At 43.7% G+C, this 509946-nt stretch overlaps 1 protein-coding gene across 8 annotated transcripts; it reads right to left on the reverse strand.

The window, feature by feature from the left end:
* Positions 1–141781: 141781 nt before the first annotated feature.
* CPNE8 (copine 8) lies at positions 141782–432015 on the reverse strand. Of its 8 annotated transcripts, XM_048836289.2 has the most exons (21): positions 431513–432006; positions 410058–410098; positions 385966–386012; positions 378868–378971; positions 365676–365715; positions 350444–350520; positions 330913–330976; positions 310128–310231; positions 306080–306184; positions 299472–299513; positions 296013–296088; positions 282320–282373; positions 269257–269318; positions 253862–253908; positions 228695–228876; positions 216147–216274; positions 186369–186471; positions 174952–175011; positions 168125–168182; positions 163229–163302; positions 141782–143553 (listed from the first exon to the last, which is right to left on the reverse strand). In XM_048836289.2, the coding sequence occupies exons 1-21, from the start codon at positions 431650–431652 to the stop codon at positions 143365–143367; spliced, it is 1797 nt and encodes a 598-aa protein (XP_048692246.1). In that variant the 5' UTR covers positions 431653–432006; the 3' UTR covers positions 141782–143364. The 8 variants fall into 8 exon arrangements, 5 of the variants coding, with proteins under 5 accessions (XP_048692246.1, XP_048692247.1, XP_048692249.1 ...); XM_048836290.2 differs by lacking the exon at positions 174952–175011 and having other exon boundaries at positions 431513–432005; XM_048836292.2 differs by lacking the exon at positions 163229–163302 and having other exon boundaries at positions 143394–143553; positions 431513–432008.
* Between the last annotated feature and the right edge of the window lie 77931 nt (positions 432016–509946).

Raw genomic sequence — 509946 nt, forward strand, 5'->3', positions numbered from 1 at the left:
TGAGCCAATGCCTGCCACTCCTGACAAAGCTATCTATTGCTGAATATCAGAGAACTATGATAGCTTGACATCACACTCTAATTATGAATTCAAAGTGTGATTGTGATGTTATCTGATTAAAATGTAAACATGTAAACCATTGTTGCTACCACTGTTATATAACTGCAGTAAATCTTATACGAAGTATGACACATGGCCAGAAAGGGTTAAGCAGCTTGTAGGCTAAATAACCGAAAGTCAACCATTAGAGACATGTTAAAACAGTATGCGAATGCTAATTAGGGCCATTCCATGGTAGATAGGCTAGATTCGAAATTTGAAATGCAAACCTATATTGTTAGAAATTCAAGGTGATCACTAATTGTATATGTTTACTTATATGTTGTTTAATGATTAACCATGTAAACAGATGGTTCCTGTCTGTCACTAAAGCTATTAATTCAGAGATCAAAAGGGAATATTAACATTTAGATGAATCTTGGGTGCAATAATGTCATTGTCTATATGTCTCTTTGAAGTTTGTGATAGACTGCTTAATGGATAAATTGCCCTGTGTTAATTTGTGTAACTAATTACCGGTGGTTCTTTGGAAATAAATCTCCATAATTGCCTATTGTTTGCTGAAGGACTCCAACCCGTCAAAGAAGGCGAAACTGTATGAAACTGTATAAAAAAGGCTTGAGCCCCAATCCTTTTTATCTCTGTTCTGCATAATGCTTCATGCAGGAGAAGCTTAAGTCATAGGGCTGAGATCCCAGTCCTAAGCTGCAACTACAAAACTCACCATCTCTGCTATGAGTCTGAATCTCAAGAATTGTACTCATGTCTGTATGTACACTGATATTTTAACCACTACTCTCTCTCTCTTTTCTTTTTTAATAAATTTTAATTTAGTTAATAAGAATTGGCTATAAGCGAGTATTTGGGTAAGAGCTGGAATATTCATTAACCTGGGAGGTAATGTGTCTGATCCTTTGGGACTGGTAAAACTCTTTTATATGATGAATAAGATTTTCAGTAATCCTCATCATATTTGGCTTGGGTGTCTGGATGGAGGCCTAAGGCAGGGTTACTTCAAAGGAACTGTGTTGTTGACTTCTGGATAACCAGTGAGGTATTATATAGAAACTGTTTTGAGCTGGCTTGGTAAATCTAAGTATTGGAATATTCACCATCTTTGGGGATTGTCTGCCCCATTCTTTGTAGTTCACCCTAATTGAATGACCTCAGTTGGCTCCCCGGGGACTCCGGTCACAGTGATTGATCTAGGAAAGTGGTTTTCAACCTTTTTTCATTTGCAGAGCCCTAAAAATTTTGAATGGAGGTGGAAATCTGAGACAGAGTCTGTGGACCTCCAGGGGTCTGTAGACCACTGGTTGAAAACCATGGTTCTTTGGTAATGACAACCTTTTGCAGACTGCTGAGACATAGCCTGCTGACCCTCCGAGGTCCATGGTCCACAGGTTGAAAACCACTGATTTAGGAGTCATGGTTAAAGTCCTAGGAAATAAATAATCTTCTCCTGCAGAAGCATCTGCTAGTTAAAAATTTAGTTCTGAGCTGTAAAAATAAGTTTCCACCACTGTCAACTTTTTAACAGTATACAAAAACAGAAATGGCAGGAAGTCAAATATACTCTGATCTCACTTTGGTGTGACGCTGCACTGAAATGGATGACTCCAGAGCCTTGGCTTGTAACAGGACTTGGCAATACACCACACTGCAGTTTGCAGGATAATTACTTGTCCAAGTATGTGTGTGTTACCTCTGAAGGATGGGCTCGTCCACCACAATAGACTTGCACAGAGTGAATTTCCAGCACACAGTATCTTCCACATTAATTAGGCCAGGAAAACAGAAGCATTTTTTGATAATTATGTATTGATAAGGCTGTCCTCTGCTATTCCTCCAGGAGGCTCACTTTGCCCATATTGCTGGACTGATATTGCCACAGACAGACTGGACAATTGGATGAACTGGAAGAACTAGCCAAGCAGGCTGGATGCTTGTGTTGCTTGGGAAGAACGGACAATGTTTTAAAACTGGCCATTCCTTCCAGGTTAATTGGTAGCCCCTGACACAGCCAGTCAGGGATAGTGATCTCACTAGCCCCATTGGACCACAGCAGGTTTGGGCAAGGAGGAACTGTCTGTTTTGTCTTCTGTGCCCATGAAAGAGAAAGAGGTGGTTAGGGACTATTTAGATAAGCTGGACGTGCACAAGTCCATGGGGCCGGACGAGTTGCATCCGAGAGTGCTAAAGGAATTGGCGGCTGTGATTGCAGAGCCATTGGCCATTATCTTTGAAAACTCGTGGCGAACGGGGGAAGTCCCAGATGACAGCGGTGCATAGACAATCCAGGAAGTTTTTGGAAAGCGTAGGGGACAATTTCCTGGCGCAAGTGCTAGAGGAGCCAACTAGGGGGGGCGCTTTTCTTGACCTGCTGCTCACAAACCGGGTAGAATTAGTGGGGGAAGCAAAAGTGGATGGGAATCTGGGAGGCAGTGACCATGAGTTGGTTGAGTTCAGGATCCTGACACAGGGAAGAAAGGTAAGCAGCACGATACGGACCCTGGACTTCAGGAAAGCAGACTTCGACTCCCTCAGGGAACGGATGGCCAGGATCCCCTGGGGGACTAACTTGAAGGGGAAAGAAGTCCAGGAGAGCTGGCTGTATTTCAAGGAATCCCTGTTGAGGTTACAGGGACAAACCATCCCAATGAGTCGAAAGAATAGTAAATATGGCAGGCGACCAGCTTGGCTTAATGGTGAAATCTTAGCGGATCTTAAACATAAAAAAGAAGCTTACAAGAAGTGGAAGGTTGGACATATGACCAGGGAAGAGTATAAAAATATTGCTCGGGCATGTAGGAATGTTATCAGGAGGGCCAAATCGCACCTGGAGCTGCAGCTAGCCAGAGATGTCAAGAGTAACAAGAAGGGTTTCTTCAGGTATGTTGGCAACAAGAAGAAAGCCAAGGAATGTGTGGGCCCCTTACTGAATGAGGGAGGCAACCTAGTGACAGAGGATGTGGAAAAAGCTAATGTACTCAATGCTTTTTTTGCCTCTGTTTTCACTAACAAGGTCAGCTCCCAGACTGCTACGCTGGGCATCACAAAATGGGGAAGAGATGGACAGCCCTCTGTGGAGATAGAGGTGGTTAGGGACTATTTAGAAAAGCTGGACGTGCACAAGTCCATGGGGCCGGACGAGTTGCATCCGAGAGTGCTGAAGGAACTGGCGGCTGTGATTGCAGAGCCATTGGCCATTATCTTTGAAAACTCGTGGCGAACCGGGGAAGTCCCGGATGACTGGAAAAAGGCTAATGTAGTGCCAATCTTTAAAAAAGGGAAGAAGGAGGATCCTGGGAACTACAGGCCAGTCAGCCTCACTTCAGTCTCTGGAAAAATCATGGAGCAGGTCCTCAAAGAATCAATCCTGAAGCACTTACATGAGAGGAAAGTGATCAGGAACAGCCAGCATGGATTCACCAAGGGAAGGTCATGCCTGACTAATCTAATCGCCTTCTATGATGAGATTACTGGTTCTGTGGATGAAGGGAAAGCAGTGGATGTATTGTTTCTTGACTTTAGCAAAGCTTTTGACACGGTCTCCCACAGTATTCTTGTCAGCAAGTTAAGGAAGTATGGGCTGGATGAATGCACTACAAGGTGGGTAGAAAGCTGGCTAGATTGTCGGGCTCAACGGGTAGTTATCAATGGCTCCATGTCTAGTTGGCAGCCGGTATCAAGTGGAGTGCCCCAAGGGTCGGTCCTGGGGCCGGTTTTGTTCAATATCTTCATAAATGATCTGGAGGATGGTGTGGATTGCACTCTCAGCAAATTTGCAGATGATACTAAACTGGGAGGAGTGGTAGATACGCTGGAGGGGAGGGATAGGATACAGAAGGACCTAGACAAATTGGAGGATTGGGCCAAAAGAAATCTGATGAGGTTCAATAAGGATAAGTGCAGGGTCCTGCACTTAGGACGGAAGAACCCAATGCACAGCTACAGACTAGGGACCGAATGGCTAGGCAGCAGTTCTGCGGAAAAGGACCTAGGGGTGACAGTGGACGAGAAGCTGGATATGAGTCAGCAGTGTGCCCTTGTTGCCAAGAAGGCCAATGGCATTTTGGGATGTATAAGTAGGGGCATAGCGAGCAGATCGAGGGACGTGATCGTTCCCCTCTATTCGACATTGGTGAGGCCTCATCTGGAGTACTGTGTCCAGTTTTGGGCCCCACACTTCAAGAAGGATGTGGATAAATTGGAGAGAGTCCAGCGAAGGGCAACAAAAATGATTAGGGGTCTGGAACACATGAGTTATGAGGAGAGGCTGAGGGAGCTGGGATTGTTTAGCCTGCAGAAGAGAAGAATGAGGGGGGATTTGATAGCTGCTTTCAACTACCTGAAAGGGGGTTCCAAAGAGGATGGCTCTAGACTGTTCTCAATGGTATCAGATGACAGAACGAGGAGTAATGGTCTCAAGCTGCAGTGGGGGAGGTTTAGATTGGATATTAGGAAAAACTTTTTCACTAAGAGGGTGGTGAAACACTGGAATGCGTTACCTAGGGAGGTGGTAGAATCTCCTTCCTTAGAGGTTTTTAAGGTCAGGCTTGACAAAGCCCTGGCTGGGATGATTTAACTGGGAATTGGTCCTGCTTCGAGCAGGGGGTTGGACTAGATGACCTTCTGGGGTCCCTTCCAACCCTTATATTCTATGATTCTATGATTCTATGACTGGAAAAAGGCTTATGTGGTGTCAGTCTTTAAAAAAGGGAAGAAGGAGGATCCTGGGAACTACAGGCCAGTCAGCCTCACCTCAGTCCCCGGAAAAATCATGGAGCAGGTCCTCAAAGAATCAATCCTGAAGCACTTACATGAGAGGAAAGTGATCAGGAACAGTCAGCATGGATTCACCAAAGGAAGGTCATGCCTGACTAATCAAGAAGAAGAGGACAGGACAAGGAGTAATGGTCTCAAGTTGCAGTGGGGGAGGTTTAGGTTGGATATTAGGAAAAACTTTTTCACTAGGAGGGTGATGAAACACTGGAATGCGTTACTTAGGGAGGTGGTAGAATCTCCTTCCTTAGAAGTTTTTAAGGTCAGGCTTGACAAAGCCCTGGCTGGCATGATTTAATTGGGGATTGGTCCTGCTTTGAGCAGGGGGTTGGACTAGATGACCTCCTGAGGTCCCTTCCAACCCTGATATTCTATGATTCTATGATACCAATTCTCCCATCCAACTGCCAGCTGGCCCCTGGGTCACATCTTGGGGTCCAGATGATGTGCACTGAGTACAGGTCAGTACATGTATACAAAGGTACTCCCCTGACGTGCTGCAGCTCTGTGCTGGGCTGCTCCCCTTGTGCTGTGATAGCAGAGGTCTAGGGCTGGTTTAACTTACATCAGTACAGCAAAGGAGGAGCCTGAGGAGCCAAAACTGCAGATGGGAGTCTGTGTGTCACAGGGGCATCCCAGCCTTGATCCCTCCTCCCTCATTTCCTCTGGCCATGCTCCCGTTTCCCAGCTACACCAACTGCCAAAAGGGGGAGTGATGTCACTGGAGGATCACCCTTATGCTGGACTATTCCTACTGTGGCTGGCTGTAGGGCCAGTTAACACTGACAATGAGACACAAAGCAGCTGCAGTGTGTCAGAGAAACTGGCCCCATGCACTGGCACTAGGAGATAATAAATTGTGTCAAATATTGAGCCAGAGTTTTACAGATCAAATAAATGTGTGGTCTATTGCCTTTTCAGTTCAATAAGTTGCCATGATCTCCTTTTTGGCAGCACGAGCATAAATATTTTTCCATTGCACAGATGCTGAATTAGTCACAATACTTGGCTGCTCTTTGCCAACATTTTTAGACTTAAGAGCTCCAACACAATGACACTTCAAATTTACAGGAATGAGTTACTGTCATTAAATGCACATTTACATCCTGCAAAAAAGCTATCACTATGCTAAGTTTGTTTGAACCTGTGTAGCATCTTATTAACCTGTATGAATAAATATACAACCCAAGCAAAGCCCTCTTCACTGAAGAACTGTTTAACAGAATGAAGCTAAAAAGACAGAAGGCTGACAGTGACATATTACCGAGCCAGATGGCACAGTATCTTAAGACAAACTAACACATTTCTAAAAGAGCAACTTGAATCTCACACAGAAAGTATATTAATTTAACATGGAAATGCATTTGCATTAGAAGAGGCACCAAAGGTTTCATTCAGAAGCCCAGCATGACCCATTAACAGACTATCAACTAGAGTACATTGCTTTGGCTTAAGGAAATGAACAGTGGAAAGAAATGGGATGACTAAAATCATGAATGTCACTGGAATTTCAGATGTAAACTGCTGGAATAAGCAAAGAATCACGTCTTTGTGGGAGGCTTTCATCTGGGAGGAAATAGACAGGAGTTACTGGAATCAATAAATCATCTTCAAATTGAGATGTCACTTTGCTCAGGGGGTTGTATATCAAATTTTAGGATGGAATGAGACACATGGCTCATTTGAGTCACATCCATTCTGTCTAAGTTATAAGTTTCACTCCACTTTTTTCTCTCTGAATACTTTTCTCGTTTGCTACGGTAAATTAGAGTACGTCTACATTGCAGTCATGGGGTAGGATTGCAGCCCATGTAGACATACCCAAGCTAATTTTATCTAGCTAGCTCAGGAACCACTTGCAGTGAAGCCACAACAGCACAGGCTTCAGTCTGGGATGTACAACTCTGGGTAATTACTTTTGGGGCTAGCTCATACTAATGTCCATGCTGCCGTGGCTGCACTGCTCCAGTACCTGAACTAGCTAGATTAAAACTAGCTCATGTATGTCTACATAAGCTGCAATCAGATTTCATGATGGTAGCATAGACATACCCTTAGTCTCTATATTAACTGTTCTGCAAGTGAAGAATTAAAGGGCGGTCAGAGGGCGTGGAACGGGGGTTGAATGGCGGCAGGGGCCCCAGGGGGGCAGTCAGGATGGGGGGGCGGTCAGGGGACAGGGCGCGGGGGGTGTTGGATGGGGCAGAGGTCCTGGGTGGGCAGTCAGGAAGGAGAGGGGGGGTTGAATGGGGTGGTGGGGGCAGTTAGGGGCAGGGGGCAGTTAGGGGTGAGGGGTCTGGGGGTGGTCAGGGAGAAGGGGTGGTTGGATGGGGCAGGAGTCCTGGGGGGGGGCAGTCAGGAAGGAGGGGGTTTGGATGGGGCGGTGGGGAGCAGTTAGGGGCGGGGAGTCCGGGGGCAGTCAGGGGACCGAGAGCGGGCGGTGGTGGTTGGGGGGAGGTCCGGGGGGGCTGTCGGGGGGTGAGAAGCGGGGGGGTCGGATAGGGGGCGGGGGCACCAATGAACTATTTAACTACCAGCTTAGCAGGTGCAGAATGATGGGTGAATGTGCCTTTAGTCATTTGAAGGGTTGCTGGCATTGTCTGCTCACAAGATTGCACCTCAGTGAGAAAAATATCTCAATGGTTATAGCTGCCTGCTGTGTCCTGCATGATATCTGTGAAGCAAAGGGGGAAAAGTTTCCGCCAGGGTGGAAGGCAGAGGTGGAGCAGCTGTCTGCTGAATTTGAATAGCCAGATACCAGGGCTATTAGAAGAGCTCAGCGTGGACCTATATGGCTCAGGTAGGCTTTAAAAGACCATTTTCACAATGAGCCAGAATAATATATGTTGTTGTAGAGTCTGTCCCCCCTTCTCCTCCTCCTTTTCCATGTCCACCACCTCTTCCTCCCTGCTGTTCACAGCAGGGGTTTGTGACTCAGGCTTCTCGGAGGTATCCACTGTGCTGTGGCAGGATCGGGGAGAGGGGAGGAGGGGGGTTCAGCTGAGCGTGGCATTCAGCTCTTCGTAAAGCAGCAAGTCTGCAGCTTGGCACGGGATCGATTGTTGGCCTCCCTGGTTCTGGTATGCCTGCTGCAGCTCCTTGGCTTTCACATGGTGCTGCTGTTGGTCCCTGTCATAGCCCTTCTCCTGAATCCCCTGAGCAATCTGCTTGTAGATGTCAATGTTTCTATGACTGGTTCAGAGCTGTGCCTGTACAGCCTGTTCTCCCCACAGGCCCAGTCGATCTAATATCTCCTGACTACTCCAGGCAGCAGCACATCTGGAGTATGTAGCCAGCATGGTAGTCTGGGCAGTTGCAGTCAACAATGGAGAGCTGCTAGGTGTGATCGCCAAACCAGGCAATGAGGAAAAGGAATTTCAAAAATTTGCAGGACTTTAAAGGGGAGCGGGGACTTCTGGTATCTGTGACCCGTGGGTAGTGGAGTTCACAATGGTGACCAGAGCGGTCATTGTGGGGCAGCTGTTTGAGGACAGTTAGGATCTACACATGCACTGTGTTGACCTACGTACATTGACCATGGCTCTATGCCACTTGGGGAGCTGGTGTTACTATGTTGGCATAATGGGGCGCTTACAGCTGTGGGAGACCAATTTAAGTGTAGACACTTGCACAACTAGGTCGACCTAAGCTGCCTTGCATTAACTTTGTAGTGTAGACCAAGCCTAAGAAAGCACCGCTGGCTGGATGTCCCAGTGTGTTTATGTGTTTACTAGTCTGTCTATGTAGATTGTAAGTTCCTTGGGGCAGAGTCCAGATTTCTCTATATGTCTTGTCCATCTCCAAACCCAACATTGCCACTTACTAAATAATGTAATTATCATTTGTCTGACCCTTCTACTATAGGTGACTTTACCTTTCTTTATCTGTTCTGCCCACAGAAACTCAGCTTCCTGTGTTCTACAATATAAACTCCTGCTGTGTTTTGAATGTCTCCTTTATACAATATACAAAGAAAAAATATTGATTTTTTTCTTAAACTTTTCATAGCATGGCAGTATTATTCTCAAAATGATTAGCACGCTCATACACTAGGCACATGTTCCCTGAACATCATTTCTTGATCTGTTCACAAATGAGACCCCTCTCCCCTCCATTTTAGATATAATTCTTCAGCTAACTAGGTCTGTAAAAATTAAAGAAAGAGAGAGAGAGAGAGAGAGAGAGAGAGAGAGAGCTAGAGAAGCCTAGCCCAAAATAAGAATGAAATGCAATGTGCAAAGACATCTAATCAGTCAGCACCTCTTCCCCTCCCACAGTTTCTACACATACTTCGTACCAGCTGTACCTGCTTAATCTCAATAACTGGCAGGTGTTCGCAGTCAAATGTACCCACATAATTCACTTTTTCTAAAGCTCTTAGGAGTTTCACACAAAATTACCCTTCCCTTAAGTACTCCTTAAAATCAGCTAGAGCTTTTAAAATATGCACATACACAAAAGCTGAAGGAAAGAATAGCTTAGAAATGTAACAAAATGTAAGGTCAAGCAATGAGTGGGCTCAATTTCTCGGGCTTAGAACCAGCAGCTGTTCAGAAAGAACTGAAATTTCCACTGTGGGTCTGGAAGGGAGAACAATGTTATGTGCAACCCTCTATAGCACATATTCATATTATAGCACTATCATAGGCAACTGGCCATCGTCCTTTTAGCTAGATGTCAATAAATAGTTCCTTAGTTTAGTTAGCTTAATGGAGTAAATATCAAATATTTGTGAAGATGGAATATGGCATATAAATGCTAAGTATTAATACCATTATATGTGAAAACTGGAAATGGTTAAGAAGATATGAGTGAAGAAAAAGATAAAAATAGAAATATTTACCCCAAAAAGGAAGTGATAATAGAAGAAAAGAGTTAATTAGTTGATCTCACTGAAGCCAAAAGCTGTCATCTAACCAATGGAATGTTCCATTAATCCTTGTTCAGAGAAGTAGCATTTTGAATGGCCTCCGATTTTGAGCGATAGGAATTTAGTTAAGCTAAATAGGTCTTCGGTGACTGGCACAGATTAAATTTGACTGACACAAATTAAAATAAAGTCTGCTCTAGATCACCAGCTCACACTAGAGAACAGGATGACTGCCTCCTTATGCACCTATCTCTAATGTGTAGGGGGAAAAGCTGCAGGGTCATGGGGGCTTCAGTTTGAATGACACATGTTGTAGAGCTCATGCTACCAGCACTAAAACATCCTTGGAACGTCTAAACATTATAGATGACAATGTCGTAACTCAAAAAGTGTTGCAGCCAACATGGGGGAATTCTGTACTAGACCATATCCTAACAGATAAAGAGAAATAGATCACAGAACTAAAAATTAATGGGAGTTTAAGTACAAGTGATCATGACTTGATTACATTTATAATATACAAGCAGAATAAAGTTGAGAACAGTAATATATATACTTGGTGCTTTAACACGGCCAATTTCACAAAGCCACAATCCCACATCTGAGGAAGAAGTCCATGCTGGTTAAAAATATGAGCTAGTTTAGAGGGGAAGTGAAGGCAGATATATTATTAATTATATTGTATTATAAAACAAATGGAAGAAAGAGGATGTTGATAGTAATTAATGTAAATCAGAAGATAGGAATTGTAGAAAATAAAAAAGGGAAGCAAATGGACAGAATAAGAAATCTATGGCCAGTAAAGTTAAGGATAATAAGGAGATTTTTAAATATATTAGAAACAAAAAATCCTGACTATGGTATTGGTACATGATGAGATGGAAATGGTAGAATTATCAATAATAAATCAGAAAAAGCAGAAGTGGTCAATAAATATTTCTGTTCTGTGTTTGGGGAAAAAACAGATGATCTAGTCTTATCATATGGTGATGATAACACTTTCCATTCCACTAGTATCTCTGAAGGATGTTGAATACCAGCTACTAATGTGAAGCATTTTAAAATCAGCAAGTCCAGATAATTTGCTTCCAAGGGTTTTAAAAATGCTGGCCAGGGAGCTCACTGGACCATTAATGTTGATTTTCAATATGTCTTGGCGCACTGGGGAAGTTCCAGAGGACTGGAAGAAAGCTAATGTGCCAATATTTAAAAAGAGTAAACAGGATGACCTGGGTAATTATAGGCCTGTCAGCCTGACATCAGTCCCTTGCAAGATAATGGAGTGGCTTATATGGGACTCGATTAATAAAATATTAAAGAAGGGTAATGTATTAATGCAAATCGTCGTGGGTTTATTAAAAATAGAACTTGTCAAACTAACAATTTTTTGTGAGATTACTAATATGGTTGATAAAGGTAATAGTTCTGACAGAACATATTTAGACTTCTGTAAGGCATTTGATTTGGTACCATGCAAAATTTTGATAAAAGAACTAGACCAATATACAATTAACATGGCACACATTAAATGGATTTAAAACTGGCTAACTGATAGGTCTCAAAATGTAATTGTAAACAGGAAATCGTCATCAAATGGTTTTGTTTCCAGTGGGGTCAAGCAGGGATTGGTTCTTGGTCCTACACGATTTAACATTTTTATCAATGACCTGGAATAACACAAAATCATCACTGAGAAAGTTTGCAGATGACATAAAAATTGGGGGCATGGTAAATAATGAAGAGGACAGGTCACTGATTCAGAGCTATCTGGCTTGTTTGGTAAACTGGGCACAAGCAAACAGTATGAATTTTAATATGGCTAAATGTAAATGTACATATCTAGAAACAAAGAAAGTAGGCCACACTTACACAATGAGGGATGCTATCCTGGAAAGCGGTGACTCTGAAAAAGAATTTGGAGTTGTAGTGTACAAACAGCTGACCATGAGCTCCCCGTGTGACACTATGGCCAAAAGAGCTAATGAGATCCTGGGATGCTAAACAAGGGAATCCCACACTGGAGTAATGAGGTGCCCCAATAGCAACTATGGGTGAAACCAGACAATCACTACGCTCTCGAATGAACTCACACAGGAAAATGATGAAAGACAAAAACACCACATCACTTGTGGGTGAACACTTTTCACAAAGCGATCACTCTATATCTGATCTCTCAGTGCTCGTCATCAAAGGAACCCTCCACAACACTTTCAAAAGACAAGCGAGGGAGCTTAAATTCATAACTTTGCTAGACACTAATGTAACTTTAGCGCCCTCGTGACCAAGATGGAGTCTGCTCTGCAGGCAGCTCTGGCCAAGAGATGAAGCGTGCAGGAATGCAGCAGGAAAAATTCCTTCCACCCCAGGAGCACCTGTTCCAAACCCCCCAAAGTGAAACACACCCACCCACAGGAAAAGTACAATGGATATAACAAAGGGAGATATTTATTTGCAGATGGATGAAAGGAGAAAAACAACAAGGGGAAATGTAGGGGGAGCAGTAGAATAGGGCTGCATCCAAACCAAGGCCCCACAGGCCCAGTGGTAGCACAGTCTGAAAGGGCAGACACTGAGCAATGTGTCTGCACACAGAGTTCAGGAGTCCAGTGCTGAGTCTTGGGTGCTCCTGGTTGTCTTCGGCGCCAGTGAACTTTCCTTAACAAACCCCTCCGGTGCCCTCTTCTGCCGCTCTCTGCAAAGCCACACAGAGCGACAACCTCCCCACTTAACTAACTAGCAGCCTCCCTCCTGATCCCAATGCAGAGTCACAAGCCCCAGTACTCACAGCCCCATGCAGCTCTGGGCAGCAGTGATACTGGGTCCAGCTCCGGCCTGTCCTTCTTGGGCCATTCCTCCCTGGCACAGTGCTCCTCCTGGCTCCTGTCCTAGGGTGTCCCCGATCAGCCGCCCTGTCCTTCCCAGGCTTCAGGCAGGTTCTCTCTCCTTCACTTTGTCCAGGGCCTCCCTGCTGCAGCCCTTCTCTCCCCGGGCTCCAGAGCCACACCCTCAAGTTTCCCTCTTTTCTCTCACTGCTCCCCCTCCCCAACAGGAAAAAGATTTAAAGGGGCTATGCTCTCTAAACCCCAAGGGGTTACACTAAAAATCCTGGTTTTATGGCTTATTACAACAATCTGTAACCCACTAACCCCACTTTTTTTTCTATGACCACAGGCCACTTCACCTGGAATAGTCCCTCGAAATATGTGTTGACTACGTAACTGTTCCACCTCGTATTTAGCTGTGGCTAAATACAGAGTATCTTTCCCAGACTTGAAGAAGAGCTCTATGAAGCTTGAAAGCATGTCTCTTTCACCAGCAGAAGTTGGTCCAATGAAAGATATTACCTCCCCAACCTTTTCTTTCTGTAGTGATAATAGGACATTCAGTCAACATGCTGCCTGACCATAGTGCCTAATTGCTAGATTCTGGGATGCCATCCAAAACCAAGGCTGAAATCACCAAATGCACTTCAGTTAGGGTTGCAAACTGAATATAACCAAATTGAAAAATAACTGACTGGTACAGTTTGATGGATTCAGCAAAAAAAAAAAAAAAAAAAATCCAAAATAGCCATTTAAGTTCACTAAAGAAAGATTTTATTACTGATCTTGCACCTTGAATTTCAATGGTAAATGGAACCACTTGTAAACCACTACCCCATAGGCCCCACCCCATCCCCATGTCAAATGGTACATACACAGACTTCAAACTGATTTTGTCTAAATGATAAATGAAATCGGAATGTAATCTCCCTACAAGCTACAATTGGGATTGCCTGAGGTTGCTGGTTCCCTGGCTCAATGGAAGGTTCTGTAACAGGCTCACAACTCTGGAACTCACTTTCCCCCTTGCTATGATAGAGCCTGAGTGTCTTGACTTTCAAGGCCTCTTTGTTTCCCCATGTTTCCAAAAGGTAGCTCGCCTATGTAGGATACAAAGGATTTTAGAGGGGGCAGACCTTAGGCTCATTAGGAGGGAGGGAGTGTTGTATTAATGTCTGATGGAATAAATGGCCCCCAAAGTCAAAGGTGTTAATGTGAACCTGTCAAACATCCAACAGGAAACATGTTTTAAATGAGGTTCAGAGTTTGATATACAGCACCTAATCCTGCTTATTATCATGGAAAACACATCATTACAAATCTTTTAAACATTTTATTAAAGATTAAGAAAAGAAGGAAAGCCAGCTAAAGCATTTACAATGTAAAATATTATGTAAATCTTTCATTTTAACAACTTTCCTTGGTTCCTTTCCCTCTAACTGGAAGGCATTTTAAAAGGACCCCCCCAATTTGACAGTCTGTCAGATGGTATTAAGATGGTAATAATTGTTCTTTTTGCAGAAAAAAAGAAGACGGTCACTGAAATGGGCTGGAGCTGCTGCTGCTGAAATCTGATCCGATTTCCTAAAAGACAAGACAAACACACAAGAGCTGAGAAAAAAGAACATCAAAGAGAAAAAAAAAGCAGCTTCTGTTAACTTTCATTTGCAACCTCATACCCGGAGAAACACCAGAATCCTCGTCTTATCCACCTATCAGGAATGAGTGTCGGCAGGTGCTCCTGCCCAGTCGTCAGACAGTCAATGAACACAGCTGTACCCTAGCAGAACCACCTGATATTTCAAGGCAGTCATGTGGCTTGCTCTTCAACCCAGCAGCTACAGAGGCTCAGCAGTTGCTTAATGCACATGTTCATGGATTATCTGTGTGCTAACCCCTTCTCCAGCCTAGATTCTACCCTGCGCCCAGCCTTATTCCAATCATGTTGCAGCCTTGCTCCTGCCTTGGAACCAGCCTGATCCTGCTTTTCCTGACTTCCAGTAATCTGCTTCTGATCTCAGCCCCTGGTTCTGAGTCTGCCTTGACACTTGGCTCTGGCATTTGAACTCTGACTTTGGTTCTGACTTTCAGCTCCGACCCTATGCTTTGACTCTTCTTGACCTTGGGCTCTGGCATTCAGACTCTGACCACTGGGCCTGACTCCTGTTCTGACTGCTTATTCCTCGTCTCTCTGAAACCACCACTCTAAGACCTGGCAATTTGTACAAGCATTGGGCTGTTTAGGACATTGCTTTTCACTGCCTTTCTAGCCACAGGCTTTGAGCAGTGTTGCAAAATACAGTCTTGGCTAGGTAAGCCAGACTGTCATTGTCCCCACACCCTATGTGTTCTTTTCCTTCCCCACCCTATTTCTTCTCTTTTCTATCCCTTTTCTTTTTCCTTCTGTTTAATAACAAAGTCTCACATCCCATCTGGTGTTCGGGAGCTAGCCAGAGATAGTGGAGGTCATGATGTCATCTGGTTCCTCTCTCTGGCCCCGTCTAGTCAGCAAATCTCTTAGGAGCAGAATGACAAATGCTCATAGTGTTATGGTGGATCCCAAGGACCCAGAAGACCGTGGTGGTGGCAACCATGATGGTAAATCTCACTGCAGCAGTTGTTGGCAGCCATCATCTTCTTCTACTAATTTTGCTCCAAAAGTTGTCTTTTAAGAACTTGAAAAGGGGATGATAAGTGGAATAGTCATCCCCTCATTATTTTGTTCACTCATTAGGTCTAATTTCCAACACACCAATTTTAGTCGATTGATTTCTGGTCCCATGCTTTTCTTGTTTAGTAGGCATTATCTTAACACAGTCCTTGAATTATATCAGTAGGCCTTTTATTTGGACTAATTCAGTCTCTCTTCCTTTTCCCTTTTTTCCCATCAACATTTGTTGTTACATATTTTTGTGACTTTTATAAACCTTCACTCACTTTTTACAACTGAGCTCAATTAGGGTAAATGTGTAAGCCCAATTATCACAACAGGTGAGACGAATTAATATCTAATTGGTTTATTTTGAATTAATTGACCTGTTCTAGCGTAATTGGATAGATACATTTTATGGAAATCCAAAAAAGTGCATAAAATGTATGTATAAGGTGAAGCTCTTGCAGTTTATATTGTTACCAGCAACTCTAAAAAAAAATGTATCTAAATATACATGCATTTCTAAGGCTCCTGTCTCCATAATATCTAAGCACCATACAGCAATGAAACACAATTGAGTATGCATAAATGGCAAGGTTTTGACAGCCTCCTTTGTTCCTTGTATTTCTTTTCTTTTCTTCTCTTCCTTTCTGTCTCTTTCTTCCTCCCTTTCAGTCTCCACAGTTACTGGTTGATGTGAGGCTTTGGTGTTCAATGCAGACCAGTACAAGGTTGTGTTGCTGCCTTCAACTGTGTTCCTTAAATGCTATGCTACTGTGGCTCACAGCTCTGACACCAACAGCTAGCATATAAGCATGCAGATCACACACTGGCTTCCACTGCCCAGTTACTGTTTGCAGAGTGACACCTAATCCTCCCAGTTCCACATGTCCCCAAAATCATCTGTCACTATGACAATCTGTTGAGGTTCCCAGAATTGGGAGTTACTGTGGTAGCCCTCTCAGCCTCAAAAAGTGAGAGTTTTGCTACTGCTAAGATGTGTGACAATTCCCTGACACACCAGATTGTTTGTTTGCCTGGCCAGCAAACTCTTCAGCACTGTGCCAGGCCAAACCTTCCTTTGGAGGTAACAAACAGTGAACCCCAACTCCTGTGTTTCCCCAGAGCCATGTCCCTACACTGTCCAGCCCTCTCTTGGAACACTCACAGAAGTTAAGTCTGTTGCTCCTTTAAATACATTGCAGCTTATTAATTTAATTGCAGTTTGACAAACACTCTTATTTCAATCACAGCACTGATTTGATTTATAGTTAAAGTAAAACAAGTTTATTTAACAAAAGGACATAGGATTAAGTGATACCAAGTACATGGAATAAAGATAGAAGCATACTTTTTGCTTTTGTTTGCATTTCTAAGACTAAAATGTAACTTCAGTAAGTTACAATCTTTGCTTAAGCAGGTTTCTCACATATATTCAGTTCCCAGATACTTCAGCTCCCTTGTTTGAAGGATTCCTCTTTCTCAGACGTACCAGAGCTGTGGCCCTTTAGCCCCCAACTGCTGTGCTTAATAACTCAAATGTATAAGAGGGGAAAAAAGACCATACCAAAGTTCATTGTCTTGGTTTCAAAAGCCAGGCAGGCCCATGGACTTCCCATCCCCCTGCTGATTCATATGTAAGTGGGCTTGCCATTGTTTTGATTCCACTTTGCTTAACTTACATTAGAGACAGGTAAATAGCTCCCTTCCCTCCTGTCTGGGAGAAACTGTTTCTCCCTGTGTTTGGTCACAGACTTTAAAGCATAATGCCAGAAATATTCATAATGCCTCAGAATGTTAATACATATTTCACAATGATAGAAACACCGGTGTGTCAAAGGCTTTCATATAAGACCTTACTCAACACATTTTGATAATAGTTATATTATAGATGATCAGTTCATTCAATTGCTTATCCTTGACTCTCCCCCTCCCTGCCCCGTCTTTATAGCCCAGTAAACCTTTGAAATATTAATAGAAAAAGTAAGCCCAGACCAAGCTTCTCTCTCTTGCTGCCATAGTAGCCAGGGACATGCTGCCACAGCTTAGGTGGTTCTCCAGAGTTGTGTAAGTGGCACTCAGAGCCACATTGGTCCCAACAGCAGCTCAAAATTGGCCACCTGAATCCTCCCACACCTCCTCAGTAGTAGTGAGCTATGTGCTGAGTCTTCTGGAGGTACAGTTGAAAATCTCAGCCTCAGAGTTTTAAGTATGTGCAAAAATGCCATTTTCATATGTTAATTGTTGTTTTTCCCCGCAGCCAAAGGGCCAAGGTATTTTAACAAGCCCTGTACTGAGAATCTTCAATCATACCTCAGTACAAAAAATAAACAGTAATGATGTGATCAAATATTTGGGTGATACATAGCACCTGTAATCTGTATCTGTGAACTCTTTGTACTTCATCATTTCACAGATAGCAACTTCCTCTGGGAAAATTAGGTTGATGGGTTTGAAAAACAAGACATTTTCATTAGCCTCTTCTGGTACTCATATTCTAGATTCAGTAGTTCTCCATCATTTAATAGTCTGCTCTCTCATGCAGAGTTTACATTTGTGGTATCTCTAAAACTAAAAATTAGTCATTGAGACTAAAAGCACATGGTTCTGTTTGGAAAAAATGAGAGGGGGATAAGAAATGCGGTGAAGTTGGCATTGACGCATACATTCTAGAACTTTGTAGATAAACCATACGTATTGCTGAACTATCTTATCTAATCTAAATATTAAACTCTAAATATTAAATTAAATATGGCTGTGAGTGAGATGGAAAAGAATTGTGGTCCTTGAGTGGTGAGAAAATGAACTCGTACTCCATGTAACAGCTGTGTCAAACCGATGTCAAGGTCAATAGGCCTGGTAGAAGTGGCAGAAGAAATGAAAGGTAGTGATGTACCAACAGCTAGCTACTAAGCTATCTGCTATGCTGCTAAGCTAATGGAATCAAATGGCCTGGGAAAAAGGACAGAAGGAGCACAGCACGTGTCTCCTCTAGAACATTCTTCATCATCTCTGCTCACAAAATGGCAGAGAGAAAAAATGGAGAAAAAGTGATTACAGTGGAATGTGTGGCATATGGAATTACATAACTAACAGTTTAAGAATTTATTGCTATTCTATAGACTACATCCCGCATTACTGTCAAAATAATGTGGACACAAACTGGTATATTCTTTTGTGCTGACTGAAAAGCAAACCCTACTTTAATTCTTAATCTAAAGAGTTTGAATTAGGCTGGTCCCTCCCTATGAGTGCGTCTGAGTGCTGTTCAAAGCATATGACTGATCTCTTCAGCTCTTGCTCATATAGTTGCACATCTCAAAAATCAAAGCTTTTCTTTCAGTACTGTGTCAAAAGATCTTGATGTTTTAATAGCTCAACTGGACATTTACCAGCACTAAAGTACTACCTCAGCTCATGAGGCTACTGAATGGACCCAATAAACTTTTAAAAACAGGACTCATCTTAAAGTAACTTTAAATATATGTAACCCTTCCACCAGGTGGAGCCGGCAGCAACCAGGGCCAGGTTCAATATCTAGGAGCTCCTTTTCAACAATACAACACAGAACTGGCTCGAGCCCCCATCCAGTAACTTGGGAAAATTACACACCACCCCTGAGTACCTCTGAGAGGCAATACTTCCCCACTCGCAAGAACAGAGTCTGAGTGTAGACTTTGATGGAAGTCATTAATTAGGGAAAATGCCGCAAGCAGGATTCATAATCATAAAACTGTGTGGAGGACACCCACCCCAGAATGCAAGGGGCAGTGCCTTCTGCCTCATGTTCTTGAGTCTATGACCAAAAGTTCCTTTTCTGAGCCCCTCTCTGCTCCCTCACCAGATCCCACTCACAGTGGTTGTCCTTAGTCAGTTAGAACCCAGGGTTCAGAGGTGCATCTGTGTGAGTTCACCTCCCACACAGGAAAAAGGCACCTGGCTTGCTCCACCATCTGAGCACTTGCTCGAGCTCACCTCACAGCTGATGTTTCTTAATATTCCTATGCCTGGAAAGCCCATCCTCACTCTACCTTTGGGCCAATCTTCCATTGCTGACCCCTACACAGTGGTGCCCATTCCAGATATGGCCACAACCCGCAGTACTTTAAATTTATTTATAAAAGAAATATCAGGAGAGGAACTAGTAAGATGTGTATGTTAACAATAAGCTTGACTCATGATCTTTCATCCTGGTAACCCTCATTTTTCTTTGTCTCCTCCCTCTGTTTATCATTGTGTCTTACACTTATTACAGTAATATAGATATTTGGATAAAAGGCCCTACATCTATAAAGTGAAAGTTGAAGGATAAAGATCCTGTGGGAATCATTTATACGAAACAAGCTCCGATACTAAGTTTTTCACAAAGCAGACAAATGGGCCCTGCTGGTGTGAAGAGGCAAGACTCCCATCAGATTATAAGCTCTTTGGAGCAAGGACAGTATTTTTTGTTGTGTGTGTGCTCAGCACCTAGCAGAATGAGGTCCGAGTCTAGGACTGGGGCTCCTGTGTGCTATGATAATACAAACAATAACTCAGGTAAATTAAGCTGCATCCATTTATATCAGCAGAGAGCCTGGCTCAGGTGCGAAGCCAGTGAGCCTAGGAGTGGATTGCATGACCGATTGAAGTAAGCTATAATGGCAATTTTCTGGGTCCATGATGTGGATGTCTTTGGGGTAATCTGATGTATTCTTCTCATACTAGCTGTGTTGTGGTGATCTACACATTCAATTACCATATGTTTAGCTGAAAAATTCTTCAGAAAAAGGAAGAACTACAGAGAGGGATAGGTGGTTCCTGAACAAGGGTGTTTGAGTTTTATTCATCATGAATAAAAATGTTCATTTTAGGAGATATTCTAGGTAGATCCGAATGGTCTCCTAACTGTCCATGGACACTGTGCATTCATGCAGAAGGCAATTCAGTGAATTTTTTTTCCGTCTCTGAAGATACGTATGGAACCTCATTCCACATGAAGTTTAAAGGTGTGTGTGTGTTAATGTCCTTCTCAGTTCTATGTGGTCTACTAATGTGTGTACCATAGCAGCCCTTCTTCATTCAATGTGTAAAAGTGCACCTCTTCTGGCCTTCAAACAATCCCCCCAACCTCGCCAAGCTCATCATCAGAAGCACGCTCCCCACAGACCACACAAACCAGCTCAAAGCAGGACCAGACCCTGCCAGAACAACAGATGCAAAACCTGCAGATGTATCTCCACTGCTATAATAATCAATAGCCCCTACAACAAACCTTTCAAGATCCATGGGTCCTACACATGCTTATCACAATATGTGGTGTACCTCATCCAGTGCACTAAATGCCACAATAACTGACTATGTGAGTGACACAAGACAACCTCTACACTCTCTAATGAACTCACACAGAAAAACAATAAGACAAAACCACCATATCACCTGTGGGCAAACACTTTTCACAAAGTGACCACGCCATATCTGACCTCTCAGTCCTCATCCTCAAAGGGAACCTGCAGAACACCTTCAAGACAAGTCTTGAAACTTAAATTCATAACTTTGCTAAACACCCCAAATCCTGGTCTTAATAAAGATGCTGGATTTATGGCTGATTACAGCAATCTGTAACCCACTAACCCTCCTTGGTCTTATGACTGTAGAGGTGTTGGCTGCCCACTTCATCTTGAATGATCTCTTGCATGTGTTAAATGCAGTGTGGAACACATAAGGAGTTAGCAGTGACACCTTTCCCAGACCTGAAGAAGACCTCTGCCTAGCTCAAGCTTTTCTCTTTCAACAACAGAGGTTGGTCCAATAAAAGAGATTATCTCACCACCTCCACCTTTGTTTCTTGGAAATTAAAAGCAACCATCACAAGGATAAAATGACTGCAAACTGCCTGGGGTTTATTTAAAAACACCAAAATAGAGGCTTACCCTAAATCTATACCCCAAATAAAAAAATAAACAAATAAAACCAAAAGAAAACAACAATAAAAGTAAAAACGAAAAAATGACACCATGGCTAAACAGCAGAATAAAAGAGGCAGTTGGTGAGGGGAGAAGGATCCTTTACATATTGGAAGTCAAATCCTAGTGAAGAAAATAGAAAGAAACATAAATTCTGACAAGTGTAAAATTACAATAAAGCAGGCCAAGAACTTTTTTTTCTGCTTGATTTTTGTGTCCTTAACTAGTTGCTCTTCAAATTCTAAGTACTTCAGAAGCAGGAAGCTTGCCATATGTGTGCGGGTGACCGAAGAGCACTCAAGGAAGACAAGGCCATTGCAGAGAAGTTAAATGAATTATTTGCATCACTCTTCACTTCAGAGGGTATGGGGGAGATTCCCACACCCAAGCCATTCCTTTTAGATGATAAATCTGGGGAACTGTCACGAATTGAGTTGTCAGTAGAGGAGTTTTTGGAACAAATTGATAAATTAAACAGTAATAAATCACCAGGACCAGGTGGTATTATGATGATATTCATCTGAAGAAACTCAGGTATGAAATTGCAGAACTACTAACTATGGTGTAGAACCTCTTGCTTAAGTCAGCCTCTTTGCCAGATGACTGGAGGATAGCTAATGTAACACTGATTATTACAAAAGGATCCAAGAGGCAACCCTGGCAATTACAGGCTGGTAAGCCTAATTTCAGTCCCAGGTAAACTGGTTGAAATTATAATAAAGACAGAATTCTAAGACACACAGATAAGCACGATACGTTGGGGAAGAGTCAACACAGCTTTTGTAAAAGGTGAGACATGATTTCCCATCTATTAGATTTATTTGAGGGTGTCAGCAAACATGTGAACAAGGGTAATCCAGTTGATGTAGTGTACTTGGACTTTCAGAAAGCTTTTGTCAAAGTCACTCACCAAAGGCTCTTAAGTAAAATAAGCAGTCATGGGATAAAAGGGAGGGTTCTTTCATGGACCAGTAACTGGTTAAAAGACAGGAAACAAAGGGTAGGAATAAATGGCCAGTTTGCACAGTGGAGAGTTAAATATCAGGGTCCCCCAACACTGTATACTGGATACAGTGCTGTTCAATATAATCATAAATGATCTGCAAAAGGGGATGACCAGTGAGGTGGCAACATTTGCAGAAGATACAAAATTTGCAGGCGATACAACATTCTTCAAGATCTTTAAGTACAAAGCTGATTGTGAAGAGTTAATATGGGATCTCCCTAAAGTGGGAGACAGGGCAATAAAATGGCAGATGAAATTCATTGTTAAGTGCAAAGTAATGAAGACTGGAAAACATACTCCCAACTATACATACAAAATGATCAGGTCCACAGTGGCTGTTACCAGTTCTCTGAAAACATCCACTCAATGTGCAATGACAAGCAAAAAAGGGAACAGAATGTTAGGAACCATTAAGAAAGGGTAGATAATAAAACAGACAATATCATCATGCTGCTATGTAAATCCATAGTACACTGACACTTGGTATACTACGTGCAGTTCTGAGTACAGACGCTCCCTGACTTACGCAATCGTTCTGTTCTGGAACGCCTTGTGTAACTTGAATTTTGCGTAAATTGGAAACATATACCTGACCATTATGCCAAAAAAAAACACCCCAAAACCCCTCCTATTTCTAACTTACAGAACTTTTTCAATAAGTGCGGATTTGCGTAAGTCGGGTCTTATGTAACCCGGGGAGCGTCTGTACCCCATCTAAACAAAAAATACATTGGAATCGGAAAAGGTACAGAGACGGGCAACAAAAATGATTAGGGGTGTGGAACAGCTTCTATATGAGGAGATATTAAAAAAAACTTGGACTTTTTAGCTTAGGAAAGAGACAACTAAGGGGGAATATGATAGTGGTCTATAAAATCATGAATGGAGTGGAGAAAGGAAATAGGGAAGTGCTATTTACCCCTTTAAGTAACACAATAACTAAAGGTCACCTAATGAAATTAATAGGTAACAGGTTCAAAATAAACAAAAGGAAGTACTACTTCACACAGTGCACAGCCAACCTATGGAACTCATTGCCAGTGGATGCTGTGGAGGCCAAAAGTATAACTGGGTTCAAAAAGAATTAGTTAAGTTCATGGAGGATAGGTCCATCAATGGCTATTAACCAAGATAGTCAGGGATGCCATCCCATGCTCTGGGTGTCCCTAAACCTTTGAATGCCAGAAGCTGGGAGCGGACGACAGTTGATGTTTCACTCAGTTGCCCTGCTCTGTTTATTCCCTGTGAAGCATCTGACACTGGCCACTGTCACAAGACAGGATATTGAGCTAGATTGACCACTGGTCTTGTTACGAGAACTGGACTTGACAGAACTGCAGCCATTTTGTGTACTTACCCACCATAAACTGGAAGCAAATACCATGTAGTCAGGAATAATTTGTCCTTTGCTTAGGCAGACAAAACAGCTGTACAGCTTCAGTACAAAGATAGGTAACAAAGATAGATAAAGTGACAGATTCATGAGAATGAAAGGGAGTGTGGAAAAATGACCTTGTATCTGGCTGTCTGTAAGTTTCTTGCTGGGAATTGCTTTGCTGATAAGTAGAAACTATAAGTTCTTTGCTGTTGCTAGGGAAATTGTTACCCCATTGGGGTCACGATGAGTGATGTGCTTTGTTTTGAACAACATATAATAGATTAGTTCAGAGTGTGCAATTTGGAGACGTTTCAGAGAGGTTTTCAGCGAGCTAAGAGATGGACTTCCAACTCCCCAATGGCTAGGAAGAAGGCTGGCCACTGGAACCGGGCTGCTGACCAGTAGACAGCATCTCAGATTTTGAGTAACTATACCTGGGATACTCTACACTATTACTATTTTAGATGTGTGCTTTGGACTCAATGAAAGCAAGGATTTTTGAGTGAAAGCACTCTTGTGTGTACCAATCATTTATCAGATGGAGGAACTGTGCCCCCACTGATTTATGTCCTGACACTGTTAGCCTGGATTCCCCAGACTCAAAGCTCTTGGTAACTTTACTCTCTGCAAGGCAGTATAAAGAAATAAATCAATGGAGACGCAGCACATCCATCTGCTAGGTGGTTGGCATAAATCACACAAAGTCAAGTGCTTTCACTTAAAGCCTTTACTTAGTTTCCAGCACTCTCACAAGAATGCCTTTACTAAAAGTCTCTGCTTTATTTAATCTCGAGCACATACAAACACAATGGGTTACACAATACACAATAGTTACCTATGGTCTGGAGAGGTCTCAAATGATCTAAAAACAAGGTTCAACTGGCCAGCTATCTGCCAATTGCTGGGGATTCCGAGAAACGTCCAGAAGGTCAAATCCAAATTCTTAGCCTTGTCTACCCCTTTTATGTTAGTAACTGGTACAATTACATCAACAACACGTCAATCAAAGAAAAACCATTAAGCAAGCACTTTTTAAGCTGTTAGTTATACAGATGTGTTTTTGCAGTCTGGAGTCTCATAGGTATACACATACACACAAGTCATAAAGAGAGAGACTTCCTGTTTTTCACACATGCTTACCCCAGCATATCAGGGAGGACGTGGAGTCAGGCTCACTCCTTGTGATCACTGCCCCCCTCCCTCCCAGCTTTGCCTTAGTTATGCTAAGGCTGGTACAAAGGCCTACTAGCTTAGCTGCTTTTGACAATAAGTATAATAATTGCTATTCCAGTGCTGGCAGTGGCCTAAGCATTTTGCTGCACTGCCAATGTCTCCCCTAACAACAACACCTGGAAAACAAAAACTAGTTACCCTGGGTTATTTGAATCCAAAACTATGGTAACAGTCTGACCCAGTATGGCCATTCTTGTTGTCTTGTCTTATCCATATTTCAGGGGGTCACATACCATGGTGATGAGTGCAGTATAAGAACATAAATAGCATAGGATGGAACCTATTGAGATCTGTGATGGGGTGTACACCCCACACTAGCCCTAATAGAGTTAAAGAGGTCCTGAGAGACCAGTTAAGTTACCTGGCATCACCTGAGAGAGGGAGGGTCAGGGCTAACTGAGAGTGAAGCTCAGCTGGGAAAGGGCTGACCTAGCACTATATAGCCAAGAGGCTAAAAAAGCAGAAGGGGGCTGCAAGGGAAGGAGTCTACAGTCACTCCCCAGATGGAGGTCATCAGGAGCAAGAAGGAAGCCCACAGAGAGAGCACTGGGATCCTGCCCTGGAGTAAGGTTTCTCAACAGAGGCTAGGAGGGGAAGTAACCATGGAGAGAAGAGTAGGCTCCCACAGTAAATCCAGAAACAGGTAAGATAAGATGCAGGGGATGGGCAGCAAGGAGCCCAGGGAAACAGCAACAGGGACGAGGACGGAGAAGACCTGGATTGCTGGTTGTAGGGTCCATGGGTTGGAACCTGGGGTAGTGGGTGAGCCCAGGTTCCCCTGCCAGCCACTGGTATAATGGCACAGAGCCCCAAGCTGGGGCTGAACACTGTCTGGAGAAGCATTAGGACAGTGGTCCTGTTGTTGGACCTTGTAACCCTGGAAGGGGTGGACTAAATGGTGACCTGGCTTGAGAACCAAGTTGCCAGAAGGCTGTTGCAGAGGAAGCAACAAGTGAGACCTAATAGCAAGAGATACATTCTCTGATATAGACACAAGGAGGTGCACTAGCAGTGAGTGGCAACCCCATTACAAGGTCCTGTTGTTCTACAGCAGAGGTTCTCAAACTGTGGTCCGCAGACCACCAGTGGTCCGCAAGCTCCAGTCCGCCGATAGTTCTCTGTAAGGTGCGTGCCTGGGCAGCTGCACACGAGAGAATGAAGGGCTGCCCACCTAATTAGTGGAGCCACACAGGCATGGCTCCACTAATTAGGTGCCTGGACCCTGGAGAAGATACACATGTAAGCTGAAGTGATGGCCTTGGGGGGGAATAGGGAGTAGGTGGGAGGGGGCAGTGGGGTGAGAAGAGGGGGTGGGGGGAATTTGGGACATGCAAGGCTGCGGAGGCCAGAGAAACAGGCGACTTTCCCTAGCTCCAGGGCTGCGGCTGCTGGGGAGCCTCCTTCCCAGTCCCAGCTCGGGGGCTGCTGTGGTGGGGGAGAGACCCCGCTCCTTCCCAGTCCCAGCTCGGGGGCTGCTGTGGTGGGGGAGAGACCCCGCTCCTTCCCAGTCCCAGCTCGGGGGCTGCTGCGGTGGGGGAGAGAGAGCACATCCATCTCATTAGAAAGGTAAGACTAGTGATGTTAAAATGAGTAGTGTGCTTTTATTTGTAGAACAAAAAAACATTCATTATGAAGGGTTTTTTTATATAGTGCTTTTATCCTAAGCGCTTTACAATAGTTAGCTAACGGTACAAACAACATTTGGAAAGATCATTAAGTGGTCTGCTAAAACCCTCAGCAATTTTCGAGTGGTCCACAAAAAAATAGTTGGAGAACCACTGTTCTACAGAAACCGCACAAAGCTTAGCAAAACATACTACAAGGTTTTGTAGAATATCACATAAATGAGGATGTGGGGATTGACATCGATGATAAAAATTCCTGTTTTACTTGAGTGGGAAGCAGTATCAGACTCTAGCTTGACAAGTAAGGCTTATGAATTTTAACGATAAATATTCACTACTATAAATTGATCCCATTTAGCTCTCTCCTTCCCTCCAAAAATATAAAATGTTTTAATTATTTAGGTGACAAGCAATCAAATACCATACATCAGACATATCTATTCCAGGAAATAATTAGAGGCATAGAGAGGAGAAAACAAGATGCCAGAGAAAAGACCATCACAACGTGACTTGAAAGATGACTTTAGTAATGATAATATTTCATTAAATAGAAAGAAGCCAGGGCTGAAGTTGTGGAAAAGCAGACTGATCCATGGGAAAAATAAATTAATTAAAATGAGGTTGAGGATCAACAGTCTATCACAGGCTTCTTGTTTGATATTAATGCAGAGGAAATGGATAAAAGGACAGCAAATGCCAGCAACAATAATGAATCTGTAACTCTGCCTAGAAAGGTATGAGAAAGTGATACTCATGATTATGTGCTGTACATGAAAATGATGGGAATGTGAGATGAAAGATTTCAATTATTTTGTTAATAGTTTTTTGTGAGTTGCATGAGAGGGCGTGATTCACTGGAGAAATAATAATAATAATTTATTTGTATGTAGTGCATTTCATTATCTTAATGTCTAAATGGCATAGTAATTTGTTAAAGTTGAAAGCAGATAAATGCCTAATAGTTTTTATGATCCTTATATATTTTTAATATTTAAAAATAAAACCTTGGAATAATATCAACCAGATAAGCCTATCTGTATACGTTCTCTTCCCTGATCTTAGCAATAATTTATTTCCACAGGGTCTTCCTGCATTTACAATTTGCTTAATAGTTTTAGGTTTTTTATGTTAAGTATGCAAATAACTGCACATGCAGTTTTGCATCCCCAGTGAACTGTGGGGATAACTGGTAATACATCTCACTACCAGATTTATAGATGCAATTATTTATGCCACAAGAATCTGAGTGCAAAACGGCTCCTGCAAAATCTGAGGCCAGGCAAAAGCCTGGCTGAAAATCAGTCCCTAAAGGAAAAAAAGTATATTATATATTGCTTACACTGAAATTTATCTTTTCCGTGGTATCACTTATTTTTAAGTATGCTTTGCAATATACTAATTTATGAGTCAAACCCTTCAGCCTCAATACTTTTATGAGAAAATATTGTCCAAATGATACAAACTACTTGAATTGTCTACGGTAAGTTTTATAATATACTGGTATCATGTAGATGACAGCTGTATTTTAGAAGTGGTAGGTAGGGGATAAAAAGGGATGCAATGGTTAAATTTCCTGAATTTCAGAGCTTGTTGCATGTTCCCTGCAATGTGACATGGAAAATTTCCCCTGTTCTATTGTTGGTCTGCTTTTAAAATGTGCTTCTGAGTCAATGTCTGACCACAAAATTTTGATGGTGCAATCACTGTGAAACCCAGGAACTGGACAAGTATATCTTCCAGTTTAAAATATTGAAGCCAGAATGCTGATTCCTAAGGTTCGTTTTAGGATTTTTAGGAAGGTCTGTGAGATTATTCTAGATTCATAGATACTAAGGTCAGAAGAGACCATTATGACCATCTAATCTGACCTCCTGCACAACGCAGGCCACAGAATTTCACCCACCCCCTCCTGCGAAAAACCTCTCACCTATATCTGAGCTATTGAAGTCCTCAAATCATGGTTTAAAGACTTCAAGGAGCTGAGAATCCTCCAGCAAGTGACCCGTGCCCCATGCTACAGAGGAAGGCAAAAAACCTCCAGGGCCTCTTCTGTAGGGGCTGCTCCAAATTTATCCCTTCATCCCAACCAGAGTTGGAAAGAAGGATGTCTAACAGCAGCTAAAAGGTGAACTCCTCTATGCTGACTGCACCAGGTTGTGTGCAGAAGGGCAAGTATGTGTTTATAGGGAGGAGGATGTTGCAGTTGTTGAGGTGGTATGAATGAGAAGTTTGGCTGTGGGGCGGGAAAGAAAAGGGCAGATCTTGGAAATCTTAAGAAGCATCAGGAAACTTGTGGTTGAAGCTAGAGCCTAATTCTTAAAAAGACTTCAAATTGTGGTTAAAAGATTTCAAGTGATGAAGAATGTACCACATTCTTGGCAAGGTGTATTGACAGCTAACTTGGTCCACTGTTGAAAATTTGTGCCTTATTTCTGTCTTGAATTGTCTAGCTTCAATTTCAACCCATTGGCTGTTATCTTTGTCTGCTAAAGTAAAGAGCTCTCTGCTACCTGATATCTTCTCCCCATGTGGTATAGATCAGTCAAGTTATATCTCATGAGAGAGGCAGGTTGAAATGCAGGATTGGATGCCAGGACACAAGTTAGATAAATTAAAATCTCTACCAGCAAAGAAATGTCACTCTTAAAGGCCCCCTTATTGCTGTGCTACTTGTGCATTAATTGTTTCCCTTCTCCTAAAGTCTATCTATTTGCCTGTCTGTCATCTTGAATGTTTGACAAATACCTTTAAATAAGTGAATACAGGAAGATCAGATCTACTGCAGCATTCTTGGCTCCAGGGCAGACCATGTATTGCATATTGAAGGGACTGATAAAATTCTGCCTAACCTGAACTATTCAAATCTCACAGGGTGGGTAAGTATCTATTGAGGGGTAAAGCAAACGCAGCACATACTCTTGAGTTCTAGTCATCTTCTGACCAGGTCAAACAGCATTTGGATTTATTTTGGCTCCACTAGAGAGGCGAAACCTGTCCTCTTTAGTATTGTCTTCATTCAGTGTACACTTATCTTTAGGAGAGCTAGCTCTAACACCCTGACAAACCAGGATAGGATACATGCCAATTTAACAGCTAACTCTGATATTGTAGCAATTCAAAATTGTAATAAGAATTTGCAACCAAACAGATCTCTTTTGGCAGTGCTAATGCCAGGATTGAAGTCAGCTCCCAAAGATTAAAATAATGGGTCTGATTTCAGACCCAAAGCCTATTGAGTCAATGGAAACACTCCCACTGACTTGAATGGACTTTTGCTTGGAGCCCTTTTAAGTTTTATTCCACTGTTACTGATTGATGCCAGTTCAGTTATTCCTGAGTTACACCAATGTAAGTGGGATCACAGTTAAGCCCATTGACTCTTATGGAAAAATCCCAGATGATTTAATAGACAGTGACAGATTTTCTATAGGTTTGTTTTTAAGCATCCTGGAGAATTTCACAGGATCTCATTCTCTATTAAATTCTTCAGATTTTTGAAAAACCTCTATAGAACCCTACTAAATTTCTCCATAACCCTGAGGGTTTCATTGCTATTAAATTCTATAGGGCTTTCATATGGCAGACCACTGTTCTCTTGAAATAAACAAAATTATTCTTAATGCAAATAAATCTGATTTTTTTACCCCACTTCTCTATTTCTGCAGTTCTGAGGTGCTTTTCTAGTAAGCATAAGACATGAAGTGCATTTTAAAGATTCTTCTGAAAACAGAGCTCTCATCTGTGCCTGCCGCTATGGTATATGGGAAACATTTAGAGATAGAATAAACCATAATATGCAAAACCCACTGAGTCAGTTAATGTTGTTATCTAATTAGACGAACAAATTCATAGCAACATTGCACCATTTAAAAAAAAAAGTCGGAGAGCAAATCTTTCAATACTTTCATTCTGTGTTTTCTCCTGTTACTTTAAATCTTTAGTTAGAGAGTAATGGAGGTGAGCTGGATAATGAATATTTTTAATACAAACTCAAGGCACTTTTCAGATTTCTCTCCGCTGAGCTGAAGGTTAAGTCACTTCGACATAATAGAAAGTATCAACATGATTCTTTTTCGGATCCTCTTATTGTGTACAAATTGCCGATGGCAGGATATAATGAGGGGCAGGAAGATGTGGGGTATTTTAAAACTTTATTTAATTGATAGCAAAGTAACAGAATATGGCATTTAACTTATTTGGGTGGTAAAGTCAGCAAGAAAAGAATCTCTTTGTACTTTTTACAGTGTGACTCAGATCAGAGAGAGGATTCTAACAGACAAAAATGTCCCCAACAGATTTCAGGTTCTGGGATAGGTAACAATTTGTTGGCCCCATTGGGAAGTGGAGATGAATCCAGTTGATCTATTCCTTTACATAGGACTAAAAGTACATTTACACAGCAAATAAAAATGTGATTGCAATGCAGGTAGGCATACCTGTGCTAGCTTTAATCTAGCTAGCACAGGTAACACATACTAGTGAAGATGTAGCAGCATGGGCTTCAGTCTGGGCTAGCCGCTCCAGCACAAACATGTTGGAGACCCTGGGTATATACTTTGATTGCCAGTCCATGTGGCCATATCTTCAGTACTATTGTTAGCTAGTGTGGGTATATGTCCCTATGCTACAATCTGTATGCTCTGTATGTGTAACCTGTATGCTCAAAAGGTCTGTTACACCCCCTGCCCTGACCCCCATTGTGTCTCCTCTCCCTCTTTGATACCTGTGAAGTGGCTTTCCCCCTCCCTCGTGGAATGCTTGTGCTTGTGAATGGGCTGGTTGAACAGCTGGAAGATCAGAAGAGCTCCCAGATAGGCAAGGTGTCTGGGACTCTAATTAGGCTGCACTCACACACCCAGTGCATGGGCACTGCCTGAGGTGGAGTGTGACCAACCAGACACAGCCAAGTCATCTCGTTGCAGGCCATGAGGAGCAGGTCCTTAAAAGGGGAAGGGGCCATGTGCTCAGGAGTGCACTCACAAGCTTGTACCTCCCCGTGAAGGCCCTTCGCCCGGACCGCCTGGCCAGGGGTTCGCTGAGTTGCATTCCATCGTGCCTTGGGAAGACTTACCTTCATCGCACCGGCCATCGCTGCACTGTGGGACGCTTATCTTGAAGGATCCTGACATCTCCAGTGCCATGGCTATCCTGGGTGTGTGAGTATGCGAGCGAGTGTGGCCCCCACGCCCCTTCTTTTGAGCTTAACTATCAGTATAATAAACGTGCGGCTTTCTGCCAAACTTTGGTGGGTCATTAGTCCTCCCTAAGCTTACTAGCTGGCCCAATTTCGGGTAGCAACCTCCACGAGGGGATTAGCTCCAAGCGTTGGGAGCGCAGCTTGTCTTTTGAAAGTATTGTGTTTGAAAGGGTTTGGATTAAATCAAGCTGAGAGGCCCTCATGATGAGGGCATATCGCCCATTCTGAACCACAATTAACCATAGTCTTCCTGTTCACCATTTGCCATGAGTGTTCCACTCAAGGATATTGTGCAAGCAAGCCCGATGCCACACACAACAGAGAAGCCAGGCTGACTCTGCCAATGTGGACCAGGGCTCAGCAACATGTCCGTACATGGACACAAGTGTCTGGTAAAAAATTTGAGGTCCATGGTAATTTTTCAAGAAACATTGAATAACTGAATGACTATTAACCCCCCATTGTCCGTCACTAAGTACGGTAATTTTGTCAAGTGTCCGTCGCACAACATGGTGGTGCCGACCCTGGATGTGGAACGAGGAACAGTCTACCTAGCCCAGCCCAAACCTGTATGACTCTCTTTTGTGGAGGCCAGATTTTGTGCTGTACATCAGATTCGTCCCTTCCAGTTGCAGCAGGATGCCCTTCCCTTGCCCCCATGTTCAAGTCAAATAATGAAAGTAGGAGCTGTTCTATTTCAAGCTACAGTGACCCATCAAGTAAAGCTATAGGAAAAGTGGGATTGAAGCCCAGCTGAGGACCCAGATACCATTCTGATACAATGTTGTGTGTTGCATCTGCAGTCGCAAGCAGTGAATGAACCTGCAGTCATCAAGGGGAAAGAATTCTGTAACTAGGAAAGACATAATGGGCATATTACTGAGGAGTTCAGAGGCCGTGTTCTGACACAAACTGCATACCATCTTGCTATGGGGATGCTAATACCATGGCTCAAATTTGGAATGAATGAGTGTCAAGCTTTTCAGGGAGAAAGCCAGGAATATCGGGGGGGCCACTTATGTGAGTAACTTGCAAGTGTTTGCAGAGTCAAGTCCTTAAATGGCACAAAAATCTAGTTTCACTGTAATAATACAGTCTGTACTATTCATAGAAATAATTTTAAAATGCTTTTGTGTAAACTGATTTTTGTAGTCAGAATTTTTTATACATGTCTCTTTTCTGACCAACAGAAATCCACATTTCAGATAATATTATAGAGGACCTCTGTAAGGCAACTCAATTAAAAAACAAAACAAAACAACCCAGCACAGAATTGTGTGATGCCCAGCAGCAATTGCAAATATGGTCTCAGGAATTGGTTTGCAGAATTTTTTTAAGGCCATATGTCTACAGAAGCTATTCTGGGGCAAATTCTTTGCTGGTCTAACTCCAATGAAATAAATGGAGTTACACCAGCAGAGAATTTGGACTTCTGTGTGTGGCATGGAATACCTTAGTTGTTGTTGTTTTAAAGTTTAGTTTTAAAGTTGTTTTAAATGTGAGTTTTAGAAAGATCTTTTGTAATTAAAAAGGAAAAAGAGTAGGCATTATTTTTTACTGTTTTCTGAACATATGAGAGTTAGTCTACACACAAACTTTCACTAATTTAACTAAATCCCTTTTCTAAAACAGGTTTCATTACTTCCATGCAAATCAGGGTGTGGACACTCTCTCTTATTTTGTAGGAAAAGTGGCTGAAGTTGTTTAGCTAACTGACTTCAGCCATTTTTATTCTGAATTAAGAGTGTCTACATGCAGACTTCCACCAACAAACTGAAATTAGTTTTAATTCACATCTTTTGGGCGGGTTAGTTGGTGTAAGTTTGTGTGTGAACCAGTCTTAAGAGTTTGGATCTTTCCTTCATGCTGAACACATACAGAATAATCTTTTAATAATTTTAAAACATTTTCAAAGGACTACTATCAGGTCAAAACTTATTCACAGATTTTAAAAAATGTTAAAACAGCGTTCAGTTTGAAAATGCATTTGACTGGAATCCAGCTAACTTCCCAAAAGCAATATTACACTTCCTTACATGTGTTTCTCATGCCATAGAATCCTTCATCACTTAGTTTCAGCCCCTTTGACTTACCCTGCACATCTAGACAATTTTGTCTCCTAAAATTTTCAAAAATATATACAAATGGAAAAATAACCCTTTCCATCTCTGAGAAGTGACTGGGGAAACCAGTGGGACTAGTTGCATCAGTATTCTGTGCATGAGTGCTGCAGGATGAAGTCCTCAGCTTCCTAGGAGCAATTATTTTGTTCATGTTTCTTATTGGGACCCTGTTAGACCTCTCTCTGTCTAAAGACACCTACTATATTAATGATGTATTTGTGTGACTAGGCATATTGGCAACAAAAGTTATAGATATTTTCGAGTGGATGTGAGGGACAATGAATTGTTCAAATGCCTACTAGTGGCACTTCTGCTTAGTGGGAAATATAGTGGACCAAACTTTGCTCCCCATTGCAGTCAGGCAATCTTACTGCTATCAACAGGGTTGCATGCCTGAACTGAGTGAAGAATTTGGTCCTTTGTATTCTCTGTTCTAAACTCTGTGTGTCTGTGTCTGTGTTTAAATTTCCTTGACCTCTTATTCCCAAACCCAAGGTCAATGAAGGACTGTTGCCTATCTTCAAAGGAGTTTTAAATGGTAGTTTCCAAAAATACATATGAGAGTTAAATATATCCTCTAAATTGAAGGAAACGTATCAAGATGCATTCACAATGGATGTGTGATATTGAACAACAAAGGGAAGCAGCCCTGAGTATGTGACCTGTGACTATGTATTAAATATTTAATCAATGTATTAAAATAGGAATGCACAGCTTGTTGTCAGTTTCTAGTACACCTGAGAGGATTTTACTCTGGTGCTATTTGGAACTGGGAAATCTTGCTCTTTCAGAAACTTATCTCCCTACTGTCGTACCTGCAGAGTGGTTAAAAAATGCTTTTTTCCCCCCTTTCAGTCATTTTTAAAATGTTATTACAAAAATGAAAATACTAACAGATTTCAAACTGTTTCAGGACACTTTTGCCTACAAGGAACATGTTGACTTTTTAAACAAATGGCTTTCTTCCAGTGTGATTAATTTTAAGAGGTTCATTTCTGTACTGAATGATTAAAATAGCTACTGTGTAGCAGTTTTAGGAATCCTGGCTTTGACATTAAGAAAACTTTGTATTAATTATTTGAAGATTACAATATGCCTTTCATTTTCCATCCTGATATGGAACCATATGTTTCCCCATAGACATCATATGCCTCTATACAGGGCATGATTTCCTATACCTTGATCAGTAGGACATACTTTTAAAAAGGTGATACTCACAGCTTTTGGAGTTTCCACAGGGTGGTAACTGACCATTCACCCAACACCTTGTCTCAAATCTCATGGAAAATCTAAGACTATACCCTTCTCCCCCAGCTACCTAGAAGTCAAGTGACAAGGATATAAAGTATTCTCATTGACCACCATGTCATCTGTGCTGGTATTTGTTCTTCACGCTCCTTACATCTTCTGTTTCAGCAGGCAGGTCACACTAATTTGGCAGAGTTAATGTATGATCTTGTAACGTGTAACAAGGCAACTGAAAATGTACATACCAACCTGTCAATGGGATGTTAAATCCTATGTCATGGTAAGAGACCTTGTGAAATTATGAGAGATGCCATTGGCATTTGGGGGATACTCAGTGAAATAAATATTCAGGCCCCCTCCAAACCAAACTAACCCTGTTCCATCTGATCACAACACAAATGCACATGACCTGCCTTTGATTTTGGGGGTGGCTGGGGAGACATTTCTTGGGGAGATTCCCAAACATAACTAAGTCATTTAATGTAAGTGTGTGTGTCACTTGGTGTTGTGGTATAGGAAAATGGAATTGAATGGTCAGCAGCTGCTTTGCTTGAGAAATTGGTCTCAGCCCCTGCACTGGGTCCGTGTATATTTGTCAACATTTAAAACAAAATAATCAAGGGACAAGTCTCCCACTAAGCTAAGAGTTGGAATTGGTAGACCTCCAAGGCCAAAGAGTTTTGTATGCTTTCCAGTGAACTGCAGGATGCTTTCTCAGTCCTTTTCACCAGGTATTTAACTATAGAATCCAGAGTAACCAGTAGTATAGAAAATAGTCACCCCATCCTCTTCCCTTGAATTTGCAGAAATGCAGGACATCTGCTGAGGAAGCACAATAAAATAAAGGAGCATAAATAGATTAAACTGTACTTACTGTCTAATAAAGGCTATAAATCAAGGTTGGCTCCTCTGAGAGAAGGTGCCAGAAGCGCTCTCCATGCCACAATCCAAGTACTTGTTGTTAGTGTAGAAGCAATTGGCTCATAGACATGACAAAGGGTAAGAGTGGAAAGGGTGAGTCTATGGCTAGTGACTGCAGCTGGTCCCAGCAGGAGCCTGTTCTAAACATCTCTTAAAATGGTGGAGAGGCAAAAAAGAAGGAGCAGAATGTGTGTCAAATTCCCCTCTCCCCTGGCACATTCTGCTCTCCTTTGCTGTCAAAGTGTCCAGCCGCTGCTATGAGTGAGTTGCCTCATCCCTACTCCCTCCCGATACCTACTGAAACAGTGGCTTTAAAAGCCATAAGAACCCTTTCTTGTTTATTTCCTTCTCCCACTGCTGTAGCCTCTTTTTCTCTTCTTCCATGACTGAAACACTGTTTCACAAGGAGGGTGGTGAAGCACTGGAATGGGTCACCTAGGGAGGTGGTGGAATCTCCATCCTTAGAGCTTTTTAAGGCCCAGCTTGACAAAGCCTTGCCTGGGATGATTTAGTTGGTGTTGGTCCTGCTTTGAGCAGGGGATTGGACTAGATGACCTCCTGAGGTCTCTTCCAACCCTGATATTCTATGATCCATTCTATCCATCTCCACACCATCTTCTCTTGGCTCACTCTGTTTCACTCCCTCTGTACCTCTCTTTGAAAAACACTTTGGCTTGGATACAAAAAAGGAGTTAGGAGCATAAGTCTCTGTTTTAAGAACCTAAGTCCCAGTTTTGGGACCACTGTGATTCACAACTCCCACTGAAACCCTGTAAACTCCTAAACACTCTCAGCACCTAAGGTTTTGCGGTAAAAGTTCCCTTGGCACCTATGTCTCTACATTGGACATGTGCACTGTCCTGGGGCTTAGCACACCCCCCTTTCATCAGCATCTCCTATTGGTTAGCTTAGACAGCTCCCTGCCTAGCCTTCCAGCTTTTGTCAAATGCCTAAATCCTTTTGAACATTCAGCCCTTTCCCTTTTCCGCTCTTCTTGTTCCTATTCACCCCATCACACTCATTCTCTTAGACAGTCCAGGTGTGATGTCTCCAGATGCTCTGTGGCCACAGTTGAGAAACACAAAGGCTCCAAACAATGCAAGGAGCACACTAAGAAAAACATGCTTATAGTATTCTACCTTTAATGCTATTTGTCTTTGAAGCAAAATATAAAAACATCTCAATATCACAGAGCTGTGTCCCAATCCTCTCCTTACTTAGTAGGGAAAAAGTTTTGGAACTAAAGCAAAGTCATTACTGACTGTTTTCACAAAATGGATTTACTTTCAGTTCTGGTTTGTAGTCCTGTACAATGAAAACATTTGAATTTTAATGATACATTAAAGCAGTGGCTCAGAATACAGCGTGTCAAATGTGTCATTACTATTACAATATCTGCTTCATTTACAGAGGGAGGATAATGGTATGTTCATTCACGTTGGTTTTTGTTTTGCTCTTTCATGCCAAGAGCTAGATCCTACAGATCTTCAATTGCCATCAGTGGGAGTTTTGCCTGTGTAAGGACTGCAGGATGGAGCCCAGAACATTCAATTAAAAATGTATTTTAACCAAAATAATGATGATGAATCACTCGGTATGGATTATTTATCTGAATGAAGCATTAGGTGTATAGAACTTCATAGCAAGTAAAAATGCTGTAGGAGTAACACACTCACTCACAAAGAATGAGTAAAAAATGACCAGAGCTTTGATGTTTAACCCTTTAAAAAAGGGGCATTGATTTACTGTATCAAGAAACTATTTATATTCTTAGGGTAGGTCTACCCTGCAATGTGAGCCCAGGGTTCGTAGAACTCGAGTTAGCAGACACCAGCATTAACATAGGGCTTGAACATCTACACTCGATTGTAACCCCAGTTGGGAACTGCTGAGCCCTGGGTCTCAATCTGGGGCTTCAAAGTCTGTACTGCATTATGCAGGTCCCAGTCCAATCATCCATATCCCAGGCTTCCTAGTGCCATCCCACAACGTGGCTGCTCTAGCCCTTTCTTTGTGGTGCAGTGTGGGAAAACTTGACTGTCCAGAGGATAAAGAAAGTTGGCCTGTGGGATTATGGGATACTTTTGGCAGACTCCCAGAGCATCATTTCAGAAAGTCTGTGCTTGCATTGCAAAGCAATAGGGTTTGAACACTGGGTCCCATCTTGATTCAGGCTTGGGACCTCCACCCCTGTGAAGCCTTGGGACCATAGGTCTGAGCCCTTGGTTAGTGTGATTTGTGTGTAGATATAAGGGGGGAGGGTTAGGCTTGAGCCTGAGTGTGAACCCTGGGCTTTCACTATAGTGTAGACATACTTTTAAACAACATGGTTTAAAAATGAATTATTTTCCTAAAAGAATGACTATAGGTCTGTCAAAGGGGTTCAAGCATAACTCACCCAATAAGACCATTGTAGCCTAAGCTTCAATGAATGGGGAGAGATAGGTGCCTTACCTGCAACTCACAGAAAGCCAGTATGCAAGGTAGGGAGCCACCTAGGCTAGCCAATGGGAGAGGCTACCCTCTCTCAGAGATGAGTGTCTTCCTGTTGCCTGGACTTAGCAGAGATAAGCACCTAGCAATTTTCAGTTGTGACCCTCCTTTAGTGTTAGGGACTGTTTAGCAAGGAGGAGGTCCTCCCTCACAACTTTTAGCCTAGTGGTTAGGGTACTCACCTGAAATATGGGAGCTGGTTGATTCAAGTCCTCCACATGAGAGGGAAAGAGGATTTGAACAGGGATCTGCCACCTCTTAGGTAAGGCTCTAAACCCTGGGTTATGAGCTGTTTTGATGTAGGGGGCCCTCAGTCTGTCCTTTTGAAGCTGTTGAACTATGGATAAATAGTCATTGCAGCAGGTGGACTGAATTTGTGGGTCTCCCAAATCCTGGGTGAATGCTCTACCCACCAGGCTGTAGACTAATTCTCAGTCTGTGCTCTCTCAAAGACATTTGGGACAGAAAGAAAGAGAGCAAGTCTGCATGAGCTGTAGCCTGGTGGTTAGAGTATCCTCCCAGCATCCAAATCCCCTGCTCCAGTGAAATAACTTCTGTCTCAAGTGACTCTTTAAAAGACCACAAGCATGACTATACAGCCTGCTAGGTAGAGAACTCACCTAGGATGTGGGAGGCCCATGATCCAATCTGCCTGCTGCAGTAACTTTGTTTATCCACAATGCAACGGTGCCAACGCAAGGGACTGAGGGAACCCTCCATCAGAATATCTCATAGCCCAATGTTAGGACACTCACCTGAGGTGGTCAATCACTATTCAAATCCCTTTTCCCTCTTCGACAGAAGGGGATTTGAACCAGGGGTCTCCTGAATCCCAGTATCATAACCACTGGGCTAAGAGTCATCATGGAGGTCCCACTTCTTCCCTCCCCTCACCTCCCAGCTGTTATCTGTAAACTTGCCTTAGGGGCCTGAGCTGGTAGGCACCCCCTAACCATGCCTGCTAGATTGGGCCCTGCATGCAACTTAGGTGGGTGAACACCTGTCTTCCCCTGGTTTGTGGCTCACTCTGGGACTTAGGTGGGAGATAGGTGCCTGGGCCTCTAGCGGGAGGCAGCAGTGCACATACTCAGAAGCAGAAACATAGGCACCTAGGGAACTTTGACTACAAAAATGTAGTTGTTGAGTGAGTTTAGGTGCCAACAGGGTTCAATAGGATCTTGCAAATCAAAGGTCCCAAAACAGGGACTTAGGTTATGTGACAGGGTCGGACCAGATGGCTATAGGAGAGTAATAGAAGGCAGATATATTAGCCCCAGGCTAAGTAGGTCCCTTTTCCCTGGGTAAGGTAACAGGGAAGGTTTTTTTTTTTTTTTTTTTTTTAATTGAAACAGAAAAGAAATTTATTTGTAACAGTTACAGAGAGTACAAAAGGATAAAGAAAAACTTAGCAACAAAACAACGCAATCAGAAGGTATAACACAACAGCTTTCAGGAGGGAGAGGTGTTCAGGTTAGCCCAGGCCCAGAGCGGGGGGGCTTCCTCGACACTCGTGGTCTTCCACCCTCCTGAGTTACCTGGTGGCCTAGAGCGGGGGGGCTTCCTCGACACTCGTGGTCTTCCACCCTCTCGAGTTACCTAGTGCCACGCCCAGGGTCACCGACCCTTCCTCTCCTGAGAGTGCCCGACAAGATGGGCACGGCTGCGGGGTGGGTGGTTGGGAGGGAGGGGGGTACACCCATGTATTATAGGACCCCTCCTAGAAGACAGTAATGATGGTATTCACAGCAACTAACGGCTGTGGCTGGCGGCTCTCGCTCTTTCCCTCAATCAGAGGGTCAGACGGAGGGAACCGGACGGGGTCACCGAGCAGAGAACCCCGGACAGCGCCCACCGCTCCTCAAAGGTGTCAAGGGAGTCGGTGGACGCTGCCCAGAGGAACTCCGCCCGGATACGTGAATGTACTGAAAGTCGGAAAACGGCCTCACAATCGCAGGACGCCTCATGAGCCAACCTCCGCTCTCTGGTCTTATAAATGGCTGTTTTAGCCAAAGCTAGGAGGAGGTTAACCAGGAGATCCCGCGGCTTGGTGGGGCCACGGATGGGGAGTGTATAGATAAAGAGGTGGGGGGAGAAATGAAGCCAAAAGCGCAAAAGAATATTTGTGAGGAGCCGAAAAAGAGGCTGCAATCTGGCACACTCTAAATAGACGTGCGCCAGGGTTTCCCTCACGTTGCAAAAAGGGCAAGTCTCCGGAAGGGAGGTAAAACGTGTCAAAAACACGCCCGTGCTCACAGCCCCGTGAAGGAGCCGCCAACTGATGTCCCCGACGGGCCTCGGGACCAAGGTGGAGTACAGGCTGGCCCACCGAGGTTGCTCACCCTCCAAAGGTGGTAAGAGATCTCGCCACTTTGTATCGGGGCGGGACACCAGGGTACGGGCATGAAGGGTATGAAGCGTGAGTGTATATAAATATTGCCGTGATGCAACTTGAAAACCGACCGGTTGCAGTTCATGCAGCCGGCTCGCAGTGAAAGGATGAGGGGTGTGTTGGGATCGGCAGGGTAAGGGCCCGATGGAAAGGTCCGGCGGGCCTGGGGTAAGGGATGGGCGGGGCGCGCCCTCGCGCAAGGCTCGGCTAACATAAGCCCGAGCGGCGGGGGTCAGAGCGGCCTCCACCTCCTGAAGCACGCGCCGGGGGGTGCGAAGGCTGGAGAGCCCCATGCGTCGAGCGAGCGTTAGGGGATCCAGCCAGTCCCCCCGGTCGTAGTCCAGGAGGTCCCCGACCCTCGTAACTCCCGCCAGGACCAACCTCTGGCGCACCGTGCGGGACTCCGCCGCCTGCACACAAAGTTGGGGGTTGTGTAGCAGGGGCTCCGTGAGGAGATCTGCCCCCACGATGGCCGCCACGGACCTGGTCGTTGAAAACAGTTTCCAGGCCCGGAGGAGGTCCTGGTAGAAATCCGGCAGCCCGGAGAGGTCTCGCGGAAAACCTCTCGGACAAAGATAAAAGAGCTGTCGGTCATATCGGAGCCCATGGAAGCGGCGTAAAAAGGCATGCGCCAATATGCTCCACGTCGAACTACCTGCACTATAAAGGAGCCTCTGCAGGGCCTGGAGGCGGAAAACGCGGACCTGAGTGTACAGACACTTCAGGCCCTGCCCTCCTTCCTTCAGGGGCAAGTGGAGAACTCCAACAGGGGCCCAGTGCAATCCTGACCAAAAGAACTCCAGAATCAATCTCCGGAGGTGGGACAGGAAACCCGGGGCCGGGGCTAGGGTGTTGAGCCGGTACCAAAGCGTGGACAGGACTAGTTGGTTAAGCACCAGTGCTCTCCCCCGAAGGGAGAGACATCGGAGTAGCCTCGTCCATTTCCTGATCCGCTCAATCACGCCGCCTTCCAAATTTTGCCAGTTCTCCGGCGGAGAAGGGTGCGTGGCAGAAAGGTAAACGCCGAGATAGAGCAGAGGGCCGGCACTCCACCGGATGGTCTGAAGCGCGGGTGGGAGGGAGCTCACCTGCCGCCAGCCCCCCACCGCCAAGCCAGAGCTCTTGACCCAGTTGACTCGGGCGGAGGAGGCTGCCGAAAAGATGGTTTGGCATGCCTCCACTCGCGCCAAGTCGCCCGGGTCCTGGACCACGAGGAGGACGTCATCGGCGTACGCCGACAGGACCAGCCGCAGCTCCGGCTCCCGCAGCACCAACCCCGTCAACCTCCTGCGGAGGAGACAGAGGAAAGGCTCGATCGCCAGAGCGTACAGCTGGCCTGAGAGGGGGCACCCCTGCCGCACCCCTCGCCCGAAGCTGACCGGTTCGGTCAGGGTCCAGTTGAGCCTAACCAGACACTCCGCGGAGGCGTACAGCACCCAGAGAAAACTCACAAACTGAGGTCCGAATCCAAACGCTCGCAGGGTGCTCAGGAGGTACCCATGATCTACCCTATCGAACGCCTTCTCCTGATCGAGAGACAGGAGGGCGAACGACAGACCGTCTCTCCGCCCGAGTTCCAAAAGGTCTCGGACTAAAAAGAGATTGTCAAAAATGCTGCGACCCGGGACAGTATAGGTCTGGTCTGGGTGAATCACGTCCGCCATCACGGACCCCAGCCGCAGCGAGATTGCTTTCGCTACGATTTTGTAATCCGTGCTGAGGAGTGAGAGGGGACGCCAGTTTCGTAAGTCGCGGAGGTCCCCCTTCTTCGGCAGCAAGGCGAGCACCGCTCGTCTGCACGAGAGAGGGAGGACCCCGCCCTGCAAGGACTCAGCCCAGACAGTGACTAGGTCTGGGCCAAGGATGTCCCAGAACGCGCGGTAAAACTCCACGGTCAGCCCGTCCATGCCCGGAGATTTATTGGTGGGCATGCGACGGAGGGCTTCCGAGAACTCGGCCAGGGTGAGAGGCAGCTCTAGCCGGTCTCGGTCGCCCACGCTGACCGTGGGGAGTTCCTCCCAGAGCACCCCGCAAGCGCCAGGATCGGTCGGATCCGGGGAGAAAAGGTTTGCGTAGAAGTCACGGGCCCTCCCACACATCTCCTCCGGATCCGTGAGGGGGGTGCCGTCTTCTGCTAGAAGGCAGGTGACGTGTTTTTTGGCCCCCCTCGTTTTCTCCAGGGCGTAGAAGAAGCGGGAGCCGCGATCCATCTCCCGAAGGAGGCGGATGCGGGACCGGACAAAGGCACCTCGGGCCCGGTGGTCCTCGAGGGCTCGAAGTTCCTCCCGCTTCTCCCGGCACGCTCCGCAGAGGGACGGGTCCCCGGGGCTGGCGGCCAGGCGCCTCTCCAGCTCTAAGACCTCCCGTTCCAACTGCTCTATCGCCGCATTTCTCCGTCGGCTGGTGCCCCGAGTGTAGTTGCGGCAGAAGAGCTTGGCGCGTACCTTCCCTAAATCCCACCAGCGCCGCACCGAGGGAAAGGCACGCCACTGCTCCCGCCAGGCCAGCCAAAACTCCCGGAAGGACATCACAAAGCTCTCGTCCTCCAACAGGCTGTTGTTAAAATGCCAGTAAGCCGGCCCCGGTCCCTCTGCACGGAGGGAGACCGTGACGGCAACTAAATGATGGTCGGAAAAAGGGGCCGGCCGAATGGTGGAGGAGTGGGCCTGTGAGAGATGGAGACGGGATAGGTAAATACGGTCTAACCGAGAGCGGTGTGACCGACGGGCCTCCACCCGAACAAAGGTAAAGGTGGAAGTATCATCTGGGTGATGGTCACGCCAGACGTCCACTAGGGAGTGATAATCGACTATATCTCGGAGAATGGTCGCGGCGGCCGGGCTCGGCTCGGCCCCCGAGCGGTCCCGTTCCTCGAGGGTGGTGTTAAAGTCCCCTCCCAGGATCAGGCACTCGTGTGAATCTAGGGTGTCGAGAAATTCGGACACCTGCTGGTAGAATTGTGGCCGCTGTGAACTCACTTGCGGGGCATAGATATTAGCAAGATTGACCACGAGCCCCTCCAGACGAACTCGGAGGTGCAACAAGTGGCCCGGCACAGCCTCAGTGACTCCTAGCACCTCGGGCCGCAGGGTGGGGGAGAACAGGGTCGCCACTCCAGCTTGCCAAGCCGTGCAGTGGCTGAAGTATACCCCGTCCCCCCACTCCAGCCGCCACCTATCCTCGGCGGTTGGGTCCGTGTGGGTCTCCTGCAGGAAAACCACAGAGTACCCCCCCTCCCGGAGGTAGGAGAGCACCTGGGACCTGCGGAGAGCCATCCTACAGCCCCTGGTGTTCAGGGTTACAATAATGAGAGGTGTCATGCGGAGGGCTGGGGGGGTGGGGAGTTCTCATTGGTGGGGGTACTCAAGGCCCCCGGCGGGTCGCGTAGCAACCCGTGTCCCATCCCGTGAGTAAGTAAATCTTTCCGGAAGCTGCGGGCCCGCTCGTAGGCCGCGGCACCGCCCTTTCCTTGCCTTCTACCCTCCCTCATAAGGGCTCTCGCGGCCCGAAGGAGTCGATCAAAGTCCCCCCATTGCTGGAGAGCCAGCTGTGCCCTATCGCGGGCACCACGGCATTGTTTTAAGAACTCCCGTAGTGCATGCTGCAGCTCATGGGGGGGTAGGGTTACAATTCCCAGAGCAGTCCCTGGTGGGGCTTTTGATACAGCCTCGTGGTCCGCTAAGGCGGGTAGGCAAGGTGCGGACTGCCGGCGGGGTGTCTGACAGGCTGGGGTTATTAACTCCATCTCATGCCTTGGGGTGGACGGGGATGGCAGGGGGAAAGGTGCGACTCCTGGGGAGTCGCAACTAGAAAACGTAAAGACTGCTCCCTGGGGGGAATCTGCAGAAGGCGAAAAAGAAATAACCCCAGGGGCGGCGGTAGCCTTGCAGGAGGAGGGAAACTGAACCGGAATAGGGGTGGGGGCAGGGGCAGAGGTAAGGCCCTGGGCTTCAGGAGGCAAGCAACGAAAAGAAGGTGCCTCCCGAGCAGGGTCGGGGGTTAAGGGGCAAGGGAGGGGGCTCCGAGGAATGCTAGGTACTGGCTCCGGGGTGGTCGTGGCAGCCATGGCCTCAGGTGGTAAACCACTTTCCGTGGGGTGCTCACCCGGAAAGGCAGTCAGGGGGAAAGAACATGGGGAGAGGGGGCCTGGGGTGAGATTGCCCAAATCGAGGCCGGCCGGCAATAAATCATCCCCTCCCTGGGTGACCGGGGTCAAATCTAGGGCTTCAATCTCTGCGTACACAGAGGAGAGGCCAACTCCCACCACCCCAGGGGCCTCTCCGCTAGGGCCCGCCTCGACGGTCACGTCGGGGTTCGTTGGGAGTTCAGGTGGTATCCGGTTAGAAGGGGCTTCCCCCGGGGCTTCGGAGGGGAGGGTCCCCCGCGGAGGGGGGATTCCACCCTCCAATGCTGGTCTATCTTCACCTCCCGACACCAGCGAATGGATCTCACTCGTGGCCGAGGCGGGAGGCTCAAGGTCGGTACCTCCCTTCCTGGTCTTCCGGGGGGCTTCCGCGTCAGATGAATGCAGCGGAGCTCGGGCCCTCCGCTTGCCTCGCTTCCCCTGGACTACAGTCCAGCCCTCCATGGCGTCGTCCGGGGGTTGAGTAGCAGGGGACGGAGCGGGGCGCGGAGGCAGAGGTTCAGGGGTTTGGGGGGGTAGCGGTAAGGCAGCATTAGGGGCGGGGGGTTCTCCGTGGGGCGAGCCCTCTCCTGCACCTGGTAAAAGCTCTGCCACACCCCCCTCCATAGGCTCTGCCGAGGTGGTTACGGCAAGAGTGGGACTCCCGTGGTCGCCCGGGCGTTGTTGGAGGAGTGCCTCTTGGGCCCGGACGGGGGCAGCGGTGGATCGGGTGGGAGGGGGGGTGGTGTCGGGTGCCGGGTGGCCAGGGGTGTCGGCAACAACAGGGCCGATATCCCGCCGGGTCTCGGGGGTCTCAGGTGCCCCTCTCCCCCGGGCCAAAGGGCAGTCCCTGCGGACATGCCCTGCCGAGCGGCAGAGGTAGCACCGGGCCTCTCCGGTGGAATAAAAGACCCTATAGCGGGCTCCCTGGTAGGGAACTTGGAAGGACCCCTCGAGCGCCTCTCCGTCACGCACCCCCGCCGGCAGTAAAATCTGCACTTGCCGGCGGAACGAAAGGACGTGACGGAGGGCGGGGTCCTTGCAGCCTAACGGGAGAGGGCTAATAACAGAGACAAGCTTCCCCAGGGCAGAGAGAGCAGGTAACAGGGCAACATTAGGCAAAAAGGGAGGAACGGAGGTGAGGACGAAGCGAACGCCCAGATCTTCTAGCGGTTCTAGGGGGAGAAACACCCCCCCCACCACTAGGCCCTTCTCCACCGCCTCCTGGGCGGCAGTCTCCGAGGCCAGAAAAAGAACGACCTTCCCATACATCTTGGAGGCCGCCACAATGGCCATGGGTCCTACCACTTTCGCCAACGCCTGCACGTATGCCTCCACGTGGGGCGAGGCGGGCACCAGGAGGCAACGGACACCGTGCTTCCTGGTCAGGGCGGGAAGAGGGCCCCGATTGCTAGTGATGGCAGCGGAGGCAGTGGGTGGGCGAGATGAGGAGGCGGCAGGTGAGGGGGGGCCTGTCGCCACCCGGGCATACGTCCTGGGGGCCGGGGGAGGGATGGTCGCAGAGCTGGTGGAGGGAACAGCTGGGAGGGGTGCCGCGATCGATGACGAGGCCACTGTGGTGGGGGCGGCCTCTGCCATGGAGGGTCCAGCGGCATTAGCGGGGCCCTTCCCTTTTGGCCCGCTTCGATTTTTCCGTCTAACTGGGGGGGGGTTCCTAGAATCTAATGGGGCAAGAACCAGAGCAGCAGTAGTAATCGCCCCGGTGCCTCTCACTGCCGATGCCCCAGCGGGGGCGGTGGCAGGGGTTCTAACAATGGAGGCGGTGGGGAAATCTTGAGGGGTGGGCAGGAGGGTAGATGGGGAAGGGGCAACCAATTTCGGTGGAGGGGCCTTGCGTCCCTCCTTCTCTGCCATTGTAAGCAGGGAAAGACAGGGAGACACTGGGAGGGGGAGGGGGGGCAAAAATCGGGGTCCGGTAGTAGGGGTAGGCTATGGGGTAAACAATCCGGGGGGGGGGGGTGGAGGGAGGACAACCCACCACAAGTGTCCAAAAAGTCTCGCTTGGTTGGTTATTATGCCGGTCCAAAAGGCAAAGTCCAAAGCAAACAGCTGGATCCGAAGGCAGATGGCAGATTGCCAGCAGGGACGAAGCAGCGGGGGCCGTGATAGTCGTAGTAGTGGTGGGGGGGTTGGGGGCACCGATGGATCTGGGGGTAGCTCCCTGCTACACCCCTGTGCCGCCGCAAACGCAGCTGAAATGCAGTCAACTCCCCCCCCCGAGGGTAGAAATTCAAAAGAAATCCCTCAGTCTTACGGCCTCTCTCCACGATGATTCATAGCTGCCCGGGAGTTCTCCGGCCTCTGGCGTCTGCTACAGCTGTTGGCTCTGTCCCAAGGCTCTCGGAAAAAGTCCAGGCAAAAAACAAAACAGCTGGGTCTGGGGGGGTCCACTCTCCTCTCCGGACAGCAGGTCGGCAGTCCTCCCCCCCTCCTCCGGGGGTTTCAAATAAGCAAAGAGCAAAGTCCAAAAGCAGGCATCGGGGGGGGGGGGGGTGCTGGCAACCGGCCAGCACACTGACGCAGCTCAGGAAAACGGGAAAAAACAAAACCAAAAAAACAAAGCGTCCGGCCCAAACGCGGGGGGGGGAAACTAAGCAAAAGGAAAAGTGTGAAAAATCCGGGCCGGGGGGCTTTAGGAAAGAAAGGAAAGCAGATAGCTCAGGAGCGAGTGAAGAACGATTCCGTCTCCTTAACAGGGAAGGGTCCAGAACAATCAGGAACCTACTGGAGACAATTAAGACAGGCTGATTAGAACACCTGCAGCCAATCAAGAAGCTGCTAGAATCAATTAAGGCAGGCTAATCAGGGCACCTGGGTTTTAAAAAAGAGCTCATTTCAGTTTGTGGTGTGCGTGTGAGGAGCTGGGAGCAAGAGGCACTAGGAGCTGAGAGTGAGAACGCGGACTGTTGGAGGACTGAGGTGTACAAGCATTATCAGACACCAGGAGGAAGGTCCTATGGTGAGGATAAAGAAGGTGTTGGGAGGAGGCCATGGGGAAGTAGCCCAGGGAGTTGTAGCTGTCACACAGCTGTTCCAGGAGACACTCTAGACAGCTGCATTCCACAGGGCCCTGGGCTGGAACCTGGAGTAGAGGAAGGGCCTGGGTTCCCCCCAAATCCTCCTAAATCCTGGTCAGACTCAGGTGGAGTCGACCTGGACTATGAATTCAGAAAAACGGCCAAGCTGAGGCCTGCTGTGAAGCTCCAAGGCGAGCAAATCCACCAATAAGCACAAGACCCACCATGGTAGAGCAGGAACTTTGTCACAGTACCTAACTCCTTTTGTGCATTCAGGCAGTAGAGCTTTCGGCAGTTCTCAGGGATTGTCAGCATTTGGCTTGATCAGGCTCAGAGAGGATTTTCATCCTGATCTAAAACAAATATTTCTTTCTGATCGGATATATCTTTCAGAATGACTCCCCCACTCCAGTGTTTCCTTTTGTGTGATCTTGCAGTGAAGTCATAATCCTGTTTGTGACATCATAGACAATTGCCTTGGGAGTGACTGAGATCTCATTATGGGTGAGAGTGAGGTATGTTCAAATGTAAAAAGGACAAGGACATTTTTGAAAACCACAAAACAGAAAAGTGAATCTATTTTATTGGTCTATTAAAGTATTCCTCAATGAGAAATCCCTTCTTTATATGTCAGAGATATTGAAGGGCATAAATAACCCCTGATTGCATGAATAATGTAACAGTGACACAGTGAGCATGCAGCTAGCCTGCAGGCTTACATAAAAGGTAACACTGGGCTTCCAGCTGGCTTAGTTTAAAAAGTCAGGCAAACCATCCTCACTTCTGTTGCTATAATGCATCCCAGGGGCAGCCATAGACCAAATGGCACCCAGGCAAGGAGTGTCTTCGGTTCCCCCCTTCCATTTGTTAATACCTTATTTTTTATTGCATTTGTAGCCCATTTCTTGACTTTGATGCATGATTTGGATGCATGATTTATCTCTGTCATATAAGTTACATTTGCAAGCTAGGATTTGTAAATCTGTATGTATTCATGCCATATATAAGTAAATAGAAACTTTTTTAAATTTTAAGAATAACTGAAAAAATGTTCTAATGTCAAGAACTTGCACTGTGCACCAACATTGGGTGGACCAGTATTACACAGTGTCGTGGTAGCCTTTGAATAGTAACCCTAGTCCTCTAGTTCCACAGGCCATTTTTCTCGCCTTTGCCCTTGCAAACTCAAGCACAGTGTCAGAGAGAGAGAAAGACTAGCCAATGGCATTTTCAAGTGATAAAATAGCAAGTGATGCCAGTCGATTAAAGATATGTTTTAATGAGCCTGAGCTTTGAAAAGCTGTGCTCACCACTTGCGACTGTGACTGGCAGAGTTAGCAGAATCCTCAAAGCTATCCACACATTAGGAATCATAGACTTTAGACTCATAGAATCATAAACTTTAAGATCAGAAGGGACCATTATGATCACCTAGTCTGACCTCCTGCACAACGCAGGCCACAGAATCTCACCCACCCACTCCTGTAACAAACCTCTAACCTACGTCTGAGCTATTGAAGTCCTCAAATCATGGGTTTAAAGACTTCGAGGTGCAGAGAATCCTTCAGCAAGTGACCCATGCCCCACGCTGCAGAGGAAGGCGAAAACCCCCCAGGGCCTCTGCCAATCTGCCCTGGAGGAAAATTCCTTCCTGACCCCAAATATGAAGATCAGCTAAACCCTGAGCATGTGGGCAACACTCACCAGCCAGACACCCAGGAAAGAATTCTCTGTAGTAACTCAGATCCGACCCCATCTAACATCCCATCACAGGCCATTGGGCATATCCACCGCTAATAGTCGATCAATTAATTAATTGATCAATTAATTGCCAAAATTAGGCTATCCCATCGTATCATCCCTTCCATAAACTTATCAAACTTAGACTTGAAGCCAGATATGTCTTTTGCCCTCACTGCTTCCCTTAGAAGGCTGTTCCAGAACTCCACTCCTCTGATCGTTAGAAACCTTCATCTAATTTCAAGTCTAAACTTCCTGATGGCCAAGTTTATATCCATTTGTTCTTGTGTCCACATTGGTACTGAGCTTAAATAATTCTTCTCCCTCCATGATATTTATCCCTCTGATATATTTATAGAGAGCAATTATATCTCCCCTCAGCCTTCTTTTGGTTAGGCTAAACAAGCCAAGCTCTTTAAGTCACAAAAGTGTTCTTCAGCTCTACATCATGAACGAATTGGAGAACTTGGAGTGGAGAAAAGAAAAGGAGTACTAGTGGCACCTTACAGACTAACCAATTTATTTGAGCATAAGCTTTCGTGAGCTACTGCTTACTTCATCGGTTACATCCACCTGTCATTGGAGTGGAGAGTGCTTCCCATGTTGCAAAATGTGACAGATGTTGTCCAATTTGACATAGAGGTCTTTATCATTGATGTCTGAATATTCCCCATGTATCAGTGTCCAGTGAAGGTCTATACAATTGTTCAACAATGTTTTCCTGTTTGCCGGCAGCGTACAAAGGTCATACAAAATGGTGCTTCATTTATCAGAACCTTTCTTTGACGTACAGTCCTGTCAACAAGCAAGCAAAAAACCCTCCCTCTTGACTTTTTCTTCTGAGCTTCTAATCACTTCATCTCTGCCCTCATAAACAAACTGTTTCTTCTTCCAATGAATACAAGTTTCCTTGAAGATAGGCTCAATTCCTAAATTTTCCGCCATTTCTTTGGCAGCAATCATGGCATCTTCAAATTTGTTGTCTCTGTAGGCCACAACAAAATCAAGGCAGCTTCTCATCAAAGTAGTAGTGGTTGCGATGTCCACAGACTGAGTTTGTCATGCCTTGTTTACAATGTTTACTTCAAACAGGATATTGTGCCAAACCACAACTGACACCATAAATTTGAAGTCCGTGATCTGGTTTGCCAAGCTTTGCACCTTATGTTGGATTCCAGCCACAGCTTTACTCAACTGTGCCAGTCCCATCATAGCACTGTAAACCTCAGTCACTTGGTACTTCACTGGCCTTACACTGTCAACGTGGCTCTCCAAGTGAATGTCACTTAGCAGCTTCACGGTCAGATTTATAACATTGTCCATGAGCATCTTCCACCTGGTAGTTGATGTTGAAAACAGGATGTATCTCCTTTGCAGTACTCCAAAGAGAGATACTGACTCTAAAGAAGATGACACTGCATCTGACACAGGTTGAGGGAATGGCAGCCACCAGGCACAAAGAAAGCTCTTGGATTCAGTGCAAGGATCCTAGCCTGGATATGCTGCTTCCTCCCTGCATGTTCACGCTATTGGCATAGCCTTGGCCGCGGCAGTCCTGAAGCTTTATTTTAGTCTCAGAACTGTTTATGAACATTTTGAAGTAGGCCTAACATTCTGTCCTCAGACCAGAAATGGATAGATAGTGTTCGTTTACTTGGATACAGCTATCCGTGTCATCAACAAATCTTACTGTAAAATGACGCCTTTTCACTAATTAATGTAGAAAGTGGCATAGTACTTGGCTTGGCTGAGCCGCATCAATATATTATCAAGCATCTTCCTTGCCATCAGGTCAATCATTACTGCAGCAAAACAATTCAAAATTAATTGGTCTATAGCTTCTTTATGAACTACTTCATCATAGCTGGGATGATGTAGTTGGGGTTGGTCCTGCTTTGAGTAGGGTGTTAGACTAGGTGACCTCCTGAGGTCTCTTCCAACCCTAATCTTCTAAGATTCTACTTGACATAGGTGCTTAAGCATGACATCATCGTGTTTCCCAAGGAGTTCTACCAAATCAAGGAAATTATCATTATGTTCAGTGAACAACTTATCCAATGAGCTCTAGAAAGCCAAATTATTCTTTGCAAGGAAAAGGATAATTGAAATCAGCTGCCTGAACATGTTCCTCCAGTGCTGGGTTTCTACATGAATAATGTGCTGTTTTCTGTGTCTATGCATTTATTCAGCTTGAGGCTGGACTCAATTACAGTAGGCTGTAAAATGGCCGGGTGACTTTTCATGCTGCTTCAGAGCATCAGCTAAGTTTTTTATGCCAGTAATTGTACCTGGAAAGCACACACAATGACTTGGCATTCTTGTCAAATATTTTGCAACAAAAATAGAACACTTTATCAGTTGATTTTTGAGTAAACTAGCCAATGCCGATTTAGTTTCTTACCATTCTTGAGCACTCTTTCGCAGTGTGACTTTGAGAAGTGTCGATTCTGCTCATTTACTGGAAATGTCATATCCTTAATTTTGCCCAGCCTGTTCAAAATTGTACAATCAATATTGGTAGAGTTTAGGATCACCAGCCACGAAGCAGGGTCTGATGTATCGAGGGTTACAGTTTTTCTCACTGCTGTTTCTGCCATCATGCAATGCTGATTGTTCTTCATCATTTCTCTCCTTTGTGTGTAAACCAGATTTTTCTTTGTCATTACTCTCCTTTTCATGTGAGCCACATTCTTCTTTATCATCAATTTCCTTTAGGCCACTGGGAAAACTGGATGATTTTCCATCACTTTCCTCATATTTCCATTCCTTATCTTCAGGTAAATCTGTTAATTCCCTAGTAATAGGACTTTCATAATTTATGCTTTCCTCCTCAGTATCTTCTGCACTGGGACAATTGCTACAGCCGAAAGCCCGATCTGTGTTCTGTTCCAGATATTTTTTCCCATCAAATTTGCCCCTGGCTACAAACTAGATTGCAACTGAGCTTTTTGCTTCCTATACTGAGCTCCTGAAGGCTTCTTCAGGGGAATCTTTTATTTTCTACAGGGGAAAACAGACAGTATTAGGGAGAGCAAAAAATCTGTTCAGGTCAGACATTGTGTTAAGCATGGCAAAAGAAGTAAAAGTATCTTTTATATTGTTGCATAGATAGTGGTTTGATAGATATCGCTGGTGTCTCATTAAATATATCCTTTATTAGTTGCTACTTTTCAAGTCTTAAAACACAAGTACACTTTCACAATTACACAGTAAAACGAGGTTCACAACATTGCAGCTGGACTTTCACTTTGTTCTTATATCTCACTGACTGCTGATGCCCCACCACTTTATAGACTCATGAGGGCATGGCTAGCATCATTCTAGAAGGTTCATGAAAAATGGAGTTCTCAAAGTCTGGAAGGTTCCAGATAGAAATGTGATTGTGACAAGTGTTCTGACCACCCTGTTCTTCATGTAATTCCTGCAAGTACACTTTTATATTTGCTCAGTTAAACTATGTTGCCAATCAGCTAAGGTGTGGGGGAGTGCAGGGGCAGCTGGGGTGGGAAGTGGGTGAGGTGAGGGAAGTTTTTGTGGGGAGAACTTGTGCTAGAATAAGAGGATTAACAACTAGCAAACAGCTGTGAACTGGTGTGATGTTATGAGGGTGGCTCTTCATAAGGGAGTGACATTTTAAGAATGTGTTCCTTTGGTGCATGTTATATGGAAAGGAGACCTATTCAATGCAGTAATCACAGAAACGCAAATATCTAAATGTCACCAAACATAACTGCATCGTTGGGTATTTTTCTCAGCTAACACCATATATTCGTTTGGAGGAAGGATCAGCAAGCAGCACTTTGGATTAAATTTAAAGTGACAAGCTCTTTTTGCAACAATGTTTTTTTCCAATATATACATATCACAAACAGTGCTAGATCAGTTCCTTGGCTAGGGTACCCTATGCACAGAGAGCAAAAATTGATTGCAGTTAACTGAAAAGGAAACACAACAATCTCAATGGGAACCAGGTCCCAGGACATCTACAACTTTCTAGATAATCTTTATTCTTCTAATTTCACCTGGAAACGGACAGGAAGCCAGTGCAAAGCAGAGGATCTATAATCTAATTTCAGCCTCACTGCTTTAAAGTCAGGCAATCCAATTCTGCATTAACCAAAGCTTTTGACGGGGCTTCATAGATAGCCCTAAACAGACTGCATTGCAATCCGGAGGTGACACAACTCAATCTATTCTTCTGCCTGTACCATCAGCATCATGGCCAAACTAATCTGGAGGTTTGGGGTAACTCGGTGGATCCAGACAACTTCTACTCAGTGACAGAGCTAAGTTAAAATACTCACTCTGAATAGTTTTTCATGCATGCTGCAGGGAAGGTCTGTGGTGTTCAGTAATCATTCAGAGAGACAAGGAATCCGACAGAGGTCTGCTTCATTCAGTGTCTGAGTTCTGTCTAATCAGCACTGTGTAACATGAGCCTCTGCGTTATATAATTGGTTCTTCCCATAACCCCTTAAAAGTACCATTCCCCACAAGGCTGATCAGGGCTATGGCAGTGTCTCTGGCACTGAGGACAGTTGTGGAACAGGAAGGGGTAAAAGGGTGTCCTCTCTTCTCTACTTGAGCTTCATTCAGTCTCACTCATAGGTGCTCTGAATGTGTTAACTTTAGCAACCACCTACAAAATGGACTTATTCCCATTAGGGTTAGCAAGAGCCAGTGGAAAGAGTTTAGGTTTATTGCTGATGGGGAGCTATTCATACCTTCTTTTGTGAGAGCATGTTACAAAGGATTTTGTCTACGAACTCTCCACAGCAGCTGGGCGGATGCTTAGCAGTGTGAGAAGACAGACATGCTAGCTCTGTTTGAGCCAGCACACTAAATAGCAGTGTAGCCACTGTGGCATGGGGGATAGCTCAGGTTAGCTGCCCAGGTACAATCCCACCTGGCCCCCGGGTATGTACTAGCGTCAGCTGCCACATTGCTTTTTTTAAAGATGCTAGCTTGAGCAAAGTGGTGCATGTTTTATATGGTGGAGACAGAAGAATGCCCACCCTTTGTCTCACTTACTTAAAATATTGTAATCATATTAAACCTTTATTGATCTCCAATGCCCTGGTGACAATGGTGGCTTTAGCTGTATTTTATGTTTGGGCTAGAAAGTTTTTACTAGTGTCTAGGCAATGGAAAAAGGACTGAAGGGTGTGCATAAAAATTCTCTCTCCAGTGCAGCAGAACCCCAGAAGTCTTCTAACAGTTTGAAGTACAAACTACCTCCATCCCCAAGATAAAGGTAGCACAATACAACTTTTTTTTTCTAAAATCCATTTTTATCATCATGACAAGATGCAATTTCCCTCTCCACTCTGTAGAATAATACCTAACATATACGTCTTTCCTATCAAATAATGGCAAATCTCACCATTCAGTCTCTTGTGTCTTATTTACAGGGATGAAAATTCTTTTCATTCACTCTGCAGTACAATGGTCTCTTCATAGTGAAGAATGGTCCTGTTCCCCCTGTGATGGTGCCCCCCATAAGGCTTTATGGAAATATGCTTATGAATGTATATATGACATAACTAGAACATGTTACACGGCCTATGTAGCATAAAACATATCTCTATAAAAGTTATGATCTACTGAATCTATTAATCCTATTTGTATGCATGTATCATTTTTGTATTCAAGGTTATGAATATTGGGTGTGTACTGGCTTGATTTTTAAGTAGCCTTTGTAAAGCATTTGGTCAGCTTTTTGAGAAAGGAATGGGCAAATTAAGTGCCCAGTCAAGAAGCACTTAAGGGACAATTTTCAGAGTAGCAGCCGTGTTAGTCTGTATCTGCAAAAAGAAAAGGAGTTCTTGTGGCACCTTAGAGACTAACAAATTTATTTGAGCATAAGCTTTCGTGAGCTACTGCTCACTTCATCACTGCATCCGATGAAGTGAGCTGTAGCTCACGAAAGCTTATGCTCAAATAAATTTGTTAGTCTCTAAGGTGCCACAAGTACTCCTTTTCTTTTTAAGGGACAATGGATCTTGGAATGCTCCAATCCACATAAGAAGCCTACTTGAGGATGTTCAAGGTAGCATGTGACCCATGGCTGCTACCTGTAAGTTCTGAGTCATGCATGGACATGTGAATGGCCCATGTGACTCCAAAACTCCATTTTGTAGCTGGATTCTACACAGGGGGAGGAAGGGGTATCCACCTACAAGAAAGAGTCTATTTAAGTCCCTAGGAGACCCCCCCATTTTGTCTTCAGCTGGCTCAAGAGATAGCCTCTCCACCCCCAATGATATCTGAAAGAAACTGGAACAAAGGACAGTAACTACAGGTGGTGTGCGTGATTGCTGGACCCAGTCTAGAAGGAGACTAGTCTATAAAAGGTGAGGTTTTTATCTGTATTCAGTTTTCTTAGCCATAGACTTGCATGTTCTATTTTATTTTGCTTGGTAATTCACTTTTTCTGTCTGTTACTACTTGGAACCACTTAAATCCTACTTTCTGTATTTAATAAAATCACTTTTTACTTATTAATTAACCCAGTGTATGTATTAATACCTGGGGCGGGGGCAAACAGCTGTGCATATCTCTCTATCAGTGTTACAGAAAGCCAACAATTTATGAGTTTATAAAGCTTATACAGGGTAAAATAGATTTATCTGGGGTTTGGACCCCATGGAGAGTTGGGCATCTGAATGTCAAAGACAGGAACATTTCTTAAGCTGCTTTCAGTTAAGTCTGCAGCTTTGGGGCAAGTGGTTCAGACCCTGGGTCTGTGTTGGAGCAGACTGGGCGTGTCTGGCTCAACAAGATGGAGTGCTGGAATCCCAGGCTGGCAGGGAAAGCAGGGGTAGAAGTAGTCTTGGCACATCAGTTGGCAGCCCCAAGCGGGTTTCTGTGATCCAACCTGTCACCCTCCCCCACTACCCCCCTGGCTTTAGTATGCTGGTTTCTTTTTCCCAGCGAAGAGAAGCCCCAGTGATGCAGACCTAAACATGATGGTTTCTTATTCCTAACAAAGAACATTCCCACTCAGTGTCTAGTCTGTCTCACAACTGAGTCTCTTTCATGGTGAATTGTTGTTTGGGAGGTTGGCCCATTGGCAAGAGACAGCGGTGCATGTTTTTTGAGCATCTTTCAGGCCATCTTTAAGCAGGCAGGCGTGTGCCTTTTCAAACTGGTGTGTGAGCCTCTTTCCCTCATCTTAGCTGGGATGCCCTCCAGGGGAAGGGAAGGGATGATTCTCTAGGGCAGTGGTGGGCAACCTCCAGCCCACGGGCTGCATGCGGCCCATCAGGGTAATCTGTTGGTGGGCCACGAGACAGTGTTTACATTGACCACCCACAGACACAGCCACCTGCAGCTCCCAGTGGCCTCCAGCCTGTGTCACAAGGTAGGGCTTCTCCCCAACATGCTAAGGATTCCCCTGCCACCACCAGCTGCAGGATGTTTGCACCCGTGAGGAGATGATGGTAGCTGTGGGGACCTGGCCTCTGTGGATATCCACCTGCAGATGTCGCTCGTGAAGGATTTAATGACACAGGAACAAGGTAGGGCTTCTCCCCCACATGCTAAGGATTCACTGCTACACCCACAGTCTTTCATGCAACTTTACTGTCCAAACTTGGATCAAATCAACAAAATCACAGTTTCTCAACTCACACCGGGTGATAGCTCACAGGGCTCTTCCCCCTCCCCCTTCAGTTACCTTTTGCTTCCCCTCCCAGACGACTCTGGCAGTCCTCCTGCTCCTCTTGTCACTCCCTCCCCTCCCAGGAGACTTGGGCAGTCCTCTCTTTCTCCAGGGCTCTCTATTCCTAGGGAGCAGGCAGTGAGAGCTCATCTGGGATCAGCTGACCAGTCACAGGTGCACAGGCCCTGCTCCCTACTAAAGGGGCAGTGCCACCTGTGAACACCCCTTAGCCTTGGATTACGTGCACACCTTTTCGCATAGCAGCTGGTGCTGTATCTGGAAGAAAAGAAGCTGAGGCAGGGGAGGGTGGTGACTGGCTGGAAGGGACAGCAAGGGAAGGAAGTATCAGCCACCTGGAAGCTAGAGATGCAGGACAAGGAAGCAGGAGCCTCCACCCAAAACTCTCTCAATATGCTGTACAACAGTGAGCAGGGAGGAGATATTCAGGCCAGGACACCAGGACAGTGCTTACCCCTACAAAATGCACCACAGATCTTTAATGCCTACATAGAACTTTGAAAGTTTAGGCTTTTTTGGGGGGTTGGGGGTGGGGGAACTCACTCAGTTTACCTGTCTTGGAAAGAGGAAGGGCTGAGATGACCCTTCTGGAATCCAAACTTCTAGTTACAGGAAGTCCAGATATTTCACACCCAATGTGTAGGCCACTAAACCATCCACTATTAAAATAAATTTTCCAAGTTTCCAAATGTTAGGATATAGATATTCAGGCCTGTCTGTAAAGGCCTATACTCTAAGAATTTAGGTGTATTCTTATCACTTGGCTAGTTAGAGGTATAAAAGAAAGAATCAAAATCACTGTCTGCCAGTGTAAGGTTTTTCTCTTACTGTGACAGTCTGAGGCCCTGTTCTTAGGCTAAGGCCTTTGGCTAAGCAACAGAGGCAGCCATAAGCTGGGAAGCAACCGGTCACCACCTCAGATTCCAAACTAGTCACATTGAAAGAAGGTGCTATTGGGCTGTTAGGAATACAATCCTGTCCTGATAGTGCCTATCACCTGCAGAGAAAGGGAAGTGCCTAGAAAATGTAAAAGGAAACTTAGTTTGATAGCATCTTGTCTGGCAAGAACTTACTTATCAATAGCTGGGATGTGAAATCCTCACTTCTGTATTGTTTTGTCATTATAGTTTCCACTTTTCTATTGACAGGTTTCAGAGTAACAGCCATGTTAGTCTGTATTTGCAAAAAGAAAAGGAGTACTTGTGGCACCTTAGAGACTAACCAATTTATTTGAGCATAAGCTTTCGTGAGCTACAGCTCACTTCATCGGATGCAGCTGTAGCTCACGAAAGCTCATGCTCAAATAAATTGGTTAGTCTCTAAGGTGCCACAAGTACTCCTTTTCTTTTCACTTTTCTATTGTTTGTCTGTATAATCTCTGTCTGGTTCTGTGATTGTTCCTGTCTGCTGTATAATTAATTTTGCTGGGTGTAAACTAATTAAGGTGATGGGATATAATTGGTTACATAATCATGTTACAATATGTTAGGATTGGTTCATTAAATTTCAGGAAAATGCTTGGTTAAGGTATAGCTAAGCAGAACTCAAGTTTTACTATATAGTCCGCAGTCAATCAGGAAGTGTGTGTGTGTGTATGTGTGAAATGGGAACAGGGAATGGGGGTGGGGAAATTGGAATCATGTTTGGCTAAGGGCAGGAATGGGAACAGGGAATGGAGGCGGGGAAATTTGAATCATGTTTTGCTAAGGGGGGAATGGGAACAGGTGCACAGGTAAGGCTCTGTGGTGTCAGAGCTGGGAAGGGGGGACACTAAGGAAGGAAACTGGAATCATGCTTGCTGGAAGTTCACCCCAATAAACATCGAATTGTTTGCACCTTTGGACTTCGGGTATTGTTGCTCTCTGTTCATGCGAGAAGGACCAGGGAAGTAAGTGGGTGAAGGAATAAGCCCCCTAACACCAAAGCTTGAGTACTCCCAGGAAAAAGTGGTAGTAGCTAGAGTGCCTCAGCTGAATGCAGCATCAGAACAAGTGATGGAATATTTTAATGTATGGTATCAGGAAATAATTTCATGGAAGCTTTCCTTGTGCTCATCAGTCTGAGGAGCTTTTAAGAACTAAAGAGCCAACTTATCTGCAAAGTAGTTGGTTCCAAGAATTCTTGCAGTTCTACCCTTTTAACCACAATTTCTTAAACACGGAGACCAAGAAAAAACAGGAGCTCATATTAGGCTTCTATGTCTTTATGATCTCAATAAATAAATCTGATTTTCAAAAGTGCCAGGCATCTACCAGCTCCCCAGGATTTCAATTGGACTGCTGGGCATTCCGGTCATTTATTTACCAAGGATCATAAAGAGATTTAGGAGCCTAACCCAAGGGTCCAATCTTGCCTCACTTCCTTATATGAGCAGAATATGAAGCCTTTCATAAACGAAATAATTATTGGTAAAGGGACAGTAAAAATTTGCAAACACTGCTGGAAAGGAAGAAATATAAAACTTAATTGGCATTACCCTTTCCTTTCTTAAAGATAATCTGTCTCTCCTTCTGTTTTGCAATATTTGTAGTAGTTTTATGTTGAACTAATTACTTCCAGCCCTTGGGGGCCATCATGCAAATATAAGATGTCCTGATGGCTTGACTATTAATTATGGAAGAACAGTTGAGGTGGAGAGTAAGATGTCAGATTGCTGAGATAACTACGTATGAATAATGAAACTTTATTGCATAATGAGAATCAGAAGGCAGTAGTCTGAGTTCTCAGAGATAAAGGAGATGGGAACTCATTTGTGCTTCTGTTAAACACCCGGATTGTTAGCAAAGAGCTACTCACTAAACATATGCCTGCTCATGGAGCTGGGGGTGTGATTCCCAGCTGCAAGGAGACATAGCTGCACTAGCTGTCATTGAGGGGTACGGAGGGTTTCTGACTGGCAGGTATTCAGGGTTGCTAGCCCCTTTCACTGCTCATATTGCCACCCCTACACTCTATTTTTAACACGCTAGCTTAATCAGCCCTAGTGTATGTCTCCTCAAGCTGGGAATCCCAACCCCGAGCATGAAATATAGATACGCTGTAAAAGCCAGGTTGCGGCATTTAGCTGCAGTCCTGAACAGGAGGCAGTGTGGACACCTAAAGGGGGTCCTAAAGGAAGCCCTGGGCCCCGAGCATGCTGTGGGAGGGTACAAACTGTGTCATCCTTTGGGACAGGGAAGCCTGTGCTCCCTGGAGTTCTCAGCTGGCTCTGGTGTGCTGGGTGAGCGGGCTAAGATTGTGCCTCCTCCCCACCCCATTTAGAGTGATTTTTGTGTGTGTGTGGCCCCTGTCCACACATGGAGGAAGCAGCGCCAATGCTCTCCTGTTCACAGGGCTACCATTGTCCTGGGCCCTTCCATGGCATATGGAGAAGACTCATTGCACCCTCCCCTGCCCATCCCGCACATCCAGACTACTGCCAGGGACAAACTGACCCTATAAAGCAGGGGTGGGCAAACTTCTTGGCCCGAGGGCCACATCGGGGTTGCGAAACTGTATGGAGGGGCTGGGTAGGGAAGGCTGTGCCTCCCCAAACAGCCTGGCCTCCACCCCCTATCCATCCCCTCCCACTTCCTGTCCCCTGCTTGCCCCCCTCAGAACCCCTGACCCATCTAACCCCCCTGTGCTCCTTATCCCCTGACCGCCCCCTCCCAGGACCCCCTACCCCTAACCTCCCCAGGACTCCAGCCCCTAACCAACCCCCCTGTCTCCTGACTGCTCCCCGGAACCCCCTGCTCCTTATCCAACCCTCCCGCCCCACTCCCCTTGCCACTCAGAGCAGCAGCAGGAGCTTGCAGCCCTGCCGCCTGGCTGGAGCCAGCCATGCCACTGCGCTGCCCGGCAGAAGCGGCGGGCCAGAGCACTGGCAGTGTGGCGAGCTGAGGCAGTGGGGGAGGAGGGGCAGTGGGAGAGGGGCCGGGGGGCTAGCCTCCCGGGCCGAGAGCTTAAGGGCCAGGCAGGACAGTCCCGCGGGCCACATCTGGCCTGCGGGCCGTAGTTTGCCCACCTCTGCTATAAAGGGAAGAAAAATAGGAACATATTCCAGTCTGCCCATTGTGAAAGTAAAGAGTTAACAACTTCATGTTGCAGATGGCAGGATATTTGCTTCTAAACCTGAATTTCTGCATAGATTCGAAGACCAGATGGTCAGACCATTGTGATTATCTAGTCTGATCTTTTCTATAACACTGGCCATAGAACTTCCCTAAAATAATTCCTTTTGAACTAGAGCAGGGGTTCTCAAACTTTAGCAATCTGAGGACACCCATTTTGGTTTAAAAATTTTCAGAGACTCACAAGGCTGCCCCTGCTCAGCCCTTGCCCTTTCCCCAGGCCACGCCCCCACTCCATTCCCTCCCTCCATCGCTTGCTCTCTCTCCCACCCTCACTCACTTTCACCAGGCTGGGGCAGGAAATTTGGGTGCAGGAGGGGGTGAGGGGTGCAGGCTCTGGGAAGGAGTTTGGGTGTGGGAGGGGCGTGAGGGTTGTGGGCTCTGGGAGGGAGTTTGAGTGTGGGACGGGGTGGCTGCGCAGCTGAGAGGGAACTTAGGTACCAAGTCAAATGCCTTACATAAGTCCAAGTATGTTACATACATTTTATTAACCAAACTTTATTTGTGTACATATATTCCAGAACAGCCTTTGGCGTTGATCCTGCTGAAATGTATCTTGAAAGGACTTTCAGTTCATCACCTAAATCACTCGCATCAATATCACACATGTCACCACTGTCTCTAGTGCCCTGCATTGCTGGTGTAGGTCTTCTTCAGATATAGTGAGGAGTATAGTGAGGAGTTTTGGAATATCATACAACATCCCAAATATACTTCTGTGTTCCTTGACCTGCATGAAACATTCTTCAACTGATTGTATTGCACAATCCAGCACTTGGTTAAAGAATTCAACTTTGAATTGTTGTTTGGGGTCTCTTATGGGATTATCCCGTGACTTGTAATCAAAATGTCGTCTACTTCTGTGACTCCTGTATTCTTGAATGGGTGGGAAAATAGCTTCAGTGTGAAGTTCCTCTGCCAACTTCAGAACGTTTTGAAATCCCTCATCTGACCGGTAAGCCTGTAGGTATGACTTTGCTTTGTCCAGTTGTTCCATTGCTCCAGATATATCAAGGTCAACACCTTGGAGTCTCTTGCTTATAACATTTATTTCAAACAGTATGTCATGCCACAACACTAAGCCACACAGAAATTTGAAGTTATGTATGTTTCTGGTGATTCCATTTCCCTCTGCCACTGTTCTCCCATGAACAGTTCCTGTCATAGCATTATCCTCCATAATGGCAACTATGGCATCATCTATCTTCCCAATTTGGTGTTTGATAGGCTTTATCGCCTCCACTTGACTTCCCATTGTGTGGCACTCAGTGTTTTCAGTGTCAGAGAGGATGTTGCTTCAAAATTTGCCATCGATGAGTTGATGCAGAGAAAAATACATAGATGCTTTGAATTACATTAAAAAATTCAGCAGCCTCACTAGAAGCTGATGCTGCATCACTGACCACCAAGTTCAATGAATGAGAACTGCATGAGACAAAAAAAGCTCCAGGGTTTAACTCTCGAATCCATGTCTGCACTCCTCTGTTCTTTCCTCTCATGTTGGCACCATTATCGTAGCCCTGACCTCTCATGTCGGCTATTGCAATTCCCATATCTTCCAGCTTTTTAAGAAGCACATTTGTCATACCAGCTCCTCTGGTATCATCAATGTCCATAAATTCTAGAAAATGCTCTCTGACAGTCACCATTGCTGGGACATTTTCACTAGGTTCTGTTGTTACAAAATACACCATTAAAGTCATTTGTTCCAGGTGTATAGTCCAGAATAACAGAGTAATATCTTGCTGACTTCAGATCTGCCACAATCTTCTGTTTGAATTTTGTTGCCAGTAACTGTATGATCTCATTGTGAATTGTTTTTCCAAGGTAGTGGTGTGTGTACATTTCTTGGGTGGTGACTCTTCTGAGCCATCAGCTCCACAATTTTAAGGAAGTTTCCATTGTTTGGCACATACAGCTGATCTGAAGTGCCACACAGTGCTAGATTTTGGGTAGCAAGCATTCTCACAATGGCAATGAGCCTCTTCAGAATATTTTGCCAGTAAAGAGACTCTGATACAATCTTATCTTGATGCTGATCATCTAAGGTGGCCTTTAACCTTAGTCTCATCTCAAGCTCTTTTCACCTATGGAATGCTCTCTGGTGATTTCCTGCCTTCTCATGGCATGCCAGATTTCTAGCCAGATTTTTCCAGTCCTTTGTTCCTGTAGAACCCAATGTGGCTGGAACATTAGACTGAAAGAGTTTGCAACAAAACCAGTATGCAGCATTCTGGGTTTTTGAGTACATAAGCCATGGCTTCTCCACTTTGTCACCATTGGTGATTTCACGCCAGTAATGTGTTGGATGGAAACTTCTATTTTCATTGTCTTTGGGGAACATGAAGTTTTTCACTTGCTGTGGCCCATGCAGAACAAGGAAGTCCCTCAGGCTACTGCTCAAGGGGGTCCACAGTCCTGGATCATCTAGACTTAAGGAACTAAACTCAGCAGCAGTTGGTTCTTGCGCCTCCACCACACTCTTCTCTGATCTACACTTTTCTTCAGGGATGTGCATGGTTACATCCATTTGAGATGGAGATATGGATGCTGCAGTAGCTTCCAGTTAGTCACCGGCACTCTGACTGACTGGAAGATCAAGCATCTCCTCACCACTCACATCCTCACTGCGGTCGGAAGGCTCACCGTGAACATTTGTGTCTATGTCTCTCAGGAGAGCTCCTTCCTGCTTAGATAGAAAAGATTCCTTTGCTTCTTCTTTTTCTGAATGCTGCCCCAGAGGGGCGTTTTCTTCTTTCACTCATGACTGCTGTTCTGTGCCAGCTATAGTGGCTCTCAACACTCAGTTGAAGGGGACAATTGGTAGCAGGGCCTGAGTGAGGGAAGATACCAGCGTCTTAAGGGCCTAACTGGCTCCTACTAATTCAGTTGACTGCCTGTTCTCCTCAAGTGGGTTCTGGGAAGCAGCAGGAAACAGGAAGCTCCCTGAGAGGCTGGTGTTAATCAGTCCAGGCTCCTGAGGGTGCTAGAGAGGTACATAAGAGGCTCCTCCTCCTCTCTCTCCCTGCAGCTCCTGCTGCTTTGTTATTCCCTCTCACCTTTTCTCCTGCCTGCCTGTTATGTCTCTTGTGCCCTCCTTCCTCCAGCACAGCACTCCACCATCTCTGTGCATCTAGAGCAGAAAGAATACATATGTACCAGCAGCAGACACAATTTTCTACACTCTGGGTCCTAGTGGCACTCCCCACACACAGTCGGGCACCTGAAGCAGCTGCCTCAGTTCGCCTCATGGTAAGGCCATCCCTGTTGTCATCTGTTAAAAAATATATCCGGTTAGCTTGACCGGATCTATTTTCCATAGACCCATGTTGACTGGCATTATTTATATTATCCTCCTTTAATTCTTTGTTCCCAGGGAAGATAATGGATAGGTTGCCACAGGACTTGATTAACAATGTCAGACTGATGGACATATAGTCACCCAGGTCATCCCGTTTTTAAATATTAGTACAACATTAGCTGTCTTCCAGACTTCTGGAACTTCCCCAGTGCTCCAAGATGTATTGAAAATTCATTTTAACAGTTCACTGAGCTCCTCAGCCAGGTCTTGAAAACTCTTGAATGAAAGGTTTTTTGACCAGTATGGCCTTCATTGATTGTGGGATTATGGCTTTTTGGACATCTAGTAAAGTGTTCTTATGTTCTTTACCTGAATTGTTTAGTATAGTATATATGTTAATAATTCATGTAATTTGTTTAGTTATTACAATGCAAATAAATAACATATAGATTTGTTACAATGCAGGTAAAGAGCATTGATCTAAAACCATTTCTGGAATAACTGCTGCTTATGAAATAAAGTACATTGTTTTACTACAGGCAGTGATTATCAGTCTAATATAACGAATCAACCAATTGCAAACTGGGTATGTTCATCTCTTAACTGGCCATATTTATTCTTAGGGTGTGTGAAGTTATCTAATTAAAATATGAACGTATAGATAATTTTTGCAACCACTGTTATATATTTGCAACAAAACTTGTACAAAATGTGTCATGTAACATTTCTATGAAAAGGTTATGATTTGCTGGTTATGATTATGGTAGTTGTATTCATGTATCATTTTTGTATTTAAAGTTATAAATGTTGGCTGTATACCTGAATTTCAAATGTTTGCTCCTGGGTAACGCCCACAAGGTAGTTAGCCAGCACATCTTGAAGGGACTATTCAAATTGAGTGGCCCAACAAAAGGACTCTTAACTCACAATGAATCATTGGAGATACCCATCTTAAACTGAATGGACTTTTCTGTGAACGTTCCATCTAAAGCATTGGGAATGGCTTCCTGCAATGACTGAGCGAAATTGCTCACGGACATGTGACTTGCCCAGGTGATTCCAAACCCTATCTTTTATCTGTAAATTTTCCACAGTAAGAACAATGGGATTCCCTCCACAGGACAGAAGGTATAGAAGGTCCTGGAAACCCCTCCATTTGGCCTCTTTTTTGCTCCAGCTTCTGGACTATGAACTTACATTAATGGAAGCATTCTAACCAAGGAATTGAGGACCTTCCAATGATCTGGAAGCAACCAGAAATTTATCAAGCCAGCAGTTTATTCCATCACTGCTATAAGCCTGAACCAAGAATTTTGCAATTACTGTATGTATTTGATTCCTTTAACTAATTTTAACTCTCACCTTTCATTCACTTTATAAATAAACCTTTAGATTTTAGATACTAAAGGATTGGCATCAGTGTGATTTTGGGGAAAGCTCTAAGTTCTGTATTGATCTGGGTGTGTGGGTGGTTCTTTGGGATCAGAAGAACCTGTTATTTGAAGAGATTGGTTTTAAAGAACCACTCATCTCAAAATCCAGTGTTTTTGGTGGTGATATAAAAACTGGAATGCCTAAGGAAACTGCTTTTATGACTTCTTGTTAGCCAGTGTGGTGAAACAAAAGTTTACTTTTGTTGTTGGTTTGGTATATCTTATGGAAGGGTAACCACCGGTTTTGGGATGTTTGCCCTAAATTTGGCATTCTCAGTTGTGACCCACTGAGGCACAGCTACAGTCTGTCTCCAGGAAAGAATTTAATATGGGTATACCCCCTTTTAATATTCTCAGACAAAAACATTACATTAGAGTTAAGGTTGAGAGTACATATCAATAATTTAGAGGAAAATACATTACAAAGATGTTGCAGTTGTCCCTAAACCAAATGTTATAAACCCAGGAAACTCAGAGTGAGGATTAAATTTAAAACATGTTACATGTGGATGAAAATGCACAGTTATTTAGGGCACTCACACAACCTTAACTGGAAGAATAAGTGCTGTAATTTGGGGGACTATACTATCGTCTTTATACACAAATTTGTTGAACCCTACTTCAGGTGGAAAACATAACTCACCCGAACTATAGGGTCACCGACAAAAACTTGGCAGTTAAGATTGCCCAGTGGTAGGTCCTGTTCAGTAGAGTTTACTGAACAACAAATTTTGCCTTAGCAAAAAGACGGCATTTGACTTTGTGCTACAGTTGTAATGTACCCCGTTCCCTGAGTCTCTTGTGTGATTTGGAAAGGCAGAGTGTGTGTGCGCTAAGGGTGTGTTTGATCATCACTCGAAGAGGGCAGAGTTAAGGTTTGTGTGTACTGTAACTCCGTATTTCCTGATTTTTTTCAGAGGTTTGAGTTTTGCTGAGCTTGACATCTTTGAAAGGAATGAGATGTCTCCAGGAAACAGTAGCTCTGTGTTAACAAGTTGTCTTTTGTTTTGGTTTAGTTTTTTGTCTGTATGCGTGTGGGTTTTGTTGTTTTGTTTAAACAGCGCAATGTTTGTCTAAGAGTTAGTGTTCTTAGGCAGTTGTAGTTGTAGGTTTGCAGCTGAGGCACGGCTACGGGCTAACTAAAGGTGAAGGCTATGTGATTCCTAAGTGGTCCTTCCCACTTCTGTACAGACGAATGGCGATAATGGTCATTCTTTGAAATCTGTGGAGGGTGGAGTTGCTGACAGGGCAGGAAGAGAAATCAGACATGGTCTATGTCCCAAAAATCTTTTAAATCTTGATTACAGGAGCATGTAAGAGAAGACTGGTGTATCTCACTCCTTCTCCACTCACCTGCCGAAGCTTTCCCCACAGCATCTAGCACTTCGCTGCCAACATTTCCAGCTAAGCTCCCCCCCCCCCAAACCCATCACATTAGCACTTTAGAAGCCATTAGCACGTAAGAAGCTGAACCTTGCTGTCTGGCCCCCTCTGGGACTGTGTATACACTCACAAGCTGCAGCTTACTAGTGTGGGGTGAATATGCTTATGATGGGGGTACAGGTATAATTCAGGTTCATTGACCACAGTAAGTCCCCAGGAGCCACCAAATTACTTTGAAACCCTCTTATCTAATCCTGCTGCACATGCACATTTCATTGTTTTTGGTGCATAACTGTTTGGCACATATCATGCTAGAGAGCCAAATTCTTCTATTAATACCAGTTTCAACGTTGCTTCCCCAAAGGGGCAGTGCATGTCATTCACTAGCTGAGATCAGTTTGGGGAACAAATCAGAGCCATAGGTTGAGCCCCATATGTGTACAAAAAAATTTCTAAGAACCAGCTGATTTTGTACAATGTTGTTTCCCCCCTGCCCCCAGGGGGTTATATTTTGGGAATCCCTTGGTCAAATAACCCCAAATTTGGCTCACCAGTACAACCCCCTGAGGCACAGAAACCTTCAAGACAATTTAAGCATGAAAATTTTAGAGCAATTAGACAAGTCAGCCTTTAAACAGAAAGATATTTCTCAACCTAAACTCTAGCAAAGCTGGTGCTCTGCTGTAACAATTATGGAAATGTGAACGGTTGCTTCCATAATTAATGAGAATTCTCTGGCGATGATGATGTCTACTTGTCTCTCAGGATTCTAAGAATGGGTAGGAATCAGATGCAGTGAATTTCTTAAAATGGAAAGTTTTGGCTAAAAAAAACATGAAAAAATCTGGAACTTGTTTGGTCATTTTCATTTTCCCCTTTAATAATAGTTGTATTTCACAATTGTTTTGGAAACAAATGTTTTTATTTCTAGCACTGCTGGTTGTCAATGAGTTATGCAGTCCTCTGTATCTGTTTGTAGCCATTCCATAATAATAATAATAATAATAAAGGCAACAGCAGGTGTGAGTGCCTAACACTTTTGAGAATCAGGTGGATTCATTCCAGTTCCTAAACATGGATTTAGGGTGCCTGATTTTAGGCACCCAACTCTGAAAAATCTGGACTAAATTTAAGTAACAACTTTCAGCACAGAGGATCCAAAAGGACCTACTCCAAGACAGGCCCAACAAAGAAAGTAACAGAATGCCACCACTAGCCGTCACCTTCAGCCCCCAACTAAAACCTCTCCAGCGCATCATCAAGGGTCTACAACTTATCCTGAAGGACGATCCGTCACTCTCACAGATCTTGGAAGACAGGCCAGTCCTCGCTTACAGACAGCCCCCCAACCTGAAGCAAATACTCACCAGCAACCACACAACAAAAACACTAACCCAGGAACCTATGCTTGCAACAAAGCCCATTGCCAACTCTGTCCACATATCTATTTAAGGGACACCATCATAGGATCTAATCACATCAGCCACACCATAAGATGCTCGTTCACCTGCACACCTATCAATGTGATATATGCCATCATCTGCCAACAATGCCCCTCTGCCATGTACATTGTCCAGACTGGACAATCTCTACACAAAAGAATAAATGGACACAAGTCAGACATCAAGAATTATAACATTCAAAGACCAGTTGGAGAACACTTCAACCTTCCTAATCACTCAATTTCAGACCTAAAAGTTGCAATTCTCCAACAAAAAAACTTGAAAAACAGACTGCAACGAGAAACGGCAGAATTGGAATTAATGTGCAAACTGGACACCATTAAATTAGGCTTGAATAAAGACTGCGAGTGGATGGGTCATTACACAAAGTAAAAACTATTTCCTCATGCTAATTTCAAGCCCCCCCCCCCCCCCACTGTTACTGGCACCTTCTTGTCAACTGTTTGAAATGGGCCATCCTGATTATCACTACAAAAGTTTTTTTTCCTCCTGCTGATAATAGCTCACCTTAATTGATGGGTCTTGTTACAGTTGGTATGGCAACACCCATTGTTTCATGTTCTCTGTGTGTATATATATATATCTTCCTACTGTATTTTCCACTGCATGCATCCAATGAAGTGGGTTTAGCCCATGAAAGCTTATGCCCAAATAAATTTGTTAGTCTCTAAGGTGCCACAAGTACGCCTTGGTTTTTTTACAGATAGAGTGTGCATGATCTTTGCCAGTTGTCTTATAGAGATGATGAGCTAAGCAGAGTAGTGTGAGCTAGGAGGAGCCAGGGACATAGGGAACTGCTATGCTCCACAACGTAGGAAGAAGCATGGGGAGCTAGAGACCCTATGAAGTTCCTAAAATACACTGTCCCCTCCCTCACCTTTTTTTCTTAAAAAAAAAAGCCAAAAAAGTTAGTTACTTAAGTTTAGTTGAAGGTTGCTATGATATATTTATACCAAGGAATGTTAGAACTGAAATAACAAAAACCTAAACCATTTAAACCTGTGACTATGATGAGTCAGGGTTTCACTGAAATTGAATACTTCCATGGGGGAAAAAAAATCAACTTTGGTAGAATTTTCCATTGAGAAAATCAAAATGATTTCATTTTGGTTTGTTGACATGAAGTGGAAAGATTTTTTTCTCCTTGGGTAGATACCTAAGCTGCTACTCATGTACTTCAGTGGCTGAGGCCCAGGGAGACACTGTGGTGAATCTTGAGAGATGCAGTCCAGCTGGACTATAGAAGTCACTTGAATATAGATCTACTTAAAGAGAATTTGAAGATGCAGGATTTTGCACTTTCCATGTTGAGTTAGATATGACGCAGTCTTTGGCTTGCTTCCAAAATAACTTGAAGTCAAGACATGATCGCGTCAACTGTTTGTACGGTGTACCAGTCACCTTTGAAGCCCCAGATTCACGAAGGAACTTAGGTATTCTAATGTTCAGTGTTGCAATGCTGAACTTTTCGTGGCCTTGAAAATCACTGGGATCCACAAAGCTTTAGTTAGGTGCCTAGCCTCCTTATACATGGGGAGAGCGAGGTGCCTAAGAATGGATCCACAAAAGCCAGCACACTAGGTGGGCAGCTGGCTAAGCTAGCCAATAGGAGATGCCAACAATAGGGGTATGTCCTAAGTCCTGCCCCTCACAGGGAGTTTGACACCTAAGTTCAGGCTATAGAGAGGCTCCCATCTCTGCTTCTGATCTATAGCTGGGAACCCCGCTCCTGGAGTCAGGTGGCTTATGCACCTAAGCTGTTTCACACAAAAATACCTTAGGTACCTGCCTTATTCCACATAAAATGGCCAGAGGGCGTGGAAAGAGGAGGAAGCCTTGCTTATAATCTTTAGCTTAGTGGTTAGGGTGCACACCCAGGATGTGGGAGATCTCTGGTTCAATGGCTTCAACAAGAGAGACTGAGAGAATATTCCATAGTCCAGTGGTTAGTTCAAAAATTTAGGCAGTGAGTGAATTTAGTGTTAGGTGGCAGCTGAATGGGGGTTTTGCAGATTGCAGTAAGGCCTAAAACTGGTCCTAAGATGCCTAAATCCCTTTGTGGATCTGGGCCTGGGCACCTAACTCTGATTGATTGGGCCCTAGGCATGTGACTGACAGGCCAGAGGGAGGCACTTGTCTCCCCTGGATTCTCATCTATGAACCCTCTCCTGGAGTTAGGTGCCTAAACCAAGTCAGCCCTTGCAAAAACCAAAGAAAGCAACTCCACCCCCTCATAGCCAACAGCCTAGCTCTAACGGGTTAATTGATGAGTGCTGTATCCATGTCACACAAATGAGTCAGCCTTCTATGTCAGAATGTTTCTTAATTTAGAGACACCGTACTGCAGTTCCTTTCATCCAGTTTTCAGCTACTCTAAATATGAAATACATTTGTTTTCTTGCTGGTTCCCTGATGTCCTCCTGTGAGTCAGTGAGAGTGACTGACAGCATTATTGTGATACCTGCAGATAAGGAGGAGCTGTATCATAAAAAGAAACATTTCAACAGCATGAGCAGACAAGTAATATAAAGTGCCAGAAACATTATCGTCAAGGCTAGGTACCATAACCCAGGTCCACACACGATACTTACGTCTCTGAAGTGTTGTCCCCTGATTGGTTGGCTGCTTAATTAATATGCTCTTCTTTAAGACCCAAACCTATTCTCATATTGTAACTAGATTCTGTGCGGTCTATTAACAGGTCTTAATGTTGCAGGTCATCCTTACTAATCACTGTACCATAATCTAATGACTTCCTTTTCAGATCCAAATCATTATAATTTAACACAAAGGATATAATGAGACTCATAAAAAAACAACCCTTGATCACTGCTTGAAATGGAAACTTCAAAATGTTCAAATGTCTGCATAGTACAGCTTGTTCCATGGGTAGTACTTGTGTACTTGCTGCATTATCATAACCTACAAGAAAGGTTAATAGTGGAAATTACGGTCTCAGTAGAGCAAGCTGGAGAAGAAGCGTTATTTGAAACTAACTCAGAGCAAAAAGCAAAGGAGAAAAAAATACGTTATTGTCATAGAGGTAAACCTTCCCTTTTTGCAACAGTGAGAACAAGAAACCCAAAGGTTATTATGTGTCATGAAAGCATCCATAAAACAATTAACTGAGCAAGGAATATAGTAGTGTTGCACGAAAATAATTTCATTTCATAAGCTGTCTCCTTTGTCACTGAAATTATCCATCACTTTCACTGTCCTCCCAATTTGGCACCAGTTTCTTATGAAAGTGATATTCTAGGGGTGGAGTAATGAAACTTTTGGAATTTGTAGACAAATTCTACAGCATTGGGCGGCACACTCTAAGACCCATAACAGGAATGCAGGACTCTTCTGTTGAGTCACCTTGTGCACAAATGCTAAATTCAGATTCAGGGTAATTACTGCCAACATGCAGGTGCAGGTGGTGGGGCGGGGGCAGCTAGTTCCGACCAGGATATAAAAGGGGTGGGAGTTTCTTTGGCCAGAGGGAACTAGGGAATTAAGAAGTCCTGGTAAGAAGTCTTAGGACTGGCTGAGCCTGAGAAGGATACTTATGCTGTGAGTCATGCTGTGTCAGGGTTTGTGACTTAATGATGAGGATGTGATTTTGGATGCTGTCTATGGCTCAGTGTGTGGTATTGGGGATGAGGAGAAGACTCAGCCTGTTCCCATTCTGGCTATGTAGGTAGACATTCTAAAGATGGAAACACCTATTTGCCAGTACAGGCTGCACAGCTGAAAATGTCTTTTAGAATTCTAAACTCTCCTGAAAAACTGGGGGAAAAACAGCAATGTAGTAGAAAGGGAGCCTGAGAGATAAGTCCTTGTAGCAGAGGCCTGGTGTGAGGCCTGAGACCTGAACTAAAGTAGTCAAGCCCTGCTAATCTAAAGCAAAGTTAGCAAGAGACAGGCTGTGAGCAGAAGTCCAGCTCTGCTTGCATGCAAGCTCACAGAACCCGGCAAGAGCAGGGCTGGTATAGCAAAAACACACACAGTCCTAAGAAGTGCTAGGCACAGGACACTCAAACAAACACATTCCAAAAGGGTGGTACCAGAACACCCCGATACAAAGTATGGTACGAACACCCCACCCAAAGATAACAAGGACATGTTGACCCTGACCCCCCCCAAAGATAAGGTCAGGATGACAGTGTGATGGATAGACATGTTTTAATCAAACCAACATGTACAAGGTAGAGGGTGGTACTTAACCACATCAGAAGGTGGTAATTGACCATGTCAGAGGGGCAATACATAATTTGTTTGTATTGATGAATAAAACAGAGTCTCAGAGGGAGTGTCTTTGGCCAGATTGGAGGGGACTTGAAAGTCCTGCCATTCAATGAACTGCGTCCATTGTCATGGGCTTACATGTGCTAGTGTAACCGTAGACATTGATCTGGGGAGCTAGGACTGTGCTTCATTGGCAATAAACCGGACTGGATGCCTTCGCTACTAAACCAAGTCTCGTGGTCTCTGTGGGCAGTTCAATCAGAGCCTGCTGTATGGGCTATCTGGTCAGAGCCAGTGCAGCACGCAGGGAGAACACACACATACAGCCAACATCTGATGACAAACAATACCCCAGTACTGTCAATATTCTGCCCCCAAAACATCTTCTACAAGGAAAGTGCTGCCAAAGATTTGCTTAAAATACATGGGAAAAATAACTTTCTTGTTTCTGGAACCTCCTATGTCAGAGTAGCAAAGAATATTTTATTAATACGTCAAGGTCCACCTTTGGTGTAACCTTCTACTCTAAATCCTTTCAACACTGATGAGAAGCCTTACATAATGGTGATTCATGCTCTGACTGGCTAAAACACTCAGTTAATGTTTGCTCCTGTACAGTAGCAGATGCAAGCTATGATAACGATCTGGTTTTTGGATCTGAAACTGCTTATTTAATTCCCCAGAATCACTTTGGCCAGTAGGGAAAAGGCAGGAATGCAAATTTCAGTTTTGTGGCACAAAAGCAGAATGCTTCATTTACTGCTGTCCATGTATTGTTTAAACATTTATCATCTTGTTTTTCTTAGAACTAGTTCTCATCAATTTATGATGTGCTTCATGTTTTGCTACTTTTGCTAAATCTTTTAAAGGTGACCTGTGAAGGTAAAGGACCAAACACAAGCAACTTTGCAAATCTGGGTTGACTAGCTGAATAAATTCCTCTAAGGGTCACAGTAAATGGGAGGCCTTGACCAAGTAAATTTTTATCCAGAAGTTACTTTAATTCCTTCCTTTTGACTGTAGAATATCCATCTCCTCACAACTGCCTAACTCCCCCTCCACTATGATGCCTCAACATAGACCAAACCCTGGCATGGGAGCTGGCTGATTCAGCAGGGATAAACCTAAGGGGATCAGAGGAGAAAAATAAAAATAGCTTTTAATATTCAGTTGTCTGTTTAGACTGAAGGCTCATACTCTGCGTGTGTGTTCAGTGCTTATCACAATAGGGCCCTGAGCTCAGCTGGGCTTGCATCTGCAAAAGCCTACATGAATCTTAACCGTGAACGTTCCCCTCACCTCCACGGAACCTACTCCGCCCCCTGATGGTGCCTCCAGTCTGGGAAGGGGCATCCTTGCAGTTCCTGGGCAGCTGGTGCCCAGTGCTTCCCCCCACCCATGGCAGCTGGCACCCTGGACACCAGTGACATCCCCCCACTCCGGTGCCAGTGTCCTGTGTCCCATGCCACACTGGTGACTGGCATATGTGCTCCTGGGCTGGGTTTTTCTGCTGGGACCCATAGTGGCTGGAGGGTGGGGAGTGGAAAGCTGTTCCTGCCTGCTCCCTGGCAGCCGACCCAATGTCCTGCACCATGGTGGCCTCTCCCCTGGGTCCTGCTCTCGCCTCTGCTCCCCTGTACTTGGATGTGAGGGTGGAAACAGCTGGGTCCTGCTTTCACCTCCATGAGAGAGTGTGGGAGAGGGAAACAGTGGGGAGAGCAGAAACATACAGCAGGTCCCCCCACCAATATTTCCATTGGCAGGAGCACTAGCCCTCCTGGCTCCCCTAGGTCAGCTGCCCTTGCTCAAAATGCCCTCTTTGAAGATCTAAGAGCAGGTTATTTGATAACATCCAGCATGGAGCTGTTCATTTCTTTGTAGCATATGGTTCATTCATAAAGTGACATTAACATTTACAATAAGAATAATTTGGATTCTGAGTTATTGCTGCTTATTATCTGATGGTCTCTGGGGTTTGTGAGGAAGCCCAGTGTGCAGAAAGTATAATAAAAATGTTCCTCTTCTTGCCTAGAAACACGCAACATTGTCTGGTCCCTTTGGGGTGCTACCTAATAACGATGAAATGTCACTTATTCCACAGAACAAGCCAAGCATCTAGCTTTAAAAAAACAAACAGACCCCTAATGTTAAAACACTGTTCATTACTCTTCTATCTCAACTACACATAGTTCATAACAGATTCATTTTTATAATCAATTTAAAATGGCTTATGTAAACATACTGCTGAAGAACAGATTTTGTGGCCTTTACTCACATTGAGCACTTATACACCCAAGGTGAAAAGCTTTCTGCTCACAGAGACCATGCCTATGCAGGCTCACTGTAGATGAGGGATGGGGGGGAATGAAATTCTCCCCATCTCTCTAACCGAGGCTAGGGTGCAGGGCTGGAGTAGCAGTCGCAGCCCCTCCTGTGAGTTGTATGGGATATAGCAGCTGCATAAATGAAGATCTGTGGCCCCTCCCATGGCTTACTGCTGGATAACCCACCCCATCACATCTGTATCGTGCCCTTCCACACCAGGCACGCACAGACTGTGGAACTGGTCTCCATGCTGGTGTGCAGGTGGTGCATGGGCACTGTAGTGTGGCTGATCTGACAGCACATCCTTGGCACAGCCCCCATGAGAAGCATTTGTAGAGCAGAGGGCCTTGGGCTGGCCCTGCATTTGGAGAGCTAGGCAGTTTGAGTTAAAGGGAAAAAGTATTTTACATCTAACCCACACATCTCAAATGCAGTATTTTTAGTGCCTCATTTTCAAGCATTCTTCCTTTTCATTCAGACAAATCAGCAGTGACTGGCATTTATGAAGCGACTTTCAGACAAAAGGAACCCAGAACGCTTTTACAGCTCCAAAATATCTATTTACATCATCTGCATTATTTAATCCTCCTTATGCTTCAATTAGGGAGAAACCTGTATCAATCAGTTCCTTCTGTACTTATGCTTTCATAAGCTGTGACTGACAACTTTAATCATCTTCTTCAGATAGCATAGGCAGCATCTACAGCAGCACCTAAATGGTCCACAAGAGCTGTAATTAAAATTAAGCAGCCCATGGGTTGCTTTTGATCACAACAGGGCAGGCCAGCTTAACCTTCAATTTATGCCAACTTGAAAGATGACTCGTACAGAGAACCAGTATTACAGACATATTTTTGAATTAATTGTGCTTATTCTCTGGTATTATTTAACCATCTGATTAGCTTCACAAGCTACCCATGGCATGATCTGTGGGTGCAAATGCCAAATCCCAGTGAGAGCTCCTCCCCATTCAGAAACAAAGTTCCACATTTGCCCAGCTGGCTATGGGAAGGGGTCATTGGAGCTCTATGATTTTGCTATTGAGTCTGCTAACTCAAGTTCTACTAACCCAAGTTCTACATTGCAGTGTAGACCTACCCTTTGATTATAGCTGCACATTGAGCAGAAATCTTCACTGAGCTATTCACAATTATTCCCAGGCCCTTTTTCTTGGTAAGTTGATACTGTAGATGGATTGATACTGTTAATTTTGAACCCTGTGAGGTATATGAGCCGTTCAAATTTTCCCCTCCAATGTGCATTACTTTGCACTGATCAACACAGAATCAACATTGCATTGCACTGATCAACACTGAATTCCATCTGCCATTGGGCTCAACATCGAAGTAGGGAATTTTAAGGGGTGACTTGATTACAATCTGTAAGTACCTAGATGGGGAACAAATATTTAATAATGGTTTTTTCAATATAGCAGAGAAGGGTATAACATGATGCAATGGCTGGAAGTTGAAGCTAGACAAACTCAGAATGGGCATACTGCATAAAATTTTAACAGTGAGAGTAATTAACCATTGGAACAATTTACCAATTGGTTGTGGTGGATTCTCCATTACTGACAACTTTTAAATCAAGATTGGATGTTTTTCTTAAAGATCTGCTCTAATAATTATTTTGGGGAAGTTTTCTGGTTTGTGTTATACAGGAGGTCAAACTAGATGGTCCCGTCTGGCCTTGGAATCTGTGAATCTATGGAATCTATAAATGTTGTTATTTGTGCTGTCGATTAATTGCAGTTAACTCATGTGATGAACTAAAATAAATTAATTGTGATTAATCGCAGCTTTAATCACACTGTTAAACAATGGAATACCAATTGAAATTTATTAAATATTTTTGGATATTTTTCTTCATTTTAAAATATATCAATTTCAATTACAACACAGAATACAAAGTGTACAGTGCTCACTTTATATTATTATCTTTATTACAAATATTTGCACTGTAAAAATGATGAAAATAAATAGTATTTTTCAGTTCACCTCATACAATACCATAATGCAATTTCTTTATCATGAAAGTGCAACTTACAAATGTAAATTTTTTTTATGTAACTGCTCTCAAAAACAAAGCAATGTAAAACTTTAGAGCCTACAAGTCCACTCAGGCCTACTTCTTGTTCAGCCAATTACTTAGGCCATGTCTACACTACGAAAGTACTCCGATTTTACAGAAGTTGATTTTTGGGAACAGATTGTATAAAGTCGAGTGCATGCATCCACACTAAGCACATTAATTCGGCGGTGTGCGTCCACAGTACTGTGGCAAGTGTCAACATTCCGAGTGGTGTGCACTGTGGGTAGCTATCTCACAGTTCCCGCAGTCCCCGCTGCCGATTGGAATTCTGGGCTGAGCTCCCAATGCCTGATGGGGCCAAAAATTTGTCACGGGTGGTTATGGGTAAATGTCGTCAGTCAACCCTCCCTCCGCCAGAGCAATGGAAAACAATCGTTTTGCGCCCTTTTCCCTGGATTGCCTGAGCAGAAGTAGATGCCATAGCACAGCAAGCATGGAGCCCGTTCAGCTCACCACAGCAGTTATGACCATTGTAAACACCTCACGCATTATCGTGCAGTTTATGCAGAACCAACACCTGAAAAACCAGGTGAGGAGGCGACAGCAGCACGATGATGAGGACACGAACACACTTTTCTCTAAAACCATGTTTCCCCGCAATTTGGAGATCATGGTGTTAATGGGACAGGCTCATGCCATGGAACGCCGATTCTGGGCCTGGGAAACAAGCACAGAGTGGGGGGACCGCATAGTGTTGCAGGTCTGGGACTGTCTCTAACTGTGGTGGGGCTATAGATGGAATGCATATCCCTATCTTGGGACCGGACCACCAGGGCAGCCAGTACATAAACCGAAAGGGGTACTTTTCAATGGTGCTGCAAGCACTGGTGGATCACAAGGGATGTTTCATCAACATCAACGTGGGATGGCCAGGAAAGGTTCATGACACTCGCATCTTCACGAACTCTGGTCTGTTTAAACAGCTGCAGGAAGGGATTTACTTCCTAGACCAGAAAATAACTGTTGGGGATGTTGAAATGCCTCTAGTCATCCTTGGGGACCCAGCCTACCCCTTAATCCCCTGGCTCATGAAGCCATACACAGGCACCCTGGACAGTTGTAAGGAGCTGTTCAACTATAGGCTGAGCAAGTGCAGAATGGTGGTAGAGTGTGCATTTGGACGTTTAAAGGGTCGTTGGCGCAGTTTGCTGACTCGCTCAGACCTCAGCGAAACCAATATTCCCATTGTTATTGCTGCTTGCTGTGTGCTCTACAATCTCTGTGAGAGTAAGGGGGAGACATTTATGGTGGGGTGGGAGGTTGATGCAAATCGCCTGGCCACTGAATACGCACAGCCAGACACCAGGGTGGTTAGAAGAGCACAGCAAGAAGCTCTGCACATCAGAGAAGCTTTGAAAACCAGTTTCATGACTGGCCAGGGTACTGTGTGACACTTCTGTTTGTTTCTTCTTGATGAAAACCCGCCCCCTTGGTTGCCTCTAAATTCCCTGTAAGCCACCTGCCCTCCCCCCTTCGATCACAGCTTGCTTGCAAAGGAAATAAAGTCACTATCGTTTAAAAAACATGTATTCTTTATTAATTGGTTATAAAAATAGGGAGATAACTCACAAGGTAGCCCGGGTGGGGTGTGGTAGGAGGGTGGGAGGGAAGGAAAAGACCACTTTAAAATTTCTTGAATGACAGCCTTCTGTTGCTTGGGCTGTCCATTGGGGTGGAGCGGTTGGGTGCCCGGAGCCTCCCCCCCCCCACGTTCTTGGACATCTGGGTGAAGAGGCTATGGAACTTGGGGAGAAGGGAGGGCAGTTAAACAGGGGCTTCAGTGGCAGTCTGTGATCCTGCTGCCGTTCATGAACCTCCACCAGACACCGGAGCATGTCCGTTTGATCCAACAGTAGCCTCAGCATTGCCTCATGCCTCTTCTGATCTTCCTGCCGCCACCTCTCCTCATGTTCATTGGCCACTTTCCTGTACTCTGCTCTTGTGTCCCTCCACACATTCTGCTGAGCTCTGTCAATGCCAGACGACTGCATGAGCTCGGAGAACTTTTCATCGGCGTGCATTTTTTTCACCGCCTTATCTGAGATAGCCTTTGGGACGGAAGAGAGAGGCTTGAAACATTTGCAGCTGCTGGAGAAAAAAAAGAGAGTGAAGTATTTAAAAAGATACATTTTACAGAACAATGGCTATACTCTTTCACAGTGAACAACACTATTCACATTACATAGCACATGTGATTTTGGTACAAGGTCGCATTTTGCATCTTATATTGAGTGCCTGTGGCTTTGGTGTTAGAGATCACACACGCAGTGCCGGGCAACAGAATTTGGTTTGCAGGCGGTCACGGTAAGCCATAGTCTTTTGGCTTCTGCAACCTTCATAACAGCAGCACCCTCCTCTCCCATACCAAGCAAAGCACGTTGAGTTAGCTATTTAGTGCTGTGGTTTTCCTGTTAATGTGCAGCAGCAGAAACCAAACTAACTCCCCTCTCCCGTGCCATCCAATTCTCTGGGATGATCGCTTTACCCCTCACCCCACCGTGTGGCTGGTATCAGGGAAGATCCCTGCTAGCCAAACCCGAACAGCTCAGCACCAATGGCCCCCCCTCCCACCGTGTGGCTAACTGCGGGGAGGATTTCTTTTCAGCCACAGGCAAACAGTGCAGTAGGAAAGGCCACCTCTGAATGTCCCCTTAATTAAATTCCCCTATTTCAACCAGGTTATCATGAATGATATCACTCTCCTGAGGATAACACAGAGAGATAAAGAACAGATGTTGCTTGAATGCCCTCAAACACTGGGACCATACGCTGCCAGGCTTTGTCATGCAGTGATACCAGATTACTTGCTACTAGCGTGGTAAAGTGTCCTACCATGGAGGACAGAATAAGGCTGCTCTCCCCAGAAACCTTCTGCAAAGGCTTTTAGAGTACCTCCAGGAGAGCTTCATGGAGATGTCCCTGGAGGATTTCTGCTCCATCCCCAGACACATTAACAGACTTTTGCAGTAGCTGTACTGGCCACAAATGCATCCCGAGTCCTCAGGGCTACTTAATCATTAAAAAACACTTGCTTTTATAACATGTATTATATTTAAAAAGGTACTCTCACCAGAGGTCCCTTCTCCAGCTTCGTTGGGTTGGGAGGGTATTTCAGTCAGGGTGATAAAAAGATCCTGGCTGTCGGGGAGAACGGTGTGCTGTGTGCTCTCCCCAAGCTCCTCCTCATCTTCCCCGTCTGCAAAATCCTCAGGCATGGCGGAGAGTCCACGGACAGGGGTAGGGTAGTGGTGGCGGCTCCCCCTAGAATTGCATGCAGCTCAGCGTAGAAGCAGCATGTTTGGGGCTCTGTCCTGGAGCATCCATTTGATTCTTTGGTTTTTTGGTATGCTTGTCTGAGCTCCTTAAATTTCACGCGGCACTGTGTTGCATTCCTGCTGTAGCCTCTGTCCCTCATGGCCTCGGAGATTTTTTGAAATGTTTTGGCATTTCGTCTTTTGGAACATAGTTCTGATAGCACGGATTCCTCTCCCCATACAGCGATCAGATCCAGTACCTCCTGTTGGGTCCATGCTGGAGCTCTTTTTTGATTCTGGGACTGCCTGGTCACCTGTGCTGATGAGCTCTGCATGGTCACCTGTGCTGATGAGCTTGCCTGACCAAACAGGAAACAAGATTCAAAAGTTCCTGGGGCTTTTCCTGTACACGTGGCCAGTGCATCCGAGTTCAGAGTGCTTCCAGAGTGGTCACAATGGTGCACTGTGGGATAGCTCCTGGAGGCCAACACCTTCGAATTGCGTCCACACTAACCCTAATTTGAAACAGCAATGCCGATTTCAGCACTAATCCCCTTATTGGGGAGGAGTACAGAAATCGGTTTTAAGAGCCCTTTATGTCGAAAAAAATGGCTTCATTGTGTAGACGGTATAGGGTTAATTCGATTTAACGCTGCTAAATCTGACATAAACTCGTAGTGTAGACCAGGACTTAGACAAACAAGTTTGTTTTCATTTACAGGAGATAATGCTGCTGGCTTCTTATTTACAATGTCACCTGAAAGTGAGAACAGGTGTTTCCATGGCACTTTTGTAACAGGCATTACAAAGTATTTACATGCCAGATATGCTAAACATTCGTATGCCCCTTCATGCTTCGACCACCATTCCAGAGGACATGCTTCCATGTTGATGACGCTCATTAAAAAAATAATGTGTTAATTAAATTTGTGACTGAACTCCTTGGGGGAGAATAGTATGTCTCCTGCTCTGTTTTACCTGCATTCTGCCATATAGTTCAGGTTATAGCAGTGTCAGATGATGACCCAGCACATGATGTTTGTTTTAAGAACACTTTCACTGCAGATTTGTCAAAACACAAACAAGGTACTAATGTCAGATTTCTAAAGATAGCTACAGCCCTCGACCCAAGGTTTAAGGACCTGAAGTGCTTTCTAAAATCTGAGAGAGACGAGATGTGGAACATACTTTCAGAAGTCTTAAAAGAACAACTCTCTGATGTGGAAACTACAGAACCCGAATCATCAAAAAAGAAAATCAAACTACTGCTGGTGGCATCTGACTCAGATGATGAAAGTGAACATGCATCTGTCCGCTCTGCTTTGGATTGTTATTGAGCAGAACCCCTAATTAGCATGGACGCATGTCCTTTGGAATGGTGGTTGAAGCATAAAGGGACATATGAATCTTTAACGCATCTGGCACATAAATATCTTCCGATGCTGACTACAAGAGTGCCAAGTGAACACCCGTTCTCACTTTCAGGTGACATTATAAACAAGAAGCAGGCAGCATTATCTCCTGCAAATGTAAACAAACTTTTTGTCTGAGTGACTTACTGAACAAGAAGCAGGACTGAGTGGACTTGTAGGCTCAAAAGTTTTACATTGTTTTATTTTTGAATGCAGTTATTTTTTATACATAATTCTACATTTGTAAGTTCAACTTTCATGATAAAGAGATTGTATTACAGTACTTGTATGAGGTGAATTGAAAAATACTATTTCTTGTGTTTTTGCAGCACAAATATTTGTAATAAAAAGTAAATATAAAGTGAGCACTGTTCACTTTGAATTCTGTGTTGTAATTGAAATCACTATATTTGAAAATGTAGAAAACATCAAAAATATGTAAATGGTATTCTATTATTGTTTAACAGTGTGATTAATCATGCAATTAATCATGATTAATTTTTTAATCACTTGACAGCTCTAATTGTTACTACTCAACATGGCATTAGTAAGACTATTACAGGAATACAGTGTTGCATACATTTTTTAAAAGTTGACAAATTGGAAAAGGTTCTACAAGAAGGATTCGAGGTCTGGAAAACAGTGAGAGAGAGAAGAAGTTCAATCTATTTAGCTTGACAATGAGAAAGTTAGGAGGCAATTTGGTCACAATGTACAAGTACCTCTGTGGGGAGAATATTGCTGATAGCATGGAACTCTTTAATTTTGCAAAATGTAAAAGATCCTGTGGCTGGAAGCTGAAGCTAGACAAATTCATATTAGAAATAGTGCTCAGTGCTTTACAGTGAGGGCAATTTACCAATGGAACAGGTCACATATTGATGTGGTTCTCCATCACTTGAAGTTTTCAAATCAAGACTGAATGACTTTTTAAAAGAAGTTCTTATTCAACCAAAAGCTGTGGGTGTGATGCAGGAACAACTTGGTGAATTTGATGGCCTGTGTTATGCAGGATATCAGACTGGAAAAACATAATGGTCCCTTCTGACCTTAAAATCTATGAATTCTTAAATTTCTTCAGAACAGATGACTTTTTATTTATCAGTTAGTTCCAGAAACTCTTCTTCTGCCACATCAATTTCTAATAATAGCTACCTCACATTATTACTAGCAAAGATTAGGTCTGGAGTCGGTGTCTTTCCAACATCTTCTGTGGGTAAGAGTGGTGCAAAGAAATCAATTCACTTCTCAGCATATCTTTTAGAAAGACATTAGTAGGCAACACAAGCTCTTATATTTAGCAAAACAGTATAACCTTTCTCCCATCTTGAAGATCGGTAACCTCTGAGAAGGACCCTCTGTCAAGGTCAAATTCATTCCTGGTGTAATGTAACTCCACTGATTTCATTAGTGTTACAGCAGGGATGAATTTGGTCCAGTGTGTTTTTGAATGATGAGCTTCACTAATGCTTCATTATTAAAACCATACCACTCTTGTTCTGTGCGCCTCACTGAGATAGATGGTCAAGTCTATTTCTCTGTTACAAAAAAATGTGAGTAGAAGTTAAAGCTCCAGCTGTTACCATTAATTACTGAAAATATCTATCCTGCAGGTAGGTTAAGTTTTAATTTATCTCCTGCTATGCCACTAAAATGTCAAGAGGAGAATATGCATTGAGAGGCATCGCACAGTGTCTAGGAACAGCATAGGAGGTCAGTTAATAGTTTGTATCATTTTGAAATTGTTTAGCTTTTCTTTTTGATACTTAAATTAGCAATATCACTTCCACAGCTGATTTTACCAGTTTGCTACTTAGAATCATAGAATCATAGAATATCAGGGTTGGAAGGGACCCCTGAAGGTCATCTAGTCCAACCCCCTGCTCGAAGCAGGACCAATTCCCAGTTAAATCATCCCAGCCAGGGCTTTGTGAAGCCTGACCTTAAAAACCTCTAAGGAAGGAGATTCTACCACCTCCCTAGGTAACGCATTCCAGTGTTTCACCACCCTCTTAGTGAAAAAGTTTTTCCGAATATCCAGTCTAAACCTCCCCCACTGCAACTTGAGACCATTACTCCTCGTTCTGTCATCTGCTACCATTGAGAACAGTCTAGAGCCATCCTCTTTGGAACCCCCTTTCAGGTAGTTGAAAGCAGCTATCAAATCCCCCCTCATTCTTCTCTTCTGCAGGCTAAACAATCCCAGCTCCCTCAGCCTCTCCTCATAAGTCATGTGTTCTAGACCCCTAATCATTTTTGTTGCCCTTCGCTGGACTCTCTCCAATTTATCCACATCCTTCTTGTAGTGTGGGGCCCAAAACTGGACACAGTACTCCAGATGAGGCATCACCAATGTCGAATAGAGGGGAACGATCACGTCCCTCGATCTGCTCGCTATGCCCCTACTTATACATCCCAAAATGCCATTGGCCTTCTTGGCAACAAGGGCACACTGCTGACTCATATCCAGCTTCTCGACCACTGTCACCCCTAGGTCCTTTTTTGCAGAACTGCTGCCTAGCCATTCGGTCCCTAGTCTGTAGTGGTGCATTGGATTCTTCCATCCTAAGTGCAGGACCCTGCACTTATCCTTATTGAACCTCATCAGATTTCTTTTGGCCCAATCCTCCAATTTGTCTAGGTCCTTCTGTATCCTATCCCTGCCCTCCAGCATATCTACCACTCCTCCCAGTTTAGTATCATCCGCAAATTTGCTGAGAGTGCAATCCACACCATCCTCCAGATCATTTATGAAGATATTGAACAAAACCGGCCCCAGGACCGACCCTTGGGACACTCCACTTGATACCGGCTGCCAACTAGACATGGAGCCATTGATCATTACCCGTTGAGCCCGACAATCTAGCCAGCTTTCTACCCACCTTATAGTGCATTCATCCAGCCCATACTTCCTTAACTTGCTGACAAGAATACTGTGGGAGACCATGTCGAAAGCTTTGCTAAAGTCAAGAAACAATATATCCACTGCTTTCCCTTCATCCACAGAACCAGTAATCTCATCATAAAAGGCGATTAGATTAGTCAGGCATGACCTTCCCTTGGTGAATCCATGCTGGCTGTTACTGATCACCTTCCTCTCATGCAAGTGCTTCAGGATTGATTCTTTGAGGACCTGCTCCATGATTTTCCATGATACTTCATTGTTTCCCTTTTAGATCTCTTCAACCATTGTCAATTTGCACCTACGAGATTAATATTAACTACTAGGGAAAAATAAGATTGTTTTTGATCTGTTCTGTTCTACTCCCAGCACATAACGCAAGCCTCGTTTCATGAATCATAGAATCATAGAATATCAGGGTTGGAAGGGACCTCAGGAGGTCATCTAGTCCAACCCCCTGCTCAAAGCAGGACCAATCCCCAACTAAATCTTCCCAGCCAGGGCTTTGTCAAGCCTGACCTTAAAAACCTTAAAGGAAGGAGATTCTACCACCTCCCTAGGTAACGCATTCCAGTGCTTCACCACCCTCCTAGTGAAAAAGTTTTTCCTAATATCCAACCTAAACCTCCCCCACTGCAACTTGAGACCATTACACCTTGTTCTGTCATCTGCTACCACTGAGAACAGTCTAGATCCATCCTCTTTGGAACCCCCTTTCAGGTAGTTGAAAGCAGCTATCAAATCCCCCCTCATTCTTCTCTTCCGCAGACTAAACAATTCTAGTTCCCTCAGCCTCTACTCGTAAGTCATGTGTTCCAGTCCCCTAAACATTTTTGTTGGCCTCCCCTGAATGCTTTCCAATTTTTTCACATCCTTCTTGCAGTGTGGGGCCCCAAACTGGACAGAGTACTCCAGATGAGGCCTCACCAATGTCAAATAGAGTGGAATGATCACGTCCCTCTATCTGCTGGCAATGCCCCACTTTTACAGCCCCAAATGCTGTTAGCCTTCTTGGCAACAAGGACACACTGTTGACTCATATCCAGCTTCTCGTCCACTGTAACCCCTAGGTCCTTTTCTGCAGAACTGCTGCCTAGCCATTCGGTCCCTAGTCTGTAGCAGTGCATGGGATTCCTCCATCCTAAGTGCAGGACTCTGCACTTGCCCTTGTTGAACCTCATCAGATTTCTTTTGGCCCAATCCTCTCATTTGTCTAGATCCCTCTGTATCCAATCCCTACCCTCCAGCATATCTACCTCTCCTCCCAGTTTAGTGTCATCTGCAAACTTGCTGGGGGTACAGTCCACGCCATCCTCTAGATCATTAATGATGATGTTGAACAAAACCGGCCCCAGGACCGACCCTTGGGACACTCCGCTTGATACCAGCTACCAACTAGACATGGAGCCATTGATCACTACCCATTGAGCCCGACGAACTAGCCAGCTTTCTATCCACCTTATGAGTTGGTATGAGATGGCATTACCCACAATTCAGTCTTGGCTTCTATTGCCTCACGTCTCCGCAATGTGTAGGTGTCATCATACAAAGTTAGGACTCACCTATACCAGTGATGTAACCATTTGGGGGCTCATTATATAGCTAAATAGTTTCCCAACTATTTTATTACATGTTTTCATTCTGCCTGCCAATACATTTATGTAATAATCATCTTACCAAACCATGCGAGAGCTCTGCACACTACAGAGATAACACAGGCAAGAGCAATGTATGTTAACAAGCAACACTCCATTCAGTTCTGATTAGGTTCTTATATTGTGCCATTCACTATACCCTGTCCCCTAACCTACCCATGGCTAGAATGACAGTTTAGTCCAGTGATACTCAAACCTCAGTGGGTTCAGGAGCCAAATTAGCAACCAATAATACCCAAAAGAGCCACAGCAGTGTAAATTCATTGTTTTGTTTGCTACAGTACTATCTATTCATATTTAAACAGTCTGACAGGGGAAATATTTAGTGTGTGTATATATATATAATTCTCACAGCAAAATGACTGACCAAGTATTATTATTTTACCAACTACAATTGGTTAATAACATAGTAAAAGCATCCTGATTGGTTAATAACTTAGATTGGTTAATAATTAAATCACACTGAGTTTTAATATCACATGCTGCAAAGAGCCACAGGAGACACATGGAAGAGCTACTTGCGGCTCTTGTGCCTCAGTCTGAGTATCACTAGTTTAGTCCACACTACCACCTGTCCATCAAGCTGCCCTGTGCTCTAGCCATATCTGTATGGCTGTGGGTGGGCTGAGAGCTACACGATAAGCAGAATCCCTGTAGTTAGAATCCTAGAGGACTACTAGGGGGTCTTCATGTTTCGAGCCCATAGAAACACAGCCTTCAGGGCCTTCTCCACACAGCTCCCTTGCTCTCCCAATGAAAATGGGAGGGAATCATGTACTTGAGAGGATGGTGCCTCAAATCCAGCATATCCCAGGCAATCCATGAAGCCTAAGATCTCTGGAAATCCATTCCCCCGATTGAGCTGTGTAAGAGGAAGAGTGAATTATTCTAGTATTTGTAAAAAGAAAAGGAGTACTTGTGGCACCTTAGAGACTAACCAATTTATTTGAGCATGAGCTTTCGTGAGCTACAGCTCACTTCATCGGATGCATACCGTGGAAACTGCAGCAGACTTTATATATACACAGAGAATATGAAACAATACCTCCTCCCACCCCACTGTCCTGCTGGTAATAGCTTATCTAAAGTGATCATCAGGTTGGGCCATTTCCAGCACAAATCCAGGTTTTCTCACCCTCCACCCCCCCACACAAATTCACTCTCCTGCTGGTGATAGCCCATCCAAAGTGACAACTCTTTACACAATGTGCATGATAATCAAGTTGGGCCATTTCCTGCACAAATCCAGGTTTTCTCACATCCCCCCCACCCCCATACACACACAAACTCACTCTCCTGCTGGTCATAGCTCATCCAAACTGAGCTTTCTTTCTTTCTTTCTTTCTTTCTTTCTTTCTTTCTTTCTTTCTTTCTTTCTTTCTTTCAAGATTCTAAGGTCCACTGGAAAGCAGCCCTGTTTCTGTAAATCTAGGCAAACTAAACTTGCAAAATCTGAACAATTCAGGGCTAGATAATACTAAGGCAACAATTAGTGTATGCCACGTGAAAATTAATTCAGATCATTGTCGAAGAAATTTAATACAGGGAAGGATAAATAAAGAGTTTTATATAGACCCTTCTCTGTCTAGCAAGTCTTAAAACTTTGGTCCAGTCAATGTAACCTACTTTAAATTGAAACTCAGCCAGCTGTAACCTTAATTGTGGAATGACTGCTTCTGCTACATAATCTTTTAAATAATCACGAGAGCACTCTGTGTTTTCTAAGCCCCATTGTAAGCCTCTGAAACTGTTACAAATTAAACCAGCAAAAGCTGCACAGCTCAAGACAGCTCAGAATCAGAGTATGCAGTGTGAAAATTAATTCAGAATCACTGTCAAGGAGCTATAATACAATGAAGGAGATAGAAAGTGTTTTGCATAGACCCTTCTCTGTCTAACATGTCTTAAAACATTGTTCCTTTCTATCTCTCCAAGAGGAACATTTTAATGGGTTTCTGTAAGTGACAAATGCATAAAAAGCAATTATTTCTGTAATTACCACTGTGACTCTGTTGACCCCAGAAAGCACATTCGTGCACTCACTGCTAGGAAATTATTCCTGTGATGGATGTCTGTATAAATGGGATCAAATAGGCGAGACATTTTAAGATGGTTTGTGGATTGCAAAAAAACAAGTGTCCGGAAATATATATGTATATATACATATATATATATATGTATTTTCTGAACCCTTGTTTTTTTGTAATCCACAAACCATCTTAAAATGTCTCTCATATACACGCACATATATATGTGTGTGTATTTAATTTTTTCCGTTAGGAGGAGACTTGCACGGAGGTCAAGAATGTAGGAGCATTTCTCATTCCTGCTGGCACAAGTGGTTCTGCACAATCAGTATCTTTTTGGCACTGCACGGGCAATATTGATATTATCTGAGCTCAGCAGCAATCGTAGTTGCTTCCAAACACTACTTTATTTATGACCGCAAATGAATGTATGCAAGAAATGGAGATTCACATCCCTAATTACATGAGTGCCTGGCACTAAGGCCTGGGAATTTACTGCAGCAGTAAATGAATGAGTCTGAGGATAAACGCCATAGAAATCAATCTTGTAGAAAACAACAGATTTGCTGATATGAGAATACTGTGGGGACAGATGCAGCTCACCTTTTAGATATGACTAAACTTAATGGCTGTGATAACTGGCTCCTAAGTTAGTGAGATCAGTTCTTTCAAATGTCCTGTTTAAGCAGGGCTGGAAAGGGTACCTAGTTAAAAATTCTCCATTAAGTTGAAGGGAAGCTGGGATTATTTCTCTGGTCTGGGAAATGATTTTACCCCTCTCTGGATATTGTTGGATGGACATTTACACTTCTGAAGAGCCTAATTATGTTTTGCCTTTGGGATACACCAGACTGCACAAACTACCATGTTTATTTATTTTAAACCCCAGGGGAGCATCCCCCCATTCAGCTCTTCCAGGCCCCCAGTTTCAAGTTGCATAAGCTGAACTCTTATTAGTTGCACACTGAAATGGTGTTGAACATGGTTTGGTCCTGTCTGGATCTGCCGTTAAACTGTTTTCAACATGGGTTTGGCTGCACCTATTGCTGACCTCCTGTATCATGTTGACAAGGCTCAAGGGTGTTGAGAGATTCCTAATAAGGTGCATGAACCTGGTTAGTCTGTGTGTGCATACATTTATGGTCACTAGGCAAGCTGTGGCCTAGGAATCCAGAAAAGGAGGAACCTGCAATGCCTGTTTGTATTTGTCGCTTTTGGAGTATTATCAAGGGACTTTTCTGTTGTCAGAAGGAGACTTTCTGCTACCTTTTCTCAGTAGATTACCATGATCTCCCTCTATCTTTTCATTCATTTCCCTCCAGCTAATTCATAAAAAAACATCTAAAGTGGATATTATAGTAAGGGCTTCATGTTCCATGATTCTGCAGCTGTGGAATTTGCCCTGGGATCCACCTCTTGTCACAGAATTGTGCTCCAAAATCTAGGGAGAGATTTTAAAAGGCACAAATGGGAGCAAGGCCCAAACTATGCTACCAATCCTTATGGCTGAAAAGAAAATGTTGAACACACAAACCAATTTGAGTAACATATTGTCATCTCCCTGAATCTGCAGGAAATTGAAGACAATAGCTCTGACATATGAACTATTACATTAATCTCAATGGGAGGCTAAGTCTTCAACATTCAGATGACATGAATTGCTGAGCTAATGTGGTTCCGGGAGGGCGCTGGTATTTCTAAGAGATGCTTAGATCACTGAATCATCCCCTCCTTGTTTGGTGAGGCAAACAACAGAATAAACTAAAAATACTTTTTCTGAAGCATGGGACGGATTTGGCTGTCTGCCACAGTACATGTAAGTGCAGGACCCTGAGGTGGCATGGTAATATGGTACAAAACTTCAGCAACCTCTTTGCCACCAGGTGCCCTCACAGCTCCAAAAGTGGACAGAGCTGGCTGGGATGCGGACCAGATCCACTGAACCTACCTCAGTATTCACTGTCAGCAACATTATCTGGCAATATTGTAAGCTAGGGCCTGAGGAGAGAGCATAGTATTATAAGTTCCATTGGTTGTTTCCCACCGAAAGTTTTCAGTTTGATGATTTTTGCAGGCATGTTAATAAATTGGTTCTACTAGCAAAAACTTTTCCAACTGTTTTCTCTCAATTCATTATGGTTTTCTTTTGGGTAGGGATGGGGCATATTTATTGTATTTGTATTAGAAACTGTAGCAAAATATTTCAGCCTACACTATTTTTGCTTTATGCTGTGATGCTTTCCTCTGTGGGATTTTGTTGTATAGTGATGCAGCCAATTCTATTGGAAGTATGTCAAATTGCCTTACAGAGCTCTTGACTACATTAGCATTTTCATAGCCCCTTTTCTCACAACTGTGCTGGAGTAGAACTACACAATCTGTTTAGTTGGTTCCAGGACAAGGGTTTGTATCATGACATAAGCTCTGTTTTTACATGAGCAGACCTGGAGATTAGAACTCTTTCTTGGGGGATTATAGAAGGGAACTGCTGAGTAACATTCCTTCGCACCAGCAAATTGAGTGCCTTGAAGCAAGTCCAAACTCCTGGGGATACTCCATCTAGTATGGAAGGGATAACTACAAATACAGTATCTTCTAAAAGTATGTAGCAGTCAAAAACTGATTATTATTATAGGCTAAAAACATATCACTAAAATATGTAAAATGATAAATGAGTAAAATAATAGGTTCAATACAAGAGTCTAGTGAGTAAAACAAGTTCATTAAAGACCACCAAATTCACAAAAGGATAGGACATTTTTGGAAGCTCTAAGATACAGGCACTAACTAAAGAAAGCAAATATACTGAAGGATTGCCCTAGTTTTCTGCCTCCTACATTAAGCAATTCCCTCCAATTAAAATCTTGCACACAGAATATTCTCTTGCTTAAATTTGTGACCTAACTCAGTTTTAATCAGTTAAACAACAAAAACAAAAAATCTATTTAGTTCAGCTTTAAGCATCACCTGCAAAGGAAAGTAAAATGTTTCCACCTTAGTAAAAGAATAAAATACTCCCTCCTCTTTGTTTTTAACATCATATTTATAGGCTTGGAGGGATTCAATTTTTATCGGTAAATGTCGATTTCATCATACACACACAAACTGATTTAAAAGTATTTCCATCAATAATAATCCAAATTTACAGATATACAAAGTAAGAAAAATGCTGCTTGAGATTTAAGGATATTTGCTTTGTATATTTTGACATATGAAGTTGACAATTTGTGTTTTAACATTTATAAAGCTTTAACTTTTTCAATCTTCATGTCTGCTGTCATCAAATAATTACTGTATGACTCGCTCTTGTCTGATCCCCCCATAGTTTCCAACAAATATGAACATTTAAAATTGATACAAATAAAAATGCTTTAAAATAATCACTTAAAAAAGTAAAAATTAAATTCTGCCAAACCTACATCTATATATAGAAATGTAGGTGTATGGCTTTGTGATTTTGAGTTTTACATTGTCCTTTAGCAACCTTAAGTGTTTTTGACAAGGAATTTTTTATTTGTGTCCAGATGTGTGTAATATACAAGTCTCATCAGCCTTGTCAAGCCTTGTCAACCCTGTGTTTACTGGAAGATTGCATGGACAACTGGCAAACAAGTGGGATTATAACATCTCAGATGATTGACATTTGAACAGCTGGGAGAGAAGAGATTTTCAGTCAAACTGAATAAAAGTGTTCGGTTTTATTTTTAATGCCTTTATTTTTAATGTCAAACTCCTCACACTCGGGAGAACAGCTTCACGAATGTGTCCCTCTGGGTGCTCCACCACAGGACGTGGGCACACGCCTGTGCGCTCTCAACTGCAGTGTCCGCAGGCCTGCTCCTGTGCAGAGCAGCACCTCATGTTCCCATATGAAGACATATAGGGGGGCTGCTGCCACTCAGTTCCTTCTCAGACACCTGTGACTCAAGATGGAGCATTTGTTCTCTGCTGCTTTGTAGCTTCCCGCCTTTCTTATTTACCATGCTGTTTTATTTTTATTTTATTTTATTTCAGCACAGTTGTGCTTTCAAAGGTGTTTCTCTCCTCTTTTTTTTCAGGCCTTCGGTTAGTGCTTCAGCACACTGGGTCATGATGAAGACCCTGGGGTTTAAGCCCTTACAGACCTGCCACAAGTCTTTCCCCCACAATGACAGATACTCTAGCGGTCTTTGGTGTCTCCCATCAACGTGCAAGGTCTGCTCAAGGTTTAAAGGCAGTTCTAGAAAGGATAGAGAGGCTAGGCTGAAGCTCCTCTTAATGGAATGATTCCTAGCTCCTGTGGAGGCCACTATCCCAACTCCTGTACATTGGCCTCAACATCTCAGGACATTTTGATGAGTGCTGGAGCCTTGTTAGTAGCTCCAGAGACGAGGACTTCTAGAAAAAAGAAGCCTTTCTCCCTTCCAGGGAAACAAAGAAGAGGGGTAGGTCACCGCCTAAATCTCACTCCTGGGAGATCTCGTGCCCCTTAAGGGATATTGCTGAGACTCTGACCAAAACAGATTCTGAGGTATTAGTACCATATAAGAAGTCACATGTGGAGAAGTATTCTAAACTCATGGTAGCTTCTTGGTACCGCCTGGCACCTCTTGGAGCCACGATGTAAACAGGGCTACTCAGAGGGCTGTGGTACTATCACCTTACAGCTGCGAGGTCAGAGAAGCCCTTCTGTTGACCTCTCCAGTAGCACATTCACCTTGCCGATCAATATTCCCAGCTCTGGTACTGACTCAGGGTTCGACAAAGTGGAGTCACCCCTGCTAATGAGATCTAGGTCACAACCTGACTCTCAGCTGGGCTTCCAACTCTCGATATTGGCACCGATGCTCGAGGGCCCCCTCTTAGCTCAGGGGAGGATACTTCTGACCCTGAGGTCTTGGTTCAGGGTTCTACCTCAGTACCGTACTGTCACACCCCTGAGTCCGTTTACTGAAGAAGACCTTTCAGAGCTCACCAGGTATCCCAGACCTTGGCGATATGAATATCCTCATGGACCCTTCCTCTATCCCCCTCCTCAGTGGGCTTACTGGAATTCATGGGAGCACTCTGGTGAACAGTTTTTCAGGGTGCCAGCTGGAAAGAGACCCAACTACTCACAGGTGCTGTATCATGCACAGGCACCAACGGACCATCTCCCACTACCTTTTGCCCCCTCAGTCACCAGCACTGGAACCAGGGGGAGGGGGAACTGGGGGCCATGGCCCCTCACTTTTTAACAAAAGAAACATATGTGCTTTCTTCAGGATATTTAAGAACTAATTCCTCCACCATTTTGGCCTTGGCACCCCCATTTCTACACAGGTTCCAGTGCCCAAAGGGCCATTGTCCATCCCCCCTTTTAAAACCTGGATGGATGGGGCAAGGAGAGTGCTGTGACCTGATGTGGTTGGCCAGCACTTGGATTGAGTCACATGCTGGCATCTTGTCCCTCACCTGTTGGCTACCAAATTGCAGTGGAGGCTCCTCTTGGTGCTGGGGACCAACTGGATCTGGGAAGCAGAAAAGACTCCATCACCTGAGGGCTTTGGGCTAGTCATCAGGGAGACTAAGGTAAGGACGGGGGGAGGGATAGCTCAGTGGTTTGAGCATTGGCCTGCTAAACCCAGGGTTGTGAGTTCAATCCTTGGGGGGCCATTTAGGGAACTGGGGCAAAAATTGGGGATTGGTCCTGCTTTGAGCAGGGGGTTGGACTAGATGACCTCCTGAGGTCCCTTCCAACCCTGATATTCTATTCTATGACTTCTATGACAGTGTGTGGTGGGAACAGAGGCTCCAGGAGGGTGAGGCTGCTGTGAGGGGGAGGGGCTCTGGGAGCATGAGACTGGAGGGGGGTAGGGCGGGGCTCCAGAACGGAGTGCTGGGAGGGCAAAGGGTCTGGGCGGGGCAGGGGCTCTGGTAGGGTTGGACTGGTGAGGGGGGCTGGGGCTCTGGGAGGGTTGGGCCATGCGGGGAGGGGCTTGGTCTCCCCACTCTTGCAGTCCTTCCAGAGCCCATGCCCTCAGTATTAGGATGCACACAAAGAGAACAGAGCCACAGACTGAGGAATACTCACCTCCTTCAGCCAAGTCATTCTCCTCCCAGATGTGGTGGCAATGTCACCACTCGCTTATGCGGATGACATTCGGGCTTTCCAGGAGCGCATGAAATGCCTGGAGGACTGTTTCCATTCCACTAGAAGAGGCCCAGGAGTCTCAGCAGTCTCTGGTGTACATTTTAAACATTACCCCCTGGGAAAAATTGGCCTACCAATTAATGAGACAAACACTCTAAAAATTATTATAACCCAGCTAAGGGAGTGGAGCACTTCTCCCATCCTGCCCCCTAATTCCCTGGTGGTATATGAAGTCAATGAAAGAAACCATCAGGCTCATTCTAGACCCCCTGCTTTGGACAAAGTAATTAGACCTACTTGACTGGAAGAGCTACTCATACTTGGATGTCTCATACTTGGATGTCCAGCTCCTCAGAGGTTGGTCAGCTCTAGAGGTTCAGTTGGCAACCTTGAAGGAACTAGCCCTATTCCAGTCCCTGGGTCTCCGTGTCAACCTGAAGACATTTACACTGACTCTAGTCCAGAGGATAGAATTCATTGGAGCTACTCTAGACTCTCTAACTGTCCAAGGAGAGATTCTCCACTTTGTCCAGTCTAATCTTGACAGGACAACATAGCCCGCATATAACTGCAAGGACCTGCTTACAACTCATGGGCCACATGTTGGCCTCCATGTTTGTCACACCTGAGGCAAGACTACATCTCAGGTGCCTTCAGATGTGTCTAAGGATGATGTACACCCCAACCAGACACAGTCTCTCCAAACACATCACAGGACTTCCAAAGTTCTGGATTCTCTCAGGTGGTGGAGGGGCCTCACTGAAGATCTGCATTCTCACATTCCCCACCGTCAAAGATTTTCATAACAGATGCTTACGTTTTGGGGTAGGGGGACTCATCGCCAAGGGACCAAAGCCCACGGCAAGCATGAGAAGCCAGGCGCCACATCAATATCCTAGAACTAAGAGCAGTTTAATATATTTGTCAACATTTCCTTTACATACAGGGTCACTCCATCAAGTTAATGCTGGGCAGCAATGTTTTTAGAAACCAGCTGGGCAGAGCAAGATCCCAGTGCTTTTGCACAGAAGCACTAAAACTCTGGAACTGGTGCATTTTCTATCAGATATAAATCTCAGCAATCCATCTACCAGGCCTCCAGAATACAAATGCAGACTCCCTGAGCAGGAACTTCCATTTGGACTATGAACGGGAGGAAGCTCAGCAATTCTGTCTTCCACAGGACCTGCCAAACCTGGGATTTCCCAAAAGCAGACCTCTTTGCTACCCCAATCAGCACAACATGTCACATTTTCTGTTCCAAGGGATGATATGGTCTGAAATCATTGGCAGATAGCCTGATAACACCATGGCCCCATACCCTGCAATATGCTTACTCACCTCTATCTCTAATTTGCAAGATCATGTTCAAACTGTGACAGGAAAGAGTGAGGCGGATTATCCTCATAGCATTGTCCTGGCCAAGACAGTGTGGTACTCAAACTGTCTTCACCTCCCTGAGGTAACGCCTCTCCGCCTTCCCCTCAAGAGGGATCTCCTGTTACAGAACTCAGGGGCCCTGATCCATCCCAACCCCTTGTCCTTGAAGCTGAGAGTATGGTTGCTAGATGGTTCTCCAGTCAGTGCTCCTATCTAGCAGGAAACCTACTACTCGCAAAGCTTACCTTCAAAAGTGGAAACACTTCCATTCCTGGTGTTCTTGTCATTCTTCTCAAGCATCAGATGCTCCACTCTCCAAGATTCTAGACTGTCTGTTGGACTGAAATGTTTGCAGTGTTGCTGTAGTCATGTTGGTCCCAGGATGATAGTGAGACCAGGTGGGTGAGGTAATATCTTTTATTGGGCCAACTTCTGTTTGTGAAAGAAACAAGCTTTTGATTTAAATACCCAGGGTCTCTCAGTGAGCTCAGTCAGAGTACATTTGACCGTTTCCACAGTACACAGCTTTCCACTCATCCACTGAAGTCTTCTTAGTTTTTTCCTCACACTACTACGACCAGATTCCTTAGGGGCTTACACAAATTGTTTCCTTCTGTATGCCACCCAGCAGGATCTTAATTTGGTTCTCAATGCCTTGGGGAAATGAACCAATGACTACCTGCTCTCTCCTCCATCTCTCCTTCCAGACTTCATTCCTTATAGCCATCACTTCAGATAGGTGAATGAGATGAGACCATTCTGATCCTTCCTTAGTTGGAAATGGCTCCAGTACCTTCTGGTGCAATGACGTGGTTTTCTACCTGCATCCCGGTCTACCTTATGACACTATAACCCCAGTTTACTGTAACATAAACCATTTCTGAAATTACACTAAACAAAGTGTATCAAAATGGGGCTGTCCCATCCTGATAAAACAAATGGACTGATGTGAAAACATGTTAATATTTAATATATTTAATAGCCTCGTATTCTGGTAGATTTGATGCAAAGCATGCTAACACTGCACTCTGTCTCCTGCAAATGATTCGAAAAGCAGCAGCATTTGTATGTATTATTAACTTCCACAGTGCAAGAGACATGGAAACTGCTTTGCAAACAAAGGGACTGAGTGTTCTGAGAGTCCATTGACTTCACTGATGGTTTATCTACAAGGAGCAGTAATGAGCACTAAAAGGGGACCATTTCTAAAGTGCACCAATTTGTTGCATGTTAACTGGCCAGCATAGACACTGCTGGCATGAAGAAAAACTTGCTTAGTGAACATTCATGTAATAATGTTTGAAAGAATTGAGGGCACTCAAGTCCATGTAGGATCAGGATCATAGTTATAATGTTCTGTTTGATCCTGGTCACTCACTTTCTCTGGAGGACTGACCCTCAGAGCCATCCCTTGGGTACGGCGAATCGGGGTGACTGCTCCAGGCCCTGTGCTTTGGGGACCCCCTTGGGCCAGTGCGATTGGACAGCTCGGTTGGTCTCAGAAGTGACTGGTTGGTCCTGGAAGTGACGGATTTGCCACTTCCACCCTGGACCCCGCACTCCTCTAGGGACGGCTCTGCTGACCCTAATGAATGCTCAGGCAGGTCTTAACTATCTTTTAGAAAATATGCATGTGATAGTCTCTGAACAGTCTAGCTGAGAGTTTCCATTTAAGGGAACAGTGACCCAATTTACTGGATTTCCCAATTTATGGAAATTCATCACTGTGCTCTTGTTCAGTTTCATTATCAATTGGCTTTAGAATCTGCATAGAAGGCATTTTGTTTACATCTATGTCCTTAGTTATGGAACTTTATCATGCAATTTCTTACCATCAGGCCACACTGCTTCCTAATAACTGTTTGAAAGGATGAGACTATAAGTCCTGAAGGAACAAAATATATAGTATGTGATCTAAGCACCAATAGCCTTCAGAAAATAACCTGCCTGTTATCACTATCAAGCAGTGGTCTGTGCTCAGTGAACCATTACATTGTCTGAAGGAAACCGTTAAGAGGTTTTTGATTAGGAATTCAAAGAGGAATAGATTCAATCAGTAATTTAAGGACAGTCTGTAGGCTTAAAGAAAAGCTATGGTGTCACTGGTCAAATATGAACGTAAGAATTGTTATGTTCACAGTTGACCAATGACATGAAAATAGAATTGGATTGGACTATCTAGTCCAGTACCCTGTGGCTGACAGCGGTCAGTACCAGATACTTCAGAGTCAAGTATAAGAAACCCCATAAGGGACAATAATGAACTAACCTATCCATTGGGAAGTTCTCCGATCAATTACAGGATTGGTTTATGCACTGACATATGAAGGTTTATATTCTTCTTTAAACATCCTATCAAATATAACCATGGCGCTCTTGTTATCCATATAAATGTCTATTTCTTTTTTGAATTCTATTAAATCTTGGTTTGAATAATACTTTGTGGCAATGAGCTACACAGAGTTAGTCTGTGTCCTGTAAAAAAAAAAATCACCTTTTATCAGCTTTAAATTTGTTGCCTTTCCATTTCACTGAAAGGCCCTCTGTTCTTGTATTAGGAGAAAAGGTAAGTAGAGTCACCTGATTTACCTTCTCTGGACTGTTTATTATTGTGTCTCTCTAACACACACCCTTTATTTGTCTCATCTCTAAACTAAACAGTTCCAGCCTTTTCCGTGTCTCCTCATATGGGAGTCTATGCATGCTTGTAATCTCAACCAACTGTATTACCATTTAAAAATAATTTGAGATAAGGGGCCCTGAACTGAAAACAATATTTCAGGTGAGAGAATTCCATTGTTTTGATTAATGGCATTGCAATCAATCTCTGGTTGCTGGACTAATTCAGGTTAGAAACAAAACACAACTTTAACAGTGAGAGTGTGGAACAATTGACCAAAGGTTGTGGTGGATTCTAAATTGAAAACTAAATCAAAACTGGATACCTTCCTGAAGTGGTGAAATTCTTTGGCCGGTGTTATGTAGCAGGTCAGATGATCATAGTGGTCCCTTCTGGATTTAAAATCTATTAATCTATTAATCTTGTCAGTGTTATTTTTTATCCCATTCTTTATACCTCCCAACATTTTGTTTGCTTTTTTTGACTATCACTGTGGGTTCAGCCGATGTATTAATTGAGTGTCCCCAATGAAATGCAGATGTTTAGTAACTCAGGTAATTTAGAACCCAGCAATGTGTATAGATTTCTATAGCAACAAACTGTTAGGGCTTGGACCGCATGTTTAAATATATCTGCAAGGCTATGGATTCCTTTGAGAGAGTTAGACTTGTATTTTATATTACTGTATTAGAGAAGCAGAGAGGATACACAGGACAAAATGTTCTGGATGGGTCATTTGGAGGTTTATGTGGCTGCAATCGAATGCTTAATCTGATAAGGAATGGAACCAGAGCGGTGACCTAGCAAAGCCTGTCCCTGTGCTGTCCCAGAGGTAATTACTCCTGTCTAAGATGTAATTTGACTGGATATTTACCTTGTTCATGTGTATCACCATAGCATCAGACGCAAGGGGAGGATTGAACTGCTTCATTGTGCCAGCATGTCTCTTGTGACTCCTTGAGTTTCTGCACAATTTAAGATTTTGTTTAAAAATAAATTAAGATTTTAGCCCTTCTGATTGTAAAGATCTCATTCCAGTCATGAGCCTGCAGCCAGACTTATGCCCTACCAGTAGGCCAAAGGCTAATACTGTCTTTACCCTTTCTGTGGGCGCTGAAAGTTGTCAGCACAACAGAATCAGCTTGGTTTCTTTGTGGCGGGGAGGGCACGCAGCAGCACAGTGGTATTTTGCATACAGAAGGAGTTAGCTGCAAGGTAAGCATGGTGCAGGCCAGTGGCAGTGGATGAGACACTGCACACCAACAGGTCTGTAGCAGCGGCATGTCACGCTTACAGGCTGAGGGAAGGACTCCTTTTCCCTCAAGCGGTCTTCAAATTCTCTGCACAAAGCCCATTTGCTTGGGTTGTGTGTGGCAGTGCAGAAGGCAGCAGTAATGTAATATGAAGATGAAAACTGCTCCATTCATATTAATGGTATGTTGACTCTGAACCCTAATGGGTACCTTTAAATGTCAACAGTGTTAATTTTTTCTGTGCCAATCTCTTTCACAGAAATACCTAGTGTGTTGTGGGTGAAGTTAGGACTGTGGCTGGAGTCTGGGTAGGATAACAGCATGAAATCTTCCCCAAACCTGACCCCAACTTTATTGAATCTAAAAGAACTGCACAGGTACTCCGTTTCTTGTTTGCTATTGATCCAGTGCTGCACCACTGAAGTCTGTCACTTTCACCATTAACTTCAGTTGTGTAGGATAGGTCAGTGTATGTACCTTAGTCCCCTGACAATATAACAACCCCAGGGAGCTCTCAAGAGCCAACATTTCTCATGATAGGGTGTGTTAATCAGTTGGTAATGGAATTGTGTTGGGATCAGACACGCTTATTTTTGAGACTTAATCTAAAAATCCTAGGCCAAATTCTTTCTCTAGTGTTTAATTATACTAAAACTAATGGAGTTATGCCAGCAGAAAATTGGGGCCCAGTTGTTTTGAATTTGGCCTTTTCATTTGTATGGAATCATTTTCTGCACTAAAACAATGTGCATATACGGTGTCAGGTATACTTTGAATTCTGTTTTAATTGTAACCAAAAATATGTAAAATTAGTATACAGATACAGTACACAGATGCTCTAAATATTCTGATTTCTTTGGATATCCAGAGCTGTAGAGGTAATAAGCATAGAATCCCTCAGGTCTAGCTGTAGCTGCTAGCCAAGTGACAATGCCAGAGTGGTGGCAAACCTAATGGTTGCATCATTAGTTATTTGAAAAGTTGCTTTGTGTGTGTGTGTTTTAAATAAGTCACATTATAGAAATGGCCTTTTGTTGTTTTGCTTTGTGCTTCCTCTATGATTTCCATGTCAGGTTTACTCAGATTACTAGTCAAAATAAGCCTTTTCTTCCATTCACAGTGTAGATTTTCTGTTGCTGAAGAAAAGACCTATTCTTTTATTGTAAATATCATAATAGTCAATAGACAGATAATAAAAAACAGGTTTCATTTCCTTTGAAACACTAGCTCAGGGATTGGCAACCTTTGGCATGCAGCCCATCAGGGAAATCCGCTCGTGGGCCAGGACGGTTTGTTTACCTGCAGCATCCGCATGTTCAGCTGATAGCAGTTCCCACTGGCCACGGTTCGCCATGCCAGGCCAATGGGGGCTGCGGAAAGCGGTGGCCAGCACATCCCTCGGCTGTGGACCTTAGTTCAGTCAGTGCATAGCTGAGCTGATAGGGAATCTTGGATACTTGATCCCACACCCAGTGAAGTTAATAGGACGTTAGACGCTGACTGATGAGAACAGAGTCAGGCCCTTGTGCCCCCTTGCAGGTGGATATTACAACATGTGGTATAAACTTTCCTAGGTTTTAAGGCCAGAAGAGACTGTCATGGTGAAGTAGTCTGACCTTCTGCATTACACAGGCTGTAGGACCCCACCCAGGAATTGTTGCATCTAGCCCAGTAGCTTGTGGTTGAGCTATAGCATACCTTATTGAAAGAGACATCCAATCTTAATTTTCAGCCCCTGAGTGACGGAGAATTTACCACACCCTTTGTCAAGCTGAAAGCATAACTCTGGTCTGGTAAAACCAATTCACTCCCATTTCATATTTTGTGTTTTGCTTTGGAATACTGCTTTCCAAGGGGCTGATCCAACTCCCATTAACCTCAGTGGTTTGAATCATTAATTGTTGCTGCTCTGGGGGCCTATTCCTCAGCATCCTTGACTCACGTATATAGTCCTATTGACATCAGTGAGACAGCTGGTATGTGTATGTGCATGTAAGTGTTTACCGGATGGGGCCCCTGAACTGCAGTATACTCCCTCTCTTTACAGTAATTAGGGGTGGGGAGGCTTGAATATAACAGAGCACATGGTTGAAGGGAAGCCAGTCAGAAATCGCATGGCAGGGCTGACAGCTGTGCTGATATTACTGTAGGAGACTTAGGGGAGGCATGGATGGGGAGAAGCTTATAGGAACTAGTCCTGTTTTCCCCCCACAAGCAGATCTTTGCCTGCACAAGCAGTGGCTACTCCTGGAGTGAAGGGGCCCGCAAGAACATTGGACTGGTCATAATTGTTCTGTGCCTTCGTCAGAGGATCTGACTCATGGCAGGGAAGTGCTGCATGGCTGCTGTCTTCAACGAGGAGGTCATTGTTCTGAAATAAACACTCTCCTTCTGTCCTGCTCTGCTGTTCTCATTTATTACATACAAACACAGCAGCAATGTTCCAAGCACAATAAAGGTGCTGAAGGAATCTAATAGACTGCACAATTCTCTCTAAAGACAGTTACCTCGTACTTTAAACTCAAACATATTGTACAGCCCCAGTAGGCCTTCCATCATAATGGAGGAGCAGCCTGCATCTCCAGCCCACATACCATGTACTATGGCAACTGAGCTCGAGTGTGCTGGCTGGACTCAAACCTCAGCGACTTATGGCCGAACACTGGTGGGCTGAGTCCAGAGCCCTGTTAAGGCCACAGCCTGCAGCCATTCTGTCCCTCTCCTGCACTTAGCTCAAATGCATTGTTTGGTAGTGCCTGGGGCTGTCTGAACTACTGCCTTTCCTTTGGCATTATTTCTAACTAAACACTCCCCATCTGAACAACACGAGAATGAGTGATACAGCCCTGGAACAGCATTCATCTCTGTAAACTACAAGAGGTATTTTCCAACTTTGATCAGCAGGCAAGGGAGTGTGAGACAACAAGAGAAGATAGAGCTGAACCAGCATCAGATAAGAGGTCACAGGACCAAGAAGCAAAGGAGAGGGAAGTGAGAGGAGCAAAAGTGATGAAGGAAAAGGAAACTAGTAGAAAGTTTTTTCTGATTGTCATAACGATATCATTACATTATTTAGAATGTAGGCATGGGGGTGAATGACCTAGACAGACTTATTATTATCATAAACCTACTGGATATTAACTCTTACAATTGTTTATCCTGGTATATCCAATTTGCATTCCATGTGCTCTTTAATCCTATGAATAATGGTATTACTGAGGACAAACATTCATATTTCAGGGCTGGCCTTGGTTTTTCCAGTGCTAAGCTGAACATGAAACTAAAATGAACTAAAACAAAACAGCTGAAGGAACAAGCACAACAACTGATAGAGTAGTGGGAATTGGAGTGATCGATTAACAGGAAAAGCTCGATTTAAATCTTAGATATAGAAGACAATTGCAAGCTCAGAGGTAACCACTGATGTTCATCAGACACTGAGTAAGAAATCATATAAACTAAAAGGAATAAAAAGATGCTGCTCAAGATCAACATCAAGAGTAAACAAACAAACCAGTTCTTCTACAGAGGACATTTGCTGTGAAAAATAAAGTTGTTTGCAACTAAGCTGTCATAGTTAATAGCCTAGCAGAAACACTTTAGAATAAATTAGTCTATTGTTTGTTCACTTTTATGTCTGCTTTTTGGTATGGGATCTTTTCTCTTATTCTCTCTCAACTCAGTCATTAAAGGAATGAATAAAAATTATGCACAATAATTAAAAACAAAATCAACACTGCTTTCCCAGCACTTTGAAATGTCATAAACTGTATTAAATTCAATTAAACAAGTGATAAGCCCTTTTCTGTTTGATCACATAGCAGTAGGAGGCTTATATTTGATTTCCCTCTGGCCAAGTGATTGCAACTGCTTCTTTCCTGTAGGTAATATCTTTTATTGGACAAACTACTGCTGGTTAGAGAGATGAGCTTTCCAGCTTCAGGACCACACCCGGTTGGAAAGGGACCTTCCCCAGCTGGTGAAAATGAGCTAGTGAGCGGGGGAGAGCAAGTGATGGAGGGAGGGGGGATAGAGTGAGCAGGGTGGGGTGAGGGTGTTTGGTTTTGTGCGACTGGAAAGTTGGCAACCCTTGGAAGAGCTCTGTGTAAGCTCGAAAGCTTCTCTCTCTCACCAACAGAAGTTGGTCCAATAACAGATATTACCTCACCCACCTTGTCTCGCTAATATCCTGGGACTGACATGTCTACAACAATGCTGCATACATCTTTCTGGTAGGTAAATGTCCAAAGTGACAACTGAAGTCTGTGGCAGAGATAAGAATTTAAACCAGGATTTTGGAGTCCCAGTCAAGTTGTTTTATTAGCAGAATAGTTTTCTCTCTACTGACTAATGAGGGAAAACTGAGTCCTAATTTTGCATGATCCTGTCCTGAAGTCAGTATCGGAAGGTCTCCTGATAGCACCAGTGACACAATTCACCACTTGAGCTTCTGCAAAAGGGGAGAACAAGAGACAAAGGCAGAGATGGGACAGAATTTACATACAGGATAGAAAATAAAACAATACCAGTAACAGAACTAAACCTTAATGGTGTATTCAATTCTATTTAATACTGCTGAGTAAATGGAAATGGCATGTGCTGTCAATTGATTAATACAACAGAGATCTCTGGTTCTTAAACTTTATTGGTTCTCTCCACAGCCTATTATATTAGAATTCTTACAGTGCCAATTTCAAAGGCAGACTCTACCAAGAAACAAATTAGTAGTTGATGATGTTCCTTTCTAAATGAAATCAGAATGAGTTTATTCTTCCACCTGAATTCGTTGTGATATTTCAAAGCTAGTCAATCAGCTGGCTAATTGTTCCTCCAACTGGACAGTGTGATAAATTTTCTAAGCTCTTACCTGGTAAAGTATAGGGTCTAGGGTCCTTTTGATTGTGAGAACCTCAGGTTCTCAGCAGACTTCCTCCTTTTGGCTGGTTCTGAAATAGATTATGATGTGAATATCTGTGATTTCTTGGCGTCCCTTCCTCTACCTATGGTCAGTTTCTGACCAATCATTACTATTGTCTTGACCAGCTACTCTCGGACATATAGAGGTCTGCACTATCCATTTAGTAAGTCATTTGGTAAAACTTAAGTGCTCATGTTGTATGAAACTTTCCCATTTGGGGAAAGTTATTGAGCTTCAGGTGCATCACTACCCCACCGCCATTCTTGGTTGGATCTGGTTTGGTTTCAGACTTATGTTGTATGTTCAGACCAGACTGGTTAGGACCATTGACATCTTGGTCATGCTAGACCTCTCAGAGGATTTGGTATGATTGCCCATGGCTTATATAAGCACTCTGAGATCTACTGATGAAACATGTTATGTAACAGCGAGGTTTATAATATAATATAATTAATTTATAATTTAATTAATTATAATTAATATAATTAATATATACTGCAAGGTGGAAGAGTATGTCTGGGACTGCCTTCAATACCTCGATGACAAAAGTAAGATCAGTGATAGCATGCAATTATTTAATTGTCAAAGGATTCTAATTGTACGATCCCTCAAGGTGTCCCCACATTGCTAACTATGTGTATAAGGTCTTAAGCAAAATCATTTCTAATAATTAGAGTATCATTAGGAGCGCTGTGCTCTTATGACATTGCCAACTACAAGTGTTCAAAAATCATGAGTGCAAGGCTCCCCCCCCCCACAAAAAAATCACATACCTGGCTTTAAAATAATGAGTTTTTAAATAAATAATAAATGTGGGGTTCTTTTTCTTTGCTTTCTGGTTTCTGAGCCTTTAGGTTACACTAAGATCACATTTTAAAGCTTTTGCTAAGCAACCATGAGGGCTACAAACTTACTTTATTTTAATGAAAGTTGATAATCGCAACTAATCACTTGACTCCAGGTACTGGCACTTTAAGAAAAAAACAACAACTAGGAACACCGCTCCTCCCTTTATCCTAACCCTTGTTACTTACCTAGTGTATTATGATGAATCTGGTATTTTGGTATATTTGTTGTATTGAAAAAAAATAATAAACATTATAAATGTGTAAAAAAAGAAGAAAAAAACTATTGTGAGACTTGCAATAAAATCCTGAGTTGATAACAGTGACATTGGCAGCTCAGTGCCTCAGAGCTGCCTCCTTTTCATACAGAAGCTTTGCTGGTGGGTAGAGTTAGATGGTATAAAGAGATTCTCTCTTTCTTTGCATTCTCAAGAGGTCATGTCCAGAAGCAGTGAACAAGGTAAGAATCTGGTGTCATTTTTGACCAGACTCTTTCCAAGAAAAGTCCCGTGTGTCAGGTCTGGTATGGAAATATATTTTTTCCGCAGCAGTACTTACAGAGAGTGCACCTGTACTTCTCTCTTGAGGACATCACAATAGCAGTACATGCCCTTTTGCTGTGAAGGCTTGTCCGTGGTGGACTCAATCACAGTCTGAAATGGTATTGTCTGGTTTATGTTAGTAAGCGAAGATGTTTTCAGCAATGATTCCATTTTCTACTGTAGACTAGACTTTAGGAATATACTTTTGTCCAGACTCATTAAATAAGGGTGTCTAGGAGCACCGTGCATTTGTTTTGGGAGGGCTAACTGCACTAGTGTTAGATGGGGATTGGTCCTGCTTTGAGCAGGGGGTTGGACTAGATGACCTCCTGAGGTCTCTTCCAACCCTGATATTCTATGATTAGTGGAGCAGTAATGCTAATAGTTCCCATCCACACGAGCACTGAAATAGTTTAAATTAAGGAGGCATGGGTGGAGATGTTTTCAAGGCTTCCTCAGAGCCGATGCAGCGTCCCCATCCTGGCAACACTTGTGAAATATGAGGAGCACTTAATGCAGACACAAAGTGTTTTACAGGCAATTCAATTGCTTGAGCCAGCGTTGCAAATGCCAACCTGTTCCAGTGCAGATAAGGCTTTACAGGCCACCCCTTTTCATCTAAGGCTGCCATATGATCAAGACATGTGATATTTGACCCATCTCATTCCCATCTCTCTTCTTTAAAATACCTATACTTTTTTTTTTTCAGAGGAGGGTTTATTTCTTGTTCACCATCTGTTCCTACATAGGAGCTGCCTTTTCAATGATGCCTTTTTAATAATATTTGATTATTTTGCTGGTACAATCTTTTAAATTTACTTTGAACTGTTTATCCAGCATCCAAATATTTAATCAGCATTTAAGGGCACTCCATACACTTTTTTATTTTATTAATCAAGGAAGAATTTTTTAAATTAAGAAGATGAGTAAATATTATTGTGCATAACAGTTGTGCCTTTTATTCAAAAGCAAACAAATACCACCGTAAGAAATATCTGAGATACAGGATTCAGGTTGCACATAAATGTAATGGTCCTGCAAACATGGCTGATGAGGGAACCTACTTATCTCTGGCTACGGATACAACTCTAAAAAGAGCAGAAGCAAAAAGCAATTAAGAAGCTGGTCAGTAAGAACTGACAGCAGCATTTACAGTACTGCTGCTTCACATCCCTTTTTACTACGAAAGGGTCAACATACTGTAGTAATCCTAAAATGAGTAGCCGCTCTGGGATCCCCATATCATGGATCACATGAATACTGCTCCCTGTCGCCTCCTTCTGGACATTCTCTTTTGCTCCAAGAAAGCTAATATACAATAAACGCTGTGCATTGCTGTACTCTGTGCAGATGATGACGTACACAGATGGGCATTTTTGGTCTCACTCCTGCCTTCCTGGTCTGTTGCCTATTTCAGCTATTGTAGATGATCTAACATGACCACTCTTATGTTCATGGCATCCATACACAGAAGTTAGATTACAAACATAAAAGGCTATTTCTGGAAGTTTTTAATTTAACACTAATTTAATTTTAATTTTTCTTAGAATCCAGAACCCTAACATACAAGAACCAAAAACAGAGAGAGACAAGGCAGGCAGCTCCCTAAGCAGAAAGGTTCAACTCACCCCACCTTGTTCTGGGCTGGCCCTTTGCAGACTCACTGCTGAAGAGCCAGGTTGCACATTTCCTTACAGAGCCCCCTAGCCTGCAAGCAGGACCAGGAGAACCCTTACAATTTAAAGTGATAGCTTGTAATTTTAGCACAGTTTTCAATACACCACAACCACAATGGCAATGAAGATACACTGATATCATTTGCAAGGGTGGTGGCTTCTGTAGAGATATATAGGCTGTCAATGAGGTCTGTCAGCTAACTATCACAACTGTTACATTGAATGCGTGTGCTTCACCTCTCCACCTTTTACCCCCCAGAGTCTGCATGAGCCATTTCCTCCCCAGTGGATGACCTTGAACCATACTTTGTACCTCTCATTCAATCAGAGTTTTTACCCAATGCATGTATCATTAAAAGTATTGGACTCTCCCAGTGTTCTTTGCTGGGGAGGCTTGAGCAAGGGGGAATGGCCTCCATTCAGATTTCCAGTCTTGCCTATGGTTCTCCTTGATGAGTGATGTGGTATTACTTGTACTGTCCTGGTTCCTGCTAACTGCATACAGTACACTGTCTAAAAAGGTTGAACCATCCTTGAACATGCTATCCAGTGCCACCAAATGGCCGTGGGTATCACTGGATCACCACTCATGAGCTGTGCAGGGATGAATTTTCTCCCATACGGATTACTGTGAAATGGACAGCTGACTCCTGAGCCCAGCCTTAAGAGTGGGCATGCTGTTGGGCTTGTGGGATGTGGCTATCGCCATGCAGATGCATAGCATTCAGTTTCTGACGGCTTTGCCCTTGCTGGTTCTGTGGATCCACGGGCAGCTGAGCCAACTCACAGCCACACGCTGAACACCCTCATAAGCCTGGATCACCTACCCCTCCCCTACTCACCAGTTCAGACCAACTGGCTGGATCTTTTTCCTGGTACATGTGAGGCTTTCTCAGTTCAGGCAATTGTGCAACTCGGGCCCTGCTCATCACCGTGTCTGTGATCAGCAGGGCTACTTCATGAGGCCTTTTAGCTGCTTCCACCTCCTCTCCATAACCTATAACTGGAGGCTTCTCTGCTGTGCTGCATCTCCTATTTGCTTATTGCACGTGCTCCCTATTCTGCTAATGCTAATTCCATACTATAAAGTATCCCTGTGCCCACATGGACCCCATATGGAGCCTTTCCTATGTGTGTATTGCAAGGGCATGGGAGAAGATGAGGCCATGCTGGCCAGTTTCCTTTACATCCTCCCTTCTAACCCATTTGTGATGGGTTATGCCCTCTGTTCACAGATTTTGCACTCCTGAGCACAACCCAAATGCATGAGTTATGTTCAGGGATGGTGATGGGCAGGAACTGCCAGGTATTCACTTTACCCATTTTTTCTGTCCCATCACTATTGACCCGATGTAGCAGGCTTCACTTGGGACCAGCTGGCCTAGTGGGCAGGCTGTGGCTCAACTGTCTCTCAGAGTCTTGGAGTGGCCTTGCCAGGCAATCTGAAGGCCTAGCGGCTGAGTTACATACCACTATTCCCTGATGCTCCACAGGTGCCCACCCCTGGGTGGAAGGAGGGGGGAGAAGAGTAGGAGGGACCAGGCTCACCCTCTCCACCATGTCCTGGCCCAGGGCCCAAGGAGGAAAGGATGAGGAGAGGCTCAGTCCCCACAAGCTGGTACAACAGACCAGCCACCCCAGACCTCTTCATGCCCCAAACTGAAGAGAGGACAGGGGGAGGTAGGGTCATGGTGCTCGGCTTCCTTCTCAGCAGAGGATTGCTCCCACAGTCTCAATAGTTCAAACAGTCCCTTGGGTCTTCCCAGCTCACTTTCCAGTGTCCACTTGCTATCCCTTGTCAGGTGGGGGATGAGGGAGGAGGGGAAAAGGGGTTAGGGCCTTGGCCTCCTGATTGGGTCTTACCTGCAGTCCAGACTCTTGCCCTCTGTCAGCCAGTCTCTCCTTCACTTTCCCCCTGCTTACCTGTCAGTCTCCTTTTAAGCAGGCCCTGCAGTTGGAGCATGCACTGCAGCTGCTGAGGTGCAGGGCCTGCTTGGCCCAGTACTGCTCATTGCTCCATTAGTTTTAGTGAGGGGTCTGTAATCGCCATCACAGCCGGCCTCAGAGAGTCGATGCCACGGAGTTGTTTTTCTGTGCAGATATGCACTTAGGGTACTTCATGACATGCAGCCACAAGGATTATTGATGCACCGAGGTTTAACAGTTCAGATTTTGGGAAGAGTTGATTAAAGACTAGGGCACCTTCCTTAGCACTACCATGAGTTTTGCATTGATCACAGAATCATAGAATATCTGGGTTGGAAGGGACCTCAGGAGGTCATCTAGTCCAACCCCCTGCTCAAAGCAGGACCAATCCCCAACTAAATCATCCCAGCCAGGGCTTTGTCAAGCCTGACCTTAAAAACCTCTAAGGATGAAGATTCCACCATCTCCCTAAGTAACCCATTCCAGTGCTTCACCACCCTCCTAGTGAAATAGTGTTTCCTAATATCCAACCTAGACTTCCCCCACTGCAACTTGAGACAATTGATCCTTGTTCTGATCCCCTCTCACCTCAAAACCCAAAGACATGCTAAAATATTTTCTGCTCTCATGCTGCTTGCTCCTAATCTGTCCATAGCAACAGAAATTCTCCTGAAACAGAAATGGATTTTCTTGCATCCAGTGTCCACACTAAATTTAAAGGAGAGAACAGAGTTTCATCAGCGGCCAGGAGCAGCAAAGATCAAGATATTACAGCATGAAGTGTGAAGTGCTTCCTGTATAATTAATGTGGAGCTCCAGGCACTTCCTAGGAAGGCTTCTTACAACAGTGCCAGTCCTTGGAGGGCAGTGACAGCACATATGATTTCTTCTAAAGCTTATTTTTCAGCCTTTAGTACTAGTAGGCCCTAGAAATGTTACTTCCAAAATTCCTCTTTAGTTCATATCCTATAATACTATGCTTTGAGATTCTGCCACTTGGCATATATTTCATTCAACCTTTTCTTCCCTTATTTCATTCCAAGCCTCCAGAGCTTGTTGGCACCATCGTTCACTCTTGAAAAGGTCTTGCAGAAAGCAGTGAATGATTTCATCAAAAGCCCTTTGGTTACCCATTCTTGTATTGCAAGTGCAAATTGCAGAGGACAGATCTTGTCTCTGTGTGGAGTGCTTTGGAACCATTATTTTGCTTTCTATGGTTCAGATCATATTACTAAGAGGTACATTCTAATAATTTGCATTAAGTCGAGATCCATCAATAAGACAAAGTGTTTGCTTGCTCTGTAGGATCATGATGTATCAGTTAAGTCAAAGATGCAAAGGGAAAATAAAACAATGGTATACCAGATTGTTCTATAGTATCTGTATTATGCCCTTTATTGTGCCTCACTCTTGTTATATGATTATTTTAATGAATACAGGATAGTAATGATATTCTGTATTTCTCTAAAGCAAAGCTTTTTATATTAAGAAGGGATATTACTTGTTCTCATTGTGGACAGAACAATCAATTAACTTGCTTAATGCCTCTGCAATAAACACTGTATTTTATGTAACTGAGCACTCAGGAGATTAAACAAGCTAATATTTTCTTTTGGGTTTAACTGGAATTTCTTAACTCCATGGCAGTTCAGTCTTCACAGACCAGCACTTATTCAATAAATCATTCTCAGTAGCTGTGGAGTTCAAACCTTCAGATAATTAAACAGATATCATTTTAGAATCTGCCTGTAGTGGGGTAGCTGCCCCACTCCTATCCTAGATGGGGCTTCAGCAGGCCAGGGAGGCGGTGCAGGTGGGCGGCCAATCAGAGAAGGCCTGTTAGGGAGCCAATCAGAGGCTGACTTAGAGACAGCCAATCAGACCCTGACTCAGCCATATATAAAGGCTGCCCAGGAAGGGAGTGGGGAATCTCTTCCTGGTGGTCAAGGGAGGAGGACTGGTTTCTTGGCTGGAAGGTAGCACCTTGGACAGAACAGTGCTGGGGAAGGCCAGAAGGAGCTGGGGAGCTCTGGCCAAGGAAAACCCCAGGCTACCGGTCTAGGCCAGGCAGGTGCATAGGGCCGAAGGGGAAGTAGCCCAGGGACAATGTCAGGGCAAGTGGGGAGAAGGAGGGCAGAGAGGCTGCCCCTAGAGGGTTCCTGGGTTGGGACCCAGAGTACCGGGTGGGCCTGGGTTCCCCTCCTTCCCCTTGTGCTACACTGGGCTGAAGAGCGTGGCCCAATCTAGGCTGTGGCTGGGCTCTGCGATAAGGGGCTAGACTTAGAGGCTGCAGCCGGCCACTACAACAGGTGCAGATCGTGGACTGCTGATAACACCAAACCCCTGGAAGGGGGTGAGACCGGAGCAGTGGGCACTGCCAGAGGGCAGTGTCCTGAAGAGGACGCTGCCAAGGGGGGAGGAACGAGGGTCCCCAAAGCAGCAGAGCAGACAAGGGGCAAGGCACCACATGAGAAAGGTGCTCCATGACTGGACAGAGCTAATTCCCGGAGCACCCAGCAGGAGGTGCCAGCAGTGTTGAGTCCTAAGCCTGTCACACTGCCGATAAGATGCAAGAGTAGGATTCATAATGATGTTAGCTACTGTATCATTCCTTTTAGAACCTGTTCAAGAATTCATTGAAATCAGTGAAAAGACTTCAATGATCTCAGTGTATACAAAGATTACTACTCATCATCATTTATTTTATTATGGTAGCGTCTAAGAGCCTCAACCAAAACTGGGGCTACGGAGTGCCAGGCATGCTATGAACAGATAGCACCTGCCCCAAATTGCTTACAGTCGAACTAGACGTTGGATTAGGGAAAAGAATCCAACACACAAGCAGAACAAACAGAGTGAGTGGTTGCAAATGTCATGTTATATTCCATGGCCATTTTTGTGCGTGGTTGAGTTTTTTAATAAAAAAACTCTTCATGTGTTTATGCTTGTTAGACATGCATGGGTGTCAGTACATATAAAATACATTTTATGGCAGAGGTGGGTGTGGTGGAAAGGCCAGGAGGGATTAATTAAAAGGAAAAATGAAGGGGGCAGGAGCACTGAGGGGAGGGAGGAAAGGGTGGCAGGTGGAGGGAACTGAAGTGAAGTGTCTGTGAGTGAGGGTGTGGGAAAGCAGAATCTGTTATCAGGCCCTGGTGAAACACATCTATGCCTGCTGCTGCTGATTTAAGTCACTGCCCCAGCCGGCTCCATGGAGTTTTTCTCTCCCCCACATGTATAAGTAAAGATCCTCTGTAGTTCACCTGTAAAGTTAGAGGATCTGATGAGCATTCGGGCAGTTAGAAGGAAAATGCTGGTGTTGCCCGTGGAATAAAATTTCTCTGTCTGTGCCTGCCCAGCGTGCCAGGTACTGACCTGCTGCTGCTGCCAGTGTTTCCCCTCATCCCAGCTGACCCTGCTGTGATCAGAAAATAAAGACTGAGCACTTCTCATCCCGGGTTCTCAAAATGCTTTACAGATATTCATTAGGCCTCTCACCCCCGACCCTGTGAAGGTGGCAAGGAATGTACAGTACAGGGAGCACTTTACCCATCCCTGACATTCAGACGCTCCTGGGCAAAATAAGGAGGCAAACAGTGCACAGAGAATTCGGCAATGTCCTGGGCCCAGCTAGTGTGTTTGTGTCGCACTGCCCTCGCTGTCTGGAATCAGAACAGCTCATGTCCTTGCCAACCGAGCCCTAGTTCTGCTACTGCTAACGGGCCTGAAGAAGAGCTCTGTGTAGCTTGAAAGCGTCTCTCTCTCACCAGTAGAATTTGGCCCGATAAAAGATGTTACCTCACCCACCTCGTCCCCACTAAAGAAGGCAGCTGCCCCTGGAATCTTACAAATCTTTTTCTTAAAATCTTCCCACTGCCCGTCAGCTCATGCTGAATGTTCAGACCTGTCAGTTTTGGCCACTTTCCATCCAATTTGTGGATGACCATGTCTAAGAAGAAGGCAAAGCGATTCTTCAGCTGCCGGCCATCAGAGCCCTGGCACTCGGCGTATCTCATAGTTAGTTGTGGCTCATGGTGTGTCCAACTGCCATGCCGTTTTATTTTCCATTATGCTGACGTTATGGTGTCCAAAGTAAATAAACCCAGAAAGTTGATGCCTGGCAGTGGTTGGATGAGCCCAAGGACTTCTCACCTCTTGGCCTTTTCTTTGCCAAATAGCAGAAGAGGTGCCAACCCTAATCACCTGTGGCTACATTGTTAGAGGCACTTTGCTATTGAAACCAATTTGGAATAGCCAGTGGTGGGAGCCTCTCCCATAGTTAGAGCATCTAAGTAAATCTCTTCCATTTAGAGGCAGAATTTTCCCTTTGCATAGACCTGGATGTGATGGACTATCTACTTGCAGTATAATGCCATTCATCTCGAACACAGCATCAATATTTGCCATGATCTTTTGTAAGCCAGCAATAGTTGTGAAGAGCGCTAAAAAGGAAAAACAGGAGTTAAAAGTGGTTTTGGTTAAAAGCAAATTTCCTTAACATTGCAGAAGCTTTTTGTGCTCTAACATGGCAGTAACTTTTAAATTCTCAGTTATGTGACAAATTAAAAATTGGTGTGTTTAGAAAAGAATAATGGCACAGTATTAGCATTTTTAAAGGTGATTTGTGTTAAAATCAGAATATTATAATTTTTCTATACATTTTTAGGGCAATAAATGCACATAGCTATTACTTTAAATAATTTCTCAGCATAAATTTTCATCTAGCCAGCTCTGTTCTGGAGAGATTTCCACATTGACTAATATTATTTAATAGTTGTGGCCCATTGTGCTAGGCACATACAAACCTATATGAAGACACAGTCCTTGCCTTGGTGTTCTTAAAACTCTGTCGTTTTCACTCTCAGTGATTCCTTAGACCTCTCTAAGGAATGTCATGTGGAAATAATAATTACGATGCCTTTCTTGTTATCAGAGTTCAAATGTCATGGAAACAAGCAAGCAGGCACAAGACACATCAATGATACTGATGTTAATGTTGCTATTAAAGAAGCGCTGAACTGCCTGCATTTCACTGAGTTGGCACGCAGGGATACCATCTGCTCTGAGAACAGTCTGTTAGCTCTGAAGGGAAGTCAATCTGTTGCTCTAAATGTTTGATGGGGCACATCAGCAGTATTGGCACTCGGTATATCGAGTATGTCAATCACAGGAAAAAAGAATTTTTCTACTATTAAACAAACAATTCAAACCCCTGTAAATTTCAGGTCCTGTTAGCCAGGGAAAATCACCACAGTGGTTATACTTGATTGGGGATGAAAGAAGCACCCCCGAAGTCCCAGTTAGTATGAGATAGGCCATTACTGCAGAATTCTAGACTAGCTGGAAACGGAAGTGTCATGCTGGAAATCTCTTCTCGTGTCATTTTCAAGTCTAGTGCTGCGCTCCCAAGAGACTCAGAGAGTTTGGCTAAACTTCCAGGCCCTGATCCTCTGCTCCAGCAAAGAATCACACGGCACAGTCAGGAACCCTGGGATGGTCCCAGCTGTGCAAGACACAAAGGAAGACATGGGCCCAGCCACAAGGACTTTACAGTTCTGCTCATGAAACTGGCTCAGACTGGGCAGTCTCCTGTGCCTACCTGGAACCCATACACTCCACTGAGGCTTTGTTTGGGTGCAAGGGTCCACAGGAGCGGAGTCAGTTTCAAGATCGGAGCTTCTGAGTCCAGTGTTGCTCCATTAAGTGAATGGGAGTTTTGCCATTGACCGTATTGGAGAAGAATAAGCCTTAAATAAGGAGGATTGCAAATGAGATGTGATTCTGTTCCTGGCTGACAAGTACTTGATAGGTGTGTTTGCTGTATAAAAAAAGAAAAATGTTAAGTCAAATGCTTCTCCCAGTTACACTGGTGTAAATTCATTGCCACTCCAGTGAAGCCAATAGAGTTACTCCCCATTTGCCGCAATGTAACTGACAACAGGATTTCATGAGTGAACTATTTCATAATTGCCCCTGCTCACTCCATTCCCCTCCCCCCTCGCTCTCCCCCACCCTCATTCACTTTCACCAGGCTGAGGCAAGTGGTTGGGGTGCGGGCTGCACGCTCTGGGAGGGAGTTGGGATGCAAGGAGGTGGGGGGGCGCGCTCTGGGAGGGAGTTTGACTGTGGGGGGGTGAGGGGCGCAGGCTCTGGGAGGGAGTTTGGATGCGGGCTTTAGGCTGGGACAGGGGGTTAGGGTGCAGGAGAGGGTTAGGAGGTCAGCGCTTACCTCAGGCGGCTCCCGAAACCAACCGACACACCCCTCTGGCAGCAGCTTCTTGCCCTCCCACAGGCACCACCCCCTCAGCTCCCACTGGCCGCAGTTCCCAGCCAATGGGAGTTGCGGGGTCAGTGCTTGGGGCGGTGGGCAGCACGTGGAGCCCCCCCTCCCCAGGGGTGCAGGGGCGTGCCAGATGCTTCTGGGAAGCCTGCCTTAGCCCCACTGCGCTGCTGGCGGTGGCGGCAGCAGCTGCGGGCTCCCGATCCCTTTTAAATCGCCTGGGCCCGTGGGCAATTGCCCCCTTTTCCGCCGCCCCTAGCCCCCTATCGGTAGGCATGCAGCCTCCCCTGATTGGTCTCCTGGGCCCTAGTCCACTGCCACCCCCACCACTACTGCCCGCACAGTGCCCCAGCTCCAGACCCACAGTCAGCTGGACCTCTTCACACAGAAAACTTCAGCGCGCACTTCTTGTGCGCTTGCCTGTTAAATGCCTTTGTACTTGTGTAATTTTTGCACCATGGGAAGAGCCAGAGGTTAGGAGGTAAGTAAGGGTTTAGAAGGACTGAGAGTAGGTCCCTTCCTTCTCCTCCTTGCAGAGTTCCTGAGCTCCAGGGAATAAAGGATCCCACTCCGCTCCCCATCATATCCCCCTGCAGAGCTCCTGGGCCAGATTCACCATCCCTGTTCCTGTTCTCAGAGCAGGACTGGAGGGAGTGGATAGAGGTGACTTTAGTAATGAAAGCTGTGGGGTTACACCAGATTAAAACTAGCCTCAGGCTATGTATATACCACTGTACTGCTGCAGTGTAGACACGACAGCAACTGGAAGGGTTCTCGCATTGCTGTAGTTAATCTGTGGTAGCTAGGTCAACAGGAGAATTCTTCCAGCCACCTAGCACTGTCTATACCAGGGGTTTGATTGGCTTAACAATGTGGCTCATGATGTGGGACCGTAGGCAATGAAAGAATTGAAAGCACGGTGTCTGCACCCACTGTATACCCAGCAGCAGCAGCTACCCTTGTCAAAACCCCTCAGAAGCCTGGGACACTGAACAACCAGCACCTCCTGAAGTTACATCGCAATGGCAGCTAGTCAGCCAGCATGTTCAGCTTGCGGCATGAGCGTTAGAAATACTATTTAAGGAAGAGATCTTTTTAGGGCCTTATTTGCAAACACACCGATGGATCTATGGCAGGTTGGCAGCAAATAGAGATGGGACAGAAGCAGTCTTGCTAATGGGCGTCCCAGAACAGAGTCTGACTTGCTGAACTCGATGATTTAACTGGGAATTGGTCCTGCTTCGAGCAGGGGGTTGGACTAGATGACCTTCTGGGGTCCCTTCCAACCCTTATATTCTATGATTCTATGAACTTACCTTCTTGGCACAGAGCAAGTGAACCCTGCTGTATCAAAACTCATATAATTTAAGTTGGCAATCACTTTTACATTTGCAAAGACCATGTCGTTAGCTTTAAAAAGTCATAATGTAACCTACACACCTCCTGAGGTGGTGGTCTGTCCCATCTGGTGGCACCAAGATCACTTAGAGAGAGAGATTAATGAGTCTGCTCTACAGCCTTAGTTAAGGGCCATGTGGCTTTTAGCTCATGCATTTAGCTCCAGAGGTCCCATCCTGCCTGCCACTGACCGGGGTCTGTCGGTGTTACAATAGCACCTGGAGAAAATACAGTCATTATATGGGCTAATCTAGAATGATGTCTGGTTCTCCATTAGCTTTATACACTTGATTTGAGCTTAAAAGTATATGCATGATTCTGGGGAGGCGGGGGGTGTCTCAATGATGATACACTGAGTTTGTAAATAAATGCACTCAGGTTAGTTCACCCTGTTTATAGCCAGCCTTCATTGTATTGCTACTAGAAATCAACGGATGTATTGGACATTTCAAATTTCCCGTGCTACAGGAGTCTATGGAATTAAACCCAACTAAAACTGGTGATTTATTTCCTTAAATCAATCATTTCCCTAATGTTCTTTGAAAAGCCACCTTTTCTTAGCACGAGAAAATTATTACTCTTTTAGCGTTTGGTATGAGACAACTGGAGGAAACCTATTCCTAATAACCCAATATACAGACATGTCAAGATGTGGCAGGCAAATTGCAAAAGGTGCAGATGTATGGACTGGACAAAATGTCTCAAGTGCTTTTGAAATGACTTTAGCTCAGATTTTCTCCTCACATTGAACCTCAGACACAAAAAACAGTGACTAGCTAAATAGTTGGCTACCAATTAAGTGGTTTCCTTAGTAACAGGCATCACATAAAAGATCCCTCAAATTCCCTAAGCACCGGTCTCCAGAGAGAAGCTGAGGAATTGCTCTTCATTGTGACAAGCTGCATTTTAGGACAGTCATTTCTAGAGCAGGCTTTGAGCATTGTTTTTCTGTGTCCACCATTAAAAGCTAAGGGGGGGATTTTTACCAGCACGGAAGGGGTTCTGTGGGAGATGGGCACCTAACTCCCATATTTGCCTCTGAAAAACCTCACCCTAAAGAAATAGAGTTCACTTCAGATAGATATTTGACTGTGATACATCCATTCCCTGTTAGAGCTAACTGACAACACCAGAAATCTAGACGACTAGTCAGTTTTCCAAGACAAGTGTTAGAGGGGAAGGCCAGTCTAAATTAAATACTGATTACAATAACACTCTTTGCCCTGGACCTGGAGCTCTGTGGGCTACAGAATCACCACTTCCACATCCATCCTTTCCAACATGTCCTTGTTTAAGTGCCCCCAGGTGCCTCCTTTAACTCTGTGTGACAGGACTAGGGCTGTGCAAAATGCAGTGGGTTTGCTATATACACAGGGAACCTAGGGAAACATTTCCTTCCATGTTTTATCCTCATAGGTCCACCTCACTTCTGAGTTTCACTTGCCGTTTCCAGGTTCTAGTGACCCTACCACAGGCTCCAAGTTGTAGCCTGATCCTTTCGCCGTCCCATTTGGTACTCACCTCATGAGAGGTGTGTACTCTTGTTTAATATCTCATCGGGAAACCGATGGGCAATGGCACTAGGCAATGGCGCTCACCCGGAGAGCAAAGCACAACTGTAGCCATGTTTATTATACAATTAATAGGGACAGAGAAGCTCCAAACCACACAAGTAAATAGCAATAATACAGTATTAGGGACATCTCAAATGTCATCCCTGGCATAGCTCATAGACATATACTCACACCCCTTTCTTGGAGTTCTGGTGGTAAGAGACAAAAGCCCTAGCCCTAGCCCTAGCCCTTGCAAGCCAAATGGGTCAGATGGTCTAGATCCCCAGTGCTTGAAGATAAATGATAGATAATAGCACTAAAGCGCTGAAGGGTGGAGGGCTAACTATCTCCTTTGTGTGGGTTCTTGCTTATATAGGGCCTAGGTACCACCATGAATATTCATTCAGATACCCAGCCTGCCCTGTCCCTATCCAACTTCCTCACCTCATCATATTGGGGTGCCTTTAGCCAATAGGCTAGCATATTAATTCCTTTTCGCTAATTACCATACACGTCCAACTACTGCTAAAGCAAGTTCATGGTTAGACATCTGCCAATGATCCTATCCTAAAATAGCCAAGCTTAATATCAGTTCAGTATCTCTGCGTTTGCTTAGTCTCATTCTATGCCAGCTATTCTCTTAAGCAAGCTATTCCCAGTTCCCCAAAATTCAGGGTGACCATTGGGCCACTTTATCTATGCTAATGGTCATAGGCCTATGCTTCACTTATGCTACAATGTCTGACAGGATACAGGCCTGTAGGTTCCATCTAATTTGATTATCTGGTGTGATTAGATATCACAGATGTTAGATACGGAAAAGACCTATTTGGTCATCATGGGGGAACAGAGTTCAGGTGAGACTAAGTATGTGGAGGAAAGTAAAGACCTCCCGTGTGTGCTAGAGAGGTTTAGCAGTTCATCATCAGTGACAGGGTAACTCATGGAAGGTTCATTGTGCAGCTAACTTTGCAAGTTTCATGGATCAAGACGCAGCACCAGGTTTTATTTCAAGAACACAGCACAGCACCTAGCAGGTAAGGACCCAAGTAGCTGTTGCACTGAGCAGACAATGCCTGAGTTCTTATATAGCCAGCAAGGGCAGTCTCTGGTGGGCAGTGACCAATAGGGTATAAGCTATCCTAATTATAAGCCCTGCACAGGCTGCATGAATTCCTTACAGCAAGGCTCAGTGAAGACTCCAGTCTCTGTAATTTTGCAGAGTATTTGGCTCAGACAAAATGTTATTTCCAAATACGTAAAATACTAAAATACTTTGGAGGGAAGAGTGGACTTTAAATTATAGCTGCTTAGGGTATAGAGGTCTTTATCTGAAGCAGTCACGGGTAGCGAAGTGGGGGCTTTTGTTTGTATCATGCAGGGGAGCAGATGCAATCTTTTCTGTGGAGGCCTTCAGTGGACTGATCTTTCCCACTTACTGACTTGTCAACCTGTGCTGTGGAAATATGACTCTGATTGTCATTTCCGTGCTGAATGGAGCAGGAGGCTTCAAGATTTGTCTGATTAATGATTCAAGCGAAGAGACAAAAGAATCTGCCCTTGTTTACTGACCCTTGTGCAGTGTCAGGCCTGAGGTCAGCTGGAATTGATGATTTACAATGCTCCGTCAGGCTGGGTGAAAGGAAAGCATTGAATTACTGTCAATGCCAGTAGAAAAGGAGATATGCAGAGTTACAGAAGAGGCTGCCCTTTGTACCAGCCCCTTTGGAAGTATTCACAATTGTGAACAGAGCTTCTCTCTTATGAATCTGAACAGACCTCAGAACATCAGACTTAGAACTGCCACCTCAGATATGAAGCTTGGAGAGGGGTTTCAGAGCATCAGTGCCAATGTTCCCATTAATACTCCTTCCCCTGCAGAGTCTCTACGGGGCTAGTGATGTGCTTCATGCACTTACAGAGCTCTGCTGGTTCTGTTTCTTTGTTTTGATGCTTAGCATTTCAATATCTGCTGAAACAATTTACTTGACTTACGGTCCCTGAATATCTTGATTTATTCTGTAGACAAACTGTAAATAGTGTAGGTGCTTAGCTCTGAGCTATGCTAAGTTGTTTTCTTCCAGCTGAAACTTCTGCCACTTCCTTGCATGTTAATAAATAGACTATCTCCACATTTAAAACCCTTCACGTTATCAAAGGCATTGGGAACAGGCTCTCGCAACTTGTAACATTTTGGCCAAACAGTATTGATGGTGTCCCTTTAAACTGCTGGATTTTTCCTGCAGGCAGGCAGAGGAACAGTTCGTGCATGAGAATGTTTGCCAGCAAGAACCCAGTCACCTGAAAGTGTTAGAGACTTGTACAGTAACGCTTGCATTTCTGTGTAAATGGGCCTGTTTTTACTGAATTGTGCAGCTCCTGATCAATCTATGAAGTGTTTTCAAACATTTGAAGAGAAATTCAGGTATCAAGGAGAACAAATAATGGAAACTCTATCAACTTTCTGCAGAAAAAAACTCATCTGTCCATTCTGGCTGGCATCTGCTTAGCAAGTTTTATGACAGCAGCTTAGTGTCCATCAATGTGAAATACCCAAAGGAATTATGAAACCCTAAAAATAGGGACAAGTTCTTCCCCTAAAGTTCATAGCTCACAGAGAAGGGGCGGGACAGGGGCACAGTCTCAGGGAAGGGGTGAGGTAGCGGGCAGGTCAAGGGTCTTTGGGTTTGTGCGATTAGACATTTGGCAACCCTACCGGGCGGGCATTTAAAAGCCATGGCCATGCCAGCAGCTCGCTGGGCACTAGCCAGTGCAGGCGCAGCACTGCCCAAATGTCAGGCGGACCGTGTCCGCTCTGGCACGGCTTGTGTGTGCTTGGGGGTCCATTGACTGAGCTGCCCTGGGGCCCGGAATCGCTGTCAGCGGGCCTGGAGGCTTCCATTACATGCCTTTCAGGCTCACCAGAAAGAGCCTCAGTTCCACTGCCCCTCCCTGGTCCAGATCACTCCTAGCAGTACAGCCCCCGGGAACGCCCCCTGAAGTACCAACTCCCTGGAGACAACTTTGGCAGAGTCAGGAAGAGAACTCAGTTCTTCTGCCTCCCAGTTCTGTGGTTTGAACACTAAACCTTGCTCACTCTCAGAAAACAAATCACTAACATTCTGAACCTCAAAAAAAAATAAAAATTCAGTTTTCCGGTTGTGTGACGCGAATTAGAACTGGGTATAGCAGAACACAAAAGCAGGAATCTTTCATCCCAAGAGGTGGGTCTGCCATGGAATCAGAATCAATGGTCTCCCAGTGCTACTGTGACTCAGAAATCCACAGCAGTCAGTGGCCAAATTGAGCCCTAAAACTATTCCTCTTGGTAACTAAATGCTTTGCAGCATGCAGGCTTTCAGGAGTAAATCATTAGCTTTCTCTCTCTGTTAATTTAGAGGATATAAATCTTGTTCTATTGCAAGGAAATGCAATAAACATTCCTCTTTACCTAGCTCTTTTTTTTTTTTAAATTCCTGCACCCAAGACTTCTAGGCCTGCTATCTGTCTACTCTCTAAACAGCATTTCAGTCTTTTGCAGTATCCTCCACTGATATCTGAGAGAACAATGTGTTATATCACAGGGGCACAAAAATACAGCTATCTCTTGCTGACTGTGTTCTTCGAAGAGTGACTGGGCTAACAGGCTCACCCAGCAGGATTTCTTCCTACATAGGCCTTCCCTTTATGCCAGATGGAAATAACAGAAGAAACAAATGCCTTACCAAATATATGCTTTCCAGCATGGCCCTGAACAGCAGCATCACTTATTTTCCTGCTGAGTCTGACTTTAAGTCGTGTTGACTGCTCTGGGAAAGGTCGGTTATTACTTTTCCCCAGAACAGATTGTCCATAGAATGAATGGACTTTTTACATAACATTGCAATCTCTGTGCAAAATGAAAAAGCAGATGAAATCTACGGCCTGAAATGGGAACGTTATGTTTGGGATTTCCACCTGGCCCATCCCATACAATACACACAGTGCATGGACTCCTGAAAGAGCAATGACGAATGTGTCACAGGCCGTGCAGGTTTCAGAGCAGCACGGGGTGCTCTAGTCTTAGGGTGCACGTGAAGGAATGTCATTGTCATGAGGCCAGAACAGGCAGGGGTGCTGGTAAAAAAACGGATCTGAATTTCCTTGCCCTCAGTCACATGACATGGCTGAAGAGTTCAAAGGTTAATGCACCTGCTGAATGGCACATGCTAACAGCCACTGAATGCAGTGGCTCCTTGTAAAATGTTCCCTTAAAAAGAAATCAAATGCATATAAAACAAAATGAACTGACTAATGCAGCCAGTTAATAAAAAACCAAGTGGAGACATCTAGGAAGGTGATCAGGCTAAATTACATGCACCCCAGACAAATTGAAGGATTACTCTGTATCTTACTGGACCTCTGGAAATAGGTACTGCCATATCTCTGAATCTCCATGTCTTTTCAATTACATGCCTCTTCTTGCTCTCAGAACAGTTCCTGCTGGTGGCTTGTGCTTGGCCATGGTAGTAATACAGCCGCTGGGAGCCTCGCTTTACAGCTCCCGGTGCTTTTTAGTTAGCAGTGACTGGTGGGCAGCTGTTACTTCTGTCAGCCCAAGAGCACTGTCAGTAGTATCCTGGACGTCCTCAAGAAACAGAGGCCAGCATTCTCCTGTTTTTTTAAAAATATGCTTTTTATTCCTGCTGTATTCCTGACCCCACCCCCCAGTTCAGCTGGTGTAGCTGTATTCTGGCAACTTGCCAGCTCCCTGCTGTGTGAAATCTCACAGCCATACTTGCTGTAATGGTCAATGTTTGTCAATCTTGTAGTATTTCGTCTCTTCTAGTTTCTGTGTGCCTAGTTCTTTGCTAGCTACTTCCTGGTTAATTGTCTTAGGCTCCAGAAGCTTGGTAGCTGGAACCTCACTAAGGTATTTTGTTCTCCTGCTCATGAGTCTCCAACCTGGTAAGCCTCATGAAGCCTAGTGAATTGTTATAGCTGCTCAGTGCTGGAGGTACCTAAGGTACCAATAACATGCCAAATGTACCATGATTCGGAAGCAAGCACTGTAAGTACTTCAACAGCTAGGCCTTGTAGGTGCTAGCCCTGGTGGGTCCCAAGGACCACTCAGAAACTTGGCTAAGGGAAAGGATATTTTACTAGGGCTGGCAGGAAAGGGGAAGGTTGCAAATACCCTAGGTACAGGGGTTTCACCAGTTACAGTTCAAGGTGAGCCATAATGGGGTTCTTGTTTTGGGCCCCTTGGGGTAGTTCAGTCAGAGTCAGGGCTTTTCAGGCCTAGTGCCTGGGGTGCCCTCTCCAGTCCAGTCTCTATTCAAGCAAACAGAAGCTTGCAGGGACTCAGGCCAGGCTCACTCAGTGGTCTCTTAGCACTGGCTCACTGCCCAGCCGCTGCTGCTCCCCCATAAGTCCCACAGAGACCTGCACCGAGCTGTAACCTCCAGCAGTCACAGCTGGTCTACACAAGGCACCGTGTACAGCTCCTGGGGATTCTTCTCTGCATCCAGCTTCTCTGCAGTTCCTGGCTTACCCTGCAGCTGCTGCTTCCCAAAAGTGTCCACTCCAGTTCGGAGTCCTGCCTCCTACCTGGCCAGGGGAAAGGTTTTAAGGCCCGGCTTGACAAAGCCCTGGCTGGGATGATTTAGTTGGGGTTGGTCCTGCTTTGAGCAGGGGGTTGGACTAGATGACTTCCTGAGGTCTCTTCCAATGCTAATATTCTATGATTCTATAATTCTAACATTACTCAGTATGTATCCTTGTATCCACTGTAGTGCATAGAAATTGGGTAATATCTCTTTAAATAGTTTGGAGCCCTCTAGTAGGCACCCCTGTCTCCCATTGCAGAAGCCATCAGACCCCTGCTGAAGCAGCAGTGTGCATAGGTAGTTCGGCCTTGACTATTTGTACATAGTTAAAATGTTATTTGGAATCCATCTGTGCCAAGCATGGTTTCCTCAGAGTCTTAATGTTGTGTAGAGAGCAAGGACACAACAGCCACCAGGTTTAGTTGTAGCACGTTTTTCACTGTGTGCACTGACGTTTCTGTTAACCCATTGGACTGTGTATAGCTAGGCTTTGACATGGTATGCCTAACATTCTTGAGATATTTGTATGACTGTCTAGCACTAGGATAGGTCCATCAATGGCTATTAGCCGGGATGGTGTCCCTAGCCTCTGTTTGCCAGAAGCTGGGACTGGGCAACAGGGGGTGGATCACTTGACGATCACCTGTTCTGTTCATTCCCTCTGGGGCACCTGGCATTGGCCACTGTCGGTAGACAGGACACTGGGATAGATGGACCTTTGGTCTGACCCAGTCTGGCCGTTCTTATGTTCTTACTTTGCAGTCTCCCTGGTACTCCCCTGGGAATGTATTGTACCTCACCATCGCCTCTTGGCCTGACCCATAGAGCATGGGAATGACTTCACACGCTCTGATTTCTCTGCAGTGCCACTTGTGCCCAGGAACTTTTTTTAGAGCTGCAGTTGTAATTCTGTGCCAGGTTCCCCTGTAGACTGAGGTGATCAGCTGGCTTTGTTTGCTCCTTTTTGCCAAAGAATCTTTTACTCCTGACACCACGTAATAAAGGCGGGATACTGGTAAGAGAGTGGTCTTCAGTGCCTGGACCTAGTCACAAGTTATGGGTCAGGGTTAGACAATTAAGTATCCACTCTTAAGCTATTACCATCAGCAGGCAGCTTTTATGCAGTGGCGCTGGAGCAATTTCTATAATGGCGGGGATGCTGAAAGTCTCTGAACAGAACCGTAAGCCCTGTATGTGCCGGAAGCCATGCATTTGGGTGCTATTATTACTTCAAGCCGGGGGTGCTACCACAGGCCAGCATCTCTACTTCTTACACCCCTGTTCAGACGACTTTCTTCGTTCGATGTGAGGAAGGGAGGCACTGAAAAATGGGGAAACCTAGTAAGAGGGGATGTAGGGTGAGATGGAGACAGGAGGGAAGAGTAAAGGGGAAGAAGGAGGAAGAGAAAACAGGAAAGGAGTAGGAAGGAAAAGGTGACTGAGTGAGGTCAGGGAGATGTTCCCAAGTGAGCTTGACAGAGGGGAGAGAAATATAAACAGGGAGAAGAAAAGAAAAGGGGGAAGGAGAGAGAGAGAGAGAGAGGGTGAAAGGGGATTAAAGGAAGATAAATGTCAAGGGTGTCCTAGAGGGGACCAGGACTCTATGACTTTCCAAGGAGGGCTTGAGGTTTGAAATTAAATATGAACATGAGGCAATGGAAAAATACGCTGACTCAGCTGCATCATCTTCCTCCTTCCCCTCAGATGCACCCGCAGCCCCTCCCCAAACCCCACATAATGGCAAAGGGTTTGGGTAATGTATAGTAAGGAAGGATCGGTTATTCAGGTAACATGCAATGATCATGCCTTGTTAAGGACATGCTTGCACCTTCTGTGCATCATGCAGGTAGGAGCCTTGCACTTTTGACAGTTTGATCTTCAAGAAGAACCAGAACCTTTTATTTACTGTCCTGGGGAAGGCGGTCAGGCCTCCTCGCCCATCCTTCTCCCTTCTCAACTACATAGAACCTTCCCATTTTGTATCTTTGCTAGGGGGGAGCCATTGCCCATTCACTACAATCCCAGGTTTTAGTGAGACCTGCATATTCGGATGGAAAGCCTTGGAATTCCTAGTCTGCCCCTGGAGGTGGAGTGGCTGCTACTGCTGTGCGAAATGGCCTCGCAATCTATGAATCTGAATTAAAGAACCTGATGACACAGGAGGCTGTAGGGAAAGGCCACAAAACAGCACGTAAGAGAGAGCTGGTGCTTGCTATGGAGCTGGGGAGGGGAGAGGTACAGAGTGAGTTCCATAAAGCTCTAGAAGCTTTAAATCAAACAGGCTTGAACTGTCAAGCCAGTACAAAGGGATTGCTGAGCCTCCAACCCTTGGTGAAGCAAAGCCGGCATTGTTCGCACAGCTCTGCTTACAACAATATGGACTGTGTTCAGAGCTGGCTAAGAGGCACACAGTTCCCAAGGGAACTGAACAATCACTTTTCATGCAGCACCCTCATTCAGCCAACCTCTTTGCTGTTTATCATTTATGGCAGACCAGGAGAGGACTGCAGGATATGGAAAGAAAGTAAGTGATGAAGAAGAAGTGGCATGAGGGAGGGAGCACACACCAGTCAGGACTTGTGCTCATAATGAAATTAGCACTGTTATTAGAGTGGGATTAATGTGACTACAGTTGCTAGTGTACTCCTTCACCCGCTGCTGCATCATTTCTAATGGACGTGGCTAATGAGATGCCTGGTGGATACAATCATTTAGCTTTCTTTATAATAATCATAATTTAGGCTTCCCATAAAAAGTAATGAAGCAGACTGGGGAATAGCAACTGGAGTCCTTGTAAACTCATCATAATTGACGAGCCAGCAGTACAAATGCCCAGCCTCACCGAGGCTTAGCCAATGAACTATTTGTAACGTGAAAGAAACAAAGATATATGGCTATGATCTCAAGCAAGAACTACCCTGTGCCATGTTTACCGTGGCACATACTGGCCTGAGAATGACAATTCTGCACCAAATACCCATGTTCCTACTTGCGTATAGAAACTCTACACCAGCTCCTTTTCAGTGTATAATACTGCAGCAGATACCCACAGCCAACATTTTCAAAAGTGACTAGTAATTGGGCCCCTCCCGTCTAGGGGACCAACTTGAGATATCGTCGTGTGGCCTGATTACCAAAGGTGGGTGCTCAGCATCAGCGCTTTCTGAAAATCAGGCTCATTTAAAGTGTTGCAAATTGGGAACCCAAAATCACAAGTTGCTGTTGAAAAATCTTGACCTGTGCACGGTGCCTCTCTATTAAATCTCTGTGTTCTGACCTGTTCGCAATAAAACCTAGAGCAGTATATCTACTTGCATATTTCACATGTGTACTTAACTGCAAGTATTCCCATAAGACACAAATAAAAAATCCACAGTACTATGATGGCTGCTGGGTACTAATTTAGCTGTTTTCAAATAGGTCTAGTTGGCAAATGTGGGTAGAAGCTGCTTTTTATTGATGCTGTAATTTTGAAATATTTTAAATAGTTTAAGTCTGGGGAGATTTGCACCCTTAGCCCTGGTCTACACTGGTGGGGGAGGGATCAAGCTAAGTTACGCAACTTCAGCTACGTGAATAACGTAGCTGAAGTCGACGTACCTAGATCTACTCACTGCAGTGTCTTCACTACAGTGAGTTGACTGCTGCCGCTCCCCCGTCGACTCTGCCTGCGCCTCTCATGGTGGTGGAGTACAGGAGTCGACGGGAGTGTGCTCGGGGATCAATTTATCATGTCTAGACTAGACACGATAAATTGACCCCCGCTGGATTGATCGCTGCCCGCCGATCCAGCGGGTAGTGTAGACATACCCTTAGTTACTTTGACTTGGAAAAGAAATGACCCCCAAAGTACCCTTTGCTGAGCAAAAGACAGGGCCAGGGATGACACCTCTAGCATTAGCATTCAACTCCAGACTAGATTAGATTATCTGTTTTGCTAGCAAGGGCCGAGGAAGTCATGCCTCTTTGCCTTTTCTCTTTGTATCTATAAATCAAAAGAATATGACAAGCACCAAGGAATGATGAAAAGAAAGAAAGAAAAAAAACCTTGCTGAGCTGCTATATGCTGAATAGCTTTCTAGACATTTTAAAACTAGGAGAAAAACAAAACAAAAAAATCAGAGAGAATCATGTCATGTAGCGGGAGAAGACACAAGGAGACTACCCAGGAGCAGAACTACAGACAATGCTCTGTTCGATGCTCATTGCCTTGCTCTCTCTAGAAGGAATAAATATCATCATCCAGTTAAACAGTCCATGACCTCTCCTGGCAGTACTGTTAATAATATAACACTACTTTTATGTACATCAATATATCCTTTTCTGGTTTTGCTGGTCAGGCTGTGTCAATAGGTGTCCCTATGCAATTTTACTTCCATTTTTTGTTAGCTATCAGTAATGTTTATTCCTACAGCTGATGCAAAAGACCGGGGTATTAACCAACAGTTGATTACATGCATTTCATAGTACACTGAATACTCTCCCATTTTGACAGCCCAGCCTTCTCCAATGTTCCAGATATCATCGGGACACATGCAGGACTCCACATTCAATGTTTCAAACAAGTCCTTGCTAGCAGGAAATCACCTCAGAAGGCACAGCCAGTTTTAGCATGTGGCTATCCCTACAGCCCTGAATTTATTGCAGAAATCAACATTGCCAATATGATGGCCATGACTTTGTAAAGATGGCCTGTTATTTTATGGGTGCCATTTTACAATCACAGTTAATTGTGTAATATACTGGGAGTGAGATCTATTTTATTTATTTAAGAGAACGTTAAGAGGTGACTTGATCATGATCTATAAGAACCTACATAGGGAGACTATATCAGATACTAAAGGCCTCTAGCAAACAAAGGCCTAATAAGAGCCAATGGCTGGCAGCTGAAGTCAGCAAAGTTCAAACTGGAAAAAAGATGCAGATTTTTAACAGTGAGGGTAATTAACTGCGGGAGAGATTAACAAGGGATGTGATGGATTCTCCATCATCTGGAGTCTTTAATTTAAGACTTGATGTCTTTCCGAAAGATAGGCTCTAATTTAAGCGCAAATTATTGGACTCAGCACAAGAATTCATGATGGTCCTGTCTGGCTTTTAAAATCTATGCACTGCTCCCGTAGCATTTAGGGGTCTACTTGTTTTGCTTTTCAAATCCAGCCCCTCCCCAGTGATTTGCATTGGCTTCGCTGCAGTAAAGTAATCTGTGACTTTCAACAGGATTGACAGTCCTAGTCACTGAGGTGCTGTTCAAAAGTGTACCCAGAGATTACTTTGGGCCAGATTTCCAAAAGTATTTTGACACCCAAAGATGTACATAGGCACCAAGTGGGATTTTCAAAAGTACCTAGGCATCTATCTGCCCCCTCCCCCCCGAAACAATTAAAATCCTGTTAGGCACCTATCTGCATCTTTAAGAGCTGAAATACCTTTATAAACCTGTCCCTTTGTCTTTGGTTGTATTACAAACAAATTTATTAGCAATAGAGTCATAGATTCAAAGGCCAGGAGAGACTATTGTGATCATCTGGTCTGACCGCTTGTCTAACATAGGCCATAGAACTTCCTCCAAATAATTCCTTGAGCGTACCATTTAGTAAAGCGTCCAATCTTGATTTTAAAATTGTGAGTGATGGAGAATCCAGCACGACACTTGCTAAATTGTTCCAAGGGCTAATTACACTCACTGTTGAACATTTAGCTCTGATTTCCAGTCTGAATTTGTCTAGTCTCATCTTCCAGCTATTGGATCGTGTTATACTTTTCTCTGCTAGACTGAAGAGCTCATCATTAAATATTTGTTCCCCATTTAGGTACCTGTAGACTGTAATCAAGTCACCCCTTACCTCTCTGTTAAGCTAAATAGATGGAGTTCCTTGAGTCTATCAGTTTGAGCCCTGTTTTCTAATCCTTTAATCATTCGCGTGGCTCTTCTTGTGGGCACCAGAACGGGACACAGGATTCCAGCAGTAGTCACACCAGTGCCAAATACAGAGGTAAAATCACCTCTCTCTTCCTCCTTAAGATTCCCCATGACATGTCTCTGACTTTTACTAAAAGTAACCTTGACAAAATGGGGAGGAAGGTGTCCAGCACCCACCGCTGCTACGGCTCTGGGGTCTCTCCCACTGCCCGCGGTGCCTGAGAGTGCCCCCTCCACCGCTATGGCTCGAAGCTGCAGGGCAAATAATATACTTTGTCTAACTATTGTAGATGAAAGAAAAACCTCGGGAAAGAAGAAAAATGAAATCTCCATGAGCGTACAGCGTGTGTGTGTCTTGTCTTTACCTGCCTGCAGCACCTCTGAGCCACAGTGTCTGCGGAGCTATACACACGGGGTGAATGGTTCGACATTAAGGGCGCATTAAAAGCAGCACAGTGCCAGGCTATGGACATCATAGGACACAAAGGAGAACAGTGATATTGTTCATGTTTCGGTAAGAGCTGCTCCAGCTCCCTAGTGGCTGCAAAAGAGTGTCCGTGAGGGAAGGATGCATTGAGGCTTTAATAGACTCTGCAGATAACCATATTGTGATTTATTTTGATTATAAGAACATCCATCCAATGCTCTAGGGGTCCTTGGTGGAAGGGTGAGATGGCAAAGCAGGAAGAAAAATGGAGAGATAGATGCTGGCAGTCCATCTTCTCCCCAAAAATCGTCATGACGGAGAAAGAAAATGTGCAGGGGAAACAGGTTAGGGAAGTTACACTTTTAGTATGAGACAAGGATATCCATGTGAGGAACACCAGAAAACAACCAGGAAGGTATCGTGGAAAGCTCACTGATGGCTATTGTAGGTGTGGTTGGAAATTCTTGCACAACACCAGTGTTCCCATTCATCCTGCATTAAAACAAGAAACTTTGCTGGCGCACACATTGTGTGCGTCTTTGTGTGAAGAAAGAAACTGTGTGAGTGGAACAAAACTTACTTTGAAAAAGATTTGCCAGGGAAGACATCTACTGAAAGCGTGGGTACCTGAAGCAAAAGCACCTACTCCTCTCAGATGATGAGATTACCCAGCCAGCTAAATATCGCCCCCATAAATGTCTTCTAGCTGCTGGTTCAATCAACACTGGCTGGCAGTGGATGTTACAGTATCTTCACAGAGTTGCCCTTTTGATTTAAACTTCTGAATCTAAGCTCTGATAAAAATGGCAGTTTCAATAAATCCTTTTACCATATTTTCTTCAGAAGCTTTATCTGTTCACAGCCCCCCTCTTGCAGAGCAGATTGACCCTACTTCCCACTTTGTCAGCATCTCACATACTTCTCAGGTCCCAGACACATTTAATGCTTCTCACAGAATTCTGTCACCAGTTAGATTTAATTTCCACTGAGATATCCTTTCTAAGCCTCTCTTTTAAAAAATCTTGCCATTTCCGGCTACACATCATTATCTCCAGGCCCAGGCTGCTCACCATTTTTTGTCAGCTTACTGAAAAGCTGGACTTAGGGACTCATATTGAGTGTGCTCATCAAGGTTTTTGCTGTTGTAGAATGGCAAAACAGCACGTTGTCCCACTCCTTATGCAGTCACTCACACCAGTGCAGTTGACTACACAAAATGAAGGGTAACAATGAATCGGACCCCTGGTTTTACTGCTGGAACTCAAGAGCCAGATCTAAAGCCCTTTGAAGTAAATGGGACTCTCACCAGTGATTTCAGTGGGCTTTGGATCATTCCCCAACAGAATGCCTCCCTACTAACACGGAACCTCACGCTGCAGTCCTTTCAGAGGTAAAACTAGCCCTTTCAGTGAGAGCTGGGATGGAGGGTCACAGCAGTTGTTTTTTTCATGACAGGGTCAGCTATTAATTATTAAAATAATAAATGAATGATCCTTGGGATAAGGTTTGCTAGAACCATAGGGATTTTATTGCCCACTGAGTTAAGGCACCAAGGGAACCATTCTTCGTTATGATTTACAAACTCATTAATTCTTTTAAAAAAATCACCTCACCTCAATCTTATACTTATGACAATTACATTACAATTCTGAGGGCTACTTTTCATTGCAAATCTGTTCCAAGCAAACGTAGAGCTGCTGCATTAATTCTACTGTATTGTAGTTTGAGATTCATTTACTGAGCTCATACGCTACTTAGCCCCCTGGCATTGGCAGGCCCATCATTCCCGATGTGAAGTGCTAATGTGCTCTCCATTTGTCAAATCCCTGCTCCTAGAACCAAAGGGCCAGATGCACAGCAGAATGATCAATTTTCTTCAGATAGCAGATCACTTCATTTCAAGCCTCACCCCTTTGCTCACACGTAAGAAAGTCATCTCTTTCCCATTACGCTCGCTCTGCAAACCCAGCTAATACAAAGGTGCTTTCAGGAAGTCACAACTACTTGCGTGCATTTTAGCCATATATAATAAAAAATGTATCTATTGTATATTTTAATCATAATATATATTCATTGGTAATATTGTTGATATTTTCTCCTTGGCTTTCCAGGACTCTGCATATGCTTGGTCTCGTTGCTGCTTCTGGAAACCATTAAAAATTTACTTTTCCATCTATGGCAGGCAAAAAGGCTGCCCCATCCTGTTGAATTTTGGCCTAGCTACTGTGATCACACATGCATGGCCTTCAAGCTTAACCACTGTAATTTTCTGTACCTCAGGATGCAGCCATTAACTGTAAAATACTTGCAATCAGTTCAGAACACAGCGTCCCATCTGCTCAGTAATGCAGGTCCATGAGAGTTCATCACCCTATGTTCTACTCGCTTTCCTGGCTCCCAATGGAACAGGCCACGCTTACTGTTTCGGTTCTCATGTTCAAAATCGTACCCAAGACTGGCCTATGTTACCTGAAAGGGCACCTCTCCTTGGTGAGCATGACATCTCATGCCACTTACCTTTCTCTGGAACCACAGAACAGAGCCTGACCCATGTGCACAGGAGACAGCTGTCACACTCATCCGCTTCAGCGATAGTTTGTTTGCCTAAGGTTTAAACGTGTTCTGAGAGACATAAAATAGCTAAGACTGAGGTACTGCTGTCTGGGGCTACACTGGAGAGGTACAGTATTCGGGCTATAATACATACGATATTTAGAAAATGTGCTCCGTTTCCACAGTGACACGAGCGGTATAAATGCCTAGCTAGAGCCATTAGGTGGGCGATAGGAAGTGTATTCAACTGCATGAATTTGCCACTGCTTCTGTTTACATTTGAAACAAAGGGGAAAAGATGCTTAAAAATCTGACAGACACAGAAAGCAAGTCAAATGTTGTATAGTCCTCATGTTCTCATTCCGGTATGGTAGGTTTTACAGTAGTGACATGTTTTTAAAAAATGTGGTGTTGTCTTGGTGTGATATATATATATAACAGGCAGATATTGATAAAGTGCATAAATGTGTGTAAAATTTAATTTACTTAACAGGTTTTTAAACCTCTACTTAACTATTAAACTTCTATCAATATAACAGAAATCACTAATTAGTGTTTTAGGCATGTACTAAAATGTGTCTTTCTTTTTTCTTACTAATTCTGTCAGGACAGGTTGGTAATATTTGAATGAGGCTGTACAGAGAGAGCCTTCCAAATAATGGACCACTGTGATCCAAAGATTTTCCTCATTCACCTGCGTCATCAGCTCCCTGGTATTTGTATTCACCCATAGGGCTCAGTGAGACAAGAGAAATTATCTCTGCAGAGACTGGAGAGAGTGCAGCTGACTTGTGCTTGCCAATGTTAAAAAGGAAACAGATGTATCTGCTGAAATGGATATCATTTGGGGTGCAGGGTGAAATATATGTGAATTAATTTTATTAGCAGCTGTGATTCCATCATTATACTGAGCATATCACAAATACACATGATGACATGACCAAGTAAAATGCAAAAGAAGTGCTGTTCCCCTTAGATTTCTTGAAGGGGTTGGAAACTGCTGCATACAGGGGAAATTTATACAAAAACAAATTACAGAAAAGTGCCAAGTGATCAGGAATGTCTAGCCTAAGAAGTGCAGGAGAATTCAGTTTAAGACAAATGTCTTTTTGTATTCCCAGATAGAGGCACTAAAAAACAATACATCTCTGTGAAAATAGCAGCCTCAGAAGGAAACCATCAGCTCTGAGGATGGTTATTGGTAGATAGCAGTAGCACGGGCATAGCTAGCGCTGTAAACTGATTTTCTCTCCACCCGGAGGAAGATTTTATCTGAGAATTCATGCACAGTGACGGTGAAAGGTACACATGTGAGGGCATCTGATAAAGTTTATGCAATTACACTCCACCAACTCAAAAAACATTTCTGTTCTCCTTTTATCAAGAGACATATGATCCGTTAACAGTGAGTTCATTCGACACGAGGGAAATATCAGAGTTTGTTACAGTAGGAAAAGCTCGTTATGGTGCTATTTTAAACCCCTGTCATCTAGCAGCACACTCCACTTGAACATGTCTAAAGGAATTTTGTCAGGCTTGCTTGTTTGCCTACATTACTATCAATTTAGTTGTAGGTTCATCGCTACATTTGTGCTGAAGCACTTATACATAAACAATCAAAGCAACACATGTGTGATGTTACTTTAGTCCAGTGGTTCTCTATCATAGTGGGTCGCAGGTGGAGAATCACAGGGCCCCCCACCTAAACCCCAGTGCAAACCCGTATGCTCAGGGCCCTCTGCTCAGAGATCCCTCCATAGGGTGGGGCCAGGAGCAGAGCAGGAGGGACCATAACCCCGGACCCCACTGTGTGGAGCTGGGCAGCAGCCGGGACCCACAGCCCAATCCCTGCAGCCTGTTATGTGGGGCCGGGCGGCAGCCAGGACCCCGCAGTCCGACCGCGCAGCCTGACCCCGCTGGGTGGCAGCTGGGACCCTGGACCTTGACCCTGCCACACATTCATGAGGTCAGAGTATCCCTGTTGGGATGTTCTCCGTAGTGCTGCATGTAGGGATCTAAAAGTGATGTAGGTAACTTGATGGGTCATAACACACTGCTAGGGATACCCAGAGCTGTGAGTCTTGGTGTTACCTCTCTGCCTCAGCAAGCGTGAGCCTTGCTGGCAGATAGACTGTGTCAGCTCCTTGCCACACAGGGGTGCTGGAACAATTTGCATAGCAGGGGTGCTGACAGCTACTGAACCAAACTGTAAACACTGTCTATGATGGAAAGCACTTCAAGCCAGAGGATGCGGCAGCACCCCCAGAACCCCTAGGTCCAGCACCTATGCTGCCACACCAGTCTGTCTTCCTCACCAGCAAGCTCCTCAAGCCTCTCCTGGCCAAAACCTTGCCTTGCAGGTAACAATCAGTGAATTCCAGCCCCCAAGGTCCTCAGAGATGTTTCTCTGCAATGTACAGACCCTATCATTGTGCATTTAAAGAAAATACTAAGTTTGCTGTTCTGTTAGAGTTAGTACATCACAATTTATCAGTTTAACTGGGGTAAATATACCCTTCCCTTCAAACACAGCACTGAATTGGCTTATAGCAAGAGTAAATCAAGTTTATTAACAAAAGAGCAGGGATTAAGTGATACCAAGTAGAAGCACTAAAGGTAGAGACGATTACAAGCAAATAAAAGTGAAAACACACAACTAAAATTCTAAAACTTAATTTAATAAAATACGGTCTTTATTCAGGATGGCTTCTCTCATGCCCCCGTCTTCTTTTCAGCTTTCTACTGGCCAGCCTGGACAGGACCATTCACAGAGATCAAATTGCTTGGTCTTTTTGTCTCCCTAAGGTGAAGGATAAAGATGAAGTCTCTCTCTCTCTCGCTGTTCTTTATGTTCCCAGAGGGATATCTTTGTCTTGCAGCCAGGTCGATGTGCAACTTCTCACCTCCTCAGGCCTGGCTCGGGGAAGCTGCCCTTATGGCCATGTCTGTGCTTCTTATGCTCACAGTGGGGCTTCAGCAGATGTGGCGGTACTGAGGAGGAAGCAAGAGGGGCACTCACTGGTGGTGATGGGCACCATTCCAGTGGATCTGCCGGTCCCAGATCTGAGGGACACATTGGCTCATAGCCTCCTCCATCAGAAAAGTGTAGAGGTGAAGTTCTCTAACTTCCCAAGTCTGAGGCAGGACTGAGTGGCAGATGGTACAGCGGGTGATGATGTGGGGCTTCGCCGAGGCGGTAGAGACACTGTTGATGCTCATCATTCACTGAAAAGGAGCCTGGGCACAAAGCACAGCTTTTGAAGCTGGTTTGCCAAGGCATAATCCCTGGAAGGGGTGGGGTGGGTTGTCTCCTCACTGGAGGAAGAAGTCCAACAGGGAGCCTACCTAACTAAGAACGTTACAAGATTATAAGATACAACTATAAAACCTGAACAACTATTTACATGAAAGCGGAAACAGACAAGGGCTGTCTTAGCAGAGCTAAGAGCACTGAGGAAGAGGGGTTCTGACTCTGGCCATATGGCAGTAAGAGGGAACTGGAGCGCCATAAACCTGCAAGGCTTTTTATAGCCTCAGATGCAGACATGCGGATGACACATGATGCACATGCGGGTCAATGGACACTACTAGGAAAAACTTTTTCACTAGGAGGGTGGTGAAGCACTGGAATGCATTACCTAGGGAGGTGGTGGAATCTCCTTCCTTTCAGGTTTTTAAGGTCAGGCTTGACAAAGCCCTGGCGATGATGATTTAGTTGGGGATTGGTCCTGCTTTGAGCAGGGAGTTGGACTAGATGACCTCCTAAGGTCCCTTCCAACCCTAATATTCTATGATACTACAAAACAGTTCCAGTTCTGGCGCATGACACACATGGGCACCCACCTCTGGAATCCATAGAGACCATCACCCATTCCAGTGCTTCACCACCCTCCCAGTGAAAAAGTTTTTCCTAACATCTAACCTAAACCACCCCTGCTGCAACTTGAGACCATCACTCCTTCTTCTGTCATCTCCTACCACTGAGAACAGTCTAGATCCATCCTCTTTGGAACCCCCCTTCAGGTAGTTGAAAGCAGCTATCAAATCCCCCTTCATTCTTCTCTTCTGCAGACTAAACAATCCCAGTTCCCTCAGCCTCTACTCATAAGTCATGTGCTCCATCCCCCGAATCATTTTTGTTGCCCTCTGCTGGACTCTTTCCAATATTTCCACATCCTTCTTGTAGTGTGGGGCCCAAAACTGGACACAGTATTCTAGATGAGACCTCATCAATGTTGAATAGAGGGGAACGATCATGTCCCTCGATCTGCTGGCAATGCCCCTACTTATACAGCCCAAAATGCCGTTAGCCTTCTTGGCAACAAGGGCACACTGTTGACTCATATCCAGCTTCTTGTCCACTGTAACTCCTAGGTCCTTTTCTGCAGAACTGTTGCCTAGCCATTCGGTCCCTAGTCTGTAGCAGTGCATGGGATTCTTCCATTCTAAGTGCAGGACTCTGCACTTGTCCTTGTTGAACCTCATCAGATTTCTTTTGGCCCAATCCTCTAACTTGCCTAGGTCCCTCTGTATCCTATCCCCACCCTCCAGCGTATCTACCACTCCTCCCAGTTTAGTGTCATCTGCAAACTTGCGGAGGGTGCAGTCCACGCCATCCTCCAGATCATTAATGAAGAGATTGAACAAAACCAACCCCAGGACTGACCCTTGGGGCACTCCACTTGATACCAGCTGCCAACTAGACATGGAGCCATTGATCACTACCCATTGAGCCAGCTTTCTATGCACCTTATGATCCATTCATCCAGCCCATACTTCTTTAACTTGCTGGCAAGAATACTGAGGGAGACCGTATCAAAAGCTTTGCTAAAGTCAAGGAATAACACATCCACTGCTTTCCCCTCATCCACAGAGCCAGTTATCTCGTCGTAGAAGGCAATTAGGTTAGTCAGGCATGACTTGCCCTTGGTGAATCCATGCTGACTGTTCCTGATCATTTTCCTCTCCTCTAAGTGCTTCAGAATTGATTCCTTGAGGACCTGCTCCATGATTTTTCCAGGGACTGAGATGAGGCTGACTCGCCTGTAGTTCCCTGGATCCTTCTTCCCTTTTTTAAAGGTGGGCACTACATTAGCCTTTTTCCAGTCTTCCGGGACTTCCACCGATCGCCATGAGTTTTCAAAGATAATGACCAATGGCTCTGCAATCACATCCGCCAACTCCTTTAGCACCCTCGGATGCAGCGCATCCGGCCCCATGGACTTGTGCTTGTCCAGCTTTTCTAAATAGTCCTGAACCACTTCTTACTATTGGGTCTTTCCTTCAAAACCAAATAGTGAAAATATTGTTTTCACCTTGATTTTTTTCCCTGAGCCCCTTTCTATAATATTATACCTTCACCCCATCCTGATTCAACTGAGTATTAATTTGAGGCTATAACAGGTTTCAAGTTTTCCTCTCAAGGATGTATAAGGTCTTTTCCTTCCTCTTTGTAGTTATTTTTATGATGTGGAGGTTTTGCTATCACCATAAATGTTACAGATGATTTATCAGGAATATACTGCATGGTGGCTACATTTAAAAATGGTTTTGTTTTCCGCTTGTCAACTGTTCTTTGCATGATGAGTGGTATATGTCAAAAAGGCAACCTCCCCACCCACTCTCCTGTCTGTCATTCCCAAGATGGCAGTGCTATTTCCAATTCATGTCTTTGCTCCAGCAACTACTAGCCATGCATGAGCATTTAGCTTGTGTGAGGTACCAGAGTTAATATTATGGCATTAAAAGTATTATTGATATGCTTTATGTACAATATATACACATTGCTTGTGTCAGGCTAAGTTGGGTATAGGGTGGTTGGGTATGGGTCAGTCAAGTTGAAGGGCCACATTGCGTAAAAAGAAGAGGGAGAAAGATGCTCAATACAAAGTAATCAGTAGCAGACTGATCAGTGCAGAAAGCACAAAGGAGAGATCACAGTACTAATGGGCCAAAAACTTCATGCTCCTCTTTCATAAAATAGAAAAAACTCTGTATCCTATTTCAGTCAGAATTGGGATTTTCTGGTAATTTTTTCTCACTTGTTTTTCAGTCCCTCTCACTCTTTGTCTTTTTGACTTTTCTGCTGTTTGTGCTTATTTTCCTTTTGCATTTGCTGGATCAGTTCCCAGGGTTGACATAAACTTGGAGAGAACATGAAAATTTAGCGAGTGCTTGGAAAGCCTCCAATGCTTTTATAAATTCTATGAATTAAAATTGATCTGAACTATCAAATAGAGACATTGTTTTGTTTTTTTTCTAATTTTTATTTTAGCACATTGATCTACTCTATTTCACTGACTCCTAGAAATGTAGGGTAGGAAGGGGCCTTGAGAGGTCATCAGATCCAGCCTCCTGTGCTGAGGCTGGACCAAGTCTAGCTAGACCATCCCATACAGGTGTTTCTCTAACCTGCTTTGAGCCTGCTTACCAGTTTGAGTCCTGCAGGTGAGTTAGTAGGAGGAATGCCTATCTTCTCCTTGTTTGTGCATTGCTTTGGGGTTTAGGAATCTGGATGCCAATGGTGAGGCTGCTGTGTGCATATACAGAGGCAGAAACATAAGTACTTAAGGGACTTCTGCAAAAATTAGGACAGAATGAGTTTGGGCTCCTACAGGCTTTGGCAGCATCTGAGCAGAGGCTTTTTGAATCCCCGTGGGACTGATTCTGGGATTCATGTGCCTAAAGTGGCAGTCAGGCATCTAAGTCCTCTTGTGAATTTGGATCCTAATATCTCATCTCTTTTAATAAGGAGGCAGAGATTATGACTGCCTCCACTTTATCTAAAAAATGCACACCAATTCTGTAGTTAAGATGTCATGTCCCTGCAACCTACGACGCTTCCTGCAGCTCCCATTGACCGGGAACGGTGAACTGCGGCCACTGGGAGCTGCGGGTGGCCATGCAAATATAAACAAACTGTCTGGTGGCCCACCACCAGATTACCCTGTTGGGCCACAGGTTGCCCACCACTGATCTAGGGAATATCGCCAACCTGCATTTCTTTTTGTCACTAGGGAGATGGTACTGCATTTATTCATTACTTTTACTTTTCATATTTTTGTTTGATTTATAAATCAATAGTAGCTAGATAAGACCAATACAGTCATACATAAACCTCAAATAGTGCAGCTGTAATGGGTGTGTATGTTGTGGGGAAAATTATTTTAGTTATATACCTATCTCAAAACTGTCATACTGCTAACATGTAAAGAATCAAATTAGCTTTAACACTATGCTGTGCATTTATAAAATGTTATCTGAGTCAGGTCTAAGATATTTAATAGCCCTCATAAGCCTCTTTCTTTCTGGACACAGTCTGATATCTGCTGAATCAAAAATATAAAGAGAAGTAAACGATTATAGGAGCAGAGGATAGAAGAATGGCAACCTGTGGCTTGGGCTGGAGACTGAAAAAGCTGTTTAACCTGTTGATCATTACAACAGGTTTACAAGTGTAACAACAGACTTAGCTATCATATTGGAACAACAGAGGTGCACCATTGTATAATATTAATTTGCTTTAATTGCTTGTGAAGTACTTATTGATGCAATGTTTAAAAACATCTTATAAAGAAATTATGGCATGTTTAAAATTAATTCACAGCATAGAAGGGAAAATAACATAATATAGATTGATACATAGTCTATATGAAGTTCTCTCCTTAATAGCAGTAGTTGCCAGATATTAAATTTCATTCACGCAACATAAGCCCACTAAAAATCTCACATTTTTGTGAAAAAATTAACTTCATTCTCATGTAAAAACTGGTTTGAAATAAAGTTAAAATGATTTGTTCTTACAAAAAAGTCCTTGTCATGACAGAATAGCTATCTGAAAAAAGTAATATACAATGTGAGATATTAATTTTAATTTTAAGTTTTAATATATTTCAAAATGGAAGATTCTGCACTTACATAGTTATATATCATTGATACTGCAAATATGTTTTTCAGCAAAAAATCTTTGTTCATGCTTAAAAAATGTGCCTTACCTTGATACTGTATTGTACAACATATAGGAGTAAGAAACAAAGTAATAAACCAATTATATGTAAAGAAAACAAAGTCACATTACAAGGTAGTTACAATGATAAATAAAACATTTTTCAGTCTTAACAGAATTTGAAGGCAATTCACAATCATTTCCAGGAATTTTGTGAGATTTAAGGCCATTTATTCTAAATAAAATGTATCTTTGACACATATACTCACAATACTGTGAATTTCTTGTAAAAACTGTACATGCAAAACATTTTATAATTAGATATGAACAGGCATATAGTAAAATTTTGGGTACTTAAATACACAAAACTATTGTGCACAAAGCAATATGGCTGTGCAATTTTTAAACCAGTTAATTCATGAAATATTAGCATCTGTGCACTTCAAATAGCAATGTGATTAGGTGACAACAATGAATCCAAATATTAAGAGCCAGCATCCCTTTGAATGGGCAATCTAGACAATAGGTGACAACTTTACATTTTAAATGGGTGTTAAAACGGTTCATTATAAAATGTCCGTTATAATCACTTGAAAATAGCTTTAAGATGCAAAAGTGCTAATGCTATTAAGCAAAGTATGAGATGATTCTACTAAGTCAGCTATGGGACTTGAGGTAATTATTCTTTCATTACGTTAATATGCAATTGTTCTATTCAGCCAGCAAAACCTATTTTAAAAAATGTAAACTTACATAAATTTAGAAATTGGAGTATCTCTGAAAAATACATAACCCCCTTCCTGAGGCTTAGCTTTATTAGTAAGTCAAATACAGTTACAGTCTTCACATCTCCAGATCTTATTCTCAAATACTGTTTTAAATTTTGACAGATGAATTGACTACTAAGCACTTACATGAAGCAATTCAGTTATTGAGAAATATGAATGTATTTGTCCTCTTTTTCCTTAGTTTTGCGCTTGTATTTGTCTGGACAATCATTCAAAGAGATATTGCTTCTCCTGTGGCTATAGCTATTGCAAGTTAGAAGATACATGATTCAATATTCCAAACTCTTATTCTTAAGAATATTTATAAAAGTATTGAAATTTAAAAAGTAGTAACATGTAAACATTGATACAGAGGAATTGCATTCCTAAATATGTATATACACACAGTAGTCAGGGAGAACAATATCTTCCGAGTTGAAACTGTGACTCGTGCTTTCTCCCAACAAATAAATGAAAAAGTAGCTTTTTCATTCAGAAAAAAATGAGACTTGAAGAGAATAGCGTTTAAAAGCTTTTCAGTTGCTCATGCAACCATATTGAGAATTTTGGTATATGAAGAGAATTTGTTTCGATCCAAAAACCTATCGCAAGCTACTACTTCATCCAGACAGACAACAGTCTCAATTCACTGGTTCTTTAAAGTGCACCAGCACTGAAGCACTGAGTCAGTAGCTCTACATGGTTTGTGGTAAGTGTTAACCATTTCGGAGTAGTCATATCTGAGTCTGTAACACATGAAGAGGGGGTGTGTATGGAGGTGGTGCAGGTGATGGCTTGATTCCTCTGACCCTCATGTAAGAGAGAAACTGGTCTGGGATCTCAGCTAAGACATCTTTAGCAAGTCTGGCCATGCTCAATATATAGTTTCCACTTCTGTCAATGTAATCCCGGAATGGCACAAACTAAAATAAAAAAAAAAAAAGATACATTATACATCATATATTCCATTGTGTATATGCAAACATATCATACAATATAAAAATTAGGTCTGTCAATCGCAGTTAATGCAGGTGATTAATGCAAAACAAACTATTTTAATCACACTGTAAATAAAAATAGAATACCAACTTAAATTTATTACAGATATTTTTGGATGTTTTTCTACATTTTCAAATATTGATTTCAATTACAACACAGAATACAAAGTGTACAGTGTTCACTTTATTTTATTATTTTTAATTACAAATATTCTCACTGTAAAAACAAAAACAAAGAAATAGTATTTTTCACTTCACCTGAGAGAAGTATTGCAGTGCAATCCCTTTATTGTGAAAATGCAACTTACAAATGTTGATTTTTTCTTTTTTTTAACATAACTACATTCAAAAACAAAACAATGCAAAACTTTAGAGCAAAGGTTCCCAACCTATTTATCATTGTGGGCTGCCCTCCACCCAGAGACCCCTTCACAAAGTGGGGCCAGGAGTGGAGTCCTGGGTCTGGGAGGCTGTGCAGGGCTGGGCAGCTGGGGCCCTGGATCCTGCCAGGCTGGGCAGCCGGGACCCTGGGCCCTGCCCAGAACCTGCCGCGTGGGCCATGGGGCCTTTAGCACACAGTGCAAATATTTGTAACAAAAATAATATAAAATGAACACTGTACCCTTTATATTCTGTGTTGTCATTGCAATCAATACATTTAAAAATGTAGAAAAACATCCAAATATTTATAATAAATTTAAATTGGTATTCTATCACTGTTAATAATGCAATTAAAACTGTGATAAATCATGACTTCTTTAAAATCTCACAATTGATTGTGATTATTTTTATTATTTTTTTGACAGCCCTAATAGAAATAAGAGATTTGGAGATAGGAAAGTTTTGTTTTAGATAATTAATAAACTTAAAGCAGGTATCTGCAGGAATGTTAATTTTGCTTCAGACTGCATATGTTTTAAAAAGTAAACCATAATCAGATAATAGTAATTATTGCAAACCTTCCACAACACTTCAAATTTGTCAAGCCACTGTTGCCTCAAGCAGATGAATATATCCTCTTCCATAAAAAGGTGTATGGGAAAGAGCATTTTAGCTGATCCTAATCTCTACTGTAATGAGCCATTAATCCCTTCTACTATGTTTTTGGTATAAATATGAACTGTTCCCTTCCTTACTATTCTAGAAAACAATGATATAGTATTGACAACACATGTAGTCTCATCAGGTATTTACTATCTCTAATTTGTTTCTGCTGCTCCTAAGATCATCTGCTTGACTGGTCATTCTCACATCACCCCACTCTTTCTCCTGTGTGCTGCCCCTTATGCATAGGAAAAACTCCCTATCAAAATCAGTAAAGCTATCACCTTATCTTCCTACAAATGCCTCCTTAAAACTCATTTCTGCCAAGATACTGATAGAACAATTGAAACAGATAATGGCTGCTCAGGTGGTGAGTAATGCTGCATACAACTAATCTATACAAAACTTGCTCATGTTACTGCTACCGTTTTCATCCTTTTTCCATTCCCAAAATGTGTCACACTCACTTACTGCATCTTGTCTAAGATTCTTTTGGCCATGGATTATCTTTTAGTATATGTGCAAGTTGTGCCTGGTGCAATGGGGCCCTGAGCTGTCCATAATCAGTAGGTGCTACTGTTATAAAAATTAAGTATTAACAACTTATTTCTAGCTCTAGATTGATTAATGATAATACATATTTAATTATCATGCCAAAATTTAATAATAGTTTTTTACTGGATTATTTCCATTTATTACTTAATTTACAAAATGAGGATAGAGCCCTTTCTGTGACAGAAACATCCCCCCTCCCCCCTTCATCAGCAGCCCACTGCCCTAGTACTGGGATAACAGCAACTGCAATTGGTATTTACTCTCTGTTTTCATCTCTGTTGTAACCTACAAATGTCACATATTTATGGGTACTACTTGAGAGGCCTTTTTCAAGCCTTTCCATTTCTAAACACGTATTTTTAAGTGGTTACAGGGTAGCATACTTTGCCTGTTGCTTTGTCCTGTGGCATTTAATTTCAGAAAGGGGAACTATGCAAAAATGAGAAGGTTAGTTAAACAGGAATTAAAGGGCACAGTGACTAGCGTGAAATCCCTGCAAGCTGCATGGACACTTTTCAAAGACACCATAATAGAGGCCCAACTTAAATGTATACCCCAAATTAAAAAACACAGTAAAAGAACTAAAAAAGAGCCACCGTGGCTTAACAACCATGTAAAAGAAGCAGTGAGAGATAAAAAGACATCTTTTAAAAAGTGGAAGTCAAATCCTAGTGAGGTAAATAGAAAGGAGCATAAACACTGCCAAATTCAATGTAATAAGAAAAGCCAAAAAGGAGTTTGAAGAACAGCTAGCCAAAAACTCGAAAGGTAATACCAAAATGTTTTTTAAGTACATCAGAAGCAGGAAGCCTGTTAAACCAGCAGTGGAGCCCCTGGACGACTGAGATACAAAAGGAGCACTTAAAGACTATAAAGTCATCGCGGAGAAACTAAATGAATTCTTTGCTTCAGTCTTCATGGCTGAGGATGTTAGGAAGATTCCCAAACCTGAGCCGTGTTTTATAGGTGACAAATCTGAGGAATTGTCACAGATTGAAGTGTCATGAGAGGAGGTTTTGGAATTAATTGAGAAACTTATCAGTAACAAGTCACTGGGACCAGATGGCATTCACCCATGAGTTCTGAAAGGATTCAAATGTGACATTGCGGAACTATTAACTATGGTTTGTAACCTGTTCTTTAAATCAGCTTCTGTACCCAATGACTGAAAGATAGCTAATGTAATGCCAATATTTTAAAAGGGCTCCAGAGGTGATCCCGGCAATTACAGACCGGTAAATCTAACATCAGTACCGGGCAAATTAGTTGAAACAATAGTAAAAAATAAAATTGTCAGACACATAGAAGAACATAAATTGTTGTGCAAAAGTCAACATGGTTTCTGTAAAGGGAGATCATGTCTTACTAATCTATTAGAGTTCTTTGAGGGGGTCAACAAACACGTGGACAAGGGGGATCCAGTGGACATAGTGTACTTAGACTTCCAGAAAGCCTTTGACAAGGTCCCTCACCAAAGGCTCTTACATAAATTAAGTTGTCATGGGATAAGAGGGAAGATCCTTTCATGGACTGAGAACTGGTTAAAAGACAGGGAACAAAGGGTAGGAATAAATGGTAAATATTCAGAATGGAGAGGGGTAACTAGTGGTGTTCCCCGAGGGTCAGTCCTAGGACCAATCCTATGCAATTTATTCATAAAGGATCTGGAGAAAGGGGTAAACAGTGAGGTGGCAAAGTTTGCAGATGATACTAAATTGCTCAAGATAGTTAAGACCAAAGCAGACTGTGAAGAACTTCAAAAAATCTCACAAAACTAAGTGATTGGGCAACAAAATGGCAAATGAAATTTAATGTGGATAAATGTAAAGTAACGCACATTGGAAAAAATAACCCCAACTATACATACAGTATGATGGGGGCTAATTTAGCTACAACTAATCAGGAGAAAGATCTTGGTGTCATCGTGGATAGTTCTCTGAAGACGTCCAAACAGCGTGCAGCGGCAGTCAAAAAAGCAAACGGGATGTTAGGAATCATTAAAAAAGGGATAGAGAATAAGATGGAGAATATCTTATTGCCCTTATATAAATCCATGTACACCCACATCTTGAATACTGTGTACAGATGTAGTCCCCTCATCTAAAAAAAGATATACAGGCTTTAGAAAAGGTTCAGAGAATGGTAACTGAAATTATTAGGGGTTTGGAACAGGTCCCATATGAGGAGAGATTAAAGAGACGAGGACTTTTCTGCTTGGAAAAGAGGAGACTAAAGGGGGATATGATAGAGGTATATAAAATCATGAGTGGTGTGGAGAAAGTGAATAAGGAAAAGTTATTTACTTGTTCCCATAATATAAGAACTAGGGGCCACCAAATGAAATTAACGGGCAGCAGGTTTAAAACAAATAAAAGTTCTTCTTCACTCAGCGCACAGTCAACCTGTGGAATTCCTTGCCTGAAGGCTAGGACTATAACAGGGTTTAAAAGAGAACTGGATAAATTCATGGAGGTTAAGTCCATTAATGGCTATTAGCCAGGATGGGTAAGGAATGGTGTCCCTAGCCTCTGTTTGTCAGAGGGTGGAGATGGATGGCAAGAGAGAGACAGATCACTTGATCATTACCTGTTAGGTTTACTCCCTCTGGGGCACCTGGCATTGGCCACTGTCGGTAGACAGAATACTGGGCTGGATGGTCCTTTGGTCTGACCCAGTATGGCCATTCTTATGTCCTTTTCAAAGGGATCCATTCCCCTCACTAGAGTTCTGCAGGGAATGAGGCTGGGGAGACACTCAAGAGAGATACTTGCAGCTTCCTGGTCCTATACCTCCCAGCTCTAGGGTTCATTAGAGCAACTGAGGAGCTTTTCTGATTTATATTAGTGGAGAACTAGTGTAGTGTAGCATTGCTACATCCTACCCCAGTCATACCCCATCACTCTCTCAACAATACCTCTACATGAGGAGACACTTCTGTCAGAGTTATTGCCAGTAGAGAATTCTTTTACACAACAGGGATTCTCTACTGGCCCTTTGCAGCCAGAATCCACTCACTTTGCTGCCTGAGCAGCACTGAATGAATGGAATGGAATGGAATAGAATAGACAATTTGGGCTATTAGTTTCATCATACCATATAGGACTTATATTAGGGCATATTTAACTTCCAATTTCCTATATGGGGATGAGCAGAGGCAACAATTCTTTTTCATCCCAGAAAAGCTATTTCTTATAAATAATTTTGTGTATTTTTTCCCCTTATATATATCCTCTTGATGCAAGAGGATAAGACTTTCCAGGATGCTAGTAGATCCAAGGAGAATATATAAACAGAAAGTGCTTTAAAGGTGACTTTCAAAGGTAATTTCTTTTTTTTAAATAAAAGGGCTTGATTTTTTTTGCTACTTTATTATGTATAAAAGACTGAAGTTTTTATAAAATAAATAAATTTGATTCCATTCTACATCTATTTTACATTAGAAATGTAAGAACATAAGAATGGCCATGCTAGATCAGATCAATGGTCCATCTAGCACAAAATTCGGTCTTCCAACCATGGCCAGTGCCAGATGTTGCAGGGGGAATGAACACAACAGGGCAATTATCGAGTGATCCATCCCCTGTCATCCAGTTCCAGCTTCTGGCAGAGATTTAGGGACATCCAGAGCATGGGACTGCATCCCTGACCATCTTGGCTAATAGCCATTGATGTACCTATCCTTCTAATTCTTTTTTGAGCCCAACTATACTTTTGGCATTCACAGTGAGTTCTACAGGTTGACTGTGCATTGTGTGAAGTACTGCCTTTTAAACCTGCTGCCATTTAATTTCATTGGTGCCCAGTGCTTGTGTTATGTGAAAAAGTAAACAACAGTTCCTAGTTCACTTTCTTCTCCACACCATTCATGATTTTATAGACCTTTATCATGTACCCCCAAGTCATCTCTCTTCTATGATGAACAGTCCTGGTGTTTTTAATCTCTCCTCATATGGAAGATGTTCCAGGCCCCTAATCATTTTGTTGCCCTTATCTGTATTTTCTCCAATTCTAAGAGAGGGGGCAACCAGCACTGCACACAGTATTCAAGATGTGGGTGTACCATGGATTTATATAGTGGCATTATGATATTTTTGTTCATCCCTTTCCTAATGGTTCCTAACAGTCCATCAGCTCTTTTGACTCCTACTGCACACTGAGCAAATGTTGGCAAAGAACTATCCATGATGATTCCAAGATTTTTTTTTTGAGTGGTAACAGCTAATTTACACCCCATCATTTTGTATGTATATTTGGGATTATATTTTCTAATGTACATTACTTTGCATTTATCAACATTGAATTTCATCTGCCATTTTGGTTGCCCAGTCACTGAGTTTTGTGAGACTCCTTTGCAACGCTTCGCAGTCAGCTTTGGACTTAACTATTTTGAGTAATTTTGCATCATCTGCCTATGTTGTGACCTCACTGTTCAGTCCCTTTTCCACATCATTTATTAATATGTTGAGCAGCACAGGTCTCAGGACCGATCCATTGGGGGCCCTTTATTTACCTCTCTCCATTGTGAAAACTGACCATTTATTCCTACCCTTCATTTCTTATCTTTTATACAGTTATTGATCCATCAGAGGACCTTCCCTCTTATCCCATGACTGCTTACTTTCTGAAAGTCTAAGTACATTATATCAACTGGATCACATTTATACACATGCTTTCTGACACCCTCAAAGAATTCTAGTAGATAGGTGAGACATGATTTCCCTTTACAAAAGCGGTGTTGCCTGTTCTCCAACATATTGTGTTCATCTATGTATCTGATCATTCTGTTCCTTTAGTTTCAACCAGTTTGCCTGGTACTGAAGTTAGTCTTACTGGCCTGTAATTGCCAGGATCGCCTCTGGAGTCTTTTTTTTTTAAAATTGGCATTACATTAGCTATCCTGCAGTCATCTGGTGCAGAGGCTGATTTGAGCAATAGGTTACATACCACAGTCAGTAGTTCTGCAATTTCATATTTGAGTTCCTTCAGAATGCTTGGGTGAACATCATCTGGCCCTGGTGACTTATTAGTGTTTAATTTATTGATTTGTTCCAAAATGTCCTCTATCAACACCTCAATCTGGGACAGTTCCTCAGATTTGTCACCCAAAAAGAATGGCTCAGGTTTGAGATTCTCCCTCACATCCTCTGTAGTGAAGACTACTGCAAAGCATTCATTTAGCTTTTCCGCAAGAGTGTTTGTCTTCCTTGAGTGCTCCTTTAGAACCTCGATCGTCCAGTGGCTCCACTGATTGTTTGACAGACTTCCTGCTTCTGATGTACTTAAACTTTTTTGTCTCTTTTGCTAGTTGACCTTCAAATTCTTCTTTGGCCTGCCTATTTGTACCTTTAGACTTTATTTGCCAGAATTTATGCTCCTTTCTGTTTTCCTCAGTAGGATTTGATTTCCAATTTTCAAGGATACCTTTTAGCCTCTAATTACCTCTTCTACTCTAGTGTTTAGCCATGGTGGCATTTTTTGATCCTCTTGCTGTTTTTTTAATTTGGTGTATATATTTAATGAGTCTTTATTATGGCATTTTTTGAAATGCAGTTTGCAGGCATTTCACTCTTGTGACTGTTCTTTTTAATTTCCATTTAACTGTCTTCCTCACTTGTGTATAGTTCCTCTTTTAGAAGTTAAATGTTACTGTTTGTGGGTTTGTTATTTCCCCTCAACCAAGGATTTTAAATTTAATTACATTCTGGATGCTATTACTGAACAGTTCAACTATATTCACTTGTTGGATCAGATCCTGTGCTCTAGTTAGGACTAAATCAAGAATTGTCTCACTTGTGGGTTTCAGGATTAGCTGCTCCAAGAAGCAATCATTAATGGTGTCTAGAAATTTTCTCTGCATCTTGTTCTGAGGTGCCTTGTTCCCAGTCAATATGGGAATAGTTGAAATCCCCCATTATTGTGGGCTTTCTGTTTTTGTAGCCTCTCTAATCTCCCTGAACATTTCACAATCACCATCACCAATGAGTACATCTGACCCAACGGAATGGGGGAGAGGTGTAACGGCTGGAGAGCTGCAGCAAGGAAAGTGAAGGGATTACAGTTATGGTGAGGGGCCTGAAAACCATGTCAAGTGCATGTAGTGGAGTATTTGCTAGGGTTTCACTATAGCCCAGCTGTTGTAATTTCTGTAAATTAACTGGCATGGCAATGAATTTGGGACTTGTCTTACATTTACCAACACTACTACCTCTAAGTAAGTTCACCAGCAGGCTCCATGTTTTGTCTACACCAATATCAGTTTATTAAAATGTTTTCTTGCTTAGAAGGGCTAGCAGGTGAGAGACACAGCAGATATGGCCTTATATAGGAAGCACTGACTCTGAAAAAGATTTGGGGGTTGCGATGGATAATCAGCTGAACTTGAGATTCCAGTGTGACACTGTGGCCAAAAGGGTTAATGCAATCCTGGTATGCATAAACAGGAGAATCTCAAGTAGGAGTTATTTTATCTTTGTATTTGGTATAGTGCAACAATTACTGGAATACTGTGTTGAGTTCTGGTTGGGCAATGCCCCGCTGACTCTGCAGCCTGTAGAAATTTGAGTAAGTGCAAAAACCTTGCGGGGGGTTGCCCTCTTTCCACCAATCTCTCCCTCAACTAGCACCATTGAGTAATCCCAAGGGTTCTCCTCAATCTGGTACTCTGCATGGCAACACTAGGCACAGCTGCCTTGTTACTTCGCAGGCTTTTGTGTGCTATCCACCTTGAAAGATTCTTGTTTCTAAAGGGAACCCCAATATATTTAATAACCTTCTCTTGCAAGTTTTATCTGTTAAGGGAAGGAAAGACAGCAAGGATTTGAAAACTCAGTCTGTAGAGGATTAACATCACTTGTATTTAAGAAAATTATCTTGATCATATTGATATCACAGAGATTGTAGAAGCCACAGGGAGTCTTGACCATGTACATATCCATGTGTGCAAAGGAAATGGCTGAGTTCAAGGGTACTACTGCATCTACCAGTATCTAATAATTTTTGCAGCAAAGTCTATGATTCTGTGGGTGTCTTATGTGATAAATTGAAAATTCTGCAGCATATTTATTCAAATGTTTAAAGTAAGATTTAATTAACTAAATAGAAGTATGAATCATACAGCCAGTACTGGATGATTTTTGTTATTTATTTTGATATTAAACATTTAATTTATTTTATAGCGCCCATACATTTTTAGTCTTTGATGTGTTGCATATTTCTGAATTCACATAATTTTGCAACTCTCCTAGAGAAAGCTAGAAATTTTAAAAAATTAGGAAAGCAAGTGCGGCAGTTTGAGATTATGGGTTAAATACACCATCTGGATGCTTCTACTAAAATGATCAGCAATTAAATAGTTGCCATTGCCATCTTTAAGGTTTCTATTCCTATTCACTAGAGCTGGTTGGAAATATTCTGATGAATTTAGTTTAATCAGAAAATGCCACTTTGCTGAAGCAAATTGTTTGTCGAATCTGTAATAGATTTGGCTAAACAGAACATCAAAATAGATTTCCAATGAAAATGTGCCTGTGTTCCAGTGACCACAGCTCCATGGCAGGGAGCTTCCTAGCCCCAGGAGCCCTATGTGGCTCTAGAGCTCCTGGTGCAGCTATGTTCCCTGCTCCGCCAGGCTCCCTTTTGCAGAGCAGGGGGCCTGGCAATACTGGACTGACTTACAGGGTCCATGGATGTGGGGCAGACTTGCCATATGGAATGCCCTGGAGCCAGGGATCCCAGGGCTACAATCTCCCAGGTAAACTGGCTCACAAGGCTGACTGCTCAGGAGTCGGGCAGCCAGGGAGCTAGTCGGGAGTTTGGAAGTCCCAGGTTTCCTGGCTTCAGGACAGTCTGCATGGCAAGGCTACTCCAGAACAGCAGACTCTGGGAGCCCCAGCAGTAGCTCAGTGAAACTAAGATTCAGTGACCAGGTGGGTGAAGTAATATCTTTTACTGGACCAATTTCTGTTGGTGAAAGAGACTGACTTACAAGTTAGAGACAAGCTTTTGGGCCTGTGTAACTTGAAAGCTTGTCTCTTTCATCAACAGAAGTTAGTTTAATAAAAGATATTACCTCACTCACCTTGTGTCTCTAATATCCTGGGACTAATGTGGCTACAACACTGCAAACAACATTTAGTGACCAGTCAGTTGAACATATTTAATTTTGGAACCACCACTTTTTGGTGTTTCAAAAATGAATTTTGCAATTCACCAAGAAATTTTGGCAAATTTTGTTTTATTCTGATGCAGAAAGAACCCAAATTTCAAAAATGCAAACTATCTTAAGTGAAACATTGTGAGTTTCAACCAGCTCTACTATTCACGTAGCTTAGAACTATTTCATGCTGTCTGCAGACTAAGGAAGACAAGAATGCATTAATGCTGCTCAGAAAGAACTGACAAGAGAAAGATAAATAAATTGACTAGTCAGTAGTAGTAGAAGACAGCAAATGAGAGAGGTACAGGGAGAAAGAAAAAAGGCAGAAAAAGATTGTGTCTACACTTAAGAATGTCAGAAAAAAAATGTCCACTGGTTCTACTACCAGTTCAGCTAAACTAGCAGTAGCACTGGTGTGAAATGGTGTTTTTCTAAAATTTCTTAAGTGTAGACAAGGCCCCAAAGGAACAGGAAAGAGAGATGCATTCAAAAGGAGTGAGAGAGGTCACCAGAGAGATTGCAAAGAATGTGATACACACAAGGTAGGAGTGGGTAAGAGAGCAGAGAATTGGCTTTGAAGATCGTAATGGTCATCTAACATTACCTCCAGAAGTAAACAGGGAACCAGTGAAGAGCATACAGTGCTGATATAATGTACATATTGTGACCCACTATATTTAGGAGTCACATTGCTGCATTTATGTTTAATTAAGATACTTAACATCTGTTCCAACAGTTAAAATCTAGCATGCCACGCAGAAAAACATTCTTCTGACTTTACATTTAACTAAGTTGTTAATTTTATAAAAAGCAAATCAATGTTTTCTAGTCTGACAGTTATATACTATACTAACGGGATTTTAGATCAAATCCCTACCAGTGAGTTTAAAGGTCATGCTGGATTTAAAGGGTTTGATGACATCCCTTTTTATTTATTTAGATATTTGATTTATCTTTCTTACTATTACTTAGCCAAAACAACAAGAGCACAAAATAATATTGCCTTCAGCTAATTAAGTGTCTTACTGATTTGTATCAGGGCTCGGAATTAAACATATTAATAGTGAATATAAATGAATGAGGTTTTTTTTTAAATGTTTTGGATACTCCAAGAATGCTAAAGAAATTAAAAAAACAACAACATTAATTGTGCATTGCTGTTTGTGCCTTACCACTGAGCGTGGGATTAGTCTTTTAGGTAAACTGTGTTTTCACAAGTTATCATTTTGCTAGGAAATATTAAAATGTGTTACCAATGTTTAAAAAACTGTTTAGTTATGTTTATAGTTCGACTGCAAAATTGCTGTTTGCTGGTTGGAGACACTGCTGTAGTCATCACATGAATGAAGAATATATGGAGTTTATCCTTGATCACCAAGAATTGCTATGGTAGTGATGGTGAAGGAAGTATTTCTCTTCTCTGATTACTTTGGAGTTTTGTGTCTTCCCTCCACCTCCAATTTTACAGCCATCCTTCTGCCAAAACTGAATCTAAAATCCAGAAGAGACTCCAGCAAATCTTAATATCACATTTGCATTGTGGCTCAAGTTTGGCATGCCTGTCTTACCCAGCAGATATTTTCTCCAAATGTTGCAGAAAACAAAAAAGGATATTCCTTACATTTCTGAAATAATAGCTACTTCTAAAACAATTGAAAAAAAGTTACCTTCCTTTCTGTAACCATTGTTCTTTTGAGATATGTTGCACGTCTATTCCACTGACAGTTGTCAGAGATTTTTCCCCCAGCAATGCCCACTGAGGCAGCATGAACGCCCTCTCATGCCTTACACCGCTGCATGAAGGTATAAAGAGTTGCGCTGCCCCCGACACCCTCAGTTCCTTCTGACCCAAAAGACACTGATAGAGAGGGGAAGGAGGGTGGGTCATGGAATGGACATGTGCAACACATCTCGGAGAACAATAGTTACAGCAAGGCAGGTAACCATTTTTTTACCTTTGAGTGATTGCACATGTCCACTCCATTGTAGGTGACTCACAAGCAGTTTGAATTGGAGGGTGGCTTGGAGTCTACTTGAAAAGGGCTTTGTAGGACTACCTAACCAAATCTGGAACTGTGTCTCGATTGTTGAGAGATGGCATAATGAGAGGCAAATGGAGGGACCAACAACCAGGTTGCTGCCCTACAAATGTTTAGCATGAGAACATGAGCCAAAAATTCTGTGGAAGTTGCCTGAAACCTGGTTGAGTGAGCCATCACTTTACTTTGAGGTGCAATATCAGCCAATCAGTAGTATAAATTAATACAGCTGGAAATCCAGGAAGAGAACCTTTGGGCAGGTACTGCATGGCCATTTACTCTGAGTGAAATTGCAATGAAGAGCTGAGAGCCTGATCCAGGTAAATGAGGCTTACCCTTTACTCAAATGAGGCTTTGGAAAGAAAGTTGGTAAATAAATTGCTCTATTAATGTGAAATCGCAAACCACTTTAGACAAGAATTTTGGGTGAGGTCGAAGGAAACCTTGTCCCTAAAGAAAACTGTATTAGAGAGGCTTTGATACTAAAGCTTGCAATTCCCTTACTCTCCTGGCCGAGGTTATAGCAACCAAGAAAGCCACCTTTATAGACAACTGTAACAAAGAACAAGATGCTGGTGGCTTAGAGGAGGGCTCTGTTGATTTTGTCAGAACTCAATTTAAACTTCACTGTGGAACTGGGCTGTGAACCTGTGGGTATACTCCGCGCAAACCCTTTAGAAATCTGATGGACACAGGGTTTGAAAAAAAATATTGGTTATCCATGGGAGGGTGGAAAGCAGAGATAGCTGCCAAATGTACACTTATGGAACTAAAAAGTTAAACCTTGTTTCAGAAACAAAAGATAGTCCAAGATATGGCAAAATGGAGTTTGAGGTGGAGGGACACCTCTTTGTATCTTTTCCATTTAGCAAGGTAAGTAGACCTAGTTGAAGGCAACCTACTATTTAGCAGAACTTCCCACACCCCCTTAGTGCTAACTTGTTCTGAGGTTGTCAACCATGAAGTATCTATGGTGTCAGGTGGAGAGCCTGGAAGTTGAGATGAAGGAGGTGGCCATGGTCTTATGAAATCACATCTCTTGGGAATAGCAGTGGAAGTCTGACCAACAGGGATAGTAGAGTTGGAAAAACAATGTTGACAAGGCTATGTTGACAAGGCTATTAGAATGAGATGAGTGGAATCATGCTTGACTTTTGTCATAAATATAAAGGGAAGGGTAAACCCCTTTAAAATCCCTCCTGGCCAGAGAAAAAATCCTCTCATCTGTAAAGGGTTAAGAAGCTAAAGGTAACCTCGCTGGCACCTGACCAAAATGACCAATGAGGAGACAAGATACTTTCAAAAGCTGGGAGGAGGGAGAGGAACAAAGGGTCTGGGTCTGTCTGTATGCTGCTTTTGCTGGGGATAGAACAGGAATGGAGTCTTAGAACTTTTAGTAAGTAATCTAGCTAGGTATGTGTTAGATTATGATTTCTTTAAATGGCTGAGAAAAGAGTTGTGCTGAATAGAATGACTATTCCTGTCTGTGTGTCTTTTTTGTAACTTAAGGTTTTGCCTAGAGGGATTCTCTATGTTTTGAATCTAATTACCCTGTAAGGTATCTACCATCCTGATTTTACAGAGGTGATTCCTTTACTTTTATTAAAAGTCTTCTTGTAAGAAAACTGAATGCTTTTTCATTGTTCTAAGATCCAAGGGTTTGGGTCTGTGGTCACCTATGCAAATTGGGGAGGATTTTTACCAAACCTTCCCCAGAAAGTGGGGTGCAAGGGTTGGGAGGATTTTGTGGGGGAAGACGTGTCCAAACTATGTTTCCCAGTAAACCCAATTAAAGTTTGGTGGTGGCAGTGGTTATTCCAAGGACAAAGGATAAAATTAATTTGTACCCTGGGGAAGTTTTAACCTAAGCTGGTGAAAGTAAGCTTAGGAGGTTTTCATGCAGGTCCCCACATCTGTACCCTAGAGTTCAGAGTGGGGAAGGAACCTTGACAACTTTGGACAAGACTATGGGCAGGAGCAGAACTGGAGGGAAGGCAGACCAGGGTAACAGGAAAGCATTTGTCAGTGAACCTGGGCTATGACTCACTTAAGGAACAAAAAGATTACTTTTTTGTTAGCTCTAGTTGCAAACAGGTCCACTTGGGGAGTTCCCCACAGCTGGAAAATGGACCTGGACACACCTGGCTGAAGAGACCACCCCTGGTGACCTTGCTCAGGTGGTGTACTTTGAGCCCCCAGAAGGTAAACAGTTCTCAGGTTGATGGAACTGGCAATGCAGAAATTCCAAAGGAGGACTGCTTCCTGGCATAACTTTGTCAAATGATCTCTCCGTTGCCGATTTACATAGAATATGGCTGCTGTGTTGTCTGTGAGTGCCAGCAAGTTCAACCCCTTCATATGTAGAAGGAATGCCATATGAGGTAAATGGATGGCCCAAAGGTCCCTGATATTTATATAGTGCCATAGGCTCCGAGTCTGAAGGGGACCAAGTGAGCTCCCCAACCTAGAGCTGATGCATTTGTGATTAGAGGGAGTAATTGTTGTGGAGAGGCAAAGGGACTATCTTTGCAAACATTTGCAGGTTCTGCCGACTAGTTCAGGGAGGACAAGAACTGAGCAGGTACTAGAACTACCATGTCTGTTTGTTGACAGGCCAGCGAGGCTAGTCAACCCTGCAGTTCTCCGAGGTACAGCCTGACACATTGCACCATATACGTGCAAGCTGCCATGTGCCCTAGAAGTTTGAGGCAATTTCGAACGGTGGTAACAGGGTGCACTTTTCGATCTAAAGCAATGACCTGCAATATTTGGAATGTCTGCTCCTACAGGAAAGCCCTGGCCTTTGTAGAATCCAGGACTGCCACAAAATCCTTTGAATGGGCATCAGGATAGATTTCTTTATATTGATTAGCAGACCCAGTGCATTGAAAGTAGACTGAATAGTGTCTATGCTGGAGATAAAATTATCAACTGTCTTATCCAAAAAGAGCAAGGGACCTTCAAATGGGAGGTCTTGAATGGTTTGTTGCACCTCTAGGGGAAGACCTGATGACTGCAATCTATATAAATGCAGCATACTGATGGTAGGGAAACCAAAGATCAAGCCGCAGAGTCTGAAGCATCCAGACTTGCTTGCAAATGAACTTCACTTCACAGCAGTTAACTCCTGCTTTGTCTCATCAAGGAGCTTGTCTTTGAATTTCAAGATATTATCTCACAGGCTTAAATCTTATCAACTCAGCAGCGTCTGCTGGTTATGATCCCAAGCTGTAAACCTCCTGTGGAATAAAGTTGAAGGGAGGTGGTTACAGAAGTGCTCAAATCTCTGTGAATGGACATATCTTCTTTCCACCCTTTTAGCAGTGGGAAATAGGGAAGATGGTTTTGCCATAAAACCTTGACAGGTTCCAGGATAGGCTCATTAATAGGGAGAGTAACCCTAGAGTGTGTCCTGCAGAGGCTAAAACGTCCACAAGCCTGTGTGACCTTTCTTGCACCCTTTTGATTGGATAGCCAGAGCTGTAGCCACCTTCCTCAACAAGTCTTGATATGAGCCCTGACATCATCAGGAGGGGAAGAAGTAGACCCAGTCACTAACACCCCATCAGAAGACAAAGATGAAGAGGCTAAGGGTTGTTGAGAAGGTCCCCCCTCCAACTCATCCACAGGAAAGTCCTGAGTGCATGGTTCCCTCTGCATAGTACCAATCCCCGTACCAGGGGAGGGAAGACAGTGACCTTACTGCAGACGCTCCCAGTGCCTAGCTGACGTAGAAAAGCAGAAAGGAAGGGAATAGAGAACCTCTAGGATGTGGAGGGAAGCCCCAAGGGATCCAAAAGGGCCACTGATATGGAGGCAGACCCAGCTATGTGCAGGTCATTGGTAATTAGAGTTCTGAGGCTGTGGCTGGTACTATGGTGGGTATGTTCGTGTCGAGACACATATGATCCGATCTTAGAGTCTGTTGAGGAGTTTGCTTCCTGAGGCCACGGTGAGGTTGACACGGTCAGTACCAATCAGCTCCAAATTTGGAGATGTGGGTACTGGTGAGATCATTGCTGGCTTCTCTCTACATGGAATCTACAGAGAGGAGCTACAACTGTAGAAGTCATCGGTACTTAACGGTACACAGAGGCTGGAGCTGGGACTGTAGAAGTGTGCACTTCTTCCAATCCCGGCACTGAGTGAGATTCCTGAATAGCAGGAGAAACTGGTACTGAAGGTTACGCAATTCTCTGGCTGCCTCAAAAAATCTCAGGTGCAAAATGAACTGGAAAGGGCTCCTGAGTCTAAGGTACTGAAAGGTGCACTGATCCCTCAGGGATTGGTCTCAATGGACCCTTCTTGGGCTCTAGAGTCAGCACTCCATTCTGGCTTATTGACTGTCTGGGAGTTTCTCTTCTTTGAGTGCACCTCCAGGTCCTTACCTCGGCTTGGTGCCTTCACTGTAGACTTTGAAGGCCCAGTTACTCAGTGTTTGGGAGACTTACGTTTTCTCTTCTTAGGTACCTGTGACTAGGCTCTGCCTCTGAACTCAGAACAGAGTGAGAGCACTTCTAGCTGAACTGGACATGCTCAGTACCGGTTCTGAGCGGGAAAGTTCCGATGTTGGATGAAGTGCACACTGCATAAGTAGGTACTTGCGTCTTGCAGCCCTGTCCTTTTCTGATCAAGGTTTGAATCCCCTACAAATGTTACATTTGTCGCTCACATGTGCCTTTTCCAGATACTTAGGTACCTGAGATGCGGGTCACTCACAGGCATAGACTTGTTACACGAGCGACAGGCCTTGAAGCCAGGAGAATGAGGTGTTAGTCCACTAGAACCTGGTACCCAACTGGAAACTGTTAACCCTATTACAGAAAATTACTATCCTAAACTTATTCTTATATCTAAATCTATACAAATATACTACATGAGACTGAAAACTAACTCTGCAGATACTATAGAGGTAAGACTTGCAGATGCAAAGACTGGAGCTCCAACAATTATCACTGGTGGAAGAAAGGAACCGAGGGTTGTCAGGGGCACCAGAGGGGGCTCACACTGCCCCAACAGGTACTGTTGGGGGAAAAATCTCTGACAACTGTGCATGAGGCATGCACATACCTACAATGGAATGGATGTGTGCAATCACTCGAAGAAAGCTTAGTTACTTTCACGTGTATAGTTAGGGTACCTACCAATTTCACGGCCATGAAAAATGCGCCACAGACCGTGAAATCCGATGTCCCCTTGTTCCTAGGAGTGCCCCAGCAAAAGGGACTCATAGCTCTGGCTGGGCTGGGGAGGAACAGGACTTGTCCATCCCTGCACAGCTACTCTCAGGGGTAGGGGGAGACCAGACCTGCCTCCAGGTGCCTCCCCCTGCCAGTGGCGTAGCCAGGTGGAAAAAACAGGGGAAGTGGAGATAAAAGACTCGCTCCGGTCTTTGGCACTAAAGGACCGCCACACGCCCGCCACCACAATGCCGAAGACTGGAGCGAGTGAAGGACCAGATGCAGAAGTGCTGCTGAAAACCCGAAGCGCCGCCGGATGAGTACCAGGGGGTGGTGCCTTTTTTTTAATCTCCGCTCCCCCGACCCGCCACCGAAGACCCGGAGCGCCACCAGTCGAGTAAAAATTTTAAAAGGCGCCAAAGAATTAAAAAGGCACCACTGCTGCTCAGTGAGGGAGCGGCCGCTGCCCCGCTCCCCCACAGCTACGCAAGTGCCCCCTCCTGCAGGATGCTCTGGGACTGTACAGCAGCCTCAGAGGTTCCTGGAGCTAGAAGAGACTTGTGGACCTGGGTCCAATCTCCCCTTGTTCTAGGATTGCCCCAGCAAAGGGGGCTCCTAGCTCCAGCTGGGCTGGGAAGGGACAGGACTTGTCCATCCCCTGCACAGCTGCTTTGGGGGGAGGAGGAGTCCAGACCTATCTCTGGGTGCCTCCCCCTGCTGCAGGATGCTCTGGGACTGGGAAACAACCCCCAGCAGTTCCTGCAGCTGGAGGAGGCTTGTGGAGTTGGATCTGATCTTCCCTGTGCTGCTGGGAGTGCCCCAGCAAAGAGGGCTCCTAGCTCTGGCTGGACTGGGGGAGGGATAGGACTTGCTCTCTCCCTGCAGAGCTGCTCTTGGGCATCTCTCCCCGCTGCAGATAGCGCCGCATCCCCTCCTCTGTACTCGCTTCCTGTCCCCTCTCTTTGCAGCTGCCTGGGGAGGGGACATCGTACAGAGAACTGCCCCCCGTTCCTGTTGCAATTAACTTATTTCAAGAAAAATAAAAAGTGAGGTACTTTGCAGAATTTTTTGACTGACACTTGACAGCAGCAAATCACAGTCAGGACTCAACTCACTGATTGGTAGATATGGACATTGTGGAAGTTTTATAGTGTGTTGGTCTCGACTGTCTACAAGAAGACACATGCAATTACAATAAAATGAGTGTCCAAAGTAAATCAAAAACCTCAAAAATGATTACTGTAGTGCATCATGTGAAAGAATTAGGAAGCCAAATTCTACATGCCAATGGTGACAAACTATTTTGTACAAGCTGCAATGTTTCATTGGCTGACGCTGGTAAATAAAAAGTTAAAAAAACAAAAAACAAATTTCTTCTCTTTTTATTAAGACGATAGAGAACTCAGATCTGTCATTTAGCTAGAATGGAACTTGTGGATGCATTGGGAAGAGCTAATATACCACTGAAAAAACATGATCACCCAAAGCTGCATGAATTCATTCAACGGAATGTACAAAATGCCGGTTGTTTACCAAGTGCGAATATGCTATGACAGAACTACCTTCCAAAGGTTTTTGCTATACATTTTGAGGAGATGAAGTCTCCAATTAACTCATGTGAGTGTTTTGTAATTATTTCGGATGAGTCCACAGATGAGCAAGACAACTATGTACTGCATGTTCTGTTTCATTTTATTTCTGACAGGGCCGAAGATGTACACACAGGAAAGTGAACAACAGTGTTCGCCGACTGCATTTATTTGGATGCTGTTAACTACACTAGTTTCTCAAGCGGTTTCAAAATACAGTGTGAACTCTGACAACGTATCTGCTTTTGTACGTGACAATGCAACAATGTCCCTCCCAAGATGGCCAAGACTAGCAGCTAAGAGTCCCTGGCTGGGGCACTCCCAGCAGCAGGGGGAGATCAGATCATGTCCACCTGCGGGAATCTCCTGCGGCAGCTCTGAAATCCAGCTCTGAAGGCAGCACAGAAGTGAGGGTGAAAATTTTATGACCCCCCCCACCACAGGTTTGCAACACCACAAACACAATCCCCCTTTGGGTTGGGACCCCCACAGATACAACACTGTGAAATTTCAGTTTTAAACTCTGAAAATGTTACATTTACCAATTTTCAATTCTATGGCTGTGAAATTGACCATAGTGGACCATGAATTTGGTAGGGCCCTATGTCTAGTGTTACAGAGTGCAAGCGTAGTTTGACTTCTGTTTGTCTTTATTCATTGTTTACTCATTCCTAGGGAAGTGTTCCCTGTTAATCACGAAAAAAGTGCAAAGACAAACATTAGTACAATACTACATTGTGAGGCTAAAACAGATAAAAGGTCATTATTAATTTTAATGTATCATGTAGTTAGTCAGACTTGCTTGTCTTGATTTCATCTATATATAATAACTGAATTAGTAACATGAATTATGATACTAGTTTTGAACTAGGTGCATACTTGTTTTGAACACTTTCTTCAATGGGAAATGCATCATCAACTAATATCTAATGCATTCTTAAATTTTATATATCAATATCCCTAGTACATATAAAATACGTCAATTTGAACTATTTTTATTTTTATCAATGCACATTAGTAATAATTTTTCTCTCTCACCTGTACAATATCCCTTTCTGCATATTTTCCTCTTGAGGAGATTCTGACTACATCACCATCCAATTCTTCCATAGCTTAAAAAAAAAAGTAGTTTATCCACTTGCCATTTCAGCCACCCAACAAAACTATGTTATCAAAAAGAAATTTTAGATCCTTCTGAACCCAGAGCAACAAGTCATCTTTCTTTCTATTAATTTAAGGCACCTCTTAAGATCCTCCTTTATACAAAATGTATAAAGGTACAACAGTTAATTTGCACTCTCCTATCATTCACGGAATAATCTGTTTCTTATCTTTATAGTTTTATTTACTTCTTTAGCACAAAATAAACCCTGGTATGGAAAGCCAGTACAAAACTTTTTGGATCACTTAAATCCTACCCCAACATTTTCTGTAGTCGCAGTAACACAGTCGCACTGTAGCCCAATACCCAAATTTGAGTGTGGGACTCTCTTCTAACTCCCATTCCTTCAATTAACTGAACTTTATTGATAAAATAAATTTCACAAATTATTTCTATTTCTCTCTCAGATAAAGAAACCTTTTTCCTTAGCCTTTGACATCTTTCGGTATGGCATGAGGCAGGAGTGATTCAAACTTATATCTGGAAATGTAATGACTGCCATTGTCTAGTAGTAAAAAGCTCTTGAAGATTATGATAGTAAATTGATTGTGTAACACTTTATGTAAACACTGAATAAATTCCTTACCTAATTTTTTAATTTGACAGGTCATAACTGATTTGAATGTGAATATCTGCACCACACTAATAAACAATCAGACTCCACATGTATAGAATTAGAAAAATTAAAGTGATTTTCTATTCTAAAAAGTGACTAAAAATGGCACTACACTTTTATGGTCTCTCAATGATTTCGAGAGCAAAATGTACTTAGTTTACAAGTAATTTTTTTTTTCTCCCATGAACTCAACCTGGAATATAAATTGAAGTTTGATTTTTTTTCTTTCTTGTGCATCAGAACCAGTAATAAGAGTTCTGCAGGTCAAAATCTGCTCTAAGTGACACCTGTGCAAATCCACTGCCTCTGATTCTTCAGACATTCATTTTTTCCTTTTTGATTTTTTCCATCAGTTTCACTGCTGAGGCTATCACTGCAGTATATATCACCTGAAGCTTAGCTGATAACAAAACTGAAGTAAAATACCATAAGTGATTAGATACTTTTTGTAAACGATTTTCGTCTCTGCCGGGTCATAGTACTAAAGTCTAGGAAGATTAGAAGTTTTTTTCCTTCAACCATAAGTTACTTTTTTTTGTAAACTACTTCCAGAAGACATCAGAAGTGCTGTGATCTTTGTGCCATCCACTGAATTGAGCTCCAAGTTAGAGTTTTGTGGCATCACATCTATTCTACATAGATGCATTGAAAAAACAGTTTCAAAGCTAATTGTACAAGTGTTATATTTTTAATGAGATGCACCATATTCTGAAGTCTTTAAAATACTCAACGTTCTGGATATAATTTGGTTTGCAAGTTATTCTATCTAGAACTGGTTGAAAGGAAATGTACTATTTTTCAAACCTGAAATGTCTTACAGAAGCAAGTCCAGTTCAATGAACTTTTGATCATTCACAGACAGTGTTCTATTGGACCTTGTAAGGTTCCCTGCCAATTCACCTAGTGGGTTGCTGGGACTCCAAGGCTCCAGGACAACCCTGCCATGTAGACTGCCCTGGGACTGGGGATCCTGGTGTTCCAGGGACCATAACAACAAAGCAGCCCCACCATGCAGACTGCCCCAGGACCAGGGACCGTGGGCTTCCAGGGTTTGTGGCTCTGAGGCAGACCCACCCTGTGGACTGCCCCACAGCTTCCAGGGTCTGCAGCTCTGTCATATGGACTGCTCTGGGACCAAGGATTCCCAGCTATCAGGGTCTGTGGTAGCGTTACCATGTGGACTTCTGTGGAGCTGGAAGCCTGGAAACCCTAGAGGCTCTTGGCCTTCAGGCCCCTGGCTGCTGTGCTGGGAGCTTGGATGTCCTAGGGTGGGCTCCCAGGATCTGTGGCAGCCTTGCCATGTGGACTGCCCTGGACTCAGGGCTTCCAGATGCCTGGGCTAGCTGGCTCCCTGGGCTGCCCAAATCCCAAGTGGGCAGCCTAGGGAGCCTGCTGGCCCAGGCATCTGGAAGCCCTGAGTCCAAAGAAGTCTATATGGTGTGGCTCTGGGGCAGATATAGACTCTGGGAGCCGAGCAGCTACTGACTGAAATTGACATTCTTGTCAGCTCCACTGCTGATAATAATGGTGAAACTGATAGTGTCAATCTCAGTCAGAGCTGCTGGTCTCGGGGGACATTTTGTTTGGGAAACACCGTGTGCTGGTGTTTTCAGTGTTTTGGGGGATTTCTGGCTCATAAGAAATTTTGAAAAATTTGATTTTGGTCTGATTTGGAATGAATCCAATCTCTGAAATATCAATTGCGCACTATCCAGAAAACCCACGTTTTGGACAGCTCTAGTTCTATCCTTTGATCAGCCCACAGCATTGGCTTATCAATTTTTACTCATAGCTGTAAATTTTATTTACGTTTGTGGGTTCTATTTGAGAGAACTGCCCGTAGTTCTGTAACTGATGGTTCCCAAGTTCTTTTGCGGGGAGAAAATGCTCTGGAGATTCATCTGCTGGCTAATTAATAGCAGACTCTTGTTTTCAACTCGCCCCTCCCTCCCCCGCTGTTTAGGCACTAAAGAAAATGAAGAAAAATACTTAGTTTCCTCCAGTTCAGGACAGAAAGACACTCCCTCTCTTAGCAGAATAGCCTATCAGTGCCCTGCTACAATACATCCTCCTTTTTAAATTGGTCTAATCCTCATCCCCACCTAATATCAGGAAGCCCTTTTCAAGATTCATAGCAAATTTTTGAGTGATTAAAAGACAATATAAAAATGGTGTAATGTTTCCTGTTAGTCCACATGTAGACACCCAGGTATTCATCACTGCCCTATGGTTTAGTAAGGTGCATGGGGATTACAACTCCTGCAGGGCATGTATTTTGATCCTTGTGGTGCCCAATGGTACCACTGGATCAGTGTTTCCAGGACTGGCATGGAGGTAAAAATGGGGTTGTTATTTCTGGACACTCAGTTTGTGTGAAACTTGATAGTAGGTACCTTATTCTGCTGACCCCTACTTTTTCTAGTCTTGTTTTATTGGTTTCATTATTGGACTTGAGTCCTAGGTTTATTTTCTCTTTCTCGGGTATAAGCCAACCTCTGATGGAGGACAAAATTTCTCCTATGAGCAGGTTATTTCATTATTGGCCGCTTCAGGGTTTCTTGCACCTTTCACTAATGCATCTGGTACTGGTTAGAGTTTAAGATAGAATATGGCATTAATTGGACCATTGGACTGATCCAATAGGGCCATTACTTTGATCCTCTGACAGAGGATTATAAATACATTCTCTGTTAGCGATGGTCACTTTTTAACTTGCCACACTTTTTATGTATTGTAGATATTGCAAGTATGGCTTCTTTTTGCTTGAAGACAAATGAAAGCATATCCATTTTATACAAATATAGGCAGACATGGAAGGACTAGATGTTTTAATCAGTAAATGTCAATTTCACCACACACACATAAACCAAATAAAAATAATACTTCCATTGATAATCAAATTTTACAGACAGGCAAAGTAAGAAAAATGTTGCTTGAGAACATATTAATATTTGATTTAATGACATTTACTTTGTATATTTTGATATCTGATATTGAAAATTTGTTTTAATGGTTATCAAGCTTTAACTTTTTGAATCTCAACATCTACTGTCATTGAATAATTATGCCTGACCGCAACAGTTTGTCTGACCATCCTCTAATTTACTGCAAGTATGAAAATTCGAATAGATAAAAAAAGAAAAAAAATGCTTAAACCCCATAATTCTACGCAACAGTGAAAATACAATTGATAAACAGAGAAAAAAATGCTTAAAAACAAACTGATATTTTCTGTTAAAATTATACAAAAAAAGTAACCATCGAGTTCGGCCAAGCCTAAATATAGGTCAACATTTTCTGGAGCTACAACTGCAACCTCAGGGTAACTGTAGCCCCTGTTCTCTGGCTCTCTAAGGGGTCAAGGGATGATGTTCAATAGGCCTCATATTTGTAGACCAACTGGACACTTCTTGCTCTTCCCCTGCCAGCTCTGTGTTGAAGTGCTGATACCTGCCACAGAATATAACTTTGTAGAATGCTGGGGGAGTGCAGGCCCAATCAGGTGGCCTCTCTACAGCTTGGATGTTGTTTGGCTGCATTTAGGGTTTTTTGTACCTGTCTGGGGATCAAGAGTCAGGATTCTGCTCTAAAAGTTTGGAAGAATTTTAAAATAATTTTGGAACTTTTTTGTTCACACTATACTAGTCTCCCAACACTGTTGCTAAATTATGCTAGTCCAAAATCAAGCGGAGATAATATAATCACATTATATGAAAATTAAATATAATCTAGATAATATCTTAAATTTACTCAGAGTTCTTTTATTTCTTTGGTTATTGCTGTTAGAAAGGTCAGGCACACAGTCAATACTACCAGCCATCTGAAACTGCACAAATAACTATCTGTTCAGCAAAACTTCTTGAGCATACCCACTTTTCTCTTTTTACATAACAGCTTGTGGAGCATTATAAATGAAGAGTCCACATATGGTTCTGTGAACTGAACAGGTGTTCTTAGGGGCAATATAACTCCACATGCAGGGTTGTAAGCATGTTGAGCTATCAATCAAGTCAGCTGGAAACTTCAACATTGTTCATAGCTTGTTCCATATTATGCTGTTCTTTAAAAAGCACAGAATTTATTTGAAGAGCCATATATTATTGAAATATAAGGGATAAGCATTTTAGGAAAAACATACTGACACCAGAACACTTACCATCAAACTCTGCTGGTCCAACTCCTACTATAATTATTGACATTGGAAGCTTTGATGCCTTCAAAACAGAAAGAAAAACAGATTTAATACACAGTATAATCTGCAAATATTATGCTGGACTTGAAAGATAGTTGGACAAAAAGCATTTACAGCTCCTTATATTGTGAGGAGGAAAGGAAAAATTACCCAAGAAAAATACATGTAAGTTGTCTGCTTTAAGTTATATAAAATCTTGGATGAAGATAGTATGATAGTTGATCATTTTGTTCTTTAGAGTTTTGGTTTGTTATTCCCCATAATTTGTCTTTTTATGATTCAGATAAAATAAAAAAATATGAATAAATGCAACAAACACTATTAAGGCATATTAAGAGTGCACAACTAAAATTCCTATAGCAGTTTATTAATCAATGCAAATAAGAGTTGCAAATGTACATCCAAAGGCAGAACTTGACACTTAATTAATACACACAGTAAAGTACACAGAATTTCAAGATACTTGCACATGTACTATTTCTATTCTTGAGGCCTCTCAGAAATAAGACTTTATATCTCTCCCATAAAAGAAATGTTAATTAAATCAATTAGCCCAGAGAATGAGAAAAAAGAAAATAGGATGAGTAACAAAATAAAATTGTGAAAGGTAAAGCTTTTAAAATGAATAGATACTTCAAGTTTTTTATTCTATAAAAACAGATAGATGATATACAGCTTTATGTGAATAAAATATTTGTAAATTCACAGAGGCAATGTCATAAATATTTTAGGTTCCCTTTCCCCGATGGAAGCACAAAACATCTGCAAGTTGCACGAAGACAACCAAAATCCATCAAGCAAATGTCAGAACTAACAATTGTTCCTTACGGGGACATACTGCTAAACTTTGAAATCTTTAAAATCATTCTAAGCAGAACTTGTATATTGGCCCAAATCATACATGCACAATTTCCCATAATAGTAATTGTAGGGAGCAAGTTGGTTTTGAAACACACATAATTTTCTTTTCATATATTCCATTGCCATTTGTCACTCTTTATTTTACAATGCTTTCCATGAGCTAATTTACTTTAGCAAGAAAATATGACAAACAAATTTAATTTTAACACAGCAGACACAATTCTTGAAGACAACAAATTTTCCTTAAATTACTACATCTGAAATTGACTTTTTTGTATAATATAGATCATGTCAATGAAATTGTCAGTTACAAAAGAGAAGTCATATTACCAGCCAGAGTTATCAGCAAATTTTTGCTGCTACTTAATACTGTGCACCATTGTGAATTATACCTAATATGGTAGACAGCTAAGATACCAGGAAATGACTGCAGTTACAGTGTAATTATAAAGTATAATCTAGGTAGTTAACCTTCTGGTTATAGGATCATGTATTAGGAATATATATGTAAAAAGTATAACAAATGTGACAAAGTTCCTGCGCTACCTTGGTGGGTCTTGCGCTTATTGGTGGATTTCCTCGCCTTGGAGCTTCACAGCAGCCCTCAGCTTGGCCGTTTTTCTGAACCCACAGTCCAGGTCGACTCCTCCTGTGTCTGACCAGGAGTTAGGAGGATTTGGGGGGAACCCGGGCCCGCCCTCTACTCCGGGTTCCAGCCCAGGGCCCTGTGGAATGCTGCTGTCTAGAGTGCCTCCTGGAACAACTGTGCAACAGCTACAACTCCCTGGGCTACTTCCCCATGGCCTCCTCCCAACACCTTCTTTATCCTCACCATAGGACCTTCCTCCTGGTGTCTGATAATGCTTGTACACCTCAGTCCTCCAACAGTCCGCATTCCCACTCTCAGCTCCTAGTGCCTCTTGCTCCCAGCTCCTCACACGCACACCACAAACTGAAGTGAACTCCTTTTTAAAACCCAGGTGCCCTGATTAGCCTGCCTTAATTGATTCTAGCAGCTTCTTGATTGGCTGCAGGTGTTCTAATCAGCCTGTCTTAATGGTCTCCAGAAGGTTCCTGATTGTTCTGGAACCTTCCCTGTTACCTTACCCAGGGAAAAGGGACCTACTTAGCCTGGAGCTAATATATCTGCCTTCTATTACTCTCCTTTAGCCATCTGGTCCGACCCTGTCACACAAAGTAATTACAGGATAATGTATTAAATGTTAAATTAAAGGGTACTGAGTATATCAGCCCAGTAGTTAACTGTAGCTATCAAAATATGATTGCAGTGTAATTAAACTGTAACTGCATTATACATACATTCAGTATATACAGTACGTCTTTCACTGCTTAGTGCAACTATATAGTTACTGCATTATAAAATGTATTTAGATATATTTCATAAATAAAATATCCTATAATTTTTATTACAATCTTGTGAATTGCAACTTGAATATAAATTACTTTAATGGACTCTATCTCGTATACATAAGCAGTACACAGTACTACAAGATGCTACACGTATGAATCCTATAAGAGGGGGAAGTGAAGCTTGTGAATGCAACCTTACCATTTGGCATCTCCTGAATGAGTACTTAATGTTGCAACTTTTAACACTATATTAATATAGTTTTCCATCAAAGTACAGTGCATGTGACAAACCAGTAATGAGAAAGATTATGCTCAGTGCATGCAAACATCATGTATACCTAAACCACTGGAAATATACTCTGCTTGAACTTCATGAACTTCATTGTCTTATTACACCAAGAAATAGATATTTTTTTTAGTAATTAATGAAAAAAGCTTATCCAATAGCAATTCAATTTCAGAATATTTTGTCAAGTTGACAAATGGATTAAATAAATGTAATAAAATCTTATTCTCAAGAATCCAGGCAGAAAAATTAACATAGCTCCATAAAAATAAAAAGTATAGATATCTCCAACATTTCACTTACTCCAGGTTAAAGATATAGCCATTTAGCTATATTTCCACAATCGTGTAAAGCAGTTTTATTATTGTAGACTCTGTTGTAACATAAAACCATGTTTTGACTGGAACTATTAATTACTGAAACAAAATAACTGTTTTTAGTCATTTTACAGGGTAGTGACAGCTGAGCTGGGTTTGATGCTTTTTTGTTTAACCTGGATGGATGCCCAACTTGGTGTCAGGCTGGACCAAAGGTCATTCCTCTAGCTCTAAGAAGCTGGGAGGGAGGGAAGGAGCTGTGCTCCCAACCTTTAGGCTGAGCTGGAGAAGGAGCAAAGAACCATTTGAACTCTCCTCCTTCTGCAGCAACATTTTTTGCAGGCATTCTGTTTGCTCATTCACCCCCACACACGGCCCAATGCGAAGTGGAAAATGGAGCAGTCATGACAGTGTGGGCTTTGACTGCTGGCAGGAGTGCTCTATCCCCACCATCATCCCCCACCTTTACAGGTGTAAGCTGCCATTCATTCCCTGCAGTTTCACCTCAAAGGGGAAGAAACTGCTTTGGGCACAAACCAGTAAACCATCTTCTTCCTCTCCTTCCAATCCCTCTATTAATATGGTCAGTTTTCAACCACTTCTATCAGACAGCTGGATAAAGTATTTAGGGATATGCTCATGGAGTTGCCCAGAGAATAAATCAATGTGGTTGTGGGACTGTTTGGTACTTTCACCCCTTGCTTTCTGCCTTCCAAGTGGCCAAGCCTCCATTTCCAGAGGAGAGGGAGGAAAAGGGAGTTAGAGGCAGACCTCATAGGGGGAGGGCTAAGTTCCCTCTAAGCTGTGCAGCCGCGTGGCCACACAGCAGGCTATCAAGAGCAGCGCAGCAGGGAGAGGTGCCTCTTCCTCGTTCCCGGGGCTGCTGCAGCCGGTGAGAGGCGCTTCTCCCCTGGCCCTGGAGCTGCTGCAGCAAAAGAGGAGCTGGGGGAGTCCTCTTTCCTCACCACAGCCCCGGGACAGCCTGCACCCCCAAGCCCCTCCATCCCTGGCCCCACCTCAGAGCCCTCACACCCTGCACCCCAATCCTCTGCCCCAGCCCTGAGACCTCTCCCACACTCCAAACCCCTCGGCTGCACTCTCACTACACATTATCTCCTTATTGGTGCACATGGATGTAAAAAATTAGAGGGAACACTGGTGAAGGGTCAAAACAACTTCAGATGTTGATCCATTGGAGGACCCAGTGTCTAAGATGAATGAGGAGCTATAAATTAGTGGAGGATGGCCATCATGTGCCTGGATTGAGGAATGGAACAAGTATATCTGAGAATTAGCTTGAAAGAGTGAGAGTAAAACAATGCAGCTGCATCAGCCAGAGAAAGAGTTCAGGTATCTGAAAGGGCATTGATGAGAAAGTGAGCTCCAGGGCATCCAGGGGCAATTCCTGGACTTGGGGCCAAGGATCTGGTACAGGAGAAGACTCCATGAGAGCTAGTGTTCATATCTGGTGACCCCTGTAGCTACCAAGAAAGTGGTTTCAGTAGTTGTGGGGAGAGACTCCGTGCCTGCAGTGGGAAGGAAGCAAGGATTGTACCTTCCCAGAGACTATCTGGGAGAGAAGGGCAGTCCCAAGCTGTCAAGCCATCCATGTTTGCACTCATCAGTAGTCCACAACACAGCCAGCATGTACACAACAACAAATGTTTAAAGGCAAGGCACCAAGTCATCCAGCATTTCCCCACAAATGTTTCAACCCTTCTCCAACACTCAAGAATCAACTTATAAATAAGAATCAGTGGAAGTGTATTAATAAAGAAACAAGACTAAATATAAAATGTCTTTTTTTTAAAAAAAGGTTTTCAGTATTTTCTGCCATGATGCATCTTGCCACTATTCTGAATTTGAGTAGAGATTTATGAAATCACCATTTGTGGTCCCATAGTTAAGGTTGGGTTGAATTTTGAACTTCAACCAGGGATTCAAACACTTTGTTACATATGAAAAATACAGCATATCCTCAAAATTACAGCACTTATTTTTTGAATATAGAATGAATTTTTTTAGAAATTCCAAGTAAGAGCAATTAACTATTTTGAGTTAAAATTCCTTTTTAAATGGGTCCTCTAAGAAGCGTAACACCCTTTGTCAGTCTATTAACTGTGGTTCTATAGATCCACAGCTTCGTAGCAAATTTGATATACAGAACCACAGTTTTACCAGCTCTGTTGGTGCTGAGAAAGGCTGAAGAACACCAGACTGACATTTTCAGTTCCCATTGTTCCTATCAGCAACTCCGTATCAAGTGGCAGGACAAGATCAGAAACAAGGATATTTGAAGCCAAAACTAGCAACCTCCATCATCATCACTGTTTTGGTATGCTCATATTATAAGAATGGAAGACCAATAAATTCCAAAGCGTGTGTAGCAAGGAATGCTACTGCAAGGCTGGTGATCACGTAAGCACCAAAAGCTTCATTGGCGCAACAAGATTGTTAGTGATGGTCTTAAACTGAATATACAATCGGACCACCTTAAGCACCTTGCCAGAGATTGTTCTGGTTGGTGATTGATTGGCAAGGAAGTCACATCCCTTTGGCATTTGCCATGAGGACGATGATGATGTCAGGTTATTTTTTTTTGCCTCAAATGATCTTAATAATGGAATAAAACAGACTCCTCAAACTTCCCATGTAGTTAGGGTTTTTTTTTTTAAGGATTAATGTTCCTTTTGTGCTGTTATTCTCAATAACTGAAAGTTTTCTCTTCAGAAGGGGCTGACAAATAACATTCTTCAATAGAGAATTACATCAAAAACTGCCCTCTTTCAAAATGGCTGCCATCTCCTATTATTCTTAATGGAACTAAGGCCACTGGTGCCTTCAACTGAAATATCCTTTTTCAAAATGGCCACCACCTCCCACTGTTCCAATAAGAGTAAAGTCAAGCTGTCCTCAGGGAAGACGGTAGTCCTTGACAGAATAGAGTGTTGATTCATAATCCTGAAATCAAAATTAACTGTAGTTTCTGAAGAAATATCCCTTGTGTATTGGATTTTACATTCTTTGCGAGCTAGTACTAGCATTGATTCTCTCAAAGGCTATCACCTCTATGCATTGCACAGTGAGGTGTCGCCTTGGGTACAGGCACCAGAAAAAAATTCCAGGACCCCACGCATGTGAGGCTGGGGAGAAGCCACTCCTAATATTGGTGATAGCAACTACAGTAGAACCTCAGAGTTATGAACACCAGTGTTACGAACTGATCTGTCAAGCACACACCTCATCTGGAACTGGAAGTATGCAATCAGCCAGCAGCAGTGACAAAGAAAAAAAAGTAAATACAGTACTCTGTGTTAAATGTAAACTGCTAAAAAAAATAAAGGGAAAGTTTAAAAAAAATTGACAAGGTAAGGAAACTGTTTCTGTGCTTGTTTCATTGAAATTAAGATGGTTAAAAGCAGCATTTTTCTTCTGCTTAGTAAAGTTTCAAAGTTGCGTTAAGTCAATTGTAGAGAGGTTAGCCGGGGCGTGTCTCTCTCCGGGGCGACAGGGAACCACACCGTCTCACTAAATTGGGGAATAGGTCTTGCGGGGAATTAGTTCAGCCACAGGAGTTGTCCTCTGTGGCCTTTGTGAAGGTGGAAATACCACAGTAAGCCCAGGCCCTAGGTCAGGGCGGGGTAATGGTGAGTCAGGCCCTCAGGCCCTCAGGCAGGGGGCTGAGCAACAACAGTATAGAAACAGTAGGCCCAGGCCCTAGGTTCCAAAGGGCCTGGGAGAGGGGGAGACTGCCACCCGAGAGTTGGGTGGCAGGGGGGACGCAGGCCCTCCCACTCCACTGCGTCCCAGCCTGGGGCCCTAGCAGTAGCAGAAGACCCGCTGCTGAGTCAGTGGGGATCCTGGCCGCAACAAACTGACATGGGTTCTGGCAGTGCTGCAGCCAGACTAGGGTCGGCTGCCCCCAGGCTACTTCCAGACTCCTCCTCTTGAGGTACCTGGGTCAGGGTGGTGTCCTCAGGGGGGTCCAGCTCCAAGGGTTCCTCAGGATAGCTGGCCTTTAGGGATAATAAGAAGGTCATTACAATGACTGGGGCCTATTCCTTCATAATCTTATTAACCATCCTTACTTTAAGCCTGTCTGCCTTCAGCCACTGAAAGGAGGCCTTTTAGCCCACTTCCGAGATAGAGACTGAAGCCTCTGTTTCAGAAAAAAGAAAATGAGTATTTGTGGCACCTTAGAGACTAACCAATTTATTTGGGCATAAGCTTTCATGAGCTACAGCTCACTTCATCGGATGCATAAAGTGGAAAGTACAGTGCGGAGATTTTATATACACACAGACCATGAAAAAATACACATTGTAAGGAGAGTGATCACTTAAGATGAGCTATTACCAGCAGGAGAGTGAGGTGGGGGAAGAGAAAACCTTTTGAAGTGGTAATCAAGGTGGGCCATTTCCAGCACATTTCCAGGAGTTAACAAGAACATCTGAGGAATGGGGGGCGGAGGGGGGGGGGCGGGGAGGAGGAATAAACAAGGGGAAATAGTTTTACTTAGTATAATGACTCAACCACTCCCAGTCTCTATTCAAGCCTAAGTTAATTGTATCCAATTTGCAAATTAATTCCTATTCAGCAGTCTCTCGTTGGAGTCTGTTTTCGAAATTTTTTTTGTTGAAGGATAGTCATTTTGAGATCAGAAATCGAGTGACCAGAGAGATTGAAGTGTTCTCCGACTGGTTTATGAATGTTATAATTCTTGACATCTGATTTGTGTCCATTTATTCTTTTACGTAGAGACTGTCCAGTTTGACCAATGTACATGGCAGAGGGGCATTGCTGGCACATGATGGCATATATCACATTGGTAGATGTGCAGGTGAACAAGCCTCTGATAGTGTGGCTGATGTGATTAGGCCCTTTGAGGGTGTCCCCTGAATAGATATGTGGGCACAGTTGGCAACGGCTTTGTTGCAAGGATAGGTTCCTGGGTTAGTGGTTCTGTTGTGTGGTGTGTGGTTGCTGGTGAGTATTTGCTTCAGGTTGGGGGGGCTGTCTGTAGGCAAGGACCAGCCTGTCTCCCAAGATTTGTGAGAGTAATGGGTCGTCCTTCAGGATAGGTTGTAGATCCTTGATAATGCGTTGGAGAGGTTTTAGTTGGGGGCTGAAGGTGACGGAAAGTGGCATTCTGTTATTTTCTTTGTTGGGCCTGTCCTGTAGTAGGTGACTTCTGGGTACTCTTCTGGCTCTGTCAATCTGTTTCTTCACTTCAGCAGGTGGGTACTGTAGTTGTAAGAAAGCTTGATAGAGATCTTGTAGGTGTTTGTCTCTGTCTGAGGGGTTGGAGCAAATGCGGTTGTATCGTAGAGCTTGGCTGTAGACAATGGATCGCGTGGTGTGGTCTGGGTGAAAGCTGGAGGCATGTAAGTAGGAATAGCGGTTTCAGAGTCTCTCCTCCTCACATGGAAAACGAAGAGACATATTAATTGGACTTGAATGCGAATAATTTCATCAATAGGCTCCCAACCTGGCCTGTGATACACACGAAGCTGACCTTGGTGCTAAGTGTGCTTTGATAAGCCAGCCAATCTGGGCTTTCCTTCTTGGTGGAAAACCCTGAGGAACAGAGTGGGAACTTCGACCTAGGACATGAACAAGTCTACCTCTCTTAGCAATGCTGAATGTTTTCTGTCTTTTTAGCAGTTGTATACACACCACGTTTCTGAAGAATCATTTGCTGGAAATGGAGGAGTGACTGTAGATTCATAGATTTCAAGGCCAGAACTGTTGTAATCTAAACCTCCTGTATAACACAGGTCATAGAACTTCCCCAAAATAATTCACAGAGCATATATTTTAGAAAAACATCCGATCTTGATTTAAAAATAGTCATTGATGGAGAATTCACCACAACCCTTGGTTAATTTTTCGAACGGTTAATCACTCTCATCGTTAAAAAAGTCCATCTCATCCCGGACCAGGGGGATGAGGTAGATGAGGCTTTCTTCCGGCAGCTCACGGAAGCTACTGGATCGCATGCCCTGATTCTCATGGGTGACTTTAATTTTCCTGATATCTGCTGGGAGAGCAATACAGCGGTGCATAGACAATCCAGGAAGTTTTTGGAAAGCGTAGGGGACAATTTCCTGGCGCAAGTGCTCGAGGAGCCAACTAGGGGGGGCGCTTTTCTTGACCTGCTGCTCACAAACCGGGTAGAATTAGTGGGGGAAGCAAAAGTGGATGGGAATCTGGGGGGCAGTGACCATGAGTTGGTTGAGTTCAGGATCCTGACACAGGGAAGAAAGGTAAGCAGCACGATACGGACCCTGGACTTCAGGAAAGCAGACTTCGACTCCCTCAGGGAACGGATGGCCAGGATCCCCTGGGGGACTAACTTGAAGGGGAAAGGAGTCCAGGAGAGCTGGCTGTATTTCAAGGAATCCCTGTTGAGGTTACAGGGACAAACCATCCCGATGAGTCGAAAGAATAGTAAATATGGCAGGCGACCAGCTTGGCTTAATGGTGAAATCTTAGCGGATCTTAAACATAAAAAAGAAGCTTACAAGAAGTGGAAGGTTGGACATATGACCAGGGAAGAGTATAAAAATATTGCTAGGGCATGTAGGAATGTTATCAGGAGGGCCAAATCGCACCTGGAGCTGCAGCTAGCCAGAGATGTCAAGAGTAACAAGAAGGGTTTCTTCAGGTATGTTGGCAACAAGAAGAAAGCCAAGGAATGTGTGGGCCCCTTACTGAATGAGGGAGGCAAACTAGTGACAGAGGATGTGGAAAAAGCTAATGTACTCAATGCTTTTTTTGCCTCTGTTTTCACTAACAAGGTCAGCTCCCAGACTGCTACGCTGGGCATCACAAAATGGGGAAGAGATGGACAGCCCTCTGTGGAGATAGAGGTGGTTAGGGACTTTTTAGAAAAGCTGGACGTGCACAAGTCCATGGGGCCGGACGAGTTGCATCCGAGAGTGCTGAAGGAACTGGCGGCTGTGATTGCAGAGCCATTGGCCATTATCTTTGAAAACTCGTGGCGAACCGGGGAAGTCCCGGATGACTGGAAAAAGGCTAATGTAGTGCCAATCTTTAAAAAAGGGAAGAAGGAGGATCCTGGGAACTACAGGCCAGTCAGCCTCACTTCAGTCCCTGGAAAAATCATGGAGCAGGTCCTCAAAGAATCAATCCTGAAGCACTTGCATGAGAGGAAAGTGATCAGGAACAGCCAGCATGGATTCACCAAGGGAAGGTCATGCCTGACTAATCTAATCGCCTTCTATGATGAGATTACTGGTTCTGTGGATGAAGGGAAAGCAATGGATGTATTGTTTCTTGACTTTAGCAAAGCTTTTGACACAGTCTCCCACAGTATTCTTGTCAGCAAGTTGAGGAAGTATGGGCTGGATGAATGCACTACAAGGTGGGTAGAAAGCTGGCTAGATTGTCGGGCTCAACGGGTAGTGATCAATGGCTCCATGTCTAGTTGGCAGCCGGTATCAAGTGGAGTGCCCCAAGGGTCGGTCCTGGGGCCGGTTTTGTTCAATATCTTCATAAATGATCTGGAGGATGGTGTGGATTGCACTCTCAGCAAATTTGCGGATGATACTAAACTGGGAGGAGTGGTAGATACACTGGAGGGGAGGGATAGGATACAGAAGGACCTAGACAAATTGGAGGATTGGGCCAAAAGAAATCTGATGAGGTTCAATAAGGATAAGTGCAGGGTCCTGCACTTAGGACGGAAGAACCCAATGCACAGCTACAGACTAGGGACCGAATGGCTAGGCAGCAGTTCTGCGGAAAAGGACCTAGGGGTGACAGTGGACGAGAAGCTGGATATGAGTCAGCAGTGTGCCCTTGTTGCCAAGAAGGCCAATGGCATTTTGGGATGTATAAGTAGGGGCATAGCGAGCAGATCGAGGGACGTGATCGTTCCCCTCTATTCGACATTGGTGAGGCCTCATCTGGAGTACTGTGTCCAGTTTTGGGCCCCACACTTCAAGAAGGATGTGGATAATTTGGAGAGAGTCCAGCGAAGGGCAACAAAAATGATTAGGGGTCTGGAACATATGAGTTATGAGGAGAGGCTGAGGGAGCTGGGATTGTTTAGCCTGCAGAAGAGAAGAATGAGGGGGGATTTGATAGCTGTTTTCAACTACCTGAAAGGGGGTTCCAAAGAGGATGGCTCTAGACTGTTCTCAATGGTATCAGATGACAGAACGAGGAGTAATGGTCTCAAGTTACAGTGGGGGAGGTTTAGATTGGATATTAGGAAAAACTTTTTCACTATGAGGGTGGTGAAACACTGGAATGCGTTACCTAGGGAGGTGGTAGAATCTCCTTCCTTAGAGGTTTTTAAGGTCAGGCTTGACAAAGCCCTGGCTGGGATGATTTAACTGGGAATTGGTCCTGCTTTGAGCAGGGGGTTGGACTAGATGACCTTCTGGGGTCCCTTCCAACCCTTATATTCTATGATTCTATGATTCTATTTCCAGTCTGAGTTTGTCTAGCTTCAACTTCCATCCATTGCATCATGTTATATCTTCCTCTGCTAGACTGAAGATCCCATTATTAAATATTTATTCCCTGTGTAGATACTCAGACTGTGATCAAGTCACTCCTTAACCTTCTGTTTGTTAAACTAAGTAGATTGAGCTCCTTGAATCTCTCACTATAAGGCATGTTTTCTAATCCTTCAATTATTTTCATGGCTTTTCTCTGAACCCTCTCCAATTTGTCAACATCCTTCTTGAATTGTGGGTACCAGAACTGGACACAGTATTCCAGAAGTACTCAAATTCTCTGGGTTATGCATCACAGGTTCACATTAGCTCTTTTGGCCACAACATCACACGGGGAGCTCACAATCAACTGATTATCCACCATGACCCCCAAATCTTTTTCAGAGTCACTGCTTCCTAGAATAAGAGTCCCCCGTCATGTAAGTTTCACCGACCTTTTTTGTTCCCAGAATGTACATATTGACATTTAGCAATTATCAAACGCATATTGTTTGCTTGCATCTAGTATGTCAAGTGATCCAGACAGCTCTAAATCAGTGACCTTTCCTCTTCATTATTTACCAGTCCTCTAATTTCTGTGTCATCTGCAAACTATCAGTGATGATTTTATGTTTTCTGCCAGGTCACTGACAAAAATATTAGGTAGTGTAGAGCCAAGAACCAATCCCGCAGGACCCACTGGAAACACACCTGCTCAGTGACAACTCCTTGTTTACCATTATATTTCAAGACTTCTCAACTGGCCAGTTTTTAATCCATTTAATGTGTGCCATACTAATTTTATATCATTCTAGTTTTTAATCAAAATGTCATGTGATACCAAGTATATTATGTCAGCGCTATTACTTTTAATCAGTCAAACATGTAATCTCATAAAAAAGATATCAAACTAGTTTTACAGGTTCTATTTTCGATAAACCCATGTTGATTTGCACTAATTACATTACCCTCCTTTCAGAGTAGCAGCCATGTTAGTCTGTATCCGCAAAAAGAACAGGAATACTTGTGGCACCTTAGAGACTAACAAATTTATTAGAGCATAAGCTTTCGTGGGCTGCAGCCCACTTCATCGGATGCATAGAATGGAACATACAGTAATTATATATATTACACACACATACATACACACACACACACGTACACACACACATACAGATAAGTTAGAAGTTACCATACACACTGTGAGAGGCTAATTAGTTAAGAGGAGCTATTCTCAGCAGGAACAAACAAACACTTTTGTAGTGATAATCAAGATGGCCCATTTAGACAGTTGACAAGAAGGTGTGAGGATACTTAATTTAAGGAAATAGATTCAATATGTGTAATGACCCAGCCACTGCCAGTCTCTATTCAAACCCAAGTTAATGGTATCTAGTTTGCATATTAATTCAAGCTCAGCAGTTTCTCATTGGAGTCTGTTTTTGAAGCTTTTCTGTTGCAAAATTGCCACCCTTAGATCTTTTACTGAGTGGCCAGAGAGGTTGAAGTGTTCTCCTACTGGTTTTAGGATGTTATGATTCCTGATGTCAGATTTGTATCCATTTATTCTTTTGCGTAGAGACTGTTTGGTTTGGCCAATGTGCATGGCAGAGGGGCACTGCTGGCACATGATGGCATATATCACATTGGTAGATGTGCAAGTGAATGAGTCCCTGATGGCGTGGCTAATGTGATTAGGTCCTGTGATGGTGTCACTTGAATAAATATGTGGACAGAGTTGGCATCGGGCTTTGTTGCAAGGATAGGTTCCTGGGTTAGTGTTTTTGTTGTGTGGTTGCTGGTGAGTATTTGCTTCAGGTTGGGTCATTACACATATTGAATCTATTTCCTTAAGTTAAGTATCCTCACACCTTCTGGTCAACTGTCTAAATGGGTCATCTTGATTATCACTACAAAAGGGTTTTGTTTTTTTTCCCTCCTGCTGATAATAGCTCATCTTAACTAATTAGCCTCTCACAGTTTGTACGGTAACTTCTAACTTATCTGTATGTGTGTGTGTATATATATATATGTTCTATATGTGTGTGTGTGTGTGTGTATATATATATATATATATAAACTATATATATATATATAACTATATGTTCCATTCTATGCATCCGATGAACTGGGCTGTAGCCCACGAAAGCTTATGCTCTAATAAATTTGTTAGTCTCTTAGATGCCACAAGTACTCCTGTTCTTATTACCCTCCTTTAATTCTTTATTGAGTCCTGTATCAGTCTCTACATTATCCTGCCCAGGATCAATGTCAGGCTGACAGGTCTATAATTACCCAGGTCACCCTGCTGTGCCAATTTTTAAAAAGGGAAAACATTAGTTTTCTTTCAGTCCGGTCTGCTGGAATTTCTCCAGTACTCCAAGACTTATTGAAAATTTAAACTGATGGTCCAGTGAGCTCCTCAGGCAGCTCTTTTAAAACTCTTGAATATAAATTATCTGGACCAGCTGATTTAAAGACATTTAATTTTAGTAGCTGCTGTTTAATGTCTTCCAGATATTGGTGGAATGGAAAGAGTGCTGTCATCACCATATGATGAGACTATATCATCTGTTTTTTCCCCCAAATGCACAACAGAAATACTTAGTGAACACTTCTACCTTTTCTGTATTATTATTGATAATTCTGCCATTTTCATCTAATGGACTAATATCACTTTCAAAATATTTTTTATTCCTATTTAAACAACTCCTTATTGTTCTTAACTGTGCTGGCCATAGATCTCTTCTTCTGTTCCTCAGCTTTCTGTATCAGTTTTCTACAATTCCTAACTTCTGGTTTACATTCATCACTATGAACTTCCCCTTTCTTTCATATGTTATATTCTTCTTTCTATTTTTTTTATAGCTGCCTTCATTTCCCCTCTAAACCAGGGAATTTTTTTAACCAATAAGATCTTCTTACTCACTTGTGAAGAAGTTGTTTTTTTTGGCATCTAGTAAAGTGTTCTTAATTGATTACCAGTTATCATTCACATTTTTCTGATTACATTCTTCCTCACAGCTGATTTGGCTCATAATTGCTTTCAGCTTTGTGAACTTGGCCCTATTAAAGTACCAAGTATATATATAATTGGTCTGGACTTTATTCAACTTGTACATTATAACTGTGATCAAGTCATGATCGCTTGTACCTAAGCTACCATTAACATTTTTAGTTCTGTGATCAGTTACTGTTCATCTATTAGGACATGGTCTAATAAAGAATTCCCTGTGTTGGCTGTAACACTTTTTGAGTTAGGAAATTATCATCTATTATGTTCAGAGATTCCAAGGATGTTTTAGTACTAGCTGCATGAGACTTCCAAAATGAGCGACTCAAATTGAATTCCCCCACGATCACACAGGTTTTTCCTTACACACTATAGATAAATGCTTAAAGAGGTGGTCATCCTGTTTCCTAATGTGATTTAGCAGTCTGTAATAGACACCAATACCCTATCTTGTGCTTTATCTATTTTGACATTGATCCATATGCATTTAAGATTTTCTTCTGAGTTATCAGTGAGTGAGAAACAGCTAATGCCATTTTTGACAGAGTGCCATTTCGACTCCCCTTTAGCCCACTTGATCCTTCCTAAATAGGTTATAACCACTGATTTTAAAATTTGAATAGCAAGAATCATCCTACCAGATTACAGTAATATCAACTAGATTTAATTTATTCTCATAAATGTATGACTCCAGTTCCTCTTGTTACCCAGGCTCCTAGCACTGGTGAAGAGACAAAATTCTTGAACTGCCTATACATGTTCTTTTCTTGATTAATTTTGTTCTTAACATCTCGATTTTGTGCTGAGTGCTCATACCTACCCTCTTTTTACCCTCCCCTTTTGTGGTTAGTTTTGCGCCCTCTTGACTATTCTAGCCAGCCTGTCCTGATGAGATTGGTCCCCCTTCTAGTGAGGTGGAAGCCATCCAAACCCCTGTGCCTATAGAAGGTGGACCAATATTCCACAAAACCAAAAGCTTCTGCCTTACATCACTTATTTAACCAGTGGCTCTAGAATCTTCCACTTTCTGTCATGAGACAGGTCATATTCCATGTCACCTTCTTTGGGCAACATTCACACTCTCATCATATAAAGATCACATAGCAATCCAGATATGTTCTCCCTACCTGAGTTCTTGTATCTGTACTGATGTTACAAACATTTCAGAGTTGTGAACAACCTCCATTCCTGAGGTATTCGTAACTCTGAGATTCTACTGTATTTCCACCTGGAATATTGATCTCTGTATGGGCTTGTTGAATGGGTTGCATTCTACAATTCTCTTTGCAAGACAAAGAATCTTGTGGAATCTTGTAACCGCTCCAAAAGATTTGGCTCTCCACAGAATTGGTTCTATATTCCAGTATGTAGGAGATGGTCTATTGCACCCTTCATCTTCTGATGCTTCGAAGGTTCTCATAGTGTTGGTTTATTCATTTATTTTGAGTAAAGAATAAACTTGTCCCTAGGACAACAAGCAAGTTATATTGAATATCTTTCCTTGATTATCTCAAGTATTTGTTTTCTGATGTTGCTCATTCCCAGGTGAAGGCCCACCCTGAAGTCTCCTTAGGGGATGTTGGGCGGGGGGATCTTCCCAGTCTTGGACAACCCCAAGAGATGCTTTTGGGAGTGGATGGTTTTTCCAGAGAATCCCATCCTCTCCAACTCTCAGGAAAGGCAGCAATGTCCAACTTCTGTGTAATCTATGCTCGAACCTAGAGGAACAGGAGGATCAAATGGAACATCTGCTGAGGTATGGTACTTTGAAGATTCTCTCACTGGAAGGAAGGAGGGATTTATTCCTTCTCTAAAGCCTCAGCGACAACTTTGTCTCAGTACTCCCCAAAGAACTGATCAACAAAATATTTGGAAGGATAATCAGATGTTAGACAGCAATTCCAGTTTCTTCAAATGGAGCCGTAGTTGCCCCCAAGACACATCTTTGGAATTTTTGAATGTACAGCAAATCAGTCAAATGAAACATCACTTGAAAAAGCTGCTAGGGAAACCTAATTCAAAGCAGATTTCTTTTTTCATGCTCTCAATTGCCTCCCAGCAGAGCATAGATAGCCACAATAAAAAACTGCGGCCAATACTCTCAGGAGTGAAGCTGCTTTATACAACTTTGGTCTGAATGTTGCTCCTATTCTTTTGATAAGTTTGGCAAAAATACTTCCTTGGTTGCTGTGACTCTTTACTAAAGAGGTTGCAGCAGGCTTAACCTTTGACAGAGTAATGAAGACCCTTTAGTCCTTAGATACAAGTAGGTCTTGATAGGGAATTCCACTCCACTTTAATCATAAAATATCACCTCATTAAATAAGTGAGAAAGAATTTCAAAGGTCTTCTTCAGTTTTGTACAGTTTTGTTTTTGTTTTGTTTCCACTTTAAAAAAAGCCACAACCACTTCTGAAGTTAGATCCTCATTTGTGCATAATTCTGGGAAGCTTAGTTGAGACTCTGAGGGATCTTGCAAAAAGCCCCAGCTTCAGAGATTTCTCCTTCTCTTTACAGGATCAAGAGGGAGACTCTCTCATGAAAGGTTTTAAGACTTTGCGCTGGCCCTTTAGGATCTGATTGTGAGCAATACTGTTCACCATTCCTTGGGAAAAATCCTGAGAGAAAGAGGGAGGAACCCTGTGAAGAGGAGAGTGCACTACCATTAGACTGAAAGGTCAGTCTGCAGGAATGTATTCTGCATGTATCCCTTCAGAAAACAGTAGCCACTTTATGGCCTGCGTGGGACCCCTGGAGGCTAGAAGGACAGAGAAGGTAGGTGTATCTCACAGACAAGAGGATCTGAATCACTTCACCAGCTGCTGTTGGGTTTGGGCTGTGTGGGGACCATCCACACAGAATGAGGAGTGGGCTGCAGGCATTGAAGACAATGGACTTATTAGTTTCAGAAAGGTCACAGGAGCTGGCACGTTTCAAGGCACATGAGGACTTGCAGGTAAAACCGCTAGTGAGAAGGGGCTTGCTCTGTGGCTTTTTAAACTCTCTCAGCACAGATCTTGCTTATGTGCCGGCTAAAAGCAGGAATTTCATCCTCCTCGTTGCTATGGGGGAAACTTGTCTTGCCCGGAGATTTAGGAGATTCCAGGGAAACTTTCCTGCTTGTTCTGGAAGCTATAGCAATAGGTGTCCCATGTCTGGGGGAGAAGCAGAAGGGTTTTGAAAAACATACATCTGGTTCCAGGCCACTTATTCTGCCCTTATCTCAGCAAAGGCAATTTCATCTGTGTTGATGTAGATCTTGCTCACACATCAGGTGGGAGCTAAGTTTCTGCAGCCTGCTATTGTCTGCCATTTCTGAGAAGGGAGGGGAAGAGAGGTGCTGTCCTTCAAACCCTTCTCAGAAAGTCAAAATAATTTTTTAAGTTTAGCAGTTTTGAGCAGAAAAACTTCAAAACCAATGAAGAAACTGACTTCAGCTAAAAATCTTTAAAAAGATGCTACAAAAGGAAAGCTGGAGTCTGCAGTACATGCCACTCAGAGGCAAATAATCCTGGAAAGGCATTTTTCCTGAGGGTTCATCCTGAGCCCAGGCTTATAGTAAAGATCTGGTCTTCATTCACAGATTTTAAGACCAGAAGGGTCTGTACAGAGATGGAGAACATCCCATTCCAAAGACCATCTGACATAAAGAGGACTGAGAAGTCATTTATTTCTAGATTGTACAATCAATATATAGTATCAGCTAGAAGACCACAAGTTCCTCAAAGCACTGATTTGATAAAGCTAGTTAAGATTTCACAGTTAAGTTTCATTTGGCCTTTATCCCTGGCAATTTTTATTATTTGAAAAGAAGAGTTTACTGTCCAAAATATTAAGACCAGGAAATATACTGCTTATAAAATATAGAAACCCAAGTTTAAATAGAACTTACATTAACTATAGATTCCTTTGTTTGCGCCATGTCTGAAATAACCCCATCTGTAATAATGAGAAGAACAAAATACTGGGAGCCATCTTTTACTGAGGAAGCATATCTGAAAGAACAACAACAAAAAAGACCAAAATTATAACAGCAGAAAACCTGTACACAAACAGACTAAGATGACAAAGTATACTTTTACAATTCAATTGCTTAAAACAGTAATGCTGAATGTCTCTGCTAGGCACCCCAAAGAAAAAGCATTCATAGTTAAAACAGACAACTCTGCCTTTAGCCGAATATGTTCTAACAAAGTAACTGTGGTATGTAGGATAACTGTGTTAATAGATATCTGCAGAAGCAACTGAACAAAGTTCTCTGTGGCTGCAGAATCAATGAAGTGTGAGAAGTATATTGTTGATAGGTTACAGCAGCAGAGGTAGAATGGAAAATGTAGTATCTGGCAGTGCCTTAGAACTGTATTAGTTATTAGGGAGTTATTAGAACTATGGAGGTAGTTGCTGGGGTCTAATGGGGAAATATAATTATGGTGCATTTAAAATAATTAGGAATCAGCACACGATATGAAGATCTTGTTAAACACCTGGAATGTTTCTGGGTCATATGCAACAGTTTGCTATATTCTGCATCAGCAGTTCTAACCCCTGAAATTAGCCATCCCCACATGACCTGTGAAGATTGTGTTGGATCCACCTCTGAGGATTATGCACAAGTTTCACCAGCAGAAGATACCAAAATGATCACTTTTTCTTGGGTAGCAGAACTGGCAACAGTGAATCTGCATCAAGAATAAGAGTATGATGCAGTTTCAGTATGGAATGCCATAACTAGTAAATATCCCTTGCTCCAGCCTGCAGCTAGGGGTTATTTTACAAGTTAATATATAAGGCACTACATACAATAGTTTACACACAGACTCTCACTGTTTTATTCTACTTTATAGTCTTTCTTTATTTAAGAGATACAGGGAAACAATTAAATTATTTGCTCAGGAATCTGTTTAGCTAAAATTACCTGGTCCAAATCACGTGCCCTAGATCAACACACAGAGGGAACCTTCTGTGTGAAGCTCTCCCTAATATTATTTAGAAATCAGGCCTCAGTCACCTTCACGGAAGCATCTCTCCCCTCAGAAGTCTCGCCAGGTATAGGGGCTATACTGAGGGAGGATGCAGAAGAGATGCACATCATCCCTCCTATACCCCAATGGGGAATCTCCAAAGAACATAGTATACTCTCCAGGCTGTATTACCTCTTCTGATGAGTCCACTCCACCTGGGGGCACTGGGTCAGACGGAGGCACTGGTAGTGTGATGAGCCAGGCTACCAGGGATACATCAGTATTAAAGTCAATGTAAAGGTGTAGGAATGCAGAGATCCTCGGGGTTCTGCCAAGTTTAGGGTTCTGTCATTTTCATGAGAGGTAAACCCTGCTCTCTCCCCAAAAGGAGAACTCTGCAGAAGCATCCCCTTGGAGATTTTCTTCCATAGGGACTTCTCCTTTTGGTTTTAACATGGGAGGGTATGATCTGGGCATCTGTTATTTATCTGTCACACCATAATGCATAATTTCATAGTTGGTCCCATGTGGATTATGAGCCCATACAATAGCACAAAGTAGTCCTATAAAAATGAAGTAATATATATATGTGGAACAACATTTCACTCACTAGTATCCAGAGTGATTTTTTAAAATGTATTTTTTACATCTCCTACCCTGGTCTTCATTGTTTAAAATGTACATAAATGTAGTATATTAAATTAATTTATATTTAAAAAATCCTAACAAGAACTAGGGATGTGCATTCAAAATTAAACTAGTCTCATGAACTTTCATTGTTGTAACCTTCATCCTCCCACATCCCCTCCATACTGCTTTTGTTTTTGCTATGTTAAATCTAAGCACTTTGGATTAAGGACCTGACATTTTATTTGTTTGGAAAATACCATTCGTCAAAATTAGTTGATTACTACAAGTTGAAGACACTGAAAATTATATCTTTTTCCTTTAGTACTGCTTAATGTAACTGACAATAAGCATTTCTGTGTGTGAGACCTGGGTTGAAAGAGCTTTCTCAGGAATGGACTTGTTTCTCAGGAATGACAGTTTGTCAAAGGGTTTCTGCAATGGCATAAAAACAATTGAAAAAGCAGTTGCAGAGGTTTAAGTGGTAGCTGCATATTCCTTACTATAACCATTGGTCTTGTCATTGTAGATTTTTACAAACTGAAAAAACAATGTGTAGGATTCAAAATATAAAGCTGTTTTAGATCGTCAATTCAGTTTTACAAGTAGGCTGTTCAAATAGAATGGCTAGCAATCTGCCTTTTCTTTACTACCATGGAATAGTAGCTGTTTAAATGAACTATCCTGAAACTAAGTATTTTACTTACTCTGTACACTTAAGCTAACATAGTAATTCCTAAAATAAATTAGTACTGGAAATAAAACCATTTATGGGCCAACTCATTTAAAAAGAGGCACGTGTAGAAAGAAGCCTTAGATTCCTTACTCCACTGGCTCAGGGAGTAAAAGTCCAATGCAAACATTATATATAGGACATTATATACAATGTAAGATGTATCAGCAATCTACACTGAGTAATTTCAAGGAAAACTCCCAGTTACCAGCACAATTCAAAATAGTTCTTTGTAACTCTAGTTTTTCACTTGCATTTTACAAAAGTAAGGAAAAAGTTCTGAGCTATGCAATTATACATTTATTCTTGGGCCTCATGGTCACATGGTTAATGAAATTAAGTTTTCAGGAAGTTCATAGCATAACAAGGCACAACTCAATCAAAAGTAGTACATTGCAGGTGTTAACTAACTAAAATACTTGTTATGACAGCACGGGAGGAACTAAGAATATTATCTCAACAGTAGCACTGTCGCAGCAATCAGTCACATCTTCATCAACTAGGCCACAGGGGACTCCAATGGCTGGTGAAACAGTACATCAAAACCATGGAATCTGGATGTATCCCAAAAGCCTGGCGGGAGGCGATAGTCATTGCCATATGCAAGCTGAGCAAGTTGACTGATGATCTAGTAAGTTATAGGCTGATATCACTCCTGTGTACTATCTACAAACTTATTCTTCAGAGAATCAGTCTTCTTGCTGAGTCAATGAACCCCAAAGAACAAGTGGGATTCCGGCCTAAATGCACTTGTTGCGACCATGTTTAGGTGATTGTAACACATATTAAGGAAAGATTCCAGAAAAAAATTAAGATCAGCACAACCTTTGAAGATGTGCCATCAGCCCACAATACAGTCTGGATTAAAGGCCTGATGCTAAAGCTCACAAGGATCATCCCCTGCCACAAAACCCTACAGCTACTGTGGATGATGCTGAGCAATAGGTGGTTACATGTCCACCTGGGCAACGCACGTCAGTTCACTCTGGTTCCTCAACAATGGACTGCCACAGGCTCAGTACTCGCACTGATGCTTTTCAATGTTTACAAGAGTGACATGCCTCCAAGCAAATTTGCATATGTGGATGACCTTCCCCTGGCAACAGAAGCAGCCACCTTTTGCAACATCAAGTCTACCCTGAACAGGGACCTACACACCAAGAAGGAACATTTCCAGATGGAGGCTGTCATAAATATAAAGGGAAGGGTAAACCCCTTTGAAATCCCTCCTGGCCAGGGGAAAGCTCCTCTCACCTGTAAAGGGTTAAGAAGTTAAAGGTAACCTCGCTGGCACCTGACCAAAATGACCAATGAGGAGACAAGATACTTTCAAAAGCTGGGAGGAGGGAGAGGAACAAAGGGTCTCTCTGTGTGCTGCTCTTGCCAGAGACAGAACAGGAATGGAGTCTTAGAACTTTTAGTGTAAAGTTAGTTAAAAACAGAGAGGTTAGAATGACCAAATCCTCAGCTCAACTACAGCTGGAATTAGCCAAATTTCAGGCTGAGGAAAGACAAAGGGAACATGAAAGACAGATAGAACTCATGCGGCTGGAGAAGGAGGTACAGGAGGCTGCCCACAAGAGGGAAATGGAGGCAAGGAAGCATGTGGAGGAGGAGAAGGAAAAAGAGAGGAAGCATGTGGAGGAGGAGAAGGAAAAAGAGAGGAAGCATGTGGAGGAGGTGGAGAGGATAAAGGCCCAGCAGAATATACCAACAAACCCTAGCAATCCTTCTCCAGGTACCACTTCCCATCCCAGAAAGTTCCCCACCTACAAGGCAGGTGATGATACTGAGGCCTTCTTAGAAAACTTTGAAAGGGCCTGCCTTGGGTACAACATCTCTACTGACCAATACATGGTAGAGCTGAGGCCGCAGCTCAGTGGACCCTTAGCTGAGGTGGCAGCTGAAATGCCTAAAGAACACATGAACAAGTATGAACTGTTTAAATCCAAGGCGAGAGTCAGAATGGGGATAACACCCGAGCAGTCTCGTCGGAGGTTCAGAGCCCTAAGGTGGAAACCAGACATGTCATTTACCCGACATGCCTACCACATTGTGAAACATTGGGATGCCTGGATATCAGGAGCAAGTGTTGAATCTCCAGTAAATTTGCCCTTCCTAATGCAAATGGAACAATTCTTAGAGGGTGTTCCTGAGGAAATAGAAAGATACATCCTAGACGGGAAGCCCAAAACTGTAATCGAGGCAGGAGAGATTGGAGCCAGATGGGTGGAGGTGGCAGAGAAGAAGAAAACTGGTCGCAGTTGGAGTGGAGACCAGAAGGGACCACCCCAGACCACACCCTATTACCGGGGGCCGCCCAAAGCCCCACCTACCTCCCAAAGAACCCTCCAGACCCCTTATCGTCCCACCACCCCGTTCTCCAGCAACCCTCCTCGCCCCAGTGACCCGTCAGCTGGACGATGTTTTAAGTGTAACGAGCTGGGGCATGTAAAGGCCAACTGCCCCAAGAACCCCAACAGATTACAGTTCATTGCACCGGAATCACACCAGAGGTCCACAGGCCCAGATACCTCCCAGATACCCTTGGAGCGGAGGGAAACTGTGAGTGTGGGCGGGAAGAAGGTCACCGCGTGGAGGGACACCGGAGCACAAGTGTCAGCTATCCATGCTTCCTTAGTGGACCCCAATTTAATCAACCCAGAGATCCAAGTGACGATTCAACCCTTCAAGTCCAACTCTTTCAATTTGCCTACAGCCAAGTTGCCTGTCCAGTACAAGGGCTGGTCAGGAATGTGGACTTTTGCAGTCTATGATGATTATCCCATCCCCATGCTTTTGGGGGAAGACTTGGCCAATCATGTGAAGCAGGCCAAGAGGGTGGGAATGGTCACCCGCAGCCAGGCTAAACAAGCCGTGAGACCTAGCTCTGTTCCGGAAACTTCTATCAGGACCCAGTCAGAGGTGATGGACCTGGACCCCAGGCCAATGTCTGCAACAGCAGTAGTGGATCCAGTCCCAGAGACCCAGACGGAACCAGTCCCAGAACCGGAACCAGCCGAACAACCAACACCAGACCCCGTGTCAGCACTGGATCCAGTACTTGCAACCTCAACAACAGAGGGCCCCACCGAACCTGAACTGGCAGCAGCCGATAACCCGACCCAAGAGGCTCAGCCGGAGCCTGAATCCCAACATAGTGCACCAGCGGAGAGCGGTTCACAGTCAACAGAAACAGCTCCATCCCCTATATCGCTTCCAGAGGGACCAAGCCTAGGTCCACAATCCCATGAGGAACTGATGTCTCCAGCATCAAGGGAACAGTTCCAGACCGAACAGGAAGCAGATGAAAGCCTCCAGAGAGCTTGGACGGCGGCACGGAGCAACCCACCGCCTCTCAGCTCTTCTAATCGATCCAGGTTTGTTATAGAAAGAGGACTTTTATACAAGGAAACTCTTTCTGGTGGACACCAGGAAGACTGGCATCCTCAGAGACAGTTGGTAGTTCCAACTAAATACCGGGCCAAGCTCTTGAGCTTAGCCCATGATCACCCTAGTGGCCATGCTGGGGTGAACAGGACCAAAGACCGTTTGGGGGGGTCATTCCACTGGGAGGGAATGGGCAAGGATGTTTCTACCTATGTCCAGTCTTGGGGTTTTCCCACTCTTTGGCACACCTCACAAGACCAGGTCAAAGCCCCTCTACAACCACTCCCCATCATTGAAGTTCCATTTCAGCGAGTAGCTGTGGATATTCTGGGTCCTTTTCCAAAAAAGACACCCAGAGGAAAGCAGTACATACTGACTTTCATGGATTTTGCCACCCGATGGCTGGAAGCAGTAGCTCTGAGCAACACCAGGGCTATAAGTGTGTGCCAGGCACTAGCAGACATTTTTGCCAGGGTAGGTTGGCCCTCCGACATCCTCACAGATGCAGGGACTAATTTCCTGGCAGGAACTATGAAAAACCTTTGGGAAGCTCATGGGGTAAATCACTTGGTTGCCACTCCTTACCACCATCAAACAAATGGCATGGTGGAGAAGTTTAATGGAACTTTGGGGGCCATGATACGTAAATTTGTAAATGAGCACTCCAATGATTGGGACCTAGTGTTGCAGCAGTTGCTCTTTGCCTACAGAGCTGTACCACATCCCAGTTTAGGGTTTTCCCCATTTGAACTTGTATATGGCCGTGAGGTTAAGGGGCCATTGCAGTTGGTGAAGCAGCAATGGGAGGGATTTACACCTTCTCCAGGAACTAACATTCTGGACTTTGTAACCAACCTACAAAACAGCCTCCGAACCTCTTTAGCCCTTGCTAGAGAAAACTTACAGGATGCTCAAAAAGAGCAAAAAGCCTGGTATGATAAACATGCCAGAGAGCGTTCCTTCAAAGTAGGAGACCAGGTCATGGTCTTAAGGGCGCTCCAGGCCCATAAAATGGAAGCATCGTGGGAAGGGCCATTCACGGTCCAGGAGCGCCTGGGAGCTGTTAATTATCTCATAGCATTCCCCACCTCCAACCGGAAGCCTAAGGTGTACCATATTAATTCTCTAAAGCCCTTTTATTCCAGAGAATTAAAGGTTTGTCAGTTTACAGCCCAGGGAGGAGACGACGCTGAGTGGCCTGAAGGTGTTTACTACGAAGGGAAATGTGCTGGTGGTGTGGAAGAGGTGAACCTCTCCATGACCCTTGGGCGTATGCAGCGACAGCAGATCCAGGAGCTGTGCACTAGCTACGCGCCAACGTTCTCAGCCACCCCAGGACTGACTGAACGGGCATACCACTCCATTGACACAGGTAATGCTCACCCAATTAGGGTCCAACCTTACCGGGTGTCTCCTCAAGCTAAAACTGCTATAGAACGGGAGATCCAGGATATGTTACAGATGGGGGTAATCCGCCCCTCTGAAAGTGCATGGGCATCTCCAGTGGTTCTAGTTCCCAAACCAGATGGGGAAATACGTTTTTGCGTGGACTACCGTAAGCTAAATGCTGTAACTCGCCCAGACAACTATCCAATGCCACGCACAGATGAACTATTAGAGAAACTGGGACGGGCCCAGTTCATCTCTACCTTGGACTTAACCAAGGGGTACTGGCAGGTACCGCTAGATGAATCTGCCAAGGAAAGGTCAGCCTTCATCACACATCTCGGGCTGTATGAATTTAATGTACTCCCTTTCGGGCTGCGAAATGCACCCGCCACTTTCCAAAGACTTGTAGATGGTCTCCTAGCGGGATTAGGAGAATATGCAGTCGCCTACCTTGACGACGTGGCCATATTTTCGGATTCCTGGGCAGACCACCTGGAACATCTACAAAAAGTCCTTGAGCGCATAAGGGAGGCAGGACTAACTGTTAAGGCTAAGAAGTGTCAAATAGGCCTAAACAGAGTGACTTACCTTGGACACCAGGTGGGTCAAGGAACTATCAGCCCCCTACAGGCCAAAGTGGATGCTATCCAAAAGTGGCCTGTCCCAAAGTCAAAGAAACAGGTTCAATCCTTCTTAGGCTTGGCCGGTTATTACAGACGCTTTGTACCGCACTACAGCCAAATCGCTGCCCCACTGACAGACCTAACCAAAAAGAAACAGCCAAATGCTGTTCAGTGGACCGGAAAGTGTCAGAAGGCCTTTAACAAGCTTAAAGCGACACTCATGTCTGACCCTGTACTAAGGGCCCCAGACTTTGACAAACCGTTCCTAGTAACCACAGATGCGTCCGAGCATGGTGTGGGAGCAGTTTTAATGCAGAAAGGACCTGATCAAGAATTCCACCCTGTAGTGTTTCTCAGCAAAAAACTGTCGGAGAGGGAAAGCAACTGGTCAGTCACTGAAAAAGAATGTTACGCCATTGTCTACGCTCTGGAAAAGCTACGCCCATATGTTTGGGGACGGCCTTTCCACCTGCAAACCGACCATGCTGCACTAAAGTGGCTTCACACCGTCAAAGAAACTAACAAAAAACTTCTTCGGTGGAGTTTAGCTCTCCAAGATTTTGATTTCGACATCCAACACATCTCAGGAGCTTCTAACAAAGTGGCTGATGCACTCTCCCGTGAAAGTTTCCCAGAATCAACTGGTTAAAATCGTCCTTGAGATGTGGAAAATATTGTTAGTCTTTATGTACTTGGTAGTATATTTAGAGATGCATGTGTCTTATTAACTCTGTTTTCCTAGAGCTCCAGGAAGAAATCCCAGCCAGTGTTTCACCCTAGCTGAGATTTGGGGGGCGTGTCATAAATATAAAGGGAAGGGTAAACCCCTTTGAAATCCCTCCTGGCCAGGGGAAAGCTCCTCTCACCTGTAAAGGGTTAAGAAGTTAAAGGTAACCTCGCTGGCACCTGACCAAAATGACCAATGAGGAGACAAGATACTTTCAAAAGCTGGGAGGAGGGAGAGGAACAAAGGGTCTCTCTGTGTGCTGCTCTTGCCAGAGACAGAACAGGAATGGAGTCTTAGAACTTTTAGTAAGTAATCTAGCTAGGTATGTGTTAGATTATGATTCCTTTAAATGGCTGAGAAAAGCATTGTGCTGAATAGAATAACTATTTCTGTCTGTATATCTTTTTTGTAACTTAAGGTTTTGCCTAGAGGGGTTCTCTATGTTTTTGAATCTAATTACCCTGTAAGATATCTACCATCCTGATTTTACAGGGGGGATTTCTTTATTTCTATTTACTTCTATTTTTTTATTAAAAGTCTTCTTGTAAAAACTGAATGCTTTTTCATTGTTCTCAGATCCAAGGGTTTGGGTCTGTGGTCACCTATGCAAATTGGTGAGGCTTTTTATCCAACATTTCCCAGGAAAGGGGGGGTGCAAGTGTTGGGAGGATTGTTCATTGTTCTTCAGATCCAAGGGTCTGGGTCTGTAGTCACCTAGGCAAATTGGTGAGGCTTTTACCAAACCTTGTCCAGGAAGTGGGGTGCAAGGTTTTGGGTAGTATTTTGGGGGGAAAGACGCGTCCAAACAGCTCTTCCCCAGTAACCAGTATTAGTTTGGTGGTGGTAGCGGCCATTCCAAGGATAACGGGTGTAATATTTTGTACCTTGGGGAAGTTTTGACCTAAGCTGGTAAAGATAAGCTTAGGAGGTTTTTCATGCAGGTCCCCACATCTGTACCCTAGAGTTCAGAGTGGGGGAGGAACCTTGACAGAGGCTCAAGCCAAATCCTCACAAAACAGTCACTTCATTCCATCTTGATAACAAGAAGCTAAGCGCACCCTAAAAGTGACCTTTGGCGACACTGTGTGACATGACACCACCTCAACCTATCTCGGAGTAAAGTTGGATTGCCTGCTAACCTTCCACAACCATCTGAAGAAGGTAGCTGTCAAGATAAAGACAAGGGTCAACAAGGTCCAGAAACTGGCAAGCACAAGTTGAAGAGCATCAGCATCCCAGTGTTATGGACATCAGTGATGGCCCTTATGTACTCTGTAGCCGAGTACCGTGCACAGCTATGGACAAGTAGCCATACTTGACTTGTTGATGTCCAACTAAATAGTGCAATGTGGTGCATCACTGGAACCATCAATTCGACCCCAACACCTTGGCTGTCAGTGCTGTTGCACATTGCTCCCCCATCCATTCGACGTGATGCCGCAATCCTTTGGGAATTCCAGAGGATCATGGAAAATAAACATCTTCCCATTCACCAGGGCCTTAACAAAGTCCCCCACCTCCCCAACACCACCTGAAGTTGTGTAGGACCTTTTGGTCTCACACGTTTAACCTGCAACAATGCAACTTCAACCCTGATGAAGCCTGGAAAGCCGAATCGAGTTCACAAAAAGTTATAAATAACTCTTATGAAAGAGCTGATGCAGAAGATCTCTGGCTTTGATCTCCCATGAAGTTCATGGGCAACTCTAAACTGTATCTGCACAAACTATGACAGATACGGATACTTGCTGCACAAATGGAAAATTAAAGACTCTCTGGTGTACGACTGTGATCACCCAGAACAGACCATGGAACATATAAAAACTCAATGCTCAATTCACAAACATGAAGGAGACGTCACAGCAATAGACTCTGCTATTCCAGACACAATTATCTGGCTTAACCATCTAAATGTAAAATTATAGTTGTTGCTCTACATTTACATCAGCCATACAAAGAAGAATATACCTTTTATGTCTCCTAGTTTGTTTTAATGCTATACTTTAATATTATGTTGTAAAAGATGTACTGTTATTGCAATTTGTGCTTTGCATAAGGTATTTAACAGAAATTTTAGTTGCCAGTTGTAAATGCCATAAATGGCAGGTCATAAATCCAAGGGCAATTTTGGTCAAAAGGCAAAAGAGCATCTTCTCAAAGAACAGGACACTTCCCCTTGTACAAGACCCACTAGTCTGGTTTACATATGATCTTTGTCTCAAGAAAACAAACTTTTTAAAGAGTTTTATGTTTTAGAGAAAGACCTGGTAGCGCAAAAAAATGAGGATTTTTTTTCCAGGTTATTCCAAAGAGAAGTATAGGGATGTGTTATCAGAGCTATAAACTAAGACACAGAAGTGGGCTTTTTCTTTAGACCCGCCTCTGTTTTGCAAGAAAAAACATCAGTTAAAACACCTACAAAATTCATACTGAAATACATTTCTTTTACAAAAAGAAAAGGAGTACTTGTGGCACCTTAGAGACTGTAACGAAAGTGATCAGGTAAGGTGAGCTATTACCAGCAGGAGAGCGGGGGAGAGGGGGGAACCTTTTGTAGTGATAATCAAGGTGGGCCATTTCCATCAGTTGACAAGAACGTCTGAGGAACGATGTCTCGTTGGAGTCTTCAAAAAACAGACTCCAACGAGAGACTGCTGAATTGGAATTTAATTTGCAAACTGGATACAATTAACTCAGGCTTGAATAAAGACTGGAAGGGAATGGGTCATTACACAAAGTAAAACTATTTCCCCATGTTTATTTCCCGCCCCTCCACTGCTGTTCCTCTGCTGCTGGTAATAGCTCACCTTACCTGATCACTTTTGTTACAGTCTGTATGGTAACACCCATTGTTTCATGTTCTCTGTGTGTGTAAAGCTCCCCACTGTATTTTCCACTGAATGCATCCGATGAAGTGAGCTGTAGCTCACGAAAGCTTATGCTCAAATAAATTGGTTAGTCTCTAAGGTGCCACAAGTACTCCTTTTCTTTTTGGATACAGACTAACACGGCTGCTACTCTGAAACATTTCTTTTACAAACACTCTAAAGTTTTCATTCTTCAAACTAAGAAAACAATGATGGTTGAAAATGTTGGTTCCTCTTAGCTGAGGCTTGCTTACACAATGAGTGGTGCAATAGAGGGGTGTGAATTCTAGTACACACTAAAATTTCCTAGTGTGCTTTAATGTAGCACTGTTTGAAATGGGACTACATTAACGTGCACTAGGGACCATTTAGTACACGCCAGCAAATCCACACAGGCCAGTTAGTGTGCAACACACTAGTGCACACTTGAATTTATATCCCCCTAGTACAGGTCCACATACCATGAAGAGAAGCCCTAACTCATTTGGAACAACCCTCTTTTTTATTCCTTAAATACTTAAATTGCTAAGCTTATTTTGAAATGCATATTTGCAAATATTTTGTATCAAAGCTTCTAATGATATGTAAATAATAAAAGGCAGTATGTACCAACTTTGAATCTAATGACCATGCGGACTGGTTGCTAACTACAAGAAGCCATGTAAGTATAGAATACTTATATTAATTGGGAAAATAACTAGTTATTTGACAATGCTTAAGCAACTCCTTCACCCAACTCAGAAAGAAAATCACCTCTCCAAGACTGTTAAGAAAAGACAATGACTTATTTAATGACTATTCTAGTCTGAAGACAGAAATTCAATTTATATTAGATACTAAAAAAGCTGAAGAAATAGCTCAGAAAATGGACTAAATAAAGGAAAGCATTAAAACTCTTAACTTTAAAAATGTTCTGATAACTTCCTGCCACAGAGACAAAAGCAATATAACTATCAAATTAAGATAAATTTATAATCCTAATGCATATGCATTAATGGGCTACATAAGCTCCTAAGGATATTGCACAAAGATACTGAGCAAACATAAGAATGAAAACAACTAATTTAAATCCAGCCAAGCCCTAAAAATAGGTATGTCTTGCACCACCAGCAAAATTATGAAAGAAGAGTATAAAAATCTCTATAGTAAGCAAGCAGTATGCACTTTGCTCCCATCCTCAACTTTACAGCAGTCACAGCTCATCTGGCAAGCAAACAGCAACTGCCACTATTTTGGCAACTGCCAAATTAAGACAGCCAATAAAAGAACAGTCACTGAGCCGCATCAAGAAAAAGCGACCCTCCCCCCCAGTTCAGAAACATCCCCAGGTCTTCAACATGAATTGGTGAGATGGAAATTAACCATAGCATTGTCAAGGAATTAGATCTGAATTTTCTTGTAATAGAATCATAGAATCATAGAATATAAGGGTTGGAAGGGACCCCAGAAGGTCATCTAGTCCAACCCCCTGCTCGAAGCAGGACCAATTCCCAGTTAAATCATCCCAGCCAGGGCTTTGTGAAGCCTGACCTTAAAAACCTCTAAGGAAGGAGATTCTACCACCTCCCTAGGTAACGCATTCCAGTGTTTCACCACCCTCTTAGTGAAAAAGTTTTTCCTAATATCCAATCTAAACCTCCCCCACTGCAGCTTGAGACCATTACTCCTCGTTCTGTCATCTGATACCATTGAGAACAGTCTAGAGCCATCCTCTTTGGAACCCCCTTTCAGGTAGTTGAAAGCAGCTATCAAATCCCCCCTCATTCTTCTCTTCTGCAGGCTAAACAATCCCAGCTCCCTCAGCCTCTCCTCATAACTCATGTGTTCCAGACCCCTAATCATTTTTGTTGCCCTTCGCTGGACTCTCTCCAATTTATCCACATCCTTCTTGAAGTGTGGGGCCCAAAACTGGACACAGTACTCCAGATGAGGCCTCACCAATGTCGAATAGAGGGGAACGATCACGTCCCTCGATCTGCTCGCTATGCCCCTACTTATACATCCCAAAATGCCATTGGCCTTCTTGGCAACAAGGGCACACTGCTGACTCATATCCAGCTTCTCGTCCACTGTCACCCCTAGGTCCTTTTCCGCAGAACTGCTGCCTAGCCATTCGGTCCCTAGTCTGTAGCTGTGCATTGGGTTCTTCCGTCCTAAGTGCAGGACCCTGCACTTATCCTTATTGAACCTCATAAGATTTCTTTTGGCCCAATCCTCCAATTTGTCTAGGTCCTTCTGTATCCTATCCCTCCCCTCTAGCGTATCTACCACTCCTCCCAGTTTAGTATCATCCGCAAATTTGCTGAGAGTGCAATCCACACCATCCTCCAGATCATTTATGAAGATATTGAACAAAACCGGCCCCAGGACTGACCCTTGGGGCACTCCACTTGATACCGGCTGCCAACTAGACATGGAGCCATTGATAACTACCCGTTGAGCCCGACAATCTAGCCAGCTTTCTACCCACCTTGTAGTGCATTCATCCAGCCCATACTTCCTTAACTTGCTGACAAGAATACTGTGGGAGACCGTGTCAAAAGCTTTGCTAAAGTCAAGAAACAATACATCCACTGCTTTCCCTTTATCTACAGAACCAGTAATCTCATCATAGAAGGCGATTAGATTAGTCAGGCATGACCTTCCCTTGGTGAATCCATGCTGACTGTTCCTGATCACTTTCCTCTCATGCAAGTGCTTCAGGATTGATTCTTAATAATTTTAATGGGATATTGAAATACTATTTTAATTTAAGATATTAACAACTTCTCCTGTTAAAATACCAAATGGTTAGACCAGGTAATCCTAGTTAGGTCTAATATTGGTAAAGAGAGAGAACTAATGGGATTTAATTCGGATTACAGTTCTTAATGTTAATTAATTTTTACTCACCTTTGCCCATTTATAAACTGTTTAGGTTATATATGGTAAACCAAATAGGACTCACCTACCCTTAAACAAAATTATTTTTCTGATCTATAAACTGTTTTAGTTACTCAAGATACACTATGACTGGACTCTCTACTAATTTTGGAAATAATATACTTTGGTCTTAACTTCCAAAGAGAGAAGTGCCTCCACCAGAGGCAGGCCCAATCTTAAAGATGTAATCTCTGTCAAAAGCTTTCCACAGAGACACATACAGAAGAGACTGCAATTTAAGTAAGCATTATTTATCATTTATGTTCTGTTTGCTTTGGTTTCTGTGGTTCCTTTCTTTAAAGATAAAATACCCACAGTTAATTATTGTGATGATTTGCTTGTTTTTAACCATGGTGTCTCCTAAGAGCCCCATATGCCTGAAATAGCAGGAATCACATTCCTGAACTGGCATTCAGAGATTGAGTTTATTATGAGCTGACCCACCATTTCTTTTTTCTCTAGACATTTTAGTCCTTTTTTGGATAAAATTACTTGGTGTCTAGCAAGTTTAAAAAAAACACTTTCACTCTCACAGGTGGCAGGGAGAGAAGAGGGACACCAGCTAGTTCATATTCCTTGTTCTGTGGTTTTCTGTTGAAGTATGTTTGCAATCAGTTGATCTTTTTCAGATGCCAGGAATACTACATTACTGCACGGTGACTTCTTTGAAGTGCAGCGTGCCTGGCATCTCCTGGGACTAGCCATGGGAACTGGCAGGAAGCGGAGTGCATCTAGATAGGATCTATTCCATGCAATTGAATGAGGGGATGAAAAAAAACTGAGAACTTCTGCCACTTACCAAGCTATACATTCAGCTATTCAGGATTTCCTCCTGAATGATTTTTCTAGAACTGCCCTTTTTTTTTTTTTTAAAAAAATAATACAGTAGATAAATCTTTTGCAATAAAGTAAAAAGGACCAGCCAGCCTACAGTTCCTGTTCAGATTTTTATCTGGAAAAAACCCACTATAGTTAAGACGAATGAACAATTTGAACTTGATTCTTCACTTACATATACAGATGTGCATCACTGTGTAGCTTATAAAATAAACTACTATGTTTGTGCACACATGCAAAATAGCAGAGGTTATTGAATGCTCTTTAATGCGTACCTGGATATCTACTAGCAGGATTGAGAATGTGGCAATTCTTAACGTCTTTATAAAATCCTTTTTATACCATGCCACATCAATGATAGAGACAGATGTTGCTATTACTATCTTCTATGCAAAAACCTAATTAAAGTAGTTGAATTTATATCAAAATTGTGCAAAAAGTAGTCATTCAGACTCTTATGCTGACTTCACAAATGAGAATTCTTACATTTTAGTTTGTTCTTGGCTTCTTCAGTTCAACACAGAAGACTTCCTTATATTGTCTGACAGGTAGGATTTGCACTTGACTTTAAGCCTTGAATGCATAAACTGGAATCTTGAGTAGGAGCAGTGAGGTTATATTACCTCTGTATTTCACATGGTGTGACTGCTGCTGGAACACCATGTTGAATTCTGGTGTCCACAATTCTAGAAGGATGTTGATAAATTGGAGAGGATTCAGAGAAGAGCCACAAGAATGATTACAGCATCAGAAAACATGTTTTGCAATAATAGTGTCATGGAACACTGTTTAGCTTAACAGAGAGAAGGTCAAGGGGTGACTTGATTACAGTTTGAAGTACCTACACGAAGAACAAATATTTAATAATGGGCTCTTCAGTCAAGCAGAGAAAGGTATAACATGATCCAATGTCTGGAAGTTGAAGCTAGACAAATTCAGACTGGAAATAAGGTGTAAATTTTTAAAAGGGAGAGTAATTAACCACTGGCACATCACATTGGATTCTCAATCACTGACTGGATGTTTTGCTAAAAGATATGCTCTAGAAATTATTTCCGGGAATTTCCATGACCTATGTTATACAGGAGCACAATGGTTCCTTCTGGCCTGGTATATGAATTTAAGATCTCTTATTGTTTTCACAGATTTTTTTTTAACGCCAGAATGGACATTAGATCATCTAGTCTGACTTTCTGTGTAACAGGCCAGGTGCAACAACATTCTCTTCCCTGACTAAAATTTCTATAGCTAATATTATGATGTTAAGTAAAATCTTACTTTCCACTAAACTTCTATAGGATTGTCTACATGAATATTTAGTTTGCAACAAACTGGCATGCAAGTCTATTCCATCCAGCCGGATGTGCATTAAGGTGTCCATATGAACCTGGCTGCAATGCACTAAAAGTTCTGTAGTGCGCTTCGATCTACCCCACTTTGAAATGGCACTAGATCAAAGTGCACTAAGGAACTGTTAGTGTGGGTTAGGAAGGTCCACAGAAATAGTTAGTGTGCAACAGACTAGTGTGGGGTTGATTCACACTCCAGATTGCTACAAACTAAACTTAAAAGAAACTCAAAAAAGTTTACTTGTTGAAAAGTTTACCAGTATTCTTTTTACAGTATGGATAAATTCTTCCAAGTTCAAGAAATGAAGATTCAGAAAAATTAACAGGTAAAAATTCACATTTCTGCAGTCATAAGTTTATCAACTCAGAACGAATGGGATTTGTACAGGAGCCCTCTATTAGAAAAAAAAAATCGTAACTGGATATCAATGTCAGGAGGAGAAAGCATTATTTAGAAAAATGTCATGGAAAAAACTATGAACCCAATTCTCCACTCTGCTATACCAGTTTAATGCAGTGAAGTTACTCCACATTTACATCAGCGTAAATGAGTAGAGAATCATAAGGCTCTATGTTTGCTTGATACACCAAAGGACTCTGTATGCCCTGCGTCCACTGCAATAAAAGAGGGTGTTCTACAATTCTTTATGAAGATGTGGAGAAAATATTACTCTGCTGCTTGGTAAATCCTTTCCCTCCTCTCATTCAAGAAGGAATGCCTCTTGCAGAATGAGCCTATATATGGTCTGGACTCAGAATACCTTTGGGCTTTATATGTTATATATATATAAGGGTCATATGTTTCCCAATCCAGTATTCTCTCATAACTTGGGACCGAACAATAAAACGAAAAGGCAATCATATTTCCTAAACCAAACATAGAAACGCTCATAATACCGATTCCTTTCTGGGTTGTTCAGAGCCTTAGACCAGAAAGATGGAAGGGAGAATTCTTGATTGGCATGGGACTGTTTTAAAAGTGTTGAAGGAAGGTAAGGTAGAGAGAACAAGATAATATGTAGAAAAAGTTAGCACCAGAGAAGAGACAAGGAGACTTTGAATACTAAGTCACTCTCTGCGATGATCTGTGTAATCTGATTGCTAAGCATACCATGTTGCATGCCATCTAGATTTTCCCTGGGAGAGGGAAGACTTTCCCTGCTTTAGAACTAAATTAGGCTTGGATTCCCAGCAGCTAAATCAAGGTCTGAATTGACTGAACAGTGCTTTTCAGATGGTGTCGTGGGGTAGGTACATCCCGTCATTGGGTGTTGTTGGGTCATGTAGAGTTAAAAAGAAGGGCGGAGGTGATTCTGCAGTCGGTTACATCCTACGCTGATGAGCCTTACTGTAACATGGGGTAGTACTGCCTAGTGACTAGAGTCAATAAACAGCCCTTCCCGTCAGGGCAGCGTGGCCCAATGGCCAGAGTCAGTGAGCAGCCCTTCCTGCAAGGGCAGTGTAGACCAATGGCCAGAGTCAGTAAAGTAGCCCACTTCTGTGAGGCTGTGCGGCCTGTTGGTGGAGTGGGGCACCATTCAGGAGGGTGTGGCACCCTGGGCCCTCCCTGCTCCTCCGAGCCCCAGCCCAGGGCCCTGGCAGTAGTGGGGGAGCTGACCACCAAGTCAGCAGGGATTCTCCCGAAACATGCTGACTGGTCTCCCGGTTCACTCACTGGCAAAGCAGTTGGAGTCCCCTGGGCCGCTTCTTACCCTTTCCCCCACGTCGAAACTCCCGGTTTCCCCAGGTCTCTGTGGTCCTCAAATGGCCGAGCTCCCACCGGTCCCATCCCTTCTCTGGACTTGTCGGGCAGCCTGGAGTCTCCAGTCAGGAACTCTGTGAGCTGTAGTCCCAAGGTTGGGACTTGTAGCAACTCCCTGCAGGGAGCTTTCAGCCTGAGTCCTTCCCGGTCAGTAGTTTCTCCAGACTGAGCTGGGCTGCTACCTTTTATATGTTGCCTCCAGGCCGAGTATGACCAGCAGGGTTGGAGGGGCGGGGCTTCCTCAGCTTGCAAAGCAGAGTTAACCCTTTTGGTGCTGGTGTGGGATAGGTATGCCCTATCACAGATGGTTAAGTAATTGAACAGAAGGTGCCACTTTTCAACTGCATTTGACAGCTCTCCTGCCTGATTCAACTGATGGAACCAAAATCAGAAAATCTTACAAGTGGTAGAGAAATACAATTTTGTTCTTCCTTGGTTTTGCTGCAATGATGACCATGATATTTGAGAAAAAAACATGGCACTTTCCTAATCTGAAGGGCCTGCCACTGTACTATAAAATTCCCCAATGGAAAAAAGATGATTACTAACATTCTGTAACCGTTGCACTTTGAGATGTGTTGCTCATGTGAATTCCAGTGTAGCTGTGCGCGTGCTGCATGCACCGCCGGTGGAAAGTTTTTTCCTCAGTGGCATCCATTGGGTCAGCTCTGGTGCCTCCTGGAGTTGTGCCCTCATGGCGCTGTACATATGGATCTACCATCCTGCTGACTCTTCAGTTCCTTCTTGACAGCTAACTCTGACAGAGGAGTAGGAGGGCAGGTTTTGGAATGCACATGAGCAACAAATCTCAAAGAACAACAGTTAGAGAAGGTTAGTAACCGTCTTTTCTTCTTTGAGTGCTCGCTCATGTCCATTCCAATGTAGGTGACTCCCAAAGATGTAGGAGGTGGGTTCAGAGTTCAACAACAAGCAGACTCTAGCACTGCTCTGCCAAATCCAGCATCGTCTCTGGCCTGCTGCATGATGGCATAGTGAGTTGCAAAGATGTGGACATATTGCTGCTCTGCAGATATCATGGATGAGAACCTGTGCCACAAATGCGGCTAAAGACGCTTCTTCACTCTTGTGGAATGTGCCATCAGGGCTGGAGCAGGGACTTTTGCCAGGTCGTAGCATGCGTGGATACAAGAAGTGATCCACAATGAAATTCTCTGGACTGAGACTGGAAGGCCTTTCATCCTGTCAGCCACTGCCATTAGGAGATGAGTAGTCTTCCTAAACGATTTGGTTCTTTTTATGTAGAAAGCCAGTGCTCTCCTGACATCTAACAAGTGGAGACTCTGCTCCTGGCTACTGGTGTGCGGTCTTAGGTACAAGACTGGGAGAAAAATGTCCTGGTTATTGTGGAACTGTGCTGGCTGGGTGAGGGCACAGCTGGACCTTATCCTTGAAGAAAGCTGTGTATGGGGGCTCTGATGTGAGGGCCCTAATCACTGAAACCCTCCTGGCTGACGTGATGGCCATGAGGAAGGCCCTCCATGACAAGAGCATGTTGCCAAGGGCTTGAATGGGGGTCCCATGAATCTTGATAGTACCACGGTAAGGTCCCAGGGAGGGATCAGCTGCCACACTTGTGGGTACAGCCTGTCCAGTCCCTTAAGAAAGTGGCTACAGAGTGACTTAGAAAAAATAGACCTGCCGTTCACCGCTGGGTGAAAAGCTGAAATTGCTGCCAGGTGTACTCTAATTGAAGATACCAATAGCCCTTGCTGTTTCAGATGTAGCAAACAGCTCAGAATACACGGTGCTGATGTTTGGGAGGGAGAGACGTCTTTCTGCACTAAACAGATTGAGAACTTTTTCCATATGGCCAGGTACGTGGTCATGGTGAGTAGCTTTCTGCTCCGTAAATGAACTTATTGAACCGGACCTGAGCATGTTACCTCCAAGGGATTCAGCATGAAGCTTCCAGACTCTTAGATGGAGGGACTCGAGGTTTGGATGATGTAAGTGTCTGTGATCCTGAGAGATTAGATCCAGAAATGGAGGTAGGGTGATTGGTGTTTCCACCGAGAAGTCCAGAAGAGTGGTGAACCAGTGCTGATGTGGCCAGGCCGGCGCTATCAGGCTCAGGCTCGCTCTTTCCATTCTGGCCTTCAGCAGGACCTTGTGTATGAGCAGAATGGGAGGGAATGCATAGAAGAGATGTTCCTTCCAAGGGAGAAGAAACGTTTCTGTGATCGAGCCCAGTGATTCTGAAAGGAACAGAACTGCAGACACTTTCTGTTGCGCTTCTTTGCAAACAGGTCTATCCAGGGATTTCCCCACCTCTGGAACATGGCCCTCACAACATCCGGGCGAATGGACCACTTGTGATTAGAGAAGGATCTTCTGAGACAATCCATTAACTTGTTCTGGGCCATTGGAAGATAAGAAGCTTCAAGGTGGATCGAGTGGGTTATGCAGAATTCCCAGAGGTGGAGGCCTTCCTGGCATAGGTGAGAGGAGCACACTCCACCCTGTCTGATTATACAGAACATCGCTGTCATGTTGTCTGTAAGCACCGACATACACTTGCTTTCCAGGTGGGGCTGGAACGTTTGGCAGGCAAGGCACACTGCTCTGAGTTCTGTCACACTGATGTGTAGCAAGAGCTCCTCCTGGGACCAGAGGCCTTGTGTCCTGAGGATCCACAGGTAAGCTCTCCAACCCAGTGTGGAAACATTGGTGACTAGAGACATCGACAGCTGAGGTTTCGTGAATGGAACGCCTGTGCATACTACCCCCGGATCCAACCACCGTAAGAGGGAGGCAATCACCGAGGGGGGAATTGTGACCACCCTGTCTAAGCAGTCCTCACCTAGTTGGTACCCTGATACTAGCCAGGCCTGAAGAGGTTTGAGTTGCAACCTCGTGTGCTTCACCATGTACATGCATGACACCATATGCCCCAAGAGCTTCGGGCAGTTTCTCGCCATGGTGATGGATTGTTTTCTGAGGCTCTCTACGATTGAGCTTAGAGCCTGGCATCCAGTAGAAAGGCTCTGACTTGGACTGAGTCAAGGACTGCCCCTATGAATTCTATCCTCTGGATGTGAGAAAGAATCCATTTCTGCATGTTTAACAACAGCCCAAACTTCTGGAAGGTTGACAGTATCAGTCGTATGTCTGCCTTCACCTGAGCCCTGGTCCGATCTCTGATCAACCAGTCGTTGAGGTCCGGGTACACCTGCACTCTGTTTTCTTAGGAAGGCCACGACCACTGCCATGGACTTCCTGAAAACCCGAGTGGCTGCTGACAGGCCGAATGGAAGTACTGTGAATTGGTAGTGTACTTGACCCACAATGAAACGAAGGCATCTTCTATGGCCTTGGAAGACTGAAATATGAAATACTCAACCTTTAAGTTGAGTGTGGCATACCAGTCTCCTGGATCCAGAGAGGGGATAATGGAAGTCAAGGAGACCCTGTGGAACTTTAGCTTCTTCATGAATTTGTTGAGGTTTTGCAGGTCCAGTATGGGTCTGAGTCCGCCATTGGCTTTCATGATTAGAAAATATCGGGAGTAAAACCCCTGCCCTTTAGCTCTGGAGGAACCTCCTCTACCGCTCCCATTTGCAGGAGCTTTTGTGCACTTCTTGAATCAGAGAAGGCTCCCTGAACAGGGAGGTGAAGAGAGAGTGGGAAGGACGGGAAAAACTGAACTGCAGAGTGGATCCCAGTCGTATAATGTGTATCACCCTGCGATCTGAGGTGATATGGGCTCATTCCCAATGGAAATGGGATAGCTGGTCAACATAAATTGGGGAGGTTGGATCCAGACACTGTCCTGGTATGGCATCCTTGGGCACATCCTCAGAAGGCCTGTTTAGAATTGTCTGGCAGGCTCTGGTCTGTGAACCAACAAGGGTTTGGAAGGAGGCCTCTTCTTGTAGCTCCTGCCCTGCCTCCTATTATAATCCTGCCTCGACTGAGGCTGGTAGAAATGAGGCAGAGACTGAGGCATAAAATTCTTTCTCAATGGGTCCGGTGTGTGCAGTCCCAGAGACTTCCCAGAAACTGGCCCTGGAGTCTTTCAAGCTGTGGAGCTTGGAGTCTGTCTGCTCCGAAAAGAGTGCCGTGCCCTCAAATGGAAGGTCCTGGATAGTTTGCCGCACTTCATGTGGGAGACTTGAGGCCTGCAGCTACAAGCTTCTTCTCATAGCCACAGCCAAAGCCATGATCCGAGCAGCTGAGTTGGCCACATCCAGTGCTGCTTGCGCCACTGCTCTGCCTTCCTTGACTTGAACCAAGAACTGAGCCCTGAATTCCTGTGGCAGCAACTCATTAAATTTTGTTATTGTGCCCTAGGAGTTAAAGTCATAATAGCTAAGGAGCACCTGCTGGTTGGCAATATGAAGTTGGAGCCTCCTTCGAGTAGATTTTTCTGCCAAAGAGGTCCAGATTCTTGGCATCCTTACCCTTGGGGGGGTAGGTCTCTGGTGCCCCTGCTTCTCCCACTAACGATCTTGGAAGATCAGTATATAGTTAGTCAAAGCCCTTCCGTGGTACAAAATATTTCCTCTCCACCCTTTTTGACATGGGTTGAAAGGAGGCAGGAGTCTGCCACAGTGCCTTACCAGGCTCCAGAATGGCACTATCCAGAGGCAAAGCTACCCGTGAGGGGACTGAAGGAGTCAAGATGTCCACTAGGGCATGGGAGGTCTCTGCAATCTTCTCCACCTGGATCCCCAGGTTTTGGGCTAACCTCCTTAGTAGATCTTGGTGCACCCTGTGGTCATCCTGTGTGGGTGCAATGGAGGTTCCCACTACCACCTTGTCTGAGGAAGAGGATGCTAGGACTGGCACCAGGCCTTGCTTCTATCCATCAGCACCTAGCACATCCAATGGTGCTGGTCCCTGAGGTATGGTACTGGGCTCAGTACCTGGGCCCTGTTCCTGTACCGCAGGAGGAGGTGGTGAGGCTCTACCCCCCGATGCAACAGAGTATGACCTCCTTGACTGAGGTCCTTGGGTCTTACGAAAAGTGAAACGAGTCCAAAATAGCCATTACAGGCATCAGTGTGTGCCAGCCAGGCCACTGGTGGAACCCCCCTGGCCCAAATCGGCCATTGGGTACCGGTGGTCAGACCGGTGCCGGCTCCTGTGGGAGCTGTAGGATTTCGGCTTTGAATCTGAGGGTCAGGATTTACTCCCCAATGACTATGGGGGAGCGGTGCCAGATGGCATCAGCGAGTGGTGCCGAAAGGGGGTGACTGGTGCTGCGGCATCAATTGCTGCTTTACCCTTTGACGGCACCTGGGGTCTCAGTGCCTTAGCTGCTCGTGCCTCCAGCACTGATTCATGCCTGGTGTCAGATGGCAGTACCAGCAGGGACATAAGTCCTGTGCTGCCTGGAATGCCTCTGGTATAGATGGAAGTGCCAGTCCTGTGTGCCTATGGCTCTCCCTCCTTTAGTCTCTTTCTTTCTGGCTACAGGGTTTGAACCCTTTACAAATCCTGCAGCGGTCACACAGGTGAGATTCCCCAAAGCACCTGAGGCAAGCTGAGTGGGGGGTCACTAATGGACATAGGCTTGTGGCAAGCCTCACATGGCTTGAAGCCCTTAGACCGAGGCAAGCCCTGGTGCCAGGGATGGGGGAGAACCCCGTTCAGAGGGGTCCTACTTTATTACTACTAACTAATACTAACTATAACAATTAACTACTCATTTTTCAACTATTTACAGGAAAAACAAAGTCCACCGGGGAGAGTACTTGCAAGAGCAAGAATGAGCAGAAGTTCCAGCAACCATGACGGATGGAAAGAAGGAACTGAAAGGGTGGCAGGTCAGCAAATCCCTATATACTGCGCCATGAGGGCATGACTCCAGGGGGCACCAGAGCCAATCTGATGGATACCACTGAGGGAAAAACTTTCTGGCAGCGGTGCACACAGCACACGCACATCTGCACTGGAATGGACATGAGCAAGCACTCACAGAAGAACATAAATATTGGTGAAGGATGAAGTCTACTGTGATATGAAGATACTCATCCTGTAAGATTACTGGTGCTAAAGCTTTTGGATGAACTCCTAATATTACTGATTGGAGGCAAATTATCTACACCTTGTATATTACTGTCTATTTTATAGCTGACCATGATCCCCAAAACTGCATGATTTGTCCTCCACAAAGAGTCATTCTGAACTTGAGATTCTGGGTGCAGGCAAAAACACCTTCTCTTCTCTATTCTACCATGAACTTCAGGGTTAATCTGAGTGGTATCATGGTGAAAAAGAGAATGAACATTTACAGAAATAGTCCTACTGAGGATCTTGGGCAGGACCAGTAAGAGGAAGAAGGATCAGGAATATGTGGCTGCTGCTGAGCGTCTTCTGCTTATCTTCTCTGCCAGTTGATCTTCTAGGCTGTCTAGAGTTCCCATCTCAATCCCTTAACCTCTGAGGGAATAGTGAGGGGACGTTCCAGACACCTGTCGTATGATGTCCTTTCCAACAGAACAGGGCCATAACTAGGGAGGGGCGAGAAGGGCAGCTGCTCAGGACACAGTGCTGTCATGGGTGCAGAACTTGGGCAGCGCAGAATTGGGCCCAGCAGCATCAGCCCCCTCCCTGCTCAGGATTAGGCCCAGCAGTGTTGGCTGAAGTCCATGAGCGTAGTTTTTTTGGAGGGGGCTTACCCCTCCCCCCACCCCAAACAGGGGTCTGGTCCTGGTCCAGAGCTGTTTATTGCTGCCTCTGCAGCTGTACGCCACCTCCTGGGTCCTAGTGCCAGTTGTCTTCCCTTTCTACCTACGCTGGATGCCCTATATGGCCACAATCCTGTTTTCTGTACAAAGGTGAGTGCCCACAGGCAGGAGGAGAAGCAGGGCAAGGGTGGGGGTGGAAGTGAGGAAGGAAGGGGAATGGGATAGGGCAGAGGAAAGATAATGGGATAGGGAAATGGGGCAAGGAGAGGAGTATGTGGGAGTAGGGGGTGGGGGATGGGGCAGAGGACAGTAGGGAAAGGGGATCATAGAATCATAGAATATCAGGGTTGGAAGGGACCTCAGGAGGTCATCTAGTCCAACCCCCTGCTCAAAGCAGGACCAATACCCAATTAAATCATCCCAGCCAGGGCTTTGTCAAGCCTGACCTTAAAAACTTCTAAGGAAGGAGATTCTACCACCTCCCTAGGTAATGCATTCCAGTGTTTCACCACCCTCCTAGTGAAGAAGTTTTTCCTAATATCCAACCTAAACCTCCCCCACTGCAACTTGAGACCATTACTCCTTGTCCTGTCCTCTTCTACCACTGAGAATAGTCTAGAACCATCCTCTCTGGAACCACCTCTCAGGTAGTTGAAAGCAGCTATCAAATCTCCTCTCATTCTTCTCTTCTGCAGACTAAACAATCCCAGTTCCCTCAGCCTCTCCTCATAACTCATGTGTTCCAGACCCCTAATCATTTTTGTTGCCCTTCGCTGGACTCTCTCCAATTTATCCACATCCTTCTTGTAGTGTGGGGCCCAAAACTGGACACAGTACTCCAGATGAGGCCTCACCAATGTCGAATAGAGGGGAACGATCACGTCCCTTGATCTGCTCGCTATGCCCCTACTTATACATCCCAAAATGCCATTGGCCTTCTTGGCAACAAGGGCACACTGCTGACTCATATCCAGCTTCTCGTCCACTGTCACCCCAGGTCCTTTTCCGCAGAACTGCTGCCTAGCCATTCGGTCCCAAGTCTGTAGCTGTGCATTGGGTTCTTCCGTCCTAAGTGAAGGACCCTGCACTTATCCTTATTGAACCTCATCAGATTTCTTTTGGCCCAATTCTCCAATTTGTCTAGGTCCCTCTGTATCCTATCCCTGCCCTCCAGTGTATCAACCACTCCTCCCAGGTTAGCATCATCCGCAAATTTGCTGAGAGTGCAATCCACACCATCCTCCAGATCATTTATGAAGATAAATGGGATGGGATGGGGAAGAGAAGGGGCGGGAGAAGCAGGAGCCCTGCAGGCAGTATCCCCGTGGGAGCAGCAGCTAGGGCTCCTCCATTAAGCCAGTCCATCCCCAGCCCAGCATTGGCAACCCATCTCCAGTGGGTACCCCTGTCGCAGTTACCCCCTCCAGTGCCCTACAAATACCTTCTCCAAATATCCCTCCCAGCACACAGACACCCCTCCAGGACCCCATCCCCCTTCCCCAGTTAATGTGCTTTATTTGGGAATTTGAAATATGGTAACCCTAGGAGTTGCTCTGTTCTCATGGCCTTGGTTTCTGGAGCTGGCAGGAGCGAATCCACCCTGTCAGCAGCTGCCTGCCCCCAGCCCCTGGGCTGGGCACCAGTCTCACGTGGCTGAGCTCAGGCTGTGTCACTGCTCTCCTTGGCTGCTGGGCTCGCAATGGGTAGTTCTACTCTGTGTGTAGGGAGTGTGGTGAGAGTGACCAGGCTGCAATGGCAGGCCCCTGGGCAGCGAGTGGGCTGTGACCGGGCTGCTGTGAGGCAGGGGCCCCAGGGGAATGAGTGCTCCAGGGAAAATCTTATGGCAACCAGGCTTCATGCACAGTGGCTGGTTAAAGGGGGCATTGCCGGCTGGCACCAAGCTCCTTTGGGGCAGAGGCAAGAGGGTGTCAGGAGCTCGGAGCAGTGCCACCGCTCTGCCTGGGGAGTGCCTGGCTTCGCAGAGGTGGCCTGACTCGGGGAACAGGGCAGGGAAGGCTGCTTGGCAGCCAGCCAGCACTCCGGCTCCCACAGCACAGAGAGCCAGGGGCCTGAGCAGACCGAGCAGCTCCCACCAGCTTTCGATCTGCTGGCCTCTAGTAGAAGGTAACCGTTTTAAAACTGTGGGGTGCATCTCCCTCAGAAGGTGTGCCCCACAGTTTGAAAACCTCTGTGCCAAATGGGAGGCAGAATTCTGGGAGGGAGGGCATGTGGCCCTGCATGCCCCCCCCCCCACAGCACCTCTAGGGGGAGCAAATATGATTGTTCACCCCAGGTGATAAAATGCTTAGTTACAACTCTGCAACAGAGACCTTCCCCGGATACAGAAAGCACAAACCTGTCCTGCACTAATGACTGCACTTTTTGGCCATCATCCTTACTTTTCATTTTAGTTTTTTTCCACAGAAAATCTCTTCAGAAACGCAGGAGTACTTCTGATGACAATGTTACAACACTACAACATCCCTTCCCCAATCAGCAGAAAGAGACAAACAAATCTGATAGTCCATTTGAGTAAGGTGCTTATCAGCCACACTGGGGATTAAAGCATGTATTAATTCTCTGTAGAACTCTTAACTGGTATATTTCTCGTATCTATCTTATGTTTTGGAGGAAAGGGACTAAGTTTTCTCTACTACATAACTTAGTTTGGTGAAATGGGAAGTTGTAAAATATATCCCTTCATAATGGAAAAATTGTTCCTAACATACAGATAAGAGACAATAGTTCAGAAAGATTCCAAGCACCTTCTCATTTCTCTTTTGAATATTTATTCCATTTTTCTAACTTTTCTCTACGAGTTTTCTGGATTTTCACTGAACCAGGAATTTTCAAAATATCAAATTTTCAACATTTAGTTTTCCCCCCTCTTTCTGTGCCTTTTTTCCTTTCTGCCACCGAATGAGATAGTGTGCTTGTCTAGATTATTTTCCATTGTTCTTTTTTTCCATTTCTCTCTTTCTAATTTAATTTTTCCTTTTGCCCCCTCTAACTTCTCAAAATCTACTCAACTTTGGAAAAGTTAGAGAAGCAAAAGGAAAAGTAGGAAAGTTCAACTAATCAACCCACCCAACCCCTGAATGTTATTCATATTATTGTATTCTGTGGCAAAGAGGGAAGAAAAGAGGAAGGGGGAGGGGGAGAAACATTTTAAAATTCAAAATGTCAAAATAAAAAAATATTTGGTGAAAACTTAAATTCTTCCACTTAGGACCCTGTAAAACAAACAACTACAAAAATATGAAATTTTTTTTGTGAAATATTTTTCCATTTTCCAGACAACTGATTGTAACATACTTTGTTTTTCCTCAAAAGAGGTGAAGGTGCTAAAACAGCAAAACAAGACAAATGAAAAATACAAATTTAATAAAATTAAAATATTTCATCTCCTAAAATGTCATTTTATCAGGTCAGATGCCAGATCCTCAGTTGCACAAGATTATCTTGCTACCAAGGAGGAGAGGAGATGAACAAAAATGTGTTTAAGCCACCTTAGATTACAACGTGCCCTCAGTATAAACCTGGATCAGCCTGAGATCTGTTCTAAATTATGCTAGCTTGTAATGGCCACCAAAGAGCCCTTACACTGGCCAGGTATTACCAAAGCACAACACACTCCAGTGACACCCCTTCTCAACTGAACCCCACTAAACTGGCCTCTAGGGCACCCAGAGTCGCCTCAAGGGCCAAACTAAGGCAGCTTTCCAGGCCCTCTGTGCTGCTGGAGTAGAACAAATGGGCTGGGAGAGGGACCAAGATCTGTCTAGTACACAATAGTACAGTATGGCACATATGAGGCCAAATTCTCTCTTCAGTGAAACAAGTGCAACTGAAAGGAGACCGAGGATCCCTATGTTTACTGTACAGAATTTTGTAAAAGAAATTATTTTTTGAATAATTTAATTATTTGAGAAACAATATGTAATTATATATGGAAAGACCATGTTAAGAATTGCACATGAAGGCAGAAAATTAAGATTTAACTTTCAACCTTAATTCTATTTCTTGACAATTGAATGCTTGACTTCTCAACATTAATGTCCTATTTCTGTTTGTCTTTTCAACGGAATAATTATTTTGTGTGACAAAGTTCCTCCTCTACCTTGGTGGGTCTTGCGCTTATTGGCGGATTTGCTCGCCTCGGAGCTTCATGGCAGCCCTTAGTTTGGCCGTTTTCGTGAACCCACAGTCCAGGTCAACTCCTCCTGTGTCTGACCAGGAGTTGGGAGGTTTGGGGGAGGGGGAACCCGGGCCCGCCCTCTACTCCAGGTTCCAGCCCAGGGCCCTGTGGAATGCAGCTGTCTAGAGTGCCTCCTGGAACAGCTGTGCAACAGCTACAACTCCCTGGGCTACTTCCCCATGGCCTCCTCCAAACACCTTCTTTATCCTCACCATAGGACTTTCCTCCTGGTGTCTGATAATGCTTGTACACCTCAGTCCTCCAACAGTATGCGTCCTCACTCGCAGATCCTAGCGCCTCTCGCTCCCAGCTCCTTACACGCGCACCACAAACCGAAGTGAGCTCCTTTTCAAGCCCGGGTGCCCTGATTAGCCTGCCTTAATTGATTCTCGCAGCTTCTTGATTGGCTGCAGGTGTTCTAATCAGCCTGTCTTAATTGTCTCCAGAAGGTTCCTGATTGTTCTGGAACCTTCCCTGTTACCTTACCCAGGGAAAAGGGACCTACTTAGCCTGGGGCTAATATATCTGCCTTCTACTACTCTCCTGTAGCCATCTGGCCCGACCCTGTCACAATTTTGGTAAGAGGATGTCAATATATTCGGTTTCTCCAAAGCAACTGTTGGAATACTTACCTTGCTACATGATTAATTACTGGAGCAAAGTTTGTTGGTCCATAAAGCTGTACAGATTTTAAACTTCTATAGTATGCCTCCATTACACCATCAATTCCATTGCAATAGGGATTTTGAGGGTTTCCATTCTAAACAGTTAAATAACATTGGATAAGATTGATTAATAACTGAAATATTAACAAATCAAAATAAGCAGTATCACAATATACAGAGAAAGTTCTCATATGATAGTTAACTGAACATCTTGTGTTCATCTGAGGTATAAAACAAAAGACTAATACTGTATGGAGTGTTGTTGCAGTTGTGTTGGTCCCAGGATATTAGAGAGAGACAAGGTGTGTGAGCTAATATCTTTTATTGGATCATGTTTTGGAATATATTACTACTTAATTTCTTATTTAAAACATTTCAGGAAAAATAATATGATGGCCAGACCCCAATGTATACACAGTATATAAGCATAAGGGATGCTGTAGTCTTTTATTGGCTTCAATATTCTGCTCTCTACTGGGCAAGCTGATCCTGAGCATGATTGGACCTAGTACATAAGGGGGACAAATGGGACCTGTGATCTCACTATGCTGGGAGACACAGGACTGCTTGGAATTCCTGTACTTGAGACTAAGCTTTTTGGGGCAGGTTTTTTTTACTACATCTCTATAACACTTATCACACTGAATGCCTATGCACAATGGGCTGCCAATTTTGAGGAACCTATTTATTTGTTTCATAATATGTAAATATGTCAAATCCCAGTTTAAGATTCCATACTGAATCTCAAGGCTGGTAGTTACAAAAAACTCTTAACTTCTGAAATTATTTGATTTTATGAGCCAGTTGTCCAGCTATAGATAACACCCGCAGGCCTCAATCATGACGTTAAACTACTACCACCACCAAGCATTTGGTGAATACTCTTGCAATCATTGCATACTCAAAGGGCAGTGCACCTTATACTGCTAGTGACTGAAAGTACACAGAGATATATCCTGTGTCTTCTTTTAGTGAAATGTAGACATAAGCATCTTGAAGATCTAAGGCCCCAAACTAGGTCTGTTGGTTAAGAGTAGTGATAATACTTCCCAGCGCAATCATATGGAATGTTATCTTCCCAAAATATTTGTTTCATTTTCAGAGTGCACAGGATAGCATTCTATTTGGGAAAAAGGGAATACCAGAAACAACACCTTTTACTTCAGTAAAGTTCTGGCACCACTGTTTGTTTACTCAACAGTGCAAAGATCTCTTCTTGCACAGTTTTTCTCATAGAACTGGAAGGGACCTCAAGAGGTCATCTAGTCCAATCTCCAGCACTCAATGTAGGACTAAGTATTATCTAGACCATCCCTGACAGGTGTTTGTCCAACCTGCTCTTAAAAATCCCCAGTGATGGAGATTCCACAACCTCCCTAGGCAATTTATTCCAGTGCTTAACCACTCTACAGTTAGGAAGATTTTCATAATGTCCAACCTAAACCGTCCTTGCTGCAATTTAAGATCATTGCTTTTTGTTTTATCCTCAGAGGTTAAGAAGAACAATTTTTCTCCCTCCTCCTTGTAACATCCTTTTATGTACTTGAAAACTGTTATGTCCCCTCTCAGTCTTCTATTCTCCCGATTAACAAATCCAATTTTTTCAATCTTCCCTCATAGGTCATGTTTTCTAGACCTTGAATAATATTTCTTGCTCTTCTCTACACTTTCTTCACTTTATCCACATGTTTCCTGAAATGTGGCACCCAGAACTGGACACAATAGTCCAGCTGAGGCCTAATCAGCACAGAGTAGAGCGGAATAATTACTTCTCATGTCTTGCTTACAATACTCCTGCTAATACATCCAAGAATGATGTTTGGTTTTTTTGCAACAGTGTTACACTCTTGACTCATATTTAGCTTGTGGTTCACTATGACCCCCAGATCCCTTTCTGCAGTACTCATTTCTCATTTTGTATGTGAGAGACATGAGAGAGAACAGGAGGGGACTTTGGCATTAGATCAAACTAGGGGGAACACGGCCTCCTGTGAGATGTACAGATTTCAAATAGGCCCCTGAGTGTATTAAGAATAATAAGTAGAGTACCTTCTGGCCTTAAATCAGAAAATCTACCAATTTATTCCCCTACCAAGGACACAACCAAGGTTACAGTATGTACCTTTGTTTACCTCCAAGTAATGTCTATCTCAATCTAACCAAAAATAATAGGAAACCAGCAATCCACACTGCATCTTGCTTGTGGAACAGAGATAAGTGAAGTTTGAATCTGAAATTTTCAGGAAACTGATCTGGAATGTTTAAACAATATCATTTAACTACCTTTGTGCAATGGATTAATACAAAGACCATTTTATAAATTTATATATGGATGGAGCCTTCTTTGCATGGCTAAAAAAGTCCACCCAGAAGATTAAACAAGGATATGGAAAAAGAGGATGTTTTCCTATGCAGACAAACCCATAATGTTGAGAGTTAATCAAGTCACAGAGTGTGAACACTATAGCATTTATGCAAGCTAGAAATAACTTCCTGTCTGAACCAAAGAAACTGAAGGTTACATGGGCCAAACTTCTTTATACCCCACAAGTCCAAAGCACATGTTTTCATTCCAAATTAAAACCCGTACCGTATCTGCCTTATCAATCAGATGTACCATCTTTCTATATGTGGATAATTTGTCTGGGTCCTCGAATATTTCTTATTTTATTGTAAGCTTTGAAGAATGTGAAATAAAATATATTAGATATAATCGAAGAACGTATGACCATGTTCACCAAATTCTGTGGAACTATAAAGGACTGTTTTCTTTCTAAATTATTGCTGCATTGTAGAAATTTTATGAATTATATGGCATAAGGAAGCATAAACACCTAACTTGTGTATAGTCTTAAAGTATTAAAAGATTCTTAAAAGAGGGAATTCTAATTAATAGGGCGCTCAAAACAAAATACAATCTTTGAAATGAATAAAATGTAAAAAACCTCTGACAAAGAAAGAAATGTGTTATATACCAAAACTATCTACTGGATATCAATGGAAGTAGCAGGAAAACTGGGGACTAGAAATCAGAAAGCTGGTTGACAAGTGGCAGCTTTTTTAATTCTACTGGACAACCTCCAATAATCCCTGAAAAGAAGGGTACCTCAGATTTTGCTGAACCCATCAAAGAAACTGTCTAACTCCAGAAGTGCTACCAGACACTTGGACAGCTTCTCCCTTCCTCCATGGTTACCAGGACTTTGAAATCTTTCTATTTCTTCTGAGGTTGATTTCTCTGTCTTTAATATAAGTCTAGGTAGTGGGTGGGGAAGAGCCTATTCAAGGCAATGAGCCATTAGGAAAAACAATAGGGCTTAGGAGAAGCTTATCTCCCAGCTGGGGACCCTTCCTGAGAATGTTACAGACAGCCTCCAAGTAATGGCTACTATGACTCTACAAGAACATGTGATAAGACCACGTCTCTAGACTCCATTTTGGGATGTCACTATTTTTCCCACAGACTGGTCTGAGAACGAAGCTTTGGGAACAAAGGGTTCCCGCCATATGCAAAAACTACATAAGGCAGGGAGTGACATCATCTGGTGTTCTTCACTCCCAAGAAGACACAAGAAGACTCCTGGAAACACCTGAGGAACAAAGACTGGACTGGCAGAAGTGCTGGACCCAGGCTAAAGGGATTTTTAGCTTGTGAAAGAAACACCTGGGGATTCCAAGCTATCACTTATAATCACTTTATGTCTATCTTTTGTAGTTAATAAACTTGTTTTTGCTTTATCTAAACCAGTGAGTTGGAGTGAGGTGTATGGGAATCATAACCCATGGGCAAAGGCTGTTGCATATTCCTCTCCACATTGAGTGACGCGGTGAATTTTATGAGCTTACGTGGTACAGTTCCCTGTGCAGCACAAAAACAGTTACCTACCTTATATAAAGTATAAAAAACAGTTACCTTTATATAAAGTATAAAAAAGTATATAAAAGTACTTTATATAAAGTATAAAAACCAGTTACCTACCTTTTGTAACTGTTCTTCGAGATGTGTTGCTCATGTCCATTCCAAGGAGGTGTGTGCACACCGCATGCACAGTTGTCAGAAGGTTTTCCCTTCGCGGTACCCGTCGGGTCGTCTGTGGAGCCCCCTGGAGTGGCGCTCATGTCGGTGTATATAGGTCCCTGCCGACCCGCCACCTCTTCAGTTCCTTCTTGCTGGACACTCCGACAGCAAGGAGGTGGGTGGGTCTTGGAATGGACATGAGCAACACATCTCGAAGAACAACAGTTACGAAAGGTCAGTAACCATTTTTCTTCAAGTGATTGCTCATGTCAACTCCAAGTAGATGACTCCCAAGCAGTCCCCCGGAGGAGGGCTCGGAGTTCACAGAGTTGCAGACTGAAGCACTGCTCTACCAAATGTGGCATTGTCTCTAGCCTGCTGAGTGATGGTGTAGTGCAAAGTAAAAGTGTGAACTGATGACCACATCGCCGCCCTGCAGATATTCTGAATGGGGACCTGTGCCGGGAATGCTGCAAAGGAAGCTTTTGCTCTTGTGGAGTGCGCTGTCAACGATGGAGCCAGTATCTTTGCCATGTCACAGCACAGGCCGTGATCCAAGAGGAGATTCTTTGTGATGAGACAGGAAGACCTTTCATCCTCTTGGCAATGGCAACGAAGAGCTGCGTTGACCTTCTAAATGGCTTTGTCCACTCAATGTAAAAAGCTAGCACGTGTCTAACGTCCAGGAAATGGAGCATGTGTTCCATGTCATTAGCATGTGGCTTGGTTGTAACTGCACCTTGTCCTTATAAAACACTGTATAAGGGGACTTGGACGTCAGAGCCTTAAGCTCTGACACTCTTCTGGCTGCTGTTATAGCCACCAAGTAAAAGAGAAAGTTGCCAAGGGCTCGACGGGAGGGCCCATCAGCCTAGAGAGCACCAAATTGAGATCCCATAAGGGAATCGGCCATCTTACTTGAGGGTATAGTCTGTCTAGACCCTTGAGAAAACGGCCAACCATACGGTTAACAAACACAGAGGCAAACTGAGCCAGGGTGGAAAGCCAAAATCACAGCCAGGTGAACCTTTGATGGTACTGCTAACCCCTGCTGTTTTAACTAGAGTAAATAGTCCAGGATGAAGGGAATCGAGGCCTGCAATAAGGAGTGCCCTTCTGAAGTGACCAAATTGAATATCTCTTCCACTTAGCCAGGTAAGTGCTGTGAGTGGAAGGCTTTCTGCTGTCGAGGAGAATCTCCCTAACGGAGTCTGAGCAAGCAAGCTCCAACAGGTTTAGCTTGGAGTTTCCATGCTGTGAGGTGGAGAGACTCCAGGTTGGGGTGCTGGAGGCAGCCGTGGTACTGGGTGATCAAGTCCAAACCAGAGGCAGGGTTATAGGTGTATTCCCGGACTGGTCCAGTGGCGTGGTGAACCAGTGCTGACATGGCCATGCTGTTGCTATCAAGATTAATCATGCTTTGTCTTGTCAGACCTTGAGGAGGACTTTGTGGATGATTGGGAATGGTGGAAATACATACAACAAGTGCCCTTTCCAGGAAAGGAGGAAGGCATCCATGAGCAAGCCCTGGCTGCAATTCAGGAAGGAACAGAACTGCTGACACTTCCTGTTGTGTCATGTCACAAACAGGTCTATCTGGGGAGAGCCCCACCTATGGAAAATGCTGATAGTGCCATCCGGGCAAAGAGACCACTTGTGGCCAGGAAAGGACCTCCTGAGGTGGTTGGCCAGTTCGTTCTGCAAAATGGAAGGTACGAGGCCTCCAATTGTATTGAGTGGGCAATGCAAAATTCTCACAGCTTAAGGGCTTCCTGACACAAGGGAGAGGAGCGAGCACCACCCTGTCTGCTTATATAGAACATCGCTGTGATGCTGTCTCTCAATACTGATAAACATCTGCCCTGAAGATGGGTTTGAAAAGTCTGGCAAGCAAGGCGCACTGTGCGCAGCTCCTTTATATTGATATGCAGCAACAGTTCTGCCTGGGACCATAGAACCTGAATCCTGAGATCGCCTAAGTGTGCTCCCCATCCCATTGCCGACACATCTGTGACTAATGACAGAGTCAGCTGAGGTTTGGAGAAGGGTATTCCCGCACATCCTGTTTGTGAGTCGAGCCACTACCGGAGGGACTAAGAGTGACCCAAGGAGTAAGAGTGACCAGTCTGTCTAGGTGTTCTTGGTTCAGTCTGTAAACTCGGGCCAGCCAATCCTGAAGGGGACAAAGCCAGAGTCTGGCATGCTGTACCACATAAATGCAAGCAGCCATATGTCTGAGTAATTTTAGGCAATTCTGTGCCGTCATGGTGGGGAATCTGCTGACATCTTTTATGATAAAAAGAAAAGGAGTACTTGTGGCACCTTAGAGACTAACGAATTTATTTGAGCATGAGCTTTCGTGAGCTACAGCTCACTTCATCAGATGAATGAACATCTGATGAAGTGAGCTGTAGCTCACGAAAGCTCATGCTCAAATAAATTCGTTAGTCTCTAAGGTGCCACAAGTACTCCTTTTCTTTTTGCGAATACAGACTAACACGGCTGTTCCTCTGAAACCTATCTTTTATGATGGCGCTCATGGCAAGGAAATGAGCTTCCAGAAGAAAAGCCCTGGGCTGGGTGGAGTCTAGCAGGGCTCCGATAAACTCTATCTTCTGAATGGAGATTATAGTTGACTTTGCTATGTTCAGAATGAAGCCAATCCTGAGTAACTTCATGCGCACCAGGCTCACATGGTCCTCCACTTGGGCTCGAGATTGGCCGTTGATTAGCCAGTCGTCCTGGTAGGGAAATAATTGCACCTGCTGCATCCGTTGGTAGGCTGCCATGACCCCCATGCTCTTGGCGAACACCTGAGGGGCCACCAAGGTGCTGAAGGAGAGGACCGTGAACTGATAGTGGAGATGGTTTACCACAAATTGAAGAAATCTTCTGTGAGATGGAATTATGGAGACGTGAAAATACATGTCCAAGTCGAGGGCGGGGTACCAGTCCCCCTGATCCAGAGATGCAATGATGGAAGCTTCAACTTCTTCATGAATCTGTTGAGGTTTTGCAGGTCTAAAATAGTCCTTAGCCACCCTTAGCTTTAGGGATTAGGAAATAATGGTAGTGGACACCCTTGTCCCTGAACTCTAGAGGGAGCTCTTCTACTGCCCCGAAATGTAGGAGCATTTGCACTTCCTGCACTAAAAGTTGCTTGTGAGAAGGGTCCCTGAAGAGGGACGGGGAGAATCATAGAATATCCGGGTTGGAAGGGACCTTAGGAGGTCATCTAGTCCAACCCCCTGCTCAAAGCAGGACCGATCCCCAAGTAAATCATCCCAGCCAGGGCTTTGTCAAGCCTGACCTTAAAAACTTCTAAGGAAGGAGATTCCACCACCTCCCTAGGTAACGCATTCCAGTGTTTCACCACCCTTCTAGTGAAAAAGTTTTTCCTAATATCCAACCTAAATCTCCCCCACTGCAACTTGAAACCATTACTCCTTGTCCTGTCATCCGCTACCACTGAGAATAGTCTAGCTTCATCCTCTTTGGAACCCCCTTTCAGGTAGTTGAAAGCAGCTATCAAATCCTCCCTCATTCTTTTCTTCTGTAGACGAAACAATCCCAGTTCCCTCCTCCTCTCCTCATAAGTCATGTGTTCCAGTCCCCTAATCATTTTTGTTGCCCTCCGCTGGACTCTCCAATTTTTCCACATCCTTCTGGTAGTGTGGGGCCCCAAACTGGACACAGTACTCCAGATGAGGCCTCACCAATGTCAAATAGAGGGGAACGATCACGTCCCTCGATCTGCTGGCAATGCCCCTACTTATACATCCCAAAATGCCATTGGCCTTCTTGGCAACAGTTGGGGGGAAGGTGGGAGGGAACAGAACTGGAAAGAATATCCCAATTCTACTGTGCTCAGGATCCACCGGTCTCAGGTTATTTGGGCCCAAGCACGGTAGAAATGGGATAGATGGTTCACAAAAGGTGGGGAAGGATCCAGGATGTGGACTGGTGCATTGCCCCAGGGCGCACTTTCAAAAAGTTTTCTTGGAAAAGCCGGAGACTGCCTCGTCGAGCCCTGGCCCTGGTTCAAGGAGGACTGTGGGGGCCTTCACCTATTATTTCTACCCCATTTTCTGCTATAGGCCTGTCTCTGCGGAGAGGGGTAGAAGTGAAGCAGGAGCTGAGGCTTAAAATGCTTCTTCTGCAGGGCTGGCGTGTGGAGACCCAGTGACTTTACGGTTGCCCTAGAGTCTTTTAGGTTGTCAAAAGGCAAGTCCTGGATAGCCTGCTGTACCTCTGGTGAGAGGCCTGAGACCTGCAGCCATGAGCTTTGGCGCACAACAATGGCAGTGGACATTGTGCGGGTGGCCGAGTCCGCTGCATCCTATGCAGCCTGGAAGGAAGACCTTGCAATCGCCTTATCCTCCTCGAGAGCAGCTCCCAAGTTGGATCGAGAGTTTGTTGGTAGGAGCTCCTTAAACTTGGACAGAGTTCCAAGAATTAAAATTGTAGTGGCTGAGCACTGCTTACTGATTAGTAATTCGAAGCTGGAGCTCTCCGGTGGAATAGACCTTACAGCCTAAGAGGTCCAACTTCTTTGCCTCTTTGGATTTTGGTGTAGGACCTTGCTGCCCTTGCCTTTCCTTGGTGCTGGCCATGTCCACGACCAGCATACCTGGTTGAGGGTGGGTGAAAAAGGTATTCATACCCCTTGGAAGGTACAAAGTATTTCCTTTCCACCCACTTTGTCGTGGGAGGAATGGAGGCAGGAGTTTGCCACAGGGTCTTTGTGGTGTTATGAATGGTCTTGATCAAGGGCAAGGCCCTTCTGGCGTCAGAATATCCACCATAGGATCTATGTCTTCTGATGCCTCTTCTTCCTGAAGACCTAGGTTTTGAGCTACTCTTCTAAGCAGCTCTTGATGGGCCCTACTTGTCCATGGCTGGCAAAGAGGAAGATGAGCCCACTACTGCATTGTCTTGGGAGGAAGATGAAGAAGCCCCCGTGGGCACAGGTTCCTCCCTCAGTGATGCCGCCTGTGTAGTGGCAGGCATGGTGCGGCCTCGGTGCTGACTTCAGTGCTGGCCTCAGTGCCAGGTTGGGTGCTGGGCTCCGGATCAAGTATCAGAGGGGTAGCCATGTTAGTCTGGATCTGTAAAAGCGGCAAAGAGTCCTGTAACACCTTATAGACTAACAGACATATTGGAGCATAAGCTTTCGTGGGTGAATACCCACTTCGTCAGATACATCTGACGAAGTGGGTATTCACCCACGAAAGCTTATGCTCCAATGAGACTGTTAGTCTATAAGGTGCCACAGGACTCTTTGATCCTTTTGGAGGAGGTTCCCTCACCATCGAGGAAGATGGGGAGGCCCTGTCTGTCTGAGGCTACAGACAGATACCTGGAGCTTGGCCCCTGGGCTTGATGGAATGCCAAGGGGGTCCAGAAAGGCCATTGCGTAGAAGCTTTCCATTGAGGGGATCCCAGGGCATTTTAGGGATCTGGTGTGCCTCCTTCACTGGGAACAATGAGAATGGTGCCGGCTCTGCCTGGAGATATAGGACTCAGGCTCAGAGGTTGAGTCCAACCTTGAGGACCACAGGGGTGCCATGTGGGATGGTTTTAGAGAGCGGTGCCTAGGAGAGTGATGTCCAGGTGAGGGGGACAGTTGATGAAGCATGGCTGGTTTGCCCTTGGAGAAAACTGGCCCCTTGTGTGGTGCTGGAGACTGCTGGCCTGTCATCTCTATGAGGTCCCTTGCAGCCTAAAATGTGTCCGGGGTACATGGCAGGTCCAACTCCCATATTTGGCTCTTCCGTGCCAGTGAGTACAATGTGACTGGACTCGATGGTTCCACCTGTGCAGCCGGAGTCAACAGAGCCAGTTTTGCCTGAGCAGGAGTTGAGTGTCCCAGCATGGGATGTACTCCGTGGGCACCATGGCACTCCACTGCTCTGACTGTTGGCAAACGCCCCCTCTCAGCTCTTCTTTGCTTCTTATGCAGCACCAGTGAGTGTGACCAGTGCCAAGAGGCCGTCGAACTTGTCTTTGATGCCGGACAGTGGCAGTGTCGTGAGTCTCTGGGTGCCGGGTCCTTTACCAGCACGGCGGCCTTTCTTACCGAGGCCAGTCTGCTCCACACCAAAGTGCTGGATTTTGGTGCCAACACAGGCTGTGCCAGCTGGGGGGCGAAGAGCCGACTTCATAAGGAGAAGCTTAAGTCTGAAATCCCTCTCCTTTTTTGTTCTTGGGTGGAAGCTCCTGCAGATCTTACACTTATCAGTCTGATGGGCCCCGCCTAAGCACTTTAAGCAGGAATCGTGAGGCTCTTCCCTGGGCATAGGCTTCTGACAGGACCCACAGGGTTTGAAGCCTTGAGATCGAGGTATGCCCCAGTCCCCAAAGGGGAGAGCATGCGGGGAGCAGCCCCCAACAAAGCCCCTTAACTACTAACTAACCATTAAAACTAACAATACTATGCTAATAAAACTATTTACAAAACAAAGACAGGAAATGCTAGGGAATCGCTTGCCCGAGGCGAGAGAGAAACTCCAGTGGCCATCACTGGTGGTAAGAAGGAACTGAAGAAGCAGCAGGTCGGCAGGGACCTATATACACTGCCATGAAGCTGCCATTTTAGGGGGCTCCACAGCTGATCCAACGGGTACCACTCGGGGAAAACCTTCCGACTGTGCATGCGGTGCACACACCTACTCGGAACTGACATGAGCAATCACTTGAAGAATTTTGGGTTTATACTCCAGAGGGGGTGCGTGTCTGAGGAGTTGCCTTAGCTGTAGCCTTCCTATGCAGGGACTGGTCAGAAAGCTTGCATGCAACTGCTGCTGGGTGTGTCCCTACCTGTATGTATGCTGGTGAAAGTGCAGGCTGGAGGGCTCTGCAGCTTGTCTCAGGAGTATAGCATGAGAGGGAGCCCAGGCTGGTAGGTCAGGGGGCTCAGTGGTACCCCAGTTCCAGGTGGAACCCCAGGGGGAACCCATCACAATGCTGTATGCTTGATTCTCCTTGATAAGTCCAAGGAAAGTGACCTAAGAGGAACCTCCAAGAAAAACTTTTAAGTAATTGCTTTTGATGCTTTAAATTTGTCCCTTTCAAAACAAACTAGAAGTAGGAGGGACCACACTTATAAGAGTGACTTAAAAAAGTTTAACTTTACTCCTTGGAGAAATACTTTGAAGTACAATAAATGTATTAGAAATACTGAAGAAATTAATAACTGATGATTATAAGTAAATGTAATAAGACATTTTAACAATTTTATGTTGTATGGAATAACTGCTTGAATCCAACACTGGTCTACGTCAATAGCTTTCAAGACTGTATGTTGTGCTCAGTGAATGCCTGGAACATCTGGTACCCAAACTTAATCTATAAACCTCTTTAAACTGTTGATTATATACCTTGGTGGTTCTTGGCAAATTAATAAAACTTGTTGATTGGTTAAGAATAACTAAGGTTATGTCTACACTTAGAGCTGGGGTTGGGATTCTCAGCTTGCACAGACATACTCGCACTAGCTCTCCTTGAGCTAGCATGCTAAAAATAATAGTGTAGCTGAGGTAGCATAGGCAGTGGCAAGGGCTAGCCTTGCTGAGTGCATACCCACAGAGTTCAGGCTGGTTTGCACTCAGCACAGCTAGCCCATGTTACCAATCACCACTGTCCATGCTACACTAGTATTCTTAATATGTTGGCTCAATGAAAACTAGTGTGAGTATGTCTATGTGACATGGGAATCGTACTCCTTGCTATCCCTAAGTGTCCTGATTTGAAAAAGTACTGTCCAAAGTAAGAGATGAGAAGAACCTAGTGTTAAGATTAGTCAACTAATGCTCTCTGGACTCAATATTACATGTCACTCAAGTATCAGCTAAAATATCTACCAAATTGGCCAATCTTGTTTGTTAGATTTCAGCTTTAAAATGTAACTGGCACCCTGGCAAATTCATAAATTTGACCCCTTCACTTCACTTTTACACCCTATTCGATTATCTGTAGGATCCTTCAGTTTGAAGATTTTGCCTTTTATACATGTACAAATTGGGACACAATTAGTCCCCAAAAAGTGGGACAGATGAAGAAAGATGACCTTGGTGTGATCATATCCTCCAACTGGATGGCTAGAAGAAGCAGTAATTGTTTGTCAAGCTACTGCAGCTGAGGCCTAGGAAGATTACCTCTTCCTCCTCCTTTGGGGTTTAAAGGACTTCCTGACTATTCGGGCTTTCTGTCTATAACTTAGTCCTGATGAAGACTGCTGAAACTGCTACCTTGAATATGAAAGTAGTTTGCTTTTGAAAGCTGGATGACCCAACTGGTAGAACATTTTCTTCGGTTTTATTGCCAGTTGTGATCAAAATACAAAAAAATACTTCAGAAAAAGAGGCCAGAATTTACTACTGTACTCTCAAAGATTTTCTGTACTGCAAGGAATTCAAGCATACGTACAACCACAAAATAACTTTGCTAAACATGCAAGAAAAGTTATTAAAAATTGAATTCCTATGCATTTTCTTACCAAAGCAAATTCATGCGATACTCTTCCATCTGGGGGCAGTTTAGCCCCAAAACCTAGAGCAGGAAACATTTTGTCACTATCATAATCTTGAATGATTTCACCTACTGCCTTCAGTGCCATGCCATAAGCATTCAGTTGGTATGGGTTCATATAGTGGAGCGAGGTGGGCTGTGCAGGGTTACCTGTTAAAACATAAAGATCAGATGTATGTTATAATGGATTCACTTGGGAATGCAACTCAGCTTTGAAGCCAGGAAAGTGTCCTTTTTCCAGGGAAAATCCAAGATATGCAATCTGGTAGACTAAGCTATCAAATGACAGAGTCGTCACAGAATTGTCTCTTCTCTGGAAGAGGTTCATTGCAAATATTCTCACATAAGTCTGAAAAGCTCACTATTTCACAAACATGAAGGATGAGATTTGAATAAAATTGGAACACACAACTGAGTATTCAGATAGGAAAAGCAAAATAAGTATGTTTATTAAAAGGGCAGAAATTTTGTTTACGAGCAGATAAATGACTGGGCGTAGACATTACAGCACCTTAAGTGAATAAAGCCTAAGAACACTATAATCAATATGATAATACAGCAAACATCTTTACGTCAAAGAAACGAATATATGAAAAGGAATCTCACTGACAAAATAGAAAAGCTCAATACAAGGGTGGGATTCAAACTGACAGGTAGAACCTACATCTTGTCAGTGATGCTCAAGCTTTGACAGACCATGAGTGACTGACATACCAAGCTAAAGATGTAAGCATTTGATTGTCCGATTTCTCTTACTACCTCTAAGTATGTACCAGTGAAGATTAGTTTTACCTATACAAAGACATGCTTTCATACCATATATATTATTCTTGATGAGCATCTCTCTTACTTTTCCTAATAAACCGTGTTTATTTAAACTTCTTCTGATCTTAAGACTGTTTTGGGGTTATTTACAGAGCGCTAATCTGTGAGAGGTAAAATAACCTTTTATCTCTACAGAGAAGTAATGAAGGGGATCTGTTATCTAAGTCCATTCAAGACTTTTGTTCAGAAGCAAGGAATAGAGTCCACGGTTTTATAAAAGTGCAACTAATGCCAGGGTTGTGTTTGACCCAGTACATTACAAAATCTAATGACAATGACCAAGAGTCAAGTTACAGGGGTCTAAGGTAATACTATGTATTTATATGTTGTAGCTACTACATAAAAGGTTTTTTTTGCTCAGGAAAGAAAACTCCTGAAATTTCTTAAACTCATCTGCCATAGTCTTGCACTGCGTTTGTAATGTTAGGGTGGTTGTGATTCATGGTCATGTAAGCAGCGATATCCCCTCCTGCCCCTGATGCAAGTGGTGAAAATGGGAGTAGTCTTGCCTCTTTTCCCAAATGCTTTTGCTGGCATAGCTCTGTTAATGCACACGGAAGCACACCAACACAAACCCTCTTGCTTCTCATGACTGAACCTTTAATTTATGGAATAGCTTGATTTGAAAGCTCAAACCTTCCCCTCCAAAAATCCCAGATCAGACAAGCATTTTCAAATTTTTCTTTAAAAAAGGAGTTCAACACAAACTACGAATTGCTGAAGTCTGTGATGCTCATATTTTAGATGCCATTATTCAACAGTTACCAATAAGTGAGGTTTGTGGGGCTGCAGCCAAAGAAGGAAGCACTAAGATATGCTTTCCCTACTTGCATCCCTAGAAACTAGCCCGTGGCCTGTGCTTGGCACATCACAGCACTTCCTTCTTTGGCAGTGCAGCCAGGGAAGGAATTGCTGAGGTATATCAAGCCCTGGAGAGTACAGGGGGAGGTCCCATGCAGCCTTGTGGGTCCTTAGTACTCCTGCTCCCTGTGGAAAGCATTGGTGACTGGGCTGCAGCCCCCCTCGTTTTTCAGAGTCCTGGTACTGCAGGTTGGGAGGGAAGTCTGCAGGGAGAGTAGCAGTGGGGTGGGAGACTGCAGCCCAGAGCTGGAGCTTTACACAGGAAACAGGTGTTCTGGGTGCCTGCAGGGCTACATGGTACCTCTCCCTACACTTTCTGAGGTGCACTCTGCCCTGGCACCAGGGACCCAAGCTTCACGCGTCCCAACCCTTCCCTTCCTGATTGTAACGCAGCAGCAAGTTTGCAGTGCTGCAGCCAGGGAACAAAGTGATGGGACATGCTGAGCATTAGCTACAGGCTGCTTCCTTCCCTGGCTCCAGCCCCAGAAAATTCCCTGTTGCAGGAGCTTTTCACAACAAGTTGTGGTGCTAGGGCCCCATGGGGCTGCATCACAAAAAAAAAAAAAAAAAAAAAATTCAATAAGTGGCATATTAGTAACCAGAAGTTGTCAATACCATGATTGTTAATAACCGGCATACGCTGTATATGTTTCAATTCTTTTCAAATATCAAAATTATTTCCCATCTGTGCTAGTGGAGTACAAGGTATTAAAAATTTCAAAAGTAGCCTTTAATTTTGGATAGGGCTGTCAAGAGATTAAAAAAATTAATTGCGCTTAATCGCACTATTAAACAATAATAGAATACTCTTTATTTAAATATATTGGATATTTTCTACATTTTAAAATATATTAATTTCAATTACAAAACAGAATACAAAGTGTACAGTGCTCGCTTTATATCTATTTTTTATTACAAGAACCTGCACTGTGAAAAAACAAAAGAAATAGTATTTTTCAAATCACTTAATACAAGTACTGTAGTGCAATCTCTTTACCATGAAAGTTGAATTTACAAACATAGAATTATGGAAAAAAACTTGAATTCAAAAATAAAACAATGTAAAACTTTAGAGCCTACAAGTCCACTCAGTCCTACTTCTTGTTCAGCCAATCGCTCAGGCAAACAAGGTTGGTTACATTTGCAGGAGATAATGCTGCCCACTTCTTGTTTACAATGTCACCTGAAAGTGAGAACAGGTGTTTGCATGGCACTATTGTAGCTGGCATTGTAAGATATTTACGTGCTAGATGCGCTAAAGGTTCATGTGTCCCTTCATGCTTCAATCACCATTCCAGGGGACATGCGTCCATGCTGATGACAGGTTCTGCTCGATAACAATCCAAAACAGTGTGGACTGACACATGGTCATTTTCATTATCTGAGTATGATGTCACCAGCAAAAGATTGATTTTCTTTTTTGGTGGTTCGGGTTCTGTAGGTTATGCAGCGGAGTGTTGCTCTTTTAAAGACTTCTGAAAGCACGCTCCATACCCCATCCCTCTCAGATTTTGCAAGGCACTTCATATTCTTACACCTAAACTGAAAGCAATTTAATCTTTCTTTGATGATTCAGACGGCACTTCAGGATCTTGCAGTGCCATCATTATCAACATCAATTACCGTTGTAGATGTAGAAGGTGTAGAAGATTGGGCTGGATCTGCAATAACCTTAGGACGCATCCTGGAAGCTGCTTTTCTGAATAAATCCCTGATATCAGCTTGCTTACTTGTCTTCTGCCTCATTTTCATAAAAGGGGAGTGCAGAATGTGCAATTGCATAACCTCCTGGACAGTACACTAGTCCAGGTCACTAGATTGAAGATTTGTATTGGGAGATATCAGAAATGTCGATTAATAGAGCTTTCTGGTTGATTAAGTGCTGGATAACACAACCTTTACTGTAGTTGAGAAATTGAGGGTGGAAGGCAGCTTGGATGAAACTGATCATTAAATGACAGAGCTCATGATTTTAAGGAATGGTAAAATGGAAAAACAGAATAAAGACAATGGACTTCAAGAAGGCAGACTTTAGGAAACTCAGAGACCTGGTAGATAAGATTCCAGGGGAAGCTAGTCTAAGGGAAAAAAAGGGTTCAGGAAAGTTGGCAGTTTTTTAAAGAGACATTATTAAGGGGACAAGAGCAAACTATATCAATTCATAGGAAAGACAGAAAGTATGTAAAAGGCCACTCTGGCTTAACCAGCAGATCTTCAATGACCCGAAACTCAAACGAGATTACACTAGCTTGTGATATAAAGGGTAACAAGAAAGCATTACACAAATGCATGAGAAACAAGAGGAAGAACAAGGACAAGGTAGGCTGATTACTCAGTAAGGAGGAAAAGACAATAACAGAAAATGCAGCAATGGCTGAAGTGTTAAATGCCCTTTTTGTTTCAGTTTTTACCAAAAAAACCTAACAGTGATCAGACGACTAACAGTGAACATCAGTTTCAATGGGGTAGGATCAGAGTCTAAAATAGGAAAAGAACAAGTTAAGAATTACTTAGACAAGTTAGATGTCTTCAAGTCAGCAGGACCTGATGAAATACATCCTGGAATACTTAAGGAACTGGCTAACGAGATCTCCGAGAACTTGTGGAGGATGGGAGGTACCTGAGGACTGCAAAAGGAAAATATAGTACTATCTATAAAAAGGGGAATAAGGACAACCCAGGGTATGAGAGACTAGTCATCTTAACTTTGGTACCTGGAAAGATAAGGGAGTAAATAATTAAGCAATCAATTTGCAAACACCTAGAAGAGAATGAGGTGATAAGTAGCACTCAGCAAACAACCAAATATCCTTTTTTGACAGGGTAAGAAGCCTTGTGGATAGGGGGAATAAGTAGATGTGATATATCTCAATTTGGGGCCTGGTCTACACTGACAAGTTTGTGTGCAGTAAAGCAGCTTTGAGTGCTGTAACTCCCGAGGTGTACACACTGCTAAGCCATTTAGTGCACAGAGACTGCGCAGATGCAGCGCTCTAAAAAAACCCACCCCAACGAGAGGTGTACAGCTTTCTGCACCGTGGCTACAGCGCTGCGGTGCCAGTGTGGACACCGTGGCGATTACAGAGCTGCGACTGGCCTCTGGGAGGTATTCCACAATGCCTGTTCTCACCTCTCTGGCCATCCATTTGAACTCTACTGCCCTGCCCTCAGGTGACCAACTGTCAGCCCCACCTTGTACATTCCTTTGCAAATTTGAAAGTCCCCTTCCTGTTTGCTTGGTGATGCGTGGAGTGGTCTCAGTGCATCTTTCCAGGTGGCCATGCCTGCTCCATGCATCAGGCGATCCCCTGCTTGGAGCAATGCCAAGTGCTGGACCTCATCAGTATTTGGGGAGGAGGCGGCAATGCAGTCACAAGCTGTCGGAATTTTGATACCTATGGACAGATTTCTAGATGCATGATAAAAAAGGACCATGACCGGGACACATTGCAGTGCAGAGTCAAAGTGAAGGAGCTGCGGAACGCCTACCACAAGGCGCGGGAGGCAAACCGCCGCTCCGGTGCTGCGCCCACAAGCTGCTAGTTCTACAAAGAGCTGGACGCGATACTCGGTGGTGACCCCACCTCCACTGCAAAGTCCCCTTTGGATACTTGGTTAGCTTCATTGCCAGTCGAGAGTGGACCGAGCCAGGAGGAGGCAATCTTGGATGAAGAGGGGGATGGGGGAACCAGAGGCAGAGGATGACTCGGAGGCGAGAGATGCATGCAGTCAGGAACTCTTTTCTACCCCGGAGGAGCCCAGAACAGTTACAGCAGGCGGATACTGGCGAAGCGCAAACCGGAGAGGAGGCCCCTGGTAAATGGATCTGATTTTGGGAATGGCTGAAGCAAGTTGTTGGGGGCAGGAAAGTTGCAGAAAGCAGGGTTGTCTCCCACCTCATGCCTAGTTTGAGCAACAGAACAGGCTGTTGATCACTCCCTTATTCATGGGAATCTCCCTCAGAGATCTCCAGGAAACTCTCGTGGAGATACGAGGAAATCTGTTCCCACAGGTTCCTCGGCAGAGCTGCTTTGTTTCTTGCCCCATTAACGGTAACTTTTCCATGCCACTGTGCCATCACCAGGGCGGGGTGGGGAAGAGACCATAGCTGCACACAGGCTAGCCGCATAGGGCCCAGGGCAGAAGCCACAGGCTTGGAGAAGACCCTCCCTTGATTCCCTGCTCACCCTCAACAGCGAGATATGTTCGAAAATGATCACCTCCTGTGGAAAGTGTGGGGACAGGAATGATTATCAGCCCCCCCCCCCAGTGCTGGCTCTCTCCAAGTGCCCAAGAGACACATGCCCAGTGGACAGCAGAGTCCGGGAACAGTGATTTAGCCTGCCCCTGTGGCTATTCACCATTTGGGGGGGGTCTTGTGGCTTATGTGTGCTTGCCTGGGGTCAGCCAGTTTGTGCCAGGTATGAGAGTACTGGTTGTGTTTTAAAACACTGAAACAGTGTTGTCTGTGTTGCAAACAATACTGCTTCTGTAAAATGTTGCATTTAAACTTCACAGAGATGACCTTGGGAGGCCAGCCTCCCATATCAGTGGCAGAACGGTTGCGAAGAATTCGAAATCAGCCAAGAACTAAGGAGGACTTTATGCGTGAGGTTAACGCACTCCGCCGCCGAGAAAAAGGAATTGAAAGAGTGGTGGGACAGCGAGAAGAGGGAACGAAAGGAGTGAACATGGCACACCAGAAAGAAGCCACGGAGCGGCTCTTACAGTTATGGAGCGCCAAGCAGACATGCTCCAGGCGATATACTGGCTCTTCAAACCGAGAAGCTTCCGCGCCCGCCCTCCCCTGTAGCCGCTGTAGCAAAACTTTTTCCTATGTATCCCCCCACACCGCCAACACACTCTTATCAATCTCCTGACTTCACTCTCTACCTGCAGCATTCTACTCCTCCCTCCTCACAGTCCAGCAGTGTGGACTTCCAATACCCACTGCACTCAACACCTGTCCATCTGCAGTTTGGCCCTGCTGAAGTACAGCGCCTGCTGCATCATACTCCAAAGGAGAAGGTTGAGTATGATCCCTGGACGTACACAAATCTGTAGCTGGCCCGGGACCCCTCCTCCTCTTGAGACCTTCCATTTCTCCATTCCTTCCATTCCCCCATCCCCCTCCCTGCTGATTAATTTTTTCCTTTGACTCTCTCGTCTGGTTGTTGTCTTTCAATAAAAGAATTGTGGTTGTTTGAAAGCAATCATTCTATTAAGTGAAAGCAAAAAGAGTACTGCAAAGCAACATATATATAGCTATGCTAAGGCCCCTTCTTGCATAATGTGCACCAATCACCTCCTAACATTACAAGCACTGCAATCCGAGCATAGCAACAAATATTAGGGGCTTTCAGCTTCAAATTGATGCCTCAAAGCATCCCTAATCCTTATGGCCCCACGCTGTGCCCCTCTAATAGCCCTGGTCTCCAGTTGTTCAGCCTCAGCCTCCAGGCGCTGAGTCTCTGAGGTCCAGCCCTGAGTGAAGCTTTCACCCTTCCCTTCACAAATATCATGGAGTGCACAGCACGCGGCTATAAGCATAGGAATATTATCATTGGCCATGTCCACCTTCCCATACAGGCATCGCTGTAAATGGCTGAATGCACACTCCACTGTCATTCTGCACTTGTTCAGCCTGTTGTTTAACCGCTCCTTGCTGCTGTCAAGTTGCCCCGTGTATGGCTTCATGAGCCACAGCACTAAGGGGTATGCGGGGTCTCCCAGGATCACAATGGGCATTTCAACTTCCCCCACGGTGATCTTCTGGTCGGGAAGAAAGTCCCTGCTTGCAACTTCTTGAACAGGCCAGTATTCTAAAAGATGTGTGTGTCATGCACCTTTCCAGACCACCCTGCTTTAATGTCCATGAAACGCCCACTGTGATCCACAAGCACCTGGAGAACCACTGAGAAATTCCCCTTGCAATTAATGTACTTGGTGGCTAGGTGGTCTGGTGCCAGAACTGGAATATGCATACCATCTATCGCCCCTCCGCAGTTAGGGAAGCCCATTTGTGCAAAGCCAGGCACAATCTCATGCATGTTGCCTAGAGTCACGGTCTTTCAAAGCGCGATGCGATCGATGGCTCTGCACACTTGCATCAACACGAGTCCAACGGTCGACTTTCCCACTCTGAACTGGTTAGCGACTGATCGGTAGCAGTCTGGAGTAGCCAGCTTCCACACAGTGCAATCACCACATGCTTCTCCAACGGCAGGACAGCTCTCCTTTTCATGTCCTTGTGCCACAGGGCTGGTGCGAGCTCATCACACAGTCCCATGAATGTGGCTTTCCTCATGCGAAAGTTCTGCAGTCACTGCTCGTCATCCCAAACGGGCATCATGATGTGATCCCACCACTCAGTGCTTGTTTCCCGAGGCCCAAAGTAGTGTTCCACAGTGGTCAGCACCTCTGTGAATGCCACAAGAAATCTCAAGTCGTAGCTGGTAGGCGGGGCGAGACCAATGTCACACTCCTCTTGCCTTTGTAGTTTAAGGAATAACTCCACTGCCACTTGTGACGTGTTCGTCAATGTGAACAGCATTCTTCTCAACAGCTCGGGATTCATTCCTGCAGCCAGAAAGAGGCAGGACAGGGTGTGCAGTACATAAACCGTTGAAAGATGGCGTCAAATGCGAATGGAAGCACAGGGATTGCTGGGATGAGAAGCAATGCATCATGGGGCATTGGGACAGGACCCAGGATGCCCTGCGACCCCTTCTGCCTTCCCACAAGTCTTAGCGGCAAAAGAGAAAGAGGTGCTCTGTGGGATAGCTGCCCAGAGTACACCGCTCTGAATAGCGCCGCAAGCGCAAACATGCTATTACGCAGGCAGCTGTCAGTGTGAACACACAAAAGTGGTTTTCCTTCGGCGCTCTCTGAGCGGCGCTGTAAGAAGTTACTCACCTTGTGCAGTAACCATGGTTCTTCGAGATGTGTGTCCCTGTGGGTGCTCCACTCTAGGTGTCGGTGTGTCCCTGTGCCGAAGATTTCTCGCAGCAGTACTCGGTCGGGGGAAGGGTGCGCACAGGAGTTATCTCGTGCAGCTGTTGGCACCTCCTGCAGCACGCACTCCCCCGACCATCCCTTCTCTACCGCAGAGCTTAGCTGTGTGAACTCCGAAGTAGAGGGGAGGAGGGTGGGTAGTGGAGCACCCACAGGGACACACATCTCAAAGAACCATCATTACTGCACAAGGTGAGTAACAACTTCTTCTTCGAGTGGTGTCCCTGTGGGTGCTCCACTCTAGGTGCTTGTAGAGCAGTACCCCACCAGGGGTGGTAGGGGTTTGGAGTTATGTATAAGTGTGTGATGAGAGCACTGTAAGGCCAACGATAGAGTCTGAGACAAGGCCTTGGGTGATAGTGTAATGCTTTGCAAAAGTGTGCTCCGATGTCCAGGTTACAGCTCTACAAATATTTATTAAGGGGACATTGTTCAAGAATGCAATCTATGTCACCATGGCTCGCATTGAGTGGGATCTGATGCCAAGGGGGGTTCTTTGTGATGCAGGTGGTAGCAAGTTTGAATACAGGTAGAGACCCATTTGGAGGGTCCCTGAGTCGATACTGTAGAGCCCATGGAGCGCTCTGTTGTAGAGACAAATAGTCTTGGTGACTTGCAGAATGGTTTAGTTCTGTCCAAGTAGAAGGCTACAGCCCATCTGTCATCTAGCATGTGCAACTTTGCTTCTCGAGAGTCGTTATGTGGCTTGGGATAGAAGGCAGGTAAGTGTATGGTTTGGTTAATATGAAAATTTGTAGTCACTTTGGGCAAGAATTTTGGGTGAGGATGTAACATAATTTTGTCTTTGGTAAATACAGTGTACAGTGGTTCAGCCATCAATGCTCCAATTTCACTGAACCCTGTTTCCTTCAGTTCTAGTAGGTAGTCTAGGATCATAGGAGAGGCGCCTTGGTTGCATCCAGCTGTTTTTGCTGACACCAAAGGGAGAATCTTCTCCACTTGTGGTGGTAAGTATTTCTAGTGGTGAGGCGACGGCTATTTAGTAATACCTGTTTTAATTTCTCTGAACAGTTCAATTCCCCATGCTGGATCCAGAGAGGACCCACGCTTTGAGATGGAGTTTAGCTGGGTCTGGATGGAGCGTCAGGCCCTTGTTCTGGGAGAGGAGATCCGTCTGGAAAGGCAGCAGTTGTGGGGCACAGACTGCTAGACATGAGGGGTATGGAAACCAAGTCTGTCTGGGCCATGTGGGGACAATGAGAATGATGTATGCTTTGTTGAGTTGTATCTTGCGGATGACCCGTGGGATCAGTGGTATCAGCGGGAAGGCGTAAATGAGGGACATGTTCCACAGGATGAGGAAGGCATCCCCTAATAACCCCCGTGCCAGGCCTGCCCTGGAGCAAAATAGTGGACATTTGTGATTTGTTGCTGAGGCAAAAAGGTTGATTACTGGGTGACCCCATTTTTGGAATATTGTGTCGAGAACACTGTCATGGATTTCCCACTCATGTTCCTTTGAGAAGTGCCTGCTGAGGTTGTCGGCTGTTTTGGCACCCTGGTAGGTATGATGCTATGATGTTTATATTGTTGTGGATACAGAAGTTCCATAAATTCATGGCTTCTACGCATAGCAAGTGAGACTTGGCTCCTCCTTGGCGATTGACGTAAAACATGTACACCACATTGTCGGTGAGAATAGAGATTGAGGTTTCTTGTATGAGGGGGAGGAAGTGTCAGCATGCATTGTGTACCACGCGGAGTTCCAGGAGATTGATATGTAGTTGGGTTTCTGTCGCAGACCATTTGCCTTGTACATTGTAGTGACCCAAGTGAGCGCCCCAAGCTATCAGGGAGGTATCTGTCATAATAGTCACCGATAGGGGGTCTTGTTGAAAGGGAATCCCGGAGTATACATTCCCTGGCTTTGTCCACCATTGTAGGGAGAGGATAACCCTTGGTGGTAGTGTCACACATCTGTTGAGAGAGTGTTTGCTAGGTGCATAGACCATGCTCAACCTGTGCTGCAGACAGTGCATATGGAGTTTGGCATACTTTACTACGAAAGTCGTAGCTGCCATATGTCCCAGAATCTGAAGACATGTCATCACTCAAGTTTGTGGGCTGATGGTCACCGTGGAAATAACCAATGTAGTGAATCTGTGGTTTGGCAATATTGCCTTAGCTTCTATGGAGTCTACGTCGGCTCCAATAAACTCCATTTGCTGGGTTGGTTGCAGGGTAGATTTCTTTTTATGTAGACCTAGCTGGTGAAACAGGTCTATTGTGGTTGCATACGAGTTTTCAGAGATCTATGATTGGTCTCCATCCCCCTACTTTCTTCTCTGTCAGGAAATATTTGGAATAAAACCCCCTCCCTCGGTATTGATGTGGTACTGGTTCTACAGCATCCAGCAGTGGGAGGTGGTCCATTTCCTGTTGCAGAAGGTGCTCTTGAGAGGGGTCCCTGAAGAGGGATGGGGAAGGGGGGAGTGTATGGGGGGATAGATGTGAAAGGAATGGTGTAGCCAGATTGTATGATCTCCAAAACCCATTGATCTGTGGTTATCACAGCCCAGGCATGGTAAAATGGGTGTAGGCAATGACCTAAATTGTGGTATGGGGTATCTATTAGCGCTAGAGGTGTGGGGAGGTCGTGCATACCGTCGACCAAGTCTTCAAAGTTGTGGCTTAGATGTAGATGGATGAGGCCTGGTTCTGTGGAGCTCGTCGTCTCTGAGCCCGTTGTTTGGGTCTGTTCTGAGTGAAGTATGTTGGTTGTTGATGGTTAAACGAGGTGTCTTGTGACCTCTGGTATGGTGTAAAGCAAGGGTGTTTGTTAGGCGGTGGGTGTATGCCTAATGTATGCAGCATCGCTTGGGAGGCCTTCATGGTATGGAGGACGTCGTCTGTTTGAGACAAGAACAGTTTATCCCTATCGAAGGGGAGGTCCTCCACTTTTAGCTGTAGTTCTTTCGGATAATTCCCGAAGCCTGCAACCACGATGTTCTTCTCATAAACACAGCTATTGCGGTTGTTCGGGCAGCTGTGTCCGCTACATCCATTGAGGCTTGCAGCGCTGTGCAGGCTATTAACTGACCCTCATTGATAATGGTGTTGAGTTGAGGACGTTTATGCTCAGGGAGGTCCTCCACAAGCTCTTGTATTTTACTATAGTTAGAGTAGTCGTAATTTGCTAGTAGAGCAGAATAGTTGGCAAATCTAAGCAGAAGGGTGGCTAATGAGTAAACTTTTCGCCCAAAGAGGTCCAGTCTCTTGTGTTCTTTATCTTGCAGTGAGGAGCGGAAATGAGGCTGTTTACTGAGCTGACTAGCAGCCTCTACTACCAGAGAACAGGCTGGACGGTGTGAAAACAAAAATTCCATGACCTGAAAATTCCATGAAGTATTTTCTGTCAGCCCTTTTGTTGGTGGGTGGTGCCGATGCCGGTGTTTGACATATTACTCCGCAGGCTCCATTATAGCCTCATCCCTGGGGAGGGCAATCTTGGTCGATGATGCTGGTTGCAAGATTTTTAACAACTTATGTTGTTTCTCCTGCACCTTATGTAAGGCAATTTCTTGGCTGTTTGCTACTCTTTTGAAAAGTTCGTGGAACTGTTTCAGGTCATCTGGTGTCGTAGCAGTAGACGGGGTCACCGCTTTGTCTGGTGCAGAAGATGAGCGTGGGGCAGGTGGTGAATCACCCAGGTCTGCCTGAGATAGTATCTCTTCCTCTTCTATCTTTGTCTGGGGGGCGGGGGGGGGTCAGAGGTTTCTCTGTGTGGTAATGATGGGTGTACTCTGGAACCTCTTTTGGCTGGGGAAGGGGGGCCAGAATAGGGGTTCTGGAATGTGGGCCAAGGACCCCATTGTGGCCATTGCATGGGGTAAGGTGGTAATGGGTAAGACCAGTGCTGTGCATACCCGGGCTGTGAATGCTCGGAGGGGTGAGGCTCAGGCTTCACAACATTCCATGCAGGTCTCATCTGTGTTGGGGATGAACGTTGAGAGGAGAAGCCATTGTCCTGCATGTCTCCTTCCTCACCACTATGCATGGAGAGTGGTGCAGGAGATGAAGGATGGTACCGTGCTGTGTAGCTCGAGGAGTGTTCAGTGCTGAGCAGTGGTGACTGCGGTGCCGAAGAAACTGCTATGTCAGCAGGACGCAGGAGTTGTGCTGGTCCCGTCTTGGGGTTCCGGTCAACCGTTGGACCACTGCTGGTGCTGGATTTGGCTTATTAGGCGGCAGAAAGTCTTGGGTCGGTGCCAGTGGCGGCAGCATTGATCGCGGTGTTGCTGCCTGTGCCACGCTCTGCACTGGGGTACTCGGTGCCATGGAGGACATTGACATCTCAACTCCGGTGCTGTGTGCTGGGGCTCAGCAGGGGTCCGCTGCGGGATGCTGCCGGAGGAGCCCGGTGCCTCATAAGTGCTCACTCTGAATGAGTGGAGCACTGAGGGTAATGACCTCGCTGGGAAAACTTTATTTTTCTGAGAGACCCTTGCTGGAGAGGTCAAGGCTTGCTTCCTGACAGTTTTGGAAGTCGGAGCCTTATCAGAGCTCAGGGATCTCGGTTTATGAGACTCCCCGGGGGACGTCTCTTGCAGAGGTTGGAGGGATTTCTCCAGCAGAAGCATTTTCAAGCAGAGATCCCTGTCACATCTTGCTCTTGTTGTTAAGCTGGTGCAACGTATGCATTTCTGGGAGATATGAGTTTCTCCCAGACAGCGAATGCAGGATGTGTGGCCTTCAGAGACCGGCATCAGTTCATGGCAGAAGTCACATTTTTTAAATCCTGTTGAGCCTGGCACGACTGTTTCTTTAAGAGAAACTAACTAAACTATGTAACTATGTGTAGACAAAGACAAACTAAACAATGTAACTCAGTATAGACTAAAAAGAAGTTACTACGTAACTAACTTTTTTTTTTTTACATATATAGAAAGTATCAAAGAGAGCACTGCTGTGGAGCTCTGTCTGCAGCCGGGGCTGGTTGAGAAAGAACTGAGGGACGGCTGGGTGAGCGTGTGCTGCAGGAGGTGCCAACAGCTGCATGAGATGACTCCTGTGCACGCCCTTCCCCCGACCGAGTACTGCTGCGAGAAATCTCCGATCTCCGGAGATGCACTGACACAGGGATGCACCGACACCTAGAGTGGAGCACCCACAGGGACACCATTCGAAGAAGAACTGCCAGTGCTGTAACTTTGCCAGTGTAGATGTGCCCTTACAAAGGTTTTCTGATACTGTTTCACATGACCTTCTCATAAACAAACCAGATAAATATAGCCTAGATGAACTTACTATAAGGTGGGTGCACAACTGGCTGGAAAACCATAGTAAAACAGTAGTTATCAATGGTTCACAATCAAGCTAGAAGGGCATATCGAATGGGGTCCTGCAGGGATTTGTCTTGGGTCTGGTTCTATTCAATATCTTCATAAATGATTTGGATAATGGTATATGGAGCACACTCATAAAGTTTGTGGATGATAGCAGCTGAGAGGGGTTGCAAGAGCTTTGGAAGCTAGAATTAGACATCGGAATGATCTTGACAAATTGGAGAAACTATCTGAATTAAATAGGATGAAATTCAATAAGAACACATGCAAAGAGAGGGAGAGAAGGTGATCCCCCTGCTGAATGAACAACGTGTGTGTAGGAATATTGGGGTGAGTGAGTTTGTTTGGCTGTGTGTGTTTTTCTCTCTTTTCAGGTTATTTAAAGTTACAGGGTCAATTGGGATTGTGTGTTTGGGGACTGTTTGAGCCTTTGTTCCCTGGATTATCCTTGATCATCTTTGATCAGCCTCAATCAGCCTTGTGATCACCCTCCCCCTGAGTGATTAATGAGGGGGTAGGGCTGACCTAGGAGAGAAAGCCTTAAAAGCCAGAGGCTAAGGAACCAAGGGAAGCTAGCGAATAGGGGACTGCAAACAGGGATATTGAGAGGGAGTCATAATATAATCGCTATGGTTAGTAAGAGTCAGTGCCAACACTGTTCCTGTCTCCTCCATCTGTACCTGGATCCAGACAGAGAACCTGGCCATGGATGCCTCTACCTAGATCCTGGTATGGATCTGCAGAGATTGTGGCTGGCATTTCCCATTCTCAGAAAGACAGTCTGGGGGGGACTCTCAAGTGTGAAAGGTGTATGCTGGTGAAATCTCTCAGGAAGCAGGTGGGAGAGCTACAGGAGGAGGTGGCTAGGCTGAGGAGCATCTGTGTCCATGAGGAATTCATTGGGAGTATTCATATGGAGATGTTTAAGGCTAAGGAAGCTATCCAGCTAGAGAGGACTGCTGTCATACCACTGGGAGAGGAGGATATGGCTCAGTCACAGGGAGGACAGTGGCTGCTGGTTACTTCTGGCAGCAAGCAGTGCTCCACCCCTATTCCCAACCCACCCATCACAGTGATGAAGAACCGTTATGATGCCCAGCAACGAGCAATAAGGAATCACCCATAAAGGAGGAGAAGGAGAAACCATGTACCTCCAAGGCTGGGAAGATCACAGCCACCACTCCCACGAGGAAACATAGGTAGCGGTGGTTGGTTACTTTCTTCTGAGGGGTCAGAGACACCCATCTGTCAGCCTGACAAAGCATCTTGGGAGGTATGCTGCCTGCCAGGGGCCCATATAGGAGACTTTACAAAGGGATTGTCAAGGATCATCCAGCCCTCTGACTAATACCCCATTGTACTCATCCATGTGGGCACTAAATGATACTGCAAGGTATGACCCTGAGCCTATCAGAAGCGAATACAGGGCTTTGAGAATAAGGGTGAAGGAGCTGGGGGTGCAAGTATTGTTCTCTTCAATCCTTCTGGTCAAGGGTAGGGAGAGAGAGATGCACCCTGGTGATGAATGCCTGGCTGTGAGGATGGTTTTGATAGGAGGGCTTTGGCTTCCTTGACTACAGGATGCTGTTCCGGGAACTAGGACTGCTAAGCAGAGATGGTGTCCACCTATCGAGGAAGGAGAAGAGCATGTCTGGATACAGACTAGCTAATCTAGTTAGGAGAGCTTTAAACTGTTTGATGGAGGCTGGTGAAAAAAGACCATAGGAGACCTGGGAGAAGCATGGGCTGTTGTAGCAGGGATATGACAAGAGAAAAAATGGGGGGGGGAGGAAGAGGAAATCAAATCAGTATCTTAGATGTCTGTGTACTAGTGCTGTCATTTAATCGCAGTTAACTCACGATTAACTCAAAATTAATTGGAAAAAATTGTGTTTAATCATGGTTTTAAATCACATTATTAAACAATAATATAATACCAAGGGAAATTTATTATAAATATTTTTGGATGTTTTTCTACATTTTTAATAGGGCTGTCAAGCAATTAAAAAATTAATCGCAATTAATCACGCTGTTAAACAACAACAGAATACCATTTATTTTAAATATTTTTGGATGTTTACTACATTTTCAAATATATTAATTTCAATTACAACACAGAATACAAAAAGTGTACAGTGTTCACTTTACATTTATTTTTGATTAGAAATATTTGCACTGTAAAAAAAAATGTATTTTTCAATTCATCTCATACAAGTATTGTAGTGCAATCTCTTTATCATGAAAATTGAACTTACAAATGTACAAAAATACTGCATTCAAAAATAAAACAATGTAAAACTTCAGAACCTACAAGTCTACTCAGTCCTACTTCTTGTTCAGCCAATCGCTAAGACAAATAAGTTTGTTTATATTTACGAGAGATGCTGCTGCCAGATTCTTATTACAATGTCACCTGAAAGTGAGAACAGGCATTCGCCTGGCACTTTTGTAGCCAGTGTTGCTAAGTATTTACATGCCAGATATGCTAAACATTCGTATGCTCCTTCAAGCTTCGGCCACCATTCCAGAGAACATGCTCATTAAAAAAATAATGCATGAATTAAATTTGTGACTGAACTACTTGAGGGAGAATTTTATGTCTCCTGCTCTGTGTTTTATCCACATTCTGCCATATATTTCATATTATAGTAGTCTCGGATGATGACCCAGCAGATGTTGTTCGACTTAGAACACTTTCACTGTAAATTTGACAAAATATAAGGAAGGTACCAATGTGAGATTTCTAAAGATAGCTGCAGCACTCGACCAAAGGTTTAAGAATCTGGGTGTCTTCCAAAATCCGAGAGGGATGAGATGTGAAAGATGCTGTCAGAAGTCTTAAAACAGCAACACTCCAATGCAAACTACAGAACCCAAACCACTGACTCAGATGATGAAAATGAACATACGTCGTCTGCACTGCTTTGAATAGTTATCAAGCAGAACGAGTCACCAGTATGAACGTATGTCCTCTGGAATGGTGGTCAAAGCATGAAGTGACATATGAATGTTTAGCACATCTGGCATGTAAATATCTTGCGACACCAGCTACAACAGTGCCGTGTGAAGGCCTGTTCTCACTTTCAGGTGACATTGTAAACAAGAAGTGGGCAGCATTATCTCCCACAAATATAAATAAACTTTTTTGTTTGAAAGATTGGCTGAACAAGAAGTAGGTCTCAGTGGATTTGTAGGCTCTGAAGTTTTACATGGGTTTTTTTTAGTGCAGTTATGTAACAAAGAAGTCTACATTTTTAAGTTGCACTTTGACGATAAAGAGATTGCACAACAGAACTTGTATGAGGTGAAAAATACTACTATTTCTTTTGTTTATCTTTTTTAGAGTGCAAATTTTTATAATAAAAATTATAATATAAAGTGAGCACTGTACACTTTGTATTCCGTTTTGTAATTGAAATCAATATATTTAAAAAGGTAGAAAACATCCAAAATATTTAAATAAATGATATTCTATTATTTAACAGCACAATTAATTGCAATTAATTTTTTTAATCGCTTGACAGCCCTACTGTGTACTATGGGGAATAAAGCAGGAAGAACTTGAAATGCTGGTTAATAAACACAACTATGACATAGTTGGCATCACAGAGACTTGATGGGATAATATGCAGGACTGGAATATTGGTAGAGAAGGGTACAGCTTGCTCAGGAAGGACAGGCATGGAAAAATGGGAGGACATGTTGCCTTATATATTACAAATGAATATACTTGGACTGAGGTTAAGATGGAAATAGGAGACAGACTTGTTGAAAGACTGTCTGTAAGGACAAAGGGATAAAAAACAAGGGTGATGTCATGGTAGGGGTCTATTACAGACCACCTAACCAGGAAAAAGAGGTGGATGAGGCTTTTTTTAAACAACTAACAAAATCATCCAAATCACAGGACTTGGTGGTGATGGGGGACTTCAATTACCCACACATCTGTTGGGAAAATAATACAGACAGGCACAGATTATCCACCAAGTTCTCAGAATGTATTGAAGACAATTTTTTAGTTCAGAAGGCAGAGAAAACTACTAGGGGAGAGTCTGTTCAAGATTTGATTTTGACAAATAGGGAAGAACTGGTTGAAAATTTGAAAGTGGAAGGCAACTTAAGTGAAAGTAATCATGAAATGATACAGTTAATTATTCTAGGGAATGGTAGGGGGGAAAACAGCACAATATAGATAATGGATTTCAAGAAGGCAGACTTTAGCAAACTCAGGGAGTTGGTAGGTAAGATCCCATGGGAAATAAGTTTAAGGGGAAAAACAGTTCAAGAGAGCTAGCAGTTTTTCAGAGAGACATTATTAATGGCACAAGAACAAACTATCCCACTACAGAAGAAAGATAGGAAGTATGGCAAGCGACCAACCTAGCTAACCCAGAACATCTTCAATTATCTGAAACTCAAAAAAGAGTCCTACAAAAAGTGGAAACTAGGCTTAGAGCCTTTAGGTTAGAGCCTTTTGGATCAAGCCTGCACAGAGACATATTGCATTTGTTGTTGTTTGTTGTTTTTAAAAGCTGCATGCGGAAGGGATCTCTTGATACATGGCGTAAAAGGTTTTTAAATCATGTCATGAAAAAGTACAAAGATGCCTTACACGTATTTCTTACTATAAATTTTTCAGCAGCTGAGAGATGGTTCTTCAGAGGACTTGGAGGTTCTGGACACCGACAGCTCTGAAGGGCCGAGTGGATTGGGCCTAATCTGTTTTTGCCCAGACCCAAAACCAGATGTTCTTTTTAGTACAAGTCTTTGGTATCATTTTGTTTTAAAAGCAGGCCTTGGACTTTCTTATTTCGGAGCACATTGTTTTTACTGACCATGTTAATCTAAAACTTTTTTGTGTTTTTAATTCCTGAACTGTTTCTGCAGGCTTCCCTTTAATTAAAACACTTATGTCAATGGGACTAAATAAAGGAGTGTATCTTTTCAAGGGTTTATTCCTTTACAAGACTTTCATCTCTCTTCGTTAAAAAGTAAAAAAAAACAAAACAAGCTTCTTCTCTCTGATCCAGGGGTTAACAAAATAAGGAAAATATAAACTGTCTGTTACTAAAAACCTGGGGTTTTAAAGCTGGGGTAATTCTGCCTGCTCTATTTTATTGAAACATCCCTGTAAATAAAGGGATGTGTCTTTTCAAGTCAATATAAAGCAGAGCTTTATTCCATTACAAAACTTAATGTAACTAACTTGTGTTTGTTAAAAAGCAGGTAAAAAAGCAGCCGCCTTCTTTCTAATCACAGCTATCAGCTGCAAAAGCCTTTGTTTTTTATATTGGGCTTACTAAAAACAAAACAAACAAAAAAAAAACAATCAATGCTAGCCTAAAACCTAGAAAAAAAACTTTAAAAAATTGTTGGTTACTAAACGAGTATGGTTTTAACTTTTATGAAAACCCCCTTCTAAAAAACATACATGGTGGGAAAAATGCTGGGTGTCTGTTTCTTTAGATAAGAATAAGGCAGATAAAGGGGGGGGGGGAGGTCTTGGGCCTATAAAATTGGGTCAGAAAAATAAACTCTATACTGCCATTGTAAAACAATCTCTGATTAGCCCGATCCAAAGGCGGGGGTAACAAGTCTGAAAGTTTCTAAACTGTGCGACTGCCTCATTTTACAGAAAGACAGGCAAGGTAAAAAATCTCTCTCTCTTCGATTCAACCATGTGCTCTCTATCTTTCCTCTCTTCTTTCTTTTAATCTACCCTGATACTGAAGGCTCTTTTATTTACTTTTTATCATGTGCTTAGGAAATTTCCTTTTTATTGCTTTTAATGGTTTTTTAGCCAGCATTTGCCCGTGTGCTTACTAAACAATTTTTAATATTGTTTAATGCTTTTTTATTCACTTTTTTATCATGTGCTTAGTAAATTTCCTTTTTAATCCTGTTTTTATGACTTTTAATGTAAGGTAAAGATCCTCTCTCTCTGATTCAACCATGTGCTCTCTATCTTCCCCATGTTCTTTCTTTTAATCTCCCCTGATACTGAATGCTTTTTTATCATGTGCTTCCTAAATTTTCTTTTTAAAACTGTTTTTAAATGTTTTTTTAGCCAGTTTTTGGCCAGGTCTTTACTCAACAGGTTTTTAATATTGTTTAATGTTTTTTTATTCACTTTTTTATCATGTGCTTACTAAACAGGCTCTGCAACCATGTGCTCTTTATTTTTCCCCTTTTCTAGTCCCGTTTTTTTAGGAAAGGTAAAGAGCTCTTTCTCTCTCCAATTGAACCATGTGCTCTCTATTTTTTCCCGTTACTGAATGCTTTTTTATTCACTTTTTTATGTGCTTACTAAATTTCCTTTTCTTGCCCTGTTTTTTTAACCTTTCTTTTTTTTAACCTACCCTGATACTGAATAGTAAGCACATGATAAAAAAGTGAATAAAAAACCACACAGACTTTGCCTTAGTTTTTAATATTGTTTAATGCTTTCTTATTCATTTTTTTACCATGTGCTTAGTAAATTTTCTTTTTAAACCTACCTTTAATGTTTTTTTAGCCAGTTTTTGGCCATGTGCTTACTAAACAGGTTTTTAATATTATTTAATGCTTTTTATTCATTTTTCATCATGTGCTTACTAAATTTCCTTTTTAATCCTGTTTTTATAGCTTTTAATGTAAAGATAAAGATCCTCTCTAAATCTTGGGACTACAGGATTGGTTCCACAAGCACATTCTGTGACCTAGCTGTAAAACCATCTCTGATTGGTCCACCAAAAGGAGGGGCTAGCTCCCAGGAGTGCTGCCCAAACCAGCTATCATTTCACTACCAACAGTTGGTGAGGTAGGATGTTTCGCTCTCCATGTGTTCAGTAACACAGACACTCTATTCTTTACCAACAGCTCTCCTTATTCAATCCCCTTTTTTCAATAAACCTTACCCAAATGTATCTCACTCTAATCTTCCAATGTATCACATTTTCTATTCTTTTACAGCATACCATCATCTCTTTTCTTTAATAATCTGCCCTTTAACAGCTCTCCCTACTCAATCACCTTTTTTCAATAAACCTTACCCAAACTTTAAACTGCTCTCAGTGTATCCACGCACAACACTTCCCCCATTCAAAAGTGCACAATTTTTTTTCAAAATGGCCGACGGCGCCAAACTTCGGTGCCAACGGAAACCGGGTGGAAAGGTGGGACAAAAGCCCCAAATGGGGCATGGAAACCTGTCAAAAATGCATGGTGATGAGTACTATCGAGGCCTTTACTACTGAGGTAGGATAAGAGGCTACAATAGGGAAAGAACAAGTTAAAAATTACTTAGACAAGTTAGATGTCTTCAAGTCACTAGGACCTGATGAAATACTTCATAGAATACTCAAGGAGCTGACTGAGGCGGTATCTGAGCCATCAGTGTTAATCTTTGAAAAGTCATGGAAGATGGAAGAGATTCCAGAGGACTGGAAAAGGGCAAATATAGTGCCCATCTATAAAAAGGGAAACAAGGATAACCTGGGGAATTACATTCTAGTCAGATTAACTTCAGTACCTTGAAAGATAAGGGAGTAAATAATTAAGCAATTTGCAAACACCTAGAAGATAATAGGGTAACAAACAACACTCAACATGGATTTATCAAACCAACCTAATAGCTTTCTTTGACAGGATAACAAACTTTGTGAATGGGGGGGGAAGCAGTAGATGTGGTACATCTTGACTTTAGTAATGCTTTTGATACTGTCTCACATGACCTCAAACAAACCAGGAAAATACCACCTAGATGGAGCTACTATAAGGTGGGTGCATAACTGGTTGGAAAACCATTCCCAGAGAGTAGTTATCAGTGGTTCAGAGTCAAGCTGGAAGGGCACATTGAGTGGAGTCCTGAAGGGATTAGCTCTGGGTCCAGTTCTGTTCAATATCTTCATCAATGATTTAGATAATGGGGTGGAGAGTACACGTACAATGTTTGTTGGGGATACCCAGCTGGGAGGGGCTGCAAGTGCTTTGGAGGATAGGATTAAAATTCAAAATAATCTGGACGAACTGGAGAAATGATCTGAAGTAAATAGGATGAAATTCAATAAGGACAAATGCAAAATACTCCATTTAGAAAGGAGCAATCAGATGCACAGATACAAAATGGGAAATGACTGCCTTGGAAGGAGTACTACAGAAAGGAATCTGGGGATTATAGTGGATCACAAGCTAAATATGAGTCAACAGTGCAACACTGTAAAAAAAGCAAACATCATTCTGGGATGTATTAGCAGGAGTGTTTGTTGTAAGCAAGACATAAGAAGTAATTCTTCTGCTCTACTCCATGCAGATTAGGCCTCAACTGTAGTATTGTGCCCAGTTCTGGGAGCCACATTTCAGGAAAGATGTCTACAAATTGGAGAAAGCCCATAGAAGAGCAAAAAAAATAATTAAAGTTCTAGAAAACATGATCTATAAAGGGAAGATTGAAAAAATTGGGTTTTTTTAGTCTGGAGAAGAGAAGATTGAGAGGGGACATAAGTTTTCAAGTACATAAAAGGTTGTTACAAAGAGGAGTGAGAAAAATTATTCTTCATAACCTCTGAGGACAGGACAAGAAGCAATGGACTTAAATTGCAGTAAGTGCAGTTTAAGTTGGACATAGTGAAAAATTTCCTTGCTATCAGGGTGGTTAACCACTGGAATAAATTGACCAGGGAGGTTGTGGAATCTCCATCATTGGAGATTTTTAAGAGCAAGTGAGACAAACACCTCCCAGGGATGGTGTAGATAATACGTAGGGCTTGTCTACACTGGCAATTTACAACGCTGCAACTTTCTCATTCAGGAATGTGAAAAAATACCCCCGAGCGCAGCAATTTTCAGCGCTGTAAAGCGCCAGTGTAGACAGTGCACCAGTGCTGGGAGCCGCACTCCCCGCGCTGGGAGCCACACTCCTCGTGGAGGTGGGGTTTTTTGGAGTTCTGGGAGAGCTCTCTCCCAGTGCTCTGCCGCGACCACACAAGGCCCATTAAAGCGCTGCTTGGCAGTACTTTAGTGTTGCCAGTGTAGACAAGCTCTTAGTCCTGTCATGAGTCCTGTCAGTGGCATTGAGGTGATTGTCATTTTACTTTGAGACCTCGAATATGACGATGGCATTGCCATGTTGGCTCAATATGGTGAATCAGTACAGCTGATGGCTGATCTGGTCAGGCAAGAAGCAGCGCACATCGGTCTGATTATTAATTCAGATACAATTACCTTCAAGCAGGCTCCAAATCCAGATTACAATCAGCTTACTATTAACTTGTTTGGATGGGAGATGGAGCAGGTGACAACTGTCAACTACTTGGAAAGCATCATAGACAATGATTGAGGATGTTTGAAAAATATAGATGGTTGTTGTGACGAAGTGGGACTGTTCTTAATGTTTCCTCTGAATATTGTAGGGGTGCCTCAGTTTCCCCTATGCATTTCTTAAGTCTCTAGGTGGTGGGATAAGGGGGTGTAAATGTTGCAGAGCAAAGGGCCAGTGTACATAAATGGCCTACACTCTGTCTCCTGGCAACTGATGGCCTGGGCCCTTCCCCCCTTCAAGGTGATAGCTAAAGCGTTGGAGAACAAAGGAATCAGGGGACCTCCTGGCCTGGGAAAGGGACAAAGCCCAGAGGAGGAGGAGGGGGTGGAGAGTGAGTCAGTTTGGGGCTTGCTGGGGACAGGGAGTGAAGTGCAGACATGGTTGTCCAGCGCACTGCCCACAAAATGGACCCGGCTGAGGGGTCCTGTTCTCTGTACCTACAAGCTCTGTTTTAGACCATGTTCCTGTTGTCTAATAAACCTCGTTTTACTGGCTGGCTGAGAGTCAAGTCTGACTGTGAAGTTGGGGTGCAGGACCCTCTGGCTTCCCCAGGAGCCCTGCCTGGGCGGACTCGCTGTGGGACGCGCATGGAGAGGCAGAGGATGCTGAATGCTCCGAGGTCAGACCCAGGAAGGTGGAAGCTGTGTGAGCTTCTTGCCCTGAAGACAGTCTGCTCACAGAGAGGAGACTTCACCAGAGTCCTGACTGGCTTCATAGGGAGCAGTTCCAGAGCATCGCCCAGGGACTCCATGACCGTTGTATAGCAGTAACTGACACTATGTTTTGAGCTCTTCAGAGGCCTTTGTGGAAACTTTATGACAGCAAGCTTACCAGAAAGCTGAATATTTATACAAACAGTTATATAATCTTTACTTCATGGCAATAAAATGTGGGTGCTGAAGAAGGCTGAAGAGCAGGGAACTGATGTTTTTGAACATAAGAACGGCCATACTGGGTCAGACTAAAGATCCATTAACCCAGTATCCTGCTTCTGACAGTGGCCAATGCCAGGTGCCCCAGAGGTAATGAACAGAACAGGTAATCAAGTGATCCATTCCCTGTTGCCCACTCCCAGCATCTGGCAAACAGAAGCTAGGGACACCATTCCTGCCCATCCCAGGTAATAGACATCGATGGAGTTATCCTCCATGAACGTTATCTAGTTCATTTTTGAACCCTTTTATAGTCTTGGCCTTCATAACATCCTCTGGCAAGGAATTCCACAGGTTGACTATGCATCTTGATTCTGCTTGTCTTCATCAGCTATTTCATGTAAGTGGCAGGAGAAGATTAGCAATGAGGATATTCATGGCTGAACTCAGGAGCCACCTCTATCAGCACTGGTTTGGTTTTGAAAGCTTTCTTGGATGGAAGAATAACAAATTACAAAGCATGTTTACTAAAGAATACTGCTACATGGTCACTGATCATGTGGTCACCAAAAGCTTTGGTGGCATGATAAGATCGCCAGTGATGAACATATTGGCCTCCTTGCCTTGAAAATGATGAACATGATGTTTGCAGGTCATCATAATGTTCGCTTTGCTTGTTTATTATATCTCTTTCTCCCAACCCATTGTCTGTCTTGTCTATTTAAACTATAAGCTCTTTGAGGCAGGAACTGTCTCTTACTCTATGTTTGTACATTATAATAATGGGGCTGAGATACAGTTGGGGCCACTAAGCAGTATAGTGATACAAATAATACACAATAATTGCAAATCTAAGCTGTGTAGAATAAATATAGAAATACATATGTAGTACTAAAGAAAAAATGTTCTGAATCTGGACATAGCATTCAATTTTACAAGAAGCTACTTTTGCTACTCACCATTTGATGCTGTGAAATCAATAGCCACTGTGAAATTGATTTGGGTTCTGTCAAACAAGCAGATAGGAATCTTGTTAATAATACCATTGATAATTGGAAAAAATATGCAAGGGAGGTAACATACCTTTTAATGGACTAATATACATGTTACAATGTATTAATTTTCTGGTCAAAAGGTATCACTGCAAAATTCAGGTTAAAATCATTGTGCATTATTTTGTCTTTTATACAGTATCATCAATGAAACATCAATTCTTGAGGTTACTACTCTTTGAAACCTAATTTTCTCTTACCTGTAAACTACATTTGTGAAAGAGTCTCTCTTCTCCCTTTAAATATGTAGAAGCGTTATGTAACTGGATGGGTTTTCAGTGGTCCCATCTTGGAGAAACCTGTCCACTTCACCAAAGCTTCAGTTCAAATACTTTACCAATTAATTTTATAGCAATAACTTCATACACGATACACTATATAGGACATGCCTGGCTTTCATTTATTTTTGTCCCACCTCCCTCCCTTGGCTTTCCCCTCCCCCCTGCCTTCAAATACCAGACAAATTGGTTGAAACACAACATGTTGGGGAAGAATCAACACGGCTTTTGTAAAGGGTAATCACGCCTAACCAATTATTAAAATTCCTTGAGGATTTTAACAAGCATGTGAACAAAGGGTGTGATCTAGTGGATATGCTGTACTTGGACTTTCACAAAGCCTTTCACAAGGTCCCACACCAAAGTTTTCTACGCAATATAAGCTGTCATGGGATAAGTGGGAAGGTCCTATCATGGATTGGTAATGGTTAAAAAATAGGAAATGAAGAGTAGGAATAAATGGTCAGTTTTCAGAGAGCAGTGAGGTAGGTAGTGGGGTCCCCAATGATCTATACACGACCAGTGCTGTTCAAGAAATGATCTGGAAAAGGGGGTAAACAGTAACGTGACAAAGTTGGCAGATGATATAAAATTACTCAAGATACTTAAGCCCAAAGCTGACTGCAGAGAGTTACAAAGGGACCTCACAAAACAGGGTGACCGGACAACAAAATGGCAGATGAAATTCAGTGTTGATAAGTGCAAAGTAATGCACATTAGAAAACATAATCCCAACTATACATACAAAGTGATGGGGTCTAAGTTAACTGTAACCATTCAAGAAAGATCTTGGAGTCATCATGGATAGTTCTCTGAAAACATCTGTTCAATGTGCAGCAGCAGTCGGAAAAGCCAACAGAATGTTAGGAGCCATTAGGAAAGGGATAGCTAATAAGACAGAAAATATAATAATGTCCCCATATAAATCTATGGTATACCCACACCTGGAATACTGCATGTAGTTCTGGTTGCCCCATCTCCCAAAGATGTATCAGAATTTGAAAAAGTACAGAGAAGGGCAACAAAAATTGATTAGGGGCCTGGAACAGCTTAATATGAGGAGAATTAAAAAGATGAACTATTCAGCTTAGAAAAGAGGCGACTAAGGATGGATATGAGAGACGTCTATGAAATCGTGAATGGTATGAAGAACAAAGTGAATAGGGAACTGTTATTTACCCCTTCCCATAACATGAGAACTAGGGGTCACCAAATGAAATTAATAGAAAGCAGTTTTAAAACAAACATAAGAAAGTATGTCTTCACACAATGTAACGTCAATCTGTGGCACTCGTTGCCAGGGGATGTTGTGAAAGCCAGAAGCATAACTGGGTTCAAAAAAGAGTTAGATAAGTTCATGGAGGATAGTTCCATCAGCAGCTATTAGCCAAGATGGTGAGGGACACAACCTCATGCTCTAGGTGTCCCTAAATCTCTGCCAGAAGCTGGGACTGGACAACAGGGGATGGATCACTTGTTAATTGTCCTGTTTTGTTAAGTGCTTCAGAGGGAATTGATACAAGCCACTGTCAGAAGGCACTATGCTGGGCTAGATGGACCATTGATCTGACCCTGTATGGCCATTTTTACACTCTTAATGGGTAGGACAGAGGACACAATCTTGGGTCCAAGAGTCAGCTATCACTAAAGTCAGAATTTAAAGTGAGAATTTATTGCCAAGGAACAAATAAAATGGTATGCAAATCAATGTAATACCAGTTATGATCCATTTTGCTAAGACACTGCAGGGACTTCCTCCCCTTCTTAAGGACAAACCATACTTGGAACTTTCAACAAATATAAAAAGGAAATCTCAGGACCGGAACTGCTGTGTTCTAAGAAAATAGTATTCTTAAAGACAGTCAGGGAAGCATGGTTCTCTTTCATTTGAGGATTTTGGATTGGCAAAGAAGTAGGGAATGTGACTGTCCTGATCCCAATGGTGTTGAGAATCCACTTTAGGTTTAAAAAGACGGTAACATTTTAAGTGTGGCTTTCACCAGGACAAAGTATAACAGGAAACAAGCAAGACTGAGCAGCCAGCTTACCCACACTATGAGCTAAAGTTCTGACCATAAGGAACACCATTTCAATTTGGAGTTCTACGCTATCCTGAAAAGCATCTATTATTATTCAATAGATTTGTTCTGTGAATTTAGAGACATACTGATGTCAGTGACAGAGAAGTTTTTTTTTAAAATTTTAGCCCTTTTAACACTAGAACAGCAAAGATTGAGTGAGCAATAGTCTATTCCCCCTTGTGCACTGACATATTTTTTGTTAAGTTCCAACCATCTAGTATACTTACTACTTGAATGTCCTGCAGCAGCTAGAATACTGCCTTGATCTGCTGCCATTTCTCCCAGTCTAAAAAAATTGGGGATGGAATAAAAAGTGCTCCATGGCTAGGTGCTTGAATTCTATTGCATAAATGCCAACAATTTGTAGTTATCAGGCACATAATGGCAGATCCTACCTCTCAGAAAAGGCGAGACTTGCTCATACCTGTTGTGTCAGGAATAGTCTTTAGTTCCCTTGGAATACTCATAATTCGTCTGAAATCCATGGAAATCAGTTTATGAAAACCTTTAAAACTTAGACTGGAAGCTGGACTTCGCTGAGGAGAGATAAAAGCTGTTGTAGTCTTTCTGAAAGTATCAGAAGCTTTATAATCTTATGAAATGAGGCCTACTGTTTTGCTTTATCCAGAGTCTCCCCCTAAAGATGCTTGTCTTCTAAGGCGGTGCTACTCAAAGTGGTGGTCCGCAGACCGGCCATCGGCTGCGGGTCTGCGCACACATTGGGGAAAAAAAACTGCCGGTCCCTCACATCATATAGCTTGAGAAGCACTGTTCTAAGGGTATGGCCATCAAGCTTCACTTGGCCTACATCATCAGACTGTTAGGACCTCAGGCACATCACCATTTTGCATAGCTTATTGGCTATAAGGAACAAAGATGATGAGAAGCAGTGCAGGCCTGCCAGCTTTAGGGTAATGTACAAGGGAGTCTTCAGGCTATTTTCTTTTGTCATGAAAGGGATAGCCAAACCACATAAGGTCAAGGACACTTACTTCACCTAGAGAAAGAATGAGGAGTACTTGTATCACCTTAGAGACTAACATAAGCTTTTGTGGGCTACAGCCCACTTCATCAGATGCATGCAGTGGCAAATACAGTCGGAAGAGAGACAGACAGAGAAAACATGAAAAAATGGGGATTGCCATACCAACTCTTATGAAACTAATCGATTAAGGTGGGCTATTATCAGCAGAAGAGAAAAAAAAACCTTTGTAGTGATAATCAGGATGGCCCATTTCAAACAGTTGACAAGATGATGTGAGTAACCGTAGGGAGAAAAAGAAAAGGAGTACTTGTGGCACCTCAGAGACTAACAAATTTATTTGAGCATAAGCTTTTGTGAGCTACAGCTCACTTTATCGGATGCATACAGTGGAAAATACAGTAAGAAGATTTTATATATACAGAGAACATGAAACAATGGGTGTTACCATACATATTGTAACGAGAGTGATCAGGTAAGGTGAGCTATTACCAGCAGGAGAGCGGGGGCGGAGGGGGGACCTTTTGTAGTGATAACCAAGGTGGGCCATTTCCAGCAGTTGACAAGAACGTGTGAGGAACGGAGGGGGGGAGGAATAAACATGGGGAAATAGTTTTATTTTGTGTAATGACACATCCACTCCCGTCTTTATTCAAGCCTAATTTAATGGTGTCCAGTTTGCAAATTAATTCCAATTCAGCAGTCTCTCGTTGGAGTCTGGTTTTGAAGTTTTTTTGTTGTAATATTGCAATTTTTAGGTCTGTAATTGAGTGTACAGGGAGATTGAAGTGTTCTCCGATTGGTTTTTGAATGTTATAATTTTTGACATCTGATTTGTGTCCATTTATTCTTTTGCGTAGAGAGTGTCCGGTTTGGCCAATGTACATGGCAGAGGGGCATTGCTGGCACATGATGGCATATATCACATTGGCAGATGTGCAGGTGAACGAGCATCTGATAGTGTGGATGATGTGATTAGGCCCTATGATGGTGTCCCCTGAATAGATATGTGGGCACAGTTGGTAACGGGCTTTGTTGCAACGATAGGTTCCTGGGTTAGTGTTTGTGTTGTGTGGCTGCTGGTGAGTATTTGCTTCAGGTTGGGGGGCTGTCTGTAAGCAAGGACTGGCCTGTTGCCCAAGATCTGGGAGAGTGATGGGTTGTCCTTCAGGATAGGTTGTAGATCCTTGATGATGCACTGGAGAGGTTTTGGGGGCTGAAGGTGATGGCTAGTGGCGTTCTGTTTTCTTTGTTGGGCCTGTCCTGTAACACTAGCCCATGAAAGCTTATGCTCAAATTTGTTAGTCTCTAAGGTGCCACAAGCACTCCTCATTCTTTTTGCTGATACAGACTAACACTGCTACCACTCTGAAACCTTTCACCTGGAGAGTTATTCTTGGTGTCCTTGCTGTCTCTGCTGGTAACAGCAGCTGCTGGGCTGCTTTCTCCCTGCCTTTTTTAAAAAAAGGCCCTTTGATGTGACACACTATGTGAGGGGAAAGACCAGTCTTTTATAGGTGTTGTGGCTCAGGCACATAAATTCTCATTAGAAACTGACAGAGTCGAATAAAGGAGGAATTTGTCATCCAGCGAAGATTCAAGCAATTTTTTCTCAGAATAGAAAAAGCAACCTCTTCCTTGTGCACTCTTTTCTGAGTCTGCCATTCCAAGCTGCCTGGCAGCAGGAGACTGGGCCAGACAGATACTGAATACAGCAGAGAGGAACAGGAAGAAGTACAGGCGAAAAACAGATAGAAGAAAAAGAGTTGGCATAAGTAGAAAAAACTAAGGACTAAATCTCAACTGGAAAATTAACAAAATCTTTTCAGCCATCAGCCTTCTGCTAGTCTGTCTGATGGACACAGTTTCTGAAGTGTTCCTCACTGTGGCATCATCTGCTGCATAGCTTTTTAATTGTCCATATGCTGTCCCAAGTAAGAACCACCCAATTATGAGGATTTGTGGATAATTCCTTGAAAAGGAAATGCAGATTCCTGCCTCCATGGGGGACAATATTTTGCTTTGCCCCGTAGGACTTGAAGGAGTCTTTAACCACCTGATATAGCCATTAGCTACTGAAAAGCATGAGAAATATTGACTCTGTGCATGCCAATTGATGCCTACCTCCATTAGGATAAAAGGCTTCAAACTCAGCTAACCCTAGCTCTCAGCTTGGTAAGCTAGAAGCTTCTATCTATATTCTTTAGTTATCTGTTCAGTAGATGGGCTCGAGTTGTCATTGAACTCTGGTGATTCATTGGTTTGTCATGGCTTTTGTGTCCTAATTCTTCTACAAGCGACTCTTGCTGTGGTACTCAGAATTCTGTTGAACACCATATTTGGAAATGGGAAGGAATCTCCCCCCTCTCCAAGCAGCTTGGTCTAGCCGCTGTTTTGTGTGGAGCTTCACCTTTTCCTGCATGTCTCTAGAGGTGGCTCATACACATAAATCCCTATTAGAAACTGACAGGGTAGAAGAGAGGAGGAATTTGTCAACAGCCAAGATTCAAGCAATTCTTCCTCAGAGAAGAAAAAACATGTCTTCTTTGTGCACTCATTTTCATGAAGTAATTTTGACTGTGATCAAGCTGGAATAGCTTGAGTTTCTATGCATTGCTTTCCTTGTGTTGTTTCTTGGTTGAAATTTATAGTTGATAAGTGTTTTTATGTGGCACAAGTAGTTACTTGAAGGTTTAAACTTTTATCAAAGACAGGCAAAAGATGGGGAACAATGGGTCTAGGCTTTGCAGCTGAATGAGTCAAAAAGCAGAACCTTACCATTCAGAATAGATTCCATATGACACATGGACAGGGCCTCATAACCGTGGACAGAGTCTTTTTCCTCAACAAGGGAGGAATGATAGCCTGAAGATCCTCAGCTTGTAAAGGACACAGTCTCCAAGAAAGTGCTGGATATGGCAGGCTGCTGTTTCCAGTCAACTAAGTAGGTAACTAATGGGATGAGATTTTCTGGCTAAATTAACTTTTGGATTACTTTAGAGAGAGACATGGTGGGTGAGGTAATATCTTTTACTGGACTAACTTCTGTTAGAAAGAGACAAGCTTTTGAGTTACATACAGCTCTTCTTCGGATCTGGGAAAGGTAGTGAGAGTGTCACAGCTAAATACACGATCAAGCAGATAGTCTAGCACAGAGATTCTCAAACTTCATTGCACTGTGACTCCCCCTTCTGACAAAAATTACTACATGACCTGAGGAGGTGGGAACTGAAGCCTGAGCCCATCCCAGCTCTGCTGCCCCAGGTGGAGAGGGGGCAAAGCTGAAGCCCAAGGGCTTCTGCCCTGGGCAGGAGGCATGTAACCTTAGCCCTACCGCCTTCCCAGGGCTGAAGCCCAAGGGCGGTGGGGCTCGGGCTTTGGCCTCAGCAAGTTTAACACAAGCCTTGGCAACCCCATTAAATGGGGTCCTGACCCACTTTGGGGTCCCAACCCAGTTTGAGAACCCCTGGTTTAGCATTAGTAGTTAGCACATATTCTAAGGGACCATTCAAGGTGAAGTGGCCCATTAACACCTCTGTAGTCATAGAACAAAAAAGTTACTGTGTTACAGATTGTTGGCATAAGCCATAAATCCAGTGTCTTTATTAAGACTATGAATTTTAGTGTTTAGCTAAGTTATGAATTTAAGGTCCAAGGCTTGTATTTTGAAAGTGTTGTGCAGGTTTCCTTTGAGGATGAGGATTGAGAGATCAGATATAATGTGATCGCTTTGTGAAAAGTGTTCACCAACAGATCATATAGTATTTTTGTCTTTTATCATTTTCCTGTTTGAGTTCATTTGAGAGCACAGTGATTGCCTCGTTTCACCCACATAGTTGTTATTGGGGCATTTAGGCTTTCTACACTAGTACTTTTGTTGGTCACGGGTGTGAAAAAAAGAACAACATGCGCCTGACTGAGAAAAGCACTGGTGTGGACAGTGGCATGTGGGTGGGAGATGCTTTCCCGCCGACATAGCTACCGCCACCCAATGGGGGTAGTTTAATTATGCCAGTGGGAGAGAGCTCTTCCCCGGCATAGAATGGCTACGCGGGAGACCTTACAGCAGCACAGCTGCAGTGGTATAGCTGTGCTGCTGTAAGGTCAGTAGTGTAGACATAGTCATGGGTAGGACCCAGAGATCTTGAAAGGTGTGTTGTGGGAGTTGATCATTGGAGATATGTCTGCAGGTTTTGCATCTGTTGTTTTGTCAGGGTCTGGTGCCTCTTAGATTTGGTATATCCTGGTCTGTGCAGAGCTTGCTGCTGGTGATGAGCTTGGAGAGGTTGGGCAGTTGTTTGAATGTAATTTGTATTACATGATTTCATAAAATTGCAGCCCTCTGTTTTTAACCCAAGCAGAACAAGGAATGTAGGCCACACTTACAGGATGGGGAATTCTATCCAGCGAAGCAGTGACTCTGAAAAAGAATTAGGAGTCATGAGTGGATAATCAGCTGAACATGAGCTCCCAGTGTGATGCTATGACCAAAAGGGCTAATGTATATTGAGATACATAAACAGAGGAATCTTAAGTAGGAGTAGAGAAGCGATTTTATCTCTGTATTTGGCAGTGGTGTGACTGCTGCTGGAATACTGTGTTCACGTCTGGTGCCCAGAATTCAAGAAAGTTGTTGATAAATTAGAGAAGGTTCAGAGAAGAGCCACAAGAATGATTAAAGGATTAGAAAACATGTCTCAGAGAGATAGATTCAAAGAGCTCAATCTATTTAGTTTAACAAAGAGAAGATTATGGGGCAACTTGATTACAGTATTCAAGTATCTACATGGGGAACAAATATTTAAAATTGGCTCTTCAATCTAGCAGAGATAGGTATGGCTGGAAGTTGAAGCTAGACTTCAGACTGGAAATAAGGCATAAATTTCAAACGGTGAGAGTGATTAGCCACAGAAACAATTTACCAAGGGTCATGGTGGATACTCCATCTCTGACAAATTTTAAATCAAGATTGGATGTTCTTCTAAAAGGTATGCTTTAGGAATTATTTTGGGGATGTACTTTAGCCTGTATTATACAGAAGGTCAGACCAGATGAACACAATGACCCTTCTGGCCATGGAATCAATGAAGAGTGCTTGTGTGTGTCAAGGAGTAATGGTCTCAAGTTGCAGTGGGGGAGGTTTAGGTTGGATATTAGGAAAAACTTTTTCACTAAGAGGGTGGTGAAACACTGGAATGCGTTACCTAGGGAGGTGATAGAATCTCCTTCCTTAGAAGTTTTTAAGGTCAGGCTTGACAAAGCCCTGGCTGGGATGATTTAATTGGGGATTGCTCCTGCTTTGAGCAGGGGGTTGGACTAGATGACCTCCTGAGGTCCCTTCCAACCCTGATATTCTATGAATTTCATACCTATATTAACTGTGATATAAAATAAGACCAAAGCAAACACTTATTTTTATGAGTTATCCTTTCATTTTAATCTATGCTTGTTTCAGAGTTATTTCTATAGAGAAAGTAATAAGTAGTAAAACCAATAACTCTCTCCCCCTACTGCCGCAACCAAAACAAAACAAAAACTATGGACAATCCTAGTAGTTTAGCCATATTAAATTTGCTTAAGTATTCCTTGAACAGAAAATAGGTATGGAAGCTTCTACCCAACATTCACTTGCAAAGAACACTGGAGTCAGTGAAGGAAATTTTTTCCAAGATAAGAATTCAGTTGCAAACATGCATACCCCTGTGTGAAGGGTTATTACAGAGGAGCATGAGCTCCACCATAGTTAAGGTTCAGCAGAATTTTCCTTATAACAGGTAAATATGATAAAGCACGAATCACATGGCCATAATTGAAACAGTCTGGGAAAACTAACTTCAGAAACTATCTGTTGTGGAAATACCAGAGATGAACATTTTATAAACCAAGAAGGATGATTAGTTTATTCATTTGCAGAACATTCCTCAGAATACTTTTGTCTGCATTATGGAAACAAACTAAAAGTTATGGACATGCTTTACAGTGCACTGAACTTATTTTTCTACAATTCATTATGTTAATAGAATCTAATAATGTTTTATTTGAATCTTCCAATTTCAATCCAATTTCATTACTACTATCATTTTGTGTGTTCATTAACAAATAAAAATATGTTTTACATTACTACGTTCTGGTAACTCTCACACTGCACGGTTTGGTATGTTCAGAAACACCCAGTACACAGGCCACCTAAGAAGTTATGTCGCAGTTTCAGTCTTCAATACCTAATAGCATAAAGGTCAATTTTCTTAAAAAATGGTTGCCTAAAGTTGAGCTTCTACATTGATATTTAGGTGCATGATTAAATAAAATGAATTTCAAAAGTATCAAGACCTAGCAGCTTTCACTTTTAAATTTTGGCTTAAATGTTTAAATCCTGTAAGCACAATGTACTTTATTAATTAGTTTTAGTTGAACAAAGCCAAGTACAGCTTTATTTAATCTATGTAAGGCTGTTTTGCAAGCAATGATTTAGTAATATCTAACAACAATTATTTTTAAAAAGCGCTGAGATACTATAGTGATGGACCCAGGATAAGGTGGATGGACTGACAGACAGAAGTGATGTTTTGACTTCAATAGGATTTTAGGGAGAACTCTATTCTATATGATGTTTGGAGAATTGTCACACTAATATTCAAACTAACATCATGAGTATGATGTATTTATTTTTTAATATTGAACTAAAATCTACAAAATTTTTGTAATTAAAGTCCCTTATAATTTATTGTAAATAAATAGATTATTTAAGAACTCAGACCAGGAAAAAAGATAGTGATTTCCAAACTGAAATATATGCAAGCATAATCTGGGTGATTTTGTCCTGCATATTAGTGTAATTTTAGAGAAAGAATATTTGAGAAATTAAATCATAGACTCGCAGGACAGGAAGGGACCTCGAGAAGTCATCTAATCCAGTTCCCTGCATTTATAGCAGGACTAAGTATTATTTAGACCATCCCTAACAGGGGTTTGTCTAATCTGCTCTTAAAAATCTCCAGGTGTGTTTAGTTCAGTCAGAAAGTAGAAAGAATGCCTTACAATAGGTGTGATAGCTTTCCAAAGTAACAAATCTGAAAAGGGCAAAATTAAGCAATAAAGATTGCAACAAAAGTATTTTCAAACTATTTTTAAAAATTGCAGTTGAAACCCCTAAAAAAGTCATTAAAAGATTTTAAATTCTTCATAAAATAAGTTTTTTACTCCCCAACAAAACATATATGGACACAATATTTTTATTCCTCTTGTGCTTTCTCTGATTATGTTTAAAAGCACCTATAATAAATACACAGAGACACTACAGAGTTCTCATATCCTGCAATTCAAGGACATTTACTGACTGAATGTCGTCAAATTTACAGTTTTTAAGTTACCATGAAGCAGGAAATCTATGCAACTCAGTATGTACACAGAATACCACTCTGGAAGTCAAAACTATGACATTTGTTAAATGCAGAAGACAAGCATTCTAACAGTACAGTACTGGTATATTTGTTTGAATCCATGCCTTTCCTTAGGCACAGAGGTATTTATAGTTCAGGAATGAATCATTCTTATAACCCTACAACAATGTGGGTGAAACTCACCCATCTATTCAATTATGAAAAACAACATTTTGCAATAAGTGCAATTATGGGAACTAAGCAAATGCATAACTCTGGCATTACATAACTTTTGAGTGCTTCACTCTGCAACCTTAATAGTGTTCTTTACCAGTTTTATAGTATATAATTTCCTAAATTCTAAAAAAAGCAAATTGAAAAACAGAAATTCTAGCATGTGGCATCATACTGACACCCAGATGCAGGATTTGAACCTGTAGATCCATTGCACAGACCACTTGAGATAAGGGGGTATCTTATAGCAATAGCAGGTTGCTGTCCTCTAAGTGGATTAAAGGAGACAAGACACACACTTTGCTAGTGGGTGTCACAGATGTTTGCTGACAGCAGGTGAGACTCGGGAACCTTGGGTTCCACTCCAGTACTTTAGTAGCCATAGACTCTTCTGCCCATTCCCTCCCAAGCCTGATTCATTCTGCCATGACCCGTCCAACCTCTCCCCGTCCGAGTCCTCTCTCTTCTCCACCCCTGGCTCCTTGTCCCAGTTGCATTCTCCCTGCCTCTACTGTCCTAGTTTGCACTTCTCAGATTTCTTATCCCAGTCCCAGTCTCCTTGCCCAGTCAGTCCTAGATTCCCCTCTGGGTTTGCTGGCCAAGTCCCAAAGTATTCATCACACCCGGTCTAAGTGGTTGTCTATACAGGACATAGAGAGCAGCAAGGGGGTGTGTGTGTGTGTGAATCTACAATGCACCAGCCTGCCACACACAAAGTGGCCATATGGACACTGCTGCTGCACAGTAAAAGTTACACAGTACCCTTTGACTTACGGCTGTTTGAAACAGTTTTCTCCTCCCGGCTCGTCTGATCTCTTTCCCCCTAACACACATCACTGGCTCCAGGTTCTAGTTTTCTTACCCAGGCAACTCAGCCTCCCACACCAACCTCCTCTCTCAGCCTTTTGCCCAGTCTCTTTATCCAGACAGTCACATTTCTGCCCCTCAGCCTCTTGTCAGATCTATTTTTCCTTTCCAAAGCTCATTCCCCTCTACACTGGTTCCTATCTTCAGGCTCCTTGACCATCCAGTCCCAGTCTCCTACCCTCTCCTCATATATCATCATCATACGTCCTTCCCTTGTTAACTGGCTCCCAGTCCCCATCATCATTTTCCACACCATCTCCTAATCTTGTCTCTCTGGCTCCTAGTCCTGGTCTCCATGCCCAATCAGTTACTGCCTCCCCTATGCCTTCCATCTCTCAGTCCCAATCTCCTTGCCCAACAAAGCCCATTTTCATCTCCATCCCTCCAGTTCAGGCCTATGATCCCCCAGTTCCTAGTCTTCTTGCCCAACCAGTCCAGCCTCCCACGAAGAATACCACAATCTAGGTAACATACCGCAGCTGAAAAGCCAACCTATCATATGTCTTTAATTTCAGAGGTATGCTGTCGCACAAAATGTTGCAGCTCTGACTCCAATATTTTGCTCTATGAAATTGTCACGTGCAGTAGAGTGAGCTATGTAATTTGTGATGGCAAGAGTCAATTAAATGGTGGGAGATGGGGATAAATATATTCTATGTCATATATACATAGTAGAGCTGCCAATTAATTGCAGTTAACTCACATGATTAACTCAAAAAATTAATCGTGATTAATCACAGTTTTAATCGCACTGTTAAACAACAGAATACCAATTGAAATTTATTAAATATTTTTGGATGTTTTTCTACATTTTCAAAATATATTGATTTCAATTACAACACAAAATACAAAGTGTACAATGCTCACTTTATATTATTATTTTCATTACAAAAAGGATAAACAGAAGAAATAGTATTTTTCAATTCACCTCTTACAATACCATAAGGCAATCTCCTTATCATGAAAGTCCAATTTATAAATGTAGATTTTTTTTGTTATGTAACTGCACTCAAAAATAATGCAATGTAAAACTTTAGAGCCTACAAGTCTGCTCAGTCCTACTTGTTCAGCCAATCACTAAGACAAACAAGTTTGTTTACATTTACGGGAGATAATGCTGCTGGCTTCGTTTTAAGAACACTTTCACGGCCGATTTGAAAAAACTCAAAGAAGGTACCATGTGAGATTTCTAAAGATAGCTGCAGCACTCAACCCAAAGTTTAAGAATCTGAAGTGCCTTGCAAAATCTGAGAGGAATGAGGTGTGGAACATGCTTTCAGAAGTCTTAAAAGAGCAACATTCCGACGCAACTGTAGAATCCGAAGCGCCAAAAAAGAAAATCAACCTTCTGCTGGTGGCATCTGACTCAGATTTTGAAAGTGAACATGCATCGGTTTGCACTGCTTCGGATCGTTATCGAGCAGAACCCATCATCAGCAAGGATGCACGTCCTCTAGAATGGTGACTGAAGCATGAAGGAACACATGAATCTTTAACGCGTCTGGCACATAAATATCTGGTAGCGCCAGCTACAACAGTGCCATGTGAACACCTGTTCTCACTTTCAGGTGACACTGTAAACAAGAAGCAGGTAGCATTATCTCCTGCAAACATAAACAAACTTGTTTGTCTGAGTGACTGACTGAACAAGAAATAGGACCGAGTGGACTTGTCGGCCTTAAAGTTTTACATTGTTTTATTTTTGAATTCAGGGGGTTTTTTGGTACATAATTCTACACCTGTAAGTTCAACTTTCAGTTCAACATATAAATTGTATTACAGTACTTGTATGAGGTGACTTGAAAAATACTATTTCTTTTGTTTTTTATAGCATATATATTTGTAATCAAAAATAAAGTTAGCATCTAAATAAAGTGTGGGTGTCCATCTGTAGTATCGTAAAGGAAAGCATCTCTTTTTATCCTCTCCCACTAATCTGCTTCAAGGGCTATCTCACGAGTTTTCAAATGTTCTGTTTTATCACCCTTCTTGTTCATGGTATGAATAGGACCATTTGGGACTGGGTAGTGAAGAACTATGGGTTGTGATGAATTCAGGAAACTGACAGGGTGGGGCTGTATTTTCTAGTAATGACTGCCAAACTTGCTTTGCAGTCGAGAACCCTCCCTTTGGGGAGGCAGAAATTCATCAAGAAATCACTCCCAACACCATTATCAGTAACCAACACTCAGCTCTATTAGCAACAGACATGTTGATCAGTAACAGACAGCCCCAATGTTATCTCCCCCAGCATCAGCCACTGATTAGGGATCTCCCTCCTTTAGGCTCTGGCTGATCCTCATGTGCAGCATGTGAGGAGCTTTGGGGGCCTGTACTCTATCACAGGATTCGGACTCTCAGCCTGCCACGTCCCTTCAGCAGCAGCAGTTGCATGTTCGTTCTCTGCCACTGCTGCCATCCCTTCTTCTCAAGAGAGGCTGCAACAAGATGGAGTGGGATTTCCTACCATCTCTCTAACTAGCTAGAGCTCTGTGGAGATGGAGCCCCAGTTTCTCCTGTTTGTTCACGCCATGCCAATCAGGACTCAGAGAAGGGCCAGCTTTCATCAAACTGTTATTAATCTTGGGGAGTGGGTCTCCACAAAGACAGCACCCAATTTTATATTTCTGCCTCTTCTGACTTTGCCTGGGTATTGGTAACAGGTTACACAGTGTCTAGTAAGACAGGGCATGGATTAAAGAAAGGCAGTTGAAATTCCATCCAGACAAGACAAGTTATGCCTTAGGCCTAAAAGACTGAGGGACGCAATTAAATGAGACAGCGAGAATTGGTTCTAATGTTGGGAGCAAGGGGAAGGAGGAGAAGGAATGTTTTGTAGTATCTTAAATTGCTCTGACGCTCAATTGTTGTTCAGTGCAGCTCATTATTTACTTGGCCTTTTTAATGTTGACCTTGCCATGGTTATCCATGCCTTTGTTACCTTGACATTGGACTATTGCAATGGATTATACATAGGACTACACCTTCAATCCATTCTCAAATTAGTTAATAAGCAAGCTACTTCAATGGTCTAGTTCTGGGATACCTAAAAGATTGCCTAAAACTCCAGGGTGAGGACCATGATCAACAACTCTACTGTACAGGCACAATGGAACCTTTCTGAGGGCCAGCCCCAAGGCTGTGGAATGAACTTCCACAGAAATTATGAACCATCACAAACCTTACCACCTTCTGCTCCAAGTGCAAGGTACACTTATTCAGCACTGACTTCGCGAATACAAACACAGATATAAGCACAATTAACAAAATAAAACCTTACCAAAACAAAACAAAACTTTCTTATATAGTTAGGGTTGGGTTTTTTTTTTTTAAATCAATAAGGAAGTTTACTCCTTAAAATGAAAAAAGCAATGCAATTCTTATGGATATTTAGAACTATCACTTAGCAAGAATGTAAACCGGTTAATAGTGAATTATAATGAAAACAGGAAAACAAGAAAAGTTTGCAGGGATCACTTACCCGCCTTTAATATAGTCAAGGAATGAAACTTCTGTTTCAATTAGGAAGGAAAGCAATGTTACCTGAAATCAAGTAAAACAGAATCAGGCATGAATGGTCATTCCTCAAATCAAATACAAGCAGAAAATTAATGTAAAATATTTTCAAGGCTTATATTTGTGGTATCATTTCCTACAATGTTAGGGAAGAAAGAAGATAAGCAATTCATAAATCCCTTGTGGAAGGCATGGGGCAATCCTGGAAGTCTAAAAAGAGTTTTAAATGACTTTGTATTATTCTAGACTAAGTGAAGGATGCAGGGAGGGGAGAGAATATTTTAAGGAAACATATGGGGTAGAAAACAAATGTGGTGGGGGTCACTGCATGCTATAGAGTAATGTCAGATGTTACGACTAGTTGATCCATTATGCGAGTACTTCAACTTCATTTGAAAAGCTACATTACATTATCTACATATGTTGCATGTCACTTCATTTCAGTGGGGACCTCTGGGTAGTGATAAGAGTCAAGAATGAAAAACAGTAAACTAAAAATAAATAAAACAGGAGATGTTCTATTATTTGCCAATGTGAAACATTACAAGGTGTACATTTTCTTCTTCACTGGCTTTCATTATCCAGGAAGAATGAGAGTCCAAAGCACAGGCTGTGGTATGAAATAGTCTTAACACCTCTAGTACTTCAGTGAACGACAATGGCTTAAACTCAAACAAAACAGATCTAGCATTCAGCCCTGTTAGATATTGCATTACATCCACAGAAGCAGAACGTTCAGTTCAACTCTATCTATAAAGTAAGATGAAACTTCCTCACAACATCTGACCCTTGGTGATCTGTGAAGATGAAGGTGGGGAAATCATCACTACAAAGTCCTATCAGTCTTTTGAAAGAGTGATTTTTTTTTTGAAGGCAACATGCAAATTTCAATTTATACTTCCATTGAACATCATCATTTTTATGGCCCTCCTGTCAGTTATTAAATCATGTTGCTTCATTACCAGTCAATTTAAATAATATTGTGAGTGATAAATTGTTTGTACACAAAAGGTTTGTGACCAACAGACTACTTACTTCTTCCCTTATACAAAGTAATTACAACTTTCCCACTTCTTTCATGATACTATAAGCATCACTATTTTAGGTGTTGTTTAAGGCTGTTCATGTTCTCATAAGCACTTGTGTTTAAAATTTGATTTTACCTCCCATATTAAAAATAGCCACCTAGCGTTGGTGTACACTAGATAAGACGGGTACTGTTTTCCCATTGCCTTTACAAGCGGCTGTGAGGCAGCCTGTAGTGAATAAATCCACCTTTTCTTAGTGCTTCTGGTGGGTTTGGGAGACGGAAAACTTGGAGAGGCCGCAGATTGAGTGCAAAACGGAAAATGTGAGTTGGAAGAGGATTGTGATAGAAACAGAAGGAGAGAATATGGAGGGTAGGGGGCTGAAAGGGCATGGAGAGCAATACAGAGGCAGATGATTAGGATGAGACTGGTAGAGAGAATGGGGAGGGAGTTAGACAGGGAAGAAAATTACTACTGTTATTTTAATGACGACCAAAAGCGCGCTAGTTCCCTCCCTGTACAGAGAAAATATAAAACCCTGTCCCATAAAATTACATTTTAACTTCAGACAGAGGGTAACAAGACAGTCTGATTTGATACACAGTCATGTTTGCATGCACAAACACACATCGGTGCACTTTTCAGATGTGACTGCATGCATGCACGCACATGTCAGAATACTTAACATGCACAAAAGAAGACCATGTTCTGAAAGCCAGGATGATAACATACACATAAAATAACTATACTTTTTCTTTTAGAGACTGTTCCCTAACAAAACTTCATTATCAGATTCTGAATATTTCTGTTTTGAGCATAGATTTAAAGAAAAAGCGTTACTCACCTTGAGCAGTAACTAAGGTTCTTCAAGATGTGTGTCCCTGTGAGTGCTCCACTTTAGATGTTGAGTGCCCCGCACTTGTAATCAGAGATTTTTGGTAGCAGTGCCTGGTTGGGTCGCACATGCACAGTCCCAGTCTTGCGCTGCCTCAGGCGGTTAACCAGCACTGTGCGACCAACCCTCCCCTTCTGTTCCTTCTCTATTGCAGAGCATACAGTGAAACTCCGAAGTAGAGGGGAGAAGGGAGGGTGGTGCAGCACCCACAGGGGGTCACATCTCGAAGAACCTCAGTTACTGCACAAGGTGAATAACCCTCTTTTCTTCTTTGAGTGATGTCCCTGTGGGTGCTCCACTTTAGGTGACTTCAGAGCAGTGCCCTCCAAGCGAAGGGAGGGACTTTGGCATTGAAGTCAAGGCAGCGGACAATATGATGAGTCTGAATAATGCATCAGATGTTTCATACTGTGTAAATGTACGGGCAGAGGCCCAGATTGCAGTTCTACATACGTCTGTAATGGGAACACTGTTCAGAAAAACTATCGAAGTCGACACTGACCTGGTGGAATGTGCATGAATCCCCACTGGGGGTTGCAGGTTCTGTTGCTGGTAACAGTTTGATGCATTCTGAAATCCATTTGGAGAACTACTGTTTGGATATGGTGTCTCCTTTTGATCATTCCGTGATTGAAACAAATAATTTTGGGGACCTGCAGAATTACCTTGTTCTATCTATGTTAAAAGCTAGGGCCCTGCGAACATCAAGGGTGCGGATTCTTGTCTATTCTTATGTGGCTTAGGATAGAATGTTGGTAAGCAGATGGTTGCCTCCTCTTTCCATCTAAACCAGCCCTTTAGGTAAAATCTTGGGATGAGGTCTGAGAGTGATTTTATCTTCAGAAAATACTGTGTAGGGTGGGTCAATCATGAGGACTCCTAGTTCCCTCATTTGTCTTTCAGATGTAATGGCGATTAGAAAGGCCACCTTCATTGACAAGTGGAGAAGTGAGCCAGTGGCTAATGGTTTGAATGAGTGTCTGGTGATGCCCTAGAGAACTAAGTTGAGGTCCCAAGGTGAAGGGGGAGTGAGGATTTCGGGGTAAATGTTGTTAAGGCCTTTCAGAAAATGTTTGGTGGTAGGGTATGCAAAAATTGATGTGCCATCTATCTTATGGTGGAAAGTTACTATGGCTGAGAGATGTACCCTGACTGAGCTAATAGAGAGATCTGATCTCTTAAATTCAACCAGGTAATCCAGAATCAAAGGTAAGGGTGCAGATACTGATGTCTGCGTCGTGTGACACCAGGAATCAAAATGTCTCCATTTGTGTAAGTGTGTGTGGTGGCTAATTGGTCTGTGACTATTTAATAAAATGTTCTGTACTACTTTGGAGCATGTTATTTCTGGTCCCTGGAGCCATGAAGCAACCATGCTTTGAGGCAGAGTGTCTCCAAGTTCAGGAGCAGGATATGTCCTGATTCCTGGGACAGGAGATGAGGTAGGAGGGAAAGGGTGAGAAGTCTGCACGCTGACATTCTGAGAATGTAGGGGAACCATGTTTGATGAGGCAATTTGGGGGTTATCAGTATTACTGTGGCCTTGTCCTATTTGATCTTGTGAAGCATTCGTGTCATTAGGGGAATGGGGCGGGGGGGAAGGCATATAGGAGAGGACTGTTCCATTTGGTAAGAAAGGCGCCTCCCAAGGAGTGAAGGCCCATTCTGTCCCTGGTGCAAAATAGTGGGCATTTGGTGTTGTGCTCTATTGTGAAGAGGTCTACTATGAGGAATCTCCACTGTTTGAATATATGTTGTGAAGAAACCTGGTGTCAAGTTTCCACTTGTGGTCCTGAGAAAAAGTTCCTGCTAAGTGAATCTGCCATACTGTTTTGAAATCCAGACAGGTAGGCTGCTTCAATGTGGATGTTGTGCAGGATGCACCAATGCCAGTTACATGGCCTCTGCACACAGGGAGTGTGAGCGTGCAACCCTGTTAGGATAAAGATATTCAGGCCAGTCTGCAAAGGCCTGTACTTTAAGAATTTAGGTGTATTCTTATCACTTGACTAGTTCTAGAGGTATAAAAGAAAGAATCAAAATCACTGTCTGCTGGTGTAAGGGCCTTCTCTTACTGTGACAGTCTGAGGCCCTGTTCTTAGGCTAAGGCCTTTGGCTAAGCAGCAGAGGCAGCCATAAGCTAGGAAGTGAACAGTCACATCCTCACATTCCAAACTAGTCACATTGAAATAAGGTGCTATTGGGCTGTTAGGCACTATCAGGACAGAATTGTATTCCTATCACCTCCAGAGAAAGGGAAGTGCCTAGAAAATGTAAAAGGAAACTTAGTTTGATAGCATCCTGTCTGGCAAGAACTCACTTATCAATAGCTGGGATGTGAAATCCTCACTTCTGTATTGTTTTGTCATTATAGTTCCCACTTTGCTATTGTTTGTCTGTATAATCTCTCTGGTTCTGTGATTGTTCCTGTCTGCTGTATAATTAATTTTGCTGGGTGTAAACTCATTAAGGTGGTGGGATATAACTAGTTACATAATCATGTTACAATATGTTAGGATTGGTTAGTTAAATTTCAGGAAAATGATTGGTTAAGGTATACCTAAGCAGAACTCAAGTTTTACTATATAATCTGTAGTCAATGAGATAGTGAGTGGGTGTGGGTGGGAAGGGGTGGGTGGGGGATATGGGAACAGGGAATGGGGGTAAGGAAGTTGGAATCATGTTTGGCTAAGGGTAGGAATGGGAACAGGGACACAGGTGTAAGGCTCTGTGGTGTCAGAGCTGGGAAGGAGGATACTAAGGAAGGAAACTGGAATCATGCTTGCTGGAAGTTCACCCCAATAAACATTGAATTGTTTGCACCTTTGGACTTCGGGTATTGTTGCTCTCTGTTCATGCGAGAAGGACCAGGGAAGTAAGTGGGTGAAGGAATAAGCCCCCTAACAAGCCCCTTGTCTGTTTATGTAGAACATGCATGCTAAATTGTCTGTGAGAATGCGTATGGTCTTGTTTCTGATCATGGGTACGAAGTTCGTGCATGCACTGCGAATGGCTCTTAGTTCTAGTAGATATATGTGAAGTCAGGCTTCTGTGGGGAACCAATGGCCCTGAGCAGAGTGTGAGTTCAGATGTGCTCCCTATCCTATGAGGGACGCATCCATCAATAGTCAATGTAGGAGGGGTTTGGTTGAAAGGCACTCCTAGGCATATGTTATGTGGTTGTGTCCACCAGGATAGCGAGTCTTTTACTTTGTTTGGCATCGTGAGGCATTTATTTATACTGTGCCTTCATGGGGAATTAGTTGTGTGGAGCCACACTTGTAGGGTTCGCATATGTAACCCCGCGTGTTGGATGATTAAAGTCGATGCGGCCATGTGGCCCAGTAATTGCAGGCAAGTGCTGGCTGTTACTTGGGGACTGTTCAGGGATGTGGAAATCAGATTAGTTAGAATTAGAAAGTGTTGCCTTGGTAAAGATGCTGTTGCCTCGGGTGTACTGAGAGAAGCGCCAATGAATTCCAGTTCCTGTACTGGTGTGAGGGTTGACTTTTGTGTGTTTATTTGGAGACCTAATTGCGTAAAGAGATCTATTGTTTGTTGGAAAGCCTCTATTGCAGGGGTTCTCAAACTGGGGGTCGTGATCCCTCAGGGGGGTCACGAGGTTATTAAGTAGGGGTCGCAGTCAGCCTCCACCCCAAACCCTGCTTCACCACCAGCATTTGTAACAGTGTTAAATATAAAAAATGTGTATTAGTTTATGGGCAGGGGGGCACACTCAGAGGATTGCTGCGTGAAAGGGGTCACCAATGCAAAAGTTTGAGAACTACTGCTCTATTGCCGCTGGTTGATTCGCTGCTTTCAGTAGGCATCCAGATATGGAAATATCAGGATTCCTTTCTTGCGGAGGTGTGCAGCGACTACTGTGAGTACCTTTGAGAAGACTTGGGGAACAGTGGACAGACTGAAGGGCAGGACGTGATCTGGTCCGAGAGCAAAATCGGAGAAACCTCTGATGTGATGGGTGAATCGTTATGTGAAAGTATGCATCCTGGAGGTCAAGGGCTGAGAGGCAGTCCCCTCTTTCTAACACTGGGATAATGGTGGCCAGCGTTACCATCTTTAAATGCTGGTTTCTGACAAATTTGTTGAGCCATTGGAGATCGAGAATAGGCCTCCATCATCCTGGTTTTTTCTGTCTAAGGAAGTAGTTTGAGTAGAAACCCATCCCTCTGTATTTTGTTGGTACCAGTTCTACTGCTCCTAGATGGATGAGGTGGGTTACCTCCTGCTGCAGTAGATCTTCATGAGAGGGGTCCCTGAAGAGAGATGGGAAGGGAGGATGGGTAGTGGGATTGGAAGTAAAAGGGATGGAGTATCCAATTTCAATTATCTCGAGCACTCATCTGCCTGTAGTGATGGATTTTGCCAGACTGAGTAGTAGGCAGTTAAACGGTCTCTGAATGGCTAGGAGATGGTAGGAGTTCTCAGCGCTGAAAGATGAGGGGGTCTTGGGCCCTCAACCAGCGTCTCAAACTTGCTGCTTGGCGGATGGTTGATGAGACATGGTAGATTGATTTGACAGTTGTTGTCTCCTTTGGGACTGTTGTTTCCGGGCTTGTGGCTCATATTGCCTATGTGTCTGTACATATGGTGTGGACAGGAATACCTTCCTTGTTTTCTCTTTCCCCTAGGAGTATAGATAGCCAGGGACTTCAGAATCGCCCTCAAGCCCTTGAGGGTGTGCAGAGATTTGTCTGTATTGGTTACGAAGAGTTTGGGCCCTTCAAATGGCAGGTCATCCACTGTTGCTTGCACTTCTTTGGGGAAGCCAGAGAAATGTAGCCAGGATGCCCTTCTCATTACAATTGCGGTGGGTGTAGATCATGTTGCTGTATCTGCAGAATATTGGGCAAATTGCAATGCCATCCTGGAGATCAGTTGACCCTTGAAAATGAGTGCACCAAATTGTTTTTTTTTTCTCTTCAGGGAGAAATTCAATAAAATCTGATAGTTTGCCATAATTTGTGGGGTCCTATTTTGCTAATAATGCCTCGTAATTAAAAATTCTAAGGTGAAGCATAACTGAAGAATAAGCTTTTCAGAAAAAGAGGTCAAACCTCTTCCAGTCTTCGTCATATGGGGTGGGGATATTTTGGGGATATTATTGTCTGCCCCTTTCATAAACAGCATCCACTACCAAAGAGTTTGGTGTGGGATGTGAAAAAGAAACTCTGTTCCCTTTGCAGGAACATATTATTTCCTGTCAGACCTTTTCCAGGTTGGAGTGATTGTTGCAAGGGCCTGCCAGATGTGTTTGACAGGTTCCATGATTGCATCATTCTTGGGTAAAGCGATATTAGATGATGCTGATGTTTGCAGGATGTCAACAAGCTTATGTCATGTATCCTGCACTTCCCCCAGTGAGACGTCAAGGGAATCTGCAACTCTCCTATAGAGATCCTGGAAATGTCTAAAGTCATTCCCCATGTTGGGAGGAGTTGGCATGATGGTGTCATCTGGGAATGATGAAAAAACATGGGTTGTTGCTCCGACCTCCTGGTCAGAGATTTCTTCCTGTTCTCCTGTCATCTCTTCGGGGGCTCAGATGGTCCTGGTACTGACGGCACAGGTGACTGCTGTGTACCCTCCCTGTGTGGGTTAGGAGGTTTGAGGTGGTGAGGGGGATATGCCATCCATGGGGCCCATACCACTGCTGTTCTTTGGCCCCTGAATAGTACCCCTTGTGTGGCAGGGCCAGTTTGATAGTTTTGCGGGCGGGGGAAGAGCAATGCTACGGGTTCCTCATCCTCATCATTGCTCAAAAATGGGGGAGCAGAAGTCAGTGGAATCATAGAATATCAGGGTTGGAAGGGACCTCAGGAGGTGATCTAGTCCAACCGCCTGCTCAAAGCAGGACCAATCCCCAATTAAATCATCCCAGCCAGGGCTTTGTCAAGCCTGACCTTAAAAACTTCTAAGGAAGGAGATTCTACCACCTCCCTAGGTAACGCATTCCAGTGTTTCACCACCCTCCTAGAGAAAAAGTTTTTCCTAATATCCAACCTAAACCTCCCCCACTGCAACTTGAGACCATTACTCCTTGTCCTGTCCTCTTCTACCACTGAGAATAGTCTAGAACCATCCTCTTTGGAACCACCTCTCAGGTAGTTGAAAGCAGCTATCAAATCCCCCTTCATTCTTCTCTTCTGCAGACTAAACAATCCCAGTTCCCTCAGCCTCTCCTCATAAGTCATGTGTTCCAGTCCCCTAATCATTTTTGTTGCCCTTCACTGGACTCTCTCCAATTTATCCACATCCTTCTTGTAGTGTGGGGCCCAAAACTGGACACAGTACTCCAGAAGAGGCCTCACCAATGCTGAATAGAGGGGAATGATCACGTCCCTCGACCTGCTGGCTATGCCCCTACTTATACATCCCAAAATGCCATTGGCCTTCTTGGCAACAAGGGCACATTGTTGACTCATATCCAGCTTCTCGTCCACTGTCACCCCTAGGTCCTTTTCCGCAGAACTGCTGCCTAGCCATTCGGTCCCTAGTCTGGAGTGGTGCATTGCATTCTTCCATCCTAAGTGCAGGACCCTGCACTTATCCTTGTTGAACCTCATCAGATTTCTTTTGGCCCAATCCTCCAATTTGTCTAGGTCCCTCTGTATCCTATCCCTACCTGCCACCGTATCTACCACTCCTCCTAGTTTAGTATCATCCGCAAATTTGCTGAGAGTGCAATCCACACCATCCTCCAGATCATTTATGAAGATATTGAACAAAACTGGCCCCAGGACCGACCCTTGGGACACTCCACTTGACACCGGCTGCCAACTAGACATGGAGCCATTGATCACTACCCGTTGAGCCCGACAATCTAGCCAACTTTCTACCCACCTTATAGTGCATTCATCCAACCCATACTTCTTTAACTTGCTGACAAGAATACTGTGGGAGACCGTGTCGAAAGCTTTGCTAAAGTCAAGAAACAATACATCCAATGCTTTCCCTTCATCCACAGAACCAGTAATCTCATCACAGAAGGCGATTAGATTAGTCAGGCATGACCTTCCCTTGGTGAATCCATGCTGACTGTTCCTGATCACTTTCCTCTCATGTAAGTGCTTCAGGATAGATTCCTTGAGGACCTGCTCCATGATTTTTCCAGGGACTGAGGTGAGGCTGACTGGCCTGTAGTTCCCAGGATCCTCCTCCTTCCCTTTTTTAAAGATTGGCACTACATTAGCCTTTTCCCAGTCATCCGGGACTTCCCCCGTTCGCCACGAGTTTTCAAAGATAATGGCCAATGGCTCTGCAATCACAGCCGCCAATTCCTTTATTACTCTCGGATGCAACGCATCTGGCTCCATGGACTTGTGCACGTCCAGCTTTTCTAAATAGTCCCTAACCACCTCTTTCTCCACAGAGGGCTGGCCACCTACTCCCCATGCTGTGTTGCTCAGAGCAGCAGTCTGGGAGCTGACCTTGTTCCTGAAGACAGAGGCAAAGAAAGCATTGAGTACATTAGCTTTTTCCACATCCTCTGTCACTAGGTTGCTTCCCTCATTCAGTAAGGGGCCCACACTTTCCTTGGCTTTCTTCTTGTTGCCAACATACCTGAAGAAACCCTTCTTGTTACTCTTAACATCTCTTGCTAGCTGCAGCTCCAGGTGTGATTTGGCCCTCCTGATTTCATTCCTACATGCCCGAGCAATATTTTTATACTCTTCCCTGGGCATCTGTCCAATCTTCCACTTCTCGTAAGCTTCTTTTTTATGTTTAAGATCCGCAAGGATTTCACCGTTAAGCGAAGCTGGTCTCCTGCCATATTTACTATTCTTTCGACACATCGGGATGGTTTGTCCCTGTAACCTCAATAGGGATTCCTTGAAATACAGCCAGCTCTCCTGGACTCCTTTCCCCCTCATGTTATTCCTCCAGGGGATCCTGCCCATCAGTTCCCTGAGGGAGTCGAAGTCTGCTTTCCTGAAGTCCAGGGTCCGTATTCTGCTGCTTACCTTTCTTCTCTGTGTCAGGATCCTGAACTCGACCAACTCATGGTCACTGCCTCCCAGATTCCCATCCACTTTTGCTTCCCCTACTAATTCTTCCCAGTTTGTGAACAGCAGGTCAAGAAAAGCTCCCCCCCAGTTGGCTCCTCCAGCACTTGATCCAGGAAATTGTCCCCTACATTTTCCAAAAACGTCCTGGATTGTCTATGCACCACTGTAGTGCTCTCCCAGCAGATATCAGGATGATTAAAGTCGTCCATGAGAACCAGTACGTGCCATCTAGTAGCTTCTGCGAGTTGCCAGAAGAAAGCCTCATCCACCTCATCCCCCTGGTCTGGTGGTCTATAGCAGACTCCCACCACTACATCACTCTTGTTGCTTACACTTCTGAACTTAATCCAGAGACACTCAGGTTTTTCTGCAGTTTCATACCGGAGCTCTGAGCAGTCATACTGCTCCCTTACATACAGTGCTACTCCCCCACCTTTTCTGCCCTGCCTGTCCTTCCTGAACAGTTTATAACCATCCATGACAGTACTCCAGTCATGTGAGTTATCCCACCAAGTCTCTGTTATTCCAATCACGTCATAATTCCTTGACATCACCAGGACCTCCAGTTCACCCTGCTTGTTTCCAAGGCTTTGTGTATTTGTATATAGGCACTTGAGATAACCTGCTGATTGCCCCTCATTCTCAGTATGAGGTAGGAGCCCTCCCCTCACAGACATTCCTGCCTGTGCTTCCTCCCGGTATCCCGCTTGCTCACTTACCTCAGGGCTTTGGTCTCCTTCCCCCGGTGAACCTAGTTTGAAGCCCTCCTCACTAGGTTAGCCAGCCTGCTTGCAAAGATGCTCTTCCCTCTCTTCGTTAGGTGGAGCCCGTCTCTGGAGTGGTGGGACAGCTCGGTACCGAGAGTGCTGTTGTAATCTCGGTGCAGAGAATGGGAGAGTCTGGTGTTCACATCACCTTGAAGTCTCTGGGAAGGAAGAACTGTTGTGGTGTCGACAGCCTTGGTGCCGCTGATGTGGTAACAGGGGGTACTGGCTGCTGTGGAGCTGTTGTCTCTATGGGTGCAACTGTCAATTGCACAATGCTGACAGGAAGTGAAAGCATAGGCTGCAGTTGTTTTCATATGACCGGTGCCAAGTGTCGGGACGGCTCTGCAGGTGCCGAGATATGGGGTTTCTGTTTTCCCTGGGTGCCTGCATTGGAGCTAGCTCTCTTGGAATCTTTAGCTCTCGCAGTACCAACGGTACCAGAGGGTCCTGCTATCTTGGCTGTGGAGCCTCTCGGTACTGACAAGGTCTCTTCGTTTGGGGAACGCTGTTTCTTGATCAGTTCCTGAGCTGGTGGGGACAGCATATGCTTCTTAGCCACCTTTTTATTTGGGTGGTCTATCACATGAGTCACAGACAAAGTAGAGCCCATCAGAGGCTGCAGTCAGTGAACTGTGTCTCGGGGGTGTGTGTGTTTCTGGTTCAGATGCTGGCCGCAGAGACTTCTCCATTAACAGTAGTTTAAGCTTCAAGTCTCTGACTTTCCTGGTCTGGGCTGTCAGTTTATGCAAATGAGGGCACTTTTGAGTGTGCTTCGACTCAAGCAGTGAACACGAGCCTGCCTGTCCGACACTGGGATCGATAGCCTACAGGTGAGGCAGCGTTTAAAGCCTTGAGACCCGGTCATGCCCCTGAAGGGAGAGTTTTGTCCCCCTGAAGGGAGAACCAGAAGTAATGGTTCAATGAAAACCTATTTCTATTCAGGAAACAAATAAGGGTGGTGGTTTTTTTGTTTTGTTTTGTTTTTTTTAAATAAACGGGGATAAGGAAATGAAAGGAGTTAACTATCTATAACAAAACTAGAACTAATTGGGGTATACTATGCTAACTAAGCTCTGAGGAGCTGCTGAATGCGCCGACTTGTAGCCAAGGATGGTAAAGAAGGAACTGAGGGGGAGTTGGTCGCACAGCACCAGTTAACCACCTGAGGCAGCGGGAGATGGGGACTGTGCATATGCGACCCAACCAGGTACTGCTACCACAAATCTCCACTTACAAGCGCGGGGCGCTAAACACCTAAAATGGAGCACTCACAGGGACATCATGCCAACACACTGATGCAATGTACTAGTACTTTGTTCTAACATATTAAAGTCTACCACTGGCAATATATTAACATGAAAGAAAATCACTCACTCCTTCAATAAACTCTTACCATCAAATTACCATAGAAATAAAGTTTCTTCTATTCTGGATCTTTTTCCTTAGGTTTGTGGAAAAGACAATGGCACATGCCCCATTTATGAACGGAAAAATACACACAGGAACAATCATCATTTTCCACCTCAAGGCTGCAATCCTGCATATGGAAGTCCCACTGACTTCAGACTGCTCCCATGAGTAAAATTAAGCATATATGTGATTGTAGAACCAGTACTCATCTGTATTTAGTTTGACTTTCTGAAATATAAATTCTTGTAGATTTAGATTTATTCTGGTCTTATATTAAATTATGTTTTGATTCTCCTGGATGCCAGAATATTAAAATCAGCATTGCAGTTATTACAGTGGATCAAGCTAATATAACTGAGACTACAAAGGCTCTTGCATTTTTACTGAAAACTTCACAACATTATATGGAACTGGCTGTTAGTACCTCAATGATTAAAAAAACATGAGCACTCTTGCAAATTACAGTCACAGCATTTCTTAAATCTAATTCTGCCAAAAATTTAGAGACTAGAGAATAAATATTTTCTTAAACACAAAGGACACAATCTATCATCCCTTATTTGTTCATGTCTCTGTACACGATCTGAATAACTAAGAAAAGCATTTTAATGCATTCTAAAAATCAACATGTATTCCAGATAAAAGTCAACACTGCCTCCAGCAATTCTAAACTCACAGGGAACCCAAAATTATATTTTGGATAAAGCTTTCACGAGACACTCATTTAATCACAGAAAAGAGGGAAAAGTAGAAAAAATGAGTTATAGTAAATACTTTACTCTTGCATTCTTCAAAGAAAGTCTTACTCTAACACTGTCAAATTAGTTTGAATACACTTTATTTCACGAAGTCAGACAGAAAAGGAAAGCGTAAGTTAATATAAAAAGTATCTACTTACTGTTCCAGAATTAATATACTTCTTCTTTTTTCCTTTTTTCTTTGGATTTATTACCTAGAAGGGCAGATAAAACTATTATAGATGCATCATTCATTATGCAGTTGACATAGTGAAAATTCTTAAGATTCTCTTAAGGTACGAAGTAGTATTCTTTAGATATATGACACGTTAATAGGTACATGTATGAACTGATATTCAGGAACTCTTATCGGATACTTCATAATGACTCATAACAGGACACTGGCAATTGTTAAGAGAAGACTACATTGTTGCTGTTGAACAGAGCCAGAAGAGTTTGCATACACTGCATCAAGATTTTTGACAAAAATCAGAAAAAACCCTGCATTGTTTTGTGAATTTTTACTTCCATTTCTTGCCCAACTCTAGTGCCCAGCATATTACTACAGTTTCATGTTACCTTTACATAAAGGGGACCTGAAAAGTCCAAATTTCCCACTTGTAGAAGCAACTGTAATTCATAGAATCATAGAATATTACGATTGGAAGAGACCTCAGGAGGTCATCTAGTCCAATCCCCTGCTCAAAGCAGGACCAACACCAACTAAATCATCCCAGCCAAGGCTTTGTCAAGCCAGGCCTTAAAAACCTCTAAGGATGGAGATTCCACCACCTCCCTAGGTAACCCATTCCAGTGCTTCACCACCCTCCTAGTGAAATAGTGTTTCCTAATATCCAACCTAATTCTCCCCCACTGCAACTCGAGACCACTGCTTCTTGTTCTGTCATCTACCACCACTGAGAACAGCTGAGCTCCTTCCTCTTTGGAACCCCCCTTCAGGTAATTGAAGGCTGCTATCAAATCCCCCCTCACTCCTCTCTTCTGCAGACTAAATAACCTCAGTTCCCTCAGCCTCTCCTCGTAAGTCTTGTGCCCCAGCCTCCTAATCATTTTCGTTGCCCTCCGCTGGACTCTCTCCAATTTGTCCACATCCCTTCTGTAGTGAGGGGACCAAAACTGGACACAGTACTCCAGGTGTGGCCTCACCAGTGCCGAATAGAGAGGAATAATCACTTCCCTCGATCTGCTGGCAATGCTCCTACTAATACAGCCCAATACGCCATTGGCCTTGTTGGCAACAAGGGCACACTGCTGACTCATATCGAGCTTCTCGTCCACTGTAATCCCCAGGTCATTTTCTGCAGAACTGCTGCTTAGCCACTCGGTCCCAAGGCTGCAGCAGCGCATGGGATTCTTCCTTTCTAAGTGCAGAACTCTACACTTGTCCTTGTTGAACCTCATCAGATTTCTTTTGGCCAAATGCTCTAATTTGTTTAAGTCACTCTGGACCCTATCCCTACCCTCCGGCGTATCTATCTCACCCCCCAGCTTAGAGTCATCTGCGAACTTGCTGAGGGTGCAATTCATCCCATCATCCAGTTCATTAATAAAGATGTTGAACAAAACTGGCCCCAGGAATGACCCCTGGGGCACTCTGCTTGATACCGGCTGCCAACTAGACATCGAGCTGTTGATCACTATCCGTTGAGCCCGATAATCTAGCCAGCTTTCTATACACCTTATAGTGCATTCATCCAGCCCATACTTCTTTAACTTGCTGGCAAGAATACTGTGGGAGACCATATCAAAAGCTTTGCTAAAGTCAAGATATATCACATCCACTGCTTTCCCCATATCCACAGAGCCAGTTATCTCATCATAGAAGGCAATCAGGTTGGTCAGGCATGACTTGGCCTTGGTGAATCCATGTTGACTGTTCCTGATCACTTTCCTCTCCTCCAAGTGCTTCAAAATGGATTCCTTGAGGACCTGCTCCATGATTTTGCCGAGGACTGAAGTGAGGCTGATCAGTCTGTAGTTCCCCTGGTTCTCTTTTTTTCCTTTTTAAAATATAGGCACTATATTTGCCTTTTTCCAGTTCAGTGAATTGTACATGCAAATCTTAGTATTTTCAAGTTCACCTAATTATGAATGCAGAAGGACAGACATGTGACTACTAAAACTTGGTGCCCACAGTGATTTGTAATCACAGAAAATGTGGGCATGAACTGTTTGCACAAACAGACAAGTTAGCCTTCAGCCCAGTTGAAAATGTACAGGGTTACTCCCTCGTTGCTATGGTAAGAACATGAAGGCATCCTAGAAGTAATTTTAAGAATATATTTTTCAGGATTGAGCACCATGATTTACACTTTTGCAAAATCTTTTGAACTTTCACAATGTGATTTTTCATAAGAGAAAAAATATCTATTGATTGAAACTTGAGAACTTCAGATATATTAGAAAATGCTCTGTAACAAAGCAATACATGGAGTAATAGCCTTACTTCCAGAGTTCTTTTGATCTCACCCAGTCAGCTCACCCAGAAGCACTACTGCTCATTTTTAGGTGAATCTAGTGTTCAAGTAAGCGATAGCTTAATAGTACTGGTAGAACCAGCCACAGTAAAAAATGAGGATACTATTCTACACACTTCTAAAAATGACTGTCAATTGGAAGACTATTAATGAGTCAAACTGTTGTCTTTTATGGATGTGAGTAAATGCCCAACAGGGACTTGCAACCTTCAAAGAATGGGTAAACTAGTTTGGTTAAAATAAGAATTAATACAAAATTATCACTCATGCATTAAAATAAACAAAGCAAATTTGTTTGCTTGAATAAAAATTTCAAGATTTGGCACAGTCCTTCCCTTGGTTTTATATAACAGAACCATCAAACTAGATAACAATGCAGTCACAATATTTGTATAATGTGGCATAAAGCATAGGTATATGCTGCAGTTATAGTGTGACATGTAGGAAACCAGCAGCAAATACAATCTATAAACTACATATTTAAAAAGCTACATTTTAAAACCATGTTAAGGTTGAAAAATCAAGCACTCTAAGGTAGGAAATGCCAGAATTAAAGTTGCCTGTGTAAGCAATATGATGCAGTCTTTACATTAATTTAGATCACATACAGTAACTAGAGCCTATATTATAATGTTCATTTAGCACATAGGATGGATGGTACCTACAGAATGATCAGCTATTCAATAGTTCTTTTTATCCTCATAATTCAATGTATGAGCCATGCCTTATTTACAGCACTCCATTCAACCCTGCTCCAAAACCAGAGGTGTTAACTTCCTCAGTGGGCTTTTCCTTGGCACTCATCACAAATGTCTGAGTGCCTCCAAAATGTTAATGAATTTATATTCACAAGACCCTTGCTATGTAAGTTAGTATTATTATTCACATTTTACAGATGGGGAACTGATGCAGAGACACATTAATGTCAAAAGTGTACATTAATTTTGGGCACCCAATTTGAGATACCTCTGGTCTGATTTTTCATAGTATTTGTTCAGTGCACAAATCTGAGTGACTTCAGTTGCAGCTGAGAATTTCCACACTTCTGCAAATCAGGCCCCAGGTCTCACATTCCCCTACCCCACTATTCTCTTTGCCCCAGTCCTCTCCACTCCTGTCCCACTGTCCCAGTTTCCTGGCTCATCAACTCCAGACCCAGCTCCTAGGTCTGTCCTTAGGGGTGGGGCACATGGACGACTGCCCAGGGCACCGTGGTCAGGGGGCACTCTGCAGAGTGCTGAAAACTTGCAGAGGAAACGCAGGGGCTGAACAGCTGATCACGGCGGGCAGGAAGCACTGGGTGGAGCTGATCGACAGGGCCCACCAGCGTGCGGGAGGGCTGCGGGGCAGGAGCTGATCCGCAGGGCTGCCGGTGGGTGCTGAGCGACACCACATGAGGAGGGGAGTACAGGAATTAAGGGTTGCAGACCGTGGTTGAGAAGAAAGGGGCACAGTGCAAGGATTGGGGTGCAGGAAGGGAGTGCAGGTATTTTACAAATATTTTTGGACATACATCTCAGATTAGATGCCTGGAATCACACACTATTTTATCAGTGATTATTATCTTTCAGCCTCTCTGCACTGAGTCTATCACCCCCTCTGTCTGCCTGGGGTGTCTCCTTCCCAAATATTTGATCCTGAAACCTTTATGCTGCAAGGAGTCCTTACTCATACACTTAATCCCACTGAACTCATGAACTCATCTGTTCCCAGCTCCTGCTGTAGCTCAGCAGCTCAGAGTTTTGGAACAGCACTACATCTGTGTTGATTTGTCTGTAAACATTTTAATGTTTTGCTGCTGCCGCCAGGAAGAATAAAGAACGAGTCTATGTTCTACCATGCAGTCTTTGTATCCTGAAGGAAAATCACATATGCCAGACTCCTGTTGGCTATATATATATAGCACATTTTGTGAGAGATAAAGCACGTTTTCTTGCCGATCCTGAGACAGACACTGCAGATGTATAATGTTGTTAAAGCCCAAATGTATGGGTTTATACAGAAGGAATTTGCCTACAAATCAATTCCTAATAAAGATAATTTCTTCAGAATAAGCAGTGGAATCAACTTTTGAAATACTGACTAGCCTAATCAGATTATCATTTTTCTAAAGACTGTTTAATAGCAGACAATGCATGTCCAAGTGCAAAATGTATACCCCTTATGCCGTAGTTTTTGCACTTTATATATTTTTATTATTGCTTTTTATTTTTTAGCTAACACAGAAGTCGGTAAGTGGTTGTTAAATTATACACTTATATAGTATATATACATATGTATACACACACTATACTATACTGGAGAAGCAAACACTGAGTTCTGTATTCTTTTTGACTGGTTATTTTGAATATGTTTTTTAAGACTTAATCTCTTGCAACTCCAATCCCACAGCTATGGATAGTGGAAATTCCTGTAATAGATGATGCAGTATCCATCCTGCTTTACTGGAATGTGTGAAAGAGTGTATTTATGTTTTAGATTACTTATCTCCTACGTTTTTTTAAAATTACAAATACAAAAACGGGTCAAAAGTCTTTATCTCGTTTGGTTGTTTGAAAATATTAACTCTGCAATAACAGACCAGCAAGAAGGAAAGCCAATCTATAAATGATCCTTTCTCATGGCATTCTATTAAACTAGCCAGATAGAGCAGTTATAAGAGAGAAGCTCGAGGAAGCAGAATCTTTTACGATGTACAGAAAGATCTGTTGTTCTGTATAGCTTTCTGAAGTTGATTTTTTCCCTCCCTAATCATGTCATGTGATAGTATGACAAATTTCTTGTAATTTAGCAGTTCTCTGTTTTTTTTGTCTTCAGAACTTGATGCCTTGAGAGCAGTGGCTGCTGGCCGGGCACCGAGCTCTGAAGGAAGTGCTGCCACCAGCAGCAGAATAAAGTAAGGTGGCAATCCATCATATACCATTCCACCCTTGCGTCTCAGTTGCTGCTGGCAGTGGCAATGCCTTCAGAGCTCAGAGCCCAGCCAACAGCTGCCACTCTCTAGCCGCCCAGCCAGTGCTTAATTTTTGTTGGGGCTGAGCTCTGGCACCCCTTTCAATAAAAATTAAGCACTGGGGAGAGGCAGCAGGGTCCTGGGGTGGTGGAGAGCCAATGGAGGTCAGGGGTAATGGGGGGTGCGCCTCACCCACAAGGATGCCAAAATACAAGTTCGTCCAGAGTGCTACTTTCCCTAAGGCTGACCCTGCTAGCTCCTTATCCTTCTGCATCCCTGGCAAGCTATTTCCTCCTCCTTCTCCATATTACCTGGCCAGCAGTGGGAGCACTGAGAGCACAGGAGAAGAAGTTTCTTGCTCTCAGTTCCTGTGATTGGTACCAGAGCAGCTCCGAGGTGCTGGGAGGAGCAACTGCAAGGAAAGTCATGCTCAGTGACTATAGCCTTGGAATGGTGCATGCCCAGTCACTCTGTGAGGATAGCACTTATGCAGAATTTGGCCAGCACACCAGAGCAGCATGATGGTGAAGCACGCTCAGTACATGAGGAATATTTAGCAAACTGAGCCACAAAACTTTTACAAGTTTTACTGAGCATCTGTGAACTGAGATTTTCAGAGGCTCATAACTTGGCCAAAGTTGGATGGCTTCTCATGGGGACGGCAAGAGGCACATCCCCAGCATTAGGGTGATCCATCCCCCTGCCAAATTTCAAATCCCTTTTCCAAATCTAGAATGTCTCAATTAAATGGTTGCAAGAATTTTATTAATAGGAACAAAACAATGTAATTTTTCCTTCACTCATTCTGAGAAATGGCTAAATCATTTTTGCAGAGTATTTTCCAAATAAATTCAACATGAGGCAGACACCCAGTATGAATAATTTCAGCCCAAAGTTAAAGTTTGGCAAAATTGTAAACAACTGAAAAGAGAGCGTTGTAATGGAAAGTAGCCCCTATAATAAACACCTTGCCAGCCACATAAAAAACCTACCACCAACCAAAAAACACTTCCCTTTTAAATGTTTGCTCAAAGCCATCTGTATAGCTAAGTCAGTTTCACTATGAACACACTGAGCGAGATGGGAGCATGTTTTCAAACACTAGAAGTGGAAGCAAAGAGATTTTATCAATGATATTTATCAACTAATCTCCCAGACAACTATGAAAGAGGAATCCATATGGCTTACTGCCAAATTTTACTATACACTATACACAGATGTTCTGTGAACGATGAGGAATTAAAATATTCATATTTGAAATCTTGGTAGAGCTATTAAAATGTACATTGTTAGAAAAATAGAACATATTTTAGGCCATCAACTGAGGGGAAAAAATAAAACCAATGTCCTACTATAGTCTTTGTGCAATATAGGACCAATGTGATATAAAAGACAAGGGAATGCATGCTGGTTAAAATTTTATTCATACCCCCCCACCCTCAAATTTCAGATATGTTTGCAATTAAAATACAATTTTTTTTAATCACTGAGAGCCACCAACCCTGACTGTCCTAGAAAACTACATGAACTCTTGGCTGTGGTTTAAAATGAAGAAAAAAATCCACTGAGATAAGGATATAATACTACTACTACCACTACCAAATCCACAATCTGGGGGCCCATTCAAACTCTCAAAATTCTCTTTTCAGCTAGTAGGTTCAAAACAGTGACAGGAGAACCCATCTCCACAGTTTTTATCTTGCTGTGTTCATCATTGTGGTGCCCCAGTGCATCTATTTGGCAAAGTGTTGGTTATAACTGCTAAGTAGTTACCTTTAAAAGTAGACTATTTAAATAATCATGTAAAGATTATTCTACCCTTCATATAAAGTTCACGGACTATAAAGTTCCTTTAAATTGCCAAGAGAGAATTCTCCTGGCACAGGGAACAGGTAGGAGTTTTGCCAGACCCAGAAGAGGATATCTCCATATTGCTACAAAGATTCTGGCTTTTATCACAGTTCAATTGAGGCTGCTGTAAATTAGAGTTAATTAATTAGAGTTAAGGGGCTGCTCTGGCCTGAGTCTGGGCAACACAAAGATGGCTTAAAAGCTACCCAGACCTCATCCTGATGGACTTTATTTTAAGGGACATTTTAGGGAAACACCATTTCTTTACTCGATTCTTTAAACAGTCTACTCACTTAACAGTGAGCCTGGCTTAGTCAGGAAGGGTAGGTGAGAGTTACAAGAGACCAGGGGACTAGAGGAAGTCCCTGAAGAAAGACAGTAAGAGTCAGTCAGGAGACTGGAACAGGTCTCTGGGGAATGCTGCAGAGGCCCTCCCTGTGAAAAGGAAAGAATCGACTGTATATGTTTGGGACCTTGGAGAAGCTGAATGCGGGAAAGCAGCAAAAGGGGTTTGCTGGCTGGTGTCCCCAGCCAGAGAGCCAGGGCTGAAGGCAAGAGGAGCAGCAGAGGGAGTTGCCTGTTAGCTCTAAACCGGACAGTCAGAGCCAAGGGCCAGAGAGGACTAAAGGCAGGGGAGCAGTGGAGGAGCTTAAGAACATAAGAATGGCCATACTTGGTCAGACCAATGGTCATCTAGCTCAGTTTCCTGTCTTCCAACAGTGGCTGATGCTAGATGCTTCAGAGGGTATTAACAGAATGGGGAAATTTATTGAGTGATCCATCTCGTCATCCAATCTGAGCTTCCAGCAGTCACAGATTTAGGGACACCAAGAGCAGACAGTTTCACTCCTGACCATCTTGACTACTAGCTATTGATATTCTTTTTGAACCCAGTTACGCTTCTGGTCTTCACAACATGCCCTAGCAATAAGTTACACAGGTTGATTGTGCATGGTGTAAAGAAATACTTCCTTTTGTTTGTTTTAAACATACTGCCTATTAATTTCACTGAGTCCCCCCAGGTTCTTGTGTTATGTGAAAAGATAAATAACACTTCCCTATTCACTTTCTCCACACCATTCATGATTTTATAGACCTCTACCATACTCCCCCTTTAGTTGTCTCTTTTCTAAGCTGAACAGTCCCAGTCTTTTTAATCTCTCCTCCTATGGAAGCTGTTCTATGCCCCTCATAATTTTTGAGGTCCTTCTCTGTACTTTTTCCATTTCTAATATATATTTTATGAGATGGGGTGACCAGAACTGCATGAAGTATGCCAGGTATGGGTGTACCATGGATTTATGTAGTGACATTATATTTTCTGTCTTATTAGCTGTCCCTTTCCTAATGGTTCCTAACATACTGTTAGCTTTTTTATTGTACTGCTGTTTCACATGGAGCAGATGTTTTCAGAGAACTATTCGCAGTGATTCCAAGATCTCTTTCTTGAGTGGTAATAGCTAATTTAGACCCTATCACTTTGTATGTATAGTTGGGATTATGTTTTTGAATGTGTTGAAATCACCGATAGGTTGGTTTAGCTGGATGAGCCTTAGACCTAGTGTGGGGACAGTACTGCAGTCAAAGGTAATGCAGAGGAAGCAGCACTGGTTCTCCTCTACCCAATGAAATTACTAAAAGCTGAAATCGTTAAGTACTGGGGGCTAAGTGGAGGAACCTCAGAACATTGCACTGCAGCTAAAGGCAGCAGCCAGCAAAGGCAGCAGCAATGCTAGCAAGCAGAGGCAGCAGCAGTGATCAGTGCCAGCAGAGATCAGTTGCAGAGGTATCACTCAACCAATCCTCCTTCTCAGGAGCAGGAATTAAACCCACCTGACTGCATCCCTGGATTTTAAGATGTTGGTGACCACGGACAACCAAGAGTGGGTGCAGCAGAGAGAAAAGGGAAGCAGCATGTTAAAGGGACATTCATCTGTCAGTCTTTCACACTGCAAGATGGGAAACTGAGGTAAGGAATTGCTATCCAAGATAGTGCGAGGTGGGCATTTACTTATTGTTTGCAAACTTATGAACCACTGTTGTGGTGTTTTGGCAAATTAATTCTGCATTCCGTCTCCTTTTTAATAAAAGTTTTCTTTTGTTAGATACAAATTCAGTGCTTGCAAGTGGGGAAGTATTATGTAATACTCACTTACACAAACACAGATTTATTAGGATGCAGCATGTACCAACTTCTGCACACATAGGCCGGAATGAATTTCCTGCTAACCCCCTATGTCAGATCAACAACATAATATACAAGACAACTTCACGCTAAGATAAAGATAGTGCACCATCTATTGGTGGAGGTGCTGTCTACACTAATCACTCCAACTCCCCCCCCTCCACTTAAAGAAGAATTTAAATAGTAACTCCTAAGAATCCAGGTAGTTTGCCATTTATGCAGGTTTCTGTGTTCATCTGCCCCCTTGAGTCCTATATTCTGTCATGGACATATTGCTTATAGTTGGATCTAGATATCTGTGAGTGCAGAGTTCATGGCCTCTAGGTCAGACCTGTCTCTTGTAGACAGACTGTTGAAGATGGCAGTAAGTTGAGATCCTGAGAACACCCTGGCAATTTCTCCTGCACAACCGGTCTCCCATGACAAGCCACAGGAGCCAGCCGGAGTACGTCCAAATCCTCCTCTGCATCCCTTTGGAATGATTGTTGAGTATCCAGAGTGTTTGCCCTCCCCTTTCTTTCAATGAATCAGAACACCAGTTCTTGATGCACTACAAATGGGTGAGGCTCTTGCTTTTTGTATTAGCAAAGATAAGTTGTTTAGTTGCTCCATCACTGTGTAAGGTCCCCTCCATTAAGAGGTCAGTTTGGGATTTTTTCTGGACTGTTTTTTCCAGTTGCATAGCCACATCTTCTTTCCTGAATGGGCCCATATTTTCCCATTTTTCTGGCATCTGGTACATGGCATGCTCACTTCTGGCCTATCTGTTCCACCACCTTCTGGAATTCTGTCCTCAGGTCACTGATGTAGTACTCTGCCATATCACCTACCTGTGCGGGTGCAGGGCTTTGCCAGTTCTTGATGCCTGAACATCAAGTCACAGGAAATCATGGGTTTGCAGAGTCCAAAATCTCATAAGGAGAGTGTAGCGAGGCGATGACTCACCGGTGCAGCGCCTCCTGCTGGTCGTCTTGGGAATTAGCTCTTCCAGCCCAGAGTGTCCTATGCAGGCCGGTGTCTCGCCTGCCACTGGCCCAGCGTCCCTCCTGGACCCCGGTGCCCCTTTTCCTCAGGGTTCTGCCCCAGCAGTACCCCCACTCTGGGTCTCCCCTCCCAAGGGAACCCCCCAACCCTTTAAACCCACCTTGCCTCAGTGGCTACTGCCAGTCGTCATCCAGCCCCCTTTCCCTGGGGCAGACTGCAGTCTGTAATGGCCACCCAACACTGGCAAGGGGGTAGGACCTGCTGCCTTTGCCTATCCCTGGGCTGCCCCTCTGCAACACCAGTATCTTTCTGGGCCTTTACCAAGGCCTGCAGCCTGGGCGTTTACCAGACTGGAGCTCCCCAGCACCACTCCACTTAGGGTACCTCGCTCTCAGGCAGCTAGCCCATCCCACCCCAGGGCTAGTGTGAGACTCTTCCAGCTTCTGGCCCTCAGCCCTCTTATAGGGCCAGCTGTGGCCTAATTGGGGCATGGCCCCAGCTGTGGCTGCTTCCCCCAATCAGCCTAGCTTTTCCCCAGCTGCAGCCCTCTCCAGGGCTGCTTTAACCCCTTCAGGGCCAGAGTGGGGTGACCACCCTGCTAGAGAGAATTATTTCATTATTTGTCCCCCGGAATCATTTGGTTTCCAGGTCCTGTAGATCCTCTGTACCAATAGGTACAGCGAGTAATGGATAACTGAATCACAGCTGATGTTGGTATGCCAAGACAACAAAAGATGACTTTGCAACCCAATTTTGTTGGTCTTCAATGACTAAGACTTTAAGCAGAGAACCAATGATGTGGTTTACTCTCTCCACTTCCCCATTATTCGCAGAATGAGCAACAGTAGTCCTCACCTTGGTTATCTGGAGATGTCGACAAACCTCGCGTAATAACTGTGATTCAGATTCCTTCCCCAATCAGTGTAGAAGCAGCTTAGTTGACCAAACTGCAACACTACATGTTTCATCAATGCATTCATAACCCTCCGAGTCCCTTTATACTTCTGGAATTGCACCACCACATACTTTGAAAAGGTGTGAGACACCACCGGCAAATCCTGATTTCCAGCTGGTGTTTCTGGTAGTGGGCCTTTCAAGTCAATCTGTATGAACTCCCAGAGCTAACTGTGTTGGAGCATTTCCCCTAAAGGAGCTCTACCTCTTCTTGCTGGCGTTTTCCTTTCTTGACAAGTAAGTACCTAATCCTTAACATCTGCAGCTATGCCTCACCAAAAAAATCTGTCAGATGCCCAGCTTTTCATAACTCATGTGCCTGCTACTTAGTCATTAGGAAGACACTCCTGTATCCTTCTCTGTAAGCTTGCTGGACAAATCCAGGTACCTTCAGATACCAGGAAGTTGGTAACCAGATCAATGGATAATTGGTCCAGGACTGCACTGAACCTCCCTAGTCTGAGTCATCTTTGATAGTTCTGTTGGCACACTGACTATATCAGGATCCTTAGACTGTTCATGCCAGATGACTAAGTTGAGTCTATTCTCACTGCCCTCACCTAGCTGAGGGCATCTGTAACCACATTTTGCTTTCCAGGTTTATGGTGAACTGTGAATGTATGTTCAGTTTGTGAATCCATCTCCACACTAGTTCTGCTTCAGAAGGAACCGCTGCAGGGCACTTAGGCTGTGTACACTGAATTCCATACCTATTAAATTGGGACAACAGGTCTAAGTTTAAGTATTTTCGGGTTCCATTTATTAAATGGTTTACGTATTATTGTGGGCCAGGTTCGCATGTAACCTCTCTTTAGGGCGGGAGATTGGATGTGAATCCTGGGAAATGTTATGAACTTCAAAGGACTATACTAAACAATGTCCCAGACAAGAATGGACTTTTGGGACAAACAGCGTCAAATGGTTTACCTGGGTAATCTGTACGGGAAGGTGAATGCAAATTCTCCATCTCTGGTTATGTAAAAATCCAGCCTTTTGAAGCTACACCCTGATGAGAGGACCACTGTCTGCCATAATAGTTCCTGGAGCATGAAGATCAAAAGCCCAAGCTGTATAAAGGAAAGACTGAACAATTCATGGGTGTGCTAGTTCTGACCTAAGGCTGTTGTGAACTTGTAACCACAGAAAAAACCCTTTGAGAGGTTTGAAGGACTGACGCCTATCAGAGGCCTTGTTGGAGTTGGGACAGACGCTGGCCTGTTTAGGCAATCTGGGTTGCTGGGACTATCACAGTGCAGGCAGGGAACCATGCTGCCTGGAAAAACACTCTGGTCAGAAAGAAGAAAGAGGGAAAGGTCTCCATCTAAGAGAGGTGAGCCAGGAGCCAGGAGCCTAGAGTAGGTGCCCTTGATGGACCACAGAGGGAAATACAGGTGCAGTTGCCCTGAATTGTGACAAACACATCACCTGCTTTTGGGCTCCTGACTCTCCCCTTCTACACAGTTTTGCTTCCACTTCTCTGGGGGACTTAGCTTGTGCTTCTGTGTCCTGCCCTTACTTGCCCCCCACTCCTCAGAGAAGAAAGCAGGGAGGTAATGAGGGAAAGGCAGCTGCTGCTCACGTGTACAGTAGCACTGCGCAGCCACACATCAGAAAAAAACTAATTGCTTCCTTCACAGTCTAACAAACCAGGAGAATAGAGTCCTGGCACCATGAGATATACACTGAATGTGGTTCTGACTGGCTCCAGGAGGACAGACAGCACCCAAGTTCAAAGAAGAGAATGGCCCTATCTTGTACATAAGGGAAACCAGTCTTTACTATATGTTGGTAGAATATATTTACTGAATTTAATTTTCTTCCTGCGGTATAATGATGAACATTTTCCTTTTTAATAATTTGGAGCAGGTCATGTGGTTATGACTACTGATATTAGGAAACCAACACATGTCATCTGACAAATCTAGTCTGAGGCCTGATTAAAAACTTTTTAAAAGAAACCTTTTACAACTTAGCTTCATGGATGCTACAGACAAAATAAATCCAGTGATACATTATGATGTGAAACACTAAGCAAAGATTACAAGGTTACAAGCCTTTTTCTTTTAACTGTTTACTTTGGCAGTTTAGGCAAGCTCTGTTTGCCATATGCACACTTTTTATTTCTACACAAAGCTGTTTTAAACAAACAACTATACTGAGAAAGAAGAGCTATAGAACAAGAGAGATTATTTTTTGTTAACTTTTTCAAAACAGCACTGAAGATACTGCTCTTGTCCAAAGAACAAATGCTTTTAAACTTGTTTCTGAAACAAATCCTTTTTGACCCAGAATGTCTGTTTTCCCCTTTATAAAGGCTTGGATTCTGATAGTAACCCTGAACATTGACTAATCTGACAAGCAAACATTGAAAGTTCTCAACTTTATCCATTTTCGCAAGATAAATAAAAATAAAAGTTCAAAATACTTACCTCATATACATTGAATTGTGATTGCCCTCTAGACAATTCCCTATAACTTGTTGTGAATTCTCCAATGAAATCATGGCTAGAAAAAAAAAAGTTTTCAAATCAACACATACACAATATAAACTACTTTTCCATTAATTTACAAAAATACATCTAAAGTGAAGCACAGCTGACACATGAATAGACATGTGAGAAAAGCAATGCTAGCAAAAGACTTGTTATTCTGTTGACTTAAATATAATGTATGTTCATTACTCTTCCCCCCTAAATTATAATTATAAATAGATTTGATTGAATCCATCTGATAGCTTATGTTAACTGTACCCAACACAGAATGAAGAACTAGATTGCAAATTTACAACCAGCACCGAATAAAGACTGTGGACCGTGAACAGAACCCGAAAGGAACTGCCAACAGTCCTCCATTCCCTCTCTGGCTCCCCACTTGCACCATGACAGAGTGCGAGCGTGTGTTTGAGAGAGAAGAGTGGTGAGTCGGAAGGGGAAGGAAGTAATCTGTAATTGGGAAAGGTCAGTCCTAAACTATGCTGATTCGTGCACTAGAGGGGAAGAGCCAAGGCTCTACTCACTCCTTTTACCTGTCCACCTACCTGCTTGGGAGGGGAAATAGTGGCTCTGCAGCTACTGCTCACCCCCGTGTGCTAGAATCCATTGATCACATAAGTTCATACAGCAGATTAAGGGAATTCTTTGTGGGGGGACAGACCTCAATATTGATGCAAAAATTATATTAATAAAATTATTATAACCAACTTTTAAAAAGTTTTTACAAACTTGTTTTCACCTTTATTGAACATGACTACAAAAATGTTATAGCCAAAATGCTTGAAAATATGACAAATCACACGTTTAGCTAATTATGTTACAAAATGTTAAAGTTAATAAAAACATTCCAAAAGGTTTCTGCTTCTAGCTCTCAAGGACAAGCGAACAAATCATGTAGCACCTTTAGGAAGGAACCTGATAGTAAGAGTTGCGTTATCAAAGCAATAAATCTAGAGGTAAAGTTGGCCTATAATACCCATCCCCTTCTTTTCTTTTAAAAGAAACACTTGAGTTTAAATCCACACAAAAAGTTCCAAAATTATCCTTATTTCAATAAAATGTATTTGTAAAGCATATTGGAAAATATTTATGGTGGAAAATGTTTTACAAAATATATTGTTGACTTCCAACTCACATTTCCACTTAAATCTTTGGTGTTTGTTTCTCAAATGTTTAAGATGGCATAAGCTTATTTTAACATTTTATATTTGGAAATATTTTGTATCTAAATGCAAGCCTTCATATAAGAACTGCCTAATATCTTTGTTATATGAGTAGTAAAATATTTTATGTACAAATATAGCAAGACTATATAATGCTAGATTAAATTACTAAATATGTAACACCATTTAAGTACAAAATATTTCAATTAATGGAAAAAAAATAATTAATTACTGGCAACACACAAGTAAAACCTCACCCAATGCGAAAATACAAGAAAATCTTCATTTCAAAAATCATCATGTAAAGTTAATAACTTAGGCCAAAGACTTTCCAAAAGTTATTTAATTTTAATAACTACTTTAAGAACCAAAAACTTATATAAGGAATAGAAGTTTGAACTTTTTCAAAACAAAATTTCATTTTGTGTCAAAGTAAACAAATTTTTAAAAATCTCAGAAAATATAACAGTTAAAACTAACTTTATAAGTTATCTAAATCTTTTCTGTCACCAAAAAAAGCAATTAAAATGTTGCATATTCATTAACCAAACAGCATATTCAGAAGCTAAAAAAGTGTCAACTAGCCAATAAAAGCATAAAACCATTAAAAAAAAGTAACAGCAGCCAACTTGAATCTAAGCATTAGATCTCTTCATGTTCGGCATGGAGTCTAGTATTGGGAGTGGTTTCCTGCTGTACTTGGTGACGTGAATCTCTACATCTACTGGAGGAAGGAGAGCAGGAAAGGTGCACAACATATCTTTTCTTTTGAAACAAGTTCAAATGGAGAGTTCTGCCCACGCTCTACAGGTTGACCATGCCCAGCAGAATTACTATAGCCCCAGGGCTTACAATAATTCTTGGGTAAACAAACTTGCAGCTCCTGTTTGGAATTATTATTAGAGAGTAGCTTCCATATTGCAAAGTCCAAGCACCTATCATACCTTTAGTGAGCACTGGAAATTATGCAAAGATAGGGCCTTTTCTACAATAATCTAAAAAGAATATTAGTTGAAACAAGGAAGTAATTATGTGGAACTGTACTCCTTTCTTAATACACATATTTTAGGATATAGATATTCAGGCCTGTCTGTAAAGGCCTATACTCTAAGAATTTAGGTGTATTCTTATCACTTTGCTAATTATAGAGGTATAAAAGAAAGAATCAAAATCACTGTCTGCTGGTGTAAGGGCCTTCTCTTACTGTGACAATCTGAGGCCTTGTTCTTAGGCTAAGGCCTTTGGCTAAGCAGCAGAGGCAGCCATAAGCTGGGAAGCGAACAGTCACATCCTCACATTCCAAACTAGTCACACTGAAATAAGGTGCTATTCGGCTGTTAGGAATACAATCCTGTCCTGATAGTTCCTATCACCTCCAGAGACAGGGAAGTGCCTAGAAAATGTACAAGGAAACTTAGTTTGATAGCATCCTGTCTGGCAAGAACTCACTTATCAATAGCTGGGATGTGAAATCCTCACTTCTGTATTATCTTGTCATTATAGTTCCCACTTTGCTATTGTTTGTCTGTATAATCTCTGTCTGGTTCTGTGATTGTTCCTGTCTGCTGTATAATTAATTTTGCTGGGTGTAAACTAATTAAGGTGGTGGGATATAATTGGTTACATAATCATGTTACAATATGTTAGGATTGGTTAGTTAAATTTCAGGAAAATGATTGGTTAAGGTACAGCTAAGCGGAACTCAAGTTTTACTATATAATCTGTAGTCAATGAGGAAGTGAGGGGGTGTGGGCGTGGGCATGGGCATGTGGGTAAGGGAGATGGGAACAGGGAATGGGGGTAAGGAAGTTGGAATCATGTTTTGCTAAAGGGGGAAATGGGAACAGGGAATGGGAGTAAGGAAGTTGGAATCATGTTTGGCTAAGGGTAGGAATGGGAACAGGGACACAGGTGTAAGGCTCTGTGGTGTCAGAGTTGGGAAGGAGGATACTAAGGAAGGAAACTGGAATCATGCTTGCTGGAAGTTCACCCCAATAAACATCGAATTGTTTGCACCTTTGGACTTCGGGTATTGTTGCTCTCTGTTCATGCGAGAAGGACCAGGGAAGTAAGTGGGTGAAGGAATAAGCCCCCTAACAACATACATAATAGCTATTGACATTATATGCATATCTAATTCTCATTGAAGAACAATTAACCCCTAAAATTTATTTTAAAATGCACAAAATTTTCACAAACCAACTTTAGTGATTGTAATACAGAAGTATCTTACCTTCCATCTCTTTCCCAATCATACACCTCTATTTTAATCGTTCTGCAAAAGAAAAATATATATATATATTTTTAAAATGCAAGTTTTCACTAAACACCATGCTTAATTTTTGAAAAAATATGCTAATGAAAATGCACTCTGTTCTGAAAGATTAATTTTTCATTAAAAGCAGAAAGGTCAGACAGTTTGGCTGTTTGCTCAGTTTAAGCAGAAAATACTTGCTTGAGCTATTCAGTTATGATTTCCCATTATTTAACATTTTTAGCCATCCAGCACCCTACAAAAAACATTTCATACCAGCTAAGATTTAATACTAAATTTTAGTATTTTAGTCCAAGTAATTTTCTTCAAATAAAAAAAAAAGTTAATGAAAATAAATACAATTAAAATTTCATTAAAGACAAAATTGTTCTCTTTACATGGGATTTATGGGATCATTTCCACAGAATATGTCTGGGATTCAAGCACAAAACTGGTTAACAAATTACAAGATTTAGGAGTGTACATTCCTTTCTAATACCATCTCTCACACATTGATAATGCAGAAAGTTCAACAGTGGAGTGCTCCAGAGTTCCGGCTAGGATTGGTGTTATTTAATGTCTGTTAATGATTCGGAAAAGGGCATGGACAGTAGGCAGGCAAGATTTGCCAAAAAGAAAAAAAGTTATTTAGGTTAGTCAAAAACTAGAGAAGACCGAGGAACTTCAGAGGGACAATGCACATGGGAAGTAATCATACGAACTACCCTACACATATCTTGGTTCTTAATTAAAAGTAACTAACTACTCAGAAAAAAGACCTGTCGTTGGGGACAGCTCAATGAAAGCCTCAGCTAAACACACTGTAATGGTCAAAATGGCAAACTTGCCCCATATACCTGCCACCTCAGAGGTGGGGAGACTGACTGTGCCAGCAGAGGAAAGAAAACCCTTGCCCCTTTAAGGAGCACATCCCTCCCCCACCATGGCCTTGAGGATGGGGGGGGGCTCTTTGACTGATTAAGCAAGAAGAGGAGGAAGCGGCATAATCCTACTGGCACTTACACACTCAAGCGGCAGGTTTATAAACACTTTCCCTTGTCCAAACTGCTATTCTGCACCCAGGACCAACAAATCCCTTCTCTTTGGGACTAGAGTAGGACCAGGTTTGCCCTTTGGTAGCTGGGATAGAATTACCAAGTTGGCATAGGTGCTATGGGTATTTTCACCTTCTTTTCAGTGGCTCAGTGACCAGGTGGATAGATTAGATTGTAAAACTCATGTTGTCAAAACATAGCAGGTACCCAGTGCAGCTGCTTGTACAATAGGGGTCTGGTTCTCTGATAAACAGGAACGGAAGCAGATTAGAAGGCGGCATCTCCTAAAGAAGATGGGGAATGGAGTTTTGGCTTCTAAATCTGGTGCAGTGAGGAGACAAATCTTCTTTCTCATACCATCGTCTTTCATGTGAGGAGAGGGCACTGGGATCCCAGCTGGAGGGCTAAGCGCCCTGAAAATGGGGGCTGGAAGGACAGAAGGGGAGAAGAGTGAGAACTTAGCGAGTTGGGGGGCAGCCAGCTCCAGGCTGGGAAGGAGGGCCCCAGGGGTTCCTACCAGCTCTCAGGCCCATTCAAGCCCCTCCTGGTTCCACTCCCTGGCCTGATCCTGGGCCCTGTAGCAGCCACTTCAGCCCACCTGGGTGTTGCTCTCACCTCCAAGCTGATGCCCCCACAGAGTGTGAGAGTTTATTTCCATTGCAGGGATGCCCCCCTCTTCTGTTGACACTGGTCCCGGGAACAGTGTGGGGACCAAGTTAAAGGTGTGTGGGGAGGGTGAAGAAAGCCCCCATCCCTCAAGTCTGACAGTGGATGAGTTATAACCAGACGGTTTCCCAGATGTGTTACTTAATAAAGTTACAGCCTAGTTAAACCATGTTCTTGGTATCTTGCCTTTTTTTCCTGTGGTGTCTGGGACAACATTAGGATGCATATATGGAACATAAACATGATGCCATTATAACAAATGAACAGAATGCCCACACCAGGATTACCATGTTCAGAACTGGTCACTGCATCCCAAAAAAGTTATAACAGAAACAGACAGGACTTAGAGTCAGGTGACAAAAGTAACTGGAGACCTGGAAAGATTTTCATGAGAGAAACTGAAAAACTGAGAATATGACAGAAGCCCCCCAAAATGAATGGCATGCAGAAGGTAAACCGAATGTTCCATTTACCATTTCTTATAATTAAGGCTAAGAGTCTGTCACACATATTTCTAGTAAAAGTCACGGACAGTTTACGGGCAATAAAGAAAAATTCACGAAAGCCCGTGACCTATCCATGACTTTTACTAAAAATATGCATGACAAAATGGCGAGCTGCAGACTCCTCATGTCAACCAGTGGGGGCTGGCTTGGAGGTGCATGGTCCCCCATCACTCCGCTGCCTCGGAGCTCCGGGCACCCCTGACTCCGCCCCGGCTAGGAGCTGCCTGCGAGGGAACCCGTCTCCCTCTGCGGCTGGGAGCTCAGGCCCCCGCAGTTCCCAGCCACCAGGGGTGGCGGGGAACCCTACAGCTCCCAGGCGCTGGGGGCTCAAGTCACGGAGGTCTCTGGAAGTAAAGGATTCCGTGACTGCCATGACCTCCATGACAAAATCATAGCCCTACTTATAATACAAGGACCAGGGGACATTCAGTGTAATTGAAAAGGTTAGCAAATTTAAACCAAGAGGAAAAACTTCTTTATACAACACATAATTAAATTGTGGACTTATTGCCACCAGATATTATTACGGCTGAGACCTTTCTAAGACTAAAACTAGAATTGGACATTTACATGGATAATGGCTATATCCATGAATGTTAGAATAAAAAAAAAAATAAGGATCTACAACTATCCACTAATTGACAATATTAGGAAGAAACTCCTATTAGGGATGGGTTATTCCTTAATTGTATCCTAGAGAGTATTTTGTACCTCCTTCTGAAGAATTTAGTATTGGCTACTGTCTGACACAGGATATTGGATCAGTTTAGCAATCAGATCCAGTATAGCAATTCTTATATTGCTAGGTATTTCTTAATATTATTTATGCATTCATCCGACACGTACAATGTTGACAATGCGTTCTTTATATTTTAGGAAATTATACCCTAAACTGCTGAACTATTAGGCACTTATCCATCCATAAGACAGTCTTCAGCGTCAGAGAGAGCAGCAAATGTTGAATGATAACATACATGAAAAAAAGTTTCCCTACCTGTTTCCCTGCCTCCCACTCTTTATGGGTGATTGGGAGAAAATTCTCCTGCTTCAAGGGGTCACTGCTGCTACTGTATACAGTATTGAAGAAAATGACTTCCTCAGAACTAACACACTAACAGATCTTGTTAATATCAAACATCAAGACTGATACGTAACAAAAACCACCAGGAGATTGTATCTTCTCAGAAAAACCATTTACTGGACGAGGAACATTCTGTTTTCGGAAAAGCTCCAGTACTGAATGGACTCTATTCAATATCAATGAGGTGAACTAAGGACATAAAATAATATACCTACTGATTTTCCTCCTTCTTTTAAAACACATTAGATTAATTAATTTTAGTTCTCAGATCACTGGTTTGATGTTCTTTCCTGGAAAGGAACTCTTTCTTGCAGGTATGCTTTACAAATAGTTGAATGAATTAAAGAAAAAAAATCAATGCTGTGGGAACTGTTTTGCCTCTCTGTTCTCTTGTAAAAGAGGCAATGAGGGGATGAGGTGGTCTGGATGTTCTCTCTCTTCCAAGTAAAATTTAAGGACTTAGACTGCATCATTTAATATATAATATGTTTTTTTAAAAACATATTTCAGGTTCATGGAGAAGGAAGTGAAGGATGCCTCCTGATTAGTGTGAAAGTTACTCTTTAGAACAAAGATGAAAACATCTCCAAAGACTAGTTTGTCACACCAGTGAAATATTATGAAAATTAGAACTGGCACTGGAAAGGGAAATATCCTTGTTAGTTTATCATAAAAAGTAGCACATCACAAGAAGTCTGTTATTCTAGCTATTTGCTACTTGACTTCAAGATCTGAGAGGTGTGCTTGTTACTTAGCCAAACACACCTTGGCACTTCAGCCACAAACCATGCCACAGTGACTGATAGCTGAAAACTGTCATAATAAATCAGTTCCTGAGACAAAAGATTGTTTATGTGGTGGCCATGGCTTCTGCATGGTCCAAAGTGTCAGTTCAACAAACCAGACACTTGGGATACCAACTTGGTGCAATTTTCTTCGCAACTTGGGAATAAGGGTTAACAGAGAAGGTATGGTAATGTTGGAATTTTTACAGAAACAACAGATAACTTGTCTATGCCTTTTAATGTGGTTCCATTTATCCGCTTTAGAATAGTTACACTTTGCAATTGTGGCAAAAAGCCAAATCTCCCATGAGTTCTCTACCCCCACTACAAATTAGATAATATATGTGGAAAAAAGGCTTCTCTATTGCTTATGGTACATGATAGAAAAACTCAGCCAGTCTGTAGAGATATTTGTTTTCCCAGCTATGTGAATGAAGTGCCAAAAGTTTCTTTTCTGCCTATTTCAGGATGGGTAACTCTTCTCTGAGCAGGCTACATACTCTCCCCAAAGGGTTCCACGGTGAGAAGGCTAGCTATTGATCTTCAATTTTATACATTTCACATGAGATGTGCAAGAGATATTTAAACGTGTCTTCAAAACCTACAGATTCTGAAAGTTCACACTGGTGTACAACCGATATTATATACCAAAAGGATTTCATTTAAGTTTCTTGTATTCTAAAACATTTTTTCATTATAGATTTTTCACTCTGAGAAAACAGGTTGTTCTTTCCCTGACATGAATGAAAGGAGGAGATCTTCAGAAAGTTGGAATTTGGATGCATGATGATAGATCTGTAAGACTGATAAGATCTGAAAATACTTTTTTAAGCATTACTGGATTAATTAATTCATTACAGGAATGTGTATTGTCTTCAACATCATTAGCAAAATATCTTGAAAGAGTTCAAAGTAGCACTGGCTAGAAAATCAGTAGGTATAATGGCACTACCTGAATGTCAACATCTTTAGTGAGAAAAGATGCATTTAGATCTGCCTTCAAGCCCTTGTCACCTGTATCAAACATATACCTCCTTTAAAGTGTTCTTCTTCCTGTCTGACCAGTCAGATGAAGCTGTTCACTATAAGTGAATATACAATTTCTTAGAGCCCTCTGAAATATGGGAATTCATGAAGAGTTTCATAACAAAATTCAAAAATTCCACTTATCCTTGAGGAGTGTTTCATAATTTATTAAACACCTTTGTCAGCTAAGATTTATTGTCCAGGCCCTTTTAAAACACAATTGATCCTTTTCGTCCTCTGGTTTGAAACATATGTGGACAATTCTTTCATTTTTGTAATGATTGGGAAAAACTTTTTCCTTTACTATAGAAAGTAGTGCAATATACTGAGACAAGAGCCTTGAACTCTACTCTGCTTGTGTCCTCAATATTAAAAATACCCAGGAAGGTGTCCTCAGCCTACAGTTCCAATAAGAATGTTAAAGAAATTTCCCCTTCTCCTCAAAAACTTTGGGTCAGTTAGGCTTGGATTTCTTTGTATCCTTTAGGGAGAGAAAGGCTTGCTAGGCTTATTATCATGAAAGTGTGGTTCTCAACTCTTGGTGAATAAGAATGCTTCTTGCTCTTATGCTGCTTAGTACTGACTACTTGGAGGAGGTTGAGTGACAGATTGTGGTGTACGTTTTTGGTGTCCATTGAGGACTGGGTGAGATGTACCAACAACTCCAGATACAAGGCTGAGACAGGGAAGCAGGGACACGATAAATGGGCTGAGAAGGGCCAGTTGCAATTGCAGCAATGTCTCAGTGCACCTAGAAAACATTGGTGGTAACAACAAGAGGTAGTCAACATGTAGAGTTATACTTTTTTTCTCTTGTGCGTCCTGTCAGAATTTAATGCGGAGTATGTCTATTTGTAAGAATTTTGGAGATGCCAAACATTTCTAGACTCTGAGCATGGTTGGGTCTTGAGCTGTTCTGACTCCTATGTACTTCAGGCACACAGGGTCCAGCTGCCACATACATAAGGACACTGCAGACAAAAACCATTTGATAAAATACCTTATTTTTTGGGGACTTTTTCCCAGCATCCTCTGATGTACAAGTTCCACCCCTGAGGAAAGTAGTGCACCAGTATTTGCTTCTCACTGAAGCAGAGTAGAAACTAGTTTCCATGCACAGTAGTAGCAGGGACTCCTTTTGATGGAGAGAGGATTATTTACTAGTTTGAATTACTCATGATACTTGCTGCATGATTCATATTTTTGCCTTGCTCATTTATGTGAAATGTCTATTTCTTGTGACTTATCTCCTAGCTAAAAGGAACTTTGTTCACATCTAAGTAAAGGATTCAGATAAATATTTTTTAAAATGTAACCAATGTTTTGAACTAATTTTGTCTTCTAAAATGAAGATTAAATAACGCAACCAAAAATTCAGAAGCAGCAATGCTTACAGAAGTTATTCACATAAGAATTTGTAAGTGAAAAGAAAATTATCTCTGCATATAGAACTCAGTCTTTATCTTACCTGTCATAGTCTCCATTACACAGCGCTCTGACAGAGATTTTGAATGCCTGCCACACTGGATTTAATGTATTTTTTACAACTTCTGTCTTGTGACAGATCGTAAAACTGAAAAAAAATAAATAAATATTTTTTCACTTTTGAGTGATCACATGTGGAGTCATAAATATGCAGAAGTAGTCAATAATCTCTTTATTGCTCTACCTCAGTATTTAAATAATTTAATTCTAAAGCTAGTATGTCCAAATACAATCTAAAACAGAAGTACGATGAAGTCTAGGACTAGGAAGATTTTACCTAACCGGAAAAGGGCAGACTTTAGAATTTATAAACTTGCAGTTATGCCAATTCATGACTGCTGGGTTCATTTTAACTGCGGTATTTGGTTCTATAAACACTGGAACTCAGAGAAGGTGAGCTGGGTCCTTGTTACTCTTTGACTGCTTGCACAGTGAACAACTCTTGAGCTATTTTTCTGGACTTGGATAGACCTACTTCAGAGAGATCACCAGGACCCTTCTAATGCATGGCCTAGCTCCAGAAAATGTATATGCACCTGTTTTTTTTTTTAATGCAGATCATTTTTTCTGAATCATGTGATTCCACACATCCAGAAAAAGTTGCATGTATGTGGCCACTGACACCCACTGGACACTAGGCGGAGAGAATCCTTTTAAAAAGTTCAAACCTTGAAACCACATTCACTGAAGGATAGCAAGTTTTAGTAATCTGTCCATTATCTGAGAACAGCTGCAGGATACGTCAATTGCAACAATCAGAAGGAACTACACAGAAATAGGACACTTAAAATGTTGAACAGACCCAGAAGCTGGTTAAAAAGAACAGTGAGTGCAATTGACTTTAAAACTTGTTTCACAGCTTGCATCGCTTTGCTTTATCTTCCATATGGATAGGAAATGTCCGCACAGATTGACTCGGAAGGAAATCCCAGGTGGACTATTCTGGGTATTGGGATTATAGAATTTTTGGTGGAATGCACAACTACTGTAGCCCCAGGAACCAGAACAGAATTTAGATCTTGGTGTTCTGCAAGTGTTTTCTCAGGCCAGCTAATCATACCAGTAGAGAACCATAATCCTCAATCCTTCTCTTAGAAAAAGATTTCCAAACTACACATGGAAGAATATTTACTCCACTAAAAAAACAAATCAAAATCTGAACAAAAATTGTGGAACATTGTAAACCTCCTGTCCAATCAGCCTGCCCTTATCACTTCTCATTTCCCACTGCTTTGTTTGTATGCACAAGATTGTAAATTTACTGAGGCAGACCGTGTAGTCATTCTTGTCTGAGCAGTGTCCAGCCATTATTGCTGCTATGTAAATAATAATCATTTGTTTCTGGAGACAGGTTGTAGCAACAGATACCCATACATGCCAAGTTTTGTGCAGCTCCATGTGACATTGCTTGACAGTGAGAAATAGTCAGTGATATCCCATTCAGGGTCCGTTTGTGTATCAATTCCCATAATTTCTGTTTAGAGATACCATTAATTTATTTTAAAAATTATCTTTTGGCCCTCATTTTACATTCAAAATAGTGAAAACACTATTGGTCAGGAATGAGATTTTGTACCAGTGGCATCTCAGTGGCATTAATGATTTGTTTTTTGTTTCTTTTAAAATAAAGAGCAATATGATGGCACATCTCTTATATTCATGATTCAATTAACCTCAATGGTGTTGAATAAAAGTTATTTTAAATTTGAAATGTTTTTTCTTCAGAAAAGAGGTACTGCAATGAATTCTAACGTGGCATCTATTTATCAGTTATCTAAAATAAGTTAAAATGTATTCCCTGTAAATGATTCCATTAAATGGGAGATATACTTTGGAAATGGAAGTTAAGTTTTGATACCTGTAAGTACTTTGTAGCTGAACTGAAAAGAATCTATTCTACTTTAGGTTTGGAATTTAATACTAACCAATCACACTGTTAATTGTTTGGATGTATTGGTTACCAGTTTTATAACAAAATAACTACATCTCTCTTTTGGAAAATTAAAAGAAATTATTTATTTTAATCATATATAAGATCTAACCTGAGCATTATTAGCTGTTTTACACCTAATTGTTGAGTTAGGGGAATATGACCTATTCAGATAATGTACAACTAAGATGTGTGAAAGGTTTATGACACATAGCTGTTTATAATTAAACAGCATATAAAAAAGAGAGGTTATAATTTGAAAGGTTAGGACTCTTTAGGCCTAGTGCTTGGGGTGCCTCTCCAGTCCAGTCTTCTATTCAAATCAAATAGGATCTTGCAGATTTCCACCCCAGGCTCAATTAGAAGAGCGCCTCTGAACTGCGGATTCCTCAAAAGTCCCACACAGACCTGCTTGCAGCTATAATGTCCGATAGTCACACCCTGTTCCAATGACTGCGTCCTGGCTTCTGCTGCAGCCTGCTCTGTACACAGTTCCTTGGGGATTTCTCCTTGCATCTGGCTTCCCTGGTGCTCCTAGCTCCTAAGCTGCTGCTATTTTCCCAAGAACCAGATAATTTCCTGGGTAAGGGTCTTTCCTTCTATCTGATAAGGAGAAGGGGATGTGCAAGGGTGAGGGGGCTGATGAGAATGACAGTTTCTTGCTTACCAGGTTCATCAAAATCCTTTCCTAAGCTCCACAAACCCTATCTTTTATTCTTGTTCTTATTGTGAGGGAGCTCTGAGCCAAGCTGGGGAGTATCGATCCAGCCTCTCACAGGAGTTCTGAAGTGCTGCTCCTTGTATCCCATTATAATCAGATTTAACGGGCTACTTGTAGTGTTGCCACCTCTCAGGTACAAAAACCCTGGGCATCTGGGATGATCCTTAGCTCATAAAATTTGGCAGCTCAGTATGTGCACTGAGCACCCTTACAAATTACCTAGGACAGTTACCTCAAAAAAGGGATGATCTTCAGAAAACTGGGACAGGTTGCAACCCTAGGGGCAAGTAAGGAATTAAAGGCTCATTGTGGTCACTATCAGCAGCATACAGAGACAATTATGCCTACCACTGGTGGGGTGTGGTTCTTATGGACAGGGCTCAGCCACACTTACCAGCACTCAGGAGGTTCCCCATTGACTGTCTATTGACTGTCTGAATGCATCAATGGAAGGGAGAGGAGAGAGTGCCCTGCAATTTTTCAATAGAGGCCCAAGTACTTTCCTGCTGCACTTTATAATCTTTAGGAGCTGAGCTGTTCCAGCAAACTGCCTCAGAGAGGCACAGTTCTTGGCGACAGCTACTTACATAGAACAGCTTATGCTCCAGAATTTGTCAGTAAGGCTAGTTCCCCATGGACCCACCATCAGGCATGGCTAGCCTCTGGACTGCTACATTCTTGAATATGACAATGAGGAGTATCCCAGAAAGGAAGACTCCAGAAAACAGGTTAAGCCAATTGCTAATAGACCCACATAAGCAGTCCCTGGGCCAGGAATTAGTAGATCAGATATTTCTGAAGTGGAACACAACAGAGAAATCTATTTTAGTGACTTAAGCATGAACGTAGAAGACAGACACATCTGAAAATCATTTATGTATTGAGAGGTTTTGAAATTTTGTTCATAAGTCTTTTTCCCTCAGGACTCTAATGAAAAGGTTAAAATAGATCTCCAAACTTGCAGCAAAAGGACTCTTCTCTAAATCAATCTTTGTGCATTAATATATTCTTCACAGATGCATCTAGAATTCTATTAACATGTTAAGGTATACCACATGATCTATTTTCCACAGTAATAAATTCCATGCCATTTTTCATAGCACTCTAGGCTTACTCACAAACTCAGCTTTAAAATGCCTTAGTTACGTTATTTTAACTGTGTGCTAAAATAACAGTCTTATTTCTACACTGCCATAACATTATCTAGTTTAGGTAAATGAACTTGTTAAAATAGTAAACTATATTCCAAGCAATTGTTGTTATGAGGTTACAGAATAAATTAGAGCTTGCAGTCTGACAATCATCATCAAAATGCAATAACTGTGTATTATAACTACCAACATCAGATATCCCTATTGTCTTTATAATTTTGTTATCTACCTGCCGTCTTCATTGCTTCGATAAAATACTAGGAAAGGGTCAGATTTCCCAAAGAAGTCCTTCTTGTCTAACTTGTTTGCACAAAACTGCATAAGTACAGAATCCTAAAAAAGAAATAAAGACACAAATTATGCTCAGCTTGTCATCTGCAAAAATAAAGAACAAACAACAAAACAAAGTAGTTCATTTATATGTGAGCATTTAAGATTACTCACCTTCAAGATAATCTCTGCACATTCACATTCTTGGGATATGCCAACAGTGCAGCTTGACCCAGTGAAACCTTCTAGAAGCAGTGCTCACTGAAGTGCTCTCAGACCCCTTTTGTATCCAAGCATTTGGAAGGCAGTACTATAATAGGGAGACATGTCATGGTGCACCAAATGCCTCAGTTCCTTCCATTGCCTTCTTGGGTCCAAAGTTGAAATTATGACTGAGTAAGAGGGGAAGGTGGGTGGGGAGTGTGAATATGAAGAGTTCATCTCAAAGAATTTGGTTACAGACAAGTAACCTTCATTTCTTCTTTGAGTGGCCTCTGCACTTTCCTACTCTTAGGATAGTTGGATAAGCAGTACTCTTGTCTCTGGATAGTACAACATGGAGTCCTAGTTAAATAGAGACTGTAATACTACTTCACCAAACTGCATCTGATCTAGATGCCAGCTCTAAGGAATATTTCTAATGTTATGAAATAGAGCTCCACATGGCAACTCTACAGATTTCTAATATGAGAATATTGTAGCTAACAGCACAGACAGCAACTCCACCAACAGTATGTCAAAGACAGGCCACAGAAGCAGCCCTTGCTCTAGCCAAGTGCACTCTAAGCCCTTCTAGAAGAGGAACAGATGTAAGTTTATAAATCTTTCCATACTTATTCTAATTCACTTAGAAAGGCATTGGCATGTGATTGCCTGACTGCTACTCTTTTCTGAATGAGAGAAAAAAACCCCTAGGTGATTGCTTGTATTCCTTAGACTGAACCAAATGGAGCATTAGCCCTCTAAGTTGTGCTTCCCTGAGTGAAAGTAAAGCTTGGGAAAATATACTGTGAAGTTTATAGACTAGTTAAGATGGAGTTTTGTTACAACCTTGAAGGGAAATTTCAGGTGCAGACAAAGGACTATGATATTTTTGTGAAAGACTGTAAGGGAGACAGGGGAAATCAGCCATAAGAGCCTGCAACTTGTTCACTCATCTAGTGAATTTAATAGCTACCATAAAAGCTGTCTGAATTGTGATATGAAACAGGGAACAATCTCTCATAGTCTTGAAAGGAAGTTCCATGAGCTAAGTACTAGATTGAGGTTCCATGTAGATATGGACTCACTAATCAGAGGGCAGATGTTCATTAATCCCTTCAATAATCTTATTATAGCATGTCTAAATATAGTATTTTACTTGACTACATTTTGATGGTATCTTGAAGCCAAGATGCTTGTGAGATGTACTTTTACTGACAGTTAGGACAGCCCAAAGGATTTCAAATGAAGTAATTACTTCAGTATGGACTGAACAGGAGCTGAAGCTTGGTTCATGTTATTGTGGGTACACACAAAAAGAAACTTTTCCACTTATAACTGGTGAGTTGACTGCTTCCTGGAGTTGAATAGACTCTTCTTTACTTTTTCCAAACAGATAGCTCAAGTTCTATGACCATGCCTTCAAGTGGAGAGAGTCTGAATACGGATACAATACAATTTCTCTGTTAGGTCAAAAGAAAATGAGTACTTGTGGCACCTTAGAGACTAACAAATTTATTTGAGCATAAGCTTTCGTGAGCTACAGCTCACTTCATCGGATGCATTCAGTGGCTGAATGCCACTAATGTCTCTAAGGTGCCACAAGTACTCCTTTTCTTTTTGCAAATACAGACTAACACGGCTGCTACTCTGAAACCTGTTAGGTCAATAAGTCTGGAATTGCAGGAGACAGATAAAACCCTTGTGATGGTCACAGTACCTGAGAATGACTAATGTCTTGCTCAGGCCAGGGCAATCACAATAACCTTGGCTTTGTCTTATTTATTTTCCAGTGAACACTGAATTAGAAGAATTGGGGGAAAATGCAGAGAGGAGACCTACCTCACAGCCTAGAGGAAATAGAATATCAGGGTTGGAAGGGACCTCAGGAGGTCATCTAGTCCACTGCCCTGCTCAAAGCAGAACCAATCCCCAACTAAAATCATCCCAGCCAGGGCTTTGTCAAGCCCGACTTTAAAAACCTCTAAGGAAGGAGATTCCACCATCTCCCTAGGTAACGCATTCCAGTGCTTCACCACCCTCCTAGTGAAAATGTTTTTCCTAATATCCAGCCTAAACCTCCCCTACTGCAACTTGAGACCATCACTCCTTGTTCCATCATCTGCTACCACTGAGAACAGTCTAGAGCCATCCTCTTTGGAACCCCCTTTCAGGTAGTTGAAAGCAGCTATCAAATCCCCCCTCATTCTTCTCTTCTGCCAACTAAATAATCCTAATTTCCTCAGCCTCTCCTCATAAGTCATGTGCTCCAGCCCCCTAATCATTTTTGTTGCCTTCTGCTGGACTCTTTCCAATTTTTCCACATCCTTCTTGTAGTGTGGGGCCCAAAACTAGTCATAGTACTCCAGATGAGGCCTCACCAATGCTGAATAGAGGGGATTGATCACATCCCTCGATCTGCTGGCAATGCTCCTACTTATACAGCCCAAAATGCTGTTAGCCTTCTTGGCACCATGGGCACACTGTTGACTCATATCCAGCTTCTCATCCACTACTAACCCCTTTTCTGCAGAACTGCTTCCTAGCCACTCGGTCCCTAGTCTGTAGCAGTGCATGGGATTCTTCCGTCCTATCTTGTTTCAACAAGATACATCTCCAGATACCTCCACAGGGAGAAGATATAGTTTGTTACCAAGTTCTGGAGTAACTACTTGTGCTGATCCTGCAAGTTTCTGCTCAGCTGATAGGCCAGTATCTTATCCTTGTTTGCAAGGAGGATAAATTTGGTGTACTGCGCACCGCTCCCACAGAGTGGAAGTGTCTTTGCACAGCTTGCTTGTTCATCCAAAATATTGATGTAGTAGTCCTGGCAACTACTTGAGCCACTCTGTCATGTGGTTGAAGGAGAAAGGACTCGAGAGCCCAAAGTATTCCTTTTAATACTGATACGGAGTTTTTCCTCTCTGAACTTCCAGTGACTGAACTGTCAAATTCTTGCAACAGGCTCCCAGCCCAGATTGGAAGCGTCTGAGTCTACTGTGTCTGACAGAATTGCAGGGTTGAATGTGGGAATAGGAACACACCTCTGGGTAATGTCTGTTTTGGTATATAGTGTCCTTTTAGCCAGTGTTGTAGAGGCCTCATCTTTAAATGTGTACATAGTGTTATGTACATTACAGAAGCCATAATGCCACCAAGCTTGAGTAAGAACAGCACTGTTTGATATTCGTTCTCCTATAGTACTTTTATCGCTGTTTTGCTGTAAGGATTTTAAAGTGCCTTTCTTCTGGAAGAAAACCTCTGCCTTTTTGAGAATACAAAATTTAACCAACAAAAGGTATGATGTGGGCTGGAGCTCTGTGCAATTTCTTCCCATTTATCTTGAACCCCAGTGTTTGGAATAGGGTACATGATTGTGACATCCTGTGAGGATGCCCAGATGAGCCAATCATGCAAGTAAGGGACCCTAACTTCTCAAATGTGCTGATACTACTGACAAGCACTTGAGGTGCTGCAGATAAGCCAAATGGAATGACAACAAGCCATAAGTATTTTTGATGTGAATATCTGATTGAGATGTGACAATAAACATCCTGTACAGCAAGAGCCCCAAACCAGTCTTGAATTGATCAGGAGGAGATGATCATGACTTGGATAAGCAAGCAGAGGTTGAACTTTCTGTTGAAAGAGTTGAGATTTTGAAGGTCTAAAATGATTCACAAAAAGAAAAGGAGTACTTGTGGCACCTTAGAGACTAAAATTTGAGCATAAGCTTTCGTGAACTACAGCTCACTTCATCGGATGCATGTAGTGAAAAATATAGTAGGGAGATTTTATATACAAAGAGAACGTTAAACAATGGGTGTTACCATACATACTGTAACGAGAGTGATCAGGTAAGGTGAGCTATTACCAGCAGCAGAGAAAAAAACCTTTTGTAGTGATAATCAAGGTGGGCAGTTGACAAGAATGTGTGAGGAACGGGGGGTGGGGGGGAAATAAACATGGGGAAATAGTTTTATTTTGTGTAATGACACATCCACTCCCAGTCTTTATTCAAGCCTAATTTAATGGTGTCCAGTTTGCAAATTAATTCCAATTCAGCAGTCTCTCGTTGGAGTCTGGTTTTGAAGTTTTTTTGTTGTAATATTGATTACAGACCTAAAAGTCTCAAGTGACCAGAGAGATTAAAATGTTCTCCGACTGGTTTTTGAATGTTATAATTCTTGACGTCTGATTTGCGTCCATTTATTCTTTTATGTAGAGACTGTCCGGTTTGGCCAATGTACATGGAAAAGACGCCCTTGAGGAATTCCACCATGATTACAACAATTGATTTCATCCCATCATCAACCTCAGCCTGGACCAGTCCACACAAGAGATCCACTTCCTGGACACTACAGTGCTAATAAGTGATGGTCACAAACACCACCCTATACCGGAAACCTATTGACCGCTATACTTACCTACATGCCTCCAGCTTTCATCCAGACCACACCGCACGATCCATTGTCTACAGCCAAGCTCTACAATAAAACCGCATTTGCTCCAACCCCTCAGACAGAGACAAAAACCTGCAAGATCTCTATCAAACTTTCTTACAACTACAATACCCACCTGCTGAAGTGAAGAAACAGATTGACAGAGCCAGAAGAGTACCCAGAAGTTACCTACTACAGGACAGGCCCAACAAAGAAAGTAACAGAATGCCACTACGAGCTGTCACCTTCAGCCCCCAACAAAAACCTCTCCAGTGCATCATCAAGGACCTACAACCCATCCTGAAGGACGACCCATCACTCTCACAGATCTTGGGAGACAGGCCAGTCCTTGCTTACAGACAGCCTCCCAACCTGAAGCAAATACTCAGCAGCAACCACACACCACACAACAAAAATACTAACCCAGGAACCTATCCTTGCAACAAAGCCCGTTTCATAGATACTAAGGTCAGAAGGGACCATTATGATCATCTAGTCTGACCTCCTGCACAATGCAGACCACAGAATTTCACCCACCCACTCCTGCAAAAAACCTCTCACCTATGTCTGAGCTATTGAGGTCCTCAAATCGTGGTTTAAAGACTTCAAAGAGCAGAGAATCCTCCAGCAAGTGACCCGTGCCCCATGCTACAGAGGAAGGCAAAAAACCTCCAGGGCCTCTTCCAATCTGCCCTGGAGGAAAATTCCTTCCAGACCCCAAATATGGCGATCAGCTAAACCCTGAGCATATGGGCAAGATTCACCAGCCAGATACTACAGAAAATTCTTTCCTGGGTAACTCAGATCCCACCCCATCTAACATCCCATCATACCATCTCCTCCATAAACTTATCGAGTTTAATCTTAAAGCCATATAGATCTTTTGCCCCCACTGCTTCCCTTGGAAGGCTATTCCAAAACTTTACTCCTCTGATGGTTAGAAACCTTCATCTAATTTCAAGTCTAAACTTCCTGGTGGCCAGTTTATATCCATTTGTTCTTGTGTCCACATTGGTACTGAGCTTAAATAATTCTCTCCCTCTCCGGTATTTATCCCTCTGATATATTTATAGAGAGCAATCATATCTCCCCTCAACCTTCTTTTAGTTAGGCTAAACAAGTCAAGCTCCTTGAGTCTCCTTTCATAAGACAAGTTTTCCACTCCTCGGATCATCCTAGTAGCCCTTCTCTGTACCTGTTCCAGTTTGAATTCATCCTTCTTAAACATGGGAGACCAGAACTGCACACCGTATTCCAGGTGAGGCCTTGTAGAACGGTACTAAAACCTCCTTATCCCTACTGGAAATACCTCTCCTGATGCATCCCAAGACCGCATTAGCTTTTTTCACAGCCATAACACATTGGCAGCTCATAGTCATCCTATGATCAACCAATACTCCAAGGTCATTCTCCTCCTCCGTTACTTCTAATTGATGCGTCCCCATCTTATAACTAAAATTCTTGTTATTAATCCCTAAATGCATGACCTTACACTTCTCACTATTAAATTTCATCCTATCACTATTACTTCAGTTTACAAGGTCATCCAGATCCTCCTGTATGATATCCCTGTCCTTCTCTAAATTGGCAATACCTCCCTTTGTATCATCCGCAAACTTTATTAGCACACTCCCACTTTTTGTGCCAAGGTCAGTAATAAAAAGATTAAATAAGATTGGTCCCAAAACCGGTCCTTGAGGAACTCCACTGGTAACCTCCCTCCAGCCTGACAGTTGACCTTTCAGTAGGACCCGTTGTAGTCTCCCCTTTAACCAATTCCTTATCCACCTTTCAATTTTCATATTGATCCCCATCTTTTCCAATTTAACTAATAATTCCCCATGTGGCACAGTATCAAACGCCTTACTGAAATCTAGGTAAATTAGATCCACTGCGTTTCTTTTGTCTAAAAAAATATGTTACTTTCTCAAAGAAGGAGATCAGGTTGGTTTGGCACGATCTACCTTTTGTAAAACCATGTTGTATTTTGTCCCATTTACCATGGACTTCAATGTCCTTAACTACTTTCTCCTTCAAAATTTTTTCCAAGACCTTGCATACTACAGATGTCAAACTAACAGGCCTGTAGTTATCCGGATCACTTTTTTTTCCTTTCTTAAAAATAGGAACTATGTTAGCAATTCTCCAATCATACGGTACAACCCCTGAGTTTACAGATTCATTAAAAATTCTTGCTAATAGGCTTGCAATTTCGGTTGCCAATTCCTTTAATATTCTTGGATGAAGATTATCTGGGCCCCCCGATTTAGTCCCATTAAGCTGTTTGAGTTTCGCTTCTACTTCAGATATGGTAATATCTACCTCCATATCCTCATTCTCATTTGTCATGCTACCATTATCCCGAAGATCCTCTTTAGCCTTATTAAGCACTGAGGCAAAGTATTTGTTTAGATATTGGGCCATGCCTAGATTATCCTTGACCTCCACTCCATCCTCAGTGTTTAGCGGTCCCACTTCTTCTTTCTTTGTTTCCTTCTTATTTATATGGCTATAGAACCTTTTACTATTGGTTTTAATTCCCTTTGCAAGGTCCAACTCTACTTGACTTTTAGCCTGTCTCACTTTATCCCTACATGTTCTGACCTCAATAAGGTAGCTTTCCTTGCAGATCACCTCCCATCTTCCACTCCCTGTATGCTTTCTGTTTTTTCTTAATCACCTCTCTGAGATGCTTGCTCATCCAGCTTGGTCTACAACTCCTGCCTATGAATTTTTTCCCCTTTCTTGGGATGCAGGCTTTCAATAGCTTCTGCAGCTTTGATTTAAAATAATCCCAGGCCTCCTCTATCTTTAGATCCATAAATTCTTCAGTCCAATCCACTTCCCTAACTAATTTCCTTAATTTTTGAAAGTCAGCCCTTTCGAAATCAAAAACCCTGGCTGCAGATTTATTTTTGTTAATCCTTCCATTCAGTTTGAACTGAATTAGCTCATGATCACTTGAACCAAGATTATCCCCTACAACCATTTCTTCTATGAGGTCCTCACTACTCACCAAAACCAAATCTAAAATGGCATCCCCTCTAGTCGGTTCAGCAACTACTTGATGAAGGAATCCATCAGCTATCACATCTAGGAAAATCTGAGCCCTATTATTGTTACTAGCACTCGTCCTCCAGTCTATATTTGGGAAGTTAAAGTCTCCCATGATCACACAGTTTCCATTAGTATTTACTTTATTAAAAACATTAAAAAAGGGCCCTAACCATATCCAAATTAGATCCCGGCGGTCTATACCACACCCCAAGCACTATCCCAGGGGAGGCGCTAATAGTTTTCTTCCCCAATGTCATTTGTGCCCAGACGGACTCTGTCTTATCCATTCCATCGCTTCTTATTTCTTTACATTCTACCTCATCATTGATATACAGTGCTACTCCACCACCTTTACCTTTATTTGGGTATTTCCTAAACAGCACATACCCTTCAATACCTGTAGTCCAGTCATGACTACTATTCCACCTTGTTTCTGTTATCCCTATAATATCTGGTTTCACTTCCTGCACCAGTAGCTCTAGTTCCTCCATTTTGTTACCTAGGCTCCTCGCATTGGTGTACAAACATCTTAATTTTTACTGTTTGGCTTCACTCACATTCTGTACCCTATTAGGCACGGTCATTCTACAGCCAGTATAACCTATTAGACTGGTATCCACACTGCCCTTCCTCCTTATATCCATTCTCCTACCCATGGCTGTATCCTTTCTTACTTCGTTTTCTTCCCTCTCAATGCTAAAATCCGGCGTGGAAATTACCTGGACATCTCCCAACCATCTCCCAACTGTGTCCACATATCTATTCTGGGGACACCATCATAGGGCCTAATCACATCAGCCACACTATCAGAGGCTCGTTCACCTGCACATCTACCAATGTGATATATGCCATCATGTGCCAGTAGTGCCCTTCTGACATGTACACTGGCCAAACCGGACAGTCTCTACACAAGAATAAATGGACACAAATCAGATGTCAAGAATTAGAACATTCAAAAATCAGTCGGAGAACATTTCAATCTCCCTGGTCACTCGATTACAGACCTAAAAGTCGCAATATTACAACAAAAAAACCTTCAAAACCAGACTCCAACTCCAGTATTGAATGAAATTCTGATCTTAGCATGTCCTCCGGTGAAAGATGCATGAAAGGAGATGGGGAAGGAGAGTTGGGACAAGGGATAATGTTTACAAACTCCAAGATACATCGGTCTATGGCAGTAGTACTCCATGTATATAAGAAACATGAGAGATTGTTTTCAAATGAAGGTGAGCCCTCTTATAGGTTTAAAACTGACCTAATTTTTTTGGGCATCCCATCAAACCTGAGGCTGGTGCAGAGGAAGACGATACAGTGGAACTCCTGCTAGCTCATGGTAGTTAGGTATTGCGTTGCTGCCGATGCTGAACAAGAGGCTGCTGTTGGTATAGGAAGTAGAGGCTTGGTATGGTTTCTCTGGCAACAAAACTGAGTCAGAAAATCTTTTCTTAGGGGGCTGACAAATCCACAGAGACCTTGCAGCATACCTGGTATCTTTCAGTTTTTCTAGAACCTTGTCTGTTTGAAAGCTAAATAGCCTTTCACCATCAAATCACAGATCCTCGATGGAGGTTCTTGTTTCTGGAAGAATTCCAGAACAACAGATACACGTGGTGCCTCAAAGTAATCGTGGATGCTCCAGCTCTAAACATTACATCAGAAGCATCAAATGATGTTCTCAAGGAATGCATAGCAACTAAATGAACTTTGATAACCAGGGCTTTGGCCAGTTATCTCTGGTCTTCAAGCCATGACTGGGCAAACAGTGCTATTGTACATTACTGCCTGAAAACTCACCACTAATTCCCAGCTTGGCAGAGGAAAACATCTTTCTACCTTGTGCATCTAGCTGCTTAGTTGCTCTAACAGAAGGGGTAGAGTGGACTACACCTTTATCACAGTCACCAAGTGAGCTGCACTTCATACTCCTTCCAGTCTGTCTTGAGTGCACTTCACAGGTGACTGGCCTGGCTACCTTCACCCTCTCTCAATGGTGAAACCACATGGTCCTACTACTCAGATTGGATCTCTGAGCTGCAGCCCCCATTTACCAACCGTGTTAACCTGACAGACCCAACTGGCTCTGGCACTTTTCCTCCAGGAGCTTATGAAAGAGTGAGCTTGTGAAAGAATAAGTTTGCAGGGACAGAGAAACAGCTTCATCAAAAAAAAAGTATCATTTATTCACCCAAAAGTATACACCAAGCCAAGAAGATGGTATAAATAATTAAAGGCTTATACTCCCATTTCCCTTACCTGCACCTTAATATTTCCTTGCCAGCTTTGATAAGTTCCATAAAGCCCAGTTACCTCCCTCTCTAGTAGGCTGGGAGAAGCAGACTGCTTGCTGCAGCTTCTGTCTGTGTCTCATTCAGCCTGTGTGCCAGGCTCAGTTTGCTAATGGATCCTTTCTTCCCTCCCTCCATCTCTGCTAGGCTAGCATCTTTAAGATTTTATTATATGCTTTGATCCTAGGTTTGGCCCAGGAAAAGTAAACTTTGTCAACCTAGTGGGCACCAGGCCAGGAGTTATTTTCCACTTATTAGCTTTCTCATTGTTCCTGAAGGATGTTGGCATTGCTTATAATAGCACCTTATCTTTGCCATTGTTTTATTTCCTGTTCATTTCCCCTTGCAACTTCCTTTGACTTAAGTCTATACACAGTCAGAGAAGAGAATCTCACAGGTAAACTGAGGCACATATGATATTTATAAACAATACACAACTCCCTCATTCTGCACAACCATCCTTTAGCAATTTGGGCAGGAGCCACCACTACCAATGAATTAGTAGCTTGAAGGATCAGCAAGAAAAAGATGACATCAGAAGGCAGCTCCATATAGTTTGCTTTTTTAGAAACTGCCTGTCCTGATGCTCTGTTTAATCAGGTATTTTTTGCCAGCTGTAAGAAAACTTTCTAGAATTCACTAGATAATATTACTCCTAGAGGATGAACTCAGAATATTGAAAACTAAGTGTAGTTTCCTCTTGTTACCAAAGGGATGTTTAAGGTAATAGCCATTCTTTCTGCAACTTGGAACATATATTCTGCAAGGAGAGGAAGAAGATGATGCATCCACATTCTTATATGGAAGAGTTTGAACATTTGGATCTACAGGCAGAGGTTCAATAGGCTCTTCTATAGCTCTACTGCAGACAATGTGCTTGAGACAAATCTCTTGGTCCCTAGCAAGTGTAACAGTTCTGGTGCAGGTCATTTCCCTTGAACCCTTTTGGGAGAAGGTTTCCCCTGTGGCTGTCTTTCTTCAGCCCTTTTAAATTCAGGATAATATCTATAGGGAAGGTCAATATGGCCACATTGCCAGTTCTGCCAGTATCCGGTAGGGAATTCCCTATGATAACCCATAGTGAGTGAAAGTGATCTCATGGTCTGAAAGGCTGGAACCAAAGGAGGATTAGGGCAAGAAAAGGTATTAGTTCAGGGTGAAGACGATCTATATGGACCAATAAGAGGGCTAAAGACCTTCCACCAGGCTTCCATACATGTATATACCTGAAGAAGGAAAAGTGGCAGGGTAAGGAGGACACCTCTTGAACCATTGCTTATCTTTAATTCTCACGTATCAGAATCAAGGACCTGTGCAGGGTACTAAAATCCTTAATCAAAAAAGAATTCAAAACTAATTAAACAAAAGAAGGTGACGGCACAGGGAACGATCTATTCCAATGAATCTGGGTTCAAGAACCTAAAGGGGGTTCCTAGTTCACCTGCTATCACAGTTGGAAGGAACTGAGGCAATTAGCATGCCACACCTTCTTTTGTACCTCCCACCCTCCAAATCCCAGAGTCCTGAGGAGAGAGAGAGAGAGAGAGAATGCACAACAGCATTCCAGCAGACACTGCTACTAGAAGGTTCCCTCAGTCCAAGCCACAGTGCTCGCACATCTCGAGACTATGAATGTGCAAAGGCAGTTTGAAAAAGAAAAAAACGGTTACTCACCTTCTTGGAACTGTTGTTCTTTGAGATGTGTTGTTCATGCCCATTCCAATCGTGTGTGCGCGCGTGCACGTGCACAGTGGCCGGAAGATTTCTCCCATAGCAGCATCCATCGGGTTGGTCTAGGCGTCCCATGGAGTCGTGCCTTCATGGCGCTCAATATAGAGCCCTGCTGACCCACCACCCCTTCAGTTCCTTCCTGCCAGCTACTCCAACAGAGGGGAAGGAAGGTAGGTATTGGAATGGACATGAACAACACATCTCGAAGAATAACAGTTACGAGAAGATGAGTAACCATTTTTTCTTCGAGTGCTTGTTCATGTCCTTTCCAATCAGGTGACTCCCAAGCCCAAGTTCAGGAGGCAGGGTTGGAGCTGTCCACTGATTAGAGTACTGCTCGTCCAAAGGCAGCAGCATCTCTAGCCTGCTGGGTAATCGCATAGCGCATGGCAAAAATGTGTATGGAGGACCATGTCGCCGTTCTGCAGATTTCCTGAGTGGGAAGCTGAGCCAGGAATGCTGTAGATGAAGCCTGTGCCCTGGTGGAGCGTGCAGTGATCGGAGGTGAAGGAACACCTGCCAGGCTGTAGCACGCACGAGTACAGGATGGTATCCATGACAAGATGCGTTGGGATGACACAGGCTGACCTTACATCCTGTCCACCACTGTCACGAATAACTGGACTGATTTTCTAAACAGTTTCATTCTCTCACTGTAAAAGGCCAGTGCCCTGCGGACATCCAGAGAGTGGAGTCTCTGCTCCCTGCCACTGGAATGTGGCTTAAGGTAGAATACTGGGAGAAAGATATTCTGGTTGATGTGAAACTGCGACACAACCTTCGGGAGAAAAGCAGGATGAGGCCTGAGCTGAACCTTGGTCCATACAGAACTCTGTGTAGGGAGGGTCTGATGTTAGGGCCCAGAGCTCAGACACCCTCCTGGCCGAGGTTATCGCGACCAGAACTCCACCTTGTAAGAGAAGTAGCAACATGCTCCCTGCTCTAACAGTTCAAAGGGAGGGTCCATGAGCCTAGAAAGGACCAAGTTGAGGTCCCAGGCAGGGAAAGGCTGACGGATGTTAGGCTATAGCCTGTCGAGCCCTTTTAGGAATTGGCTGACCATGGTGTTAGCAAACACAGAGCAGCCCTGCGTGCCCAGGTGGAAGGCCGAGATGGTGCTAAGTGCACCCTTACCGAAGACAATGAGAGTCTCTCCAGCTTCAGATGGAGGAGGTAGTCCACAATGAGCGGCACTGAAGCTAGCATGAGGGCGAATGGTGCTGCGCTGACCAGACTGAAAAGCTCTTCCGCTTGGCAAGGTATGCGGCTCTCGTTGAGGGTTTCCTACTGCCAAGGAGGACCAGTCTAACCTGGTCTGAACAGGAAAGCTCCAATGGATTTAACCATGGAGCTTCCACGCTGTGAGATGAAGTGACTGGAGGTTAGGGTGTTGGAGACGTCTGTGATCTTGTGTGAGAAGGTCTGGGAAGAGCGCAAGGTAATCGGGGTTCCCGCGGACATGTCTAGGAGAGATGTATACCAGTGCTGACAGGGCCAGGCCAGTGCTATCAGTATGACGTGGGCTCGATCTCTGCGGATCTTGAGAAGCACCTTGTGAACGAGTGGTATGGGTGGAAAGGCGTATAGGAGAGAACCTCCCCAGTGGAGGAGGAACGCATCCATGCTGGCACCCAGGCTGTGATTCGGTAAGAAGCAGAACTGCTGGCACTTCCTGTTGCATCACGTGGCGAGAAGGTCTACCTGGGGAAAAACCCACCTCTGGAAGATTGGAATTGCGACATCCAGGCGAAGGGACCACTCGTGGCTGTGAAACGACATGCTGAGGTGGTCCTCTAGCTCGTTCTGTACCCCAGGGAGGTACGATGCCTGAAGGTGTATTGAATGTTCTACACAGAAGTATGAGGGCTTCCTGGCATATGGGAGAGGAGCATGAACCCTAGTTTGTTGATATAGAACATTGCTGTTGTATTGTCTGTCATGATTGATACACACATTGTCTGGTTAGGTATGGAAAGTCTGACATGCTAGGCACACTGCTCTCAGTTCTTTGACATTTATGTGGATATCCAGATCTGCTTGAGACCAGATGTCTTGAGTCCTGTGGTATCCCAAATGAGCTCCCCAGCCAAAGTCTGACGCGACTATCACCGGTGACAGATGGCTGTGGGGTGGTAAAGGGAACCCTTGAGCACACCTCCTGAGCATCAATCCACCACAGAGGGGAGTCAAGGACCACGCGAGGCAGGGTCACGATCCTGTCCAAGCTGTCCTGGACTAGGCGATACACTGACACAAGCCACGACTGAAGCGGTCAAAGCCTGAGTCTGGCATGCTGCACCACGTAGGTACAGACAGCCATGTGTCCGAGAAGTTTCAGGCAGTTCCTCGCTATATTGTTCAGGGCCTGAAACCTTGCCTCCGGAAGGTATGCCCTGGCTTGGGTCAAGTCCAGTACTGCCCCTATGAACTCTAGCCTCTGGATGGGAGACAGTCGATTTTGCTTAGTTTAGAAGTAGACCCAGGCTATCGAAGGTGGCTCTGATTAATCTGACCTGAGCTTCCGTTTGGGACCTGAAGTGGCCTTTGATCAGCCAGTCATCGAGATACAGAAATACCTGTACCTGGTGCCTTCGCAAGAACACGGCGACAACTGCCATGCACTTGGTGAAGACTCAAGGTGCTGCTGACTGGCTGAACGGGAGGATGGTAAATTGGTAGTGGGTACTGTTGACCACAATCTGAGGTACTTCCTGTGGGGTTGAGAAATTGCAATACGAAAATGTGCGTCCTTCAAGTCGAGGGCAGCATACCAGTCTGCTGGATCTAGTGAGGGGATGATGGAGGCCAAGGAGATCATGCGGAACCTGAGTTTCTTCACGAACTTGTTGAGTTCTCACAGGTCCAGGATAGACCTGAGGCCGCCTTTCACTTTAGGTATTAGGAATAAAAGCCCTTGCCCCTGTGTTCCGGAGGAACCTCCTCCACTGCCCCTACCAATAGGAGCGACTGCACCTCCTGGATAAGGAGCTGCTCAGGAGAAGGGTCTATGAAGAGGGACGGGGAAAGAGGGTGGAAGGGCAGGAATGCACAGAATTAGATGGAGTATCCCCTGTCTACCGTGCGGAGCACCCAGCGGTCCAAAGTGATACAGGACCATGCACAGTAGAAAGGGAACAGTGGGGAGGAAAAAGTTAAGGTGGGGTAGATCCAATCTCTGATCTGGTGTGCCATCCTCGACTGCCCCTTCAAAAGGCGGTTTGGGTTGGCCAGAGCCCTGGCCTGAAGATGGGTGTTGTCTCCTCCTGCCACTCCTGTTCCTCCTCTGAGAGCCATCCTGGTGGTTTTGCTGATGAAATCTTGGAGGAGATTGCAGTCTGAAATGTCTCCACTTGAGGGTGGCTCATGAGTCTTTCAGACTGTGTAGTTTCTTGTCTGTCATTTCAGAAAAAAGCATCACACCCTCAAATGGGAGGTCCTGAATAGTTTGCTGGACCTCATAATGGAGCCCCGAGACTTGGAGCCAGGAGCCCCTTCTCATGGCCACCCCAGTAGCCATGACCCTAGTGGCGGCATCTGCACCGTCCAACGCAGCCTGGAGGGAAGCCCGGGAGAGTAGCTTCCCCTCCTCCACAAAGGCCGAGAACTCAGCTCGGGAGTCTGAAGGGAGGAGCTCCGTAAATTTGGCCATTGCTGCAGAGGTGTTAAAAGAGTACCTGCTGACGATGGCCTGCTGGCTCAAAATATGGAGCTGCAAACCCCATGTAGAAAAGACCTCTCCCCCGACAAGGTCTAGTCGCATAGCCTCCCTGTTTTTTGGAGCGGGTCCTTGGAAACCCTGCCTCTCATGCTGGTTAGCAGCATCCACAACAAGAGAGTCAGGAGGTGGATGAGAATACAAATGTTTGTACCCTTTGGAGGACACGAAATAATGCCTCTCATTGCGCTTGGCAGTGGGCAGCAAGGAAGCTGGGATCTGCCACAGGTTCTTGGTGGTGTCCACAATAGTCTTAATAAGTGGTACGGCAATACAAGAAGGTTCTGAGGGGGCGAGGATGTCCACCATGGGATCAGCCTTGACCACATCCTCGGCCTTAATTCCCAGACCCTGAGCAGCCCTTCGCAGCAACTGCTGCGGCACCCTGTTGTCCTCAAGTGCCGGAACTATGGCTGTGCCCACCAATGCCTTGTCTGGCAACGATGAGGAGAAACACTTACAAGAAGCGGATGCTCCCTGCCATCCGCTCCCAGGGAGTCCAGCAACTCTCAGAGCAGCGTTGGTGCCAATGGAGTGCTCGCCGGCACTGGGGCTGTCGACACTGAACCTGGTGTTTACGCAGGCATCAGAAACACCGGTGCAACCGTTGATGAAACTGATGCCAAACCCCATGTCTGGGCCGATGAAGGTGGCAGGCCTGTCACCGGCATCGGCGCCAGGATCGTCAGTGCCTGTGCCATAGTCGGCGTTGAGATCAGTGCCAAAGTCGGACACGTCACCGGTGCCAAGGTCAGTGCCAGCAATGGCACCACAGCCAGAGGAGTTGGCATGTGGGCAGGCGCCGAGGTAAGCTGTGCAGTTGATGGCAGGATGAAGGTGGCTGAGGCCACAGAAGACGCAGCGGAGCAGTGCCCTTGATTCCTTCCCTGGCTTTGGTGAAAGTCCCCGGGGGTCCAGAATGGCCACTGCAATGGCCATGCTTGGGGCTCTCTCCTGTCTCTCCCTGACTTCAATCTTCGCCTCCTACTCCTCCTAGATTGGTAGGAGTCAGACTGACTCTGAGGTCTCAGACTGAAGACCACGGAGGAGTCAAGCCTCAGTGTCTTGAGCGTCGAGAGCTCGGGAAATGAGTAGGTTCTCTGTCTGAGTGGGCCAGTGCCGAAGGACATGGAGAGGGGGAGTGCCTGGACATCATTGCCGGCTTCCCTCTTGACTGCACCCGGAGGTGGGGTGGGACCGCCAGTGCTGAAGGTTCCTCCCTCCTTGGGTGTGAGAACGGCACTGTAAGATGCAGCAGGTCCTAAGCAGCTTCAAAAGCTTCCAACATCGAAGGGAGCTGTAGCTGCGGGCCCATAGGGACCAGTGACCATGTGGAGCCTAGACTCAACTGCCTCGCCTGGGCAGGAGTTGAGACTGCCCAGTAGGGGATCCGGAACTGTGGCCTGTCTGAGGTCTCACTTCTCTGGATTTAGCCGGAGACAATTGACTGTCTGGCTTCTTTTTCTTCTGAGGCACCGGCGAGTGGGATCGGTGCCTGCTCTCCGCTGGACCTCAGGAGGTGCCGTGCCAGTGCCAAGCGTCCCGGTAAAGTCTTTTCTCGGCACTAAGCTGGAGTACGGTGCTGGGGCGCTCCACATCAAGGAGCACATGTTAGGAGCCAGGTCCCCTGAGCCTGGGTCCGATTGGGGGCATACAGCTGCCTCCACAAGGATCACTTTAAGCCACTGTTCCCTTTCTTTAAGGGTTCTAGGGCGGAACTCATGGCAGATCTTAGAGTGATCCTTTTGGTGACCCTCCCTTAGACACTGTTTAGCATGACGAGTGTAGATCGCTCTTTGGCCTGCGCTTTGAGCAGGCCACAGAGTTTTTAAACCCTGGGGACTGCAGCATAACATAGCTCTGGGGAGTCAAAATGGGGGGGACCCCTCAACAACTCTAATTCCTAATAACTAAGGTAAACTATATACAAAGAACAGTAGAATGTGCTTGCTAAGCAAGGACTATGGGACGTTCCAGCCAACCGTCACTAGCGATAAGAAGGAACTGAAAGAGTGGAGGGTTGGCAGGGCTCTATATTGAGCGCCATGAAGGCGGGACTCCAGGGGGTGCCCACACCAACCCGACAGATGCTGCTATGGGAAAAATCTTCTGGTCACCATGCGTGCGCGCACACCTGATTGGAATGGACATGAAAAAGCACTCAAAGAAGAATTAGGCATTACACTGTACCCTGAAGGGCACGATATTTGGAATCTATTGGGCTGCCAAAGGCAATGAATAGTCTGTATAATTATTTACATTTTAGGACAATATGCAATTTAAAACAGTTTCTACTCTGCAATTGGACATACAAGCCTAAGTAAACTAGAAATAAGGCACAGGATTTAGGGTTCTTAATAAAATATTTTAAATAACAGAAAACAGAACATAAAAAAGCATTATGGTAAGTTCTCAGGGTATAGCATGTTGGATACATCAGTAAAGATACAAACAAGTTACTACTGTAAAAATTGAGAAAAAAAGTGAGAAACACTGTTACCCAGTAAAAAAAGTCAAAACAGTTAAATAAAACATTCAGCATGACACTAGCAATTACTAAAAATTAAAACCCTTAACAAATCCCTTCAAGCCTCTACATACTCCATCCTATGTCTTCATCTAGTTTCATTCTACTTCCTTATTTGCTCCTTATGCTTTTTACCAAATACCTTGCTTTATTGATCCCTACACTTAGTTTTTCCTTTCTTGACTTTGTATCTTCTCTTATGTTACCACTTACACTTGGAAAAATATCTCACTTTCTTTCCAGTAAACACCATCCTTCTATTTAGCAATCTCCTCAGAACTCCCTTCAGGAATCAATCATTCCTTGTTATCCATAACAATAATCTCTCCTCACTCTCTCCCCTTCCTTCCCTGGTCCCTACAGCTTTTCCACATTTAGACGCTCACGAGTATCACTGGGCTGGGACAATCTTTTTAAATTTAGCCTCTCTTTTGGAGCTATTCCTTTTCATACAAGATATTATTTATTCCAATAAACTTTTTTTAAACTGTTTTAGCCACACATTAAGTACAAAACAGACAAACTTTGAATTACAAAGCTAAAATTACAAAGATTTCTTTTGCTTGTTGCTGTTCTTGCTACTCACGTCTCTCTCTCTCTCTCAAAAAAAAAAATCTCATAATGGACATATAACCCCATAACTCACATAGTTTACTAGCATTTGGGGATTAAGAAACTAAGGCCTGGTCTACACGATGGGGTTAGATCAAATTTAGCCGTGTTAGGTCAATTAAAAAAATGATTGCTTCCACATAACCAACCCCATTCCGTCGACCTAAAGGGCTCTTAAAATTGACTTCTGTACTCCTCCCCGACGAGGGGAAAAGCGCTAAAATCAACCTTGCTGGGTCAAATTTGGGGTAGTGCAGATGCAAATTGACGGTATTGGCCTCCAGGAGCTATCCCAGAGTGCTCCATTGTGACCGCTCTGGACAGCACTTTGAACTCCTATGTACTAGTCAGGTACACAGGAAAAGCCCAGGGAACTTTTGAATTTCATTTCCTGTTTGGTCAGCGTGGCAAACTCAGCAGCACAGGTGACCACGCAGTTCCCCCAGAATCGTAGAGCGTAGACTGTTTCTACGCTCTCCCTATCATCTCCATCCCTGAGGTTATCATAGACTAGAAGGCGAAAAAACCGCACTCATGATTACATGTTTTCCGAGCTCATGCAGTCCTCCTGCACTGATAGGGCACAGCTTAATGCATGAAGGCATTCAGTGGCAGAGGCCAGGAAAGAATTAAGTGAGTGCGAAGAGCGGAGGCAGGACGTGATGCTGAGGCTAATGGGGGAGCAAACGGACATGAAGCAGCACCTGTTGGGGGAGCAAACGGATATGATGAAGCGTCTGTTGGAGCTGCAGGAAAGCCAACATTCTGCACTTACTCAGCCTATAGTTGAACTGCTCCTTACTACTGTCCAGGCTTCATGAGCCAAGGGAGCAAGGGGTAGGCTGCGGTAGGTGCAACCACGCGGTGATGCCGGCTGGGAGAGCAGCCTGAGGCAGAAGCCTCCAGCTCGCATGACATTCCAGGCAGGACTCAATCTCCATGAGATGAAAATCAAAGAAGAGAATGACCTGGAGTCTCTGTCTCCCATTCGGTGCTCTAAGAGGAGAATAGCCATGTCTGTCCAGGCGCCCGTCGACCTCACTGAGGTCTGCCAGGAGCACACAGGAGACATATGATGGTTATCAGTCCTACTGCACTATCTGCCGCAAAGGCAAGGAGCTGCTGCTGTGTAGCAATGCAGTACCTTGTCTGCCAGCAGCACCCAGGAGATGTACAGTGACAGTGAGGTGAGCAGGCTCCATGCTTGCTGTGGTATGGCATCTGCACGGGTAACCCAGGAAAAAAGGCACAAAACGATTGTCTGCTGTTATTTTCATGGAGGGAGGGAGAGAGGGAGGCCTGATGACATGTACCCAAAACCACTCGTGACAATGTTTTTGCCCCATCAGGCATTGGCAGTTTAACCCAGAATTCCAATAGGCAGCGGAGACTGCAGGAACACCGCTCTGTAAGTCAATGCTAGCCACGGTAGTGAGGATGCACTCCACCAATTTAATGCGCTAAGTGTGGACATACGCAATCGACTGGATGATTTAGTTGGGGATTGGTCCTGCTTTGAGCAGGGGGTTGGACTAGATGACTTCTTGAGGTCCCTTCCAACCCTGATATTCTATGACTGCATAAAATCGGTTTCTAAAAATTAAAAGGAGTACTTGTGGCACCTTAGAGACTAACCAATTTATTTGAGCATGAGCTTTCGTGAGCTATAGCTCACTTCATCGGATGCATACCACCGACTAAGTGAGCTGTAGCTCACGAAAGCTCATGCTCAAATAAATTGGTTAGTCTCTAAGGTGCCACAGGTACTCCTTTTCTTTTTGCGAATACAGACTAACACGGCTGTTACTCTGAAACCCTTTCTAAAAATTGACTTTTATAAAATCGACCTAATTTTGTAGTGTAGACATACCCCAAGAGGAGGGTCATATTGATTAATTTGGGGAACAATAAGAGTAGGTTTAATATGAACTTTGCTGTGCTCCAAATTGTTCTTCACCTCTCTCTCTACTATTCAGGTTAATAGTAACTGAAAAGAACAATTAAGTGAAGCAATAAATAATGAATTGCTCTAGGATTTCATAAAAAGGTAATTGTGTTCCTATTTCTTTTACCCCATTGTAAACTGTATCTTTAAAAAACTGGTCTAATATCAGGTTACATTAGTACCAAAAAACCAAATTGTTTAAGAAACAGTGCAAACATTCACTTACCCTGCAACAGTTCAGCTCCTCTGCTGTCAGTATGATTGTTCCACATTTCTTCCCTGGAATTCCTCTGAAAACAAACAGCAAATATATACCTCAGAATGATTTAATATTATTTAGCGAAAACTTCCCATGCCAGCAGCCAAAATTCCACAGACATGATTTTAAGTGTCTTATCATAAAGGAAAGCTTAAATAATTTGTATTTCATGGCTAGGAGGTATAAAGCCATTAATTAATATCTTCCATGAGACAGGCTACAGCTAACTCAAGCTGAACACTAGCATGTGCCGTTGCTGGTCAGACTATTCAAAGAGGACTTGGCCTTCTTGTATTTTAAATAGTATAATTGGTACCTTAAAACACAAGTGTTTGTCTCCCAACTGTGCTGTGCAAGGATTGGGGTTAAAGACAATGAACAGGCTCAAAGAAAGTGAGAGAGTATCTTGGCAATGTGGTAAGTGGAATTTTATTTATTTGATAAAATAATTAGTTTAGAGCTATAAATTAGAGAAGAGATAGCAAAAAATCTTCAGATGCAACAGGATGGCCATTTCAACTCTTCTACCACGTGTTCTAAACAAAAGAGCTCCTGAGAAGTTGGAAAAAACTGCAATTCAACAGTTTCTTAAAAGGTGTACTGTTTCATGAGAAATTTGTTTGGACGAAACTCCAAAAACAATTTGGAAGATAATGAAATGCCTTTATTTTGTGACGACTTACTACAAAGTGCTTAGTTATGTATAATTACTACCATTATGTTAACAGCAGTACCTATAAAATAACTTTTAATGCAACAAACTAAAAAAATTAGCAAGAAAGAAATAATTAGGGCTGTCAAGTGATTAAAAAAATTAATTGTGAATAAGCGCGCTGTTAAAAAATAATAGAATACCATTTATTTAAATATTTTTTGATGTTTTCTACATTTTCAAATATATTGATTTCAATTACAACACCGAATAGAAAATGTACAGTGCTCACTTTCTATTTATTTTTATTATAAATATTTGCACTGTAAAAAACAAAATAAATAGTATTTTTCAATTAACCTAATACAAGTATGTAGTGCAATCTCTTTATCATGAAAGTTGAACTTACAAATATACAATTATGCAAAAAAGGAACTGCATTCAAAAATAAAACAATGTAAAAACATTTGGTGCTTACAAGTCCACTCAGTCCTAATTCTTGTTCATCCAGTCGTGAAGACAAACAAGTTTGTTTACATTTACAGGAGATAATGGTGCCCTCTTCTTATTTACAATGTCACCTGAAAGTGAGACAGGCGTTCGCATGGCACTTTTGTAGCCAGCATTGCATGGTATTTACCTGCCAGATATGCTAAACATTTGTATGCCCCTTCATGCTTTGGCCACCATTCCAGAGGACATGCTTCCATGCTGACGATGCTCACGAAAAAAATTAAACGTGAGCTGTAGCTCACGAAAGCTTATGTTCAAATAAATTGGTTAGTCTCTAAGGTGCCACAAGTACTCCTTTTATTTTTGCGGATACAGACTAACATGGCTGCTACTCTGAAACCTTAATTAAATTTGTGACTCAACTCCCTGGGGGAGAATTCTATGTCTCCTGCTCTGTTTTACCCACATTCTACCATATATTTCATGTTTTAGCAGTCTTGGATGATGACCCAGAACATGTTGTTGTTCATTTTAAGAACATTATCACTGCAGATTTGACAAAATGAAAAGAAGGTACCAATGTTAGATTTCTAAAGATAGCTATTGCAATTGACCGTAGGTTTAAAAAGCCGAAGTCTGAGAGGGACGAGATGTGGAGCATATTTTGGAAGTTTTAAAAGAGCAACACTCCATTGTGGAAACTATAGAACCTGAACCACCAAAAAAGAAAATCAACCTTCTGTTGGTGGCATCTGACTCAGGTTATGAAAATGAACATGTGCTGGTCTGTGCTGCTTTGGATCATTATCGAGCAGAACTCGTCATCTGCATGGATGCATGTACTCTGGAATGGTGATTGAAGCATGAAGGGACATATGAATCTTCAGCATATCTGGCATGTAAATATCTTGTGACGCCGGCTACAACAATGTTATGCTAATGCCTGTTCTCACTTTCAGGTGACATTGTAAAACTAGAAGTGGGCACTATCTCCCGCACTATCTCCCGCAAATATAACCAAAACTTGTTTGTCCGAGTGATCGGCTGAACAAAAAGTAGGACTGAGTGGACTTGTAGGCTCTAAAGTTTTACATTGTTTTGTTATTGAGTGCAGTTATGTAACAAAAAAAAAATCTACATTTGTAAGTTGCACTTTCACAATAAAGAGATTGCACTGCAGTACTTGTATGAGGTGAATTGAAAAATGCTATTTTTGTTTATAATTTTTACAGTGCAAATATTTGTAATAAAAATAATATGAAGTGAGCCCTGTATTAATAATTTTCAATTGAAATTAAAACTGCGATTATTCGGGATTAATTTTTTGAGTTAATCACATGAGTTAACTGCGATTCATCGACAGCCCTAGAAATAATATATTGTTTTTATGGGGGGAAAGGTACAGAATAGATTCTTATACCAGAGAGCTATATTAATTAAGAATATAAAGGACAGACATCTTGTTTGACAGTAGCCAGTGCCAGATGGTTCAGAGGTAGGTGTAAATACTCAGCATTCACTTATTTGCACAATACTATACCATACATGGGTAATTTCTTTCTGACTCTTGCCTGTGATCAGTTTATACCATAAAACATGAGCCTTAATAGTCACTATTTTAATTTTATCCAAGCCAATAAATCTCAAGTGTCTCCTCCTTGTGGTACGGGGAGTGAAGATGTGGCAAAAAATGCACTGAGTTACTAAGTCTCATCCAGACACAGAAGGCAATGGATGTGGGTATCAGTCTCTGGTATGATCACCACACCTCTTGAAGGCCTTATGATGCCAAAAGGGACAAGTAAACTATCGTATACTACTCTATGCAAACTACTTAAGGAAAAACCTAGTCTTGAGGACACAAATATAAAGTCTGATTTGCTCTTTGCAGTGGTGGCAGAGGAAGTGAGGCAGCTGGGAGGTAAATTCTCTTACTGGAGTACAGCAATGACATCACCTTTGTATGAGAACTGTCATGCCTCTCCAATGGACAAAGCTTTTCAACATAGTTCTGTAGATTGACATCACAAGCACCATATTCAATTAGTGGGAATGCCCCTATAATTCGCCATTTTACGGAAAAGATCATTTAGAAATGTCTTACAATGTTAAACTTTCATTGAAACCAGTTTTCATAACCCTCTCCTGTAAAACCAAGATCTCCAAGCAGCCTGAGTTTAACTAAACAGGCTTTGAAGGAAAGGAAATTTTAAAAAAATAATCCTTGAAATACACACAGACCTTAAAATATCTTTTCATACCATGTGACAATATTTTAGGCTTGATACTTAAATATTTTTTGTAGGACAAGAAGTTCTGTATTCTAATGAAAAATTGGAAATCTGCCCTTTCTGCTGCATCACACAGTAACCAATTCTAGCCATCTTGGCTCAAGGAGGCATCTGATCTTAAATTTGTCATCAACCTGAGGCTGAAAATTGCCCATCCTGTATATCACTGTATTCTGAAGTGTGGATTCCACATTTGAGAGAAAAGGAATAAATTCTCTCTGGCACAGGCACACACACACACACACACTCACTCGCTCTCTCTTTTAGTTATATAATTGTACCAGTTTAAAAAACATTAATACAAAAATGTTTTAGTCAAAATTAATTAGCTCTCTGTAAAGTCAAAAAACTAATTATTCCCCCCCTCAGAATTTTCATTAATCCAGTTAATTCTCTCTAAAATGAATTTCATAAGTAGTAAAGGGTTCTGATTCTTGGAATATATCATCTTGCAAGATTCTCACTCCTGCGTTTCAGCATCTAAGTTTGATATAGGTGAAACTGCCTAAAAGTACTATTGTCTCTTAAGGGTGTGAGCCAACCTCTCCTCCACACACTTCTTACCTGCACCTACAACTACTGGCTTGAACATTACAATTAGTTTGTGACTGACCTCCCTCAAATTAAGCCAATCACCATCTATTTGAAAAATCAGGCCTCAAAAGCAGAAATAATAAACTCAGTACATGTACATACATAACATAATCAGTAACTAATGAACAAATATACCACACTCCAAACTCTGAGGGGAGATGGGAGAGTGAGAATCTTGCAAGATTATATCTCTAATGAAACACAATGGAATCTAAGTCATTTTCTGTCCTCTGAAGATATCTGTGCAAAATTCTTACTCCTTGAAAGCAATGAGCTCAAGGATGTCCAAAGGAAAACATTATATAGTAACTACTAAAATGGCTGAAAGAACAAAGACAAATGCCATCAAGGAAAAAGGTTTTTGTGGGTTTTTTTGTTTGCTTTTTTTAAATAAGAGGTAAAAATTACCTCCCAAACACATCAGCCTTCACCAATAAAAAGCTGCGAAGATGTAGAACATGACCCAACCACCAGAAAAACCATTCCAAAAATCGTATCAACTCAGTGGAGGGACATGCTGAAGAAACAGAAATTCCAGAAAGTGGGAGTGACAGGACTCCCTTGGAAACAGAACTATAGAACTGCAAGATCAAAGCAGAAACACTCTGTATGGTCTTCAAGCGTGGTTAGAGAACTAGTGCATTCTCCCTTTAAGACAGGCACGGGGAATGACTCTCTTGTATTGGCCACCTCTGAGAGACAGACAGCAAGAGCAAGACAGCAGGTATGCCAACGCAGTGAGCTGGGCTGCTTAGGCCAGAATATGAATTTGTATATAAATGCTCTTGTAAATAAACCCTGTTTAGTTTACCCTATCCTGTGTGGATCTCCATTCCTGTGAGCAGTCTGAGTGAAGACAATACAGAGTCTTTAGAGATAGAGTACAAGCAGTACTGTCTAGTAGAGCTGGACAGATAATTGGTTTTTCAGATTGGCCCACAAACTTTAAAAAAAAAATCAAAAAATATTTTCTGTTCTGAAAATGTTTGGAATTTGTCAGCAAACTGGAAATCTGTTTCAGGCCAACAAATGTGTGTGTGTAGTCCAGTGGTTAGGGCACTTCCTGGGATATGGGAGACTCAGGTTTGAATCCCCTCTCTTTAGCAGGGACTTCAAACTCAAGTCCATTAGGTCTTCCCCCTGCCAGATGGGCATCTTAACCATCAGGCTATAGTCTATTTTGCTCACAGTCCCTCCTAGTGAAACTGTTCACTGGGCCAGAGAGAACAATGCTATAACCAGAGATGCCATTTACAGAGGGCAGGGGGGCACCTGACACCCCCCCCTCCCCCAGTTTCATACCAGAGGTCTGCTCGTGGTGCACACTGCAGTACCATGCAGCCAGGTCCCCTTCTCCAGGAGCTGGGGCTCTTCTGGTCAACTTCCTCTGCCATGCTAGCTCACCCACCCTGCCCCGTTGTCTGCCTCCACCAATCACTAGCTGAGACTATACGGAGTGACAATCCTCCTAACCAATAGTAGCGAGGCAGTGAGCAGCGCCTCTGGGGGTGGAGCATGCAAAGAGGTCAGTCAGAGTGGGAGTGGGAGCATAGGGTACCCTGTGGTAGTGGTAAAAGCATAAGGTACCCTTTGGTTGGGGTGAGTAGGAGGGGAGGAACACAGGGGCCCTACTGGTGGTGGTGGGAGTATAGGGTACCCAATGGTGGGGGTGGGGGGGGAGAAGCAGATGGCCTCCAGTGCTGGAGGGAGCACAGGGTCCCCCTTGATAGCAATGGGAAGGAGAGAGAGAGAGCACGGCCGCCAGTGGCGGGGGTGTTGGAACCTGGGGGGGCCAATAGGTTTGGAAAGGGGAGAAAGTCTCCAGGGGAAAGGAGAGGTGAGCGAACAGGTCTTTCCCCTGAGGGAGGGGCCAGTGAGCGTAGGAGGAGCAGCTGAGGGGGAACAGTCCCTGGGGCAAGGATCCTGAAGGAGGGGGAGCTGAAAAAGGGTGGAGGGCTAGGAACAGCTAAGTGGGTCTTGGGGGTCTGTTTGCCCTCAGAGGAGCAGGAAGCACCCTCACCTATCCCTGGGAAGAGACCAGTGACAGACCCTTCTGGTCCAGAAAAAATGGTTACCTACCTCTCGTAATTCAAGATGTGTTGCTCATGTCCATTCCAAGTAGGTGCACAGTCGCCAGAAGAAAAGTAGTACTTGTGGCACCTTAGAGACTAACCAATTTATTTGAGCATAAGCTTTCGTGAGCTACAGCTCACTTCATCGGATGCCAGAAGGTTTTTCCCCTAACAGTATCTTTAGGGTTGGCTCAGGTGCCCTCTGGAGTCATGCCTTCATGAAGCTGCATATAGGGCCCTGCCCTGCCAACCTGCCACCTCTCCAGTTCCTTCTTGACAGATTACTCTGACAGAGGTGAAGGCGGGTGGGTCTTGAAATGGACATAAGCAACACATCTTGAAGAACAACGGTTACGAGTGGTAGGTAACTGTTTTTTCTTCTTTGAGTGCTTGCTCATGTCGATTCCAAGTAGGTGACTTCCAAGCTTTACTTAGGAGGCGGGGTTGGAGTTCATGGAATTGCTGATTGAAGCACCACTTTGCCGAATGCTGCATTGTTCCTGGCATGCTGGGTAATGGCATAATGAGAAGTAAAAGTGCGGACCGAGGGCCACACTGCCGTTCTACAGACATTCCTGGATTGGGACTTGGGCCAGGAAAGCCACCGAGGAAGACTGAGCCCGAGTGGAATGAGCAGTCAGCGTGGGGGCAGGTATGTTTGTTTGCCAGATCTTAGCATGCTTGGATGATCCACGATGATACCCTTTGGGAGGACACTGGGAGGCCCTTCATCCTGTCCACCACCAGCTCCACAAACAGCTGGTTCAATTTACGAAACAGCTTTGTTTGCTCAATATAAAAAGCCAATGCATGCCAAATGTCCAGGGAATGGAGCCTCTGCTCCTGATTATTAGCGTGAGGCTTCAGGAAAAAAAACTGGGAGAAAGATGTCTAGGTTGGCACGAAAATGCAAGACGACCTGAGGGAGAAAGGCCAGGTGCGGTCAAAGTTGCACCTTATCCTTGTAAAAGATGGTATACGGAGGGTCAGATGTGAGGGCCTTGAGCTCGGATACCCTTCTAGCTGAAGTTATTGCAACCAGGAAAGCTACCTTCCATGATCCATAGAGCAGTGAGCATGTCGCCAAGGGCTTGAATGGAGGCCCTATCTGCCTTGGGGGCACCAGATTAAGGTCCCAAGCCAGGGTTGGTTGCTGATCCTGTGGGTACAGCATATCCAGTCCTTTAAGAAAACGCGGCACCATTGGGTTAGCAAAGGCCAAGCAGCCTGCCTCTCCTGGGTGGAATGCCGAAATGGCAGCCAGGTGAACCTTTATTGATGAGAGTGACAAGCCTGCTGCTTCAAATTTAGCAGGTAGTCCAAGATAAAGGGTGTTGAAGATTGCGTCGGAGAGGTATGGCTCTGCAAACACCAAATCGAGAATCTCTTCCACTTGGCTAAGTACGTAGCCCTGGTGGATGATTTCCTACTGCCAAGGAGTACCTCCCTAATATGATCTGAGCGTATGAGCTCTATCGGGTTTAACCATGCAGCTTCTAAGCCGTGAGGTGGAGAGATTCGAGATTTGGGATGCGGGGGCCGGCCACGATGCTGGGTGATCAGATCTGGAACTAAAAGTAGGGCGATTGGGCTGTCCACTAATAACTCCAACAGGATGGTGTACCAATGCTGGCAGGACCAGGCTGGAACCATCAATATCACTGATTCTGCGGATCTTGAGGAGGACCTTGTGAACGAGCGGGATAGGTGGTCCAGATGAACTGCACATCAGCATCAGAGAGCTGACAGAAGCGACAGCTCTGCTGGAGACCAGAAGCCCTGAGTTCTGTGCTCTCTGAGGTGTGCTCCCCACCCTACTGCTGATGCATCAGTAACCAGACACAGCAAAGGGTGCTGTTTGGAGAAAGGGATGCCTGCGCACACCATTCACATGTCGACTCACCACTGAAGAGTCTTGAGAACCAGCAGTGAGAGTGTGACTACTCTGTCCAGTCTGCCCAGTCAATACACTGATGCTAGCCAGGCCTGGAGAGATCTGAGCCTCGCGCGTTGCACTACATACATGCAAAATGTCATGTGCCAGAGGAGTTTTAAGCAATTCCTTGTAGTCCAGCAGTAGTCATGGGGTATTGCCTGAGGTCTTGTATAATGTCGTCCATAGCTTGAAAACGGGACTGTGGTACGAAAGCCCCGGCTTGCCTTGAGTCTAACACTGCCCCTGTGAACTCTATTCTCCGAGTGGGGGTTAGTCAACTTTTGCACATTCAGCAAGAGACCCAATCTGTCAAATGTGGACCTTATCAAATTGACCTGTTGTTCCACTTGCATCCTGGAACAGCCCTTGACCAACCAGTCGTCCAGGTATGGGAATACCTGAACGTGCCTTTTCCTCAGGAAGGCGGCTACAACTGACGTGCATTTGGTGAATACCCAAGGGGCCGATGACAGGCCAAAAGGGAGGACTATGAAATTGTTAGTGAATGCTACAAAACTTAGGAACCTCCTGTAGGGCAGGATTATGGAAATGTGGAAGTATGTGTCCTTCAAATTGAGGGTGGCATACCAATCCCCTGGATCCAGGAATGGGATGATGGTGGCCAAAGAGACCATACAAAACTTTAGTTTCTTCATGAACCTGTTGAGGTTGCGCAGACCTAGGATGGGTCTAACCACAGGTAATTTGGGGCCACCCATCGTAGGAATGAGATAGACGGGCCAAAAAGAGTAGTAACAGATCCAGAATTTGCGTTGGTATATCGCCCCCGGACACATCTTCAAAAAGTCTGCCTAGGACCTGAGGGTTGTCTTGACGATCCCGACCCCTGGCTGTTAGGGGGTTGAGACTGGTGATGCCAATGGCTTCTGCCCCTTCTTCTATAGAAGTCCCGCCTAGAATGCCCCTGATATGGGCGCGGCATAGGCAGGGATTTAAAATGCTTGCGCTGTGTGGTAGGTGTGTGATGCCCCAGAGATTTGAGAGTGGCTTGAGAGTCTTAAGCTATTCAGCTTTGGGTCAGTTTTCTCTGAAAACAAGATGGAGCTCTCAAAAGGGAGATCCTGAATAGTCTGTTTAATCTCCTCCGGGAGGTCTGAAGCCAGGAGCAACAAAACATTGCAATCCCCGAAGACATGGTGCGGTTTACTGAGTCTGCTGAGTACATTGAGGCCTGCAATGAGGTCTTGCCACAGCCTTGCCCTCGTCAACCAAGGCCAAGAACTCAGACTTGGAGTCTGCTGGCACAAACTCCTTAAATTTCAAATTTTAAATTGCGTCCCAGGATTAAAAATTATAGAGACTTGAGGATTCCCTGCTGGTTCACAAAGTGAAGCTAGAGCCCTCCAGTGGAATGCACCTTCCTCCAAAAGAGATCCAGCTTCTTTGTGTCCTTTGCCCGGGAAATGGGTTCCTGTTACCCCGCCTCTCCCGCTCGTTGACCGCCACCACCACCACCAAGTCCAGTGGGGGGCACGTAAAGAGATATTCGTACACCCTTTTTAGGAGTTCCAGATGGGCTCAACTATCCGGTGGGCCAGGAACCGATGTTCCCGCTACTGCCTCATCGGGGAAGGATGAGGAGGAAACCCGGGCCAGTACAGGGCCTTCTTGCCCGTCCGGTTCCTTGAAGCATTCCCAGTTATCTGTAACTGCGCCCATCTCGGTGCAGACTGTGGTGCCGACTGCAGTGCCAACAACTATGTCATCCACGGTGCTGGCAGCATCCTGGATGGCGCTCATCCATCTGATGCCACCAAGAAGGATTGAAAAGGAACCCTGGGATTGATGGTATGTCCACGGGGTCCAAAAGGGCTACTGCGCTGGCATCTGCCACTGGCCATGGCACGGGTGGAAAGGACTATGCCATCTCCGGTCTCTGGGGATGTCTCTGCCCTCCGTGCCAGCTATTCCTGGAGACATAGGGCTCCACCTCCAAATCTGCAGAGGAGTCCAAGCGCAGAGACGACGGTGGAGCGGTGCTGGACAGTGCTGGGGAGAGGGTGAACAGAGACATGATTGCCAGCTTGCTCCTGGGATGGCACCAGCAGTCTTTGCAGTGCTGGAGGCTTCAGGACTGATGACCTCTCATGCAGGTTGGGAAAGTGCAGGCCCGCCAGGGCTATCAGATCCCTGGCTGCCTCAAAGGTCTCTGGTGTGGAGGGGAGATCTAAGTCCTCCACTTAATCCTCTTCCACAGGTGCCGGCTCAACGGACCAGCGTGGGCCTGGAGTCAATGGTGCTGGTGACCCCAGAGTCCTTTCTCAGTGCCACTTCCTGATTACCAGATAAGGCTGGGGCTGGGAAGCTAATGAGCTAATTATCCCATTAACAAGGAGACTGGATAAAAGAGCACAGGAAGAAAGTGAAAGAAGGGAAGAAACAGGAGACACAGAAAGAGAAAAAAGGCTAGAGGGCCTGACAAAAGGGAGTTCTCTGGAAGAAAACATTCCCCCTCCCCTTTTTGCAGAAGGGGGGAGTAAAGCTAGATAGCCTTGAAAATACTATGTGAAAGGTGGCAGAGTGAAACACAATAAACAAACTACACTGTGGAATCTACAAAAGGGAAGGTCTTTGAGCGGTCTCTGTGCAAAGCAAAGAGGACAGAGCCAGGAGACCCTGCACACACGGGAGCTTGTCCAGTATCCTGCCTTTATCCAAAGAAATGGAAAGCTTGATGGGCGAGCTGGTGTAAAGGTTTAGCAAGTCGGGAGATGGAGGAGATGGCTGGTTGAACAGCAGAAGGAAATTCAGAAGACCTTGAAGACGTTCCAGCAGCCCCACCACTTGGAAAGACAGTCCTTGTTTGTCTGGCAGGCTGAGCAACAAAAAAGCCTGCTGGAATTTATAAGACAATAATCCCAGGTGCATCAATAGCTACTACCAAGGGTACTGAGACCTGCAGCATGAATCAGCATTCAGCTGCCTGGGAGTAGGTGTGACCTTAAGAGCCCCTCAATGCCCACTGTCAGAGAGCCCACTATACGGTGAGTCATATCGGGCCTGACACACTGTTGTTATAATACGTACCCAAAAAAAGGTATCTTGTAAGGTATCATATGTAAGCCAGTGATATGCCGGTCAGGAATATCACTGCGTGATGTATGTCTGGGTTGTGTACAAACAGATATGCATGTGTGCTAGAATGAGGCAGCAGTTAATGAAAAGTACGTTTACATATAAGGTAAACAAAGCAATCAAGCTAAGAAAAAGCAGAGGACACAGTTTAATGAGCACACCAGGGGACAGTCTGCACCCCCAAAAATTATTCCTGGCTCTTGAGACAAAGACAGTGGACTTTGAGAAATATAAGAGGAACAAAAAGACATTGTAGTGATCCATCACTTCAGGAACAAAGGGGACAGTACCCGATGATTCTGTGGAAGCTGAATCCCTGGCCTGGAGACGCTGGTAACATGATATGAAAAAACTGCTTAGGCAAAGAATGTAATTTGCTAAGATTAAGTTTTAGTTGCCAGGAAGTGTCTTTTGTTTTGTTTGTAGCTATACCTGTCTCTTTTTCTGTTGCTTAGTATCACTTAAATCTCTGTTCTTTATTAACAATCTTATCTTAGTTTTACTATAAACCAATTCCGTGCTGTTATATGAAGGGTGAGTCTTCAGCTAAACTAAAAGCTAGTGTGTGCTCTGTCTCTAACTTCTGTGAGTGTCCAGTAAGAGGGACTGCACACTGCAGAGAGATGTCCCTGGGGAACTTGGGACTGGGGTTCACTGATTGTTATCTGCAAGGCAAGGTTTAGACTGGCGCAGCTTTGAGGAGTTTCCAAAGCAAGCAGATAGACAGTCTGGTGTGTCGGGGAGCTGACACTCAGCATAGCAGCAGCCAAACTCTCATTTGCTAAGGCAGAGGGGTAAAACAGTGGCTTGTGGTTCTGGTTTCCTAGAGAAAAGCATCACAGTAGGCCTTTGCAAGATGGGCCCTGTGGATGACCCTAACAGGTTTTTGATCACTTTTGAGTAGGTGTGGTGGCAGAATGAGACGGGGAATATGGGCCCTACAGGGGAAGCTCAGGCAGTCTACATGGCTCTCAGTGACCAGCAGGTAGAGGATTATGAAGTGGTTTAGGCAGCCATCCTCAACCAGGTGGGGCTTTCAACAGAAAGAAATACCGGCAAAAAGTTTGAGACAAGATAGCCTGGGAGATTATGGCCCAAGGCATTTGCTCAAAATTGCCAGACTGGGCCTCTCACTGGCTGAGGTCAGACACCCAAGGTATGAGCGATATCATGGATACTGTCATATTTGAACAGTTCCTTCAGAGTCCCTGGAGAATACTCAAATATGGGTCAGGCAGCATCAAACTGGTTACCCCATATACAGCAGTTAAACTAACAAAAGAGTTTGTAGAGGAGGACATTCCCAGAGGGAGCTGGTAGTTTAAGGGGACTGACACAGGGAGGAAGACCAGCCAGCATACATCTGGAAAGGACACCAAGAAGAAGAAGGAGCAGCCTAGAGGAGCACCCATGGGGTCTCAGGCTATTGTGTTTACCAGCATGGGCAGCAGGAACATATAAAAAGAGCCTGCCCATAAATGGAGTGTGGGTTTACAGAAATCTGCGGTTGGGCCAGAACCCTGGGCAGGGAGAAGGAAGGAAGTTAACAACTTTTTCTGTGATGTTGGGAAAGAGATATCAAAGGGTCTGGTGAACCCTTCCTCCATCTGTTCACTAATCAGGAGGGAGCTGGTGAAACCCCATTGGCTAATTTACAGAGCAAGAGAGAAGCTTAAATGTATACATGGGGGTAAGAAATTTTGCCCTATGGCACAGAAAGTTTGGAGGAAGTTTAAATGGAAGTGGGTTGCCAAACCCAGCTGAGTTAGGCACAGACCAGAACCCCTTCCCATTAGGGAGGCAAAGGGGTGTCGCAATCCCAGAGGGAAGGTGTGAAACCCACAGTGAAAGGGAAAAAAAGGAGTTGTTAAATGTAAAAGGGTTGGAAAATAATAAACAGGAGAACATGTCAAAGAGAAAATAAAGAGAGGGGTGTGCCCAAGAGAAAGAAGAAAATAAAAGAAGGAAATAATCTCAGGGGATAAAGATAACCTGAGCTCATTAACAGAGGTTGAGCAGTTATCAGAACTCTCACCTACAGAATTCCAAAAGGAGGGATCCCAAGAGGTTCAGCGGGTTAGGGGAACAAGCAACCATGGGTAATCAGGAGGAGGAGGGGCACCAGCAGGTCCTTCCACTAAACAAAGAGGACAAGAACAAGGAGAGTCCCCCCGGGGTTGCCCCTGGTGTGAAGACCTGTGGGCTGAAGTGGAATTATGGGGGTAACCTCCACCAGTCAAATTTGATTTTGGTGGGTAAAGAATAGATGGGCCCTACATGGGGATCCTGGATGACCACCTTGGGAGCAAAGAAAGGCTGAAGTTGAGTAGCACTTCTGGTAAAGTGGGGACAGCATGGGGAAAGGAATACACTTCTGTCTGGCAAAGGGGGCAAGCGTGTGACAGAGTTGAACCAATTAGGTCCTCAGAGAGTGCCTGACTAAGGAGAGTTCTGATTATCAGATAAGGTTGTGGCTGGGAAGTTCATGAGCTAATTAGCTCATTAACAAGAAGACTGGATAAAAGAGCACAGGAAGGAAGTGAATTGGGAGGAGAAAAGGGATAGTGGGTGTTGACAAAATGGAGTTCTCAGGAAAGAGACACCTCCCCCACCTTCTGCAAAAGGAGTAATAAAGTTGGATAGCATTATAAATACTAAGACTTCATTACGAAGTAAAAGGTGGTGGAGTGAAACAGTAAACAAACAACAAGGTGGTATCTACAAAAAAAGGTCTCTGAGCAGTCAGTGTGAAGCAAAGAGGATGGGAACAGGGTGACCCTATTACATGTGGTCTGAAAACAGTGAGATAGACTCCCAATCCACAAGGGTTTACCTATCAGAGCTCTGATTAACTCTGTAGACTAGATCAGCATCAGAATAATTTTGTATTGTAAGTGAAATCAATATATTTGAAAATGTGGAAAACATCCAAAAATATTTAAATAAATGGTATTCTATTATTGTTTAACAATGCGATTAATTGCAATTAGTTTTTTAAATCTCTTGACAGCCCTAATATTTAACAAATTATTTAACCAGATGGCTCACCACTAGCTTTATCACTGGTCCAGTTCCGGTCATTTTCTATCCTTAAGTAGGGTCTGGTTAATCAATTTTATTAAAATTCCAAAGTTGTACACCCCTGTTCACTGCTGCCAGAACAGACTGCTTTAAGGTTTCATGGATTCCAAAGCCAGAAGAAATCAATGTGATCATATTGTCTGACCTCCTATATAACACACACCACAGAACTTCCTCAAAATAATTCCTATTTGAACTAGGGCATATTTTATAGAAAAAACAAACATCCAATCTTGCTTTACAAATTGCCAGCGATAGAGACTACACCACAATCTCTGGTAAATTGTTCCAATTGTTAATTACCCTACAATTCTGCCTTTTCAACTCTACTATATCCATCTTGTAATGGGACCACTGTTAAGATTCTTTTTGTTTAAAAGCCCCTTTTTATTGTCCTTAAGCCTGCTGGCCATAAATTTCTCCTTCTGTCTCTTATATGTTTTTTCTTCATGTCCTTTGGTTTCTTGATTAATTTTGTTCCCAACATCTGAATCTTGTTCCCTCTTTTCACCTTCTCCTTTTGTCGTAAGTTAAATGCCCTTCTGACTACTTTAGCCAGCCTGTCCCCAAGAAAATTGGCTCCCCTTCTACTGAGATGGAGGCCATCCACACCATACTCCCCCTCTCCCATTAGAAGGTGGGCCAATGTTCCACAAAACCAAAACCACCTATCCTATTTTCTCTTTAATGGTTCTCCATGTGCGGGAGATTTCTCCCTCTACCTCCTTTTTCTGGAGGAAAGGGTACTCGCTCTGTCCAGGGAGGAGGCGCCTAGAGAGTCCCTAGGATGGATAAAAATCAATGATTTAAAAAATAAATAAATAAATAAAAATTGAATTTTTTTTAATTTAAATCGGATTTTTTTGATAAAATGCTTTTTGAGGAAAAAACCTACCTAAAAGATAGTTTTAATTAAGATACATTATAGCTCAAAGGTATCTCATCATGGAATAGGGATTATAAATTCTAATTCTATAGTATGACAATATATTCATGTAACATTTAAGAAAAGTTTTGTAAATGAGTTCCAATAGTTCATGGATTAGGGACCCAATCTTATGGGGTTCCAGGGGCTTCTGTATAGATTATTTAGGTTAATCTTTCTATCAAACCAATGGGACTCAGTGCTCAGTCTAGAAGATACCATCAGAGATGCTTAGTTTTGCAGTTCTCAAACTGTGGATTTGTGTCTCCAGAGATAACATCCTTGTTAACAGCAAAAATGTTTTTAAAATAAAAATAAATACATACATACATACATAATAGAGAGGCAAGAAATAACAGACCTCAACCCTATTGTCCCTCTGCAAATTTGTGTACACAGAGTCAATCCCTTACCTCTCTATAAAAGTGCAAAGTTTCAAAAAGTTCAATGAATAGAAGATTGTTGGGGGCAGAATAGATCTGTACAAAGGAGAAGAAGTCTGGAGATAAATGTGAGAAGAGAGGGAGAGGGACAGGCACTAGAAACAAAAGTGAAACTGTTTGAGCAGCATATTCCAGAAGTCTTGAGGTCTTTCTGAGTGTAGCCTTCATTGATTTGAGATCTACCATTCTCTCACTAGAAAGGAAACCCTATAATGGCAGCAGGCCGTAAAAGAGACCCAGTTTGGGAATATTTTAATGAAGTTCCTCTACCTGTGGGTAAGACAAGCATGCATGCAAAATGCAAACAGTGCAACAAAGAAATGCAAGGTCTGGTTTCCCGAATGAAACAACATCATGAAAACTGTTCCTTCTCAGGAGGAAGCGGTGTTGAAGATGATGAAACGAACATGTTTGAACATGCAGGATCTTTAGGTTGGTAAACTTTTTTATATCATTCTTCTTTAAGGACTGCCTGTCTTCCTTTTGGACTATTCTTGAATTCTCATGTTACTCTATATTTTTTGCTCAAACAACTATGGTACTATCATTTTAGATGCAGTTGTGATAAATAAATAGCTGAAATTGGCAGATCTTCCTTTTACAATTTCACCTTTGAAGTAGTACTGAGTGTCAGTGAAAGCAATAAGTAATACTAAATGAGCAGTATGGTAATAATAATTAAATAACTGCATTGACTTATTTTGTTTAGGAGAATCCATCCTCAACATACAGGATTCTGAAGACTATCCACCTTCAAGATCACCATCATTTTCTATAGTTTCAGAGTTATCTGCCAATCATAGTGTTTCAGTCACATCATCATGTATGTCACATAGCCACAGTATATCACCTGTAGCAAAAAGAAAAAAAAAATCTCCATCACCCAGAAACAACCATAGATAAGTTTGTGATCAGAACCAGAGGATTACAAAAAGAGGTTTACTCATTAAGACCAGGATACAGTCCACCCAACAGAGCAGATGTCGCAGGCAAATTGCTGGATAAGGTGTATGCAAGAGAAACTGAGCAGCATGCAAAAGGTCTAGAGCGTAAAATTGTTAACCTGAGTCTTGATGGGTGGAGCAATATCCACAATGATCCTGTTGTATGTGCTTGTGTGACAACAGAAGGAGGGAATGTCTTCCTTACAGAAAAAATTGATACATCAGGAAATGCACACACAGCAGAATACTTACAAGAAGCAGCAGTAAAAGCTATAACAAACTGAAAAAAATTTCAAATTTCTAGTACGCAGCTTGGTCACAGACAATGCTACAAATGTATCCAAGATGAGAAGAAATTGTTTAGAAGAGAGTCCCAAGCTAATAACATACGGTTGCAGTGCTCATTTGATGCAACTCCTAGCCAAAGACTTCAGTGTTCCAGAAATAAGGCTAATTTTGTTGAAATTGAAAAATACTTCCGTAACTACCACTTTGCAGCAGCTGCTCTGAAAAAAGTGGGAGGAACCAAGCTAACTCTCCCACAAGACATGCCATGGAACTCAGGAGTGGACTGTTTTGAGCACTATCTCAAAAACTGGCCTAATCGAATGACAGTTTGTGAACAAAATCATGAAAAAAATAGATGGCACCATCACAGCCAAAGTTCTCAACATTAGGCTTAAGAGAAATGTTGAACACATGCTGAATACCCTGAAGCCTATTTCTGTAGCCTTGAACAAAATGCAGGGAAATAGCTGCTTTATTGCTGATATGGTTGAAATTTGGAAGGAACTGAGTGAGATGTTAAAAAAAGAAATATGCAATGACAGAGTTAAATTACAAGCATTATAAAAACAAATGGAACAAGCACTATCTCCAGCTCATTTTCTTGCAAATAGTCTCAATACTCAGTACCAGGGTCAAACCTTAACTGCTGAAGAAGAGGAGTTGGCTGTGACATGGACATCCCACAATCATCCCTCCATAATGCCAACTATAATAAACTTCAGAGGTAAGGGTGAACCATTCAAGAAATAGATTTTGCTGATGAGGTTTTAAAGTCACTCCAATGAACTGGAGGAAGTCACTTAAGCATTTGGATTCAGAGACTGTTGAAGTGATAATCCCACTTTTAGCAGCAGCAGCTTCTTCTGCTGGTGTAGAAAGAATATTTTCTTCCTTTGGACTAATTAATTCCAAATTGAGAAATAGTTTGGGACCTGAAAAAGCAGGAAAGCTTGTTTTTCTTTTCCAGATTAAGAACAAACAGGAAAATGAAGGTGAAGAAAACTGACTTAGCTGCAGAAAGCCAATATTTTAAGTTTCTGATGTTGACCTGGCTGAAATAGTCAATTTAATTTTTGTTTTTTAAACATTTCATTTAAAATTGTTTTTAACTAAAATAGTTAACAAAACCAAAAAACTGATTTTAAAAAAACTTGAATGTTTAACTAAATTAAAAAATTCATATGCATGTTTTATTAAAATATTATATGTTCGCTGTTGAAGAAAAAAATCCAGAATACATAACATTTAAATGTCTGTCTGGTGACGTTCTCCTCCTAATACAGCATGGCAAGAAAGTCCTCCAAATATTAATGGATTAACCTGCTGACTTGGAAATATTTATGAAGTCATTAGGAGATGACTTATCTGCTTCAATTACCATTAGTAAATGAAATAACCAATAATTCACTTTCTGATATAGCTATAAAACTAATCTGAAAAGTTTTCAAAATAAATCACTTTAAAAATGTATAGTGTGTACCTTCTAAAAATGAAACCTACATCTATCTCTGAGTTGTGAAGAATATATATTTAAGGTTATAACAACCAACAAGAATGCACTTTTATGTAGAAATCCATGATTAAATCGAGTCTTCCTAACTAATGATTTAAATCAATTTGATTTAAATCAAATCCACCCTGAAAGTTCCCCCGAATGGGTTTTTTCCAGGATCAGAAGGTGGCAGTAGGGATTTCTCCATAAGAATCATATTGAGCCAGAGATATCTATCCCTCCTCACTCTGGCTTTGAGGTTGCTGCAGTGGGCACATTTCTGAGGAATGTGCACCTCCTGTAAGCAACGGACGCACTGCGAGTGCCCACCGGAGACAGTAATAGCATCCTTGCACGAACTGCTTCTTTTAAAGCCTGGAGAGCCTGGCATTTTTGTTTTCTCTCTCTCTTTTTTTTTTTTTGAAACATTTCAATGAAAGAGAAAAAACACAGGTTTTTCCCCGTGTTTTGTTTGGTTAGAGAAAAGTCTAATTAATTAAAAACAGAAACCTAAGCCTAACGATGAACTAAGTACTAATAACTAAAAGTTAACAAACAACTATTTCCAACTCTCTTCTAGGTTTTTTCAACCCTGCTTTTGGAGCTCAGTCTGCACCCAAGAACAGCTGAGAAGGAACTGAGGGGGTGAGGCCACGTGAGTGCTAGATGAAGCGCCAATGGCACAGTGAGGTAGCTACTATACATGCACGCCCCAACACCAGGCACTGCTACTGAAAATCTCTGATCGGTGGCACTGGGACACACCAACACCTGAAGTGGAGAACCCACAGGGACAGCATTCGAATAAGAAATTAAGGTTAAAATTAAAGCTAGCTATTTATCTTATTGACAAGATTAAAACCATAATCAAAGCTGTTTCTATAGTGAACCATTTCTAAACCTACACTTACAAATATAAAACAGATCATCATCCCAAAAAAGAACAAAATCTCACTTAAGGCACTACACTCAATGTAGTTAAAAGACAGTTGAGAACAAAGAAAGGAGACAAGATATTTAAATACATCTTCAATTCATTTGATAATTACCCAAAACAGAAAAGAAACATAATAAAAATCTATAATGGAAAATTATTTGAGTCACCTATCAATTTATTTTCTCCAAGATGCTGTGTCTGCCACAATGCATATGGCAAAGTACCTCTATAAATTAATAGAAATGACCACACCTTATGAGGCAGCGCTTATTTATCCAAGAATGATGCACTTACGCAATTGCCTTTTCCAGTCTGCTTCCCTGTGATCCAACTATCTCTCCTAGTGTACAAAACACTTGTCCCAAAAAATCCTGAAAAGCAAGAAAAAAGGTCATAAGACACCAATACATCCTGTTTTTTCATTGATCTGGTCTTTGAACTTTCCTAGAACACATTTATCCTGTTTTTCATTATTGAGCTTTACTATCTGTATACGCATTTATATTCTGCCAAATATTGTTGTGGAATTACACAATGATTCATAAGTCAGACTTTACTTACATTTGATATAAAATTAGGTACATTAAAAACCTGGGGTGTGTTACATTGTATACTATACATATTACCGTATTTCTAATTTTAAAGTAAAAGGAGTTTCTTTCAGTTACTCTTTTACATTAAAAATTAAACTTTTAATTCTTGTAATACTTTCTTAGAAACTTAAATAGAATTTTCTAGCAATAATTCCCCCTTGCCTAATTTTTTTGTCCTTTATTTTCAAATAAACCTGAAATTTAACTTTGCTTTCTGATGACTACTTTGTGCACCAGTAACATCAGTGATCTCCGGGTACCCTGAGAGTAATGATTAGGTTTAATTTATAAAAGCAGAGCATAAAATGTTGCTGTCATAAATATAAAGGGAAGGGTAAACCCCTTTAAAATCCCTCCTGGCCAGAGGAAAAATCCTCTCACCTGTAAAGGGTTAAGCAGCTAAAGGTAACCTCGCTGGCACCTGACCAAAATGACCCATGAGGAGACAAGATACTTTCAAAAGCTGGGTGGAGGGAGAGAAACAAAGGGTCTGTGTGTCTGTCTATATGCTGCTTTTGCTGGGGATAGACCAGGAATGGAGTCTTAGAACTTTAGTAAGTAATCTAGCTATGTATGTGTTAGATTATGATTTCTTTAAATGGCTGAGAAAAGAATTGTGCTGAATAGAATGACTATTTCTGTCTCTGTGTCTTTTTTGTAACTTAAGGTTTTGCCTAGAGGGATTCTCTATGTTTTGAATCTAATTACCCTGTAAGGTATCTACCATCCTGATTTTACAGGGGTGATTCCTTTACTTCTATTTCTATTAAAAGTCTTCTTGTAAGAAAACTGAATGCTTTTTCATTGTTCTCAGATCCAAGGGTTTGGGTCTGTGGTCACCTATGCAAATTGATGAGGATTTTTACCAAACCTTTCCCAGGAAGTGGAGTGCAAGGGTTGGGAGGATTTTGGGGGGAAAGACGTGTCCAAACGACGTTTCCCAGTAAATCCAGTTAGAGTTTGGCGGTGGCAGTGGATATTCCAAGGACAAAGGATAAAATTAATTTGTACCTTGGGGAAGTTTTAACCTAAGCTGGTAAAAGTAAGCTTAGGAGGTTTTCATGCAGGTCCACGCATCTGTACCCTAGAGTTCAGAGTGGGGGAGGAACCTTGACAGTTGCATCTACTGCTTTGTAAATTATTAATTTCATCAATAAAAGTAATTTAAATAAAAATAAGTATAAATGAGCATGTCTATAAGCCTCCCCCTAACCAAATTATAACACAATTGACTGAATTCTACAGTGACTTGTACCTTATGCAACCTCAGAGATGTCACTGTGGCTTTAAGTAGTTGAAAGTGTCCCTTTAATGATGGATACTTGATTTTTTATTCTGATAAGGCTACTATGCATACTGGAAACCAAATCACATTTAAAAACCCATCTCACTTCAAGACAAGAGGTTAACATTCCATGGCATCTATTCCCATAAATTCTATATATGAGAAAGACCTTATGCGGTTTTACAAGTTGACAAGCGAAGACATGTAGTGGTTTAATTCCTTTAGTGAATAAGTATTTTAGACAGAAAATAATAGAGTGATTGCAGTTCTCATCAATATAACTATTGGCACAAGAATCATTCATTAAGACACGCTGAACAAATAAATATAATAATCACAAATAAATATAATGCAAAGTTTCAAAAATGACCTTGTATCCTAAAACACTGCTATACAGGTTCGACAGTATTTTTATACATGTTTAAATAAGGTCAGTGGTGAGCTGGAGCCAGTTCACACCGGTTCACATGAACCGGTTGTTAAATTTTGAACCGGTTGTTAAAAATAGTTACGGCTCCCTGAGCTCCCAGCTGGGGAGGCTCCCCCGGCCCTTCCCCCACCTTTCCCCCTCTCACAGAGCCTCAGCGTACTGCACAGCCAGCACCAGCGCTCTGGACTGCTCCTGGGCAGCTCTGTAGCTCCTGCCGCTTTGAGCGGTGTAGTAAGGGGGTGGGTCTGCGAGCTCCAGTGGGCCACGCAGCATCCACATACGCTGTGCTGAGTGGCATGGTAAGGGGGCCAGGCCGGGAGAAGGGGTTATATAAGGGGCAGGGAGCGGTTGGAGGGGGCAGAGGTCCTGGGGGGGGGGCGGTCAGGGGACGGGGGGAGGGTTGGGTAGGTGTGGGAGTTCTGGGGGGTCTGTCGGGCAGGGCCGATGCAACCACTAGGTGGACTAGGTGGCCGCCTAGGGCGCCAAGCGGTTGGGGGCACCAAAAACTGGTGCCCCCCAAATTTTTTTTAAACAGCGGAACACAAGGCTGCCGCTGCTCCCCGCCTCCAGAGGGGCCGCCTGCGGCGCGGCCAATCCCTCCCCTCGAGGGAGCAGCCAGCGGCGGAGTGGGGAAGGGGAGGGTCTAGCACTAGCAGCTGCGCCTTCTTCCCCACGCCACAGGCCGAGCCGAGCTCCCCGCCGCCCCCAGGGCTCTCAGCAGCAGCTACTGCCACTGGGAGCCCCAGGGGTGGCGGGGAGCCCAGCTCGGCCTGCGGCACAAGGAAGAAGGCACAGCTGCGCTCTACTCCTCAGGCGGAGAAACTGGGTGTCTACTCCACCTACAAGATACCTAGCTGGGCCACGGAGAGCCGCACGGCCCCGCGGAGCACCAGGGCGTGTATTTGGGAACAACCCGGGCATCCCTCCCCCAGCCATTGCCACCCCCTCCAACACCCACCTTCTCCCCTGTGCATCCCCCACCCCAACAACCCACCCTGTCCTGCCACTTTTGCCTCGGGGCAACCTCCACCCAGCAACCCCCCACAGCCAGCCACAGTCACCTTCACCCCTGCATCAACCTCGGGACACCCCTGCCCCCCCACCGCCTGCCATCTCCCTCCTGCCCGCGCCTCCCTTGTGCAAACCCCTACCTGCCACCTTCACCCCACTGGAACAACCCCGGGCACATACACACCCCCGCCTGCCAGCCCCTTGCAACAACCCCCTCCTGCCCACTTCTCCCTTGTGCCACTCCCTCCCTGTCACAAACCCCTTTTGCCTCTGTGCAATCTCTTCCCTGCCATTACATCCCCGCCCCCTCCACCCCTTGGCACATCCCTTAAATCAGAACTTTTTATAGGGAACCGGTTGTTAAGGTTTTGGTACCTCATCACTGAATAAGGTATAACATACAGAAGGACCTGGTGTCTCAAAACATCCATGTGTGATGCGAATAACTAAATAGGAAAGAGCCTGAAACAACGACCCACAATTCCCTTTAAAAAAGCTTCAGTTGACTTCAGTGAAAACTGTAGATGCTTGACAATGCTCAGGAATCACTCCATAAATACAAAGTTACTGTCCTATGAAACACCTGAAATTCTCATGGAAACACTGACAATGTCACTGTTAATTTATCTTTCAGAAATGTCAAATGAGAGATATACAATAAATATATTCAGTAATAGCAGACTTAACATTTTAAAATATAGGACTTCTCTGCATTCAGATAAAAGGTAAACTTATTTCCACAGGCCTGGCTCTAAGTAAAGCGAGGTTCTATGGTTATTGACCTTGGAAACTAGGCTATGTAACTACAGTGTCTGGTTTCAATGTAGGTGCGATCAATATGCATATTGACCTCAGTGGTAGCTGTTGGGTGCTCAGCGCTTTAAAAAAAAAAAAAAAAAAAAATCAGGCAGGTGCCTAAATATGAACTCAGGAGCCTAACTTCAGGCACTTACGTTTAAAAGCACTATATACACACACACCTTGATGAAAAATACATTCATGCAACACTACAAGGTTCTATCACTGCAACTGATTTCTCCTGGAGAGAAGTAGTAATTAATGAGCTCTGCAAATAGTATTAATATTTAGGTCTACATTTCATATGTAACATAAGTAAGTTCTGGTTGCAGAAATCAAAACTTTCATTTTCTTCACTTCTGGGGTTTAAATTCTCAGTTACGATGTTACAATAAACTTTTTTTAAAAAATTTGAATTCCTGTGTTGTTAGTGTATCGTGATCCATGAAATTAGTCGGAGGGCCCGTGTTCACTGCGGGGACTATTATGGACAGGACGCCAGGTGCAATCAGTGGAGTTAGGCTGGAAGCAGCTCAGTCACATGGACAGCACAGTGCATAGGATTTTTAAAAGTGCATAAGATTTTTCCACTTGCTAAACTTAACCTGCAGTCAATTTCAGTCTTTGGTAATGAAACATGATGGCAATGTAGGGTTGCCAACTTTTTAACTGCAGAAAACCAAACACCTTCCCCGAGGCCCTGCCCCCAGCTCTCTACATCCCCCTCCCTCCGTTGCTCGCTCTCCCCCACCCTCACTCACTTGCTTATTTTCATCGGGCTAGGGCAGGGAGTTGGGGTGCAGAAAAGAGTGAGGGCTCTGTCTGGGGGTGTGGGCTCTGGAGTGGGTCCAGGAATCAAGGATTTGTGGTGCAGGAGGGGGCTCCGGGCTGGTGCCGAGGGATTCGGAGTGTGGGGGGGGGCTCCAGGCTGGGGCAAGGGATTAGAGCTCCAGCTGGGGATGGGGCTCTGGGGTGGTCCAGGGACGATAGGTTTGTGATGGAGGAGGGGGCTCCAGGCTGGGGTCGAAGGGTTCAGAGTGTGTGAGGGGGCTCCAGTTTGAAATATGGGATTGGAGTGTGGGAGGGATATGGGCTCTGTGCTGGAGCCAGAAATGAGGGGTTCAGGGTGCAGGAGGGGGCTCCTAGCTAAGGTAAGGGGTTGGGGTATGGGAGGGGGTGAGGGCTCCAGCTGGGGGCATGTGCTTTGGGGTGGGACCAGAGATGAAGAGTTTGGGGTGCAGGAAGGGGCTCTGGGCAGGGGCCAAGGGGTTCAGCATGCAGGAGGGGGCTTGGGCAGGGGATTCAGGTGTGGGCTCCGGGTAGCTCTGACCTCAGGCACCTCCCAGGAAGCATGACATGTCTCTCTGGCTCCTCGGTGGAGGGGCGGCCAGGGGGCTCCATGCACTGCCACCGCCCACATTCGCCACCACCTCACATCCCATGGGCTGCGGTTCCCATCCAATGGAATATGTGGAGCCGCCATTCGGGGCAGCTCCTGGAGGCTGAGACAGTGTGGGGAGCCTCCCTGGTCGCCCCTCTGCCTGGAAGTGGCTGCTCCCCAGGAGCTACCTGGCCATAGTGGCTGCTCCCCAGGAGCTACCCAGAATCGGGCAGGGAGCCTGCCAGTCCTGCTGTGCTGCCAACCAGACTTTTAATGGCCACAGACCGGAGCTGCCAGGGTCACTTTTCAACCTGGTGTTCTGGTCGAAAACCGGACACCTGGCAACCCTATGGCAGTGTCAGAGCTGTGAGTTCTCTGAAGTGAAGTAGCTGGCAGCATGAGCCATGGAACTCACTCTGAAACCTCCCTAGAGCCTTTGGACTTGGACACATAAACCTAGCTCAGCAATGGACGCAGTGGAACAAGGAGTTTGAACTGTACACATGGACATGCAGGAAGACAAAAACAGCAGCAAAGTAAAACTATTATTTAACCTTACTACAGAACAAGGCAGAGAAGTCTGCACCATTTTGAGCTCATGACTGCCTTAAGCCTTACAGCAGTCCTGGGAGCCCTGGGGAACTATTGCTCCCCAAAGCAGAACAAAACTGTGAAGCAACACAGATTTTTTAACAGAGACCAATCTGAAGGGAAGGGAATAGACCCTAACTGCTACACGCAATTTTCGGGATTTGACAGATTCCCAGATTTGGGCATAGTAGTCTGCAATGATGACATCATGACTCTCTTTTTGAGTCTGCGAGCATATCAGCTTCATGCTGTTGGGACAGGAAAACAACAAGGGAAGATACGTCCCTCCATCCATGCACTGTTAACAGGGAAATACCCTTTGCGATTTCAGCTGGATAGCAGGGCCTCCTGCAGTGTGATTCCTTGGTGTGAATTGGACTTGAAAACACCCATTACAAAGAGCAGGCACGCTCTAATAATGTACAATGAGGGCATAATGCAGCTCAGAGAAAAATGTGACCTCACAGTAACTAACCCAAAAATAAGACAGTACCAACGGAAGTCTGTGGTCATGAATGGTAAGCTCCACAGACCTAATTGGGGAATACATCCATACAAGTCATGGATCTGATCAGGGTGTAACATCAGAATTCTATAGCTGCAGTGCAAGAAGCAAAAAGGGGAGTCCCATGTACAATGGAGACCATTTTAAAAGCACATGAAGAGGCAATGGGTGCCTTGAAGGAAAGCTGCAACTGAAAGTAGACCACAAAATGGAAACTCCATGCTTCCCATGAAGGAAAATACCAGTATGTAGCGGGGTGGACACCTGCTCAGGCCCAGAGAGGTTTAAGATAGCCCTGGGAGAGGGCTGGGGCAGGGGAAGAGCTAGGCTGATTGGCAGAGCAGCCACAGCTGGGGGCCTGCCCCAAACAGACCAGCGGGCCTTATAAAAGCCAGGAGCAGAAGAGCACTCTCTCTCTAGCTCTGAGAGGGAGTGACCTGGCTGCAGAGACCTGAATAAAGGACCTAGTTTGGAGCAAAGCTGGGGAAAGGCCACGGGAGCCGGAGCTCTGGCCTAGGAAAGATGCAGGCTACAGGCCTCGGAAGGCCTATTAGGTACCAGGGGTGCAGGGGGAGCCCCGGGTAGGCAGAGACAGCAGGTCCAAACCCAACCTTGCTGGTGATGAGTGGCTCATACTGCAGTCTGCCCCAGGGCGCGGGGGCTAGCTGGTGACTGGCAGGAGCTACGACTGAGGCGAGGTAGGGTTAGTGGGTGGGGCGTGCCCCGGGAGGGGGAGACCCAGAACTGTGGGGGTACTGCCAGGAGGCAGCACCCAGTGAAAGGGGCACTGGGGTCCTAGGAGGAACACGGGAGCCAGCAGCAAGGCGAGACACCAGCCTGAAGAGGACGCTCCGGAGACTGGAACACTAATTCCCAAGCACAACCAGCAGGAGGCGCCACCGGTGAGACTGCGCCTGGTTACATAGTGACACTTCGTAATTCAATACTCAAGGAGCTTGAAAGTCTGCAGAGTAGGAGTATCTCAGCACTTGGAGAGGCCAGTACAGCCTGGATAAGCAGCATGGTGGTGTAAAGAAGTCATCAGACATATTATGCTTCTGCACAGACACTGAACCAGGCACTGAAGAGATGTTATCAATTGTGGTCAGAGGATAGCAGCATCTTGCCAGGACTTCCCAAAGCCAGACTCTTTACCATCTGATGTGAGGAATTGGTTTGGCACATAAACCTGGATAATGAGTCCAGCACGTTGACAACCTTTGCAACACCATTTGGTCACTACAAAGTGCTTTGTATGTTGATGGGCATAAGGGGAGCACCGGAGTTGTTCCAGAGAAGACTCAGTGCTTGGGTAATTATGGCAGATGACAGCTTCATTGTAGTGAAGGGAGTAATTATACAGAAGCTGAATCAGACCATAGCAGAAAACTACAGGCTTTTCTACAGGGATACAGGAAGAACATAACTGAACCCAGAAAAAATGGTACTCAGACAGCATGAGGTAACATACATTGGATATCTGCTCATAGCAAAGGGACAAAAGAAGATCCCAACAAGATCAACACAATCAGAGATATGTCAGCTCCAGTGGATGTGAAAGGATTATCGCACTTCATAGGAACAATACGTTTTCCGACCAAGTGCTGTCCACTCCTGGCTTCAGTAGTGAAACTAATAGGTCAGCTCACTAGGAGGATGTTGAGTGGGACTAGGTAACTTCCCAACAACAAGAAAAGGAGTACTTGTGGCACCTTAGAGACTAACCAATTTATTTGAGCATAAGCTTTCGTGAGCTACAGCTCACTTCATTGGATGCATACTGTGGAAACTGCAGAAGACATTATATACACAGAGACCATGAAAACAATACCTCCTCCCACCCCACTCTCCTGCTGGTAATAGCTTATCTAAAGTGACCAGTCTCCTTACAATGTGTATGATAATCAAGTTGGGCCATTTCCAGCACAAATCCAGGTTTTCTCACCCCCCCGCCCACACACACAAACTCACTCTCCTGCTGGTAATAGCTCATCCAAACTGACCACTCTCCTTACAATGTGTATGATAATCAAGGTGGGCCATTTCCAGCATAAATCCAAGTTTAACCAGAACGTCTGGGGTGGGGGGAGGAGGGGTTAGGAAAAAACAAGGGGAAATAGGCTACCTTGCATAATGACTTAGCCACTCCCAGTCTCTATTTAAGCCTAAATTAATAGTATCCAATTTGCAAATGAGTTCCAATTCAGCAGTTTCTCACTGGAGTCTGGATTTGAAGTTTTTTTGTTGTAAGATAGCGACCTTCATATCTGTAACTGCGTGACCAGAGAGATTGAAGTGTTCTCCAACTGGTTTATGAATGTTATAATGCTTGACATCTGATTTGTGTCCATTTATTCTTTTACGTAGAGACTGTCCAGTTTGACCAATGTACATGGCAGAGGGGCATTGCTGGCACATGATGGCATATATCACATTGGTGGATGTGCAGGTGAACGAGCCTCTGATAGTGTGGCTGACGTTATTAGGCCCTGTGATGGTGTCCCCTGAATAGATATGTGGGCACAGTTGGCAATGAGCTTTGTTGCAAGGATAGATTCCTGGGTTAGTGGTTCTGTTGTGTGGTATGTGGTTGCTGGTGAGTATTTGCTTCAGGTTGGGGGGCTGTCTGTAGGCAAGGACTGGCCTGTCTCCCAAGATTTGTGAGAGTGTTGGGTCATCCTTCAGGATAGGTTGTAGATCCTTAATAATGTGTTGGAGGGGTTTTAGTTGGGGGCTGAAGGTGACAGCTAGTGGCGTTCTGTTATTTTCTTTGTTAGGCCTGTCCTGTAGTAGGTGACTTCTGGGTACTCTTCTGGCTCTGTCAATCTGTTTTTTAGCTTCAGCAGGTGGGTATTGTAGTTGTAAGAATGCTTGATAGAGATCTTGTAGGTGTTTGTCTCTGTCTGAGGGATTGGAGCAAATGCAGTTGTATTGCAGAGCTTGGCTGTAGACGATGGATCGTGTGGTGTGGTCAGGGTGAAAGCTGGAGGCATGTAGGTAGGAATAGCAGTCAGTAAGTTTCCGGTATAGGGTGGTGTTTATGTGACCATTGTTTATTAGCACTGTAGTGTCCAGGAAGTGGATCTCTTGTGTGGACTGGACCGGGCTGAGGTTGATGGTGGGATGGAAATTGTTGAAATCATGGTGGAATTCCTCAAGGGCTTTGTCATAAATATAAAGGGAAGGGTAAACCCCTTTGAAATCCCTCCTGGCCAGGGGAAAGCTCCTCTCACCTGTAAAGGGTTAAGAAGCTAAAGGTAACCTCGCTGGCACCTGACCAAAATGACCAATGAGGAGACAAGATACTTTCAAAAGCTGGGAGGAGGGAGAGGAACAAAGGGTCTGGGTCTGTCTGTATGCTGCTCTTGCCAGAGACAGAACAGGAATGGAGTCTTAGAACTTTTAGTAAGTAATCTAGCTAGGTATGTGTTAGATTATGATTTCTTTGAATGGCTGAGAAAAGAATTGTGCTGAATAGAATAACTATTTCTGTCTGTGTATCTTTTTTGTAACTTAAGATTTTGCCTAGAGGGGTTCTCTATGTTTTTGAATCTAATTACCCTGTAAGATATCTACCATCCTGATTTTACAGGGGGGATTTCTTTATTTCTATTTACTTCTATTTTTTTTATTAAAAGTCTTCTTGTAAAAAAACTGAATGCTTTTTTCATTGTTCTCAGATCCAAGGGTTTGGGTCTGTGGTCACCTATGCAAATTGGTGAGGCTTTTTATCCAACATTTCCCAGGAAAGGGGGGGTGCAAGTGTTGGGAGGATTGTTCATTGTTCTTAAGATCCAAGGGTCTGGGTCTGTAGTCACCTAGGCAAATTGGTGAGGCTTTTTACCAAACCTTGTCCAGGAAGTGGGTGCAAGGTTTTGGGAAGTATTTTGGGGGGAAAGACGCGTCCAAACAGCTCTTCCCCAGTAACCAGTATTAGTTTGGTGGTGGTAGCGGCCATTCCAAGGATAACGGGTGTAATATTTTGTACCTTGGGGAAGTTTTGACCTAAGCTGGTAAAGATAAGCTTAGGAGGTTTTTCATGCAGGTCCCCACATCTGTACCCTAGAGTTCAGAGTGGGGGAGGAACCTTGACAGGCTTCTTTTCCATGGGTCCAGATGATGAAGATGTCATCAATATAGCGCAAGTAGAGTAGGGGCGTTAGGGGACGAGAGCTGAGGAAGCGTTGTTCTAAATCAGCCATAAAAGTGTTGGCATACTGTGGGGCCATGCGGGTACCCATAGCAGTGCCGCTGATCTGAAGGTATACATTGTCCCCAAATGTAAAATTGTTATGGGTAAGGACAAAGTCACAAAGTTCAGCCACCAGGTTAGCCGTGACATTATCGGGGATAGTGTTCTTTGTCCTTACCCATAACTATTTTACATTTATAAGTATTTTACATACTATTTTACAGCCTTGTTCCTGTCCTACTCCAGTCTACTGCTTCTCTGATAGCTCCTGACTCCAGCTCAGACGCCCCAGCTTGGCCCCTGAATCCACCATTTACTCTAGTTCAAACCAGCAATGACCCTGCCCCAAGCTGCAGAGGAAGGGCCTCCAACCCTCCAACTTCACCCCTGGCTCCCGCACCAACCATTAGGCATGACTTCTGTGCTAGCCACTGGGCCTGACCACCCACACCACAGTCGTAACATTGAGTGGCCCTTGATGTTTGGTAGGAAGTGATGGCAAGCATATCAGTAGGATGTAACAATGGAAACCCTTACAACTAGTGGAAGGATCCAAAAGGTCTTCGTGGGAGTTGAGGACCCATTGAGATATTGATACCCCCTTAGACAGATGATGCTTTATGGGCGGGTAGACAGACCTAAGCCAGGCTTGAAGACAACGGGAGCGTAGTCTTGCAAGGGATGTTACAAAAGGACGAGCTACCATGTGGTCCAGGGGTTGAAGGCAAAACCTTGCTATGGTTTGCAGGCTTTTGTTGTATCATGGAAGTGAGACTGTGCATTGTGGTGAACCTATTCATGGACACATATGTTCAGGAAGTAGTGGAGTTCAGACTGGCTCCAATGAAGTCTATTGACTGTATAGGTATAAGAATAGATTTTTCCACGTTGAGTCGGATGCCCAAGGAGTGGAAAAAAGATAGGGCCTCATTGGTTACCAACTGCACTCTGAGAAAGGAGCAATCCTTAAGGAGCTAGCTGTCCAGGTAATCTGGAAAGCATTCCTGGGTAGTCAGCACATCAGGAAGTACCAGCATCTCTACCATGGCCTCATGAGGAAGACTATTCTGAGGATGACAACTTCAAGATCTTAGTCCTGGAGGAATTTTTGTACTCCAATCCTCATACAGATCCCTGATGCCACTCACTCAAGATTGCTTCTTGGAAGGTTTCTCAGGACGCAACATAGTCTTCTTTGGCAGTGCTAGGATTGTGATACCAGAAGATGTAGACAACTCAGCAGTACCCATGCTATGACATGATGCCTCTTTTTTCTCAAGTCAAAATGGTGACTTTCCCCTTCTCTTGATCTCTCTTTCGACAGAATGGAGTATCTTCCTTTTAGACAGTCTGGAAGACTTTGAGGGTCCCCCAAGGCCTTTTCTTACCGAAGCCGGGATGGTCACCAGAGTTAAGAAAGACTGCAGACAGAGAAGGCCAAGTTGGAATGTAGGATCTGACCAGGCAAAGAAGAATGGGGTAGGGGAACTCCCCAAAAGAACAAAGTTGTCTTAAATAAATTATAAAGTGGAAAATAAAATAAAAATCACTATATAAATAAAATCTGAAATTTCACCATGTCGTAATTGTAGGGGTCCTGACCCAAAAAGGAGTTTGCTGGGGGAGTCGCAAGGTTATTGTAGGAGGGGGTTGAGGTATTGCTACCCTTACTTCTGTGCTGCCGCCCGCAGAAGTAAATCATAGAATCATAGAATATCAGGGTTGGAAGGGACCCCTGAAAGTCATCTAGTCCAACCCCCTGCTCGAAGCAGGACCAATTCCCAGTTAAATCATCCCAGCCAGGGCTTTGTCAAGCCTGACCTTAAAAACCTCTAAGGAAGGAGATTCTACCACCTCCCTAGGTAACGCATTCCAGTGTTTCACCACCCTCTTAGTGAAAAAGTTTTTCCTAATATCTAATCTAAACCTCCCCCACTGCAACTTGATGGCATGGTTTTGTATTACCACTCTTACTTCTGTGCTGCTGCCTGCAGAGCTGGTCCCTCAGTCAGCAGCTGTCACTTTCTGGCTACCCAGCTCTGCAGGCAGCAGCAAAGAAGTAAGGGTGACAATATCACAACCCCCCCTAAAATTACCTTGCACACCCCCTGCAACTCCGTTTTGGGTCAGCACCCCCAATTTGAGAAACACTGGTTTCCCCCATTAAAATCTGTATAATATAGGGTAAAAAGCAAACAAAAAAGACCAGATTTCACCAGGGGGCAGGCAGGGGGAGACCAGATTTCATGGTCCATGACACGTTTTTCATGGCCGTGAATTTGGTAGGGACTTAACTATATACTAAAGAAATAAAAACAAATAAGAAAAAAAACCCAGCAAGATAGGTAGCTAGGACGCAGACACAACACTCCATCTCAAGCACCTGCGGTTGAGAAGGAACTGGAGTGACAGCAGGACCACCCCTTCCTACATATTCATATGCAAGATCAGCAGCATGCGTAGGATGCAGGCACAGACCCATGGACACTGCTGACAAAATCTCTGACAAAGAGTGTATGGGTGCACATGTGGAGCACACATAGCAATAACAACTGGAAGAAGCAGTAATATTCACTCATACTGTCAACCTGTATGAGATTTTCAAAATCACTTATAATTTTGTTATTTCTAAGCATTATTTCTTCAAAGCACATCAAATCTCTCTCACTTAAGTACTAGGATTTGCTAAAATGCTCACTGAAATAAATGGGAAATTTTCCAATGACTTCAATGAATTTTCAATCAATCAGGCTGTAAGTTTGAAATTTTACAACTAAGCCATTTTTAATTACCCAAGCACAGTGAGGTATATTAATTTTCTCAAAACATGGACATTTGTTTTTCAAGCTTTAGACAACTTCAGCTGAATATTTCTCCTTCAAACACATCCACTTTGGGCTGACAAATGTCCGAACAAAAGACAATTTTATTATAATAATAGATATAAGCACCTGGAAACAGGATCCAACAACTAAAGTGCTTTTAAAGCATATGTTTTAGAACTGTGTACCTAACACATGATGAATAATTTAATTTTGCCTCCATTTCAGTTGACCAAATTCTAAAATGTACTAATTAATCACAATTATTTATGAATTTCTATTCTATTATGTCTTCTACATGAATAGCTTTTGAACCTTTTCTCTACCCTCCTCATTTCCCTTCCCCAGAGCATCCCCCACCTAGAACAGCCCCGCCCCAGGGGCTTCTGTGACCAGCCCATCCTCTTCTTTTTCCTCAGGCTACCCTTGGCCCTTCTAGGCCAGAGCCCCCCTTCAGTCCACTGGCAGGAGAGAGACTGGGGGGAGGGGAATCCTCTTTGTCCTGCACTGAGGCAGGAGCAGGCCCTGCTGCAGTAGGAGTAGGCCTAGGCCTTGGCTCCCTAGGCCAAGGGAGGGTTTTGTCTGACCAAGGCCCCTGCAGCTGGGAGGGCTGAGACAAAAGCCCTTTGCAAGGGGAAGGGGTCTCCCTCCTACCCACTCTGAGTGAAAGTGATATTTGAATCCATCCAGGACCTTGTGGAAGTTATGAAATTTGGCTCATTCCCTCTGCCCTGGGCAGCTCAGTGGCAGCTCAGTGAGTGGCCTGGGCTTAGGGAACCCCCGGCCTTTCCCAAGGAGAGATCCCCTACAGCCAATAAACAGACCTCACCCACCCTTTCTGTCACCCTACCATAGCCCCACTCCAATCCTCTGCCCCATAAATTACTCCCATTCCCATTCATTGTTCCCCAGAATAACCTCTTATCACAACAAATACACCACTCACCTTCCCAAAAATATGGAAACCTCCCCAGCCATTTTATAAGATCAATTGAAAAGAGCTTGTGATTGATTTTTTTTTAAAAAAGGATTTGACAAGTAGTTTAAAAGATTTACTGAATTCTACAAATATTTGCTTTGATATGTGTGGGTTACGTGGACATATATTTTTTTAAAAATGCAAAACAGAAATGCCTTTTTTTTTAAAAAAAAAAAATGATATTCTGCATTTAAATCATTGTCCTTTTTAGTTCATGGAGATTCTTGAGATGCAGCATCTTGATTTTTTAACTCTCTCTTGAATATAGATTATAATGAAACAGTCTCTGCAACCCAGGATTTCTGAATCACTTAAATGTCAGACCCATACCATTCTCCCCACCCTGCAGCCCCAGGCAAACCTACCCTTTTCTCCCCAAAATGAGCTGTAGGGTTCCCTGCAGTCCCCCACCCAATGCTCCCAATGAACCTCTTCTTCCAAACAGACTACAGATTCCCAGGGATTCTTCCTCCAAAGTCTCCCTTCAATTAATAAAATAGTTATACTCAACAGATATTACAGCCTCTCTATCGTGCTCTAGTGTATCTGAATTAAAATATTGCATAATCTGGAACTTTTCCTTTCCACGATGCTACAAGTGCTAAAGATTTCTAGTTAGAAAAAAATCTATGCACCAGCATGTAAATTACTCAACTCTTGGGCCACACAAAAAAGTGTCAGTAAGGAGATGATGTCCTTCATTTATCTAAACAGATATTAACTTTAAAAATATATATCCCTTCCTAATGTACATTCTGCGTGTTGGACATGTAAAAATCCCATTTTAGCAGAGTTACACACATCTAAATCACAACACAATCCCTGTATTTGTGTCTGCTGCCATAAAACATTCTAGAAGATGTAATTAAAAAGTTACTCTAAGATAAACCCTATAAGGAAAAACCCATAATAAGTAGAGTATTCTAACCATCCACTTACATGCTTTGATAGGTTGGGACTCTTTGAATCAACATCATACCTAAAAAAATTAAAGAAAAACAATTACTGCCAGGTGGCAGAGTTAAGGAAATGTAAAAACAGACATTTCAGTGTATTCACATATACAAAAGAAATATACAGAATTGGTAATAAAGACATTTGAAAAGACACTTCAGTAGTAAATGAGATTCCCTCATTCCAGAAAAAATGGTTACTCACCTGTTCCATAAAAAAAAAAAAAAAAAAAAAGGTTACCTACCTTTCAAAACTGTTGTTCTTCTAGAGGTGTTGCATATGGCCATTCCATTCTAGGTGCATGTGTGCCCACGTGCGCAGTAGTGGAGATTTTTGCCTTAGCAGTATCCGGAGGGTCTACAGTAGCGCCTCGTTGAGTGCCATACTCATGCACCGGTATATCAGGCGCCACTGACCCTACACCCTCTCCGTTCCTTTTTGCTGGCAACTGCCTGCTTAGTTGTTCCCATTGTTAGGGAATTGTTCCCATTCTTAGTGAATTCCCCCAGGAGCATAAAACAGGTGTAAAGTTTTAATGCTCCTTTACTCCACTCTGGCAATGACAGTATGACCTTATAAATGCTTACTGTGCTTTAATGATTAGAATGTGCTCCATGAACGGTTCACTACTGACCTTTCTGGAGATGGTCAGTGGCGAATATAAATTGTGAATTTGATTACCCAGCCCTCACTTGCTCTTCAGTTGCCTATGATGTAATATTGACCATATAGCTGCATGTATTTGTTTACAAATAACTATAAATAAAGGGTCAAAGCTAGTTGCATTACTACTAGACAAAGATCATTTGTGGGATTTCCTCCCCACTCCCATTCTCCATCCATTGTATTGTAGTTGCCTTGCTCTTTTACAGCTCAATATGAATCTTTCAGTGAGGGCTGTGTGTGCAGGAATATAACATTGCCAATGCACCTATTAATATTGTCTGAGAATTAGGTTATAGATCCTGTGATCAAATGAAGTAACAGGAAATTGCTGGGTGTTAGACCTGCGCAGCACCAGTTAGCATATATTGTGAATTACAAGATAAATTATGTTCCAAAAAATAAAATTGTATTCTTCTGTAACATGAACCAGGCAAATAAATATATTTAGAATGTTATAAAACTTAAAAAATGAAGGGAGAAACAACTTGCGAAGGCAAAAGAGCAGCCATTTCCATTTTAGGTACACATACGCCAACCATGTCTTTCATCGATCAGCGTATGTGCAGCTGTGATTGTCTTTAATGTCTCCCAGAATGAAGTGGTAGGAGTAGAGGAGCAGCCACTGATGCCACGCGGAATGTTGGGGGGGTGGGGGGAAAGAAGGCGTGGCGGATAGGGAGGTCCACACATTGAGTTGTGTCTGGGTTGCAGAAGAAGGCGAGCATGGGATTCTTCGACCTACAGGTCTACCAGAGTCTACAGCATCTCAGTTTGTTGCCTGAGAACCCACATTATGTCTTGGTGCATCTCACTCTCCTTTCCCTGCTTGGACTCCCAGGCCTTTCTCTTCTCCATGCTGTCTGCAAGGATCATCCTCCAGGCCCTGGTCTCATTCTCTGATGCAACTCAGACTTGCAGCATCTCCTGAAACATGTCATCCTGAGTCCTTTTCTTTCTCCTCATTTGACACAGATGTTCCACAAGAGACTCTCAAGGCCACAATACCATCAGCTGCAGATATAGCACACAGAGGTACCACTATCAGTCTATTCACACCAGAAATTGAAACTTAGGATACTGAACTCAGTCCCCTTGATCCCAGAAAGTTGTAAGCACTACATTCTCACTTCTCCTTGAGATTGATACAGCACGGCACCAGTCACAGCACCAGCCACGGCGAGTATGGCCCTCAGGAGTACGAACACAAGTGGGGAAAAACTCACAGGCATAAGTGTGTGTGTGTGTGTGTGTGTGTGTGTGTGTGTGTGTACAGGGCAATGGAATGGAATACTGGCATTGTTTTCCACAGGTGGTGGTGATTTTAGCTGATCTCACTCCTGAGGGTAACAGAGGCAGAAAGAGGACAATGTCCCAATACCACCCAGGCCCGTATGTTGCTGGCTTGTGTATTGCAATGGTGCCTGCTGAAGTAATCCCTGAGTGGCGTAGGAAAGTGTCCTACCATGGCAGAAGAAATAAGGCAGCCCTCCCCAAAATGCCTTTGGCAAAGGATTGCAGAATAACTTCATGAAAGTTTCATCTCTCTATGGAGGATTCACGAGACATCCTGGTGCACATAAACAAACTGCTCCGTGTGGTCCCCCTTGCCTAGAAATGAATAAAAAGCAGATAGCAACTCTACCTCTCTTGGTCAATTCACTAGCTCTTCTAGCACAAGCAAAAAAAAACAAAAAAAAACAAAAAAACAAAAACCAACAACTTTGTTCTTCTACTTTGGGGGTTCCATCCCTGTAATTTCAAAGCAAACTGCATACTTACCAGAAGATCCGTCTCCTGCATCAGGCTCACCCATGCTGGACCCTCGGGACTTGCTGGACTGCGGTGGAGTCAAAAATATGTGCTGGCTTGCTGCGCAGCTGGATCCCCTGATCACTTGCCCCCCTACTATTCCTCTTCCTCATCCGCCTCCTTGTCCTCTCTATTCACAGCAGGGGCCTGTGACTCCGGCTCCTCCAAAGCATCCACTGGACTCTTAGGGAGTAGTCTCTGCCGCTGCTCTTTGTAGAAGCAGCAGATCTGCAGCTCCGCATCAGATCAATTGTTGGCCTCCCTGGCCTTCTGGTACACCTGCTGCAGCTCCTTGGCTTTCATGCAGCACTGCTGCTGGTCCCTGTTGTAGCCCTCATACTCCAAGCAATCTGCTCATAGAGATCAATGTTTCTACAGCTGGATCAGAGCTGTGCCTTCAAAGCCTCTTCACCCACAAACCCAACACCTCCAGTGTACTCCAGACAGGAGCACATCTGCAGCGTGTACCCGGCATGGTCAGCTGGGCGGTTGCACATAGCAGTTGAGAGCTCCTAAGTTTGCTCACAAAGCTGAGAGCCCAGGAAAAGGAATTTCAAAAATTCATGGGGCTTTACAGGGAGGGGTCGCTCCCTGTCTACATGTTCCCTGAGCAGCGGAGTTCACAACAGTGACCAGAGCAATCATTGTAGGGCATTATGGGACAACTCCTGGAAGTCTGTAACAGTCAACATAAGTAACACAGTGTCTACACTGACACTGTGTCGACCTAACTAAATTGACCTTGATTCTATGCCGCTTTGGGATGTGGTATTAAGTCAGAGTAGCAGGGCAGTTATGCCAGAGGGACCAAAATGTAAAAGTGTAGAGCATCCACAGTCAAGAACATAAGAACTGCCATACTGGGTTGGACCAAAGGTCCATTTAGTCCAGTATCCTGTCTTCCGATAGCGGCCAATGCCATGTGCCCCAGAGGGAATGAACAGAACAGGTAATCATCAAGTAATCCATCCTGTCGCCCATTTCCAGCTTCTGGCAAACAGAGGCTAGGGATACCATCCCTGCCAATCCTGGCTAATAAGCATTGATGAATCTATCCTCAATGAATTTAACTAAGTCAACATAAGCTACTTTGTGTAGACCTAACGGTGTAACATAGACAAGGCCTAACTATTTGGCATTCAACAAGACCCGTACATCAATAAAATATGAGAAGTCATTACTATTGTTGGTTAGCAGGTGCCTTTGATATGATTTATGGCTGTAAGTGGTGTTCAGATTCTCATGTAATCATAGCTTTTCTATGTTCAAACTCCAGGTAACAGACTTAAATTATGTTGGTAATGTTCCAAGTGGCTTTAGCATGCTGACTACTCCTCTGATAAGGTGTTCCTTCTGTGCATGCCTGGACCCGTTAAGGTCACCCAGCAAACTGACAATCCTAGATGGTATTAACTTCACTGGCCACAACCTGTATCTGAACACTTGTCAGCACAGGCTACATAAAAGATAGATGAAGAGATTACCAAAGATGCATGCTAACTATTCAAAATGTTTTTTCTGGCAAGTATAAATGGCCAAAACTAGGAGTTTTTTGGTTTAATACCAAAGACATGACAAATGTATTATAAGAAAATAAGTAAACTTTCCAATACTTTAGAATTAAATGCCTTTCAGGAAAAGTTTATTAGGAATCATGACACATTCAGAATAATTTCTAGCAACCAATACTCTTTTACAAACTCTCTTTTCATTCCACATCATTTTCACTTTTGTCAGAAATTCTATTCTTCCATTTCTCAATCTTATAGAGGTTTATTATAATGAAACCTTTGTTCATTATCAAGGAATAACCAAGATGATGAAATGTCTTCCAAAACCAAGGCACTGCAAACATGATGCCTTAAAAATGGAATGATTAAATATGAATTTGATTTAGAGTCACAGTAAAAAAAGATCATTAGTTTTAGTGTCTAATCTACTTAGACTGAGGTTTTTTGGAGCAGAGACCATGTGTTTGTTCAGCATCTAGCACATTTGGGCTCCCAATTCCTGATTAGGGCCTCTAGGCAACAATACAAGACAGCTATTAATAATAAAAAAAAATTATTAAACTAGTATTGACAATGAACAATTATGCTACACTATAGGTTTATGGTATAGTCATTATAAAGTAGCATATGATCAATTATTTTATTAACCAGCTGTATGGTTAACTCAGATTTAAGCATCACTGAAATACTGATGACTCACTATCAGTACTTCTTAAGTAAATAAGTTTGCATCTGTTGATTTCTGACAACGGGGTCTGCTTCTATCCCATAATATTTTAACATAAGCATTCGTCTTCTCTTCCATTCCAGAGATACACAAGAGTCTTCACCAGTATCACCTCTCAAAGGCTTCAAACTTCTTATGGAGTAGCATTAATTTCCCACAAGTCACATCCATAAATTGCTATGGAAGAATTAAGTTTTTCACCAGCTGAACCTTCATACATTTCAAGATGCCACTGTTTTTCCAAACTTTTGTAAAGGAAACCATGACTCTACTCTACTTCTGATTTCTTTAGAACAGCATCCATGGTTGGATATGTATAATTCCAGACAACTGAATTCACCTGTTGCCTCTACAACTGGACTATTGATTGTAATGTCCACTTGCATCCTGTTTTTGTTAATCATGTCAACATGCATGCCCTTCACTTTTGCTTCATTCATTCAGGGATAGTCCACATTCCTCACGAACTGTTTTTACAGGCTACATTTGTTGCATTGCATTGGTTGTTGTAGAAAAGAGCACCATATCATCAGAGTATCTGGAGTTGATTAAAAAGGTGTCCACCAATGGAAATTCCAGCTCTTTCTAGTCGGACAAAACCTTTCAGGCCTTGTCTCATAGTGAATTTCTGCATGAACACTGAAAAGGCCTGGAGACAGATATACCTTTGTCTCAAACCCTGACCACTGGAAAAATAATTTAGGTCACCTGCTGCTATTCACTCTGTGGTCTGTTGTAGATGGTAGAGACTTGTGATGAGTTCAAGGAGGTGCTTTGGGATCCCCATGTTTGCCAGAATCCTACAAAGACTGTCATATTATGTCAGACTGTACTGACACTTCTGGATAGTCAGTGAATCACACGATCAATGGGTGATTATACTCCCTACATTTTTCAATGATGCGATGGATATTCGCAATTTGATCACATGTACCTTCTTCTCTGAAGCCAACTAGCTGTGGTGCTAGTTCTGCTAAAACATTCACTTCATGAGATTCTGAATTATGTAGAGCAGAATGTCACATGCACCATCAGGGAGAGAACACAATTGTTACTACACTCTACTATGTCTGCTTTGTTTGGTAGAGGCAAAAGGATTCCTTTTGTCTAGTAATCCACCAATTTCTCATCAGCCCTACATCGCTGTTTGATCAACAACTGTCATGGCAGAACAGCAGCAAATCTTATATATATGTTTAACCAAATAATCCAAACATAACATTATTTTTGGATGTAAAAATGCTAACATTGCAGAGTTAGCCATATAAGTTAGGAAATTCCAGAAGTAAGGTTGCTCACACAACCTTAATTTGTCCCCCTTGTGCATACACATTATGATACAGTCTTTAATTATATGATCACATACTTTTTTCTTACAAGACACTTACCAGCTCCTGCCCCCTTCCCGCTCAGCTCCTATCCTCCCTCCCCGCTCCAGCTCCTGCCTCCCCTTCCCTCCCCTCCTATCTATCCATCTTACCTAGTTGCCATCTCTGTCACAGTCTTCTCTTATCCAGCCCATCACCTGGTTCCTGTTCCCCTAATCCTGTGCATCCTTTCACCAGCTCCAGTCCCCTTCCCACTCTCTAGCTCCTACAACCCCTTTCTCTTGCATCCCTCTACTTTCAAATGGGATGCTTCTTCTGTCCACTTCATGTGGCCAGGGCACCAGCATGGGAGGCAAAGCCACAGGAGAGACCACCTCCCTACTCTCAGTTCCTGTGACCAGCACCACCGTGGCTCCACAAGCTACCAGGAGAAGCAATTTCAGGGAAAAACCTGCTCAGTCACAAGATGGAGAATGCTCAGTTGCAATCTGAGGATGGTGCATGCGCAATCTGGTGTGCGTGTAGGAGTTATGATATGATGCCCAAAGTAGATAGAATTTGGCTACTAAAATTCTCTGAAGATTCCAATCAGTCCTTAATGAGCATGTGTAAATTGCAGTTTTTATGACAAATTTGGGAGATTTTCATGGGGAAGGCAAAACACATAGTCCTGATATCAGGTCATCCCTCCTGACATATTTCAAATCCCTGGTCCAGATTATGGCGGCATTAGAGCTTCCCAGCAAAATGGTTGGAAGAATTTTTTTTAAAAAACATAGGCTAATTAAAATTTTCCCCTGATCTCTTCCTGAGAAACTGCTAAACTGTTTTAACTGAAACTTCCCACAAAAGGCAGACAGCCAGCATGGAAAATTCCAACCCAAACAGTTAAAAAGTTATAAGCAACTAAAACCAGGATCTTTAATGGAAAGTGCTCGTCAACCTTAACTCTATATCAGCTCTGTCTAGAATTGCTGAATTTTACGAATTAGCAAATAAACAGTTACACAGAAAAAAATACAGTAAAAAGAGCAAGATACATCAAGAAAACCCCCTCTCAAACCTCAAAGACCAGGTGCCCAGCCCATCTGGGACAGGGATAGTCTTTTTGTTCTGGGTTTGTATGACGACTAGCACAATGGGTTCCCGGTCCATGACTGGGGCGCCTAGGTGCTATGCTAATATAAATAAATAAAAACAAGTTGTTCCCCATTTAGGGACTTCCAATACCAATGGAATGTGAGCCCTTGCAGAAGCCCCAGTTTATTGTCAACTTTTCTTTTTTGTAGGGACAGCACATGGAGTTTTGAAATTAAGTGTAAAAATACTACTAAAATCAGAGCAGCTATTAAAGGAACAAAAACATTGACGAGCTTAAACTAACAGGATGTTAAAATAATTGAATTTGTTCATTCTACTATAAAGAAATAATGATTCAGTGGTGTCATATTAACTGGCTAGAAATGCCTGTGAGAAACTAACAAATAGGAAGGGAAGAATATCCCAGCAGGCAACGTGTGTAGAAGCCCTAGTCCAAAATTAAAAATGGAAAGTTTTAGTCTAATTAATAGGAACCACTGTAGGATAGTGAATAAAACTGGACAGCTGAATAATTGAATAACCTGCTAACAGAGGTTGTAAAATTACTTTAATTGAGGCTCTTCAGAGAAAAGGAGAGAATTTAATTAGGATTCTATGGGCTACATGGGAATGTACTGAGTGATACAAAGACAATCAAGAATTTATTTTCATATAGTCACCTGAATTCCCTTGTTACCTTTAAAGTTTTGTAAACCAGTTATTTTATTTAATCCTGTGCATCTTCCATTAATTTTGTTATGTATAAAGTTAATGATATTTATATTGAGAGAGTTATATTACTTTCTGTAAAATGAAAGCATAAATTTTATATATTAAATGTTTTACAGAGTAAACCAGATTGCCTACAGAAGATCGTTTTAACTCATAAAAATTGGAAGTAAGGCTCTCCATTTTGCTCCATTAGAGACTGTAAGCAAACACTGTTTGCAAGGGCAAACCCAACCTCATTTCCTGACCATAAAGGGCCCCTTAGCAGCAGTATTGGCAAGGGACAGGGAATCTACTGCTGCAAAGATTCTTTTGTCCCCCATTCAGCTGGAGACTGTATTAGGCCCAAAGTGGCCATTTCAGAAACTGTGGCGACTTAAACCTAGTGAAGCTCTACAGCTATTCCATCATTTAGGAGGAGGATTTCTATGCACACCCTGCTCCACTGCCAGGAGCCTGAACTCAGTTACTTGAAGCAGACAGTGAACTAAGGTTTTGGCCCTCAGTTATACCTGTGTAATTTTAAAAGGACTAACTGCAATGGAGTCAGTATATTTACTGATTTACACTGGTGTAACAACATAATTTGCCCAGCACATGCAATTATATAGAATTTCTTTTTAAAGAAAAACATATCAAATGTCAAAATATTGTGAAGTTTCTCACTTAAATATATTTAATTTTAGATGCATTGTATAAGGATCAAGTTTTGGCAATGGATTTATATCTGTGTACTTCAGAGAAAGGCAGAAAGGTAAGACCCTTAAACTTCCTTTCACACAAAAGTTAGCTACACAGAATTACTGATGTGTTACAAATCAGCAAAATAAAATCAGAGTTAAATCTAACACTTCATTCTTTTCCAGTGTACGGGAGTCTTAAAATTCCACCTGTCCTGCATGGTAGAAATGATTTATTTCTTTTACTGCTGTTCTTTTTAATGAAAGAATTCATCCTGCAGAGCAATTGAAAGTTTTCTTATTCAGGACTGTAGGCCCAATAAAATAGAATTGTTACATTTAGCTGAGACCATGATATTTAGGAACAAAATGATAAATATTAAGGACTGAGCAACTGCCTGAACTTTGAATTTCCTCTGAATGGCTATCAGATATAATGTTTAAAAAATGTAACCAGTTATATTTTAAAATCAACATTTTAAACTAAATGTAAGAAAAATAACTGAAAAGTTATTTCGAAAGTGTCTTTACATCAATATGGCAAATGACGTGCCTAGATTGTACTTATTTAGACACAAGTTTGTGGAAGAGAGGTGATGCAAAGCGATACAACCCCAAAGGGAGCCCTAGGAGGAATTGCACTTGCCAAGGACAAAGTGTCATGTAAATAGTAAATGCAGACACTAACTTATTGACTGAAGTTTTAAAAACTTATATTAGATGTGCTGTGTTTGTCTACTACAGCTAAAATAATAGGAACTGAAATGTCCATTACCTAATAGCCCCACCAGAAATGTCTGCCCCTCAGCATTCTTGCCAGAAAGATTTGTCCTGACTCTTTACAGGGACATGAGCTGGAGCTCCCATCTTTTTAAGTTTACCAACAATAAAAATAAATAGCAGAAATCTTAGTTGTGACTCCAATAGTTTTTCCACTTGCTAGTGGTCTTTGACAAACAAAATAGCTGGTTAAAACTGAACCCAAGCAAGACTGAAGTTATGCAATGAGCAGAGGAATGCACTTCGAAGAGTTTGCAGCCACAGTGAAGACTCCTTTGGTTGAAAGTACATTACTTCTGTATTAACCTATTCAGGGTATTCCTGAACTATGAACTGGATTCTTCATGGACACTAAGCTTTCACATAGTAGCATCAGAGAGGGACACTTTCCATTATTTCTGACTGGCTAGAAAACTCCATCCCATCCAGCGGGACCTCAGTTATACACATTTTCATCACCTCCCAGATGGACTATCGCAATGCAATGCAATATAGCTGGCCATGAAGCTAACAGCAACTAGTAAAGATCCTTGTAGCATACACCCTCAGCAACACAGGCTACCAGGAGCACCCCTCACCTCTCCTCAAATCTGTAGACCAGCTTCCAAAGGAATAGCAAGTCAAGCCTAGTGTCTCTATCTTTATCTTACAGAAGCTCAATGATTTCAGCCTACAATAACTGAAAGACTGCCTAAAGCTCTCAGATGAAAAATTCCACTCCTCAAGCACCATGGAACTTTCTACCATAAGGGTAAAGCTCAACTGGGCAGGCCATTGTTGGGTACCAGTTCAAGATTGTAGAATGAACTCTTACAGGGAGTAAGGATCATCACAAATCTCACTAACTTCTTTTCCAAGTGCAGGATGAGCTTCTTCAACCTTGCATTTGCTAATATAAGGCACATAGTCTGTGAATAAACAGAATTAAAATAAAAACAAATCCTACCAAACCAAAACCTTCCAAATCACGCACACGCACACTCCCCGCCCTCCCCAGGGAGAGGAGGAGAGAAAGAATCAACCACACGACATGTCAACCATGTCAACCACACGACATGTCACTTAACTCACAATTCATAGGTGCTCAGATAGTACAGTGATTAGGACAGGAAAACCTATAGAGAACAGAACAGAAAGTGTTTACAATGACAGTTTTAAATTTATTTACCTCAGCTTGTCGGAGAACAAGATGCTACACAAAATGTCTGCAAACATGCACTCAGGAAATTATTTGCTATGCCTAAAATCCAACAATTTTACTGACACTACAAATTTATGAACAATTCAATATATTCGGATATAGCCATAGATGACATTCTATAGATAAACTATCTACCTTGAGACATACAAAAAACAAACAAAAAAACCCATTAAGTTATCTAGTTTGCAAAGTCAAGCACTCGAAACTTAGGAAATGGCAGTTTTACTGTTGCCTGGCCCACCTTAATTCTACCTCCTTGTGCATTTAACTTACGAATTGAAAGAATCAGAGGTCCTGTGGAACAAAAAAAACCAGCATATTATTGTGTAAATTAAAATTAATTCTGCCACCTTGTATGTATGCATTTTGATAAAGTGGGACAGACAACTGTCATTTTGGCATTTCCTAACTCTCATGTGCTTGACTTTGCAAACTAAATCATTTTTAATTTAGTTTCTTAGTATGTAATTTCCTTTTTTTTTTTAATAAAAGGAAACAATGTAAAAACAAGTTATATTATTTAACACACACACTATGGTCTGAACACTCATTCTTCAGCACAAACTGCTACCACTTGAGCTACACAAGTAAGCACGTTAGCTGCCAGCAGCAGAACGCTATTATCTGTGCTATTATCCTTGGGGGGGGGGGGAGGGGGAGCAGAATGAGCTGCTTGTGCCACATGCTTGATTAAGAGGGTGGTCAAGGGGAACCCAACTTGGTGCTCATTATCTCTCTCCTTCTACCTCCATGAGATGCAAATGGGACACAGATCTCTCTTCCAGGTCTGGCGTGTGTGGGTGTGTGTCAGGGATGGGGGTGCTGAGGTCCAGCTCAGCTTGGCTCTCCACACCACACCTTTACAGCAGCTCAGCATTGCAGCATGTGCTCCTTCAGCTTCTGTTATGATGGTTATGGCATGGGCCAAAATCTTAATGTTTGTGTTCAATTATTATTTTGCATGCTGCCAAAAATAGGTGTACAGCATTTTTAACCATTTATAACATGACTAAATCTGAATGGAATTTCATAGGGCAAAGAAAAACATTTCTGTAGACTGAAGGTTTTCTCCTTGCTGAACTTCAAAAGGCTACTGAAAATAGTGCAGGTGTTTGTATGTCTCATAAAAAGGTCACAAGAAACTTTTAATAGAAAGCGTTAGGCAATCTATAGGGATCACAACCAGCTCCTTCTATATCATGTCTTCTATAGAAAACTCTTAACATTTCTTACAGTAATAAAAACTAAAATTCAATCAGCTTTATAGTCTTTGAAATTATGAGGCAATTTTACTAGTCTTCCACTTCATGAGATCCCTTCTTTTGTTCACATTTGTGCTCGGAGATAGAAGAGAAAGAGAGGCCATATTTAGACAAAATTTAGAATCATCTTCTGCATTTTATATATCAGTATCTGCAACAGTTTCTCCCAAGATATTTTGGGATTCACACAGAGTATTATTTATTATATTTTTTATTAATCTCATAGACAAATATATTCAGTAGCAAAGTACAGGAAAGGTAATAATTTAAAATACTCTGAGTTTTTGAAGGAATAAATTAATTTTTCTTGTCTAATACATAATTTCCACGTCCAGCCTTTGACTGATCTTCCATGACCTTTCTGCCACCTTCAGTGTAGGTCTAATTATCCTCAGGATCAGTCATGATTCTACGAAGTCCCCATATGTGACAGTATGGCACCAGTGTGAGCAAGGTAGAAGCAGCCTGGCCCAATAGATGGCATACTGAATTGGGAATCAAACCTAGGGAATTGAAATTTGGCTCTGCTACTAATTTACTGTGTCATCTTGGGCAAATTCATTCTCTCTATCTCCCCTATGTTTTGCCATTTATAAAATAGAGATAATAATGCTCACCTACTTTATGAAGAACTTTGAGGTATACAAAGGAAGTTATTATTATGGATTATTACTACTACTTCTATGTAGACAGCATCTGGCTTAGTTCATCAAGAATATCAGAAGGCCCTATTCTTTCCCATAGAATTTGTACCTATAGGTAGCACAAGAAGACATCTTCTTGGATGTGTTTATTCTGTAAATGGCTTAACCCTCAGATTATATGTAGGAGGATAAAAACTACAGAAAAAAAATAGGAAGGACAGAAGGTAGCTATTATTTGGAACAATCTCAAATTTCACTCACTTCTTAAATAATTATCTCCAACTTAAAATGCCGAGCCAGTATTATCAGATGTACACTTGTAACTGTAGGTGGAGTCATGTCTTATTTTGATTTAAAAAAAACCCTAGATCTGCAATTAATGTGTGATAATTTACACTTGGAGTGTTTGCTTCACACCTTGTTTGCGAATATGCCACAAGTACATTTGCCATTTCATAACAATTTAATGAACTTTTAAGTTTTTCAAAACTCTGATCTTATAAAAGATTTTATAAAAAACAAAGCAATACTTTTAACCACTAGACATCCACTCATACCTCACAGTCGCTCCTAATGGCTTACCATTTTACATAATTATTCCATTTTGATAAATATAAATCACCACATTCATCCAAATTAATCTACTTCACATTGAAGATGTCACTTCTTCCCAAGTAAACCACTGGTTGCCTTGACAAAACATCAGTGCATTTTCACAGTGCTAATGACACTAGAATCAAAGGTGTGTTGATTAACTTACAAATCAAACCGCAGGTTCTCTCTTTCTTCAAAGAAGTAGTCCATGATGAATTTTCTTACAAAATCTGGATTTAAAGTATTGTCAATTACTTCTGTTCTTCCAAACTGTAAAAGAAAAGTAATAGCTTATGGCAAGCATAAGATCCTATTGTAAGAAGTTACATATCTATATCACAGCATATAGATCCAGGAACAGAAACGTGCAAGGGACATGAAGTAGGATGCACCAAAGGTCTCTCCTGGAACAGCGATTTTGCAAGGAGAGGATCATGTCCACATGAAAACACGAAAAGACTACCAGAAGTCCACCCTTTCCAGCATGAACAGCAGCATGTGCCCATCCCCATTTTATAGACTGAAATTTCAAAAGACAGCACTTCCTTCATAGAATCATAGAATATCAGGGTTGGAAGGGACCTCAGGAGGTCATCTAGTCCAACCCCCTGCTCAAAGCAGGACCTACCCCCAATTAAATCATCCCAGCCAGGGCTTTGTCAAGCCTGATCTTAAAAACTTCTAAGGAAGGAGATTCTACCACCTCCCTAGGTAACGCATTCCAGTGTTTCACTACCCTCCTAGTAAAAAAGTTTTTCCTAATATCCAACCTAAACCTCCCCCACTGCAACTTGAGACCATTACTCCTTGTCCTGTCCTCTTCTACCACTGAGAATAGTCTAGAACCATCCTCTCTGGAACCACCTCTCAGGTAGTTGAAAGCAGCTATCAAATCCCCCCTCATTCTTCTCTTCTGCAGGCTAAACAATCCCAGTTCCCTCAGCCTCTCCTCATAAGTCATGTGTTCCAGACCCCTAATCATTTTTGTTGCCCTTCGCTGGACTCTCTCCAATTTATCCACATCCTTCTTGTAGTGTGGGGCCCAAAATAGGACACAGTACTCCAGATGAGGCCTCACCAATGTCGAATAGAGGGGGACAATCACGTCCCTCGATCTGCTCGCTATGCCCCTACTTATACATCCCAAAATGCCATTGGCCTTCTTGGCAACAAGGGCACACTGCTGACTCATATCCAGCTTCTCGTCCACTGTCACCCCTAGGTCCTTTTCCGCAGAACTGCTGCCTAGCCATTCAGTCCCTAGTCTGTAGCTGTGCATTGGGTTCTTCCGTCCTAAGTGCAGGACCCTGCACTTTTCCTTATTGAACCTCATCAGATTTCTTTTGGCCCAATCCTCCAATTTGTCTAGGTCCCTCTGTATCCTATCCCTCCCCTCCAGCGTATCTACCACTCCTCCCAGTTTAGTATCATCCGCAAATTTGCTGAGAGTGCAATCCACACCATCCTCCAGATCATTTATGAAGATATTGAACAAAACCGGCCCCATATCAGTCAAGACATTAAAGCTACAAACAAACAGTTTTCCCCTCAAACTTAGGAAAACTACTCCCCACCATAAACATTAGTTATATTTACTCTTCCCAATTTGAACGCTATAGTTCCTAGAAATCAAAGACTCATAGCAGGATAGGATTGGAAGGGACCTCAAGAGGTCATATAGTTCTCCGCTCCCCTCCCCTCCCCCGCCCCGCACTTCCCTCCACTCCACCCTCCTGGGGACTGACAGGTGTTTGTTTAACCTGTTCTTTAAAACGTCCAAGGACAGGGATTGCACAACCTCCCTAAGTAATCTCTTCCAGTGTTTTACTATCCTTATAGTAATAAAGTTTCTCCTGATATCAGACTTAAATCACCCTTGCTGCAACTAAACAGATGACTTCTTGTCCTACCCTCAATGGACATGAGAGAAAGTGTACACTCACCCTGTGCAGTAACTGAGTCTTCGAGATGTGTCGCTATGGATGCTCCACTACAAATGCACTTAGGCACTCTGCACCTTTGATCATAGATTTCTCAATGCAGCACCTATTCTGCCCACACATGCATATTACTCAGTCTCGTGGTCCGTACTGTTATATAAGCACTGAGTGCGTGAACTGCTTTCAGTTCCTTCTCTACCAGGAAGCTCCATAGCAGAGAACTCCAAAGCAGAAGGGAATGAGGGCGCGTGGCGGAGCACCCCCAGGGGGACACATTTCGAAGAACGATAGTTACTGCTTGGTGTAAGTAACCATTTCTTCTTCTTTGAGTTGTGTCCCTATGGTGCTCCACTCCAGATGGCTATCAAGTAAAAGTAAGGAGGAGGGAGCTTCGAAATCAAGTCCAGTACTGAAGAAAGTACAGCCGAATCATGAGTTATTGCATAATGCTCACCAAAAGGTATGTATAGAGGCCCAAGGAGGATTTTTGAAGTATTCAGTTGTAGGCCCAATTTGAGAAAGAGATCTATGGCTTCACAAGTTGCCTGTGAAGTAAGGTCCAGGAAGCAACCTTTCAGAAGCCAATCATTTAGCGGAGGTGTGCTGCTACTACTGATGACCTTTGAAAAGGTCTTTGGGGCAGATCATAAGCCAAAAGGGAGCACCCTGAACTGAAAATGGGCCTGAACGACAGTAAAACATAGGAATCTTTTGTGGGATGTGTGGATTGCTATATGGAAATATGCATCAGAAATTCGACTGTACAGTCAGCAAACAATTTAGTGTCATCAAAAGGAAAGTCTTCAACTGTATCTGGATATCTTTTGGAAATCCTGAGATCTGAATCCAGGAGGCCCTCTTCATAACTACCACCATAGAAATCAAAGGAGTGGCAGCAGCGGCAGCAGCCAGGGAGGTCTGAAGAGATGTTCTGGCAAGCAGCTGGCCTTTGCAATAATTGCCTGGAATTGCTCTCTGTGTTCCAATGGTAGATGTTCAATAAGGGAGTTCAACTTGGTATAATCTGTACAGTTGTACTTGGCCATTAATGCCTGGTAGTTGGTGATTCTAAATTATAAAGTTGCTGACAAATATGATTTTATACCCAATAGGTCAAGGTGTTTATGATCTTTACCATAGGGAACAGCATTAGCGTGGTACTGCCTTCCATGTTCGTTAACCACCTTGACCACCAAGGACTAAGGATAGGGATGAGAAAATAAAAATTCTGAGTCCTTAGAGGGGACATAGTATTTTTTTTGTCTGTTCTCTCGAACATGGGTAAAATTGAGGCCAGGTGTGCCAGATAATGAGGCCCTGAAAAAGCCAACAAGAAAGGCAATGTGAGCAGATCAAGCTGTATGAAGAATGTCAAGCAGCTTCTGATGTGATTCTTTAACCTATTGAAGAAGAATTTGCAAAGAATCCGTGACCATCTTGATAAAGGTCCTGGAACTGTTTAAAATAGTCAGCCAGGGATCGTGGAGTGGCATGACCACTTCATCGGGGCATAGAGAAAAGATGCTGGCTAGTGGAGAGATCTCTTCATCAGCCCCTAGTTTCCTGTTCCTCAAAAGGTTTCTTCCTGAGGTTCTGGTCTATTGGAGAGAGGGCGATGAAAGTTGTCTACCTCTGACAGATGGCGTTCGAGGCCCTAAAGAATTGCCGATGACAGGCCACCTAGGTGTCCTGACTTCCAGTATAGCTGAGGGGCTGGTGAATATTACATGGGTGGAGGAATCCATGAGTGTTTGTACCAGCAAGATGGTGGTTGTGGACATCTCTCATGACTGAGATCAATTTCCTCAGAGACCTATGGAAAAGAGCCTCTATAGGAATGGAGTGGAGAGCCTCAGGACAGATATTTGAGAGATGAAGATAAGATCTTTATCAGAATCCTCCTTTTCCAAGTCACTGTGAAGCAGTGGAGCAGCAGAAGAAATTTGAGGTACAACCATCAGTACCAGCCAGGTGTATGGAAATCTGGAGATCCTAGGTACAGAGAACAGATCAGAACTGAGCAATGACTGAGTCAGGTGTCTCGGAAACAGCCAGGTCTAGCGGAAAATGAAACTCCTGCAGTACCAAGAGCAGTGTCGGTACCATATCCATGGCCTGCACCAAAGTGATAATGGCAGAGGGAGTTGACGGTACTATAAATCTCAACCACTCCGAGGGGAGACCTCCAGAAGAAGCCCGATTGAGCATCTTCGGTACTGGGTGAGAAGAGGCAGTGCTCTTTTTGCTGCCTTGATCCATTGACAGTACCAGCTGACCTCTCAGAACCTGGGACTTCATAGTCTTTAGGCTTGATCATGCCCTCAGTACCTGAGGAACCAGCAGTCTCGCAAGTACCAGACTGGAGAGCAGTGGGTGCTGAAGGGGCTGGAGTCATCGAAGTCAGCGACTTCCTTTTGAGGTAGATTCCCTATCTGGATAACTTGAGGGACAGATTTTGGGAGTCTTATGAGAGGAATCTTGGGTATTCCTCTTAGATATCCTTGAGGAGTGCAGTTTGGAGACAGTGGAGGCAGCAGACTTATTCAAAGACCAGCCAACAGGGGTTGGTCCCCTGGCTAGGGTCAGAGGCCAGGCAGAGTGAGCTCTCCATCATGAGGAGTTGAAGTTTGAGCTTCCTGTTTTTTCTGGCTTTACATTTTAAATACCAGAGAGAAGTTGCATTTTTGGGAAATATGAGAGCCCTGAAGCAACAGATGTACCGGGATTGCCTTCTGGCATGACAGGCAAGGTCACCAGGATTGCCTTCTGGCATGACAGACAATGTTTGAAACCAGGAAAACCAGGCATGCCTTTCCAGTAAAGTAAAAACTCCCAGGGGGGAGTAAATGTCTAAAAAAAAATCCAATAACTTTTTAAACTACTACAGTTAAAACTACTACTAAGAACAACTATAATTAACTGCTTAAAGAGCTAAGGGGACACAGTTGAGGTAAAACTCAGTGCAGACAACTGCTAAGGTTCCATCTCGGGTGAGTGGTTGAGAAGGAACTGAGGATAGTTTGCTTGCACTGTGCGATATGTGGGCCAAATGGACACTGCTATGCAAAAATCAATGATCAAAGGAGCATGCGGTGCAAGTGCACCCAGAGTAGAGCACCTATAGGGACATTATTCAAAGAAGCAACTAATCACAGTCCTCTTTATACCAACCTTCTATATATTTGAAGATTTATCATGACCCCCCCAACCAGACATTCTCTTCTCTAGAATAAACACGCCCAGTTCTTTCAACTATTCCTCGAAGGCAGGGGTTCTCAAACTTCATTGCACCGCAACCCCCTTCTGACAACAAAAATTACCACATGACCCCAGAAGGGGGGACTGAAGCCTGAGCCCTACCGCTGCACCTCCCCACCCGGGGGCAGGGGTGTCAAAGCCAAAGCCCAAGGGGTTCAGCCCCAGGCAGGGGGCCTGTAACCGAGCCCTGCCGCCCAGGGCTGAAGCCTTTGGGCTATGGCCTGGGCGGTGGGGCTCGGGCTTCGTCTCCAGTCCCCAGCAACTCTAAGCCAGCCCTGGTGACCCCATTAAAATGGCGTCACAACTCACTTTGTGGTCCTGACCCACAGTTTGAGAACTGCTGCTCTAAGGTCATGTTTTCTAAGCCTCTTATTTTGTTGCTCCTCTCTGGACTCTCTCCAATTTGTCCACATCTTTTTTAAAGTGGTGCCGAAAACAGGACACAGTACTCCAGCTTAGGCCTCACCACTGCAGAGTAGAGCAAAACAACTACCTCCTTTGTCTTACGTACAACACTCCTGTAAGTACATCTCAGAATGACATATGGACTTTTTCGCAACAATATCATACTGTTGGTTTTACAACCCACTATAACCCTCAGATTATTTTTCTGCAGTACTACTGCCGAGCCAGTTATTCACCATTTTAATTTTTTCTTCCTTTGCTTCCTAAGTATAGTACTTTGCATTTATTTTTACTGAATTTCATCTTACTGATTTCAGACCAATTTTCTAAATTATCAAAGTAATTTTGAATTCTAATCCTGTCCTCTAAAGTGCTTTCAACCTCTCCCAGCTTGGAGCCATCCACAGATTTTATAAGCATACACTTATGGCATGATTTCTTCTTGACAAATCCACATTGGCTCTTACTTATCACCTTATCTTCTAGGTTGAATAAAATTATTCAATAGTTTATTCTAGTATCTTTCCAAGTATCGAAGTTAGACTGAACCGTCTGTAATTCCCTGGGTGCTCATTTTCCCCTATTTTGAACATAGGTAATATGTTTGCACTTCTCCAACTTTCTGGGACCTCATCGATCCTCCAAGAGTTCTCAAAAATAATAGCTAATGGTTCAGAGATCGGTTTGGCTAGTTCCTTAAGTATACTGCAGCAAAGTTCATCAGGTCCCACCGTCTTGAAGAGATCTGATTTATCCAAACATTCTTTAACCTATTATTTCACTATTCTGCCCAGAAATCCCCTCTCCCTTGTGGTTAATATTGTGTTAAACATCTGGTCACAATTAACCTTTTAAGTGAAGCCTGAAGCAAAAAAGGCATTAATGCACTTCAGCCTTTGCTGTGTCATTCATTATTTGCTTCCTTCCCTGATAAGTAATAGGCTTAACTTTACTTTGTCTTTCTTTTACTTCTATTGCTAAGAGTGCCAACAAGCGTACAGTACTACACGTAAGTGATGTTGACATCTGTCCCCTAGAAAATGAACTGAGACCACTAACTTATTTAGAGCAGGGCAATGAACAGTTGTAAGGTAGTAACGTATTTCAGTCATTACCACCTGAGATGATTCCAACTGCTGATACAACAATGAAATGTTCTTCTTCCCACTTAGAATCTGGAGGCACCATACTTAAGAACTCGAGTATATGACTACTGTAAAGTACCAGTAGGCCAAATCGGAGAAGTAAAACCATTAATAATTGAGACAAAAACTGTTAGTGATCTAGTCTCCTCCCCCCTTTCCCCTTCACAAATAGCCTTTGGAAACCTGGCTAGCCTGCTCCATATTTTTTAAAAATAAAGTTGGTTTTATTTACGGTGGAGGGAAGTATGGGACACTCATCTTTCTTCTTTAAATGGAATTAACCATTTTTAAATATAACACAGGATATATAAATACAAAGAGTTCAAAATAAAGTGACCCTGAGTCTTTCGGCTTTTTTTTCTGCACATTTCAGAGTTGGACTTCTTTTGCATAGCAATCAATCAACTAATCATAATTTTTCCCTTTTTTTTTTTGCCATGACAAACAAACCACCACACTTAATTAAAAAATTAAAAACAAAAACATACATTAAAAAAAAAAAACCCACCACCTTACCTCTCTCCATTCTTTGCTTCCAATACCTTGTGTATACAAAACACATACTGTGGAAAGAAGAAATGCTCTGTCATTTTCATAATTTCTTTTAACATTCTTACATTAAATGAATCTGTTTTAGGAAGTCTTACATTGCTGTTGCAATTACTAGCTAGGACAATCAAATATCAAATCCTTGCACTCAGTTCCTAATAGTCCTATGCTTGGAGCCCTCCTATGGAGACAATATGGACAATGAGCCTGGAAATAGAATGGCTCTAAAGTGGGCTGTGATACTTACTGCTTGACTTTTAGCAAGTCACTTGACAATCCTTAGATGTAACACTGCGTAAAAGCAAGATTTCACTAAAATCAGATTGAAATATTGGTCTAACTATAAGTACTCTAAAAAATACACTGTCTTCAGGAGATGAGAATTAAAAGAGAAACAAATAGGGACCCATATAGGAGAGAGAAAATAGGGTGGGAGAGATAAAACTTCCTGAGCCTTTTTTCCTTAGACCTGCTCCAAATATACAAAAGAAAGATATGTTGTATATCGATACAAAAATTTTGTTTAAAGCCAGTAATTGTTGCCAAAGTGACACATCCACCCAGTACAAGCCTTAAAAAAGGAAACGCCATAATAAAGTACATTTATGAGCTGTCACTAAATGCCCATACAGAATATTTTCACTTTTAGCAACAGACTTCATGCCACTGCCTCCTCCCCAAAAAAAGAACTCCCTTTGTTTCCAACAGATATAATTTTTTTATTAAATATTATTATCATCATCTGACTCTCCAGCTCCATCTCAGGAGCTGAGAGCAGGAAAACTCAATTCTGGAGGTACAAGAATCGGGAGTTCTCTGCACTTCTGTAATACAGTTAATAGCAGCAGTTATCCAATACATGTATAAAATTGATTAGGGCAATCAACTCATTCACATCCAACAGCCTTTACAGGTTAATGTTTGTTCACTACACATGAATCTTGAACCACGTGTAAGCCAGCAACCAAAAGGCAACCTAACACAGTACCACTCCGCCTTCTGAATAATGCTGATCTAGATCTGCCCTAAATGGTTTTCTGACAGATTATTCTCCTGCTTCAATACATTTTTAATCTCTAATTTAAAAAAAAAAAAAAAAACATGCTTTGGGTTGCAGTCTTTAGCAACAAAGGGTAAGGGCCCAATTCAATTCTGTAGCAGGGTGCTGGTGCAAAAGCGCCTAATTAGCCCCTGCCCAGTCAGCTCCAATCAGCGGAAACATATTGGGGCTCATGGAAAAGGCCTGATGGTGGCCTGAGGATTGGCAAGACCTGCTGGCCTGACAAGCCACGGGCTACAAAGGCTGGGAGGCAGCCAGTTAGGGAGGGGACTGGAGGCCTCCTAGCTGAAGGCTGGTTCTGCCTGTAAAGGAGGAGATTAATCCTGTAAAGTTGTATATAGACAGACACTGGTGGTGGGATAACCTTTAGTGAATAAAGACACGGTGTTGCACAACCCTGAAGCCTCTGAGTCTGAGTGGAGCAGCAAGCAGGCCCTAGGAAGAGGGGCGGATTGTGGACCCTGTTACATACTTCCATTGGAGTTAAAGAGAATCACCCTACTGACTTCAGTAGAAACAGGGTCAAGCCTGAAACTGGATTGTCTTTCTCCTCTAAAAGATACTTTGCTCCATACCTAATTTGCACTAGTCTGCAGTTAACAGAATGAAGGTAAGACACAGTCCCAGGAGCACAGAAGACAACCCACCCATATTGATCCTGCACTGGCAGGCTAAAATGGGAAGTTGGGACTAGTTTATACCAAATGGCAGAAAAACAATAAAACCAAAGCCAAATAATACCAAGCCAAGCTTATCATAGTCTATAGAGGATGAAGTCGATATTAAGGAAGTGGGGGGGGGCAATGATTTTTTTTTTAATTACATTGAAATCATCACATTGTGTACCATGATTTTTATTATACTAACCATCTTCCTCTATCCTCCTTCCATCTTATTCTTGTACTCAGACTGTAGGTCTTGTCTTAATTTAGACTGTAAAGTCTTCATGACAAGGAATGTGTCAATTTGTGTATGTTTATAATAGTGCCCAAAACAATGGTGCCCCTGAGCTAATAAATAAATAATAATAGATAATAAAGAGTTTACTTACCAATAACTATTGTTTATGTGTTGCCTCTGTGTATTCACAATTGCGAGATATGGCACCTTTAGAGTCAAGCAAAGGAAAGGCCTTGAAAAGCCACCTCCAGTACAGCTGCCTGAGAGATCTCATACAAAGGTGTCAACCCCTTACTCTATATCAGGAGAAGCGTGCATACACAGACAGCCCCAGTTCCTTCTCCCTAACTGCCAGTCTTAATGTTCTAAGAACTCGGAGGTAGAGAGTAAGGTTGGCAGGTACTGGGACTACACCCAAGCAACTTTTGAAGAACAGCAGCTATTGGTAAGTAACTTCTCTTTAAGGGCCTCTTTATATTTCCATTTATGGGAAATTAGCAAGCAGTGTTCTGCCAGGAGAACATGGGTGCGGAGTTCTTGGCTAAATATAGATATAGCAAAGTTGTGCTACATAATACACATACATTGGATATTAGGAAAAACTTTTTCACTAAGAGGGTGGTGAAACACTGGAATGCGTTACCTAGGGAGGTGGTAGAATCTCCTTCCTTAGAGGTTTTTAAGGTCAGGCTTGACAAAGCCCTGGCTGGGATGATTTAATTGGGAATTGGTCCTGCTTCGAGCAGGGGGTTGGACTAGATGACCTTCTGGGGTCCCTTCCAACCCTTATATTCTATGATTCTATGATAATATTGTTATACATCTAGCATAATGTTTGCTCTGACCAACCTGATCTTCCTAGAACTATGGGTATCAGAGAAATTTGAGGGAAGGCATATAGAAGAAGTTAGCTCTAGTCCAGCAGAAACACATCCAAGTGGGATCTTTGGTCTGTGTGTGCTCTTGTGCAGTATACATAGCACTTAGTGTTTTGCTCAGACACAAAGAGGTCTATTACTGGCCCCATCTATGAAATAATATGTTGGCCTCCACTGGTATCAAGGACCACTTGGCTTGATCCTGAGACCCCTTACTGAGAGACAATGTATAGACATAGTTCTCCCCAGCAAGGTGAAGAGCTACTAGGGAGATTTGGTTTGGGATACAAATTTTTTCTTTTTTTAAATAAAAAAAACAATGCACCACTTTTCTTGCTTCTGCTGTTAAGGCCTGCGAATACACTCCTCCCTGCTTGTTGATTTAATAAATGGCCATGGTATTGTCTGAAAGCACCTATACTACATGAAGATACAGAGACAGGGCCCTTTGAGTATGGCCCTTTGGCCCACCATACTGCGCTGAGCTCCAGTGCATGGATATGGAGTCTGGATTGGTAGGTGTTCCACAGTCCATGTATTTGGAAATCATGATCATGTGCACCCCTGCATGGACTGCAAGCTTCAGTTGTGACCACGATAGTGGGGAAAGGTGAAGCAAAAGATATCCCACTGGAGAATGTTATCCCTGTTCTTCCACCAGCAAAGCTGTTCAAGGACTTGAGGAGGGATGGTCAGTCTTCTTTGAACGTGGTGTACATTTAGTATGTATTCGCCTACCACCCAGAGCTTCAAGGATCTCATGTTCACACAATCATATGGTGAGGTGCAGGTTGTTATGGCAATCAGGCTTAGTAGTTTCAAGAATAATTGTGTGGTCTGCATCAGTTGTTCCCTGAGAATTGCCAGGGAGTCTTGACTTTTGGGAAAACTCTTTTGCAGGAAAGGAACTGGCACAAATAGAGTCCAGGATTACTCTGACGAAGATGATCCTTTTTGTGGGATGAAGTGATTATTTCCGACCTGAGATTAAACAATCCCAAAGACTGCAAGAGATTACCCATATATTGGATTGCTTTGTGAAATCCTGTTGGGAGCTGAACCTTAGAATCCAATTGTAAAGGTATGGTTAGATAAAAATCCTTCGTGTCTGAGATGTGCAGTAACCATCACAAGGCACTAGGTTAAGACTTGTAGAGCCATGAATTAACTGAAAAAAAAGCCGCTGAACTGATAGTATTTTATTCCGCCACCCCTCAGATACTTGAAGCAAGTGTGTTTGACTGGCACAAGGGCAAAAACCATGTAAACTGAGAGCTGCAAACCAATATCCCTGGGATAGGTAAGACAATATCCTGCAGAATAAGCATCCTGAATTTAAATGTTCTCCTAAACCTGTTGAAGTTTAGGAAGTCAAGAATGGATCTAAAAACTTTGGAATCAGGAAAGAGTGGAAATACAATCCTTTCCCTCACTGTTCCTGTAGAAACACCTGTATGGCTTCCCTTATTGAGAAGAGAATCCACTTCTTCCAATAGGACTCTGAGACAGGTCTGTGAAGGAGGAGGAAGAAGAAGGGACAATGGTGAGGTGGCCAGGTGCAGAACTGGATAGAGTACCCAATGCAGATAACATTCAGTACTCAAAGTAATAATGCACTAGGCATTGGAGGAGGAGGAGAGTGAGTCCAAAGGAAGGACATAAAGAAGGAAGGATTGGAGAGGTAATGTAAATTGATACATGACTCTGAACTGCACCTTCAAAATTGTTTTTTAGAAGCTGATACTGAAGGCTATGGGGATATGTGGCAAGGAATACTTGCTCTTCTGTTGCTCAAATCATTTGCCAATAACAGGATTAGGAGGCAGCTGATACTGCCTCTGGGAAGGAATCCCTTGGTGTTGTGAGGAAGCCTGTCTTTAGAAGTAGAATGCTGGGTAGAAAGTAAGTTGAAAAAGGACTATTATTTCCAAGGATGGTGCAGTGGCTTTAGTAGCCTTGGTCTTCTCCACCGCCTCACCACTTTGGTCATGAGAGGCTAGTGCCCTCAAAAGCGAGGTCTTCGGTTTTCTCTTGGGATTCAGCTGTGAGAGCCACCTGTAAGGATCTCAAGCAAGAATACCTCACAAGAGCCACTCCTGGGGCCACTGTTCTTGTACTCATGACAGAGGCATCATACAGCAATCCTAGTGCCAATCTGACCCTTGGTGAAGAGGGTCCTGGTACTTCCCTCTGGTCCTCAGGCAAAAAGTCCAGGATGGGGCTCTTGGCATCCCATGAGACAATCATAATGGGACATAATGATTTAAGAAGTGGCTTCTTGAAGACCTAGTGAGCTGAACAAGTAGACTTTCCTGCCAGAAGTGCTCAGCTTACATTGTTCTATGTCAGAAGGGGCAGAATGAGAAGCCTTGTTGCTCCTAACTCTTTCCTATGCTGCAGATACCCCTATAGAGTTTGACAGTAAGTACATGTGATTCATAAGTCCACTGGCACCAGGGCAAAGAATTCACTGTTCTTTACCAATAATTTTGTCTCAGACTTGACAAACTCACTTCACCTAATACATCACTTTCATTATATTTATCCATGAAGGGTACACCATGAGGAGGTGTCTCTACTGCAACCTTGTGACTTATCAATACGCAATCATGAGGTGTGTGTCCAAGGAATGATGTAACCATATTGAAAATTATCCCCTTATGGTCATGGTGTGAAAGTGAGTCACCAGGGAATCATGTATCTCAGTGAGGGCTCATTGAAGTGGGAGGAAGTAGTCCCCCTCCCTGGCTAACTGATTATGTAATGCATTGATGAATGTCCAACATTCCAACAACACAGAAAAGTGTCAATGGAAAACCATCAAAGAAACTATAACCACTGAAACCACTTGCAGTAAAAAGGAACATTATGACAGACGGGGATCACCCTTTCTACGAACAGAGACACAAAAGACTGGTTTAGTTAGTATATCACCAGGTGGAGAAAGACACTCTAGATTTATTAACTGAGGAGACCTCTTATTCAGCACGGGTGTTTTATGAAAGATTGGATCCTGTTTCCCGAGAAGCAAGCGAGCTCCGCAACAGATTAAACTGGGGGAGGGGAGAAATCCGATTTTATTAGATAGCTAAGGTAACAAATAATGAGTAATTTAACTAATAAGTGTAGGCCCTAGTTTGCATTTTATGTGGGCTTTTTAATTGTAACCATTTGTTTGCATCACTCTTGTTTCTAGTGGAACCTCTGTATTTTCTTAAAACACTGTTGTTTTATTATAAAAGCACATACATGCTGTGTGTTATACAGGAGCACCAATTTAAGATAAAACTGAGAAACTGGGATACACTGCTCCTTTGGGAAAAGAGGATTTGGGATTTCTGTGAGAAGCAGGTGTCAGGGGCTGGAAATCACAAGAGAACACTTCAGTGGGACTCAGGGACTGTCATGCCTCTCATTTATCTACGAGGCAAAGACAGGGCTGGCACAGCTCAGAGGAGAGTGCTTGAGTGGCTGAAAGGCTGGTGGTTTTAGGGAGCTAAGACCAAACCATCACAGACCAGACTCCCTCTCACTTGAGAGGAGGGGTAACAAGGTAACTCACAGTTCCAGGTACTCCAAGAACCATTACAGTACAGTAATATAAATGAATGTCCTTCCACTGGTATAGGATATATCCTGTATACTCTCAGATACAGGTGGAGATGAAAAGTGGGAGAGAGATAGAATCTTGGTTGGGTTGAAGAGAGCAGACCTAATAGGTATAACCAGCCTCTCCATGCAGGGCTTTGGAGCTGTGCTCTGGCTCCGCTCCAGCTCCAGGCAAAAACCTGCAGCTCCACTGCTCCGGAGCTGCTCCGCACTCCAGCTCCGGGCTCTGCTCCAAAGCCCTGTCTCCATGATCTGCATCTCTAAAATGTCAAAAAAGGGGATCCGAGGTCTACATTTGGAGACAGAGAATAATTGTCATTCTTCCCTGTGATTCCTGAAAACTATCTTTTTTTCACCATTTTGTTTCAGGATCCAGCTTAGACATAACAGGGTTATGAATGTCCATTATCTGCAATGTCTACAACTTCGAAGTGCATAGCTTTGTCACACACAATGCTACAAGTATAGCAAACAGGAGAAGAAATCTAGAAGAAGATAATGAAAGGTCCCTGAAACTTATAAAATATGGGTGCAGATGCATCTTTTAGCTGAAGGCTTAAGGTAACTCCAGGAAAGAAAATCTTACTGAAATTGCAAAGTGGTTGTTTTGAAAGTATTTGGCTTCAGCTTCACTGAAGAAAGTAAGATGATCCAAACTAATTCTCATCCAAGATGTACCATAGAATTTAGCGGGTGACAGTTCTGATCTATTTATTAACATCTGGCCCATTCGGAAGACATTTTGGGAAGAAAATTGTAACAAAACAGATGGAACTATCACAGGCGAAGTAGTCACCATTGGAATAAAGAAAAATGTAGAAGATATGCTGAATATACTGAAACCTATTTCCACAGCCTTGAACAAACTGCAGAAAGACTGCTGCTGCATTGCTGATGTTGTTGAAATATTGAAAGAACTTTAAGAGACATTGAAGAAATATCCTACAACAAAGTTAAATTGCTGGCAGGAAAGAAGTGCACGGAGCAAGCAGTGTTATGATATGAGTCATAATATATTTCAGGGCTGGAGGTGAACCATTCAAGCAGTACATATTTGCTGATGATGTTTTAAAGTCACACTACTGAACTGGTAGAAGTCACAAGCTAAGCACCTGGAACCAGAGAGTTTATCTAAGTGCTAAACCAACTTTTAACAGCAGTAGCCTCTTCTGCTGGCACATAGAGAGAATATTTTCTTCATTTAGACAAATTCATTCATAGTTGAGAAATCGATTGGGAGTTCTAAAAATAGGAAAAACTTGTCTCACTCTCTCTTCCAGTCTATGAATAAAAATGAGGATGGAGGGGATGAGATCTATTAGTTTTAAAAGTTTGAAGGATAGCCTAAGTAACCTAAGAGACTGTTGTCTCATTGTCAAGAAACTTAAGCAAGTAGGAACTTAAGCTCCAGTCACTTTCACTAGACATACTTGAAAATTTTCCCAGGCTGACCTGAAAATCTGTTTAATTCACTGACTGCAGCTATCCCTCTGTTCCTTTAATAAGTCATTTAGTTGTAAATGTGAAAAATGTTTTGATAAGAGACGTTTATGTATCCAAAACATTTTAGGTTGTTTTAATAACTATATATTGTATACCCTCTTTTGTTTATTCAATTAAATTCCAGTTACTATCCTAATGCAGCTAGACAACTCATTTTTTGCTCATGATTTATCTAATAAGCAATATTCACCATCTACTAACATACTAAAATGTACAATTCATAAGAATCTGAAAATACTTAGCTATATAATCGCTTAATTAAATGTATAGGGTTACAGCGTACCCTCCTAGATAGCAAAAAGATGTACCAAATCTAGTGTAAAGGCTCTATTTAGTTGTATTTCAACCAATGAGAATGCACCTTTCTTTAGAAAAGAAATTAAATACAAAAGGAAAAGTTGATTAAAATCATTAATTGAAATTAATCCACTATGCCTGAGGCAAGACAAGAACTATCAGAAATGATTAAAGATCATAATTCAGAGGAGTACTTTCCCAGGCATTAAAAAAAAAAAAAAACACATCACTAGCCAAATATATGAAGTCAACTTTCTACAAATTTTTACTTTAAAAAGTTGCAAGTCACAATTAATTATAACCTGGTTATCATACATAATTATAACATCAAAATTAATTGATGGGTTGGATTTGTGGACATGAGAAATCGTTAGAATACCAGGTAACTATATTCAGAATCATCTAGAAAAATCTACCATGATATTATTGAGATTGAGACATTCTCCTAACAAATGACTTCTCTGCTGGGGAACTGTACATTCAAATTCTGTTTAATTAGCATGAGCGGAGACAGCCATGTCACATAACATTTCTAATTTTCTTGGTATTATGCATATAACCTTTTTGCCCAAGCTGTGGCTGCCACTTGAGTAAAGCGCTCTCTGAATTTATGAGGTGGAAAAGAATCTATGGCTTTAAGTTTGAGGGATGTGTGAACTTATCCACCTCAATAGTGAGACTTCTGCTTTGACAATAAGAATATTATAAGAAACAGTTTGGCTTTCTGAATTGTTTAGTCATATATATTATAAAAATAAAAATACTTACTACTCTTTTGACATCAAATTTGTGATTTTTTTTCCCTTGTCAGAAGCTAAATTTAGTTATAATGAAGGAATGTTATCTATTCTGATAATTGTAGAAGATGGTATTTTGTGGAGTGGGAGGGGTCTCTCCTCAAGGATACTTTATCATTTGAACTGTACAATACTGAGATTATATTGCTACAACTTCAGAACTTGAGCTCTTTTTGAGGTTACCATCACTAAAAAGGAAACTTTGTAGAAGTGGTCAATGATGTCAACTCCAGAGATTCAAACAGAGGTTTAAAATTGTAATCCACCAAAACAAAAATTTCAGTGTTGAACATCCTGTACTTTGCAAAGGCCCAGTGAGAGTTGCTGCTTATGGAAGTCTTAAAATGTAAGAATGAGAATAAAACATGTTTTGCACTCTTGTAATCTGAAAGCAAATACATGGAAAGTCTGACCTGTAGGAAGTACAAAACATGAGTAATGCTGGCCTTCTTCACAGAGGTTCTCCCTTTCCAATGCATGAGTGCTTGAATTTGAGAAAAACTGATAGTATGACGTTCAATAACGTGTTTTCTTAAGGCCCAAATTTTAATCAGTTGCCCACTGTGTACATCTTTTGTCATCATTTGCTACCCTTTCAGTCTCCATCATGTCAGAGAAAGCTTTCCTGGTTCCAGATGTACAAAGGGCCCTTGAATCAGATATCTGAGGACGGGAAGTTATAGGAAGAGCAGAATGCACTTTTAAGTCTGAGAACAAAGGGAATCTTGTTCAGCTGGGAGTTGGGGGAGGGCTCCAAGAATGCCTACTGATCTATTCATATTGTTTTAGATTCTTTTAGCCAGAAGTAGATGTGGCATATGTAAAGGAGACTTTTCACTTGTTGTACAGTGCCATTAGACCAGTGATTTTCAACATGTGGTCCGCGGACCCTGAGGGTCCACATACTATGTCTAAAATTTCCAAAGGGGTCTGGCACCTCTATTTGAAATTTGTTAGGGGTCCGCAAATGAAAAGGTTGAAAACCACTGATCTAGAGCTATTGTCCCTTGTCCTTTACAACTGCAGAAGCCAGCTCTGACTTTAGCATTTCCTTTGGCCTCAAAATCTGGCCACTATTACTTGAAATACTAAACTGCGAAGGCTTCATCCCTCCCAGTCTACCTGGTACAGACTTAATAAACTCAGATATTCAAGATGTTCATTTGTCCTTTGACCAGGCTCAGAAAGATATATGTTCAATCCCTTTGTCATGAAAGGGATAGCCAAACCACATAAGGTCAAGGACACTTACTTCACCTAGAGAAAGAATGAGGAGTACTTGTATCACCTTAGAGACTAACATAAGCTTTTGCGGGCTACAGCCCACTTCATCAGATGCATGCAGTGGCAAATACAGTCGGAAGAGAGACAGACAGAGAAAACATGAAAAAATGGGGATTGCCATACCAACTCTTATGAAACTAATCGATTAAGGTGGGCTATTATCAGCAGAAGAGAAAAAAAAACCTTTGTAGTGATAATCAGGATGGCCCATTTCAAACAGTTGACAAGAAGATGTGAGTAACCGTAGGGAGAAAAAGAAAAGGAGTACTTGTGGCACCTCAGAGACTAACAAATTTATTTGAGCATAAGCTTTCGTGAGCTACAGCTCACTTCATCGGATGCATACAGTGGAAAATACAGTGGGGAGATTTATATACATAGAGAACATGAAACAACGGGTGCTACCATACAGACTGTAACAAGAGTGATCACTTAAGGTGAGTTATTACCAGCAGGAGAGCGGGGGGGGGGAAGGGGCGGGGACCTTTTGTAGTGATAATCAAGGTGGGCCATTTCCAGCAGTTGACAAGAACGTCTGAGGAACAGTGGGGGGGATAAACATGGGGAAATAGTTTTACTTTGTGTAATGATCCATCCACTCCCAGTCTCTATTCAAGCCTAAGTTAATTGTATCCAGTTTGCAAATTAATTCCAATTCAGCAGTCTCTCGGAGTCTGGTTTTGAAGTTTTTTTGTTGAAGAATTGCCACTTTTAGGTCTGTAATCGAGTGACCAGAGAGATTGAAGTGTTCTCCAACTGGTTTTTGAATGTTATAATTCTTGACGTCTGATTTGTGACCATTTATTCTTTTACGTAGAGACTGTCCAGTTTGACCAATGTACGTGGCAGAGGGGCACTGCTGGCACATGATGGCATATATCACATTGGTGGATGTGCAGGTGAACGAGCCTCTGATAGTGTGGATGATGTGATTAGGCCCTATGATGGTGTCCTCTGAATAGATATGTGGGCACAGTTGGCAACGGGCTTTGTTGCAAGGATAGGTTCCTGGGTTAGTGGTTCTGTTGTGTGGTTGCTGGTGAGTATTTGCTTCAGGTTGGGGGGCTGTCTGTAAGCAAGGACTGGCCTGTCTCCCAAGATCTGTGAGAGTGATTGGTTGTCCTTCAGGATAGGTTGTAGATCCTTGATGATGTGTTGGAGAGGTTTTAGTTGGGGGCTGAAGGTGATGGCTAGTGGCGTTCTGTTATTTTCTTTGGGTGAATGTGGGTTCCCCCTATGCTGCCATCTTGTGAAGTGATATAGCCACTCCTGCCAGCATCAAGGGACTGACTGGCGCCCAGAAAAAACGAGAAGCTGATCTCAGGAGAAGGGATACAGATTGTTGTGTGCAGAGGACAGACCCTGAGAGGAAGGGCTATGCCCAACAAAGAGTCTGGGATGGAATCTTTGGGTTCTGTTTCAGTTTGGACTTTAATAGACTCCAGAAGAAGTCATGACTTGGATGGAGGGCTAAGTTGCTTCAGCAACCTAGTCATGCTAGAAACTGGTGGGAAACTATCTGACAGGAAGGCAAACTAAGGCAGAAGCAGAGCTTGAAGCTAGACCAAGTGTGAAGATTCAGTACATGTTTGTAGGTATCTATATCAGCTACAAACTGCATTTTGTTTTGTTAGCATTCTTTTGACTGTAAGACCATGCTGTGCCTTCCTTGTTCTCTTTTTACCTCCATCTTGGATGATAATTCCAAGGGGTATAGATACAATACAAACAGTACTAATCAATAAAGTGTCATGACCATTGAATGACTTTGCTCTGGCAATAAAATGGGTATGCTAAAGAGTGTGGCCAAAGTTGCAAGAAACCAAAATTTTTCCAGTCAGGACTCAGGGTGGACTGTAATCAAGCAACAGATCACCTGATGGTGGACCTTAAATCACTTGATGGGGCCTTAAGAGATGGACAAGGAGGGTCAAATGAAAGGAGGATAGAAGTTTTTAAAAGGACAAGGTCTACCCTGAGCAGCAGCTTCCCCATCCAGAATAAGATGGCCAGACCAGCCAGGAGGAAGGAAGGGAGCAGAGTCCTGTGGAACTGAAAAGAGACTGCCCAAATCCCAAACAATGATCAAGAGTGTTGAAGAACCTTAGCCAGGGGTCTTACACAAATGTAGTCAATATAATAAAACTGCTTGCATCTCTTGTAATTTTTCCATGAATAAAGTATATTCAGTTTAGAAATCCCTTTGCAAAGTCTCTGTATTACTTGCTTCAACTCTCCCATGTTCCTGAAGGATTAAGCTATCAACTGGATTACCCATGGGATTGAAGGTCTAGGGAGGGTCTGTTTGATTGGGAAGACTTGGGAGGGTTCAACACCAGTCCTGGAGTCCAGGTCAGCTGGAACACAGGGTCCTATTTCCTAGAAGTAGTACCAAAAAAAAAGTCTATGTATGAGTCTGTGGCTGGAGTCTGCCCAGATCCAGAAGAGCTCAGAAGCACATGGATGCACCAGTTGAATCAGTCCAAATAGCTGCCCGGTGAGGAGGAGCTCAGCCAGGACTGTAACACCAGGTAATTCCTATTATACCCACAAATTACAACAAAGCCACAGGACTGAAGTTTATCATTGCCTCAGTATTGAGAGCTCTTTTCTCCCTCAAAGAGGCTTTTCAGGAAATGATAGAAATGCACTCCTTTTGGAATTAGGGATGCAATGAAAACTACTAAGATTTTCATAAATATTTGAGGTGTTGCCAGTCTAGATAGGAAAGCCTTCTATTGGAAACACTCCTTTTCATAAGTGATCTGGAGGAATCCCCTGCGGCAATGTCTGGAAGGAATTTGAAGAAACACTATCCTGAGATCTGTCAGAGTGTGTGCTAGTGATCACAGATCTCTCTGTCCCTTTCTCCTCCAAGACCAATACCTTCTACCCCATCCCTTCCAACCTGTCCTCATCCCAATCTTATCTCTTCTCCACCCTGACTCCTCATCCCAGTCTCCACTCATCTAATCCTCTCCCCTCCCCCAAGCTCCCCCCTCTCTCCAACCAGTCCCAGTTTCTCTCTCTCTCTCTCTTTCTCTCTCACACACACACACCCACCCAGCTCCAATATGCTCCTCTCTCCCAGATCCAGTTCTTGCCCCTCCTGCATTTGAGTCAGGCAATCATCTTCTCCACCCTGCCTGGGACCAGCAGGGGGAGCATTGAGAGCACAGGGAGAATCTCCCTGCTGTCAGTTCTCGTGCCTGTTGTCACTCCTGTAGCATCAACTGCAGAGAAAGTCCTTCTTATCTCTGTAGCTCTAAGAAGTCTCTGAGCAAGTGCAAACTATAAACCTCTGAGAAATCTCAACCTGGCCAAATTTGGGAGAATACTCAGGAGGACAGCAAAAGGCAGATTTGTCTTTTCTCAGGTGTGGGTTCAAAGTCCTTGGAGGCACCAAATTGCTGCAGAAGACATAGTTAGGGGCTTTTAAATAGACTAAGATTAACAATGAACATTAGAATAGACAAGATTAAGTAATAAGAAATTAGATACACAAGCAAGAGGAGCAGGCAGGAATAAAATATTTTCTAAAGTTACACACTATCATAAAAATATACAGAAAACTACTGGAACTAACAATACATGTCCCTATCATACATCTCAGAATGGAAAACAAAGAAGTCGCTTGTTATCTCAAACATATCTATTTTCTGAGTTCCCTATCCAATAAAGACCTGAAGCACTTGCCCCCAAACAAGGACCAACTGTTATGGCAATTAGGCCCAAAATCCACAACATCATCAGAACATCTGCTGGAGCCCGCAGATGATCTGCTTGATTCATAAAAGCTAATCCCAACCTAAAGTAGGAAGGCTTGGAATTGAACTTCAATAGCATATAGTGAGTTTATTCCCCCTAGTCTACTCGATTATATAGAACACTCCTAGGCACAACTCAGCTAAAAAACCTTACCTCCTACTGTGCATGTCTGTAGATATCCTAAGGAAGGAATCTATTGACTTTGTATATCCTACCTACTCTTTGCCTACCTGTAGAAACAGTATGTTTTGGTGAAGTGGAAATTAGAGATACTGCTGGTGTTTGAGATGCATCCCTATAGGCATGCAAGGGACTACAATGTGCCACGCACAGAGCCAGTCTCTCGCTGGGTCAAATTTGGGGTACTGTGGATGCAAGTCGACAGTATTGGCCTCTGGGAGCTATCCCAGAGTGCTCCATTGTGACCGCTCTGGACAGCGCTCTCAACTCAGATGCACTGGCCAGGTAGACAGGAAAAGCCCCAGGGACTTTTGAATTTCATTTCCTATTTGGCCAGCATGGCAAGCTGATCAGCACATGTGACCATGGAGTCCCAGAATTGCAAAAGAGCTCCAGCGTGGACTGGATGGGAGGTACTGAATCCATGCAGGCAGAATTCTGTTCCAAAAGACGAAATGCCAATTTATTTGCCAAAATCTCCAAGGGCATGATGGACAGAGGCTACAACAGGGACACTCAGCAGTGCCGTGTGAAAGTTAAGGAGCTGAGGCAAACCTACCAAAAAACAAAGGATGCAAATGGTTCCTCTGGGTCAGAGCCCCATACACGCTGCTTCTAAGAGCTGCATGCAATTCTAGGGGGGGGCCCTACCACTACCCCACCACTGTCCGTGGACACCTGCAAGGGGGGAGTCTCATGCAATAGGGATGAGGATTTTGTGGAGGAGGAGGAGGACAACGACGTGGTTGAGGATAGCGCGCAGCAGGCAAGTGGAGAATCCCTTCTCCCCGGGAGCCAGGAAGCGTTCATCACCCTGGAGCCAATATCCTCCCAACCCTCCCAGGGCGGACTCCTGGACCATGAAGCCGGAGAAAGGTACACTCACCAGAGGTGCTTTGTAAATATAATACAGGGTTTAAAAGCAAGCATGTTTAATTTGCCCTGAAGACTTGGGATGCATTTGCGGCCAGTATAGCTACTGGAAAAGTCTGTTAACGTGTCTGGGGATGGAGCGGAAATCCTCCAAGGACATCCCCATGAAGCTCTCCTGGAGGTACTCTAAAAGCCTTTGCCACATGGTGTGGAGAGGCCCACTCATGCTGAGCTGTTTGCGTTTGGCTGAGAGGGATCTTCCCTGAAACTAGCCACGGAGGGGGGTGGTGAAGCACATGTGCCATGTAATGTGAATCGCTTGATTCAGTGTGAAATAGCCTTCCCTTTGTTCTCTAAAATGTATCTTTTTAAATACTACTCTCCCTTTATTTTCCTCCCACAGCTGCAAATGTTTCTACGCTCCCCCATCATCTCCGTCCCAGAGGCTAGCGCAGATTAGAAGGCAAAAAAAAAAAAAAGCAGTCGCGATGACATGTTCTCAAAGCTCATGCAGGCCTCCCGCACTGAAAGAGCTCAGTAGAATGCATGGAGGCAAACAATGGCAGAATCCAGGAAAGCGTTAAATGAACGCGATGAGAGGAGGGAGGATGCAATGCTGAGCCTAATGTGGGAGCAAACTGACATGCTCAAGCGTCCGGTGAAGCTGCAGAAAAGGCAGCAGGAGCACAGACCGCCACTGCAGCCCCTCTGTAACCGCCTGCCCTCCCCGACAAGTTCCATATCCTCCTCACCCAGATGCCCAAGAACATGGGGGGGGCGTGGGGGAGGGAAGGCTACAGGCACCCAGCCACTCTACCCCAGAGGATTGCACAAGTTTTGAACTGTAGTGTGGCCTTGTCCTTCCCTCCTCCACCACCCCACCCGGGCTACCTTGTGAGTTTTCCCCCCCGTGTTTGATGAATTAATAAAGAATGCATGATTTTGAAACAATGACGACTATTGTCTCTGAAAGCAGTGATCGAAGGGGGGAGGTCGGTTGGCTTACAGGGAAGTAGAGTCAACCAAAGGGGGTGGGTTTTCATCAAGGAGAAACAAACAGAACTGTCACACCGTAGCCTGGCCAGTCATGAAACCCGTTTTCAAAGCTTCTCTGATGCGCAGAGCGCCCAGCTGTGCTCTTCTGATCGCCCTAGGGTCTGGCTGTGTATAATCAACCGCTAGGCAATTTGCCTCAACCTCCCACCCTGCCATAAACGTCTCCCCCTTACTCACACAGACATTGTGGAGCACACAGCAAGCAGCAATAACAGTGGGAATATTGGTTTTGCTGAGGTCTAACCTAATCAGTAAACTGCGCCAGAGAGCTTTTAAAAAGTCCAAAGGCACATTCTACACCATTCTGCACTTGCTCAGCCTGTAGTTGAACAACTCCTTATTACTGTCCAGGGTGCCTGTGTATGGCTTCATGAGCCATGGCATTAAGGGGTAGGCTGGGTCCCCAAGGATAACTATAGGCATTTCAACATCCCCATCGGTAATTTTCTGGTCTGGGAAGTAAGTTCCTTCCTGCAGCTGTTCAAACAGACCAGAGTTCCTGAAGATGCGAGCGTCATGCACCTTTCCCAGCCATCCCATGTTGATGAAACGTCCCTTGTGATCCACCAGTGCTTGCAGCACCATTGAAAAGTACCCTTTGAGGTTTACATACTGGCTGCCAAAGTGATCCGGTCCCAAGATAGATGGAACGCATATCCCTATCGACCCACCAGTTAGGGAACCCCACTGCAGAAAAGCCATCCACTATGACCTGCACATTTCCCAGAGTCACTACCTTTAATAGCAGCAGCTCAGTGACTGCGTTGGCTACTTGGATCACAGCAGCCCCCACAGTAGATTTACCCACTCCAAATTGATTCCTGACTGATCGGTAGCTGTCTGGCGTTACAAGCTTCCACAGGGCCACTTGCTTCTCAGCTGTGAGGGCCGCACTCATCTTGGTATTCTTTCGCTTCAGGGCAGGGAAAGCAAGTCACAAAGTTCCATGAAAGTGCCCTTATGCATGCGAAAGTTTCGCAGCCACTGGGAATCATCCCAGACCTGCAACACTATGCGGTCCCACCACTCTGTGCTTATTTCCCTGCTATCTGTCTCTGGTATGGGAGCCACGTTTGTTTGAGCCACGTGCGAGCAATAAGAATGACCCGGGTTTTGTCCTGCCTGATCTTGTGAATGATCTGGCTCAGTAGTGGGATCGGCGGAAATGCATACAATAATGGCACTTCCTATTTTACAAGAAGAGCATCGCCCAGGGAGTGGTGTCCCAACCCAGCTCAGGAGCAGTATTGTGGGCACTTAGCATTCTGAGCTGTTGAGAACAGATCTATAATAGTAAACCCCCATAGTCTGAATATGGCTGTGAGAGTTCCGGGATCCATCTCCCACTGGTGGGTTTGTGAGAAGTCCCTGCTTCATTGGTCTGCTGTTATGTTCTGACATCCCAGCAGATAGGATGCCAAAACGTCTATGTTAGTGATGCACCAATTCCAGAGGTGTATTGCCTCTGCACACAAGGGGCATGATCAAGCTCCCCCTTGGCGATTTATATAGAACATAAATGCTATATTTTCCATAAGGATCTTGATGGTCTTGTTCTGGATTAAAGGGAGAAAGTGCTCGTAAGCGTTTCAGACTGCCCTTAGCTCCAGTAAGCAGGTTAGAGTCTGCCGGGGACCAGTGGCCCTGGATCGTATTGTCATGTAAATGTGCCCCCCATCCCATGATGGAAGCATCCGTCATGATTGCTATAGTCGGAGCTTTTTGTTGAAAGGAGATCTGCGCAGAAGTTCTGTGGTTTACCCTGTGGGGCATCGTGAGACATCTGTTGAGAGAATGTCTGTGAGGTATATATACAGGCCTGGCTTCGAACTGTAAGCTTCTCGTGTGGAGCCTGGAATATTTTGCGACAAACGTTGTCACAGCCATGTGCCCCAAGAGTTGTAAACACGTTCTGGAGGACGTTTGTGGGCGGTCCATCACTGTTGCAATTAGATTGGCTAAGGTGAGGAAGCATTGTTGGGGTAAGCTCGCTGTTGCTGTGAGACAGGCAAGGTAGGCTCCTATGAATTCCAGCTGTTGGACAGGAACCATGGTGGACTTCTGCACATTTATCTGTAACCTACGGTCCACGAACAGGGTTATCGTGGTCTGTGTGGCATTTATCACTGCCTGCTGCCTTGGTGCCCTGAGCAGGCAGTCATCTAAGTATGGAAAAATTATCATCCTGGCTGCGGAAGTGAGCTGCAACAGCAGCAAGAAACTTGGGAAAAACCTTCGGGGCGGTTGATAGGCTGAAGGGTAGCACTCTGTATTGGAAATGCTGATTCCCTAGGTTGAATCTCAGGAACCTTCTGTACATCGGGTGAATGGTAACATGGAGGTCGAGGGCTGAGAGCCAATCTCTAATGCCAGAATTATTGTGGCTAGAATCACCATTTTGAAACATTGTGTTCTCACGAATTTGTTGAGTTTTTGTTAATCCAGGATGGGTCTCTACCCTCCAGTCTTTTTCAGAGTAAGAAAGTAATGGGAATAAAACCCTCTCCCCGTGTGTTGAGTTGGTACGGGTTCCACAGCACCTAATTGTACGAGGTGGTTTACTTCCTGTTGTAACAGGTGCTCGTGAGAGGGGTCCCTAAAGAGGGATGGGGAAGGGGGGTGGGTAGGTGGAATAGAAATAAAGAGGATGGAGTAACCCTGCTGGATAATTTCCACATCCCATTTGTCTGTAGTGATGTTGTTCCAGATTTTGTAATATAGTGACAGACTGTCTCCAAAATGGGCTGGAGACGGGATATGGTTCCGGAATCAAAGAGTGTGGAGGTCTCGTGCCCTTGACCACATCTTCAAAAAATGATTGTCTGGAGGTGGATGGTTGAGACATGGAAGGCTTCTCTCAGTTTTGCTGGCGTCTTGTCTCCGTTTACATTGTTGGTCATACCGTCTTTGGGGCTGGGAGTATGGGACAGCCCAGAATCTCTGGTTGTAAAACCTGCCTTGTTTCTTTTTGTTTGCAGGTACATAGATGTCCAGGGTTTTTAAGGTCACCCAGGAGTCATTTAAGGTGTGTAAGGACACATTGGTGTTTTCTGCAAACAATTTTTGCCCCTCAAAGAGTAAGTCTTCGACAGTGGCTTGAACCTTCTTCAGGAACCTGGAGAGATGGAGCCAGGATGCCCGGCACATTACCACTGATATAGCAGTGGTCTGTGCTGCTGTGTCTGCAGAGTCGAGAGAGGCCTGCAGGGCTGTTCTGGCAGTGAGAGCACCTTCAGAAATGTTTGCTTTCTGCAGTTCTTTTCTGTCATCTGGCAGACTTTCAATAAAAGCTGACGTCTTGGAGAACAGATTATGTGTATATTTTGCCAACAAGGCTGAAAAGTTAGCTATGCGGAACTTCAGCATAGCTGAGGACTAGGGGTCATTCTAGACTGGTGGTGTTTTCCCCCTTTGATTAACCACCTCTGCCACCAGCGAGGGAGGAGCTGTGGTGGGAGTCTGCCAAATTATTTTTGCAGGGTCCATTATGGAGTCATTAATAGGCAGTGTTATCTCTGCTGTTGGGGATGCCCGAAGTATATCTGTGAGCCTGTGTTAGGTTTCTGGTAGCTCTGGTTAAGGAAATGTCCAGAGATTCTGCTACCCTTTTGAATAGGGTCCTGGAAATCATCCCCCAAAGTGCAGGGTGGTGGCATTACCATTTCGTCCGGTGATAAAGACAAAAATGTGGGTGAGTGGCAGGGTATCACCTTCAGGTTTGTCCTCAGGCTTCTCGAGCTCTTCATCCTGCATCTGAGGGTGCTGGGACAGTTGGTGAAGGGGACCGTGTTGTTCTGGACCTTGTTGGGTTGGGGGGGGGGGGGGGGGGGCTGAGGTTCTGGGCCGTATATATGGCCCAAGGATCCCAGTACGGCCAATTGGGTGGGAAGGTCATAGGAGGCGTACCCATGGTTGAGCTTGCCAGCCTTGTATGCCTGCAGATATTTGGTGCTGAGAGTGTCCTGATTTAGGGAAGGAGTGGCGAGGGATATATAGCCCTGCGTCATCCTCTTCTTCCTCATCGCTGGAGAGGGGAGGGGCTGACCCACTGGGAGTGGACACCAGGCTTGGTCCTGGTCTAGCTGGGATACCATTGGTACCAAATAGGGGAGCCCTAGACATTGAAGCAACTATCGGGTCCGCCTGTCTCATGAGTTGCTGTGGAACCATAGGACTGGTGCCAGGGGAGGCAGCATGCACTGACTAGGAATCAGGGTCAGAGCTGTCTGTGCCGATGACTTGCTGTGTTGTTTAGGTACAACAGGTGCCACCACTGCCCTGCTCGGTGCTGAGGTTTTCTTCAGCTCCATCAGTGCTGAGCTGGGACGTTTGGCTTTAGTGTGCATACCTCCATGAGAGCTTGCCGGCATATGGTCTTTAGCTCCTTGGGAAGTCTTTGTGCCAGACGTTCCTGTTGCCTCATGGTCTGGCGCTCTCGGTGCAGTCAGTACCAGAGCAGATTTTTCACTCAGTGATCACTTTCTTTTAGGCGAATCTCATTGTAGGGATGAGTGAGACCACTTTTTGGTAGCCTTTTGGGGAGCAGGCTCCTTAGGAGCCGTTTTTGAAGTAGAGTCCGTCAGACGCTGCCGCTGGCGACCATTGGCCAGGAGGCATCCTGGACTCAGGGTAGGAGGTTGGTCTGAGGGATTTCTCCATCATTAGGAGTTTCAACTGTAGATCCCTGGCCTTCCTTGTCCTAGCAATCACTTTGCAGTGTGGCACTTTTGAGCAATGTGTGTCACACCGAGGCAGTGGACACACTGAGTGGCCATCTGAGACTGGTATCGGAAGTCTGCAAGTCAAGCAGTGTTTAGATCCAGGAGAGCTGGGCATGCCAGAAAGGGTACTTGCTTTGGAGAAAGAAGAGGAATAAGCCTGTTCTTGTTTCTCTCGTTGTCTTTCAAAGCCAGGGACCTGCTGAAGAGGTAGGGTGAAAGGGAAGGGGAAAGGTATAAATTTTTTTTAATAAAGAAAAACTACGTAAAATATAAAATATAGGCTATAAAGAACTAAACGATAGGCTAACAATACCAGGAAAAACAGAAAACTATTGAGCTATCTAAGGTAAGAAAGGCGCTGCTGTCACTCTGACTCAAGGCAAACGCGGAAGAGAAGAAACTGGGGGACTATTGGCTGTGCACAGTAGACAACCACTCTGAACAGTGCGAGATGGCTGATGCGCGGGCGTGGCCAACCAGGCACTGCTACTACAAATCTCCGATTACAAACGCAGCATGCCAAGACACCTAAAGTGGAGCACCCACAGGGACATGCCTCGAAGAAGCAGCATTAGTACCATTATACAAGGCACTGGTGAGACCTCATCTGGAATACTGCATGCAATTCTCATCTCCCACTTTTACGAAAGATGAATTCAAACTAGAGCAGATGCAGAGAAGGGCTACTCGGATGATCCGAGGAATGGAAAACCTACTTTATGAGAGGAGACAAACAGCTTGGCTTGTTTAGCCTAAGCTAAAGAAGGCTGAGGGGAAATAGGATGGCTCTTTATAAATATATCAGAGGGATAAATACCAGGGAGGAAGGGGAGTTATTTAAGTTAAGCATCAACGTGGACACAAAAACAAATGGACATAAACTGGCCATCAACAAATTTAGGCTCGAAATTAGGCAAAGGTTTCTAACCATCACAGGAGTGAATTTCTGGAACAGCCTTCCAACGAAGCAGTGGCGGCAAAAAACCTAACTGAGTTCAAGACTGCACTTGATAAGTTTATGGAGCGGATGGTATGATGGGACTGCCTACAATAGCAGGTGGCCCATCAACGACTGCTTTTAGCAAATATTCCCAAACGGCTAGAGATGGGATACCAGATGAAGAGGGCTCTGAGTTACTACAAAGAATTCTTTCCCAGGCGTCTGCCTGGTGAGTCTTGCCCACATGCTCAGGGTCTAAGTGATCACCATATTTAGGGACGAGAAGGAATTTTTCCCTGGGTCAGGTTGGCAGAGACCCTGCAGCATGGGGCATAGATCACTTTCAGAGTTAAACTAGTGTAAATGGTGAATTCTATGGAACTTGAAGTCTTTAAACCATGATTTGAGGACTTCAGTAACTCAGCCAGATGTTAGGGGTAAAGGAGTGGGTGGGTGAAGTTCTGTGGTCTGCAATGTGCATCAGCATTTCTCAAACGTGGCCGCATGCGGCCATCAGGGGCTTTTCTTGACGCCACAGCCTCCTGGGCAGTGACTGGGGGGAGGAGGGGTCAGCAAGGAGAGGTTGCGTCCTGCCCCCTTCTTGAGCCACAAACATTAGAGGAGCAGACAGCCGGTGTGAGTTTCCCACCTTCCCGAGGGCGGTGGAGCTCAGGCTTCCGGCTTCAGCCCTGGTGTGGCAGGCGGCAGGTTCTGGTCACGTGTCGGCAGGCTCTGGGCTCCGGGCTTTGGCTGCACAGCTGCAGTCTCCTCCCTCAGGCCACTGGGCTTCAGGCTCACACACACACACACATACCCCTTGTCGCCTCTGGTTCCTGCTGCCGCCTCAGTCCCTCACCCCATCATCCTTGGCCCCCACTGCCTCCCATCTCCCCATCCAAGGCTTAATTTGTCCCCCAGCTTTCCAGGGCTGAGTAAGTCTGCTGTGAAAAGAGATATTTGCATGTTTGTTAATATCGCTTTTCACTGCCTCTCAGCTAGCTAACAAGTCTCTGCTGTGAAAAGTGATATTAAATATTCAAATATCACTTATCACAGAAGTGGACTTACTAGCCAGCAAGTCTAAAAAAAACAAACAACAAACAACAAACAACAAACAACAAGAAGACAAGAACATGCAAAGCATCTTGTGTTTCTATTCTGTTTGGGTCCAGTAAATAGAGACAACTGTATGTTATTACTGAGTCTGCAAAAACACCCCTACATAAATAAATTACTATGACTGGACATGTATATGCACGACTGTATTTGTTTTTCCTGAAGTATTTTAGGAAAAATTGTCAAAGCAGCCACCAGCAAGAGTTGGTGGCCGCACACTGAGGCCACCAAAAAATTTGTTGTGAGAACCCCAGGACTAGATGATCATAATGGTCCCTTCAGACCTTACAGTCTATGTGTAGAAGGTATCCATGCTGGACCAAAGCCAGGAATTTCATGCCAAGGGCAATCCTGCCAAGATCATGTTCAGCAACATGGTTCTCTGCACAGCTGCATTCTTACATTAATCGAGGAGTAGTCTATGATCTTTCACATCTGCTCTTGGAGGGCTTACAATCAAGATGTGACATTGCCCAGTGACCCAAGGCATATTAATATATCAACACAAAAGTAAATGGCATTTATTTCTCATCTTTTGGCTCTAGATTTAAGATTAATTCTATTCATTAGGAGCATTAGCAGAAAGAGGAGATTTTAAAAAGGTTTCTACATAGTTTGCCTAGCAGCCTGGAAAAATGTGAAAAGTACAATAGACTGTTTTTTAAAAAAAAAAAAAACAGGAAGTTCTGCATTTATTAATTCCCAGAAAAAAAAAATTAACCTTAAATCTTCTTCAAATGGACTAGATAGCTCAAGAAACTGTAATGGGATACAGAACCTTTAAATTCTATGTCACTCATCGAAAATGTGGTTCACATCAGTAGTAACGAAAATTTATCAGCTAATGACTATTCAGTAGCCTATGTGAAATGAGTTCAGTAGTCTCAGTGCACTTCCTAGCATACAACTGTCTACATAACAAAAACCATTGTTACAATTACACTATGTTAAGTCTCTGCTGAGGGGACAAGAACTGAATTGATTTAGAGGCTGAATTCCCCTTGAGGTTTACCTGACATCTTTACACTGCAGTTTATCCAGTCCAACAAATAAATATAATAAAAGATTTTTACTTACTTGGATCAGATTTTGAAAATGTGTCTCTGTCCAAAAGGTTTCTGTTAAAGAAAGACAGATAAATGACACTGCTACTAAAACAGAGAAAGACGATCTCAAAGAAAACAACGATAATTTCTTTCTGATTGAAAGCCTCTACAATGCATACATTATTAAAAACAGTTTATTTAAGGAACATAAGGGGACACAGTTGGCTCTCCTCCATCTCTTATGCATATCAGAATTACTCAGAGCTAGTATTCTGCCAATCTCAAAACGTTACACTTTTCAGTTTGTCACACAATTCTGGTGCATATAAACTGTAGATTGTAGACTCAACTACCACAAAGGGTGAAGAAGCAAAACACTCTATCATTAAAAATATATTTTTAAATGTAATATCCCACAGGAACTGAAATAACTTTAAGCTGTCATGGTAATTTGCGAGTTTATTATTTCAGCTTTAAGCTAAAAGTAACACCCCCCCCCCCCCAAGATTTAGAACAAATCTTTCAAGTTGGGTAGATCTCTACCTAAACCAAGCTTCTAGGCTCAACCTAATCTTTCCAGGCTAAAACAGTCTTTTGGCCCTGGATCCCTCTAGTAAAGTGTTCTGTGTCCAAGCTCTCATTATTTGATTACACTTGGTATCTTACCTACAAATGTAGTAATTGCGTAACTATACAGTTCACTATTGTTAAACTATCATTAATGCAAACTAGGAAACTTAGTTTGTACCCACAGCATCCACTTGGGGAGTTAGAGAGCAGTACTTTGGTGCACACTGCTTTTCACATCCCGTAGTCCCAGCTGTGGGGTAGTGTAGAAATAGCATGGGTAAAGAGGAAGTGGTCAATCTTAATACTGCTCTACTGTTTCTTTCAGTTTAAATAATTACATAGTTCTTCCAGTGTTGTATTTTGCTGAAGTAACCAGTAAAAATTCAAATGGATTTTTTATTTTTGAGTAACAGTGGTCCTCTTTCCTTTCTCTTATCCTAAACTCTCTCCAGTATTAGGCTTTGTGATGACATTTGGTCATTCTTAATTTATTTCATTAGGATTAAAATGAACACTATCCACATATGTACACTCAGATAGTAATTTCAGACATAATTACCATACTGAATCAGATGAGTGGCCCATCGAAGTCTAATACCCTATATTTGACAATGTCCAATACCAGCTGCTTCGGAAAAAGTTACAAGAAACTCTGTAATAACAATTACGGGGCAATCTGCCCCCTAGGGAAAATTTCCTCCTAACTAACAGTTATACATGTCAAGACAAACTATATGAAAATGGCATTAAGGTTGGGAGTACATACCAATAAATAAAGTAAAATACATTACAGGTGTTTCAATTATCCCAAAAATCAAGTGTTATAAATCCCAAAAATTCACAATTAAATATAGAAGAAATCCAAACATGTTGGGGTATGGAAATCCTTAATCAGGATACCAAACCACCTTAGTGTACTAAGTGTACACCTTAGTGTACTTACTAACATTCGGGGGGGGGGGGGGGGGGGGTTTGGTTGGCTAGCTCCCAGTACTAAAAGGGGAAGGGTCTATGGGAAATCAGGACCCTGAGACTGATAGTCCCCAGGAACAATGGGGAGAGGCCAATGCTCCAAGTCAGCCTGAATGACAGGGCGAGCAGGCTAATCAGGGAGTCAGGAGGCCAGGGAGGTCCCATCTTCCGTGTGAGCTGGATTTGCCTGGGTCAGACAGATTGGGGCTGAGCTAAGGAGAAAGCAGGGGCCCAAGCTAAGCTGGGGAGCAGAGCTGTGCCAGATCCAGAGGGCCCAGAAAAGCAACCCAGAGAGAGCAGACCCTATCCTGGGAGCAGAGCTGCAGCCCCAAAGCCAGAGGCACAGCCCAGAGAGAGCAGACTTGCCCTGGGAGGAAAGCTGCAGCAACCAGAGCCAGAGGGGCCAGAAAAGCAGGCCAGGGAGCTGGAGGCAGAGCAGCAGCGCAGAGACAGAGTGGTGGAGCTGGGACTGAAGCAGTCTGGAGCTGGGTGCGGTGAGCAGCTGGAGAGAGAGAGGAGGACCCTGGGCAGCAGGCCCAGCACAGGGAGACGCCTCAGCCAAGAGGCTCTGCAGGCCAGGCTTAGATCGTAACGCCGACAGGGCGGGGGCAACACTGGGCAGAAGGTTCCTACCACTTAGGGCCTGAGAGCGTGTGGCCACCACCAGAGCAAGTGTCCAACCCACAGCATCCCTCCAGCAAAGCCAGGGCCTAAGAAGAAGGCCTGGGACTTACAAGGAACAGACTGTGAACCGCCCTGACATTCCAGAGACACTATTTGTGATGTTCCCTGCCACAGAGAGGGTTGATGTGTTTCCTTTAACCTTTCCCATTTTTCCTTATTCTTTTTAAATTAATTGATTAAATAACTTGCATTTGCTTTAACTTGTATGTAATGGTCAGAGAAGTGAGTCAGCAGTGTGCCCTTGTTGCCAAGAAGGCCAATGGCATTTTGGGATGTATAAGTAGGGGCATAGCGAGCAGATAAAGGGATGTGATCGTCCCCCTCTATTCGACATTGGTGAGGCCTCATCTGGAGTACTGTGTCCAGTTTTGGGCCCCACACTACAAGAAGGATGTGGATAAATTGGAGAGAGTCCAGCGAAGGGCAACAAAAATCATTAGGGGTCTAGAGCACATGACTTATGAGGAGAGGCTGAGGGAACTGGGATTGTTTAGTCTGCAGAAGAGAAGAATGAGGGGGGATTTGATAGCTGCTTTCAACTACCTGAGAGGTGGTTCCAGGGAGGATGGTTCTAGATTATTCTCAGTGGTAGAAGAGGACAGGGCAAGGAGTAATGGTCTCAAGTTGCAGTGGGGGAGGTTTAGGTTGGATAGTGAAAAAGTTTTTCCTACTAAGAGGGTGGTAAAACACTGGAATGGGTTACCTAGGGAGGTGGTAGAATCTCCTTCCTTAGAAGTTTTTAAGGTCAGGCTTGACAAAGCCCTGGCTGGGATGATTTAATTGGGGATTGGTCCTGCTTTGAGCAGGGGATTGGACTAGATGACCTCCTGAGGTCCCTTCCAACCCTGATATTCTATGATTCTAAGTGCCCAGTGCAGACAGAGTACCCTGGAGTGGGGACACCCTAGCCCCTGTCCTAGGTAACCACAGCAGGGTTGGGGGGGCGAGGGGGTCGAGCCCTCCAGGAATTCTGGGCCCAGCCTTGTTGGGGTTACGAGGACTCTGCCAAACAGGAGAGTGGAAGGGGAGTCCTCAAGGGCAGGGAGACCACTGGGTAAAGGAAGTAGGAGAGAGGACTCAGATCCTTTCTCTAGCCCACTTCACTGGGGTAGTGCAGAAGCCAGGAAAGTTCCCCACAATAGCAGAACTATTCCCCACTTACATTAGCTCTCCACTGTAGCAATTGTGTGCAATAGCTTTATGATTATGGAATTTTAGGTTTGTGGTCAACAATTAAACTAATTATTTAAGACATATTTGATCTTCTTTCATGTTGCTATAGGGCAGAGTTAAGGTCATCTGTTTCTATGCCATTCATTATTTTCTACATTTTTACAATGTCTCCTCTTTTCATCTCAATTTTCTCAACTCATCTCTATGCCGCTTCTATTTCTAGTGCGTATCTTTTATAGAAATTGAGTGACCAGAACTGAACACAGTATTCTAGGTGAGGTTACATAACTGATTTAATAAATTAAAAATCACATTTCCATAGTATTCCCTATTCCATTAAGTACATAGTCTAACATTTACTTGACTACTGTTGCACAGTGAGCAAAAGGTCTTTATCAAACTGTCCGTAAAAATGCAAGTCTTTTTTGTAACTTTGTTTAAAACCAGTAAGGTGTAAGTATTCATAAAGTCTAATGCCAGAAAGGACTGCTGTGATCATCTAGTCTGACCTTCTGCATAACACAGGCCACAGAACTTCCCAAAACCAATGCCTGTTTGAACTAGGCAGAGCATATCTTTTAGGCAAACATCCTATCTTGATTTAAAAATTCCTAGTGATGAAAAATACTGGCCTCCTCTTTACCTCCCACCCCAAATTTTGGGTCATCTGCAAAATTTATTTAGTTATGATTTTTTGTTTTCTTCCAAGTCATTGATAAAAATAGTTAAAGGTCATAGGGCCAAGAACTAATCGATGTGAGACCGCAGTAGACATACCCTCACTCAACAACAATTCCCCTTTTACAATTAAATTTTGAAACCTGTCAGTTATGCGGTTTTTAATCAGTTTAACGTATGCCATGTTAATGTTATATCGTTCTAATTTCTTAATCAAAATGTCATGCAGGATCAAGTCATATGGCCTACAGAAGTCTAAATCTATTAATCTTTATCAACCAAACTTGATATCTTTTTTTGATAAGATATCAAGTTAGACAGGATCTATTTTTACATAAGCTCATGTTGATTGGCATTAATTACATTACCCTCCTTTAATTCTTTATCAGGCATTCCATTATTTTGCCTAGGATCACTGTCATGGAAACAGACCCATAATTACCCAAGTCATCTCATTTACCCTTTTTAAATACTTGGCACAACATTAACTTTCTTTTACTCTTCTGGAACCTCCCTAGTGTTCCAAGAGTTATCAGGAAGGGCGGAGGGGGGGAAGAAACATTAACAGTGAAGCAAGCTTCTCAGCCAACTCCTGGATGCAAGGTACCTGGACCTGTTGATATTAAATGTCTAACTTTAGTACCTGCTATTCAACATCTTCCGGAACTGTTATTGGAATGGAAAGCATTTCTTCATCATCAATCATCATCTGATAGGACTACATCATCTGTTTCTCCTCTTCCCCCACCACAAAACAAAAATATTTATTGAACACTTCTGCCTTTTCATTATTGACTATTCCACAATTTCCATCTAGTAATGGACCAACAAAAAATTCTTCCCAATATAATTTACAAACCCCTTCTTATCGTCCTTTACTCTGTTGGCTATAGATTGATTAGGTTTACCCGACTGGCCCACACAGACAAAAACAGGTGGAGCATCACATCTTCAACTGGTATGGAGATCACCCCGGGGCTTAAGGATGAGACAGGTGCCCAGAGACCCGAGTCAGGCAGCAATGCACAAATCTAGAGGCAGAAGCTTAGGCACCTAGGGAACTTTTACAGCAGAAATCTAGCCGCAGAGTGAATTTAAGTGCCTAAAGAGTTATGCGGCAGCTTAGCAGGGGTTTTTATGGATCACAGCAGCACCTAACTCTTTGTTTTCCATCTCAGGATACTTGAACCAGGTTGCTTTTGGAAGTGGCATCAGTATGCAGAAACCAAAAAACACATTTCTTTAAGCCAGGGCATTATAGAGAAGAGATCTGATGATGTTGAAGAAATGATTGTAGAAGAAGCCAGCATCATATTGATAGAATCTAATTTCTTTTTGGTCTCCCTCTTTTGATCTCCACAGAGCCTCTTTTTTCTGAGAGCTCAGGAGGAAGTGGAGATACACAGGGCCATTTAAGCAGATAGTCTTTTTTGTGTCGCCATTGCATGTACTAACAGAAGAAAATTCCAGCACCTTTATAGGTACTTTTTGATCTTTGGGTCCTCTGGAGAGCCCGTCTCATCAAATGGGATCAAAATCTCTCATCTTTGACTGAGCCTGACTAAGGACAAGAAAGAGGAGTCAATCTTCAGGTCAGAAGAGAATCTGATGGCCTTAACCCAGCATAATCTCATATAGAGATACTTTAATGATTGACTTCTTTTCAGGCTTGGAGCATACAGAGAAATGTGCGGGGGTGAAATCTACAGATTTCTCAAAAGATCTGCCTTTCCTATGGCTCATCTTGAGGGGGATCCTGAACAGGAGGTTAAGTTGCTTGCTCAGGCAGCTCGAGAGAAATTAATTAATCCAATGAAGACCTCTATGCCTTTATTAGGGAATAACTGACCTGAATCTTCTTTCAGAGTATTTAAGAGGGAGGAAAGTTCTCCTTCATCAATTGAGGACTAGAACAAATACTTGTTTAATCTAGACAACCCTCAAAAGAAAAGGTCTCTTTGTTTTGCAAGTTGGGAAGTAGTATCATGTTTATGGCCCAGTGATGAAAGTCCTGAAAGGAAGAAGAAGAGAACCATCCACACTGGCTGGAGTAGGATACAGGGTCAGGAGGTCAGAGGAGGGAGGGAGAGCCCATCACCCAGAACGTCTACATGGTTTGGATGTATGAGGTGCCAGCTTAAGAAAGAGTGAGGCGGGTTAAAGACATCCGAATAAGTTTCTTGTTCTATTTAAAGAGTAGTAACAATAAAGCAGAAAGAACTAGCCTAATTATTCCATACATAAAATAGTTCTTAGTGAATGAAATTATTAGCTTTACTGTAGTGTAACCTCAGTCAAACCAATAAAAAACCTCTTACTTCCCTAAATTGTGCAGCTATTATAATCATACTACATTTAGCCTAAAACTTGAAGATACTGTACCACACTTGATTAAATCAGACCAGTATTCACTAATCCAGTCAGCTGCTGTAGCTAAGTATAAAATAAAAATCACTGATCCCTATGTTGTTTTATGTGGTTTAATTTATACAATTTATACATTAGGGTAATTTATACATTATGCATGGACTGATTAAAAAACTGACCTAGATTATAAAGGTAACATTTGTTTTAGGTTTCAGAGTAACAGCCATGTTAGTCTGTATTCGCAAAAAGAAAAGGAGTACTTGTGGCACCTTAGAGACTAACCAATTTATTTGAGCATATTTTATTTTAGCCTGCTCATATTTGAGGTTTTTTTCTTTCTAATTTCAAATTTTAGAGTAATGAGAAACAATACATACTAACTTCATCTCTGAAGAATACAAAATTTTCCTCCTGTAACCTCACACGCAACTTAAAATCCACTCACACATAGCAAGTGAGAGCCCTCATCTCCTGCAGAATCTCAGATTTCATTAAATATTACTTATCAGCTTAATATGGTGGTGCCATTTTCCCCATTGTCAATTTTCAGACTAGACACTTTAATACTCTCTTTCCTCACTAAACACGGGTCAACAGGGGAAGAATCCTTCCCTTGTGTTTTGACAGAGGACTTCCTGAGCATGACCCAGAAAATTATGTCTAAGGGCCTCCTTGTTATTTGGGTAGTATCAGACTCAGCCCTTGAGTTCTATGGCCTGTATTATACAGAAGGTCAGACTAGAACAGGGATTGGCAATCTTTGGCCCCTGGCAGGCCAGGAAGGTTTGTTTACCTGCAGCGTCCGCAGGTTTGGTCAATCGTAGCTTCCATTGGCTGTGGTTCGCCGTTCCAGGCCAATGGGGGCTGTGGGAAGGGCGGCCAGCACATGCCTCAGCCCACACTGCTTCCTGTAGCCCCTATTGGCCTGGGACGGCGAACCATGACCAGTGGGAACTGCAATCGGCCAAACCTGCGGATGCTGCAGGTACACAAACCATCCCAGCCCGCCAGCAGCTTTCCCTGGCGGACCGCATGCCAATGGTTGCAGATCCCTGGACTAGAAAATCACAATGGTCCTTTCTGATCTTGGGCTCTATGAAAGAGGGCAACTGTAGAATGATTCAGAATACTTTCCCATCAGAAAAGGTAGTTGTGACATCCCCCAGGGCAGGAGTTCTCAACCTTTGTTTTTTGGACCCCTCTTCCCCCACATGCTATAAAAACTCCATGGCCCCCTGTGCCACAATAACTGGTTTTCTACATATAAAAGCCAGGGCTGGCATTAGAGTGTAGCAAGCAGGGCAATTGCCGGGGGACATGCCAGAGGGCCCCCCCCCCACAAAGCTACATTGCTTAGGCTTTGGCTTCAGCCCCGGGTGGTAGGGCTCAGGACCCTGGACTTCAACCTCATGGGCTGGGACTTCAGCTTCGTGCCCTGAGCCCCAATGAGTCTAATGTTGGCCTTGCTTGGCGGCGCCCCTGAAACCTTCTCACAACCCCCCTCCCCAGGGGACCCCAGACCCCTGGTTGAGAACCACTGCCCAAGGGTACAGTGTGGACTTTTGAAAAGCTGTGCCCCTTAATTCTTAATTAAAGGCCAGGTGTAACGATGCTAGTTCTGGTGGGACCCAACTGAGACTGCCAATTCAGGATAAATTGCTTCAAGCAGGGCAGTTACAGCCCAAGGCTGGGGTTTCTATGCACACCAAGGCAAACAGAGAAGACTTTGGTTTTACCCCACTGGCTAACCACAAGTCACACAAGCAATTCCCTTAGACACTCCAGTTTCCCAGGATCACCAGTGGTGCCCCTCGTTATGGGGACAAATGGTTATGAAAACCAATACCCCAGTAAAAGAAAAAAAGGTTCTCTCGATCCCAAAGGACCAAGCCCCAGACCTAGGTCAATATACAAATCAGATCTTAAAAATCATGCTGTTGCCAATCCTTTAGAATCTAAAATCTAAAGGTTTGTTCATAAAAAGAGAGAAATATAGATGAGAGCTAGAATTGGTTAAATGGAATCAATGACACACAGTAATGGCAAAGTTCTTGGTTCAGGCTTGCAGCAGTTACAGAATAAACTGCAGGTTCAAATCAAGTCTCTGGAGTACATCCACAGCTGGGATGGGTCATCAGTCCTTTGTTCAAAGCTTCAGTGTAGCAAAGTTCCTCCAGAGGTAAGAAGCAGGACTGAAGACAAGATGAAGAAGCTGCAGCAGCTTTTTATATCCTCTTGCCATGTGGTCTCTTTCTTTCTTTGTCCCAAAGACAAGCTGTCCATCACATGGCCTGGAAAAACCTCAAAGTTCTGTCCATAGGCAGGTCCCTGCATACCTTGCTGAATCCCAAGGTGTGTCTGCCTTCTCTGAATGGGTCAGTTGTATAGCTGATGGTCCTTAATGGGCCATCCAGCAGGCTAGGCAAAGCTGACACCAACTTGTCTGGGGTGGAACCCAGAAGCATAGCATAAGTTTGAAATACTTATATCTTTAAATACAAAAATGATACATGCAAACAGATAGCATAATCATAAGCAGCAAACCATAACCTCATCTTAGACACCTCATTTGACCCCCTTTATACAAGATTTGGTGCCACTACAGGACTTTGGTTGCAAAATGTTCTATATGGTCCCAGTTCAAGTCAATAACGTCATACCAGGATTTCCTCTTACACGGCTCTGCTGATGGAAAAACAGCCTCTCCAGGCCATGCTCACACAGCCATTAGCATATAAAGGCACACCCAGCGAAATTACATGAATGCTCTCTCAGCCACTCATGAACTAATTCAGGGGAACACCTCCATATCCTTGTCATAGCACTGCACCCCCGAAGCATGTGCCTTGTATAGTCCAGTTCCCTCACCGTGTAGTGCAAGCTCATTAATTAGTTCATCATTCAATCAAAGAGTAAAGAATATGTAACAGCCTTTGTTAACCTGAATAGAGATTCCCCAAACACTTCAATCAAAACATACTAGTTTAGATAATCTAGTTCTGTTCTTTTATCTAAAGATAGCTTTTAAGTGATAAGTGATACAGGCATAAAAGGTCAGAATTGACTAAAAAAAGAAATAAAATGATAAAAATTCCAATCTAATTCTGAAGCTTCACCAAGCTAACTAAAATGTGAAGCAAGCAACTTTCTCACCCAACCAGATGCTGCAGACAGTTCACAATTCATCCTAACTAGAAAACCTTCCAGTTAGGACCATCCCTTCCCACAGTTCAATACTGCTACTCTTTGCCCTCCAAACAATCTTACTTCCAGGTGTTGAGATGAGGGAGGAGCGAGGTAATTTGTGTGTTGGGGTATAAAAAGGAAAAAAAACACAGCTCCTCATGCTGAAAAATCCTTGCTGTGTCAAGTGGTTAGACAGTTCCATTGCCTATGTGCCCTGCAATCAGTCCTTCATATGAACTGCAAATTCTTGCTTGCACCTTCTGTGTACATACAGTTGACAAGTCAAGGCCTTTATTACTTCTGAGGTGCTAGTCTGTGGGCTTTTCCCAGACTCACAATATGTTTCATTAACAAACCTATAGCAAAATCTCATAACTCCATATACAGTGTTGAGGCACAAGTTTTAACAGGACAACAATGTTAAGCAAATTATGACTTTTCAAATGATACCTCACAAGGCATCTCCTGTAAAAAGTCAGAAAGCAATCTAGTTAGATATGCATTCGATTCTGTTTTGTTTAAATGGCTGATAAAATAAGTTGTGCTGAATGGAATGGATATTCCTGTTTTTTGTGTCTTTTTGTAACTTAAGGTTTTGCCTAGAGGGATTCTCTATGTTTTGAATCTGATTACCCTGTAAGGTATTTACCATCCTGATTTCACAGGGGTGATTCTTTTCCTTTTTCTTTAATTAAAATTCTTCTTTTAAGAACCTGATAGATTTTTCATTGTTCTTAAGATCCAAGGTGTGTGTTCACCTATGCAAATTAGTAGATTTTTATCAAGCCTTCCCCAGGAAAGGGGGTGTAGGGCTTGGGGGAGAAAGACGTTTCCAAGTGGGCTCTTTCTCTGTTATATTTGTTAAACGCTTGGTGGTGGCAGCAATAAAGTCCAGGGACAAAAGGTAAAATAGTTTGTACCTTGGGGAAGTTTTAACCTAAGCTGGTAAAAATAAGCTTAGGGGGTTTTTCATGCAGGTCCCTACATCTGTACCCCAGAGTTCAGAGTGGGGAAGGAACCTTGACAGCTGGTGAGGGGGGTTGTTAGTGGGTTAGAGATAATTGTAATCATAAATCCAAAGTTTCTATTCAGTCCAGGATTTTTAAAATTATGAATTTAAGCTCCCAGGCTTGTCTTTTGAAAGTGATATGTGGGTTACCTTTTGAGGATGAGGACTAAAAGGTCAGACATAGTGATCACTTTGTAAAAAGTGTTCACGCAAGTGAGGAATAGGTGCTGGTGAGGGCACACACGCTGAAGGGAGCTCACGGTGCTAGAATGGATATTGGTGGCAGTAGCAAGGTGAGGGATTCAATCTCAGTATAAGACACAGGAGATTCCCATTTTGAGCCAGTGATAGAACACAGCACTGAGGCTCAACAGCAAAATCCCATCTTGGGTCCTATATCAAAGGATCACAGCACAGTGGTTGGTTTCAGAACCCTCAGTGGGCCCACTGGAGTATCAAGCTGTAGGCACTGAGAAGCTAGATGAGCATGGAACCTCAAATCTCTCTCCACACCTTCACTCCCTGTGGTGGAAGGGAAAGTCATATGCTGGGTTACTGTGTAAGTCCCGCCCGCACAAAAGGTCACTGCACATGGGCATTAGTGTCCAGTATGACTGCCAGGCAGAAGGCCCATGACAGAGAGGTGCCAGCTGGCAAAGAGTTTACTATTTTGGGTCAGCAACTCGTATCAGGTCTGACAATCTCACTACACCTAACATATTGCTTTCATGGTATTTTTACACAAATAGTGTACTACTTGTTGGGATCCAAACCTTTTGTTTGTTATAGCAAATGAACAATCAAAATGAACGATGAACTGCTGGAGTAAGTTAACTTTTGTCACCTTGGACAAAGGTGCTAGCTAAATTAATTAATAAAATAATATTACATGCCTCCAGTATTCTGTGTTAATTCATTGAAGAATACAAAATAACACAAATCTCAAACTGAAATGGAACAGTCAAATATAAAAATTTAGAAGTGTAAATTTTCAGTTTTGTTTCAATTAAAATAAAATTCCAAACATTGATTTAAATCTCAGTTCTAAACAAAAAAAAAAAAAAAAAAAAATTCAATTAATTTTGCCAGTTTCTATGGCAATACTATTACCATGCCACCTTACTTCTGCAGCTGCTGCTCTCTGGCCACCCAGCTCTAAAGGCAGCATCCCAGCAGCAGCAGTGCAGAAGTAAAGGTGGCATGGTATTGTCCTGCTGCAGGGCTCTATCCCCTACTATTTCCCCCCCCACATATTTCCGCCTCATTTTTCCATCCCCTCAGCTTTGCGCCTTGAGTGGCTGCCCACTCGCCCTGCCCTGGTTATGGCTTTGAGTACTGTACTGTAGTTGGGATGCAGGGACCAGGGTTGTTATAGCCGAAGTTTCATAATAATGAAAGACGTTACAGCAATGATGCACTGTATTGTAAGGTATCAAATGAAAGCCGGTGACACACTGGTCACCGTAATCACTGAGATGCATGTATGGATGGTGTGTGAGGAGTTGTGTATTCCTACTAAAAATATGCTTTAAAACTATGTAACCTGGCAGAGTTGACTGACAGGTTCTCTGCTAGACCGGATGATTTAAAGATTTTTTTTTTAAATGTCATTTAAATTTAAATTTTTTCTTTTTAAAAAACCTGTTTAAAATGAAATCTGACTGTAATATAAAATATGTTAATGTCTTAAAACATTTACATATAAATTTGTTGAATCCATGAGCCTCTACCAAAAACTGAGTTAAGGGCTGCTTTTCTTTCTAATCTGTTTAAGAAATAGGGGAGGGGGAGAACCTAACTTTTGAGGTCAAGCTTTATAAATATGGCACAATAGGTCATGTACTGTATTAAAGCTTTGATCCTGGGGAGACCCAAGGCCCGTTCTATTGGGTACAGGAGTTCTATTTAGCTGTAACTCAACATGTTTTAATGGCTATATCAACAGAGAAGAAAATCACCTTTCTTTAGAAAAAAACTGAAGTACAAATGGGAAAACTGACTAAAAATCAATGATTTAAATAGAGCAGAGGTCCCCCAAGTGTGGGGCAGGCCCCCTAGGAGGGTGTGGAGGAACGTCCGGGGGGGGGGGCATAGTGGGGCCTAGGCCAGCCTCACAGGAGCAGGGAGGGAGCACCAGCCAGCCCCTCCCTGCCCTCAGCTCCCAGCCCTGTCCCCAGCCTCTGCACAGCTCCAATCCCAGTCCCGTGCTAGCCTCCAGCCTCAGCGCCGTTCCCAGCCCAAGGCCGGGGCAGGGGACAAAGCCAGGAGCAGTGCCGGACCTGGCCATGGGCCTGGCTGCCAGTCCCCACAGCGGCTCGGCTGCAGCTCCACTCCCGCCCCCACCCCCAGTCTCGGCCCCTGGCCGCAGCCCCACTTCACCCCCAGCTGCTACCCCAGCCTCAACCCCCTTACACCGGTCCGCATCCTTCCCTCTCCCGCAAACCATGGCCCTGCTCCTTGCCCCAGCTTGGGGGGCGGGGGGGGGGGGGAAGAAACATGACAGGATAAGGTAGGGGCATAACCCTCAAAAGTTTGGGGACCGCTGAAATAGAGGCTTTCCACTTCGTGATCTGAATCATGGATTTAAAATCAATCCACCCTGTTTTCTGCCAGACAAAGCACCTATCTATTCACCTATCCCTGACTCTTATGTAAATTAAGTATAGTAAACAAAACACAATGGGAACTACATCTGCATTCTAAGTGTAACCCTTCTGCCCCTCGGAGTTGGCAGCAACAAGGGCCGGGTTCAATATCTAGGGGATCCATTCCAATAACACAATGCAAACCAGCTCGAGCCCCCACCCAGTGACCTGGGACAAATATATACCACCCCCGCTGGGTGCCTCCAAGAGGCAATACTTCCCCTCTCGCAAGCACATAGTCTGAGTGTAGCAAAAAGCCTTTTAATAACAGAGAGAAACAATGTGGTATTATGTTGGGGAAACACCACTAACAGGATTCATAACACAACCCATGAGCAAAAAACCCACCCCAAGCAAATTGGGGCATGCCCTTTCCCTTTGGTTCTTGAGTCCAGCAACCCCAAATCACCCAAAGTCCCAAAAGTCCAATGACCCAAAAGTCTCTGTCCCTGGTCAGGACAGCCCCAGAGTTCAAAAGTTTATCTACAGAGCTTTACCTCCCAACCTGGGCGGAGATGGGGGCGGAGGTAAGAGGCACCTTACATGATCTGAAGCAGACTGCCCCACAGCTCCAAAGGCCTTCGCTCCGCTCTGCCAGCCGCCCCACAAACTGCTTCGCTCAGCTCCGCTCTGCAGCCCACACGCAGCTCCCGCCATCCCACAAACTGCTCCACCAGCCGATCCACGAACTGCTCCGCATCCCACCAGCAGCTCCCGCCATCCTATAAACTGCTCTACCAGCCTGTCCACAAGGCACTCCAGCCATCCCGCAAACTGCTCCACAATATATCTTCAGGCTCCCCCACTACTTAACACAACGCTCAGTGATATCAGCTCTTAGTCAGTTCAGCTCTTTGGTGAATTCAGCTTGTAGTAGGGGAGCCTCAGTGCTGGTGCACTATTAGCCCAAAGTGAGCTCAGCAGCCTGTAACTAGACTTCTAATGAATTAGCTCTGATATTCCACAGTGGAGAGAAGAGGAAGTGCAATTAGCATGTAAGGCCCTCACCAAGGGGCCCATGCCACCAAGTATTAATACTTGTCCCCAGCCTCTCTCCATTCATAGAGTTTTGGAACCCATGACCCTTGCCTAGCGAGTGTTCCTTAGTTGATGGTGAGTCCCTCCATCATAACAAAAGGCCAAGTACAGTTCCAAGCACAGTTCCCATAATCAGGGTAATAATTTATTCTTCCTGCCCCAATAACAGAAACACTGGGGATCCCACAGCAGCCAAAGTGACCGTTTGGGCAGCTATGGCCTCATTCTAGGCGGGGTGGGTGTGCCTATGCAAATGAGATCCGCCCCTGAAGTTCTTTTCCACAACTTGCCACACCTCACCACCAGATGTCAGGGTGGAGCTCATCCTGACACTGCTTACCTCAGTCAACATAAGAATGTTAAATTAACATGGAAAGATGCTGGAAACTGAACCACAGGGCATTGTCCTGTCCCTGAGGTGCAAAGACAATCAACCCTGGGGTATAGTAGGAAGGCAAAAGGATCCCTGTTTTATCCTGCATCTGGGGACTACTGAACAGTGCAATTACAGTCATGAAAATGGGATCTCAACAAGGGTTTGGCTGAAAGCACCATAAAGGACATTTGGGCAAGACAGACTTTTTTAGACAAGGGCTTAGCCTGTTAATTTTAAGCTTAGAATGTAAGAAGCATGTTATACCTTTTGTTTTATTTGTAACGTGGTGTTCTGACTATCCTTGCTTGCGATCTCTTACATATTAAGATGTTAATAAAACTTTATATTTGTTTTACCCACAAAACCTTACGCCCAAATAAATCTGCTTAAGGTGCCACCAGACTCAACATTGTTTTTGTGGATATAGACTAACACAGCTACCCCTCTGATACTTTATATTTGTTTTCACTATAAATAGATTACAGTGCTGTATTGTTACATTGGAGATTATACTCAGCTGAATCGAACAAGCTTGCGTTCCTTTGGGGACAGCTTATCTGGTAATTTCTGTGAGTGTCCAGTGGATCAGGGCTAGATACTACAGAGGATAGGGTGACCAGATGTCCCAATTTTATAGAGACAGTCCCAATTTTGGGGGCTTTTTTCTATTACCCCCCACCCCCGTCCCGATTTGTCACACTTTCTACCTGGTCACCCTAACAGAGGGACACTTATGGGGAACTTCGGAACTGGGTGCACTTAGTGTTAATTTGTAAGGCAAACTGAGGGCTGGTGTAAGTTCAGAGGAGAGTGCTTATGTGACTGAAGCGCTGGCAGTATCAAGAAGTTGACATCCAGCCATAGGCACCAAGTTTCTAATCTTCTGGGGGGCGTTCCCCCTCAGCTCTGCCCAGGCCGCACCCCCACTTCACCCCTTCCCCCAAAGTCCCACCCCGCCCTGGTTCTTCCCACCCCCGCTCCGCCCCACCTCTTCCCTGCCCAGTTCCACCCCTTTCCCCTAGCATGTGCCCTCACACCTCCCCCCGGCACCTCCTGTTGCCGTGAAACGGCTGATCCATGGTAGGCACTGGAAGGGGTGGGGGGGAAAAACTCGCTGATCGGCAGGGCCCGCTGGTGGGCAGAAGGTGCTGTGGGGGAGGGGGAGGTTCTGGTAGGGGAGCTGTCCGTGGGTGCTCAGCACCCACCATTTTTTTCCTGTGGGTGCTCCATCCCCAGAACACCCATGGAGTCAGTGCCTATGCATCCAGCTACCATAAGACAGACTCCCTCTCGCTGAAAGCAGTGGGAATAACATGGAACCCCAAGGGAGGTGTACCTGTTGAAACCCTCATAAACCCCGTGAAGTCTTGGTGAGAGGTCATTGGCTCCCAGGAAAAAGGAAGGCTCTAGACTAAACTATCCTATATTACTCAACTTACGTTTACAAGAAAATATTAAAATCAGATTAAGGGAAGAGCTAGCCTGAGGTAACAAAGGCAAGTTCCATTTGCTCTCTGCGACAGTGGCAAAGGAACTGAGGCTGTCAAGGTGGTGCACTCCCTTACGTAGAGTAGGTCAATGATGTCACCCCCACCGCCTGCCCCCGGACTTTGCTAGACATTGCTTTTCAATGCAGTTCATCAGCTACATACCAGATGTACCATATCTCACAAATGGAAATGCACCACAAATATGTTCTTCTTAATATATGTAACATCACAACTAAACAAACATCTATAAGTTACTTATAGACCACAGAAAATCCCAACAAAAAAAAAAAAATCCCAAGTATTTAAAACTTTGGAAGTCAGTATCTAAACTTAAAAGCACAATTATTTTGGTGCTTCCTGGATAGATCCCCCTGCAGACTACTAGAATCTCCCTGGATTGGAAACCCACAGACATACTGTGCTCTATCAAGTTCACAGAAACTCTGGCCCTTTCCTTAATTATCTGACATTAAATAAATGTCATGGACCAAGACCCTGTTTTTCTAGGCACTTCACAAACACAGAGGGCTCCTAGGCTAGGCACTATGATAATGCAAATCAATAATAATAATGAAAAATATTCTGACTTCTTGCTTCTCCAACAATTGTAAGACTATGCCTATGCTCACATTTTATAGCCATACAAATCAGACAAAACATTGTAGACAAAAAAAGAAATAACTGTAAAATCAATACTAAATCAATGCCAAGAGATGAGCCATTTTATCCACAGGTGTCTGGATTTGGCCAGGGATGTAGCAAGTCTTATGATGAAGCAAGACACTCCAGCCATCTGACTTTTTTTGAGTGCTGCTTCGGGGGAAAGAAGTTCAGTTCATGGGGCAGAGCAACCCGTCGGAGCTGCTGCAGGAAGAGCTCTCACCCCCCACTCCCTCTTTCCACCAGTTGAAAATGGCTTCAGTGTGCAGGAGCGGGGGGGAAAGAGGGGGGCGGTGTTGGGTGTCGAAGGGAAGGAAAGAGCTCAGAAGCTCAGGTCGGCTCCCGTCCCTCATCCCCTCCTGGAACAATGGGGATGGCTCCTCTGGTCCTCTCTCCACTCACTGCAACATGCACCTTGGGAACAGGATAAAGGGGTGAAGAAGCACTAGAGCTAATCCTCCCCATTGCCCCAGCCTGGAATGGGGGAGAAGGGGACCCTGCTGTAGTCCCCACTCCTAGGCCTAGGAGAGAGAAGTGAAAAACCCCAGGAAGAGCAGAAATGAGGTAGAGGGCAGAACTGATGGGGTGGAACATTGAATTGATGGAGAGGCTAGAGGGCAGAACGTATGGGTCCTGGGGCTACAAATGAGCAGAACTGACACAGGAACTGGGGGAAGGAGGAGCAGGATTAATCGCTGGACAGGGGACAGACAGATGTAGGGGTTAGAGCTCCTCCAACTTTCTAATCATACAAAACAGAACACCCTTGCCCTGCCCCTTCCCCAAGGCTCTGCCCCCCGCTCTCTCCATCCCCCCACCCTCGCTCTCCCGCACTTTCACTCACTCATTTTCACCAGGCTGAGGCAGGTTAGGTGTCTAGCCTTCACGCTGCTCCCAGGAAGCTGCTGGCATGTTCCTCCAGCTCCTAGGTGGAGGTTCCCGGCCAATGGGAGCTGCGGAGCCGGCACTCAGGGTGGGGGCAGCGCGTGGAACCCTCGTGCTCACCCCTACATCTAGGGGGCAAAGGGACATGCCGGCAGCTTCCTTGGAGCTGTGCAAACCTGGTAGGGAGCCTGCCAGCCCCACACCAACTGGACTTTAACAGCCTAGTTAGCGGTGCTGACCGAAGCTGCCATGGTCCCTTTTCGACCTGGTGTTCCACTTGAAAACTGGACACCTGGCAAACTTATTCCTGCATCAAGGGCCAAAAGTCACCTTGCCAAATAAATTTGGGACAGTGGGCAATACCAATTGTCACACATGCATGTGATAGGCAGAGGGAATTCAAAAATCAAGACAAAATTGGGGTGTGGGGGGGGAAAAGAAGGGCACTATCTTTTTTTTATAATCTCTTTGGGGGGAAGTCACATGGTTTCTCGAGTGGTCTAACTCATTTTTTAAATCTCTTGAAGTCAGAGGTTTCATTTATGTGTGAACATAGTTTTTATTATTAACTCCAATTTACTGATGGGGAAACTGAAGCACCAAGTAGTAGTGAAGTGACTTGCACAGGTCACAGAGTGAATTATTGGTCAAGTCAGGAATAGAACCCATGTTGCTTCACTCCCTGTCTATTAATGTAACTAGTAGACCACATTGCCTCCACTGACAGCCCAGTTACACCAGTCAGCAAATGATAAATGGACTAGTGTTCTATGGTTCCTATAGACATCCAAAAAGGAAGTGGAAAATGTAGCTGGAATTTAAGAACAGACAAGCACAAACTAATGCTTTATTAGCTGATAATCAGTATCATCACCTAGTGCTAATACTGGTTCTATGGCTCATAATGAAATAATTACATCATTTAAGATATTGTACTACACTATAAATGAAGGCAGAAATTTTCTAAAAACAAATGTAATTGCTAATTATTGAACGATTGAAGCATTTATTGCTGTAACTGGCATAGTTTATTTTTCTGTCCATATTGCATATTTTTATTAGAATGCTATTTCTTTTGAGATTTTAGCCAATAAATGTGTACGCAGATGAGTCATAATCATGTGTTATTCATTAGTGTCTTTCCTAAAGTCATTCATTTTCCATTTTGATATTAATACATGTTTCTGCTGCCAATCAAAAAAAAAAGTGCAGTTCACCACTTGCATTATAAAGGAAATTCCCTTAGGGAATTCCCATATATTTAGACATTAACATTTGACAAGACAGACATAACACAGGAATGAAGAGGAGGAGCTAGGAGGAGTTAACAGTCAAATGAGAAGCCAGTTTTGTTTGAACAACCTTGTTTTTCTTTCTGTTGCATGAACCCATGGAATGCTTTGTTTTCCTCTGTCTAGATACAGCATGTACACAGACATGAACACCCAGTATTTTAGCCAATCGTATTAAGTGAGTTATAGTATTTAAATAACTTCTTGAACTGATTATTTAAAAAAAATAGTATCTCTCTCTAAGCTAGATTTGGATATACTATTTTACATCAGTACTATTTTCTTCAACACAAGTTTCATAACAGTACTGTTCTATTTATTGCCAAGTTTAGTACTGAAAATCTGAAATAAAATATAAAAAAGTAAACCAAGCAATCTGAATTGAAGAGGTGTTCTCTCATTACAAACAAAACTGAGTCAAAAAGTATAAAATACCACAAAATGTCAGATAATATCACAGCATTTACTTACAAAACCAAACCCTAAAACTAAAACTCCTGAATCCTAGCGCCTGTTTTTCTCTAAACAATAATATGCCTTGTGTGGTGTCCAGTTTCCCTTTGGGTGCTATTTAGAAACTCTGTGGAGACTTCTAGAAATTCAGTATTCTGAGGCGTCACAAACTTTGAAAATTTCAATATACAAAAAACTTCATCCCAAAAGGAAGAACTTTTACAGAGTCTTAAAACCAACCCCCATTAAATAAGTTCATCCCTCTTCTACACAGAGAGTGGAGGACGTCAGCCTTTTTTATTATTTGTATTACAGACAGTGGCTAGGGAACCTAATCAATTTATACAGTGCTGTACAAAAAATTAACAAGAAGGTCATTCCTGTCCAAGACACCTTGTAATTTTATATTAAGACAAGAGGCAACTTAAACAAAAGTATTGGTGGAGGAGGTGGACAACCTAACAATAAACAAGCACGTTTTGCTGGGGGGCGGGGAGTGCTTGGCTGGGCAGATGAAAAGCTATCAGGAAATCGAGGAATATAGTGACAGGTTTCAGAGCAACAGCCGTGTTAGTCTGTATTCGCAAAAAGAAAAGGAGGACTTGAAATTGGTTAGTCTCTAAGGTGCCACAAGTACTCCTTTTCTTTTTGAGGAATATAGTGCTTCTCATTCCATTTATCCTTATTCAAAATGTTCCCCTTAAACAGATACGAGGTTTACTTTGGGGAAGGGAGTTGCAGGAGCAGCTGTTCTGTTTTCAAAACTGCTGAAGGAGTGGCCGTGGTAACCCCAGCACCTCTGGAGCAACAGAGAGAGGATACAGCCTGTGACATTTTAGTACTACAGTATGTCACTGGCAACGGCTCAGCAAACTGTTTCATTTCCCAACAGGAAGCAACACTAACAATTAAAGCTGCCAAATACACCAGCTATGGCGGCTGCTTATCTACAGTCGATTGGGCAGTTTTAAGGAGATTTCTAAACACTAGGTAGAGGGTCTCATTGCACACAAAGCAAAAATTCTTCATCTTTTGTGGGGGTGGGAAATCTTTCCCAAACTTAGAACATTCTACTTGCCCACAAGCACCCAGGCCGAGTAAATTCTGATGAGCAAGTAAAATATCATTAGTTAGGTTTTTGTTAGTTACCGTTAACTTCATAGTCAAGGATGGACGGAGTGTATGGCTGGACTGTTAAGGTTTGGAAACAGTTTCAGAAGGCGCCTTTAAACAATGTTTTGACAGGGGTTGTCCCTCCTCTCCGCATCTCATGAGACTTGGGGAGAGGTCTGAGGATAAGTGCCAGCCTGACTGAGGAAATACTCCTTGACCGCAGAAACCCACCTCGAGTCTCTCTCTCTCTCCCCCCCTCCTCCGGTGAGAGGTTTGGAACAGATCTAAAAAAAGATGCCTGCCTCACACGCAGCCCTCCCATGAGGAAACAAGTTGAGGCAGTGGCCCAGGTTGCCATACCGTTTTGGTACGGGGAATCCCCCATCTACTATTTCTCTACGGATTTACCATCACTCCCTGCGCTGCCCAGAACACCAGAGCCAATCGGAGATTCCCAGGAAGGGAACGAGCCTGTTACCAGATTTTGGTGTCTGACCCACCCCTCTGCATGAGGATTTACGAACTTCTCCCAGCTGGAAGATTCCCAGAAGAAACGGATGAGACAAGTGTCTCCAGACTGAGCTTGCGAAAGGGAACCGAAACCAACTCTCCTTTGTGCGGTCCCCAGCGTTAGGGATTTCACTCCGCCTGCTCCCCAAGTCCCCGTCCTACCCACCCCACCCCGCAGAGGGCAGGGACCCTCCGCCCACACCGCTCATCACAGCGGGAGTGGAGCGCACAACCCCAGCCCGAGAAACCACAAGGGGGCTGGATCAGACACGTCGGACCCCCCCTCCCCAATCCTCCCAGGGCACCAGACGGGGCTTTCACACCCGACTCGCCACGCAAGGCGGCACCCGCGGGTGCCTCGCACCGTCTAACCCCGCTCGCTTACCTGCAGGACACAGACAGCTCCACCTTGGTGGCCGGGATGCTGGCGCTGAACGAGTTAAATTCCCCCACGGACGCCATATTCCCAAACCTGCCACCGCCGTCCAGCTTCGGCTGCCCGGACTGCTTATCAGGTCCGAACATGGGGCAGGGCGGGGCGTAAGAGGCGTCGCTAGCGGGAGCTCCCAGCAGCAGAGCTCACTACCGCCGCTCCTCTTGCTGGTCACTAACCGACTGGGTAGAGCCACTGGGCTGAGCTCAAACTGCTGCACGCGGGCGGGAAACGCCGACTAAGTGAGATTAGGGCGCGACCGGTGACGTCACCACGGGCCGAACCCGCGCGTGACAGTAACCCCAACCTGGGGGCCCACGAGTGACCAACGGACTCCAACGTTCCCTGCCCCGCGCAAGGGGGGTGAGAGCGTTCCCTGCCCCGCGTGGCGCCAGCGCGGGGTTGGAACATGAGCCGCCCCGGTGGCGGGAGCTGGAGGGAACCTGCGCCGGGGCGGGGGAGGAGAAATAGCACTTTACCCTCCCTAGCAGCGCTGGGACACGTGTACAGCGGCCCCTGGTGGGGGACTCCGTTAAGTGAAGCCTCCTGCGGCCGAACATCTGGCGGTTACCTCGAGCCCTGAGCCGCCGTGGGGCAGGCGCTACTCCCTGGCAGTCGCACGAAGGGCAGAGCGAGCCAGACCCCTGAAGGAAGAGAGTACAGGGCAGAGGGGGCCGGAGAGCTGGAGCCAGACCCATGAAGAGGGTAGGGTTACCACCTTTGAAATGTAGTGTGAGCCGCTGCTCAGGCGGGGGCAGCGCATGGAGACCTCCTGGTCTTTCCTGCACCTAGGAGCCGGACATGCCGGCTGCTTCTGGGAGCCGCGCAAAGCCAGGGCAGGCAGGAAGCCTGCCTGAGCCCTGCTGCGCCTGGGACCGGAGTTTCTAGGGCCTGGTCAACAGCGCTGACCAGAGCTGCCAGGGTCCCTTTTCAATTAGACACCTGGCAACCCTAACCCCCGCCCCACAAGGCAAGCCTGTCACAACCTCAACCACAAGGCTACACCGCAACGCCCCCTTCAACAGCCACCTATGGAGAGATAACACATATAGATAAGATTGATAACATTGCACATCTCCTCACGCTCGCGTGACTCAAATCCTCTCACATATGCGCGCGTGCATTTGCATGTTGGTGGGCAGACAGCTACTGAATTTCAATAGTTTTGATCTGTTGTCACTTAAAGTGTGGAAATGGGAACACTGCTGCATCTTTAGCTGGATACATAAACTTTTAACATTAGATATCCTGATGTATTGTGATGATAATGCAACTCTTTAGACCCACATAAAAAACCCAGCAGATTAAATTATTATTGTGGCAACTGGCAAATCCATAAAAAAAATGGCCAAGCTGGTCAAATGCCGAGCAGTTGGTAACCCTAAGCCAAGTGCTGAGGGACCTTCCACTGCATGAAATGCAGCCGAGCCCCTTTTGAGCCCTTCATCTATCATAGCCCAGCTGCTGATGAAACTACCCAATGGCTGGAGCCATGGAGAGGGGGGTCACTTAGCAATAGCACAACAGCAAATCGGATTTAGCTGAGGCAGGAGTCCAAGAGGGTTTGCCAGGGGCTGGCACACATCAAGCCTTGTCCCAGCCCCCACAAGGCTTCAGCCACTCCCCTTCTCCCTGTTCCCCCAGCAGCACCAACTCTGCTAGACCAGGATGGGCTAGTTTATGCTGGAAACAGTTATGGGGCAGGACAGGGCTTTTCATCTGCTGGGGGAGGGGAACTAAGGGGGCAGAGGGCTTTCCAGCTGCTGGGTGGAAGTCATGAGACATGGAGATGCTCCTGGAGCATACAGAGCAACACTCCTCTCTCCCCCACCCGCAGACATAACCTCCCCTGCCTGACTCAGAAACTGCCTGAGGAAGTCTCCCTCCTACCACCAGTGGGTGAGACGTGGGGAGGGTCTGACTGAAAGGGGTCTCCCCTCCAATGAGTGAGATTTGGGCAGCTCTTCCTGAAGGAGCCCTCCATCTCCCCTATGAGGGAGACTTGGGGTGGGCCTGACAGCCTGAGTCTATCCTCCCCTGCAAGAGTGAGATTTTGGACAGGCCTCAATGAATAAATCTTCCCCCCATCCCCCAAGTGAATGAGAGGCTTGGGAGTGGTCTAGCCAATTCTTCTTTCACTCTTTTTTAAAAAAGACATACACACACACTTCATGTTTATAATTAACATGCCATCTGGACCCTCATTCAACACCCTGTGTATTTTCAGGAAGGAGAGGGCCTAAACCAGTTTTTAGCATTATGTTGTTCATAAGGGGAAAAAAACCCTAGCAAAGGGGAACACTAACTTTCTTTCTTGTAATACAGAAAACGCTGTAATAATTAGATGGCTTTCAGTTAAGCGACAGTCCAGGCAGAGACATTAATGAGCAGCTAAACAGAGTGGCCTGTGTACCACCAGGCAGCACTACTGAGCAGAAGCAATGAAGGAGTCCCCATACCATCAAAAGAGAAAATACCTCTCACAGCATAACTTCATAACACTTGGGCCTTGGGGAGCATTGGACACTGGTTCTACAGTATTTCGACAAACAGTGCATTTATTCTAGACCATTTAATGTTTGTATAGCACCCTGAAAAATGTACACCACTTATCTGCTCCTGTTAAGCCTAATCATTTAAAAGCAAAAGCCATCAGAAAATGATACTCTACCATTAGATTAAATGACCTGTACTCTGATAAAGGATCACCAACTTGAAAAAAAATCACACTTCTTCCTGAATTTCTCACGTATTGTTGCAAGTAACTGCAAAGATTATAACTAATAGAGATTAGTTTAAAAAAAACTATTTTCAATTTGATTACTTGCCTCAAAGATCTTCAACTGTCCAAGGAAGACAGGCGCTTCTTGTTGGGGATTCCATATTAACAAGAATGGAAAGAATGTTCTGCAAAGAACAGATGGACAACAGAATGGTGTGCTGTCTTCCCTGAATCAAGCTATGAATCATCACTCTAAGGGCATGTCTACACTTACGATGAATTGACGCTGCAGCAATCAATCCACCGGGGGATTGAAGACCCGCTAAATCGACCACAGATCGCGCTCATCGATTCCGGTACTCCACCAGAAATCAGAGTTTCTCCTGTCAACCCAGCATGGTGTAGACACTGGAATAAGTCGACCTAAGCTACGTCAACTCCAGCTATATTATTAAGTTGCATAACTTAGGTCTCGTAGTGTAGACCTGCCCTAAGATTTGATAGGCTTCTGAAGTCAAAGGGGATGGATCCACCGGTGATGGTGCATATCAGCAGTAATGACACTGCATTGCAGGGTATCTCACAGATTCTAGATGACTTCAGGGAAGGAGGAGAATGTCCTGCAGATCTTCTCAAAGATCATTCCTTCTCTATGAGCAAAGAAAGTGTATCACGTAATAGGTAAGTGGCGTAAGGTAGAGAGACTTGGCTTTGTGGAGTATTAGTCCACCTTCCACAGGGAGAAGGGGCTGTACAGTTTGTATGGCCTGCATTTCAGTAGAACAGGAACCAGTCTTCTCAGGGACACAGACTGGCTACAGTAGTCTGGGAGGAAGTGTGTGAAAAGAGGGAAAAATAAGCACTCATTTAGCACCAAATCATGATGTTAAGAACAAAATGAATCAATACACCAAAGGCTATGAAACAGAGAAATTCTTTAATTGATTATGTGCCAATTCTAGAAACCTACGCTAATCATTGGAATTGCCCATTTATGAGCATAAATTTGATATAATTGGTAGTATTGTAAACTGGTGGGATGAGTCATGTTTAGAATGTTAAAATCAATTATTATAACATATTCAGGAAGGTTTGAGTGGGGATAAAGGAGAGAGGCAGGGGCACTTTGTCAAAAATAACTCTACCTGTTTCTAAGGGCATGTCTACACTACAGCCCTAAGTTGAGCTATGTTAGTTCGACTTACAGCCCGTGGCTGATGTCCACACTTCCCTCCTGTCAGTGGTGTGCATCCTCACCAGGAGCACTTCAACCGACTGAAGAGGGGCACAGTGGGGGGCTAAGAGCCGGGGCTCTCAGCTCTGCACAGCTCCCTGCAGGGAGACCAGCTGCTCCCTGGACACTCAGCTCTCCACTCCCAGCAGGGAATGGCAGGGGGACAGTCACCCAGGCTTCTTAACTCCCTGATCAGGGAGCCTCCAGGCATGAGCATAGGGAATGGGGAGCTGGGGGCAGCATGGAGCCATGAATTTGACAAGACAGCCAATGGCCGACGTAAGTAATGCAGTGTCCACACACTGTGTCACCCTAACTACACCAACGTGAGCTCTGTGCCTCTCGTGGAGGTGGATTTACTATGTCCGTGTAGAAGGGCATTTACATTGGCTGGACAAGGCTGTAGTGTGCACAGTGACATAATTAGGTCGACATAAGCTTATAGTGGTGGAGCTGTACTGATGCAGCTGCACTGCCATAAGATCTCTAGTGTAGCCACTCTATGTTGACGGGAGAGAGCTCTCCCATTGACATAATTAATCCACCCCCAACAAGTAGCGGTATCTATGTCGGTGGGAGAAGCTCTCCCATCAGCGTAGTGCTGTCCACACCAGCGCTTATGTCGGCGTAACTTATGTGAGTCGGGGAGGGAGGGGTTTGAATAAACCACCTCACTGAGCGATATAAGTTATACCAACATAAGTAGTAGTGTAGACATAGCCTAAGTGACATGCAGGAGGTCTCATGCTGCCAGTACTAAAACTTCCTTAGAATTTCTAAATATTATAGGTGATAGTTTCCTAACTCAACACAGGGCAATTCTGTATTAGACATCATCTTGACAAATAAAAAAAGAATTGATCACAGAACTAAATATCCGTGATAGCTTAGGTACAAGGGATCATAACTTAATCACATTTGTTTTGTGCAAACAGAATAAAGTCCAGCTACTAATATATATATATAGATTTGGAAGAATTCAATTTTTGTTGGTAAATGTCATTTTCATTGTACACACACAAACCAACAAAAGTATTTCCATCAATAGTCATCAAAATTTACAGACAGGGAAAATAAGAAAAATGCTGCTTCTTGAGAATTTAGAGTTTGATTTAAGGATTTTAACAAAACAAGCATATGGATTTTTGAATTTAGTTAAACATTCAAGTTTTTTAAAATCAGGTTTGTTTTTGTTAAAATTGTTTTTAATTACAACTGTTAAATTTTTTTTAAAAAAAATTAAATCGGTTATGTAGCCAGGTCAACATGAGAAACTTAAAATACTGGCTTCTGCAGCTAACTCAGTCGTCTTCACCTTCATTTTCCTGTTTGTTCAGAATCTGGAAAAGAAAAACAAGCTTTCCTGCTTTTTCAGGTCCCAAACGATTTCTCAATTTGGAATGAATTAGTCCAAAGGAAAAAAATATTCTTTCTACACCAGCAGAAGAAGCTACTGCTGTTAAAAGTGAGATTATCACTTCAACAGTCTCTGAATCCAAGTGCTTAAGTGACTTCCAGCAGTTCACTGGTGTGGCTTTCTTTAAAACATCATCAGCAAACATATATTTCTCGAATGGTTCTTATTCCCAAACTGTATTTTGCTACTTTCTTTTCTTCCTTTTGTCAGGATCCTGAACTCAACCATCTCATGGTCACTGCTGCTAAGGGTTGCCACCTATTTCTACTTCCCCTACCAATTCTTCCCTGTTTGTAAGCAGCAGGTCAAGAGGAGCATGGCCCCTAGTTGATTCCTCCAGCACTTGTACCAGGAAGTTGTCCTCAAAGCTTTTGTACTATCTCATACAACCCTCCCTGGGTTCATACTGTTCAAATGTGCCCAGTTTCCCCAGCAATCCAGATCAGTTTGTATAACTGACTTGTCTCTATAATTATTTACCACTCCCCCAATTTTGTGTCATCAAAAGAATATGCCTTTTTACTGAGCCTATAATCCCTGTCGAATAGGCGGGCTTCTGTCCAAAACATAGTTATTGTGACCAAGTTCTGGCACTCACAACTCACATTGAGGCTGGCTACCAAAAAACCCTAAAGACTGGTGCAGTATTTGTCGACCTATCGTCTGCATATGATACTGTATAGATTAAGGGCCTGATGCTGAAACTTGCTAAAATTATACCTTGCTACCAAACACTTCGCCTGCTGTGGACCATGCTGAGTAACAGACGCATATGGGTGTACCTGGGTAATAAGACCAGCTCACCCTGTATCATAAACAGTGGGGTACCACAAAGCTCTGTACTTGCACCAATGCTTTTAAACATTTACATAAACGACATACCTCAAACTAAATCACAAAAATGTGGATATGCAAATGATCTTGCCATGACAATCCAAGCATCAAAAAAACACACACTTTTCCTGTTTCTGTGAGAAAGACCACACAAAGAGGGAAATGGGAGGAAGTATGGTCCAGCAATTAGGATACTAGCCTGCAAGTCAAGAGAGCTAACTTAAATTACCTGCTCCTCCACAGACATCTTGTGTGACCTTGGGCAACTCACTTAATCTCTCTGTAGCTCAGTTCCCATCTTTAAAAATGGAAAAAGGAACCATGTCAAGGTTCCTCCCCCACTCTGAACTCTAGGGTACAGATGTGGGGACCTGCATGAAAAAAACCTCCTAAGCTTATCTTTACCAGCTTAGGTCAAAACTTCCCCAAGGTACAAAATATTACACCCGTTATCCTTGGACTGGCCGCTACCACCACCAAACTAATACTGGTTACCGGGGAAGAGCTGTTTGGACGCGTCCTTCCCCCCAAAATACTTCCCAAAACCTTGCACCCCACTTCCTGGACAAGGTTTGGTAAAAAGCCTCACCAATTTGCCTAGGTGACTACAGACCCAGACCCTTGGATCTTAAGAACAATGAACAATCCTCCCAACACTTGCACCCCCCCTTTCCTGGGAAATGTTGGATAAAAAGCCTCACCAATTTGCATAGGTGACCACAGACCCAAACCCTTGGATCTGAGAACAATGAAAAAGCAGTCAGTTTTTTACAAGAAGACTTTTAATAAAAAATAGAAGTAAATAGAAATAAAGAAATCCCCCCTGTAAAATCAGGATGGTAGATATCTTACAGGGTAATTAGATTCCAAAACATAGAGAACCCCTCTAGGCAAAACCTTAAGTTACAAAAAAGATACACAGACAGAAATAGTTATTCTATTCAGCACAATTCTTTTCTCAGCCATTTAAAGAAATCATAATCTAACACATACCTAGCTAGATTACTTACTAAAAGTTCTAAGACTCCATTCCTGGTCTATCCCTGGCAGAAACCAGCATACAGACAGACACAGACCCTTTGTTTCTCTCCCTCCTCCCAGCTTTTGAAAGTATCTTGTCTCCTCATTGGTCATTTTGGTCAGGTGCCAGCGAGGTTACCTTTAGCTTCTTAACCCTTTACAGGTGAGAGGAGCTTTCCCCTGGCCAGGAGGGATTTCAAAGGGTTTACCCTTCCCTTTATATTTATGACACGCCCCCCAAATCTCAGCTAGGGTGAAACACTGGCTGGGATTTCTTCCTGGAGCTCTAGGAAAAACAGAGTTAATAAGACACATGCATCTCTAAATATACTACCAAGGACATAAAGACTAACAATATTTTCCACATCTTAAGGACGATTTTAACCAGTTGATTCTGGGAAACTTTCACGGGAGAGTGCATCAGCCACTTTGTTAGAAGCTCCTGAGATGTGTTGGACGTCGAAATCAAAATCTTGGAGAGCTAAACTCCACCGAAGAAGTTTTTTGTTAGTTTCCTTGACGGTGTGAAGCCACTTCAGTGCAGCATGGTCGGTTTGCAGGTGGAAACGCCGTCCCCAAACATATGGGCGTAGCTTTTCCAGAGCATAGACAATGGCGTAACATTCTTTTTCAGTGACTGACCAGTTGCTTTCCCTCTCAGACAGTTTTTTGCTGAGAAACACTACAGGGTGGAATTCTTGATCAGGGCCTTTCTGCATTAAAACTGCTCCCACACCACGCTCGGACGCATCTGTGGTTACTAGGAACGGTTTGTCAAAGTCTGGGGCCCTTAGTACAGGGTCAGACATGAGTGTCGCTTTAAGCTTGTTAAATGCCTTCTGACACTTGTCGGTCCACTGGACAGCATTTGGCTGTTTCTTTTTGGTTATGTCTGTCAGTGGGGCAGCGATTTGGCTGTAGTGCGGTACAAATCGTCTGTAATAACCGGCCAAGCCTAAGAAGGATTGAACCTGTTTCTTTGACTTTGGGACAGGCCACTTTTGGATAGCATCCACTTTGGCCTGTAGGGGGCTGATAGTTCCTTGACCCACCTGGTGTCCAAGTTAAGTCACTCTGTTTAGGCCTATTTGACACTTCTTAGCCTTAACAGTTAGTCCTGCCTCCCTTATGCGCTCAAGGACTTTTTGTAGATGTTCCAGGTGGTCTGCCCAGGAATCCGAAAATATGGCCACATCGTCAAGGTAGGCGACTGCATATTCTCCTAATCCCGCTAGGAGACCATCTACAAGTCTTTGGAAAGTGGCGGGTGCATTTCGCAGCCCGAAACGGGGTACATTAAATTCATACAGCCCGAGATGTGTGATGAAGGCTGACCTTTCCTTGGCAGATTCATCTAGCGTTACCTGTCAGTACCCCTTGGTTAAGTCCAAGGTAGAGATGAACTGGGCCCGTCCCAGTTTCTCTAATAGTTCATCTGTGCGTGGCATTGGATAGTTGTCTGGGCGAGTTACAGCATTTAGCTTACGGTAGTCCACGCAAAAACGTATTTCCCCATCTGGTTTGGGAACTAGAACCACTGGAGATGCCCATGCACTTTCAGAGGGGCGGATTACCCCCATCTGTAACATATCCTGGATCTCCCGTTCTATAGCAGTTTTAGCTTGAGGAGACACCCGGTAAGGGTGGACCCTAATTGGGTGAGCATTACCTGTGTCAATGGAGTGGTATGCCCGTTCAGTCAGTCCTGGGGTGGCTGAGAACGTTGGCGCGTAGCTAGTGCACAGCTACTGGATCTGCTGTCGCTGCATACGCCCAAGGGTCATGGAGAGGTTCACCTCTTCCACACCACCAGCACATTTCCCTTCGTAGTAAACACCTTCAGGCCACTCAGCGTTGTCTCCTCTGTGGGCTGTAAACTGACAAACCTTTAATTCTCTGGAATAAAAGGGCTTTAGAGAATTAATATGGTACACCTTAGGCTTTCGGTTGGAGGTGGGGAATGCTATGAGATAATTAACAGCTCCCAGGCGCTCCTGGACCATGAATGGCCCTTCCCACGATGCTTCCATTTTATGGGCCTGGAGCGCCTTTAAGACCATGACCTGGTCTCCTACTTTGAAGGAACGCTCTCTGGCATGTTTATCATACCAGGCTTTTTGCTCTTTTTGAGCATCCTGTAAGTTTTCTCTAGCAAGGGCTAAAGAGGTTCGGAGGGTGTTTTGTAGGTTGGTTACAAAGTCCAGAATGTTAGTTCCTGGAGAAGGTGTAAATCCCTCCCATTGCTGCTTCACCAACTGCAATGGCCCCTTAACCTCACGGCCATATACAAGTTCAAATGGGGAAAACCCTAAACTGGGATGTGGTACAGCTCTGTAGGCAAAGAGCAACTGCTGCAACACTAGGTCCCAATCATTGGAGTGCTCATTTACAAATTTACGTATCATGGCCCCCAAAGTTCCATTAAACTTCTCCACCATGCCATTTGTTTGATGGTGGTAAGGAGTGGCAACCAAGTGATTTACCCCATGAGCTTCCCAAAGGTTTTTCATAGTTCCTGTCAGGAAATTAGTCCCTGCATCTGTGAGGATGTCGGAGGGCCAACCTACCCTGGCAAAAATGTCTGCTAGTGCCTGGCACACACTTTTAGCCCTGGTGTTGCTTAGAGCTACTGCTTCCGGCCATCGGGTGGCAAAATCCATGAAAGTCAGTATGTACTGCTTTCCTCTGGGTGTCTTTTTCGGAAAAGGACCCAGAATATCCACAGCTACTCGCTGAAATGGAACTTCAATGATGGGGAGTGGCTGGAGAGGGGCTTTGACCTGGTCTTGGGGTTTTCCCACTCTTTGGCACACCTCACAAGACTGGACATAGGTAGAAACATCCTTGCCCATTCCCTCCCAGTGGAATGACCCCCCCAAACGGTCTTTGGTCCTGTTCACCCCAGCATGGCCACTAGGGTGATCGTGGGCTAAGCTCAAGAGCTTGGCCCGGTATTTAGTTGGAACTACCAACTGTCTCTGAGGATGCCAGTCTTCCTGGTGTCCACCAGAAAGAGTTTCCTTGTATAAAAGTCCTCTTTCTATAACAAACCTGGATCGATTAGAAGAGCTGAGAGGCGGTGGGTTGCTCCGTGCCGCCGTCCAAGCTCTCTGGAGGCTTTCATCTGCTTCCTGTTCAGTCTGGAACTGTTCCCTTGATGCTGGAGACATCAGTTCCTCATGGGATTGTGGACCTAGGCTTGGTCCCTCTGGAAGCGATATAGGGGATGGAGCTGTTTCTGTTGACTGTGAACCGCTCTCCGCTGGTGCACTATGTTGGGATTCAGGCTCCGGCTGAGCCTCTTGTGTAGGGTTATCGGCTGCTGCCAGTTCAGGTTCGGTGGGGCCCTCTGGTGTTGAGGTTGCAAGTACTGGATTCAGTGCTGACACGGGGTCTGGTGTTGGTTGTTCGGCTGGTTCCGGTTCTAGGACTGGTTCCGTCTGGGTCTCTGGGACTGCATCCACTACTGCTGTTGCAGACATTGGCCTGGGGTCCGGGTCCATCACCTCTGACCGGGTCCTGATAGAAGCTTCCGGAACAGAGCTAGGCCTCACGGCTTGTTTAGCCTGGCTGCGGGTGACCGTTCCCACCCTCTTGGCCTGTTTCACATGATTGGCCAAGTCTTCCCCCAACAGCATGGGGATGGGATAATCATCATAGACTGCAAAAGTCCACATTCCTGACCAGCCCTTGTACTGGACAGGCAACTTGGCTGTAGGCAAATTGAAAGAGTTGGACTTGAAGGGTTGAATCGTCACTTGGATCTCTGGGTTGATTAAATTGGAGTCCACTAAGGAAGCATGGATAGCTGACACTTGTGCTCCGGTGTCCCTCCACGCGGTGACCTTCTTCTCGCCCACACTAACAGTTTCCCTCCGCTCCAAGGGTATCTGGGAGGTATCTGGGCCTGTGGACCTCTGGTGTGATTCCGGTGCAATGAACTGTAATCTGTTGGGGTTCTTGGGGCAGTTGGCCTTTACATGCCCCAGCTCGTTACATTTAAAACATCGTCCAGCTGACGGGTCACTGGAGCGAGGAGGGTTGCTGGAGAACGGGGTGGTGGGACGATAAGGGGTCTGGAGGGTTCTTTGGGAGGTAGGTGGGGCTTTGGGTGGCCCCCGGTAATAGGGTGTGGTCTGGGGTGGTCCCTTCTGGTCTCCGCTCCAACTGCGACCAGTTTTCTTCTTCTCTGCCACCTCCACCCATCTGGCTCCAATCTCTCCTGCCTCGATTACAGTTTTGGGCTTCCCGTCTAGGATGTATCTTTCTATTTCCTCAGGAACACCCTCTAAGAATTGTTCCATTTGCATTAGGAAGGGCAAATTTACTGGAGATTCAACACTTGCTCCTGATATCCAGGCATCCCAATGTTTCACAATGTGGTAGGCATGTCGGGTAAATGACATGTCTGGTTTCCACCTTAGGGCTCTGAACCTCCGATGAGACTGCTCGGGTGTTATCCCCATTCTGACTCTCGCCTTGGATTTAAACAGTTCATACTTGTTCATGTGTTCTTTAGGCATTTCAGCTGCCACCTCAGCTAAGGGTCCACTGAGCTGCGGCCTCAGCTCTACCATGTATTGGTCAGTAGAGATGTTGTACCCAAGGCAGGCCCTTTCAAAGTTTTCTAAGAAGGCCTCAGTATCATCACCTGCCTTGTAGGTGGGGAACTTTCTGGGATGGGAAGTGGTACCTGGAGAAGGATTGCTAGGGTTTGTTGGTATATTCTGCTGGGCCTTTATCCTCTCCACCTCCTCCACATGCTTCCTCTCTTTTTCCTTCTCCTCCTCCACATGCTTCCTCTCTTTTTCCTTCTCCTCCTCCACATGCTTCCTCTCTTTTTCCTTCTCCTCCTCCACATGCTTCCTTGCCTCCATTTCCCTCTTGTGGGCAGCCTCCTGTACCTCCTTCTCCAGCCGCATGAGTTCTATCTGTCTTTCATGTTCCCTTTGTTTTTCCTCAGCCTGAAATTTGGCTAATTCCAGCTGTAGTCGAGCTGAGGATTTGGTCATTCTAACCTCTCTGTTTTTAACTAACTTTACACACGAGGTTTAGAAATAAACAAACAAAACGTGGCTGTAAAATTTTGCTGTGCTGGAATAGAATACCTATTCTCTGATAGTGACTGTCAGCCTACAGAAAAAGACAATTCCCTTGTCTCTGCTCTGGGCCCAAATTAAAGCAAAAAACCTCCAACTACTTGGAAACCTGCTTACCCAGCCCAAAGAAAAAAAATTCCTTTTCAAACCTGTGCTCCTTGTAAAACAAAAAAATCAAAATCCTAAAAAAAACCCCTGCCACTTTTGTCTCCAGGCAAATGGGTAGAGCACACCCCCCCTATTTACTTTTAGGAAGAAAAGAAAAAAAAACTCTGGGTTGGAAGACTGTGAATTTCCCTGCAGGAGTTAAGTACCCTGCCTCCAGGCAAAGAAAACCTGCAATTCACAAAGATAATCCCCCTTTGTCTCTGCTTGGCCACAAAGCAGAGAAAAACCAAGCTGCTTTCAGTTTCAAAGCTTTCTGGACTTCCTTTCCAAAGGAAAAAAAAATTTGTGTATATATAAAGTCTGCTGCAGTTTCCACGGTATACATCTGATGAAGTGAGCTGTAGCTCACGAAAGCTCATGCTCAAATAAATTGGTTAGTCTCTAAGGTGCTACAAGTACTCCTTTTCTTTTTGCGAATACAGACTAACACGGCTGTTACTCTGAAACCTTTAAAAATGGAGTAACAGTACTTTCCTACCTCACAGAAGTGCTCAGATACCATGCTAATGGGGACCATATAAGTACCTGGGAAATGAGATGAAATTATGGCCCTGATCCTGCAAATTCTTATGAATGTGTTTAACTTTACTTATGGAAAATGTCCCACTGAGTTCAGTGGACTACTCTCATGCCTTTTCTTCATTATTCCTGATAATTCTACCATTTCCATCTAGTAATGGACCAATACCATTGTTAGGATTCTTTTTGTTCTGAATATGCTTTAAAAAATGCCTCTTTATTGTCCTTAACTGTGTGGCCTGATTTCACCTTGCATTTGCGCAGCTTTGTGAAACTGGCTTTTAAAACCACCAGGCATATATATTTATGTGTGGCAGAATTCAGTTTTTTTATTGTTTTATGATTTTGATGGCTAATATTATATTTAAGCTTTTCTAGATTAAATTTTCACAGTTGCATGAAATTGTGAGATGTAAGCATTTTTTCTACTTTTATCTATTTAAATTTTCAGAGTTGTGAGAACTTATGTGGAAATCAGCCAATAATAGTTTAATGACAGTAGACATTGAGGTTCAAAGAGTTAAAGCTCCATAACCATGAAAACACACATATCTTTTGCCATGTGATGTTGACAAAGTAATTACTTAAAAATCAAGGTGAAGGAAATGTAGCATTATAAGAGTTCATGTTTAATTTGGATTCTACTAAAGTTAAAAGATGCTTACCTTGTTTCAGATACATCTATCCTGCCAATTTTTATGGCTTAACAATTACATTTCCTTGACCTTGATTTTTAAGTAACTCCTTTCTTAATCCCCTGTTTCCCCACTGCAAAATGACATATGTCAGATTTAGGCCTCTGAGTCTGCAAGCTGATGTGGCAGGTCAACCCTTCTGCCAGCATGGATCCCCACTGAACTGAATGGAGTTCTGCACAGGTGCAGGGATCTGATTACAAGGACCTGATTGCAACATCAGGGGCTTAGATTGTAAACTCTTTTTTTCAAAGACACTAGACCTCAACCAGCAGTGCCACATGTCTCTGACAGCAAAAAGAGCCCCAAAGCAGTCATAACTGAATATAGGGGTATTGCTTCAATGAAGGAGAACCTAGCAAACATAGTCAAACAGAACTGATTCTATGCCACATCCTCAGGAACTCCCAGGGCTGGTATGTGAAGACAAGGAAAGGGGGGCATGACAGAGACCTGGTTAATATTTTTCATGAATGCCTTATAAGTTCCCCAGCTTCTTAAAGACCTGGGGGAAATCATCTTCTCAGACTAAGGTCACTGTGATATGACTTGTCAGGAATAATTTTCCACACCAATGCAGCTATGGCTGGCCATTGGGAAGGCCCCACCCATACAAGTCACTGTTTTAATCACCCCCATTCATGAATATATATTCGGTATAGACCTCCTCCGAGGGCAGACCATAGATACCCAATGGGGATACTTTTCCTTTGGGTGCCCGCTGTATGTCCAAGCGGTTGTAACCATGCTGCGGGGGCATCCGTGGTGGAACCCCGTGGTGCTTCCAACCCCCACCACAGTGGTCAACACCAAACAGTATCGGATACCTGGTGGGCATGAGGAAATAACCGCTACCGTTAAAGGACTGCTCCAGGCGGACATCATTCGCCCCACCATGAGCGCATTTAACAGCCTGTCAAGGTTCCTCCCCCACTCTGAACTCTAGGGTACAGATGTGGGGACCTGCATGAAAAAACCCCCTAAGCTTATCTTTACCAGCTTAGGTCAAAACTTCCCCAAGGTACAAAATATTCCCCCCCGTTGTCCTTGGACTGGCCGCTACCACCACCAAACTAATACTGGTTACTGGGGAAGAGCTGTTTGGACGCGTCTTTCCCCCCAAAATACTTCCCAAAACCATGCACCCCACTTCCTGGACAAGGTTTGGTAAAAAGCCTCACCAATTTGCCTAGGTGACTACAGACCCAGACCCTTGGATCTTAAGAACAATGAACAATCCTCCCAACACTTGCACCCTCCCTTTCCTGGGAAATGTTGGATAAAAAGCCTCACCAATTTGCATAGGTGACCACAGACCCAAACCCTTGGATCTGAGAACAATGAAAAAGCAGTCAGTTTTTTACAAGAAGACTTTTAATAAAAAATAGAAGTAAATAGAAACAAAGAAATCCCCCCTGTAAAATCAGGATGGTAGATATCTTACAGGGTAATTAGATTCAAAAACATAGAGAACCCCTCTAGGCAAAACCTTAAGTTACAAAAAAGATACACAGACAGAAATAGTTATTCTATTCAGCACAATTCTTTTCTCAGCCATTTAAAGAAATCATAATCTAACACATACCTAGCTAGATTACTTACTAAAAGTTCTAAGACTCCATTCCTGGTCTATCCCCGGCCAAGACGACTACAGACAGACCCAGACCCTTTGTTTCTCTCCCTCCTCCCAGCTTTTGAAAGTATCTTGTCTCCTCATTGGTCATTTTGGTCAGGTGCCAGCGAGGTTACCTTTAGCTTCTTAACCCTTTACAGGTGAGAGGAGCTTTCCCCTGGCCAGGAGGGATTTCAAAGGGGTTTACCCTTCCCTTTATAGTTATGACACAGCCCAATTTGGCCAGTCCATAAAAAGGATGGAACCTGGCACATAACAGTAGACTACCGCAACCTGAATAGGGTTCCCCTCAATCCTGACAGCGGCAGTTCCCAACATGGTCTCCATCATGAAGCGCCTCGCAACGCAGGTAGGGCAGTGGCATGTCATGGTGGACTTGGCAAATGCCTTCTTCTCCATTGCCATTGCCCCACAGAGCCAGGATCAATTTGCCTTTACATGGAAGGATTGGCAGTACACGTTCACTGTGCTGCCTCAGGGCTACAAGCATAGCCCTACCATCTGCCACCAGTTGGTTAGTCAAGACCTGGAGCAGGTGACTCGTCCGGAGGGAGTAGTACTAGAGCACTATATTGATGATGTCTTGCTGAGCGGGCCCCATGAGGTGGCACTCTCTGAGGCCAAGAACAATGTGTTGCAGGTTCTGGCAGCCAGGGGATGGGCTATCAACCCTAGTAAAATCCAGAGGCCCAGCCAGGAGGTGATCTTCTTGGGAATACTTTGGTCGGGGCCTCAACGTAAGATCCCACAAAAAGCCATCGAAACAATTATCCACTTCCCAGAGCCCACTAGCGTAAGCCACGCCCAAACTTTCCTGGACCTCCTTGGGTACTGGCGCACATTTATTCCCCATCTAGGGTACATCTTGCAGCCCATACAAGCAGTAGTCCAGAAGAAAGCCATGTTTATTTGTGGGGGCAAGCAGCATGCCGCATTCAAGCAGGCTAAAGAGGCACTCAGCCAACACGCAGTGCTGAGCCCAGGCAGACGAGGCACCCCTCCAAACTCAAGGTAACGGTGGTTAACCACGTGGCCTCGTGGGGGCTGTGGCAGCAAGCTTCATCTCAAAAGGAGCCCATAGGGTATTGGTAGCGATCCCTGCAAGGCTCAGCTGAGCATTATACACTCCTTGAACAGCAGCTGCTTGCAGTAGTATGGGCCCTGCAGCAAATTAAGCCCATAACGGGCGCGGAGCCTGTAAAGGTGTGTACCCCACTTCCGATTATGGGTTGTTTCCAGGATGAAAGCCCGCTCACACGAACTGGGATATCCCAGACTCAGACCCTATGGAAGTGTAAACACTACCTGCAGCTGTGTATGCAAATAACCCAGGCAAGCATTACTGATACACACGCATGGCTTTTGGGCACTGTCACCTTCAAGGAACTGCCTTCCAGTGGCCAGCACACTTATGCCCCCCCGGTCAAGGGGCTTCAACCCCCCGTACGGAGGCCCCTCCCTACGCCTCCTTAACCGAACAACAGTGAGAGGTCGCGTGGTTTACTGATGGATCGGCCTCATACAGGGGGGAAGAACGATGGTGGCGAGTGGCTGTTGGGCATATAAAACCCTACCCAATCAATGGTGTGGACGGTGCACATTGGAACGGCTCCTCCCCTATACGTATGGAATGCAAACCATGCATGCTCATGCAGTTCATAATTACATATTGGTGGCACGTCCACGACGGAGCCCAAATCCCATTGTGCAGAGACCCATGGGCTTCCATCAGTTTGTCCGCGCTTTCCTCCCCTGGTTAGGGGTGGCCGAACTGGAGCAGGCTATTGTAAATATTTCAGCCACGTTAAAGATTATAAAGAATAATACCATAGATGCAGTCCAAGCCCTGCAATTAGAAGTAGCTTCTTTGTTGCAAGTTGTATTACAGAATCGTATGGCGTTGGACTACCTATTAGCCACTGAAGGGGGCACTTGTGCCTTAATTAATGAAAGTTGTTGTTTTTATTCAAATCAGGATAAGTGCATCAAAACTGATGTTCATAATATGATGGACCACTTAAAGGTGTTACATGACATGGGCTTGGAGGCTTCTGTATGGGATGACCCTTGGCAGTGGCTAACCTCCTGGCTTCTGGATCTCGGTGCCTGGGGGAGACACATCGGGCTCCTGCTATTGATTGGACTACTGGGCTATGTATGTGTGTTTGTCATTCTTCAATGCTGCGTGAATTGCTCCTCTGCCCTCTGGCCCAACTGGCAACCCCCAAACCAGTGTGCACGCTCGAACTGTGCTGGTGACAGTAACTAATACACCTCAGTCTGCCAAGGGGTGGAATGTAGGGGCAAGGTTGCGGAAGATTGGTGAGGAGCTAAATGGTGGACTGAGTATGTGACTGGATGTAAGCGGAGGATGCAGGCAGTTTCAATTAATTTTGTCCGACAGACCCTGCCAAAAGATACTGTAGCATAGCTAAGCATATTTTTGCCTGTAAACGAGTCAGTTTATGTAATAAGCATAAATTAGATATATAAGAATGTAACCAGCTCTTGACCCCACGTAACCCTGAGATAAGCTCGGAGAATATAGTGTCGCAGAGGATTCCCCCCCGGTGGAGTCCTGCCTGGTCAGCTATCCCGAACAGCCAGAGTCCCCTGCAGCCCCTCCGTGTGTCCTAGGGGCTCCCCACGCAGATTGGAGCGTAAATTCTTCCTTCCTTCAATAAAGCATAGTTTACTATTCTTAGGCCTGAGTGTCCTCCTTTCGCTGGTATCTCCCCCCCCAGCCCTTGCGGGCACGGAGGTATAATGTTGTTCTCACTTATCTACTTTGCAGTAAAAACTACATCTCCACTAGGCCCTGGTCTACACTGGGCCGGGGTTGTGGGGAGGGAAATCAATCTAAGTTATGCAACTTCAGCTACGTGAATAACATAGCTGAAGTCGACGTACTTAGATCAACTTACCGTGGTGTCTTCCCCGCGGTGAGTTGACTGCTGCCGCTCCCCTGTCGACTCCGCCTGCACCTCTCATGAATTTGGAGTACAGGAGTTGACAGGAGAGCACTCAGGGGTCGATTTATCGCGTCTAGTCTAGATGTGATAAATCGATCCCCGCTGGATTGATCACTGCCCGCCGATCCGGCAGGTAGTGTAGACATACCCTAGGATTTAACATCAAGATAATTATCACACATTAGTTATCTTGATGCAAAAAAAAAAAAAAAAGACACCTGCTGGCAAAATTCATCCCTGATATAACTCCAGTGAACCAGAATATAGTTGTATATTCTTAAACAGCAATGATATATGATAACTAGAAAAATACATATGTATTAGGGCAGTATCTAGGTTTATGTACACTTAAGCATTACAGAATCATAAAATGTAGGGCTAGGAGGAACCTCAGGGGTCATCTAGTCCATCCCCCTGCAATGAGGGATGATTAAGTATACCTAGACCATTCCTGCCAGGTATTTGTCTAATCTGTTCTTAAAATCCTTCAGTGACAGGATTTTGTAACTTCTCTAGATAACCAGTACTTAACTATCCTTAGAGTTAGAAAGTTTTTGTTAATATATAACCTATATCTCCTTTTCTGCAAACTAAACAGATTACTTCTTTTCCTATCCCCAGTGGACCTGAAGAACAGTTGATCACCATTCTCTTTATAACAATCTTCTACATATTTGAAGAGTATTATCATGGCTCCTTTCCCCTCCCAACCCTTCTCTTCTCTAGATTAAACATACCCAATTCTTTCAACCTTTCCTCACAGGTCATGTTTTCTGAACTTCTTCTCCTTTTTGTTGCTCCCTTCTTGACCCTCTCCAGTTTGTCCATATCTTTCTTAAAGTGTGATGCTCAAAACTAAATACAGTACTCACAGCTGAGGACTCACCAGTGCTGAGTACAGCAGAACAATTACCTCCTGTGTCTTTGATTAACTTCTGTTAATACATCCGCTTTTTTGCAACAGCATCCTACTGTTCACTCATGTCCAATTTGTGATCTATTATAACCCTCAGATCCTTTTCAGAAGTACTATTGCCTAGCCAATCATTTCCCATTTTGTATTTGTGCATTTGACTTTATCCTTCTTAAGTGTAGTATTTTGCACTTGTCTTTACTGAATGTCATCATATTTATTTCAGACAGGTTCTCCAAATTGTCTAGGGTTTTTTTTAATTTTATTCCTGTCCTCCAAAGTGCAAGTAACCCCTCCCAGGTTGGTGTCGTCTGCAGATTTTATAGGCATACTCTCCACTCCATTATCCAAATCATTATTGAAAATATTGAAAAGTACTGGATCCAGGATAGACCCCTGTGTCACCCCATTAGATACATCCTCACAGTTTGACAGCAAACCATTGGTACATACTCTTGTAATATGTTTTTTCAACCAGTTATGCACCCACCTTATAGTAATTTCATATAGACCATACTCCCTATTTTGCTTAAGAGAATGTCACATGTCTATTACAGGAGTGGGTGAGTGAAGTTCTGTGGCCTTCAATGTGCAGGAGGTCAGACTAGATAATCATGATGGTGCCTTCTGACCTTAAAATCTATGAGGCTATTGGACTATTGAAAAGTCTTACTAAAGTCAAGCTATATCATATCTACTTCTTCTTCTTCCCTATCCACTAGTTACCCAGAAGGAAATTAGATTGATTTGGCATGATTTGTTCTTGAAAAATCTTGGCTATCACTAGGACCCTGAGAAAATAGCAGATTAAAAAATTTCACAACATTGTCATGGGTAAAGGTAGTGATTTTCACAAGATATGCACAGAATTCAGTTAATTAAAAGTCACTGCTGCATTCCTTTTGCATAAAACCTGCTCCCCCTCAAACTGCTGCAATTTTTCCAACAGCTAAAGACTGACATGTGCGGATGGCTACTTCCATCTCCCTGCTGTTTGAAAAATCACAGCAGATTGCAGAGGAGGTTGGGAGGGGACTTGGTGGACAGTTTTATGTGAGGCACAGGAGCCAGCGCCGTTGCCGCTTGGAGCACATGCTTCCACCTTCCCACTTGAGGCTACAGCTGCTCATGTTCCAAGCAGTAGTAGAAGTGCTGATTACTGTGCCTTGCATAAAACCGGCTGCCGAGTGACTCCTGAACTGCTGCAATTTGTCCAACAGCAGGGAGGTGGAAGCTGGCATCCATTTGCACTGGTTTCATGCTTGGTGTAGCTCATAGACCCTCCCTTAACTGCTGTCCTCCCAGCCCCTCACCCAGCTCCCCCTTCATCCTGTCCTATCTCCCCAGACTCCTCACCCAGCTCCCCCGGCACCTCACACGGCTACCGCCTTCATCTGTCTGATCCACCAAGTCTCTCACCAGTCTCCCATTCCCCCCAGCCCTTCAACCTTCCCCCACACCTGCCCCATCCACTTCCAGCCCCTCACCCAACTGCCCACCCACCTGTCTCATCTCCCTAACCCCCCCACACACACCCTCCTTTACCTGTCCCCATGTCTCCTCCTCTGCTGATACCTACTCCCTGTGACCACAGAGGGGGTGCTTGAGTGCAGCAGCAGCAGCCACTTTATACAGGGCTCCTCAGAAACCATTTCCTTGCAATGCTTCCACCCTGCTCCTCGGGGCTCATTAATACACAGTGAGGTATGGAACCTAGTTGGACAAGTGCATAGCCAATGGGGAGGGCTGCCCTGTGAGATACTGCACACCCATTGGCTGTCAGAATAGCATTTGGGGGAAGGAGGAATGGCCATCTGTGAGCCTCACCAAACATGAGACTGCATGTGAGAATTCTCACTTCTGCCTCCCTGCTGTTGGAAAAATCATGGTCTAAGGCTAATTTTGTGATTTCCAGAAAATCACAATTTTCTCAGGGCCCTACGTAGCACCTTGTAATCCTCTAGGAGCTTACAAATTGTTAGTTGAATTATTTGTTCTCCAGTATCTTTCTGGCTCTCAAAGTTAGGCTGTCTGGTCTATAATTTCCTAGGTCCTTTTCCTCCTCTTTGAATGTAGGTACTATGTTTGTCTTTCTCTAGCCATCTGAAACATCTTCCGTCCTCCATGAGTCCTCAAAGATAATGGCTAAAGATTCAGAGATTGCTTTAGCTAGTTCCTTAGTTACTCTAGTGTGAATTTCATCGGGCTCTGCTTATTGAATACATCTAACTTATCTAAATATTTTAACCTGTTCTTCCCCTATTCCTGCCTGTGTTTCTTCCCCCTTGTTAATATTATTTGTATTAAGCATCTGGTCACAATTAACCCTTTTAAAAAAAGACTGAAGTAAACTAAGCACTTCAGCCTTCTGTGTCATCCATTATTTGCTCATCTTCCCCATTAACTAATGGACCTATGCTTTCCCCCTTCTTTCTAATATATTTGTAGAACTTCTTATTGCTGTTGGGTTCAGAGCAAACACACAGAAAAGTTAGAAAAAAACCATAAATACTCTTGCTGAAAGGTTGCAACATAACACTGCTTTATTTCTTAGAATTCAGAACAATAATTCACAGAACCCCCCCCCCCAAAAAAAAAAGAGAAAAAAGAGGTTGTTCTCCAAAACCAGAAAGGTATAACTCGCCCCACCTTGCTTTACGCTGGCTGTCTGCAAACAGACTCTGCTAGGCCCAGATCACACCCTTTGCTACAGAGCCCTCTAGCCTGCAAGTAAGACCAGGAACCTCCCCCGGCCCCCAACACACACCTTTTAAAATGCTAGCTTGCAATTCCAACACTGTCCTCCGTGCACCACAATTATTTGCACTACAGAAAAAACACCACATTAGAGCTGTATGTTATACACACTGTTTTGACATCTGAAATGAGAGCATTGTGCATGGCTATGTTACAGGTCCAGGATAGGAAACGAACGGCAGATAATTTCTTGACCTTCATGTGAGAAGATCATTTGGGAAGCCATTATTGTCAGTTGCTGGTAATTAACAGCTATCTGCACCTCTTGCTTCAACAAGTGCAACCTAATTTTAAAAGTAAAAGGAACACCATTATGGTAATAAATGCATAGCTTGTAAGCAGTCTACAGACTCCAGAATAAGTGAAATGTGTAACACTGAAAAATTGCTTTAAAATTTTGCTGCTTCTAAATTTCAGTGGTGTCACTTAACTGAATGCCACGAGATGCAAACATTGATCACTCCTTTACCACCTCCTCAGTTTTCTTGCTTGCAGGTCATTAATTAATATGTCACAAGGAAAGACTTCTATGACTCAATCTTTGTACTCCTAAGAAAACTATTTTGTAGAAGGGTTAAGGAACTTGGAATGGCAAGAAGGGCTACAAAACCATTTACGGAAGGAATGGGATATATGGAATAGTATACTGAAGATCTTACTAGAGAGTTTGAGTTTTATCAGAACAAAATCACTTTGCAACTGTAACATGACAGTACTTGTATGACAACTAAATCACTGCTTGCTAACTAAGTCCGTGATGAACATGATGTATCCCCTCATTTTGCCTATATAAAAAAAGCAAGCCCTGAATCCTGCACATCAACACACACTTTGAGAACCTGATGTTGGCCACCAATGGCAAAATTTATTCCACTGAATCAGAATTTTCCTACAGCATTTATTTTGATCATATATTTAGAGTGGCACAGTCAGTATCCAAATGCTAACTGGTGATAGAGGTTGACTTCTGCATTAACCAGTGAAATATCACAAGACTGCATGACTTATTACACAGTAACTGTATTTTACTCAGCTGTTATTTCTGGTTCTATGTCACAAACCACTTTAACTTGTTGTGACATTATTGACATAATCTCGGACCATATAGATCACTGTTGCAACCAAAGTCCTGTAGTGGCACCAAATCTTATATAAAGGGGGTCAAATGAGGTGTCTAAGACAAAGTTATGGTTTGCTGATTATGCTGTCTATATGTGTGTATCATTTTTGTAGTTGAAGTTATGAATATTGGCTCTATACTGTCTGTAGTTCAAACTTGTGCTATGCTTCTGGGTGACACCCCAGATAAGTTGGGGTCAGCTCTGCCGAGCCTGCTGGATGGCCCATTAAGGACCATCAACTATACAACTTACCCATTCAGAGAAGGCAGACACGCCTTGGGACTCAGCAAGGTATGCAGGGACCAGCCTATGGACAGAACTCTGAGGTTTTTCCAGGCCATGTGATGGACAGCTTGTCTTTGGGACAAAGAAAGAAAGAGACCACATGGCAAGAGAATATAAAAAGCTGCTGCAGCTTCTTCAACTTGTCTTCAGTCCTGCTTCTTACCTCTGGAGGAACTTTGCTACACTGAAGCTTTGAACAAAGGACTGATGACCCATCCCAGCTGTGGATGTACTCCAGAGACTTGATTTGAACCTGCAGTTTATTCTGTAACTGCTGCAAGCCTGAACCAAGAACTTTACCATTACTGTGTGTAATTGATTCCATTTAACCAATTCTAGCTCTCATCTATATTTCTCTCTTTTTATGAATAAACCTTTAGATTTTAGATTCTAAAGGATTGGCAACAGTGTGATTTGTGGGTAAGATCTGATTTGTATATTGACCTGGGTCTGGGGCTTGGTTCTTTGGGATTGAGAGAACCTTTTTTTCTTTTACTTTTCATAACCATTTGTCCCCATAACGAGGGGCACCACTGGTGATCCTGGGAAACTGGAGTGTCTAAGGGAATTGCTTGTGTGACTTGTGGTTAGCCAGTGGGGTAAAACCAAAGTCTTCTCTGTTTGGCTGGTTTGGTTTGCCTTGGTGTGCATAGAAACCCCAGCCTTGGGCTGTAACTGCCCTGCTTGAAGCAATTTGTCCTGAACTGGCACTCTCAGTTGGGTCCTGCCAGAACCAGCCTCATTACACTTGCATCACCACATTTCTTACTGCAAAATAAAATGGAAATGCCTAATTTTCTTTAAAATGAATCAGCAAAAAACTTTCCAGCTCATATATTCCCCACTACGCAATTTAAGTTACTGTTATGAGGATGACCTTAAATATAGAAGCAGTTACAAAGTTTAGAAAAATGGAATGCCATATAAATATATCAAATCTACACAGTACTATTGTTTATATACAAAAGTAACACTTGGATTATTAGCCCCAGTTCAAGCTGAAATGCAGTTCAGGTTCTTCCTTATCTCTTCCTCTCTGTCAGCAGTGCAAGGAACTGTGCTTTTCAGAGGCACACACCAGTAAGTAAACCAGCTGGAGGTACAGGAGTGTGATCTGAAACAGGCTACAATATAGGTCTGTTTGTTTGAATCTCCTACATCGTGTCTCTGTGTTAGCTGACACTTTGATATCTAACCAGAAACATTATGCTGTCACAGATAAATACCAACTTGAATTATATGTCTACTTGAAACTGGTTGTGGCTACCACCTATGCCCTTCATGTCAGATGAGTTTGTGTGGCAGTCTGTTGATAGCCCAGATAGTTTACCATTCTTGCTCTCATTAAAGTCAATGGGAATTTTGACATTGATTCTATTAGCTGTGGCTACGCTAGGATCATTACAAGTTTCCCCACTACTGCTTAGCTAATGTGGGCAATAATGGCTTCTGGTTTGTTCCTCATCGTGCCATCTGGATGTGGTTTGAGCAGTGTGAGATGACACTGTATTTAAAATGCCAGCAGATATGGGTGCGATTCACAAGCGGGCCTAACTCCAATATTTAGGTGCCTCTGGCATTCACGAAAGCCCTTCTCATCTAACACTGTAGGTGTCTAAAGTCCCTAGCTAAGTTTCTACCATTAAAGTCCATGGGGTGCCTACATTTTGGTGGCTGGGCATGTGCACCACTAAGTCCTGACATCAACCAGCAGCTCAGCACCTAACTCACACCTGAGACCCAGCAGATTTACAAACTAGGCATTTCCCCACCTATCTTCCCTTGTGCCTGAACTGGTAGGCATGCTCAGAGCAGATCTACACTCACACAAAAGATACTATAGGAACTGATCCCTTTATCCCAATGATTCATGCACACATCTAGCATGTGGGAGACTGGGTTCAAATCCCCCCTGATGTGCTGCAGGGATTTGGATCTCCCAGCTTCCAGAAGAGTGCCCTAACCACTGGGCTATAGGGTATTCTGGAGTGGGTTTCTCAATAGCTCCTGATGAAGCTCTTCCTCTGTGTATAAATACTTAAATATTCACTAGAGCAAGGAGGCTGGAACCTGGGTCTCCCAACTACTGGGCTGTAAAGTTATTCTCTTGCTATGAATATTTATTTTATACAAAGTGGCGCAGCTTCAATAGGAGAAATTGAGAGAGCACCATCCTGAGAGGTGGGAGACCTAAGTTCAAGTCTCTGCTCCACGTTAGGCAGAGTGGGGATTAGAACCCAGGCATCCCACCTCCTGGATGCTCTAACCCTGGGCTAAAGGTTATAAGGGTGGCAGCACCTCCTTCTCCTTTTTTTCTTGAAAAATACCTGGCTTAGGCTCCTAACTCCACGGGAGGGTTCACAGCTGTGAATCCTAACTGGAGATAGGTGCTTCCCTCTATCCCAGACTTGGTACCTAACTCCCTTTGTGGGGCAAGGCTTAGGCCACATCCATTTCCTCAGCATTTCCTGTTGCTGACCTTAGGCAGCTCTCTACTCAGTAGGCTAGCATTTGGGAATCCCAATTTTAGATTCTGTCTACATTGCAGAGTAAACCTGGACTAAGACTCAGGTTTGAGCCTAAACCCCACTTCCATCTACACACAAATCTGTCAGACTCAGTCTCAGACCTAGGGTCCTAAGACCCCATGAGGTTGGAGGGGCCGAGCCCGAGTCAAGCCAAGAGCCAGGGTTTGAACACTTTTGCTTTGCAGTGTAGTTCCAGCCCTTCATGGCATAGGTCCTAGGAGTCCAACAAACATATCCCACAATCTCATGGGGCAACTTCTCCTCTAGCCAAATAATCTTCAGTCAACTCCAGTGAAAACTTAAACAATCCCCTAATGTGTACTGTAGCAGCTTGGTGAGTCTGTCTTTAACTTATCCATTGTCTTCTGACCACTGAGCTGCAAATACACCATCAGAGAGTCTTCTCAGTTTGTAATGGAGACTGAACAGAAGAAGCCTTTTGCAAAGTGCACTGTTTCTTGGTCACAGGAGCACAGCCAGATTTTGGTAACTCTCTGGTGCAAGGCCAGCAGAACAGTGGACTTTAGTAGGAATACCAGGAATGATCATGCATACCAGTAAATAGCGAAGAAGCTGGCAGCATTGCAATTTATGGGACCAGTGTGATTCTGCAAGGATTTTTTCCTGCACTGTGCAGGGAGCAGATTAAGTGACTCAGGCCTGAGTAGAGGAAAATCAGGGACCATCACTGCTTCTCAGGCAACTCGCTGACATCATGCCCATTTTATAAGGAGTTTGGCCTGGTGCTGGGCACTGTGCTGAGCACAGAGTCCATGGTAGGGCATGATGACCTGGTCAGCCAGGATGGTGACCTGCTGGCCTCAAGACTCCAGCATGCGGACTAATGGGAGCCACCAGCAGGCACTGAGTGAGGACAGTGAAGTGATTCTGTTGCTGAAACCAGTCCCAGAGGAAACTTGGGAGCAGGAGCACATCCTTGGGCTATACTTGGAGGAGCTGTTTGATGCCGCCCCACAAAGGAATGGCCCACCAATGGAGTCTGGAGCATATGGGGAAGGGACAGAAGCCACGCCTGAGCCCAGTGAGTTTCTAGTTTCATATTTATAAATACTAATACTAATACAGTGAGGGGAGCGATTTTTGTACTATGAACCAGTGTAAAAGTTATTAGAAGCCTTGGCTATCAGCATGTATCAGCTAGTGATGGATTGTGTACTAATGGCTTGGCTACCTCTCATAACGTGGAGTTCAATATGGCAACCGGGCAATGCAAACAATAAAAATGTCTTGAAAGTGAATTTTGGAGAAGACACAGATTTTTGCTAGGGCATTTCTGTTTCTTAAAATAATAACCTTGTGTTGGTATGCTTGGAAGTATGCCACTCTGTAACCACTCAGCAGTGTAACAAGCTTCCCAGAAACAGTGAATTGTCCGGAGGAGTGGGAGTGTGGAAATGTGTTCCATTCACAAATCTAGTCCGTTTCAGTTAGAGGCAGTGCATAGATGACAAAATCATTTATGCCAAATTCGACGGGGTTAGAAATTGTGTCCAGAAATATGGCACGTTGGAAGGGAGGTAAGGGGAATGGCTGTGGAGTTTTGTGTATTTGCATGCAGCCATGACAGGCTAAGCCATTTGGAAGCTAACGCATCTTCCTGTTGATTCCCTCATGAATTCTCACACCATCTCAAGTGCTGATAGCTGCAGACTTTTGGTTTAACTTGGATTTAAACTTGGAGAGTGGTCAGTTTGGATGAGCTATTACCAGCAGGAGAGTGAGTTTGTGTGTGTGGTTTTTTTTGGGAGGGGGGTGAGGGGGTGAGAGAACCTGGATTTGTGCAGGAAATGGCCCAACTTGATTATCATGCACATTGTGTAAAGAGTTGTCACTTTGGATGGGCTATTACCAGCAGGAGAGTGAATTTGTGTGGGGGGGTGGAGGGTGAGAAAACCTGGATTTGTACTGGAAATGGCCCAACCTGATGATCACTTTAGATAAGCTATTACCAGCAGGACAGTGGGCTGGGAGGAGGTATTGTTTCATATTCTCTGTGTGTATATAAAGTCTGCTGCAGTTTCCACGGTATGCATCCGATGAAGTGAGCTGTAGCTCACGAAAGCTCATGCTCAAAAAAATTGGTTAGTCTCTAAGGTGCCACAAGTACTCCTTTTCTTTTTCCTAAAGCTGGAATTCCAGATAGGTTGTTACATCTCGGGCAAGGGCGTACTTTCTAGGGCCATCTCAGAAGCTGATCAGCCCACTCCACTTATAGATGTGCCATTCATTCATTATATGTTTGAATACTTTGGTTGGATACACTGCAGGTTTCCCACCAGCAGCTTGGGATAACATCTCCCTTTGCCAATTGGGCACCACAAGAACTGTTATGTCCTCCAAAATGTGGAAGGGCCTGAAATGATAGAAAAAGCTTTTCTACCACAGCCACTGATGGCACTCCTCTGCCCTCCCCAACCCAAGTAAATCTGTAATTTTTAGAAAACAAAAAACAGCTTTGAATTTTAAACTTATCATTGTCTCTGCACTTCTTTCATTGTGATTAACCAGGTTGTGTCCAGGGAGCTTCTGTGGTCTGAAGCATCCCTCTCACAATATACTGAAGTTCACTTGTGTCCTTAAAATTCTGCCGGGATTTTTTCCTGCACTGAGCTATTTGAGACACTAACCCCCTGAGTCTTGTGCTGTTCCAGGCTCTTCAACATCTACTGGCTGCAGTACTTCCACAGCTCACCCATACTGCAGCGGAAGCCTGCAACAACTTACTTTCACAGACTGTTCCAAGGAGAAGCGTTTCTGTGATGAACTTATGGTTGAAGTTCTGAATAGGGGCAACAAGCAGGTCCATTACCAAAGACAGAGGGACTTACACCTAGAGGAAAAGCATGTTGAGATGCAAAAGGAAAGACTGACGCTGGCTGCACGGCTTGAAGACAGAGTTTCAGCATGGGAGCAGGCACTTGCGTTGCAGTTCCTGGAACAGGAAAGGCAGCTAAGGGAGGAGGACAGGGATCAACAGAGAGAACTGTTTGAGCAGCTTCTGTCACTAATGGCCACGAGAGTTTGGCTCCTACTGCATCAGCCACACCGCAGCCTGAGTCCTCTGAGCAGTACCCCATGATGCAGTCCAGAAACAGCTTGAAAAACTCCATGGCTGGGTGGTCTATGCAACTGGGCCTCATGAGCAGCTGGGCAGGGCAACCTTGCCCATACATCCCTCCACATTGACCCTCTGCCCTATGGATGCTTCCCTGTCTCTTCCCCCAGTGCCAAGGGTGCAGCAAGGGAAAGGAGAATGCGGGGCCAGAGGACATGCAACAGTAGGGGGGTTCTATCTCATATGTAGTTTCACAGTTTACACCTATTCATCCACTTTATATATATTTGTTTTGGAAAGGTTCTGTTGCTACTGGTGTTTTGGTGTGGTAAGGACCTAGCTGGTTTGCCTGGCAACAGGGGTTTGCCTGGCAACAGGTGAATGTTGCACTTTTATAATACATATTTATAAACAAAGCTTTTTATGTCATCAGGAAAGTTTCCTGCTATCGGTGCTGTAGCCCACAGGACTAGCTTTAGCATTTATTTTATTTAGCAATAACGCAAGGAACCTATAGGCCTGTCTCCCCTAAGACATTGGCTTCAGCAGGTTGCATAAGGCTTGAGGCCTACGAACTTTGGCATAGATAAATGGCCCAGCAGTCACCCCTACATTTTGGGGAACTGAAAATAGAGTGTTTAAGGGGGAAGTCTGTACATACTGATCAGGCAAGCACAGGAATATCAGCTAATACCAACATAAGAACATAAGAATGGCCATACTGGGTCGGACCAAAGGTCCATCCAGCCCAGTATCCTGTCTACCGACAGTGGCCAATGCCAGGTGCCCCAGAGGGAGTGAACCTAACAGGTAATGATCGAGTGATCTCTCTCCTGCCATCCATCTCCATCCTCTGACAACAGAGGCTAGGGGCAGCATTCCTTATCCATCCTGGCTAATAGCCATTAATGGACTTAACCTCTATTAATTTATCCAGTTCTCTTTTAAACCCTGTTATAGCCCTAGCCTTCACTTATTCAGCTTTTGAATATTTTAGGATAGGAACATCTCTAGATGTGTGACCACAAGAGTGCCATAGCAACAAATTGATATATATGATAATAAGTTGAGATCATTAATATACTAACCTACAGGAGAAGGTCATCCCAACATTAGTAGGGTGAGGAAATACAAATAAGGAAGACAGGAGAAACCTCTACTAAGTATGCATTAGGCATAGTGGCATCAGTGTAAAATATTATAAAAGTTGTGTCCGAACCTCTGAACAAAAAGGAGGAGAGAGAAATGTAGCCCTTCGGATGTGCCAGAATGACAGCCACTGCTGATGACGAGGAAGATGATGGCTAACATTTCAAGTTGTTCTGCAAGGCATGGTGTGAGTATATGGATGTTCAGATGTACATTCTGTATTATCTCTATCTACCTTGCTGGGTTAGAGTGTTTGTGACTTTGTTAAATGTATTAATAAACTATTATTAAGGGTTCCTAAAGTGTGAGTGTTGCACTTGTACAAATCAGGATTCCCAACTAAATAGTAATTTTGATAATACTGTGCCTGATCAAAAACCTGTCAAACCTCAAAGTGATAACTGGGAATTCTTAAGTAATCAATATAAAAATACATAGATCAGGCTACACTGCATCTCATCATTCAGTTGATATTTGAAACAATAAAAGTAAATACATGATCAGGAACCATTAAGAATTAGTAAGCAACCACTATTCCTCTATTCAGTTAGGTACATCAGTCTACACTTCAATCACTTCCTTTTATGAATCCTGTCTCAGGGTAGGTGCACGTCACTGGGTATTGGGGTCACATGTGGGCAAAAGAAAGGGAAGAGGCTGTACCACAGCCAGCTATGTCCTATGCTGATGACCCTTACTATAAAACATGGTAGTGTGGTCTAGTGGCTAGAGTCAATAGCGCGGCTCTTCTGCTCGGGGTATCATGGCCAGAGTCAATAAATTCTGACTCTTCTGTGGCATTGTGTGGCCTATTGGCCTGTTGGGGGAAGTGGGGCGCCACTCAGGGGTGTCTGGCACCCAGGGTAGGGGGACTCCCTGCTCCTCCAAGCCCCAGCCCAGGGCCCTTGCAAAGGTAGGGTTACTCGGCACTGAGTCAGCAGCAATCCTCCTGAAATATGTTGACTGGTTCCCCAGTTCATCCACCGGAGCAAAATCTAATCCCCTGGGCTGCTTCCTACCCGGTCTTCGCCAGCGATGGTCCGTGGTTCCCATGGGTCTCTGAGGTCCTCAGGCAGCGTAGCTCCTCATGGCGCAGCTTCTTCTCCGGATTCGTAAGGCAGCCTGGAGTCCTTCTGAAACTCTGCGTGTCTTGGCTCTGGGGCTATAGCAGAGAGCCTGCAGTCTGCATTCTCTCCCTTCAGCAGCCTACCCAGACTGAACTGGGTTGCTTTCTTTTATATCTTACCTCCAGACTGAGCATGCCCAGCAGAGATGAAGGGGCATGTCTTCCTCAGCCTGCAATGCATAGTTAACCCCTGCTGTCCAAGGTGGGGAAGGTACACCCTGTCACAAATCCATACCGTGAATCATCCCCCATCTCATACGTGGTCATGTCATTCATAAGCACATTGCATAGCAGTCAAGTCCCCATCCCTCCCCAAGAACTGGGGGCTCCCCACAAATATCAGTTAATGCTAGAAGCAAATTTAGAAAGGTACTAGTCCATCTCTTCCATTGGGCCGTGCAAGTCCATAATGTGGGCGCACAAAGCATCCCTGACTCCTATTGCCTGGATGCAGCCAGCTCCCGCTGTAGTAGGTGCACTTGCTGGCTGACTGTACCAATTCAGCTTCCCCTGGCTGTCATAGATCCATTCAGGGGGAAAATGATACACCTCTGTCTTCACAAAGATTGTGATGAGCACAGCAAGCCACAGTAATGCAAACAGCATTGATGACACTGGAATCCAGTTGCGGCTGTAGACATCTTCAATGGGATTTCTATCTGCCAAAAGTACATTCAACAACCATTGTACATCTGCTGAGAGTGTAATTAAATCATCTTTTGCCAGGGCTTCTTAAACCAAGGCACAGTTTCATAAGCCAAGGCGAAAGGGAGGGAGCTTGCGGAGTCTCCCAGAATAACGGTGGGGACAGTAACTCCCATTATGACAATGTCACTTGATGGAAATTGTGTCCAGCCTGCCAATGAATGTAGACTCCCAGTCAGCAAAAAACCTTGGCAGCATGATCTTTCCAAGTGTAACCTACACTGACATTCATAAATTGCCCTCTATGGTCCATGAGGGTCTGCATAACAATGGAGTAGTACCCTTTGCAGTTTATTTACTCATGTACTACTTGAGGGGAGCAAACTATGGGCACATGAGTTCCATCAATGGCCCTGGTGTAGTTTGGAAACGCCATTCTCTCAAGCCAGCAATTACTCCAGGAATATATTTTATGCCCACCAATTTGGGGTAAACCACATGCCTGATGGCAGAGGTTTCTGAGGCAAGTTCTTTACCCGCATTGACTTTCCAATGCCAAATTGGTTGGCAATGGACCTGTAGCAATCTGGGGTAACCAGCTTCCAGATAGTTACAGCAGCCTGCTTCTGGACCAGTAAGGGCACCCTCATGTGTGTTTTTTTATGCTGAAGGGTCAGGGCAAGCTGCTCACAAAGCCCCAGAACTATAGCTTTCTTCATGCTAAAGTTCTGGACCCACTGGTGGTCATCCCAGGTCTGCATGACAATGTGATCCTACCAGTCTGTGCTTGTGGCCCTGCTCCAGAAGCGCCAGTCTACATAGGGGGCATCAGTGGCTTTACCAAGTGTCATGAACAGCATCAGCCAGTTTGAGTCTACCATGCCTGGGGTACTCCTCCTCCTGTTGCTCTATCATAAGCTCGTGTCGCTAAAAGCTGTGTAGTGTATACATAGCCTGAGTGTTGCAGCATATAAGTCCCCATTGTGAATCCAACCCCTGGAGCCTTATTAAGGTAGCACTTCTGCCATTACTACCACTGCCACAGTTGACCCAGTGGTAGCTGTGACATCCTGACACTCCAGTATTCACCATTGCCGTGTGATTGGGATATATTGTACAAAGTATGTCTTAAGAGGTATCATTCTAAAAGTCTTGATCTGCTAGACATTAATATCTCATTGGATTGTATGTGTTATAGTCATATATGAAGTTAGGCTATGTATATGTTACTGAAATATGTTCTGAGGTTGAAAACACTCACAAGCAGCCTTTCAGGTACAACAGTAAAAAGGCCAAATTATGTTAATGGCTTATGGAGGAAATGCACACAAGCACAAGGATTACCTCAGGAACTGTATACAATAGAAACCTCTCAGGGATAGCACTACACAATGGGAACTGTTTGACCCAGGTCATAGCAAAAGAGCTTTCCAGCAAGTGGGAAGAAGATATAAAAGGGGGACAATGACATTATGAGGGTACCTCACTGTCCCTGCAACAATACACCTGGAAACACATGAGGGGCAAGGACTGAACTGTGGGAAGTGATGGCCCCAGGCTAGAAGGATCTTTAACCTGTGTATGAAAACCCTGGGAAAACCAAGGCAACTTGTGCCTTAAGAGTCTGCCAGCCTGTTTATCATTCAGGGTGAGAATTTGCTAATATATTCCTACTTATTTAGGGTATTATGCTCACTTTGTGGTTTTTATTTATTTACCAAAGTAATCTGTTTTGATCGCTTTGCTCTCACTTATCATCACTAAACGTCTATCTGTTTTAGTTAATAAACTTGTTTTTGTTTCTCTAAAACCAGTTTGTGGAATTCATAACTGGGGTGGGAGTTTAGGGGGGCAAAAAACTGTGCATTGAGGGAGGGGTGGATTTCATGACTTTACGCTGTATAGTTCTCTGAGCAGTGCAAGACTATACAATTTGGGGTTTACGCTCCAGAGGGGGTGTGCACTTAGCTGCTGGGAAATTCTCTAGCTGAAGCCTTCCCATGCAGTGCTGATTTCAGTGTCTGTCTTTCTGCAGCTGGGTGTGTCCCTACTTGTGTGTGTGCTAGAGGAGGCTTGAGGGTCTGGCTCAGCAAGATAGTGTAAGGGAGCCCAGGCTGATGGAACAGGTGGGCTCAGTAGTACCCCAGTACATTAGGTGGCACCATGGGGGGGTAACCCATCACAGTAGCAATGGTGGGAAATTTTAGGGCAAAAAATACAGCATTGAAACACCCATTGTCTATAATAGTTGAAGTTGGTGAGTCTCAATTGTTTTCAGATTTTAAAAAAGCTTCTCCTTTTTTTCCCATAATCTCCTATCATTCCCCCTTTCACAGATTTCAGTTTTCCTCTACTCCCTGTGACATTAACAAAAGTTAGACAAACTGTTTAATAAGTGTGGTTTGTCTTTTTTTGGCCACCTTCCATCAGACTTCTCAATCTTTTCCTCATCTCATGGCAACATTCAAACCAGCACTATTTTAAAATCAAGTTACAGATTTGCAGCATGAGTAATTTAGTTGGATTGACTATCTACCAGAAATTACTATGACCCTAACTCAGGAAAGCATTTAAGCACATGCCTAACCACATCAATATTCAAGACAGCACTCCCATTGACTTAAGTGGAATATAAGTGTAATGCTGACAGACCCCAGTCATCAGCGGACAGGATCAAACAGGAGACCTCTGGAGTTTAGCTCGTGTGGTAGAGGCTCATGCTATAAAAGCCAACTGCATGTTAGGTAAGGCTGTAGAGCAGACTTATTTTATCTCTCTAGAAGTGGTCTTGGTGCTACTAGATGGGACAGAACACCACACCCAGGAGGTGTTTGGGTTACATTAGCACATACAAAAAGTGTTGTTCTGAATAGAGATGATTTCCTAAATCAGGGCCTATATTTCTCCTACCTGTAGGAAAACACAAGTATAATATTACTGCTCTGTCACATCTCACACGCCTTAATATAGTTGTCAATAACTATGAATTATTCAGCTGTGATCTAATTCATTACTTGTTTTCAAATAAATGTTAAGTCACCGTACTTCTAATTTTTAAAATATGTATTTCCTGAAATTAGACCAATGAGAGGCAAATTTGCCACATCTATTTTACAGAATATGAAAGATTAAATTGCATCAGTACTGTAGTCTGAACTGTGTTGGTGGCTTTCAAAACAACAAATTCCGTAGGTGTTCTGAACCTTTTGTTTCACTTATTTTCAATAAGCTTTTCCTTCTGCTTGAAGAATACTCTTACTCAAATTATATAACACACATATTCATTGACTGAATGAATATTCCTCCACAGTAATAAAGAACTAATTAGTTTGGGGTAGTGCAAATTGTAAAGTAAACACTAGCAATAATTATATTTTAAAAATTACAGTGCCATTTAGGTAACAGTTGCATAGTTGCATTACAAAAGCATTGGCTAGCTGCCACTGCAAACTGTCTGCTAAAGCTGAGAAAGCAATTTCATGCACATTTCATTTTTCTTTGTGATTATCAGCAGCAAAAGCAAGAGAAAATGGCAGCCTTTGACAGCAATAATGTTGCCTGCATTCTTTATTTTCTTCACAGCTGAACACAGAATTCCCTAAAATAAAAAAGGCTCTTATTTGTACAGCGGTCTCACACATCATATTTACATCAATATTTTATTTTTAGGATTTAACTGTAAATGTCAGAATATTAAACCAGTGTAGTATCACTGAAAGTGGCATATGAATATGTTTAATGAGAACATCTGAGTTTGCATTATGTCAGGCTAAAACATTTCATGTGTACTAGGAGACAAATTAGAAAAATAGCCATTCATTTATAGTTTGTAAGTAGATTGAGTATCTAAATCATTGCACAGAAATCATTCCTACTGTAACTCCATTGATGAAAGTGGAGTTATATCAAGGATGAATTTGGCCCTGTAAGTTTAATAGAGGTTTTATACAAATATATACTTTAATCATCTTTTACATCATCTTCAGTTCCTCATTTGTTTGTCTTTTTGCAGGATTCCTTCAGTGAATTATTTCGAAATGTACTCATTTGATAATCTGAAGCCCATACCTACAACAACAGCTTTCATATCATTGTTTTAGTCCTATTTGTGCAGGTCCCAAAATTATTTTTGTAGTGTCTTTAAAAAAACAAAATACTGCAATAAGACAAAGAATACCTGTCAATTAAGGCGAGATCATTTGCGTGGATTTAAATCAGCTAACATGGGAATTTTTAAGATAAAGTCAATTTTGTTTTTGACAAAAACATTCTAGAAGAATATCATCTGAGCTTTAACACTACTTTTAACCTATTAGTTTTCCCTAAATATTGAGGCTAATTTGTAATATTCATCATCTCTTCTATTATATGATGTTCACACATTTATCCCTCATAATAATTATGGAAAAACATTTCAGAGATTTTTTTTAACATGAATTTAGTGTTTATAAAAGGTGCTGACATTACAGCTCTGGAGACAGATCCTCTACGTATATACATGGCAAGTAGAACACAGGTAGCAGCAATACAAACTTTCCTACACTACCCTATAATATAGTAAATGCTAACTTGAAGGGACAGGCTCTAGGAATGAGTATTGTTCAGCCTCTATGTCTATTCATATTCTGAGACTGCAAGTTAGGCCATTTGTAATTATGTAGTCATTGACCCAGACTTTGTTATACTGAAATTTAAGCCATTGTATCTTGTCCTTCTTCTGTTCTGGTGCTGCACTCGTTGCTTAGTTCAGCAAATCTCTGCAACATTTCAGTATTGACTTTCAATCTAGGTATTTATATGCTACTCATCTGCATAGGAATCTTTGGTTTCTAACAGTAGAGGTGAGCTCTAGCTGGATTACTTCCAGATAGGGTTGCATGCGTCCAGTTTTTGACCAGAATGCCTGGTCAAAAAGGGACCCTGTCAGCTCTGGTCAGCACTGCTGACTGGGCCGTTAAAAATCCAGTCAGCGGCGCAGCAGGGGCCCGGAGGTAAGGTAGGCTCCCTGCCTGGCTAGCACCGTGAAGCTCCCAGAAGTGACCACCAGGTCCTTGAGGCCCCTACGCACTTGGGTGGCCAGGGAGGCTCCACACACTGCCCCCGCCCCAGTGGCGGCTTCTCAGCTCCCATTAGCCAGGAACCACAACCAATGGGATGTACGGGGGCAGCACCTGCAGGCACGAGGACAGCGTGTGGAGCCTCCCTGGTTACCCATGCACCTAGGGGCTGCAGGGACCTGGCGGCCACTTCCAGGGTGCCACGGTAAGCGCCTCCAGGACCCCACACCTCCTTCTGCACCCCAACCCCTTGCCCCAGCTCGGAGCCCCCTCCTGCAGCCCAAGCCCCACTCCAAATCCCACACACACACCCCCGCCGCTGAAGCCCACACCCCCTCCTGCACTCCAAACCCCTTGGCCCCAGCCCAAAGCCCCCTCCTGCACCCCAAACCCCTCATCCCTGTCCCCACTCCAGAACCCACACCCCCAACCAGAGCCCACACCCCCCTCCTGCACCCCAAACCCCTCATCCCCAGCCCCACCCCAGAGCCTGCACCCCCAGCTGGAGTCCTCACCCCCCTGCACCCCAATCCCCTGCCCCAGGCCAGAGCCCTCTCCTGAACCCTGAACCCCTCATTTCTGGCCCCACCCACAGCCCACACCCCCAGCCCAAAGCCCAACCCCTCACCACACACCCCAATTCTCTGCCCCAGCCCACAACCCTCTCCCATACCCCTAACCCCTCATTCCCACCCCAGAACCCTCACCCCCCTCCTGCACCCCAATCCCTTTCCCCAGCCTGGTGAAAGTGAAGTGAGGGTTGGGGAGAGCGAGCAACAGAGGGAGGGGGTATGAAGTGAGTGGGGCAGGGCCTCAGAGAAGGGGCAGGCTACGGGGCGGGCCAGTGGTGTTTGGTTTTGTGCCATTAGAAAGTTGCCAACCCTACTTCCAGACCCCAAGCAGAGCCATCACACTAGCCTCAGGCCAACATGCAGCTTCATCAAACGTTTTTGATGAAATAAGTATTGTTATAAGAAAGACGTAGCAGGCAGCTAGCATAGGAGTTCAGATATCTCACAACTGTAGATGCCGAGGCTCTGGAGAACGTTATGGATATGTTAAGGAAATTCTGGTTATTTTACTCCAAAAAAAAAAAAAGAGTTCCTGTGGAATTTCTCTATGGGGTACCTGGGGCAGGAAGCCTAAACAGCTGGATGACTCTGGTACAGAGCAGAGCCATCACTAAAAATAGACACAGGCCTTGCATTATGGGATGTAGTTAGGAGGACTAGCCAGATTAATACAGAGAATGCAATGCCTGTGTTTTTTCTACCCAAACGGTGAAAAAACCCTTGTAGACTGCCATTTCAGCTGATTGTGAGAGAGACAATTGCTCCAAGAAGTGAAATAATCAGTGCTACAAATGTTTGCAAAATGCCTTGGACAGCACACTTCATCTTCTGGGTTTCAGTTCTCCAACTTGGGAAACAGAAAAAGATAATAGAGATCTTAATATTCAGTAGACACCGTATTGGACTGTCAGGAAGTCATACTGAGACTACTGAAGATGAAATATTAAAATAATCTTGAAGAGATTCTTAAATACTGCAGCTATGGATGATGAGGAAGAGGATTTAGACATCTAGAATCTGATTGTCAGAGAGCTTTAAAGTTTTATGCCACAATTAATTGCATCTTTATTTATTGTGAATACAAACAAGAGTATTTAGATGTCCAACTTGTACAATGGCACCTGCAAAGCACATAGTTAGCTTTCTAAATACTATCATTGCAAAATTATGCCTTGCATATGAAAGGCCACCTTGAGGCTCCTTTAAAGACTAGACCCTTATCTCTTCAAAAATATTATTGCATTGAAAGTTACTTTCTAGAATAAGTTTCTTACACATATTTGGTGTTTACACCTTGTCTTTATTTCAGTATGAATAGATTCCTCCTCTGTGTGCAAGGATGACATATGGGCTAGAGGAAAGCAAACACAAACAGCATGACAATCTTCTGTAAATGCATATGAATAGTTTTTTAAAATATCTGTTCCACTTTGTGTTACACTAAAAATAGTAAAATTAGCCCTACTAAACAAGTGAAAGGTTTGTATTTTTTCCACCCTTGATTTTTTTATATTTAAAATATTGCTAATTACAGGTTTCCCACTATGTGTGCCATGAGGACAGGGTCCCTTGAAACAAAAATGTCTCTTTTCACAGCTGCAAAATTGTTCTAATTGGCACTAATTGTGTCCTGATTGCTTAATCTTTTCTCTTCCTTGATGTGAGTAGAAAGCAGTTACTTTCTTTACAATCACACTGAAGGCAGCAAAAATAGTTTTGTGTTCTAGTTGCCATATTGAGAAAAATGGATTCAGATATAAGAGACAACAGAACTGTAAACAGGGGAGAAGTTTTATTTTGCAAAAATAGTTTTTAGCATGTACTACTGTAATCCCTAAGCCCTGGTCTACACTAGGACTTTAGGTCGAATTTAGCAGCATTAAATCGATGTAAACCTGCACCCGTCCACATGATGAAGCCCTTTATTTCGACTTAAAGGGCTCTTAAAATCGATTTCCTTACTCCACCCCTGACAAGTGGATTAGCACTTAAATCGGCCTTGCTGGCTCGAATTTGGGGTACTGTGGACACAATTCGATGGTATTGGCCTCCGGGAGATATCCCAGAGTGCTCCATTGTGACCGCTCTGGACAGCACTCTCAACTCAGATGCACGATTGTTTGCCGTTGCTATGACGCAGGGAGGGGCGACTGAGGACACGGCTTACAGGGTTGGCTTCAGGGAGCTAAAATCAACAAAGGGGGTGGCTTTACATCAAGGAGTATTTCAGGCAGGTCTTCACGGAGGGTTCCAATAAGAAATGGTGCACCTAAGTTATTGTTCTTATTGGAACAAGGAGGTTAGCCTGGCCTCTGATTGATACATGGCTAGATTTACCTCGCTGCACCTTCTCTGTGAGTGACTGCAGTGTGACCTAGAGGAATGAGTCCCCTAGACAGGGGAGGGGGGGAAGCAAATGAGTACAAAACAAGTCTGGTCTATTTCTTGTTTTGATCCACTCCATCTATCTTTTACATCTTTGGCTGGCAGCAGACGGTGCAGAAGGACTGCATGCCATCCACATCTCATGGCTGCTCGGCAGAAGATGGTACAGTACGACTGCTAGCAATCCGTATCGCCTGCCTGCTCACCATAAGACGGTTCAATAGGACTGACTGCAGGACTAAAGAGAATGACCTGGTCAAGTCACTCCAAATTTAGTCCCTGCGCCCATGTCTGCCCAGGCGCTCCCAGCCGACATGGCCAGGAGCACCTCGGACATGACGAGGACGGCTACCAGTCGTATTGCACCGTCTGCTGCCAGAAGGCAATGGGTTGCTGCTACTGTGTAGCAATGCCGTACCGCGTCTGCCAGCACCCAGGAGACATACAGTGACAGTTACCTGAGCAGGCTCCATGCTTGCCGTGGTATGGCGTCTGCACAGGTAATTCAGGAAAAAAGGTGCAAAACGATTGTCTGCCCTTCCTTTCACGGAGAGAGGGAGGGAGGGAAGGAGGGCCTGACAATATGTACCCAGAACCACCTGTGACAATGTTTTAGCCCCATTAGGCATTGGGATCTCAACCCAGAATTCCAATGGGCAGCGGAGACTGCAGGAACTGTGGGATAGCCACCCACAGTGCAACACTCCGGAAGTCGACGCTAGCCTCGGTACTGTGGAAGCACTCCGCCGAGTTAATGCACTTAATGCACTTAGAGCATTTTCTGTGGGGACACACACTCGAATATATAAAACCGATTTCTAAAAAACCGACTTCTATAAATTCGACCTTATTCCGTAGTGTAGACATACCCTGATAGAAGTTATGTGAATAGTTCTAGGTGTAACTACAAATATTGAAGAAAGATACAGTTTTTACTTCAAAAAGTAACCTGTTCTTATCAGATCAGAAAAATAAAAAGATTGTTAATTACTTAATACACTTGAAACTGATGATGTAACCGTTATATTCACTCTGCTCTGTAGCAAGGATTGTGATAGCTGCCTATTGCATTGGAATCTGCCTACATTTCATTTTCAACATTTGCACAGAAAAACAGTGGCAAATGTGTACACTGTGTCATTTGGTTCATTACTGAAGAATAATGCCATTTTTTTTAAACTGCCTCTTTTAAAGAATGCTTAGTGAGAGAGAAATGTTTCTTGCACCAAAATTTGGAAGCCTAATGCTTAACTCCATCAATAGCTGAGTTTGTCTATCTAGCTGCAAAGAGCAGTCCCCCTTTCTGAAAACAGTCCCCCTACATCTTTCATTAGCCAGCTCTGCATGCTTGAGAGACTTCAGTTGCATGGAGGAGGCTTTTGCTTTGAGGACTCTTTTCCCACGTGACCTCAATGCAACAGCTACCCATCTCTGACAGTGAATTAAAATCAGAAGAGCTGATTTCAAGAGTACTGAGACCACATTAGCACCACTAGATTGAACATACCTGAGCCCCACTCTGACACTATGTGATGGGTGTAACTCACCACTGCGGCGCCTCCTACTGGCTGTCTAGGGAATTAGTGCTGCACTCTCTTCTGGTGGTGTCTCGCCCACTGTCATCTCTGTTCCTGAATCAACATCACTCCCAGGACCGCGGCATCCTCTTCAGTGACACTGCCCTCCAGCTCTGCCACACTCTATGTTCCCCCCTTCTGGGGGGGACCTGCAGTCTACTGTCAGGCCACTCTCTTCAGTGGCAAACTGCAGCCCATGGTCTAGCCACTTCCCACATGGCACCAGCACCTTCTTTGCCCTTGCATCAGGGCCTCAGTCTGCAGATTCCTGCAGCCTGCCAGGAGCTGCCTTTAGCTCTCTGGGTCTCTGCTTGTATGACAGATTTCTATTACCAATCTGCCTGAGGCGTCAGGTGATCAGGGTGAGGCTGCAGGATCATTTGGGGAGGAGATGATGGAGCACACCAAGTAACTGAGTTTTAAGCTTTATTGATAAAATAATAAAATAACAGCGGAGAGTGCTGGGGATTCCGTTCCCCACGTCACTCAAAGGAAGGAAGAAAGCGTTAGTGCCCCAAGCCCTAACCCACTTTCATACTCACACTTGCACTACCCGAGGCTGGCCAAGCCTGGGTGTAATGTAAGAAGAAGAGGGGGAGGGGTGGATGGGAGTTCTTGTCCCATGCACAGGTCATCCAGGGTCCGCTGTTGATCTCTGACTTGCCCTGGCTCTTGGGAGGATTTTTAAGCCCTTGGTTCTTCTGGGGGCATTCTGTTCAGAGACCTCTGTCCCCTATGCTCTTTGTACCAGTCCGAACCGGCTTTCCGCAGCTTCCTTGGTTTCCCCAAAACACATTGGCTTCAGGGTTGTGAGATGGTTATGTTCCCATTTGCTGACCTTCACATTCTCACTAGTTTTACACCCCCATTTCAGGTCTGTTTGTTTCAGTTCTCCTTTCCCACAGGCTTTTGACTGTTTAGCAGCAGGGAGCTTGTTTGTGTGTGCGTTGGCCTTGAGTGGCAGTTTCGCCCCTTATCTTCAAGGCTAGCTGAATCGTCGAGTTAACCTGTTCCTTTCTCTCTCCCTCCCTCTTTGGCTTCCCACAACCTGCAAAGGAATCTTCCACTCCACACTCACACCTTTAACCCTTCCCAAAATGCCTTGCAATACCTGCAACAGCATTAACAACATAAAATGCTGATCTGCCTCCCGAGGGGACCTCCTGAGGGAGGGGGCTATTGAGTTGTGACACCTGCAGCACTGCTCTGTCCAGGGTGCTTGCTGCCCTCCACCTGTAATGCAGCCAGTCCTCCTCCCACCTCAAGCTCCAGGGAGTGACTGACCCTGCTCTCTTCTGCAGCCCTTCTTATATGGGCCAGCCAAGACCTGATTGGCTGCTCCTATAAGCCCTTCTGAGATTGGCTGCCTCCTGCACAGCCTCCCTAGGGCTGCTTTTAACCCCTTTTCTGACAGTGTCACTGTCATGATTTCTTACATCCTTAAGTTCCAAAACTAAATAATCATCACATGCCTCAAGTGGATAGGATTCCTTTGAAAGGGACCTCCCAAACACCATAAGAAACTTTGGGCCCTTAAAGTATTTGAAGGACAATCACTGAGCAAAGCACTCACGTGCTGCTAATCGTCATTTTCAAAAACTTAAACTTGGTATCAGAGCACATGAAAGACAGCTTCCAGGGACTAATTACACTTGGATTGCCTAAATATTCTTAACATATAGGAGACTTTTGTATGAATTTTATTCTGTCACAGAAAAAAAAAGACTCCATTTGAACATGATTCCACCTTTTGTGTTATCCTATGGGGCTCTTTTTAAGAGTTCTTCAACTGGGAACTACCAAAGAACTGGAAAAATACAAGTGTAGTAATGTTCTTTAACAAATAGAAGATAAAGCCCTGGACAATAAGCAGCATGTGTTTAGTGTTACTGATATACAGTAATTTCCAGGGTCCACTTTATCCTGGATATTGTATTAATGTTTTAAAACAGTTCCTGCTCCAAAGAGCTGACAAGCAAGAAGTGGGTTTTAAGGGCAACTGGAAAGGATGGGCAAGGGAGAACAAAGAGAACAAATCATGCCATATAATCACCTTTTTAATAATGTTAATGGATGAAGAGAATGCAATGTACTGTATCTGGATATTAGTTAAGCATTTGATACAGTTTCTCACAAAAAAGACAATTAGCAGTATACAAAAAATCAGTGCAGCACATGTTAAATGTATTAGAACTCAAACGATAATTCTACATGGGACATCATCCAATGGGACCATTTCTAGGGGTGTCCTGTAGGAATCTGCTCCTGGTCCAATCTAATTCAATATATTTATTAATGATCCTTGCTAATAAAGTTTGCAGAAGACACAAAAATTGGTGGAATGATAAAGATAAGTCAGGTTTCAGAATAGCAGCCATGTTAGTCTGTATCCGCAAAAAGAAAAGGAGGACTTGTGGCACCTTAGAGACTAACAAATTTATTTGAGCATAAGCTTTCGTGAGCTACAGCTCACTTTATCAGATGGATTCCAGCTTATGCTCAAATAAAGATAAGTCAGTTCTATAGAGCGATCTGGATCACATGGTAAGCTGGGCTTGCTTGAATATGTCTTTTAATGTAATTAAATGCAAGATCATAGATCTAGGAACCAAGAAAATAGGTCATGTTTATAGAATATAGGTCTGTATTTTGGAAAGCAGTGACTAAAAAAAAGATTTGGGATTATGGTGAACTGTACATGAATTTACAGTTCAATGCAGTGGCTAAGAGCAAATGCAGTCCTTGGATGTATAAACAGAAGAATGTTGACTAGAAGTAGAGAGCTATTGTTACCACCGAATTTGCCCTTAGTGGAAGCATTACTGGAATACTGTACTCAGTTCTGGTATTCACACTTCAACAATGATGTTGAAAAATTAAAAAGGTTCAGAAAAGAACTATAAGAATGCTTCAAGATCTGGACAACCTGCCTCACAGGTAGAAACTAAAGGAGCTCAATCTATATAGAGTATCAAAGACAAGGTGATTTGCTCACAGTCAGTCAATGAGCACCTAGCATGGGTAAAAGGTTTCAGATAGTAGAAGACTTTAATTTAGCAGACAAATGCACAACAAGATCCAGCGGGAGAAGCTGAAGCTAAACAAATTGAACTAGAAATATTTTTTAATTGTGAATATATGTAACCCTTACCTAGGGACATGGTGGATCTTCCATCTCTTAGAGCAGGGGTGGGCCATATCTGGGTGGGGAAACTGTATGCAGGACCATAAATGTAGGGCTGGGTCAGGGGGTTGGGAGGGAGTGCTGGTGTGGGAGGGGGTACAGTGTGCAGTAATGGGGCTCAGGGCAAGGGGTTGGGGTGCAGGGGGGTGCAGGAGGGAGCTCAGGGCAGGGGGTTGGGGTGCAGGAGGGGTGCGGCAGGAGGCTCAAGGCAGGGAGTTAAGGGGCTATGGGCAGGGGGTTTGGGTATGGGGTGCAGGAGGTGTTTGGGGTGTGGACTCCTGCCCGATGCCACTTACCTCGAATGGCTCCAGAGTGGCAGCGGCATGCAGTGGGGCTAAGGCAGGCTCCCTGCCTGCCCTGGCCTTGCGGTGCTCCTGGAAGTGGCCAGCATGTCCAGCAGTGACTCCTGGAAGTGGCTAGCATGTCCAGCAGTGACTCTGCTGCACACTGCCCTCACCTGCGGGTACCACCCCCAAAACTCCCATTGGCCACGGGTCCCCGTTCCCAGCCGATGGGAGCTGTGGGGGGTAGTGCCTGCAGGCAAGGGCAGCGCACAGAGCCCTTTGACCCCCTCCCCCAGGGGCCGCAGGGACGTAGTGCCAGCCGCTTCCGGAGTGGCGCGGGGGCAGGGCAGGCAGGGAGCCTGCCTTAGCCCCACTGTGCCATGGGGCTGGCAATCCCACAGGTTGGATTGAAAGCCCTGATGGGCCGCACACTGCCCGCAGGCCATAGTTTGCCCTCCCCTGTCTTAGAATCTTTAAAGCAAGAGTAGCTATCGTTCAGAAAGATATTCTTCTGCCAAGGGTATTGGTGGCTGCCAGCACATAGGTCATTGATCTGTTGATACTCAGAGACTTTTTTGGGACTAGTAGTCACGTTAGCCAGCCTTCATTCAGGATAAAGTTAAGAAGCAGTCAAGTTCTTTTTGGATTAAGGTAGTATGACAAAAATTAAACTAACTAAACTTGACTTGGATATGAACCATGGCACACTGTTTGAAGAACTGCAAAGAATGGGTAATGAATTGTGCTAAAGACAAATGGTAATGTCATTGCAGAGAGACGTGGATGATGGCTGCTTGCAAACTCACCTAGCCTATCATCATATTGAGAAGACACCTGAGCAATGCATTTGGGAGGGGCTGTAGCTGCTCTCGTGGAAAATGTGGGAGGTTGTCTGCAAGGAACTTCAGGCCATGATGGATCTGCAGGTGATGGAAGAATCATGTGGTGAGTGGAGGAGCCCCATGATGCTCGTGCCTAATCCAAAGAGTACAGCATGATTTTGCATCTATTTTCACATAGTGAATTCTAGATCTACATTTGTTTCCTATCGCATGCCAAGGGTGGACAAGTTACATTTCCATCTTTGTGCTCACTGAAGACTACTGGCAAATTCTGTTAACACCAGAGTCCTGTGAAAAGACTGTCCTTTCTACACCTTTTGGGCTTTATCAATTCTGCATGATGCTGCTCAGCCTAAATGGGGTAGTGGTGATTTCTCAGTAATTTATGGTCTGGTTACTTTGACTTTACAGCCAGGATGGTGGCCTACCTGGATAACTTACTCATATATGGCAGCTGCTTGGAGGATCATCAGAGGACTATCACAGCCATCCCCCAGTCCCTAACAATATATGCATTCATCCCTGATCTTGAAATGGGGTTATTGTTCATCTTGCTGGGAATCCACAGTCTCCCTGTTTCCTATTGCCAGTTGTTCATAAGCCCAGTTTAGTGTCTGGTCAATTTTTTGTTCACTAATTAAATCGATGTCATGAGCCAGGACATTGATTTCTGACATCAGGGCAGCCTCTGGGCCTCCAATTGCCAAGAATGTGAAACACTCTGAGGGACTGGAGGTCATAGATTCATAGATTCCAAAGGCAAGAGGGACAATTTTGATTACCTGGTTTGACCTCCTGTATAAAACAGCCATAGAACGTCCCCAAAATAATTCCCAGAGCATATCTATTAGAAAAACATCCCATCTTTGTTTTAGAATTTTCAGTGATGGAGAATCCATCCCTGGTAAATTGTTCCAATAGTTAATTACTCTCACTATTAAAAATGCACACCTTATTTCCAGTTTGAATTTGCCTCGCTCCAATTTCTAGCCATTGGATACTATTATACCTTTCTCTGCTAGATTGAGAAGCCCATTATAAAATATTTGTTCCTCATGTAAGTACTTATATATTGTAATCAAGTCACCCCTTAACCTTCTCTTTGTTAAGCTAAATAGATTGAACTCCTTGAAACTATCACTATAATACATGTTTTCTAATCTTTAATCATTCTCTAGCATCAACTCTGAACCCTCTCCAGTTTAGCAAAATCCTTCTTGAATTGTTGACACCAGAACCAGCTACAGGTGAGTCACACCATATGCACATTTAACTTATGCGAATTCAACTATATGCACTTGGCAAAAAAAAAAGAATAACAAAAAGATACCTGTAAGTAGTGCGGGTGATTCCGCCCACCATTCCACTCAATAAGCATATGCCCCGGAATGAGCTTGAGATGGGAGACATGAATCTGCTGTTCCCTCAGTCGGCCTCTGTTCCTGCGTGCCTCTCATAGTGTGAGCATCTCGCAGCACTGAGTGTGATTCTAGTGTTTAAAGATACTGTACGTATTATTCGTACAACATGGCCCCTAAACGCAAGCCAACTACTTCATCAGGTGCTCAACTAAAGAAACAGCAATCTGTTCCAACGCTGGAGGAAAAACTGGCTGTGTTGGACTTATTGAGAGACTGTATGTCGGTCTCCAACGCGGCACATAAATATGGCCACAATGAATCTAGCATCTGTGCAATCGAGATTTGAGAGAGAGAAATTCATCAAGCTGTGGCATCAAGTGCTCCAATAACTGCTAAGGTGATGAGCCAGGTGCGTGATAAGACTTTAGTGAAGACTGAAAAAGCATTCAGCTTATGGCTGGAAGACATGAACTGTAAACGTGTGCCTATTGATGGCAACATGTTGCGAGAAAAGGCTCTTAGCCTCTATATGCTGTTCAAGCCTCCTGCTGAAGAGGGACAGCCTTCTGATGAGAAGGAATTCAAAGCCAGCCAAGGTTGGCTTAACAGTTTTAGGAACCGCTTCAACCTCAAAAACATGCAGACTACTTGTGAAGCTGCATCTGCCAATGAAGAGGCAGCAAAAGCCTACCCCGAACAATTAAAGAAAATCCTAGAAGAAAAGGGCTATCTTCCAGAACAAGTTTTTAATGCTGACGAGACTGAGCTCTTCTGGAAAAAAAATGCCCGACTGCACTTACACTTTACAATCAGAAAGACAAGCCCCTGGCTTCAAAGAAGCTAAAGACCATGTGACTGTGTTGTTTTGTGGCAATGCGGCTGGGCATTTAATAAAGCTGGGCTTGCTCTACAAGGCTGCAAATCCTCGGGCCCTAAAAGGCAAGAACAAAAATCTCCTGCCTGTCTTCTGACAATCAAATAAAAAGGCTTGGGTGACGGCAGCATTATTTCTGGATTGGTTCCACAAGTGTTTCATTCCGGAGGTCAAGAGGTACGTCGAAGAGAAAGGACTTGACTTTAAAGTGTTGCTGATCATAGACAATGCTCCTGGCCACCCTGCGGCACTCCAGTTTGCATATGAAGAAGTTGACGTTGTCTTTCTTCCCCCCAATACCACCTCCAACCTCTCGATCAAGGCATGATTTGCTGTTTCAAGGCCACGTACACAAGGCTTACGTTCTCACAGATACGTAGCGCTATGGATGCTGATCCCAATCTTAATGTGATGGAGTGTTGGAAGTCCTTCAACATTGCCAATTGCATCACATATATTAAACAGGCAATGGATGCAATCAAGCCTGAAACAGTCAATGCATGTTGGTGAAACCTATGGAAAGAATATGTGAATGATTTTAAGGGTTTCCCCTGTATGACTGTATGAATCAACAGTGTGCCCTTGTTGCCAAGAAGGCCAATGGCATTTTGGGATGTATAAGTAGGGGCATAGCGAGCAGATCGAGGGATGTGATCGTTCCCCTCTATTCGACATTGGTGAGGCCTCATCTGGAGTACTGTGTCCAGTTTTGGGCCCCACACTACAAGAAGGATGTGGATAAATTGGAGAGAGTCCAGCGGAGGGCAACAAAATGATTAGGGGACGGGAACACATGACTTATGAGGAGAGGCTGAGGGAACTGGGATTGTTTAGTCTGCAGAAGAGAAGAATGAGGGGGGATTTGATAGCTGCTTTCAACTACCTGAAAGGGGGTTCCAAAGAGGATGGATCTAGACTATTCTCAGTGGTAGCGGATGACAGGACAAGGAGTAATGGTCTCAAGTTGCAGTGGGGGAGATTTAGGTTGGATATTAGGAAAAACTTTTTCACTAGGAGGGTGGTGAAACACTAGGGAGGTGGTAGAATCTCCTTCCTTAGAAGTTTTTAAGGTCAGGCTTGACAAAGCCCTGGCTGGGATGATTTAATTGGGGATCTGTCCTGCTTTGAGCAGGAGGTTGGACTAGATGACCTCCTGAAGTCCCTTCCAACCCTGATATTCTATGATTCTATGATTCAGTGACAAAGAAGTGAAATGCATTGTTCAGGTGGCCAGGCAAGTGAGTGGTGATGGCTTCGTCAACATCCTTGAGGAAGAAATCGAAGAATTAATTGAGAGCCATAGAGAAACATTGACTAATGAAGAGTTAGAGGAACTGATAAAATCATCTACAGAAGACAAAGATGATGACGACGAACAGGAAGAGCCAGCAAGTTGGAATCTTCATAAATTTGCTGAAGTGTTCCAAGCAGCGAAACACTTGAATGATTTAATTTCTGAATATGATCCCTCTAAGGAATGAAGCCTCAAAATCACACATAGTATTACGAACCATTTGAGACAGTATCAAGAAATGTTTGAGCCGCTCAAGAGACAACAGCGACAGTTGCCAATCACCATGTTTTTCAAGGAAAAACAACCGGCAGCAGATGAGCCTACGCAATCAACTTCTCGATCTGAACCAGAGCCAATCACTTCGTCTACGACTCGCTCTCCATCACCCAAGCTCTCCGTCACCTCTGCCTCCTGGATCGACATCAAGCCCTGACAATCCCCTGTAATTACTCCCCTGTAATTACCACCTGTAATTAAAAATACAGTACTGTAAAATTATATTTTGCATATGTACTCTTTATTACATACTGTACATTACTGTATACATTATACATTTATACATATTACTGTACAGGGTTGTATACACAAAACCATGTACAGTATACTGTACTTTATGGGCAATTTAAGGGATTTTCAAGGGTAATTTTGACTATACACGATTTTTGCCTTATGCGCTGACTTTAGACTCTAACCCCCGCATAAGATGCGACTTCACTGTACACTATTCCAGCACCAGTCACACAAATACAGAGGTAAAATAATCCACTACTCCTATTTGAGATTCCCCTGTTTATGCATCCTGGGATTGCATTAGCCCTTTTGGCCTGGATTATCCAGCAGGACCCCCAAATCTTTTTCAGTGTCACTGCCTTCCAGGATAGTCTCCCATCCTGTATGTATGTCCTGCATTCTTTGTCCCTAAATGTATGCATTTACATTTGGCCACATTAATACACATATTATTTGCTTGCACCTAGTTTACCAAGTGATCCAGATCACTCTATATCAGTGACCTGTCCTCTTTATTTACCACTCCCCCAATTTTTGTGTCACCTGCAAACATTATCAGTGATGATTTTACATTTTCTTCCAGATCATTAATAAAAATGTTAAATAGTGTAGAACCAAGAGTTGATTCCTGTGGGAAGTAGAAACACACCTATTCAGTGATGATTCCCTGTTTACACTTACATTTTGAGACCTATCAGTTAGCCAGCTTTTAATCTATTTAATCTGTGCCATGTTAATTTTATATCTTTCCAGTTTTTAAATCAAAATGTCATGGGGTACCAAGTCAAGTGCCTTATCGCAGTCTAAGTATATGACATCAACACTATTATCTTTATCAACCAAACTTATAATTTCATCAAAAAAAAGATATTAAGTTAGTTTGACTGGATCAGTTTTCTATAGACCCATGCTAATTGGCATTAATTATTCTATCCCTCCTTTACATCTTTATTAATCAGGTCCCATAACAACCACTCCACTATCTTACCCAGGATCAATGTCAGACTGGCAGGCCTATAATTACTCAGGTCATTCTGTTTACCCCTTTTAAAAACACCATGAGTTTTCTTCTGGCTTTCTGAAGTGGCTTCTCTGTTCCAGGACTTATTGAAAATCAACATTAACGGTCGAGGGAGCTCCTCAGGCAGCTCTTTTAAAACTCTTGAATGCAAGTTATCTGGATCCACTGATTTTAAAAATGTCCCTTGCCGGTTTCCTCTTCTTCTCCAAGCCCCACTAGTTTTATGGGTTCCTGGTTGGCCATCTCCTGGATCTCTGGGGCTTCTACTGACAAATGGTCATTTAACTCCTTCAACACTTCTCTCAGGGATTCCCAATCCCAGCCCAGGATGACCAAATAAGATAGTTTTAGGGTCAGTCCTGCCACAAGAGTCACAACGTGCTTCCCTACAGTCGGCTCTATTTGCTGGCTAGAATAGGATTTCATGGCCCTGTGGACACATTGTGGGAAAATGGTTTCTCTGGGGACTCCTTTTACACTGATCAGCTGGTCCCTGACCAAAGTCTGGTTGCACCCAGAGTCAACTAAACTGACTGCTTCTGTCCTATTAACTTGCATGGGGACAACCATCTTAGCAGGGCCTTGCTTACATGCCCATGTTTCCACTGTCCATACCTGTCTGTACATAGAGTCTATACCAGTATTGCTGCCATGGAGGTGACCCAATTGTCCATAAGAAAATAACTGGTGGGGGACATTCAGAGCAACAACCATGAAGTCCCCCCTCATCTCCAAGGATTACTGAATTACCTGTATCTCCTGCATCAGTCTCTGCAGCTGGATGATGACTAATTGCATCAGTCACTGCTACTGTACTATCCGTTGTAACAACTGTTCCTCTGTCAGTCCTCTTAGTAGTTGATGCAGACCGGTCTGGCTTCTAGACTCCAACTCGACTCCTGTCAAGGGTGTAAAGTTGATTTTTTTTCCTAGCATCCGACCCTTCCTTGGGTCTGGAAAGGTGCCCGTGTTCCCCACCACTTGTGGCAAAATGACTCACCAGCCTGGGTGCACCCTCGTGACTGGGTGAGCATTGTAGAGTTTTTTCTTTCCATAGCCCCCCGACTGGCTGTTCAGCTTTGCTGGTCATCCCCTTTTGTCTTGTAACCCAGCTCTCTGGCCAGGTCATGTTTTGTCTGACTCCTTTTGGGGTAAGTCAGAGTGCAGTCCAATAATAGTCTAGCAGTCTTGTGCCAGGTCTCTGACCTCACTCTAGGCACTTTTTCTTAAAGCATTGTCTAGGGCCTTCACTATGTCTTTTCTTGATGGCTTGTATGGGAACCATAGTCTCTGATTTCTGGGAGATTGAATCCATTAACATTCTGCACTATGTCCCAATCCTCATTCCCCAAATCGCTGATGCTAAAGTATGTATGCCTTGCTCAGGGTGTCAACAAACACTATTAATTGTCCTAAGCAATATCTGATCTTGACCTGGTATCACTGGCTCATCAACATGCGCTGCAATCTCTTTGGAGCATTAAGATGGCACTTTGTCATGATTGCCTCTAGAGGTTTGTGGTCTGACTGCACTATTACTGGGTGGACACAGGTGTACTGATGGAATTGTTCCACCCCGAATACCAAAGCCAGAAGCTCTTTTTCTATTTGGGTATACCCCTGTTCAGTCTCTGACAGGGCTCTGATGACACAAGCAACCGTCTGTTCCTGTAAAAGAGCTACATCCAATCCTTTCTCCAACGCATCACACTGGCTTCTCAGTGACTCTGCTAATTGGTAGTACTTCAGGAAAGGGGCATCTGTTATCATTTGTTTCAGCATGTCAAATGCTTGCTGTTGGGGACCTGTCCAGTCCCACTCAACATCCTGCCATGTGAGCTAATGAATGGGTTCCACTGGTGCAGCCAGGTGTGGAGAGAACTTGGTTAGAAAATTTATCATTCCTATAAAGGCTGAACCCCCATGCACTGGAGCTGGCATGTCTCTGACGGCTTTGATATTGTTGGGATCAGCTTTCAGTCTCTCTGCTGTGAGCAGATGTCCAATGCCTGTCATCTCATGCTGTTTCGGTTGCTTTTTTTTTTTTTTTAAGTTCAGTTTTATGTTCTTGACTTGCATCGCTGTAGAAAAGCTTGTAATTTTCTGCTATGGTCTTGTTCACCTGCTGTATCATTACTCTTTTCACCTACAGGCAGTTCTTCCAGCACTTCAGTGAGTCTTCTCTGGAACACCTCTGGTTTTGGGCTTATGCCCATCAGCATGTACAGCCATCTGTAGTGGCCAAATGGTGTTGCAAAGGTTATCAGCATGTTGGACTCTTTATCTAGGCCTATGTACCAAATCCATTCCTCACATCACAGACCACAAAGATTCTGGCTTTGGAAAATTCTGGCAAGATGTCATCAATTGTGGGCAGTGGATAGTGGCACCTTTGGGTCTATGCAGATACCTAATTAAGGTATCTGCATAGAAGGGTATCCGAACTCAGGGCACTGACCTCCGAACCATCTTACATGGTATTTTATAAAGACAAGGTGCAGCTACACCCCCACCCTGTGTTCCTGCCTAAGGTTGTTTCCCAGTTTCATGTGAACCAGGACATATTTTTTACCTGGGTTTTTCCCTAAACCCCATGCCACTAACAGGGACGGCATGTTCCATTCCTTGGATGTTAGACGAGCCTTAGCATTTTACATTGAACACACAAGCCTGTTTCGTAAGTCACCACAGCTCTTTATTCCTATTGCAGAAAGAATGAGGGGGCTCCCGATCTCATCACAGCGCATCTCATCATGGATCACATCCTGCATGACCTGGCTAAAGTTGCTTGCTATGACCTGGCTAAAGTTCCAGCCACGCCGATTACGGCACACTCTACCAGAGCACAGGCAGCGTCTACAGCTTTCCTGGCGCAGGTCCCTATCCAGGACATCTGCAAGGTGGCAACCTGGTCTTCAGTCCACACCTTCACTTCCCACTATGCCATTACCCAGCAGGTGAGGGATGATGCTGGGTTTGGTAGGGCAGTCCTGCACTCGGCAATTAGGTTAACTCCGACCCCTCCCCCAGGGTAACTGCTTAGAAGTCACCTATTGGAATGCACATGAGCAATCACTCGAAGAAAAAAAAACAATTACTTACCTCTCGTAACTGTTGTTCTTCGAGATGTGTTGCTCATGTCCATTCCAAATCCTGCCTGCCTCCCCACTGTCGGAGTCTTCTGGCAAGAGGGAACTGAGCAGGCGGCAGGTTGGCAGGGACATATATACTCTGTCACAGAGGTGCCACTCTAAGGGTCTCCACAGCCAACCCGATGGGTACCACTAGGGGAACAGCTTTCTGGCGATCGTGCACGTGGTGCGTGCACACACCTATTTGAATGGACATCTCGAAGAACAACAGTTACGAGAGGTAAGGAACCGTTTTTTCTCCCGGAAGTGGGGAGAACTGAGTGTGACACAGCCAGAGGGCTGTGTCCTGAAGAGGGTTCTGTGTTCTTTGGGACAACATGCTTCCTGGAGCAGATGTGACGGCGGCGAGATGTCACCAGATGAGGGCACACTGGTGAACTAAACTAATTCCCAGGACATGAGCAGGAGGTGCCACAGCGGTGAGTCAAACCCCATCACGGCATGTAGTAAATAAGGCCCGGCATTTGAGAAAGAGAAAGGATAGTCTCATAGTTGAATGCTCTCCTGAAAAATGGGATTCTGTCCCTGCCTGTGCCATACAGTTTCTATGTGATACATGTCGTCACTTCACAGGTGGTCACTAATTGTGTGTTTCTCATTTTCTGGGTGCCCAGTTTTAGTCCACAGGGTCTAACTTACAGAAATGCTGGGTATTCATGACTGCAGCCAAAGTCAGAGGGAGCTGCATTTGAACGTATACAGTGCGATATTAAAATATTCTAAAAAGTCAGGTCCTAGGCAACTCATTGGGCAATACTTTTCACCTTATTTTTTCTAAATCAGATTTTTCAGGTATTTAAGCATCTAAGGATGCAGATAGGCTTCTTGTGAGATTTTTCAAAAGCCCATAGGTGCCTAACTCCCACTTAAAACAAAGAGCTTTTGACAATCCCACTAGGTTCCTTTCTGCATTTTTAAGTGCCTAAAGACCTTTGAAAATCTGGCCGCTGTTTCACAGCCTTATCTGTAAAATAGGGATAATACCACACACTCACTGCACAGGGGTGTTACAAAGTTAAATTTAATTAATGGTTGAGAAGCACTCAGATACTAATGTTTAAGGAGCTCCATAGACAACGCATGAGAAAAGAATTCTGTATTCACAGCAGGGTTTGAATAGTGTACAGTAAATAAGGCCTAGGGCCATACATTGGACAAGGATGATAAAACAAAATATTGAATAGCTGCTTACTAAGTGAGCACCCTCCCTCCTGTGCACTGATGAGGTATGGGCCCTGTGGAAAAAATAGTATATGATCATGTAACTAAAGACTGTATCACAGTGTATACTCACAAAGGGTGGGGAGGAGGGGCAAGTAAAGTTGCATCATGTAAAATGAGTTGGGATCCTTTGGTATGAAAGGTGCTACATAGAGATAAGATTATCATTTAAAAACACATTAGTTAGACTCACAAAGAAATAATGTAATTTGGCATCAATCTTCGCACGTCAACAGAGGTTTAAAAATGCATACTGAAAAATAGAAGATAAGGATATCAGGATTTATTTCCAATCACTTCAGTGAAGACTTTGTCTCTACCATCTGCTATTATTGCACAATGAAATCCGTTTGGAATACTGTTTGTATAGTAAACAGATAAGAGCTTCTTTCAGATGTTTACTATTTACTGCTTCAATTGTTCCATTTGTAACCCTTCTGCCAGTTGGAATCCGCCGTGACAAGGGCTGGGTTCAATATCTAGGGGTTATTCCTAGATACAACACAGAACTGGCTCGAGCCACCACCCAGTAACCTGGGAAAATTACCTCTCACGCCCTGGGTGCCGCTAAGAGGCAATACTCCCCTCTCACAAGCACAAAGTGTGAGTGTAGAAAAGAAACTTTTAATAAAAAAGTGGGAAAGTAACCTGACATTAACTTCGGAAAATGCTGCAAGCAGGATTTGTAAGCATAAAATTATGAGCAAAACACCTATCCCAGAGTAGGCTGGGCAGTGTCCTTTTGCCTCAGGCTCTTAAATCCAACAACAAAAAGTTCCTTTAACATGCCCCTCCCTTCTCCCTCCACTGCATCCCACTCACAGTCGTTGTGTTTGATCAGTGAAGACCCAGAGTTCAGAGGTGCATCTGCATGAGTTCACCTCCCACCTTGCTCCGCCATCCGGGTGCTCGCTCTTGCATCAGCTGCCCACCGCTGCACCAGCTGCCTGCCCACCACTGTGCCGGTGACCCTGCTCGCTGCTCCCACAGCTGCTCCACTCACTGCTCTGCACCTTCTGGGATGTCTTGAGGTACCACTTAATACAGCTCTCAGTGATTTCAGCTGTTCGTGAGGGAGGCTCACTGCTAGTGCAGATTGGGCAGTCCCTTGCACCAAAGACGCTGTCCCAAAGAAGGTCTAATGCTTAGACCTAGTTATCAGTGATTGCAGTTCTATTGGTAGGACCTTTAGGCAGCACCCACACCACCAGCTAGAAAAGTACCTGTCACCCCCCTTTCATCCCTACGGTGCTTTGGCACCTCTGCCGCATGCTCAGCAAGCAGCAGTTCAGCTGAAGGTGAGCCCCTCAATCAGGGCACACCAAGCACAATTTTGCTGTCCTTGATTCACACAAGGATAACAACCCTACCACTGCACCCAATAACAAAGTGGCTTGTGATCCATCATCAGCCAAAAGTGATCATTTGGGCAAAGCAGTCCCATCATGCTGAGCCCCGAGGCAGGGTAGGTGTATCCATGCAAACAAGGTCACCTCCTGAAGTTCTCTTCCCCAGCTCATCACTAGACATCAGGGGAGAGCTCATTCAGACCCTGCTTACATGTTGTTGATTTAGATTCTCTTAACTATTACTTTCTTCAGTTCCTTCAAAATCACTTTAATTGAATTCTGATCCCATGTCTGATGGCTAATGCAATAAACATCTTGAACCGAATTTTGCTTCCATTTATACCAGAATAACCCGATTGAATGATTTATCTTCTGAATGTAAGAAGGTTTGTACACAAGAAGGTTTCTGGGTGCTTTAGGTCATTTTCATGTTGGAAATATGGTCCTCCAAACTTCTTCCACAATAAAGGGCATAATTTAGAAGAAATATATTTGTATATACTGCAATTTCATTCACAAGGCTTAATACCGTAGTAGGCACCAGTCTGTCTTCTTTTAAAGCTTCTAATTCCTTTCCCCATGTTTACCTTTCCATGTAAGTGAAGCATGTTAATTCCTCAGACCACAGAACTTTGTTCCAACCAGTCCAAAGCTTTGCCAAGTTGTTTTGATGCAATTTGTGCCTTAGTATCTGACATGGTTTCTTAGATGCTCCTAGTTCTTTCATCAGTTTTCAGTTTTATACCAATAGCATAAACACTATGTTCCTTAAGCCCTTTTGAGGTTTCCCAAAATTTCACACCTAATTTTTCTTCACTTATTTCTCTAAATTACTCTCATCAATCAGTTGCTACCTTCCTAGCTCTCACACTTGTTTTCTTTGCCTATCTGTTGTTTTATTGTAACCTACATAAATTCACTCAGAGTCAAAATTATTGGGTACTTTTCCTTCAGGAACCTGGTTATCCAAAAGACAAGATCTAAAAGTCTGTTTCTGAGGTCAGAGCTCAGTAATTTCTTTTTACAAATATTTACATTACACTCTTTTCCCCGTAAGTATACAATATGTGACATGTCCTAAAGCTTATGTTTTCCTCAGTGAACAGCTGAAAAATATCCATTTAAACAATTCATTTTTCCTTTGATCTTGTTACTTTTCAGTATGTGTCTATAAACTTTCATAGATGACTAAGTCAGGTTCCAAGTTACATGATTTCTCTATAGTTCCAATAAAACATTTAAAATGTTGGAGTTTTTCAACACTGGACATTTAGTCCAAGTTAATATAATTGAAAGAGCAATGCTGTTACATAGCAATAATAAGGTTGATCAGCAGCTTCCCCATGTCCAGCCCATTATCAATATATATTTATGGAAACAACTGTACAAAACATGACACTTAACTTTTCATCATGACCTCTCAATATTTTGATGTTTTATAGAACTGAGCCAGTTACATGGTATAGACAGGCTTCAACAACCTGGTTCTGAATTCAATGTTTAAACCATTTGGCCCTGATTCTTCACTTCATTACACCAGATTTAGGCTGGTGATGCCCTGATTTCAAAGGAGCATCTCAGTGTAAAGCTGGAGATTTCTCTTGGGCAATAGGATCCCTAGGTGGCATAGAACTGGCTTACTAGCTCTATATCACCCTCCTTATATGGGTTTTTTTTCAGGGGAATAGCACCTGACTGGATTGCTACTGTGTTCTGGCAATCTCCAGTTTCCAAAATGGCCTCTTGGGGGGGGGGAGCAATAGGCACGGGGGTACAACTTTGCAGCTCTTTACTTTCCCACTCCCTGTTCTAGTATGCGCCCAAATAAGGGTCAGGCAGAATCTAGTCTATAGCAAGAAACTATTCATCTTGCTAAAATCAGATAGGACCAGTGTCATTAAGAAAAATAATAATTGTAATAGATAACACTTGTATTAAAGCATCTGTAGGGTTTGGTAGCTTAGGAGCCAACATGTAAAATTCACTGTATTAATATCAGTGGCTATAATAAGTGGAGGGAGGGTTAATTTCATTATACATCTGAATTAACACCACATATTTTCCAAATCACAGAATGGCCAGACAGCATTATGGTTGCTGTTTCGAAGAGGAGTGTCAACAAATGACCTCCTCCTGGACTACTCCAGGTGGCCTCAGGGCAGTCTTGCAAGCAGCCCCTTGCCTCAATTTCCCCTCATGGCTCCTTAAACTGAAAAAAGAGACTTTGACAAGTCCCATACCAATAGACCCTCCCCAGGTCTGATTCATTACGTTAAAGTTCAAAATGAAATGCAAAACTCTTTCCTCCAGCCTACGTTGGACACAACCCCAAACTCCCCCAGTGTCTCAGGGCTTTCCTGCTTTAGCAGGCTACTACCAGTCCTTCCTAGCTGGGGCAACTCTTCTCAGCTCAGGGTCTTCCCCTCAGGAGTTGTTCTCACTCTCTGCACAACTTCCTGAGCCCATTTCCAGGAATCACCTGATACCTACTCAGGTGTGTCTACTTAGTAACTAGGGGTGGCTGACCCCAAACCTATAGCCCTTAAAGGGGCAAGCCACCCTGTTACAGCAAGGATTTTCTGGAGTCATTTTGTAACAGAGTAATTATTATTTTTGTAAGGTTCTTTTATAGATATGCTTATAGTTAATGGTGATATGTACAGCAGTATATCAGAAGGCAGTGGTAAGCAAACAACTGGTTCCTGCACCAAGAGGCTTACGTTCTGAGGACATGATCTTGAATACTAGAAAAAGATTTTTTGATTTTTTTTTTAAAAGAAGGGTAGCGGGTCAGTGTAAACACTATGAAACAAGTGGATTTTAAGGAGTTTTCTGAAGTTAGGTTTATAATATCACTGCTGCTTAGCAATACCTATGGTATATTCATAGATTACTATGTTACAGAGTTCAGAGTAGCAGCCGTGTTAGTCTGTATTCGCAAAAAGAAAAGGAGTATTTGTGGCACCTTAGAGACTAACAAATTTATTTGAGCATAAGCTTTCATGAGCTACAGCTCACTTCATCGGATGCAACAGACTCCAACGAGAGACTGCTGAACTCTCTAAACAGCAGTCTCTCGTTGGAGTCTGTTGCATCCGATGAAGTGAGCTGTAGCTCACGAAAGCTTATGCTCAAATAAATTTGTTAGTCTCTAAGGTGCCACAAGTATTCCTTTTCTTTTTATGTTACAGAGCTATCAGTAATGTGAAAAAAAATTAATTGAAGTGGTCATAAAAAGGATTTTTTCTATAGGAAGCTGCATGAATTTTAAATTACAAATATTCTAGGAGCTGTTGCTTTGACGTGTAAACTTTGCAACACAACCTTATTAAAGATGTAAGGTTATGAATCATGAATGACGATTTACAAGCTCTGAAAATTCAACATTACCAGCTTGAACCAGTAAAGAAAGAGAGAGAGGACTACTACAAAAACTGTATATATTGTAGTACACAGCTCTCCACTGGGAGCCATGGCCTCATACTGTCTCAGAGCACTTAAGTTGGAAGTTTTTCTGTAGGCATTTTGTTAAAGTTTAAGTGAAAAGTAGGGGAAATATGTGTGTGTATTTTATGGTGCCTTTATAATGCATACGGCTGGCCTCAAAATGTTTCTTAAAAAAATTTTAATTGGAAATACCAGGTTCTGATGTCCCTCTTTTTCTGAAACACTTTGCTAATCTTTAGAGGAAAAGTGAGCTCCTCCTAACTGAGGAAAAAGGGGCTATGGTCTTATGGACCAATTTTGGCCCTCTAATATACATACATAATACCCATGGAAGTCAATGGGAATTGTATGTACGATTAGGAATGCAGAATTTGGCCCTCAGGCAGTCTAAGATTTAAAATCCACACAAAACAGTTTATGTAATGTTTCTTTATAGTCTCCTTTAAACCCTAAATATAACATTATAGGCTTTTATTGAAAGCTGGTTGGGGATATATAATGTTTAACAAGTATATGCAAGTAGGTTTCATGAATACATAAAACACACAGTGCTTAGAACAAAGTGAAACAGGATATGGATGCCAACACCCCATTTAGCACGAAAATCGAAGTACTTAATCAGCCAGATGGCAATATACTTGATTAGTGTACACAAGTGAAACATTGCCCACACAAAAATGTGCTTTTGCAAGCATAACAGGTGTAGTCAAATTTGTTGCCTCCTGCTTTGAAATTTTCTCTCAAATGTCTAACAGTAGGAAGTATCAGAGGGGTAGCCATGTTAGTCTGGATCTGTAAAAGTGGCAAAGAGTCCTGTGGCACCTTATAGACTAACAGACGTATTGGAGCATAAGCTTTCGTGGGTGACTACCCACTTTGTCGGATGCATGTAGGGGAAATTTCCAGAGGCAGGTATAAATCTGCAGGCAAGAATCAGGCTAGGGATAAGGAGGTTAGTTCAATCAGGGAGGATGAGGCCCTCTTCTAGCAGTTGAGGTGTGACCACCAAGGAAGGAGAAACTGCTTTTGTAGTTGGCTACCCATTCACAGTCTTTGTTTAATCCTGAGCTGATGTTGTCAAATTTGCATATGAACTGAAGCTCAGCAGTTTCTCTTTGAAGTCTGGTCCTGAAGTTTTTTGCTGCAGGATGGCTACCTTTAAATCTGCTATTGTGTGTCCAGGGAGGTTGAAGTGTTCTCCTACAGGTTTTTGTGTATTGCCATTCCTAATATCTGATTTGTGTCCATTTATCTTTTTACGTAGGGACTGTCCAGTTTGGCCGATGTACATAGCAGAGGGGCATTGCTGGCACATGATGGTGTAGATTATGTTGGTGGACGTGCAGGTTACTGAACCGGTGATGGTGTGGCTGATCTGGTTAGGTCCTGTGATGGTGTTGCTGGTGTAGATATGTGGATAGAGTTGGCATCAAGGTTTGTTGCATGGATTGGTTCCTGAGTTAGAGTTACTATGGTGTGGTGTATAATTGATGGTGAGAATATGCTTCAGGTTGGCAGGTTGTCTGTGGGCGAGGATTGGCCTCCCTCCCAAGGCCTGTGAAAGTGAGGGATTGTTGTCCAGGATGGGTTATAGATCACTGATGATGCATTGGAGAGGTTTTAGCTGAGGACTGTATGTGATGGCCAGTGGAGTTCTGTTGGTTTCTTTCTTGGGCTTGTCTTGCAGCAGGAGGCTTCTAGGTACACGTCTGGCTCTGTTGATCTGTTTCCTTATTTCCTCGTGGTATCATAGTTTTGAGAATGCCTGGTGAAGATCTTGTAGGTGTTGGTCTCTGTCTGAGGGGTTGGAGCAAATGCAGTTGTACCTCAGCTCTTGGCTGTAGACAATGGATCATGTGGTGTGTCTGGGGTGGAAGCTGGAGGCATGAAGGTAGGCATAGAGGTCAGTGGGTTTTTGGTATAGGGTGGTGTTAACGTGACCGTCATTTATTTGCACCGTGGTGTCTAGGAAGTGGACCTCCCAGGTAGATTGGTCCAGGCTGAGGTTGATGGTTGGGTGGAAGCTATTGAAATCATGGTGGAATTCTTCCACGGTTTTCTTCCAATGGGTCCAGATGATGAAGATGTCATCAATATAGCATAGGTAGAGAAGGGGCGTGAGTGGACGAGAGCTGAGGAAGCGTTGTTCCAGGTCAGCCATAAAAATGTTGGCATATTGTAGGGCCATGCTGGTGCCCATAGCGGTGCCACTGGTCTGGAGGTATGTATTGTCACCAAATTTGAAATAATTGTGAGTGAGGATAAAGTCACAGAGCTCAGCAACCAGTTGTGCTGTGGCATCATCAGGGATACTGTTCCTGACAGCCTGTATTCCATCTGTGTGGGGGATGTTTGTGTAGAGAGCCTCTACATCCATGGTGACTAGGATGGTGTTTTCTGGAAGATCACCAATGCATTTTAGTTTTCTCAGGAAATCAGTGGTGTCACGGAGATAGCTGGGAGTGCTGGTGGCGTAGGGTCTGAGTAGGGAGTCCAAATATCTGGACAGTCCTTCAGTGAGAGTGCCAATGCCCGAGATGATGGGGCATCCAGGATTTCTGGGTTTGTGGATCTTGGGTAGTAGATAGAATAACCCCGGATGGGGCTCTAAGGGTATGTTGATTTGTTCCTGTGTTAGTGTAGGAAGTATCCTGAGTAGATGGTGCAGTTTCTTAGTGTATCCCTCAGTGGGATCTGAGGAAAGTGGCCTGTAGCATTTGGTATTTGAGAGTTGTCTGGCAGCCTCCTTTTGGTAGTCAGACCTGTTCATGATGACAACAGCACCTCCTTTATTAGCCTCTTTGATTGTAATGTCAGGGTTGTTTCTGAGGCTGTGGATGGCATCGCGTTCTGCACGACTTAGGTTATGAGGCAAGCGATGTTGTTTTTCCACAAATTCTGCCTGTGCACATTGGTGGAAGCATCCTATGTATAGGTCCAGACTGTCATTTCGACCCTCAGGAGGAGTCCACATGGAGTTCTTCTTCTTGTGCTGTTGGTGGGAGGGCATCTGTGTATCAGTGTGCTTTTCAGTGTTATCTTGAAAGTATTCTTTGAGTTGGAGATGGCGAAAGTAGGCTTCCAGATCACCGCAGAACTGTATCATGTTTGTGGGGGTGGCGGGGCAGAAAGAGAGTCCCCAAGATAGGACAGATTCTTCTTCCGGGCTGTGTGTGTAGCTGGATAGATTGACGATATTGCTAGTTGAGTTAGGGGTACTACTGTTGTGGCCCCATGTGGCAGGTAGGATTTTAGACAGCTTACAGTCCTTTTTCCTTTGTAGAGAGGTGAAGTGTGTAATGCAGATCTCCTGTCTTATTTTAGCAAAGTCCGTTTGTATGGAAGGTTGGTTATTTATGAGAGTCTCCAGGTTGGAGATCTCTTTTTTGATGTTTTCCTGTTTGCTGTATAGGAAGTGTCTGTCCCAAATAACCTGAAAGGCTGTATATTTGTGGCAGATACGACAATTTCCTGCAATATCTTTGGACGATCTTATTGTATTAAATTTGTGTGTCATTGTGGCCCAGTGACTGTATGTATGTAATTCCATAAGGGAGGGTGACCACAGCCCTCCAGGAACTAAAAACAGTGTATGGGGTAAATAGGCAAATTCACTCAGGTTGTAACATCTCCAGAAAGGTACCACCATCTGGAGAGACTCACATATATACTGGTTCAAACTGGATTCTTCAGAGCCCAAAGACAGGACTTTTGGCTTAATAGCTTGTGTTTAAACTGACCCCTTCTTTCTAATTGAGCAAACAGACAGAAACTTCCGTCCCGGGGCAGGGGAGAGGCTCAATCCTTCCTGGGAGGAGTTGGAAGAACTTCAGCCAACTAAGTCTCCATAAGACTAATGTGTGATCTCTGGTAAGTTTTTAGCAAGCATATAGGAACTTCTATTGATTTTAGAATATTTTTTCTGTGATGCTTTCCCCTTAGGAATAAACATGCTGGTTTATAAAGAGCCGTGTGGTAAATTATAACTTGGGGCACTTACACTGTTTATAGCCTTTCAGGCGAGAGCAAAGCACAGGCAGCAGCCTGTCTAGGCAATCTGCCTGGCTGGGAATGTAGCAGCATGGACAAAGAATTGTGCAGCCTGGAAAAAACCTGGTCAGGAGGGAGAGAGACGTGGATCTTAACCCAAGAGAGATGATGGCTGAGGAGCCAGGTGCTCAGAGTGGGTGCCCCTTGCCATGGAGGGGGAGTACAGGCAGGCCGGCCATTTGTCTGGTATTCAGTCCTCTTTTTGGGTGGTTTGTTGCTCTTCTAATATTGAGACAAAACCAGAAATGGTTTTGTCTGGTATCAGATGGGGATGGCATTTTTGCACATGCCATCAGGGCAGGGTGGCATGGTCTTCAAAATGGTGTCCTCCATGTGGTGTGACCTTGTGTGTCACCCTACATACAGGTGCAGTTCCCCTGACCTGTGGCATGAATCACCCTTTAAATAGAGGTATTTCCTCTATTTTTCCCCAGACATGTGGGACACGTCTATGAACTGCGGATGCCTACATCTTTCAAATGCCTTCTCCTCTACTAGCCTCCAAACTATTAGAAGCACATGAAGCATTGGGTTGAGAAAAATGAAATAATTTGTGTATGGTTTATGCAATTAATGGTTGTCTTTTATGCATTTCCAATAAGATTTGAGTTTTCCTCTGATGTAAAATATGTTGTCTCTAACTGCTTTGTGTTAATAGTCAATGACATTAAGAATGAGAGCACTTTTCTTCACCCATTTGATCTGATCTCTTGGCTGTTGCTCCATCAGATCTTCCCTAAACCAGAGATGCAAGAAAAGAGAAGCACATAAGAATGGACATACTGGGTCAGACCAAAGCTCCATCTACCCAGTATCCTGTTTTCTGACAGTGGCCAATGCCAGGTGCCCCAGAGGGAACGAACAGAACAGGTAATCATCAAGTGATCCATCCCCTGTTTCCCATTCCCAGCTTCAGGCAAACAGAGATGAGGGACACCATCCCTGCCCATCCCGGCTAATAGCCATCGATGGATCTATCCTCCCTGCATTTATCTAGTTCTTTTTTGAACCCTGTTATAGTCTTGGCCTTCACAACCTCCCCTGGCAAAGAGTTCCATGGGTTGACTGTGCATTGTGTGAAGAAATACTTCCTTTTGTGTGCTTTAAACCAGCTGTCTATTAGTTTCATTTGGTGGCCCCTAGTTCTTGTGTTATGAGAAGGAGTAAATAACACTTACTTATTTAGTTTCTCCACACCAGTCATGATTTTGTAGATCTCTATCATATCCCCCCTTAGTCATCTCTTTTCCAAGCTCAAAAGTCCCAATCTTATTAATCTTTCCTCATATGGAAGCTGTTCCATACCCCTAGTCATTTTTGTTGCCCTTTTCTGAACCCTTTCCAATTCCAATATATCTTTTTTGAGATGGGGCGACCATATCTGCATGCAGCATTCAAGATGTGGGTGTGCCATGGATTTATATAGAGGCAATATGATATTTTCTGTCTTATTTTCTATCCCTTTCTTAATGATTCCCAACATTCTGTTCACTTTTTTGACTGCTACTGCATGAGTGGATGTTTTCAGAGAACTATCCACAATGACTCCAAGATCTCTTTCTTGAGTGGTAACAGCTAATTTAGACCCCCATCATTTTACATGTATAGTTGGGATTATGTTTTCCAATGTGCATTACTTTGCATTTATCAACACTGAATTTCATCTGCAATTTTGTTGCCCAGTCACCCAGTTTGCAAGATCCCTTTGTAGCTCTTCACAGTCTACTTTGGACAAAGTGCTTTTGCAGCATTAATTGATCACACCTCAGAACATCAATGTTAGAAGTTAAGTTTGCTCTATCTGTTTTATAGGTGGGAAAATTGAGGCACAGTGAAATGAGGTGACTTGTTCAAGGTGATGCAGTAGAGATGGGATTAGAACTCAGGTTATCAGATCCCTATTCCTGTAGTCTAACCACTAGACAGTGCTGACTCTGATATGGTCAGAATGTTTATTCTTGATAGCAGCGTGTTGGACACACACACTCACTCACTCACACTCTCTCTCTCTCTATGTATATAGTATCATCTATTCTCCATTCTGTTTATCTCTGTTTTCAATGTAATCCAGATGGAGAAAAGGGCTGAAGTTTCCTTTCAAAGGGCTTGTCTTCACTACCGGGGTAAGTCAACCTATGTTACGCTACTCCAGCTAGGGGAATAATGTAGCTGGAGTTGACGTAGCTTAGGTCGACTTACCTCGGTGTCTTCACTGCACTGCGATGATGGGAGATGCTCTCTGGTCAACTTACCTTACTCTTCTTGGGGAGTTGGAGTACCGGAGTCGACTGGAAAGTACTCTGCTTTCAATTTAGCAGGTTTTCACTAGACCGGCTAAATCAACACCCGCTGCATCGACTGCAGCAGCATCGATCTCTTGGTAGTGACGACAAGCCCGAAGTAACCTGTGGATGAAGGAAAATGTGTCTTCCCTTTAATTTTGCTTCTTTAGCATGTCTAAAGAATATCTGGATGCAGGGACCTGGGGTGGGGGTTGCTTTGTTTAGTTACAAAAAAATAATTATATGATTTTTAAGATAGATGTTTAGGTTTTTTCTATGGATTAATAGAGAACTAATAGGATTATAACATCACAAGTATGGTACCAAGGAAAGTTGAAAGGGGAAGGGATATTTTTCAGTAAAACTTTAAAACTCTTTGGCCTAGCTGCTCTGCTGGTGAGTGCAGCAGAGGGACCTTAGAGAGCCAGTTACAGACTCTTGTTCCTCAGCTTTGTATACCAGCTCTGGCAGAGATCAAATCAACCTGGGGGGCTGCTCTAAACTCTTCTAGTTGGTAGTAGCTCCCAATCAGCCCTCTGCCAGCAGGGGACAACCAGAGTGCAGTCCCGTCCCCAATATACCTCTGACATGTCCCTTATGCAGGGGCTGCAGAGGAGGGGCATAGGAACCAACTGTATACCTGCTGAAGATTCCTCCACACCAGCTGATGAGATGTGTCTGCTTTCCATTCCCCGTCTGGTGCACCCTGAAGATTCCCTACTGCTTTTTAATAGCACTATGTTAAAGCACACCAGCAGGGTCTAAACAGACCAATTAATGCACAACATATTAGGGTGGTTTCAGGGCCGGCCCACAACATTTTGGAACCTGAGGCAGGGAACTCAAATGACGCGCCCATGCCACCTTGCTTGGGCCAAAACTTTGAAAGGTCTCAATTCTGCTTTCTTCCTGTTCTACTTCTCTCATGGTACTGCTCTGCTACCTACCCCAATGAAGGAGAACTAACAACTTAAAATGCCTTGTTCAAAAATTGTAAGTAAAACTTAACTTTCAAACGCCTGAACAGCAAATGTAACTTTTCTTGTCTGCATAGTGAACACTGGCATTTTTATCTGTTTGAATAATCAAAGTGGCGTTTTCTGTGCCTTCTTGGTTGCAAAGATTTGAACTGCTTCCTGCTGAAAGTCCACAATCTGGGCCAGCTCATGCTCTGTTGAGATGGTTACAAGGCCGACCAGCCTCTCCTGTGTCATTGTGGAGTGTAGATGTGTTTTTATTAACTTCAGGTTGGAGAAGCTGCATTCTCCACTGGTTTCAGAGTAACAGCCGTGTTAGTCTGTATTCGCAAAAAGAAAAGGAGTACTTGTGGCACCTTAGAGACTAACCAATTTATTTGAGCATAAGCTTTCATGAGCTACAGCTCACTTCATCGGATGCATACTGTGGAAAGTACAGAAGATCTTTTTATACACACAAACCATGAAAAAATGGGTGTTTACCACTACAAAAGGTTTTCTCTCCCCCCACCCCACTCTCCTGCTGGTAATAGCTTATCTAAAGTGATCACTCTCCACTGGCAACTGTTACAGGAAGTATTAGAAGTATGTGCAAAGCAACAAGAGCATTTGGAAAAAGGATGGTCATCTTATTTGTGCACATACATTCCAGAACAGCCTTTGGAGTTGATCCTGCTGAAATGTATCTTGAAAGGGCTTTCAGTTCATTACCTAAATCACTTGCATCAATATCGCACATGTCATCATGTGTCAATACTGTCTCTAGTGCCCTGCATTGCTGGTGTAGGTCTTCTTCAGATATAGTGAGGAGTTTTGGAATATCATACAACATCCCAAATATACTGCTGTGTTCCTTGAACTGCATGAAACATTCTTCAACAGATTGTATTGCACTATCTAGCACCTGGTTAAAGAATTCAACTTTGAATTGTTGTTTGGGGTCTCTTATGGGATTATATCCCGTGCCTCGTAATCAAAATGTCTTCTTCTTCGGTGACTCTTGTATTCTTGAATGGGTGGGAAAATAGCTTCAGCGTGAAGTTCCTCTGCCAACTTCTGTGTACTCTTCAGAACGTTTTGAAATCCCTCATCTGACTGGTAAGACTGTAGGTATGACTTTGCTTTGTCCAATTGTTCCATTTCTCCAGATATATCAAGGTCAACACCTTGGAGTCTCTTGCTTAAAACATTTATTTCAAACAGTATGTCATGCCACACACTAAGCCACACAGAAATTTGAAGTTATGTATGTTTCTGGTGATTCCATTTCCCTCTGCCACTGTTCTCCCACGAACAGTTCCTGTCATAGCGTTATCCTCCATAATGGCAACTATGGCATCATCTATCTTCCCAATTTGGTGTTTGATAGGCTTTATTGCCTCCACTCGACTTTCCCATTGTGTGGAACTCAGTGGTTTCAGTGCCAGAGAGGATGTTCCCAGATGTTGCTTCAAAATTTGCCATCGATGAGTTGATGCAAGGAAAAGTACATAGATTCTTTGAATTACATTAAAAAATTCAGCAGCCTCACTAGAGCTGATGCTGCATCGCTGACCACCAAGTTCAATGAATGAGAACTGCATGGGATAAAAAAAGCTCAAAGGTTTAACTCTCAGATCCGTGTCTGCACTCCTCTGTTCTTTCCTCTCATGTTGGCAGCATTATCGTAGCCCTGACCTCTCATGTCAGCTATCGCAATTCCTATATCTTCTAGCTTTTTAAGAAACACGTTTGTCATACCAGCTCCTGTAGTGTCATCAGTGTCAATAAATTCTAGAAAATGCTCTCTGACCGTCACCATTGCAGGGACATTTTCACTAGGTTCTGTTGTTGTTACAAAATGCACCATTAAAGTTATTTGTTACATATGGCTGATGTCAGTGTGCAGTCCAGAATAACAGAGTAATATCTTGCTGACTTCAGATCTGCCACAATCTTCTGTTTGACTTTTGTTACCAATAACTGTATGATCTCATTGTGAATTGTTTTTCCAAGGTAGTGGTGTGTGTACATTTCTTGGGTGGTGACTCTTCTTAGATGATCCTGGAGTACAGCATCAAACTGAGCCATCAGCTCCACAATTTTAAGGAAGTTTCCATTGTTTGGCACATACAGCTGATCTGAAGTGCCACGCAGTGCTAGGTTTTGGGTAGCGAGCATTCTCACAATGGCAATGAGCCTTTTCAGAACATTTTGTCAGTAAAGAGACTGATGCAATCTTCTCCTGATGCTGATCATCTAGGGTGGCCTTTAACCTTAGTCTCATCTCAAGCTCTTTCCACCTATGGAATACTCTCTTGTGATTTGCTGCCTTCTCATGGCATGCCAGTTTTCTAGCCAGATTTTTCCAGTCCTTTGTTCCTGTAGAACCCAATGTGGCTGGAACATTAGACTGAAAGAGTTTGCAACAAAAACAGTATGCAGCATTCTGGTTTTTTGAATACATAAGCCATGGCCTCTCCACTTTGTCACCATTGGGGATTTCTTGCCAGTAATGTGTTGGATGGAAACTTCTATTTTCATTGTCTTTGGGGAACATGAAGTTTTTCACTTGCTGTGGCCCATGCAGTACAAGGAAGTCCCTCAGGCTACTGCTCCAGTGGGTCTACAGTCCTGGATCATCTAGACTAAAGGAACTAAACTCAGCAGCAGCTGTTTCTTGCACCTCCACCACACTCTTCTCTGATCTACACTTTTCTTCAGGAATGTGCATGGTTACATCCATTTGAGATGGAGATATGGATGCTGCAGTAGCTGCCAGGTCACCTGCACTCTGACTAACTAGAAGATCAGGCATCTCCTCACCACTCACATCCTCACTGGGGCCGGAAGGCTCACCGTGAACATTTGTGTCTCAGGAGAGCTCCTTCCTGCTTAGATAGAAAAGCTTCTTTTGTTTTCTTTCTTGTTCTGAATGCTGCCGCAGAAGTGTTTTCTTCTTTCACTTATGACTGCTGTTCTGAGCTAGCTATAGTGTCTCTCAACACTCAATTGAAGGGGACAAATAAGCAGGCTGGTAGCAGGGCCAGAGTGAGGGAAGATATCAGTGTCTTAAGGGCCTACCTGGCTACTACTACTTCAGTTGACTGCTGGTTCTCTTCAAGTGAGTTCAGGGAAGCAGCAAGAAACAGGAAGTTCCCTGAGAAGCTGGTGTTAATCAGTCCAAGCTCCTGAGGGTGCTAGAGAGGTAAATAAGAGGCTCCTCCTCCTCTCTCTCCCTGTACCTCCTGCTGCTTTCTGTTATTCCCTCTCACCTTTTCTCCTGCCTGCCTGCTATGTCTCTTGTGCCCTCCTTCCTCCAGCACAGCACTCCACCATCTCTGTGCATCTAAAGCTGAGAGAATAGTTCAGTGGTTTGCTAAACCCAGGGTTGTGAGTTCAATCCTTGAGGGGGCCATTTAGGGATCTGGGGCAAAAACTGGGGAGGGTTGGACTAGATGATCTCCTGAGGTCCCTTCCAACCCTGATATTCTATGATTCTAATACATATGCACCAGCAGCAGACACAATTTTCTACATTTCTGGGTCCTAGTGCCCACCCCCCAGTCTGGCACCTGAGACGGCCGCCTCAGTTCACCTCATGGTAAGGCCAGCCCTGGGTGGTTTAGAAATCACATCCCCATAAATTGCATTACCGCACTGTGTAGACCAGTCCTAAAAAGGTGATTTGGCCTTCTAATCCAGCCAAAAATTCTCCTTTCTAACTGTCCAAAAGAAAATTAGAAATTATACAAGCTTAATTATTTACTTACAAAGGGTTTATCTGTCAGGATATTTTCACATCACCAATCCAAACTAGTTTTACACTCATCCAGATCTCTCTAGAATTTTTCTCCCTGCCCAATTTCCTTTCACCCAGCAGAGAGGCCTTTTTTGATGAGTCCCTGGGGAATATCTGCTGTTTCTGTGGAATCTGCTGTCTGGGAGAGATCCCGCCCATCTAATGGGGAACTTATTATTTTCACAACTTTTCCTGCCTCAGTTTCCACAGGTACATTCTCAGGTTTTGGGGCTACCATGCTGAAATCCTGTTGCCCTGACTCCTCCTCAGATGGTCCTTATAGATAACTGAGTTTAGTCCTGTGTCCTGAACTCCACTTCGTATGTTCAAGTCAGTATTGTATTGGGTTCCTCTCAAGGTTTATCCCGCTTAGAGTGCCTATTTTTATTTTTCCTATAATTGTGGAACCACACCAGGTCCCCTCTTTTTAAAGTTTTCCTGTATGACCTTACATCATCGTCCTTTCATTTTATCACAGTCCATCCTGGGCATACAGACCCTCATGCTGGTTTGGCAACTAAAGGGTAAATAGGAAAACTGACTGATTGCTCTCTTGGGGCTGATTGGTGGCCTCACAACTGCTGTATAGGTGCAAGGGTGAAGGACAGGGCAGCTGCCAGAGATGGAGGAACTTCAGAGAGGAGACCCCTTCAGCAGACTGGCAAGGAGCTGCCAGGGAAGCCTGGCTTCCAGAGAATGAGAACCAGAACAAGAGTCTGCGAAATGCCTAGAGAGGAGGTGAGGTAGGAAGCCACTCAAGGAGCAATAAGGGACTGGAAGAAACTGGTTCTAGCTGCCTCAAATAAGATCACTGAGTTGGAACCCATTGGTGTGGATGGGCCTGGGTGCCCCTACCACCTCTAATGCAAGGCATAATAAAGACTTGGGAGCAAGAAAAGGCCCTACCCCAAGGAACCTAGCACTGTCTACCCTCCGCAAGGGTCACAGGACCCCTGACTATTACCCCAAAAGGGCTGACTATTAGGGGCCCTACCAGAAGACTGGAGTCATAACAAGAAATAGACACAGGACTAAATGATTGACAGCGTAAAGGGAAGAAATTGAGTCAACGGTGTAGCACCCTACTCAGCAAAGATGGTTCCCACTGGTGAAGGCAGCCTCCGACAAAGTCTAACCTCAATTTTTTTCTAGCAAAGGTGTGAACTTTTCAGTTCTGGATTGTCGAGATTCTACAAAGTCCAAAGGGTTCAAATTCCTGTGTTCATCTTCAGGAACTTCATACAAGAGGTTTGACCAAAACAGGAGAGATGCTAGAATTGCACACACCTGTTCAAACAATTTGGGTTCAAATGGATTTGTGTGTAATTTCACCCTCAACCACAAATCAGGTGAAGAGTTCATTGGCCAGGACCTCAGCCACTGTCACAGCCTCTTGGTTCATCATTGGGTAAACTTCAGGACCCAAGTAGTTCATAGCAATCAGAAGATATTGATTGCCTGACTCTGTCTCAGGCAGAGGCCAAAACACATCAACAGCAATGTGCTCCATTGTTGTGCTCATGAGCTATTGCTGCATAGGGGCTCACCCTGTGTTAGGGGGATCCTTCTTCGCAATCCAAGCATCACATTTCCTATGCCAGTTTTCTACATTCTGCCTTTATTTTATCCAACAGAAATTCTCTAAGGTTTTTCCAGTCCCAAAATATCCATCAGTTCTGAAATCACGACAACCTCAGAAACTCCCTTTTTAATATATTTGATACAACCAGCAGATACCTGGCCTGATCATCTGTTTGTTTTTCCATCTCCTGTACAATTTTATTTTTAATTTCCAAGTTTTCCAATAATCACCAGAAAGCTTTTGTTGTGGTATTCTGAGGGGAGACAGAAGAGGCACTTTGAGTCTTCAAGATTGATAGGAATAGCTCCTTTGCAAGAACAGCAGGTCTTGAATCTGAAGAACTTGGTCTCTGCCATGTCTAGGGGAGTGCTGCGTCTGGAGGCACCATGTGGACTTGAAAAAAATCTATGTTTTAAAATGCCAATGGATTAAAGTAATAAAACTAACTTCTCTAATTATCCAACGAGAGAGATGAATTGCACAGTGCACAGAGATGAGGACAATGCAATTACACGTTCTGTCTCACAGCCATGTAAGAAAGAAAGAACTGGAGAGTGGCTGCGTCTACGGAGGGCAGCTCCAATGGGCATGCATAGTGCAAGTGCTGCTCCAATGGATGCACACAGTGCTCCAGTGGACACTGCTGCTCAAAAGATTCCAATCTCATAGGCACAGGGGATATGCACACCAGAGTGGAATACACGTGCAGTCACTTGACGAAAAACCATAGTAACTTCTGTATGTTGTGGTAGCTTTCCAGGAAAGGAAGGATGGGCTGTGGTTGAGACCTGATTTGACACCCAGGGGCATGTTAGTCACTAAAGTTCTTACGGACCTGAAGCAGAGCTGTTTGTTTGCTGAATGTTTCTCACAAGCAGGAAATAGTAACCAACAAACAAATGGTTACAAATAGTAACCATTGCAAAATGCAAGCCAATGGCACCAGTATACGCTAGCATAGAAGGAAATTACAAGGGGAAAGGGGTGAGCTCCCAGAGTGTCTATTGGACTGGTTGCAGCACAGCTATATATTTAGATGATGGGCAACAGAACAGTCGAACAGACTTTCTAGTTGGGAAAGATTGGTACTGGGGGAAATTGACCTTGTGGCAAATTGCCAGCACTACTATCATGGTCCTGCGCTTTCTCTTCTTGTGGGTGGGGGGGATATAAGGCGCCTTTTCTCACCCCTGATCTGGGGAATCAGCTGTCCCACTAGTATCCCAGAGAAGGGGAGTGGAGAGGAAGGGAAGCGGGCCTGCCCTCTACTCTGGGTCCCAGCCCAGGAGTCCTAGGGATAGCGGCAAATCACTTGAACTAGCGATTCCTTCCCTTGGGCTACTTCCCTCTCTGGACCTTCAGCTTGTGGGGCTTCCTGCCCTCTGTCTGCTTGGGACAGGTTTCTCCCAACCCCTTGTGTCTGTGGAGTCCCTCTGCTCTGCACAAGCTGGGTTTCCCTTTACCTAGGGTCTTGGTCTTCTGGCCCGCCACAGCACTTCTCCGAACTCTCCTCTGCTTCCCTCCAAACTGCTCTCCTTCAAACTGCTCTCTGCTCCAATACCAAACCACTCTGCTTCAACTCCTCCAATTGTCTGATTAAAGCAGGGTTTTTTTTTTTTAATCAGGTGACTGGCTTCAGGTGCTCTAATTGGCTTCAGGTGCTCTAATTAATCTATAGGAACCTCTCTTCCCTCTACAGGGAATAAGGCTCTCATCATCCTGGGGCTTACATGTCTCCCCTCTATCACCCTCCTGCTGCCCTCTGGCCATGCTGTATCACACCTATTAAACGTTTACCCACAGCACACCGTTTACCCATAGCAAAATGGAAAGAGGCCTTACAGGTCATTGAAGAAATGTACCAGGAAGACATAACTGAGCCTTCAGTCAATCCTTGGGCCTCACTCATAGTTCTGGTTAAGAAAAAAATAGCAGCATCAGATTCTGTGTAGACTGTAGAAAATTAAACATACTACTTGAATGAATTCTTATCCATTACCACAAATAGAACATACCCTGGATGTGTAACAGGTTCAGTTTTGGATCCGAAGTGGGTAGTGGAAGTGTATACACAGAATCAGATTATGATGTCTGGTGACAATTTAAAGTGATGGTTTTTGGCTTGTCCAATGCTGCTGCCGTATTTAAGAGGCTAATGGAGAGAATATTGCATGGCAGGCCTCTCTTAGCCTTGGGGTTATACCTACATTATATATCATGGTAATGTTGAAAACCTTTGGACAGGAACTGATACAGTGACAAATTTAAGGCAGCCAATCTGAATTTGAACCCAAAGAAATGTGAAGTGTTTCAAAGAGAGATACTTTTCCTCAGACATACAATCAATCAATCAGTGAGGGGGGAATTTGTATTGACAAAAAGAAAACTGAGGCTTTGAAAGGGGTTTTGAAAATGGACACAGATGCTAGTGCTTATGGTTTGGGGGCACTATTGGATTTGAGAGGGTGGTGACTTATTACTGCAGAAGTCTAAGTCTGAGCTATGATGTACATATACCACACAAGTGCCGTATATGCTTCTCCTTTTCAAAAAGGACTCAGATGTCCAGAGGGGCTTGTATGAAGGGCTTCTTCAGCACCAGGTGACAAAACTACTCCATCAGCCCAGACTACTGCTCAGAGTCTCTGGTAAACCAACAGGCCACATGAGACTCCAAAACCCATTTGGCATCAAGGAAATCCCATTCCGCCAGAACCTCCTTAACATCTTCATCCCAATCCTCTGAAGAGAGAGGACGGAAGGAGGATTGCTCTTGCAGTAACTGCAGATACAGATCTTCTACAGCAAATGGTCACCAGCCAACCTCTGCAAAAATCTCTAGATGCCAGCAACACATCCAGTACTGGCAATCAAAGGTTGAATCATCCAGCACCAAGACAGCCAGTACTGAAGCCAGCAACACAAGGGTGCTCTTTGGATTGCCCCACACTGATGCTGGAAGTCCTGATCCCAACAGAGTACGGTCAGACTGAGACTTTCATCTACAGTACCAAAAGCCTCAACACTGCCATTCTCCATCCTGGGTTGTTTCAGATAGGGGAGAAATTTGATGATGGAGTCAAGTATTTGTTTGATGTAGTCCTGTTTATTTACAAAGAATGTAAATAAAGTGCTGTTTTCCTGAAGACAGAAGGAAGCAAAGGAGACAGTTTCTTTGCTTACAGTTCCAGGCCTCTCTCCAGCCAGCACTCTAACCAAAAGCTCTCTCCTTTTACCTTTTTCTTAAGGTCATGCTACAAATGCTTCCCTGAGCTTCTTTGCTGCCTTCTCTGTTTCTGTCATGTTTTTCCTGCTTCTTGTTCACATATGCAGCTCTATCAAACAGTATCCAGCCTCCTGTGTTTGCATTCAGCCTCCAGTCAAACCTCTCTACCCACATTGCTCAGATTCCTAACCAGCCCTGCAAATGGTCAGTTTTGGGTGGTGACTTCTATTCTTTCAGCTATCAGTTCCAAAAATTGCTTTTTACATTTATCCTGAATAAAGGGCAGCTGTTATGCCCACCAGCTCCAACAAGATTTCACCGAACCCCCAGCATAGCAAAATCCTTCTTCACTGCATCACAATATTCTTTAAATATGCAAGTTACACACATCCTTAAATACCTACCTGAATCAGGAACAGAGGAAAAATCAAGGCTGATAGAGGCTATTATGATGAACTAATCTACGTTACCACTAGTATAAAATTTCAGCCACTACTGCATAAAGATTCTATATGGAAGCGTACTGTAACTCAGTACTACTGATTGGAGGGGAACCAATTATCTGGAGAAACTGGAATGAGAATGCCTATTAATACTGCTTCAATTAATTTGGTGTTACACTTTTAAGAAGTTGGAGTTCAAGTTGACAATTTTCAAACTTTTAAAAACTCAGTTCCGGCAGCATCTGTGATTAAAACATCTAATAGTAAACTAGTTTGGTCCTCATGCTTTCGTAGCTACAGATGTACTAAAATTCATCCAGGACATTATATCTTGCAATACACCAGCAGAACCTATGTCTCATTAATTCAATTTAATATTGACACATTTCAATCAGTGTGAACAGAGGGTGTGGGAATTATGCAGCGGAATGTTATAGACTACAATAAAAAGTTTCTATCGACTTATAGCTCCGTTTGATCCAGCAAGGGAAAAAACCACATACACACTCTCCCTCTCTTTCTTTCTCCCTCTCTCTCTCCTGGACCCTATCCTGTCAGTGTCCCTCTGTATAAAGTGGACATCAGCAACAGATCAAATGTTCAAGATACAGGGGCACCCTAGGCATGAAAACTATTGCATATGTTATGGACTACTCAAATTATAGAATTCTGAAAGGAGAATTAATTTTATGATAGGATGTGATATTGCTTTCTACCAGAGGTGGGTTTTTTTTTGTTTGTTTTTATTGTGGGTAGCTGGGAATGCCTTACCATTAGAATTAAAACTAATGATCTCAATGAAAATAGTTCCTTCAAGCTGCATCAATGATGAAAAGAATGGTCTTTCAATACTGGTAATAAGAAACTTCACAATTAGAAATACCTACAATGGGCTTAGTAATATAGTGGCTCTCAACAGAAGAACTTGCAAATGAAGAGAACTACTAACATTTAACGATATTACGTCTTCATGGTGGAAATGTCTGCTTAACAAAACATTGAAAAGAAGATGTCAGTATTCCTCTCTCTGTTTGGTAACTAATGGGTTTTTTAAAAGTACATAAAATCTCTGACCCCATGCTGTGTGTGCCACTGTCTAGGTTGTGGCTATAAGCAGCAGTAGGGGCATTGACCGGTTGTCACTGTGAGGGGTTCCCTAATAATGCAAAAAGTATCCATAGAAAATCATATGGGATTTCTTCCCCAGAAACTGAAAAATAACATTGGAACTCCCCACAGCCCTCCCTAAAGTTTTATATGACTTCTCACTATGCTTGTAGCTATCTACTCAACTGTATAGCCCAGATTCTTCATGGTGTCTGTGCTGAACTCAGTGCAATTCAGGACAGTGGGAAGGGAGGCAAAGGTGGTGTCATGCAACAATTATGGTCTTCAGATTCTGGGGTGTGTTTCGGGTTTAGAGTGTATCCCTGCCTGGCCAGGGAAAAGTATAGTGTCTGGTAGAAGCTAGTGCAGCCATGCCCACAGCCTCAAGGGTTGATTAATCAGCCAAAAAGAACTGGAGTACAAAGTTGCTCCAGCCACTCTCCCATCCCTTGACTATCTTTATGTCAGGGACTGAAAGGTAGGTGGAGTACAGCCACTATTCCAGTTGTATTCCCCCTGGTAATTCCCCTTACAAAACAGGACTATCTAAGTAGCTGGTTAAGCTGACTTTCCAGTTGGTTAGTGAGTGCATAATGGTGCAAAACAACCAGAGCAGGGGCTCCAGAACCGGATCCTACATCGTTAAGGATGGTGTAGAAGACAATAGAATGAACACTTTTATAGGTCAAGATCTGTGAATAGTCATTTCAGTCTGTGATGACAGCAATGTTCCTTGTCTTCTCAGTTACTACAGGGTTCCATCTATCTAGTTAAACTGGTTATATTTGTAATATTCTTTTTAATCCCAATTTTTGTTATATTTATGATGGGCAGAGAGAGATTCCAAGATCCTGCACCCTTTTAAGGTTCATGGTAAAGCTCCCATTGACTTCAG

The sequence above is a fragment of the Caretta caretta genome, chromosome 1 (assembly GCF_965140235.1).
Source record: "Caretta caretta isolate rCarCar2 chromosome 1, rCarCar1.hap1, whole genome shotgun sequence".
Classification (NCBI taxonomy): domain Eukaryota; kingdom Metazoa; phylum Chordata; order Testudines; family Cheloniidae; genus Caretta; species Caretta caretta.

Bases quoted from the DNA above. Each gene is read 5' to 3' on its own strand.
- CPNE8 (XM_048836289.2), bottom strand. From the start codon at position 431,652: ATGTTCGGACCTGATAAGCAGTCCGGGCAGCCGAAGCTGGACGGCGGT. The intron at 386,013-410,057 runs GTAAGTAAAAAT...TTCTTTCCACAG, and splicing joins ATTTTCAAAATCTGATCCAA to TATGTGTTTTGTATACACAA. The intron at 216,275-228,694 runs GTAAGAAAATGC...TTAACTGTTTAG, and splicing joins TATCGCATGAATTTGCTTTG to AATGGAAACCCTCAAAATCC.